We start from the raw sequence: 529,904 nt of genomic DNA on the forward strand, positions 1-529,904 counted from the left end.
GAAAAATGCTACAACCATAAAAAAAGTTTCTGAATTTTCACAGATTTTAGTAAGGTTCTGTCTTGGAACTTCTGATTGTTTCTTCACCAAATTATCTTGGTAGAGTAGTAGAGATGTTCGCACCATGCAGAAAAGACCTTACTGGTTCTTTTCTGCCCCTGGCTCACTGGGATTAAGCATGGTTAGAACTATGGAAAGAGGACACTAAGCCTAATCTTTAACAAAACACAACAGAATCTGGAAGTGAGCTATTCAAGCTACATTTTCTTCCTCCACAGTTCCTTAAATGTTTCATCATGATTCACAATCCTTCATACCCAACCCTACTATAAATATGCACCCTTCCAAAATGTTGCCCAAAAACTAAATGAATATTTTGCCTTGATTTTCAGTAAGAATGATAACATGAAATATGTGCATGGAGGCAGTATGGCTAATGGAAACGAGTGTCTAGAAATGGAAATTACCATGTCTCAGGTGGAAGAAAAATTTAAAGATACTAATGAGCTCAAATTGGAGGAGGACCAGATAATTTCCAGCACAGAATACTGAAAGAATTGGCATTTGAGATTACTAGTCCAGTAGCAAGGATTTTTAATACATTTATATATTCAGGGATAGTACCATATGACTGGAGAATAGCTAATGTTGTACCTATATTTAAGAAAGGGAAAAAAGGTGATCTGGACAGTTAAAAACCTGTTAGTCTGACCTCTGTAGTATGCAAGACTTTAGAAAAATTGTGAAAGAAAGAATAATTAAATTAATGGAGGGTAAGTGGTAGAGGGGATGTAATGCAATATGGATTTTTGAAAGGTGGATCATGCCAGACTAACTGATATTTTAGGTAAGGGAAGTGCAGTAGATCGATATACCTGGACTTCAGTAAAACATTTGCCATGGTATCATATGGGGAATTATTAGCTAAATTAGGGAGATGGAGATCAGTACAAGAATTGTAAGGTGGATAAGAAACTGGCTAAAGAGGAGAAGGCAACAAGTTGTGCTGAAAAGTGAATTATTGGACCAGAGGGAGGTAATTAGTGGAGTTCCTCAAAGATTGGTTTGGGGACTAATCTTATTTAATATTTTTTTAATGACGTTGGCACAAAAAGTAGGAGAGTGTTAATGAAATTTGCTGATAATTAAAAGTTGGGAGGCATTGTCAATACAGAGGACCAGAATATTATGCATGACGATCTGGATGACCTTGAAGACTAGAATGACAGAAATGGAGTGAAATTCAGTAGTACAAAGTTCAAGGTCATGGACCTAGGGTCTATCTTTCTGTATATTACAAGCATCAGTCAGAAGTGACAGAGAAGGAGAGAGACCTGAACGTGGTGGTTGATCACAGGATGACTATGAGCCACAAATGTGATGTAATATGAAAAAGGCAAATGCAGTCTAGGATGTATCAGGAGAGGCATTTCCAGTAGAGATAGAGAAACATTCAGGCCATTGTACAAAGCACTGGTACAACCTCATTTGGAATACTATGGACAATTCTTGTCACCCATATTTCAGGTTCACCGGCGGAAGGAGACCAAAGCCCTGAGATAAGTGCAGAAATGGGATACCAGGAGGAAGCACGAGCAGGAGAGTGCAAGAGGGGAGGACTCCTGTCTCAGACTGAGAAAGCGGGACGATCAGCGAGTTATCTTAAGTGCTGTCATAACTATAAAGGGAAGGGTAAGAGCCCTCCTGTGTACAGTACTATAAAATCCCTCCTGGCCAGAGACTCCAAACTCCTTTTACCTGTAAAGGGTTAAGAAGCTCAGGTAACCTGGTTGACACCTGACCCAAAGGACCAATAAGGGGACAAGATACTTTCAAATCTTGGGGGGAGAGGGGGGAGAAAGTGAAGGCTTTTCTTTCTGCTCTTTGTTTGGGGGTTGTTCGCTCTTGGGACTGAGAGGGACCAGACATCAATCCAGGTTCTCCAAATCTTTCTGAACAAGTCTCTCATATTTCCAACTTGTAAGTAAACAGCCAGGCAAGGCGTGCTAGTTTTTATCTTTGTTTTCTCAACTTGTAAATGTACCTTTTTGCTAGAGTGTTTATCTCTGTTTGCTGTAACTTTGAACCTAAGGCTAGAGGGGATTCCTCTGGACTCTTTAAGTTTGATTACCCTGTAAATCAAGTTTCCATCCTGATTTTACAGAGATGATTTTTACCTTTTTCTTTAATTAAAAGCCTTTTTTTTTTTAAGAACCTGATTGATTTTTCCTTGTTTTTAGATCCAAGGGGGTTGGATCTTGATCCACCAGGGAATTGGTGAAGAGTCTCTCAAGGCTACCTAGGGAAGGGAATTAGCACTTTGGGAGTGGTGGCAGTGGACCAGATCTAAGCTGGTAGTTAAGCTTAGAAGTTTTCATGCAGGCCCCCACATTTGTACCATAAAGCTCAGAGTGGGGAAGCAGCCTTGACAAGTGCCTATACACAAATGCAAGAAGCCTGGGAAACAAGCAGGGAGAACTGGAAGTCCTGGCACAGTCAAGGAACTATGATGTGATTGGAATAACAGAGACTTGGTGGGATAATTCACATAACTGGAGTACTGTCATGGATGGATATAAACTGTTCAGGAAGGACAGGCAGGGCAGAAAAGGTGGGGGAGTTGCATTGTATGTAAGAGAGCTGAATGACTGCTCAGAGCTCCGGTATGAAACCGCATTAAAACCTGAGAGTCTCTGGATTAAGTTTAGAAGTGTGAGCAACAAGGGTGATGTCGTGCTGGGAGTCTGCTATAGACCACCAGACCAGGGGGATGAGGCTTTCTTCCGACAACTAGCACAAGTTACTAGATCGCAGGCCCTGGTTCTCATGGGAGACTTTAATCACCCCGATATATGCTGGGAGAGCAATACAGCGGTGCACAGACAACCCAGGAAGTTTTTGGAAATTTCCTGGTGCAAGTGCTGGAGGAACCAACTAGGGGCAGAGCTCTTCTGGATCTGCTGCTCACAAACCAGGAAGAATTAGTAGGGGAAGCAAAGGTGGATGGGAACCTGGGAGGCAGTGACCATGAGATGGTAGAGTTCAGGATCCTGACCTGGAAGAAAGGAAGAAGGAGAGCAGCAGAATACGGACCCTGGACTTCAGAAAAGCAGACTTTGACTCCCTCAGGGAACTGATGGGCAGGATCCCCTGGGAGAATAACATGAGGGGGAAAGGAGTCCAGGAGAGCTGGCTGTATTTTAAAGAATCCTTATTGAGGTTGCAGGAACAAACCATCCCGATGTGTAGAAAGAATAGTAAATATGGCAGGCGACCAGCTTGGCTTAACAGTGAAATCCTTGCTGATCTTAAATGCAAAAAAGAAGCTTACAAGAAGTGGAAGATTGGACAAATGACCAGGGAGGAGTATAAAAATATTGCTCAGGCATGCAGGAGTGAAATCAGGAAGGCCAAATCACACTTGGAGTTGCAGCTAGCAAGGGATGTTAAGAGTAACAAGAAGGGTTTCTTCAGGTATGTTAGCAACAAGAAGAAAGTCAAGGAAAGTGTAGGCTCCTTACTGAATGAGGGAGGCAACCTAGTGACAGAGGATGTGGAAAAAGCTAATGTACTCAATGCTTTTTTTGCCTCTGTCTTCATGAACAAGGTCAGCTCCCAGACTGCTGCACTGGGCAGCACAGCATGGGGAGGAGGTGACCAGCCCTGTGTGGAGAAAGAAGTGGTTCGGGACTATTTAGAAAAACTGGACGAGCACAAGTCCATGGGGCCGGATGCACTGCATCTGAGGGTGCTAAAGGAGTTGGCGGATGGGATTGCAGAGCCATTGGCCATTATCTTTGAAAACTCATGGCAATCGGGGGAGGTCCCAGATGACTGGAAAAAGGCTAATGTAGTGCCCATCTTTAAAAAAGGAAGAAGGAGGATCCGGGGAACTACAGGCCAGTCAGCCTCACCTCAGTCCCTGGAAAAATCATGGAGCAGGTCCTCAAGGAATCAATTCTGAAGCACTTAGAGGAGAGGAAAGTGATCAGGAACAGTCAGCGTGGATTCACCAAGGGCAAGTCGTGCCTGACTAACCTAATTGCCTTCTATGAGGAGATAACTGGCTCTGTGGATGAGGGGAAGCAGTGGATTCCTTGACTTTAGCAAAGCTTTTGATATGGTCTCCCACAGTATTCTTGCCGGCAAGTTAAAGAAGTATGGGCTGGATGAATGGACTGTAAGGTGGATAGAAAGCTGGCTAGATGGTCGGGGTCAACGGGTAGTGATCAATGGCTCCATGTCTAGTTGGCAGCTGGTTTCAAACAGAGTGCCCCAAGGGTCAGTCCTGGGGCTGGTTTTGTTCAATATCTTCATCAATGATCTGGAGGATGGCGTGGATTGCACTCTCAGCACGTTTGCAGATGACACTAAACTGAGAGGAGTGGTAGCTCCACTGGAGGGTAGGGATAGGATACAGAGGGACCAAGACAAATTAGAGGATTGGGCCAAAAGAAACCTGATGAGGTTCAACAAGGTGAAGTGCAGAGTCCTGCACTTAGGATGGAAGAATCCCATTCACTGTTACAGACTAGGGACCGAATGGCTAGGAAGCAGTTCTGCAGAAAAGGTTACAGTGGACGAGAAGCAGGATATGAGTCATCAGTGTGCCCTTGTTGCCAAGAAGGCTAACGGCATTTTGGGCTGTATAAGTAGGGGCATTGCCAGCAGATCGAGGGACGTGATCATTCCCCTCTGTTCAACATTGGTGAGGCCTCATCTGGAGTTCTGTGTCCAGTTTTGGGCCCTACAGTACAAGAAGGATGTGGAAAAATTGGAACGAGTCCAGCGAAGGGCAACAAAAATGATTAGGGGGCTGGAGCACATGAGTTATGAGGAAAGGCTGAGGGAACTGGGATTGTTTAGTCTGCAGAAGAGAAGAATGAGGGGGGATTTGATGGATGCTTTCAACTACCTGAAAGGGGGTTCCAAAGAGGATGGATCTAGACTGTTCTCAGTGGTACCAGATGACAGAACAAGGAGTAATGGTCTCAAGTTGCAGTGGGGAAGGTTTAGGTTGGATATTAGGAAAATCTTTTTCACTAGGAGGGTGGTGAAGCACTGGAATGGGTTACCTAGGGAGGTGGTGGAATCTCCTTCCTTAGAGGTTTTTAAGGCCTGGCTTGACAAAGTCCTGGCTGGGATGATTTAGTTGGGAATTGGTCCTGCTTTGAGCAGGGGGTTGGACTAAATGACCTCCTGAGGTCCCTTCCAACCCTGAGATTCTATGATTTCAAGAAAGATGAATTTTAACTGTAAAAGATGTAGATTATTATTATTAATTGTTATTATAAGAGAAGAGCTACTATGATGATCAGAGGAATGGAGAATCTTATGAGAGAAAACCGGAGGAGCTTGGCTGAGTCTAGCAATAGAGAGGATATGAGTGCTCTCTACAAATACAACCGGGGAGGATGAAGAACTATTTAAGCTAAAAGATGCTGTTGGCACAAGAATAAATGGATATAAACTAGTCGTGAACATATTCATGCTGGAAATTAGAAGAAGGTTTCTATCCATTAGAAGGGTGAGGTTCTGGATGTCAGGAGTGAACTCCTTCAGCTGAGCCTGAGGACTAGCTAGCCCACCTTCCTGGCAGATTAATGAGCTGAGCTGGGTAGTGGTAGGACTTCCTGATTGGCTGGCCCACCTGATTGCTGAAGGGAGCAGCAGGCCAGCTTGTAAGCTTGGCACCGGCATCACCAGGTTGCTGCCTGCTCAGTGCTTTTGCCAGCAAAGTAGGGTGACCATATTTCCCAAGGGAAAATGGGACACCACACTGGGCTGGCCCAAGCCCTCCCCTTCCCCCCTGCATGGGGCTGGCCTGACCTCTCTGGAGTCCCCTCCAACTCCCCACAGGGCTGGCTGGAGCCACTCGCCTGAGCCCTACCTGCCCCCTGTACAAGGAGGGGTCTTGTACCGCAGCTCAACCAAGCCCTGCCTGCTCCTCCCCCACTCCCTGCACAAGACTGGGGTCACTGCTCACCCAAACCCTGCCCCCTACCCCTGCGCGAGGCTGGGGTCGCTGCCAGGGCCGGCTTTAGGACCTGCGGGGCCCGATTCCAATACCCGGCGGCAGTCCGGGTCTTCGGCAGCACGGGGTCTGCTCCGCGTCTTCTACCGCACTGAAGGACCCCCCACTGCCGAAATGCCGCCGAGGACCCCGGAGCGGATCCCCTCCCCCCCCCCGCCACCGAAATGCCACCGGAGCGGACCGCCGCCGGGTGAGCCTAAGGCACAGGGCCCTCTTACCCACGGGGCCCGATTCCGGGGAATCGGCCTAAAGCCGGGCCTGGTCGCTGCTTGCTGGAGCCCTATCTGCCCCCCAGCAGCGTGAGCCTTGCATGGGGATGGCATCGCTGCTCCCCGCCCCCCACATGTTCCTCCTCACCGCACTCCATTTTTTTTGACAAATGTGGGCATTTGTTCTGTTTGCTCTTGCCAACTGATCAAGTCGGCAAGCGCTAGGGTGACCAGATGTCCTGATTTTATAGGGACAGTCCTGATATTTGGGGCTTTTTCTTACATAGGCTCCTATTATCCCCCACCCTCTGTCCCGATTTTTCACACTTGCTGTCTGGTCACCCTAGCAAGCGCAAACAGGACAAATGCCCACTTTTACCAAAAAAGTCAGGATGGCCATTCCCCTGCCATTGTAGGTGTCACCTTCTAGAATGCAATCCAGATCAGGCGGGGTTGTGCCACTGCCTGCCCTGCAACCTTGGGCGCCTCACACTACTTCGCTATTGTAGCTCCCAACATGGGTTGATCAGAAACAGCCTACCAGTGTGCAGGTCATCCCTGAGTATCTGTGTATAGCTGTAGCCCTGGTCCAGCACTCTGACCCCATCAGCAACACACCAGTCACACTCTGGTTACTAACACTTGGTTAGTGCTTGGGCTCTACGCTGTCCAGCCTGCTCCTGGACAGATCAGATATTAAAGATCCATTGCCCCAGTAAAGGGTCAATATTCAACAGTTTGCTACTTTAAGTGGGGTTACCAAACAATCCAGTTTGAACGCAGCACTGGATTGGTTGAGATTAAAAAATAAAATAAGTTTATTTAACTATAAAGAGAGAGGTTTTAAGTGAATTTAAATATCAGGTATTAAAGTCAGAAATGACTACAAGGAAAATAAAGATAAAATGTTTTCTAGTAGCTAAAACTTAACAAGCTAGACTTGGTCCAAGGTAAAATCATTACCAACACGACTAATCAAATTCTTGGGTCAGGATCTCCCCCTAAAGTTGAAGGGCTCATTCAGTTGTCTTGTTAGGTGAAAGAGAGAGAGTGTGCTGGGGGTTTTCTGTCCCTTTCTTTTATAGTTCAGTTAACCATTGATATGGATTCTTTTAAGGGTTACACCTCAAAGCAAAGATTATTCAAACAGTAAAGAAGGTGATATGGAGTCTGTTGGTGAAGGAGACTCCATGCTCTTTTTTCTCATCTGTGTTTGCTGAAATGCAAATTCGCTTTGTCTCCTGCCATCTCCTCTCCCTACAGTCTCACGGACCTTGTTTACTGTGTATATATAAATTGAGATAAACACACATTTCCTCATTCAGGATAATTCTGCCTGGTTTTGAATATTTGCTAAGAACATCATACAGGCGGATTTCATAACTTTTGTGACAAAGTTCCTCCTCTATCTTGGTGGGTCCTGCACTTATTGGCGGATTTTCTTGCCTCAGAGATTCACCATGTGGGTTGGGGAACAGCCCAGAGACCTTCCTCTCTGGAAGAACCCACAGTCCAGGTCAATTGGGAGGTTTGGGGGGAACCCAGGCCCACCCTCTACTCCGGGTTCCAGCCCAGGGCCCTGTGGACTGCAGCTGTCTATAGTGCCTCCTGTAACAGCTGCATGACAGCTACAACTCCCTGGGCTACTTCCCCATGGCCTCCTCCAAACACCTTCCTTATTCTCACCACAGGACCTTCCTCCTGGTGTCTGATAACACTTGTGCTCCTCAGTCCTCCGGCAGCACGCACACCCCCTCTCCACTCCTTGCACCTCTTGCTCCCAGCTCCTCACACTCACACCACAAACTGAAGTGAGCTCCTTTTAAAACCCAGGTGCCCTGATTAGCCTGCCATAATTGATTCTAGCAGCTTCTTAATTGGCTCCAGGTATCCTAATTAGCCTGCCTGCCTTAACTGGTTCTAGCAGGTTCCTGATTACTCTAGTGCAGCCCCTGCTCTGGTTACTCAGGGAACAGAAAACTACTCATCCAGTGACCAGTATATTTGCCCTCTACCAGACTCCTGTACCTCACTGGTCTGGGTCTGTCACACTTTACACATAATGTTGCTACATACATTTCACCATGATATTCTTGACCAGTGAGGAGTTAGTTTTCAAATGATACCTCACAAGGCATATTTTGTACAAAGATTATTACAGTAGTGTGTAGAGTGTGAATACAGGGGTTCTTTTGGACACACGGGGCCTCAGGCCTCCTATTCTCTGCCTGAGACACATAATGGTCTAGTTTCCTGTGGGCTGTAATACTGTGGGTCTTATTTCAATTGTTGGGTTTAGTGTGCGGGTTCTGGATGGTGGTGGTGGCCTGGAGTAAATAGTCGGGACTGCTTGCTGCCACCCCTGCTCGGCCTGTCCCTATAACTGCAAGGCGAGGCCAAGTGTGAACAAATACAGGATTGTATTGCTGAAGAAAAATTCAAACAAGCAGCTACCAAGACAGGTACAAGAACGGTACATACAAATATAGCCAGGTGTTCATATTAGTGTAAACACTACTCATGAGAGAATTCTGCATCCATTCATATAGCCCGCATTTTTCTGTGCCCCACCCCTCCATACAGAAAAACAAAACAAATCTGCCGGGGACACGCACCTCTTCCCTGGCAGCTCAGGCAGCGCATCTGTTCCCACATGCCTGGAGCAGCCTCAGAGATGAGGGAAGGGAGCTGGGCATGCGTGCCAATAAGCGAGCGAGAGGGACAGACTCCTGCAGCTCGCTGGTGTGGAAGGGTAGGACTTTTTATTATGCACGAGGCAGGCTAGAGGCAGAAATGTAGCAGCCTGCCTGAGTTAATTGAGCTCATTCTCTGAGGTAGAAATGTAGCAGCCTGTCTATGTAGTAACATTGTTAATGTTCCTATTGTTAGTTATCTCTTCCCATTCTCAGCCAATTCCCCAGGAGCATAAAACCTGTGAAAGTTTTAAGGCCCCTACATTGCCAGAGCAGGGCTGCCCAGAGGATTCAGGGGGCCTGGGGCAAAGCAATTTTGGGGGCCCCTTCCATAAAAAAAAGTTGCAATACTATAGAATACTATATTCTCATGGGGGCCCCTCCGGGGCCTGGGGCAAACTGCCCCACTTGCCCCCCCTCCCCGGGCAGCCCTATGCCAGAGTGATGTAAAGGAGCCTTATAGTAAATGGCAGTAAGGGAATCCTCAAGCTAGGAAGATCTATGAGCTTTTTCACTTTTTTCCTGTGCCAAGTGGCACAATGGGGTTCGATTACAGCTCAGGATTTATTTTACTTACCCATTAAAAAAAATACTTTGTGGGGGGAAATAAAACATTTCCCAAGCTGTCAATAAAATGTCAGGCCAATTAGAACCAAGCACTTCCCAAAGTACCCAGCCAGGTCCAGGACAATGTTTAGCAAAATTGTATGTCTTCCATGTGTGAAAGTCTGAGCAATTTAAAATGACATTCCACTTTTTTTTTGGTATTTGATGTTCTGTAATGTATTTTGACAAATAAAATATGTAGAATTTTGAATTTTTTGGCGCTGAATTTTGAATTTTTGGCACAGAATTCCCCCAGGAGTAAAACACCTATATACATTTGTTGCTGGTACCCAGAGACTGCATATCATCAGTGTAGCCACTAGTGTTGTGAAGTATGGACAGCCTTGGTCTAGGCAGAGACCTGCCTCTCATTGATGCAACTGATGCCAAGACCTGCTTCTCTGAATATATCCAGTGGCTATGGCTACAAATCTAGAACAATAACTTCATGTAAAGCAGTACCCCTGGATGGGTTGATGGTGGCAACTGAACCTGGGACCACTCATCTAAAAGCAGAGTCTTTACTACCTTTTAGATCTAGAGTTTCAGGTTCAGTCCCTGCTGCTTACAACTGACCCAGGGATGTCATGTTACAAGTGGTGACTTGTATCAGGATTTCATCTGTGCAGACCTCCAAAGCTTGGGATGTATGCCTCCAGCCAGGAGGCATGTGTAAGCAATACATAAAGTGTGGTTTTCTGTCCCCCTTCAATGGCAGGATCACAGAGGTTTATGACAGGTTTCAGAGTAGCAGCCGTGTTAGTCTGTATCCGCAAAAAGAACAGGAGTACTTGTGGCACCTTAGAGACTAACAAATTTATTAGAGTGTAAGCTTTCGTGGGCTACTGCCCACTTCTTCGGATGCATATAGAGTAGAACATATATTGAGGAGATATATATACACACATACAGAGAGCATGAACAGGTGGGAGTTGTCTTACCAACTCTGAGAGGCCAATTAAGTAAGAGAAAAATTTTTTTTTAAGTGATAATCAAGCTAGCCCAGTACAGACAGTTTGATAAGAAGTGTGAGAATACTTACATGGGGAGATAGATTTAATGTTTGTAATGGCTCAGCCATTCCCAGTCCTTATTCAATCCTGAGTTGATTGTGTCTAGTTTGCATATCAATTCCAGCTCAGCAGTCTCTCCTTGGAGTCTGTTTTTGAAGTTTTTCTGTTGTAAGATAGCCACCCGCAGGTCTGACATTGAATGGCCAGACAGGTTAAAGTGTTCTCCCACTGGTTTTTGAGTATTATGATTCCTGATGTCAGATTTGTGCCCATTAATTCTTTTGCGGAGAGACTGTCCGGTTTGGCCAATGTACATGGCAGAGGGGCATTGCTGGCACATGATGGCATATATCACATTGGTAGATGTGCAGGTGAACGAGCCCCTGATGGTATGGCTGATGTGATTAGATCCTATGATGATGTCACTTGAATAGATATGTGGACAGAGTTGGCATCGGGCTTTGTTACAAGGATAGGTTCCTGGGTCAGTGTTTTTGTTCAGTGATGTGTGGTTGCTGGTGAGTATTTGCTTTAGGTTGGGGGGTTGTCTGTAAGCGAGGACAGGTCTGTCTCCCAAGATCTGTGAGAGTAAAGGATCATCTTTCAGGATAGGTTGTAGATCTTTGATGATGCGCTGGAGAGGTTTTAGTTGGGGGCTGAAGGTGACAGCTAGTGGTGTTCTGTTATTTTCTTTGTTGGGCCTGTCTTGTAGGAGGTGATTTCTGGGTACTCGTCTGGCTTTGTCAATCTGTTTTTTCACTTCAGCAGGTGGGTATTGTAGTTTTAAGAATGCTTGATAGAGATCTTGTAGGTGCTTGTCTCTATCTGAGGGATTGGAGCAAATGCGGTTATATCTTAGAGCTTGGCTGTAGACAATGGATCGTGTGGTGTGTCCTGGATGGAAGCTGGAGGCATGTAGATAAGTGTAGCGGTCAGTAGGTTTCTGGTATAGGGTGGTATTTATGTGACCATCGCTTATTAGCACAGTAGTGTCCAGGAAATGGACCGCTTGTGTGGATTGATCTAGGCTGAGGTTGATGGTGGGATGGAAATTATTGAAATCATGGTGGAATTCCTCAAGGGCTTCTTTTCCATGGGTCCAGATGATGAAGATGTCATCAATGTAGCGCAAGTAGAGTAGGGGCGTTAGGGGACGAGAGCTAAGGAAGCGTTGTTCTAAGTCAGCCATAAAAATGTTGGCATACTGTGGGGCCATGCGGGTACCCATAGCAGTGTCGCTGACTTGAAGGTATATATTGTCCCCAAATGTGAAATAGTTGTGGGTGAGGACAAAGTCACAAAGTTCAGCCACCAGGTTAGCTGTGACATTATTGGGGATACTGTTCCTGATAGCTTGTAGCTACACAAATCTGACATACTCAATACTGATCTGTGCATAACAGTTCACTGAAGGGTGGCATGTGAGGTCTCTACCAAGAACTAGTAGCCCACTGGCCATTGTCATCATTGCGAAATGTATATATGGATAATATTTAAGGAGTTATGTATCTATTCTAAAATTTATGGTCTTGGAGTTAAGGCAGGTCACCAGGCAATGACATACCTTGGAAATGTTCCTTTCAGGCAGGAGGACGCCTTCAGGTCGCAGGCACCCATCTCCCCGTCTGGTCATTTATTGTATGTCTCAGAATGCATGCCTATTTGCATACTGAGTCATAGGATAAATAAGAATGTGAATCTACAGGAGAGGAAGTTTACAGCACAAAACAAACAGCAGGGGAATGTCCAGCTTTTGAATAAAAACAAAGGCATTTTTAGGTCTATCTTGGCTTCCAGTGTTACTTGGCACTTCTTCACCTAGAAGCAAATCTGATACCATGTCTGTCTCTTGAAAGGAGAATCACAGCCAGCTTGGCTGTAAAATGCTGCAAGGATATTGGGTGAGCAATATTTTACAAGACATGAAAGTATCTTGTTAATTAAATCTAGGCCCAATAATGCGTGTTATGATTTTGTTTTATATATAACCATTGATTTCCAATACTTCTACTTCCTATTACTTGAATCTCTATGCTTTTTTAAATCAATGTATACTTGGTTCCACTATAAACATATCTAAGTGCTGTATGTTAAGTAGAGTGGTGATCTGAAGTGGAATTGGTAAGTTGTTTGTTTCTCTGCAAGCAGCGAATCTGTTAATACTGTGAGTGTCCAGTGGACCAGGGGCTGGATACTCAGGGAGGGCACGAGGGGCAGAAGTAGGGTTGCCAACTTTCTAATCACACAAAACCGAACACCCCTGCCCCGCCCCGAGGCCCTGTGCTGCCCCTTCTCTGAGGCCCCGCCTCTGCTTACTCCATCCCCCCTCCCTCCATTGCTCACTCTCCCCCACCCTCACTCACTTTCACCGGGCTAGGGCAGGGGGGTTGGGTGTGGGAAGGGAGTGAGGACTCCGGCTGGGGGTGTAGGTTCTGGGGTGGGGCCAGGGATGAGGGGTTTGCGGTGCAGGAGGGGGCTCCGGGCTGGGGCTGAGGGGTTCAAAGTGCGGGAGAGGGTGCAGGCTCTGGCTCGGGGTGTTGGCTATGGGGTGGGGGCTTGGGGTGTAGGAGGGAGCTCAGGGCTGGGGCAGGGTGTTGGAGGGGTGCGGGCTCTGGGAGGGAGTTTGGGTATGGGAGGGGACTCCAGGCTGGGGCAGGGGGTTGGGGGAGGAGGTGCGAGGTCCCAGCAGCACTTACTGTGGCTCCCAGGTCCCTGCAGCCCCTAGATGCATGGGCATCCAGGGTGGCTCCGCGCACTGCCCTCGCACCTGCAGGTGCCACCCCTGCAGCTCCCATTGGTCGCGGTTCCTGGCCATTGGGAGCTGCGGAGCTGGCACTAGGGGCGGGGACAGTGTGCAGAGCATCCCTCGCCACCCATGCACCTAGGGGCCACAAGGACCTGGCGGCCGCTTCTGGGAGCTGCACAGAGCTAGGGCAGGCATGGAGCCTGCCTTAGCCCCAGGCCCCCGCTGTGCCGCTGATCAGACTTTTAACAGCCTGGTCGGCAGTGCCGACTGGTGCCACCACGATCTCTTTTTGACATGGCATTCTGGTCGAAAACCAGATACCCGGCAAGCCTAGAACAGAGTGTGCCTATTGCTAATCTGTAGAGAGACACCAGAGCCTTCAAGGCCTAGAGGGGAGAGCTTGTGTGGCTGATGGAGTTGGGGAGCTGACCATTGGCAGTCACAGACGAGGTTTCCTTATGCTAAGGGAAGATGGGAGCAATGTGTCTCACAACTCTGTGTACCCCCAGGAAGTATCACAGGTCCATACTTCCTCTTTCCCAAACCCCACTCGATTGTTTTATATAAATCTCTTGGTTCAGATAAATCTGTCTATCTGGTCAGATGCTAATCTGATGTACACTTGAGTAATTCCATTGTTTTCAATGGGGTTGGGCCAGATGTACATCAGTTTTACTAAGATCAGAATTTGGCTCTTAGTTCGTAATATACAGCAATTCCATCTGTTAGTGTTTTCATTCAGAGAAACCAAGTCTTGTAGCTTTAACTATTTTCTCTATCTTCTTTATCTCCCACGACCACTCATTCCAATAGCACTCTCTGGACTGCTGCCTGCAGCCTTAAAGTCTCAACCAGAAAGCTGTCTTTCTCAGTGCCCTGTGCAATGAGGTCTGAGCTGCTCTGGAGAATGAAACAGCTGAACTGAAACCTGAAGCAACTGGTTGAAAACTTCACCATTAAGAAGTTTCACTTCCCAAATAGTGCTGTGCTATAAATAGTCTGTGCAATGGGATATGACATTTACTCCCACACATGAGACAGACAGTATGCTTTGTAACCTGTGTATTATGGCCTTAACCCATGAGTTACCTGACCAGCAAAATAAGGCAAGGAACCCACCGCTTCCCTCAGCTAGACCTGTGAAACTGCACTCAAGTCAGTGGGGGTTGCGCTGGTGAGGTCAGGACAGAATTGGACCCAGATTTACTGCATGTATGCACAGGAAAACTCTTCCAGTGTCATTTCAAACTGTCAGATCATTTCACATAGCTAAAGGCTTCTGCCTCAGGACTTACTATACTTTGCACTTTTATCAGGGGGCAGTGGATCTATGTTGCCACTCGGGTGCATCATTGCTTGTGAATTGCGTGCACATGCAAGAGGGTGGAGGCGAGAGCAGGACTCAGGATCTGGCCAGGGAGCAGGTAAGAATCCCACCCTCACCCCACCAAGTCTCAGTTGCTCCCCTCACTCCCCATGCAGAGCACCTACCCCATGTCCCTTCCTATCCCTGACACCCCAACTCCCACCTGCTCCCCATGCAGGGCGAGCTTCCTTTGCCTCTCACTTCCATAGTACCTTCCATCTGAGGATCTCAAAGCACTTTACTCCAAAGAGAGCAAGGCTGATTAAAGCAATGCAGCCAGTGGAACTCAGGAAAACTTGATTAAATTTCTGGCACTGCTACAGACTGTGTGTGTGACCGTAGGCATCTCACAATCTCTCTGCCTCCAGTCCCCATCTGTGAAATAGGGATAATAATACATCCTTTGCCTTTTTTGTCTTCTACCATTGTAAGCTCTTTGGGAAAGGACTGTCTCTTACTATGTCTTTATACAGTGCCTACTGCATTGGGGGGCCCCATCTCAGGTGAGGTCTTCAGGGACTAGTATGCTAAATAATTTTATAGGCATCACATCACAAAATCCCCATGGAATATATCTGTATTATCCCTATTTTTTAGGAATGGAGAAACTGAGGCACTGAGATTCATAGATTTTAAGGCCAGAAGGGACCATTATAATTATCTAATCTGATCTCTTGTCTAGCACAGGTCAGAGAATTTCACCCAATGATTCCTGTATCAAGCCTATATCTTCCAGTTGAGCTAGAGCACATCTTTTAGAATGATAAGGGAAGTGACTTGCCTATGGTCACACAGCAAATCAGCTGCAAACAACCAATTTTTACAAAAGGTAAAAAAGGAGTTTTTCAATAAGTTGTTTTGGCTTATTCCAGACATGTCACCCAACGAGAAGATAATTATTGGAGCAGATCTAAAGGCACACGTTGGAATGGCAAAGGCTGGATATGAAAGAGTTCAAGGAGGGCATAGCATTGGAACCAGAAACTCTGAGGGGGAATGGTCGTACAGACTTGTCTGGCATTGCACACACTTTCAGAAGAGGGAAAGCCACCTCATAACTTTTGCCAGTGGAGGATACAAGTCTCAAATTGATTTCTTTTTAATAAGAAGAATTAATAGATCATGAATAATAAATTATTGGGTAATACCCAGCAAGTGCATTGTGAAGCAAAACAGACATCTTCTTATGGACTTCAGAATGCAGAGACCTCAGCAACATCTAAACTCCTGGACACAGGAAACACCTAAGTGGTGGAAACTTAAAAGATATGAATGAAAAAATCTTTAAATAAGAAGTAATGTGTCGATTTCCTGACTACAGAGATGTTTGGAGGATAATTGGTACAAACTAAAGTTAATATTGCTGATAAACGGCACACGAAGTCCTAGGAGTGATGACACCAGTGTCAAAAGGGAGACTTGATAGTGGAATCCTCAAGTTAAAGAATCCACTGAGAAGAAAAAAATAACTTTTAAAAAATGGCAGGCCAGTGGATTAAGCAGTGATAACATGGCTTCTATGAAGGCAAAAAAAGAAGTCAAAAGAAGGGCACAAGATATCAAACTATTTTACAAACCTGTTCAATTATATTCTTATGCAAGAGGTTAAAAGCTTTGTGGTGCCTTAAACATGAAGGCGACATTACACTGTGGGCTGATTAGCGCCCAATGAAGCTGATGTCACAGAGTATTAAAATATGGGAGAAGATTATTGAAAAGCGTCCTCTGCATGGAAAAGTTGAAATTTGGAAGGGTCAGTACAGATTTATGCTGGGACGTACAATTGATGCTATATATGGTCTATGAATCCTCATGGAGAAATTCAGAGAAAAGAGATGGGCATGGACTTTGTGGACTTGGCGAAGGTGTACAGTCACGTACAAAGAGAATTTAGTGGAGTTTGCGATGTAGTGGTGTGCCAGAAGGATGCGTCTGTCTTATCCAGGGTATGTATGATGGAGTGACTACTTGAGCCAAAACCAAATGGGGCTACAACAGAGAATTTCCAATAAATGCTGGTCTGCACCAGTGATCAGTGTTGAGCTCTTTTTTGTTGAGCGTTGTCTTGGATGTGATATGTGAGAATATACAAAAGGAACATGCTCTTCACTGATGACTTAGTGATATGTGCAGAAGATTGTGAGACCCTGCAAGTGGCAACACAGTTTTGAGCACAAGGGACTTAATCTGAACATTGGTAAGACTTAGGCTATGAAAACTGAGGGAGGAGGACCTACCATAAAGGATATCACAGGCACAGACTTTACAGTGAAAGAATTGAAATACCCTAGGGTCAATGGTTGCTGACAATGATGCCCTCCAGGTTGCTGCCGGGCACTGTACCACAACTGCTTGGTGAAAATGGCAGGAGCTGACTCCAGTTCTCTGTGATAAGGATGCCAAAGTTAAAAGATAGAGTGTATCAAACTGTAAATCAACCCATCCTAATGTACAGAAGCGAGACTTTGCCAGCAATCAGAAAAGAAATCAATATACTCCCCCACATAAATAAAGATGTTGAGGTGATGAAATGGTTGGAGGGTCCATGAAAGGAAATGAAATAAGGTTGTGAAGGGTCTAATGCATGTTGCTTCAATTGAAAACAAGTTGAGGGAGACTAGGCTACATTAGTATGGACTTGTCTGCTTGAGACCTGAGAGTTATATTGACAGGATGGCTCTTGTAATGATCATGAATGGAAGATGACCAAGAGGGAGGCCAAAGACTGAATATCAGCAGACCTTAGAGAGACCAATTTGCACAACAGCCAGGCATACAATCATATGTTTTGGAAGTAGGCTACAAAAGTTGCTGACCGAGTGACAGAGGATGTGGAAAAAGCTAATATACTCAATGCTTTTTTTGCCTCTGTCTTCACAAACAAGGTCAGCTCCCAGACTGCTGCACTAGGCAGCAAAACATGGGGAGGAGGTGACCAGCCCTATGTGGAGAAAGAAGTGATTCGGGACTGTTTAGAAAAACTGGACAAGCACAAGTCCATGGGGCCGGATGCATTGCATCCGAGGGTGCTAAAGGAGTTGGTGGATGTGATTGCAAAGCCATTGGCCATTATCTTTGAAAACTCATGGCGATCGGGGGAGGTCCCGGATGACTGGAAAAAGGCTAATGTAGTGCCCATCTTTAAAAAAGCGAAGAAGGAGGATCCGGGGAACTACAGGCCAGTCAGCCTCACCTCAGTCCCTGGAAAAATCATGGAGCAGGTCCTCAAGGAATCAATTCTGAAGCACTTAGAGGAGAGGAAAATGATCAGGAACAGTCAGCATGGATTCACCAAGGGCAAGTCATGCCTAACTAACCTAATTGCCTTCTATGACGAGATAACTGTCTCTGTGGATGAGGGGAAAGCAGTGGATGTGTTATTCCTTGACTTTAGCAAAGCTTTTGATATGGTCTCCCACAGTATTCTTGCTGGCAAGTTAAAGAAGTATGGGCTGGATAAATGGACTATAAGGTGGATAGAAAGCTGGCTAGATGGTCGGGCTCAACAGGTAATGATCAATGGCTCCATGTCTAGTTCTTAGCCGGTATCAAGCGGAGTGCCCCAAGGATCAGTCCTGGGGCCGGTTTTGTTCAATATCTTCATTAATGATCGGGAGGATGGCATGGACTGCACCCTCAGCAAGTTTGCAGATGACACTAAACTGGGAGGAATGGTAGATCCGCTGGAGGGTAGGGATAGGATACAGAGGGACCTAGACAAATTAGAGGATTGGGCCAAAAGAAATCTGATGAGGTTCAACAAGGACAAGTGCAAAGTCCTGCATTTAGGACGGAAGAATCCCATGCACTGCTACAGACTAGGGACTGAATGGCTAGGCAGCAGTGCTGGGATTCTCTGCAGAAAAGGACCTAGGGGTTACAGTGGATGAGAAGCTGGATATGAGTCGACAGTGTGCCCTTGTTGCCAAGACGGTTAACGGCATTTTGGGCTGTATAAATATGGGCATTTCCAGCAGATCGAGGGATGTGATCATTCCCCTCTATTTGACATTGGTGCGGCCTCATCTGGAGTACTGTGACCAGTTTTGGGCCCCACACACACAAGAAGGATGTGGAAAAATTGGAAAGAGTCCAGCAGAGGGCAACAAAACTGATTACGGGGCTGGAGCACATGACTTATGAGGAGAGGCAGAGGGAACTGGGATTGTTTAGTCTGCAGAAGAGAAGAATGAGGGGGGATTTGATAGCTGCTTTCAACTACCTGAAAGGGGGTTCCATAGAGGATGGATCTAGACTGTTCTCAGTGGTACCAGATGACAGAACAAGGAGTAATGGTCTCAAGTTGCAGTGGGGAAGGTTTAGGTTGGATATTAGGAAAAACTTTTTCACTAGGAGGGTGGTGAAGCACTGGAATGGGTTACCTAGGGAGGTGGTGGAATCTCCTTCCTTAGAGGTTTTTAAGGTCAGTCTTGTCAGAGCCCTGGCTGGGATGATTTAGTTGGGAATTGGTCCTGCTTTGAGCAGGGGGTTGGACTAGATGACCTCCTGAGGTCCCTTCCAACCCTGATATTCTATGATTCTATGACCCTGAATGGGGAAGTGGCAAGAAAGCAGAAGAGTTGGAAGCAGAACCCAGAAGTCAAGGCTCCCAGTCTTGTGATTTAGACACAAGACCAGGGATTTCCCTAGACCCCCCTTGAATTTCCCCAACCCCCCTCCCCCCCAGATACACACAGTGTTGTCAATTTAGTCGTTAGGTTTTTTTTTTTTTTTGGTTGGAAATTTGAATTTAAACATTAATACACACTTTTAAAGCATATACAGTATATTAGAAAAATATTTGTACTTGAGAAAGCAGAATGGGTTTGAAAAGTGTGAACAAAGACTAGCTTCCTCATACAGCTGTTATTTATGACAATGTCGGCACATTTGTTTCAGCTATATTGGCCTACCTAATAATTTCAAATGATTATTTATAAGCAAGGTCTGAAAGAGCTCTCCCCTTATAGCTAATGATGAGCCAGTGGTGGGTGGAAAGCCTTCAGGACCAGATTGTATTTATGTGAACACACCTACTCTGACGAGGTATCCAGCAGACAGAGCTGTGCTGCCCAAGTGATCGATTCTGGCTGGTGTTGGGTAACATATCACTGAAGTATTAAATATGGGGGTCATGAAATGTTGTTATCCTTATTGTATGAGTAAAGAGCAGCAATTAGTAGGGGAAGCAAAAGTGGCTGGTAACCTGGGAGGCAGTGACCATGAGATGGTTGAGTTCAGGATCCTGACACAAGGAAGAAAGGAGAGCAGCAGAATATGGACCCTGGACTTCAGAAAAGCAGACTTTGACTCCCTCAGGGAACTGATGGGCAGGATCCCCTGGGAGAATAACATGAGGGGGAAAGGAGTCCAGGAGAGCTGGCTGTATTTTAAAAAATCCTTATTGAGGTTGCAGGAACAAACCATCCTGATGTGTAGAAAGAATAGTAAATATGGCAGGTGACCAGCTTGGCTTAATAGTGAAATCCTTGCTGATCTTAAATGCAAAAAAGAAGCTTACAAGAAGTGGAAGATTGGACAAATGACCAGGGAGGAGTATAAAAATATTGCTCAGGCATGCAGGAGTGAAATCAGGAAGGCCAAATCACACTTGGAGTTGCAGCTAGCAAGAGATGTTAAGAGTAACAAGAAGGGTTTCTTCAGGTATGTTAGCAACAAGAAGAAAGTCAAAGAAAGTGTGGGCCCCTTACTGAATGAGGGAGGCAACCTAGTGACAGAGGATGTGAAAAAAGCTAATGTACTCAATGCTTTTTTTGCCTCTGTCTTCACGAACAAGGTCAGCTCCCAGACTGCTGCACTGGGCAGCAAAACATGGGGAGGAGGTGACCAGCCCTGTGTGGAGAAAGAAGTGATTCGGGACTGTTTAGAAAAACTGGACAAGCACAAGTCCATGGGGCCGGATGCACTGCATCCGAGGGTGCTAAAGGAGTTGGTGGATGTGATTGCAGAGCCATTGGCCATTATCTTTGAAAACTCATGGCGATCGGGGGAGGTCCCAGATGACTGGAAAAAGGCTAATGTAGTGCCCATCTTTAAAAAAGCGAACTACAGGCCAGTCAGCCTCACCTCAGTCCCTGGAAAAATCATGGAGCAGGTCCTCAAGGAATCAATTCTGAAGCACTTAGAGGAGAGGAAAATGATCAGGAACAGTCAGCATGGATTCTCCAAGGGCAAGTCATGTCTGACTAACCTAATTGCCTTTTATGAGGAGATAACTGGCTCTGTGGATGAGGGGAAAGCAGTGGATGTGTTATTCCTTGACTTTAGCAAAGCTTTTGATACGGTCTCCCATGGTATTCTTGCTGGCAAGTTAAAGAAGTATGGGCTGGATGAATGGACTATAAGGTGGCTAGAAAGCTGGCTAGATCATCGGGCTCAACGGGTAGTGATCAATGGCTCCATGTCTAGTTGGCAAGTGGTATCAAGCGGAGTGCCCCAAGGGTCGGTCCTGGGGCCAGTTTTGTTCAATATCTTCATTAATGATCTGGGGGATGGCATGGACTGCACCCTCAGCAAGTTTGCAGATGACGCTAAACTGGGAGGAGTGGTAGATCCGCTGGAGGGTAGGGATAGGATACAGAGGGACCTAGACAAATTAGAGGATTGGGCCAAAAGAAACCTGATGAGGTTCAACAAGGACAAGTGCAGAGTCCTGCACTTAGGACGGAAGAATCCCATTCACTGTTACGGACTAGGGACCGAATGGCTAGGAAGCAGTTCTGCAGAAAAGGACCTAGGGGTTACAGTGGATGAGAAACTGGATAGGAGTCAACAGTGTGCCTTTGTTGCCAAGACGGCTAACGGCATTTTGGGCTGTATAAGTAGGGGCATTGCCAGCAGATCGAGGGATGTGATCATTCCCTTCTATTCGACATTGGTGAGGCCTCATCTGGAGTCCCGTGTCCAGTTTTTGGCCCCACACTACAGGAAGGATGTGGAAAAATTGGAAAGAGTCCAGCGGAGGGCAACAAAAATGATTAGGGGGCTGGAACACATGACTTATGAGGTGAGGCTGAGGGAACTGGGATTGTTTAGTCTGCAGAAGAGAAGAATGAGGGGGGATTTGATAGCTGCTTTCAACTACCTGAAAGAGGGTTCCAAAGAGGATGGATCTAGATGTTCTCAGTGGTACCAGATGACAGGACAAGGAGTAATGGTCTCAAGTTGCAGTGGGGGCGGTTTAGGTTGGATATTAGGAAAAACTATTTCACTAGGAGGGTGGTGAAACACTGGAATGCGTTACCTAGGGAGGTGGTGGAATCTCCTTCCTTAGAGGTTTTTAAGGCCCGGCTTGACAAAGCCCTGTCTGGGATGATTTAGTTGGGAATTGGTCCTGCTTTGAGCAGGGGGTTGGCCTAGATGACCTCCTGAGGTCCCTTCCAACCCTGATATTCTGTGATTCTATGATTCTATGGAAACTGTACTTAGCCTGACTGAATGAGGGGGTCTCCCTCAGTGCTTAATTTGTGCTAGGGCTTTCCAGGGCAGAGCCCCAGCACCTTTAGGCTTGGCAGTTCATAGCCCTGGGACTTCTGGGCTTGTCACATCAGTTATGAAAGTAACAAACTTGCTTGAGCCCTGGCACCTCTTTCATTACAAATTAAGCCCTGGTCACCCGCAACTGAACTGCACTCACTAAGCAGGAGGTTTGGATGCCAGATCTTAGTGAAGAGAGAGAGGGTGGGGACAGGTGTTTTGCTTGGTGGTGTGGGCTCTGCTTAAGAGTCCAGGGACTAGTTGACCTGCCCCTCTCTCCTGTTTAGCGAGAGAGTTGATTAGGCTCAATAGAGAGTCTTTTGATTTAAGTGACCACTAGAGCTGGTTTCAGAGTAGCAGCCGTGTTAGTCTGTATCCGCAAAAAGAAGAACAGGAGTACTTGTGGCACCTTAGAGACTAACAAATTTATTAGAGCATAAGCTTTCGTGGACTACAGCCCACTTCCGAACGAAAGCTTATGCTCTAATAAATTTGTTAGTCTCTAAGGTGCCACAAGTACTCCTGTTCTTCTTTTCACTAGAGCTGAAATCACTGATGATCAGGTCTAAGTGCTTAGACCTGCTGCAGGACAGTGTTTCTGTGGAAGAGACGGCCCAGCCTGCACTAGCAGCGAGGTTCCCCCACTGAGAGCTGAAATCGCTGAGAGCCAGTGGAACCTGGAGAAACGGATCGCAGAGGTCACAGTGGCAGGTGGCAGCAGAAGGTGACAGTGCAGGGACATTGGAGATGGTACGGTAGAGTGAACGGTGGTACGACAAACAACAGCAGCCAGAGCATTGGACTATGTTTTAGTGGCTTCGCTACAGGATGCTAGATTTGTGACTGGGAAATGTATATAAAAATATGTTTCCTAGTAGGCCAAGATTTTTAAAATGCATTATTTGCCAAGGTCATTATCTCACATCATCACTATCTCAAGAGGTCATTATCTTGGGGAGTTTCTGTACTAAACTTTTGTATTATTATAATTATTTTTATGTAAGAACGGCCATATAGGGTCAGACCAATGGTCCATCTATCGCAGTATCCTGTCTTCTGACAGTGACTATTCCAAGTGCTTCAGAGGGAATGAACAGAACAGGGAATCATCAAGTGATCCATCCCGTCACCCATTCCCAGCTTCTGGCAAACAGAGGCTAGGGACACTCAAAGTATGGTGTTGCATCCCTGCTCATCCTGGCTAATAGCCATTGATGGACCTAGCCTCCATGAACTTATCTAGTTCTTGTTTTGAACCCTGTTATAGTCTTGGCCTTCACAACATCCCTGGCAAAAAGTTCCATGGTAACTCCGTTGTGTGAAGAAATACTTCCTTTTGTTTGTTTTAAACTTGCTGCCTATTAATTTCATTGGGTGACCCCTGGTTCTTCTGTTAAGTGAAGAGGTAAATAACACTTCCTTATTCATTTTCTCCACACCAATCAAGATTTTATAAGCCTCTATCATATCCCCTCCATCTCTTTTCCAAGCTGAAAAGTCCCAGTCTTTTTAATCTAAGGAATCTGTTCCATAACCCTAATCATTTTTGTTGCCCTTCTCTGTACCATTTCCAATTCCAATATATCTTTTTTTTTGAGATGAGGTGACCAGAACTGCATGCAGTATTCAAGATGTGGGCATATCATGGATTTATAATAGTAAAAGGAGAGGAGCTTGGTTTGCCAGACTGATCAGCTAAGCCAATACTGGCAACCTATCTAAAAAGGCTGCAAAACACCACGCCTCTGGACTGCATCAACATGCAGAAAGCCTTATAAGCCAGTCACTGTCAAAGCCAATTTTAGAAGAACTTAATGAGGCTGTTAAGAATGCTGGAGACACAACTCAGTTTATGTGAACCAACATCAGGGGTGAAAGTAAGGTGGTACGGGCCAGTACAGTGTACCAGTAAAAAGTGGCCACTGGTACTGGTGCTTTAACATTGCTGCCCCTCTTGCGCCCCCCATTGGCAGCCCTGCCGGGTCTCTAGCAGCAGGGCCGCCGACGGGGGAGCGTGAAAGGGGCAGCGACATTAAAGCGCTGTTGCAGCAAAGGACCCTGCTTAAAGTGTTGCCGTGGCAGCGCTTTATCGTTGCTGCCCCTTTTGCCCCCACCCGAGGCTGCCAACGGGGTGGGTGGGAAAGGAGCAGCTGCCCCGGGGCCAGCAATTTAAAAGGGCCCGGGGCTCCAGTCGCTGCTGCAGTAGCGGCAGCGGTGGCCAGAGCCACAGGCCCTTTAAATCACCACTGGAGCCCTGGGCAGTGCGGGCCAGGCAGTGTGGAAGGGCTGGCTGGAGGATGCTGACCCCCAGCCCTGCCCCTTCTGGCCGAGGCCCTGCCCCTTCCGGGGGGGGGGGGGGGAGCTGGAGCCTGCCCCCCTACCGGTAAGTTTTCAATTTTACTTTCATCCCTGACCAACAAGGCTGTTGCATCTTACTTTCTCTTTAAGCAAGAGATACCACACACTGCAAACTGGAGGCCAATGTGAAGTGCATTGTCACTTGTTAATCCTGAAGTTGGACACTGGTTTTGAACAAGACTGGCAAATGCTCGCTATCTTTCTGAAAAAAAACTCAGCCAACTCTCTAGAAGCATGCGGTGCAGGGAAGAATGCTCTCATCATATTCAAAATATGTGTATACATGGCTGATGAATGCACCAATGCAAATAGGTATCAAGTATTAAGTCATTGCATATGTTATCATGATGTTCAGGGTAGGCCAGTGGATGCATTCTAGATGTTCAGGTTATAGAAGACACGTCAGCTGTGTCTGTGACATCTTAAAAGAGTTAAATGCTTGTAAATTGAACCCCAAACAGGTGGCTGCTTGTGCATTTGATGGAGCTACAAACTTCTCTGGAAGACATAGTGGAGTATAAGCTTTGCTCAGAGAAAAGTGTGACCCTAATTTCTCCTATACACAATGCAGAGGCCATCTACTCCAGCTAGTGCTAGTACAAGCTGCAGAATCTTCAAAAGACATTAAAAAGCCATAAATTTAATGGCTTTTTTTATACTCTTGTTTTCAGCAAGAGTTTAAAAGGACTGAATGTCTTGGAAACAAACAGAAGATACACTGGGATTGAAGTTCAAATTAGTCCAACCTGGGAAAACCCTCTGGCTTTCTCATGAGTGATTCTTGGCTGTTGTCTTAAAATTACTGCAACCATTATTACTGGCTTTGGAAAGTATCCACCAAGATAGGACAGATCTAAGTTGTGAGGCTGGTGGACTACTTTTATTACTAAGTTCAGAGAAGACTATCGCCATTCCCTCTCTTGTAAGTCTACTGTTGAAACCACTTGGGTCATTAAACAATGTCATCCTGACATCTGCTACAACAGTAGTAGATCTTTGTCGAGCAATAGAAGCTACCCTTGGATCGATCAGATATATCCATTGAAAATGTACTGGAAGAAGCAAATACTTCAGTCCAGAAGTTGACTAACGAAGGTACTTCTATTGACTCCTTAAGTGAAGAGGACAAGAAGTGTTTGTTAAGGCAGCCGAAAAAGTACACAGACTTGATTCTTACAAATCTACAATAGCAATAGAATAGAAATACAGTGTTCCATCCACCCCTACTTAGCCATAAAAAAAGAGGGAAGGAAAACAATCAAAAAGTATTAGACATAAGCAGAACTGGATCTAAGTAGCATGGGCCTGATTCTGATCTAACTTAGACCATCTTTACACAAGTGTAAATCTTTTGATTTCACTGGAGTTACTCATGATTCACACTAGTATGAAATCAGAGTCAGGCTCATTGTGTTTCAAAGCTTTTCATTGGCTTTTTAAATACCAAAGAGAGTGCAATTAATCAGAGTTTGCCCCTGCAGGGAATATGCTTCTGTAAGGTTTCCTCTTATCTTTGCCAAATTATGATCAAATTAGCTGTCTTTCTGCACAAGTTCTGCTTTTGGCTCTGGTTTATTATCAGGAAACATATGTAATCATTTTAACAGCTGTGTGTCCTGTTCAAAGTGAACTCTCAGTCTGAGTTGGGTGTGGGACAGGGCAAGGAGTGGTACAAGTTTTCATTTCTGGTTAGTAGTCCCGAGTAAACATAAACTACACTTTGCCTTTTTGTTGCTGAGTACATCTGAGCATGTCAGTGTTTTGCAAACCAACCTTAGTAAAGCTGATGCCTCCCCTTTGCCTTTTGAGGGAAGTGTCATTATCCCGGATATACGGAAGGAGACCGAGGCACGGAGTGGTTAAAGCCAGGATTTCTAAAAATGGCCTCTGATTCTGGGTGCCCCGGCTGAGACTGAAAGAGATCTTGGAGTCGTGGATAGTTCTCTGAAAACATCCACTCAATGTGCAGCGACAGTCAAAAAAGCAAACAGAATGTTGGGAATCATTAAGAAAGGGATAAATAATAAGACAGAAAATATTATATTGCCTCTATATAAATCCATGGAACGCCCATATCTTGAATACTGCGTGTAGATGTGGTCGCCCCATCTCAAAAAAAGATAGATTGGAATTGATGGAACAGCTTCCGTATGAGGAGAGATTAATAAGCAAGCAGGCTGGCTAACCTAGTAAGGAGGGCTTTAAACTAGGTTCACCGGGGGAAGGAGACCAAAGCCCTGAGGTAAGTGGGGAAATGGGATACTGGGAGGAAGCATGAGCAGGCGAGCGCAAGAGGGGAGGACTCCTGTCTCATACTGAGAAAGTGGGACGATCAGCGAGTTATCTTAAGTGCCCATACACAAATGCAAGAAACCTGGGAAACAAGGAGTACTGTCACGGATGGATATAAACTGTTCGGGAAGGACAGGCAGAGCAGAAAAGTTTATGGGGAGTTGCATTGTATGTAAGAGAGCAGTATGATTGCTCAGAGCTCAGAGTATGAAACGGCAGAAAAACCTGAGAGTCTCTGGATTAAGGTTAGAAGTGTGAGCAACAAGCGTGATGTCGTGGTTGGAGTCTGCTATAGACCACCAGACCAGGCGGATGAGGTGGACGAGGCTTTCTTCTGGCAACTAACAGAAGTTACTAGATCACAGGCCCTGGTTCTCATGGGAGACAGGATACTGGGCTAGATGGACCTTTGGTCTGACCCAATATGGCCATTCTTATGTTCTTATGTTCATGGCTTGAGCCCATCTCTACTAAAAAGTGGCATACTTCTAGCGGAGATGGTTGTCAGACAGTGGTGCATTAAGGTGCCGAATATTTTAACAGATCAGAAAGACCTGCTCCAACATCTGTGGAAGGCTGAAGCCTTCAGAATCATTTTAGAGAGATTAGCAAGCAACGTGAACAAACATGGACTCTCCCTCATTTCCTGTGCTAACATGAACAAGAAAGAAGCAGCATGTGGTAGGATCGCAGAGAGGAAATCTGCTCAGTGTCTGGCAAATGCAACATATCTCTACAGCAGCAAGAGGCTCAGCTGTTGGTTGTTGTGTGGCCTCTAGCTCTAGGGAATGGCCTGTTTTATCCTAGGCCTCTGTCCTCTGCTTCAGTCTTCAGAAACTGAGCAGTTGATGAGCACTCTCCTTTGACAGACATTCATGTGGTTTGAATTGAAACCCAGGCAGCTGCCTCCTCCGGTGCTGCACCTTCCTCTGGACTTTTGCAAAGGGACATGCTGGGCCTGCTTGGCCTAGAGGGACATGCTCACACCTCCTACCCTTCCCCCACAGGAACTTCAGCAGTTTCAATGACACTGCACAACATTCGTCTCTTCTTCACCAGATCCATGTACTTGTAAGTTGCCTCCCCATCCCTACCCTTCATTTTTGGATTTCTTTAGATTGCAAACCCATCAAGGAAGACATTGTTTACCTTTTTTGTGGCTGTACAGCACCCAGCACAACAGACCCCATCCTGAGTGGGGCCTTTGGTGGTACCATAACATAAATAATAATTCAAAGATCATCCAAAAAGCAGCGTGGGGGCTAGTCATCTTCCTATTGCACATTGCCCATCTCCTCTTATTGCACAAGACAGACTTGGCTAAAACACTTTGAACAATGGGAGGTGTCACCCAGAAACAGAGCCAGCCCACCAGAAACTAGCAACTGCAGCTGGGATTTCCAGACACAGATGTCATCATTAGAGCCACAGTCTATATTCAGTTTTATCCTCAATATTCTCCCCTCTTCTAACTGGCTGTTAGCTCCAGTCCCCCACTCCCATCTCCTCTTTCAAAGTCTCTTCACTTCAGCTTCACTCCTCCCGTTCTCCTCACTACCTTTTCCCGCACTGGTCTCCTTTCTCCCCACCCCCCACCTCTGTCTCTGCTGAGCACGTCATCGCCGAGCAAAACCCCACTCACAAAATAAAGCAAAAGAGAAACAAAATCCACCACAAGAATGGCAGAACTAATATGACAGGTTTCAGAGTAGCAGCCGTGTTAGTCTGTATCCGCAAAAAGAACAGGAGTACTTGTGGCACCTTAGAGACTAACAAATTTATTAGAGCATAAGCTTTCGTGGACTACAGCCCACTTCTTCGGATGCATGCATCTGAAGAAGTGGGCTGTAGTCCACGAAAGCTTATGCTCTAATAAATTTGTTAGAACTAATATGCTGTTTCTGACCATCCTTCTGCCTGTGTGATGTCTCCCTTCACCCCTTAACTCTTCAGGGCCAGGATTGTTTCATTCTGTTCACATAGGGGGGATTCCTAGGCACTACCCATAATACAAATGCCTGCCAAACAGACATCTGAAAGGTCAGCATATGAAACATTCCCAAGGGATATAGCTGTATATGAAGGGAACTTCTAATTACTTAGCCTGGGTTGATATTGGGGTTTGAACCTGGGACCTTCAGCCTTAAGTATGAGCTTAAGTCAAAAGGAGTAACTCTTCTAGTTGGCATGTGTAGTAGGCTCTTAGCTGCTGATAAAGACCCAACCACTAAAGGGAGACAAAGACTCCCACTAATACAGTGTGGTTTACATGCTTCCCTCACGCGGGGATGCTCACCCCAAGCACTTGCCTCCGAGTTCAAGCCCAACATTGGATACCACTTATACAATGGACCTTGCTTGCACTAAAAGTGGGGTTGAATGTACGTTCTTCAACACTAAAAGCTTTTACTACTAGAGCTAAAAATTGTAACTTCATTAAATTGCAGCTATAGTCCACCCTTATGTGGACTTGTCCCTAGAGAGGGACAGACACCCATATGCTGGTACTCCATTGATTCTAATTGTCCTCAGCGATGGTGGGCTTTGCAAGATCAGGCCCTGGATGGGAGAAAGAAATGCAGGTCCCTAAAATCAGACTCCCTGGTTATTTTTAAGCAAGAGAAAAGCTTTAAATGAAGAAGGAAGAGAAAAGTATGTTGGAAAAAGCTTTAAATAGGTGAGTGACTCTGCTCAGGAGCATTTATCATCCAAGCTTCTAAACCCGTCCCAGCATTAGACAGCACAGAAGTGACCCAGCGGAACTCCCCACTGACCCAAACATATTCAACTCCAATCTCTCATTGGCCTGTGGGCAGGAAATGACAACCTAGAGCCTGGGTTTCCCTCTCAGCAGGCTTGTGTGTTCATATGATGCTTTCAGAGAGGTGTAACGGGCATCTTTCCCAGGATTCCCTCCAAACACGGCCCACACATTTTGTAATGTGAAAACTCAGTCCAATAAGATATCAAAGACCAGCTCAAAACTTTTCTGTAGGCTCCTAAGATCTCCCTTAGCACTGCTCAGCCCACATTCTAGCCTTTAATTCCCCAGCGCCACTCTGACCTCGTCCAGATGTGGTAATGAGCCACCTGCATTAATGAGTCAGCAGAACCCACCTGACCCTTCCTAGCAGGCTTAGCACCTGCTGACAGGGTGGGGAGTTTCAGGCAAACCCTGCCACCTGTTATAAGAGACTTGTTCCCTTCACTCAGTGTGATGGCTGAAGCACTGCCTAGAGCTTTTGCTTCAGCACTCAGTGGCTAGCCCTACTTCCACTACCTTCAGCGGTGCAGGATCGAGCCCTTAGTGAAACCAATAAACACTTGCTACCGCATTTCTCTGAATAGGTGGTTCCACCAAACTCTCACTTTTTCAAAGGAAAATATAGGGCAAGTCGTGAGAGAAGTAAAAAAAATCAAGCTCCAAAGAGATAAAAATGACATCTCTGCCCACACAAAACGCTAAACTGAAACCAAAGTAACAGTTGCTGGTTCTCGTAATGCACATGCTCAGATAAAATCGCACATTACTGTCATTCATTTGGTTTTGTGTCGCAGATCTGTCCCCGTTCACACGAGAGAGAAAACAGACAACAGCAGCAAAACACAGCAGTGATCAAGCTGTTTGCTTCACGCGTACACCACTTGTATTCCTCAGGGATCCCATAGAAATGAGGGCTCCAGGATAAACTGAAAAAAATGGTTTCTATTTAGCTTGAATCCACATTTTAAAATCAGGGGTTAGCCCAGCCCTTACCTACACACTTCTTAAAACTTTCCCCGTATGGCCACCCATCACCTCAGGAAGGCTGCTTGACTCTTGCTGTGCACCACTCCAAAGGCTAGAAGCAAATCAAAGGCCACTCAGGGTATGTCTACACTGCAGCTAGGAGCAAGCCTTTCAGCTCGGGCTAGTGGGTCCTGGGCGTTAGCGGAAGCTCAGGCTCTCAAGCCCCCCGTGCGTGAGTGCCAGAGCTCCAGCCTGAACCAGAACGTCACATTGGTATTTTTTGCGTGCCAGCTGGAGCCCTGCCAGCACTAGTCTCATGAGTCACGTGAGTCTGTCTCCCTGGGCTGGGAGTTTCACTCCCGGCTGCAGTGTAGACATACCCTAAGCCATTACTATCACGAGCATGCTACCATCTAGGGGTCTCCTGCAGGACTGCTCAGCCACCCCTTAGAGCTGCGTTTCCCAGAGAGCCACTGCCACCTCCCTTACAGCTAAAGCTAAGTAGACTAACAAGCCATCTGCCTCGGTGAATCAGTCCTTCATCCTTCCCGTTACCCCGTGTTAATCCTGCTGAGAAAGGGGGGAGTGCTTCAGATCAGCACTACCAGTCTGTGCCATGCCCGTTAACTTGGGCTATCTCTACACTGCTAGGGAAGGTGTGTTTGTAGCATACATGCGCTTGCTTTTAGGTAGCTAGCATGGGTGACAATAGCAGTGTAGACATGGTGGCACAGGTTTCAGGGTGGGCTAGCCACTACCCCAGGGACTCCAGCAGGCTAATGTGCTGAAGCTCATGCTGCAATGTCTATGATCCTGTTGTTAGAATCATAGAATCATAGAATCATAGAATATCAGAGTTGAAAGGGACCTCAAGAGGTCATCTAGTCCAACCCCCTGCTCAAAGCAGGACCAATTACCAGCTAAATCATCCCAGCCAGGGCTTTGTCAAACCGGGCCTTAAAAACCTCCAAGGAAGGAGACTCCACCACCTCCCTAGGCAACGCATTCCAGTGTTTCACCACCCTCCTAGTGAAATAGTTTTTCCTGATATCCAACCTGGACCTCCCCCACTGCAACTTGAGACCATTGCTCCTTGTTCTGTCGTCTGCCACCACTGAGAACAGCCGAGCTCCATCCTCTTTGGAACCCCCCTTCAGGTAGTTGAAGGCTGCTATCAAATCCCCCCTCATTCTTCTCTTCTGGAGACTAAACAATCCCAGTTCCCTCAGCCTCTCCTCATAAGTCATGTGCTCCAGACCCCTAATCATTTTTGTTGCCCTCCGCTGGACTCTTTCCAATTTTTCCACATCCTTCTTGTAGTGTGGGGCCCAAAACTGGACACAGTATTCCAGATGAGGCCTCACCAATGTCGAATAAAGGGGAACGATCACGTCCCTCGATCTGCTGGCAATGCCCCTACTTATACAGCCCAAAATGCCGTTAGCCTTCTTGGCAACAAGAGCACACTGTTGACTCATATCCAGCTTCTCGTCCACTGTGACCCCTAGGTCCTTTTCTGCAGAACTGCTACCTAGCCATTCGGTCCCTAGTCTGTAGCAGTGCATGGGATTCTTCCGTCCTAAGTGCAGGACTCTGCACTTGTCCTTGTTGAACCTCATCAGGTTTTTTTCGGCCCAATCTTCTAATTTGTCTAGGTCCCTCTGTATCCGATCCCTACCCTCTAGTGTATCTACCACGCCTCCTAGTTTAGTGTCATCTGCAAACTTGCTGAGAGTGCAGTCCACACCATCCTCCAGATCATTAATAAAGATATTAAACAAAATCGGCCCCAGGACCGACCCTTGGGGCACTCTGCTTGAAACCGGCTGCCAACTAGACATGGAGCCATTGATCACTACCCGTTGAGCCCGACGATCTAGCCAGCTTTCTATCCACCTTACAGTCCATTCATCCAGCCCATACTTCTTTAACTTGGCGGCAAGAATACTGTGGGAGACCGTATCAAAAGCTTTGCTAAAGTCAAGGAATAACACATCCACTGCTTTCCCCTCATCCACAGAGCCAGTTATCTCATCATAGAAGGCAATTAGGTTAGTCAGGCACGACTTCCCCTTCGTGAATCCATGCTGACTGTTCCTGATCACTTTCCTCTCCTCTAAATGTTTCATAATTGATTCCTTGAGGACCTGCTCCATGATTTTTCCAGGGACTGAGGTGAGGCTGACTGGCCTGTAGTTCCCCGGATCCTCCTTCTTCCCTTTTTTAAAGATGGGCACTACATTAGCCTTTTTCCAGTCATCTGGGACCTCCCCCGATCGCCATGAGTTTTCAAAAATAATGGCTAATGGCTCTGCAATCTCACCCGCCAACTCCTTTAGCACCCTCGGATGCAGCGCATCCGGCCCCATGGACTTGTGCACGTCCAGTTTTTCTAAATAGTCCCGAACCACTTCTTTCTCCACAGAGGGTTGGTCACCTTCTCCCCATGCAGGAGGAGTCCATGTGGAGTTCTTCTTCCTGTGTTGTTGGTGGGAGGATATCTGTGTATCAGTGCGCTGTTCAGTGTTATCATGAAAGTATTCTTTGAGTCGGAGGCGGCGAAAGTAGGCTTCCAGATCACCATAGAACTGTATCATGTTCGTGGGGGTGCTGGGGCAAAAGGAGAGTCCCCGAGATAGGACAGACTCTTCTGCTGGGTTGAGTGTGTAGCTGGATAAATTGACGATATTGCTAGGTGAGTTCGGGGTACCCCTGTTGTGGCCCCATGTGGCAGGTAGGATTTTAGACAGCTTACGGTCCTTTTTCCTTTCTAGAGAGGTGAAGTGTGTAATGTAGATCTCCTGTCTTATTTTAGTAAAGTCCATTTGTGTGGAGGGTTGGTTATTTATGAAAGTCTCCAGGTTGGAGAGCTCTTTCTTGATGTTTTTCTGTTTGCTGTATAGGATGCTGATCAGGTGGTTCCTCAGTTTCTTTGATAAAGTATGGCATAATCTCTCACTGTGGTCTGTGCAGTATGTAGATAGCAATGGATTTTTCACCTTCAGTCCATTTGGTATGATGTCCATCCGTTTGCATTTGGAAAGGAAGATGATATCTGTCTGTATTTGTGCAAGTTTCTTCATGAGGTTGATAGATTTCCATTCCATACGGCTAAATGCAGTGCCTTGCATGTTGTCAAGTATCAGAGGGGTAGCCGTGTCCACATGGACTCCTCCTGAGGGTCGAAATGACAGTCTGGACCTATACATAGAATGCTTCCGCCGACGTGCACAGGCAGAAATTGTGGAAAAACAACATCGCTTGCCTCATAACCTAAGTCGTGCAGAACGCAATGCCATCCACAGCCTCAGAAACCACCCTGACATTATCATCAAAGAGGCTGATAAAGGAGGTGCTGTTGTCATCATGAACAGGTCTGACTACCAGAAGGAGGCTGCCAGACAACTCTCCAATACCAAATTCTACAGGCCGCTTTCCTCAGATCCCACTGAGGAATACACCAAGAAACTGCACCATCTACTCAGGACACTCCCTACACTAACACAGGAACAAATCAACATACCCTTAGAGCCCCGACCGGGGTTATTCTACCTACTACCTAAGATCCACAAACCTGGAAATCCTGGACGCCCCATCATCTCGGGCATTGGCACTCTCACTGAAGGACTGTCTGGATATGTGGACTCCCTACTCAGACTCTACGCCACCAGCACTCCCAGCTATCTCCGTGACACCACAGATTTCCTGAGAAAACTACAATGCATTGGTGACCTCCCAGAAAACACCATCCTAGCCACCATGGATGTAGAGGCTCTCTACACAAACATCCCACATACAGATGGAATACAAGCTGTCAGGAACAGTATCCCTGATGATGACACAGCACAACTTATTGCTGAGCTCTGTGACTTTATCCTCACGCACAATTATTTCAAATTTGGTGACAATATATACCTCCAGACCAGTGGCACCGCTATGGGCACCCGCATGGCCCCACAATATGCCAACATTTTTATGGCTGACCTGGAACAACGCTTCCTCAGCTCTCGTCCACTCATGCCCCTTCTCTACCTACGCTATATTGATGACATCTTCATCATCTGGACCCATGGGAAGGAGGCCCTGGAAGAATTCCACCATGCTTTCAACAGCTTCCACTCCACCATCACCCTCAGCCTGGACCAATCTACACGGGAGGTCCACTTCCTGGACACCACCGTACAAATAAGCAATGGCCACATTAACACCACCCTATACCGAAAACCCACCGACCGCTACGCCTACCTTCATGCCTCCAGCTTCCACCCCGGTCACACCACACGATCCATCGTCTACAGCCAAGCACTGAGGTACAATCGCATCTGCTCCAACCCCTCAGACAGAGACCAACACCTACAAGATCTTCACCAAGCATTCTCAAAACTACGATACCCACACAAGGAAATAAAGAAACAAATCAACAGAGCCAGACGCATACCCAGAAGCCTCCTGCTACAAGACAGGCCCAGAAGAGAAACCAACAGAACTCCACTGGCCATCACCTACAGTCCTCAGCTTAAACCTCTCCAATGCATCATCAGTGATCTACAACCCATCCTGGACAATGATCCCTCACTTTCACAGACCTTGGGAGGCAGGCCAGTCCTCGCCCACAGACAACCTGCCAACCTTAAGCATATTCTCACCAGCAACCACGCACCGCACCATAACAACTCTAACTCAGGAACCAACCCATGCAACAAACCTCGATGCCAACTCTGCCCACATATCTACACCAGCAATACCATCACTGGACCTAACCAGATCAGCCACAACATCACCGGCTCATTCACCTGCACGTCCACCAATGTTATATATGCCATCATATGCCAGCAATGCCCCTCTGCTATGTACATTGGCCAAACTGGACAGTCACTACGCAAGAGGATAAATGGACACAAGTCAGATATCAGGAATGGCAATATACAAAAACCTGTAGGAGAACACTTCAACCTCCCTGGCCACACAATAGCAGATGTTAAGGTAGCCATCTTACAGCAAAAAAACTTCAGGACCAGACTCCAAAGAGAAACTGCTGAGCTCCAGTTCATCTGCAAATTTGACACCATCAGATCAGGATTAAACAAAGACTGTGAATGGCTATCCAACTACAGAAACAGTTTCTCCTCCCTTGGTGTTCACACCTCAACTGCTAGCAGAGCACCTCACCCTCCCTGATTGAACTAACCTCGTTATCTCCACACTGATTTATACCTGCCTCTGGAGATTTCCATTACTTGCATCTGAAGAAGTGAGGTTCTTACCCACGAAAGCTTATGCTCCCAGTACTTCTGTTAGTCTCAAAGGTGCCACAGGACCCTCTGTTGCTTTTTGCAGCTAATGTAAAAGCTGAAGAGAGGCTTTCATTATAACAGCATGCCTCGCTCCCTCTCCCTTTAGCTAAAGCTAGTTTTCAGAAGGCAAACCCCTTGTTCAACAACCTCTCTGATGGTATTAAAATGGTAATATGTGTCCTTCAGGGTAAAAGAAGTTAGTTAGTATAAGCTGGAGCTGTTGTTGCTGCTATTGTTAAAGTCCAATCCTGTTTCATCCCAGGTAGTGTCTGGGGTTCAGCTGGCGCCAGGAGAGGTGGTGATCTAGTCTGGGTCCCTCTGTCTGGCCTGGTCGGGTCAGGACAGCCGCCAGGGTCAGGACAGCATAGGTCCAGGGGGCCCAGGAGATGGCGGGGTGGCAGCCAGGATGGTGAAGCTCACTCAGGTAGCCTCCATCTGTTCTTCCTTTTCTTACCCAATCTGTTCTTTTCCCCCTAAAGTCTCTTTTTAAAGGACCCACAAAGGGTCCTTATTTTATCCCCCAATTAGGCCTAATATCTGACACACCAATTTTGGTTCGTTAACGTCCAGTGTCACATCATCTGTTTTTAACAAGCATAATCTTAACGTGTCTTGGATTATATCAATGTGGCCTTATTTGGTTCAGACTAATCCAGTTTCTTTGGCTGGTTCTTTTGCACCTGTTTATATCATTCTTTGCTGAAAATAACTTGACCAGCTTTCCATGGTAAATTCCCAAGCAGGCAGAAGTTATAGACCAATTGTCACAACAGCTCCTAATTTCCATTGGTGTCCATAGAAGTTAGGAGCCTAAATACTTTTATGGATCTGGGCCAAAGAAGGTAGGTCACACTTACAAGCTGGGGCACTGTGTCCCGAAAAGCAGCTAGTCTGAAAGGGCCATACAGATCGTGGTGGATAATCAGCTGAACAGTGCCCTAGAGTGGCAGAGGATTAATGTGATCCGTGGATGCATACGCAGAGGAATGTGGAGTAGGAAAGTGCTATTACATTCTCCATACGAAATTAGCGAAACTGTCGCAGAAATACTGGGCCAGCCCTGGCGTCAACACTTTGAGAAGGATATGGACAAATTGGGGAGGGTTCAGAAAAGAGCTACAAGAATAATTCAAGCTCTGGAAAACCTGCCTTACAGTGAAAGTCTGAAGAAGCTCAGTCTGTTTTGTGTCCTCAAGAGAAAGTTAAGGGGTGTCTTGATCATGGTCTGTAAGTCACAACCTGGGCAGAAGGTTTCTGATGCTAAAAAGCTCTTTAGCCTGGCAGGCAAAGGGAAAACAGATTCAATGGCTGGATCCTGGACAAATTCAGACAAGAAATAAGGAACAAGTTTCTAAGTGAGGCCAATTAACTATTGGAACAACCTCCCTGGGGTTGTGCTGGTTTCTCTGTCACTTGATGTCTTTAACTCAAGATTAAGGGGGGTTCCAAAGAGGATGGAGCTCGGCTGTTCTCAGTGGTGGCAGACGACAGAACAAGGAGCAATGGTCTCAAGTTGCAGTGGGGGAGGTCCAGGTTGGATATCAGGAAAAACTATTTCACTAGGAGAGTGGTGAAGCACTGGAATGGGTTACCTGGGGAGGTGGTGGAGTCTCCTTCCTTGGAGGTTTTTAAGGCCCGGCTTGACAAAGCCCTGGCTGGGATGATTTAGTTGGGAATTGGTCCTGCTTTGAGCAGGGGGTTGGACTAGATGACCTCTTGAGGTCCCTTCCAACTCTGATATTCTATGATTCTATGATTAAACGTTTAAAAGATACACTCTGTCCCCAGGCTGGGGACCGACTGGCTAAGCAGCAGTTCTGCAGAAAAGGACCTGGGGATTTCAGTGGATGAGCAGCTGGATATGAGTCAGCAGTGTGCCCTTGTTGCCAAGAAGGCTAACGGCATATTGGGCTGCATTAGTAGGAGCATTGCCAGGAGATTGAGGGAAGTGATTATTCCCCTCTATTCAGCACTGGTGAGACCACACCTGGAGTACTGCGTCCAGTTTTGGGCCCCCCACTACAGAAAGGATGTGGACAAATTGGAGTGAGTCCAGCAGAGGGCGACGAAAATGATCAGGTGGCTCGGGCACATGACTTACGAGGAGACGCTGAGGGAACTGGGGTTATTTAGTCTGGAGAAGAGAAGAATGAGGGAGGATTTGATAGCAGCCTTCAACTACCTGAAGGGGGGTTCCAAAGAGGATGGAGCTCGGCTGTTCTTAGTGGTGGCAGATGGTCTCAAGTTGCTATGGAGGAGGTCTAGATTGGATATTGGGAAACACTATTTCACTAGGAGGGTGGTGAAGCACTGGAATGGGTTACCTAGGGAGGTGGTGGAATCTCCATCCTTAGAGGTTTTTAAGGTCAGGCTTGACAAAGCCCTGGCTGGGATGATTTAGTTGGGGTTGGTCCTGCTTTGAGCAGGGGGTTGGACTAGATGACCTCCTGAGGTCTCTTCCAACCCTGATCTTCTATGATTCTGTGATTCAACCAGGAATTACTGAGTTGATGCAGGAATCGTTGGTTGAAATGGATCATGGCATGATGAAACTTTGACACAAAACATGACATTGCACTAAAAGGCAAACTCCTTGTTACTTTGTACACCCCTGGTTGTTGCCCCTTGTCTTATACTTTGATTGTAATCTCCTTGGGGCGGGGACCACCTTTGTTCTGAGTCTGTACAGCACCTAGCATAACGGGGCCCGGGTCCAGCACTGCCGCAATACAGATAATAGCGAAAGGAAGTTTGTCCTGTGACCAAACTGAGGTGGCAGCCCTAGTTCTCTTCTCCACACGTGCAGGGTTAGCCAGTGACTGTGGTGTCTGTATCGGTCGAGGATCAGCTGTAGAGAACAGCAACAGTCATATCAGATAGCAAGGAGGCAGTTTCCATTGTAAAGACTAGAAACAAATTCCCCTCCACGACACCGACAGACGGACTCCTGTCAAGCCAGCGTCACTTTATTTTTTAAACAACATACAAGCATTTTTCTTCACAACAAAGAGAGCTTAAGGGAAAATCTAGAACAGAACCTGCAAAGGTGCATAGTCCCAAATGTCTGCCCCATGCACACACCACTAGACTTGCTTAGGGAATAAGAGCTAATCTCTAAGTTAAGACAAAACTGTGTAGTGTAGGTACCAGGCATGTTGCATCTTTTCCGCCCAGATGATACGAACGCACAGGCTGTGTGTGTGTGTGTTAGGATTTGAATAAACAGATCTCCCTAAAACTTGACCTCTATGTGGCTATGGGACATGGAGTCTTTCACCTCTGTGTTAACGATAGGAGTTTGGCACAGGCTGTTAATGACCGACACCATTTATTACCATCAGGTGGCCTGCGCCATGTGAGGTCACCTCTCTTTTCTTAGCAACAGGTGTTCACGTTGCCTGACAATTGACACTAATTGGCCCCCTTGTTGGCAGCCTGGGCCAGAACATCCAAGGACTGACTAGGACTCCGTTCCCCACTTCCCTTCAGCAGCAGTACCCTGACGAAGGGTCTGTCTTCACTGCAGAGTGAGCTCATGGGAGCTGCACTCAGGTTAGCCCAGCTTCGGGGAGAGACGCCGCCCTGCAAGTAAGGCATTGGCACTGCATCCCCACTGGCACGGCACTCACACGTGGGGGCAGGAAGGCTTCTGGGGGCCCATCCCATGGTTCTTTGCACTGCAGTGAGCATCTCTGCCCTATGAATTCTTTCCTAGTGAATTGTGGGAAAACTTGCCTGTCCTTTCTGGGCACACGGTGGGAATTGTGGGAAGGCACTTGGAGGACTTGCTTGCATCTGTGCTACAGAGTGGCCATGTTAGCAGCTGACAAATTGTGCTCACTTGAACATCAGCCAATACCCCAACAGTCCAGCCAACTACAGTTAGAAGCAGCACCACACTCTCGCTAAGGGGTTTTGTGTGTGGACAGGACTCAGGTTAGCAGCACCACCTTAGTTATAACTCCAGCGAACTTACAGCGAAGAGAGGCCCTGAAGCACATTGGCAGCGCAGCCTAGGGGAACAGCTGTACCTGTGCTCTTGATACATAGAAGCCGTCAGTCTCCAGAACAAAGCCAGCATCTTGCACCAGCATTACAATCACTTCGGGACAAATTCAGCTCCCCTTGGATGGGGAAAGTTCTGAACACAGCAATGACGGCCCCCAGTGGGATCGAAGGGTGGGCCATGAGAGGAGTGACCAGGTGGGTGACTGCGGATCCACAGCCGATTTCCCAGGCAGGGGTGGGGAGCTGCTGTGGGGTTTATTGCAGGCAGAAAGTTACAGTAGCAGTTAGAGCTGGGTGGGATGCTCTCTTCCCCTGACTCTATTGCTAGGAGCGCTCCTATGACCAGTCCATGTTCTCAGGCTGTGTACAGCATCCACCACAGGTCCCTTAGAAATTAAAAACAATCTCCACAAGAAATAAAAGCTACTTGGGAAAGTCTCCTTGACTCACACCAGAGAGCAAGTGTGCATGTTTCCATGCTCCATTCCCTGGCATCTCCAACCATCGAGGGCTCACCTGGCACTGCCAGGAAGCAGGTGTGCATGTGGGTGGGGGTGGGGGAAGGGATGCCCACTGGCTACGGTCATCTGTCCATCGCTCTTATGGGCTGTATATCTGGGTGGGGGTTAGTTTAGTTTTAAAGTCGACCTCTCTGTAATTGCCTTTTGGAAGCTGCAATTACATCATCTTTGAGCCGGCAAGCATGTGATTTCCCTGCCCCTGAAAATGAAAGTGGTGTGCGTTCTAGGGCGGGGAGGAGGAGGGCAGTGAGTCTGCCGGCCTGGATTCATGGGAAAAGGCTTTTCATTGCTTCTGCAAAGACTTCTGTTCAAGGAGGGCCCTACGTCTGCACCTTGTCCTGGCAGACACCCTGCTGTGCTGCCAGGGGAGGAGATGGCAGAGAGTTCAGTGATTTCTTCCTGGAAGGGACAGGACTGCAATGTGTTCCCCTCTGTGAACGGGAAAATCTCAGCCCTTTGACAAGGAAAACTCAAGAGTGCACGTGCAACCCCTTCTGCAGACTTGCCATGTGGCTCCCGAGGAATCGGTTCAATTCTGGCTTGTTATTAATCCATGTTTCTAAGGTGCCGGTCACCAGAGCGGGTTTGAGCCTGAGCAGTGCAGAGTGCATGCAGGGAGGGGAGTGCGGGGGGTCCAGTCCTGTGTTACCAAGAGCACTGCTGGGTAGTCCCATCTTACACCGGCCTAATGTCAGGAAAGAGGCCTGTGAGGGGAGGGTGTAGCTAAGTGCCTCCTTAGCCTGAGAGGATCTCACTTGAGTCCATGACATCTCCGCCCCATTCTCCTGCACCTTTGTGAGTAGGGTGACCAGATGTCCCGATTTTATAGGGACTGTCCTGATTTTTGGATCTTTTTCTTATATAGGCTCCTGTTACCCCCCACCCCCTGTCCTGATTTTTCACACTTGCTGTCTGGTCACACTATTTGTGAGTAAGGGAATGGGTGGGCGGGGCAGGGAGCTTGTGGCGTCCTCCTGCTCAGTGTGGCGAAACACCTAGTGATTAACCTTACTCGGCCCCACAGGTGGGGTTCACTCTCACACCTGTCCAGCAGAACCACCACCACATTGTGCTGTTTGCTGGGGTCCAAGGGCAGCATTCAGGGACCTAGGTGTGCATGCGGTTTGCTGGACACAGCAGAGGGACCAAGGGCAGCATCAGCATGCAGGGATCTAGGTGTACACTTTATTTGCTGCATGTAGCAGAGGGTCCAAGGGCAGCATGTAAGGATCAAGGGGTTCATGCTGGTTTATGACCAGAGATCTGCCCCAAGGGTCTAATGATTCTGAATCCTGATATTTAATGCGATCCTCCATCCCCAGTGAAAAGCATTCATCCCATGAGGAGCAGGACCATGCAGTGAGGCCAAGATCAGAGAATTTGTAACTTGCAGACACTTCAGAACAGGATTTCCTGACAACTCCGTTCCAAGGATTAGTGAGTTTGTGTAAGTCAGAGCCCACTGCCAACACTTACTGTAAACACTGGGGCAGGGCGAAGCCGGTCTGCACAGCGGGTCCTCGGCTGTTAAGGAAGCTACAGTTTGCTTCTCCTAATGGCAGTTTTGTTGTTTTCCTACAGATACGTTTAATTTAAAACACAAAGGTAGGCGGAATCCATGTTCAGCAGATGCAATTACTGCAGAAATCCTCTCGCACACACACTTGGGAATCCAGGACCAGAACCCTTGTCTCTCAAAACCCAGGCTTCTACCACCACTCACTCTGAGCTGGCATTGGCAGTAGGTCACTTATCTTTTCTGTTGGCACACTCCTGCACAAAGCTACTTCATTGCTGTGGGTCAGAGAGCAAAATCAGTGCGATGTGCAAAGAGCCCCCCCTCCAAAGCCCCTATCTGCCCCCCCCCGCAACTTTGGAGGAGGGCAGCCCTGCCTATTGCACTAGCAGGGGGCAATGCCTCTGCTCCCCAGTCACACTATGGGAGCCTCCAATGCAGGGGATCAAGGCTCTAGCTGCACAGGGCCAGACAGCAAAAGCAATGAGACCCACACTAGAAACTGATGAAAATATAATCTTGGAGGCAAATGAACTAGCCTTTAAGGGTGAGTCTCTAATCCAGCCCCAGTCGCACTGTATTAGACAGCTGTGTAGTGTAAAATGAGCATCAGTCCAATTGCTGGCAACTAGGGGCCAGATTTGTAGGGGTGCTGTTATGCTGGGGAGCTGGGTGAAACCTGATTGAAGCTGATAGGTGTAGCCCCTGCCCTTCATTTAGGATAAATGTAAGAAACAATCAAGCTCCTTTATGGAACCAGACAGCTAAAACCACAGGAGCCACCACCCAAAACACAGGCCCTCAGTCAGGATTGAGTAGAAGCTGAACCATGTGTCCCAAAGGGTTTTCCAGCAAAGACAGGGGCTGGGGCATTGGTTGGTGGAGCTGTGTCTCAGGCCCTTATCTGCATCTTTAGGCACTGAAATATCTTTAAAAGTCTGGCTCGATATGTCTGCATCAGAAAACTGCATGTTGGTTCCCTTATGATCAGGAAAGAAGCTATGAGAGAACACGCCCTGGGAGTCAGCTTAGGCAGTGTCCTGTTAAACCATGGGTGCAGTACACTTAGCAGGACAGTGTGAGGGAGAAGCTTGCTCTGTCATTGCCCATATTGTCTCTTGCAGGGAAAGGATTTCAGTCTATAGCATCTACAAGGACACATGGCCAAATTCTCCAGTGCCACCAGTGCCACCCCACTGAAACTAACTAAGACGAATTTGGCCCAAAATTTGTGATGGAACAGACCCACCTAGTGGTGGGTCTCAGCTACTGCAGCAACAAGTCATGACAATCCTGAGACACAACGGATCACAAACTATGGGCCAAATACTCAACAAGTTAAGTCTGTGTAGCTCCACTGAAGCCAATGATGCCATGATGATTTACACCAGCTGAGGATCTAGCCCTGTGATTCTTAATCTTGGATTGGAGCTCACTGGCAAAACAATTCAAGTGTTATAGCTTCAAAAGAGCAAGTTAATGTGACATGCTAAATGTAACAGAGAGATCTTTGATCTGACAGCCAACAGCCAGGAAATTGCTGCATTAAACCTCCCAGCTGTTAAAGTGGAGTTAAGGTTACAGGCACTCAACAGCACCCTGTTCTCCTCATATCTCTCCTATAGGGAAGGTGTCATTCGCCACACTCTAATGTTGGGGAACCAGGAAATGCAGAATAACTCTAGGCCCCAGAGTTTTTTCTGGTGAAAAGAGCTTAGAGGCTCATAGACAAGTGAGTGTAATTAATGATGTGAGGGAAAGTGAGGTGGGATGAAGATTGTTCTTTGTAGTAGGTCCCATTATGTGCTGGGTGCTTTCCAAACACTTACGAATGGTTCCGCTCTGGCGAACTCACAATCTGACGTATCTAGGTGCCACCCTCTGACATATTTGGGTGCCACCCATTACCTTGTACCTGTTGGTTCAATCAAAACATTTCTAGCCATGATGTTGTCATCCTGACCTTATCTTTAGGATGGCTCAGCGTGTTCCTGTTATCTTTGGGGAATGTGCTGGTATCGGCGTGTTCTGGTACCACCCTTCCGGAATGTTTTTACATGAGTGCTCTGTGCCTAGCACCTCTTAGGAATGCGTGGTTCTGCAATATCAGCCCTATTCTTGCCAGGTTCTGGGAGCAAGGCCTGCCTAGCTCACAGCCTGACTTTGCTTTGTATCAGCAAAGCTTTGCCCACTACTTTTGCCCAGGCCTCAGGCCTCACACCAGGCCTCTGATCCAAGGACTTATGTTTCAGGCTCTCTTCCTGCTACGAAGTGCATTAGTCCCTGAAGAGTGTACAAGTCTCCATCAGGGTGTGTCTCAGCTGGATTTGCTGTAAGGAGCTCGCAGTGTGATTGGGGATCTGGCCCACTGAAGGGTTCCTCCTAGAGCCTGTTCCAAAGCTGGGGCCATAGCACCGACCCCGTGGATCCATAACACACTGAACTCAAAATAGCTAGCCCAGGGGTTGGCAACCTACGGCACGCGGGCCAAACACGGCACGCGAGCCGATTTTGAGTGGCACGCTGCCTGCCGGTGAGAGGAGGAGGGGCCAGAAAGCGCCACGCTGGGGGAAGAAGCAGGGGAGAGGGGAAACTTGGCTGCCGCAGGACCAAGTTTCTGCCTCCTGCCCCCTGCCCCGGCAGGGGAGAGCAGTGGGGGGGGGGGTCCCAGCCCCCGCCCCACTCAGCCCCCTGCCCACCGCTCTCCCCTCCGGGGGCAGGAGGCAGAAGCTTGGTCCTGCGGCAGCCAAGTTTCCCTCCTCCCCTGCTTCTTCCCGCAGCATGGTGCGTTCCAGCCCCTCTGCCCCTCCTCCTCCCTCTCCCTGCCGGGATGGTCCTTGCAAGGGGAGGGGGAAGAGTGGCAGGTTGCACACAGCTCCGTAGAGCAGGCAGAGAGAGGTGGGGACGGGACTGGGGGAAGGGGGTGGAACAGGGCATGTCCCTCCCAGCCCCCTGCCATGAGCCGCTCAGGGCAGGGGGCTGGGAGCACCCCCACGAGCCGAACACCCCAGCCCTCTGCCCTGCACCTCCCCACCCCCCCCAGCCCTCTGTCCTGAACCCCCCCACACCCCCACCCTGACCTCGAGTCACCCCCAACATCTAGCCTTCTGCCCTGCACCTCCCCCAGCCCTCTGTCCTGAACCCCCACACACCCCCGCCCTGACCTCGAATCACCCCCAACATCTAGCCTTCTGCCCTGCACCCCCCCAACACCCACCCAGCCCTCTGCCCTGACCTCCCCCCAACACCCAGCCTTCTGCCCTGCACCCCCACAACCCCCCAGCCCTCTGCCCTGACTTCGAGTCGCCCCCAACACCCAGGCTTCTGCCCTGTACCCCCACACACTCCCATCCCTCTGCCCTTATCCCTGAACCCCCCACACATCCAGCCTTCTGCCCTGCACCCCCACACCCGCCAGCCTTCTGCCCTGACCCCTGAATCCCCCCACACCCACGGCCTTCTGTCCTGAACCCCCACATCCCCACTGCCCTCTGCCCTGACCTCTGAACCTCCCCCCACACACCCAGCCTTCTGCCCTGCACCCTCTGCCCTGACCCCTGAATCCCCCCCCCCCCCCCACGTCTGGGGTCCCAGCTGCTGGCCCCTTGCCAGCCGGCGTCCCGGCCACAGGCCCTGCTCAGCCCGCTGCAGGCCTAGGTGAACAGAGCCCCAGGCTGGAAGCGGGCTGAGCAGGCTGGCGGCGTAAGATCAGCATTTTAATTTAATTTTAAATGAAGCTTCTTAAACATTTTGAAAACCTTGTTTATTTTACATACAACAATAGTTTAGTTATATAATATAGACTTAGAGAGAGACACCTTCTAAAAAACGTTAACGTGTATTACCGGCACGCGAAACCTTAAATTAAAGTGAATAAATGAAGACTCAGCACACCACTTCTGAAAGGTTGCCTACCCCTGAGCTAGCCTACGTGGGAATTAAAGCCCAGAGCAAACAACAGTCCTTCACAAAGATCAAAAGCAGATACTGTCAAGGGTAGGCCCCTGACAAGGCCAAATGACTTGAGTTATAGTAGGGGCAGGGCCGGATTTATACCTTACGCGCCCCTAGGCACAGCATCTTCAGCACCCCCCTTGCCTACAGCTGACCTTCATATTTTCCGTAAAAAATTAAACTTTTGGGTGCTCCTAGAACGCTGGCGCCCCTAGGCACATGCCTACTGTGCCTAATTGGAAATCCAGCCATGAGCAGCAGAAGTTTCCTTGTCCAGGCATCACCCAGAATGAGCCCTTAGTAGAAGCAGCCAGCTCTTTTTATCCTGCCTGCTAGACCCTGATTGGCCTTTGCCTGCACCTTGCCCTTCTAGGTGTTGAAGGACCAACTCTTGCTGGTTCTGTCTTGAGCAGATCATGGGAAGCCTCTCTAGGCAACCCCTGGAGGTCTGAACTCTCTCCTCTTCCCATCCAGCAGGGCACCTTTAAGGCAGCAGGGTCTCTGGTAGGGGCAGCAAATACCAGGTATACCCTGTCGCACTGTAACTATTCCTTCTGTGGTCAGTAATACTGATGATGATCTACACTAACAGTCTATCAACACAGCTGTAATGTCAAGAACTTTTTAAAGTAACTATTCATACAAAATACATTGCCACTTTTAACAAACATTCTTCCCAACTACTCACAGCAAAGAATCATACATGCTGAACTTCATACCTCAGACTGCTCTTCTAGTCATTTTAAAAAGGGATGGAAAAAGTTAGATGCTGGAAAAATTATAGTCACATGGCACCTTTAAAAACTGTCATAACTCATTTCAGGCTTTTCCCTTTAAACTGCCCTAATCTAAGCAGTTAATTAGATTAAGCCTTTGAAACTGATCCTATACCTCAAAACACAGACATGTTAGACAATGTTTTCAGTCCTGTCCAACTGAAAATCTGGGTGCAGCCTTGACAACAGTGGGCGACTCCTCCACTCTGTTATACCTTGTCACAGTGATGCTGTCAAGTAGGTTAAGCCCCATGTCTGAATTTTACAAACTCTAATATGAAAAGGAACCATTGAATCATTTTTATAGCATCAATGAAAATCATTTTATAATGTAAAGTGTCTTTTGCAATGAAGGAAATTCTGGTTCAGTGCTGTTGGTTGTAAGTGAATTGGACTGGAAACAGCCAAAACTCCAAGAATATTACCAGTTTTCCCATCCTTTATATTTTTGAGGGATAGTGTCACAGCCAGAATAGCTGCAGCTGAGGACTGGGTAAGACTGCTCAGAGCCCATCACTGACACTTCAAAATCAGCTGGAGAGGTTATTGTTGAACATCATGAGACATTTCCCTCTCCTTTGGACAAATCTCACTGTTTCACTAAGACTCCCAGCTCTTGCATAAAAACCCAAAGGTTGGAGGTCACTAGGTGGCATATGAAGTCATGGGTACAAATCCTGTTGAGGCATTTTCTTCTCGGTAAGCTCATGCCTTCCTAAAGGTTGCAGAATGGAATCAAGAAGTTTGGATCTGTTGGGAGACAAGTGGGGTTCTCTACCCCAAGGCATTGGGTTGGAATTTGGGGAAAGCTTGTTGGTGAAATGTGCTGCCCCCACAACAGTGGCAGTCAATTACTTTGTGTCATGATCCACATTTCTTAGTCAAGGTCTAGTCAAAGTCCAGACTCCAGAGAAAATAATAAGTAAATAAAATATTCAGGGTCTGTTCAAAAGCATCTGGTGGTCTGGATTTCGCCTGCAGTCTGCCTTTTAACGACCCCTGTCCCCAGGACAACTCAGCTTGCCCACAGCAATGACAAAGCATCCTGGACAAAGGAGACTCTACTCCAGGAACTCCAGTCCAGACCTGGTCCAAACCTCTGAAATTTAGTAAGAACTTTGCCTGTCCTTAGCAATGATAATGAGATCAATGAGAACCTAAAAGAGAGATAAAGCCCTTAGAAAAATCCCCATGTGTGACATAGCATACTGGTTCTCTTCCCCTGCTCATTCTTCTCCAGAAAGAATCACAAATGATAGTCTCAATATTAGTTCTTTCCAGAAACAGATTCCTATATCGGAAAGTAGCTACTTTTCCTAGAAATGGAAGAATGAAAGATTATACCTTATTTCCATTTATTTAAATGCAACATCGTACTCTATCAGAATCTGTATCCTGAAAATGAATGTTAGCAGACTCTTCCATCTCAATAATGTTTTCTGAGCAGAAACTGTGTGCAATAGGCACTTTATTTAGAGACTTGATAAGTTTCAGACTTTCCTTCACAATATTTTCTGAACTATCTGAAAAAGAAAAATCAGTATCAGTTTTATCCAAAGCTACTTACAATTTGGGAATCCACAATTCAGTTTTGTTTAAGTCTAATGTCCTCCTTATTGACTACAGATCATAACAGGATCATGTGTCTAAGATGGAGGGTAAATTTCAGTGGGATGTGTAATTTTTTTTTCACTACATTTTTTTAAATAGAAAAGAGGTATCTATGTGTGGAGCATAGCTAAGCAACAATTAAGGGAGGACGTGGATAACAATTAAAAAACAGTTAAACAATGCACATACCAGGAAGGATGATGAATTGATTAATATAATAAAAAGGGGGGAGATATTAGTTGGAATTAAGAAAATAACCTTTCAGGCTCTCCAGGAAAACTACCTAACAGTATTCATTGACCAAGAGATATCTTGGAAGACTCGTCAATTCACATATTGAAAACTAGACTGTACAGAATACTCATAAATGTGCAGTAGAACAATCGTGCAAGGCAAGTTAAATGACAGAATTGGTTTGGATTCAATGGTCCGATTTCAGAGGGGAGTCTAGTTTTAGGAGAAGTCTAAGTTGGTGCAGCTCACACCTTACAGCTCCTTCACACTGTATGTTACACCAATTTAGAGGCTCTCTAGATTCCCACCAAGTACCGATATGCAGCTTATCCTGCTTTCTTTCCGTCCCTCACCCCGGTATCCGAGTGCTTACCTTCCACACCACATCCTTTCCGAATCTCTTCTAAAGTTAGTCCACTGAATGCAAAGAAATCTAAAGCCCAAATCCAGCTTATCTTTGCTCATGTGAGTAGTTCCATTGCAGTCAAAAGTCCAAAGACAAAAAATGTGATCTTCAGCTGTACTTGTATGAGTCCCAGAAATAAATAATTTCTGGCAGGGATGGATTAGAATTATAGAAATATAGGGCAGGAAGGAACCTCAAGAGGTCATCAAGTCCAGCCACCTGCACCAAGGCAAGACCAAGTAAACCTAGACCATCCCTAACAGGTGCTTGTCCAACTGGTTCTTAAAGACCTCCAATGATGGGGATTCCAGAACCTCTCTTGAAAGTCTATTCCAGAATGTAACTGTCTTTAGAGTTAGAACATTTTTCCTAATATCTAACCTGAACCTCCTTTACTGCAGATTAAGCTCATTACTCCTTGTCCTACCTTCAGTGGACATGGGGAACAATTGATCACCATCCTCTTTCTAACAGCCCTTAACATATTTTAAGACTTATCAGATCCTCTCTTAGCCTTCTCTTCTCAAATCTAAATATGCCCAGTTTTTTTAACCTTTCCTCATATGTCAGGTTTTTAAACTTTTTATCATCTTTGTTGATTCCTCTGGATTCTCTCCAATTTATCCACATCTTTCCTAAAGTGTGGTGCCCAGAATTGGACACAGTATCCAGCTGAGGCCTCATCAGTGCTAAGAGCCGAACACTTGTCTTACATAAAATACTCCTGTTAATACTCCCCAGAATCATATTAGCCTTTCTTACAACTGCATCATATTGTTGATTCATATTCAATTGTGATCTACTATAACTCCCGGATCCGTTTCAGCAGTACGGCCACCTAGCTAGTTACTCCCCATTTTGTAGTTGTGCATCTGATTTTTCATTCCTACGTGAAGTACTTTGCACTTGTCTTTATTGGATTTAATCGTTTTGATTTCAGACCAATTCTCTAATTTGTCAAGGTTGTTTTGAATTATAAACCTGCACTACAAAGTGCTTGCAACTCCTTCCAGCTTGGGGACATCTGCAAATTTTATAAGCACACTCTCCACTCCATTATCTAAGTCATTAATGACAATTTTGAATAGTACTGGATCCGAGACTAATTCCTGCAGGAATCCACTAGATACTCCCTCTCAGGTTGACAGCAAATATTTGAGTAGCTTTTTCATCCGGTTGTGCACCCATCTTATAGCAATTTCATCTAGACAACATTTCCCTAGTTTGCTTATGAGAATGTTATGAGGGACTGTATCTAAAGCCTTAATACAATCCAGATATATCACATTGACTGCTTTCCCCCTATTCACTAGGCCAGTAACCCTGTCAAAGAAGGAAATTAGGTTGGTTTGGCAAAATTTGTTCTTGACAAATCCATATTGGCTATTCCTTATAACCCTATCATCATCTAGGTGTTTATAAACTGATTGTTTGATAATTTGTTCCTGTATCTTTCCAGATATCGAAGTTAGGCTGAGGGGTCTATAATTCCCCAGGTCCTTTTTGTTCTCCTTTTTAAAGATAGGTACAGTGTTTACCTGGCTCCAATACTCCTTACCTGTCCTCCATGAATTCTCAAAGATAATTGCTAACGGTTCCAAGATTGCTTCAGCTAGTTCCTTAAGTATCCTAGAATGAATGTCATCAGACCCAGCTGACTTGAATACATCTAACTTATCTAAATATTCTTTAAACTGTTTTTCCCTATTTGAACCTGTGTTTCTTCCCCCTTGCTGTTAATATTAATTGTGTTGAGTATCTGGTGACCAGTAACCAGTGAAGACTGAAGTAAAATAAGCATTAAACATCTCAGCCTTCTTGATGTCATCCATTATTATCTCTCCTTCCCCTCTAAGAAGAGGACCTGCACTTTTCTTTGTCTTTCTCTTGTTCCTAATGTATTTAAAGAACCTTCTCTTATTGCCTTTTATGACCCTTGCTAGGTGTAACTAACTTTGCCTTAGCCTTTCTGATTTCCTCCCTATACACTTGTGCTATTCTTTTGTACTCCTTAGAAATTACTCCACATTTTCATTTTCTGTAGGATTCCCTTTGGATTTTCAGGTCATTAAAGAGCTCCTGATGGAGCTGTATTGGCCTCTTACCATTCTTCCGATCTTTCTTTTGCATTAGGATAGTTTGCAGTTGTGTCTTTCATACTGTCTACTTGAGAAACTGCCAGCTCTCCTTTATCTCTTAGATTTTCTTCCCATGGGAATTTATTTCCCGGTTCTCTGAGTTTGTTAAAGTCTGCTTTGTTTAAGTCTATTGTCCGTATCCACTTACTCATTACTTTCTTTCCTCAAAAGCATGAAATGTATAGTTTCATGATAAAACTTTACCCAGATTGCCTTCCACCTTCACATTCACAGCCAATTCCTCCCTGTTAGTCAGAATCAAGTCTATGATGGCTGACTCCCTGGTTACTTCCTCCACTTGCTGAAACAAAAAGTTGTCCCTGATACATTCCAAGTACTTATTGGAATTTTGTGTTTTGCTGCATGACTTTTCCAATAGATGTCTAGGTAGTTAAAGTCCCACATTAATTCCAGGTCTTTAGCAACATCCAGAGATTCACTGCCTCCATTAGTCTGATTTTCAGTGTGGTGCCTCCCAGGACATCGGCGTGTCTCTGTGTGTGTGTGTATGTAGCTGTCACAAATCTGCCTGTGGTAGGGCGCCCGTTAGGCTCCGTGGAGAGTGCACACATGTGAGTCCAATTACTCCACACACCCCGATCAGTAGGGTTGTGGAGCATCTTGATAGTGGGCCGGTGCTCACCTTACAGGGCCTCTCGACTGTCTTATCCCCCTTCTGTGTCCCCAGAACAAGGGGTTAAACAAAAGAAAGTTAAAGCAAAGCCTGTAGGCAGCTCCCTCCAGGCTCTGGGCCTCTCTGACTCCAGGGGATCCTGCAAGCATCAGAGTTCACTGGCTCCAGTGAGAGCCTCAGTTCTTTTCCCCTCTAACTTGGAGCAGTAGGGATGTATTCCTGACCACGTGACCAGGATGGTGAGAGTGACTGAAATGCTCAGGGAGATTAGAGAGGCTATTAAAATAAAAAACTCAGTAATAATGGGGGATTTCAGCTATGCCCATATTGACTGGGTTCATGTAACAGGGTTCAAAAAAGACTAGATAAGTTAATGGAGGATAGGTCCATCAATTGCTATTAGCCAGGATGGACAGGGATGGTGTCCCTAGCCACTGTTTGTCAGAAGCTGGGAATGGGCAACAGGGGATGGATCACTTGATGATTTCCTGTTCTGTTCATTCCCTCTGGGGCACTTGGCATTGGCCGCTGTCAGAAGACAGGACGCTGGGCTAGATGGACCTTTGGTCTGACCCAGTATGGTCGTTCTTATGTTCATGGCTTGAGCCCATCTCTACTAAAAAGTGGCACCCCTCTAGCAGAGATGGTTGTCAGACAATGGTGCATTAAGGTCTCCTGTGGCAGCTGCCCAATGTTTGAACAGATCCGAAAGGTCTGATCCAGTATTGCCGTTCTTATGTCGTGCACTCTCCTTCTACTACAGGAGGGGCTGTGCAGCTGGTCAGTCCTTTCTCCTTTCTCCAGGGCTGGGGGAGCTCACCAGCCTGTCCCCTGTGCAGAGCTGCCCCCATCTGAGCAGAATTCCCTCTTTTAAACTCCTCCAGCCCAAAGTAGCTCCTTAACCCCTTCCATGCTAGGGTGGGGTTTTTATACCCCATCACAGTAGCCCATCAATGTCCCACGCTACCTCTAGGGCCAGAGGAAACTGGAAAATTAGAGGCATCTCTCAGGAGTTTTCAATGCTCCTGCTACAAAGGTATGAGATGTATCAATTTCTAATTTTTAAAAATCTCTTTGCTATCTAACCTTGGATAATCTCTTGGGAAGTTCTCCAATCTGAGCTGTTTGCATTCTGCAAATGAGAGACTTTCATTCTGGATTTGATAAAAAAAAAAAGGCCTGCAAGAGGGGGCTTGGAGGGCCAGGAGGCCTAGTGGTTGGAGTGCTTGACCTCCAGCCCCCTGCTTGGTCGAGGTGCCTAAGGGTGTGTCTACACTATGAAATTAGGTCAATTTTATAGAAGTCAATTTTTATAAATTGATTTTATACAGTTGATTGTGTATGTCCCCACTAAGTGCATTCAGTCGGCGGAGTGCATCCTCACTACTGTGGCTAGCATTGATTCACGGAGCAGTGCACAGTGGGAAGCTATCCCACAGTTCCCGCAGTCTCCGCTGCCCATTGGAATTATGGGTTAAGCTCCCAATGCCTGATGGGGCAAAACCATTGTTGCAGGTGGTTTGGGATATGTCATCACTCTCCCCTCCCTCCCTCCTTGAAAGCAACTGCAGACAATCATTTTGTGCCTTTTTGCCTGGGTTACCTGTGCAGATGCCATAGCACGGCAAGCATGGAGCCCGCTCAGCTCACCAGCGCTGTTGCAAGCATTGTAAACACCTCGCGCATTATACTGCAGTATGTGCAGAACCTGGCTAAGAGATGGCAGCATGAGGACAATTGTGATGAGGACATGTACACAGACGTTCCTGAAAGCATGGACTGTGGCAATTGGGACATTGTGGCAGCAGTGGGGCTGGTTGATACAGTGGAATGCCAATTCTGGACCCAGCAAACAAGCACAGACTGCCGGGACCGCATAGTGTTGTGGGTAGGGGATGATTCCCAGTGGTTGCAAAACTTTTGCATGCATAAGGCCACTTTCCCCCACCCTGAAGCTCAGGAATACCAAGATGAGAGCTGCTCTGACCATTGAGAGGAGAGTGGCGATAGCCCTGTGGAAGCTTTCAATGCCAGACAGCTACTGGTCAGTGGGGAAACAATTTGGAGTGGGCAAATCTACTGTGGGGACTGCTGTGATTCAAGTAGCCTATGCAGTCACTGATGTTTTGTTATCAAGGGTAGTGACTCTGGGAAATGTGCAGGTCATGGTGGATGGCTTTGCTGCAATGTGTTTCCCTAACTGTGGTGGGGCGGTAGACAGAACCCATATCCCTATCTTGGGACCAGAGCACCTTGCCAACCCGTACATAAACCATGAGGGGTACTTCTCAATGGTGCTGCAAGCACTGGTGGATCACAAGGGATGTTTCACCAACATCAACATGGGATGGCCGGGAAAGGTGCATGACGCTCCCATCTTTAGGAACTCTGGGCTGTTTGAGCAGCTGCAAGAAGGGATTTACTTCCCAGAACAGAAAATGACTGTTGGGGATGTTGAAATGCCAATAGTTATCCTTGGAGACCCAGCCTACCCCTTGCTCCCATGGCTCATGAAGCCATACACAGGTAGCCTGGACAGCCGTAAGGAGCAGTTCAATTATAGGCTGAGCAAGTGCAGAATGGTAATAGAATGTGCCTTTGGATGTTTAAAAGGTTGCTGGTGGTGTTTGCTGACTAGGTTAGACCTCAGTGCAGCCAATATTCCCATTGTTATTACTGCTTTCTGTGTGCTCCATAATATCTGTGAGTAAGGGGTAGACATTTATGGCGAGGTGGGAGGTTGAGGCAAATCACGTGGCTGCCAGTTTTGAACAGCCAGCCACCAGGGTGATTAGAAGAGCACAGATAGGTGCTCTGTGCATCAGAGAGGTTTTGAAAACCAGTTTCATGACTGGCCAATCTACAGTATGACAGTGGTGTATGTTTCTCCTTGATGCAAACCCACCTCCTTTGTTGATTTTAACTCCCTGTAAGCCAGCCACCCTCCCCCCTTTGATCACAGCTGGCAAAGGAAATAAAGTCACTATTGTTTTGAAACCATGTATTCTTTATTAATTAAAAAAAAGGGAGATAACTGATAAGGCAGCCTGGGTGGGGTAGGGGAGGAGGGAAGGACAAGGCCACATTGCTTTTTGTAGCCACACTACAAATCAAAACTGTTTGAATGACAGCCTTCTGTTGCTTGGGCCATCCACTGGAGTGCAGTAGCTGGGTGCCCAGAGCCTTCCCCCTCCACCCCCCATTCTTGGGCATCTGGGTGAGGAGGATATGGAACTTGGGGAGGAGGGCAGGCAGTTGTACAGTGGATGCAGCAGCAGTCTTTGCTTGTTAGCTTTCCTGCAGCTCCACCAGATGCTTAAGCATGTCCATTTGCTCCCCCATTAGCCTCAGCATTCCTTCATGCCTCATCTCATCACACTCACTTAATCCTTTCCTGGACTCTGCCACTCAATGCCTTCATGCATTCAGCTGTGCCCTATCAGTGCGGGAGGACTGCATGAGCTCAGAAAACATGTCATCACGAGTGGTGTTTTTCACCTTCTAATCTGCGCTAACCTCAGGGATGGAGATGATAGGGGGAGCGTAGAAACATTTTCACCTGCGGAGGGATAAAAAGGGAGAGTAAAATTTAAGATTATACATTTCTGAGAACAAAAAGGGAGACTCTTTCACAGCAAATCAAGCAATTCACAGCAGACAGCACATGTGCTTTAGGTACAAGGTCACATTTTGCCTTTTATATTGAGTGCCTGCTGGTATGGTGACATCCCACACAGCTGGGCAACAGAATTCGGTTTCCAGGCAGCCATGGTAAGCCAAAGGGTATGCAGGTTTGGCTTCCAATGCCTTTATAACATGTGGGAATGTTTTCAAACTGCAGCACCCTCCTTTCTCATAGCAAGCAATGCTGGTTGGGTTTTCCATTTAAAAGGTGGGGCTGTGGTTTTCGGGTGGATGTTCACATGGAGGGGTGGGGGGGAGGGGTGTGCTGGCTATTTGGGATGATCCCTTCACCCCTCCCCCTGCCGCATGGCTATTATCAGGGATTATCCCTTTTAGCCAAGCACAAACAGCCCAGCATGAACGGGGTCCTTTTACTGTTCCCTTACAAAAATTCCCCTATTTCAACCAGGTGACCATGAATGATATTACTTTCCTGAGGCTAACACAGAAAGCTATAGACCAAATGTTGTTTGAATGTGACCAAAACCCAGGACCATTCGCTGCCATGCTTTGTGCTCCAATGATTCCAGACTACTTGCTACTGGCTTGGTGTGGTAAAGTGTCCTACCGTGGAGGACGAAATAAGGCAGCCTTCCCCAGAAACCTTCTGCAAAGGCTTTCAGAGTACCTCCAGGAGAACTTCACGGAGATGTCCCTGGAGGATTCCTGCTCCATCCCCAGACACGTTAACCGACTTTTCCAGTAGCTGTACTGTCTGCAAACGCATCCCAAGTCTTCAGGGCAAATCAAACATTAAACACTATTGCTTTTAAACCCTGTACTAGAGTTACAAATGTGCACTCACCAGAGGGGCCTTCTCTGCCTTCAGGGTCGGGGATCCTGCCTTGGGAGGGTATTGGCTCCAGGCTGATGAAAAGTTCCTGGCTGCCAGGGAGAACGGCTTCACCGCTTGCCTGCTGCGCATTCTCCTCCTCCTCTTCCTCATCTGCAAAATCTTCCTCCCTGTTACGTGAGACTCCCCCCTTGCAGATGTCCATGGACAGTGGTGGGGTAGTGGTAGGGTCCCCACCTAGAATGCCATGCAGCTGATCATAGAAGCGGCATGTATGGGGCTTGGACCCAGAGCGACCATTTGCCACCTTTGTCTTTTGGGAGGCTTGCCTGAGCTCCTTAACTTTCACACGGCACTGCTGTATGTCCCTGTTGTAGCCTCTGTCCAACATGCCCGGCATGATTTTGGCAAATATATTTGCATTTCTTCTTTTTGGTCGGAGTTCTGCCTGCACAGATTCTTCTCCCCATACAGCAATCCGATCCAGGGTCTCCCATTTGCTCCATACTGGAGCTCGTTTGCAATTCTAGAGTGGGACTGCATGGTCACCTGTGCTGCTGAGTTCGCCATGCTGACCAAAACAGGAAATGAAATTCAAAAAGTTCCCCGGGCTTTTCCTGGGTACCTGGCTAGTGCATTGGAGTTGAAAGTACTGTCCAGAGTGGTGACATTGGAGCTCTCTGGGATAGCTCCTAGAGCCAATAATGTCCATTTGTGTCAGCACTACCCCAAATTCGACCCAGCTACTCCCCTCACTGGGGAGGAGTACCAAATAAAAAAAATTCGATTTTAAGAGCCCTTTAGGTCAAAGGAATGGGGTTGCTTGTGTAGCAGCCCCGATTTTCATTATAAAAATTGACCTAACGGCTACATTCAACCTAACCTTGTAGTGTAGATCAGGGCTCAGTCTTTAAGGCTGAGTGTGGTAGATGGACCCAGGACCTCCCACTCCACCAGGTCCCAGTGCTGGGCCCTGAGTAAGCCAATCCCAGAGAAGGGGACTTGCAAGTCCATCTCCACTGCTACAGTGATCAATGGCTCAATGTCTAGCAGGGCCGCCCAGAGGATTCAGGGGGCCTGGGGCAAAGCAATTTTGGAGGCCCCTTCCATAAAAAAAAGTTGCAATACTATATTCTTGTGGGGGCCCCTGTGGGGCCCAGGGCCTGGGACAAATTGCCCCACTTGCCCCTCCCTCTGGGCAGCCAGTATCAAGTGGAGTGCCCTAGGGGGTCGGTCCTGGGGCTGGTTTTATTCAACACCATCTTTATTAATGATCTGGATGATGGGATGGATTGCACCCTCAGCAAGTTTGCAGAGGACACTAAGCTGGGGGCGGGGGGGGGGGGGAGAGAAGAAGAGGTAGATACGCTGGAGGGTAGGGATAGGGTCCAGAGTGACCTAGACAAATTGGAGGATTGGGCCAAAAGAAATCTGATGAGGTTCAACAAGGACAAGTACAGAATCCTGCATTTAGGACAGAAGAATCCCATGCACTGCTATAGGCTGGGGACCAACTGGCTAAGCAGCAGTTCTGTAGAAAAGGACCTGGGGATTACAGTGGACGAGAAACTGGATATGAGTCAGCAGTGTGCCCTTGTTGCCAAGAAGGCTAATGGCATATTGGGCTGCATTAGTAGGAGCACTGCCAGCAGATCGAGGGAAGTGATTATTCCCCTCTCTTCGACGTTGGTGAGGCCTCAGCTGGAGTATTATGTCCAGTAGTGGGGGGCGGGGGGGAGGGGGGGCCCAAAACAGAAAGGAGATGGACAAATTGGCTGGGATGATTTAGTTGGTGTTGGTCCTGCTTTGAGCAGGAGGTTGGACTAGATGACTTCCTAAGGTGTCTTCCAACCCTAATCTTCTATGAATGATCAACACCTCCCACAACACACCTTTCAGGATCCATCACAACATGTGCTCTAAATGCCCCAACAACATGATGGGTGAAACCAGACAATTACTACACTCTTGAATGAACTCAGACAGAAAAATAAGACAAAAAGTACCCTAACACCTGTAGGCAAACATGTCATAAAACAACCACTCCATAATCTGACCTAACAAAGAAACAAAGTCATAATTTTGCTGGACATGAAAAATCATGGACTGATTAGAGACTGTAGATGTGTGGCTTATTTAGGATTACTGTACTTTAGGTCCCCAAAAATAGGGGGAGGGAAATGGGATGGCAGAGCTGCAGGGGATCCCTACAGCATAGGTACTCACTGGAGGGGGGAGTGCTCCCTGTCATGGTGGCAAGGTGACTGGCTCAAGGCCAGGACTCAGTGACAGTTGTCAATCAGCACCTCCCCGTGGGACTCCCTCACCAGGGCTGGGAGCTGTGGGGCCTAGCCAGGCCGGATCCAGCAGCGGGGAGTGCAGGGGGATGCACCAATCAGGAAGCAGACCAATGGGGCTCTGTCTGAACTGCCATGTCTGCTCTGCAAAAATCCCAGACAGTGCCTGTAACTTGAAAAAAATCCACCCCGACGGAGCCTCAAAAAAGACAACATCTATGGTAACCCTAGCTTCTTACAAACACTTTATACCACACTAACACTACCCCTCATGCCTTTCTCCCGGCCCTTCAAATACTATTGATGTAAACAGTCCACTCCACCTTGTATGTAGCTGTGACACTGGGAGTCCCTTTCCCAGACCTGAAGAAGAGCTCAATGTAAGCTCCAAAGCTTCTCTCTCACTAACAGAAGTTGGTCCAATAAAAGATACTACCTGACCCACCTTCCTTCTCTCTCTCGCACATCCTGGAACCAACATGGCTACAGCACCACTGCATACAAAAGAGAGTTCCATTTTTCAATTCAAAATTTTTTCCCAACATTTTTCAACTGTATTTGATTAAACAAATTTTTTTAAAGCAAAAACTTTTTAGCTCAGATAAAAACAAAAACAGAAAACCCCACCAGTTATTCACCCAACTCTAAGGGTGATTGCTTAGCTATAAGCTAGACTTAAAGTTGCGCTAGAATTTCCATTTTAATAGTAGTAGGAAAAAGCCATAAGAAGTCTGTTTTGAATCAGAGGATCAGTTCCAAATGATTATTGTAATTTTTCTGAATTGCTTGAATTTTCTATAGCAGTTTGTGGTGAAAAATAATGTTAGTTATGACTCTAAGAAGTGAGATTTTTATTTCAGCTCCTTTTTAAAATGTACCAGTGAAGTCTGAGGTATGAAATTCAACACATGTGATTCTTTGTTTAGAGTAGATTGGAAAAATGTTTGTTAAAAGGGCACCATGTTTTGTATAAATAGCTATTTAAGGTTTCAAGGCTTCCTATTTGGAATGTGGACATGAATGCACTGTTACTGCTCAGACTGATGACAGTAAGGGACAATAGCAGCTCCAAATTTATGGCAATAATGTAGCTGAAGACACAGGCTATAATGAGAGCATTTAAGTTGTCTTGACATAGTGACTGAGGGTTTAATTATGTATCAGACTTGCTACCTCGACAGCAGGACTTCAGAAGATACCACTGTACTCCACCCTTTATCCTAGTGGAGCTCTGTCCCTTCAAGGGACAGACCATAGATAATGATGTACAAATCTGTTCCTGCCTTTGAGGTTATTGAGCTCCGGCAGTAGTGACTCCCGCTTTTAGAGCCAGCAGCCTGGGGTTCAGTCCCTGCAGAAGTACATGGACATTTGAACTGCTCTGAATGTCTGCAGTTTAGGGTGAGTGGCCCTGGCTTGAGGCTGGTAGTGTGCTCAGTGTGGCCCCTGCTAGGGGCTAGCTGATTAATAGATTTTAAGACCAGGTGGGACTATTCTAATCTTGAATGAAACAGACCAGGGAGTCTCACTGGAGGAATTTCTACATCAAGCTCATCACTTCTAAATGAGCTTCAGCAGCTTTTGTAGCACATGTAACGATGCCCCTGGTGGGTCATCCCCAGGGGAATGAACCCTGGACCTCTAGCTTTAAAACCATGAACTGTTCCAGTTGAGCTAAAAGAGGAACATTGGGGCAATGGCAGGAGCAGACTCCAGAACCTCAGTATGTGGCATAGCTACTGCTAGAGGCCGAAGAGCCACACTGGGCTAGTGTAGGTTACCCCAGGGGTACAATAGAGGTGATGGTCCAGGGCATGTTGGAATCACCATATTGTACAATGGCGGGGGGGGGGGAGAGAGACAATCACTGTATTAAACAATCAGCATTAACAGTGATCATCATTAATGGGTAGCCCTGATTAGTGGCAGAGGGGAAGGGCACTCCTTCTCCACCCCCATTAATTCTCCTTCAAGCCCAAGTTCTGGTCCCTTTCGCCCCATCACTGCATCCTGCACCAGATTATGTGTTTAATTAAACTTACCAATGAGAGCTGGGTGAATAGAGGTTTCACTTGGCTGGCAGTTCTGGGGAAAATGTTAGTTTGACCTGAATAAAATTCTCTGGCATTTTTGGCAAATCAAGAAACTTCCACGTTTAGGTCAAACAATGTTTCAGTTTGGGTATTTTGATAAAAGCAAAGGAAATTAAGCGTTACATTCACAAAAATAGGAGAAGACAGCAATGACCTCTTATACTTAATAGACCAGTGGTTAGGGTGCTTCCCTGGGATGTGGGAGACCCAGTCTTCCCTAGAGAGTGCCCTAAGCACCAGGCTAGGGCAGATTCTGGGGTGGGTTTCTCCTGTTGAAGCTGTTCCACTTTGTGTAAAATACTCAAATATTCACCGAGCCAGAGAGAGTGAAAAGGACTCTAGCCTGGTGGTTAATGCCCTCAGCTAGGGGAACCTGGCTTCCAGTCTCTGATCTCATTAATTATGCATCAGAAGTGGAATAGTTTCCCTAGGAGGGATTTAAAGACCCCACCCCAGAAAGCAGATGGGGGGATGACCTTAACCACCAAGCTATGAAAGCTGAGACCTATGTTCTAGTCCCTGCTCCACAGCGGTCATTTGAACTCAGGTTTCCCATATCCCAGGTAAGTACCCCAATCACTGAAATATTGGGCATAAGGAGGCAGGGCAGCTCCATCTCCTGTAGTTTTGTGAACAGCACTTAACTCCCACTGTGAATCTAGCCCCCCCCAAAATTATTCCTTTTGATGCCTTCAAGTTTAGCTTTGGTCAACCCCAAACTGCATTTTCAGCAAATAAACTGCTCATCTGAACCAGGTCACCCAGCTCTGCTCCTAGGATAGGGTAGTGATCTATGGTAAGGATGCCAGCCGAATGTGGTGTTGGGAGAAGGGGGTAGAATTAGGACTGTCACAAGGATAAAAAGTCCTTGTAATAGCATTTAAATTGTAATAGCACTTTGAGACCACAAGCATCTAAACAGTGAAGATTATAACATCTCAGGCATTTGTCATCTATAGGCAAGCTTGGAGGGCAGACAGGGTGAGTCTCTGATCCCTGTCAGCATGAAGGGAGGCACAGCTGCTGGTGCAGCCACTCCTGGTGTATCCAATTTCCACCCAAGGCTATGGCTCATTCCAGGACCCAAGCGATGACAGATTCAGTGGTGGAAGCTCCCTCCAGCTGACAGGTTGTCATCACTCCTAAATACAGCAAGCTGCTCTTGGCAGAGAGTTCGTTTCAGTAACTTCTCACCACTGAAAGGGTTGGAAAGGCAGAGAGCCGCCAACATCCTTCAGGAGGGTTGTTAGAACTAGGAACAGCTTCACAGCACAGGTTCTCCCTCTGGAATCTCCCCATCCCAGCCCCGGGGAGTTAGTGTTTTTAATACAGCAATTACAAGCTCAACCACCACCAGATTTGTTTATTGGCAGCTAAGGCTGCTTGTGGACATCCCATGAAATCCTTCAAAGAACAGAAGGAAGTTTGGGGAAGCCTCCGCCATCCTGTGCCTACAACATTGTTGATAAGACTTTTGCTTCCGTTTCCAACCCATACCAGAAAGCAATGGGTATCCCAGCTTCACCACAAAGCTGGGACAGGTGATCTCAACAACATTAAGGCAGAGAAACTTCCCAATGAATGGAAGTGTGTGTTGACATCTGCCTGTCAGAGATTAGGACATTTGGGCAAGGTTCTGCATGGCAAAGCAAGTTATCTTTCATTTCACTGTCCACTGAGGAGTAAGTTATGAGTCTCAGGCTGGTTTAGCCACACCATAAAGCTACCATTAGTACTAGCAGTCCTAGTGAAGTCCAGTACTGAATGGGCTCCAGAAACTCATCTGTCCTCATCCCTCAAGCTGGCCACAGCATCTGGGTTGATAAGGCATCAGATAGGAGGTTGCATAGCTTGCTTTGTAAGCTAGCCCCATTCATCACCACTGATGGCTCTGCCCAGCAAGCAAGACATTTGAAGGTCAAGTTTATTTATTTGTATTACTGTAGCACTTGATTACTCATGCTTAGGACCAGGGTGCTAGGTACTGTACAAACAGAATAAGACATAGACCCTGCTCCAGAGAGCTTCCAATAAGTATGGGTTGACAGACCCCTCTGGGCATTTGCAGCAGCTGCTCTGGCAGGACTGACTCCCTGAGTCTCTGTATGAGGGAGCAGAATCTCACTATAAGATTAATTGGCCATAATAGCGATTGCAGATTAATGCAGTGTGTTGCTACTACCCCCCACCCCCTGAGAATAAAAGTATCCACAGAGGCAGTTATTCCAGTATATCTTGAGCACTTTAAATTCACACACACCTTATTCTGGAAAGGCTTCCTGCTGCAGGCAAGCCTTAGTATAGAATATCAGGGTTAGAAGGGACCTCAGGACGTCATCTAGTCCAACCCCCTGCTCAAAGCAGGACCAATCCCCAACTAAATAGTAATTTTTTAAAATGCATTTTAGTACTTCTCAGCCATATAGCAATGCGTGCTAGTATAATTCTTCCCCTTTATGGAGAATGGCAGCATAAGGGGTTAAATAGCAGTCGAACCTTGTCCAAAGCAACTCAGTGGGAGAGCAGAAGTCCTAACTGCAAATCCCCTACTCTAAGCACTAGATCACATTAGGAACTAGGCAACGCCAGTCTCCTTTCAGTAGTGACTAAGCTATTCAGCTTGATTCCCTCCCCCGAATGCTTGGAAATGCAGCTGCTAGACATCAAGTGGGACTCAAGTTTCCCCTTCCCTCTGCTGACTCACCCCCCCCCCCCCCAGGTCCTACACTCTGTTTAGAGCCACTGTCAAACTGTGGTAGTTGAAGATACTTCCTCACTATTTAGGCTGCTTGAATGGCAAGGGGCTGGCCTACCCCAGCACCCCACTATCAAAGCCACTTCCTCCTGGATAGCAGAGCACAAGTGGCCGCAAGAGCTGCACTGCTTGAGTTAGCATACCAGCAACAGATACCTGCAGAGAGACAGAAGGTGTACATGGCACCTCTGCAGCCTCTTTTGGTTCAGGCGAGAAGGAGCCCTATGACTTGCAGGACTTAGAGCCTCCTGTACTTTACAACCAGAGCACCAATCCAGAGGGGGGGGGGGGTGGTGCTAGGATGCTTCCTGCCTCAACTAAAGAGGCATTTCAGTAACTGATCCTCACAAAGCAGCAATAGTTACAAGTACTTTATTATACATTAAACCTTCACAAGCATTAAAACCATTACATATTAATAAGAGTTCATTTACAGCCAGTGGACTTAGTCACAGCTTTGATGGTCTCACACCTATCTTGCTTGGAGAGCTCATGCAGAAGCACTAACTTCATTGCAGCATGGACCTCCCTGCAGGTAATGAGGCTTCTCTTGTTGTAGAGAGACAACCTGGCAGCTTCTAATGCAACTTTCCCCAACAACTGTGGTTTATCCAGAGAATTTATGACATCAGCAATCCAGCAGGAAACCCCTGAGACTTGATGAGTCTGCCAGAGAAGGAGCATTAATGTCAAGTCACTTGCTTAGAAGTGCACTAATTTAGTGGCAAGTTCAGCAACACACTAGTCCTAAAGCAGCCTATCTAATTGTTAGATCAGGGACTCTGTTAATGCATAGAAGCCAGGAGTTCAAAGAGCTTTCATACAGGTGAATTAAGGCTGCTTACCACTGGCTTATACCCTTCCAGAATACAAAACCAAGACTTAAGCTCATGAAAGCCTACACCACACGCTGCCATTTTCCCACCTCCTGTCACTGCCCTCAAGATCATAGCACAGCACTACAACTCTCCAAGACACACATCAGCACTGTCAGGGAAACAAGTGTCAAGAACCTTCCTAGCTTTTAGTAGCTGGGGGGGGGACCACTGCAGTCACAGTCTGACCTCCCACATGACAGCCCATAAGCAGGGATCTTGGGGCATTGTAGTTGCAAGTCTCACAGCCTGCTACACTGAGCACACAGAAAGTGGAATGTTTTCTAAGCTATGGGTAAGGGTTTGTTGCATTTCCCGTGCCTGTTCCACATGGGCAGAGTTAGGGTTGCATGGGAGGCATTAGACCAGGAAACAGATAGTTAAGGTGTGAGGTTTAAGTTTGATTTCCTTGGTCTGGAAGGGTAAGAGGCAAAGTTAAGCAACCTCTGTTCATCTTTAATGAAGCAGCTCTTGAAGGAGCCAAAAAGCATGTCACAGACTAGTCAAGTAGTTCAGGTAACCCACCAAAACTGGTGTTCTCAACTTAGAGTCAGTCAAACCTCTCAAATTCTCCCCCTTCCCTCCCCAAAGCAGGGGATGCCATTATATTAGTCTGGCTAACTGCTGTGCAGGCAATGAAATGTCTAACCCATGCTTGTTACCCACAGCTGCACTTGTCTATCTCCTACATTGTGGAGAGTCCTCACTGTAGTAACACATCAAAGCTTAAGTTACCGCTCCAGAAGCCTGGTAGTATTTAACCAAATCCCAGCCCAAGTTGCTTAACAAAATGGGGAGGAACAGAGTCTAAATGTGCAAGTACCAGCCTGGTCTTAGAGTGGTCTATCAGGACAGCAGCCTACAACAAGGTTGTACAGGACTCACTATAGATGAGACTGTAGGTACTTTATACTGAACAGGAGTCATTAAAAGGGCTGGTCCCAGGTGTTTTACCATCTAGAGCAGAAGGCATTTTCAGAGCCTCCCTGCCCTCTGAGCAGCCAAGTAAAAAGAGACCAAGCAATAAAAGTGTCCTCTCCACTCCCAGGTGGAGATTGGGTGCCCCCAGAAGTAGATAGGCATTGCTGAGCAACATCAAATCCACAGACAAGCCAGTGACATATGGCCTAGACACAAGGGTGAAGATTCAGGTGTGTCATAGGTAGGATAATTAACACAGTCAGGCAAACATGAAAGTCACACCTACATTTCTCCAGTTGGCTGCTACTTAGCAGTTAAGAGGCTCTCTTCCTAAGCAACCATAGTCAGGGGCATAAATTTATATGCTCAGTACCCCAGACAGGAGTCAGAACAGATTTATTTTTAAGTCAGAAGAAGTTCTAGCACAAAAACCTTGCTTACACCACAGCAATTTAAGACTTTCACCATAAACTGAATGTGGAGTCCTAGTGTAGATAAGGCTCCTGCAACTTGTTAAAGAAAAGATAAAAATGTTAGCTAAACCTGCTCCAAACAAGTCTCATCCACACAGCATTAAGAATGGCTTATGTAGGCCAGCAGTACTTTTCAAGAAGTGTGGGGCAGGCAGAGCTCTCCCTCCCCCTTGAGTTCTCAATCTAGGCTCAAAGATAACATGTTCATATTTAAGCTCTTATTGCAGCACTTGTAGAACTAGGACTTACTTGCTTTAGGACTTTATATATGTAGGTAGAGTAACCCTCCTTTCTCTTGCTACTGTAGAGCCGGAGACACAGAGGATCTCCCCTGGCATAGTCTATCTTCTTCCTTAGAAAGGGAACTGAAGAAAGCTGCATCTCTGCTATTAAGGCAGACAACACAAAAAGGAAGAATGGAATTTACAAGCTTGTTGCATACAGACAGACTAGCTCAAAACATCTCTATCCTTCTCAGAGTGCAGGCTGTACAGCTGGGAGAGAAGAACACTTCTTAGAAGCAAGAAGAGCTTAAACCAAGTAACTTAGCTCTTAATTTAGTATTTTTAGATATTTCAATATCTAGTTAATACCTTAATCTGTGGGATGAATTATTAAAAAAAAAGTAGTATTTAATGAGATAACAAATACTAGTCACATTACTGAATGCACTCTGCGAAGACACTCAGATACCACATATAAAAACCATCAAATAATTGCAAATAGGACATTGTGCACAACTACCACTCCTTACCTGAAAGGCCCATAGCCACTGTAAAGTAAAAGTAGGACTAGTACCACTACCAAACTACCTATGCAATTGTACTATTTATAATAAAACTCCAGAGACTAAATACATCTACAGACACCAATGAGAGAGGGTAGCTTGGTCTAGTGACTCATTGACTTCACCTGCAGATTACATTCCATCTTGAAGACCCTGATTTCAATTAAAGAGACCGTAGTGCCAATATCAGATTTACACACGTTTAATTTTTAACATGAGTAGTCACACTGAAGTCAATGGGACTACTCGTGAATAATCTTAAGTAGGTAAATAAGTCTTTGCAGGCTTGGGAGAGTTTCCAAGCATAGAAAACCATGTCTCCCCAAAATGCTGGGGATGGGGTCCTCCAAGGCTGTGGGATCCAACACCCCACTGTGGGGCCCTGGGGATGGGGTCCCACGGGGATGTGGGATCCAGCCCCCAATGCAGGGTTCTGGGGATGGGGTCTCCTGGGGCTGTGGGATCCAGCACGCCAATGTGTGACCTGAGAGTGGGGTTCCCCCAGGGCTGTGGGATCCAGCTTCCCAATGCAGGACGCTGGGGATGGGGTCACCCAGGGCTGTGGGATCCAGCCTCCCCAATGTGGGCCCTGGGGATGGGGTCATCTGGGGGCTGTGGGATCCAGACCCTCAGTGTGGGGTGCAGGGAATGGGGACCCCCTGGGGCTGCAAGATCCAGCTCCCCCCCCAAAGTGTGGAGTTCTGGGGATGGGATCACCTGGGGGTTGCAGGAACCAGCACCCCAATGTGAGACCTGGCGATGGGGTCACCCGGGGGCTGTGGGATTCAGCCCCCCCAATGTGAACCCTGGGGATGGGGTCACCCAGGGCTGTGGGATCCAGCCCCCCAATGCAGGGTGCTGGGGATGGGGTCCCCGGGATCGAGTCCCCCAGTGTGGGGCCCAGGGGATGGGGTTCCCTCGGGGCTGTGGGATCCAGCCCCGCAATGTGGGTCCCCCGAGGATCCAGTGTGGGGCGCTGGCCAGGTGCCCCGGCCCGTGAGCGCCGGAGCCGGGGCGAAGCCGCGGCCGGCAGGGGGCGCTGCCGGCCCTTGGCGGAGAAGGCGGGGCGGGGTCGCGCGCCCGGCTCCACCCCGGGCAGGCCCCGCCCGCTCCTGGCGGGCTCCGCGCGCCCCAGGTGAGGCGGGGCGGGCGCTCGGCGGGGCTGAGGCGACACTCGGGAGCCGCGCAGGCCGGCGGAGCCCCCGGCGCCATGGCGGAGCTGGAGAGCCTGGAGTTCGGCAAGGCGGACTTCGTGCTGCTGGACTCGGTCTCCATGCCCGAGTTCATGGCCAACCTGCGGCTGCGGTGAGTGGGGCGGGCCGGGCCCCTCGGGGCGCTGTGGGGAGCGGCCGGGCCCCGGCTCCCCAGCCCCCCCGGCCGCGAGCTGGTGGGACGGGCCGGCCCGTGGGTCTCCCGCCTTCAGCAGCCGCCCGCGCTGCGTTGTCCCGCGGAGCGGAGCGGTTCCCGGGCGGGGGGGGGGCAGGCTGCCCCGCGCATCACCGCCCGCCCCGGGACACCGTCCGCAGGGTCCGGGGCTGCTCCGAAAGGCCGCCGGCAGAAGCGCCTCTGGGCCCCCCCCCCGCGGTCCGACTCCGCGTCTTCCTCCTCCCCCGCGCCGCCCCGCGCGGCCCCTGGCTCCCGCTGTAACCGGGGGCTGCAGTTGGTCCCGATGTGACAGCGGCTCCCCGCCTCGCATGTCCCTTCCCGGCAAAGGCGCGGAGTTCTCTTGGTCGGGTAAAGTCCCACCTCGCTCCCCTCTGTTTCATTAGCCTGCTGCTGGCAATGAGCAGCACCCATTGCTGTAGAAATAAAACCGTCTGGGCAAGTGCACGGTCTGGCATGTGTAGACAGTGTGTCATTGCACTTCACTGGCTTGGCAAAGGCATTGAACCTACGTTTATTTTTATCTCTGGGTTTGTGAATTGAACTTTCTCTGGTTTCCTTCGCATTTACAAATGCAACCTACTTTTTAATAATCCTGTATGGTAGGTAGAGATGATCCCATTCTGCAGATGGCAGGGACTGAGGTGGAGAGCTTTTATGACTTGCTCATAGTCACAGCAAGCCAGTGTCAGAGCCATGATTAAAACAAGGAAATTCCTGACTCCCGAGCTAGTAGTCCCAACTGTTACACACCACTGCCTTTCTGTGGGTAAATATTATCAAACTAAAGTCCTCCGCTTGCTGGTATTAAACTCACATTTGTTGCTGCTCACAACTTCCCTCAAGCAGCAGCAGATTGAATCGGCAGGACCTTTGATGTTAATACAGCTGTTAAGAATCCTGCTGGCAGCAGTGAACCCGATCAATATCAGCTTTCCCAAGCAATAACAGAATTAAATTAAGAAACTGCAGAAGCACTGGGTTTATTGGAGTAGAGGAGGACCCAAAATGAGACTATGGGAGGAGCAGAGTAGCAAAGACCCTCTAGGACTGTCAGGAAGAGAATATGTGGAAGTTAGAGAGAGTCCTTTTGGCAGCCAGGGGGCTAGTGGGAGACATTTCAGATTTGTCACACCTAGCAAGAAGGTGATATGAAAGAAAGCCCCTGAATGGAGTCCGGAGACAGCATCATGGTAGGAATGCACCTTACCCCTTATCATCAGTTTGAGGGAGATTTGCTTCTGACCTGGTTGTTGTCTCTGGAGCTTGCAGGTTAGCTCCAGAGACAACAACCATTTTAGCCTTCCCTTCTGGACCCTGGGACACGGTAGTGCTCCATATGCACCTACAACCCACCTGCTTTGTCAGCTAACATAGTAAGCTCTGGAGCACAAGTGGTAGCTGTCTGTGATGTCATGCTGAAGGTTCAGAGTTCCAACCTTGTGAACACTGGTGGTTACAATTATACATAATATTTATTTTTTACTTTAAAAAAGTCCTAGAATTTGCATACAAAAACTGTATTAAAAGAACTTTATTTAATTGCAAAATCCAGCACTCAAAAGTTAGGAAATGTCAGATTTGAGTTTGCCCTTGCAACCATAAATTTGTATGTGTCATAGTCTTTAATACATGATCTCTGAGAAAGAAACATTATAAAACACGTTGAGGTTAAGTAATTTTAATTAAGGTATTATCTCTGCTAAGTTTCTCATAATTCTTGAGATCCAATCTCTGTTCCTTGGCTAAAATACAGACTGGAGAAAAAAATTAATTTATAACTTTTATTAGAAAAGAATAGAATTTAAAGCAAATAAGAGGCTAAAGATGACAAAATAAAGGTGGTTAGATAATAGTGTTTCAAAGCGCTTCACAAAGGAGGTAAAGGAGAGGTGAAGTGGTTTGCTGAAGGTCACCCAGAAAGTCAGTAGCAGAGCTGGGAATAGAAATCCAGATATCCTGAGACCCTGTCCAGTGCTCTGTCTACTAGGCCATTTTCAGCTGGTATGTTAAGTAAATATAATGTGTTACTTTATTTAATATAGAACAAATACCCTAACTTTGTTAATGAGTAAATATATTTCTCACTGATTGAATTTCTATTTAAAATAGACAATGTCCGAGGTATTTGTAGTACTATTTGTGGTCACTTGGCAATGACAATTCCTCAGATTGTAGGAGTCTGTTATACAGTACTATAGATAACTTTTAATTTTCTACATAGTTTCTTAAAAAATAATCAACGCCTCTTATCTCTATTTACCCATTAATAAAATTATATGTTATAATACGGTATCAAATAATACAGTGATGGAATGCTAGATGGGGAGGGATCTGAGTTTCTACAGAGAATTCTTTTCCAGGTATCTGGCTGCTGGGTCTTGCCCACATGCTCATGGTCTAACTGATTGTCATGTTTGGGGTTGGGAAGGAATTTTCCTCTGGGTAAGAGTGGCAGAGACTATGGGCATGTCTTCACTACAAAGTTAGGTCGACTTAATTTGACATCCAGCTGCTGCAGTAGTTAAGTTGGTTGGTCATGTTCACACCGCAGTCATTGTGTCAGTGCAATGCATCTTTACCAGCAGCACTTGCATTATGTATAGAGCGGTGCACCTTGGATAGCTTTCCCACAATGCAACTAGCCGCTGGGGTTTTTGGGAAGGGCTTGCAATGCCTCATGGGTCCAAAACATTGTTGTGTGGAGGGAATGGGAACATGGCTTTGAACTCCCGTGATGCAGTTTCCTTCCTCCCTCCCTCCCTCTGATATCAATGGCAAACAACCCATACTTTTTCACACCTTTTTTCGAAAGCCTGGCTTAGCTGTGTGTATGCCAGTGCCCGAGAACCCTGGACCCCCACTCAGCTATGCACTCTTGTTGTGAGCATTACAAACACCTCACGCCTTATCCTGCCGTATTTCCAGAGCCGAGACAGGAACCGCTATGTGGAACTTCGCAATGTCATTCAAGCAGTCCTGCCGCAGGCCATAGAATGAAACAATTCCTGGTTGCTGCTGGTAGTCGTGCAGCAGCTGAACATGGTGGCGTGCCATTTCTGGTCCCGGGAAACAAGCACTGACTGGTGGGATTGCATTGTAATGCAGCTATGGGATGATGAGCAGTGGCTGCAGAACTTTCAAATGCAGAAGGCCACTTTCCAGGAACTTTGTGCAGAGCTTTCCCCAGATCTGACACGCAGCAACACTAAAATGAGACCTGCTCTGACAGTGGAGATGCGAGGGGCAATTGCTCTGTGTAAGCTTGCAATGCCAGACTGGTACAGGTCAGTGGGGAATCAATTCGGAGGGGGAATCAATTCGGAGTTGGTAAATCCATCATGGGAGCTGTTGTGATCCAAGTGTGCAGGGCCATTAATTGACTACTTCTAAGAAAGGTAGTGACTCTGGGCAAAGTGCAGAACATAGTGGATGGATGGTTTTGCTGCGATGGGGTTCCCTAACTGCGGTGGGGCGATAGATATCTCACACATTCCTATCTTGGCACCAGACCACTTTGCCAAAGAGTACTGTATCGAAAGGAATACTTTCCAATTGTGTTGTAAGCACTGGTGGATCACAGGGAGCATTTCACTGACATCAGTGTGGGATGGTCAGGAAAGGTGCATGATGCACACATCTTTAGGAACACAGGTCTGTTACGAAAGCTACAATCTGGGACTTTCTTTCTAGATCACAAAATAACCATTGATGGTGTTGAAATGCCTATAGCGAGCCTGGGAGACCCAGTCTACCCCTTGCTCCCATGGCTCATGAAGCCATACGCTGGCCACCCGGAAAGCAGTAAGGTGTGGTTCAACAAGAGGCTGAGTAAGTGCAGAATGGTGGTGGAATATGCCTTTAGACATTTACTAGGTCTAACATACTAAGCAGTTTGCTTATTAGGTTAGACCTCAGTGAAAGCTATATCCCCTTTGTTCTCTCTGCCTGCTGTGTGCTCCATAATATCTGTGAGTCAGAGGGAGAGAAGTTTCCGTAAGAGTGGAGGCATGAAGGTGGACAGGTTGGCAGCTAATTTTGAGCAGCCAGATACTAGGGCAATAAAACGAGCCCAGCGAGGAGCTCTGTGTCTCCGGGAGGCTTTGAAAACCCGGTTCAGTAATGAGCCACAGTAATGTGTACCATTTGTTGCATTGTGCCTTCCCATACCATCCCCTCTGTTGCATCGGTTTCCCTGTACCTCCCACTCCCACCAAAAACCTCATGCTTGGAATAAATAGAGTATTTCATTCTTGAAACATTGACTTTTATTGCACAAATATGAAGAAACTGAAAGAACAAGAAAATAATTTAACCTGGGGCAAATGATATGATAAAATTGGGAGGGGAGAAACCAAGTCAGCTTTCCTGAGAAAGCACAGAAGATTTGTCCATCAAAGGTCTTCAAATGGCTTTGTTTTTAGTACCCTCCTCTGATGTTGAGTGGAAGGGATACTGCATTCCCCCCCCCCCCCCCCCCCACTTCCAGGAACGCTTTGGGGAAGGGGATTGGGAATAGGGTGATGTTTGCAGGCCATTCTGCGGGGCCTGCAGAGGGAGTCTAGCAAGCTGTTTTTCTTGAAGTTCAACCAGATACCTCAACATGTCTGTCTGGTCCTTCATAATCTGCAGCATCTCATCCTGCGTGGTACATTTGTGCTCTTAGGATGCTCTCCTGCTCTCTCTGGCCAGTTTTTCAGACAATGAAATCCTCCAGGCTCTGAGCTCTGTATCAGCTGTCCCGGAGGTGTTCATTATCTTGTTGAACATGTCATCATGCAGTCTCTTTTTCAATCTTCTAATCTGTGGCAGCCTGTCCGCCAGTGTGGAGGATGTGCTGAAGGCCAAGCTTTCCACTGTAAGGCATGCAAAGCACAAGGTAACCATTGTCAGTGCATACCCAGAGTCTAGTACAAGGTTGCTATTTAAAAATCCCTCCCCATATTACACTCAAGTACAAGCCAGAACATAATCAGAATCCCTAGCTATTCAATGAACCGGTTTGCTGTTCCAGCTATGGTGAGTATGGCCTAGAGGCATGGGTGACAGGCCTTGTGCTGCAACCAGTATTCCCTCTAATTTTTCCCATCCATGTGTGGAATGAATTTTGTTTTGTGCACCAATGTGGAGGTAATGTGTGACACATCAACTTCATATCAGTGCACATAACAAAATTCATGTGGTGGGGCCAAGGGGTTCGGAGTGTGGGAGGCGGCTCAGGGCTGGGGCAGAGGGCTGGAGTGCAGAGGTGCGAGGGCTGGGGGTGCGGGCTCTGGGGTGGGGCTGGGGATGGGCTCAGGGCTGGGGCAGAGGGTTGGGGGGAGGGCTTCAGTTGGAGGTGTGGGCTCTGGGGTGGGGCCTGGGATGAGGAGTTTGGGGTGCAGGAGGGTGCTCCGGGACTACGGTGGGGAGAGAGGACTCCCCGCCTCTCTCTCCCCAAAGCAGCACCTTGGCTGGGGGGGAGAGGTGCCTCTCCCTGCTGCAGCAGCTCCGGGGCTGGGGCCACAGGATAAGCGTCCCTTCCCCAGCCCCAGCAGATCCGGGCCGGAGCTGGGTCCAGGGAGGGGCGCCGCGTCTGGGGCTGGGGCTGGCTGGGTCTCGGCCTGTGGCTGCCCCCGGGCCAGATCCAGGCCTGCAGCTGCCCCAGTCGCGACTGGATCCAGGCTGCAGCATAGTTAGAGCCGGGGAGCTGCCCTGTCTGTGGCAGGTTGGGGGCCAGGCTAGGTTGGGGCCTGGGGAGGGGCGCCTCTCCCCTGGCTGCAGCAGGTCCCCAGGCTGGTTCCCTGAGCGTCTGCACGCCACTAAATAGGCTGCTGTGCAGCTTACAGGGAACTTAGGATGCAACTTGTGGGAAACCAGTGTCGGGAGCACAGGTGGACAATGTCTCTTCCCCTCAGCAACATGGATGGTGCTTTGAGACCAGGGACCAGTGTTAAGCCTCCCAAATTGCGGTCTTTGTCCGAGGTGGCTCCAGGAGGAGGGGTGTTTGCGGCCATGAGAGAACACAGGAAGCCCACCCCTCCCTTACCACTGCTGGCAGTAGTCGCCCTGGGCTCGCAGATTCTGAGGTCAATGCCGACACCTGTCACCCAAACCACCGGCATGTTAGGGAAGCCATGGTTGAGGCATCCGGAAATCACCATAGGTGGTGAATCACACACGCTATTATTTGCGTTATGAGCACTTGCAATGAAAAGTTCCGCCTGGAAGCATAAGTATTTTGAACTTATAAGCATAAAGCATATAACACAAAAAGATAGGCATTAACTTCATCACACTTAACGAAAGCACAGAGAGGATGGATGCATATGGAGGCAGAATTAATATATATTGCACAGGCAGCCTTAAATCTGGCATTTCCTAATTTTTAAGTGCTTGACTTCACAATCTACATGTTTTATGTAGTTTTTTGTATGTAATACTAACATAGACTCCTGCTAATATAGACTGAAGAGTACCGATTTATCTATTACATTGAAAGTGCTTAATTTTCTCAATGTACAAAACAAGTAAAATATTCATTATAAATATTACAGATGAGTATCTCAGACTGACAAGTATTTTGTGGTCTGTATTTAATATGGCCACAGTAAAAACACTAATTTAGGTAATACTGAACATAGAGAAAATATGTATTAAATATTTAGTTTTAATATTTTATACATTAAACACAATTTTTCCTTTGGTCCTGTAAATATCCTTTATCATAAACTAAGGAGTGATAGCTTCTTCTCTAGCTCTTATCCTTTGTCTCATTCCTCCAGCAGTGAGATCAACAGCCATATAGCTAAGTTAATGGTGTGATCAACTCTAACTGAGCTCTCAAGACGATCCAGTGGCAAGTTATGGAAGTTGCAGGATCCTTCCAGTTGCTGTGTGTAGCTCCTTGTAGTCTTTGTAGAAGGGTATTTAGATGACAGTAGAGTTGTCTTTGTGCTTGTGGCATATACTTATCTCAAACTGGGAATAGTTTTTCCATTCCGGCTGGTTACACTTTCACTAACTTGAAATGGTTTGTTCAGAGCTTATATTTGGACTGGTTCCACTCTGCCGTAATTCTGGCTTCTGCCGGGATTATTTCTGTTCAGGGTCACTGGTTAACGCAGGCAGGTTGTGCTCGATTTAGATCCCAAGAATGCCAGATGTGGGTGGAATGGCAGCCATATCAGCTTCCGTGCATACAAGGACATTTCCCAAAGGATGTCTTCAGTGGGAGAAAGACAAATGCACTGCACTGTTCAGCTTTTTAATATGTGAATTAGCTGTATGTGTAAAACTGGTACTAGTTTAGACTCCATGTCATTTCACTTCTTGGTTATTGGGTTGTGAGCCAATCAGAATTCCAATGTATGATATTTTTGTGATGTGGACATTACGTATTGAAACAGTCATTTCACTTAGCCCATCAAGCAGCTACTGGATGTTCACTTCTAGTTACTTCTAACTTAGGCTGTGTTTGAACCCCTTAATACTGAATTTACTGTTTTTATGTTCTACTTAAAATCCATCCGTCATTCATTTCTCCAACATTTTAGATTAATACTTATTCCAGAGAGTTCACATGTGCAGTTCAGTCTCTTGATCAGGTATATTTGCATGTGTTTTTTTTAAATTTTGGTGGATTTTTGTACTTTAAACAATTGCAAAGAAACCAACATAATCACAGCCACCTTAATTCAAATGAATTTCACTTTAGCAGAGATTCTCATTACTTTGTTAGTAAATTATTTGGTAGACATTTTAGGCTTAAGTAGTGGGTTCGGGTATAGGGATTATGGGTGTCTGGCCCCCCCACCCCCAGCTGGGCTCTGGGAGGGGGCAGAGAAACAGGAAACTGGGTTGTCATGGGGTTTCTTTAACTCTACTCCTGGGGGAATTTTTGTCTCTCTCTATTGTTAGACATACTTGCTGACAGGCATTTTGAAATAAATTACCAAAATAATTGAAACTAGCATGATTATGTAATGTTATTTTGATAAATAAAATCTGCAGAATTTTAAAATGTGCGCAGAATTGTTATTATTTTGGTGCAGAATTCCCCCACGAGTAACATCTTGAAGGAGAAACTCCACTAGGCAACACTGTCAGACTAGATGAAAAAAATGCATCAAGTGGGTAACCTGCTGTATTTTGCAGTGACAGCAGAACATTCATCTGGTCAGTCCACCCAGGAGCAGCCTCAGCAGCCAGTTTCTTCCTCTAATTCTCAGACAGGTGCAACTCCTCTAGCTACCCACCTAGGTCTGCCAGCCCTGTATAAACAGACTGGGAAGTTAACAGACAAAAACTTCATTTAGTGACAGCAAATGTTGCATCCGGAGACAGCCCACCAGTCCAAAACCATGAAAGCATGTAAATAAGAGAAAACTGTACTGTATTCCTTGCTGCTTTCATGTTACATGCAGTGTTCGTAATGCGCTCCATAAGGCATTCATTTTAATCTCCAACAGATACTGAAAGCGATAGACATCTTAGCTTCATCAAACTCACACTTTATGCAAAACCAGACTGGTGACATCAGGAATGTTAAGATAGATTCACTTTCCATGTGAATGGTTTGTGTGACCTTCAAATTAGCTAATATAGTGATACAAGTGTACGAGGTAGCTGTTAAGGTTTTGTGGTGGAGTGCTAGTTTAAAGTTGGGTCTATTGCTTTTTGGTAACTGAAGATGGAAGTGAGTCCAATATTCCATAAGCCAGTGTTATCAACAGCATGGTAGTCAGTGTCAAAATGGCAGAGTATGCAGAAGAGTTTAAACTTCAAAGTTTTTTGGGTGGTGGGGCATGTCCTGATCCAAACTTAATCACCACCTAGTTCTAGCTTCTAACTAGAGTCAAAATGCTGTACACAGGCCATGTCTACACTACCACTTATGTTGGCAAAATTTATGTCGCTCAGGGGTGTGAAAAAACACCTCCCTGAGGGGCATAAATTTCGCTGGCATAAGCGGTAGTGTACACAGTGCTATGTTGGCAGGAACGTTTCTCCTGCCAACATAGCTACTGCTGCTCTTTGAGGTGGCTTTATTATGTCAACAGGAGAGCTCTCTCCCGTCGGCACAGAGCAGCAGGGCTGCCCAGAGGATTCAGGGGGCCTGGGGCAAAGCAATTTTGGGGGCCCCTTCCATAAAAAAAAGTTGCAATACTATAGAATACTATATTCTCATGAGGGCCGCTGTGGGGCCTGAGGCAAATTGCCCCCCCCCCCCCGGTGGCCCTGCAGAGCAGCTACATTGGTACAGCTGTGACACTGTAAGCTTGCTAGTGTAGACGTGGCCTCAGTGATGCAAGGTGGGTGAGGTAATATGTTTTATTGGACCAACTTCTGTTGGCGAGAGAGACAAGCTTTTGAGCTACACAGAGCTCTTCAGGTCTGGGAAAGGTTCTCCCAGTATCACAGCAAAATGTAAGGTGGAACAGCTCGTTTAGCATACAGAGTTCGCACATATTGTATGGGACTATTCAAGGTAGAATGATCTGTTAACCTGCACAACTGTGGAAGTGTTTTCTCTGAGGAATGGAAACCTGCACAACACGTTCAAGAGATGAGCTGGGAGCTTAATTTCATAACTATGCTAAACACCAGAAAGAATGGACTGAAGAGAGACAATGGATTTATGGCTTATTTACAGCAATCTGTAACACACTAAACCCCTCTTGTCCTATGACGACAGATATTACTTCACCCACCTTATTTCTCTCATATCTTTGGACTGACATGTTTACAACTACACTATGTACTATTCAGTGATGAACTACTTGTCCTGTTGTGATGGACTACTTTCCCCCTTGTCAGAAAGAAAGTAATCATAGCACCTCATGTCTCTCATGGTGATAGCATACATTAGCTTCAGAGAGGTGACAGATTCTGAATAAAGTGATGTCCAGGAGGGGGAGGGGGTGGTGGTGCTCTTCATGGAGTGCTACTTTACATTTGTTTTGTTGCTCCTAGCCACTACTTGAGTTCAGACCTTGTTTATAAAGGGTGTTTCCAGTTGCTCAGTGGTGTATCTGTAATACAATTCTACATTTTAAATGTTTCCTTGTAGGGCACATGGGGTGTAAATTCCCACTATGTTGGCTAAAAGGATCAGCTTAAAACCCTTTGGGTTATTTCAATTACAGGCCAACTTTGAGCTAGCATTATCCTTTTTTGGTACAAAAATGGTAAATTCATACTAAACCACCTTAATATTAAATTGGTATTTGAAATCCAGTTTAGTTGCTGTTCAGTTGTACTAGTGTCTGACACTTTTAGTACACTAAAAGGAAGAACAGCAGCAGTTAAGTGCGTCCGAAGAAGTGAGGTTTTTACTCACGAAAGCTTATGCCCAAATAAATCTGTTAGTCTTTAAGGTGCCACCAGACTCCTTGTTGTTTTTGTAGATACAGACTAACACGGCTACCCCCTGATGCTTGACAGCAGTTAAGTGTAAGAACAGGCATATAATATCAGGTATGGGGCTGCTTTCAAGCTCTTCAGTTTAGTTTGCACTTACAAAAATCACAGTAAGTTGTCTGCTGAAATGCCAATGTTTAATTTCTTAAAGCAACACTCGGGGCTCATCTACACTAGAAGCACTACATCAGTGCAGCTGCACCATGTCTGGTGAAGACTCTGTGCTGACGGGAGAGAGCACTTCTGTCAGCATAGCTCCACATCTGAGAGAGGCAGTAGCTATGGGGGGAGGGATAGCTCAGTGGTTTGAGCATTGACCTGCTAAACTGAGGGTTGTGAGTTCAATCTTGAGGGGGCCATCAAGGGAACTGGGGTAAACATCTGTCTGGGGATTGGTCCTGCTTTGAGCAGGGGGTTAGACTAGATGACCTCCAGAGGTACCTTCCAACCCTGATATTCTATGATTCTGTTCTGTGTTGGTGGGAGAAGCTCTCCTGCTGTGACATAGCGCTGTCCACACTGGTTAGGTCAGTATAATTACATCACGCAGGGGTATGGCACCCCTGAACGATGTACTAATTCCAAAGTAATTTTCTAGTGTAGGGCAGGGTCTATTAGCTATAAACACAGTTTTTTTTTTTTTTTTTTAACTGAGTGCTAGCAACTTTTAGTAGTGCAAGCACATCACTCTTACAAAGATGTGCTAAATTAAGGCACTGGTTCTGAACTGATGTTGATTTTGCTTATGTTTTCTGAAAGACTGGTACTATTGGTTAAAATTAATTTGTCTGTGTTGCTGGAGTCTGGAAAAAAATCTGGCTTGTCCTTTGAGAATTCTCTCTATGTATTCTTGCTCTTGACGTGTGTGTGTGTGTGTGTGTGTGTGTGTGTGTGTGTGTACTTGGCAATAGGGATTGGAATGATCTAGAAAGCAGTGGTCTCTTGGCCTATGTCTAGGATTCCTTGCAGACCCAAACACTAGTGTAAAAGTATACAAAGGACTGCTACTCTGCCTGTGTTTGGTTCCTTTCCTCTGCTGAAGGCAATAGGTCAGAGCCAGCTTAGGGCCTTGTTTATTTTTAGTTGATAGTTTTAATAGTGTATTTTAGAAACTTTGTTAAAACTAGAATAAACAATTATTGGTTTGGCTAGCCTGCTTGGACCCATCATACTGATCATCTTATTTATATCCAAGTGTCTGTGGCAGGGGTATCAAAATCATTTTGTGCAGAGGGCCAAATTCTATGTTTATGCCCTGTGGGCCTGGTTTTACATTTAGGACCAGATATTCCCTCAATCCACAGTGATCGCCTACTGATATCACCAGGAAATTCCTACAGAGATCAAGGGGGAGAACCTGCCTGTTATGTATTAAATAAACTTTTAGATATTGTTTATTCAGTACCTTATTGTCACATTCTCTTTCTTCTTCATTCTCCTTTCCTTTTTCTCTCCCTCTTCCCTCCCTATCTCCTTGCAGCAACTCTCTCTCAATTCCTATCTGGTCTGTTTCATTCAATCTGCAGAAATGATCAGCAATGTAATAATAATTAATGTTCATGCTGAGAGTGAAGCATGAGCATGATCTGGGCATGAAGCCACCAGATCTTACGAAACTCCAAGTAGTGCAGAATTTGTAGCAGTACTTCCTTGTCAACATGGACTACCACGAGTACATCGGACTTACCTGCTCTCTGTACTGGCTTCCCTTAGACTATTGAATCAAGTTCAAGGTTTTGTTTTTCATCTTCAGGGTGCTCAATGACCTGGGCCCAGAATATCTAAAAGATCACCTACAGTGCCAGGATAAAGACTGCGATCAACAATTTGCTCCTCGGGCACTGTTGAATGTACTGTCTTAAGGGTAAAGCTTGTCTGTGCAGGGTGACTATATTGCTATTTTGACTGTGTCCGTGTGATGTAGTTGAGGTTGTGGCTGATCAAGACAAAATATTGGGCCTTGAATGCAGAAATAAGATGTTTGAAGGGCCCTGCTCAAGGAGGTGCTCTGTATATATGCTATACTACTTGGGCCTGTCTCCAGTGAGAACAGACTCTTGCTTCTCCTGTGGGATGAAGTGTTGAAGGCTCAGGCCAAGGATGTTTTCTCCTTCTTGGTGCAGAGTACCTCAAACTGACCCACTCTGCATCTAGACTGTATTGGAGCTGAGGAACTCTAAGCGTAAATAGTCTATCTCAGTGGTTTTCAATCTGTGGTCTGTAGACTAATGGGTCCACGAAAGGCTTTTGTTACCATAGAATAGTAGTTTTCAACCTGTGGTCCATGGACCCATGGGAATCTGCAGCCTATGTCTAAGATTTCCAAAGCGATCCACACCTCCATTCAAAATTCTGTAGGGGTCTGCAAATGAAAAAAGGTTTCAAACTACTGGTCTATCAGACCCAAGATCCTTGTTGAAGCACTCCTGGATCCAACGAGCTGTAAGACCGGAGGGTTTAGAAGATACTTGCATTCCCCAGCTGGCTACCCTGAAAGGAAGGAATAAGCATGGTTTCCAGAGGTTGGAGGTGATGTCCTGAAAATACTGTTGGAGCCATGGATCCAAGCAGATATCAGTGCAGAGTGATCAGTTAGATCTGAAGAACTGCACTGTTGTTCCCTTCAATTTGGTGTCCTCTAGGTCTGGAGGGTGATGCCCTTAGCTCCTCTGCCTTTTATGGGCCTGAATGAAACCAAGAATCTGATTTCAATTATCTTGTACCTTCCTGCCTTCAGAGAACTGGATGCTTATTTATTCACAGTATGTTAGAAAAACAGCCTTAGCAGTAGTTTGGGCCCTCATACAGTTTAAAGTTTAAAACATATGTACATGACATTCTTTATTCTTCCAGTATGTCAAGTGTAAACTACTTGTTCTCCTGTTGACTTCTCTAAAATAAACATTCTTTATAGTGAGTGCACATATTGTATTTTACACTGAGTGGTAGGTCTCCTTTTAGTGCCCATCTTCTTTTTAGCCAAAAACACACAGCGCGCAGTCTGCCTTTGGAACTCCTTGCCAGAGGATGTTGTGAAGGTGAAAACTATAACAGTTTTCAAAAAAGAACTAGATAAGTTCATGGAGGACAGGTCCATCAATGGCTATTAGCCAGAATCGGCAGGGATGGTGTCCCTAGCCTCTGTTTGCCAGAAGCTGGGAATGGGTGATGGGTGGATCGCTGTCAGAAGGCAGGATATTGGGCTAGATGGACCTTTGGTCTGACCTAGTATGGCTGTTCTTATGTTCTTAAAAGAATGATGGCTCTGACTTCCATGTTGAAGGGGTAAAGTGGGGAAAAATGAGATCCTCTGGCCTTCAGGAGACATATCTACCCCTATAGAGGACATAATAATACATAAGCTACCACTGCATTTATTTGTGCATTCAGTAACAAATATTCATACTTTATGAGCAAGCTTTCCTTTTCTTACCTATAGACTATTCTAATCTAATTGTAAGTGAGGATTTGAATGCTTGTTTGCTTGCAGTGGGGGCATGGCGTGTTGCTCATATACAATATTGAAGGGCTGAAAGGGTGCTGGTATAAGCATTTCTTCCTCCTGGAGGGGTATGCCTGCTGCCACTCCTCCTTGTCCCTCCTCAGGCTCACAGTGATTAAGTCTTATTAGTTTCTTTTAGCTTCCTTAGAATAATTCAGTTTCTGAAGAGCTGTCTTGTGTCAGCATTTGGAATGAATGGAATGAAAGCTCCTTCTAGTCAGTCAAAATGTGGCTTATGAGCTTGGGCAGGTTCCAACTGGATCTGTGCTAGTGGAAAGGGGCATAAATCTCACTTTAAAAGGAAATGTCTATTGGATAAGTAGCAAATAGGACTATTAAAGTCTGATTTTTTTTTAATCTTCTTGGGAAATTTATTTTAGCTTAGTTTTTGGAAATTGATAGCTGTGACAGGTGGGCTTTGAGCATCTCTCTGCAAAATCAGCATGAACAAACCATTAGATGAGAAGATGGTTAAAGTAAAACTTGCCTGAGTGAGTGCATGCTTAGCTGAAGGGTAACCTCACTGAATCTTCCACACATCTGTCTTGCCTCTCCATTTCATGAATATCTCTTTTTCTTAGCGTAAAATTTTGCAGTAGTTTGTTTATAGTAGCATGAGTGAGGCGGTGATTAATGAAGTGTTCTAATGCTTGTAACATGAGGGAGTTTTATAAGTAAAAGGTTAGATTCTAAATTACACTGTCATTTAAGGATAGCTTGTAATTTTAAATTCTTAACATACTAGTGCTAACTCTACCCCATCTCAAGCCTCCTGGTAGCTGATGCATAGCGCTGCATGTGATGGATACTTTCAAGAGAGGGCAAAGGACAACATTAAATAATAGACAGCAAATTAGGGAGTGACACTTCTGTAAATTGTTTAATGAGACATGAAAGATAAATCCCACACAGAGAAAAATTTCTGTAATCTCAGGGTTATTTTGTGCTAATCCACTATGGTAGCCTCCCCATATGCCTCATTTCTTCTGCTATACCAGTAAGTGGTTTTTTTGTTTTGTTTTTTGTTTTTAATTCAATCGCTGAGATGGAAACGTATAAACTTGGAATCACATTGCTCTAATCCTTGTCTGTCCTTCACAGCCTCATACTTATAAAATGGGAGACTCTATTCTGTGAAGCAGTAACTCTGAAAAAGATTTGGTGTTGTGTTGGATAAATAATTGAACGAGAGCTCCCATGTTTGGCTGTGGCTGAAAGGGCTAATGCATGGACGCATAAATAGGGGAATCTCAAATAGGCGTAGAGAAGTGATTTTACCTCTGTATTTGGCACTGGTGCGACCACTACTGAAATCCTGTGTCCAGTTCTGGTGTCCGCAATTCCAGAAGGATGTTGATAAATTGGAGAGCATTCAGAGAAGAGCCATGATAATGAGTAAGGGATTAAAAAAACATGGCTTAGACTCAAGGAGTTCAATCGTTATATGTTTAACTTAACAAAGAGAAGGTTAATGGGTGACTTGATTACAGTCTGTAATTACCTACGTGGGGAACAAATATTTGATAGTGGGCTCTTTAATCTAGTAGAGAAACGTGTAACACAGTCCATTGGTTATTCAGACTGGAAACAAGGTGTACATTTTTAACAGTGAGTAATTAACGATTGGAACAACTTAACAAGGGTTATGGTTAAAGCTGCAAGTTTGTCACGGAGGTCACTGAATTCACGGATTCCGTGACTTTCCGGGGCCTCAGTGATTTCTGCAGCAGCTGGCCCGGGGGCCGCCTGAGCAGCTCGGGCAGCCTTGGGCCAGCCGCACCGGCTGCTGCTGGGGCAGTCTTGGGCCATCGCCCTCTTTCCCCCCCTCCCCACAGCAGCAGGAGTTTCGGTGTGAGAGGGGGCTCAGGGCTGGGGGTTGGGCGTGGGTGGGGGGTGAGGGCTCCAGGCAGCACTTACTTCGGGGGGGGGGGGGCTCCCCAGAAGCAATGACATGTCCCTCCCTCAGCTCCTAGGCAGAGGCGTGGCCAGGTGGCTCTGTGTGCTGCCTCCGCCTGCAGGCTCCCGCTGGCTCCCATGGTTCCCAAACAATGGGAGCTGTGGAGCCGGTGTTCAGGGCGGAAGCAGCGCGTGAGCCCACTGGCTGTGCCTCTGCCTTGGAACTGAGGGAGGGACATGTCGCCGCTTCCGGGGAGCCATGCGGAGCTGGGTAGTGAGCCCGCCAACCCCCCCGCCACCCTGAGCACCCACAACACCCCCACACTCCCCAAGCCCTGATCACACAAGATTTAGAGTTATATCGTACAAGTCATGGACAGGTCATGAGCTGTGAATTTTTGTTTACTGCCCGTGACCTGTCCATGACTTTTTAGTAAAAATACCCATGACTAAAACGTAGCCTTAGTTATGGTGGATTCTCCATCTGTGACACATTTTAAATCAAGATTGGGTGTTTTTCTAAAAGATGTGCCCTAGGAATTATAAGTGTGTGACCTATGTTATACAGGAGATCAGACTAGATGATCGCAACGGTTGTCCCTTCTTGCCTTGAAATCTATGAATTTAACTTGCAACCCTGGATCGATTTTCCTATTTAGCAAAATGGCTGTTCATATGACCTGGTCTTTACCAAGCACTCATCTCTCTGTTGCTGAGTTCCCCTTTGTGATCATCAGTTCGTCTTTTAGCATTGCCCATCTGCTCCTTCCCCCACGCCCAGTCATCTGGCCCTTCTATGACTCAGTCCATCAATGCTGAAAACTTCTCTTTTGCTCTCAGCCTTCTCCTCCCTGCCATCTCTTCTCTTTTTTTTCCATTGACCTGAGTGTCTGATTCTCTCCTGCTTCAGTGTCCTCCACCCTTGATGTCTCTGCTCCTCTCCCATTACATGGTCTGCCTTGTTAATCCTCAACCCTGGTTCACTCCCACAATCCACTTCCTACTCTCGTGCAGTGGAGTATCTCTGGAAATTCAGACCATGCTTACTTCCATTACAAGTTAATTCTCTTTTCCAGTTCTACCATTTCAAGCTAAGTGGATTTACTTTTCCATCCAGATTGAATCCCGTACCCACCGCAGACACGTGTTGTCAGCTTCCGCTCTCCCACCCCCTCTTCTCAGAAATGTTAAGACTTTCACAAAGAGATAACAGACCAAATCCAGTGTGACCTCCCCCTCCCCCCTTCTTCCTGTCACTGGCTCTCTTCTGCTCTCCCTTTGCCATCCCAGTGACTCAATCCCATCTCCTCCCCTCCGGTACCTTTCCCTCCCAATACCAGAGTACCTTTGTCTCTTCCATACTAAAACATCCATCCTTGACTCCCCTGCCTCTCCCCTGCCTCGCCTCTCCTCTCCTCTCCCTTCTTCCCTTCATCTAAGTTCATTGATGTCAAATACTTCCTCTGTTCTGAAAAATGTCCATCTTGATTGCCCATTTGTAACTTTCTAACAAGCACTTTTGCACTTTCTCCAGTGCTGTCCCTCTCGCATGGAAGAGGCTCCCCATAAACATCAACAAAGCAACTGCACCGTCTTCCTTTAACTCCATCCTTAAACCATTCCTCATCTGAGGATTACAAAAACTTGACAGTGGTTAGGCGGTTGGTGTACGGTGGCTACTCCTTATCGTGCTGATCAGTATTTGCATTGCTTCTCGTGCTCCCCATCTGTCTGTATCCACCTGTTGTCTCTCATTTTACACTTATGCCTGGAAGAACTTATCTTTTGTTCAGTGCCTAGCACAATGGGACCTTAGATTCTAAACACTATTGCAATACAAATAAAGAATAATAGCTTCATATAGTAATACATTTTCTGCCCCCTCCTCTCCTCCCCGTGACGGGTTGGGTCACAAAAACCCCCTTGGGAACTGCCACCTGATGTGCTAGGACTACCTCTGAGCCCGTTTTCCCTGGAAGCTTGGGACTTCAGTACCTTACCTGGTTGTGCCAGACACGCTAGCTTGCTATAAACACAGACCAGGTCTGAACCACGTCCCCCAAAAGCTGCAGGCTTAACTGAAAACAGCGTAAGAAGTGCTCCTGTCTCCAACACCCAAATCCCAATGGGATCCAGACTCCAATCTGTTTTACTCTGTATAAAGCTTATACAGGGTAAACTCATAAATTGTTCGCCCGCTATAACAATGATAGCGAGAGATGCACAGCTGTTTGCTCCCCCAGGAATTAATTACTTGCTCTGGGTGAATTAATAAGTCAAGTGATTTTGTTAAATATAAAAAGTAGGATTTAAGTGGTTTCAAGTAATAACAGACAGAACGAAGTAAGTTACCAAGCAAAATAAAATAAAACACGCAAGTCTAAGCCTAATACAGTAGGAAACTAAGTGCAGGTAAATCTCACCCGCAGAGATGTTCCAATAAGCTTCTTTGACAGACTAGACTCCTTCAGCAATCCCCTTGCACCCCTGTAGTTACTGTCCTTTGTTTCAGTTTCTTTCGGGTATCCTTGGGGGTGGAGAGGCTATCACTTGAGCCAGCTGAAGACAAAATGGAGAGGTTTCCCAGGGCCTTATATAGTCTCTCTTGTGGACGGAAACCCCTTCTCTCCCCCTGTGTAGAATCACAGCTACAAGATGGAGTTTTAGAGTCACACGGGCAAGTCACATGTCCATGCATGACTCAGTTCTCTACAGGCCGACGCCATTGTCCACATGCTAGTTTAAATGTTCCCATGAAAGCTCAGATGTGGATTGGTGTGTGATGGCGCCCCCCCATAAGGCTTTATGGAAATATGCTTATGAATATATATGACATAACTGGAATATGTTCTGTGCTACATATGCCATATAACATATCTATGTAAAGGTTATGATCTACTGAATCTATTAATCCTATTTGTATGCATGTATCATTTTTGTACTCAGTTATGAATATTGGCCATGTACTGGCTTGATTTCTACATAACCTTAGTAGAGCATTTGGTCAGTTCCTGGAGAAAGGAATTTGCGAAGTTAAATGCCCAATCTGGAAGCACTTAAGAAACAATGCATCTTGGAATGCTCCAATCCACATAAGAAGTCTTCCTGGAGACATTCAAGATACCATGTGGGCAATGGCTTCTGCCTGTAAAAACTGTGAGTCGTGCATGAACATGTAACTTGCCCAGGTGACTCCAGAACTCCATCTTGGAGCTGGACTTTGCATAGGCGAGAGGAGGGAGGGGGTTCCACCCATAAGAGAGAGTCTATTTAAGCCCTTGGGAGACCCCTCCATTTTGTCTTCAGCTGGCTAAAAAGAGAGCCTCTCCACCCTCAAAGATACCTGAAAGAAACTGGAACAAAGGACAGTGACTGCAAGGGGTGTGAGTGATTGCTGGACCCAGACTAAAAGGAGATTAATCTGTAAGAGGAAGCATTATGGAACTGGTGAGGATTTTATCTGTATTCAGTTGGATTAGACCAAGGGTAGGCAACCTATGGCACGCGTGCCAAAGGCTGCACGCAAGCTGATTTTCAGTGGCACTTGCGCTGCCTGGGTCCTGGCTACTGGTCCGGGGGGCTCTGCATTTTAATTTAATTTTAAATGAAGCTTCTTAAACATTTTAAAAACCTTATTTACTTTACATATAGCAATAGTTTAGTTATATAGACTTATAGAAAGAGACCGTCTAAAAACGTTAAAATGTATTACTGGCACGCGAAACCTAAAATTAGAGTGAATAAATGAAGACTCGGCACACCACTTCTGAAAGGTTGCCGACCCCTGGATTAGTCATAGACTGGCGTGTTTTATTTTATTTTACTTGGTAACTCACTTTGTTCTGTCTGTTACTACTTAGAACCACTTAAATCGTACTTTCTGTATTTAATAAAATCACTTTTTACTTATTAATTAACCCAGAGTAGGTATTAATATGGGGGGGTGGGGGCAAACAGCTGTGCATACCTCTCTATCAGTGTTATAGCAGGCAAACAAATCATGAGTTTACCCTGTATAAGCTTTATTAAACGGATTTATTTGGACTTAGACCCCATTGGGAGTTGAGCATCTGAGTGTTAAAGACAAGAACACTTCAGTAAGCTGCTTTCAGTTAAGTCTGTAGCTTTGGGGCAAGTAATTCAGACCCTGGGCCTGTGTTGGAGCAGACGGGCGTGTCTGGCTCAGCCAGACAGGGTGCTTGGGTCCCTAGCTGGCAGGGAAAGCAGGGGCAGAAGTAGTCTTGGCACATCAGGTGGCAGCTCCCAAGTGGGGTTCTGTGATTCAACCCGTCACATGGTGTCTCTCAAAGTCCATTGTCAATTTAAGTATTTCTTGATTGGGCACTTACTGAGAATAGTCTTTTCTCAAGAAGCTGACCAAATGCTTCACTGAGGCTACTTAAAATCAAACCAGTACATAGCCAATATTCATAACTTTGAATACACAAATGATACATGCATATAAATAGGATGAATATATTCGGTAGATCATAACCTTTGCAGAGATGTTACATGGCATATCTAGCATAAAACATATTCCAGTTATGTCATAGTTACACTCATAAGCATATTTCTATAAAGCAATATGGGATGCAACGTCACACCCCTATTTGGAATATTTTTGTTACTATGATTACCTATGTGAATGTGTCTGCAGGCTTGATTACGTCTTACTGCAAAGTAAAATGTTTGGGTCAAAGCTTTATAATATGACTCAGTGATAATTTTTAAGACTCTTAGTTTAAGTGCACTCATGCAATATTATAACCTAATCACTATTGTATTATGGTAGCCACGATCTCTTTTGTCGCGACATACATGCGTACGGAATGTTTTAAATTTGCATGTGTAAATTGTGCATAAACAAAGAGATGGGATTAATTTTTGAATGCTTTAAAATTTCAGCACCCTTATTTGATGGACTGATAAAAGAAACTTTTGCTATTTCAAAGTTAATATACTGGAATTTCTGCTGTGCCATTGATCAGCCTTCTGAGATTTCTAATGATGAAAAGATTGTCTTCAGTTATATACCATAGAGATATTGAAGGTGATATTGCTAATCTTCAGTGAACTGAGATGGTTGGTTGGTTTGTTTTGCATAAAGTTTCAGCTGCTTTCCCAAAGATTTATTTGTAATACTTGTTTCGTACTGTAAACATGCCTTATTCTGGCTACTAAGAGAGCGTGGCATTTACCAGTAACTTTTCTGTTTTATCTGTAGCCGTTAGAATGGACTCAAAACCTGGAGGTTTAAAAAGAACTTGAGCAATCCAATTTACTGTAAAAACTACGAGGAGTCCTTATGGCACCTTAGAGACTAACACATTTATTTGGGCATAAGCTTTTGTGGGCTAAAACCCACTTCATCAGATGCATGGAGTGAAAAATACAGTGACCAGTATAAACATTACAGCACATGAAAAGATGGGAGTTGCCTTACCAAGTGGGGGGTCAGTGCTAATGAGGCCAATTCAATTAAGGTGGAAGTGGCCTATTCCCAACAGTTGACAAGAAGGAAATGGGCAACATCCACCTTGATTGCATTGGCCTCGTTAGCACTACAGAAGTAATTTTTCTCCTTTGATATTCACCCCTTCTTGTTTATAAGCATTTATAAGGCCATACTTGTAGTGTCCTTTGCACCACTCTGGCAACGTAAAGGAGCCTTAAAACTTTTACACCTGTCTTATACTCCTGGGGGAATTCACAAAGACAATGGGAACAATTCACTAAGCAGGTAGGCTGCTATATTCTGCTCTGCCTGAGGGGACAGAGCCTGCCCCATGTCTACCTCCTTAGAAACATCCTGAAGCCTTGCCCCTCCATGCTGAGCCTGCTGCAATAGCGAGCGAGAGGGACAGAGTGTCTCTACCACACGTACGACTTGCCAACTCCACCCCCCGCCAGCGGTGATTTACGTCTCTAGTGGCTCCTCCTCCACCTGAACAGATCTGCCTGTGCTGCCGGGGAGGGGTGTGTGACCACTCTTGCGGCTTCCCTTTGCTTCCCTGTCAGAAGTTATTTTTCTGCGGGGGAGCAAAGAAATCTGCGGGGATATGAATTCTACACACAAGCAGCGACACAAAATTCCTCCAGGAATAATGCCTTAAAAACCTGTAAACAAAAGAGGAGCTGGGACTTCTCTCACTCTTCCAGTAGCTAATAAATCACTTTCCCCTCCCACTGTGCAGTCACCATAGCCTCCTTCACTGGAGAACTCCTTTGTACTGTACTGACACAGTGAAATCTGGCATTATCAGCTGATAGTGCTATCCTTATCTCAATAAAAATGGGGCTTTGATCTGGCTTTTTCACTTTTAGATACTATAGTGATTATAAAAAAGTGAAAATACATTTTTTTGTTTGATTAAATAAAAAAGCCCCTTTTATTTTACAAGAAATAAAAACAAAAGTGTGTTTATTTGTTATATCTTTCTAAAGAGACAGATTAGATCTGACAACCTTTGTCCCTCATGCATAGCAAAACACACTTTAACTGGTCTTTCTAGATTATGAATAGTTTATGGATAGGTTATGAGCCTCTGAAGCTAGGAAACAGCATCTTAAAGCTAATGTCTACATTAGCTTGTTTGAGATTTCGTCCTCCTTGACTCTAGATGTAAAGACTAAAGGGACCAACCAGAGACCATTTCTTTTGTTAGGGTCCTAGAACATTGTAGCATGAACACAGGCACAGTTTTGGCCGAGCTTACTTTGAAAAATCTTATTGTAGCCACTGCCCTGTGTGGAAGGCTCACTCGTCTGTTTACTTTAAAAAATATTGAGAAGAAATAAGTACTTTGTTCTATCAAGATCAACTAACACTTATTTTCCTGTTGCCTGCAAAGGCAGAAATAGCACTGGTATTCTTCTAAAGCTGGATGTAAACAGCTCAGTGGGACAGTAGCTATTAACCTTCACTGAAAATTGTTCAGCAATGATGAAAAAATGTTATTTCTAAAAGGGTTTCTTAGCACTGAGGTTTTTCTTTGCAAATGAAAGCCCAAATTCACCACAAAAATGTCCTTGTAACCTCTCGTAATTCAAAACATGTTACTTGCTTTTCCAAAGCACAGGCAAATTAGCAGGGAGACTTTCTAAAATAAGATCCAAGTGTTAGACGTATAATTTGTGGACAATAGGCCTTGATAGTAAAGTGTTTTTCTTTTTTAGTTTGATCTGCATCACATCAAGATAGCAACAGTGTTTAATGCAGCCTGTGTACAGATATTTTACAAGTAGCAGAGTGTGTAAATTATTGAAGTATGTCCATGTATGCATGTATAAGTGTGTAGACGGTATAAGTCTTCTCTTCCACGTTACCCCACTCATAGCATGATGATCTTTAGCCATACATAAATGTTAGGGATCTTTACTCCATTCCTTCTGTGTGAGTTTTTTAGTGTGTTGATATGGAATTTCTTTCAAGGAACATTCTCTTCATAAGTAAGACACATTTCAGGCATCTCTTGACTGTTGGTAGGTAATTCTTTGATGCTTCTTTGAGAGATGTCCCTGTGGGTGCTCCACTCCAGGCGTTAGTGTGCCCCTAAGCCTTCGCTAGGAGAGTTTTACAGCAGTGCCCGTGCGGGTTGTGCACGCGCGGTGCCTGCCTTGCATGCCGTTGTCTGTTGAAGTGTCACGTGTGCAACCCGGACCCCTCAGTTCCTTCTCAATCATCCCTGGCCTGAGACGGAGCTCTGCAGTCCCGTTCATACCTAGTTTTTCAGTCAGATTAGTGAAGTTATTTAGTGTTAGCCAGTTTGTACAGTTCTTTTTAGTAGTAAGTTTCGTTTCATTTCTTAAAAAAAAAAAAAAAAATTCCTCTTCTCCTGATGAGGGTATAATGCCTCCACCACCACCAACAGCGGATGATTTTTTCCCAGTTTCAGGACCTGTTTAAAAGAGCAGCCGATGAACTTAAGATCGCCCTTTTCTTACCATATCTCCCCCCCCCCCACCCTGTCCCTCTTCAGGGACCCCTTTCATGAACTATTGTTGTGCTGAGAAGTAGAACATCTCCAATTGGGGGCAGTGGAGTTGGTCCCCAAACAACACAAGGGAAAAGGGTTTTACTCCCACTACTTCTTAATGCAAAAGGAAAGGTGGGGGGTGGTGGTGACCCATCCTCGACCTCAGGCGACTAAACAAGTTCTCAAGGAAGAAGAGATTTCGGATGGTCACTCTAACAGCTATCATACCAACGCTGGAACAAGGGGACTGGTTTTCAGCCCTCGACCTCCAAGATGCCTATTTTCATGTGATGATACATCCTGCTCACAGGCGGTTTCTCAGGTTGACATTAGGCACAGACCACTGTCAATACAAGGTGCTACCCTTCAGCCTGTCAACAGCACCCCATGTCTTTTCCAAGATCCTCGCAGTGGCAACGGCGCATCTGAAGAAGCAAGGAGTAATTGTATTCCCTTACCTGGACAATTGTCTCCTCAAGGCTCTCACTCGATCCGAAGCCATTAACTCCAGGCAAATGACAATATACTGCTTCCACAGCCTCGGCCTACAAATAAACACAAGGAAATCAACGATAGAACCTATCTGACAGCTGGTATTCATCAGCGCCTATCTCGACTCCACGACAGCGAGGGCATCCTTCTTACGAGTCAGATTCGACTCCATACAAACAATCATAGCCACTGTTCGTGGCAGCCCACGAACCCACGGCCCATGAATGTCTACAACTTTTGGGCCACATGGCAGCGTGCACATTTGTGGTCAGACATGCACATTTGCACATGTGCTGCCTGCAGGGATGGCTATCAGTGTACAAACCAAACTAGCACAACATGAACATCCGCTTAACAATGCCCCACGAGATCAAAGACTCATTAACCTGGTGGACTCACCTGCACAACCTGTGCTCGGGATCCTGTTCACACAGGAAGCCCCGTCACAATTACTTACAACGGATGCCTCCCTTGTGCGGTGGGGAGCACACATCACACAGCTCAGGGGTCCACAACAGAGACCGGGCTACATACAAACCTCCTGGAACTTCATGTTGTGTGCAATGCCTGCCGCCACTTCCTACCGTTCATACAAAACCAACACATACAAATCATGACTGACAACATCGCTTGCATGTTTTATAAAAACAGGCCAGAGGGAGCCAGATCCCATTCACTCTGTACCAAGCTCTCAAGCTCTGGAATCTATGCATCCATCACAACATCCACATTTCAGCTGCATATCTACCTGGCTGCCAGAACACCACGGCAGACGAACTCAGCAGAAGTTTCCTCAGGATCATGAATAGGAACTTAGCAACCCAGAACTTCAACATGTATTTCAACAGTGGGGTCATCCACACATAGACCTGTTTGCCACAGCCCGCAATACCAAATGTCCCCTATTCTGTTCCAGAGCAGCCCTGGGGAAACACTCTCAGGGAGAACAGGAGTACTTGTGGCACCTTAGAGACAAATTTGTTCATCTCTAGTCTCTAAGGTGCCACAAGTACTCCTGTTCTTTTTGCGGATACAGACTAACACGGCTGCTACTCTGAAAACTCTCAGGGAGACGCGTTCCTAATCAACTGGAGTGCAGACCTTCTATATGCGTTTCCACCGATACCACTGCTCCCCAGGGTGATACAGAAAATGACTGACTGAGCCAACGTCATCCTAATAGCCCCTACATGGCCTAGACAACTGTGGTACCTCTTCTTGACACGCATGTCAGCATGACCCCCGATCACTCTTCCCCTTCACCCAGACCTGCTTACACAACTGGAGGGACAACTACAGCACCCCAACCTGCAAATGCTACAGCTCAAGGTGTGGTTGTTTTATGGCTCTCTCATGAGTTGCGCACGTGACATTTCAACAGACAATGGCGCACGAGGTAGGCACCATGTGTGTGCGACCCGTATGGGCACTGCTGTAAAACTCTCCAAGTGAAGGCGCAGGGGCACACCAACACCTGGAGTGGAGCACCCACAGGGACATTTCTCTCAAAGAACCTTAGTTACTACACAAGGTGAGTAACCGTCTCATATTAATCAGCTGTATTAAATGGAAACCCCTCTGAAGAAATGCCAAGGAGTACTGTAGATTTGAGTTACCCTTCTAAAACTTATGTACAGATGAAAATTTGTTGGAAAAATAAGTATTTACCATGAAAATGTTTTGAAAGTATTGAAAAAACTCTTTAAAATTTTACTGAAATTGTCAGTAAAAATTGTCAATTTTTTGAACAAAAAAATTACAAACAGCTCTAGTGTAGACAGAACTGTCCATTATTTTTTTGTTGTAGCATTTCATTCCTGGAGTAGGTGCTGCAAAACCAATACAGTCACCTGGGAAAGGAGAGAAGTTGCTTACTTCATTTATCAGCCACCCTGGGTTCAGATGCTTCAAAGGGAATGTTGCTGTGTGTTTTCCTTGGGCAAGAGAATGGTGCCTACATTATACCATTTCCTAGGTGGGGGTATAAAAACTAGAAAAAGGTGTGGGAATCCTTAAGTCTCCAATACATATGTGTAACATCATAGTCACCAAGGCAGAAGAGAAGGAAACTAACTGTTGCTGAGAAGGAATGAGAAGGAGGACAAGTTTTTAAATACCATAAACAGCATATGATATTTTCCACTCTCCTTCCAGTGTCTTGGACCTGTAGTTTTTTCACCTACTATCTGACTTGGCACCAGCAGCCTGTAGTACGAACCCACTAAGGTGAGACTTACCTTAGTGCTATGTTAAGAGCAGTGGCACTAAGGCACCACTTTTTACAATTCCCTTGACCTATTTACATTTTCCCCTTTCAACAATGATGCCAAACTATGGCCAATTCCTAGTTTTAGTAATGGCAGCTGCTCATATTTTTTTTTTTTTTTGAACTGCTGCTATATGTTGTGAAATGTTCATGGCTCAGATCTTGATAGCTTACATCTTTAGGTGTAAACATTGTGTGAAGCTTTTTCTAGATGGGCCTACATAAAACACTGGTAATCCATCAGCTCTCCTGAAAGCATTTCTGCTAAGACTATCCCAACTGCACCATGGTCTGTCGCTATGTTCACTTATCTTTTTTGCTCTGCAATATAATTTTACAGCTCCTTAGTTACAGCCCTTATAATAAAATAAGAGTTTATGTGGTAGCTGTTGGGCCCTAGAATATTTGTTTGAATTCTTTTATCATTTGAAACATCAGCGAATGTAATATTTGCTCTTAATCTCTTCCCTTCTCCTGCTGCATCCATCTCTAGAAAATTTAACTTGAAGTTTTGCTTCAAGTAACTTATCTCCCTCTTTTCAATTGTAAAGGCAAATTCCAGTGATATGACTCTTACATTAGAACAGAAATTTGCAGGCATGAGCACTTTCAGGAATGCTACATCAGTGCAATCAATAATAGATAAAAATATATTGCAGGATAGAAAACAAAGAGACAGGAATAACAAGAATGGGTACACTACAATGTAGGTTGCTAGAGTTTAGAAGAAGGAAGGGAAAACCCTTTGGAGAACTCAGATAGTCTGCCTTAATATCCAGGAGTGGTAAGTATAGCAGCCCTGTTAGGAAATCAGCACCTATGAATGCCTCTGCTGGTATCGTGGTATATTGGAGTTGGAAAAGGTTCAGAAAAGGGCAACAAAAATGATTAGGGATATGGAACGGCTTCCGTATGAGGAGAGATTAATAAAGACTGGGATTTTTCAGCTTGGAAAAGAAATGGCTAAGGGGGGGGATATGATTGAGGTCTATAAAATCATGACTGGTGTAGAGAAAGTAGATAAAGAAGTGTTTACTACTTCTCATAACACAAGAACTAGGGGTCCCCAAATGAAATTAATAGGCAGCAGGTTTAAAACACAAGGAAGTATTTCTTCACATAACACATAGTCAACCTGTGGAACTCTTTGCCTGAGGATGTTGTGAAGAACAAGACCATAACAGGGTTCAAAAAAGAACTAGATAAATTCATGGAGGATAGGTCCATCAATGGCTATTAGCCAGGGTGGGCAGGGATGGTGTCCCTAGCCCTGGTTTGCCAGAAGCTGGGAATGAGCAACAGGGGATGGATCACTTGATGATTACCTGTTCTGTTCATTCCCTCTGTGGCACCTGGCACTGGCCACTGGGCTAGATGGGCTTTTGGTCTGACCCAGAAGGGCCATTCTTATGTTCTTATCATAGCGGCTAGTTAGCATGTGCTAACATTGATTTAAAAAAAAAAAACTTGGCTGTGCTTTACCTGTGTGAAAGTTATTTCTATAGCATGACTGTCAAAACAGTTTTCCATGGTAACTTTTCTTTCTACACCCCATGTCTCCCCTTTGAGTGGTGTCACAGGGTACATGTACACTGCAATTAAAAACCTGTTGCTGGCTAATGCCAGCTGATTCGGGCTTGGACTAAGGGGCTATTTAATTGTGGTGTGGATGTTTGTGGAGTTCGGGATGTGGCCTGAGCCCAAACATCTACACCGCAATTAAACAGCCCCTTAGCTTGAGCCCCATGAGCCCGAGTCAGCTGGCGTAGGCCAGCACGGGTGTCTAATTGCAATGTAGACATACCCACAAAGTATTTTTCTACATCTAGAGAGTCAACTCCTGCTCAGGAGGCTGAGCGGGGCCGGTGGCCGAGACCTTGGCTGGCAAGGGGCCGGCAGCTGGAACCCCAGATCGTCAGCAGGCTGAGCAGGGCCGGTGGCCAGGACCCCAGACCAGCAGCGGGCTGAGCTGCTCAGCCCACTGCCGGTCTGGGGTTCTGTCCGCTGGCTCTTACCAGCCGGGGTCCCAGCCGCCGGCCCCGCTCAGTCCGCTGCCAGCCAGGGTCCTGGCCGCTGGATCCGCTCAGTTTCCTGGGGGCCTGGGTGAACGGAACCCCAGGCCAGCAGGAGGCTCAGTGTGACTGGCAGCCAGAACCCCAGACCGGCAGTGGGCTGAGTGGAATCAGCGGCTAGGACCTCAGCCTGCTGCCAGCTGGGGTCCCAGCCACCGGCTCCACTCAGCCTCCTGGCGGCCTGGGTGAATGGAACACCAGGCCGGCGGATGGAACCCTGGGTGAACGGAACCCCAGACCGTTCACCCAGGCCGGCAGCAGGCTGAGCGGAGCTGGCTGGGACCCCAGCGGGCTGAGCGGGGCTGGTGGCTAGGACCCGGCTGGCAGGAGCCGGCCCTGCTCAGCCCGCTGCCGGCTGAGTGAACAGAACCCCAGGTCAGCAGCAGGCTCAGAGGTGGCAGAGACCCGCAGCCTGCCATTAAAAAGAAATAGTCTTGTGTGCCACCTTTGGCATGCGTGCCGTAGGTTGAGGACCCCGTTCTAGTGTATACTGTACTTTATGGTAATTTTCACTATACTCTATTTTCCTCTTAAGTGGTGACTTTAGAACCTAACCCCCATGTAAGATGTGACTCCACTGTAGTGTAAAAAAAATTTTGGGCCCCACTTTTTGGCACCCCCAAATCTTGGCGCCCATGGCAGTCGCCTAGTTCGCCTAGTGGTTACACCGGCCCTGACGGTATCCCCAGCCCAGATGACGTGACAGCCAGTGGTGGATTTAGAGTTAGTGGGGCCCCCAGCCCTGTGCTCAGCTTCATTTTTGGGGCTCCTCCTTGGGACATAGCCAAGAAAAAGAACATTCTCTGTTATCTCCCCCCGCCCCCGTTTTTCAGTCTTTTTAAATTCATCCTCCTATAAGTAATAGCAAGTAAATGAAAATAAAGTGAGGTACCTTGATTGTTCCTGTAGTCTAACTTATTTTTCCACAGACCACTTGAAAATCACGGAGGGTCTCAATGGACCACTGAATGATCTTTCCAAATATTGTACAAAAAAGTTCGGGTGCAGGATCTGGCCAGGAGCTAGGGCAAGGGAGGGGGCTCAGGGTTGGGGTGTGGAGCGCTTACCTGGGGCAGCTCCTGTTTGGTTCTCAGGATGGGGGTGGGGATATGGGGGTGTGCAGGAGTCAGGGCAGGGGGCTGGGTGTGTGTGAGGGGATGCAGGTTTCAGGGCAGGGGTTGGGGGGGCATGAAGGAGCAATGCAGGAGTCAGGGCTGGGGAGGTGTGAGGGGTGCAAGGGTCAGGACAGGGGGCTGGATGTGTGTGAGGGGGTGAAGGAGTCAGGGTGGGCAGAGGGCTGTGAGTGTAGGCTGGGGTCGTGGGGGTGCTCACGCAGGGGGCTGGAGGGGGTATGCCCCACTTCCAGCCTCTTCTCCTTGGCCTCCTCCTCGGCTCTTCTCCTCCTCCTCCTCCCCGGAGCGGCGTGCTGCAGCTTGCTCCTCCTCCCCCCTCTTGCCGGCAAGCAGCTGATCCAGCTGATAAGCGGGGGGGGGGGGGGGGGGCAGGGAACGTAGCATGCTGGGGAAAGAGGCAGGGCAGGAGCCAGGCTGCTGGCAGAGGCTGCCACGGAGCCCCGGCAGCATCAAGCTTCTCTGACCCCACAGGAGAGAGCGCAGGGTGGAGAAGAGCGGGCCAGGGCCCCTTTCGACCATGGGCCCGGCACCAGTGGCGCCATTGTAAATCCGGTATTGACTCCACCCTAACCAGAATTTTGGGAAGGAGTGCCAGAGTCTCCACTACATCCACTAGGGATTTTGTTATCGCTGTTTATTTTAGTGGAAGGTGCTCCGATACTGTGTGTGGCAGTATAAAATCCTAAAACAGAAGTTGTAAAGATATGTAAGTACAGTAACTCCTCACTTAGACGTCCCGGTTAACGTTGTTTTGTTGTTACGTTGCAGATCAATTAGAGAACATGCTAGTTTAAAGTTGTGCAATGCTCCCTTATCACGCCGTTTGGCAGCTGCCTGCTTTGCCAATGCTTGCAGGAAGAGCAGCCCGTTGGAGCTAGGTGGTGGGGGCTTGGAGCCAGGGTGGACTGGCAGCCCCCCATCATCTCCCCGTTCCTCTAAGTTCCCTGTGTGGCAGCCGCCCAGCAGCCTATCAATTGCTGGAAGTTCAGCTGCCCCTCCCCCCACTGCCATGTGCTGCTCCTGCCCTCTGCCTTGGAGCTGCTCCCTGGAGCCTCCTGCTTGCTGTGTTGGGGGTGGGAGGGAGGCTAATGTCAGGGTGTCCCCCTCCCCCCTGCTCCTGCACCCCGCTTACTCCATCTCCATAGAGTGGGGGTGGGGGGGCGAGGGGCACGACAGGACTCAGGATGGAGGGAGCTTGCCGGCAGCAGCTGCTGTCTCAACTTGCTGATCTACTTAAGAAAGCAATGTACTTAGAGTGGGGTCAGCGTACTTAAAGGGGCAATGCATGTCTCTCACACATGGTGTGTGTCTCTGTCTCTCTCTGCCATTCTGTCTCCCCTCCCTCCATTCTTGCTGCCTTGTAGAGTGTGAGGCTACATTAACAACAATGGGTTAACCCTTGAGGGGTCAGCTGAGTGCTAATTCATCATTTAGCAGTAAGGCATTCCCTGGGAAATATCCCACCTTCTGACTTTACCACCTCAACCAAGCTTCACAGTATTAAATTGTACCAGTATTAAATTGTTTGTTTAAAACTTATACGCTATGTGCGTGTGTATATATATGTGTGTATATATATGTGTATATGTATATATGTGTATATATGTGTGTATATATATATGTGTATATAGTGTGTGTGTGTGTGTGTGTGTGTGTGTCTTTTGTCTGGTGAAAAAAAATCCCTGGAACCTAACTCCCCCGCACCCCCCATTTACATTAATTGTTATGGGGAAATTGGATTCGCTTAACATCGTTTCACTTAAAGTCCCATTTTTTCAGGAAGAGAACTACAACGTTAAGCGAGGAATTACTGTAGGATTTCTGGTATCAGAGGGGTAGCCGTGTTAGTCTGGATCTGTAAAAAGCAACAGAGAGTCCTGTGGCACCTTTAAGACTAACAGATGTATTGGAGCCACAGGACTCTGTTGCTTTTTGTAGGATTTCTGTTGCTTGCTCTGCCAGTAAATGTGAAGTATTCCTTCCTATCTCCCAACTTTGTTGCAAATGTCTTTTTTTCCCTCTGCAGCTTTTCTTGCTGAACATAGATTGCAGCCATGTCTCATTTGCTCAACATAAAGCACAATATAAAAATGTTAATAAACTCACTGTCTCCCTTGAAGTTGCAGTAGCAACTTCAAGGAAAAGTAGGCTATTTACCTGTGAGGTCACCATATAGACTAAACTGGTGATGATGCTGAGGCATCAGGGACTGAGGAAGTGACTTTGAAAACTGCACTTTTAGGCAGGAGTGCTCAGAACCTAGGTTAGCATCTTAGGGACTCTAATGATTCTATTAAAAGGTTGTTCCCTAAACATACTACCATAAAGACTATAGGCACAATTTAGGCCTTGTTTAATCTGGAATAAGGTAGAGTGTGAATTTAAAGTGGATTAACTGTTCCTGATTAACTTCATGTGTGGCTGCGATTATTTTGAATTAGCTCATTTGGAATAAGACTCTCTTACTCTGGAATAAAAATGTACACACATGAAGTTAATCAGGAATAACTCCCTGTGTAGACCAGCCTATAGTCTCCTAGAAGGGGTTCTCTATTAAAATCTCTTTGTGCTATCCAGAGGCTTCTATGACAGGTTGCCCAGTACTAGACACCACCTTGAGACAGGGAGAATGAGTACATCGTAATTTTCTTTTGTTGGAATGGGAGTAATTTTTGGGTAGGGCAATGTTTTTAGCTTTATGTCACTTGCTAAATGATAGGTCATGTGAATGGTTTCACAATGGTTATGTCATGGGGATGGGTGCTGCTTTTTAGCCCTATTATTACTAGCTATGCTCTGCCCTTAAAAGGTCCAACTTTTTCTACCACTGCTGTTTTACCCTGCATGGTTGTCATATGCTTGTGTAACTGCAGTGTGTCTGAATGGCCTGTGGTTGCATAACTGCATAATGCATTAGGCTAGCCAGATTCAGCAAAGTAGTCATCTTGGGCAGATGTTTCAGTAAAGAGCAATGATTAACTAAGGAAGAATTTTAACAACCTTAAATGGCAGTAAATTCATGTTAGCAGGTGGAGAAACTATGTAAAAGTCATTGCTACCGTTCAATGTATAAACACTCTGAAGAGTCATAAGAATAAAATTTTACTTCCCCAAATATTTTTATATACTGTCTTATCATTTAAGAAACTTTCCCCAAAATATGTGCTGCAGCATTCAAAATTCCTTTTATACAAAACTCTGTCGTGTATGTCTGTGTGTGTGTCTGTGTCTCTGTGTGTGTTGTGCTCTGTCCACTTGGGCATGCAGGAGATAGAAAGTGAGGGTCTGATAAATATCAGAGCACTGGAGAGGGCATTCGGCCTGCTCTCAGGAATGCAGTGCATCGATGTGTGGACAAGGGGTAAGATGTGTGAATGTTCTATCTTTTGAACAGAAATGTTGCTAGTATGCTATACTGGCCTTCAGTGTCCTCCTTAAATGTGAGTGCATATGACACTCAATGAGTTATAGCCTGTTCCTAATAACTCCTGTAGCCCCACTGCATGGGCAGTGGGTATAATAGGCTGGCAAGGCTAAGCCTTCTGGGGCGCAGCCGCTGCTGCCGGACACCTGGGCTGTGGTGGCCCCGCCTCTTCCCCTCCCTGCCCCTTCCCTGAGGCTCCCAACGCCTGCTGCTGGTGCCTGGTGAATCTTCTTTCTCTCTTCCACTCCACCCCCTCACCTCCTCCAGAGGTCCTTGCCATGCCCCTCTTCACTCCCCCTCTCTCACGGGGGCGGGAGGGTGAGGAGGGATGTGGGGAATGGTGCTGGGGCTGGGGGCAAAGAGGCGGGACAGGGAGCTAGCTTCCCCCTGGAGAAACTTCACCTGCCGCCTATGCCACTGATGCTAATGGAGCTACACAGGATGTTAGGGTAACATGAGGTGCACTGTGCCATCCCGTACAAAAAGGGAAAAATATGAATGTAAGAAGTGTCTTTTTGAAGATAAAACTTTGATCAAAAAAATTCTAAAATGTAGTGACACCTGGCAACACCTCATCATGTGACTGTATCTTGACATTCCTCTTGTAAAGTCTGCTTTGAAGTAAATTTTTGTGACCGGTATAGAGCTGATATGTAATAGTTACGTATAATGAAGTGTAACAATTTTATTAACCCTGTATGAGAGCTGCGCAGTGCGGGGAAGTTTGTTGGTTATGAAAATTTCCTGTATGGATGTATTGGCCACCTTACTCATATAAAAAGCAACAGAGGGTCCTGTGGCACCTTTGAGACTAACAGAAGTACTGGGAGCATAAGCTTTCGTGGGTAAGAACCTCACTTCTTCAGATGCAAGTAATGGAAATCTCCAGAGGCAGGTATATATCAATGTGAAGATAACGAGGTTAGTTCAATCAGGGAGGGTGAGGTGCTCTGCTAGCAGTTGAGGTGTGAACACCAAGGGAGGAGAAACTGTTTCTGTAGTTGGATAGCCATTCACAGTCTTTGTTTAATCCTGATCTGATGGTGTCAAATTTGCAAATGAACTGGAGCTCAGCAGTTTCTCTTTGGAGTCTGGTCCTGAAGTTTTTTTGCTGTAAGATGGCAACCTTTACATCTGCTATTGTGTGGCCAGGAAGGTTGAAGTGTTCTCCTACAGGTTTTTGTATATTGCCATTCCTGATATCTGACTTGTGTCCATTTATCCTCTTGCGGAGTGACTGTCCAGTTTGGCCAATGTACATAGCAGAGGGGCATTGCTGGCATATGATGGCATATATAACATATATGATCTACAACCCATCCTGGACAATGATCCCTCACTTTCACAGACCTTGGGAGGCAGGCCAGTCCTCGCCCACAGACAACCTGCCAACCTTAAGCATATTCTCACCAGCAACCACGCACCGCACCATAACAACTCTAACTCAGGAACCAACCCATGCAACAAACCTCGATGCCAACTCTGCCCACATATCTACACCAGCAACACCATCACTGGACCTAACCAGATCAGCTACAACATCACCGGCTCATTCACCTGCACGTCCACCAATGTTATATATGCCATCATATGCCAGCAATGCCCCTCTGCTATGTACATTGGCCAAACTGGACAGTCACTCCGCAAGAGGATAAATGGACACAAGTCAGATATCAGGAATGGCAATATACAAAAACCTGTAGGAGAACACTTCAACCTTCCTGGCCACACAATAGCAGATGTAAAGGTTGCCATCTTACAGCAAAAAAACTTCAGGACCAGACTCCAAAGAGAAACTGCTGAGCTCCAGTTCATTTGCAAATTTGACACCATCAGATCAGGATTAAACAAAGACTGTGAATGGCTATCCAACTACAGAAACAGTTTCTCCTCCCTTGGTGTTCACACCTCAACTGCTAGCAGAGCACCGCACCCTCCCTGATTGAACTAACCTCGTTATCTTCACATTGATATATACCTGCCTCTGGAGATTTCCATTACTTGCATCTGAAGAAGTGAGGTTCTTACCCACGAAAGCTTATGCTCCCAGTACTTCTGTTAGTCTCAAAGGTGCCACAGGACCCTCTGTTGCTTTTTACAGATTCAGACTAACACGGCTACCCCTCTGATACTCTTACTCATATAGGGACTGTGGGAAGAAGAAAAAAGGAAGTAACATAACAGCTTCCCAGATAGAATTTGTGGTATGAACTGAAAGACGATGGGGCAGCTATTAGCATCAGAAATACTGTATTTTGTCTCAAAGTAGTTGTAAAACTTTGTGTTGCCTGATCGATCAAAGGGCAAAGTGTCTTGATTCCTGTGAAAGGGGGGTGGAGCCTGCTTCAGCCCTGCTGCGTCGCCAGACTTTTAGCGGATGGAGATTGCAATTGAGTGTCAGAGGCTCCAGGATCGACCAGTCGATCGTGATCTACCAGTTGGTGACCACTGCTTTAGACAGTGAAGTAATGTGTAAACTGTTTTTTGTCACCTTGTTGCCTTAGCAGAACAGATTCAGTTTCTGAACAGCAGTGGTCTAGTCTTCGTAAGGCAAAAGCCGTGACGTATTAAGCTTTCCGGAAGGAGACAGCTGACTGATATGTGCACTAAGAAAGGACTAGACAGCTTGTGCCCCCCTGTTGGCCGAGATAGAGGGCAAGAGTAGCATGGAGCATTGAAGGAAATGTTCCAATGCCAAGCCTCATCTGAAAAAGTACATTACATACATCAGATTTTTCTTCAGGTGACCCCTGCTTATTCTGACTCTTGGGGGACTCATCAATTGGAAAAAGTCCCTCCAGTATCCTAAACCAAAGGTCCATTCTGCTTCAGTATCTTTCAGCGACTATTCATGTTGGCTCATGGGCAAATTTTTTTTATATTCTCTCTCCATTAAGACTTCATTTATTATAGCTATAACATTGGCTAATGAAGTGAGCTACAAGCCATTATGGCTGACCCTCCCTATATAATCTCTAGCAAAGGTTGTTTTTCTTATACTCTCACCCTAAAATTTTGTCTAAAGTAGGGACTGATTTGCATCTGACCCAAAAAGTTACTCTATCAGTCTTTTTTCCTAGACCTCACTCCCATTCTGGAGAGGTGAGATTACGTATGTTTGGCGCTTAAAAAAAAAAAAAAGAAGCCTCTTACCTAAATAGATCAAAAGAATGTAGGAAAGCTCCCAGTCCATTTGTAGAATATGGAGATAGCCTTACCTTGGTTATCACTAGACAATGTCTATCCAAATGGATCAGACTTTGTATTAAATGTTAAAGGAAAGACCACATCTACTAGAGTTTTGAGGGACATTCAACTGGCGCCCAAGTGACATCTTTGACTTGCCTTAGATCAGTGGTCACCATCCCGTCGATCCTGGGGACTCTCCCAGTCGATCGCGATCTTTGGTGGTGTAGCGGGGCTGCCGCTAAGGCAGGCTTCTCTGCCTGCGATAGCCCCATGCTGCTCCCGGGAGCAGCCAGGATGGCCCCGGTGGGAGGAGGGGCAGGGGTCTCTACATGCTGCTCCTTCCTGCAAGCACCATGCCCGCAGCTCCCATTGGCCAGGAACAGGGAACTGTGGTCTATGGGAGCTTTGGGGATGGTGCCTGCAGAGAGGGGCAGCGCGCAGAGCCACATGCCGCCCCTCCCCCCCAAGAGGCCGCAGAGGCGCGTTAGCCCCTTTCGGGAGTGGCGTGGGGCCGGGGCAGGCAGGGAGCCGGACTTAGCCTCGTTGCGCCGCAGACCAGTAGCCAACTGCGGTAAGTGCCGCCTGGCGGGTGACCACACCCCAAGCCCAGCCCTGAGCCCTCTCCAGCACCCCAAGCTCAACCCTGAGCCTCCTCCCAGAGCCAGCACCCCGTACTTCCTCCTGCCCTCCAACCCGTCCCAGCTCTGAGCCCCCTCCCAGAGCCAGCACCCTGTACCCCTTTGTGAACCCCAACCCTGACCCCCTCTCAGAGCTAGCACCTTGTATCCCCTCCTGCACCCCATACTCTGCCGCAGGCTGGAGCCCCCTCCTGCACTCAAACACCCTCCCAGAGCTTGCACTCCCCAGCCCCCTATCCCAGGCTCAGCCCAGAGCCTCTTCCCACACTGCGAACCCCTTGGCTCCACGCAAGAGCCTGCACGCGCGCCCCCCCCCCCCAAGCCTGGTGAAAGTGAGGGTGTGGGAGAGTGAGCGACGGAGAGAGGGAAGGATGGAGTGAGTGGGATGGGGCAGATCCTGGGTTGCCCTTAAATTCAAAAAGTGATCTTGGGCGTAAAAAGGTTGGAGACCACTGCCTTAGATATACCTCCAGGCTGAGTGTATATTATGATAAAACCACTGTAGATCATCACAATACAATGATCACCTTGAATTGTAAATTATTATACAGGTCTGTCGCATCTTAGGTGCATTTAACATGTGCGATTTCAGCTTTACGCGGTCGGCAAAAACAAAACGAAAAAATAAAAAAAGAGAAAAATAACAATTTAAATACTGTTTCTGTAGTGCGGGTGATTCCGCCCGCCATTACACTCAATGTAATTTTGACTATACGCGATTTTTGCTTTAGGCGCTGACTGCGGAATGTAACCCTAGCGTAAGATGAGGCTGACCTGTAGTGTCCATTCTTGCCATTCATTTGCACATAGCTCTTCATACCAATAGGAATGTTTCATGTGGAATGGTGACAGGATTGGACCTTTGAACAAAAAAGTAATTAGTGTGACCTGTAAAGTAGCGACAGGTATATAAAACCCTGAATTCCAACATCCCTTTCAAGAAAGCAATGAACACCTCTAGTACTAAAAATTCAAATCACATAACTGTAGAAAGGGACTTTCTAGCCACAGGGCATGAATTAATTTGCCAAATGCTTTTCCTGTTTAGGGGCTTTTATGGTCCTAAGCTTGCTTTAATTAAATTTCTTCTCAAACAATCTTCTTTCACAAAAGTCAGATTAGTATTGGACATCAAAATGTTTGAGATATCTGCATTTCTCATTTATCAGCACATAAGAGGAACAGAGGGGACAGCACATTCTTGTGGTATTGGCTGTACAAACTTTGGACCAGTTTGTCAAGATTCTGACTTTCAGAATTATGCAAAAGTTATAGGAGATCTTATTTAAGTTCAGCTCTGTTTTGGTATGCCATTCTGTACAGGCTTTTCTGTTTTTGTGATCATCAGTCATTGGAACCAGTTCACTAGAAAGCTATTAGTTTGTAGCTATTTTTACTGCACTTGGCTTATTTCCTTCAAAGAACTACAAAGAACACTTGTTCTTTTCAATTCCTACTTTTTATTATTATTATACACTTCCCAATGCCAGCTGTGAAGAAGGAAATGCCTACTAATCCACTGCATCTCTGTATACGAGTGCTATCTAGCACACAGATCTCTTTAGACTTCAGACTATCCATTGAAATGTAACAGTGAGTATGGATGCCTTGTTCGATACTTTTACAACAGTTGAAATACCTTGGTACCATACCTTGATACCAAACTGTGATGCCAAAAATCCTGCTTCCTTAGCTGTTTAGTTTCACAGTCACAGCTAATAAACTTCCAGTGTTGCTGCTTCTCACTCTGCCAGTGCGATATGCAGGCCATTTTGCTCCTCTGAATCTCTTCTTTAATGTAAACATGAATTAGTTAGCCAAATACTGTTGGTTTAGCATTTTGTGGACTACATACAAACAATACTAAATCAACATTTGCTTTACTGTTTTGTTCAGTGCACTCAAGATTTTCTCATCTTTCAACGGTGCTTTTATACCTGTTCAGCCCCACTGATGGTAGCAACAGTGGGGAATACTAGCATAGACTACCTCTTACCTCACCACTGCCTTCCACTGCACCAAGCAGATCTAGATCACAAGTACTTAAATATCTAAGCCCTGTCTGCCCTAGCACTGCCATCATTGCTAGCAAGGGTAGAGTACAAGAGTCAGAGGTCCTGAAAATTGCTACTAGACACTGTCAATGGAGTCTTCTGCTGTTGTTTCTAAAGACATGTGGGGAACGAGAATTGCCCCTCCCATAACATGTGAAAAAGTTAAAACAACCAACCGGAGGCTATGTCTACACTAGAGACCTTTAGCGGCACAGTTGTATCTATGGCAGCTGCGCTGCTGTAAGCTCTCTCATGTAGCATCTCTCTATACTGATGGGAGACATAACTACAGTAACTCCTCACTTAACGTTGTAGTTATGTTCCTGAAAAATGTGACTTTATGCGAAATTATGTTAAGTGAATCTAATTTCCCTATAAGAATTAATGTAAGGGGGGAGGGGCTAGGTTCCAGGGACATATTTTTCATCAGACAAAAGACATCATATGCTTATACAGTACAAGTTTTAAACAAACCATTTTATATTGTACACAGCAAGGAATGATTGCGAAGCTTGGTTGAGGTGGTGGAGTCAGAGGGTGGGATATTTCCCAGGGAATGCCTTGCTGCTAAATGATGATCTAGCACTCGGCTGAGCCCTCAAGGGTTAATATGCTGTTGTTAATGTAGCCTCAGATTCTGCAAGGCAGCCTGGACTGAGTCAGGAGGGACAAAACACAATAGATGCAGGGTGGTAGTGCAAACACTTTCCTGCAAAAACTGAACATGATGATGAACCCACGCTATCCAGATGGAGCCCACCACTCCCTTCTCCTAACAGCACATCCAGGCTGCACAGGTGCTGACTTTCCAAAGTGCTGGGGGTTGCGTGCATGAATGAGAGCGAGAGACACGTGCATTGTCCCTTTAAGTATGCTGACCCCACTTCAAGTACGTTGCCCTTTTAAGCAGATCAGACAGGAAGCAACAGCTTCCATCAAGTTTCCTCCTTTCTATCCCTGAGCCCTGTCCCCCTCCTCCGCTTTGTGGGGGGGGGGCAGGAGCAGGGGGACATCCTGATATCAGCACCTCTCTCTCCTCCTCCCCCAGCAAGCAGGGAGCTCCTGGGAGCAGCTGCAAGGCAGAGGGCAGGAGCAGCGGGGCGGGAAGGCCACCTGAACTGCTGCTGGGTAGCTGCAGAGCCACACACCTTACAGGGAATTTAGAAGGGGGGCTTGATGGGGGCGGGGAAAGGGGACTGCCAGCCCCCCCTGGTTCTAATTCCCAGAAGGAGGGGCTGCTCTTCCAGAGAATCCTGCAAGCAGTGGACAAAGCAGGCAGCTGCCAAACGACGACGTTATAAGGGAACATTGTGCAACTTTAAATGAACATGTTCCCTAATAGATCAGCAACGAAACAACGTTAAACGGGACAACGTTAAGTGAGGAATTTCTGTACCGGCATTCAGTGGGGGGGAACGACCTTCCCCTCTGGTGTTATCTGGGCCAGTGATCTGCTAGGTCACTCCAATCCTTGGCTGTGGGAGCCAGCTTTACCCTGCTCTGCTGTGAGAACCCCCACTCCTGGGCTGTTCACACACAGCCTCTGGCATGTAAGCTGCTCCCAGCTACATGCAACCAAATGACACTAGCCCATATCTCTGGTCCCAGACACAACCCTAGGAACCTCCATCTTGCAGTGTCCAGATTTTAAGCGATTATAAGTCAAAGCATAACAAGTCTGATTTGGTCAAATGAAATAAAAGCAAAATGCATTCTAAGCTGATCTTAACACTTTCAGTGCCATTATAAACTTAGATGTTTCTCACCACAGGCTGGCTGGTTGCTGTTCAGCCAGGCTCTCCCCTTTGATCAGCGCTTCAGTCGCTTAGGGTGGTGTCTGTAGATGTAAATGAAAGAGAGGGAGAGAGCATGGCAAATGTCTCTCCCTTTTATCATGTTCTTTCTTCCCTCTTGGCTTTCTTCTCTCCCCCCGCCCCCTTCAGAGTCAGGTGAGCATTAGCTCATCGCAGTTCCAAACTGACCAAAGGAAGGGGGTGACTCCCTCGAGAGTCTAACAGATTCTTTTGTTGCTGCCTAGGCCAGCATCCTTTGTTCCTATACCTGCCCTGATGAGGTGTGAACTGCCTCTCTGCTATTGGAGAGTTTTTGCCTGGGCTTATTTTGAGCCATGAGATTACATTTTCAGCCTCATAACTACATACATGAAATTATAACCTAACATTACTGTAACAAAAATGTTCAATGCATCATGAGCCTTCCGAAGACACCCAACATGACAAACTTTGCATTGGATACCACTCAATCATTTTATAAAGATGAACATGGAGGTGTAGGGTGTTCCCCCGAGGTACAGTGTGTCACAGGGTGGTTTAATTATGTTGGTGGGAGAAGTTCTCCCACCAACATAGCACTGTGCACGCTATCACTTATGCCAGCGAAACTTAAGTTGCTCAGGGATGTGTGTTTCTCATCCCCCTGAGTGACATACGTTTTGCCAACATAAGTGGTAGTGTAAATGTGGCCTAACAAAAACCCCAAACCAAACAAAAACAAAAATTCTAAGAGCAGTGGATTGTTAGTAAAGGAGAAATAAAATAGGTTAAATCACTGATAACCCTTGTTAGGTAATGGAAGTTGAATTGTAGCTTCGGGATGGGGGGGACTTAGAAGTATTTATGAAATCGAGCAATTTTCTTGTTTTTGGGCTATCTTGGTGGCTTGGAAAATTCATGCACAAACAGCAGTATGCTCACTTATGCAGTTGAATGGTAATTCCATGGTAACTATAAACCTGATATGACCATAAAAACAACGAGGAGTTCTTGTGGCACCTTAGAGACTAACACATTTATTTGCACGTAAGCTTTCGTGGGCTAGAACCCACTTCATTGTATGCTGTATGGTTGTAGCTGTGTTAGTTCCAGCATATTACAGAAACAGGATGGGTAAGGTAAGATCTTTTATTACACCAACTTCTATTGGTGAGAGAGACAGGCTTTTGAACCATACAGAATTCTTCTTCAGGTCTTGGGAAGGTACTCCTAGGGTCACAGTTAAATGCAAGGTGTGGAATAGGTTGCTTAGCATAACAAGTTAGCGCATATTGTAATGGACCATTCAAGGTAGAGTGGCCTGTTGACACCTCTGCAGTCATAAGACAAGAAGGGTTAGTGGGTTACAATTGTTGTACTAAGCCCACCAGAAAAGTAGATCCTATCATGGAATGGGCCACCCAAATGCCATGAGAGATCCTGCTTCAGTACAGAAATAAATCCCCCTCTGACCGCACACCCTATTTGTTACCTACCACCCCACACTGGAACCCATATGTAGTATCATCAAATATGGATTATTGGTGTTTGTTGGGAACCCCATCCTGAAAGAAATCTTTTCTGAACCTCCTCTTCTGGCCTTCAAACAAACCTGCAGTCTCTCCAAGCTCATCAGAAGCGAGCTCCCAACAGACCAGGATACACCAACTGAAAGCGACACTAGACCCGCCCAGAACAACATATGCAAAACCTGCGGCCATATCTCCACTGCTACAATGATCAACAACCCCGCCCCCCCCCCCCCCACACACACACACGCACCTTTCAAGATCCATGGATCCTACACATATGTATCAGGGCTTGTCTACACTGGCAATTTACAGCATTGCAACTTTCTCGCTCGGGGTGTGAAAAAACACTCCCCGAGTGCAGCAAGTTTAGCGCTGTAAAGTGCCAGTGTAAACAGTGCACCAGCGCTGGGAGCCACACCTCTCGTGGAGGTGGTTTTTTGTTTTTTTTAGACAGAGCTTTCCCAGCATTCTGCCGTGACTACACAAGCTTAGTTAAAGTGCTGCCGCGGCAGCGCTTTAACATTGCCAGTGTAGATTAGCTCTCACAACATGTGCTTACCTCATCCAGGGCACTAAATGCCCCAATAACAACTATGTGGGTGAAACCAGACAATCACTGTGCTCTCAAAAGAACTGTCACAGGAAAACGATAAAAGACAAAAAAACATTCTATCACCTGTGGGTGAACACCTTTTTCACAAAGCAATGAATCTATATCTGACCCGTCAGTCCTCATCTTCAAAGGAACCCTGCACAACACTTTCAAAAGACAAGCCTGGGAGCTTAAATTCATAACCTTGCTAGTCACAGAAAATCATGGACTGAACAGAGACTGGATTTATGGCTTATTACAACAATCTCACTCACTTTCTAAGATAGTCTAGCTTCATACACTCCTATATGCGCCTACAAAGGAAAGAGAGACTTAGGCCTTGGCTACACTTGCAGATGTACAGCGCTGAGAGTTAAACCTGACTTCGTGCAGCTGAGTAGGGAAAGCGCTGCAGTCTGTCCACACTGACAGCTGCCCAGCACACTGTCGTGGCCGCATTTGCGGCAATTGCAGCGCTATTGGGAGCGGTGCATTATAGGCAGCTATCCCACAGAGCACCTTTTCCCATTCTGGCGCCGTGGGTTGTGGGAAGGGGGCGTGGGTGTGGGGGATTCTGGGTCCTGTCCCAATGTCCAGTGATGCATCGCTTCGCATCCCAGAAATCCCTTTGTTTCCGTCCACCTTTGGCGCCATCTTTCAACGGTTTCTGTGCAGCGCGATCTGTCTGCGGGAAATGGAGCCCGAATTGCTGAGGCGTATGCTGACGAGTCTCGCCAGCATGTCACGTTTGGCTGTCAAACTATTCCTTAAGGTCCAAAGTGACAGTGAGAGTGAGGAGTCCGACGATGCTATCGAGCCACGTAACGCGTACGACACGAAATTGCTTGTGGCATTCATGGACATGCTCAGCACCGTGGAACGCCACTTTTGGGCTCGGGAAACAAGCACCGAGTGGTGGGATCACATCGCCATGGAAGTCTGCGATGACGAGCAGTGGCTGCAGAACTTTCGGATGAGAAAAGCCACTTTCATGGGACTGTGTGAGGAGCTCGCCCCCATCCTGCGGTGCAAGGACACGAGATTGAGAGCTGCCCTGCCAGTGGAGAAGTGGGTGGCTATTGCAGTCTGGCAGCTGGCAACTCCAGACAGCTACCGGTCAGTCGCAAACCAGTTTGGAGTGGGAAAGTCGACCGTTGGAATCATGTTGATGCAAGTTTGCAAGGCCATTAATCACATCCTACTCAGAAGAACTGTGACTCTGGGTAACGTGCAGGAAATAGTGGATGGCTTTGCGCAAATGGGGTTCCCTAACTGTGGAGGGGCGATAGATGGGACGCACATTCCTATTCTGGCACCACCCCACCTAGGATCCGAGTACGTTAATCAGAAGGGGTATTTCTCTATGGTTCTCCAGGCGCTTGTGGATCACCGTGGGCGTTTCATTGACATTAACACAGGCTGGCCCGGAAAGGTGCATGACGCACGCATCTTTCGGAACACTTGGCTGTTCAGGAAGATGCAGGCCGGGACTTTTTTTCCCAGAGCGGAAGATCACGGTAGGGGAAGTTGAAATGCCCATTGTGATCCTTGGAGATCCCACTTACCCGTTAATGGCGTGGCTCATGAAACCCTACACAGGGAGCCTTGACAGCAGCAAGGAACGGTTCAACTACAGGCTGAGCTGGTGCTGAATGACTGTGGAGTGTGCCTTTGGCCATTTAGAGGCCCGCTGGCGATCTCTGTATGGGAAGCTGGACTTGGCCGAAAACAGCACCCCCGAGGTTATATCCGCGTGCTCTGCCCTCCGTAATATTTGTGAAGGGAAGGGTGAAAGCTTCACTCAGGCATGGACCTCTGAGGTTCAACATCTGGAGGCTGAATTTACACAGCCAGAGAGCAGGGCTATTACAGGGGCCCAGCGCGGGGCTGCAAGGATTAGGGATGTCTTGAGGGAGCAATTTGAGGCTGAAAACCAGCAGTGATATCTGGTGCCCTGCACAGGAATGAAGTGCAGTAGTTCTAATCTTTAGGAATCAGTGTCTGCTTAGCAGAAAAGCAGACTTGCAGTGCCTGTTTATTTCCTGGGCTAAGGAGTCTTTTACTTTATGCAATAATAAAGCATGTTTTCAAAGCCAAAAATCCATTTATTGAAAAGAAAAAAAATGTATTTATTGAAAAGAAACAAGGGGGTGGAGTGGGGAACAGTACAATCACAGATTCGCATATGTCCTATCTGGTGTGCTGTGTAGTGAGTGCTGCACTTCAGGACAGCTATACTGCATGGTGATGGAGGTTGAGTGCAGAGGGTAAGTGTCGTGGTTTTCAGGGATGGGTGGTGAAGATACTGGTGCTGGAGGCAGTGGGTGGCGTGAAGAACACAGAAGTTGGGGAAAGTGGGTTGGAGGTGACAGTGGGGCACAACAGAAAGAGTTTTGGGACAAGGGCTGTAGGTGGGGTGGCGTTTGCGTTTGCGGTACTGCTCCTCTTTCTGCACGGCTACCAGCTCCTGGATAGCGTCTGCTTGGTGCTCCAGGATGCTTATGAGCCTATCAGTGCTTTGCTGCCGGTGCGCGGTGCTTTGCCGCCGGTGCGCTGCATTTTCCTGGCGGATGCTGCTTTCTCTCTCCTTCTAGTTCTGTGCTTTCTCGTTCTCTTTAATAGATTGCCGCATCACTTCTTGCAGCATGTCTTCTTTGCTTTTTCACGGGCTCTTCCTGAGTCTTTGCAGTCTCTGAGCAGGCGATAAGAGGGACGGCTGAGGTCTCAAGGTTGATGCAGCTATATAGGCAAAATACAACATTTAACAGAGGCAGCATTGTTTATACCAGACAGAGTAATGATTCCCTCCGCACTTAAGGAGTAGAAAACACACAGGGTCTACACAATAGCATAATTTTCCCGTCCGAAACAGAGCGCACATATCCCATGGGAGCCTCAAAATGGTGAGTAAGGGGGACTGATTGTTTCAGGGCTGCACTGTCGTCTGAGTTTCTGTGCCTTGGGGAGAGCCAACAGCTTCAGGGGGCACCTACACTGAACACTGTCCCAACATTTTCCACAGGAGTTCGTCCTGGACGATATCTCTCTGCTGAGGGTGACCTGGGAAGCAAGGGAGGGTCTTCTACTGCAATGCGGCTTCCGCCCTGGCCCATGTGCAGCTTGCCTGTGTGCAGCAATGGTCCCCCCGCCCCTCGTGGCACAGTGGCGAGGACACATTAGCCTGGTTGGGACACAGACCACGGTGGTTCTCCCGATAAACCTGCGCAAGCGCATTGCACACCTTCTGGATGAGATATTCGAGGAGATTACCGAGGCCGATTACCGCGATGTGATAAACCACATCAATGCACTATTCTGCATCTAGGCATGCATGCCTAACCCTCCTCTCCCAAAGAGCCAGCACCGAAAAATTTCCTTCCTGAAAAAAAAAAACGCTTACCGGGAACCTGCTCTTCTGTTTGTCCTCCACCAAGTACCGGCTGCTGCGACTGGCTACCTTCCTCCTGGCTCGAGAAGAGCTCCTGGCTGCATGGCTCCAGGGATTCCAGGGTGTCTCCATCCGGCCCACCACCATCACTCCCGTTTTCCTCCTCCTCCTCTTCCTCCCCCCCCCCGCACACCGGCTCTGAAGTGTCCATGGTGGTGCTCGGAGTGGAGGTGGGATTAATCCCAAGTATCGCATCCAGGTCTTTGTAGAATCGGCAGATTGCGGGGGGAGCACCCGAGCGTCCGTTTGCGTCGCGGGCTTTGCGGTAGGCACTCCGCAGCCCCTTCACTTTAATCCTGCACTGCAGGGCGTCCCGGTCATGGCCCCTTTCCATCATGTCCTTTGATACCTTCCCGAAGGTATCGTAATTCCTACGGCTGGAGCGCAGCTGGGACTGTACAGCTTCCTCCCCCCCAAACACTGATGAGGTCCAGCAACTCGCCATTGCTCCATGCTGGGGCTCGCTTGGCGCGTGGAGGCATGGTCGCCTGGAAAGATTTGCTGATAGCACTCCACGCCACGCCGGGCTGAGCAAACAGGAAGGGGATTTTTAAAATTCCCGGGGAATATAAAAGGGTGGGACACATGGTTGGTTACCTGAGGCCAGGGCAGTAGAGTTTGAACTGATGACCAGAGTGGCTAGAACAGGCATTGTGGGATACTGCCGAATAATTCTGGAGGCCATTCACAGCGCATTGGGCGGCCACACTGGCGGTACAGCGGCAGCGCAATACTCGCTATTCCTCTTGGAGAGGTGGAGTACATGCAGCGCTTCAACCACGGAGGTACAGCGCTTCAACCACGGAGATACAGCTGCAAATGCCTTGCCAGTGTGGACGGGGAGTGAATTACAGCGCTGGGGGAGCCTTTACAGCGCTGTAACTCACAAGTGTAGCCAAGGCCATAGGTTTTGAGAACATGGAGTGGGGTGAGTTTAGGGATTGAGGCCACCATGAATGTTTCTCTACACTTCCCTTTTTGCCATAATCAGTGGTAGTCTTGGTGTGACAGACGTGTTCAGAGCTGTTGGACTGTAACTCCCTTTTGGCAAACCACAAGAGTTTCACCCAACGGTGAAGTTGCTTTAAAGCACAGAGCTTAATAGCATGAAGGAGAAGCAGCAGCATGGAGAATGATCTTTCTGGCAAACTGTAGGTTGGACTTAGGCCTGGTCTACGTCTAAAACTTAAGTTGTAGTGTAGACAAACCTATATTGATATAAATTATGTTGCTCAGGGGTCTGAATAAGCCATCCCCCTGAGCGACATAAGTTACACCAACCCAAGTACCGGTGTGGACAGCTCTCCCACTGCTCTTTGGGGGTGGATTAATTAAGTTAGCGGGAGAGCTCTCTCCCTTCATCATAGAGTGGCTACACTAGAGAACTTACAGCAGTGTTCCCTCTAATTTTTCCCACCCATGTGTGTAATGAATTTCGTTATGTGCACCAATATGGAGGTGATGTGTGACACATCACCTTCATACCGGTGCACATAACAAAATCTATATGGTGGGGGTGGGACCGAGGGGTTCAGAGTGTGTGGGGGGGTTAAGGACTGGGGCAGAGGGTTGGGGTGCAGGGATGTGAGGACGCTGGCTGGGGGTGCGGGCTCTGAAGTGGGGATGAGGGGCTCAGGGCTGGGGCAGTGGGTTGGGTGAAGGTTCTGGCTGGGGGTGCAGGCTCTGGGGTGGGGCCAGGGATGAGGGGCTTGGGGTGCAGGAGGGTGCTCCGGGGCTATGGCAAGAAGAGAGGACTTCCCTGCAGCAGCACCAGCAGCACCTGGGCTGGGGGAGAGGCAACTCTCCCCGTCGGGGCAGCTCTGAGGCTGGGGCTGGCTCCTGCAGGTCTGGCTGGGGCTGGGTTCAGGGAGGGGCACCCCAGCTGCCACAGGTCTGAGCCAGAGCTGGGTTCAGGGAGGGGCAGGTCTGCCCATGTTCGCGCCGGGCTGGGTCGGGTCGCTGCGGCTGGATTCAGGCCAGGGTAGGGTGCCCTGGCTGCGACAGGTCCAGGCCACGGCATAGTTGGTAGGGCAGGTTGGGGGCTGAGCTAGGTTGGGGCTGGAGAAGGGGTGCCCCTCCTCCAGCTGCGGCAGGTCCCCAGGTGGGTTCCTTGAGCGCTGTGTGGTGCTAAATAGGCTGCTGTGTGGCCGTGCAGCTTATAGGGAATTTAGCTTACAGTGGCACAGCTGCAAGCTCTCTAGTATAGCGATAGCTTTAGGCTGACCTAGCTACATTGCTCAGGGCTGTGAAAAATTTCACACTGTCTCTCTAATTAGGTTGACCTAGCCCCCACAGTAAACACTGCTAGGTTGATGGAAGAATTCTTCAGTTGGCCTAGCTAACACTTTTTGGTGGGGTGGGCACCGTCACCATATGTCCTCTGGGTGCAGACGGAGCATTGACTCTTGCTTTCTGTCTGCAAGCTGACGCCACCTATCATCTTCAGCCCGTCACTTGCTCTGTTCATCCCGCGATTCAGCCCGCCACCTCTCCTCTTGTTCATATTGTGCTTTTCTCGTGTCTGACATTGACTGCCTCCACGCATTCTGCTGTGCTCTATCAGCGTGGGAGGACATCTGGAGCTCCGTGAACATATCGTCCCGCGTCCTCCGTTTTCTCTTTCTAATGTTCACTAGCCTCTGCGAAGGAGAAACATTTGCAGCTGGTGGAGGAGAAGGGAGAGGTGGTTAAAAAAGACACATTTTAGAGAACAATGGGTACACTTTTTTGTTACAAGGTCGCATTTTTCCTCTTATAGTGAGGGCCTGCCGGTTTGGTATGAGAGATCACTCACGCAGTGCCAGGCAACAGATTTCGGCTTGCAGGCAGCCATGGTAACATGTGGGAATGGTTTCAAACAGCAGCGCCCTCATTTCCCATATCAAGGATGAATTGGGTTGGCCATTTAAAATGGGTTTTCAATGTAAAAGGAGGGGCTGCAGTTTCCGGGTTAACATGCAGCACAAACCCAACTAACCCCCCCCGCCCCACACACACCCAATTCTCTGGGATGATCACTTCACCCCTCCCCCCACCGCGTGGCTAACAGCGGGGAACATTTCTGTTCCCCTCTGAATGTCCCCTTAATAAAATCACCCCATTTCAACCAGGTGACCGTGAATGATATCACTCTCCTGAGGATAACAAAGAGAGATAAGGAATGGATGTTGTTTGCATGCCAGCAAACACCGGGTCCATACGCTGCCATGCTTTGTTATGCAATGATTCCAGACTACGTGCTACTGGCCTGGCGTGGTAAAGTGTCCTACTATGGCGGACGGGATAAGGCAGCCCTCCCCAGAAACCTTTTGCAAAGGCTTTGGGAGTACATCAAGGAGAGCTTTCTGGAGATGTCCCTGGAGGATTTCCGCTCCATCCCCATACACGTTAACAGACTTTTCCAGTAGCTGTACTGGCCGCGATTGCCAGGGCAAATTAATCATTAATCATTAAACACGCTTGCTTTTAAACCATGTGTAATATTTACAAAGGTACACTCACCAGAGGTCCCCTGTGTGCCCTCAGGGTCTTGGGTGAGTTTGGGGGTTACTGGTTCCAGGTCCAGGATGACAAACATATCCTGGCTGTTGGGGAAACCGGTTTCTCCGCTTCCTTGCTGCTGTGAGCTACCTACATTACCTCCATCCTCATCTTCCTCGTTCCCCGAACCCTCTTCCCTGTGTGTTTCTCCAGTGAGAGAGTCATAGCACACGGTTGGGGTAGTGGTGGCTGCACCCCCTAGAATGGCATGCAGCTCTGCGTAGAAGCGGCAAGTTTGCGGCTCTGCCCCGGACCTTCCATTTGCTTCTCAGGCTTTGTGGTAGGCTGCTGTAGCTCCTTAATTTTCACGCGGCACTGCTGTGTGTCCCTGTTATGGCCTCGGTCCTTCATGGCCTTGGAGACCTTTTCTAATACTTTGCCATTTCTTTTACTGCTACGGAGTTCAGCTAGCACTGATTCATCTCCCCATATGGTGAGCAGATCCCGTACCTCCCGTTCGGTCCATGCTGGAACTCTTTTGCGGTCCTGGGACTCCATCACGGTTACCTGTGCTGATGAGCTCTGCGTGGTCACCTGTGCTCTCCACGCTGGGCAAACAGGAAATGAAATTCAAACGTTCGCGGGTCTTTTCCTGTCTACCTGGTCAGTGCATCTGAGTTGAGAGTGCTGTCCAGAGCCGTCACAATGAAGCACTGTGGGATAGCTCCCGGAGGCCAATAACGTCGAATTCCGTCCACACTACCCCAATTCCGACCCGCAAAGGCCGATTTTATCGCTAATCCCCTCGTCGAAGGTGGTGTAAAGAAACCGGTTTAAAGGGCCCTTTAAGTCGAAAGAAAGGGCTTTGTCGTGTGAACGTGTCCAGGCTTAATTCGATTTAACGCTGCTAAAGTCGACCTAAACTCGTAGTGTAGACCAGGCCTAAGTGTCTACACTGCAGCACTAGAGCCACACAGCTGCAGTGGAGACATACTCCTAAGGCAAGTTTATACTACGAAATTGTCAAAATAAGTTTCGTCAACATACAGCCACTGCAGTAATTAAATCACTTTTGCATGTCCATACTATGTTCCTTGTGTTGGTGGTGCGCATCCTCAGCAGAAGCACTTGCACCGATTTAAGCAGTGATGAGCTGCTAAAATCTTAACAACCGGTTCCCTATAAAAAGTTCTGATTTAAGGGATGTGCCACAGTATGTATTTTTTTGTACCAATAGGGTTACTATACATCCGTATTTTCCCGCCCAGACGGCAATTTAAGAACCAAAAAGCCTGACATCTCCAGGAAAATACGTGTGTATGTTAACCCTACCTAAAGTTCTTTTTTAAAAAGATGGGCCTGAACTAGAAATGAGCTCCGTTTCACATGTGTGGGTCCCCGCCACTCCCTGGGGGTGTGCTAGGGTGACCAGATGTCCCGATTTTATAGGGACAGTCTAGATTTTTGGGTCTTTTTCTTATATAGGCTCCTATTACCCTCCACCCCCGTCCCGATTTTTCACACTTGCTGTCTGGTCACCCTAGGGTGTGCACATGTGTGGGTCCCACCTGCTCTGTGCCCCCCTCATTGAAGCAGGTATGCAGGGTTACTGCCCTGGGAACTGCAGGGCACCAGTGGATGTGGGGCTGGCTGCAGACAGGGGCGTGGGGCAGGGCTAGTTGGAGGCAGGGGGGTGGGGCAGGGGCTGGCTGCGGGCAGGGGGGTGGGGCAGGGGCTGGCTGCGGGCAGGGGGGTGGGTACTCACATGGGGGACAATAGCTCGGAGCAGCAGGATGCAGCCAAGGCCCAGCAGAGCAGCTGGGGACCCACCAGGCAGCAGCAGTAGCCCCAGGGTCAGAGGTCCGAGGAGCAGCAGCAGCAACAGGGCCAGGAGGCAGCCCACATGGCTCCCGCAGCGCCCCCCAACGGCCGGGAGGAGGAATTAGACGCTTCCCGGACGGAGCCCATCAAAGCTTTCCTCGCAGGGAAGCCAGTTAACAAGCGGTTCTAAAACCGCTTCAAAATTTAACAACCGGTTCGTGCGAACCGGCTCCAGCTCAACACTGGATTTAAGTGTCAGTGTTGGGCATTGTGGGATGGCTTCTGAAAGGCAGCAAGAGTCGATGGACGCAATGCAGTGTTTACACTGATGTTGCATTGACCTAACTACGTCAACTTAAACACTATGCCTCTTGCAGAAGTGGAGATATTAAGCCGGTGTAGTGGCTGAGTTACATTGGTGGGAGCTACATTTTAGTATAGACGCTTACAGAGTTAGGTCAACGTAAGCTGCCTTACATTGAGCTAACTCTGTAATGTAGACTAGGCCTAAATTGAGGTTGAGAATGGGAACTAATGGGTGGAATGGTCGGAGATAGGGTATTAAATGATTTAACTGCTTATTACTTCAGATTTGTTGGTTTGCATTGATGAGCTAAAGATTGTAGCAACATTAGACCAAAATTACTAAAGTGCTTTGTGTGGGAATATTTCAATGAACCACCTATGCTAGCCTCCACTTCGTGTAATAGGACCAAGATGTGGTTGCTCAAGATGACTGTAGCCATTCTTAAGTGTCAACCTTCTTTGAAAAGGAGAACAAAAGAAAACGAAGCAAACAGGAAATAACTAAATTGTATGTCTCTTCCTGTAAGTAGCTATTGAATATTTAGGGGAGAAAAGGAGTCATTTAGTAAACATATTCCATTCTCCTTTTGACAAAGCCAAGATTTCTAATGATTGGGTTGGCATTCTATGAAAGTGCAGTGAATGAAGCACTTAAATCCTCTTCATCTGTAAATCTGTATTCCTTTATATCAAGAGGCAGTAGACACACTTTCTCAGTGGGTTCTATGACTGATCATCCAAGTATTCATCAGATTTTATGAAAGAGAAGCAGTCTAATGCAACGCATGCGATAACTGTTATGAGATGCCTGTATATATGTAAATATTAATAGTTAGATCTTCTATTGCCACTCTAGGCAGGGAAAGCCTTCTTATTTCAGCAGAACAATTAATAGTACATTTGAATATAGTAAATGTCTTGCCTCTCTGAATTGGGGTGATACATGATGACATGGGACAAATGTTTTGTCAGCATGAGTTAGCCAAAACTGAACAATTTCATATGATAAAGCAAAGGCACTTCTCTGGCTTCAGGGCTTCCTCCCTGTCAAATTTGAAATTCCCTGCTGCAAACAATGGAGGTGTAACAGATTATTTAAAAAGTCACAGGAAAGGATTAGGCAACCTAAATATATGGAGTGCTACCAGTTCCCCCGTAACATACAAGAGAAAAAGCTCTAACCGTATGTATATGCGTACAATGTGATTGCAGTTTTGTAACTCTACATAAAATGTATGGGATAGGGTTTTGGGTGAGAGGAGGAGGGATAGTCTGTTCATTACCCTCTCTAAAGTTACCATGTGTAGGAATCTGAGACTAGATGAGCTCTAAGGTAGCCAAGCCTTACCTTTAAGGCTTTCTGGGTTATTTACATGTCATAATCAGAGGGATTGAATAGAATTATCTGTTTTTAGATTAAGCTGGCATCTTCTTTTAATAAATTACCATCCTTTCCCTCCACACCACTTTCAGAAAAATCACGATCTGTCTTGCTGAATCCCAGTGGCAGGTGATCTGTGCTTTGGCTATGTCTTATAGCATTGGCAGGGAATGTAAATTATTGTGATTCTGTGATTATATCCATTTTGAAAACTCAGTACTGTACCAATAACTCTTCTAAATATCCCTCAGCAAAACTTCTGTTTTGACACAGCTTATGCAGAAGCACATTTACACAATTTTTAAACATTTTTCTACTTTGAGCTGAGTTAGCCTAGTGGGGCAAGTTCCTTACCACTTTGGCACGAAAACTTATTATGTATGCTTTCACTGACTTTCTCTTTTGTGTGCTGTGATCATTGAAACTTCATGCTGATAGAGCTTGATGTGACTTTTCTTTTCTGTTTTGCTGCACTGTCAACAAAATCTAAGTTGTTTTACTGAAATAGTGGTTATTTTAAAAAGAAGGGGTTGCTTTCAGGACTTGTAAGAAATTCGATAATGTTTGTTTTTACAAAGACGTATTTTCCCTATTAGCATTGCATCAGTTTTGCTTAGCAGGAAATTTTACATTTTTCCTCTGTCATGCTTTTAGTGAAGCCTGCAGTAAATATTTACTACTGTGGATGAAAGAAGGGTTTTAGTTCTAAACTACAGGCTTGACGAAATCACCTAACCAAAGGCATGTGATGGATGGCAGCTTAATGGTTGGAAACAAACTTTGAAGAAAATGTACAGAATTACTGTGCTGTTGTCATTAGTAAGTGTTTTATATTATGGTAGGTGACCAAAGGCCCCAGTTGGGATTGGGGCCCATCGTGAAATGTAGATAAGAGATCTCTGCTCCCATGTCATACAATCTAAAAGACAAAATGGAGGAAGGTTAGGAGTTGGGTATATAATATAAAAGCAAATAAATAAGATGAAGAATTGGCACAACTTTGTTAGCTGAAGTCATAGTCTTGAAGAGATTATGGTAGTTTATGGGATTCCAGAGAAATGAGGCCCTGTTGAATTAAGTTTTTAGGTTTTAATGATTGCTGGTTATGGTAAATCAGAAGGTAAAGACTGGTCATTTGATTAGTCTGAACCAGTAAGGCTTAAGAAAAAAATCAACAATGCTAGGTTTTAAATAATTGATTTTTAAAAAACAAAAACAAAACAAAAACTTCTTAAAAAGCCCATTAATAAGATTGAGGGTTTGTACAACTAATTTGAAAATTTGTAGTTACAAGTTTAAAACAAATAATGAACTAAATTATAAATATTGTGGTTTTTTAAAATACCACTACTGGTAGGCATCTTATTTGAACTTTATAAAACGGCTATAAGTAAATCTAGTAATGAAAATGAAGGCCCTAATACTGGGAACACTGAAGCAGATATGTAATTTTGCTCACATGAATAACCCCATTGAATTCAAGCATACAAACATTCCTATTGAAGTTAAAGATGTGCATAAGAGTTTGCAGTATCTAGTGCTCAAATTGTAATTTTATTAACTTCTTAGCGGTATGAAACCTTTGTTGCATCAAAACAGTGTTCACTGTTAACAATGAAAAGTTATTTAGACTTTCAATATGTCACACTTCTCAAAAATAGGAGCTCAGTTGAGCTCTTAAGTGTGTTTATACATCTGAGAGAAGGATTTTCAAAAACATCTAAGTGACTGCAAACCCTGATGAAGTATGTAACCTGGTCAAGGCATTTCAGCTTTCTTGGCTTGAGGATGTTTAGTGTAGTAGAAGATGGTATTGGTTGCAAATATTGCACAAACTATTTGCTTATCAATTTTGCATTTGAATTTACGGTGTTCTCACAGTAAGGTTATTAATGAGGCCCTGAACTTGCCTTTTTCAACACAGAAGAGCACTTTTAAATGTGAAAATTCTTAATAGAAAAATCTCTAAAAAATCTGAAATTCTCCTAATAATTAAGAGACAAGTACAAAACACCCATGTTAGCAATTCAAGACTATAAAGTGGGAAGCACAAAACTAGCAACATGTAAATAATCTCTAACATTTTAAAAATCAATTCAATTTTTTAAATATTTTTTTTTAAATTAGATTTTTTTAATCTGCTGCTAGTTGAGGTATTAGCAGATCTTTAACTGGGAAACTAAATCTTGATTTGAGCAGGTTGAGTATTTACTAGGCCTTTTTAGCACTGGTTCCAATGTTGTGTTTTACTCCTATTGTCTTTGTACTTGAAGTTTGCTACCACTTTCTTCAGTCAAAGAGGGTTCTGATTGCTTCTGCTAAATTCCTGTTAATGCTGGAGATGGTAAATGAAATAGGTGGCGAAGTGCATTTTCTTGAGAGAGTCTCATTGCACTACCAGTTTGGTTTGCCTTTAACAAATATCAAGAAGCTCTATTCCTGGGGGAATTCTGTGCCAAAACATTAACAATTCAGTGTACATCATTTTAAAATTCTGCATTTTTTTGTGTGTCAAAATAAAACAATATATTCATCCCAGTTTCAGAGTAGCAGCCGTGTTAGTCTGTATCCGCAAAAAGAAGAACAGGAGGACTTGTGGCACCTCTATGCTCTAATAAATTTGTTAGTCTCTAAGGTGCCACAAGTCCTCCTGTTCTTCTTTATCCCAGTTTCAGTTATTTTGGTAATTTATTTCAAAATACCTGTCAGCAAGTATATCTGTAACAATGCAGACAACAAAAAAGATTCAGGGAAATGTTTTTTGACAAATAGATTCCTTGGTAGGCATATTAATACAGAACTTTGAGTAATAATTCATTTAAACTACAATACAAAAATGTATTTCCCTCACCCCTCAGAAGCAGTGCAAAGGCTTGGGGGAATCAGGGGTAATGGAGGAGCTGAGGTTACAAGGAAGTAATTACTGGGAAGAAGCCTGGGAGTGAACCTGGAACATAAGAACATAAGAGAGGCCGTACTGGGTCAGACCAAAGGTCCATCTAGCCCAGTATCCTGTCTACCGACAGTGGCCAATGCCAGGTGCCCCAGAGGGAGTGAACCTAACAGGCAATGATCAAGTGATCTCTCTCCTGCCATCCATCTCCATCCTCTGACAGACAGAGGCTAGGGACACCATTCCTTACCCGTCCTGGCTAATAGCCATTAATGGACTTAACCACCATGAATTTATCCAGTTCTCTTTTAAACTCTGTTATAGTCCTAGCCTTCACAACCTTCTCAGGTAAGGAGTTCCACAAGTTGACTGTGCGCTGCGTGAAGAAGAACTTCCTTTTATTTGTTTTAAACCTGCTGCCTATTCATTTCATTTGATGACCCCTAGTTCTTGTATTATGGGAATAAGTAAATAACTTTTCCTTATCCACTTTCTCCACATCACTCATGATTTTATATACCTCTATCATATCCCCCCTTAGTCTCCCCTTTTCCAAGCTGAAGAGTCCTAGCCTCTTTAATCTCTCCCCATATGGGACCCGTTCCAAACCCTTAATCATTTTAGTTGCCCTTTTCTGAACCTTTTCTAGTGCCAGTATATCTTTTTTGAGATGAGGAGACCACATCTGTACACAGTATTCGAGAATATGGAAGGTTGTTGGGTGTGGGTGAGAGAAATATGGAACAGTTGTTTTTTGGGGTGGGGGAGGGATTGTTAGGGAGCTGAGATGCCTTCCCCAGGCAGACCCCGGCTGACTTCTAGCCCCTCTCATTGAGTCAGGCACATCTGCCCCTGTCCCCCTGTGTCCCTGCACCCTCACTCAGCCACTCCTCCTTCCCTGTCCCCCCCCATTGTCCCCATGTGGCCCCCAGTAGCCTCATTTGCCCCATGCTATCTGTTCCCCACATACCCCACAGCCCCTCACCTGGCCCCATGGGCAGGGTGCTGTGAGGAATGCAGCTGCTTCTCCTCCCTCTCTGCAGCTGGCTGCTCCTGTTAGAGCATTTGTTGATAACCTGGTGATTTGGATCTCGAATTGGGGTCTTAAATGGCGTCTCTCCATTGGTAGCCTAATGTGCTTGCTAGGTTAATTAACACTGAGATCTGGTGGTTTTGGCTTGTAGGTCCCCACATTTACAAAAACAAATACACACACAAAAAAACCCAACCCCCCACACAACTGCAGTTTTTAAAGCTATAATGTAATGTATAGTATCATGACTAAAAGTGGGGCTGTAAATTATCCTCTCTCTCCTCTTAAAAGGAGGACATTATGCTACAGACATTCATGCCTAGGTGAGCTGCTACAGCTGATCCTCAATGTAGTTGACAGTAATAAGTAATTCAACTGCCTGATTCAAAGGAAACAAAATATACAAAATTAAAATTGTCATGTTGCACTGCTTCTGATTGACCTGCAGCAGTTTATAGGACACCTGCAAATTTCATTTTTGTAATACAAGTTACTAAAAGCCTAAGTAAGCCCTTTGGAGTAGTCACAGGAAATGCATAGAATATTTCACCCCGGAAGATGATTCTTGTGTGTTTTGAACTAAACTAGATCTTGCATCCAAATGCCCTGACTCAAAACAATGCTGTATTCAGGGGTTTCCAGCAATATCCCAGATCAGCACTGGGCCTGAATTTAACACAGGAAGAATATTTCTTTATTCTGAACAATGAAGCATCAGAGAATCAGTACCTAGTGCTCAGCTGAAAGCAAAAAGTCTCTAAATATCTACAAAGAGTGTTTTTTTCTAATACTGTGATTATACCCTGGCCTTTGAGGGTAACATTGGTAAGCAGAGGTTCTTCTTCGAGTGATTGTTCACGTCCATTATACATTAGGTGTGCGCGCGCCGGAAACTTTTTCCCTTAGCGGCTCCCATCGGGTCGGCAGGGCCCCCCCCTCCCGCCAGAGCGGCACCCCGCTCTAGGGTATATATATCCCTGCAGACCATGCCCCTTCAGTTCCTTCTTACCGTCTGGTCTGAGAGTGTCCCTTAGCGTAGTCATTAGTGTTATCTGAACAACAGTTATCAGTTCTTTAGTTGTTAGTGTTAAGCTTAGTAGTTAACAGTTCATTAAGTACTCCAAGTTCTTGCTGTGGTTGTTTGGTCAACCCCGGCACCGGCCCTGGGCGGCAGGGCATGCCGCACGCCCAAGGCTTCAAGACTTGTGCCACGTGCCATAAGCCTATGCCATTGAGCGACCCCCACGACTCGTGTCTCCGCTGCCTGGGGGAAGCTCACCAGAAAGAGCGCTGCAAGATCTGTAAGGCCTTTAAGCCCAGAACTAAGAAAGAAAGAGACTTTCGCCTCAAGCAGCTGCTCATGGAGACGGCGTTACAGCCCTCCACTTCTACGGCACCGTCTGCCTCAGAGCGGAGCGCCCCAGCATCGGTTCGGGAACCAGCGCCGGCGGGTCACCCGAAGCCCACGGCACCGACCCAACGGGGGCAGTTACGGCACCGGTTGTCTTCGCCGACAAAATCGAAGGGCCAATCCAAGGCCTGAGGACGCTCCCCGCATAAGAGGGCAGCGCCAGCGAAGACCTCGAGTGCGCCTAAGGCCGGCACGGCCCCGGTAGTGGCTCCGGCGCCGAAAGGCCCGTCGAGCCCCGGGATAGGCGCGTCGAGTGAGGAGGAAGGGCTGGAGGAACTCTTGGAACAGCCCTCCACTCCGGACACATTTGAGGCAGCAAAAGACCTCGTTGCATTGACTGTTGAGGGCCCTCCACAAACTAAGGACGCTCCGCCGAGACTGCCACCCAGAGGCAAGCCGGCGATGGTCCGCCCATCACAGTCGCCATCCCGGCACCATTCAAGGCACCGGTCCCGGTCGAGTTCCACCTCGGTGGACTCCTGGTTGCCCTCCGTGCAGAAAGCGCCACAGCCGTCGGGCCTCAGTAAGCGGTCGGCACCGACTCAGCAGCCATACGCGAGTCGGCACCGGGATGCGTCGGCGACACGTTCCCCGAGACCGACCACCCATAGTCGTTCCCGGTCCCGCGGTCACCGGTACCGATCCAGGTCCAGGTCGGCGAGACGCTGCTCCAGGTCCTGGTTGCGGAGACACTACTCCCCAAACCCGGACCGGCACCGTTCCACGGCTCCGCCGTGGCCTTCCAGATCACCGTCCATGGTGTCGGAGATTGACTCGGGCCGGTATGGCGGGTATGCTCACAGGGCACAGGCTAGTAGACTATGAAGCCTCTGGTCATCCCCAATGGGGCCAACCAAGCCAATGGCCATTCTGGATACCCTGGGCCTACCACCAACAAGGGCCCCCATTTAGGGCCTCGAGATCTGGGCCATCAGGGTACCGATCCCGCTCTCCGTGGTACCGTCCGCCCTCTCACAAGGAGGCAACGATCTCTAGACCGCAGGAGCGGGAGGGAGTGGACTCGGCACCGAGCACGGTACCGTCCCAGTCCCACACCGGGGGACAGGCCCCAGAGGAACAACCAGTCGATGACGGGTTGCAGGAAGGTGAGGATGGGCAAAAGGCCCCGACCTCTTCCTCCTTGCCGGATGAGGCAGTGGCGGGCACGACAGTGTCTGGTCCTCCCCCGATTGATCATCGGGCGCACCAGGACCTGCTTCACCGGGTAGCCCTCAACCTGGGCTTGCAAGCAGAGGAGACTGTAGAGCAGGAGGACCCCATGGTCGACATCCTGAGCCCGGAGGGCCCCTCCAGAGTCGCTCTCCCGATTATATGGACAGTCCAGTCTAACTATAAGACGGTATGGCAAACACCTGCCTCCAGTGCACCAACTGCAAGAGGCGTGGAGAGAAAATACTTCGCCCCATCTAGAGGGTTTGACTTCCTCTTTCTGCACCCGTCTCCTTGTTCGCTGGTAGTCTCTGCAGTCAACGAACGAGAGCGTCATGGCCAGCAAGCCCCTGCGCCCAAGGGCAAGGAGGCGAAACGATTGGACTTATTCGGGAGGAAAGTCTATTCGTCTGGGGGTCTCCAACTGAGGATTGCTAATCAACAGGCGATTCTAAATAGGCACAATTTTAATTCTTGGGCATCAGTCTCCAAGTTCAAAGAATCCCTACCTCTGGACACACATCCAGAGTTCAAGGCCCTGGTGGACGAGGGGATGGCGGTGGCCAAAACTTCATTGCAGGCCTCCCTTGACTCAGCTGATGCAGCGGCTAGGACAATCGCGTCGGGGCAGTGATGAGGCGTTCGGCATGGTTACAGGCTTCAGGCCTCCCGCCAGAGGTGCAGACCATCCTGCAGGACCTCCCGTTTGAAGGGTCAGGCTTGTTCTCAGACCAAACGGATGCCAGGCTACATAGCCGCAAGGACTCGCGAGCGACCCTAAAGTCGTTAGGTATGCATACCCCGGTGACACAGCGCAAGCCCTTTAAGCCTCAACCACCACAGAGGCAGTACCACCCTCGCCCTCGGCACGAACCGTACCGCTGTCGTGGCAGGGATAACGGGTGAAGACGTAACAATACGCCTAACCAAGGCCAAGGTCACGGCCAGGGCAAGCCGCAGCCAGGGAATAAACCAGGCTTTTGAAGTTACACTCGAGGACAGCGTACCACATCCCAGGCCGGATCCACCTCTTAAGTTTCAAGGACCGCCTCTCCCATTTCTACCAGGCATGGTCGCGCATAACATCGGACCGCTGGGTCCTGCGCACAGTGAAGGCGGGCTATACCCTCCAGTTTTCCTCGCTCCCTCCCTCCCATCCCCCTTCCCCGTCCCTCTTCAGGGAACCCTCTCACGAGCAACTTCTCATGCAGACCCTCCTCACAGTGGGAGCAGTGGAAGAGGTCCCCCCAGACCTAAGGGGAAAAGGATTCTACTCCAGGTACTTCCTGATTCCCAAGGCAAAAGGGGGCCTCCGTCCCATTTTGGACCTGCGCGAACTGAACAAGTTCCTGGTCAGAACGCGTTTCCGTATGGTCTCCCTTGGAACTATTATCCCATCCCTGGATCCGGGGGATTGGTACGCTGCCCTCGATATGAAAGATGCCTATTTTCACATCGCCATCAATCCGGCCCACCGGCGGTTCCTGCGCTTCACCGTCAACCAGCGCCATTTCCAATTTACGGTCCTGCCCTTTGGCCTACCATCGGCACCCGAGTGTTCACGAAATGCATGTCCGTGGTAGCAGCCTTCCTTCAGAAAAGAAGGATGCGCGTGTTCCCTTACTTAGACGACTGGCTCCTCGCGGGCAGGTCGGAGGCCGAGGTCCGCTCTCACGTGACGCTGGCCTTACGGATGTTCGGCAGGCTTGGCCTACTGGTCAACGTGCCCAAGTCCACGTTAACGCCCACACAGAGACTGGACTTCATAGGCGCAGTCCTGGACTCGGCGACCGCGCGGGCAAGTCTCCCAGAGTCGCGGTTCTTGGCAATTCAAGGGGCCGTAAGCTCCGTCCAAAAATTTCCCACGACAATGGCAAGGTGCTGCATGCAGCCCCTGGGACACATGGCAGTCTGTACGCACGTGGTCAGACATGCCCGCCTAAGGCTCCGGCCCTTGCAGTTGTGGTTTACCCAGACGTACTGCCCCAACAGAGACCCCTTGGATCTGGTGGTGACGATCCCGGCTCGGGTGTTGAGCTCACTCTGCTGGTGGCTCGATCAACAGCAGGTCTGCGAGGGGATCCCCTTCGCTGCCCCACAACCCACTCTGACGTTAGTAACAGATGCATCGGACCTGGGTTGGGGGGCACACCTGGGGGAACTGCGGACCCAAGGATTGTGGTCCAGGGAAGACAGGTTGCTTCACATCAATCTGAAGGAGCTGAGGGCGGTTCGCCTTGCCTGTCAGACCTTCCACGCCACCATAGAAGGTCACAGCGTGGCAGTTCTGACGGACAACACTACCGCCATGTTCTATATAAACAAGCAGGGCGGGTCTCGGTCCTCTCCCCTGTCGCGAGGCACTCCAATTATGGGACTTCTGTATAGCCCATGCGGTCCATCTTATTGCAACATATCTCCCAGGGATCCAAAACAGGTTAGCGGACCGCCTCAGCCGATCCTACCACATGCATGAATGGGTTTTGAGGCAGGACATCCTGCATTCAATCTTCCGGAGGTGGGGCTTTCCCCGGGTGGATCTTTTCGCCACCAAGGACAACAGGCAATGCCCTCAGTTTTGCTCGTTTCAGAACTTCAGCCCGGGATCGTTGGCAGATGCCTTCGCGATTTCGTGGGGAGGGAGCCTGAGGTATGCCTTCCCGCCATTCCCGCTCATCCACAAGGTTCTCCTCAAGACCCGCAGGGACAGGGCGACAATTATCCTCACCGCCCCAGCGTGGCCACGCCAGCATTGGTTCACGACCCTGCTGGAATTGTCCATAGCCGACCCGATTACCCTCCCGCTCCATCGCGACCTAGTCACACAGGACAGGGGTTGCCTGCTCCACCCGAACCTATCGTCGCTACATCTCACGGCGTGGCATCTCTCTGGCTGAACGATGAGGAACACAGGTGCTCTCACCAGGTTCAGCAAATTCTCCTTGGTAGTAGGAAGCCCTCCACAAGAGCGACCTACCTGGCCAAATGGAAGAGATTCTCCCACTGATGCGAGCCTCAGCACATACAGCCTCTGCAGGCCTCAGTTCCATTGATCCTGGACTACTTACTGCACCTCAAGCATCAGGGGCTCGCCCCCGCCTCGATTAAAGTGCATTTGGCTGCCATATCGGCGTTCCACCCGGGGAAGTTGGGAGTGTCAGTGTTCTCCAACCCCACAGTAGCCCGATTCCTCAAGGGGCTGGAGAGGGTGTTTCCCTACTCGCGCCCACCAGTCCCTGCGTGGAGTCTGAACCTAGTCCTAACTAAGCTCATGGGGCCTCCCTTTGAACCCCTAGCCACTTGCTCCCTCATGCACCTCTCGTGGAAGGTGGCGTTTCTCGTGGCCATCACATCGGCGAGGAGGGTATCGGAATTGAGGGCCCTCACTTCAGAACCCCCTTATACAGTTTTCCATAAAGATAAGGTGCAACTGAGGCCGCACCCCAAATTCCTCCCAAAAGTGGTCTCGCAGTTTCACATGGGGCAGGACATTTGTCTACCGGTGTTCTTCCCTAAACCCCATACGGACCCTTGCCACCGCAGCCTCCATACCCTCGATGTTCGGAGGGCATTGGCGTTCTATCTGGAGCGGACCAGGTCGTTCTGCAGAACACCTCAGCTGTTTATTGCCGTTGCGGAATGTATGAGAGGCCTGCCTATCTCGACACAGCGCTTATCAGCATGGATTGTGCATTGTATACGCACGTGTTATGAGCTCGCCAACGTCCTGGCCCCAGAGATCCGGGCTCACTCGACTAGGGCCCAAGCGTCCTCGACGGCCTTCTTGGCACAGGTTCCTATCCAGGAAATCTGTAAAGTGGCCACCTGGTTGATCGTGCATACGTTCACAGCCCACTACGCAATCCACCATCAGACCAGAGAGGACGCAGTGGTTGGACGGGCTGTGCTACAGTCAGTTGTACCTTGACTCCTACCCACCTCCAATGGTAAGCTTGGGAGTCACCTAATGTGTAATGGACGTGAACAATCACTCGAAGAAGAAAGAACAATTACTTACCTTCTGTAACTGTTCTTCGAGATGTGTTCACGTCCATTACACTTCCCACCCTCCTTCCCCTCTGTCGGAGTCTCCGGCAAGAAGGAACGGAAGGGGCCGGGTCTGCAGGGAAATATATACCCTAGAGCGGGGCGCCGCTCTGGCGGGGAGGGGGGCCCTGCCGACCCGACGGGAGCCGCTAAGGGAAAAAGTTTCCGACGTCCGTGCACGCGGCGCGCGCACACCTAATGTGTAATGGACGTGAACAACACATCTCGAAGAACAACAGTTACAGAAGGTAAGTAACCGTTCTTTTTATTTTAACAGAAACATACCAGCTTGTAGTCTTAAGGCTCCTGTAGTATAAAAGTTTTTAAATTGGGAGGGTAATATACTACCATATTTTATACAAATTCTAGAAAATGCTATTGTCTTCAATGCCTTTTGTTATACAAAAAGGACAGGAGTACTTGTGGCACCTTAGAGACTAACAAATTTATTAGAGCATAAGCTTTCGTGGACTACAGCCCACTTCTTCGGATGCATATATAAGAAGTGGGCTGTAGTCACGAAAGCTTATGCTCTAATAAATTTGTTAGTCTCTAAGGTGCCACAAGTACTCCTGTTCTTTTTGCGGATACAGACTAACACGGCTGCTACTCTGAAACCTTTTGTTATACAGCAGTCCTTATGCTCCTGTTCTTTTGTACAAGGATACTAGTGAATAGATATCACCAACAATGATGTGAAGAAATTTTTTTCATATTGCTCTCACCATATTTGGGAGTGGGGTGAGAGATGAATAAAGGGCATGACCTCTGTGTCTTATGCATATGAGGATTACTTCTGTTTTTCTGCTCACTTGACAGCCCTGCCTTAGTGATTGCGTGTTGTAGGTACCATCTTTGCTAATGTGCACTGATAATCTGGCAGCCACTCTGGTCAGCCTTGCTTTAGGGATGCTACAGATTTCTTTATGTATATTTCAAGGCCATATGTGTTAAGAATCTGTCTGATGACACTCCGACTGTTGACTACTTTGAAATATTAACATTTCATCCCACTTACCACCACCGCCCATAATCAGAGCTTCCATCATTTGGGGCATACAGAATCAAGGCAGAAGGGTTCTAATATGTGAAATATGTGTATTTAACATTTGCAATATCAGTCAGAAACCATACATATTTGAATAATAGGCGTACATGGGGGGTTGGGTTATAGCATGAACTTCACTTTTCATTTGATACAGCGACTACTCTTTTTAATATGAAAAATATTCTACACCAGGTGGCACGCGAGCTGATTTTCAGTGGCACTCACACTGCCCGGGTCCTGGCCACCCGTCCAAGGGGCTCTGCATTTTAATTGAATTTTAAATGAAGCTTCTTAAACATTTTAAAAACCTTATTTACTTTACATACAACAATAGTTTAGTTATGTATTATAGACTTATAGAAAGAGACCTTCTAAAAATATTAAATTGTATTACTGGCACATGAAATCTTAAATTAGAGTGAATAAATGAAGACTTGGCACACCACTCCTGAAAGGTTGATGACCCCTGTTCTACACGTTAATTTTGTTGAATATATATATATATATTTATATAATAATAACTTTAACCAAATACTTTGTTTGGAATCATTATAAATGATTCCAGTATTCTTTCTCATTCAAACTACAGTTTTGTCCTGGTATTAGTAATAGGTCACTTACTTAACACTAACATCTGCTAATGCCGAAGCTGGTTTTGTCAGGTCATTGTAACACACCACACCTCCTTGGCACTGTTGCCAGGGCAAGAAATCTTTTCTGATATGGCCTTCCTGGGTCTGACCTCGGAGCATTCGGCACCCCTGTTCTCACTGTGCACTTCCCGCAGCGAGTCCTCCTGGACTGGACCCCTGGGGAAGTCAGAGGGGGCCCTTCATCCCAACTCTGCAGTGACTCCCAGCCAGCATTGTAAAATAGAAGGGTTTGTTAGTCGACAGTAACATAGTGTAGAACAGAGCTTGTTAGCACAGAAAGCAGGACCATTCAGTAAAGTCCATCTTGGGGTGGATCCAGGGCCATGTGCCCTGGACTCTCCCCCTTCCGAGTCCCGAACAGGAAACTGACACGCTTCCAGCGGCCCAACCTCTGACATGCCTGTTGCCCTCCTCCGATCTTTGTCTTGCTTCCCGGGCAAAGTGTCACCTGGTTGCATCTCCCTCCTGGTTCTCAGGTTACGAAAGATATTGGCCATTACCTACATCAGGGGTCGGCAACTTTTCAGAAGTGGTGTGCCGAGTCTTCATTTCTTCACTCTATGTTAAGGTTTCACGTGCCAGTCATTCATTTTAACGTTTTTAGAAGGTCTCTTTCTATAAGTCTATAATATATAACTAAATTATTGTTGTATGTAAAGTAAATAAGGTTTTTAAAATGTTTAAGAAACTTCATTTAAAATTAAATTAAAATGCAGAGCCCCCCGGACCGGTGGCCAGAACCCGGGCAGTGTGAGTGCCACTGAAAATCAGCTCATGTGCCGCCTTCGGCACGCGTGCCATAGGTTGCCTACCCCTGACCTACATGCAGGCAGCTGGAACAGCGTCACCTATCCCCGAGGGTTTCAGCAAAAATCACATACCCTTATCCCTACCACCTAGGCATTGGTGTAATAAACAGCGAAACTGAGGTACACACAGTATTCATGCAAAAGAGTAAGACTCATATAGGCTCTCATAGAACATAAGGGGGAAAACCCCACTTCATCACAGCATGCTGTGAGAGTTCAAGAAGAATGTGCTTTGTGTTTCTGTTCAGGAGAAATGGGTGAATGATTCATAGATTCCAAGACCAGAAGGGTCCATTGTGATCTATAGTCTGACCACCTGTGTAACACAGGCCAGAGAACTTCCCCAAAATAATTCCTAGATGGAAAATCCACCATGACCCTTGGTAAGTTGTTCCAATGATTAATTACCCTCACTGTTAAAAACTTATACTATCTTTCCAGTCTGGATTTGTCAAGCTTCATCACCAGCCTTTGGATTGTGTTACACCTTTGTCTGCCAGATTGAAGAGACAGTTATCAAATATTTGTTCCCCATGTAGGTACTTACAGACGGTATTAGTCACCCCATAACCTTTTTGTGTGTGTGTAATAGTCACCTCATAACCTATGCTCACTAGGTTGAGCTCCTTTGAGTCTTTCTCTCTAAGGCAGGGGTAGTCAATAGGTGGACCGTGGTCCAAATCCGGACTGCCAGACACTTTTGAATGGGCCACAAAATCTTTTTATTTACTTATTGTTGTTTTATTTTTACCCTCTCATTCCCTCACAGTGCAATCTTCAATACATTATACTGTGAATTAATGATTGGTTCTCCTTAATTCCTTATTTGCTTAATTTGAGCTATCATCTTCCTTGGTTCGATTTTATTTTTCATTTAATGCACTAAAAATATAAGCAATGGAGTACATTACTAACACACAGCATCGTATCTGTTTGTTAAACAGGGCACCTGCGGTGTTTCTCTGGAGTCTGTACCTTGATTATAACTTAACCAAGCAATTTGGACCTTGACAAAAAAAAAAAAATGGACTACCCTTGCTATAAGGCATGTTTTCTATTTCTTTAATCATTCTCATGGCACTTCTGTGAACCCTCTCCAATTTATCAACATCCTTTTGGAGTTGTGGACACCAGAGCTGGACACAGTATTCCAGCAGCAGTCATACCAGTGCCAAATCCAGAGGTAAAATAATCTCTACTCCTACTGAAGGTTCCCCTGTTTATACATCCCAGGATCGCATTGGCTCTTTTGGCCACAGTGTTACATTGGAAGCTCATGTTCAGCTGATGATCCATCATGACCAGAGCCATAAATAACTATTTTTGCGCCTGAGGCAAGAATATAAAATTGCGCCCTCCCCGCTCCATATAATTTCATAGTAGTTACTTTGTTAAAAAAAAAAAAAAAGTAAAATACATAAATAACAAGAATAATAATGATAATAGAACGTTTATTTATTTTAATCATAAGATCCGCATACAAAATCAACTAATACATATAAGGTGTGCATCATAGTGCATCATGAACTGTGGGGGTTGGGGTCGGGGCTCATCTCGCAGCCGCGCACTAAGGTTGGGGCTGGGGCTTGCAGCCCCGGCGCAGGGGTCTGGATCAGGGCTCACAGCCCGGGGTCAGGGCTTGCAGCCGCTCACTGGGGTCGGGGGCTCGCAGCCCGGCGCAGGGGTCAGGGGTTTGCAGCTGTCCGTCCCTGTTGGGGTCCAAGCTCGCAGCCTGGCACAGGGATCGGGGTTCACAGCCGCGCACCGGGGTCAGGGCTCGCAGCCGCATGTCCCTGTCAGGGTCTGAGCTCACAGCCTGGCGCAGGGGTCAGGGTTCGCAGCCGTGCACTGGGGTCGGGGTTCGCAGCCGCGCGCCCCTGTCAGGGTCGGGGCTTGCAGCCGCGTGTCCCTTCGGGGTCCGAGCTCACAGCCCGGCGCAGTGGTTGGGGCTTGTAGCTCCGCACAGGGGTCGGGGTTGGGGCTTGCAGCTCACAGCCGTATGCCTGGGTGGGGGCTCGTAGCCCTGCAGCTCCACACAGGGGTCAGGGCTTACAGCCATGCATCGCGGTCGGGGCTCACAGCCCGGCGCAGGGGTTGGGGCTCGCTACCCCCCACATAACGAGGTTGCGACCCCCAGTTTGAGAACCAATGCTTTATAATTACTGTCAGGTGTATTCTGTTTATTTTCCATTTACATTGTACATTTGTCATGACGCAATGTGCATATTATGTGATTATGTGACTTGCATCTGAAGAAGTGAGGTTCTTACCCACGAAAGCTTATGCTCCCAGTACTTCTGTTAGTCTCAAAGGTGCCACAGGACCCTCTGTTGCTTTTTACAGATTCAGACTAACACGGCTACCCCTCTGATATGTGATTATAATTTTTCATAAAATAATAAGAATTAAAAAACTTAATTTGTCTTTTTCTGTGCCCCTCAGCTTTGTGCGCCAGAGGCAAGTGCCTCACTTGCCTCGCCCTTGTTACGGCACTGATCATGACCCTTAAATCTTTTTCAGAGTCACTGCTTCCCGGGACAGAGTCCCCCATCTTGTAATTGTGGTCTACATTCTTTATTCCTAGAAGTATACATTTAGGGACTCCTGAAAATGCATTCGCTCTGTGATGATTTCCCATTTACAGTTATGTTTTGAGACCTATCAGTTAGCAAGTTTGAATCCATTTAATGTGTGCCAGGCTAATTTTATATCAGGGGGTAGCCGTGTTAGTCTGTATCTACAAAAACAACAAGGACTCTGGTGGCACCTTAAAGACTAACCGATTTATTTGGGCATAAGCTTTCGTGAGTTAAAACCTCACTTCTTCGGATGCATAGAGTGAAAGTTACAGATGCAGGCATTATATACTGACACATGGAGAGCAGGGAGTTACTTCACAAGTGGAGAACCAGTGTTGACAGGGCCAATGCAATCAGGGTGGATGTAGTCCACTCCCAATAATAGATGAGGAGGTGTCAATTCCAGGAGAGGAAAAGCTGCTTCTGTAGTGAGCCAGCCACTCCCAGTCCCTATTCAAGCCCAGATTAATGGTGTTGAATTTGCAAATGAATTTTAGTTCTGCTGTTTCTCTTTGAAGTCTGTTTCTGAAGTTTTTTTGTTCAATGATAGTGACTTTTAAATCTGTAATAAAATGACCAGGGAGATTGAAGTGTTCACTTACTGGCTTGTGTATGTTACCATTCCTGATGTCTGATTTGTGTCCATTTATTCTTTTGCGGAGGGACTGTCCGGTTTGGCCAATGTACATGGCAGAGGGGCATTGCTGGCACATGATGGCATATATGACATTAGTGGATGTGCAGGTGAATGAGCCCCTGATGGTGTGGCTGATGTGGTTGGGTCCTCTGATGCTGTTGCCAGAGTAGATATGGGGACAGAGTAGGCAACGAGGTTTGCTACAGGGATAGGTTCCTGGGTTGGTGTTTCTGTGGTGTGGTGTGTAGTTGCTGGTGAGTATTTGCTTCAGGTTGGGGGGATGTCTGTAAGCGAGGACTGGCCTGCCTCCCAAGGTCTGTGAGAGTGAGGGATCATTTTCCAGGATAGGTTGTAGATCGTGGATAATGCGCTGGAGAGGTTTTAGCTGGGGGCTGTATGTGATGGCCAGTGGTGTTCTGTTATTGTCCTTGTTGGGCCTGTCCTGTAGTAGGTGATTTCTGGGTACCCGTCTTGCTCTGTCAATCTGTTTCCTCACTTCCCCTGGTGGGTATTGTAGTTTTACGAATGCTTGATAAAGATCTTGTAGGTGTTTGTCTCTGAGGGGTTGGAGCAAATTCGGTTGTATCTTAGGGCTTGGCTGTAGACAATGGATCGTGTGATGTGTCTTGGATGGAAGCTGGAGGCATGTAGGTACGTATAGCGGTCAGTAGGTTTCCGGTATAGGGTGGTGTTTATGTGACCATCACTTATTTGTACTGTAGTGTCCAGGAAGTGGATCTCTTGTGTGGACTGGTCCAGGCTGAGGTTGATGGTGGGGTGGAAATTGTTGAAGTCCAGGTGGAATTCTTCAAGGGTCTCCTTTCCGTGGGTCCATATGATGAAGATGTCATCAATGTAGCGCAAGTAGAGGAGGGGCACTAGGGGACGAGAGCTGAGGAAGCATTGTTCTAAGTCAGCCATAAAAATGTTGGCATACTGTGGGGCCATGCGGGTACCCATAGCAGTGCCACTGACTTGAAGGTATAAGTTGTCCCCAAATCTGAAGTGGTTGTGGGTGAGGACAAAGTCACAAAGCTCAGCCACCAGGCTTGCTGTGGCCTCATCAGGGATACTGTTCCTGACAGCTTGTAGTCCATCCTCATGTGGAATATTGGTATAAAGTGCTTCTACATCCATGGTGGCCAGGATGGTGTTTTCAGGAAGAACATCAATGCATTGTAGTTTCCTCAGGAAGTCGGTGGTGTCTCGAAGATAGCTGGGAGTGCTGGTAGCATAGGGTCTGAGGAGAAAGTCCAAATAGCCAGATAATCCTGCTGTCAGAGTGCCAATGCCTGAGATGATGGGGCGTCCAGGGTTTCCGGGTTTATGGATCTTGGGTAGCAGATAGAATACCCCTGGTCGGGGTTCTGGGGGTGTGTCCATGTAGATTTGTTCCTGTACTGTAGCTGGGAGTTTCTTGAGCAGATGGTGTAGTTTCTTTTGGTATTCCTCAGTGGGATCAGAGGATAGTGGCCTGTAGAATGTGGTCTTGGAGAGTTGCCTGGCAGCCTCCTGTTCATAATCTGACCTGTTCATTATGACTACAGCACCTCCTTTGTCAGCCCCTTTGATGATAATGTCAGAGTTGTTTCTGAGGCTGTGGATGGCATTGCGTTCTGTACGGCTGAGGTTATGGGACAAGTGATGTTGTTTGTCCACAATTTCAGCCTGTGCACGTCTGCGGAAACACTCTATGTAGAGGTCCAGTCTGTCATTTCGACCGTCAGGAGGAGTCCACACAGAGTTCTTCTTCTTGTAGTGTTGGTAGGAGGGTTCCTGTGGGTCAGTGCACTGTTCAGTGGTGCGTTGAAAGTCGAAATTCCTTGAGTCGGAGACGACGAAAGTAGGCTTCCAGATCACCGCAGAACTGTATCATATTCGTGGGGATGGTGGGACAGAAAGAGAGTCCCCGAGATAGGACAGACTCTTCTGCTGGGCTAAGTGTGTGGTTGGAAAGATTGACAATGTTGTTAGATGAGTTGAGGGTACCATTGTTATAGCCCCCAGTGGCAGGTATTAGTTTAGATAACTTACAGTCCTTTTTCCTCTGTAGAGAAGTGAAGTGTGCATTGTAAATGGCTTGTCTCATTTTTGTAAAGTCCAGCCACGTGGAAGTTTGTGTAGAAGGCTGGTATTGTATGAGAGTCTCCAGTTCTGAGAGCTCATTCTTGATCTTCTCCTGTCTGCTGTACAGGATGCTGATCAGGTGGTTCCTCAGTTTCTTTGAGAGTGTGTGGCACAGTCTCTCACCATACTCAGTGTAGTATGTTGATTGCAATGGATTTTTTACCTTCAGTCCTTTTGGTATGATGTCCATCTGTTTGCATTTGGAGAGGAAGATGATGTCTGTCTGTATCTGTGCTAATTTTATATCATTCTAGCAAGGTATACTACTAATACAGACATCACATATGTACCTCCTAGCTAATAACTAAATATTAATATGAAGTTTTCATCAAAAATTGAAATTCTGTAAAAGTGGCTTCACTGTCATCTGGCTTGTGAACCAGGAGGATGGTGGTAATAAGAACTCCTATTCCAAAAAGCTCAACAGTGACCAGGTGACATCACACCATTTCTTTTAATTTAGGGTCTAGAACTTCAGAATCCACCAAAAAAAAAAAAAATTTTTTTTTAGATGGACACTAAAACCAAAGTACTGTGAAAAACTTGCATTTGGCTACTGGACTATGAGAAGAACCTTTCAAAACTGCATCTTAATTGAGAGGACTTGCTACTGAGCAGTGCAAGCCAGTAATTGCCTACCATGGGCTGTGGATAGATCTACTATTGCAGAACTTGCTCTTTGGTCAGCCAGAGACTAGAGATCAAAACCTATCTTCCCTGCCGAATAACTAACCACTGGGCTGGGTTGTCTTTTATGCTGCTGCTTGCCTACCTGTAAGTTTGAGGATTAAATAATTTAAAATATAGTGCATCTTGTGGTGTATTGCCGCTGTTAATGCAGAAATCATAGTCATCCAGGCAAATACCAAAGGGATGTAGCCTCCTTCTAGATTGAGCACCGCCTAAATTGGTCTCTAGCTAGGGTCCTTAAGACTGTCTGGCTAGATGTTCAGTCTGTCATTGGTAGGGATAAGATTTTGTCAATGAGGTCACAGATTCTCTGAATTTGAGACCTCTGACATTTTCTGTTTTAGCTTCAGCCCTGAGGCATAGGGCAGCGATATCCCCGAAGCTGTTGACCGCGTCAGAGAGTCCTCCGTTATTTTTTAATAAAAGTCAGATGGGTCTTGGGCTTCCATGAATTTTTATTTATTGTCCGTGACCTTTCTGTGACTTTCACTAAAAATAACCATGACAAAAATCATAAAAGGAACAGGAGTACTTGTGGCACCTTAGAGACTAACAAATTTATTAGAGCATAAGCTTTCGTGGACTACAGCTCTTCGGATGCATATAGAGTGGAACATATATTGAGGAGATATATATACACACATACAGAGAGCATAAACAGGTGGGAGTTGTCTTACCAACTCTGAGAGGCCAATTAAATAAGAGGAAAAAAAACTTTTGAAGTGATAATCAAGATAGCCCAGTACAGACAGTTTGATAAGAAATGTGAGAATACTTACAAGGGGAGATAGATTCAATGTTTGTAATGGCTCAGCCATTCCCAGTCCTTATTCAATCCTGAGTTGATTGTGTCTAGTTTGCATATCAATTCCAGCTCAGCAGTCTCTCCTTGGAGTCTGTTTTTGAAGTTTTTCTGTTGTAAGATAGCCATAATCTTAATACTCAAAAACCAGTGGGAGAACACTTTAACCTGTCTGGTCATTCAATGTCAGACCTGCGGGTGGCTATCTTACAACAGAAAAACTTCAAAAACAGACTCCTCAATATATGTTCCACTCTATATGCATCCGAAGAAGTGGGCTGTAGTCCACAAAAGCTTATGCTCTAATAAATTTGTTAGTCTGTAAGGTGCCACAAGTACTCCTGTTCTTTTTGCGGATACAGACTAACACGGCTGCTACTCTGAAACAAAAATCATAGCATCATAGAATATTAGGGTTGGAAGGGACCTCAGGAGGTCATCTAGTCCAACCCCCTGCTCAAAGCAGGACCAATTCCCAACTAAATCATCCCAGCCAGGGCTTTGTCAAGCCGGGCCTTAAAAATCTCAAACCTTAGTCATTGGTTATCTTATTGTGCCGCCAAAGCTTTTGATTGCTGGCCATGTAGCAGCATTCCTTGGTAAACATGCTGTGTACTTACTTGGCTTTCCATCCCAATGATGAGTCTATGCCATTCCGATGTACTGTTAGTGCAGTCTGAACAACAAAAATTGAAGGTCCGATAAAAATTGGTGTGGAAGGTGAAGCTGATAATGGACATATACTGACTTATTTGTGTGCGTGCGTGCAGGGTACTGGTAAAATGGATTTGTGGAATCTTGGCCTGTTATCAGATCTATAGGTATCAAAATAAAAGTGCTGTGGCTGCCAAACAGAAGAGCCACTGAATTACATAAGAACGACCATACCGGGTCAGATCAATGGTCCATCTAGCCCAGTATCCTGTCTTCTGACAATGGCAGGTGCTTCAGGGGAAATGAACAGAACAGGTAATCATAAAGTGATCCACCCCCTGTCGCCCATTCCCAGCTTCTGGCAAACAGAGGCTAGGGACAATTCAGAAAATGGTTTTGCATCCCTGCCCATACTGGCTAATAGCCATTTGTGGACCTATCCTCCGTTAATTTATCTCGTTCTTTTCTGAACCCTGTAATAGTTTTGGCCTTCATAACATCCTCTGGCAAAGAGTTCCACAGGTTGTGCATTGTGTGAGGAAATACTTGCTTTTGTTTGTTTTAAACTTGCTACCTATTGTTTTCATTTGGTGACCCCTAGTTCTTGTATTACGCGAAGGAGTAAATAACACTTCTTTCTTTACTTTCTCCACACCAGTCATAATTTTATAGACTTCAAACATATCCCCTCTCAGTCATCATTTTTCCAAGCCGGAAAGTCCCAGTCTTAATAATCTTTCCTAATATGGAAGCTGTTTCATGCCCCTAATAATTTTTGTTGTCCTTTTCTGTACCTTTTCCAATTCCCATATATCTGTTTGAGATGGGGTGACCAGATCTGCATGTGGTGTTCAAGATGTTGTCATGTCATATGGATTTATATAGAGGCAGTATATTTTCTGTCTTATCTATCCCTTTCCTAATGATTCCCGACATAGTTAGCTTTTTTTTAAAAAAACTGTTGCTGCATATGGAATGGATGTTTACAGAGAACTATCCACAGCAGTTACCAACTTTCTAATGTGCTGGGGGGTGCTCGACCCCCCCTGGCTCTGCCCCAGACCCTGCCCCCCACTCCACCCCTTCCCCCAAATCCCCACCCCACCACGCACCCTGTCCCCTCTCCTCCTGCATGCCACAGAACAGCTGATCTGCAGTGGAGCCACTGGGAGGGAGGGAAAGGGGGAGGTGCTGATTGGCAAGACCACCGGGAGGCACGGGCGGGGGGTGCGATGGCTGCTGGTGGGTGATCAGCACCCATCATTTTTTCCTGTGGGTGCTCCAGCTGTGGAGCACCCATGGAGTCAGCACCTATGATTATCTACAATGGCTCCAAGATCTTTCTTGAGTGGTAAAAGCTAATTTAGATCGTATCATTTTATATGTATAGTTGGGATTATATTTTCCAATGTGCATTACTTTGCATTACTACTTCCTGAGGCACTTTCTATGGCCCAGTTACCTTATAGCTAGATAGGATATCTTGTTCTTATGAATGCATTTTGATGCTTTTGGAGGCATTACATGGATGTGAGTCATGGACTGGAGTTCTTATCTAAACCCATACCCTATCCATTCCATGCTCAGTGTCGTCATGGAGAATCTGCCTTTCGGAAGTGCTGACAACAATAGTTGTGGTTCATAGACTTCTTTTTAAGACAAGGAGGTGCCATTGTGATAATCTAATCGGATCTGTATAACACAGCGTAGAGATTTTCACCAAGTGGCTCTTGCATCAAGCCCATAATTTCTGGCTGAGCTAGAGCATATCATTTAGAAAGACATTGTCTTGACTTAATGATGGGGAATCTACCACATCTTTGTTCCAATGTGCTTCAATTCTAGTATGTATTTGTCGGTCTCTAGTTTCCAGCCTTTGCATTTTGTTGCTCAGGATGTCTAAAATTCAGGCCCTTAGTTCTTATTACAGTTTTTCTCTGAGTGTTAGAGAAACCTTTAAAGGTATGGCTACTCATAATCATATCCTGATTAAGGCTAAGATTTTGTCAAGCATATTTTTAGTAAAAGTCATGGACATGTTCCAGGCAATAAAGAAAAATTCATGGAAGCCTGTCCATGACTTTTAGTAAAACTATTGGTGATAAAATGGGGAGCTGCCCCCACACCACCCACGGGCTGACGTGGGGTGCCGTCCGTGGACTGAAGTCATGGAGGTTTCTGGAAGCCACGGATTCCGAGACTTCCACAACCTCCATGACAAAAACTGTAGCCTTAAATCATGATTTATTTATGTAGTGCCCAGAAGTGTACTTAGTTGCTTTAGACATGTAAGAACCCAGTTTCCCTCCCTGTAGAGCAGTGGTCAGAACCAGTCGATCGTGATCAACTGGTCGATCCTAGAGGATCTCCGGGTCGATTGTGATCTCTGGTGGCGTACCTGCCTACCCTGGCCCCACGCCGCTCCCGGAAGTGGTACAGCATGGTCTCCCTCCACACGCTGCTCCTGCCTGCAGCCACCGTCCCCACAGCTCCCATTGTCCGGGAAATCTGTGGGGTTGGTGCTTGCAGAGAGGTGCAGTGTGTGGAGCCATATGGCCCCCCGCCCCTCCCCCCAGAGGGTGCAGGGGTGCGTTGGCACCTTCCGGGAGCAGCGTGGGGCTGGGTAGGCAGGGAGCCCTGCCTTAGCCTCGCTGCACCTGCTGCCGACCGGGAGCCACTGAGGTAAGTGCTGCCCAGTGGGAGGCCCTAATCCTCATCCCTGAGCCCCCTCCCAGAGCCCAGCACCCCATACCTCAGCCCTGAGCCCCCTTCCAGAGCCAGCACTCCATACCCCTGACACATCTCCTATCCCCCAGTGCAGATCGTCCTAGCCAAACTCCCCTGCCTTCCCAGCATTCAAAAACCACATTAAGAACAATCACAGTTTGTCACATCTCTCCCCCCTTCGAGACCGAACTGAGCCGGGTCATTTCAGCCAGGACCTGGGGAAGTTCGAACCTACTCACGTTCCCATGGATGCCCCAACATCCCTCCCATTCCTTTGTGAGAATTATACCAGGACCTTCCGGTTTCACGCTCCCCCTTTAGGTCGGGTGTGCTTGTATGGCACTCGTAGTTCGCATGTGGGAAGGTTTATGCGGCCCATGCCCTTTTCTCCACCCCAATACTTCTGGGATTCAAACTGGGCTGGGGTCTTCTCCCAGCGGTTCCAGTCTGGAGGTCTGTGATTCGGGCTCTCTGTTCAGAGCCCCCCTTTTGACTTTGGCCACCCTCTGGAAAGGCTCCTCGATGATGGGCAAGGGTCCTAAGGCCGTTTTCCCCTTTGTCCAGGCCTTCCTCACCCTCTGACAGGGGTCACAGGATCGGCAGTACTGTCGGACAGTATAAAGCCCCAGGCCAGTAAAAGCTCCGTAGCAGCCTCTGCTGGTACGCCAGGTTCCCTGGTGCCCTGAGAGGGGAATGTCATGGGCCCGGTACAGCAGCTGGCGGCGATACTTCCGGGGTACCACCAGCTGCCTCCTGATCCCCCCCGACTCCATTTTCCCTGGGGGAGCCCATTCTCGGTACAGGAACCCCTTCTCCCACAGGAACCTTTTCCGGCCACCTCGTCCATGGTCTGTACCGCATTGAGGTCAGCCAAGTCCCTTATCTTCCGCAAGGAGGGATCTCTCTGTAACTCGGCCTGGAACTCAGCAGCTGGACAGGGATGGGCACCTGCTCTCTCTCGCCCGCTGGGTCTGAAGCCGCAGCCTCCCTGAGCCGTGCCCTTGGGCGTTCCCTCCCCACTAGGTTAGGGTCCTGCGCCTCGGGCAAGGTACCCTTCCTGCACCTCGGGCAAGGTACCCTAGGGCAAGGTCAGGGCGCAGTGGCCGTCGCCGGCTCTGGCTACGGGTCATGACCAGGGAACCCTGGGGGTTGCTTGGCCAGTCCTCCAGGTCCCCCCCATCAACACCTCAGTAGGCAAATGTGGGGGGCCAAGGAGGGCCCCTCCACCCACTTCAGGTGTACCCTCGCCACAGGCACCTTGAATGGGGTCCTGCCCACCCCCGTCAGGGTCAGGTAGGGGTCGGGCATCACCTGATCTGGGGTCACCACTTCGGGCCGGGCCAGCATCACCTCTGCGCCCATATCCCAGTATCCATTGACCTTCCTCCCATCCACCTCCAGGGGAACAAGGCACTCGCTCTGGAGGGACAGCCCTGCGCCCACCCTGTAAACCAAAAATCCTGAGTCTGGAGCATCAAGCCCCCAGAGGAGCTGGCCTGGGGCCCTCCTCCCTCCTTAGCAGGTGGTACGCTGCCAGCCCTCCTTGCCTGGGAATGCTGCCCCTTGTCTGACTGGGTCTTTACCCAGTCAACCCTCTGTGGGTTGGGTCTGCTTTGGCCACAGTGATAGCAGCCCATGTCCCGTGGGTCCCCTCGAGCGGGTCGGATGGACCTGACGTTGGATGTTTCCCTTTGGTGGGGGTTCTCCATATTTCCCCCGCTGCGAGGTCCCATGGTGACTCTCTCTCGCTGCGTTGTGGTGGGCTGTTCCTTTGGGACTCCTCCCTGTTATCCCCTGCCCGACTGTTCACAAACTCGTCGGCCAGCTGGCCTGCGTGCTGTGGGTTCTCTGGTTTTTGGTCATCAACCATCGCCTCAGGTCGGATGGGCACTGCTCATACAGGTGCTCCAGTACGAATAGGTTAAGCATGTCTTCCTTAGTTTGGCCCCAGCTGTCCACTTGCAGGCATACCCCTGCGTCCAATTGGCCAGTGGTAGGTTTGTGACCTCACGGGTTTTATGCTGACTCTGGAACCTTTTCCAGTACATCTCAGGGGTCAGCCCAAACTCGCGAAGCAGGGCCTTTTTGAACAGTTTGTAGTGCCCTGTCTCCGCCTCTTTCATTCGGCTGTACACCTCCACAGCTGTGGAGTCTAGTAAGGGGGTGAGAAACTGGATCCTGTCTGCAGGGTCAACCCTGTGCAGCTCGCAGGCATTCTCAAAGGCGTCAGGAAGGTATCCATGTCCTCTGCCTCCTTATGCTGGGCCAGGAAGCACTGATCAAAGCTCCTTGCAGTCCTGGGTCCCCCCCCTCACTCACCACAGCCGGGTCCCCACTGCTCCTTAGCCTGGCCAGTTCCAGCTCATGCTGACGTTGCATTTCCCGTTCTTCCCGCTCCTGCTTCAGTTCTTGCCTCCTTAACTCGAGCTCTTCCTGTCTCATCTCCCTGTCATATTCCAGCCGCATCCGTTCGAGGGACGGGGGGCTCTGCCGGGACAATCCCCGGCTGGCCGCCAGGGTCGGAGTGCCCTCGGTAGCAGTCTGATCCTTCCAGCCATGTCAGGCCCCAGGGCCACGCTGCATCCGCTGGGCGGCTTCCCTCAGGGACAGGGCTCAGTTCCTCCAAGCGATCTCTTCCAGCTGGGCAATTAGCTGTTCTTTGGTGGACCACCCAATGCGCAGCCCCTCTGCCTGCACAGCTCCACCAGGTGGCTCTTAAGGCGTTTAGCATACATCTTCCTGCTAGCCACTCGACGGTCTGTGCTCACAGCTTTCCACCGTTCCAGGGAGACCCCTAGTGTGCCAGCCCTTCTTCAGGTCACCACCTCTCCACCAGGGTCGAGCTTCAGACTCCTCTGCCCCTGGTACCGCTCGCTGCGATCCCCCAGAGGACCCTGTTACTGCAAAAGTCCTTTTCTCTGGTGTCACACTCCCAGGAGTTAATTGCCCCCTGAAACCGTCTCTCTCTGACTCTTCAGCCCACCTGGTCACTGTCGATCCCCCTTCGTTTTACTGCTCCCCGGTCACTTACTGCAGGAAGCGCCATCCACAGGGTGCAGTAGATCTGACTGCTGCCACCAGTTGTCATGGGGTGTGGGGGGACACAAGGCCCTGCACCCCCGGCTTCCTGTGATTCACCATGACTCTCAGCCAGCCAGTAAAGCAGAAGGTTTATTTAGACGACAGGAACACAGTCCAAGACAGGTCTTGCAGGCACAGACAACAGGACCCCCCTTCCCCCCGTTAGGACCATCTTGGGGTTCCAGGGGCACCACAGCCCCCATTGTGGGGTCAGAGCCCCGCCTGGGCTCCATTACACCAGCCAGCTCCTGAAACTCTCCCTCTCCCCAGCGTCTCCTCCCCTAGCCCTTGTTCAGTTTCCCAGGCAAAGGTGTCACCTGGCCTCTAACCCCTTCCTGGGTTCTCACGTTACATGCTCAGGTATCCTCCCTCAAGGCCGGTCTCCCATCCCCCAATGCAGATTGTCCTAGCCAAACTCCCTGCCTTCCCAGCATTCAAAGAACAGTCCCAACATTAAGAACAGTCTTCAGTTCGTCACAACCCCCTTCTGCACCCCTGCCCCAGCCCTGACCCCCCCTCAGAGCCTGCACCCTGGACCCCAACACTCTGCCCCAGCCCAGAGCCCCCTCCTGCATCCAAACTTCTTTTTAGAACTTAATATAATATAATGTAATATAATATATAATATAATTAATATATGGAGATATACCTATCTCATGGAACTGAAGGGACCTTGAAAGGTCATAGAGTCCAGTCCCCTGCCTTTACAGCAGGACCAAGTACCGTCCCTGACAGATTGTTTTGCCCCAGATCCCCTAAATGGCCCCCTCAGGGATTGCGCTCAGAACCCTGGGTTTAGCAGGCCAATGCTCAAACCACTGAGCTATCCTCCTCCCCCAAAGCTATCCTCCTCACTCCATCCTGCACTGCAGTCCCCTGCCCCAGGCTCAGCCTGGACCCCCCCTTCCAAACTGCAAACCCCTCGGCCCCAGCCCAGAGCCTGCACCCCCTCCCGAACCCCAACCCCCTGCCCCAGCCTGGTGAAAGTGAGTGAGAGTGGAGGAGAGCGAGCAACGGAGAGAGGGGGGATGGAGTGAGCTGGGTGGGGCTTTGGGGAAGTGGTGGGGCCTTGGGGAAGGGGCGGGGTAGATCCTGGGTTATCCTTAGATTCAAAAAGTGATCTTGGATGTAGAAAGGTTGGAGACCACTGCTGTAGAGCTTTTTCTCTCAGTATTACTTGCATACCCCCTTCTCCTCTGTCACCCCTTCCTGCACTTTGAGAGATGTGATAGTTACATTATGATTTGAGATTTTTAAAAAACAGCCAATCATAGAAGATTAGGGTTGGAAGAGACCTCAGGAGGTCATCTAGTTCAACCTCCTGCTCAAAGCAGGACCAACACCAGCTAAATCATCCCAGCCAGGGCTTTGTCAAGCAGGACCTTAAAAACCTTAAGGATGGAGATTCCACCACCTCCTTAGGTAACCCATTCCAGTGCTTCACCAACTTCCTAGTGAAATAGTGTTTCCTAATATCCAACCTAGACCTCCCCCACTGCAATTTGAGACCAATGCTCCTTGTTCTGTCATCTGCCATCACTGAGAACAGCTGAGCTCCATCCTCTTTGGAACCCCCCTTCAGGTAGTAGAAGGCTGCTATCAAATCCCCCCTCACTCTTCTCTTCTGCAGACTAAACAAGCCCAGTTCCCTCAACCTCTCCTCATAAGTCATGTGTCCCAGCCCCCTGGTCATTTCCGTTGCCCTCCACTGGACTCTCTCCAATTTATCCACATCCTTTCTGTAGTGTGGGGCCCAAAACTGGACGCAATACTCCAGATGTGGCCTCACCAGTGCCGAATAGAGGGGAAAAATCACTTCTCTCAGTCTGCTGGCAATGCTCCTACTAATGCAGCTCAATATGCCATTAGCCTTCTTGGCAACAAGAGCACACTGCTGAATCATATCCACTTCTTGTCCACTGTAATCCCCAGGTCCTTTTCTGCAGAACTGCTGCTTAGGCAGTTGTCCTTGTTGAACCTCATCAGTTTTCTTTTGGCCCAATCCTCCAATTTGTTTAGGTTCCTCTGGACCCTGTCCCTACCCTCCAGCATATCTACCTCTCCCCCCAGCTTAGTGTCATCTGTGAGCTTGCTGAGGGTGCAATCCATCCCATCATCCAGATCATTAATAAAGATTTTGAACATAACTGGCCCCAGGACTGACCCCTGGGGCACTCTGTTTGATACTGGCTGCCAACTAGACATTGAGCCGTTTTACCACAGCAAATTGTAAAGGTGTCTCCCTGCCCCAGGCAACAAAACCTGCAGGAGTTTCTCTGTAGTGGAGTCTGTAGCAGGTCTTCCAGTGGTATGGGCTCTCTCCCTGTCTCAGGAAGCTACACAGCATGTCCTTTCTCATACTTTCTATTGCCCAGTTGTTGTGCCTATGTAGCATCCATAGCTAAATAAGTGTTAAAAACAAAAAACCTAATTTGTATCAAAAAGATTTCTAGTGCTGCCCTAAACGTGGGGGAGTGACAGTTCGTGCTGCCCATTGACGCAAACAGAAATGAAAGTATTCAATGTCTCCTATGTTTAGTGGTTTAGCCTCCCCCCCCCCCCCCCCCGACCCCATTACAAGGTTAGTAGTTTGTAGCTTATTTTTAAGTAAAGGACTTCAGTAAATATTCCAGCTTCCAGTTTGACGGTCTTTGAAAGGAAATCAGTCCATAATCCATGATGATTACTATATAGGTTTCAGAACTTCACTTTCTATTCAATCATTGTGAAAACTGTAATTAGAGATAAGAGGCTCAACAGCTTGATACTTTCTCCTCTGTGTTGCTAACCTTCTTACCATATCTGTATGGCTCGCAACTGAAAGAGCTGGTGGTGTGTAAGAACTGAGTCAGCCTTGTAAAATGAGTCCTTGCTCTAATATGCCTGGATTGATGATGAAAAGGTTGAGATACTGCAGTTTAGTTTATTTCCTATGGGAGTCAGTTTTATTGTTTACTGTGCTCCTTTGTAGCCTTCCCGGTGTGTGCCCTTCAAAGGAGACTTTACCCTGTTTCTTAGCAGGTCATTGTGAAAGTTGCTCATGAATGAATTACTTATTCCTTGCCCTGCCCTTTCTGTTCCATCCCATACAGGAAAGGAGTGGTGCAGAATGCACAGTGAATGGCATTTCCTATTTTATTAAATTGGCAACATTTTAACTTAACTGAAACAGTTCAGAACCATGCAAAGGAAGATTTAGTTTTTCTAGAGCACAGTCCACCAGCAAAACCTAGATTTGAAATTGATTTATGGCATGAATTAAAACATTTGGGGCATATTAAGAATCCTATCAGGACTTGGACTGTTTTTTTCTAGGAGCAAAGGTGGTAATAATGACTTGACTGGATGTTCTTTTTTCTAACTGTAGTAAGGAGAAAGTATTGGCTACACATTTCCCCATCCCTATTTGAATCTCAGTTCTCTTGGTTTAGGGATTATTTGCATTAACATGATTTATGAACAATTTACTGTAAAACTAACTTAATTCCTCTATGCCTGTTTGAGAGACAAGCGTACATTTTTTAGGTAAACTGTGAAATAGTGCTTAATATTGATGAAAGAAGACTGGAGTTGCATATGGAAAATTGCACTTGTACCTTAGAGGTATACAGGAGAAGGCCATTTAACCAGTCCAGTTAAATTTCTTCAAAAGCATGAGAAGACCATCTGTTGCTGATTTGTGTCCAGATAGGAAGCTATACATGTCTAACTTATTAAAAATAGTGTATATATGCTATTTCACTGTCAAAGTGAAGTTTAATAAATCAGGTTTCTCTACTGATAACATCCTAATCTGTCCTCAACTAGCTAATATGTTAACATACAGCTTGCCCAATCTATAGTAGAGTGGTAAACTGTTAATGTTTTAGCTGACATGTTTTAAAAAATACACTAAACTGCTCAGATTCAGTTTGAACTTAACAAGTATTTGACAAATAATTTTATGAACAGAGTCATCGACAGACATCCTTTCTCTAACAATACGGAACACTTAAGAGTGCTTGATGTGTTCAAACTCTATATGAAAACTACTGATAATTTTTCTAGCTTTGTTTGGGTTGTCCCAGCAAAGAGAAAATCCCTTATTTTCAGTGGACTTCTGTCCAACTACATGTGTATGGTGTAAGATGACTGCTGGGTTAGCACATGCTTCTAAAAATGCAAGGTCCTGATGGTTTAAAGATATGTATAGATATAGATATAGATATTTTCCCTTTGCAAGCTAAGTATGACATTTAGTGGGGATTACTCTGATTGTTGTGGTGAAAGTAATGGTCTCTGGAACGTGTGTATATATATATATATATATACAGTTATCTGTCCCCATTTATGGGGTCTGACTCTCTCACAATCTTTTAAATGTATTTATTTTCATAACCCCCTCATGGAGGTATGAAGGTACTGTTATCCCCTTTGTACAGATTGGGACATGAGGCGCAGATCACGCAGAAAGGTCACCTTTTCTGCCAAAAGTCACGCAGGAAGTCTGTGGCAGACCAAGGAATTGAACCTGGATCTCCTGAGTCCCATACTAGCGCCCTAATCTCTGGGGCCATCTTTCCTCCTATGCATATATGGATGATAAGGAAAAAGGGGGAAATAAATTGATCACACTACTATTAAATGTTCCATTTGTTGTTTATAAAGGGTTAATGATTAAGCTTTTAATAAATCAAATGAGAGTACAACAGCTCACAGTCTTTTTAACAACCTGTAAGATCTTATACTGATATGCTTCTGTGACAGGGTTGGAGGGACCCCATCCAGTGCGGGGCGAGTGCACCCTGTCTCCCTTAGGGTGTAAGTAGCCCACAATTATGCCTCTGTAGCCAAAGTCAATGTATTTCTGCCAGGCAGCAAGGCCTAGTGGCCAGAGTCAATGGCTTCATCCCTGTTAGCAGGGCAGTAAAGCCTAGGGGCCAAGTGGCCTCAGTCAGGGAAGGGGGCCGCCACGCACAAAAAGGGGGTGCTGGCAGCCCAGATAGGGGGCCCAGGCCCTTCCTCTCCCCTGGGCCCCAGTCCAGAGCCCTGGTAATGGTAAGAGCACTTGCCACGGAGTCAGTGCGGGTCCGACCAAAACACTCTGACTCAAAGTTCTGGGTCACTAACTGGGACGCTATCTAATTCCCCTGGGCTGCTTCCTACCATGGTTCCCGCTGCTGCGGTCTGGGCATCTCCAAGTTCCCCAGTCTGCGCTGTCCCCAGTGACTATGGACTCTGTGGGGCCTCCTGGCATCTGCCTGGGTTGCGGCGTCTCCGGCTCTCTTGGCTTCGGGCTTCAGCTGCTCCTCAGCTGGAACCTGTGACTTGCGTCCTTCTTCTCCAGCTGTCCACCCCAACTGAGATGAGCTGTTCTCTTTTATACTAGTGCATTTGGAGCATGCCCAGTAGAGATGAGTGGGCATGGCTTCCTCAGCCCACAATGTAAGGTTAACCCTTCCTCGTCCAATGTGGGGCAAGTGCACCCCGTCACAGCTTATAACAATCTCTAGCACACACACTATTCATATCTGTAATGTGCTTATAACATCTGTAATTTATTAGCCCTTTATAAACTATTGATTTGTGGAGCCTTACTATAAAGCATTTAAGCACTGTTAAACTGAAGTTAAATCTTCACTGGTGGTTTAAGAAGAGCTTCATGTAGTGATAGTTGCTCTATTTCTGAAGTGGTCTCTGGTGTGGTGGAGGAAAGGACAAGTTTGAATAGATGCATTGGGTCCTGCACTTTTGGAATAGCAGTTTAACTTTGTGTGGGTGTGTGTAAAACAAAACACTGTATAAGACACTCAGTGCCCAGATGAGTAGTGAATGGATTCCAAACCAGACAGCCTTCTTCCCACAGTCAAAATAGAAACTGATAGTAATGTCTACACTTATTAGTTCTTTTAAGATGTGGTCAGGTGACTTTATTCTGGAATACTTTTCTTAGTCATAAAAATGAAGTCCCCAGCCCAAACTACTGGACAGTTGGCTGGAAGGGGCTAATAAAATGTATGTTTGATAAATGAAAATTTTAATACTTGTGTAATAGCTAGAAAACAATCTAGCTCTGAAAAATCAGTAAATTCATAATGTTATTCTTCATGTTAACTATCTCAGAAAGTAAACTGAATTTTATAAACAGTAATCCTACAGAGTGAGATTATCACTTGATGGTCCCAGCTAAGCACGAATGGTCTACCTCACTTTCAGTGCAGGGGAGCAGTGCTGTAAATGAATAATTGTAAATTCCCTTTATAATTACTGTTTTAACTGGCTCATTTGGAGTGGGTGTTGCATGGTAGGATGCCTTTCTTTAACAGCCTGTATTCTGCAGATGTTTTGAAATATGGGTTCCAACTCTTGCCAACTAACTTTTTTCTTTATTTATACTGAGTGCATTTGAAGTTGCATCATTTCCTCAATAAGAACAGTGTTTTATTTTTGACTGTAGCATTTGTCAGGTGGGAGGAATTCTAGCTTTCAACTCTTGAGAGCTAACATTAGCGCACTCTGGTGGTGGGTCCTCAGCAGTTTTCTGATTTTTCGTAGTGCCTCTTTCGGTGGCAGCTAGTCTCTTGGATGTGTAGTGGGTTTCGGTGTTCTTTGGGAAAGGTAGTTGCTTTGATGTATAAAAAGTTGCCGTGCATTAACCTGTAAAGTTTCCTTCCTTTCAAGTATTGACTAAGGACCTCACAGAATACTGACAGTTAAAATAGCCTTACATACATTCTCTGTGTCTGGTATTTAGGGGACTCTCTTCATTGTATTAAGGACACTATTGCATGTTTTTGTGAACTTGAACCAAAATAGTCAAACTAATGGGGAAGAGGTATGTTTACCCTGAATAGTAATAGAGTCCTGTATACAGGGTTTCTCTCCTCCCTCCCTGTCACTCTTCTCTCCTACACCTTTGTTTCTGTCCATTTAGGTGGTGTTTTTGTGGCTTACCCGTTTGTATTCACTTCCTATCTTTTTGTTACTTTGTATAAATTCTTAATGGTATAAAGATTTAATTTAAAAAACAGACCCAGCATTCCTGATCCTTATGCAAAATATTTACACAAGAGTTAAATATTATGACTTCCCTTAATAGCTACTGGATCTTAAACCTCAAAGTAGCAAACTGAGAACCCAGGAAATATGCAGTGTAATTGTAGTTGTGTTGGTCTCAGGATATTAGAGAGAGACAGAAAATAGTGAAGCAGATACTAGATGCAGTTAATCTTTATGGAAATTGAAAAGATGCTACAATTTTTAGGCGAGAATGGAGCTTATTGTTATTGGAAGTAATGTAAATCTGCAGGAAAAGGCATGCCTGTGGGACTGTCACTTATATGCAGGTATGGACAGTGGTTTGTCTTCACAAAAATGCCATTCTTTTGGCTTTTAATAATGAAAAATCCACTGCTGTGTTACACACATAGCATTGAATTATTTAAGGTAACATACGTGTTGACGTGCATCCAGTTGGCAGGATCTTTCCCATTGCGAGCTTTGTAATAAAGTTTTGAATGGATCTGGAACCTGTATTTTGTGCAAACTTGTAGTACAGTGGATTAGGGAATCTCATTTTGCTTGAACCTTCCAGTTTGGACTGCAGTCATTATGCTATTTTTTTACTCTTTCACAAGTTCTTATTTTTCTTTACCCAAGAAGAATCATAACCAAAGAAATGCAGCTAAAAACAGCCATTGCTTTTTTTGGCCTGCAACAGCGCAGCACTCCACTGTCGTCTGAAAAGAATCTTTATCAACAAGGAGGGGGTGAGGAAGGAAAGCTCATAGTTTAGGAACATCTAAACACAACTACGTACAGTATTTAGTATAATTTTAACTCAAGTATTAAGCACTTAAACTTTGGACAGAAACATCCATGGTCCATGAATTCAGATACCCTTAAAGCAAAATTTGTTACAGTGAGACATGCATTTCCTTGTTAGAGTCCTGAGGGAGGTGGTCCTCCAGTGCCACCTCCATTGGTGTGATCCAACACCCTGGGAGCTTTTCCAGCCTTGGGACCACCTGGGAAATAGCAAATGTGTGAATTTGTTGTATGACGAAGTATTACAATGTTAACAATTTAAAAATTGACAATTGCTTTATCAGCAGGGATGTTTCAGATTTGTTTAAACTTACAGCTGAGAGGGAGGCTTCTGAGGCAGATCAGTAGAATGTTGGCTGTCATCTGCCTATACCAAGCTACTCCCTTATAGCCGTCTGTTTTGATTTTCTGCCCCGTCACTGGAGCACATGGAGAATACCTCTAGGCAGAGGCGGATTAAGATTTATTTGGGCCCCCCACACCCTGGGGGCCCCAGAACTGGTGGGGGGCATGGCCCCCCACTTTTAAAACTAGGATGGCCATGCCTGCCCACTTTTTAACATGGGCATTATCAGAGGTGATATGCAGCTGTGGCTAGTGGGGGACACAAATGAGAGGTTCTGATGGGTCACGTGCCCCCCCAATTTCTTGGGACGCCTCTGGTGCAGACACCTAATAGTGAGGAGACAGCATTCCCCTTGGCCCTGGTGCTCTCAGTGTGTCCGTGAAGCCTGGGGAGGGAGGAAGCAGCAGGGCGGCTGTCTGTATTATCATAGCACCTGGGAGTCTGTCATGGAGCAGGACCCCATTGTGCTAGGCACTGGCTGCCGACTGAGCTTCTCCTCTGCCATATGAGGTTGTTTCGCCTTCCCTGCTGCTGGAGTCCCACGCATTGCCACTGCCTGCACTCCCTGACTCACCCCAGGGATTGTATGCAAAGTAGGCGGCAGCACTGGGACTCCAACAGCAGGGAAGACTAAGCAGCCCCATGTGGTGGGGGAAGGAATTCAGCTGACAGCTAACCACCCAGCTGCTTCCTTCCTCCCCTGGGCTGCAGGGACACAGGGGGAGTGCTGCCTCCTCACTGTTGGGTGTCCGCACCAGAGGCATCCTGAGAAATTGCGGGGGGGGGGGGGGGGGGGGAGGGTGTTTGTGACCCTGCATGTCTTCCTCCAACCCCCCCCGTCTTGGGCAGGTGCAGAGCAGTGGCGGCAGGGAAGCTGATAAGATGATCATCTCCCTTGCTGTGAAGTGTAGCCCCTGCTAGTGGTACCAGCCTCTTCCCAGTGTACGGAGGATAAGGTGGGCCTAAGGCCACACCCACCACAGGGTCCTGCTCCTCCTCTCTTCCCCGAGACCCCTAAGAGCCGCTCAGGGAACCTGGGCCACTGTGGGGAGCCCCAGGCCCTCCACCTGCCCTGGGTGGTGCGCTTTGGGGGGCAGGGACACAGGCTGGGGCCTCGGGGAAGAGGGAAGGAGGACCAGGAGGTGGGGCCCCAGGGGAAAGAGGAGGAGCAGGGGCAGTGCCACAGTTCTGGTGCTGGTGACCCTCCCTCCTCCTACACAGGTTTTGGTGCTTCTGGGACTCCCAAATTAGCTGGGGATCCATGGTGCCATGTGTTAATCCGCCACTGCCTCTGGGTTTCATAGATACAGGGCAAAGTACAAAATCCACAGCTGCTGTGAAGAAGGAAATCAAATTATATTGGGAGAGGGAGGATCAGAGAGGAGCTCCTGCAAAATCCCAGAGTAATGGCTCCAGAAAGACACGAGTCCAATTGGTTTACCTCCTGGAAAAGATCAGGGTAATAGAGAATATATTCTGCTTCCCATGGATCCCCTGCTTCCAAAAAGTCACCACTGTGTAAGTATGGAAGGAACTATTGAATGAAAAAATAAAAATACTGGAAGATTTTTTTAGCTTAGCCTGTGTACACATGCTCTGAGAGGGACAGCCATAAGGTTCAGGGAGGAGCTACCAGGGTCTTTTCAAAAGCAAAAGAGCCATCCCTGTTGACCAACGTCCTGAGCTTTTTATCTCCATAATACCCAATACTTTGACCTCTTCTTCAGGTTATGAATTGTGTAACTTTCAGTAGCCGGACAGAGAGTTTAAGTGCTATTACTTGACATTTTAATGTCCTTGTCTCCCTTCTAAACAAAATCTACTGATCTGCTTCAGAAGCCTGCTTTTCAACTGGAAGTTTTGATAAAACAAATCTGAAACACCCCTGCTGACAAATTATTAGCTTCAAAAGCGTTAAATAGTTTGGGTTTCTGCCCAAGATCATCCCTCCAAACTTCACGTATTTGTACAAAGTAAAGTTAGGAATTGGAACCCACCAGGATTGAGTCCGCTGACAGTTACCTTGGGGGGGGGGGGGAAAGGGGGAGCAAAGCTTCCTTCTTGGTTCTTTGCAGGTAAATTGGCATTTTAAGAGTTGGTGATGGGACCCTATATTTTATACCACACTTGAAACTGTTGTTCAGTATCATAGTTGCCCTCCAAGTTTCTTTTTTGTGTAATCAGTTGTTTCTATCACAACAATTGTGTGGAGGCCAATATATTTCAGTCTTACTGCTAATTAAAAAGTATTCATTTTTTCAAGAAAATCCTTAATTTTGAGTTGCCTTCAAAGTCCCCCCCCACCAAAGAAAAAAAAATTAAATATAGGTATGAGCTGAAAAACATTGTTTTGGATTTTCAGCTCCCTAATGAGGAGGATGCTGATCGGGACCATGTTCAACTCAGTTGTCTTGGCATGACCAAGACCATACATTTAGTGATGCAAGCTGAGCTTTTTAGAAACCGATCTGCTGAATCACATACTGTAACGGGTGTGCAGCAATGCTGAAGAATGTAAACCCACCAAGACTCCAGCTCAAGGACTGATGCCGTGTGTGCACTGCAGTAGCTACTGCACTCCATTCGGTATTCTGCTTCTAAATCAGCAGTGAAAAATCAGTCAGGTTTCTCCTTTGTGATAAAGATATGACAATGCAGTCAACGGACAATCCTGAAATCTCTTGCTTTGCTTTTTATAAAAGTGTTATGATGCCACCTAATGTTATAGAGTCATATCACAAATTACATACTGCTACGTAAAGCAGTGGTTCTCAACCAGGGGTCTGGGGCCCCTTGGGGAGCCGTGAGCAGGTTTCAGGGTGTCCTCCAAGCAACCAGCATTAGACTTTCTGGGGCCCGGGGCAGAAATCCAAAGCCCCATTGCATGGGGCTGAAGCCTGGGGCTCTGACCCCCCCCCCCCCACCTGGGGCTACAGACGAAGCCTGAGCAATGTAGCTTTGCAGGGGCCCCTATGGCATGGGACCCCAGGAAATTGCCCTGCTTTCTACCCCCTAACACCGGCCCTGCCTTTTATATGCAGAAAACCAGTTGTTGGGACACAGGTGGGCCATGGAGTTTTTGTAGCATGTTGGAAAGAAAAAGGTTGAGAACCCCTGACATAATATACCACAAGCTGGGACCATGTAGCTAAGTTTGTAAATAGATCTATTAACTTCCATGATCCCTCCCTTTCCAAAACCAAAATCTATGATTTCCTCAGTTACCAATCTGAAACTACTCATGTGGGCTCTATTTAGCTAGGGAAAACCATGTATACAAAATGTGAGGAATGAGTATGTAACGGGGTAGCTTGCCTCATGGGCTGGAGAGCCTGGTGATTACAGGATGTGAGCCCCATCTGACAGGAAGGACATTCCAGTGTAAAAGGAGCAGAAAGTTGCAGTGAAGGGGGGAAAAGCTCAGGAAGTTGTGGCAGTCTGCAGAGAGAGGAAATCTTTCCTGGCAGGGAGACCTGGAGGAGGAAGAGAAACCTTGTGTTGTGTGTATTATGAATGGCCTTTTAGGGGTTTTGAGTTTTATTTACAGTTTATTTTATATTAATAATCCCAATCCACAAAGAGGGAGCCAAGGAAAAGGCTGAAGTGAAGTTTATTTGATCAGTGCAAGAATGGAAACTGAGGCAGGCTGCATGTAGTGTGACCCTTCACCATGGGGGAGTATACAGGAGGCATCTAGATTGGTTTCAGAGTACTTGAAAAATTTCTTTTGTTTTTGGAAATGTCTCCCACTTTTTAAAAATGCCTGTGTAGAAACTCCAGACTACTTTTATTTATCTCTCCACAAGGAGGACTGGTGGCGCTGAGTGTTTTTTGTTTTTAAGAGGGTTGATTGGTTAATATTAGTCGTAGCTATCCCCTTTCATGTACTCGTCTGGGACTTGATAGTTTTCAAACTTCAGTTAAACATCAGGGCTGTAGTTCCACTCTGGGCTCCTTACTGTGGAGAGCTCCTTTTCATAGATTCATAGATTCATAGACTTTAAGGTCAGAAGGGACCATTATGATCATCTGGTCTGACCCCCTGCATGCTGCAGGCCATAAAACCGTCCCTACCCCTTCCCTGGACTCTGCTGCTGAAGTCCCCAATCCTGTTATTAGTGACTTCAATCGGCAGAGACCCTTCTGCTAGAGATCCCTGCCCCATGCTGCGGAGGAAGGCGAAAAACCTCCAGAGGCTCAGCCAATCTGCCCTGGAGGAAAATTCCTTCCTGACCCCAAATATGGCGATCAGTAAGACCCCGAGCATATAGGCAAGAGTCTCCATCCTGACCCCTTTTAGCCATTATGCTATTTACCTACCATTGCTTGGTTTTCCTTGACTACTATGTTTTACCTTTAAACCATTCCCTCCATAAACTTATCTAACTTAATCTTAAAACCAGACAGGTCCCTCGCCCCCACCGTTTCCCTCGGAAGGCCGTTCCAATATTTCACCCCTCTGACGGTCAGAAACCTTCGTCTAATTTCCAGCCTGAACTTCCCCACGACCAGTTTATATCCATTCGTTCTCGTATCTACGTTAGTACTAAGCTGGAATAATTCTTCTCCCTCCCTTGTATTAATCCCTCTAATATATTTAAAGATAGCAATCATATCCCCTCTCAGCCTTCGCTTTGTCAGACTAAACAACCCAAGCTCCTCTAGTCTCCTTTCATACGACAGGTTTTCCATTCCTCTGATCATCCTAGTGGCCCTTCTCTGCACCCGTTCCAGTTTGAGTTCATCTTTTTTAAACATGGGAGACCAGAACTGCACACAGTACTCCAAATGAGGTCTCACCAGCGCCTTGTACAACGGAAGCAGGACCTCCTTATCCCTACTAGATATACCTCGCCTAATGCATCCCAAGACCGCATTGGCTTTTTTCACCGCCACGTCACATTGTCGACTCATAGTCATCCTGCGGTCTACTAGGACCCCTAGGTCCTTCTCCTCTTCCGTTACTTCTAACCAATGCGTCCCCATCTTGTAACTAAAATTGTTATTAGTCATCCCCAAATGCATCACCTTACACTTTTCACTATTAAATTTCATCCTATTTCTGATACTCCAATTCACAAGTTCATTCAAGTCTCCCTGCAGGATATCCCTATCCTCTTCCGAATTTACAACGCCTCCCACCTTCGTATCATCCGCAAACTTTATCAGCCCACTCTTGCAATCGGTTCCGAGGTCAGTTATAAATAGATTAAATAAAATGGGTCCCAAAACCGAACCTTGAGGCACTCCACTAGTAACCTCCCTCCAACCTGACAGTTCACTCTTTAATACGACCCGCTGCATTCTCCCCATTAACCAATTCCTTATCCACCTCTGGATTTTCATATCGATCCCCATGTTTTTCAGTTTAACCAATAATTCCTCGTGGGGTACAGTATCAAACGCTTTACTGAAATCCAGGTATATTAGGTCCACCGCATTCCCCTTATCTAATAAATCCGTTACTTTCTCAAAGAAGGAGATCAGATTCGTTTGGCACGATCTGCCCTTCGTAAAACCATGTTGTAATTTATCGCAATTGCCACTAACCTCCAAGTCCTCAACTAGTTTCTCTTTCAGAATTTTCTCTAACACCTTGCACACTACAGATGTTAAACTAACAGGCCTGTAGTTACCCGGATCACTTTTTTTCCCTTTCTTGAAAATAGGAACCACATTAGCTATTCTCCAGTCTAACGGGACCACCCCCGAGTTTACAGATTCATTAAATATTATCGCTAACGGGCCTGCTATTTCCCGCGCCAATTCCTTCAATATTCTCGGATGAAGATCGTCCGGTCCTCCCGACTTAGCCCCATTAAGGTGATCAAGTTTTGTTTCTACCTCGGATACGGTAATCCCCCATTCTGAACGCCCCTCTGTAGTGGTGCTAGTATCCCTAATCCCTTCATTGGCCTCATTAAACACCGATGCAAAATATTCATTGAGATATTGCGCCATGCCTAGATTGTCTTTAATCTCCTCTCCGGCAATAGTCTTCAGCGGTCCCACTTCTTCCTATGATATGAGAGAGACAAGGTAGGTGAAGTAATATCTTTTGTTGGACCCACTTCTGTTGGTGGAAGGGATTAGCTTTCGAGCTTCACAGAACTCTTCTTCAGATCACCTATGAAGCTTGAAAGCTTGTCCCTTTCACCAACAGAAGGGGGTCCAATAAAAGATATTACCTAACCTACCTTGTCATAAACACAGTTTTGCAGTAGTACTCAGCAGGCAAATCTGTATCAAACATTTTCAGGTGAAACACTAATGGTGGTAATTTCCGTAAGTAGCATTTGATTCAAAATCAGTTTTGATTCATAGTCTGTTACCTGACTACCTAGAATGACACATTGACATACCACGTGTGCTAAATAAAGAGCTTTTCCTTAGTAGTGTTTTATTATATTGTAAAAAAGTGAAAAATATTTGGATCAAATGACTGGTATAATCAAATGGACAACTTGGATGCAGAATACAAATTCTGATTTATTACATTTGACTAACCTTCTCCTTCGGCTCTCCCTGCGCAGGTTTGATAAAGGACGGATCTATACATTTATTGGTGAAGTGGTGGTTTCTGTGAACCCTTACAAAAACTTGAACATTTATGGTCGTGACATGATTGAGCAGTACAAAGGACGGGAGTTATATGAGAGGCCCCCTCATCTCTTTGCAATTGCTGATGCTGCTTACAAGGCCATGAAGAGACGATCAAAAGATACCTGCATTGTAATATCAGGTAAGGTGGAAAAGCCTCTCCTCACTACCTGAGGACTATTTGACCCTCCTTGTGAAACTCAAGGAAGGAAGGAAGTAGAACAATTTGGCTAATGTTACATTTGCTAAAGGGAGAATTTTACTATGTTCAAGACTTTAATTTGCATATGCGCCTGCATCTATATCATTCAAATACAATTGTCTAATTCAAGAACTTGTAGATTAAACTAATTATTGATACATATTATACTTGTGAGGGAATTCTGCTCCAAAAAATTAAAAGTTCTATGCCAAAAAGAAAAATTCTGCATACAATATTTTAAAATTCTGCAAATTGTATTTGTCAATAAATACATGTAGAGGTTACAGCATGGCAGTGGGGAGCACAGGCCACTGGCTGCCTGGAGGTGGGGTGAGGCTGCACCCAACTCTGATAGAGCACTAGGGCTGGGCCTGCCCCAGAAACACCCTGGGACCCTGTCCCTCTCCACCAAGCGCACCAGTTGTGGGCAGACAGGCTCAACCCAGCGGGATCCAAGTGTGGAGGGGCTTAGTGTGGGGGGATCCATGTGTAGGATGAGAGGGTTCTGTGTGGGGCAATCTGGGTGAGAGCGGCTCAATGGGGGGTCCGAGTGCAGGAGGGATCTGGATGCATAGGGGCTTGTTGGGAGGGTTCCTAGTGCAGGGGCAATGGACTCTGAAGGGGGTTTCAGGTTAAGGTGGTTAGGGCTCCACAGGTGAGATCTGGGTGTGGGGGTCTCAGCGGGGCTGATCTGGGTGCAGGGGTGGGGCTCCAGATTCAGGGGGCGTGGGGCTTGGTGGGAAGGGCTGGGTGCGGGGGAGTGGGGCTTGACGGTGGGGTTTTGGGTGTGCAGTGTTGAGGTTTAGCAGAGGGTTCTGGGGGTGGGCCAGATGCTTGGGGTTTGGGTGGATGGGGCTGGGGAGGGCTGATCTGGCTCCGGCCTTGGTGTCCCCAGCCCCCTGCAATGATATATCTCTCCACTGCGTGCTCCAGACACCTGAAACCACGCACCCGCCCCTGGGGAAGGGCTCTTGTGGCTTCTCTTTGTTTCCCTGTCAGAAAGTTATTTTTCTGCAGGGAAGCAAAGTAATCTGTGAATTCTGCACATGCACAGTGCCGCAGAATTCCCCAGGAGTAATGGTATTGTGTGGTGGTAACTTGAATGAGTCCCTTCCTTGTTACACCCAGTCTGGTTGAAGACTGGTTTTGGAAAAAAGCCTGTAGCATTCAGTCCTATCTTTTCTTTGAGGACTGTCTCGTACACCTTAGACGACTTCAGTTAGTGTTTGTCTTCTGTTTTGATGGCCAAAGCTAATTGCTTGTCATGACTCTAAACAGTGGGGGAGATGCTTATAGTGAACTATTGCCATTCAGATCCTGGCACGCAGTTTCCATGGTATCCCTATGCTCTAGCAGCCTGCGGAGCAAGAGACCCAAGATAGCTGCTGAACAGTAGTCTCTTGTATTACAGTTCACAGCAATGCTGCCAGCAAGCCACTGTATGCCAACCTTGTCCCTCTAACAATCTCTCTTTTGATCCTCTGCCTGCTAGGCCTTACAAACCTGTGAAATCTTTTATTTCATTACTGGTTTTAAGTTAGCATAGTAACGGCAGCCAAGCAAGGTTACATTCGTATCAAAAACACGTCATATCTCAAATAAATAAGAAAAGGTAGAGAAGCCATCGAAGCAGAATGACATGATTGCAATGCTCAATGACTTACAGTATCTTCATTTTTTTTTAATCTCTTCTTGGCTTATGATACTTCTTTGCTGTTTGTGTCCTCAGGTGAGAGTGGAGCTGGGAAAACTGAGGCCAGTAAATACATTATGCAGTACATAGCAGCCATCACCAATCCCAGTCAGAGAGCGGAGATTGAAAGGTAAGAGCTTTACAGAAATTTGAGGGGGAAAATAGCTTCATGTCCCGATACCATGACACTGGGCACTCTTGATATACCTATCTTCTTGTCTTCTACTTTTATAATTACATGAAGTTTTCATATCAATTCATTCTTTCCTGCAGGTAAAGTTTTGACTTAGGGAAATTTTTTGAAACATAGATAAATGGCTAACAGATAATTGGCTAGGAGTGTTGGGAGTGTAACTCAAGCCTTTGCACTTCCAAATTGTAAATGATGCCCTGAAATTAAGTTTCTGCTGAGGTATCAGTCAAACTTTCATGGAACTAAATGTACTTATACATTCAATTCATGACAAATGGGATGTTGAACAGAAGCAATACACTCTCTAAGTTTAGTCCAGCATTTCATGTTCATGAATTTCTAAATATGCCCATCAGGCATACTGAGTAAAAGTATAAATGTCTTTAAATAAATGAACGTGGCGTACTGACAAAGAAAATTAAACTCCCACCTTGGAACTAACTCTCGAACAACTTGCCTACCATGCAAGAAACCAAGAGATTAGATGTGTATTTCAGGGGGGCAAACTCAAATTTAGACAGACTAACCGAGGAAGTAAATTCTACAACCAAAGTATCAGAGGGGTAGCCGTGTTAGTCTGGATCTATAAAAAGCAACAGAGAGTCCTGTGGCAGCTTTAAGACTAACAGATGTATTGGAGCCTAAGCATGTGTCTGACGAAGTGGGTATTCACCCACGAAAGCTTATGCTCCAATACATCTGTTAGTCTTAAAGGTGCCACAGGACACTCTGTTGCTTTCTACAACCAAAGGCTCTCCAATGAAAATGCTCACTCTCCAGCTCCCCATTCATGTCTAGGGCTTGGAAAATCAGCTGGGATCTTTTACTAACAGAGTACCACCTATGCATATTATCTGTCTAAAATAGATGCCTGGTTACAGGGAATAAGTTATGTATTACAATGTGTTTGAATGCAGCTAAATTTAAATTTATACATCTTGGATCAAAGAATTTAGGCCATACTTAGGGGTTGGGGAACTCTAGCCTGGTAAACAATGACTCTGGAAAAGATTTCAGGATCATAGTGGACAATCAACTGAACATGAGATCCCAATGTGATGCTTTGGCCAAAACAGATAACACAATCCGGGCGGTGCATAAATATGGGAATCTCAAGTTGGAGTAGAGAGGTTATTTTACTTGGTGCTCATGTGACCACTGCTGGAATACTGTGTTGAGTTCTGGTGTCCCCTATTCAAGGATGTTGCAAAAATTGGAGAGGGTTCAGAGAAGAGCCACAAGAATGACTGAAGGGTTAGAAAACCTGCCTTATAGAGTTAGATTGAGATCTTTAAATCTATTTAGCTTAACAAAGAGAAGGCTAAGGGGCAACTTGATTACAGTGTATAAGTATCTACCTAGGGAACAAATATTTAATAATGGGCTGTTCAGTCTATCAGAGAGAGGTATAACGCAATCCAATGGCCGGAAGTTGAAGCTAGATAAATTCAGACTGGAAATTAAGATGTAAATTCTTAACGGTGAGAGTAATTAACCATTGAAAAAAATTACCAAGGGTCCTGGTCTATTCTCTATCCTTGACAATTTTTAATCAAGATTGGATGTTTTTTGTAAAAATCTGCTTTAAGAATTATTTTGGAAAAGTTTTCTGGCCTGTGTTATACGGGAGGTCAGATTAGATGATCACAGTGCTCCCTGGGAATCTATGAATCGGGACATATTTGAATCTTCTTGTAGAATACAACCTGGCTGTTACTAAAGCCTTCTGAAAAGCATGATTTGTGTCTGGAAAAAGATTGCACTAGATATCTAGGAACACGCTACCTACACTTGTGCTGTTCTCTTGCCTTTTCTGCTTATCTGTACTAGAGTGAAGAACATGTTGTTGAAATCCAACTGTGTGTTAGAGGCCTTTGGCAATGCCAAAACCAACCGTAATGACAACTCCAGCAGATTTGGAAAATACATGGATATCAACTTTGATTTCAAAGGAGACCCGATAGGTGGACATATCAATAACTACTTACTAGAAAAGGTAAGCTGAGTTTGACTGTAAAGTGCTAGGCTGTCTTCCCATGTATGATGATTATTTATAAAACATAGTATTTGCCATTTTAAATGTGTTCCTCCTGAACTCACGTCAAATAGTACATTGAATATCCATCATAGGATGACTGTCACTTCAGATCCAGACCTTAATTTTTTCCCCCAGAATCAATAAAGGTATGGTAGCTAAAATTAAGAAATTGTCAAAGCACCGCAACTAATTTGTTGCAACACAAACACCATGAAATCATTGTTTTTCAGAGCTCATTCCATCATAGAACTCGGGATAAATAAAAAGGTTTCAGAATGTTTTGTCTGTGCTTTGTACCCAGAATAAAATCTGAGATTAATTTAACATGTATAAAATTGCTTCCCACAGAAATTCTTGCACTGAAATCTCACTGGTCAAGCATGAATTATGAAGATTTCTGTGTGTCTGCAAGAAGTGGTGGTGTGGTTTTAGAAATATTGCATTGAACTGATGCCATAGCTTTACATGATCATCTGTTAACTTCTATTACATATTCCAGGAGAGTGATGGAAACAATGTATTTCATGTCATTTTAGACCGTACAGATTTGACAGAATCTGGCAACATTTTTAAACTTCTGTCTTTATTTCTCTGAAACCTAGTTCCAGAATAAACATTTTGTTGTGTTTAGTGTTTAATATGTACTGCTTTGACCCTAGTGACACACTAAGGGAAAAAATTGTTTGCAATTGCAATGGCTTTAAATCATAAGGCTTTTTATAAAATGTGTTTGACTGCACTATGCTAAGTTCCTGTTTCTGTTAACATTTTTTTTTTATTTTGAGGGTTTAATATTAGCCCAATTGGCTGATGAGGGCAGGCAATGATTTTCCATTGCTGCATACAGAGGTCTGATCTTAAGTCAGCTAACCTTGCGTGATCATACAAATCATCATATTTACAACAGCAACCTCACTAATTCTCATTGACTTTTTGCTAATCCATTATCCTGGTAATTCTCACAGGAAACCTGGTTGTTTCACTCTACTAGTTAAGGATTTAAACAAAACTACATTATGCTATTCAAAGGCCTTGTCTACACTACAGGGGGAGATGGATCTAAGTTATGCAACTTCAGCTATGTGAATAACATAGCTGAAATTGTCGTACTTAGGTCTACTTACTGCTGGATCCATACTACGCGGTGTTGACTGGAGACGCTCTCCCATCGACTCCGCTTGCGCTTCTCATTCAGGTGGAGTACAGGAGTCGACAGGAGAGCGATCTGCGGTCGATTTAGCGGGTCTTCACTAGACCCACTAAATCGATCGCCGATGCATCGATTGCCGTTCGTCAAGCCCCTTGTAAGCGTAGACAAGGCCAAAGTATACGTTTTGTCATGCGGTGTCTGACTCCTGGCTTTACTTCCTCATTAATTTGCAAAATTCTGTAGTTGGCAGTTGAATGTGAAGTTCCACTGTAGTTAACAAGAATTCCCCTAAATTTTACACTTTTCTGGGACTAAGATTCAGTGAAAATCTGAACGCCTCTTGCTCCTGCCAACATTGATCTTAGATTAAAAGTGAAGCATAACTTGCCACTGCTTTTTTGGATAGCTCAGTAGTTTGAGCATTGGCCTGCTAAACCCAGAGTTGTGAGTTCAGTCCTTGAGGGGGACACTTAGGGATCTGGGGCAAAATCAGTACTTGGTCCTGCTAGTAAAGGCAGGGGGCTGGACTCAATGACCTTTCAGGGTTCCTTCCGGTTCTATGAGAGAGGCTCTGGTGTGTTAGCAGAAGAATTTACCACAAGAGTTCCCTAACTGTGGACCCTGGAGCACTTGCTGGTGGTCACATGGTGCTGTTTCCTATTAGATGCTCAAAATAATTTCTTATGTTAGTTTTGCATGTAAGTAATTACCATGGTCACCACAGGGGGAGTCATCTTTAAAAATATCCTATTGTTTGTGTATTTGAATGATCTGTGTATGACTGGGCTGTACATTCCATGGGACGGGGACTGCCTTGTGTCATACACCGCTAGTAATGATCAGTAGTACATTTGTAGGGTAAAAAGTGCTAGAGGGATTTTGGTAAAGATAGTGAATTATTGCATTGGCAGACTAAGGTAAGATATTTAAGAAGCACACTACTAGTGTCTAAAAATACGTGTCTTTGCATCTTTTCCCCCACAGTCCCGAGTGATTGTGCAGCAGCCAGGAGAACGAAGCTTTCACTCTTTTTATCAGGTTAGTGTTTGCCTACTCAAACACATGGAAATTAGCTGACTCATTCCTCTGTTCACAGGACATACAGGCAAAGCAATTAACACATTCCCTCTTGCATGCATTTTGTAAAGGGGTGCTCTGTGTTATCACATTCTGAGCCAGTTTTCTGCTTTTAACAATTCTATGTTGGCTGAAGATGCCCAGTTTTGGAGAAGGGCCATGGAAGGGTGAAATATTCCTCCTCATCCTCCTATGTATTAACACATTTGTAAACTGATTAGTACTTCTGAGTATATAGTACTGTATCTGGACTTTGGATTAGTACTTCATTAGCAGTACAACTAATGTCCTCTTTTCTCATGAGGCTTCTGTAATTTGGATGGAGCTAGTTTCATGGCACTGAATACATTCACATCTTCATATTTTTACTTCAGTACCTTCGGTATTGTTTGTGGTAGGCTGATGCCACTGTGTAGGCTCTGCTGGGGAAGGAGATGCCCCTCATCATACCTCTTTGTAAAGAAAATGACAACATACCTGCCTTACTTTGTTCAGCACAGTTGCTGATATTTGCCACCATGGTGTGTATATATAGCACTTTATTTCCAACATGTGGCAATTTGAAGATGTTTCCATTGGGGAAAGTACATGTGTTTGGTCCTGAATGCTTGCCTGAAAACATCTGTATGAGGTTGCCCCTGTGCAGAGGTTTTGACTTGTTTGCAAGATTGTTGCTTTAACAGCCTTAAAGGCAACCACCTGGAAGGTGTTTTTGGCTCTGTAATGGTGGAGACTGTGTATATCATAGCCACAATGCTTACGCAGCCTTTCCATGTGACTGGAAAATTCATTACGTGATGCTTACTGGCTTCAGGTGCCAAGGCTGTTTGCATGTTAGTAATGTAAATGGAAAGTTGTGGTCATGTCTCACCACGCATGAGGAAAAAGGATCAGAATATATTCAATGTAGCAATCAATGAGTAACTTATGATATTACACCAACTATGAACGTATTGGATGGTGTTTGTTTTTTTGATTTGATATTTGTTTTTTAAAATACTATTTGCACAGCTTCTCCAGGGAGGTTCTGATCAGATACTACGCTCTCTACATCTTCAGAAAAATTTCTCTACATACAACTATATTCGGGCCGGAGGGCAGTTAAAGGTGAGGATGCAGTCAATTAGTTTCAGGTAACTTGTTCTAAAGTTGTAAATGCATCTGGAAGTGGTACATTGACTTTAGCTGTACATCCTTGCTCATAATTGTGGGAAGATATCGTAAGAGAAATGAAGAATTCCAGCCACAATCTAAAAGCTGTCACCCCCAGCTGCCGTGGTGGATTGCTGTGCCTTGTTGCTGCTTCCTCCCTGCAGAAGCTGCCAGTATGAGGATGAGAGGGCAAACAGCCTGGGTGTGGAGTGCAGGCAGGCAGTAAAGGGGCTCTAAGAATCAACCTCAACAGCTCATGGTCTAAGTGGCTTCACATAAATTGGTTTCATTTAGGCATGTGGGACTTTGGTTATTGATAGCAGACCCCCAAACAAATTGGTTCCCAATGCAGGCACCATTTTGACCTATTTTCTATCTCATGCCATTCATGGAATCTCCTTTAGATCAGTGATACAATCCAATCTTCTTCAAGTGGTTGCACGTGTCCATTCCACTTCAGGTTTGTGCATGCCCAGTGCACTGCTGGAGATTTTTCCCTCAGTGGTACCCATTAGGGCCATGCATGCACCATCTGCTGCTGTGTGCTGCTGCACTATGTTGTAAAGGATAGAGCCACACCCAATCCCTTTTATCATAGAATCATAGACTATCAGGGTTGGAAGGGACCTCAGGAGGTCATCTAGTCCAACCCCCTGCTCAAAGCAGGACCAATCCCCAATTTTTGCCCCTGATCCTAAATGGTCCCCTCAAGGATTGAACTCACAACCCTGGGTTTAGCAGGCCAATGCTCAAACCTTTAGTTCCTCCTTACCACCCATGACAGTTATTGGAGCGTGCTATCTTGCTGCTGCAAATTTTCTTCATTTTGCATTTGTATATAGTTGGTACTCATGAATAGTTTTTCTTAGGATAATGCAGCATTAGGTTTCCTTTCTTGGTGTACTTTTTTGGTACTCTTTGATTCCTGCTGTGTGGGTACTGGTACCTGGTGGGGGAGGGGGGCGTGCCTCGCTCCCCAGGCTTCAAGCCCTGTGATGCCTTCAAGAAACAGATGCTGGTTAGTGACCTGCACTTCAAGTGCCTGAGTGCCTAGGAAAAGCTTGTGACAGAGATGGTACCAGATCTGCAGGGACTTTAAACCCAGAACTAAAAAGGAAGGGAGATCACACTAAAACACCTCCTGATGCACCCACACTCAGAGCCTCCCAATTCAGAGTGTGTACCGAGCACATCTGCTTCGATTAAGAGCGCTCCTCCTGTTTTGGCAGACTCTTGATGCCAGTCTCCTTCTCCGGTAGTGAGGAAGAGACACCAGAAGATGGTATCGAAGGACTTGGTATCTGGGAGATCAAAGTCCCTGACACCAAAGTCCAGCAAACATGCTGGTGAGGAGGATAGACTGCAATTGAGGCTGAAGCACTCCCTGGTTTAAATAACTGCTCAGGCAGGGTTGTTGACTCAACACTGGTACTGATTCCTAAGGCGGCACCATCTGTGTCAGTGGTGCGGTCTTTGTTGGGTTAGCAGTAGCAAGAGACCGTACCATTTGAAACATATGTTGTGGAATGCGACCTTTTCAGTCTCTCAATACTGTGGACACTGCAGTACCTCCTTGTACGCCGCTGGCGAGAGGCAAACTGCAGTGATCTCACTAATGCCCTTTTCTCCAGACTACTGACACCAATCCCTGGCACTGACAGGAGTAGCTCCTCTTTGGTTGGATGAATCCAGTTCAGCCTCTGAGTTGGAAGTTGGCTTGTACATGTCACGGCTTTGTCACATTAGCAGAAGCTCTGTCTTGGCTGACGGTGAAGGAATTGAGCTCTGGTACCATACCAGTGGCCATTTTGGAACTCTTGGAGGCTTCTACCTGCCTCCAAGTTGTCTTCACACACTTCCTGTTCTTCTTCTAGAAGACATCCAGGTCCTTCTTGTCAAGAGTAGCAGGAAGCAGGTACCAGACTGAGAACTGAACATGGACGGTCTGCTTTGGTGCCTTCCCCCCCGTCTCCCCAATAATTGGGGGAAGCTACACTTTAGCCAGTCCTGTGGTGGTGGTCCTCATTGCCTGAGCAGGCAGTAGTATCGGAGGGTTCTTTACTTCCATTGGATGATTATATTGTCCACTAAGACCTGCTAAAGAGGGTGACTTTCGCCTTAAATATTCAGGTGGAAATGGTTCTAGAGAGGTCTCACAGATTGGTCAATATGTTGGCATCTGTGGAAACTTCTCAAGTGGCATTTGCAATTAACGAGGCTATTCTGGTGCCCACTAAAGTGCTGTGGCAAACTCTATCTTCCCTCCCTCCCAGAGTGCCAGGGCTAGAAAGCATATACTCCAAAATCAAAAGATGCAAAAAAAAAAAAAAAAAAAACAAAAACAGCTCAGTCTCTTTGGCAGGAAACTTTATTCAACATCCGAGCTACAGCTCAGCATTGTTAATCAGCAAGCATTGCTGATCGTTGATTTTAACCTCAAGGACAATGTTTTAAAATTAATGGATGCGAGACAGGTGTTTCTTGCTATGGTGGATGAGGGAAAGTTGGCGGCCATCACTTTACTTCTGGCTGGTTTGGTTGCTGCAGCTAGAGCCATGACATGCACAAATGTCTGCAGCTCCAGTAATTGGGTCTTCCTCAGGAGATCCAAGAGACTATCCAGATTTTTCCTTACAAGGGGCCATCACTTTTCTCGGAACAGACCAATAACAAGCTGCACAGACTTAAGGGTTGTAGGGGTGTCTCAAATCATTGGGCATTTATATACATGTCCCAAAGAAGAAGCAGTACTGTCCTCAGCAGCCACATTGGTATGCATTGCAATAAAGACCAAGCTAGAAAGAAAGGCAAAAGTTATAGGAGGGGACCACTTCTACCTACTTCTTCAGCAGCAGCCAGACAGCCAAGTAGTTTTTTTGGATATGTGTGTTGAGGACAGGCTGCCCAGTCTTCAGTTTGCCAGCTCTCATACCCTGATGTATTCTAATAGGTTGTCCTACTTGCTAAGTGCTTGGACCTGCATCACTACAGACCAGTAGGGTCTAAGCATGGTGGAATTGGGATACACCCTTCAGTTTATTTCTAACCCCCAGTTTCCACCCTCCTCCCCATTCTCTTTTCAGGGACCATTCTCACAAGGAAGTTCTCCTATGGGAGGTTCATTTTCTCCTCCAGCTGGGAGCCCTGGAGGAGGTTCCTCCATTTCACAGAGGGATGAGGTTTTATTCTTGCTACTTCCTTAAGTGAAAGGAGGTTTCAGACCTGACCCCAAATATGGCGATCAGCTAAACCCTGAGCATATGGGCAAGACTCACCAGCCAGACACCCAGGAAAGAACTCTCTGTAGTAACTCAGATCCCACTCCATCTAACATCCCATCACAGGCCATTGGGCATATTTGCCGCTAATAGTCAAAGATCAATTAATTGCCAAAATTAGGCTATCCCATCATACCACCCCCTCCATAAACTTATCAAGCGTAGTCTTGTAGTCAGATATGTCTTTTGCCCCCACTGCTCTCCGTGGAAGGCTGTTCCAGAACTTCACTCCTCTGATGGTTAGAAATCTTCGTCTAATTTCAAGTCTAAACTTCCTGATGGCCAGTTTATATCCATTTGTTCTTGTGTCCACATTGGTACTGAGCTTAAATAATTCCTCTCCCTCCCTGGTATTTATCCCACTGATATATTTATAGAGAGCAATCATATCTCCTCTCAGCCTTCTTTTGGTTAGGCTAAACAAGCCAAGCTCTTTGGGTCTCCTTTCATAAGACAGGTTTTCCATTCCTCGGCTCATCCTAGTAGCCCTTCGCTGTACCTGTTCCAGGTTGAATTCATCCTTCTTAAACATGGGAGACCAGAACTGCACACAGTATTCCAGATGAGGTCTCACCAGTGCCTTGTATAACGGTACTAACACCTCCTTATCTCTACTGGAAATACCTCACCTGATGCATCCCAAGACCTCATTAGCTTTTTTCATGGCCATATCACATTGGCGTCTCATAGTCACCCTGTGATCAACCAATACTCCAAGGTCCTTCTCCTCTGTTACTTCCAACTGATGAATCCCCAGCTTATAACAAAAATTCTTGTTGTTAATCCCTAAATGCATGATCTTGCACTTTTCACTATTAAATTTCATCCTATTACTATTACTCCAGTTTACAGGGTCATCCAGATCTTCCTGTATGATATCCCAGTCCTTCTCTGTATTGGCAATACCTCCTAGCTGTGTGTCATCCGCAAACTTTATCAGCACACGCCCACGTTTTGTGCCAAGGTCAGTAATAAAAAGATTTAAATAAGATTGGTCCCAAAACCGATCCCTGAGGAACTCCACTAGTAACCTCCCTCCAACCTGACGGTTCACCTTTCAGTGTGACGTGTTGTAGTCTCCCCTTTAACCAGTTCCTTATCCACCTTTCAATTTTCATATTGATCCCCATCTTTTCCAATTTAACTAATAATTCCCCATGTGGAACCGTATCCTGTGCCTTACTGAAATTGAGGTAAATTAGATCCACTGTGTTTCCTTTGTCTAAAAAATCTGTTACCTTCTCAAGGAGATCAGGTTGGTTTGGCATGATCTACCTTTCATAAAACCATGTTGTATTTTGTCCCAATTACCATTGACCTCAATGTCCTTAACTATCTCCTTCAATTTTTTTCCCAAGACCTTGCATACTACAGATGTCAAACTAACAGGCCTGTTGTTACCAGGATCACTTCTCTGTCTTAAAAATAGGAACTATGTTAGCAATTCTCCAGTCATACGGTACAACCCCTGAGTTTACAGATTCATTAAAAATTCTTGCTAATGGGCTTGCAATTTCGTATGCCAGTTCCTTTAATATTCTTGGATGAAGATTATCTGGGCCCCCCCAGATTTAGTCCCATTAAGCTGTTCAACTTTCGCTTCTACTTCGGGTGTGGTAATATCTACCTCCATATCCTCATTCCCATTTGTCATCCTGCCATTATCCCTAAGCTCCTCATTAAAGACTGAGGCAAAGTATTTGTTTACATATTGGGCCATGCCTACACTATCCTTCACCTCCACTCCATCCTCAGTGTTTAGCAGTCCCACTTCTTCTTTCTTTGTTTTCTTCTTATTAATATAGTTAGAACCTTTTACTGTTGGTTTTAATTCCCTTTGCAAGGTCCAACTCTACATGGCTTTTGGCCTTTCTCACTTTATCCCTACATGTTCTGACCTCAATAAGGTAGCTTTCCTTGCTGATCCCTCCCATCTTCCACTCCTTGTAGGCTTTCTGGTTTTTCTTAATACCCTCTCTTAGATGCTTGCTCATCCAGCTTGGTCTACATCTCCTGCCTATGAATTTTTTCGCCTTTCTTGGGATGCAGGCTTGTGATAGTTTCTGCAACTTTGACTTGAAGTTATTCCAGGCCTCCTCTGCCTTTAGATCCACAAGTTCTTCAGTCCAATCCACTTTCAGAACTAATTTCCTTAATTTTTTAAAGTTAGCCCTTTTGAAATCAAAAACCCTAGTTACAGATCTATTTTTGTTTATCCTCCATTTAGTTTGAACTGAATTAGCTCATGATCGCTCGAACCAATGTTGTCCCCTACAACCATTTTTCTATGAGGACTTCACTACTCACCAAAACCAAATCTAAAATGGCATCCCCTCTTGTTGGTTCAGCAACTACTTGGTGAAGGAATCTATCAGCTATCGCATCCAGGAAAATCTGAGCCCTATTATTATTCATAGAATATCAGGGTTGGAAGGGACCTCAGGAGGTCATCTAGTCCAACCTCCTGCTCAAAGCAGAATAAATCCCCAACTAAATCATCCCAGACAGGGCTTTGTCAAGCCTGACCTTAAAAACCTCTAAGGAAGGAGATTCCACCACCTCCAGTGCTCCACCACCCTCCTAATGAAAAAGTTTTTCCTAATATCCAACCTAAACCTCCCCCACTGCAATTTGAAACCATTGCTCCTTGTTCTGTCATCTGGTACCACTGAGAACAGTCTAGATCCATCCTCTTTGGAACCCCCTTTCAGGTAGTTGAAAGCAGCTATCAAATCCCCCCCCCCCATTCTTCTCTTCTGCAGACTAAACAATCCCAGTTCCCTCAGCCTCTCCTCGTAAGTCATGTGTTCCAGCCCCCTAATAATTTTTGTTGCCCTCCGCTGGACTCTTTCCAATTTGTCCACATCCTCCTTGTAGTGTGGGGCCCAGAACTGGACACAGTACTCCAGATGAGGCCTCACCAATGTCGAATAGAGGGGAATGATCACGTCCCTTGATCTGCTGGCAATGCCCCTACTTATACAGCCCAAAATTCCATTCGCCTTCTTGGCAAGAAGGGCACACTGTTGACTCATATCCAGCTTCTCGTCCACTGTAACCCCTAGGTCCTTTTCTACAGAACTGCTGCCTAGCCATTTGGTCCCTAGTCTGTCTCAGTGCATGGGATTCTTGCATCCTAAGTGCAGGACTCTGCATTTGTCCTTGTTGAACCTCATCAGATTTCTTATGGCCCAATCTTCTAATTTGTCTAGGTCCCTCTGTATCCTATCCCTACCCTCCAGTGTATCTACCACTCCTCCCAGTTTAGTGTCATCTGCAAACTTGCTGAGGGTGCAATCCACGCCATCCTCCAGATCATTAATGAAGATATTGAACAAAACCGGCCCCAGGACCGATCCTTGGGGCAGGCTGCTTGATACCAGCTGCCAACTAGACATGGAGCCATTGATCACTACCCATTGAGCCAGGTGATCAAGCCAGCTTTCTGTCCACCTTATAGTCCATTCATCTAGCCCATACTTCTTTAACTTGCCAGCAAGAATACTGTGGGAGACCCTATCAAAAGCTTTGCTAAAGTCAAGGAATAACACGTCCACTGCTTTCCCCTCATCCACAGAGCTAGTTATCTTGTCATAGAAGGCAATTAGTTTAGTCAGGCATGACTTGCCCTTGGTGAATCCATGCTGACTGTTCCTGATCGCTTTCTGCTCCTCTGAGTGCTTCAGAATTGATTCCTTGAGGACCTGCTCCATGATTTTTCCAGGGACTGAGGTGAGGCTGACTGGCCTGTAGTTCCCCGGGTCTTCCTCTTTCCCTTTTTTAAAGATGAGCACTACATTAGCCTTTTCCCAGTCATCCGGGACCTTCCCCGATCGCCATGAGTTTTAAAAGATAATGGCCAATGACTCTGCAATCACATCTGCCAACTCCCTTAGCACCCTCGGATGCAGCGCATCCAGCCCCATGGACTTGTGCTCGTCCAGCTTTTCTAAATAGTCCTCCATTCTATATCTGGGAAGTTAGTCTCCCATGATCACACAATTTCCATTAGTATTTACTTCATTAAAAACATTAAAGAGGTCTCCATCCATATCCAAATCAGATTCCGGTGGTCTATAGCACAACCCAAGCACTGTCCCGGGGGAGGCTCTAGTAGTTTTCTTCCCCAATGTGATTTTTGCCCAGACTCTGTCTTATCCATTCCATCCCTTCTTATTTCTTTACAGTCTACCTCATCATTGATATACAGTGCTACTCTACCACCTTTGCCTTTATTTCTATCTTTCCTAATCAACACATACCCTTCAATACATGTACTCCAGTCATGACTACTATTCCACCATGTTTCTGTTATCCCTATAATATCTGGTTTCACTTCCTGCACCAGTAACTCTAGTTCCTCCATTTTGTTACCTAGGCCCCTTGCATTGGTGTACAAACATCTTAATTTTTGCTGTTTGGCTTCGCTCACATTCTTTACCTAAGTAGGCCCAGACATTCTACCGCCAGTATCACCTACTAGGCTGGTATCTATGCTACCCTTCCTCCTTATGTCCATTCTCCTACCCACGGCTGTATCCTTTCTTACTTTGTTTTCTTCCCTCTCAATGTTAAAATCCCGCATGGCGATTACCTGGACATCTCCCCCAAATTCCTAGTTTAAAGCTCTCTTAATCAGTTGTCCCAGCTTCCATCCTAGAAGTCTATTTCTCTCCCTACTCAGGGAAAGTCTATCCCGAGAGAACAGTCCTCTGTCCATGAATGCTCCCAGTGGCCATACATCCCAAAGTCCTCCTTATAGCATCACTGCCTGAGCCATCTGTTGATGGTCGTAATCTGGTCACGCCTTTGTTTCCCTTCTCTAGGAACAGGCACAATCCCGCTGAAGATCACCTGAGCCTCGATTTCCTTAAGCATCTTCCCCAGCCTGGCATAGTCTCCCTTGATACGTTCCAGCGAGAATCTAGCCATATCATTTGTTCCCACGTGAAGGACGATCAGTGGATTCTTTCCTGCTCCCGCTAGGATCCTCTTCAGCCTAGAGTCCACATCCCGTATCTTAGCACCCGGCAGACAGCACAGCCTTCTGTTCCCTGGATCAGCTCTGGTTACAGGCCTGTCTATTCTTCTCAGTAAGGAGTCCCCAATCATGTTCACCTGCCTTTTCCTGGTGATGGTGTGATTCTCCAGTCTATCCCGTTTCCTCTGGCTGCAAGTCCTCTCGATTCCTATTCTCCCTTGCAATCCTCTGCAACCCATCCTGTATCCTCCTGGGGCTCATATTTGGTTTATCTCCATTGATTCTTCCCCTCTCCCTATAGAACTAGCTGCTCTTCTCTTCTTTCTTGCCCTCCCACCTTCAGTGACCACCTGCTGTGCCTCTTCATTTTCCAACTCCACAAACCTGTTCCTGAGCTCTATTGCTCTTTCACTAGCCCATCTTTTCCTCTGCCTGATTCTCTTAGTCATGTGCTCCCACTGTCCACTTTCCTCACTCAGCAGTCCCCCCTCAGAGTTCTTTGGTCCTGCTTCCATCTGCAAGTCTGAGCTTTTCCCTTCAGCCTCCTCATGTCTTTGCTTGTAGTGGGCAGCTTTTTCAACTCTGATCATTACCATTTAATCTGGAATGTGCTCCAAAGGTCTTTTCCAGGATTATGGTAGTATCAGTATTGGTTTTAAAGAAAATTCACTTCTTGGTCTTTATGGAGAACTGTGTTAGGTGTGATGGGATCCTAGGGGTGCAGTCTGGGACGGTGGGACCGCTGTGCCCCCTTAACTCTCGCTGCTTGTCACTAGCAAAGCATTGTAAAGCCCTCCAGGCGCTGTTATCATTCAACACAACTGCATGTGGAGCCCCCACACCCAGCTAGATTGCATGAATGCTCCCAGAGCTACTCACAAATCACACAGAGAAAGGCACCAACCAAATCCTCCCGGCCATGTACCTCAGAAATGTACTGTCTTGCACTACTCAAGATAAGCAGTGCAAATTTATTAATTGGTTCGTCACTTCATTGATGAGAAGTGGATATACACCAGCCTTTGTAAACCTGATAAGCACCCTTACCAAATACTTCAGGCAAACTCACTGGTAAAGATAAACAGTTAAAGAAGTTTGACTACAAAAGATAAATTTTAAGTGATTATAACTGATGGGCAAAAAGTCAGAGCGGTTACCAAAAGAAAAGAAAATATAAGCATGCACTCTAAACTCTCAACCCTATTAGACTGGGCAACATCTAGATCAGGAGTGGGCAAACTACAGCCCGGGGGCCACATCTGGCCCTTCAGACGTTTTAATCCAGCCCTCGAGCTCCTGCCAGGGAGTGGGGTCCAGGGCTTGCCCCGCTCTGGCACCCCAGCTGGGGGCTTGCCCCGCTCCACGCGTGCTGTGGCTCTGCACGGCTCCTGGAAGTAGCAGCATGTCCCACCTCCGGCTCCTATGCATAGGATCAGCCAAGGGGCTCTGCAGCTCCCATTGGCCAGGAACTTTGGCCAATGGGAGCTGCGAGGCAGCGTCTGCAGATGGGGCAGCGCGCCGAGCCACCTGGCTGCAACGCCACATGGGAGCCGGAGGGGGGACATGCCGCTGCTTCTGGGAGCTGCTTGAGGTAAACGTGGTCTGGAGCCTGCACCCTGACCCCCTCCTGCACTCCCAACCCCTCATCCCCAGCCACACCCCAGAGCCTGTACTCCCAGCAGGAGCCTTCACCCCCCTCCGCACTCCAACACCCTGCCCCAGCCTGGAGCCCCCTCCTGCACCCTGAAATCCTCATTTCTGGTCCCACCCCAGAGCCCGCATCCCCAGCCGGAGCCCTCATCCCCTCCTGCACCCCAACCCCCAATGTCATGAGCATTCATGGCCCGCCATACAATTTCCATACCCAGATGTGGCCCTCGGGCCAAAAAGTTTGCCCACCCCTATCTAGATTAAGTGGTTTTTCTCACCCCATTGGATATTGCAATTCATAGTACACAGGTTTCACCCCTTGAAACCTGGGCCAGTCCCCTCTGTTGGAGTGTCCCTGTTGCTTGCAGCCTAGGAGGGGGAAGGAGAAAGGCCATGCATGGGGCCCTTGTGTTCTGTTTTATACCCTTAGTCCCATGTGCTTGGAGAACACAAGTCCAGGGCATGTCTGGTGGGCATTCTTAAGTCACAAGGTGAAGCAATACCTTGGTGTGTCTCCTATGAGTGAGTCATTGAATTGTAACTCCTCTGCTGGGCAGTGGCTGGTGATGTCTGTTCAGCACCCACCCGGGCGTTGGCTACCTCCCGTGTCATTGTCTCTGGAGAGCTTGTATCTGGGCACCTCCCAAACCCACAGCATATTTTAGTGAAAGCCATAAAACACATTCTCATAATTTCACATGCATTAATGATACACATATTTAGATAGAACCATGGATTTCAGCAGATCATAACTTTTCCCTTGATACCTCACACGGCCTGCTTTACATGCAATATCACAATTATATATACATGAGGAATATGGGGGTTACAGGACACTTCCCCCAAGGTATAGAATGTCACACAGTGGTCTGTAGGGAGAAAGCAAAAGCAAAGTGATTCATGTTTCTGCATGTACTACACACCAAGGCAGACTAGCTTACCAGGCAGAAGTTAAATTAAGCAGTGTCTTCACTCATTGTTATTCACTCAGGGTATGTCTACACTACGAAATTAGTTCGAATTTATAGAAGCCGGTTTTATTGAAATCGGTTGTATACAGCCGATTGTGTGTGTCCACACATAAAATGCTCTAGGTGCTCTAGTCGGCGGACCGCGTCTACAGTACGAGGCTAGCGTCGACTTCCGGAGCATTGAACTATGGGTAGCTATCTGACAGCTATCCCACAGTTCCCGCAGTCTCCGCCGCCCCTTGGAATTCTGGGTTGAGATCCCAATGCCCGGATGATGCAAAACAGTGTCGCGGGCGGTTCTGGGTACATGTCGTCAGGCCCCTCCCTCCCCCGTCACAGCAACGGCAGACAATAGATTCGCGCCTTTTTACCTGGGTTACCTGTGCAGACAACATGGAGCCCGCTCAGCTCAGCTGAGCTCACCATCACCATATGTCCTCTGGGTGCCGGCAGACGTGGGACTGCATTGCTACACAGCAGCAGCTGCTAACTGCCTTTTGGCGGTAGACGGTGTAGCATGAGTGATAGTCGTGGGGCTGGCAGCCGTAGGGCTGCATTGCACCAGCCCCTTGCCAGGCGATGGTATATTATGACTGGTACCCATCGTCGTCGTACTGGTGTGGCTGTCAATCATGGCCACCTGGGCAGACATGCTACTGTTTCGATGATGATGGTTACCAGTCGTAATATACTATTTTCTGCCAATTGCCCAGTATTGTCTGCTAAGCACCCAGAAGAGGCAGAGGGCGATGCTGGCTGCTGGCGGACGTGGGGCTGGCAGACGTGGGGCTGCATTGCTACACAGCAGCAGCCCCTTGCCTTTTGGCAGATGATGGTATTTTATGATTGGTAACCGTCATCATCGTACTGGAGAGGCTATCACTCATGCTGCACCGTCGGCTGCCAGCTTAAGATGTAAAAAATAGATTTGTTCTGTATTCATTTGCTTCCCCTTCCTCCGTGAAATCAATGGCCTGCTAAGCCCAGGGTTTTCAGTTTAATCTTTGGGGGGACCATTCTGTGTGACAGTTGTTTGTGTTTCTCCCTGTTCCTGTACCTGTACGCCATGTCGTCACTCGGCCCTCCCTCCCTCCCGCCCTCCCTCCTTCTCCTGGTCCATCAGATACTACTTTCGCGCCTTTTTTCTGACCAGGCGCCATAGCTAGCACTGGGATCATGGAGCCCGCTCAGATCACCGCGGCAATTATGAGCACTATGAACACCACGTGCATTGTCCTGGAGTATATGCAGAGCCAGGACATGTCAAGGTGAAACCCGGTCCAGGCGAGGAGGCGATTGCAGTGCGGCGACGAGAGTGATGAGGAAATTGACATGGACATAGACCTCTCACAAGGCACAGGCCCCAGCAATGTGGAAATCATGGTGTCACTGGGGCAGGTTCATGCCGTGGAACGCCGATTCTGGGCCCGGGAAACAAGCACAGACTGGTGGGACCGCATCGTGCTGCTGGTATGGGACGATTCCCAGTGGCTGCGAAACTTTTGCATGCGTAAGGGCACTTTCATGGAACTTTGTGACTTGCTTTCCCCTGCCCTGAAACGCCAGGATACCAAGATGAGAGCAGCCCTCACAGTTGAGAAGCGAGTGGCGATAGCCCTGTGGAAGCTTGCAACGTCAGACAGCTACCGGTCAGTCGGGAATCAATTTGGAGTGGGCAAATCTACGGTGGGGGCTGCTGTGATCCAATTTGCCAGGGCAATGAAAGACCTGGTGATAGCAAGGGTAGTGACTCTGGGCAACGTGCAGTCAATAGTGGATGGTTTTGCTGAAATGGGATTCCCAAACTGTGGCGGGGCCATAGACGGAACCCATATCCCTATCTTGTCACCGGAGCACCAAGCCACCGACTACGTAAACCGCAAGGGGTACTTTTCAATGCTGCTGCAAGCCCTGGTGGATCACAAGGGACGTTTCACCAACATCAACGTGGGATGGCCGGGAAAGGTACATGATGCTCGCGTCTTCAGGAACTCTGCTCTGTTTCGAAAGCTGGAGGAAGGGACTTTCTTCCCGGACCAGAAAGTGACCATTGGGGATGTTGAAATGCCTATCGTGATCCTTGGGGACCCAGCCTACCCCTTAATGCCATGGCTCATGAAGCCGTACACAGGCAGCCTGGACAGGAGTCAGGACCTGTTCAACTACAGGCTGAGCAAGTGCCGAATGGTGGTGGAATGTGCATTTGGACGTTTAAAAGCGCGCTGGCGCAGCTTACTGACTCGCTCAGACCTCAGCGAAAAGAATATCCCCATTGTTATTGCTGCTTGCTGTGCGCTCCACAATATCTGTGAGAGTAAGGGGGAGACCTTTATGGCGGGGTGGGAGGTTGAGGCAACTCGCCTGGCCGCTGATTACGCGCAGCCAGACACCAGGGCGGTTAGAGGAGCACAGCAGGGCGCGGTGCGCATCAGAGAAGCTTTGAAAACGAGTTTTGTGACTGGCCAGGCTACTGTGTGAAACTTCTGTTTGTTTCTCCTTGATGAACCCTCCAAACCCCCCCCCCCCCCCGACCCAGTTCACTCTACTTCCCTGTAAACCAACCACCCCACCTCACCCTCCCCTCCCGCTTGCAGAGGCAATAAAGTCATTGTTTTTTCACATTCATGCATTCTTTTATTAGTTCCTCACAGAAGTAGGGGGATAATTGCCAAGGTAGCCTGGGATGGGTGGGGGAGGAGGGATGGAAAAGGACACACTGCATTTTAAAACTTTAACTCTTATTGAAGGCCAGCCTTCTGATGCTTGGGCGATCATCTGGGGTGGAGTGACTGGGTGGACGGAGGCCCCCCCACCGTGTTCTTGGGCGTCTTGGTGAGGAGGCTATGGAACTTGGGGAGGAGGGCTGTTGGTTACACAGGGGCTGTAGCGGCGGTCTCTGCTCCTGCTGCCTTTCCTGCAACTCAACCATACGCTCGAGCATATCAGTTTGATGCTCCAGCAGACGGAGCATTGCCTCTTGCCGTCTGTCTGCAAGCTGACGCCACCTATCGTCTTCAGCCCGCCACTTGCTCTGTTCATCCTGCGATTCAGCCCGCCACCTCTCCTCTCGTTCATATTGGGCTTTTCTCATCTCCGACATTGACTGCCTCCACGCATTCTGCTGTGCTCTATCAGCGTGGGAGGACATCTGCAGCTCCGTGAACATATCGTCCCTCGTCCTACGTTTTCTCTTTCTAATGTTCACGAGCCTCTGCGAAGGAGAAACATTTGCAGCTGGTGGAGGAGAAGGGAGAGGTGGTTAAAAAAGACACATTTTAGAGAACAATGGGTACACTCTTTCATTACAAGGTCGCATATTTCGGCTTGCAGGCAGCCATGGTAGGCCACAGTGTTTTGGCTTTTTTAACCTTCTTAACATGCGGGAAAGGTTGCAAACAGCAGCGCATTTCCCATATCAAGGATGAATTGGGTTGTCCATTTAAAATGGGGTTTCAATGTAAAAGGAGGGGGCTGCGGTTTCCCGGTTAACATGCGGCACAAACACAAGTAAACCACCCCCCCCCCACACACACACACGATTCTCTGGGATGATCACTTCACCCCTCCCCCCACCGCGTGGTTAACAGCGGGGAACATTTCTGGTCAGAAGAGCAGGAACGGGCGCCTCTGAATGTCCCCTTAATAAAATCACCCCATTTCAACCAGGAGAGCTTTCTGGAGATGTCCCTGGAGGATTTCCGCTCCATCCCCATACACGTTAACAGACTTTTCCAGTAGATGTACTGGCCGCGATTGCCAGGGCAAAGTAATCATTAAACACGCTTGCTTTTTTTTTGTAATGTTTACAAATATTTACAAAGTTACACTCACCAGAGGTCTCCTGTGTGCCCTGAGGGTCTTGGGTGAGTTCGGGGGTTACTGGTTCCAGGTCCAGGGTCACAAACATATCCTGGCTGTTGGGGAAACCGGTTTCTCCCCTTCCTTGCTGCTGTGAGCTACCTACAGTACCTCCATCGTCATCTTCCTCGTTCCCCGAACCGTCTTCCCTGTGTGTTTCTCCAGTGAGAGAGTCATAGCACACGGTTGGGGTAGTGGTGGCTGCACCCCCTAGGATCGCATGCAGCTCCGCGTAGTAGCGGCAAGTTTGTGGCTCTGCCCCGGACCTTCCGTTTGCTTCTCTGGCTTTGTGGTAAGCTTGCCGTAGCTCCTTAATTTTCACGCGGCACTGCTGTGTGTCCCTGTTATGGCCTCGGTCCTTCATGGCCTTGGAGATCTTTTCTAATACTTTTCCATTTCTTTTACTGCTACGGAGTTCAGCTATCACTGCTTCATCTCCCCATATGGCGAGCAGATCTCGTACCTCCCGTTCGGTCCATGCTGGAGCTCTTTTGCGATCCTGGGACTCCATCACGGTTACCTGTGCTGATGAGCTCTGCGTGGTCACCTGTGCTCTCCACGCTGGGCAAACAGGAAATGAAATTCAAACCTTCGCGGGTCTTTTCCTGTCTACCTGGTCAGTGCATCTGAGTTGAGAGTGCTGTCCAGAGCGGTCACAATGAAGCACTGTGGGATAGCTCCCGGAGGCCAATAACGTCGAATTCCGTCCACACTACCCCAATTCCGACCCGCAAAGGCCGGTTTTATCGCTAATCCCCTCGTCGGAGGTGGTGTAAAGAAATCGGTTTAAAGGACCCTTTAAGTCGAAAGAAAGGGCTTCGTTGTGTGGACGTGTCCAGGCTTAATTCGGTTTAACGCTGCTAAAGTCGACCTAAACCCGTAGTGTAGACCAGGCCTCAGTTTGGATCAGTGATTGATCATTCTGCATCTGGAAATCAAAAATCAAGTGCCCCATGGCCTCTCCAAATGTCAGGACTTGTAATTCAAGTAGATGAATGATTTCTTATCAAGCAGGCGGAGATCTTTGTTATATGTTTTCCTACCATTCCACTGCTTCTTGGCACCATACACAACCTGCATAGTGTGGCAATGATATTGTTTATGCCTTTCTGGCTGAAGAGGCTGTGGTTTTCAGGCTGATTAACTCAGTATTGAATCTCCTGATCCTTTTGCATTGCATAGGAGGTCTGCTGATGGTTGTAGATTAAGTCCTTGAGCAAATCCCTCAACGACCATTTAGGGATGAGCTCGGAGACCCTCCCAATTTGTATGAAGAACAACAAGGCAGCAGATCTAGATGGGATCCCCGCTGAAATCTTTAAAGACGGTGGACCAGAGCTAATTTGGCAGCTTTACCTGCTTATCCTTAAAATCTGGATTAAGGAGGAGATACCCAGTGAAATGAGGGATGCCCTGATTGTCACCCTCTTCAAGAAAGGGGATAAAGTAGATTGTGGAAATTATTGTGGTATCTCCCTCCTAGCCATTACAGGCAAAGTTCTAGCGCAGATCCTTGCAACTTGCCTTCTGCCCCGTCAGAAGAAATTTTACCGGAGTCACAGAATGGTTTCTGACCGTGTCATGGAACTGTATATATGATCTTCAGAGCACAGCAGCTGCAAGAAAAGTGTCGGGAGCAAAACCGACCACTGTACATGGCTTTTATTGATCTAACTAAAGTCTTTGATTCAGTGAATCGCCGTGACCTCTGGACTGTACTTTCTAAGATTGGATGTCCTGATAAATACATCAATGTCCTAAAATTGCTTCATGATAACATGAAAGCGACTATTCTGGGCAGCACTGGCTCCCAGAGTGAACCTTTCAAAGTACAAACAGGTGTCAAACAGGGCTGTATCATCGCTTCAACCACGTTTGCGGTTTTTATTGCTGTCATTCTTTACCTAATTGCTGGGAAGTTTACAGCTGGCGTTGAAATCATTTACAGAATGGATGGAAAAGCTGTTCAGGCTTAGCAGGCTGAAAGCCAAGAGAGAGATCTCCACAACATCTATTGTGTAACTTCAGTATGTTGATGACAATGCAATCTTGCCCACCCTGAGAAAGATCTTCAAACTATCTTGAATGTGTTTGCCGATGCTTAGGCATGTCTTGGTTTCACTCTTAATATCAAGAAGACTAAAGTGCTCTATCAGCCCTCTCCAAATGAGGTATTACATGCCCCATCTATCAAAATCAATGGAGTGGCACTGGAGAACGTCAATCATTTCCTCTACCTTGGAAGTCCTCTTTCATCCAAGACAGATATTGATGCAGAAATTCAACATCGCCTCAGCTGTGCCAGTGTAGCTTTTTCTCGTTCATGGCACAGGGTTTTTGAAGATCGTGACATTCGAACAGACACCAAGCTTCTTGTTTATCAAGCCATTATTCTCCCAACACTGTTGCATGGGTCCGAAACTTGGACAACGTACAGACACCACTTGAAAGTCCTTGAGAGATACCATCAGTGCTGCCTTCATAAGATTCTGAAGATCAAATGGGAAGACAGGTGCACCAATATTAGTGTTCTGGAGGGGGCAAAGACCACCAGTATCGAGGCAATGGTCATCCGTCAGCAATTCCACTGGACAGGACACATTGTCCGGAGGCCAGACCATCGCCTCCCAAAACAGGTCCTGTTCTCTCAGCTGAAAGAAGGGCACCATAACGTGGGTGGACAACGGAAGCATAATAAGGACTTGCTGAAGGACAACCTAAAAAAGTGTTATATTGACACTTGGGAGACACTTGCCCAGGATTGCTTAAAATGGAGTGAAGTCCTACGTGATGGTCCCCTGCATTTTGGACTTGCTCGCCGACAAGCTGAAAAGGACAAGAGGCGCAGGAGGAAGGAGAGACTGGCTTCCAGTCATGGTCAACAGCCTCCTGCTGAGCCTGAAAATATCTGTCCTCATTGTAATAGAACTTGTAATAGAACAAGGATTGGCCTTATCAACCACCTGAGGACCCATAATTCCCATGGAAGATGATCATACTCTGTAATGAGTGATCACCCAAAGATCAGTCATCCATCTTTAGGACAAGACTGATTCAAAACGGTTACACATATGAGGTGATTAACACCCTCATGGACCCAGAAAGAAGTCAATGACCAGAACTTATTCTATTAGCTGGTGCAGAATTCATGGTTTAAGGATGGAAAAACAGTTTTGAACAGTCTCAGGTTCCTTCAGGAGGGCCTTAATATGGTTGTATAAAAATGTCCAAGCTAAAGGTCAAGTCTCCGCACTATGATGTAACATTATGTTCAGGAACATAAAGTTCAGGGCAAATCCTGACATCAAATACTTCCTGTGTGGCACTACGTCACAAGGTCATTGAACAAAACCATGGGACCTTAGCATCAGCATCCAACAGTTCATATTGCTTTCTGGATAAGTATTTTGCTGCTGCCAGCTAGTTTTGTAGCTCAAGTGGTAGCAGACTATGGTCCAATGCTGAAAGTTGAGATAAAACCCTGTCTCTGATGCATGATGGGAGAATTGTAGAAGAAAAAGAACAGCTTTTTGTAAGTAAGTTCCTGTCTTGAGGGTTTTTAGGTTGCAAAGTCAAGAAGTTGGAATCTAGTAGCCTGCACAGCCATAATTTGGTGCTCTTGTGCGTATGCATTATGATGGTCTTTAATTACATGATGACATACTATTTCCAAAGGTTCCCAGCTTCTTGCAGATTATAGGATTGATGTACAAAGGAGGCAGAATTCAATTGCATGGATAACTGTAAAACTGGCATTTCTTAACTGTTGAGTGGTTGATTTTGCAATCTAAATAAAACTGAAGAGTTTTTTTGGTATGTGATAAATAGAATAGATAGTGGCTGTGACCTACTGTTCTGTGCAATATTAACTTTTTTTAGTAACACGTCTGTGACATCTGTGGTGATTGCATAATGGCTGCCAGGTTATGTCCTTAAAGCTGTGCCATGGTGATGCTTTATATTCTAGAATGTTTGTCTAGAGTATGAAAGGTACTACATCAAATAAATCTCTATTTTCCTTAGTGTTCCATCAATGATGGTGCAGAGTTCAAAGCAGTGGCAGATGCTATGAAAGTGATAGGCTTCAAACCAGAGGAGATTCAAACTGTCTACAAAATTTTGGCTGCCATTCTTCACTTGGTGAGTTCCCTGCATGTGGGTTTGTAGAAGCTGTTTTTCCAGGATTACAATGGCAGGGCAGCCAGCCTGTGTTACTTGTGATACTGTGTGACTTCAATAGTCAGATTGTTCTAGCAGATGCAGTTGGAAGTGCTGTTTGTTTTGAAAAGTCAACACTATTCCTGCCTGCCAGTTGTGGGTCAGATTTCCCTGTGGGACCACTGTGATCATCTGGTCTGACCTTCTGTATAACACAGGACTTAGAATTTCCCCACAATAATTCAGACTAATGGCTCATCAATCTTCATGTCAGTTTTTCTGGTGATGTCATTAAACTGGAAACATATTCTAGGACTTTGTGGTGAGCTGTAATGAAGATGGAAAGGATAAATATAAATAATCTGTGGGTTCTGCTTAGTGTCTTTAAATTCCAACTCCTCTCTAGACCCCCGGCTTGTAACAGTCTTTGCCTGATTAAACTTTATTTGAATTAGTTTGTCATAACTTCGTTCCTTGAATCCTGCTAAATACTAAAGGCCAAATCTTTCTTTTGATCACAGGCAAAGGCGAAGCCTGGGTGGGTGGGGTCAAGAAGGGTCACATGCCCCTCCCCAGACGCCTGGGGGAGGCACATTCAGCAGGGAACTACAGTGGTGAAAGGAGCAGAATGTGGGACCGCTGAGTGGCCACATGCCGGCAGCTCCTCCGGCGTGGCTGTACTGCCTCAGCGCCACCCCAGCCCTTCCACGCAGCTGCGACTCCTGGGGTCTGTACAGCCCCACTGGAGGACAGGGCTGGGGGTGGTACTCGGACAGCCGTGCCAGAGGAGCTGCCTGTGTCAGGCCTCCTTCCTTTCACTGCGGGAAGACAGAGCCCCACCCCAGGTAACATGGGATGGGGAGGGGATGGAGAGAGCGGGGGGCCCAGGCTGGGGGCAGGGCAGGGAGGAGTCACGGGGGGGGGTGTCACGTGGTAGATCACGTGGGGAAGCCACATGCCCCCTTAGCTGGTGGCCCCCTTTGTGTCCCTCCCATGAGTCGCCCATGAGTGGAGCATACAATACTGAGGACAATTTAGCCTGAATTTAGAAATGTGCTAATGGTGTTCCATTTGTTGATGAACTGAACAGCAGATCACCCCCTGGAAATGAAGCGCTTACTTCAGCTTTGCTGACAATATTCTCAGCAGAGGCACATTGAGCAATCTTGTCTTTCGCTACTTGCTACAGGGGAATTTGAAGTTTTCAGTGGATAGTGACACGCCTGTGATTGAAAATGGCAAGGTTGTGTCGGTAATTGCAGACTTGCTGTCAACAAAGTCTGACATGGTGGAGAAGGCCTTGCTTTTTCGAACTGTAGCTACAGGCCGGGATGTCATTGACAAGCAGCACACAGAGCAGGAAGCCACCTATGGCAGAGATGCTTTTGCAAAGGTGAGTCTGAATTCTTTTTCTATAAGTCTGTGCTAGTTTGTCATGCAACAATTTCCAAAACCCTGGCTCAGTTTTTGCTTTTTAATTTCACAAATGATAGGAGCCCCTGGATGAAGGAAAGTATTGCAGAGTCCAACATCTGTGTAGCAAAAGGTTCAGCAAAGAGTGCAGATGCTTAATGAAGTTGTAAGTGAAGATCACAAGGTTTTGGGGGCTGTTAGTCTGAATGTTTCATCTTCAATATGTATTTTTAGAATGTTCACATAATGAAAGACTTATTCCTCTAAATTAATGGGTGCATCAGAGTCAAAATTTTATCTGTGAGTGGGGGCAACCCACAAAATAATTTTGGCTGCAGGGTTTGCCAGGACATTGGAAGTCTCTGCTCTGTTAGATCATATCTTGATACAATGGAAATGCAGTGAATGAGATTGAGAGAACAGCTTGACAGTTCTAGCTGTCTGCTTGCTGTCAAGAAGAGAGCAGTGGACTGGAATGACATCCTTAAACAACATTGAAGATCATGGCAAATGCTACACCTTTGTTTGTTTGGCAATGACAGCAGTCTCCTTTGGAAGGGTGATAGTGATGGAGTATTGGGAGGACACTTAACTACTCAAATTTATTTTAATTGTGAGAAGAAGAAATGGAGGGAGTTAAATGGTGGTATTGGGTAAGAGCTAACATTTGGGCCAGTCACCTTGAATGCCCTTTTAAGGTTGTAATACTTGCCAGAGCTGCTTAGCACAGGTGTCACTAAATTGAATGATTAGATTCTGAAGACAGAAAATGACCTTGTTTGTGACTACTTCTTGAAAAGTGAACGATGATAATATTGTATAGTACTGTATTTTGTGGTGTTAACTGCTCAGTTACAATGGGTGCGAGCACTTTATAAAAATCTTAATTCTGCATTCATCTGCTCACCTGTATTTTTCATATTCATACAATTCTCTGATCATAGAATCATAGAATATCAAGGTTGGAAGGGACCTCAGGAGGTCATCTAGTCCAACCCCCTGCTCAAAGCAGGACCAATTCCCAACGAAATCATACCAGCCAGGGCTTTGTCAAGCCTGACCTTAAAAACCTCTAAGGAAGGAGATTCCACCACCTCCCTACGTAACCTATTCTAGTGTTTCACCACCCTCCTAGTGAAAACTTTTTTCCTAATATCCAACCTAACCCTCCCCCACTGCAACTTGAGATCATTACTCCTTGTTCTGTCATCTGCAACCACTGAGAACAGTCTAGATCCATCCTCATTGGAACCCCCTTTCAGGTAGTTGAAAGCAGCTATCAAATCCCCTCTCATTCTTCTCTTCTGCAGACTAAACAATCCCAGTTCCCTCAGCCTTTCCTCATAAGTCATGTGTTCCAGCCCCCTAATAATTTTTGTTGCCCTCCGTTGGATTCTTTCCAATTTTTTCACATCCTTCTTGTAGTGTGGGGCCTAAAACTGGACACAGTACTCCAGATGAGGCCTCACCAATGTCAAATAGAGTGGAATGATCACGTCCCTCGATCTGCTGGCAATGCCCCTACTTATACAGCCCAAAATTCCATTAGCCTTCTTGGCAAGAAGGGCACACTGTCGACTCATATCCAGCTTCTCGTCCACAGTAACCCCTAGGTCCTTTTCTGCAGAACTGCTACCTAGCCATTCGATCCCTAGTCTGTAGCAGTGCATGGGATTCTTCCATCCTAAGTGCAGGACTCTGCACTTGTCCTTGTTGAACCTCATCAGGTTTCTTTTGGCCTAGTCCTCTAATTTGTTTAGGTCCCTCTGTATCCTATCCCTACCCTCCAGCGTATCTACCACTCCTCCCAGTTTAGTGTCATCTGCAAACTTGCTGAGAGTGCAGTCCACGCCATCCTCCAAATCATTAATGTGGAGATGATTAAGTTGTTGCAAGGTTGACTATGACTTCGAATGGGGGAAGTAGGTAGCAGAATTGGTAGAGCTGTTTAAGATTCTATTCTCATATAAACAAATTTAGAAAGAAAGACAGCGATGTTGTATTGAAAGAATAGAAGGTTTCTCAGATCAAGAAGTCTGTTTAATTTTAGCAGGAGTTTTACCAGTGAATATGGGTTTAATCTGAAAACCAGCTTGAACTAAACTACTAGAGAAACTATTATAGAGACTTGACAGAAATACAGCTGAATCAGTTATGAGAAAGATCAGAAACTAAGCCTAATGTTTATCCTTGTAGGCTATATATGAGCGCCTTTTCTGTTGGATTGTCACACATATCAATGACATCATTGAGGTGAAGAACTATGACACCACAATCCATGGGAAAAACACAGTCATTGGAGTCCTGGATATCTATGGCTTTGAGATCTTCGACAACAACAGGTAAGCTGCATTGCTAGAGAAGGAAACTGATGCTTCATCTTGCCTGAAATGAAAAACTAATCAATTTTTTCTCAACTTTATTTTTGCAGTTTTGAACAGTTCTGCATTAATTACTGCAATGAAAAGCTGCAGCAGCTTTTTATTCAGCTAGTTCTAAAGCAAGAACAGGAGGAGTATCAGCGAGAGGGGATTCCCTGGAATCATGTGAGTGAATTGGCAGTGGGGGTCTGCTTGAATCCAGTGTACCATTATCGGGCCTGGTGCTGAAGTTGCTTCTCATGTAAACTCCCATCAAAGTCAGTGGGAGCTCTGTATCCAAAGCAGATGCAGCACCAGACTTGTTAACCATAAATCACTCTGGACGAAGCAAACTGAAAACATGACACCCTTTCTATACATTTTGTGGCCTCTTTCTGGCTATCATTGTGAACTGGGTGATGTGTATATTTAGGGTACATCTACACTACAGGGGGAAGTCGATTTAAGATACGCAAATTCAGCTACGTGAATAGCGTAGCTGAATTCGACGTATCACAGCCGACTTACCCCGTTGTGAGGACGGTGGCAAAATCGACTTCTGCGGCTTTTTGTCGGCGGCGCTTACTACCACCTCCGCTGGTGGAGTTAGAGCGCCGATTCGGGGATCGATTGTCGCGTCCCGAGAGGTCGATTTCTACCCGCCGATTCAGGCGGGTAGTATAGACCAGACCTTAGTTAAACAGGTGTTCAAGTAGAAAGATTTTTTTGAAATTGATACTTTCTAACTGGTAGGATTTTGATTAGAAGATGCTGGTTCAGATTGTATAGACATTACAATCCTGATCCTCTACTATAGAAAATCAGTGGCAAAACTCGTTGATTTCATTGGTGAAAAATCTGGCCTTATAATTGCATAGACCAGGCTTTATGAGCCAGTTATGAAAATGTAATGGGGAAATCTATTATAGGAATGCATTTCAGGGGAAGGGTAGTTACACTTATTACCCACTTTCTTATATTGTTGGAAAGCATTTGGCCTTTGTGTGCCTTCCAATATGACTGCAGCCTGCTAGTGTCCAGTAAAATTGCACAAAGTCATATATACCACTACCTTGCTGTCACAACTTCCACTGCCATAAGTGTGTTCATGAATGTCTCACTAAGGTGATTCTTGAAAGATACTGTAGTTAATTATGGGATTGGTGCAGTGGTAATCTGAAACATGTGAAAGGAGACCTTTCTCTGCTGTGCCTCTTAGTGCTGCAAATGTTTCTGCTATAGTTACCCACTTCTTGAAAAATAAAACTCTTCAGAGCTATATAGGAATGAAGAGGGCCAACTATAGACATACATATGGGGGGTACCATGTGGATCATGTTAAAGCTGCCTAGCCAAATAGACATCAGGTGAGCCTCTTCCACTAGATTCTTTCGTTTTTAGATTTGAATGTTGGCGATGAAAGTAATGTTTACAGAACTCCTGTGCCCTAAGAGGAAGAGCAGATACTGGGCCAGATTCTCCTGTTATGTTCTTCCTACTGGAATCAATGGGGTTTACACTGGGGTAACTGAACAAAGTTAAACGTACTTTTTAATGCTAATGACTAGAGTTTTTTTGCTTGCTTTAGTAAAATCTAATCCTGATGCAACAACTTTGCTTTTAGTCACTAGACTCCAAGTAAGGGATGAAGTTTGGACATGAGTACTAAGCACGTGTTACAAGTACACTTCTCTTAGGGCTGGTCTACACTGGGGGGGGGGGATCGATCTAAGACACGCAACTTCAGCTACGTGAATAGCGTAGCTGAAGTCGAAGTATCTTGGATCGAATTACACAGCGCGGGATCGACGGCCACAGCTCCCCCGTCGACTGCGCTACCGCCGCTCGCTCTGGTGGAGTTCTGGAGTCGATGGTGAGCGCGTTCAGGGATCGATATATCGCGTCTTAACGAGACGCGATATAGCGATCCCGGATAAATCGATTGCTACCCGCCGATACGGCGGGTAGTGAAGACGTACCCTTAGAATAGGTTTCAGAGTAGCAGCCGTGTTAGTCTGTATCCGCAAAAAGAACAGGAGTACTTGTGGCACCTTAGAGACTAACAAATTTATTAGAGCATAAGCTTTCGTGGACTACAGCCCACTTCTTCGGATGCATATAGGGTGGAATAAATATTGAGGAGATATATATATACACACATACAGAGAGCATAAACAGGTGGGAGTTGTCTTCCACTCTATACATCAGAAGAAGTGGGCTGTAGTCCACGAAACCTTAGAGTAGGAAGTCTGAATATATAATCTGCAGTCCAGCATATTTTCAGATTGTCTGTTTGGGAAGCAGTAATTTTCATTACAATTTCTATGTATATTTTATTTCCACTACCTCAGTGGATCTCAAATTATGGTCTATGGAGTGTCAGTGGACCACAGAATGGCATGTTTTGCAAAGCAAACAGTGAGATATTTTGGGGACATAGAGGCCTAGGAGAAAGAAATGCTCAAAGTGGTCTGTAGAATGAAACTGATGAGCACTGCACCACTGCATAATGAGCCTAGTACTTCTCAGTTTAGTTTCTTTATTACAGTTAATAAAGCTGTATTGCACACAATTCTCCCTGTATGGTTACTGGTGTGTGCATAAGTGTGGGTACTATTTGTTCATCCACTTCCTTCTCACTCAATAGTGAGAGAAGACCTGCAAATACCTGTTGTTTTGTGTTCTGCAGATTGATTATTTCAACAACCAGATCATTGTGGATCTGGTGGAACAGCAGCACAAAGGGATCATTGCCATTCTGGATGATGCCTGCATGAATGTTGGAAAAGTCACCGATGAGATGTTCCTTGAGGCACTGAATAACAAACTGGGGAAACATGCTCATTTCTCCAGCAGAAAGGTAAACTGTTCATCTGTGTAATCAGAACCCACCTCTCTTCACATGCAGCACATGCTGTATCATTCTAAATGGGATAAGGAAAAGGACTCACACAGTGATGAATAGAGGAAGGCCCTTTTCTAGAATAAAACTTAAATGTCTGCTGCACATAGAATTTCTGTATTTATATGGCCAATCAAGTTCTCTAGTTTAGAATGAATGAATGAATGAATGTTATAATGGTTTGTATCCAGAAGAGGGAGCTAAAGTACGATCAATGCAGTAGATTTTATTTCAAGGGGAAAACGGGAAAGCATGAACTTGTCTTGACATATGATGTCATTTATAACCAATAGGTGCACAGTTCCAGTTCATGTGACTGTTCCCTACTCAACCAGCTTTAATATGCTGTGGCAGTGAAAATGGCTCATATTTCTGCTTTATTACAGCCATGTAATCTTCACCCTCAATGGCTACAAAAGGTGCTCATCTTAAATTGTACCCATAATCCTCCAGACCCTTTGATTTGCTTTGTTTTTGATATGACAACCAGTTAAAAGATTTTGTCACTTGGTAGTATTTTAAAAATACAGGCTCTGGCCTGATAAATTTGAGAACCACTCGCATTGAATAATCCAACAATGTCCTTTAATTTACTGATGTTTTTTCATTGAGAAATAGTATTTGAAATCTGTTCATTAGAATACTGTCTTCACCACTGCACAGCTTTGTATATAAGGTAGGAATATCACCGTAGCATACTTGTCTAAGAAATGTGCTAGAGACTGTCTCCAGAGACTCTGAATTCAAACAGTAGAAAGAGCCCTGGATCTGGCTTGTTTTAGTGAAGAATGGAAATGGAAGTAAAATCAAAAGATTTTCATTCAGCTATGGCTTATTCTTAAGCACACTTCACTTGGAGTGTAACCTGTCAGCTAAACTGCCATACACAATTTTTTGGTAAACAGCGAACAATATTCTCATTTTCAGCACTAAGCTGTGGGATTGCTGTGCAGTTAAGGTAGGGGCATATGTTATGAATACTTCAAATCTTATGAGTAAATGGCAGTGAATTTACTCAGTGTATTGAAGTGTTATGTCTGTCATGCATAATTGAGGCTAGTGAATTTGGATGCAAATTCTTTCCTTTGTTGTTAATAATGCTTTTGAATGGTTCCAGTCTCAGGGGCTTAGGGAATGAAGTCTTATATTTTCAGAACAGGTATAGCAAGGGCAGCAATAGTCCAGATTCCCAGTGCTACCCTGCCAATATACTTAAACTCAAGGGAAAAACATTCTCCATGACCTGTTCGTTCCTAGGTCTCTTCTCTGCTGAGACCACCAGCAAATGGCTATGCATGGAGGTGAGAGCTCTTGGTATAATGTGCTGGTGTGAGGGGAAGTGAATTTGACAATGAGTGAGGGGCTATAAATGGGAAAGCCACAACTGACTGAACCACTGGCTTCAAGAGTTTCTTCCTTGTATAGGAAACATTCAACCGTATGATGTAGTGCCAATACCAGTATTCCTCAGCAGGGAGGAAATTCTATATTAGCACAGACTGAAAGAGAAAACAAGGGATACAAAAATAAATGAGCACTTCCGCATGTGTAGCCAGTTATACTAATTACTGATGGGAAAACAATCGTATCAGATAGTGTAAATCAATATTACCTTGAAGGTTTTGACCTGTCAAATCCTCAGCATCTTGTTTCTTCTTCTGACCTCTTGCACCCTTGCAAACAACATTCTTCTCACTAATACCTAAAATATCTTCTTTACTGGCTCTTGCTTCCTCTAGTTACCACCCAATAAAAGTCTGAATTGTTTCCACCTTCATATTTTAAGTTACAAATAAAGACCTGGTTTCATTTTGCTTCCACTTATTTACTTGGCTTTGTGGACTGCAGTTAAAATACTGTGGTGTCTGTCAGCTAAAGTCTTAGCATAATTACTGTGTAAATTAAAGATATTGAGGAAGATGTTCTTAGAGTTAAAATACGTGTGCTGATATGCTCTGGGAATAGCTCCTGTTTTCCAGCCTCAGGGTTAATGCTTCACTGCCCCCCTCTACAGTATGTTGCACTCCACATCAGTGTGGATAAGCTCTAAGGGGCTGCTGTGCCCTAAATAGTCGTGTCCTAGTTTATGTACTGCATATCTAATCTATTGCTTTCTGCTTAGTTGTTCTGGTTATTCTGGTGAAACCTAGACAGACTAGAATAAATACAAGCTTTACACTGTGGCAATAAATAGACAGCAAAAATGTAGTATTGCTGACAACACCTGTGATGTAAGTAGCAAAGTATTCTCAATGAGCAAGGGTTTGTCTTACATTCAGGTTTGTAATTGATTAATCTTGTGACTGTAAGAGGGTCAGGTGCACTGATTGGTAACCATCAGTGAATTCCTAAATCAACTTTAAATGTTGGGAGATTCTCAGAGGGCAGGTGAAGTGACTCATTAAAGGTCACAGAGAGTTGGTGGCAGAGGTGCTATAACAACTTAGTACCATGCTCACCCTTTAACCATGGTGCCTTTTATTCATTTCAGTTGTGGTTTGTGTTTAGAGCTAGCAAGATTTAGTATGCTCAGATGTAAACATTCCCTATTTACATCTATCTATCTATTACTCATTCTGTAAATCCCATATACATCGGTGTTGCTCTCGAACTCATGCTCTTTAGAGTCCACATCGAGAAAACTAAAGCCAAGGTTAGCATATGAAACAATATTCTCAGTGAACTGGTTACATCAGAATGTGGTGGAGAGCTGTCCATTCCATAATCAACAGCACTGGCACTTTGCTATTCCTTTGCTGTATATGCCTATGCAGTGTGGGCACGATTCCCTCATGCAAAGAAACTAGACCCTGTACTTAATGCCACCTGCTGCTATATTACAGGATACCTTAAGCCTACTCATGTGAACAGCCTCTATGCTCTTGCAGGTATTGCTCCTCCTAATGTACATTGGGAAATTGCTAATAGAGTGCAGAAGGCAATGCACATATCCAAGACATCCGCTTTATGATATAACACTGACGCTGAGTTGACTGAAGTTACAACAAAGTTTTCTTGCCACTATTAAACCCCTAACATTGTTGCCCAAACAGACAAGGTTTCAGTTATGGCAAATGAGTAGAGAATGACCCTGTAGCCTCTGTGCTCCGATTCCCATCAGTGGAGCACCTGCCACCCAGTGCAGATCAGCCCTGGGGTATATGGCATTGTGTTAATCAACTCTGCACTGTCTAGAGATGCAGTGATAAAGTGGGGCTATGTTACTGGCCCCAATACCTGTGACTGTGGCAGAAAGACTCAAAATATGATGAAGCATCTCCTGCAGTGCCACTCCTTGACCATGAATGCTCTTCCAGTGAGCTGGCAGAGTGCAATGATCAGGCAATTGCATGTGCGTGGATGTGGCGGAAAACAGTATGAGGACACAAAAAGAAGATCCTATAGTTAACCAGCTGAGCAGTTTATGGTGCTACCACAGCTATGCCAGTTCAAGGCTGTGACCGTCACATGGCTGATGTATTTAGTTTCCTAGGAGGATGGGTGCCATTTGACATCTGTCAAACCATGAAGCACTATTTGTCTGAGGGTATGTCTACATTACAAAATTATGTTGACCTAAGTTACGTTAACATACAGCCACCACAGTAATTAAATCGCTTTTGCACGTCCACACTACGCTCCTTGTGTTGGTGGTGCGCATCCTCACCAGGAGCACTTGCACCGATTGAACAGTCAGTGTGGGGTATTGTGCAACAATCAATGTCAGAAACAAGTGTCTATGCTGAAACTGCATCGACCTAAGTGCTACGCCTCTCATGGAAGTGGAATTAACTCAGCATAGTGGACGAGTTACATTGTCATGAGTGACGTTTTAGTGTAGACACTTAGAGTTAGTTCGACATAAGCTGCCTTGCATCAACCTAACTCTGTAGTGTAGACCAGGTCTGAGAGAGGTAGCAGTTTACTTTTGAACTTGATATGTATTTTGAAGGTCAAATAGCCAGCAAAAAAGGATAAGATGTGAACTGAGAGAAGTTTGAAAAAGAAGGAAACTGCTTTTCTGCAATCACAGAATCATGGAATCTCAGGGTTGGAAGGGACCTCAGGAGGTATCGAGTCCAACCCCCTGCTCAAAGCAGGACCAATCCCCAACTAAATCATCCCAGCCAGGGCTTCGTCAAGCCTGACCTTAAAAACCTCTAAGGAAGGAGATTCCACCACCTCCCTAGGTAACCCGTTCCAGTGCTTCACCACCCTCCTAGTGAAAAAGTTTTTCCTAATATCCAACCTAAACCTCCCCCACTGCAACTTGAGACCATTACTCCTTGTTCTGTCATCTGCCACCACTGAGAACAGTCTAGATACAACAGAGGGTCCTGTGGCACCTTTGAGACTAACAGAAGTACTGGGAGCATAAGCTTTCATGGGTAAGAACCTCACTTCTTCAGATGCAAGTAATGGAAATCTCCAGGGAGGGTGAGGTGCTCTGCTAGCAGTTGAGGTGTGAACACCAAGGGAGGAGAAACTGTTTTCACACCTCAACTGCTAGCAGAGCACCTCACCCTCCCTGATTGAACTAACCTCGTTAACTCCACACTGATATATACCTGCCTCTGGGGATTTCCATTACTTGCATCTGAAGAAGTGAGGTTCTTACCCACGAAAGCTTATGCTCCCAGTACTTCTGTTAGTCTCAAAGGTGCCACAGGACCCTCTGTTGCTTTTTACAGATTCAGACTAACACGGCTACCCCTCTGATACTAGTCTAGATACATCCTCTTTGGAACCCCCTTTCAGGTAGTTGAAAGCAGCTATCAAATCCCCTCTCATTCTTCTCTTCTGCAGACTAAATGATCCCAGTTCCCTCAGCCTCTCCTCGTAAGTCACGTGTTCCAGCCCCCTAATCATTTTGTTGCCCTCTGCTGGACTCTTTCCAATTTTTCCACATCCTCCTTGTTGTGTGGGGCCCAAAACTGGACACAGTACTCCAGATGAGGCCTCACCAATGCTGAATAGAGTGGAATGATCACGTCCCTCGATCTGCTGGCAATGCTCCTACTTATACAGCCCAAAATGCCCTTAGCCTTCTTGGTAAGAAGGGCACACTGTCGACTCATATCCAGCTTCTCGTCCACTGTGACCCCTAGGTCCTTTTCTGCAGAACTCCTGCCTAGACACTCGGCCCCTAGTGTATAACAGTGCATGGGATTCTTCCATCCTAAGTGCAAGACTCTGTACTTGTCCTTTTTGAACTTCATCAGATTTTTTTTGTCCCAATCCTCTAATTTGTCTAGGTCCCTCGGTATCCTATCCCTACCCTCCAGCATATCTACCACTCCTCCCAGTTTAGTGTCATCTACAAACTTGCTGAGGGTGCAATCCGTGCCATTCTCCAGATCATTAATGAAGATACTGAAGGAAACCAGCCCCAGGACTGACCTTTGGGGCACTCCACTTGATACCGGCTGTGAACTAGACATAGAGCCATTGATCACTACCCGTTGAGCCCGATGATCTAGCCAGCTTTCTATCCACCTTATAGTCCATTCATCCAGCCCATATTTCTTTAACTTGCCGGCAAGAATACTGTGGGAGACCATATCAAAAGCTTTGCTAAAGTCAAGGAATCGGGGCCGATGCAACCACTAGGCGAACTAGGCAGTCACCTAGGGCGCCAAGTGATTGGGGCGCCAAAAAGCGGTGCCCTGGCTCGGCAGGGAGGAGCTGCCTTCTGGAGGCACCGGAGAGTCAGAGCGTCGGCTTGCGGGGGCAGCGAGCCCCAGCCATGGAGGAGCCAGCGCGGCGCAGGGGGACAGCAGCCCTGCAAAGGTGTCAGCGCCGCTAGCGGGGAGCAGCCGCGCCCCCCCCGCCCCTCCTACCCAGGCTGCAGCCTGGTGTCCCCCCTGGGGGGGCTCCTGCAAGCTTCAGCAGATGCATGTAGGCACTAACCCTCCTGTGCCCCCTGGCTCCCCCCTCGCCGCGCTTGGGCTTTGCGTCTCCTGGGCTTGTGAGCCGCCGCCCCTCCTGCTGGCTCAGCACTCTGCGGGGGAGGGGCTGTGTGCGCGGCAGCCCAGTAGCGCGTTTTGCCTCCACATGGAGCCAGCGCCTGACCGGCATGGCAGTAAGGGGAGTCCCGGGGGCGCAGTCAGGGAGCAGGGGGAGGGTTGGATGGGGCATGGGAGTCCCGGGGGTCTGTCTGGGGGCGGGAGTGTGGAGAAGGATCGGAGCAGTCAGGGGACAGGCAGCAGGGGGAGGGTTGGATGGGTCAGGAGTTCTGGGGGACGCTGTCACGGGGTAGGGGTGTGGAGAGGGATCGGAGCACTCGGGGGACAAGGAACAGGGAGGCTTAGGTAGGGGGTGGGGTTCTGAGGGGGCAGTTTGGGGCAGGGGTCCCAGGAGGGGGGAGTCAGGGGACAAGGAGCGGGGGGATTTGAGAGTTTTGGGGAGGGGCTGTCGGGGGCGGGGGTGTGGAGAGGGATCGGAGCAGTCGGGACAGGGAGCAGGTTGGGAGTTCTGGGGCTCCTGTCAGGGGGCAGGGAGTGGTTGGATGGGGCATGGGAGTCCCGGGGTCTGTCTGCGGGCGGGGGTGTAGATAAGGGTTGTGGCAGTAGGGGGCCGGTAGGGGGTAGTCATCCTGAGTTACTGATACCATGTTATGTTGTTTTGGAGGTGATTATGATGCCATGAAGGAATAAATAGGAGCAGATGGGGAACACAAGGCAAAGCAGTTCTGTTTCCATGCACATATTCTTATTAATAAAAAAGGAACAGTTTTTGGAGGTGTCAGTGACTATTTAATTGAAAAAAATCTGGATCTTAGAACATGGTTTATTTTTATGTCCTTGTTTTATTTATCCAAAAAAATCTGAATAAAGTACATGATGATTTGTCTGTAGAAAATAGAATAATTTTACAATTCCAGTTTGTTGTAATACAAGGTGAAATCTAAAAGCTGCTGTGCTCTGAACTTTGTGGAATTTCCGTGCTTATATTTAATGCCTTCCTTTTAATAAATGTGTGATTTATTTTAGCTTTGTGCGACAGACAAGATCCTGGAGTTTGATAGAGACTTTCGGATTAAGCACTACGCGGGAGACGTCATGTGAGTGTTTCCTTTCTGTATGAGAAGGTGCACCTTCTACTTGTTCTTGTCCAGCTTTAACCTACATTGTGTTCTCATTTCTATGTGATAAATGCAACAGATTTAAAATAAAATTCAGTGCCACACTTGTTCTTGCTACATGGTATACAGTCTTCTTGGGAGTCCGGGAATATGAAGGGTGGAGGAAGAAAAATGAAGTTTCCCAAGAGAAGTTTAGGTCTTGTCTACACAAGGAAGTTGTACTGACCTAAGAAATCTGTTTAGTGCCATATCAATTTATCTTAAATGGATAAAGAATCAATTTAAGATTAATTGAATTAAAATAGGGCACCCTTAAACTGAAACAAGAGTGTTCACACAAGCAGCGTGCATCAATCTAACTAAATCGCCTTGAGGGTTTTTCTACACTTAACATTTTTTACCAAAGTAGCTATTTTGGAATAATTATTTTTGGATGTGGATTAAATTAAATTGGACAAAGGCACTCTTATTCTGGAATAAAATGGAAAGTTACTCCAGAATAACTATTCTGGCATATTTCTTGGTGTAGACAAACCCTAAAAGAATCATTAAATCAGTCCAACTTTCTTTTATAGCTAATACCTGAAGCATGTTAATGATGGAACAATTTGGGACTTTATAAAGGTGACAAATCCAGGCTTTATGGAGTCCATTAAGTGAAGGTGGATTTCTTGTGGAGTCTCTGTTGAATATAGCGTTATTGATAGACACAGCTGACAGGGGTTGGTCCTGCTTTGAGCAGAGGGTTGGAGTAGATGACCTCCTTAGGTTTTTCCCAACCCAAAGCGTCTATGATTCTGAAACAGCCAAATTTCTCTGGTAGCTTAGGGAAAAAGAACGAGGTGATACCTCTGTGGTTGAAACTTTTGCACTGCTAGCGGCTGAGAACTTGCAAATCTAAGAGGACAGAAGTGAATTGTGAAAGCACCTGCAGACAGTACTAGAGCCCACAGTTTGTTTGTTTGTTTGAAATAATTCTTATTGTTTCTCATCTGTAGATTTAAAAGTGCATTCTCAAATTAGGGAAGCATTATTCCCATTTTAAAGAAGGAGAAATTTAGGCACATAAAGGAAGTGATTTTACCCAAAAGGTTATACAGCAAGTTAGTGGCAGATCTGAGAATGAGCTTGTCCCTTGTCTCCCAGTCCCACCCATTGACCACATTTCTTCCCTTGTTTGTGATTCCACGTTGGTGCACATAAGCTTTTTCTACCGAATACCCAGAAGCTGTGGCCGTGGTGATATTTGACCTCTGTGCAACTGACTGTTTTTCTCTTTCATAGATATTCAGTCACAGGATTTATTGACAAAAATAAGGACACTTTATTCCAAGACTTCAAACGCCTAATGTATAACAGGTAGGAACAAAGCTTTGATCAGCCAACCTGTTTTGTACACTATTTTATATTCTGCCAAAATATTTTGTTATAGTCTAGTTCATATATTTTTAAGACTAGAAGGACATTTATGATCATCTATTATGACATCATGAATACCCAGGCTAGAGAATTTCACCCAGTAACTTCTGCATAAAGCCCATAATTTTTGGATGAGCTAGAACATAACTTTTCTAGGATGACATCCAATCATGATTTAAAGGTTTCAAGTGATTGAAAATCCACCAGATTGCCTGGTAAACTGTTTCAATGGTTAATTACCCTCACTATAAACAAATTGCACCTCATTTCTAGTCTGAATTTGTCTAATTTCAGTATCTAGCCATTGGATCTTCCTATGCCTATGTCTGTTGGATTAAGGAGCCCTTTTACAAATAGGAAATCTTTCCCCCATGTAGACCCTGATCAAATTACCTCTTAACCATCTCTTGGATGAACTGTCTATATTGAGTTTCTTTAGTCTCTTGCTGTAAGGCAGGTTTTCTAGACCTCACATCATTCTTGTAGCTCTTTTCTGAACCCTTTCCAATTTGTCAGCATCCATTTTGAAGTGTGGGCACCAACAGAGAATAAGTATGCCAGTAATGGTCTCACTAATGTTTTCTACAGCAGTAATAGCTCCTCCTTACTGTCAGTATTCCCCCTGCCTATACATCAAAGGATCACATTAGCTACCTCAACTGCCATGCTACAGTAGGAGTTCATGTTCAGTTGATTATCCACCATGATTCTAAGCCCCTTCCAGAGTTGCTGCTTTCCAGGATCCAGACCCTCGGCCCATCTATTTGGCTGTATTAAAATGCATGCTTGAACCCAACTTACTAGGCGATCCAGGTCACTCTGTACAGTGGACACGTTCTCATCCTTTACCATTTCTCCAGTATATGTGTCCTTTGCTAACATGCTAGAAATGATTTAATATTTTCTTTTAAATCACTGATAAATATTGAATAGCATTTAGCTAAAAACAGACCCCGGTGGGACTCTACTGATACATTAGCTTTTTTCCAGTCCTCTGCAACTTCCCCAGTATTCCAAGATTTGTCAAATAACAAAAGTTGCTCAGAGAGCTCGTCTGTCAATTTCTTAAAGATGTGTGGAACAATATTGTCAGACACATAGATGAACATAATCTGTTGAGGAAGAATCAACATGGTTTTAGTAAAGGGAAATCATGCCTCACCAATCTACTAGAATTCTTTGAGGGGGTCAACAAGCACATGGACTAAGGGGATCCAGTGGATATAGTATACTTAGATTTTCAGAAAGCCTTTGACAAGGTCCCTCACCAAAGGCTGTTATGCAAAGTAAGCTGCCATGGGATAAGAGGGAAGGTTCTCTCATGGATTGGTAACTGGTTAAAAGATAGGAAACAAAGGGTAGGTATAATGGTCAGTTTTCAGAATGAAGAGCGGTAAATAGTGGTGTCCCCCAGGGGTCTGTTCTGGGACCAGTCCTATTCAACATATTCATAAATGATCTGGAAAAGGGGGTAAACAGTGAGGTGGCAAAATTTGTAGATGATACAAAATTACTAAAGATAGTTAAGACCCAGGCAGACTGCGAAGAGCTATTAAAGGCTCTCTCAAAACTGGGTGACTGGGCAACAAAATGGCAGATAGAATTTAATGTTGATAATTGGAAAGCATAATCCCAACTATACATATAAAATGATGGGGTCTAAATGAGCTGTTACCACTCAAGAAAGAGATCTTGGAGTCATTGTGGAAAGATCTCTGAAAACATCCACTCAATGCGCAGCAGCAGTCAAAAAAGTGAACAGAATGCTGGGAATAATTAAGAAAGGGATAGATAATAGGACAGAAAATATCATGTTGCATCTGTATAAATCCATGGTATGCCCACATCTTGAATACGGTGTGCAGATGTGGTCGCCCCATCTCAAAAAAGATATATTGGAATTCGAAAAGGTTCAGAAAAGGGCAACAAAAATGATTAAGGGTATGGAACGGCTTCTGTATAAGGAGAGATTAATAAGACTGGGACTTCTCAGTTTGGAAAAGAGACAGGTAAGGGGAAATATGATTTGAGGTCTCTAAAATCATGACTGGTGTAGAGAAAGTAGATAAGGAAGTGTTGTTTCCTACTTCTCATAACACAAGAACTAGGGGTCACCAAATGAAATTAAAAGGCAGTAGGTTTAAAATTTCTTCACACAACGCACAGTCAACCTGTGGAACTCCTTGCCAGAGGATGTTGTGAAGGCCAAGACCATAACAGGGCTCAAAAAAGAACTAGATACATTCATGGAGGATAGGTCCATCAATGGCGATTAACCAAGATGGGCAGGAATGGTGTCCCTAGCCTCTGTTTGCCAGAAGCTGGGAATGAGTGACAGGGGATGGATCACTTGATGATTACCTGTTCTGTTTATTCCCTCTGGGGCACCTGGCACTGGCCACTGTCGGAAGACAGGATACTGGGCTGGATGGACCTTTGATCTAACCCAGTAGGGCCATTCTTATGTTCTAAGTTATCAGGCCTTGCAGATTTAAAATATTTAACTTTGATAGATGCTGTTTAACAATCTGCCTATTTACTGTAGGAATAGAAAGCATTTCATTATCACTGTAAGACGTGACTCGACCATTTAGCTTCTTTCCAAACACAGGACAGAAATATTAATGAGCACTTCTGTTTTTTCTACCTCATTATTAACAACTGTATCATTCTTATCTAATAATGGACCTATACTACTGCTTGGATTTTTTTTGTTCCTGATTTTTTAAATATAATTTCTTACTGTCCTTGGCCCTACTAGTCACAGATTTTTTTCATTGGTACCTTTTTTTCCTTTATTAATTGTCTGCATTTTATAATTAATTATTTATAGCCATTGCTCTCAGCTTCTCCTTTTCTGATTTTATGAATATTTTAATAGGATTTTTTTAACTGAAGAAGCCTTTCATGTCTGGAATTGAGTGTTTTCGGCACCTAAGTCAGCAGTTGTCTAAGAATACTTTATTTTTGCTCACTGTTTTTTCGTTTATTTTTCTACCCACAATTTTTCTTGTTTTCAAGCTTTGAGAGATTGGCCTTTTTATAGTGTCAAATATATATCACTGGTTTGGGCTGTCTTCTGTTGGCACATGAATGTAACCAATCATTCCATATAAGCAACAACTAACTTTTACTTATCAGTCACCTTATCCATCAGAAAGAGGTTATAATATAGAGTTACCTTTTGATGGGTGTAATACTACTTGTGCTAGAAAATTATCTATAATTCTTAGAAACTCCTCATGCTGCCACTAGTAAAGCCCCCTAGATCTGCAGCATGTGTCCCTCTGACTGAAATCCCCCAGGATAATGCTGCTTTTCTTTCTACACATTATAGATGTATATTTTAAGGAATTGTTCATCCTGTTCTCTGTCCTATTCATCGATTATAGACCCCAGACCAATACTCCATGTTGTGACTTATCAGTTAATACTGTACATTGATTCATAAGCATTCTAGGTCTCTCACTTCTGAAGTGTCTTTCTCTGAAGATGGTAAGGGCATCCCTTTTCTGCCCACTCCGTCCTTCACAAATAGGTTGTATATAATGATTTTTAACTTACTGATCATGTAACTCCTCTGAGATTTCAGTAATACCAATTATGTCCATTTTCCCCCATAAACAAGCATTTCTGATTTCTCATAGCATCAATATATAGGCGGTTAAAGAATTTTTTTCTCTTTGCGTTTCTTAACTTCTTGATTCTTTATATGCATGATACCTTGAGTATGACTTGTTTATATTTGTAGCTTCTCCTTTTGTTGCTAGTTTAATGCCCAGGCAGCTAGTAAGCTAATTTGTCACCAGGAGTGTTGCTTCTCCTGCTGCTGAGGTGGAGGCTTTCCAACCTGAACAGCCTCATCTCCCCAAAGAAGGGGGCCCAATGTTCCATGAACCCAAACTCTCCACTTTATTCCACTTATCCAGCAGCAGTTTACATCCATTATCTTCTGTTTATCTTGTCTTGCTTGTGAGGCAGAAAAGATCTCTCCAAGACAACCACCTGTACTTTCCTCTCCCACAGCTCCCTTCTATAGTGCCCCCGATGATCCATAGCTGATCCAATCTTATTAAAGGCACAAATTTAACTATGACTTTGTTTTTACCCTATATTTCTGATTAAGTAATGTAGGTTAAAGTTTAAAATTGGTTTGGATTGTTTTTGGCTTTATTTTTAATAAAAGTATCACTTGTGCAGGATATATTAGTTTGGAATAAAATACTATGCATCTTAAAGGGAGGGGTAGATTATGTGGTGGTTCATATTAATTTCTTAGGCTACTCATCTTAATTTTGGGCCCTCTTTTATGCACATATTTATGCTGGCTAGACTAATGACTATAAAGAGGAAATCTCTCAAAACCACTTTCCGTTCTACCATTATCTAGCTAGGAGAATGTGTGCTTGCCAGTGTATTCAGTAATAACCTTGTACCGTAAATTAATTAACTAATAAACAGTAGAGTTTTGTAGCACCAAACTGATGTACTGGCTTAGCCAATCTGTCAAAAGAACTGGGATCACCATCAGTCTCTGACCCAGAAATTAATTGTCTAATTTAGAGCACAGTAAAATTAGTTACTGCCACTGACACCTTGTTAGAATCTTCATAAGTAAACAAACTGCTTCTTCTAACTCTGGCCTTGTAGCTCCAATCCTGTGTTGAAGATGATGTGGCCTGAAGGTAAATTGAGTATCACAGAAGTGACCAAGCGACCCTTGACTGCTGCTACCCTTTTTAAGAACTCCATGATTGCACTAGTAGACAACCTGGCATCTAAGGTAATGATCTGACTGTCTCAAAATCAGTTCTGACTTTGGATTATAGAGATGTGTGGATCCTCTCTGGATTGTATCTGTTCACTTCCTGGTTTAGAGTTCCAAGTTTATCTGCCATTATTTGTGCCTCCAGTTGAAGTCCCGTTACTGAGGACACCAGTCATAAGTAGTTCTTATTACACTAAGCAAATTCTCCTTACATTTAGCAAAGCTCTTGAAGTTTGTGGCGTGTAATGCTGAGAAGTATCCTCTTTTTAAAATTTATCTTTCAATACAAAGCGTGACTTGTGTGGAAGCAAAGTGGGAAACGGGGAGGTGATTCTTACCTGAAATGTAGTTGGCTTGGAAAATGCAGCCCTAGGTAGAGATGTTTAGGGCTAGTGGTGGAAGTCAGAAAGAGGACACTGCAGTGCAGCACACTTGAGCAGCAGGATAATGTTGAGTTGTGTGGTTAAGAGAGCATTTAGAATTTATAGGTGTCTGGCAATTATTGATACCAGATAGTTTTATAATATATTGATAGGAATAGTGAAGGGTGACTGTTCTCAAATAAGGGGACAAGTGACCTTGGAAGCTGCTAAAATATATTAACACACTTAGAATAATGGAAGATGGCGTCTAACTTTTAGGTTATCCTTTGAAAGTCAAAATTCATTAGCCTTTGAAGGCTGAAGTGTGGTGCCCAGAATTGGACACAGTACTCAACCGAGACCTCACCAGTATTGAATAGAGCAGTTACCTCCTGTGTCTTATGTACGACACTCCTGTTAATACACCCCAGAATACTAGCCTCTTTTTTTTTCAACTGCATCACATGGTTCACTCATATTCAATTTGTGATCCACTATAACCCCCAGATCCTTTTCAGCAGTACTTCGGCATATCTAGTTATTCCCATTTTGTAGTTATGCATTTGACTTTTCCTTCCTAAGTGAAGTACTTTGCACTTTATTGAATTTCATCTTGTTGCATTCAGACCAATTTGCTAATTTGTCAAGGTTGTTTTGAATCCTAATCCTGTCCTCCAAAGTGCTTACAACCCTCCCAGCTTGGTGTTATCTGCAGATTGTATAAGCACACTCTCCACTCCATTATCCAGGTCATTAATAAAAATACTGAATAGTACTGGACCCAGGACTGACCTCAATGGGACCCCACTAGATACCCTTTCCTGGTTTGACAGTGAAACATTGACAACTACTCTTTGAGTGTGGATTTTCAACCAGTTGTAATTTATAGTAATGTCATCTAGACCACATTTCACTTGTTTGTTTGAGACTGTCGTGGGCCTTACTAAAATGAGGTTTGAAAACCTTTCATTTTAATCCTACTAAGATCACATTAGGCTAGTTTTTAGTTCTATGGCTTTATTAGCCTTTGAAACACATGATCGCCCCACTCCCCACCAATAAAAATGATTAGTTACACAACTAGAATGCAGCAATTAAAATACAATTCCTTAACAAGTCAGTTTGAGAACTGTAAAGTACCTATGAGTCTGACCCTCAGGAACCTATTAACAGTCCAAATTGCTGCTGCAAGAGTTTATTCCATCACTCTAGGCCTTCCTCATTATGGAAAAGGCTGGTCATAAAACTTAGCAGGGTCAAGATAGTCTTTGCTCCATGTTGCACAGCAAGCAGCCCTCCTGGGACTGACTAGTATCACCTACTTGGATTTATTTGCTGCACTATATTTCAGTTTAAAAAAAAAATTTTTTGGCTTCTCTATTTACCTTTGTTTGGTGAAGACTTAAACTGAAAAAATTACAGAATACAATACCATATCTAAGTGCTGTTGTACTATATTAAATATTCAAGAGTCTTTGTTCCAGATCTTTCTTTTTAAACAGCTTTGGATTCTATATTATACCTGCCTTGTGCAAGCATTAACCTTGTTTGTTTGTTAGGAGTAGCCTGTGTACCATTTATTAGTCCCAAGCGGATTTGTATGAAGAGCTTTGCATAGCTTTAGCTGAGTCACCTAAGGGCTTGTCCACGCAGTGGGATAATATGCTCTCCAGGGGTGTGATTTCTAAACACAGGACATGTTTAGTCTTGAGAAAATGTTAAGCACTGTTATAGAAGATGGTGATCAATTGTTCTGCATGCTCCCTGGAGGTAGGACAAGAAGTACTGTAATGGACTTAATCTGTAGCAAGGAATACTTAGGCTAGATATTAGGAAACCCTTTCTAACTATTATAAGGGTAGTTAAGCTCTGGAATAGGCTTCTAAGGGAAGTTGTGGAATTGTCGTCACTGGAGGTTTTTAAGAATAGGTTGGACAAACAGCTGTCAGGGATGGTCTAGTTCTTCTTCGAGTGCTTGCTCATGTCTATTCCATTGTAGGTGTGTGCGCACCCATGTGCACGGCCGTCGGAGATTTTTGCCTTAGCGGTACCCATAGGGCCAGCTGTGGCGCCCTCTGGAGTGCTGCACTCATGGTGCGGTGTATCAGGCACTGCTAGCCCTGCACCTTCTCAGTTCCTTCTTACCGCCCGTGGTGGTCAGTCAGAGCACCTGTGTCCCTTGCTTTGCAAGTGGTTAGCGGTTTCTCGTCTAGCTTAGCCTTGTGCTTTACCTGTAAATAGTTTAATCGTTATTAGTTCTTACATACCCGTTAAGTGTTAGTTAGATAAAGTCCCAGTGGGGACTTTGCCCCTGGCGGGGCATGCCCTGGTCTCCGGGTTTCAAGCCCTGCTCTTCGTGTAACAGGCCTATGCCTGTTAGTGACCCGCAAGAGAGTTTTCTACAGTGCCTCGGGGAAACCCATATAAAGGAATGCTATCGCATCTGCCAGAACTTTTGTCCGTGGACACAAAGAGAACGGCCATCCTGATGCAGGCTGTCCTGTGCCCCGCTTCGGAGCTGGCTCTGGTTAGATGTTTGGCTGTGTATGTGTGTTCTTCCCTGTGTGCTGCCCCAGCTCTGCACAGACAGCACAGCAGACCTCGAGCGAACCACACAATGACCACTAGATCCGTTAAGGTACGAAGGCGCCAGGCCAGGTTTATTGTCGACAAAGCACCTGGCAGGCTCTACGAGGATACTAAGACATGTATGCCCGTGACAATGGACACAGCTCAGTGAATGGCAGGACTTGCCATTTCCCTTCTCGGCTGGACAAAGATACTCCCTGTGAGATGCATCTTTATTCCCTGATACAAAAATGTCAGTGCTGCCTCTTAGTTACTTATCCTTGGGGAATGTTTTTGTACCATCCTTGATATCGGGATGTGTGTGCGTCCGTATTCTGTGACTAGCACGTCTTAGGAATGTGTATGTTTGCAATATCAGCCTTGTTCTTGCCAGATTCTGTGACCAGGTCCTGCCTCATGCCAGGCCTCTGATACAAGGGCTTATGTCTCAGGTTCTCTTCCTACTACAGCGGTGCAGCACGAACCAGCACCCAGCGCTTCAACTTCGGTGCGTAGCGCACATCCAGCCCCGGGATCCTCCTGGCACTGATCCCTGTCGCTGGTGCCAAAGAAAAAGACTAAGAAAGCGGTACTGAACAAGCCCGACCAAGGGGCTCTGGGTAAAGGACCCTGCTCGGGCCGTATGCCACTCCAGACCTGCTAAAGGGCTCGGCCTTGTGGAGTTGTCCCCCCTCTCCCCACCCCAAAGGGGCCTGCACTGACTCCGGGGAGCGGTAAAGGGCCTAGGCCAGTGGCACAGTCGGTCCCCTCCAAGGCCCCAGCGCCTGGAGATCTGAGAGCACCTCTGCCGCAGCTGACACCGCTGGCTAAGGCTCCCTGCGAGGGCAAGCCAACCGGCAAGGCCTCGCACAAAACAGGTGAGTGCCTCCGGAGCCAAGACAGAGCCCTAGGTCACTATATTCTTGGTCTCCGCATCAACCCAGGTCTCTGGCTCGCTGCTACAAGTCATCAGCACCGCGCTTCTGATCCCCATCGTGCCGCCGAAGCTCGCCCAGGCGTCGTTGATCTTCCTGGCACCAGTCTTTGTCATGCCTTTGGTCGCCGTTGCCAAGACCTCAAGGATGTTCCCCCACGTGGCACCGCTCCCCCCTACCCCTGGCACTGGACCATTCCTGGCACTGGTCTCCAGCAGTGACGGTGAGCCGTCATTCAAGTCTCCACAGCCTTGCCCTAGTCGCTGGAGTGTGACAACTTCTCAGGCTCGGAGGCACAATTCAGCCCCTCGCCCAGGCAACATGATTGGGCTTTGGAGGGTGCATCCGTGGCATCAGTGCCAACCTGGCAGCAGAGCCAGTGGCCAACCCAATGGCCTTATTGGAATGCATGGGGTGTTCCCGTCATGCTGGTGCCCCACTCCCTCCAGCCCTCGGTCGCAGAGTCAGACAGTCCGAAGGCGGTGCCCCCACTATCCATGGCACCAGGCTCGGTGCAAGACGTCCTGATGGCCGCTGCGGGTGAGGAGCCGGTACCCACCCCAAGGCCTCCCTCCCAGACGGGTGGGGATGCTGCCGGACCTCCCCCTGTTGTCCAGTCATCCTCCTCCTCTCCGGATGAGGAAGTGGCAGAGCCTTCCATAGCTAGCCCACAAGACGATTTCCACAAGCATCAGGCGCTGCTCTGCAGGGTGGCATCCAACTTGGGCCTCCAGGGGGAGGAGATGGAGGAACAGATGGACACATTATTTAATGTGCTCTCTGTGTCCTCCCCAGCCCGGATTGCGCTCTTGGTACATGAGGGGTAAGGCTACATTTTAGTCACTGGTATTTTTAGTAAAAGTCATGGACAGGTCACAGGCTGTAAACAAAAATTCACGGCCCATGACCTGTCCATGACTTTTACTATATACCCTTGACTAAAACTTGGGTGGGCGGCTGCAAGGGTGTGCCGTGGGTCCTGGTGGAGGGCGGCCTGGGGGCAGAGAGGTGCAGCGGCTCACGGTTCGGGACCCCCACTGGTGCTGGGACCGGGAGGACTTGGTGGAGCCAGCAGGCTCCCTACCTGGCTTTGTGCCTCTCTTTCCCCCCACCCCCCCAGCAGCTGGTGTGACTGGGACAGGGCTGCCTAGCTGCCACTGGGCCAGGTGCACCGGCTGCTCCAGAAGTCACGGAGGTCTCGGAAAGTCATGGAATCCGTGACTTCTGATCTCCATGACAAACTCGCAGCCTTGATGGAGGGGGTTCTGAACATTGCCCAAACCATCTGGCAGACCCCGTCCTCCATCCCGCCCACCTCTAAAAGGGCAGAAAAGAAGTACTTCATTTCCACAAAAGGGTTTGAGTACTTGTGCACTCATCCGCCCCTGGGGTCGTTGGTCATTTCGGTAGCCAACGAAAGGGACAAGCAAGGACCAAGCAAGCGCCCCTAAGAATAAATAGGATAAAACTGGATTTGTTTGGTCAAAAAAATTATTCTACTGCCAGCCTCCAGTTTTGGGTGGTGAACCACCTGGCCCTCTTGGGCAGCTACAATTTTAACTTGTGGGACTCTCTCCTCAAGTTCAAGGACTCCATGTCCCAGGAGGTGGCCCAGGAGTTCGCAACCCTGGTGGAAGAGGAAACCACAGCGGCCCGGTGCTCTCTCCAGATGGCCTGGGATGCGGCAGATTCAGCTGCTCGAGTGGTCGCCTCAGCAGTGGTCATGTGGCGCAGTTCCTGGCTCCAGACTGCCGGCCTGTACCAGGAGATGCAGGCCTCTATTCAGGACCTCCCGTTTGACAGTGTCTGTCTGTTTTCTGACCAAACAGATGTGCATCTGCATGTCCTGAAGAGTACGAGGGGTGCACTCCCTTGGGGTGCACTCTTCAGATGTCCAAGCAGCCGTGCCGGCCTCCTCAGCCACCTAAACAGTGGCAGCCTCGGCGGGGGCCTGCGAGTAAAAGGCACACTGTGTTTAACTGCAGCCACCCTTCGTCGTCCCAATCTCTTGCGCAGCCTGGCCTAACTAAGCAACAGAAGTGCTTATTTTGAGGGTGCGCTCAGGAGTGACGCACCAGCCAACTGCCCGGATCCTTCCTGCCCTTTTCTCGACCGCCTTTTCCCCTACTGCTTGGCTTGGTTGCAGGTTACGTCGGACCATTGGGTCCTGGACATAGTGGCTCGGGGCTACACCCTGCAATTTTTGGCTGGCCCTCCTTCCCATCTCCCCTGCCCCCAATTCCCTGTCCCTCCAGGGACCCTATTCATGAGCAACTCCTCATTCAGGAGGTCGAGAACCTCCTACGCATGGAGGCCATGGAGGAGGTTCCTTGGGATATGCATGGAAGAGGATTCAACTCCCACTACTTCCTACTCCCGAAGGCAAAAGGGGGGACTCAGACCCATTCTGGACTTGCGGGGCCTCAATAAGTCGCTCAAAAGTTGAAGTTCCGCATGGTATCCCTGGCCTCCATCATCCCTTCCCTGGATCCGGGGGACTGGTACGCCATTCTAAATTTGAAGGACCCCTTACTTTCATATCTCCATATTCCCAGGACACAGATGTTTCATAGTGGCGGGGCGCCACTTCCAGTTTACGGCGCTACAGCAGTTGTCCTCTGCCCCCAGCGTGTTCATGAAATGCATGGCACCGGTGGTGGCTTACCTGAGGCATCGAAGAGTTCAGATCTTCCCCAGCTCAATGATTGGCTTATCAAGGTCAGGTCTCCAGAGCATGTCCAGGGAAGCCTCGATCTGGTGTGCTCCACCTCCAGTGATCTGGGTGTCTTAATAAACAGAAAAGTCCACGTTAACACCCGTTCAACGCATAGAGTTCTCGATTCCACGGGGCCCAGGGCTTTCCTACCGGAAGCGCGCTTTCAAGCTATGTCATACTTGACCAGCCATATAAAGAGCCAACCGCTCACCACGGCCCACATGTGCCTGTGTCAGATGGGCCACATGGCCATGTGCACCTATGTGGTAAGTCACGCCTGGCTTCATCTAAGGCCCCTGCAAGTGTGGCTGGCCTCAGTCTACATTTCAAGCATGGAACCCACTGGACCGAATGGTCACGGTGCTGAACCATGTCCTCTCCTCTCTGGACTGGTGGCGGGATCCCCAGTCGGTGCTGCAGGGAGTCTCCTTCAAGACCCAGTCGCGCTCGCTCACCTTGGTCTTGGACGTGTCAGACCTGGGCTGGGGGGCCCATCTGGGCGAGCTCAACACCTAGGGTCGTTGGCTGCAACATGACCAAGCCCTTCAAATCAATGTCTGAGAGCTCAGGGCGTTTTGCCTGGTGTGCCAGGCTTTCTTACTTGGAAGGCAAAGTGGTGCAGGTCCTGACAGACAATACTACTGCAATGTACTGTCAACAGGCAGGGTGGTGTCAGGTTTTTGGCCCTCTGTCAGGAAGCGCTCCGCCTCTGGGACTTTTGTGGGCAGCACACCATTTATTTGGTGGCTGCCCACCTGCCCGGAGCTAAGAATGTCCTGGTGAATTGCCTCAGCAGAACTTTATTGTCTTGCCACAAATGGTCGCTCCATCCGGAGGTGGTCAGCCTAGTTTTCCGCAGGTGGGGGACTCCCCGGGTGGACCTGTTTGTGTCCAGACATAACAAGAAGTGCCACGTGTTCTGCTCTCTGCTGGACAGGGACAAGGGCTCCCTGTCGGACGCCTTCCAGATTCTGTGGTCGGGAGTGCTGATGTATGCCTTCCCACCCGTTCCGTTAATCCAGAGTCCTGCTCAAGGTGAAGCAAGACAGAGCGACAGTCATCCTCATGGCCCTGGCATGACCTCGGCAGTCCTCGTTCGCCAGGCTCCTGAGTCTTTCGGCAGCCACTCCGTTGTAGCTGCCTCTTCAGCTGGATCTGCTGTCCCAGAACCACGGGAATCTGCTGCATCCGAACCTGGTGCTGCACTTGACAGCTTGGTTCCTGTGTGGCTGAGCGGGGAAGAATGGCAGTGTTCTGCTCGTGTCCAGCAGGTCCTACTGGGCAGCAGGAAACCCTCCACAAGGGCTACCTACGTGGCTAAGTGGAAGCTGTTCACGTGTTGGGCCTTGGATCGCCGCATCTGGGTGGAAGAGGCCCCCCTGCAGGACATCCTGGCCTATTTGCTGCACTTAAGCTTCAGGGCCTGTCACTGTCCTTCGTCAGGGTGAACCTGGCGGCCATTTCGACTTTCCATCCTCTGTTTCACGGTAAGTCGGTCTTCGCCCATCTCATGAAGTTCCTGAAAGGTCTGGAACACCTTTACCCGCATGTCTGGGACCCGGTCCCTACTTGGGACCTGAAGCTTGTGTTGTCCAGGCTCATGGGGCACCCCTTTGAGCCCCTGGCTTCCTGCTCCCTTCTGCTCCTCTCCTGGAAGGTCTCCTTTTTGGTTGCTATAACTGCAGCACGTAGGGTGTCCGAGATCAGGGTACTCACGTTAGAGCTGCCTTATACGATCTTCTATAAGGACAAAGTCCAGCTGCGTCCACACAGTATATAATGCCTGCATCTGTAACTTTCACTCTATGCATCCGAAGAAGTGAGGTTTTTACTCACGAAAGCTTATGCCCAAATAAATCTGTTAGTCTTTAAGGTGCCACCAGACTCCTTGTTGTTTTTGTAGATACAGACTAACACGGCTACCCCCTGATACTTGACACTAAGGCAAAAGTCTCCAGTCGCGCATGTGGACATGCACATACGTACAATGGAATGGACATGAGCAACACATCTTGAAGAACAACAGTTATGAAAGGTAGGTAACCGTTTTGTTTACTTGGTCCTGCCTCAGCGCAGGAGGCTGGACTTGATGACTTCTCGGGGTGTTAAAAATCAGGTCCTGCATCAGAACCAGTCTCTTGGCATCCTAATGAGTGCAGCTGGCCTGTAATAGGCTGCCTGATTGGCTTCCCCGCCTGATTGGTTGGAAAAGTCAGCAGACTGGCTCTTCAGCCTAGCAGTAGAAGCAGTTCAGCAACTGCTGAAAGCATTCCTGATGGCTTCTGCAGGTTTCCTGCCCTAGCCCCTCACTCCAGGTAACCCAGTCCCAACCCTCTGCTTGGATTCCTTACTTCTGACTCTGGCTCTGTGACCCTTGTTCTGGCAGCTGGTCTCTGATTCTGGCTCTGAGGCATGACTGCCCATGTCTTGGTCACTGATATGAGGCCCTTTTGAGCCCTACATTTCTATGATTCTATGAAACGGTGGCTCCGCAAGTGCAGAAAGGGACATGTCTCTTGATTTGAGCTTTCAAACAAGATGATCATTGAGCACAGTAACACATCGGTTGGTAACATAAATCTTTCCAAATATTCTGCTGCTGCTGTTTCATAGAATCATAGAATACCAGGGTTGGAAGGGACCTCAGGGGGTCATCTAGTCCAACCTCCTGCTCAAAGCAGGACCAATCCCTAGCCAGATTTTTGCCCCAGAGCCCTAAATGGCCCTCTCAAGGATTGAACTCTCAACCCTGGGTTTAGCAGGCCAATGCGCAAACCACTGAGAATAGTCGCGTTATTGTTGGCCCACAAGATATGGTCATATGAGACCATTACTTTGATCTGAATACAGAATGTATTCTGTGCAGTAATACACTGGCTAGAGCTCTCTAACCTTAGAGGTACTTGAACTGTGTGGTTCGTATACTGGTGGTGCATAGGATTCAGCTCCAGCCAGGACACCTGTAGAAGTAAGTGGAACTGCCACTAGAGGCTGGCAGGACCAGTTCTGATTTGGGGAAAGTCTTGATTCCGTGAGCCACTGACTCTCTAGAAGAACTTAAATCTTTAAACCTTGGCTTCAGTTCATAAATTGCCACTTTTCTGACTTAAAGATGCTTCCTTCAGTGCTATGGTTTGAAAGGTCTGCAGGCACTGCTGTGGTTGAAACAGTCCTGGGCTTCATAAGAAAAGCACCTTGTTGCATTCCATCACATGGCTTGCTGCCTAAGTGGCACTCTTCACTCAAACCAGACTGATCGTGATTAGAGGACAAAAAAGGAAGGAAGAAGAAAAACAACAACAACAAACAAAAAAAAGGGAAACTTTTAGAAAGTATTTAACTCTTCACCCAAAGAGTAATTGCTAATTGTGACAAATAATGGACAGTTTTCTTGCAGCAGTGATACTGGTGTCATATAAGAAATTAGCTACTGCCAAGAAAAAAATAAGAGAACATAACTGAATGGGCAAAAGTGTGTTCAAATAAATTACGCTTGTTAGTAATTACTAACCTTGTATGATTTTTTTTTAATATGGTCGTTTTAGAGACAAAACCTGTATCAATTCAAGCAAAACTCTAATACAGTGGTTCTCAAACTTTTGTACTGGTGACCCCTTTCACATAGCAAGTCTGAGTGTGACCCCCCCTTAAAAATTAAAAACACTTTAAAATATATTTAACACCATTATAAATGCAGGAGGCAAAATTGATTTGGGGTGGAGGCTGACAGCTCGCGACTCCCCCACCCACCCCCCGTGATAACCTCGCAACCCCCTGAGGGGTTCCGACCCCCTGTTTGAGAACCCATGCTGTAATAGATATTAGAACTTTCTAATATGCTTAAATGGACACACTTTTTCAAAGATGAGTTTAATTGTTCCACAGATATTCTAGTTGAATCCTGTTTTTCTTTTCTTAATGAAAACTGGAATTCTGAAATTTTTGGAAGGAAAGGGAAGGACTTATGGCTTAAACACAGGGCTTGAAGTCAGGTGTTCAGACAACAGAAGAGTAAGTGTGGGAAGAATAGACAGTTTGAGTTCTATTAGTGGCTTTGCAAGTCAATCAATTTCTCTGTGGCTTAGTTTACCTGTTTGTAAAATGGGGGTGGCAGACTGCTCAGTGGCAATGAGGTTTAATTCATTGTTTATAAAGTGCTTTTTGAGTAGCAGATGGCAGTTGCTATAGGAATAAGTATTTTAGAAGTGTTTATCATGTACTATGGAAGAGCTATCTGTAAACACTGAATTAATTTTAACAGAAAATTCTATCAAATCTACCATGATACATAAAATACACAATCAATTTCATTTTTCCCAATTGTAAAACGTACCTGTAAAACCTCACACCAACCTTTGTGAAAAGTCTACTGGTTGGATAGCTAAGGCTCCTAATTCAAAAAGATGTTCGGTTCTGCATGTTTGCCTATTTTGTTAAGATTCAATTAAACATATTTTTGAAGCACTGAATCTAGAGATGGCTCTTCTTATTATGGCAGATTAAATACTTAATCTACTGTCCCCTTCCAAACTTGTACTAAGAGAATCCAGGGACAGAAGCGTAGGATTGTTAAACATACTTTTATTGCACTGGAAAAAGGGAAATGAAAGATATGGAGAGGTGTCTTCAAATGCATCTTTTTAAAATGTCTATAGGCTGATTTATGTAGCTGCCACGTAAAGGTGTGTGCTTGACAAATGTTATCTTCCCATGCTTTCCTCTTGAGTATTTGGTCTTGTTTGACTGATCACTTGGGTTCTTCCTTTCCTTTTAAAAACACTAGGGCTTGTACTGCTCTGGCTGACATTACGATGAATGATGAGCTATTCTGGGGCTGACTGCTCTTTTGAGACCCCTCCTTTATTCCAGCCTCTCCATATGATTTTTTTTCCCCTCCTCTCCACTCTTTGCTTTCCCTTGAATTCACTTTGACAGGTTTCCTCTCTAGTATGTTTATAATTCCATCACTGTGACTAATCTAGCACAAATGTTTCCCTTATGCACCTTTTTTGGAGTGTCTAAGCATGTCTCGGGTAATTAGCTGCAAACCGTAGAAGAGACACTTCCTTCATTTCTTCACCTCTAGTTTTGAAACTTTCATACAGAGAAAGGCTGATCCACTGGTTAGAGTGCTAGGACTTGAGATTGTTTCAATTCCCTGCTCTGATGCAGACTACCTGTGTAAACTGGGCAAGTCACTTAGTGTCTTTGTGCCTCAGTTTCCCATCTGTAAAACAGAGAGAATAGTTCCTCCCCACTTCACAGAGGATAAATGCACTAAAGACAGTGTGAGGGGCTCAGATACCACAGCAATGGGAACCAGATATGTACCCATATAAAAATCAAGTTGGCAGTAATGTTAATGTTGAAGTATCCACTGCAGTTTACCCTAGTATCTATGGTACCGGGATGTTAATTACAGACCATTATGAAGTACAAAAACTACTTTGAAAAAGCATTAAACTTTGAAACAAAATGAAATCCAAAAAATCCAAAATGAAGGCATTATCCTGATGCTATAAAGAGAGATCCCAAGACAGGTTTAGGAGTGTCTCTCTCTCATGTTGACCTTTTTGGATTTCTCCACTATAGAACATTTAAATAAATGTAAGTTTAAGCGAGATAAACTCCAATGGTGTGTAGGATCTCAAAATGCTGTGAAGGGTATACTTGACAGCACTGGAGACCAGTGTCCTTTGTTCACAGACTTGGTAAAACAGGGCAGTACCTGTCCCAGCAGTACCCTGCCAATGTGCTTCAACTTGAACCTGGAAGAGCCACTATTGGTCTCCATGGCCCATTCCATCCTTGATGCCTCTCATAACAAGGATGTTAGTTACTGCCAGTTTTGACCTTTGTGCTGTGGAAATCTATGATGTTGGAACTGGATTTAAACCAACTCATTCTTCATTGTGCTCAGGTCCCCAGATCCATCACAATGAGTACTTCAGCCTTATGCAGCTTGGGAGCCAACCCAGCCCTGGCAGTGACTGGCAGCAGGAGAATGCCTGCCTCCTGAAAATCCTTCCAGTTTTTTCTGCCTGCTGGTGGCTTGGCCAAGCTTCCCTGTTGCAGAGCTGCCTTGAGGGAAATTCCAAACTTTATTTCCAGTTTTCAGGCTAACAATTCCAATTCCCATTCCCATCTGGGTCCTGTGGCTGTGTTTGAACTTTCGAAGGAAGTTGTCCCTTCATCACTGCTCCCCCTTTAGAGGTGTTTGCTGTGGTTGATATCCCAGCAGTCTTCAGGGAAAGCTAGGTGAGAAAAGCCAGAGGTAAAAGGAGGGGTCTGTGTCCTGCTGGAGAGCTTAGCTGTCTCTGGGGGAAGATGTAGCCCGGTCACTTCAGCCACCCTCTCTTGTGCAGGAAGGGATGCAGGCAGGATTGGAGAGGCAGGCTCTTCTGGGCAGACAGTCTCCTTACCCATTTCCATGGACACCTTGATAGCAAGGATACATCCAATTCTAGAGAGGTTCCAAAAGATTCAGGACCTCCTTGCATTGTTCCGGAACTGCAAGAAGCCCACTATAGCATTGAGCCTGCAAGTACTTGGCCTCCTAGTACTGTGCAATGGGATCACTCCATGGATGCAGTCAGACAACAGGCACCTTCACGGCTTCATCTTTAAGGTCCATTCCTGGGAACATATCAAGTGAAGGTTCTGGAACAGGTAATCAACTCTTTTAAATGGTGGTCAGCCCAAGGCCATGTCCATAAAAGGATACCCATATGCCTTCTAGACCTCCTTATCTTCACAATCAATGCCAGCTTCAAGGGATGGGGAGCACATTTGGGATTTCATGCAGCTCAAGACGTCTGGAACTCAGAGGAAAGAGCCCACAGTGTAACCTTCCTATAACTAAGAGCAGCCAAGCTGATGCTGCAAAGGTTCCAGCCCAGCCTAGAGGGGAATCACATCCTCAATCAGTCAGACAACATGACTGTAGTCGCATAAGTGAACAACCAGTAGTGAACAAGAAGCCCAGTGCTATACGCTGAAGCGATGGAAATCATGCAGTGGGCATAAGAATGGCCATGGTGGGTCAGACTATGGTCCATCTAGCCCAGGATCTTGTCTTCCAACTGTGGCCAGTGCCAGGTGCTTCAGAGGGAATGATCAGAGCAGGGCAATTTACCAGGTGATCCATCCCCTTTTGTCCAGTCGCAGCTTCTGGGCAGCACCATTGCTCATCAGGTGTCTGTCTATAGTAGCATGGTGTTTGCAGAATCTCTGGATTCTCTGACACAGAAACCCAAGGTAGCCCTTGGGTCCGATTAGCCAAGCAGGCAGGCAGGCCTCTGTTTCCCAAATGAGACACCTGTGATGTGAGCCCAGACCAAAAAAACCCCGTGAACTACTGATGTCAGTATTTGTCCATCAAGACTTGTTCCCTGGTAGCCATCCCGTCCTCCAGATGAGTGTTGGAGTTGGCAGAGCTTTCTATGCAGGAGCCCTACTGCATATTTCATGGAGACAAGGTAGTGCTCAGAACTCCGGAATCGTTTCACCCAAAGGTGAACTCTTCCTTCCATGCCTCCAAGAAGTGATTCTCCCTTCATTGTGTCCAAGGCCAGAGCATCCCACTGAGGAGAAGTGGCACACCTTAGATGTTAGAAGGGCTCTGAAAATTTACCTCCAACATAGAGTCCATGAGGAGATCCGGTGCCTTTTTGTATCCTTCTACCTGAAATATCAAGGACTCAGAGATTCCAAGTCCTCCGATGCTAGGTGGAGTAGACAATGTATTATGGAAGTGTACAAGGCATGGGAGAGTCCGGTTCCAGAAAGAGTCAGGGCACACGGGGCTGGTTCTGCCCCCAGGTTTCATGCAGGCTGAAGTACCCATTGTAATGAATCTGTGGACCTTATTTCTTAAGGAAAGGTAACTTTCAGGTAAGCATGGATTAAACTTTCCTATTGTCATAAATTACAGAACAAACATAAAATAGCTTTTTTCAGACATTTATCTAGGCTGAGGTCTCCCAAACCTGCTGTAAACATGAATAAAGATTACACTGATTTGTAATTAAAAATTTTTTAATCCAGATAATAAGTAACTGAATACTTTGTTGATGACATGTGAGCTAAATATTACGAAGACTGGGCATTTGCCATCCATTTGTTTTCAGGCAAAGATTTTTTCCACAGTTTTCAGAGTGGTAGCCGTGTTAGTCTGTATCAGCAAAAACAACGAGGCGTCCCTGTGGCAGGGGTTCTCAAATTGGGGGTCGGGACCCTCAGGGGGTCGCGAGGTTATTACGGGGGAGGGGGGGTTGCAAGCTGTTAGCCTCCACCCCAAACCTCGCTTTGCCTCCAGCATTTATAATGGTGTTAAATATATTTTAAAGTGTTTTTAATTTATAAGGGGGGGAGGGTCACACTCAGAGGCTTGCTATGTGAAAGGGGTCACCAGTACAAAAGTTTGAGAACCACTGCCTTAGAGACTAACAAATTTATTTGGGCATAAGCTTTTGTGGGCTAAAACCCACTTCATCAGATGCATGGAGTGAAAAATACAGTAAGCAGTATATATATATATATATATATATATATATTTTACAGCACATGATATTCACCCCTTCTTGTCAACTGTTGCGAATAGGCCACTTCCACCTTAATTGAATTGGCCTCATTAGTACTGATGCCCCACTTGGTAAGGTAACTCCCATCTTTTCATGTGCTTGGAGGGGGCGTGGCAAAAGCCACCTTCATGCTGCTTCGATTCTTGGCATTCTGGAGACCGATGCGGCTACCAGTGTAACATGGAGCAGCCCCAGAGGCTTCTTTAATTGGCTGCAACCTCATTCAAGAAGCCTATGGGCTATGTTACAGCCCAGTGTAGTTCAGAGTTTCTATGGCACTCAGCCCTACAGAGGTTCCCCTTCCAGTATGCCCTCTACCAGGCGCTGGGTGGGGCAGCATAAGTTGACTCTTTGTATCTTCTCTTCTAGAAGAATTCTTCCCTAGCCATTTGTGGAACCTATATTGTCTCTATATGCTGCTTGAATGGCATATATGGGCTTGAGCTAGAATTGACCAAGGGCGCTTGAGATGTGGTCCAAAGAGGTTATGGGTAAGCCAGACTCAGGGCCTGTTAGAGAAAAGTTATGGCTGGGCAAGGTGACCCCCTGAAAAGTGGGTGGTGAAGCTGCCTCATTTGACGGGGCTCATGGTGGCAACTATTGTTGTGCTCCCCTGGGGGGAGCTTTGAATGTGAGTGGTGAAACGTAACTCTCTCCCCCTTGGGATAAAGTCCTCTGGAGTGCAGGTGGTCCATTTGGACCAATTGAGGGAATCTGACTCCATACTTTTCAAGGACACATGTCTTTGTGCCAGTGACTCATTATTGTACTGGGACCCCTTAATTTGTCTATACTTATTCCTTGCAAACATGTCCCCCCAGGTCACCTTATTACTCCAAATGCTCCTCAATGACGGTAGCTTTGTCTTGTTTCCTTTCTGTAACTGAAGAGAAAATTTCAGTTAATATGTTATATCGTGTTCATATTCAAAGGCAAACTGTTTAGGAGAGTGCATACTTACTTTAATTGTGCATTCGTGTGTTTTATTTAGTAAATTGTATCTTTCACAAAGTTCTTAGCTCTGTGCAAGTCATTGTTTGATTTGTCCCCGTAGGAGCCATATTATGTCCGATGCATTAAGCCCAATGAAAAGAAGTCATCACAGCTGTTTGATGAAGAACGCTGCAGGCATCAGGTGGAATACCTTGGACTTCTGGAGAATGTCAGGGTACGGCGGGCAGGATTTGCCTACCGCCAAACATATGAAAAGTTTCTTCACAGGTGAGAAGGGAATTAGTGCATGTTTTTGTTGTTGTTGAGATGTTTGCCGGCTTTCTAGGCTATTAGTTGAGCTGCACAATCTAATGTTCTGCCTTCACTATGATCTATAAACATAGAATCCTTTAGTCTGGTGATCTTTAGTCATGAATGGTGTACATATACTGTTTCTTTTTTGAGCACACACTAGTGGCTTGGATAAAACACTGTTGGTCACAGAAGGGTTAGGGTTAGATGCACAGACTTGAGGAGTGCATTCTTTATGGGCTACCATTTTCCACCTTTTATAAACAGCAGGGATGAAAACCCCATGACTCCAGTTAGACTGAACCAGTGTTCTGTTACTGTCTTAGTATGGTTAGAGTTAATGGACAATGAATATCCTCCCCACACAAAATTAACCCTAGACACAGAATTAAATAATGTCTTGTGTTTTCTCTTCTAAATATTGTCTTATATTTTTGGAGAAGTATGGAAAGTTTCCTTTCCTGGGGGGGAAAAACACTTTCCAAATATAGAGTGACATTACATGGGTCAGAAAGGAAACCTTTGGACTCAGTGAATTTATAAATAGAAGGTGGGAGGATAGGAATGCGATGATATGACTTGACCCCATGAAAACATGATTTTTAGTAGCTAGAAATGTTGCTTAAGCTAAGGGCTTGTCTTCACTACCGGGGAGATCGACACTGCTGCAATCGATGCAGCGGGTGTCGATTTAGCGGGTCTAATGAAGACCCGCTAAATCAACTGCAGAGCGCTCTCCAGTCGACCCCGATACTCCATCTCGCCGAGAAGAGTAAGGTAAGTCGACAGGAGAGCATCTCCCATCGATGCAGCGCAGTGAAGATACCGCGGTAGGTCGATGTAGGCTATGTCTACTCCAGCTATGTAAATAACGTAGCTGGAGTAGTGTAACTTAGGTCTACTTACCCTGGTAGTGAAGACAAGCCCTAAGGTTTCTTACAGCGTATGTCAAGTACTGTGCATATCTAGAATTTCATCATCTTGCTGGTGGATCATTGAATTGATTTTGGTTTTTGACTTATTTGAGCAAGTGAGAAACTGACCCTGAGTGTGGGGAAAATGAAAAACTGTACATAGGCAAGTGTAGGAAAGAAAGAATTGGAAGAGCTCTGTTGTTCATAATGACTAATATGGCTTTGACCAGTTTTTTCCAGTAACTGAAGGGTAATAAAAGGGTATGGTTCAACAAATACTATTTACTGTACTTCAATTTTGTCATGAACTGTAACTTTTCAACATCATACAAGTTTCGGGCTTGATTCTGCCCTCATTCACACACGTGCACATTATCAGGAATCCATTAAAATCTGCTCTTATGATTGCACAAGAAGCTACTGTTTAGTGGATATGTGATAAGCTCTTGTATGTCTATTTATCCAATCAGCAAAATGAAGCTAATGTCTGGAAAATTAGATTCATGTATAGCAACTGGTACGACCTTTTAACCCCTTGTTGCATTGCTTAGCCTTAAAACACTCCAACACACTTGATATCTCACTTTATTAGCGGAAGCGAGAGAAACAATAATTAACATACCGTATCCTGACCTCCTTACTCTCTTTACTTAGAACTTGTATTCAGGAAAGCTCCCACTTTATCACTTTACAGTAAAGTAAGATCAAGCATATTTAGATCCAGCCCACAGTCAATCTGTTTTCACTTGGCTTTACTGGCATTCTTAGGGGTAAAATGTATCTTGAAATCAATACATTGTCATTAAATGCTTGTGTGTTGCATTATTGGTTTTAACAGCTAAATTGCCAAAAATCTTATGGCTCGGTATCTTTTGGGGAAGGTGGTGGCCGGGAAGCTTGGTTTCTTGAGAATATAATCAAACACTTTTCATTATTGTCATTCCCAGCTCTAATGCCTCTTCTAAAGTAACATTAAGTGTGGCATGAAAATAACACTGGAAACCCCACCAACTGAATTGTGGTGATAAAAATCTCTTGCTTCATGTTCAAACCCAGAATTTATCAGCAAATATTATGTCTGAATTTCAGGAGACTTCCATTGAGGATTGTAGGTTTTAAAAAGCAACCTTTCTTTCAGTTTCCTTCTGTAGGTTAAAAATGAAGGGGAGAGAAAAAACAAAGGAGTGCAGAGGAGGATGTTTAATGTATGGATGACCTTGAAGGCTGTTGAGATCTTTAGGCATGGGGGAGGGGAAGAGCTATTCTGTCAGGCAGCAGATTTATTCTGGGTCCTGCTTCATTATAATTAGCAGTAAGGTTTTGGGATTTTGACTTGCTAGGGGATCGGGGTCATGCTCTTTGCCTCAGGGAAGGAATTAGTGAGCTTGCACTGCACATGCTGCTGGAGAGATGGAAAGCCTGCAGCAGTATTCTGACAATGTTAATACTACCAGTTGTTGTATTGAGAGAGAGCGAGAGAGAGAGCGTAAAACTGCCCTGCGTTAAATTGATACCTGTAATGTCTAAATGTTGGATCTCTTTTGTTGATGCAGCCTTGTCTCTTCTGGAGATTTTAATTTCTCTTTCATAAAATCTTCCTCCTACCTTGTTGTACTGGTTTTAGATCTGACATTTTATTCCTCTTGTCTGACCCCATCAGGTCTGCTTAATAAAAGGCGGATTTGCTCTGTCACCCTGATTGTCTCTTTCGTCTAATGTGAAATGTCTTGAGGTGAAAGATTTTTCCATTTCATATCCCAGTGAATTAATTATAGCAGAAACATTTTTCCACTGGGAATAGAGAGCAGAGATCTGAAACCAAACAAAAGTGTTTTGGTATGTGTGTATGTAAAATATTTATGTACTGCATGTAGATTTATTTGGGAGTGAGAGCTCTGAACCCTTCCAAATATAAATGCAAAAACTCTTCATCGTGAGACTGTAAGGGATTTTTTTTTTTTGAAATGTCAGCTTTTTTATACTTTAGCATACTCTTAACCAAACAATCATGTTGTTGTGCCTTCCATTATCCTCTGTCACTGATATACTGGGGCCTGCTTCGAACCATGTGCTACAGCAGGTTTTTTGCTGTCAAGTTTGTTCAGAGATTAATTTTAAAAGAACAGTGACAGTATTGTATATATTTTGGATACTGTTATTTTAGTCAGTGTAGTACTCTCTTTTTTGTTATAGAATGAACCCCAGCAACTTTAGATTAGACCCTATTTCCTCTAAAAAGGTTTTCTAAGGTTGTGACACCAGATTTGTGGTTGTCCATCTAACATTTATTTCTGAATTAGCTTGCCAACTGAAAAAAATCCATGCCTAGAAAATTGGGATTGAATTCTGACTTCTCAGTTCATGGGGTTTTAAATGGGCAAATAGTTAAAACTGCTGAATGTGTTTCCTTTAGTACATGAATATGGATAATGTTGTTATGGTGAAATTGCCTATTGCATTATTGATTAAGTCTGTAAATCATATGCAGAAAATTCATTGTTGCTACCTTGCAAAAACCTATTTATCCAATCAGCAATTCTCAAATATAGCATACTTTATGGCAGAGCAGAGTCGGATCTTATTATTTTCCTGTTTGATTCATAGTTGTTTAATGCTGAACTGTTTTCTGCTTTTCTTTGTGTGTGGGGATTTTGGAAAAGTGAGTAATGAAATGCCTGATAAAGGAGGATAGTTCTTGCACCCACCTACTTGATGATCAGCTTGTGACTGGTTCCCCAGGGTGCAACCTGGAACTGGGGTACCGCTGAGCCCTCTGGCTTACTAACCTGGGCTCTCCCACACTGTGATGCTGTTGCTAAGCCACAAACCTCTCCAGGTACTGCACCTACACAGACATCCACAGTCAGGGACACGCCCAACTGAGTTACATGAATGCTTTTGCCAGCCGCTCATGAACCAACAATAGAGAAGCTCCAGCCAATTCCCTCAGCTCCCCAGCCTTGGACCCTAGAGCAGCACCATCTTGCCCTAACCACTGTACGTTTTATTACCCAGTCTGCCACTTCTGCAAAAGAAAGAGGAAATGCACCAGCTTTTCTACACTGAGCAGATTGCCCAAAGCGTTTCAACAAATATGCACTGTTTTAGGTAAAATATAAAATAGATTTATTAACTACAGTAAGATAGATTTTAAGTGATTGTAAGTAATAAGTGTACAGATCAAAGTTAGTTACCTAAGAAATAAAAGTAAAACCACAGTCTGAGTTCTATAAACTAGACAAGCTCTGAATCAAGCAGTGTCTCACCCTGGTAGATGATCTAGTTCCTGAATACACAGGCTGGGATTCTCCTTTCCAGCCTGGGACCGCCTCCCCTATTCACTCTTTGTCCTCCAGATGTGTTTCCAGGTGTTGAGTTGTGGGGGGAGAAGAGGCCAAGTGATGATGTCACTTCCCCTCTTTTGTAGTTTCTTTCAGCTTCCTGGAAAGAACCTTTGCTATGACATGAGTCAAGCATAGAATCATAGAAGATTAGGGTTGGAAGAGACCTCAGAAGGTCATCTAGTCCAACGCCCTGCTCACAGCAGGCCCAACACCAACTAAATCATCCCACCCAGGGCTTTGTCAAGCGAGGCCTTAAAAACCTCTAAGGATGGAGATTCCACCACCTCCCTAGGTAACCCATTCCAGTGCTTCACCACCCTCCTAGTGAAATAGTTTTTTCTCATATCCAACCTAAACCTCCCCCACTGCAACTTGAGACCATTGCTTCTTGTTCTGTCATCTGCCACCACTGAGAACAGCTTAGCTCATCCTCTTTGGAACCCCCCTCCCCTTCAAGTAGTTGAAGGCTGCTGTCAAATCCCCCCTCACTCTTCTCTTCTGAAGACTAAACAAGCCCACTTCCCTCAGCCTCTCCTCGTTAGTCATGTGTCCCAGCCTTCGAATAATTTTATTTGCTCTCCACTGGACTCTCTCCAATTTGTCCACATCCCCCAAAACTGGACACAGTACTGCAGATGTGGTCTCAGCAGTGCTGAATAGAGGGGAATAATCACTTCCCTCGATCCGCTGACATGTTCCTACTAGTGCAACCCAATATGCCGTTAGCCTTCTTGGCAACAAGAGCACACTGTTGACTCATAATCATCTTTTCGTCCGCTGTAATCCTCTGGGTCCTTTTCTGCAGAACTGCTGCTTAGCCATTCGGTCCCTAGTCTGTAACAGTGCATGGGATTCTTCCGTCCTAAGTGCAAGACTCTGCACTTGTCTTTGTTGAACCTCTTCACATTTCTTTTGCCCAGTTCTCCAATTTGTCTAGGTCCCTCTGGACCCTATCCCTACACTCCAGCATATCTACCTCTCTCCCCAGCTTAGTGTCATCTGCGAACTTGCTGAAGGTGCAATCCATCCCACCATCCGGACCATTAATAAACATGTTGAACAAAACCGACCACAAGACTAACCCCTGTGGCACTCTGCTTGATACAGGCTGCCAACTAGACATGGAGCCGTTGATCACTACCTGTTGAGCCCGATGATCTCGCCAGCTTTCTATCCACCTTTTAGTCCATTCATCCAGTCCATACTTCTTTATCTTGCTGGCAAGAATACTGTGGGAGACCATATCAAAAGCTTTCTAAAGTCAAGGTATATCACGTGCATTGCTTTCCCCTCATCCACAGAGCCAGTTATCTCATCATAGAAGGCAATCAGATTGGTCAGTCATGACTTGCTCTTGGTGAATCCATGTTGACTGTTCCTGATCACCTTCCTCTCCTCCAAGTGCTTCAAAATGGTTTCCTTGAGGACCTGCTCCATGATTTTTCCAAGGACTGAGGTGAGGCTGAGGTCTGTAGTTCCCTGGATTCTCCTTCTTCCCTTTTTTAAAGAGGGGCACTATATTTGCCTTTTTCGAAACATCCGGGACCTTCCCCAGTCAGCACGAGTTTTCAAAGATAATGGCCAATGGCTCTGCAATCATATCAGCCAACTCCCTCAGCACCCTTGGATGCATTAGATCCGGCCCCATGGACTTGTGCATGTCCAGCTTTTCTAAATAGTCCTTAACCTGTTCTTTCACCATTGAAGGCTGCTCATCTCCTTCCCATACTGTGCTGCCCAGTGCAGCAGTCTGGGAGCTGACCTTGTCTGTGAAGACGAAGGCAAAAAAAGCATTGAGTACTTCAGCTTTTTCCACATCATCTGTTACTAGGTTGCCTCCCCCATTTGGTAAGGGTCCCACACTTTCCCTGACCACCACCTTGTTGCTAACATACTTGTTGAAAGCAGTCTATATTGTCTACGTGCTATCTCTGAGAAGGTCTCCATTGTATACAGTTTCTAGGATAGTTGTTGTGAGTGTGGACTCCCTTTAATAGACCATCATCAGCTACTCCATTGTTGTACTTGAAAGGCTGGTTGTGGGTGTTCCCAACTTTACAACATATTTCAGTAACACACACACATAGCAAAACTTCATAACTTCCCATACAATGAAAGCACATGCAATCCAAGAGGATATTAATGTTCGACAGATCAAGCCTTTTAAAATGATACCTCACAAGGCATACTTTGTACCAAACATATCATAATTATATCACCATGGTAAATATAGGGGTGCCAGGGTACTGCTTTGGAGCGCAGAGTGCCACACAGCTGCCTGCCACTTTCTAGCGTAATGAAACTAGTCTGGGAGTGGTACAGAAATGAGGGGCAGGAGATGAGTGCAGGATTTTAAAAAGGTCCAGTTTTTCTGAATAAACATTAAGTACATAGCTCAATTTCAGTTGACTTCTGCAAAGAAGTAAGTTGAAGTAAAGGTTTTGTTCTTAGCAAATGTTTAAAAACTGTTGAAATAGAAAGTCAAGACATAACTTGAGTTGAGTAGCGGATTTGCTCATCCTGCAAGGATCTATGGGTGGGCTCTGCCATGTTGCATCTGTTCTTATTGGGGTGACTGTAGTAGTTCTTACTGGTATTCCACAAATCATCCATCTTTCAACTCTGCTGCTCTCATTCCTTTTTGTACTTCTCATGGAATCCCGTCACATCCACAGAATATCTAAATTATTACAGCCATCAGTGAACAGAAATCTTAATCTAAAAGATAAACTCTACAATGTGTTTAAGGGTGGGCTTGGGAGCACAGATGGGAAGTTGATGATAGATTTAATTTTTTTGTGTTAATCCAGGTACAAGATGGTCTCAGAATTTACTTGGCCAAACCATGACCTCTCTTCAGACAAAGAAGCTGTGAAGAAATTGATTGAGTGCTGTGGGTTTCAGCATGATGTAGCCTATGGGAAGACCAAGATTTTCATACGGACTCCACGGACACTCTTCACCTTGGAGGAACTGCATGCCAAGATGCTTATTAGAATTGTCCTCTTCCTACAGAAGGTAAAGTTAGCTTTAGTGCACTGATAAACCTCAGCTTAGTGTTCATAAAATACCATCTCTCCTTACCAAGCCTTTTCAAGGTAATCTCACAAAGGTGATGAGTCTGCACAAAGCTTTAACAGAATTGCAGTGTTACTTGATTTTTGAAAAGCTCTATTCAGCTCTTTCTATACTTTTCTACATAAAATGTTGAGCTAGAGTCCAATGAGACCTGATATGTTATAATGTGTGGCTCTGTTGAACCTATAAACATGCTGTATATCCTTGCAAAATGTAAGATCTCCTACAAAAGTAGGTCTTTTTGAGAACTAGATAATATTTATGGGTAAATTAAAGCACTTTGCCCAGAGGTTCAGATAGAACATGTGGTTTGACTCGGCAGCCTGTGTGTTTATCCTTAGGGTAAATAATTTTGACATTCTGTTACTACTAAATCAAAGCAGAATGGCTCTGGATATATCAGGGCACTACACTGGCATGGTCTAACCAAAGAGGAACAGCCAGAGATATATCATACTTTTGCTTATGGAAGATGTTCCTCAGTCTAAGCAATAGAAATTTGTAATCTTTTTACTTAAAAGACTTATCTGTCTACTGAATTCTTTTCAGGCGTTTCTGGGACAGTTTCTGTTGGAGCAATCTGGCTTTGTAACATAGGCAATATGAATTACGAAAAAGAGCTCCAGTGCTTTATGGAAGATCTGGGTTGCATCCCAGATGAGCATGTGCTGGCATGTATACGGCATGCTTCTACGATGGCTAGCAGGGCCATTCCATTTTAGTGGGGAAAAAATTTCTTCCTACTTGAAAGTTCCATGTCTCTATCTCAATGTCCTGTTAATCTGAAAAATCAGGGACTGATAAAATTATTTCAGCTTCCCTGCATTGCGTTGTTTGGTTCCTAGTTGGCCTTTATTACTTTGGGAGAACCTGTCCAGGTACCACCTGTTTATTTTATACCACTGACTTCTATGTAAGTGAAACATCCTCTGTCTTCTGCAACTGTAGAGAAGCTAAAGGAAAAAATTTCTTGAAATTTCTTATGCTAATCTGAAAGGGTTGTTAAGCAATTTGCCTAAAAGGCAAGATTTTGAAAGAAGTAGGTCTTGAAAGTGGCACATTCCCATTGTTGGAGTTCGGGAGATATAAACAGGGCCTTTGATCCTTACTTGTCAAATTGAAGGTAGTAGCTGTTCACATTTGGGTGATAGAAGTTACAATAGAGGTGCGTAAAGCCCCATGGAAAGGTACACATTTATTAGAGAGACTGCAAAAGCTTTGTAAACCATGTAGATGGATCAGACTGCTTTTATTAAATGGCCCATACATTTAAAATTGTATTTCTCTATTGAGATCTTAAATAGGTTTGCAAAACAGTCAGTCTAAATTAAACCTTTTTTAGGTTCATAACACTTCTTCGAATGAATAACCTCTAACATTCTTGTAAATCCAAGGCCACTATGTTCAGTTACTGTTTCTCCTTATTATTGGAGGGTGAGCTATTTGGGTTTCCCTGTAGTTAACAAATTACTGGGAGAACACATTACTGACAAATGTTGATGTATAAATTTCCATTTCTGATTAAATGGCTGAAGGAAGTGGGAGGTGAGCTTGGTCTGGATCAGAGGTCCACAAACTGTGAGGCATGCCCGGGCCAGCCCCCACAGGGGGTAGGAAGGGAGTGCCACTCGGCCCCGCCACTTGGCCCCGCCCCCAGCATCGGCACCATCTCTGTTCCCGGCCCTACCCCTGGCCATGGCTCTATTCCTGGGCCGAAGCTGGGAGTTGGGGCAGAGCTGCACCAGGCCGTGGGCCTGGCTGTTGGCCCTGGTCCTCACTGCAGCCCGGCTGCAGACCCGCCCCTGCCCCTGCTCCTGGTCCCAACCCCAGCCTTGGCTGTGGGTTTGTTCTCGGCCTGGGGCCAAGGTTGGGGGTGGGGCTGGGAACGGAGCTGAACCGGGCCCGGCTGCCGGCGCCCACTGCAGCCTGGCTGTGGCTTTGGCCCCGGCCTTGGCCCCAGACCCACCCGCAGCTGCACCTCCAGCTTCGCCCCCCTAATCCTTGTCTGCATCGCATAAGAACATAAGAATGGCCATACTGGGTCAGACCAAAGGTTCATCTATCCCAGTATCCTGTCTTCCGACAGTGGCCGATACCAAGTGCCCCAGAGGGGATGAACAGAACAGGGAATCATCAAGTGATCCATCCCCTGCTGCCCATTGCCAGCTTCTGGCAAATAGAGGCTAGGGACACCATCCCTGCCCCTCCTGGTTAATAGCGATTGATGGACCTATCCTCCATGAATTTTTCTAGTTCTTTTTTGAACCCTGTTATAGTCTTGGCTTTCACTCCCAGCTCGGGGGTGGGGCACGAATGGGTAAGTGGGGGTGCGACCCTGAAAAGTCTGGGGACTGCTGGTCTGGATTTAAAGATTGCAGGTATTGAAAGGTAATAAAACTCCTTACGCAGGTGTGTCAGTTAAAGCCTGTTAAGCAGCATGGGCCAAAACTTGATAGAAAAATGGATTGACAAACTGCTGCAGTGGCTGTTGGCTTTCCTTATCAATGTACTGTAAAGACCAACATTGCAACCCTTCACTTAACCAGGACTGGCTCCTATGGACCTGGAAGAGAGCAGAAGTAAATAAATTGTTCTTTGCCTACAGAAGGAAAATAGCTGAATTTGGAACTGGGCCCACTTTTTGGCTGTATGAGAACTTGGTGGATTGGCAGAATGTTGTTGTTGGGTGGCAGGTATATGTTGTGCATCAGAACTGGCTAATTCTGATTCTTCATTCTTAATATCTTTTTATTGATTTTCCTTTTGTTTTATGTTGACTGAGGAAAAATGGTAAATGCTAGACCTACCAAGCATACCAGAAATAACATGCATATTACTCCTGGGTGAATTCTGTGGCCAAAAAAAAAAAAAAAAATTAAATTCTGTGCACAATATTTTCAAATTCTGCATTTTTTTATTTGTCAAAATAACACAATATAATCATGCCAGTTTCAGTTATTTGGTAATGTATTTCAAAATACCTGTCAGGAAGAATTTTTGTAACAATACAGACAAAAAAGATTCAGGAAATGTTTTTTGACAGATTCCTTGCTAAGCGTATTAATACAGAACTTTGAGTAATAACTCATTTAAATTACAATACAGAAACTTATTTCCCGCACCCTTCAGAAGCAGGGCAAAGGCTTGGGGGTGGCAGTGGTAATGGAGGGGCTGAGAGAGAGAGGGAAGAAGCCTGGGAGTTAACCTGGAGGATTGTTGGGTGTGGGTGAGAGAAATATAGAACAGTTTTTTCCCCCTGGGGATGGGGTGGGGGGAGGTATCGTTAAGGAGTTGGGGAGCCTTCCCCATGCAGACCCTGGCTGATCCTGGCACATCTGCCCCTATCCCCATAGATTCATAGGACTGGAAGGTACCGTGTGTCCCTGCACCCCCACTCAGCCACCCCCCTTCCTTTGTCCCCAGGTGTCTCTGCACCTCCACTCAGTCACCCCTCTGCCAGTCCCCGTGTGGCCCTGCACCTCCATTCAGCCCCCACCCCAGTCTGTCCCCCCCACTAGCCTTTCTGAAGCCCAGCAGCCCTGTGTGCCCCACTCTGCCTGTTCCCTCCCCTACCCCCTGTGCCTCCTTGATCACTTGATGATTATCTGTTCTGTTCATTCCCTCTGAAGCATCTGGCATTGGCCACTGTTGGAAGACGGGATATTGGGCTAGATGGACCATTGGTCTGACCCAGTATGGACGTTCTTATGTTTCTCACCTGGCCCCATGGGCAGGGCACTGTGAGGAATGCAGCCTCCTCTTCCTTCCTTCCTTCCTCCCTCTGTAGCTCACTGCTACGGCTGGTTAGCCGGCTGCCCTCTGTTCTGGTGTCACAGCAGCCCCTAGTGGATGAAAGCCACAACTGCAGCACCTCTCCAGTTGAATGTATTTTCTGTGGAGAAAAAAAATCTGCGGGGGATATGAATTCTGCACATGCCCAGTGGCACAAAATTTCCCCAGGAGTAGCATATTAACCTCCTGAGAGTAGCCTGGTATGAGGGGGGGGACTCTGTAGTAGGCTGGGTACAGAGAAGCAACATAGCCTTGAGCATGGGATTGGAGTCTGGATGTCCTGATTTCTAATCTTGTTTCTGCTGCTGATTTACTGAGGTGTGATGAGCAAGTCACTTAATATCTGTCTATCTCCTCATCTATAAAATGGGGCTAATACTTATCTGTCTACCTGCATAGGGCGTTTTGTTCTATACAGCGCTTTCAGAATGAAAAGTGCTGTATGAGCAGAAGGTATTGTCATTATAGTCTCTGTAAATCATTAGCATGTACAGTGTATGCACTTCATTACTTCTCCTTTAATAAAATATAATAAATGACTAATCCCCGGAAAACCTCTGTATTCATCTGGGTTTGTGAAACTACCTCTCCATCTGAGTGAGATTTAAGAGATTAGGTAGAGTGGCAGTGCATCTAGTGAGGCCTTTTTAAAATGGATACAAGTAGTACATTCACAGTCTTTCCTTTCCATTTGTTTCCTGGGTGCATGCTATCTGAAACTTCTTCCTCTTTCAGTGTCTCTGCCAGCTCCATGCTAGGCCAATAAGTATGCCAGTATTCCAAATTGCCAGGATGATCTCAGTTTTCTGGGCTAACTTCTTTAATTGCGCTTGTCCAAAGTTGTGCCATAGCCCTCACCTATTTTCCACAACACTCAGGTGGAGGCACTGAGTGTCGTTTCTAGAATACCCATTTATTTTCTTGATTAATGTGAGGACTCAGAGTGATGTCTACAGTGCAGCTAAACGTGTGTGGCTGGCCCATGTGAGCTAACTTGGGCTTGTGGGGCTGAGGCTGTGGGTCTGTAAAACTGCAGTGTAGATGTCCGGGTTCAGGGACCCCATGATGGGGATCTACACTGCAATTTTATAGCCCTGCAGCCCAGTCTCCACAAACCTGAGTCAGCTGACACCAGCCAGCCTCAGGTGTTCAACAGCAGTGTAGACATACCCATAGTGGCAGTTTGTGGCAGACTTTTGCGCCAACTGCCAACCTGACGCCAAATCTCCTCCTTTTTCAGCTGGGCTTGGGACTGGCTGCGTATTAAGATATAAAACGACATCCATAATAAACATCCTAATACAGTAATGTTTTTACCTCTGGAGCATGCTTCTAAAACAGATAGGGCTGGGAGCGGGGTATTTTTTGTTAGTCTGCTCCACAACCCTATTAAAAACTTGTGGTGTGTAATTTTAATTTGCCTGATAAGTTACAAACATTTACCTGAGATCTGGGGAAAATACAAGCTTCTTTTAATTTTACCAGAGTACTCTACAAGCTGTCAAGTCATCCTTAAAAGACGTAAAGGAATCACTGCAGTTGTGTGTGATCCAAGTTCCATGTCTGTAACTCATACCCCTTGCTGATTTACCCCTCTTTTTACTTGTTTGTTCAAATTGCCTCCAGAAGAGATGAGATTTTTTGCTTGCAAAATGCTAAGGAGAAGCTGTTTTAGAATCCTGGTTTTTACAGCCAAAGGCAAGAAAGGCTAATGAATCAATAATGCCTACTGTTAGTGCAATCAGTAAAAAAACAGATGTTGGCTTGATGTTTATTATAAGCAAAATAATACATATATATATGTATTAGTATAACTAAATACTTTGTAAAACGTGAAGTCTGTCGAGAAAGTCCTTGTTTCTTATAACATGTTTCCTTTCTGTTTCCCCTTATTTTGGTATTCAACGTCATTCTCTTATGTTTACAATTCTAACAGCTCTTGTCATCTTCATGTGCCAGTCCTGTGGTCACCAGCAGATGGGGCACTTGCAGGTTGGCAGAGGAGAAGGAGGAATAATCAGCATAACAAATTTCAGAGTAGCAGCCGTGTTAGTCTGTATCCGCAAAAAGAACAGGAGTACTTGTGGCACCTTAGAGACTAACAAATTTATTAGAGCATAAGCTTTCGTGGAAGCTTATATACATCCGAAGAAGTGGGCTGTAGTCCACGAAAGCTTATGCTCTAATAAATTTGTTAGTCTCTAAGGTGCCACAAGTACTCCAGCATAACAAACAGACTTAAAGATGCACTAAAGCCTCATAGACAGCACAGTTGTGCTTCTGTGTCACAATTTCTGTATTTCTCTTCCAGCTTTTCATTGCAATGGATATTTTCATGAAGACTTGATTCTTGCTGCAGATTCCTTACCTGAAATCATAATCTCTATTTTTCACACATTAGGGAAAGGGTAAGCCCCAACAGCCAGTGAACACAAATGTGTTTTCATGGGGGGCAGGGAGGAAACAAAGTTGGAGGGGAGGATATAGGAACTAATTGTTTCTAAATAGAATTTTGTTATTTAAGTAACCTCTTTTATTATACAAGACACTTTCAAAAGTTTGAATTATGTAAGTAAAAATGTTTCACCTTTATTCAACTTATTCAGTTATTCAAACTACACAAGAGCTAAGCTCAAACTGAAGATAGAAACATTAACCTTGCTATTATTAAAGTCAGTTCTGAATAACCGAAAAAGCCAAAGTTGATTTTAAATGAGCCAAACAATTAATCTGGAAATTTTAATGTGCACAATCATGCACTTGTAGTAAAACTTTTCATTCTGGGTTTAAGGCTACCACAAGTTGTGGTCTGTTTGTGATGCTTTTTCTTTTTAAATGGAAAGGGCTTATTTGCAAAAACAAATCCCACATTGCATATAGTATTTTTGCTTCCTGTTTTCTTTAAATGTACATCATAGTCTCTTATCATTTATGCTAAATGTTTTATGGTACAATAAACAGGATGTGCAACAGGATGGTTGTCATTAGTACAGAAACCTCTGAAGTGCATGACTTCCCACTTAAAATAACAATGCTAATTTTTGCATTTAATAAATGGTTAAGAATGTGTTAGTTATGCATTCAGTTAAATTGGATAATGAAGACAATGTGACCAGCAGTATGATGAATGGAATATTTTGCTTTCATTGTCACCATCTAGTATCTTTTACCCTTGAGAAACATTTATTTTTGTCTTCATTGCTTAAAAAAAAGCGTGTTTAACGTGGGGCTAACTAACACAGATTAGCTATCACATTGTAAAATCCTAGTGGAGGCATGACACCTATCGTTTTTACTGAGATGTAGCTAGGTAAGATTACTTATGACTAGGGGATATTGTGTTGACCTCATGGTAAAAACTACAGGTGCCTAATGTCTTCTAGGATCAATGGTGTTGGAACAATGTTTATAGTAGGGGTGCTGAAAGCCACTGAACAAAACTGTACATAAAACAAGTACATAAAAGGTTGTTACAAGGAGGAGGGAGAAGAATTGTTCATCTTAACCTCTGAGGATAGGGAGGGTTAGGTTGTACATTAGGAAAAACTTCCTAACTGTTAGGGTGGTTAAGCACTGGCATAAATTGCCTAGGGAGGTTGTGAAATCTCCATCATTGGGGATTTTTAAGAGCAGGTTAGACAAATACCTGTCAGGGATGGGCTAGAATAGATAATACAAAGGACTGGTCTACACTGGGGGGGGGGGGGGGGATTGATCTAAGATACGCAACTATTCGCGTAGCTGAAGTCGAAGTATCTAAAATCAAATTACCTGGGGTCCACACGGCGCGGGATTGACGGCCGCGGCTCCCCCGTCGACTGTACTACCGCCGCTCGCTCTGGTGGTGTTCTGGAGTCAACGGTGAGCGTGTTCGGGGATCGATATATCGCGTCTTAACAAGACGCGATATATCGATCCCGGATAAATCGATTGCTACCCACCGATACAGCAGGTAGTGAAGACGTACCCTTAGTCCTGCCATGAGTGCAGGGGACTGGACTAGATGACCTCTTGAGGTCCCTTCCAGTCCTATGATTCTATGATTCAAAACTCTGTATCTGATGGAAATCACTTCAATCCAGGGGGTGCTGCTGCACCCCCAGGACCGCTGACTAAGACGTTACAGTGAGATACTTACTGCATGTTAGTCATCTCTGTTTGAAAACAAAAAAAAATGTTTTTGACAGTGAGTCTGTGACATAACTTGAATGGTGATTTTACACTCACTAGTTTGGAAGATCAGTACTTCTCAAGAAGTGCATTTTGAGGTTATTTACTGTAGTTGTGGTCTTTCTGTCACTATAATTAACCTTTTGGGAAACAAATGAGCTGTTCTACTGTAACAAGGACTGTTGTTACAAGGACCCTATCTTTGGGTATTCCCCCCCCCAGCAGCATTTTCCCAGTGGGTTAGCTGGTGGAATTTTTTTCAGTAAATACAGATGCCTGTCTAGGAAGTATGTTTGTTTGGTACAGATTCATAGTTTCCAAGGCCAATCTGATCACCTGTATAACACAAGCCAGAGAACGTCCCCAAAAGAATTCCTATAGTGTATTTTGATTTAAAAACGGTCAGTGAAGGTGAATCCATAACCACCCTTGGTAAGTTATTTCAGTGGTTAGTTACCCTCACTATCAAAAATGTATGCCTTGTTTCTGGGCTGAATTTGTCTAGCTTCAGCTTCCAGCCATTGGTTCGTGTTGTACCTTTCTCTACTAGACTGAAGAGCCCATTGTAAAATATTTGTTCCCCATGTAGGTAATTGCAGACTGTAATCAAGTCACCCCTTAACCTTCTCTTTAAGATAAATAGATTGAGCTCTCTGAGACTGACTATAAGGCATGTTTTCTAATCCTTTCACCAGTCTTGAGGTTCTTCTCTGAACCCTCTCCAATTTATCAACATCCTTCTGGAATTGTGGACACCAGAACCAGACACAGTATTCCTGTCACAGCAGCAGAGCAGCCGAATAAGGACCATGGACTTCAGAAAAGCAGACTTTGACTCCCTCAGCAAACTGATGGGCAGGATCCCCTGGGAGAATAACATGAGGGGGAAAGGAGTCCAGGAGAGCTGGCTGTATTTTAAAGAATCCTTATTGAGGTTGCAGGAACAAACCATCCCAATGTGTAGAAAGAATAGTAAATATGGCAGGCGACCAGCTTGGCTTAACAGTGAAAGCCTTGCTGATCTTAAACACAAAAAAGAAGCTTACAAGAAGTGGAAGATTGCACAAATGACCAGGGAGGAGCATAAAAATATTGCTCAGGCATGCAGGAGTGAAATCAGGAAGGCCAAATCACACTTGGAGTTGCAGCTAACAAGAGATGTTAAGAGTAACAAGAAGGGTTTCTTCAGGTATGTTAGCAACAAGAAGAAAGTCAAGGAAAGTGTGGGCCCCTTACTGAATGAGGGAGGAAAGCTAGTGACAGAGGATGTGGAAAAAGCTTAATGTACTCAATGCTTTTTTTGTCTCTGTCTTCACGAACAAGGTCAGCTCCCGGACTGCTGCACTGGGCAGCACAGCCTGGGGAGGAGGTGACCAGCCCTCTGTGGAGAAAGAAGTGGTTCAGGACTATTTAGAAAAGCTGGATGAGAACAAGTCCATGGGGCTGGATGTGCTGCATCCAAGGGTACTAAAAGAGTTGGCGGATGTGATTGCAGAGCCATTAGCCATTGTCTTTGAAAACTCATGGCAATCGGGGGAGGTCCCAGATGACTGGAAAAAGGCTAATGTAGTGCCCATCTTTTAAAAAAAAGGAAGGAGGATCCGGGGAACTACAGGCCAGTCAGCCTCACCTCAGTCCCTGGAAAAATCATGGAACAGGTCCTCAAGGAATCAATTCTGAAGCACTTGGAGGAGAGGAAAGTGATCAGGAACAGTCAGCATGGATTCACCAAGGACAAGTCATGCCTGACTAATTAATTGCCTTCTATGACGAGATAACTGGCTCTGTGGATGAGGGGAAAGCATTGGACATGTTATTCCTTGACTTTAGCAAAGCTTTTGATATGGTCTCCCACAGTATCCTTGCCAGCAAGTTAAAGTAGTATGGGCTGGATGAATGGACTATAAGGGATAGAAAGCTACCTAGATCATCGGGCTCAACAGGTAGTGATCAATGGCTCCATCTGTCTAGCTGGCAGCCGGTATCCAGCGGAGTTCCTCAAGGGTCAGTCATGGGGCCAGTTTTGTTCAATATCTTCATTAATGATCTGGAGGATGGCGTGAATTGCACCTTCAGCAAGTTTGCAGATGACACTAAACTGGGAGGAGTGGTGGATATTTTGGAGGGTAGGGATAGGATACAGACGGACTTAGACAAATTAGAGGATTGGGCCAAAAAAAATCTGATGAAGTTCAAAAAGGACAAGTGCAGAGTCTTGCACTTAGGACGGAAGAATCCCATGCACTGCTACAGACTAGGGACCGAGTGTCTAGGCAGCAATTCTGCAGAAAAGGACCTAGGGGTTACAGTGAACAAGAAGCTGGATATGAGTCAACAGTGTGCCCTTGTTGCAAAGAAGGCTAAGGGCATTTTGGGCTGTATAAGTAGGGGCATTGCCAGCAGATCGAGGGACGTGATCATTCCCCTCTATTCGGCATTGGTGAGGGCTCATCTGGAGTACTGTGTCCAGTTTTGGGCCCCACACAACAAGAAGGATGTGGAAAAATTGGAAAGATTCCAGCAGAGGGCAACAAAAATGATTAGGGGGCTGGAGCACATGACTTATGAGGACAGCTGAGGGAAGTGGGATTATTTAGTCTGCAGAAGAGAAGAATGCGGGGGGATTTGATAGCTGCTTTCAACTATCTGAAAGGGGGTTCCAAAGAGGACAGATCTAGACTGTTCTCAGTGGTACCAGATTACAGAACGAGGAGTAATGGTCTCAAGTTGCAGGGGGAGGTTTAGGTTGGATATTAGGAAAATCTTTTTCACTAGGATAGTGGTGAAGCACTGGAATGGGTTCCCTAGGGAGGTGGTGGAATCCCCTTCCTTAGAGGTTTTTAAGGTCAAGCTTGACAAAGCCCTGGCTGGGATGATTTAGTTGGGGATTGGTCCTGCTTTGAGCAGGGGGTTGGACTAGATGACCTCCTGAGGTCTCTTCCAACCCTGATAATCTATGATTCTATTCTATGATTCACCAGTGCCAAATACAGAGGTAAAATAATCTCTCTGCTTCTCCTCAAGATCCTCCATTCATGCATTCAGGGATCACATTTGTTTTGGCCACAGCATCGCAGTGGGAGCTCATGTTCAGCTGTTTTTCCACCATGACCCCCAAATCTTTTTCAGAGTCGCTGCTTCCCAGGATAGAGTCCTCCATCATGGAAGTATGGCCTATGTTCCTAGATGTATACATTTACATTTAACCATATTAAAATGCATATTGTTTGCTTGTGCACAGGTTACCAAGTGATCCAAATCATTCTGTATCAGTGACTGGTTCTTCTTCATTATTTGTCCCTAATTTTTGTGTCATCTACAAACTTTATCAGTGATCTTATGTATTCTTCCAGGTCATTGATAAACATTTTTAATAATGTAGGACCAAGACCTCATCCCTGCTGCACCCTACTAAAAACACACCTGTTCAATGATTCCCATTTACAATTACATTTTGAGACCTATCAGTTAGCCAGTTTTTAATCCATTTAATGTGTGCCATGTTAATTTTAGATCATTCTAGTTTTTAATCAAATTGCATAATATTCATATGTCAATACAATTGAGTGCACTATTTCTGTGTAATTCTATCAGAGTATTACACCTGCACAGGTATCACTTCAGTATATCTTGCCAGTTTAATGCAGGGGAAGCAGGAGTTGGTCTTGCATTATAACCCAGCAGCTACTCTTCCCAGTCAGTTCTTTAAAATTCTTATGCATAAGGCAGTCTTGCAAAATTGTCAGGAAAATGTACTAGCCCAGGCACAAAACCTACTTACACTGCCTTTGATGTGATAGGAAAGAACTGTGTTACTTGCCCATTTAAAAAAAAAAAAAAGGGGGGGGGGAGGAGGCAAGTAGAATTGAGCAAGGCTGGGGTAACGCCAAGATAATTTATCATCTTAACCCTCAATCTGCTTTCCTGCTCATCCCACATCCTGTTTCACTGCTGACAACTTGTACACTTGTGCTCTCTATCTGTCTGCTCTCTTCATTTTTATTTTTTCCTCTTAAAAGCAGATCTAACTCTCTCCTTTCTCTCCACTCCCAAGTCAAGCTGGGAGTCTGGCGATTTATGCTCTTGGAAGCAGCTCTTGGTGAGTTGCCCTGGTGATATGTGATTACTGAGGCAGTAAATTTGATACATCAATATGACAGCCATTTTAAAATGAAATGGTCCCAGGTCCAAGACATCTACACTTAACCTTTGCTAAAGGAAGCCCCAGTACCTTGGGGAAGAATTTCCTCTGTTGCATGCCTTGGAAGTAGAGGTGTGTTCCTAATGCACAGAACTGCAGTCTTCAAATTCTCTTTGCCTTTGTATATTCTAACAGCTTGCACTGGCTGCATTTGTTTTCACTTGAGGCATTCTAGTTCCCAGACAGTCCTCTCAGGAGATGTGTCACTCACAACCCTGCAGCTGTTGTCACCATAGCAACATTCCCTGGGCTCAGTGGGGAAGAGTAGGAAAGAGAACCATGGCTGACTTGTCATAATTTAATGTTTCACCTTCCCTTTCTTCAGTCCCCATGAGTCCTGAAAGCAAAGCGTGCTAGGAAACATTAACCACACAGGGAAGCTTTCATTCTGACAAAGGCAGCATTTTCATGTCAGATTACGGATCCGCAGTGGTAATCTGACAAGGGCTTCTGCTCAGTGACCCAAATAAAAGGTGATGTAACTGGTTTACCATCTACAGTCTCAACACAATTACCATTTTATGAGAGAGAATGTGTGCTCATGAAGATTGGGTATAGATTGAATAATTATGTACATATTTCCTAGATTTATAGCATATGTCTAGGCCTTGATACTGTGAGCTCTTAGGCAGTGAGGAGCAGATGATGCAAGGTGGTCTTGCTTCAGTGCAAGTGCCTGCAGATGCTGTGTGTGGGACCAAATAGGGTTAAGCACAGAGTATCCTTGGCACTGGGAAGGGAACTAGTCTCAAGCCCCTCTGTATCTGTTTCCTCTCAATGGTACAGGGTAAAATGTGATGAAATGTTGGCAGAGAATGGGCATATCTGAGGAGACACGGGCTCAAGAACCATCCTCCTCATGCTAATGTGGTCCTCAGCTACCTTACCAGGCCTCCCTTTTGTTGGTAGGCCAGAGTAACTTGAGACTCCACAGCAACATGCTCAATAATGCAGGATTGGGATCTTCTGTACATCGTCTGTCCAGCAGCGCTTATTCACAGTCCTCCACTGAAGGCTCCCTAAAGCACTTCAGTGTACTGTTTCAAACAGAACTACATTAAAGCACACCAGCTGGGTCTGCACTTATCAATTAATGTGCAACATGTTAGTGTACTTTAGAAATCACAACCCTGGAGACAGGGCCGGCTCTAGGATTTTTGCTGCCCCAAGCAAAAACAATTTTGGCCGCGCGCCCCCCCCCATTTTTTTCTTACCCCACCCCCAGCCCCGCCTCAACTCCGCCCCTTCCTCAAATCCCCAGCCTTGCCTCCTCCCACCAGGCTCTCAAGCCTAGGAGGGAGGGAGGGGGAGAAGCAGCGCGCGCACTGCGGCCACTCGGGGTCTCCTCCTCCCAGGCTCTCAAACCTGGGAGGGAGGGTGAGCAGCGGCGCACGAATCAGCTGTTTCATGCGCCACGGCCACTCGGGATCTCCCCCTCCCTTCCAGGCTCTCAAACCTGGGAGGGAGGGGGAGCAGCACATTACCCCAGTGCTGAGGGCTTGTATTAGAGCCTTGTATTAGGGCTTATTAGATTTGCTCATTTTTTAAAATAGCTTTTTTGAAGGCCTAGCTCTCTAATCTTAACCTGGCATCCAACAACTAAACTAGGCTCTTTATGATTCGTGTGGATCAGAAATAGATTCTGAAGGCTAAATTATGCTCTCACTTCCATCCGTGCATCTCCATTGTCTTCACTGAAGACAGCAGTCTTCCTTAGTGCCCAGAGTTTTTCATTTCAAAACTATCACTTATCTCTTACATCTCAAAACCACTTTAAGCCTTGTGTAATGTATTAGAATTACTCATTGTAGACAACTGGTGCAGATGAATTGCTGTAGTTCAATTGAAGTGTGGCCAGGGACAAACTTAACTTGAAAATCAGGCTTAATAAAGATGGTGGTAAAAATACCAGGAGCTGCCAGAGCCTTGTCTATACTAAGGCTCCCACCATTTCAGCTGACTTAGTGAGAGTAGTTTTGTAAAATTCCATAGTGTAAGCAAGACCCAACAAGCTCGTAGAAAGACTCAGGCAACTAATTCAGTGGCCTGGCATCTTCTCTGGATGGTGTATATTAGCCAAAGTGTCTCATAATTATCAGATGAAATCCTGTTTGGGGAAAAGTGGTAACTGAGAACACAGACAAAACAGAGTTCTCACGTCACTGAATTCCAAGAATACTGTAAGTCCACAAGGGCAACCTGAAGAGATGAGAAACATCAAACTGCCCACAAGGAAAACTCACCTCCAAGAGCTGCTGGAAGCAGTTAGAACCTATCCTTCAAGATTAGTGTTCAGGGCTCCACTCCCTATTCTTAAGGATAAGAAAGAGGTCAGGAGGCATCCTCAAGGGGCTGAACAGGCTGATGAAAATGATGAAATTCAGGATGGAGACTCTAGTTTTTACTCTTGCTGCAGTCTCTCCAGGTGGCTCAATGTTGGGGACTAGTCAAAAACTTATTGGCATATACCAGTCATTGACAACTACTTCTGATTTGCTTAAGGAGACTGTCACAAGCAATATAAAATATATCACCCGTAGATCAGTCCTCCGCTCCCAGGGTTTTCATGGTATCAGTAGTGATAACAGCTTGAGTGATGAGTTGGGGTACTTGTCTACGCCCATATTTAGAAAATATAGTCATCAGAGCATCAGCAGAGGGTATCCAGTGAACACACTCCATGCTTCAGGCTATGAGTTTGTGATAAACATATTACTCCCTGGTTCTCGCTCAAATGACAATCCATGTAGGATTTGAGATAACAGGGACACTATTTTCCTAATGCAGAAATGATAGGATAAGATCTAGGCACTGATTTCTAAGTTGTCATGAAACAGAGTTGTCATTTATCTGTTCATCCTGTGTCTTCTAGGTTTTCTAGCTTTACACAGGTTATTTCATGGATAACACTATGCATGTGTGTCAAGGATTCCTTAAAATGACCTGGACCCATTCCTGATGAGATGAAAGGAAAGTAATTAGTCATTCGGTTGTTGGCCATAGGAAGCCTACATTATAAGCTAGTCAATGGGATATCTGAACATGTTCTGACCAGCTCTACTGGCCACTATTTACTGGTCAGCGTAAACAAGGATAACTAGAATTGATCATGGCCAGGGTTGAGTGTTGCTGGGACCAGTGTATAACCACAACCACCTGACAATGCTGATCTTTGTCCTTGGTAAAATTATCAAAAGTGCCTAAGTGACTTAAGCTCTTAAGGCCAGGTCTGCCCTAAACACTTTTCTACGTATAATAGTATTGGTAGGAGTGTGACATTTTCCAACATTTCTACACTGTCAAAAACCCAAGAGCAGCTGCTGTTCTACTGGCATAAGTCCTTTTGTCTTTAGAGTTTATTTTGCTCAGGGAACCAGCATAAGCTATGTCAGCAAAAGCATTTTATTGCCAGTATAAGCTGCATTTTCATTAGGAGGGTTTGCTGGTGTAGCTACACTGATAAACCTTTTCTAGTATAGATCTGGCCTAAGGCTGTCACTTCTGAAAATGGGCGTTAGGTTCCTAAGTCACTAAGGCATTCTTAAAACTTTTACCTCTTGTCTATACTGATCAGTCAAGCCAGCCAGGGACTTCAGCTGGAAGGAGCAGAAGCAGCCAAAACAGGGACTGCTGCACTGTGGGGTTGGGGAGAGGTGGGGGTGTAAAAGAGGCCCAACCATGACCATCTCTCTTCCCCTTCCCCTCCCCACCATGTCCTCTGGACTCAGTATGGAGACATTAGGACCCATATGGTCTCCTCGCCCCTTCCATCTGGCCTCGAGGGAAAACTGTAGATAAGAGGCAGCCAGAGACTCCAGCCGGTAGGAGCAGAAGTAGCCAAAGTATGGACCTTTGGACATTCAAAGAACTTCCTACAGTTTTGACTGGACTTTCTCTGCACTGAGCTGTTTGTTCCAACCCTCTCCCTCCCACTGCTTCACAGTCTCTTCACCGCAGCGTCACTCCACATCTGCCTCCTCACCGTCATCTCCTCTTCCCCCACTCTGTCTCCTATCTGTTGAGATCAGCGGTTCTCAGCCCGCGGGCCACATGTGGCCCAATTAGCACACAACTGCGGTCCAGCTGTGTGCTTAAAAAAAAGTCAAAATTTGCTGCTCTGGTCTGGTAGAGGATGGGGCTGGCTGAGGGGAAGACATTGTCTGGCCGCCTACAGGAGGGCTAATGCCAGCAGGAGGCTTATGAGTGCAGCAGGGGGCAGGAGTGTGTGTCTCGGAAGAGGGGTGCTGGGAACCAGGGGTTCCCAGGGTGCTGTTTTAGGTGGGGCTCCGCGCCTAGGGTCTTGGCTGCCAGCCTGCGCCTGGTGCTCCACTCCTGGCCCAGCGCAGGGGTCCTGGCTGCCTGGCCCCCCGCAGCTGGATCCCGGTCTGACTGCTGGCGGCCTGGCTCCCTGCTCAGTGCAGTGGGGTTCAGCTGCCCGGCCCTGCAACGCGGGGTCCTGGGTTCCAGCTGCCTGCCCCCCGCCCAGGGCTCCCCTCCTGGCCCCCTCTGTGGCAGGGTCTCTGGGTGGGGGGCACTTGCCATAGGGGACTGTAGAGGGTCGGGGTGGGGGGGGAGGCGCTGTGGTTCTCAACCTGTGGCCCACAATGATAGTTTGAGAACCACTGTTTAGACTGTAAGTTCTTTGGGGCAGGAGCAGTCTACTGTGTGTTTGTTCACCTAGCAGCACAGTGGGGTTCCATTGGTTGGGCCTTAGACCTTACTGTAATAAACATGATTATTGATAATCATATTCAACTGCTTATAGTATTGCTTAATTCCACTAAGATTACCTAGTGAAGACAAACTCCATGAGAAACTGTTCAGAGATATTTGTGATGGATTTTATTCAGTCTTGGCATGGAGTCAATACAAGATATCGTATATATTGATTCTTTTGGTGGAGTGGGGAGAGGAGTAGTTACTGGGGCGCAGTCTTGCATATGCGGAGTGATGCCTTTTTACAGCTGCTTGCTGAAAAATATGCATTAGACATCATGACTATTTGAACTACAGGTGGTCAGGAACTTGTCAAAATATTTTTCACTGGAAAATGCAGATTCGTCAAAACAAAACTTTTTGTGGTAAAGGGTCAGTTTTGACAAATTTTTCAACTTGAAAATTGTTGATAACTAACAGTCCAGTTTTCAGTTTGAAATGACTTTTTGTTGACAAATTAAAGGTAATTATAGTAAGTAAATAAATTGGTCAAAATTGAAACCAAACATTTTGACTGACCTGACTCTTTTTTCAAATTTTTGGTTAATAAAATTAAGATTTTGACTTTTGTCTAAATTTGGGATTTTTTTTGCTGTCATGGAAATTTTGGCAGGATGGGAAAACAATTTCCCTCCCAGCTTTTTAAAACAAGTGCTGGGAGGGAAATTGTTAATTGACGTGTTCTGAAGATTGAAAATGCTGCGGTCACTTAATGTAGGAGACCTTGGTATGCTTTCTTCTCCTGAGGCTTGTCTTTCCCGACTAACAGGGACAAAACATTCTGTAGAAACAGTGCAAGAGGCGGTAATAGATAGGATTTTTTTTCACACCAGTGCCCCCATTGACAGGATGATCCTAAGAGCACCAGCATGAATGTAGTAAACTCCTTGGTGTGGAATCGAAAGACCTCTTTTGATTAAATATTACTGTGAAGGAGCAGTTTGAACCTTGAAGATATATGGATGCATGCCCCTATGCCATTCGGTGAAACCTTGGCTTGTTTGCTAGATGTATTAGCTGAGAAGCAGAACATTCATGTTGCCATGGATTTTAATGCTCTCAACTCCATATTTCACACACAGCATGATGGCTATTGTACCTGAAACCAAACCAAATGATTTGCTCTATGTTCAGTATTTGTAAGAGGGAACAGATTTATCATAGGATGCAGTATTCGAATATAATCGAATTACTCTCCATTCCATTCACAGTTCTTTCTCTAGTGAAATTCTTTCTTTTCATTAGAAATAAATATAGAATGTATAATGCCCATTTCTTGATGTCAGTTGAAGATGGCACATGTGTAAAGCAGGTAGTTTTCCACTCATTGCTTATAGGTCCTCACCCTCTAATAGAGATGAGCTATTGGAATTGTAGACATTGAAACACATATATTAAAAAATTAAATACACCTCTACCCCGATATAACGCTGTCCTCGGGAGCCAAAAAATCTTACCGTGTTATAGGTGAAACAATGTTATATCGAACTTGCTTTGATCTGCCTGAGCGCGCAGCCCCCCCCCCCCCCCCCCCGGAGTGCTGCTTTACCGCGTTCTATCCGAATTCATGTTATATCGGGTCGCATTATATCAGAGTAGAGGTGTACCATATTGTACCTGCTTTCTTTATAAACTTGAACTAAAGGAATTTGTCACAAATCGTGCATGCAAGTGGCTCAGTATTGGAGTACTGTCCACTCCCTCATATCCCTTGTCTGCAAGGAGATGATGTGTTTGAAGCACAATTGGAAGTCACATAATTAAAACCTGGATTCAGGTCTGAGCATTTATTCTCTAACACCTGGTGTTCAAAGGAGTTAAATGCAGCCCTGCATGCTATTTATGTGCTGAACTTTTTACTTAAATGTTTAATAACATTTTGAGACCTTTCAGAAGCTGTGTAGCAAGGTTCACATCTATGTGAATTTTCTAGCTAGGGTGTTTTTTTTTTTCTTCTTAGTTTGGATGCCTTGAGGGCAGCATGAAATATTGATCAAGAAACACTTCAGGCAAGTGTGAAGGAGGCCTAGTGGGAGGGGGTATGTTAGGTTATAGCAAGCATGAACTATTTTTCCAAGGTTCATGTACCTTCTGCAGCATGAAACTGGTATTTAATTTACAAAGGCTTGGTTTGTTTCTTTGAATTTAAACTGCACTTTGTGCTTGTTTGTGTTTGGATAGCATCATCTCATGGTCTTAATGAGTCATTTTATATTGAATGAAATTATGTGGTGTCTGTACAAATCCAGATCTTGGTTTTCTATGAAAGATCCACGACTGAGATGCTGTTGCCACCCCATATCCAAAATAGCCAAAATGTATGGCCTTACAGGCACTTTGCAAGGCCTATCTATTTTCTTGGGCTTCGGGGCGGGGAGGGGGTGGGGGAAGGAAATTGAGAGGTATGGGAAGGTTGGAGTCCCTAGAATAGAATATTTAATTTTGTTTTTTGCCTGTTTGTTGGTGACTGTGAATGTGGGGTTAATCTGGATTAGGTTTATTTTAGTGGTGTGAATTTTGGTAGAGTTTGGCTGAATTTCAGTTCGAATTTTGAAGATGTACCTTTTGTTAACCTGCTGGCTAGAACTGAGAAGACCACCATGCATATTGTCATGCATTTTTACACGTGTCCATATCTTGCACAGAAATATGGTGTAGATTGTGCATTAAAGTAAAACGCATGAATTATACTATATTTTATACTTAAAGGTGAACACTTCAGAAGATAGAGTACAAAAGATTCTTGTAGTTTTGTATGAATTGTACATTTTAATTTGTGTACAAGGCTTTTGGACAAGCTCCTTAATTTAAAAAATCTAAGAAAGTATAATTACATTTACCGAAAAAATATTTGCTTTGAGAAAGGAAAACCAGAAGGTGATTACTACTTTAGAATCATCAAAAATTTGACCGGGGAATACCTAGTAATGGCTGCTAGTAAGAACTGTAGCACATATCTTGATTTTTTTCATACATATATGCTCTACATTCTCAAGTTGTGCCAGACTCGGGTGTTGAAATTCCAACTTGGACAGGCAGAAGCTTGGACCCTGTACTAGATAAAAGCTGCTCAATGAATCATAGCAGTTTCAGAAAGAAGTTGCATTACTGAATCCTTTCTAAACCATACACACAGAATGAATTACAGCAGCTGTTGTGGCTTTGGAGTTGTGTTTTTCTCTTGATTATGCTGGTAACATACAGTTGGAATATGAATGTGGAGTACCATGCATATTAGATTATCCCTTTTCTGCACAGCACAACTGTCTGTACAAGATGACCTGGATGTATTCTTAGATTTATTGCTGAATATATACATGGGTAAGAAACAACTGTATGATTCAATACACTTTTGGAGGACTCCTTCCACCATATCTCATAGAAGGAAAATGATTCATTCCGTGTCATAGCCAATGTACCTTAGATTGATAGATTCGAAGGCCAGAAGGGACCATCTAGCCTGACCTTCTGCACAGCACAGGGCAGAGAACCCCAAAAATAATTCCTAGAGCAGATCTTTTAGAAAAACATCAAATTGTGGTCAGTGATGAAGAATCTAGCACAACTGTGGTAGGTAGTTTCAAGGGTTAATTACCTTAACTATTAAAAATGTATGCCTTATTTGTAGTCTGAATCGGTCTACCTGCTGCTTGAACTTTTGGATCCTGTTATACCTTTGTCTGCTAGACTGAAGAGCCCATTATTAAATATTTGTGCCCCCTTGCAGGTACTTAGTGTAATCAGCTCACCAGATAACCTTGTCTTTGTTAAGCTACATAAATTGAGCTCCTAGAATCTATCACTATAAGGCGTGGTTTCTAATCCTTTAATCATTCTTGTGGCTCTTCGCTGTACCCTCTCCAACGTATCAACATCCTTCTTAAATTGTGGACACCAGAACTGGACACAAGATTCCAGCAGCAGTCACACCAGCACCAAATTCAAAGGTAAAATAACCTACTTGAGATTCCCCTGTTTATATATCCAAGGGTCTCATTAGCCCTTTTGGCCACATCATTGCACTGGGAGCTCATGTATTTAGCTGATTATCCACCACGACCCCCCAAATCTTGTTCAGAGTCACTGCTTCCCAGGATAGAGTCCTCCATCCTGTAAGTATGGCCTACATTCTATGTTCCTATATGTATATATTTACATTTAGTCATATTCAGATGCATATTGTTTGCTGGTACCCAGCTTACTAAGAGATCCAGAATGCTCTGAATCAGAGATCTGTTCTTCATTATTTATCATTCTCCCAGTTTGTGTCATTGTCAAACTTTCAGTGATGACCTTCCCCCTCCCATCCCCCCTTCCAGGTAGTTGATAAAAATGTTAAATAATGAACATAGGACCTGTGAGACCCCAGTAGAGAAACACCCAATCAATGATGATTCCCTGTTTACAATTACATTTTGAGACCTATCAGTTAGCCAGCTTTTAATCCATTTTAATGTGTACCATGTTAATTTTGTATTCTAGTTTCTTTAATCAAACAGTCATGCTGTACCAGTCAGATGCCTTACAGAAGTGTAAATATATTATGTCAACACTATTACTTATCAGCCCAACTTGTAATCTAATAAAAGAAAATCAGGTTGCTTTGACAATCTATTTTTCATAAACCCATGTTGTTTGGTATTAATTATAGTACCTTTCTTTAATTCTTTATTAGTGGAGTCTCCTATCAGCCACTCCATTATCTTGCCTGAGATTGATGTCAGACTGACAAGCCTATAATTACTTGAGTCATCTCGTTTACCCTTTTTAAATATTATCACAACATTAGCTTTCTTCCAGTCTTCTGGAGCTTCCCCAGTGTTCCAAGACTTACTGAAAATCAACATTAATGGTCCAGTGAGCTCCTCAACCAGCTATTTGAAAACTCTTGGGCTCCTGGACCAGTTGATTTAAAAATGCCTAGCTACAGTACAGGCCTGCACAACTCGTAAAGCAGCGAGGGCCATATTACTCCAAAGAAAACAACTGAGGGCTGAAACCCCCCAAGCGCCGCCAACCCCCCCCCCCAGCGCCACCCAGCCCCCCTGAAACACAACCCCCCCCCAGCACCGCCCACCCCACGGAAACACAACCCCCCCCCAGCACCGCCCACCCCACGGAAACAACCTCCCCAGCGCCGCCCATCCCCCTCCCCCCCCCCGCGCGCCATCTGCTCCACGGAATTAAACCCTCTTCCCTAGAGCCGCCCCCCCGAAACAGCAGTATTGAACCTCGGTAATATGTTATAGCGGGCCCCTAAGGTAGTATCATTATGGTAATAGAAAAATGTCTTTTTGCTAGAAGTAGAATAAGATCTTCCCCCCCCACTTTGTAATCGATTGCCCTGTTGAATGAATGAGGTGTGAATGAGGAAGGTGTGGAAGGCAGGCACCTCTGGACAGCTGCAACGCTTGGAGAGGGCAGGGCCAGCTCTAGGATTTTTGCCGCCCCGAGCAAAAAAATTTTTGGCCGCCTCCCCTTTCTTTTTCGTGCCCCCGGCCCCACCTCAACTCCACCCTTTCCAAACCCCTTCCCCAAATCCCCAGCACCGCCTCCTCCCCTGGCGTGCCGCATTTCTCGCCCTCATTGCTTCCTACGGGTCCCCCGTGACGTCCCGCCCTAGCTCACCTCCACTCCGCCTGCTCCCCCGGGCATGGTGCCGCTCTGCTTCTCCCCCGTCCCTCTCAGGCGAGGGAGAGCGGAGAAGCGGAGCAGCAGCGCGTTCAGGGGAGCAGGCGGAGCAGAGGTGAGCTAGGGTAGGGGGGGCGCAGGAAGTAATGGGGGGGTTAGAGGAACCGCTCTCCACTCCAGCTCACCTCCGCTCCACCACCACCGCCTCCCCCGAGTGCCCGCCGCTCGGCTTCTCCTCCCTCCCAGCCTTGCTGCGCGAAATAGCGGTTTCGCACGTGGCAAGCCTGGGAGGGAGGGGGGAGAAGGGGAGCAGCGGCGCATTCAGGGGAGTAGGCGGAGCGGAGGTGAGCTAAGGTGGGGGGGTGCAGGAAGTAACGGGGGGGTAGAGGAACCACTCCCCGCTCCAGCTCACTCCGCCGCCTCCCCCGAGCGCCCTGCTGCTTGGCTCCTCCTCCCTCCCAGCCTTGCTGTGCAAAACAGCTGTTTCGCGCGCAGCAAGCCTGGTAGGGAGGGAGAAGAAGCGGAGCGGTGGCGGCGCACTCAGGGGAGCAGGTGGAGGCGGAGCGGAGGCGAGCTGGGGCAGCGAGGGCACTTTTTTCCCATGCCCCGGAGTCGGCACCTATGATGGCCGGCGCCAGAATGCCGCCCCTAGAAATGTGCCGCCCCAAGCACCTGCTTGTTTTGCTGGTGCCTGGAGCTGGCCCTGGGAGAGGGGATGGGAGCAAGACCAGATCAGTAGAACAGGTCAGCAACCGACTCACCACTCGCCTCCTCAGCTCCCTTGCCCCGGCTCGCCTACTCACCCCCCGCCACTGCCCGCCCACTCGCCTCCTCAGCCCTCCACCCTCCCGGATCGCCTACTCATTCCCTGCCACTGCCCGCTCGCTCACCTACTCGGCCCCCCCTCCCTCACCCGCCACTTGTCTACTCACCCCCCCCCCTCCGCCCACGGGCCGCACAGTGAGCCCATCTACTCAACCCCCGCGGGCCGCACAATGAGCCCACGCGGGCCGCATGTTGTGCAGGCCTGCTACAGTAACTGCTGTTTAACATCCTCCTAATTTATTGTTGGAATGGAAAATATTTCTTCATCATCACATGACCATATCATCTGATTTTTCCAGCTACAGAACAGAAATATTTATTGAACACTTCTGCCTTTTGTACATTACTATTAATAATAATAATAATTCTACCAGTGCATCTAGTAATGGGCCATTACCAGTATTCGTATTCTTTTTGTTCCTGATATAGTTAAATTCCTCCTTATTGTCCTTAACTTTGCTGACCATATGTCCCCCTTTGGTAAGGGAAGCAATTTTCTGTAATTCCTAGCTTCTAATTTATATTCATTTCTATCATCATCTCCTTCCTTCCGTTTGTTGTATATTTTTAAATTTTATAGCACTTTCACTTCTCTAAACCAGGTTAGTTTTTTAACTAATACAGCCTTATTCCTTGATTGTGGCTTTTTGGGCATCTAGTAAAGTGTTCTTAAGCAATTCCCAATTATCGTTCACATTTTTCCGATTAAACTCTTCCTCCCAGCTGATTTGGCTCATAAGTGTTTTCAGCTTTGTGAAATTGGCCCTTTTAAAAAACACTCCTCATCTGCTTCCCATTATCCATTTAACCACCACAGATGGTAGGGGAAACAGATTTTCAAAGACTGGAGAGCCTATCCAGGAGGGATAGCTCAGTGGTTTGAGCATTGGCCTGCTAAACCCAGGGTTGTGAGTTTAATCCTTGAGGGGGCCACTTAGGGATCTGGGGCAAAAATCTTTCTGGGGATTGGTCCTGTTTTGAACAGGGGGTTGGACTAGATGGCCTCCTGAGATTCTATGATTCTATAACCTGGGGAAAGATGACTAGAAAGGAAAAAAGAAATTATGAATCCTCCTCCTTTGTTTTTTGGTCTATTGATTTTTCCATATCTCTGCGCAGTTCTTAAGTACAACCCTCCCACAAGTTAAAACTCCTCCAGGAGGCAGGAGAAGCATAACTTGCTTTAGTCACAAATTTGTGATCTGGCCATGGTGGATACAGAAAGCGCTTGCCTGGAGGATTTTAGTCTAAAGTAGACATAACACAGCAATAAATGACTGTCAAAGTGTGGGGTTGGAGGGAGAGGGTGGACAAGGTTTAGAGGAAGGTTCTTTGTATACTCGCTTTCTCACTGTACTGAGCATCATGTGGTAAGTGTTTTACTTTGAAGAAAGCCAAATTGACTTTTAACTCACTAATGCATCTTCTGATCATCCTGTGGGTGTTGCAGGAAATCTGACCCTGATTCTGAATATTGTTTTGCACTGCAGTGCTTAATCTACCTGGATTTCAGCAAAACATTAGATACAGTTCCACATGGGAAATTATTAGTTAAATTGGAGAAGATGGGGATTAATATGAGACTTGAAAGGTGGATAAGGAACTGGTTAAAGGGGAGACTACAGTGGGTCATACTGAAAGGTGAACAGTCAGGCTGGAGGAAGGTTACTAGTGGAGTTCCTCAGGGATCGGTTTTGGGGCCAATCTTATTTAATATTTGTATTAATGACCTTGGCACAAAAAGCAGGAGTGTGCTAATAAAATTTGCAGATGAGACAAAGTTGGGAGGTATTGCCAATATGCAAGAGGACTGGAATATCATACAAGATCTGCACAACCTTGTAAACTGGAGTAATAGAAATGGGATGAAATGTAATAGTGCAAAGTGCAAGATCATGCATTTAGGGACTAACCAGAATTTTTGCTATGAGCTGGGGACGTATCAGTTGGAAGTGACAGAGGAGGAGAAAGATCTGTGTGTATTGGTTGATCACAGGATGACGATGAGCGCCAATGTGATGTGGCTATGAAAAAGACTAATGCAGTCCTAGGATGTATCAGGCAAGATATTTCCCGTAGAGAGAGGGAAGTGTTAGTTCCATTATAAAAGGCACTGGTGAGACCTCATCTGGAACAGTTTGTGCAGTTCTGGTCTCTCATGTTTAAGAAAGATTAATTCAAATTGGAACAGGTACAGCAGCATTTCTCAAACTTCATTGCACTACCACCCCCTTCTCAATAAAAATTACTACACGATCCCAGGAAGGAGGACAGAAGCTCAAGCCCCGCCACCCCAAGTGGGAGGGCCCAAGCCTGACTGCCCAGGGGGATGTGGGTGTGGGGAAATCAAAGCTTGAGGGCTTCTGCCATGGGCAGGGGGGCTATAACTTGAGCCCCGGCGTCCAGGGCTGAAACCAAAGCCTGAGCTCCGTTGCCCAGGGCTGAAGCCCTTGGGCTTTGGCTGAAGCCCTGGCCAGTGGGGCTTGGACTTTGGCTTCAACTTCGGGCCCCAGCAAGTCTAACACCAGCCTTGGCGACCCCATTAAAATGGGGTCGCGACCCACAGTTTGTTAACCGCTGAGGTACAGAGAAGGGCTACTAGGGTGATCCAAAGAATGGAAAACCTACATTATGAGCGGAGATTCAAAGACCTTGGCTTGTTTTTCCTAACCAAAAGAAGGCTGAGTGGAGAGCTGTTTGATCTCTAAATACATCAGAAGGATCAATACCAGGGAGGGAGAGGAGTTATTTAAGTTAAGCGCCAGTATGGACAGAAGAAAAAATGGCTATAAACTGGTCATCAACAAATTGAGGCTTGAAATTAGATGAAGGTTTCTAACCATCAGAGGAGTGAAGTTCTGGAACAGCCTTTTAAGGGGAGAAGTGAGGGCAAAAAACCCGAACTGGCTTCAAGACTGAGCTTGTTAAGTTTATGGAGGGTATGGTGTAATGAGACTGTCTACAATGGCATATAGGCAATCTACAACTGCTAGTAGCAAATATCTCCAACAGCCAGTGATGGGACACTAGATGAGGAGGGCTCTGAGTTACTACAGAGAATTTTTTCCCAGGTGTCTGGCTGGTGGGTCTTGCCAAATGGTCAGGATCTAACTAATCGCCATATTTGGGATCGGGAAGGAATTTTCCTCTGGGTCAGATTGGCAGAAACTCTGGGGAGTTTTCGCCTTCCTTTGGAGCAGGGGACACGGGTCACTTGCAGGTTTAAACTAGTGTAAATGGTGGATTCTCTATAACTTGAAGATTTTAAATCATAATTTGAGGACTTCAGTAACTCAGCCAGAGGCCAGGGGTCTATTACAGAAGTGGGTGGGTGAGGTTCTGTGGCCTGTGATGTGCAGGAGGTTGGACTAGATGATCATGATGGTCCCTTCTGGCCTTAAAGTCTGGGTCTATGCTTTGGAGTTAGGAATTATGGGGGGAAATAGAGATTGTGTGTAGTGCCTTTTAGCAAAGGGGCCTATGAACATCAAGTCTCAAACAGCATGAGGTATGTGTTGGTAGGAAGCACTGAGCATCCTCAAGTGACTTGCAGACATGTAGGTTGTGATGTGTTGTCACACCACCACTAGTGCTGAGTGCGCACAAGCTGGCTGCTAAACAAGAAATTTTTGCCTGCAGCTTTTTATCGTAGTCAAATCTCTGTATGTGTGTGGTGTTAGAAACCCCATTTTTACAGAGTAGACTAAACTTACTGCTGCTCAATCACCATGCAGTTTGCTAGCCTTTGGAGCTCTGACATCGATGTGATAGACTCCCCTCAAGGACAGTAACTCCTCACTTAAAGTCGTCCCGGTTAACATTGTTTCGTCGTTATGTTGCTGATCAGTTAGGGAACATGCTTGTTTAAAGTTGTGCAATGCTCCCTTCTAACGTCATTTGGCAGCCGCCTGCTTTGTCCAATGCTTGCAGGAAGAGCAGCCTGTTGCAGGTAGCTGGTGGGGGCTTGGAACCAGGGTGGACCGACAGTAGGGTGACCAGACAGCAAGTGTGAAAAATCGGGACAGGGGATGGGGGGTAATAGGAGCCTATATAAGAAAAAGACCCCAAAATCGGGACTGTCCCTATAAAATCGGGACATCTGGTCACCCTAACAGACAGCTCCCCGCTCCCCTAAGTTCCCTGTGCTGCAGCTGCCCAGTAGGCTAGCAATTGTAGCTATCCCTCCGCCCTCTGCCTTGGAGCTGCTCCCCGAGCCTCCTGCTTGCTGTGCAGGGAGGGGGGGGAAAGGAGGGCTAATGTCAGGGTGTCCCCCTCCCCCCTGCTCCTACACCCCGCTTACCCCTTCTCCATATAGAGCAGGGAGGGGACACGGAGGGAGAGAGACAGAGCTTGGGGCAGCAGCTGCTGTCTCAACTTCCTGATCCACTTAAAAAGACAATGCAGTTAAGAATGGGTCAGCTTACTTAAAGGGGCAGTGTGCATTTCTCTCTCCCACACACAAGGTATGTGTCTGTCTCTGTATGCATCCGAAGAAGTGGGCTGTAGTCCACGAAAGCTTATGCTCTAATAAATTTGTTAGTCTCTAAGGTGCCACAAGTACTCCTGTTCTTTTTGCGGATACAGACTAACATGGCTGCTACTCTGAAACCTGTCTGTCTGCTATGCTGTCTCCCCTGCCCTCCATTCCTGCTGCCTTGTAGAGTGAGAGGCTACATTAACAACAATGTGTTAACCCTTGAGGGCTCAGCCAAGTGCTAGTTCATCATTTAGCACAGGGGTTCTCAAACTGGGGGTTGGGACTCCTCAGGGGGTCACGAGGTTATTACATAGGGTGACCAGATGTCCCGATTTTATAGGGACAGTCCCGATATTTGGGGCTTTGTCTTATATAGGCACCTATTACCCCCCATCCCCTGTCCCGATTTTTCACACTTCTGGTCACCCTATTATTATATGGGGGGGTCGTGAGCTGTCAGCCTCCACCCCAAACCTTGCTTTGCCTCCAGCATTTATAATGGTGTTAAATATATAAAAAAGTATTTTTAATTTATACTGGGGCGGGGGTCGCACTCAGAGGCTTGCTATGTGAAAGGGGTCACCAGTACAAAAATTTGAGAACCACTGATTTTTAGCAGCAAGGCATTCCCTGGGAAATATCCCACCCTCTAACTTCACCACCTCAACCAAGCTTCACAATCATCATAGCTGTGAACAGTATTAAATTGTTTGTTTAAAACATATACTGTGTGTAGATCTATATAAAAATTTCCCTGGAACCTAACCCCGCCTATTTACATTAATTCTTATGGGGAAATTGGATTCGCTTAACATCGTTTTGCTTAAAGTCACATTTTTCAGGAATAGAACTACGTTAAGTGAGGAGTTACTGTAGAAGTATAAATGGAGTGCCAAAAAAATATTTTTTAACTAAAACTAATCAAAGGTATATTAATGTAAAAATGCTGACCTACTTACTAAGAGCAGCCTTTTCCTACAGCCTTACCTTGGCCCTTGCTGATGTTACTACAGAGAAGCTACAGTTTTGGCAATTAAAAGGTCTTTTGTAGGGGTGAATTCTTGTAGTCGTGACAACTTGACTCAGGGACATGCTCTTCATTGATAGTTGGCCAAGAGTATAGCGCCGGGATGTGCCACAGCTGGGTCATTAGATTAGGAAGGCTGATGTTTGTAGCCACTTTGTGATACTGCTTTGCTGTGAAGCCAACCTCTGCAGTGATGCAGCCTCCATGCAACATCAAGGGCAATCCATTCAATTTTTTCTTGACATCCCATGGATTTGACAGATTTAAAATTATAAATACAGCAAACAAGACTCTTTTTTAACTCATCCATATATCAAGGCTGAGAAGCTAAAATGTAACTAATTTTAAGAATTTAATATAAAAATGAGGAATACTAACAAGAATACAAGTACTTGTGGCACCTTAGAGACTAACAAATTTATTATTTATTTTTAGTCTCTAAGGTGCCACAAGTACTCCTGTTCTTTTTGCGGATACAGACTAACACGGCTGCTACTCTGAAACCTTTTTTAAACTGGACATCCCCTATCTTGGCTGGTGTGCTCTGGAGAGTGGACTTGAGGAGGAGACAGTGCTTGTTTTTACTCTTTCTCACAACCTATAGGTGCCATCATTTGGAGTGACAGATATACCTCTACCCCGATATAACGTGACCCGATATAACACGAATTCGAATATAAGACAGTAAAGCAGTGCTCCGGGGGGGCGGGGCTGTGCATTCCGGTGGATCAAAGCAAGTTCGATATCACGCGGTTTCACCTATAACGCGGTAAGATTTTTTTGGCTTCCGAGGATGGCGTTATATCGGGGTAGAGGTGTATATGTGAAATCCCAAAGAGAGGTGATTCTCATATCTTTACATTTGACTTTTACTAATCTTTCTGTCTACCAGATTTTGTTATCTAGTCAGAAGGGCTTTTTCTATATTATCCACTTTTATTTTCCAGGTTTGGTTCTTGTACACACTATAGATCAATATGCACTCCAGTTCTCTCTCTACTGTGTAAAGGCGTTCATAAGGTCCAAATTGAGGGCATGCTGCCAAAAAGCCTCTATTAGACTAATCTATTTACTCTGCATTCTCTCGGAAAGTCTGAATTGCAATCCCAGGCCCCCTGTTTTAAGTTTGACAAGCCTGGGAGTTTCTCTTTTGTGGTATAACCTGGGAGATCCATTAAAGGTTTCCAGTTGCATCATAAGAGCAAGAGTTGAAGCAGTATATGATACGACATCTGTAAAAGAAGCCTATGACAATTGGTGCTTCACTAGGACTTTTCTCTAATACCACCTTATTTCCAAAGATTTCAGAGAGACAGCATGTACACTCTTGGGCTGTGACCAACTTGCACTTAACTAAAAGTCTAATAAACTGGATTGTGCTGTACCTTAAAACTGTTTGTTTTTGTTCTGCTTCAGTGCGTGTCTGTAGATTATCATCAGTAATTTTATTATGTTCTAGGGGTTAAGAACATTTTAAAAAATTAGATTAATGGTTTTTACTCTGACTATGATAGTGTTTATATAAATTCATTCTCAATGTTGCTGTTGTACTCACTGTTAGGCAGCACATAACAAGTAGTGGAGACAGCCTTGGAAAACTTTAGAATATTTTCAAGGTGGTCCCTTAAGGCTTATTTTCCCTCTGTGTCTAACTGCTTTACCTCATTTTAATGGTTGGTTAGATACTGAAATGTATTTTTCTCCTGTGGGGGGTGTGTGTGTGTGTGTGTGAGAAAGAATGAGGCACTGTATGGATCAAAAGACTGCTAATGATTTAGAGCCTTCCACCTCTAGATCACCAGTTCAGATCCAGTCTGGGTCAGTAATGACTTAATGCTATTGCTCTCTGATGGCTACCAGGTAGTCTATTATTTTAAGTGTTAACTATATGCTCACCATAGTATAAGACAGCCAAATAAAGGCAAAGGGCCCCCAGGTGTTTACATTCTAAAACCAAATAAACGAGAAAACAGAGAAAAAATAATTTGGGGGGTTAATTATAGATGGGGCTGGTAGCTCTGACTATTAATGTTGCCTGACACTTCTCACTACAAGATCCTGTTTTCAATTGTGTATAACATTGCCATACTTTAACAATGCGGGTTGAAATTTTTCATGACAGATGTCTGGTTAAGGCTGAATTGTTTTGGAACGTTTCCACCAAAATGGCCTAGCTGTTTCTGAGACTGAGACTATGTCTGCACTAGCACGTCTGTCAGTCGGGTGTGAAAAAAACACCCCCAGACAGACAGACAAGCTATACCGACGAAAGCACTGGTGTGGACAATGCTATGTTGTCGGTAGACGCAATTGCTGATCATTGGGGGTGGTTTAATTATGCCGACGGGAGAACTCTCTCCCATCAGCATAGAGTGGCTACACGATTAACCATACACCAGTGCAGCTGCAGTGGTACAGCTGTGCTGCGGTCAGATCTGTAGTGTAGACATAGCCTGAGATTAGAGTTCTGCAATGTTAAAATTCTGGTAATCTTTTCTTTTGAGAAGCGCATGCTTTCAAGCAGAGGAGTTAAGATTTTGCTTCTGATTACATAAGTAGAAATAAAACCAGCTCCAGAAATCCAAGAGGCTGTTTTTAGAAGAGCTGGCTGAGGAGCTTGCTGGACATAAGAATGGCCCTACTGGGTCAGACCAATGGTCCCTCTAGGCCACTATCCTGTCTTCCAATAGTGGCCGGTGCCAGATGCTTCAGAAGGAATTAACAGTATCGGACAATAATTGACTGATCCATCCCCTGTTGTCCAGGCCTAGCATCTGGCAGTCTGAGGCTTAGGGGCACCCAGAGCATAGGGTTGCATCCCTGACCATCTTGGCTAACAGCCATTGTTAGACCTGTTCTCCATGAACTTATCAAATTCTTTTTTTTAATCCAGTTATGCTTTTGCCCTTTACAACATCCCCTGGCAACGAGTTCCACAGGTTGACCATGTGTTGTGTGAAGAAATACTTCCTTTTGTTTGTTTTACATCTACTGCCTATTAATTTCATTGGGTGACCCCTGGTTCGTGTGTTATGTGAAGGGGTAAATAACAGTTTCTTATTCATTTTCTCCACACCATTCATGGTTTTATAGACCTCTGCATATCCCTCCATCATCTTTTCCCTGCTGAACAGTTCCAGTCTTTTTAATCTCTCCTCATATTGACAATGTTTTATTCCTCCATGTACCACAATCACCACACAAGTCTCACCAAGCCATAAAAGAGCAGGGCCAGGTAGAGCACACTACAATAACACACACTACTGTGGCTCAGTGTTAAAATGGTCCTTCAAACCCTCCCTGAGCCATATAGCTCCGTGTTGAGCTCTTCTAATAGCTCTTGTTTCTGGCTGTTCAAATTCAGCAGACAGCCACTCCACCCCAGCGGAAACTTCCCCCCTTTTCTTCACACACATTATGCAGGACACAGCAGGGAGATGTAACCACTGGGATATTTTTCTCACTGAGATCCAATCTTGTGAGTAAACATCAGCGACCTTCACTCTACCAAAGGCACATTCAACTGTCATTCTGCACCTGCTGTGCTGGTAGTTGAATCATTCCTTGCTGTCAAGGTGGCTGGTGTACGGCTTCACGAGCAAGGGGTGGGCTGGTTTCCCCGGGATCACTGTTGGCATTTCTATATTCCCAATGGTAGATTGGCCAGCTGGGAAAGAGTCCCTGTTTGTAGCTTTCTGAAGTTTCCTGTGTTCTTAAGACGAGAGCATCATGCACCTTTCCTGATCAGCCCACATTTGACGTCTGTGAAGCATCGCCAAATGCTTGCATAACCATAGAAAAGTAGTTCTTTTTGTTGATGTACTCAGTGGCAAGGTGGTCTGTTGCCAGAATAGGGCAGACAGGCCTGCTGTCTATTGCTCCACCACAGTTCGGGAGCCCCATTGCTGCAAATCCATCCACTATGTCCTGCATGTTGCCGAGAGTGCACAGCAGGAGGTGATTTAATGGCTCTGCACACTTGCATGACAGTGGCCCCCACAGTGGATTTCCTGACTCCAAATTGATTCGACTGACTGGTAGCAATCTGGCGTCGCAGGTTTCCACAGTGCAGTTGCCACTTGCTTCTCCATTGTCAGTGCAGCTCTCATTTTGGTATCCCTGCACTGGAGGGCTTGGGTGAGTTCAGTGCACAGATCCAGGAATGTGGCCTTGCACATCCGAAAGTTCTGCAGCCACTACTCGTCATCCCAAACCCGTGTTACAGTCTGATCCCACCAGAAGCAGTGTCCCACTATCTGCAACTGCTCTACCTTGAATTGGTTCTTACTAGGTCCCACACCAATCTGTCTTCCAAGGAATCGTCATGATTCCCCACTCACTCAGTTCTTCTTGCAGCCTTGCAAATACTCCAGGATTGTGTTCCCTGTGTTTGCACTGCTCATGACAGTAGTGCAGATCTGTTCAGGATCTGTTCATCTTCTGTTAGAGATGGTGGCCAACAAGGGAACTGCATGGGTTTGTGGGGCTTTGAAAAAAAGACGCAAAAATTATGAGCTGTAGATAATGGGATGGAGATAGTTGCAAACTGGGAAGATGACCCCATGCTTCCAATCACCCCACGTGACTCGTTTCAGTCCCATGATGCGTTGCCTAAACTTCACAAAAGCAGCATAGTGGAATACCTACCCATGGTGCTCTGCACTCTGCATTGATACAAGCACTCGTGGTGACTATGCACACTGCCAATAAAATGAGCCAAGTATGCATGTGCACAAGTGATGTATTAACTGTGATGGCTGTATGCCAGTGTAACTTGAGTCGACATAACTTTATAATGTACACACGGCCGATGCATCTGATGATTCTATTCTTTACTGTAGTTTCAATCAATTTGCCTAGTATTGAAGTTAGACTTACCAGTCTGTAATTGCCAGGATCAGCTCTGGGCCTTTTTTAAAAAATTGGCATTACGTTAGCTATATTCCAGTGATCTTGTGCAGAGGCTGATTAAAGTGATAGGTTACATACCACAATTCTGTATTTTCATATTTGAGTTCCTTCAGAACTCTTGGTAAACACCATCTGGTCCTGGTGATTTAGTACTGCTTAATTTCTCAGTTTGTTCCAAAACCTCCTCTATCAACACCTTAATCTTGGACAGTTCCTCAGATTAGTCACCTAAAAATATTCCTTCAGGTGTGGGAATCTTCCCTCACATCCTCTGCAGTGAAGACCAATGCAAAGAATTCATTTAGCTTCTCTGCAATGGCCTTGTCATATTTGAGTGCTCCTTTAGCACCTCAATCATCCAGTGGCCCCAACGATTGTTTGGCAGTCTTCCTGCTTCTGATGTACTTAAAAGATTTGTGCTGTTAGTTATCGTGCCTTTTGCTAGTTGCTCTTCTAATTCTTTTTTGGCCTCCTAATTATCCTTTTACACTAGACTTGCCAGAGTTTATGCTCCTTTCTATTTTCCTCAGTAGGATTTGATTTCCAATTTTTAAAGTATGTCTTGTTGCCTCTGACTCTTTTACTCTGTTTAGCCAAGGTGGCATTTTTGGTTCTCTTATTATTTTAAATTTGGGGTGTATATTTAGTTTGAGCTTGTATTATTGTGTTTTTAAAACATTTCCATGCATCTTGCAGACTAGAAATATGAAGTATTACTCTGTAGTCCTATTGTAATTATGCAAAGTGTGGGCTTTATGCAAAATGGTGGCTTGGAATCTTGATGGCTCCCATTGACTAGGACAATTGGTTGTGAATGGCTCTGTTTACTTGCAAACTTTCCTGGGGATGTGTAGGCCAGCCCTGGAAGAATGAAAGCTGGGTTCTCACAGGACATGTGACTATGTCACATGATACTGGAATCCATCTTAAATTTGGTGCTTTTCCATTTAGAAGGAGGGGCGGGGATCCAGAGAGACAAAGGGTTTCCGCCTTGGGACAAAGCTATAAAAGGGGGTGGATCAGAACAAGGAGGCTGCTAGTCATGATAAATCCCCTAATTACCACCTGAGCTGGAACTAACAAGTACTGTACCAGGGGAAAGGATTGGGCCCAGACCAAGAAGGAGTCTAGTCTGTGAAAGAAGCTTATTGGAACATCTCTGAGGGTGAGATTTACCTGTACTTAGTTTCTTAAATGTATTAGGCTTAGACTTGCATGTTTTGTTTTATATTTCTTACTTTATTCATCTGTTATTACTTGAAACCACTTAAATCCTACTTTTTATACTTAATAAAATCACTTTTGTTTATCAACAAACCCAGAGTAAGTGATTAATACCTGGGGGAGCAAACAGCTGTGCATATCAGTGTTATAGAGGGCGGACAATTTATGAGTTTACCCTGTATAAGCTTTATACAGAATAAAACGGATTTATTTGGGGTTTGGATCCCATTGGGAACTGGGTGTCTGGGTGCTGGAGACAGGTAACCTGCTGAGTGGTGTTCAGTTAAAGCCTGCAGCTTTGGTTCAGACCTGGGTCTATATTGCAGCAGGCTAACGTGTCTGGCTCAACAAGGCAGGGTCCTGGAGTCCCAAGCCATCAGGGAAAACCGGCTCAGAGGTAATTTCAGCACGTCAGGTGCCAATTCCAAGGGGGTCTCTGTGACCGAACCCGTCACAACATGTACCAGTCAATGTGGGGATCATTGAAATCCCCCATTTTTATTGAGTTTTCTATGTTTGTAGCCTCTCTAATCCCCCTGAGCATTTCACAGTCACCCTCTCCATCCTGGTCAGGTGGTCGATAGGATATTCCTATTGCTATACTTTTATTCAAACATGGATTTTCTACCCATAGAGATGCTATGGTACTGTCTGATTCATTTAATTTTTTTATATATTTGCCTCTGCCTTCTTTCACATAGTGCCACTCACCCACCAGCATGACCTACTGTCATTTGGACCCAACACCAAACACCAAAATAAAAATGAGTAGAATGTAATTTTAAATTGCTCAGACTTTCACATATGAAAGTCATACACTTTTTTGCAAATCGTTGTCCTGCATTTTTTTTAATGGGTAAGTAAAATAGATCCTGAGCTTTAATGTAACCCCATTGTGCCACTTGGCACAGGAAAAAAGCTCATAGATCTTCCTAGCTTGAGGATTCCCTTACTGTTATTTACTATAAGGCTCCTTTACTCCAGGGGTTCTCAATCTTTTTCTTTCTGAGTCCCCTCCCTCCTCCCTCCCCACCCCCGCTGTGAAAACTCCAGGGCCCAGCCTGGCCAGGGGGTGGGGAGAGAAGGAGGTGGGTGTGGCATGGTTAAGCTGCCCCAGGGACTGCCCAGCTCTTGCACTGCTGTTTGCAGGGGGCAGTGCCCTCTGTGCTCCCCCCACAACTCCACCCATGGACTCGGGGCTTCCGCCCTGTGGGGAGCACCAGGGCTCGGGATTCAGCCCCATGGCTCCTGGCTTCAGCCCTGCGGGGGTGCTGGGGCTCAGGCTCTGGGTTTTAGCTGCAGGGCCCCGTGGCCCCACTGAAAAGGGCTCGTGGACCTCTAGGGAGCCGCAGACCCCCGGTTGAGAACTGCTGCTTTACACCACTCTGGCGATGTAAATCAACCTTAAAACTTACATGTTTTTAGGCTCCTGGGGGAATTGACTAAGAATGGGAACAATTAACGGACAATGGGAACATTAGCAGCCTGCCTACTTAGTTTTTACATTTCTGCCTCACAGAGTCCTACTCCTCCAAGCCAGGGGCACCACAATAGCAAGTGAGAGGGACAGAGTCTTTTGCTTGCTCATTCGCACACAGGCATGTGCCCAGCCCTGCCCCCTTAACATCTCTCCACTTTTTACGGATACAGACTAACACGGCTGCTACTCTGAAATCTCTCCACTCACACCCAGTCTCCCCACCCCTCTGCGCAGTGATCTACATCTCTGCCAGCTGCTCCGGGCAGACGCGCCTGGGTTGCCAGGGATGGGGCATATGTTCCCCACAGATTTATTTGCTCCCCCATTTTTCTGCGGGGAGCAAAGAAATCTGCGGATGGTATTAATTCTGTGCCTCTGGAGTAACTCAATAAAGAAATTAAAGGAGGGTAATGTATTTAATGCCAGTCAATATGGGTTTATGGAAAATAGATCCTGTTTTACTTGTAAGCTTATTTAAAAAAAAAATCAAGTTTGAGCGATAAAGGAGATAGTGTTGATGGAATATACTTAGATTTCTATAAGGCATTTGACTTGGTACAGCATGATATTTTGATTTAAAAAACCTAGAATGATGCATATGCTAAATAGATTAAAAACTGGCTAACTGTTAGGTCTCAAAATGTGATTGTAAATGGGGACTCATCATTGAGCTGGTGTGTTTCCAGTGAGGTCCTGCTGTGATCTATTCTTAACCCTCTGCTATTTAACATTTTTATCAGTAGCCAGAAAGAAATCATAAAATCATCATTAGTAAAGTTTGCAGATGATACAAAAATTGGAGAAGTGGTAAATAATGAAGAGGACAAGACACTGATTCAGAGTGATCGGGAACGCTTGGTGCCAGCAAACAATGTGTGTCTGAATATGGCTAAATGTAAATGTATACATCTAGGAACAAAGAATGTAGGCCATACTTCCACAATGGAGGACCCTCTCCTGGGAAGCAGTGACTCTTAAAAAGATTTGAGGATTATGGTGGATAATCAGCTGAACATGAGCTCCCAATATGATGGTATGGCCGAAAGGGCTAATGGGATCCTGGGATGCATAAACAGGAGAATCTCAAGTAGGAGTAGAGAGATTATTTTACCTCTGTCTGGCACTGGAATGACCACTGCTGGAGTACTGTGGCCAGTTCTGGTGTCCACAATTCCAGAAGGTTGTTGATAAATTGGAGAGGGTTCAGAGAAGAGCCATGAGAATGATTAAGGGATTAGAAACCATTTCTTATAGTGATTGATTCAAGGAACTCAATCTATTTATTTTAACAAAGAGAAGGTTAAGGGGTGAGTTGATTAGTCTATAAATACCTACATGGGGAACAGATATGTGATCATGGGCTCTTCAAGTCAGAAGAGAAAGGTATAACATGATCCAGTGGCCGGAAGTTGAAGCAGGACAAATTCAGACTGGAAATAAGGCATACGTTTTTGATAGGGTGATTAACCATCCATCACTGACCATTTTTAAATCAAGACTGGATGTTTTTCTAACAGACCTGCTCTACAGATTATTTTGAGGGAAGTTCTATGGCCTGTTATAGATGAGATCAGACTGGATAATCACAATGGTCCCTTCCAGCCTTGGAATCTAGGAATCTTATTTCTGAGGGCTCGGTTCATGAAAGGAAGGCCTTAGCCAATATGTAACAATATGCTTCCAGTTACCTGGAACATAATCCCCTCTGGCCATACTATAAGCCGTAGTGCATATTTTGCAAATGCTTCCTTAAAAGGTTGACGTTTGCAAGTGTTTAAAGCCTGGATTTTCTGCAGAAAGGTGTAGAGAATGGTCTAACATTGTGTACTCTAAGGACTGTCTTCACCCCTGGGACATGTCTGGTGGGGAGATTGACTCACAATCTGTTGTGTTGTGGTTACCAGCTAACAAAAAAAGCAAATACTAGGGAATAAGTAGTGGGAGAATTGTTTTGGCCTAGAAGTCAAGGGCTTAGGCAATGTTACATAGGGGATCAGATTCCTCCTCAGTTCTTGGCATGCTAAAGTGAGAACAATACTACAGAGACAGCATGTTCTAGCACTTAAGGGAGCAGCCTGCTGTCTGTTTCAGGAATAAGCCTAGTCTCTTGAGTGTGAGGTGCCAGCCATTCGTTGGAGATGTTTGATACTACCCAAGGCCTTTGAGTTAAAAGCGAAAATGAGGAGAGGATCATTCTGAGAAAATATTACTGTACCCTTTAGGCCCCATGAGCCTTAGTGTCTCTTTAAATATTCTCGCTCTTTGGTGAAGAGCATCTGTATATCTGTTTTTCCTCTTTCAGTACTCCTGAATCTTCTCACACATATGGGAAGATGTCTAGTAAACCTTGCAAGAGAGAACTTCTGACACCGCTTTATACAACAAATAAATACCACACTGGAAATCACCTTAGGTGATTAATCCTTGTGTAAATAGAAGGCTCGATGTGCATATGTGGGGCTCAGGAGAGAAATAAATTCTCTAGCAGAGCCCTGAGTGAGTTGTGAAGCACTCTTTTCATGGGTAGGAGGTTCATTATCTTTCAAGTGTAACCCTATGAGGAAACAAAAATATAAGCCTTCATCTTGGTAGATGATACTAAAGTGGAAGGGCAGCTGTTTGCTGATTTCTCAGGAATGTGCATGTTAGCTGGAGAGCACTCAAATGAACATATTATCTGGTTACAAGATAGGAACAATGCTACCTGCTCAGCTAGGGCAATGTATTTTCCCCCATGTGAAGGTAATTTTCCTCTTATACATTGTAATGAAATCAAGAATCTAGCACTGATAGAGGCAGAACTGCAGACAGGTCAACACTTGCTGTGGGAAGACTACTTGAAAACAATATTGTTGCAGCCATGTTGGTCCCAGGATATTAGAGCAACAAGGGGAGGAGGTAATATATTTTATTGGACCAACTGCTGTTAGTGAGAGAGACAAGCTTTCAAGCTACACAGAGCTTGTCTCTTTCACCAAAAGAAGTTGATCCACTAAAAAATATTACCTCACCCATCTTCTCTCTTCTTGAAAGCAGGCACTCTGGGGCTTACCTTTTTATTTGCATGGGGTATCTGAAAGGAAGTCTGAGAGCATACAAGATTTTCTGCTTCTTGTCAGAGTTTTGTGGTGCACTCTAGGATATATATGTAGCAGGGAATCCTGGGAGTGCTGATGAATCTGGCTGAGCAGAGGTCACCATACTTATTGTCCTGTCATTCTTCCTTTCCCTTTCCTCCAGTCCTGTAATGCAGGGAGGTGGCACAGTAGTACACGAGGGATGAAGTGTTTGAGGATGTAACTTGAGCCAAAGATTTGCTTAATTCCATAGAAGGGTGATGGTTGAAATCAATTACTCGTTTGCTGAATTTATTTTATTCATTTCTAGCTGCTACTGCGCTAAAATTCTGCTCCCTAAATACATAGGAATGGAAGCAGCTCTGGAATTAGCATCCGTATAACAGGATTTTGGACCCAATTTAAGTTTTACAGAAAAGCGAATCCCCCAAAACTGCATCACTAACTTTCTTTTTTCCTTCTGCACAAAAGGAACAGAACGTGAAAGTAAATTAGAAGGTAAATGATTTCACAGCTTCGTATTGTTAAAAATCTCAACTCTTCTCCTCCTCTAGGTCTGGAGGGGCACACTAGCCCGCCTTCGGTATAAGAGGACAAGGGCTGCCCTCACAATAATTAAGTACTACCGCCGCTACAAGGTGAAGTCCTACATCCGTGAGGTCACCCGGCGCTTCCATAACGTGAGGTCCATGAGGGATTATGGAAAGCATGTGAAGTGGCCCAGCCCTCCAAAAGTGCTGCGCCGTTTCGAAGAAGCACTGCAGGCAATTTATCGCAGGTGCAAGGAAAACCCTTTATTTCATTCTAAATGAGAGACATCATTGGTCATAAACTAAAACATAAGAATTAACAATGGCCATTGATTCTTATGTGAATATATTTTTCATATAGTAGATGTACGTTTATTCTGTAGGTTTCAGAGTAGCAGCCGTGTTAGTCTGTATCCGCAAAAAGAACAGGAGTACTTGTGGCACCTTAGAGACTAACAAATTTATTAGAGCATAAGCTTTCGTGGACTACAGCCCACTTCTATATGCATATATGCATCCGAAGAAGTGGGCTGTAGTTCATGAAAGCTTATGCTCTAATAAATTTGTTAGTCTCTAAGGTGCCACAAGTACTTCTGTTTATTCTGTAGAAGACATATTGTGACAAAGTCAGACTGGACGGCTGTAAAAGGGTCCTCATATTGGGTTCTGGGAGGTGGGCAGGTACAAGCCTGCCCATGCCCAAAGGACCCTCCCCCAGCCTATGGAGAGGATCCACTGAGCCCGGGACTCAAATAATTAAGGGGGGGCAGCTGAAAAACTAACAAGGATGGGTGTGTGGGTCACAGGGTCAAAAATAGGGAGCCTGAAGGGGACAGCGAGCAGAGAACCCTGGACAGCACCCACTGCTCCTTGAAGGTGCCAAGGGAGCCAGTGGACGCTGCCCAGAGGAACTCTGCCCGGATACGTGAGCGGAGAGAGGAACTTCCACCTCAGCAGGTGGCATTAGGTCCCGCCATTTAGTGTCAGTGCGGGACACGAGGGTGAGGAAATGGAGAGTATGGAGCACGAGCGTGTACAGATATGCCTGTGGCACAGATCGAAAGCAAACTGGCCGCAGGTCACCCAAGGTATATATGGGTGGGGCAGCCGGGGAGGCTCACGGGACAGGGGCCTGATGAAAAGATCCGGAGGGTGTGGGGTGGGTGGGGAACATCATTCTGCAGGACCTGTTCGAGGTAAGCCTGAGAGGCAGGCGACAAAGCTGCCCTCATCTCATAAAATACGCACCGGGGAGTATGTATAAACTGAGACAGGGTTACCTCAAGTCAATTAGGGATACCTACATGGGGAATTAGGGATACCTGGATTCAATTAAGGGCTGTCATTTAAGGGAAATGGGATAGCTGAGCCAAGAATTTGGCTTGCAGAACCTTTATTACTGGTGATATGCTAACAGCGCAGCATGATTCTTGGATGCCAGGGCATGTTTACAGGACTAGCAGGTAGGAAAACATTTTATTGTGGAATTGGAGACAATGTTTATTGTTGATGATGCCATCTCTTACAAAGTCACTTTAAGTGTGTTGCTTGAAAAATGACTTCAGTTGAATAATGGCAGCTAGAAAAGTCTGTTTACCGCTGACCCTCCCAATGTAAATCAGGTAAGGCTCCAGATTAGTCTGGTCTTGCTGTGGGGCACAGATAAACTTTGGAGTTGATTTCTATTTTCTTTTTTTAGGTGGAGAGCAAATGTGCTCATCAAGAGCATCCCTCCAGAAGATCTGCCTCAGCTCAGGGCTAAGGTTGCTGCCATGGAATTGTTGAAGGGTCACAGAGCAGATATTGGGCTACAAAGAGCCTGGGAGGGTAACTATATTGCATCGGTGAGTGCTGTGATAGAAATGTTCAGTCTTTAGTCTATTCAGTGCAGCTGAATAGGGAAGAGTTTCCCTGGTGAGGCCTAAGGGAATCTGGAGAGGAGAGTCTGAAAACAGTGTGTGTTCTAAAAATTAAATGCATTCCAACTCCTCCATTAAGAAGTAATCTGTAAGTCATTTCAAAAAGGTTCCAATGTTCACTATGCTAAGAACTATAATTTTGTAAATACCAAACCTAATTCTCATTATTCTTGAGACCACTGTTAATCAAGATACCAATTAATATCATCAGTTGACTCTTCCAGTGGCCAGAGATAGGATGGAAAATGCAACATGAGACTAAAATTGCACTAGTTAGCATAAATGGAAGGACTAGGCGGAAAAAAATGCTAAACTGTCTGCGTCTGAGAGCGTAGTGGAAATCTCCTTATGCGTCTTCCTCAAAGGTAGCTCCAGCTTATTAGAGCCTTCCTTTTCTCCTTACACCCTTTGTTTCTAAAAGGTCCTTTAGAAAAGCATGTAAAACTCAGGATGCTGTGCCTTGCATAATGACAGGTTTCAGAGTAACAGCCGTGTTAGTCTGTATCCGCAAAAAGAAGAACAGGAGTACTTGTGGCACCTTAGAGACTAACAAATTTATTAGAGCATAAGCTTTCGTGGACTACAGCCCACTTCTTCGGATGCATATAGAATGGAACATATATTGAGGAGATATATATACACACATACAGAGAGCATAAACAGGTGGGAGTTGTCTTACCAACTCTGAGAGGCCAATTAATTAAGAGAAAAAAAAACTTTTGAAGTGATAATCAAGCTAGGCCAGTACAGACAGTTTGATAATAGGTGTGAGAGTACTTACAAGGGGAGATAGAGTCAATGTTTGTAATGGCTCAGCCATTCCCAGTCCTTATTCAAACCGGAGTTGATTGTGTAAGTACTCTCACACCTATTATCAAACTGTCTGTACTGGCCTAGCTTGATTATCACTTCAAAAGTTTTTTTTCTCTTAATTAATTGGCCTCTCAGAGTTGGTAAGACAACTCCCACCTGTTTATGCTCTCTGTATGTGTGTATATATATCTCCTCAATATATGTTCCATTCTATATGCATCCGAAGAAGTGGGCTGTAGTCCACGAAAGTTTATGCTCTAATAAATTTGTTAGTCTCTAAGGTGCCACAAGTACTCCCGTTCTTTTTTCAGGATGCTGTGTTTCTGTACTGCAAGGAATAATATATGGAGATATACGTATTTCATAGAACTGGAAGGGACCCTGAGACATCATCGAGTCCAGCCCCCTGCCTTCACTAGCAGGACCAAGTACTGATTTTGCCCCAGATCCCTAAGTGTCCCCCTCAAGGATTGGAGGATTGCTAAACCCTGGGTTTAGCAGGCCAGTGCTCAAACCACTGAGCTATCCCTCCCCCTAAATGACTGATAAAGTCTCCTGATAAGGGAATGTATTACAGACTTCTTGGTGAGCTTGCCATTCCATCAGGCCTAGGTTGACAAAGTATGATTGCTCTATTTGGTAATTAAGAAAAATTATGTGTCTGTCTTTGTCTTTGTTTGCTCTTCCAGAAACCAGATAACCCTCAGACCACAGGCTCTTTCATCCTTATTGCTAATGAGTTGAAGAGGAAGGACAAGTACATGAATGTGCTCTTCTCATGTCATGTTCGCAAGGTAAACAGAATGAGTGGTTGATAGAGGAGGAGAGAAATCTACAGAAAGTCAAAAGCTAGGCTGGGAATAGAAATGCCACAAACTAATTTTCTTGTGGCTGAAGTGAAGTTTTCCGATGCTAAGGATGAGGAGAAAAGATTTGAATTCTGAGCAGCCTTATCTGATCATTTGTTGCTTTAGGGAGATTGAGTTTGGAGTAGATATTTTATCTTCTGTAATATATCAGGTGGAGTTCAAAGCAGCAGCCCAAACAGAAGGCATGTCATTGAAGGTTGCTTTCCGCTAAAGCTCACAGGCACTGGGTAACAAACTATTCTCTAAATTCCTTTGTGATGTATTGTGAAGTGGTATAGTAATTCTTTTGCTTAGTGTTGTAAGAGCCCTGATGGTAAATTGCAGTCTCCATGTTCAAGCCTTCCTTCTGGTGCAAAGGATTTATGTTTAAAACACTATTCAGCAACCACTGAAACCAGGGAGGCTAGATCATAGTGCCAGTATATAGGCTATTTTTAGCAAGGATTTTGACCAAGAAATGAAAACTTTAGGATTTAGTTTGTTTGAAGGAATGGTCACATCCTATCCTTGTTATGTTTCAAGTATCAACATTCGTGTTTTGGGCCACTGCTTTCTTAATACCCAAGCTAACAAGGAACCCTTCACTTTAGGGGACACCTCTGACCACCTAAGACCTGGGAGATGAACCCAGGCTGGATTAAGTGTAGCTGATTTTGGTCTGATTGGAAGTCTCTTTCCAGGGTGGAGACACTTAAATCAAGGCGCTTTCAAATTATTGATTTAAGTCAGGTTGAAGATTTGTAAAACTAACTTGAAAGTTTGTGTTATTGCAAATTGAGATTAACATTTGTAATGAAGTAAATTATGCTGTTTTTAAATGCTACATTTGATAGGGTATCTTATTTGAATGTTATGAAATGGCTGTAGACAAAAACCAGAATATTTAAAACTAGTATCTGAAAGCCTGTGCTGTTGCACAGGTGTAATTTGTAAAGTAATGTGTAAAAATTTAAAACAGCTGAGAATGACTGAGAACTTAAAAATTGGAGAGTAACAGACTGTGAATCCCAGTGATGATTGAACCTGGTGATATTCTAAACAAAGAGCTCTCAACCATGCTTGTAGCTGTTACAATTGCTTCACACTGACTCAACGGACATTTTAGGCTTCAGAGTGATGTTTGGTGGTGTTTGTGCTGGTTATGTTGTTGGGTGGATCATAGAATCATAGGACTGGAAGGGACCTTGAGAGGTCATCTAGTCCAGTCCCCTGCACTCATGGTAGGACTATTATCTAGACCATCCCTGACAGGTGTTTGTCTAACCTGCTCTTAAAAATCTCCAATGCTGGAGATTCCACAACCTCCCTAGGCAATTTATTTCAGTGCTTCCTACAGGAAGTTTTTCTCTAATGTCCAACCTAAACCTCCATCACTGCAATTTAAGCCCATTACTTCTTGTCCTATCCTCAGAAGTTAAGGAGAACAATTTTTCACCCTCCTCCTTGTTGCAACTTTTTAAAGTACTTGAAAACTGTTATCATGTCCCTTCTCAGTCTTCTCTTCTCCAGACTAAACAAACCCATTTTTTTCAATCTTCCCTCAGGTCATGCTTTCTAGACCTTTAATCATTTTTGTTGCTCTTCTCTGGACTTTCTCCAATTTGTCCACATCTTTCTTGAAATGTGGTGCCCAGAACTGGACACGAGACTCCAGTTGAGGCCTAATCAGCACGGAGCAGAGTGGAAGAATTACTTCTCGTGTCTTGCTTACAACACTCCTGCTAATACATCCCAGAATGATGTTCGCTTTTTTTGCAATAGTGTTACACTGTTGATTCATATTTAGCTTGTGATCCACTATGACCCCCAGATCCCTTTCCTCAGTACTCCTTCCTAGGCAGTCATTTCCCATTTTGTATGTGTGCAACTGATTGTTCCTTCCTAAGTGGAGAACTTTGCATTTGTCCTTATTGAATTTCATCCTGTTTACTTCAGACCATTTTTCCAGTTTGTCCAGATCGTTTTGAATTATAATCCTATCCTCCAAAGCGCTTGCAACTCCTCTCAGCTTGGTATCATCCGCATACTTTATAAGTGTGCTCTCTATGCCATTATCTAAATCATTGATGAAGATACTGAACAGAACTGGACCCAGAACTGATCCTTACGGGACCCCACTCGTTATGCCCTTCCAGCATGACTGTGAACCACTGATAACCGTTCTCTGGGAATGGTTTTCCAACCAGTTATGCACCCCCCTTACAGTGGCTCCATCTAGGTTGCATTTCCCTAGTTCGTTTATGAGAAGATCATGCGATACAGTATCTAAAGCTTTACTAAAGTCGAGATATACCACATCTACCGCTTCCCCCCATCCACAATGGTTGTTAACCTGTCAAAGAAATCTATCAGGTTGGTTTGACACGATTTGTTCTTGACAGATCCATGCCGACTGTTACTTATCACCTTTTTATCTTCTAGATGTTTGCAAATTGATTGCTTGATTATTTGCTCCATTATCTTTCCAGGTACTAAAGTTAAGCTGACTGGTTGGTAATTGCCTGGGTTGTCCTTATTTCCCTTTTTATAGATTGTCACTTTATTTGCCCTTTTCCAGTCTTCTGGAATCTTTCCCATCCTCCATGATTTTTCAGAGATAATCGCTAATGGCTCAGATATCTCCTCAGGCAGCTCCTTGAGTATTCTAGGATGCATTTCACAGGCCCTGGTGACATGAAGACATCTAACTTGTCTAAATAATTTTTAACTTGTTCTTTTCCTATTTTAGTCTCTGATCCTACCTCCTTTTCAGTGGCATTCACTATGTTAGACGTCCAATCACCACCAACCTTCTTGGTGAAAACCAAAACAAAGAAATCATTAAGCACCTCTACCATTTCCACACTTTGTTACTGTTTTTCTGCACTCATTGAGTAACAGGCCTACCCTGTCCTTGGTCTTCCTCTTGCTTCTATTGTATTTGTAGAATGTTTTCTTGTTACCCTTTATGTCTCTAGCTAGTTTGATCTTGTTTTGTGCCTTGGCCTTTCTAATTTTGTCCCTTCATACTTGTGTTATTTGTTTATATTAGGGCTGTCAAGGCAATAAAAAAAATTCTCATGATTAATCATGCTGTTAAACAATAATAGAATACCATTTATTTAAATATTTGTGGATGTTTTCTACATTTTCAAATATATTGATTTCAGTTACAACATAGAATACAAAATGTACAGTGCTCACTTTATTTTTTTTATCACACATTTTCACTGTAAAAAACAAAAGAAATAGTATTTTTCAATTCACCTAATACAAATACTGTAGTGCAATCTCTTTATCATGGAAGTTGAACTTACAAATGTAGAATTTTGTACAAAAAATAACTGCATCAAAAATAAAACAATGTACAACATTAGAGCCTACATGTCCACTCAGTCCTACTGCAGCCCATCACTCACACAAACAAGTTTGGTTACTATTTGCAGGAGATAATGCTGCCTGCTTCTTGTTTACAGTGTAACCTGAAAGTGAGAACAGGTATTCGCATGGCATTGTTGTAGGCGGCATTGCAAGATATTTACGTGCCGGATGCGCTAAAGACTCATATGTCCCTTCATGCTTCAACCACCATTCCAGATGATGTGCGTCTATGCTGATGACAGGTTCTGCTCGATAACAATCCAAAGCAGAGCGGACCGACGCATGTTCATTTTCATCGTCTGAGTCAGATGCCACCAACAGAAAGTTGATTTTATTTTTTGGTGGTTCAGGTTCTGTAGTTTCTGCATCTGAGTATTGCTCTTTTAAAACTTCTGAAAGCATGCTCCAAACCTCTCAGATTTTGGACAGCACTTCAGATTCTTAAACCTTGAGTCGAGTGCTGTAGCTATTTTTAGAAATCTCTCATTGGTACCGTCTTTGCGTTATGTCAAATCTGCAGTGAGTGTTCTTAAAATGAACATGTGCTGGGTCATCTTCCGAGACTGCTACAACTTGAAATATATGGCAGAATGAGGGTAAAACAGAGACATACAATTCTCTCCCAAGGAGTTCAGTCACAAATTTAATTAGCACATTTTTTTTTAACGAGCGTCATCCACATGGAAGCATGGTGGCCGAAGGATGAAGGGGCATATGAATGTTTAGCATATCTGGCATGTAAATACCTTGCAACGCCGGCTACAAAAGTGCCATGTGAATGCCTGTTCTCACTTTCAGGTGACATTGTAAATAAGAAGCGGGCAGCAGTGTAATGAAAACAAACTTGTTTGTCTTAGTGATTGGCTGAACAAGTAATAGGACTGAGTGGACATTAGAGCCTACAAGTTTTACATTGTTTTGTTTTTGAGTGCAGTTATGTATCTTTGTACATAATTCCACATTTGTAAATTACGCTTTCACGATAAAGAGATTGCACTACAGTACTTGTATGACGTGAACTGAAAAATACTATTGGTTTGTTTATAATTTTTACAGTGCAAATATATATAATAAAAAATAATATAAAGTGAGCACTGTACACGTATTCTGTGTTGTAATAGAAATCAATATATTTAAAAATGTATTAAATATTTTTGGATGTTTTTCTACATTTCAATTGGTATTCTATTGTTTAACAGTGTGATTAATCACGATTAATTTTTTTTGAGTTAATCGCTTGAGTTAACTGCGATTAATTCACAGCCCTAGTTTATATGCATCCTTTGTAATTTGACCTAGTTTCTACTTTTTGTAAGAATCTCTTTTTTGAGTTTCAAATAGTTGAAGTTCACCTGGTTAAGCCAGGGTGGTCTCTTACCATACTTCCTTTGTTCTTGCGCCCTTAATAACGTCTCTTTGAAAAACTGCCAACTGTCTTCAATTGTTTTTCCCCTTAGACTTGCTTCTCATGAGATCTTACCTACCAACTCCGAGTTTGCTAAAGTCTCCCTTCTTTAAATCTATTGTCCTTATTTTGCTGTACTCCCTCCTACCATTCCTTAAAATCATGAATTCTACCATTTTATGATCACTTTCACCTAAAGGATGGTTGTGTTGATCTGTGTCTAGGGGATTGTGCTGGAAGAGTTGTGTAGATAGCAAATAAGTGTGTGCTGAAATCAGCGGCTGTGTGTGTTTGGGGTTATTGTATATGTTGTTTGTGGTGTTTGTATCGTTTTGTGTGCGCGCCTGTGGGGTTGTGCTGGGAGATTGTTGATTTGTGTAGGTGATGGGCCAATCAATCCACCGTATGTGTAGTCTCCATTATACGATCAATTAAATTGTTGCATGCAAATTAGATGTAAAGTAAGAGTGGTGATTTGTTATTACCTCTGATATAATGGTCTAGGACTCTTCGCGTGGCAGAGGTACATGCTTTACTGTAGCCGTATACTGCACATGGAATTGATAGTCAAAATGGCTGAACTTAAAAATTTGATAGTAAGACAACAAAACCCAGTGATGACTGAACCTAGTGGTATACTGAACACAGAGTCCCCAGCCATGCTAGTAGCTGTTTCCATCACACCACACTGACTCAGCAGTCATTCTAGGCTTCAGAATAACAACCTTGAAATCTTATTAAGTAGATGAAGGTCCCAATCCAGCAAACACTTAGATTCATAGATTCCAAGGCCAGAGGAATCACTATTGTCTTCTAGTCTGACCTTTGGTATCACACCGGGCCCAGAACTTCCCCAATATAATTTCTAGAGCAGAACTTTTAGAAAAACATCAAATCTTAATTTAAAAACTGTCAGTGAGAGAATCTACCATTCATAAGTTGTTCCAATGGTTAATTACTCTCACTATGAAAAATTTGCCCCTTATTTCCAGTCTGAATTTGTCCAGCTTCAACTCCCAGTCATTGGACCATGTTATACCTTTGTCTGCTAGATTGAGGAGCCCCATAACCTTCTCTTTGTTAAGCTAAATAGATTGAGTTCCTTGAGTTGTCACTATAACGCATGTTTTCTAATTCTTAATCGTTCTCATGGCTCTTCTCTGAACCCTCTCCAATTATCAGCATCTTTTTTGAATTGTGGACACCAGAACTGGACGTAGTATTCCAGCAGTGGTCACTCTAGTGCCAAATACAGAGGTAAAATAACCTCACTACTCCTACTGGAGGTTTCCCTGTTTATGTATCTAAGGATCGCATTAACCCCTTGGCCCACAGCACTGCACTGGGAGCTCACATTCAGCTCATTATCCACTATGACTCCCAAATCTTTTTAGAGTCACCACTTCCTAGGATAGAGTCCCCATTGTGGAAGTATGGCCTACGTTCTTTGTTCCTAGATGTATACATGCACATTTACCCATATTAAAATGCATATTGTTTGCGGGAACCCAGGTTACCAGGTGATCCAGATCGCTCTTGTCCTCTTCATTATTTACCACTCCCCCAACTTTTTTCGTCTGCAAATTTTGTCAGTGATTTTGTGTTCTTTCTGATCATTGATAAAAATATGAAATGGCATAGGCCAAGAACTGAACCTGCGGGACCCCCACTAGAAACACACCCACTCAGTAGCGATTCCCTGTTTACAATTACATTTTGAGACCTTTCAGCCAGTTTTTAATCCATTTAATTTAAGCAGTTATGTAAATTTACTCACATGACTAATCAATTGAACTACTTATGTTCTTGAAGTTAAGCTTACACATAAATGTTTGCAGCTTCAAATGCCGAACTTGTATTTTTGTTTAAAACTTTAGTGGTATAAAATGTCACTTCAAAACAACATTTCTTCAATACTAGCAATGAAAGTTATTTAGACTTTCAATTCAGTAATAAAGTTATTGTGATCTTTCTTATACACATAGACCAAATTACAGTTAGGCGCCTAAGGATGGGATTTTCAAAAGTAGCTCAACTCCCATTGAGTTCCAACTACGCACCCTAATGAAGGAGTATAGCCTGGGTGAAGCATTTCAGCTTTCCTGTCTTGTGGCAGTTTGTTCAGTATATTGGCAGATGGTATTGGTTGCAAATACAGCACAGGATATTGATTTATCAATGATGTGTTTGGGTTTGGGTTGATCTCTCAGTAAGGCAGTCAATGAGGCCCTGGACTTGTTTTTTACAGCATAACTAAGACTCTTTATTTTCGTTTTTTACCCAAAACAATTCCCAGGCTTTACAAAAGCTAATGCTAATTTTACTAGGTTTACTAATGTTCACCTGAACTTTGGATCACTCCTGTATATGAAAATTCTCATTATGTTCAGCAAATCCAATCTACTACATTAAATGGATGTGTTGCTGTTAATAATGAAGTAGTCTAAGTGTAAATGCAAGTCTGTCAAAATAATGTAGTGGAAGATACGTATACACACTCGTGTGTGTATTTGTATATGTACTGTTAACGTATAGTTAATTATTTGTACTTCATATCCCCTAATATTAACCCAGAAAACTGTGAAGTTTAATTTTGTTCACTGATTTTCACCCATTTGTAATCTTTATTATAAACACTGATAAATTCCCAGGAAACTTTAAACAAAATAAAAACAGAAATGAGGGGCTGAGCACTTTAAATCTGAAATTTCCTAATAGACAAAAATTTCTGTAAAATCTGAAACTCTACTAACAATTAGGAAACTAAACAAGTCTAAAACATCCACATTAGTAATTTAAGACTATAAATGGGATAAAGTAAAGAGCTAGTCACATCTGATTTAAATTTAAAAATCTATTTAATTTTAAAAAATTTTTGCATCCACCCCACATCTTGAGGTGATGTGTGTGTCTCCCCCACATGAAGTAGTCCAATGGAACTTACTGTTTCTTTTTACATCCCTTTTTGAAGAAGCATCATTGGGATGTTCTACTAGCTAAGTGATCTGATTGGCTGACATTTTTTGTAGTATGTGCCAACTTAGTTGTTTGGGGGTTCTCTGAATCTCTGAACCTCCTTCTAGAATCTTGTAGCAGTGAAGTCCTTCCTACTTTTCCTTACACAAAGGGCACTGTATGACCACTTTGCTCCTGGCTTTTATTTTTCCAATTTTGTTGAAAACAAAAGAATAGAAATATTGTATTGTTGAAAAAGTTCTGTCTTCTGTTGTGTTCAAGTAAATACATGTTTTAGAGTGTAATCTCTGAGCCTATTTTTATTGAAAATTACTATGTTTTAAAGTTTGTGGGGCTTTAAAAAGAATGTGCATGGATTAGTGTAATAGTACTAACTTGTTTGCTAGGATTTTTCAGTTAAAATAGTGGAATTGAACATTTTTTGCTTTCTTACCTTTTTAACCATAAAAGCACAGTGTGAATATTTCAGACCATGGTTTTGAGTAGAAGCAGCATGAATGTTTGAGGGGACAGAAACTTTTGCAGGATGTATGTACACTGTGGGGGTTTTTCAGAATTTTAATTTTCCTCACCGTTATTCAACTTTTAAGCTTTTAAATCCCTATGTTTTACACACATACTCTCTCTCTCTCTCTCTCTCTCTCTCTCTCTCTCTCTCTCTCTCTCTCTCTCTCTCTCTCTCTCTCTCTCAGCTTTTGGCAACAATCTAACATACAAGGACAGAGGAAATCGATTTTCTAAAATAGTAAAGATTGTACTTCATTCAATTACAGGCAGGCAAAGAACCATTTAAAAATTCAAATAGGATAACATCTTTTTGTTGTGGTATGTGGAAAGAATTCTCAGGAGTGAACACAAATAGACCTGTTATCCCTGTAGACCCTACCACTAAGTTCCCAATGCCACAAGTATTAAAAGAGGGCTGTTCTCAGTTTAGTTTAGTTTTATTGCATCAGTCTCTCATCACTTTAATAATAGTTAATGCAGTCCTTGGAATGCAGGGAGACAGGGTAGCCAAAAATAATACTGCTATTGCCTATCATGAATGCAAATGCAGCACCCTTACCCAGAACCTGAAGGTCATTTCAATGCTTTCAATGCTGGAGAAAACTGCAGCTTATCCAACTATGCTTTTGAAAGCAAGCCCAAGCTATAATTGGAAAATATTGAAGGGAGCATGGGATTATAGAAATGTAGTACTCTGGTTCTACTTTATAGTTTTAATAGTCTATCAGTGACTTTTTGATCATTTTTGAAAGGTTAAATTGTTGATGACTTAATTTTAAGGAGTTACGGTCAGACTTTATTCTCCATGCAAACTGTCAGTTGAGGAATAATATGTTAGAATTCTTGAAACTATCAGCAATGAAAGCCAAGGGGGGAAGATTGCAGCAGAATTTATATACAGTCCTAAGAATACATTCTTAGAGCCCAGTGGATATGCGTGGACCATTTTTGCGGATTGCAGATCGGATGCAGATACAAAATTTGTATCTGCACAGGGCTCCATACATTTTCTTATATCCTTGTCCCCATTCTTGAGGATCTGTCAGACACCATCCAAGTTATCTAGTTGACGAGTATGGGTACACCTTTAGGAGTCTATAGCTCCAAAGAGTATGTCTACACTGCACCTGGGAGCATGCCTCCTTGCCTGGGTAAACAGACTCCTGGTAGCTCAGCTTGAGCTCCTGTGCTAAGAATAGCTGCATGGATGTTGAAGCGCCAGCAGAGGCTTGGGCTAGCCACCTGAGCTTGGACCTAAGGGAGCGGATGAATTCTAGCTCGGATGGCTACCACAAGCCTCTGCTGGTGCTGCTATGTTTGCACTAGCTTGAGTCAAGCTAGCATGAGTCTATCTATCCTGGCTGGGAGGCACACTCCCAACTGCAGTGTAGACATAGCCAAAGAAACTGACACCAGCAGCAGGTTGAACCAACACAGAACTTTTACCACAGACGAGACAAACTTTTACCAGTCCAGTTACTGAAAGCGTGATTGAAACTTGGCTTGCAGAGCCTGTCATGTTTCTGTTGAATACAGATGTGTCCTGCCTGCACCATTACTGAAAGCATGACTGATATTCTGCAAACCAGGTTTTAATCATGTTTTTAATAATTATAATGAAAACAGCTTTACCCCATCTACTTTAGGGGTCCTACCAAGTCAGCTGCACCAGCATTGTAATTAGAACTGGTTGGGAATTTTTTTGACAAAACATTTTTCAGCTGTTGTTGAAACTGAACCTGTTCGTTGGGAAAGGATGGTTTTTGACAAATTTATCATTTCAAAAACTTTTTTTGAGGAAAATTTGTTTTGGAAAAAATTAAAGGTCAAAAATTAAATGTTTCAGTTGACCCAAACACCCACCCCATCCCCCTCCATTTTTTAAATTTTCAATACATGAAAATTTTCAGAATCGCCACACTTTTCCCAGGATGGGAAAACTGTTTCCCATTCAGCTCTAGTTGGAATTAGCGGTGATTTGTAAATTTTCGCCATTGTAGACATGGCCAAGCTGTTTCCAGCTCCGGCTGAGCAGTGGTGGTGGGAAACCCTTTGCTGACAACCATTTTCAGGAAATTGACCCATTACGAGCTCGGGTGGAGCAGCAGTTCTGCTTCCTAGTGGCAAAAGTGTTGATTAATATGAGGCATATCTGTCCAGGTAACAAGCCTGGGCTGAGAATTGAACCAAAGTGCAGGAAGTTTTTACTGGACTTTAGACTTTTTTGTCACCGTCAAAGTTACCCATACCTCAATTGTGTTGAGATGTATGATTTGAATAATTGTAAAATGTTCAATGTGAAAGCAGCGCTAGGCGGGATAAATGGTTTTAAATAATGGTGATAAAACATGTCTGCTGACATGTTTTGTGTGAGTTAGTTCATTTAAAGGAACCAACAGCAGTTTTCACTGTTGCCTAACTTGTCTAACTTGTAAATTGAAAGTTAGATTTAAGAAGTCAGTGCAGTGGATTAGCTAAGAAACCCATCAGCTGGAAATGTGAAATAGATTCTTAGTTAATTTGTTTTAACTATCTTGATGGTCACTACTTTTGCCTCATTGAATAATAAAGTGGAATCCATCAGTGGGAGATTGCCTTCCTGTTTGTTGTTTGGATTCCAAATCTCATTCTTCACAGTTTTTGTTACTTACGGATGTTATGGAATACACATGATTATAATTCTGCCTCTGCAGTCCCAGTTAATGCCAATCCTGGAGACTGATGCCATAACAGGAGCTGTTAATATGTGAATTACTCAGCAGTGATACTAATTATCTTTACCACACTGTAGCTGTTTTATTTTTAATTGTAAGCCATCACAGCTACTTCCAAGAAGATTGGAAAATATCCCCTGGACATGCTGTTTGGGAGAAAAACATTTTCATCTAAGTGTAACAATTTGAGAGGGAGCCAGTTCCAGGGAGAATGGTGAAGAAAGGAAGCAGAGGAAGACAAATAATGCTTTTTAAAAGCAGCATTTCCACAGCAGGCTCCATTTGTCACACAGTCCATGGAAAGATGCGATTGGAAGCAGCATTTTGACCAGGTTATCACGTAGACTGAGATAATCCCTGAATTTGCCTTGTTTGTGTTTTCCCACCCCATGTGTTGGTCCTGTACCACTTTGATTCTTGTGTTTCCATCCAGATTAGTATTACCAGGTTTATAATCATTAGGACTCTCTTAAGCCCATAGAAGTGATTATTTTATTAGAGAAGTATGTTTGATATGACTTTTAACTGGAACAGCTGCACGTGATAATTAAACAAATAATGTTCCAGTATTGGGGTTCAGAGTAGCAGCCGTGTTAGTCTGTATCCGCAAAAAGAAGAACAGGAGTACTTGTGGCACCTTAGAGACTAACAAATTTATTAGAGCATAAGCTTTCGTGGACTACAGCCCACATGCATGCATCTGAAGAAGTGGGCTGTAGTCCACGAAAGCTTATGCTCTAATAAATTTGTTAGTCTCTAAGGTGCCACAAGTACTCCTGTTCTTCTTTTTCCAGTATTGGGGGTAGCCGTGTTAGTCTGTATCCACAAAAACAACAAGGAGTCTGGTGGCACCTTTTTTAAAGACTAACAGATTTATTTGGGCATAAGCTTCATGGGTAAAACACCACTTCTTCAGATGCATCCTCCTTGTTACAAATAATGTTCCTGCATCTGTTGGTGTTTTTTCCTTTCTTGCCAGAACTGTAGAAAGGTCATCTTAGATTAATTCCTTAAATCTTTTTAGGACTGAATGGGGCTAGATTTCAGAGTCCAAGATTTCTGTTTGCAACAGTGACATTTCCTGCTTCTCTCACTCCTTGTCCATATTCCCTCAACCCTGTTTTGGAGTGACTACCTTGCAAGATAATAGAATTCAGCCTCCAAAACCGTTAAATCCTTAGGATCACTTCTGAAATGGGGGTCACTTTGGCTGATTTTTTGAAACATGGGACTGCACTAAGAGTGCCACAAATATTTTATATACACCACTGAACATTCTACAGTTGGTAATAATTTTCAGTCCCCATTGACTGGATTAGAACAGACAACCTGTTATAGAGGCAAAGGGCTCCATATCCCATTAGCAATCTCCTGAGCCAGTCAATTCCACCCCTGCCCTAACTACTCGGTTGATAAGCAAGGAGTGATAAGTACAGAACTATTGTATGTCTCCTGTTTCTCACACATCTGGCATAAGAAACCATTTCTCAGGCTGCGGTGATGGATCCCTGTCCAGGCTGACAATTTCAGAACCAAGGAGGCTCCTCTGATCTAGTATGTGAGATACAGGATTCTCTATGTTCCCCAAAAGGAACAGGATCCATCACTGCAGTCAGAGGACTAGTTTCCTGTATTGTTAAAGATAAAAAGATTTTCATTTTCTACTGCTGAACAGTTGTCTATAAAAATGAATGATAAAATTCTTTCTAACTAGTTTTGCCCTTCCTTTAACTCTCCATAAACCCATTATTCCCACATGTATTGCCATTTGGTGTCAGCACACAGAACGCTGTAATTATCTTAGAATCATAGAATATCAGGGTTGGAAGGGACCTCAGGAGGTATCTAGTCCAACCCCCTGCTCAAAGCAGGACCAATCCCCAACTAAATTATCCTAGCCAGGGCTTTGTCAAGCCTGACCTTAAAAACCTCTAAGGATGGAGATTCCACCACCTTCTTAGGTAACCAAGTCCAGTGCTTCATCACCCTCCTAGTGAAAAAGTTTTTCTTAATATCCAACCTAAACCTCCCCCTCTGCAACTTGAGACCATTACTACTTGTTCTGTCATCTGGTACCACTGAGAACAATCTAGATCCATCCTCTTTGGAACCCCCTTTCAGGTAGTTGAAAGCAGCTATCAAATCCCCCCTCATTCTTCTCTTCTGCAGACTAAACAATCCCAGTTCCCTCAGCCTCTCCTCATAAGTCCTGTGCTCCAGCCCCCTGATCATTTTTGTTGCCCTCCTCTGGACTCTTTCCAATTTTTCCACATCCTTCTTGTAGTGTGGGGCCCAAAACTGGACACAGTACTCCAGATGAGGCCTCACCAATGCCGAAAAGAGGTGAATGATTACGTCCCTTGATCTGCTGGTAATGCTCCTACTTATACAGCCCAAAATGCCGTTAGCCTTCTTGGCAACAAGGGCACACTGTCAACTCATATCCAGCTTCTCATCCACTGTAACCCCTAGGTCCTTTTCTGCAGAACTGCTGCCTAGCCACTCAGTCTCTAGTCTGTAGCAGTTCATTCTTCCGTCCTGAGTGCGGGACTCTGCACTTGTCCTTAATGAACCTCATCAGATTTCTTTTGTCCCAATACTCTAATTTGTCTAGGTCCCTCTGTATCCTATCCCTACCCTCCAGTGTATCTACCACTCCTCCCAGTTTAGTGTCATCTGCAAACTTGCTGAGGGTGCAATTTATGCCATCCTCCAGATCATTAATGAAGATATTGAACAAAACCAGCCCCAGCACCCTCCCTTGGACAGCTTGAAACCGGCTGTCAACTAGACATGGAGCCATTGATCACTACCCGTTAAGCCCGATGATCTAACGAGCTTTCTATCCACCTTATAGTCCATTCATCCAGCCCATACTTCTCTGACTTGCTGGCAAGAATACTGTGGGAGACCATATCAAAAGCTTTGCTAAAGTCAAGGAATAACATGTCCACTGCTTTCCCCTCATCCACAGAGCCAGTTATCTCCTCATAGAAGGCAATTAGGTTAGTCAGGCATGACTTGCCCTTCGTGAATCCATGCTGACTGTTCCTCATCACTTTCCTCTCCTCAAAGTGCTTCAAAATTGATTCCTTGAGGATCTGCTCCATGATTTTTCCAGGGACTGAGGTGAGGCTGACTGGCCTGTAGTTCCCCAGATCCTCCTCCTTCCCTTTTTTAAAGAGCATTCTTATGGGACCTGAGGTCTACACCTAAGACTTAGGTCAGCCTAACTGTTTCTCAGTGTTTTGAAATATTCACACCCCCTGAGAATCAGTTAAACTAACCTAAGCCCCAATATAGACTCTGCTAGGCTGATGGAAAAATACTTCTGTCGGCCTAGCTACCACCTCTCGACGGGGTGGAAAAATCCCTTCCATTGCTACAGCAAGTGTCTAAACTGTGACACAACAGTGACATCACTGTAGTTGTACTGATGTAGGATCTAGTGTAGACATTAGTAGAGTACTGTTTGCATTGCAGTAGTTAAGCTTGTGTCAGCCCTCTAATGTTAAACCTGGATTATTGGGGTTTATAAACAGTCTGCAAACTCTCTCCAGCCTGAAATGTGGCACACAATATTTCAGGCCGGGAGCGAAGGTCTGAGTTACAGAAGTGAAAATGTGATAAAGATGAATTGATTTTATTGCTTCTCTTAAAGGCTATTATTTTGCAGGCCATCAGTCCATAAAATGTCTCAAAACACGGGGTCTCAAATTCATCCTTAGTTTACTTCCCTGACTTCAGAAGTTATTCCAGGAATGACTTTGACCAGTCTCTCTGCGGATTTCAGAGCAAAAATGTATATCTGGAGATAGTTTAAGAAATCAAATACTTGGCTACTTTCCTCATTACAGCGGGAAGGATATTCTTGGCTCATCATCAGATTTCCTGTGAGGCTTAGGGCAATTTACTTGACCTCTGTACCTCAGTTTCACCATGTGTAAAAAGAGTCTAATACCTGTGTCAAAGTGCTTTGAGATGGAAATTGCTTTAGGAGTGCAGTTAATTTTATTAATAATGATCTCAAAAGGCTTTTGGGTTACAGTAGTGGGCAGTTCCAGCAAATACTAATAGAGCCTAGGAGATCAAAAACTAAACAGAATTTACACATTGAGCATATTTGTCTCAAAGGTACTACTGTAGGATATCTAATCCTTTTTACAATTCTTTAGGGCAGTTCCTCAGCTGGTGTCAGTTGTCATAACGAAGGAGCTATGGCAGTTTACATCAGCTGATGATCTGCCCCCTGGACTCAGTGAGGTTGTGGTGTAAATGATACATGGTGTGCTCTTTGAATTTTTCCTCTGAGTGTGCACATGTAGTCTTCATTTCATCAACTCAGTATGAATGATCCTGTACTTTGAAGTTTAATAACTGCTGCACTAGTGAGCTTGGTATTTCTGAAGCAATTTATTTCTGCATCTGGAAAAGTGAGTCTTTTCTGTAGATGAAAGACTAGGTTTTGGGGGACCTGCATCTGTTGATTCAGGGAGAGGATGGGAGCTTCATCCTGGAAGACAAGATGCCTGTGAGGTGACAAGCATCAGCAGATTTCCTCATGGCCTGTAGAGAGTAAGATCACTTGGGAAGCAAAGCCCGCTCCCTCCCATACATAGTGCAGCTCTCTTCCCCCACCCACCCACCCCAATTGAGGCAAGAGGCTCTTCTACAGAGGTCACTCTTTCATCATTTTGCATCACCAAAGTGAAATTCCTCCGTGCTCGCAGTACTCTGGCACATCTGGTGGAGAACTAGAGAGCTCTCTTTGGGTTTCTCTGTTGTGAAATTAGAGCTTTGCTTTTCTTCAACAAAAGAAATCAGGAAGCCAAGCCACCTCCTTGAATTGAAACTCGAGATTACAAAATTGTAATTGTGAACAAGAGCAAGTCTTGATTCTCATTTGAATCAGTGAAAATATAAATAATACAAGAAATTACCGGGTGTGGTGCAGAGAACACAAGCTGGAAAAGAGTGCTCACTATGGGGGTATAAACAATTGTAGCTGAGAACATAATAGACCTACCTTTATTCCATTACAGAGCCAACAAAGCAACAATGTTGTCTTTAATGCATTGGCATTTTTATATATTTTCAAGCATTTGAAGAAAACCTTCCAAAATGAAAATGCCCTTTAGGAAGTGTTGATTAAAACAAATCAAGAAAACCCCACCTTACATATGAGGCTGTTTAATCTACATGAACATGCTGAAGCTAAGGAAAGAAATAAGGTATTGGTTGCTTGCATCCAGAAAAGGGCATTAATTTTAAGAGAAGCAAAACTTTGCTCTTCCACTGAGACAAGCCAGTGTACTTTCCTATCTGGACATCTCTGTGTGTTACAGCTGGGCTTATTGTTCAGTGTGAATGTTAAAAACTACATGTACAGCACACACAGGAAGGAATTTGTGGTACTTTTTGGTTTGTTACTGGTCTGTACAGCCTTGCAAGACCTGGGCACACTTCCCAGTCCCAGCTAATAGCTGCTGGAATTGTTACAGAGGGAGCATAGAAATTACCATAGTGGATCAGACCCATGGTCCATCTAGTTCAGGATTCTGACTCAAACAGTGGCCAGGACCAGATGCATCAGAGAAAGGTTCAAGAAACCACCTAATTCCTATTAGTTTGTCTTAAACCCTGAGGTATGAGGTTTTAATATACTCCCAAAGTTAATGTTAGCATTAATTATTATAATTCTGGATATTCTTGTTATCTATATAAGTGCCCAATCCCTGGTATAACCTTGCTAAATTCTTTGCCTCAATAATGTCCCATGGTAAGGAGCTGCACAGTTTATACATTACAGCTGGCTGTATTTTAAAGAATCCTTATTGAGGTTGCAGGAACAAACCATCCCGATGTGTAGAAAGAACAGGTAAATATGGCAGGCGACCAGCTTGGCTAAACAGTGAAATCCTTGAGGATCTTAAACGCAAAAAGAAGCTTACAAGAAGTGGAAGATTGGACAAATGACCAGGGAGGAGCATAAAAATATTGCTCAGGCATGCAGGAGTGAAATCAGGAAGGCAAAATCACACTTGAAGTTGCAGCTAGCAAGAGATGTTAAGAGTAACAAGAAGGGTTTCTTCAGGTATGTTAGCAACAAGAAGAAAGTCAAGGAAAGTGTGGGCCCCTTACTGAATGAGGGAGGCAACCTAGTGACAGAGGATGTGGAAAAAGCTAATGTACTCAATGATTTTTTTTGCCTCTGTCTTCACGAACAAGGGTCAGCTCCCAGACTACTGCACTGGGCAGCACAACCTGGGGAGGAGGTGACCAGCCCTCTGTGGAGAAAGAAGTGGTTCAGGACTATTTAGAAAAGCTGGACGAGCACAAGTCCATGGGACCGGATTCACTGCATCCGAGGGTGCTTAAAAGAGTTGGCGGATGTGATTGCAGAGCCATTGGCCATTATCTTTGAAAACTCATGGCGATCCGGGGAGGTCTGGATGACTGGAGAAGGGCTAATGTAGTGCCTATCTTTAAAAAAAGAGGGACCTCAGGAGGTCCTTCCAACCCTGATATTCTATGATTCCATGAAAAAACATCCTTTGAATTTCCCAGTTCTATTCTGTGAAACTTCAGTGAATGTCCCCTTGAACTTGTGTTGCATGATACATAGTGCAGAAGCACCCAAACTATCTTTTCTAGACCATTCAGCATTGTATATCCTTTTTATGTGCTCTTTTGTTCATCTCCTTTCTGAAGAAAATAATCCCAATTTTTTTCAATCTTTTCATGTCAGAATTTTTCTAGACCTAGTAATTTGTTACTTTCTCTGAATATTCTGCCAACGTCCTTTTTTGAGATGGAATGACCAGTACTGCACATAGTAACCAGATGAGGCCGCACCAGTGATTTATATGGCATATTTTCCAGATTGTCTTCCACCCCATTCCAGATGTATCCAAACATCTTGTTTGCTTTAGAATGCAGCTGTGCATTGAGCCAAAGTCTTCTATGAGTGTCCTAAATTGAGCTCAGGTCAATTTTTTCTGAGTAGAACCCTGTAAACTGTATAAGTATTCTCATTTTTTCCCTCCAGTATGCATTACTTTGCATTTACCAACATTTAACTTTGTTTGCCATTGTGCTGCCCATTCATCTACCTTGGTTATGTCCCTCTGAAGTTCATCAGTCTTCTCTGGACTTCCTTAACCTAAGTAACTTTGTCATCTACAAATCTTGCTATCTCACTGCCCATGCTCTTTTCCAGATTCTTAATAAATGTGTTAAACACCAAACCTAATACGTGATCTTGAGGCATCCATCCTGCTGTTCATCTTTTGCCATGATGGCATCCGTGACCAGGAATGGTGATAGTGACTGTGAAATGCTCAGGGAGATTAGAGAGGCTATAAAAAATAAAAACTCAATAATGGGGGATTTCAACTGAGGGATTTCAACTATCCCCATATTGACTGGGTACATGTCATCTCAGGATGGGATGCAGAGACAAAGTTTCTTGACGCCTTAAATGACTGCTTCTTGGAGCAGCTAGTCCTGGAACCCACAAGGGGAGAGGCAATTCTTGATTTAGTCCTGAAGCACAGAATTTGGTCCAACAGGTGAATATACCTGAACCGCTTGTAATAGTGACTATAATATAATTAGATTTAACATCCCTGTGCAGGGAAAACAGCACAGCAGCCCAACGTGGTAGCATTTAATTTCTGAAAGGGGAACTACACAAAAATGAGGGAGTTAGTTAAACCGAAATTAAAAGGTACAGCACCAAAAGTGAAATCCCTGCAAGCTGCATGGCAACTTTTGAAAGACACCGTAATAGAGGCTCAACAGAAATGTATACCCCAAATTTAAAAACATAGGTAACCCCAACCAGGGATCTGTTTACATCTCAAGCAAACAGGAAATGCACCACATATTGCTCCAGAGGAGCCTTCGGTTGCCCCTCCCAGGTTGACACTCTGCTTCTTCCTTTATTAGACCAGTTCAACTATGCTTTTCCTCCGCTCTCACTCCTGCCATGAGTTCAACACTAAATCCAGCAGGACAGAGCACAGGTCATTCTGATCTCCCACTTCTGGTCTAGATAGTTTTGGTTTCCCAACCTCCTATGTACGTCGTCCCAACCACCAATCATACTCCCAACGTTTCCAGAGCTTCTGACCAGCTCTTGGAATGGCAAGATCAAGCCTCCCCTTATGCGTCTGCTTCAATTCAGGCCTTGGTATTTGGAGGGCATTGTCCTTAGAAAGTTCATGTTCCACAGCTGTGCGAGACATCCTTTCTAATTGTAGACAGGACTCTACTAGATGTTACCTAGCTAAATGGAAGCGCTTTTCTTCTTGGGCACATGAAAGACTAGGGACCGAATGGCTAGGTAGCAGTTCTGCAGAAAAGGACCTAGGGGTCACAGTGGACGAGAAGCTGGATATGAGTCAACAGTGTGCTCTTGTTGCCAAGAAGGCTAATGGCATTTTGGGCTGTATAAGTAGGGGCATTGCCAGCAGATCGAGGAACGTGATCGTTCCCCTTTATGCGACATTGGTGAGGCCTCATCTGGAGTAGTGTGTCCAGTTTTGGGCCCCACACTACAAGAAGGATGTGGAAAAATTGGAAGGAGTTCAGCGGAGGGCAACAAAAATTATTAGGGGTCTGGAGCACATGACTTATGAGAAGAGGCTGAGGGAACTGGGATTGTTTAGTCTGCAGAAGAGAAGAATGAGGGGGGATTTGATAGCTGCTTTCAACTACCTAACGGGGGGTTCCAAAGAGGATGGAGCTCGGCTGTTCTCTGGGTGGCAGATGACAGCACAAGGTGCAATGGTCTCAAGTTGCAGTGGGGGAGGTCTAGGTTGGATATTAGGAAACACTATTTCACTAGGAGGGTGGTGAAGCACTGGAATGCTTTACCTAGGGAGGTGGTGGAATCTCCTTCCTTGGAGGTTTTTAAGGCCCAGCTTGACAAAGCCCTGACTGGGATGATTTAGTTGGGAATTGGTCCTGCTTTGAGCAGGGGGTTGGACTAGATGACCTCCAGAGGTCCCTTCCAACCCTGATATTCTATGAAAGAGGCATTCTCCCAGAAACTGCAGATATTCCTCACATCTTGGACTATATCCTCTCTTTGAAGACATCAGGCTTGTCCATCAGGTCCTAGCAAGTCCAATTGGTGGCAATCAGTGAATACCATCCATCTTCTCAGGGCTACTTTGTTCTTCACACATCCACTGGCCAATAGATTCTGGAAAGGCCTAATCAGAACCTTCCTGCGTATTCAGAAGCCTAGTCCCAAGTGGTACTTAAACCTTGTACCTGCAAAGAACAAAACCAATCAGGAAATCCCCAAGACTATCCATTTCTGTAGCAGAAAGAATCAGGAGGCACATCAACTGTACCTAGAGAATCTCCAAATGGATCTCTGGCTTCATTCTACTCTATCAGCTATTGAACCTTCCCTTCCCTCCCGATGGGGTAAGAGCTCATTCCACCACAGCACAAGCAACAGTTATCACATCACTTCAGGAGGTACCCCTCCTTGACATCTGTAAAGCAGCCACGTGGGGCTCCATTCATGTGAGACATTATGCCCTGCTGCAGGATTCCTCTGCTAATGCCTCCTTTGGGACGATGGTCCTCTGCTCAGTTCAACCCTGTACATCCTCACACCTTCCTCCTACTTAGGTACTGCTTGTCAGTCACCCACAGTGGAGCACAGTAGGGACCATCACTCAAAGAAGGAGAAGTTACTGACCTGTAACTGGAGGTTCTTTGAGATGTGTGGTCCCTCTCTGTATTCCCATACCCACTGCCCACCCTCTTTCCCCTCTTCCACTCTTATCTGATTCATAGTAGAGAAGGAACTGGAAAGGCGGACGATCTGCGCAGCCCTTTATCCCCTTGTACAGAGACATGAGGTGAACCAGGGTGCATGCACAGACCAACAAACACTACTTTCACATTCTCTGGCTCTGGGTGCATGGTGCACATGCATAACCCACAGTTTACACATCTCCAAGAACCCTCAGTTATAGGTCAGTAACCTCCCTGTGACAGGTTGGACCCTCCGTCCGGGTTGCCACCTGATATACTGGGGTCCCACTGAGCCCACCCGTTCCACCAGCCTGGGCTTTCTCAGCCTGCTCTTGCTGTGCCAGGCCCTCAAGCCTTCTCTAGCACACACATAGGTAAGGCCACACCCAGCTGCAGACACAGACTGAAATCAGCTCTGTGGGGGAGGATTCAGCTAAGGGATTTACCCAGCACTCATGTGCACACCTCCTTTGGGGTGTAAACCCAAAATTATATTGTCTTGCACTGTGTAGAGAGATCTGTACAGCACAAGCTCATAAAAATTGCCCCCCCCCCCCAATGTGGAGGGAGATATACACAGCTCCCTCTCTTCCCGCCCCCCCATGCGCACGTGATATAAATTGCACAGACTGGTTTATAGAAAACAAATACAAGTTTATTAACTACCAAGGACAGATTTTTAAGTGATTATAAGGGACAGCAAACAGATCAAAGCGGATTATTGAGCAAATAAAACAAAGCACACAAACTAGGCTTAATACGTTAAAGAAATTGGTTACAAATAGTAATCTCTCACCCTAAATGTTGTTTTATGCAGGTTGCAGAGTTTCTTGAAGGTAAACTGCACTGCTTGCAACTTAAATCTCCAGGTATACCCTTCCCTGGCTGATGTTTTTCAGCCTGGTCCCAGTCCTCCTCCCCGGGTCAGTTTTAGGTGTTTACAGCAGTCATCCTGGGCAGGGATCTAGCGAAGAACCGGCGACCATGATTAACTCACTCTCGAGCCTTAAATAGAATTTATATATGGCATGAATCTTTTGTTTCCCAGTCTGACTCCCAACCCCCTCTTAATGGAAAAACACTGAAAGCCCAAGATGGGGTCTAGTACCAGGTGACATGATCACATGACCTTGCAGTGTCAAAGCAACCATGAGACAAGGTTTATTTGTAATGTCCACAGGAAGGAGCTCCAGGAAGATGGGAGATCAACATCTTCAAAGATCCATTCCATTGTCTTTCCTAATGGCCCATTCAGGCTGATTGCCTACTGTCTGGTGGGTGTTTCCCAGATGCAAACACTTTTGCAATTGATAGAGTTTATATTCCTAACTTCAGGTACAGCAATGATACATGCATGCATACAAATAGGATAATCATATTCAGTAAATCATAACCTTTCCAATGATATTTTGCAAGACCCATCTTGCATCAAATACAATTTAGTTATGCCATATTCATATAAGCATATTTCTATGAAGAATATGGGCTTGCTGTGACACTCCCTTTGTCAACCCGTTCTCTTTTATCCACTATTTTACTGACACATTCAAAGGATTTTAACAAATTAGTGAGATGCTGTTTGTGGTTTGCAGAAACCGTGCTTGTTAGACCCTATCATATCATGATTTTCCAAGTGGTTTTATTCAATTTTTAATGATTGTTTTAGCCTTATATCTGTAACTGGCTAATTGGCTTACTGGTCTTCACTTTCCTAGATCACCCCCAGAACATTTTTATATATAGGTACACTTGCTATCCTCCAGCCCTCCAATACAGTAGCTATTTTTAATGGATAGCAAAACTATGTGAGCACCTCACTAGAGATGATTTGTATTGCAATAGCAAGCCCGCTGGCTGACTTAGGTGTTGTACTGTGCTGGAGGGATACTAATTGGGATCATTTGGTACTTTGCTGGTGATTAAAAGTGAATGCAGAAAAGAGAATCTTGAGAACTAGGGGAAAACATCGTTTATTGATAGTTTTAAGTAGCTTACTGCTAAATTACACCTTTTACTTTTAGTGTATTAGATTAGTTGGCCCTTTTATTAAGTCTATTTTCCTGTTGCCGTGATAGCATAGAAACAATAAGTTCCCCCCTGATTATAGTAAAATGCATGAATTAAGACAAAGTACTAATTGACTTAGAATCATAGAATATCAGGAGGTCATCTAGTCCAACCCCCTGCTCAAAGCAGGACCAATTCCCAACTAAATCATCCCAGCCAGGGCTTTGTCAAGCCTGACCTTAAAAACCTCTAAGGAAGGAGATTCCACCACCTCCCTAGGTAACCCATTCCAGTGCTTCACCACCCTCCTAGTGAAAAAGTTTTTCCTAATATCCAACCTAAACCTCCCCCACTGCAACTTGAGACCATTACTCCTTGTTCTGTCAACAGGTACCACTGAGAACAGTCTAGATCCATCCTCTTTGGAACCCCCTTTCAGGTAGTTGAAAGCAGCTATCAAATCCCCCCTCATTCTTCTCTTCTGCAGGCTAACAATCCCAGTTCCCTCAGCCTCTCCTCATAAGTCATGTGCTCCAGCCCCCTAATAATTTTTGTTGCCTACCGCTGGACTCTTTCCAATTTTTCCACATCCTCCTTGTTGTGTGGGGTCCAAAACTGGACACAGTACTCCAGATGAGGCCTCACCAATGTCAAATAGAGGGGAATGATCACGTCCCTTGATCTGCTGGCAATGCCCCTACTTATACAGCCCAAAATGCCTTAGCCTTCTTGGCAACAAGAGCACACTGTTGACTCGTATCCAGCTTCTCGTCCACTGTGACCCCTAGGTCCTTTTCTGCAGAACTGCTTCTTAGCCATTCGGTCCCTAGTCTGTAGCAGTGCATGGGATTCTTCCGTCCTAAGTGCAGGACTCTGCACTTGTCCTTGTTGAACCTCATCAGGTTTCTTTGGGCCCAATCCTCTAATTTGTCTAGGTCCCTCTGTATCCTATCCCTACCCTCCAGTGTATCTACCACTCCTCCCAGTTTAGTTTCATCTGCAAACTTGCTGAGCGTGCAGTCCACGCCATCCTCCAGATCATTAATGAAGATATTGAACAAAACCAGCCCCAGGACCGATCCTTGGGGCACTCCGCTTGAAACCGGCTGCCAACTAGACATGGAGCCGTTGATCACTACCCATTGAGCCGGAGGATCTAGCCAGCTTTCTATCCACTTTATAGTCCATTCATCCAGCCCATACTTCTTTAACTTGCTGGCAAGAATACTGTGGGAGACTGTATCAAAAGCTTTACTAAAGTCAAGGAATAACACATCCACTGCTTTCCCCTCATCCACAGACCCAGTTATCTCCTCATAGAAGGCAATTATGTTAGTCAGGCATGACTTGTCCTTGGTGAATCCATGCTGACTGTTCCTGATCACTTTCCTCTCCTCCAAGTGCTTCAGAATTAATTCCTTGAGGACCTGCTCCATGATTTTTCCAGGGACTGAGGTGAGGCTGACTGGCCTGTAGTTCCCCGGATCCTCCTCCTTCCCTTTTTTAAAGATGGGCACTACATTAGCCTTTTTCCAGTCATCCGGGACCTCCCCCGATCGCCATGAGTTTTCAAAGATAATGTCCAATGGCTCTGCAATCACAACCGCCAACTCCTTTAGCACCCTCGGATGCAGCGCATCCAGCCCCATGGACTTGTGCTCATCCAGTTTTTCTGAACCACTTCTTTCTCCACAGAGGGCTGGTCTCCTTCTCCCCATACTGTGCTGCCCAGTGCAGCAGTCTGGGGGCTGACCTTGTTTGTGAAGATAGAGGCAAAAAAATCATTGAGTACATTAGCTTTTTCCACATCCTCTGTCACTAGGTTGCCTCCCTCATTCAGTAAGGGGCCCGCACTTTCCTTGACTTTCTTCTTGTTGCTAACATACCTGAAGAAACCCTTCTTGTTACTCTTAACATCTCTTGCTAGCTGCAACTCCAAGTGTGATTTGGCCTTCCTGATTTCACTCCTGCATGCCTGAGCAATATTTTTATATTCCTCCCTGGTCATTTGTCCAATCTTCCACTTCTTGTAAGCTTCTTTTTTGCGTTTAAGATCCGCAAGGATTTCACTGTTTAGCCAAGCTGGTCGCCTGCCATATTTACTGTTCTTTCTACACATCGGGATGGTTTGTTCCTGCAACCTCAATAAGGATTCTTTAAAATACAGCCAGCTCTCCAGACTCCTTTCCCCCTCATGTTATTCTCCCAGGGGATCCTGCCCATCAGTTCCCTGAGGGAGTCAAAGTCTGCTTTTCTGAAGTCCAGGGTCCGTATTCTGCTGCTCTCCTTTCTTCCTTGTGTCAGGATCCTGAACTCGACCATCTCATGGTCACTTAAACTGCTGTTCTGTTCTGGACAATAATCCAAGGTGCAGACACTACTAGATTGGGAAGACTGTTTCAGTCAGAGGATTGGTCCCTCTTAATTCCATCAGATTTGATGTGGTGAGAAATTCAGTATAGTAAGCAACTGGGAGGTGAAGTAAGGTTCAGCAATGATCAGCACAAGGGAAACTTAATGTAGCCACTTCAGAAAAATGCTTTTTATCATTGTTCTCAAGCCATCCTTCAATATACCATGCATTAAGATCAGCTTCCAGCGGGATCCCCTCATTCTGAGTGTTCAGTCATACAGACAATATCCTACTAGGATAGAATTGTGATGAGTTTAGCTGAAAATGAATGAATGAATGTGCATTTCTAAGGATTGTCCCTCTAGTGCAGAGGTGGGCAAACTACGGCCCGTGGGCCACATCCGGCCCGCGGGACTGTCCTGCCCGGCCCTTGAGCTCCTGGCTGGGGAGGCTAGCCCCCGGCCCCTCCCCCCCCCCGGAGTGATGCTGCTGCATAGGTAGCGCGGCTGGCTCTGTCAGGGCGGCGGGGCTACAAGCTCCTGCTGCTCTGAGCGGCGTGGTAAGGGGGTGGGGGGGAGGGGTTGGCTAAGGGGCAGGAAGTCCCAGGGGGCAGTCAGGGGACAGGGAGCAGGGGGTGGTTGGATGGGGTGGAGGTTCTGTGGGGGGCAGTCAGGGGACTGGGAGCGGGGGGGTTGGATCAGATGTGGGAGTTCCGGGGGGCCTGTCAGGGGGTAGGGGTGTGGATAGGGGTTGGGGGGGCAGTCAGGGGACGAGGAGCAGGGGGGATTGGACAGGGGGTAGGGTCCCTGGGGATGGGGGGTGTCAGGGGACAAGGAGCAGGGGGTGTTGGATGGGTTGGAAGTTCTGAGGGGGGCAGTCAAGGGGCGGGAAGTGGGAGGGGGCAGATAGGGGGCGTGGGCCAGGGTGTTTGGGGAGGCACAGCCTACCCTACCTGGCCTCTATACAGTTTCGCACCCCGATGTGGCCCTCGGGCCAAAAAGTTTGCTCATCCCTGCTCTAGTGCCTTGACATGTATCCAGTTAATTTCAGGTCCTGTTGGACTCTTGTTGGCAGCCAGTGTGGTTGAAAAGTGATATGATAGTGATGAGTCTCAGCAGGAGAATTAATAGTTCTTTACTGAATTCCAAGAATCTCTATAATTGGCTTTATATTTACTGAGTACAATCACTGCATTAAAACATTACTTTTTTCACTGAATTATATTACATTATTTAATTTGTAAATTATCACAATAGCGTATGGAATGCGTTTCAAATTGTCCCCAGACACTACCCAGCTTATTGTTCCTAAGAAACCTGAGGATATGGAGCTACCGGATACCCTTGGAGACTAAAACAGCGTTGTTGCTTTAAAGTTGATGAAGATATTTACATGTTATAGCTCCACATCCCAGGTTTGACATAGAAATGTTGAAGCAAATTTTAAACCTCTTCAGATCACGCAGTAATGTTCCTGTTAGGTGCACTTACATATGTAGGAACTTGATACCATGAATTTTGATCCTTTCATGCAACATGAAGTAATTTGTGTGACTTAACATCTGTGGGGATTTGCCTTTTTCCAGGTAAATCGCTTTAATAAAGTGGAGGACCGAGCAATTTTTATCACTGATCGACACCTTTATAAAATGGACCCTATGAAGCAGTACAGGGTGATGAATACCATCCCACTTTACAATGTAAGTATGAGGACTGGAATCCAATGACTTCAGAGTTCTAATCTCAGGCTCTGACACACACATTCCCTGTGATCTTGAACAAGGCACTTAATTGACTCAGTTTTCCCTCCTGTAAAATTGAGACAATACCTACATTTGCATCACTTATATGTTTAATATTTGTAAAGCACTTTGAAGATGTAAAGCACTTTTTAAATGCTGCTAAATAATGTTGTTCCTTTTAATTCCAATACATAATATGAAGGCCAGAAACCAAACTACTCATTATGTTTTCCTCTTCAAATTGTTTTATTTTTTGTGTACAGTGCACTGCAGGATTGTGGTCCCATAAAATGAGGTTAGAAAGTCACAGCAGCTCTAACTCAGAATGTCCATGCCTTTGTGGGTTTCTCTGACCCTTAACGTTTGAACGCTCATTGATAACATGTATATTAAATAGTAAACCAAGTCAGATATTGAATTGGATTGGACTATCTGGTCCTCAGGCTAGCAGAGATTTAGCTCACATTTCAAAGCAGGAGATTATCATTGGTGGAGAAGGGGTGGAAAGAGCTGGCCTTTTAGCTCTTCAGTGTCCCTTTTAGCTGATTTGCTACTACTCAATTTTCGCAACCTGAGTTAAACCTGCTGTAGTTACTACAAAACTACACAGCCTGGTTTGGCTAGTTTGGGAATGTCACAGCTTTACAGAGTCCCACTGAATGTACGGCTGGGATTTCATCAATAAATCTGGTATTCCTTTATTGTAAATGACAGTGAAAATGGGGAGTGGGGAATGAATAATATTTGCTGCATATGTAGCCATAGTTAGTAGTTCCCTCCCGCATCCTTAGCATTGGTCCTTTTCTCCCCATCCAGCCCTGCTGCGTGCTTTGCTCTTCAACCAGCCAAGAAGTGCACCAGTGTCTCATGAACACACACCCTAGCTCACTGCCTAATGGGCCAACATCTGCCTGTGTTAGCCACTTGTTCTAATAAGAATAGCAATTGCAATAGAGCATTGTCATGGCATCAGTGCCTCCTTCTTTGAAAACAGGCCTTGCCTCTAAGTTTATGTAGCAGCTGTGGGGCGTTTTCCTGGGCTGCTGATCTATTCTGTTCACATTACTTCCTAATTGTACAAAATGAAATTGTCAGCAGGTTTGATTGCTGGATGGCTGACTCCTGCCAACCCAAACCAAGTTATTAAAATATACAGGGTATCTAAAAAGCAAACTGTACTTTTGAAGCAAGCTGCTGGCTTTTATTTTTGTTTGAAGGAATAAAAATTCATCTGATCCCTGAATTAATGAAAATCTGGTTTCTGATTTATGTTCTAGTTAGCAGCTGTGAGCTTGCTATCCCATTGTCTCAAACCAAATGGTTAGATCAAAACAAGTAACTTGCTACATTGGTAATTGAAATAAGTCCACATTTATCAATGACCACTGTCATCTTGCTTTTGAAAGAAGTGTTTGACATTAAACCTTTATGGAAGATAAATATTAAAGGCTGAGCTTTGTCTCTGTGTTCATCTAGCAGAGGGAGACCATATTATTCTTTAACAATGTTCTGTGCCTTGATGCTGACAGCTAGCAGCCAGAGCACAGCATGGCTTGCTTGGAAAACTTCTTAATGTTTTAAAAATTGAAGGTTACAGGTATGTCAGATGTACAGTCTTGTGCAAGTTGCCTGGAAAACACATTTTTGGTGAGAATAGCTGCTTGTTGCAGTCCTTCACATAAAATGCATGTTTAAAATAGAACATCCATTCACATGAATGGAGTGAGGACTTCCTGGAAGTGCTCGTTAAGGGCACAGGCTACGCTTAGTTTGCATTTTATCCAGCATTGAAGCAGTTAATGTTTCGGTGCATCTGGGTATTGCACTTTTTTGAATACTTAGATATTCAATAGATAGAAACCAGCTTTTCTAGTAAACCTGCAGTGACCTGCCACTGGGGAGGACACCTGTATAGAACAATCTCCTCAATCTAAATAATTATGATGGGACATTGGGGTATTTTGTAAGAGGGGTAATGGGGCAAAATGAAAATGTTCTGTGAAGCATAGAGACCTCAGAATGTTACTGTGCTGTATTGGAAATGCTTTATATGAGCATGTCTTCTTCAAACACAGTAATAGTAAATCACTGCTTTGCAATCCTGGGCCCCTCGTCATATCTGTTTTAATTCCAGGGAATGACCCTTTGGTCCTTTTCTAATATTCCCAAGAAATTGCATCATAGTGCTGAGGCATGCTGCCTGAATCCTTGTCCTATGATTTACTGTTGAGCTAGTGGCATCCTGCAGGAATGGGCAGTGAGGAGAAGAGAATGCAGAGTTGAGATGATTTAGACACAATATGTGAAATGTTTTATTTTTCTGGTTTACAGGGCTCCCTGAATTAAACCCAGGCCTGTGATTTTTTGCTCAAGCTCATCCATCATTTCTTTCTATTTATAGATTGCTTTCATACCTTTTCTAGTGGTTTGAATGTTTGCAGTTTGTCCCTTACCATTTGAGCTGCCTAGTGTAGTTCTCATTTTTCAGCACATATGGTCTCTTCAATAATAGGACTGGTTTTTATATTAGTGTATATTTTGATGAGGGAGGTGGCATAAGTAGCCACTTAATGATACAGGTGTTTTTCTTTGTTGAAAAAACACAGTTCTTTGGATTGATGTGGATGTTTTAAAGAAGTAAATGGATGATAATTACCACCAGCCTCTGTGCTTGCTCTATTAGATGTTACTTGCTAGAAAGATATATGTTCATCTGGAAGATGGATTGCCCTTCTAATGTGTACAAGGGTGAACCCAGCTGAAATTCATCTGCCTGCCAGCAATACTCACTATCAACATTTCTAAAGCACCCTATCAACATGGCAACATCCTTAGGGATGGTGTTTCCATGGAAATCTCATTGGAGACAGTCAGCTGATGTCTGGTGCTACCCGTGAACCTGTTTTTAGCTCAAGAAGCCATCCTGTAGTTCCCCATTTTCTTTAACTGCTTATTGCTCATATGTAATGGCAAAGACTGTCCCTTAATGAATGACTGATTAATGCAATTCAGATCCTGGATTTTGTATTGCCTCCTTGTCTCTTCAAAAAGGAGTCTTTGATTTTGTGTATGGAATTACAAACCATATTTGTTTGAATATGCTAGACATTGAGGAATCTGTCATTAATTACTCCGGAAACTTACTTATATATTATTACAAACACACGTCTTGAATTTTTTTATAAAATCTAGGCAGAAAAAAACCCTTAAAGATCTCTGGAAAAAGGGAAGATTCAAAGGATTTTGGTATTTTTGTTTCAGACGTGTCTTCCTTACTCCCAATCTATTACAGCCTTGTATAGATTAAAGTGTTTCTGTTTTGAGATTCTGCTATAAAGTGAGCATGCTGGTAATAGTTTAATGCAGCATTCATTTTAGTCTCCCCTACAAAGGGGGGAAACTGATTTTTCAAGATGGCAGAGGGCAGTTTAAAGGTGATTGACAAAGCAGTGGAAGGAATCTCTATTTTGGCTACCTTTCACAGTATATACATATATTTATGATTTTTAAAAAGGACAGATGTTCAGAGTTTTGAGTTTTTTCTGACCTTCACAACTAACATCCAGGAAAACTGAATGATTACCATTCTTTGTACTTAGTGAGACAATTTTCTTTCCTTTTTATGTGCTATGTTCAAGATTTGGTGTTAATTTTTTAAGCCTGAAATAGAAAAACAAGATAATTCTTTGTTCAAGGGCTGTTGGCCTCCTAAAGCAGCTCAGTTAATTATTAATTTTTAAACAGGCTTTTGAAATTCATTGATTTCAATTCATTCTCTCTCCCCCCATTAGCTGCACACTTAAGCCCAGATAGCACTAACCCATGGGGCTCTATTGTGATCACTGGCATGATATTTAAACATGCAAATTAATTTTAAGGGACACTGTACACTCAGGCAGCTGACAATTTCCATGCATAAAGTGTAACGTTTAAAAATTGTTTAATAATCTTTTTAAGTATTGTGGGTAGTGGAGAGTAAAATCCTATTGCGTGCAGGAGATCACTGCTGGGTATTTGGCATATTAAAATGAGTCTGTATAGTTTGTCTGAAAGCTTAGTCCAGAAACAATGAACTGCTCTCAGATCAGTACAGCATAGGCACCTCTGAAGAGGGTGAATAGTCAAGGGCTCTTTTGTGCCAGAGATCTGTCCAAAATTTGGTAGCGGCTACTGTGGTGTTCATTGCATATATTTTCAGGGGATGCCACATTAGTGTTAAGCCTTTGACTGGCCTTGTAGGCTGATTCTTAGAAATACCAGTTTGTGAAAAAGTACTGGGATTGTTAAACTTAAATCATGATGCATCCTGACCAGCTCTGAAAATCAGGCAGGCTTCTCAGGGTACAGAATAGTCTCTGACTGGATGAGCATGAATATTTGATCACAGGAGATGGGAGTTTGTAGAAGGAAATTCTTTTAGGAAAGAATGCCTCAAGACTTTCAGGTTCCATCAGTATTATGCTTATCAGGCTCTTCCACCTCATTTTTAGAGGATGGTGTCTCCAGACATTCCTGGAGAGGAGCCCTGCAGTCTCTGATGAGGCTTGCAGAAGCTAAATTTCCAGAGAAGAATGTCTGCTGTATCTGATCTTTGTGGAGTTTACTGTTTGCTTTTTTTCCCGGGGGTCTCTTGATTTTCCAATTTCTTTATATCTTGTATATTATCTGCACATTGTTAAATACAAAGGGCTACATTAGATTGTTAGCTTGAGAGAAAAAAATGTGCTCTCAGCTGTGCTACCATTCTGCTGCTGGCTTCCTTTGGAAAGGAAAAGCAGGGTTGTGGGCCTACTGCCACCTGACATAATGGTATCCCTCCAAAGATACTAGGTGGTAGGCACGCCAAACAATTGGAAACAGGCTCCTCCATTCTCCGAGGGGGGCACAGCACCTAGCAGAATGGAGTCCTGGTCAGTGACCTGGGCTCCTAGGTGCTATGATCATACAAATAATAAATACTACTAGTAATCCCACAGAGAGTTGGGCCAGACTGAGCAAGGTCTCGGGAATCTATTCCTGTCCTTTGTTTCGCCTGCTGGCTTCCAGGATATTGTGTAGTTTCAATCTTCCCTTCCTTCCCTTGAGTTTTTCTGGTCTTTCAGGGGGAGCATTGAAAAAGCCATGCATACTAAAGTTTCTAATGGAAAAATTTAGTTCTGTGATCCTTTCAGAGCTAAAAACTGAAAAGATGGGATAGCGTACTGAAGTAGATGATCAAAATTAAAGATGGAAAAGATATATTAGATTTAGTCCATTCCTCTGGTAGTGGAGGATTGTTACTAAGATATATGCCATAAGACTATTCTGTGCTTTCTCTCTGCAGTTGACAGGATTGAGTGTCTCCAATGGAAAGGACCAGCTTGTGGTCTTCCACACAAAGGATAACAAAGACCTCATTGTCTGCCTCTTCAACAGACAGCCAACTAATGAAAGCAGAATTGGAGAGCTGGTTGGAGTCCTGGCAAACCACTTCAAGAGGTCAGTATTTCTGTGAAAATTCAGAGTCCAGCTCATCAGATCTGTGACGTCCCTTAAAGTTGTTTGATGAACTTGCTTTCTATCAGTGCTGACTCATTATACTGCTTTCATTCAAATATCATATTGCCTCTGTATAAATTCATGGTACACCCACATCTTGAATACTGTGTGTAGATGTGGTCGCCCCATCTCAAAAAAGATATATTGGAATTGGAAAAGGTTCAGAAAAGGGCAACAAAAATGATTAGGGGGTATGGAACGACTTCTGTCTGAGGAGAGATTAAGAAGACTGGGACTTTTCAGCTTGGAAAAGAGATGACAAAGGGGAAATATGATTGAGGTCTATAAAATCATGACTGGTGTAGAGAAAGTAAATAAGGAAGTGTTATTTACTCCTTCTCATAACACAAGAATGAGGGATCACCCAATGAAATTAATAGCAAATTTAAAACATAAGGAAGTATTTCTTCACACAACGGACTGTCAACCTGTGGAACTCTTTGCCAGAGGATGTTGTGAAGGCCAGAACTATAACAGGATTCAAAAAAGAACTAGATAAATTCATGGAGGATAGGTCCATCAATGGCTATTAGCCAGGATGGGCAGGGATGGTGTCCCTAGCCTCCGTTTGCCAGAAGCTAGGAATGAGTGACGGGGAATGGATCACTTGATGATTACTTGTTCTGTTTATTCCCTCTGAGGCACCTGGCATTGTCCACTGTCGGAAGACAGGATACTGGGCTAGATGGACCTTTGGTCTGACCAGTTTAGCCGTTCTTTAGGGTCCTATGTTATAGATGAGCAGCAATTCAAGTAGATGATGATGTGTATTCCACTTAGGTGTGTGCGTGCCCATTTCCAGAGCCAGAGATTTTTGCCTAGCAGTACCCATAGAGGGGCAGCGCTTGTGGCTGTGACCCCTCCTCTGACTATATGAGGCAGTGCCGCCCCGACCCGCCTCAGTTCCTTCTTACAGCTGGTGGTTGTAGCCTCACCACCTCGCAGATAGTCTTAGTCTAGTTTTATTGTATATAGCTAGTAGCTAGTGTTAGCTAGTAATCTGTTTTCCCCAGTGATGCCCTCACCAGGGTTTAAACATTGCCCTTCGTATGGAGGAGCAATCCCCAATAGAGAGCAATACCACATGTGGGGATCAGTCTCTGCGAGGCCCACCTCAAGGAGCATTGCATGATCTGTAGGTCGTTCAAGAAAAGAATTCACGTGGCTCGGGACCTTTGCTTCAAGCTGCACCTGCTTCAACAGGCCATACTGCCTGATCCGGTACTGAAGCTGTCATCAGGTTGATGATCACCCTTGTGCTCCAGGAGCGCTGCCACTTCACGTTCTGGAGCAGGTGCCTCTCAAAAGAAACTGAGGAGCCATTCCTTGTGGCCTGCAGAGAGGATAAGGTTGTATAAGACCAATTGAAACAGCTGCAGGTCTTGGGGTGACTCTTCCACCTCCCTCAGGAAAAGTGTGGACTGGCACAGAGCTGGTGCTGGCATGTGGGACAGTACGGGTACTTCTGACCCTGCTCCAGTACTGAGTAGGGAGGTTAGAAATCCTGTACTTGTTGACTCCAGTCCCAGCCTCCAGGCATTTAAGCCTGGTCCCAACAAGGGAGATGCTGGTACTGACTGTATCCATGTTGTCGGTGTACCAGGCAGCCGCAGACCTCCTGTGCCTTTTGGTCCCAACCTCACCATTGGTCCAGGACTTTCCTAGGGCTGCGCCATCTGGAGCCCCTCCGATTGAGCGAGCCGCCAAACCCTTGTCTAGTGGCACCGCAGCACAATGCTTCTCTTCCAGTAGTGGGGGTAGAGCCAGTACCGGAATCGGTACGGAAGACCTTGTACTGGGAACCTATTCGGCACCACTTCTGGGAGATGCTTCCTTAGCAGCTTTCATCACCCTCGATGTCAGTACAGTTGATACCTCTGTTTACATCGGGACTGACACCACTTCCAGCACTGGCATGCTCTATATCGACTCCATCTGCAATGCTGCTGCTTGCCTCATTCGGGGCGACAGATGAGTCAGACCACTTACTCGCTGCTCTGCCCTTGTCACCGGGATCCCGAGGCTTCTCTGCATTCGAGTCAGGGTTGTCATTCTCCCGCTCTCCATTGCACAGTAAGCACCAAGGACTGCTAATGGACCATTACAGTTCCCAAGATTGGCATCCGTCGTGTGGTTGGGATAGAGTTCCCTTACCTGGTGCCTACTGGGCACCAATGCCCTGTCCATATCAATGGCCTCCTTGTCTTGTTCAAAGGCAAGATCACTCGCCGGGTCTGCAGTAGTGACCATAGATCTGCTGCAGGCCCAGGCACCAGTGGTCCTTATCTCTGTGGAGCCTCCAAAGTTCTCCATCTAGGTGTGCCATTTCTGGAACAAGATCCATCTTTGACTAAGGGTATGTCTACACTACGAAATTAGGTCAAATTTATAGAAGCCAGTTTTATAGATATCTGTTTTATACAGTCAATTGTGTGTGTCCCCACATAAAATGCTCTAAGTGCATGATGCCGGCGGACCGCGTCCACAGTACCGAGTACTTCCAGAGCGTTGCACTGTGGGTAGCTATCCCACAGTTCCCGCAGTCTCCACCGTCCATTGGAATTCTGGGTTGAGATCCCAATGCCTGATGATGCAAAACAATGTTGCGGGGGGTTCTGGGTACATGCTGTCAGGCCCCTTCCCCTCCATCAGAGCAACGGCAGACAATCGATTCGTGCCTTTTTACCTGGGTTACCTGTGCAGACAACATACCACGGCAAGCATGGAGCCCGCTCAGCTCAGCTCAGCTCACCGTCACCATATGCCATCTGGGTCCTGGCAGACGTGGTACTGCATTGCTACACAGCAGCAGCCCCTTGCCTTTTGGCAGTAGATGGTGTATTACGACTGGTATCCATCGTCCTCCAGTTCAATCATAGGCACCTGGACAGACATGCTTTGTCTCCTGGAGACTCAGTCCTGCTGGCAGTCCTATTGAACCGTCTTGACGATGATGGTTAGCAGTCGTAGTACAGTATCTTCTGCCAAGCACCCAGAAGATGCCGAGGGCTATCAGTCATGCTGCACCGTCTGCTGCCAGCTTAAGATGTAAAAAATAGATGGACCAGATTTGTTCTGTATTCATTTGCTTCCCCCTCCCTCCGTGAAATCAATGGCCTGCTAAACCCAGGGTTTGGAGTTCAATCTTGGGGGGGGCCATTCTGTGTGACAGTTGTTTGTGTTTCTCTCTGCTGCACAGCCACCTTTGTTGATTTTAATTCCCTGTACTTGTATGCCCTGTCGTCACTCGCCCCTCCCTCCCTCCGTCAGTTTCGCGCCTTTTTTCAGCCCAGACACCATAGCATTGGGATCACGGAGCCCGCTCAGATCACCGCGGCAATTATGAGCACTATGAACACCACGCGCATTGTCCTGGAGTATATGCAGAGCCAGGACATGCCAAAGCAAAACCAGGACCAGCCGAGGAGGCAATTGCAGCGTGGCGACTAGAGTGATGAGGAAATTGACATGGACATAGACCTCACACAAGGTATGGGCCCCAGCAATGTGCAAATCATGGTGTTACTGGGGCAGGTTCATGCCGTGGAACGCCAATTCTGGGCCCGGGAAACAAGCACAGACTGGTGGGACCGCATCGTGTTGCAGATCTGGGACGATTCCCAGTGGCTGCGAAACTTTTGCATGCGTAAGGGCACTTTCATGGAACTTTGTGACTTGCTTTCCCCTGCCCTGAAGCGCCAGAATACCAGGATGAGAGCAGCCCTCACAGTTGAGAAGCAAGTGGCGATAGCCCTGTGGAAGCTTGCAACGCCAGACAGCTACCAGTCAGTCGGGAATCAATTTGGAGTGGGCAAATCTACTGTGGGGGCTGCTGTGATCCAAGTTGCCAGGGCAATCAAAGACCTGCTGATATCAAGGGTAGTGACTCTGGGAAATGTACAGGCCATAGTGGATGGCTTTGCTGCAATGGGATTCCCAAACTGTGGTGGAGCGATAGACAGAACCCATATCCCTGTCTTGTCACCGGAGCACCAAGCCACCGAGTACATAAACCGCAAGGGGTACTTTTCAATGCTGCTGCAAGCCCTGGTGGATCACAAGGGACATTTCACCAACATCAACATGGGATGGCCGGGAAAGGTGCATGATGCTCGCGTCTTCAGGCACTCTGGTCTGTTTCGAAAGCTGGAGGAAGGGACTTTCTTCCCGGACCAGAAAATAACCGTTGGGGATGTTGAAATGCCTATCGTGATCCTTGGGGACCCAGCCTACCTGTTAATGCCATGGCTCACGAAGCCGTACACAGGCAACCTGGACAGTAGTCAGGACCTGTTCAACTACAGGCTGAGCAAGTGCCGAATGGTGGTGGAATGTGCATTTGGACGTTTAAAAGCGCACTGGCGCAGCTTACTGACTCGGATAGACCTCAGCGAAACCAATATCCCCATTGTTATTGCTGCTTGCTGTGCGCTCCACAATATCTGTGAGAGTAAGGGGGAGACATTTATGGCGGGGTGGGAGGTTGAGGCAAATCACTTGGCCGCTGATTATGCGCAGCCAGACACCAGGGCGGTTAGAAGAGTACAGCAGGGCGCGGTGCGCATCAGAGAAGCTTTGAAAACGAGTTTTGTGACTGGCTAGGCTACGGTGTGAAACTTCTGTTTGTTTCTCCTTGATGAACCCTCCGCCCCCCCCACCCGGTTCACTCTACTTCCCTGTAAACCAACCACCCCACCCTCCCCTCCCCTCCCCCCTTCGAGCACCGCTTGCAGAAGCAATAAAGTCATCGTTACTTCACATTCATGCATTCTTTATTAATTCATCACACAACTAGGGGGATAATTGCCAAGGTAGCCCGGGAGGGGTGGGGGAGGAGGGAAGGAAAAGGACACACTGCAGTTTCAAACTTTAAAACTTTAACACTTATTGAAGGCCAGCCTTCCGATGCTCGGGCAATTATCTGGGGTGGAGTGACTGGGTGGCCAGAGGCCCCCCACCGTGTTCTTGGGTGTCTGGGTGAGGAGGCTATGGAACTTGGGGAGGAGGGCTGTTGGTTACACAGGGGCTGTAGCGGCGGTCTCTGCTCCTGCTGCCTTTCCTGCAGCTCAACCATACGCTGGAGCATATCAGTTTGATGCTCCAGCAGCCAGAGCATCGACTCTTGCCTTCTGTCTGCAAGCTGACGCCACCTATCCTCTTCAGCCCGTCACTTGCTCTGTTCATCCCGCGATTCAGCCCCGCCACCTCTCCTCTCGTTCATACTGTGCTTTTCTGTAGTCTGACATTGACTGCCTCCACGCATTCTGCTGTGCTCTTTCAGCGTGGGAGGACATCTGGAGCTCCGTGAACATATCATCCGGAGTCCGCCGTTTTCTCCTTCTAATCTTTCCTAGCCTCTGCGAAGGAGATGCATTTGCAGCTGGTGGAGGACAAGGGAGAGGTGGTTTAAAAAGACACATTTTAGAGAACAATGGGTACACTCTTTCACGTTAAATTTTACTGTTCACATTACACAGCACATGTGCTTTCGTTACAAGGTCGCATTTTTCCTCTTCTATTGAGGGCCTGCTGGTTTGATGTGAGAGATCACTCACGCGGTGCCAGGCAACAGATTTCGGCTTGCAGGGAGCCATGGTAAGCCACAGTCTTTTGGCTTTTTTAACCCTCATAACATGTGGGAATGGTTTCAAACAGTAGCGCCCTCATTTCCCATACCAAGGACCCGTTGGGTTGGCCATTTAAAATGAGTTTGCAATGTAAAAGGAGGGGCTGGGGTTTCTGGGTTAACATGCAGCACAAACCCAACTACCCTCCCGCCCACACACACACACACCCAATTCTCTGGGATGATCCCTTCACCCCTCTGCCCCCCCCCCCCCTCCACCGCGTGGCTAACAGCGGGGAACATTTCTGTTCAGCCGAGCAGGAACGGGCACCTCTGAATGCCCCCTTAATAAAATCACCCCATTTCAACCAAGTGACCGTGAATGATATCACTCTCCTGAGGATAACAAAGAGCGATAAGGAATGGATGTTGTCTGCATGCCAGCAAACACCGGGACCATACGCTGCCATGCTTTGTTATGCAATGATTCCAGACTACGTGCTACTGGCCTGGCATGGTAAAGTGTCCTACCATGGGGGACGGGATAAGGCAGCCCTCCCCAGAAACCTTTTGCAAAGGCTTTGGGAGTACATGAAGGAGAGCTTTCTGGAGATGTCCCTGGAGGATTTCCGCTCCATCCCCATACACGTTAACAGACTTTTCCAGTAGCTGTACTGGCCGCGATTGCCAGGGCAAATTAATCATTAAACATGCTTGCTTTTAAACCATGTGTGATATTTACAAAGGTATACTCACCAGAGGTCCCTTGTGTGCCCTCAGGGTCTGGGAGAACGCCTTGGGTGAGTTTGGGGGTTACTGGTTCCAGGTCCAGGGTGATAAACATATCCTGGCTGTTGGGGAAACCAGTTTCTCCGCTTCCTTGCTGTGACCTATCTTCATTGTCTTCATCATCATCTTCTGCGTACCCCGAACCCGCTTCCCTGTTGCGTGTTTCTCCATTGACGGAGTCAAAGCACACGGTTGGGGTAGTGGTGGTTGCACCCCATAGAATGGCATACAGCTCCGCGTAGAAGCGGCATGTTTGCGGTTCTGCCCCAGTCCTTCCGTTTGCCTCTCTGGCTTTGTGGTAGGCTTGCCTTAGCCCCTTAATTTTCACGCAGCACTGCTGTGCGTCCCTGTTATGGCCTCTGTCCTTCATGGCCTTTGAGACCTTTTCTAATATTTTGCCATTTCGTTTACTGCTACGGAGTTCAGCTAGCACTGATTCATCTCCCCATATGGCAAGCAGATCCTGTACCTCCCGTTCTGTCCATGCTGGAGCTCTTTTGCGATCCTGGGACTCCATCATGGTTACCTGTACTGTTGAGCTCTGCGTGGTCACCTGTGCTCTCCACGCTGGGCAAACAGGAAATGAAATTAAAAAGTTCACAGGGCTTTTCCTGTCTACCTGGTCAGTGCATCTGAGTTGAGTGCTGTCCAGAGCCGTCACAATGAAGCACTGTGGGATAGCTCCCGGAGTCCAATAACATCGAATTCCGTCCACACTACCCCAAATTCAACCTGCAAAGGCCGATTTTAGTGCTAATCCCCTCATCGGAGGTGGAGTAAAGAAACCGGTTTAAAGGGCCCTTTAAGTCGAAAGAAAGGGCTTCGTCGTGTGGACGTGTCCAGGCTTAATTCGATTTAACCCTGCTAAAGTCGACCTAAACTCGTAGTGTAGACCAGGCCTCAGTTAAGGGCCTCGTCCCCATCTCCAGATGATGCAGTGCCGCCTAGCTTATTCTCCTCTTTGGTATTGGAAGATTTTAAGATTTTAACCTTTTGCACTGTGCAGCCATGTCCCTGGGCATTCAAGCAGAGTTCTTGCAAGAGAACACCCACAAATTGGTGGACATTTTGCGGCCTTCTGTCCCTGGGAAAGTCGCCTTCCCAATTAACGACGTGCTCCTCAAACCAGCTAACGCCCTCTGAAGCACTCTGGCCTTCATACCGCCAGCAGCTAAATGCATGAAGAAGCACAATTTCATTCCCATGCAGGGATTTGAGGGGTTTTATTCCCATCCAGCTCCAAATTCCCTAGTCGTGACTGTGGTGAATAATTAGGCCTAGCAGGGCAAATGCAAGTCCACCCCCAAGGACAGAGGTTCCAAATTATTGGACTTTATGGGCAGGAAGATTTACATGTCTTTGTTCTTACAAATTTGAATTGCTAGCCAGCAGGCTCGGCTGTCCAAATATGATTTTCTTAACTGGACGGCTATGTCCAAGTTCATGGACTAGCTGCCCGAGACCTCACAGGAGGTATGTTGGGAGTTTGTCATGGAAGACTGCGTGGTGGCTAAGACGTCCTTGCAGTCTGCACTCAACATCATGGACACCTTGACCAGGGCGATTGCTTCTGTGGTCACCAGGAGAAGGACTTCCTGGCTGCAGAACTCAGGTATTGCACCCAATTTCCACCAAGCCATTGAGGACTTGCCTTTTAGTGGCCAACTCCTGTGTTTGGAGAAGGCTGATGACAGTCTGCACTCCTTCAAGGACTCCATGGCTACCCTGAGTTCCTTGGGGTTGTACATGCTGGTGGCGCAGAGGGGCTCAACCTTTCCTTCTTCTGAAGCAACAGGACTACTCCAGAAAGAGGGATAGATCCCACAGTCAGGCTTAGCATTCGGCCAGTCCACATGCCATCCCCCCGTGCCGTCTAAGTGCCCATTTTGACTCCTTGATCCAGAACTGTTCCAGTCATTGCTCCTCCCTGCTCATCTCCCCGCCCCTTTTGGGACAGGCTGGTCTGCTTTCACAATGCTTGGGACCCAATCATGTCGGACAACTGGTTCCTAGACACTGTCAGATTGGGTTATGCCATCCAGTTCTTCTCCCTGCTTCCTCCCCACCCACCCTCTCTGTCCCTCTTTAGGGACCCCATGAATGAGATACTGTTCCTTGAGCAGGTCATCTCGCTTTTGGAAGCAGTGGAGAAGTGCCTGCCAGAACACTGGGGTCACAGCTTCTACTCCCGTTACTTCCTGATGTCCAAATCCAAGGGAGGGGCGAGACCCATCCTGTACCTTTATAGCTTCTACAAATATATCAGGTATATGAGGTGGCTCTTTGAGTGCTTGTTTATGTCAATTCCAAGTAGATGTGGGCGCATTGCATGCACAGTCGCTGGAAGGTTTTTCCCCTAGCAGTACCTGTCAGGTCAGCTCAGGCGCCTCCTGGAGTCGTGCCTTCATGGCGCCGTATATAGGGTCCTGCTGACCCACTGCCTCTTCAGTTCGTTCTTACCACCAGTGACAGTCATTGGAGCTGAGTGTCTCTCTTGCTTCGGCAAGCTTTTCCCCTAGTGATCTCTGGTTTTGTCAACCTGTAAATAGTTAAATAGTGTTAGTTGTAGTAGTTAGTAGTTAGCTAGGGTTGGGGGTGTCCCCCCCCAGTTCCTTCCCCTCTTGGGGTCCAGGGCATGCCTTGATCGCAAGACTTTAAACCGTGTGGAACCTGCCACAAGCCCATGCCAAAGGGTGACCCCCACGATTCCTGCCTGAAGTGCCTGGGGGAGACGCATCAAACAGATCGTTGTAAGATCTGCAAAGGGTTCCACCTGAGAACAAAGAAGGAAAGGGACTTTGGGCTCAAACAACTCCTTATTATGAAGGCAGCCCTCTGTACCCAACTGGTCCTGGGCCAGCAGGACATGGCACCTAGCACCTCAGCGCGGAGCGTGCCAGCCTCCAGCAGAGAAGCTACGGCACCGAGGAACTTCTCTACATATAGAGACTCTTGACACTGTCAATTCCTGGTGCTGAAACCTGCTGCGGCCACACTGCACCGCTCACACTAACCAGTGCCCCACAAGAGGCACTCGCCCACGATGGGAGCTGCAGGGACTGACAGCGCTAGTGGTATGCATCCCGTGCAGGAGCACCCAGCGCCTTGCAGTGTCGACTTCAGGCCTGCAGGGGATCCATTGAGTCTGGCGCCGCTGGACTCTCCTGCTAGAGAGTGGCAGATGGAGGAGTTGGAGCTCCTTTTCACCCGGACACATTCGAAGTGGCCAGGGACTTGATTGCCATAACAGCACCACAGTCCCCTGTCAGGTGAGATATGCCTCTGGCATCGCAAGGCATGACGTAGGCCAGAGGCAAGCCGCAATATTGCGGCACCGCTCGCCATCTCTGCAGCACCATCCCCCCAGCACCATACCACTCAGCACCAATGTGGTCTCCGTGCTCGGAGTCCCAGTCATCGGACTCAGAGGCAGAATCCTACTACTCCAGGCGCAGCCAGCACCCATTGGAGCGACACCACTATAGATAGGAGGCAGGTCAAGGCCCCTTGATGGTGCAGTGGCAAGGGCCCAAGCAATGGCCATTCTGGACCCCATGGGCATACCGTCAGGCCCAGGGCACTTATTCCAGGGGCTCCCAGTTAGTAATTTCAGAAAGGCATGCACCTCCACCGCCCCAGGTCCATCTTCCACCACAAGGCACCGAGACAGCTTCGCACCGCAGCCCAGAGTCCCGTCCGGGTCCTGGCACCATGGTTGGCATCAAGGCCACTACCAGCAAGGCACTGGACAGGACGATTCCAGGAGCCGGAGGGACAGGAGGGCCTGGTACCGCCTCAGGCGTCTTCGTCATTGTCGCCTGATGAGGCGGTGGTGGGGTCTTCTTCCTCTGGGCCGCCCCCCATTGATGATAAAGCGCATCAGGAGCTGTTGCGCAGGTTGGCTCATAACAGGGGGCTACAGGCCGAGAAGGTGGTCAAATCAAAGGTGATCAAATAACCTCAGACCGCTGGGTTCTCTGCACGATAGACGTGGGGCATTCTCTCCAGTTCTGCTCCTCCTCTTCCTCCAACCCTCCTTCCTTGTCCTTCAGGGACCCTTCTCACGAGCAACTCCTCATGCAGGCGGTTCAAACGCTCCTGGTCATGGGAGTGGTGGAGGGAGGTTCCTCGGGAGCGGTGGGGGAAGGGTTTTTACTCCAGATATTTCCTAATCCCCAAAGCCAAAGGGGGTCTCAGACCCATTCTCAACCTGCAAGGCCTCAACAGATTCATGAAGAAGCTGAAGTTCCACACGGTCTCGTTGGCTGCCATCATCCCCACCCCCAGGATCTGGGGGACTGGTACGCTGCCCTGGACCTGAAGGACGCATACTTCCACATATCGATGGTCCCATCCCACAGATGCTTTCTCAGATTCGTAGTGAACTGCAGCTATTACCAGTCCTCCCCTTCGGCCTGTCAGCAGCCCCTTGAGTTTTCACCAAGTGCATGGCAATCGTAGCCACCTTCCTGAGAAAAAGGCATGTGCAGGTATTCCCGTACCTCGACAACTAGTTGGTCAAGGGGCGCTCCAAGGCACAAATGGAACAGCACGTCAGCATGATAAGGTCTCCCTTTGACAGGCTGGGTCTCCTGCTGAATGTACAAAAGTCAACTCTATCCCCCACCTAGAGAATAGCTTTTATAGGGGCAGTGTTAGATTCGGGTCAAGTCAGAGCTTTCCTGCCAGAGTCTCGTTTTCAGACAATTCATGACATCATAGAAGGCTTCAGGCAATAACCCAGCACTACAGAAAGGAATTTCTTGAAGTTCCTTGGACATATGGTATCTTGTACATATGTAGTATAACACGCAAGTCTGAGGCTCAGACTTGGCCAGGCCTGCCTGACATTGGCATATCGACCAGGCTGCGACAGTCTGACCAAGGTAGTCACATTCCCACTGCAAGTTCTTGAATCTCTCCAATGGTGGCTCGATCCACAAGTGGTATGCACGGGGGTCCCTTTTGCCAAACCGCATCCCTTGCTGTCCCTGGTCACTGACGCTATGTCAGGAAACCCTCAAGCTCTGGGACTTCAAGCCCCCGCAATACACCTAGAGGCATCCTACCTCCCGGGTTCTCAAAACGATATGGCGGACCATCTCAGCAGGTCCTTCCACAACCACGAGTGGTCCATTCGCCCAGACGTGGTGAACACCATTTTCCAACGCTGGGAAGTTCCCCAGATCAACTTGTTTGCCACAAAAAGCAACAGGAAGTGCCTACAGTTCTGTTCCTTCCTGAATCACAGTCTGGGCTCGCTTGCAGACGTGTTCCTCCTCCCCTGGAAGGACCACCTGTTTTAGGCATTTCCACCTATCCTGATTGCCCACAAGGTTCTACTCAAGAGCCATAGGGAGGGGGCCGCAGTCATACTGAAAGCGCCAGCCTGGCCTTGCCAGCACTGTTATACCATGCTCCTGGAGCTATTGGTGGAGAACCCAGTCACATTGTCCTTGCTTCCGGACCTGATCACTCAAGATCGTGGCCGACTCCAGCCTCCCAACCTCGAGTCTCTCCACCTCACAGCTTGGAAGCTTCATGGTTAAACCTGGTAGAGCTAACTTGTTCTGAACCTGTTAGGGAGGTTCTCCTTGACTGTAGGAAACCTTCCACCAGGGCCACCTACCTGGCCAAGTTGAAGAGATTCTCGATCTGGTGTTCGCAGAGCTGTACCTCTCCGATGCTGTCATCAATACCACTCATCTTAGACTATCTGCTACACTTAAAGCAGCAGGGCCTGTTGGTCTCATCGATAAGGGTTCACCTGGTCGCCATTTCAGCCTTCCACCCGGGAGTGGCTGGCTGATCGGTCTTTGCTAACCTGATGGTTGGTCAGTTTCTTGAAGGACTTGAGAAATTATACCCACAAGTTAGGCAGCCGATCCCAGCTTGGGACCTTAATCTGGTTCTTTCAAAACTAATGGGGCCCCCTTTCAAGCCCCTAGTGACTTTCTCATTACTCTATCTGCCATGGAAGGTGGCATTCTTGGTCGCAATAACATGAGCTAGGAGGGTGTCCAATCTTAAGGCTCTAACTTCTGACCCTCCTTACACCGTTTTTTATAAGAACAAGGTGCAGTTTAAGCCCCACCCAGCCTTTCTCCCAAAGGTTGTCTCTGTTTAATGACAATCAGGACATTTTCTTCCCAGTCTTTTACCCTAAGCCTCATACCAACAGCTGGGAACAAAGATTCCACTCTTTGGACGTTCGGCAAGCCTTGGCTTTTTATATTGAATGCAAAAAGCCGTTTCATATATCGAACTAGCTATTTATCGTGGTAGCAGACAGGCTGAGGGGCCTCCTGGTGTTGTCTCAAAGAATTTCATCGTGGATCACGTCTTGTATCTGGGCTTATGATGATTTGGCAAAGATACCTGCCCCTGCATTGACAGCACATTCTACAAGAACGCAGCCCTCCTCGGCGGCACTCCTGGGCCAGGTCCTGATCCAGGAGATCTGCAGGGCGGGGACATGCTCATCAGTCCACACTTTCACTTCTCAATATGCCATTACCCAGCATGCCCGAGATGATGCAGCATTCGACAGTGCGGTGCTAAAGTCAGCAATTCCAACTGGTTTTCTGCTCTGGACATTCAGGATGTCTACTTTCATGTGGTGATTTTACCAAGCCATAGAAAATTCCTTCACTTCATCATGGGAAAATGCCATTTTCAATACACGGTCCTCCCATTTGGCCTCTCTTCCGCCCACTGAGTTTTCACCAATGTATTGTGGTGGTTACGGCATACCTCAGAAAAAGGGAATCCATATCTTCCCTTACCTCGATAACTGGTTACTGAGGGGAGATCCAGAGATGAAGTGCTCACTCACATCAGCACCACATTGCCCTTGCTTGTGCTTCTGGGTCTCATTCTAAACACTAGAAAGTCAGCCTTGAATCCTACTAAAAAAATCGAGTTCATTGAGGCCCCATTAGATTCCACAAAGTCAAGAGCATTCTTTCTGACTGACCATTTTCAGACAATTCGACGTCTTTTCCTGAGTCTGCAATCTCAGCCTTCCATAACAGTTCGAATATGTCTGAGACTGTTAGGCTACATGTCCACTTGCAAGCAGGTGACCAGGTTTGCAAGGCTGCACCTTCACCCCCTTCAGATGTGGTTCAGGACAATCTCCTGTCCTAACCTCCTCTGGACAGACTGGTTTGTCTCCTTCCACTGGTCCTAGACTCCTTGCAGTGGTGGACGTGTCCACAGAATGTTTGGCAGGGCATTCCTTTCGCCTGGCTCTCACCAACCAAGTCAGTTGATACTAATGCCTTCCTGTTGGGTTGGGAGGCACACCTCAGGTCGCTGAAGATATAGGAGGCCTCATTCCATATAAACGCTCTGAAGCTTCGGGCCATCCATAATGCATGATGCGCCTTCTAGGGACCATATCAGACACTCGGTGATTCAGATACTTGCCAAAATATGACCATGAGGTACTATGTGGTCAAATAAGGGAGCGCACGCTCCAGGGTGCTCTGCCTAAAGGTGATCAATGTGTGGCAGTTTTGCATCAAGGAGAGCATTACTATGATAGCCGTCCACTTGTCCAGGGTACAGAATCATCTCGTGGACCATCTCAGCAGGTATTTTTCCTTGAGTCACGAGTAGTCCCTGAAGACGAGTATTCTCTCAGTAGTTTTCACTGTCTGGGGCATTCTCATCTGCTACAGGGAGAACAGGAAATGTCACCTGTTCTGTTCTCAGAGGGGATGGGGGGGCTTTGGTCCAGGCTTGCTCTCCAAAGTGGTCTCAGTTTCATTTGAACCAGGCGGTATATTTACCTGTGTTTTTTTCCTAAGCCGCATTCATCTCCGGAGGAGCCCTGTCTACATACCTTGGGTGTCTGGAGAATGTCTAGCTTTCTGTCTGGATAATACTGAACTATTTTGTGCTTCACCGTATCTGTTCCTGTCATGCAGACTGCATGATGGGTCAAGTGGTATCTTCACAGACCATCACTCGATGGATAACATCTTGTATCAAGACTGCATGGGAAATATCTTCGGCTATGTCGCCTCAGTGGATACGAGCTCATTCGACAAGGATGCAAACAACGTCAAGAGTGTTCCTCAGTAACCTTTCCATATTGGATATTTGCCAGGCTGCCACGGGGTCATCCATACTTACATTTACAGACTATTATGCCATTATTACATCTTCCAGAGCCAATAAACATTTTGGAAGGGTGGTCCTCAAATACTAATGTAGGTAGACTTCAAGCCCCGCCTCCTGAGAGGGGTATTGCTTGTGAGTTACCTAAGCGGAATACACATCTGCATCTACTCAAAGAAGAAATGGTTACTTACTGTAACTGTGTGGTTCTTTAAGATGTGATTCAGATGTGTATTCCATGACCTGCCCTTCGTCCCTTCTGCATCGGAGTCATCTATCATGGGTGTTCGGAGCGAAGGAACGGAGGGGGGTTGGGGTGGCACTGCCTTATATAGCTATGGGAGGGGCAACAGACATGAATGCTGCTCCCTAAGGTTACTGCTAGGCAAACTCTCCGGCTCTGACACGCTGGGTGCACACTCACCTAAGTGGAATACACATCTGCAATGGAATGTAACCATTTTTTTCTTGTATAACAAAGTATCTAAAAGGGTGAAATAGCATCCAAGATACTACTAGCAAGAAAAATGATTAGGGGGCTGGAGCACATGACTTATGAGGCGAGGCTGAGGGAACTGGGGTTATTTAGTCTGCAGAAGAGAAGAGTGAGGGGGGATTTGATAGCTGCTTTCAACTACCTGAAAGGGGGTTCCAAAGAGGATGGATCTAGACTGTTCTCAGTGGTACCAGATGACAGAACAAGGAGTAGTGGTCTCAAGTTGCAGTGGGGGAGGTTTAGGTTGGATATTAGGAAAAACTTTTTCACTAGGAGGGTGGTGAAACACTGGAATGGGTTCCCTAAGGAGGTGGTGGAATCTCCTTCCTTAGAGGTTTTTAAGGCCCGGCTTGACAAAGCCCTGTCTGGGATGATTTAGTTGGGGATTGGTCCTGCTTTGAGCAGGGGGTTGGACTAGATGACCTCCTGAGGTCCCTTCCAAGCCTGATATTCTATGATTAGGCAGCTCTAAGGTCACTGGGCTTCTGCTTGCCAAAGGATGTATATTCAGGGCTGGAACATGAATTGAACTGAATGGGAGTTGCAAATGGTTTGCACTTCTCAGGACTAGGCCTTCAATTTGTATTTCAATGTTATTTCTCTTTCATCATGTCTATAGATCACTTTGTGCTTGATGTGTAAAGTGTTATCTCGCTGCTTTCTTGGAAAGTGTTTTCTCTTTCAGAGAAGAATCTAGTCAGGTGAACTGACTGGGTTAACCACATCCAAACAGCCATGGTTAGCCCATCAGTCAGTCTCCAGACTAGAGGATTCCTTTGTTAGGTAAAGCCATATCTGCAGTAAATTCATATGTCTGTTTTATAATGTTAGTAAATTTCATTGTGTTGGTCTAGTCCTCTGTGTGGTAATGACTTAGTACATGTGCAGCTTGTACTGGTCTGTGTTCTAAAGTCTTATGTTACATGACTTCAGGTAATTTAGATATGCTCTGAAGGTAAACCTTGGTGGTAAGTGTGAGGCCTTTGAATCTGGAATGTTCTTGTTTGGTTCACCAGGCATGTAATGTTTTGTTTAAGGCTAAATTAAGACATTATTTTTCCCTCTTATATCCAGTTCAATTTGTATTTTGCTTTCTGGGTTGTGTAGTAGACTGAAGATTGCCCTGGGACCATGCGTTCCATCTTTGCTATTTGCCCTGTATCTTGAAATGTAATGTTGTAACATTTTGGAGTGCACCCTAGACCAAGGAGGGGCTGTCACTGCCGGCCTTGTAGCTCTGGGTGCCTTAAATGCTCTGCTGCTGTGGCTCACAGCCTGGACACCAACAGCCTGTAGAGTGTGTGTGTGTGTGTGTGTGTGTGTGTGTGTGTGTCCTACCATGCAACAGCCCCACCCTGGTCTCCACCAGCCTAGGCTACTACTTGCAGGGTGTCCCCAACATACACCCCAGTCCCTAATTTTGCCAAAACCATCTGTCCTGAGGGGTCCAGCCCCTTTCCTGGAGCACTCAGAGAATTAATACAGTTTATTGCTCCTTTAAAGAGACCAAAGCATAGCTTATTACTTCTGTTCAAACACAGCATTGAATTGGTTTAGATTAAAAGAAAGGCCAGTATATTTAATCCAAAATGATCAAAAAGAGGTTTTAAGTGAGTTCAAGCACAAGGGAAAAAGACAAAATGGCTACAAGTGAATAAAAATAACATACGCTTTCTAGAGGCTAAGACTTAACTCCACACGCTACAACCTTGGGTCAAGGTTGATTTCTTATCAATCTTTTTCTTTCCAGATATGGCTCACTTTCTCTCAGCCAGGACCTTCCACAGTTGTATAAGTGGCTGGTTTTCTTTGTCTCCCTGGATGAAAGATCTTTGCCTATGCAGGTTTCTCAACTATATTCAGCTCCGAGACTTCAGCCCCTTCCTTGAAGGACCCATCTTTCTCAGCTTGCCCGAGCTTTGGCCCCTTGTGTCTATCCAGTGATGGATGCCAAGATGGCTTCTTCTCTCTCTTCCCATCTTCCTAAGCACATTGTCTTGTCCCCAGACGCAGGATGGCCTTATGCTGTTCTTTCCTTCCTCCAGATTTCCCACCCCCCTGCTGATTCATATGTAAATGAGACTTCCATTGTTTTGCTTCCAATATATATAAATTACATAGGAGATAGGTAGATATCTGCCTTCCCTTCTGTCTGGGAGAAAACCTGTTCCTCTCCCTTTGTCTGGTCAGACATTAAAGCACAATATTAGTGACTATCCATAATTTCTTATATAGTATTAATAGAATCATAGAATATTAGGGTTGGAAGAGACCTTGGGAGGTCATCTAGTCCAACCCCCTGCTCAAAGCAGGACCAACACCAACTAAATCATCCCAGCCAGGGCTTTGTCAAGACGGGCCTTAAAAACCTCTTAAGGATGGAGATTCCACCACCTCCCTAGGTAACCCATTCCAGCGCTTCACCATCCTCCTAGTGAAATAGTGTTTCCTAATATCCAACCTAGACCTCCCCCACTGCAACTTGAGACCATTGCTTCTTGTTCGGTCATCTGCCACCACTGAGAATGGCCTAGCTGCATCCTCTTTGGATCCCCCCTTCAGGTAGTTGAAAGCTGCTATCAAATCCCCCCTCACTCTTCTCTTCTGCAGACTAAATAACTCCAGTTCCCTAAGCCTCTCCTCATAAGTCATGTGCCCCAACCCCCTAATCATTTTCGTTGCTCTCCGCTGGACTCTCTCCAATTTGTCCACATCCCTTCTGTAGTGGGGGGACCAAAACTGGACGCAGTACTCCAGGTGTTGCCTCACCAGTGCCGAATAAAGGGGAATAATCACTTCCCTCGATCTGCTGGCAATGTTCCTACTAATACAGCCCAATAGGCCGTTGGCCTTCTTGGCAACGAGGGCACACTGCTGACTCAAATCCAGCTTCTTGTCCACTGTAATCCCCAGGTCCTTTTCTGAACAACTGCTGCTTAGCCAGTCAGACCCCAGCCTGTAGCAGTGCATGGGATTCTTCTGTCCTAAGTGCAGAACTCTGCACTTGTCCTTGGTGAACCTCATCAGACTTCTTTTGGCCCAATCCTCCAATTTGTCTAGGTCACTCTGGACCCTATCCCAACCCTCCAGCATATCTACCTCTTCCCCAAGCTTAGTGTCATCTTGTGAACTTGCTGAGGGTGCAATTCATCCCATCATCCAGATCATTAAAAAAGATGCTGAACAAAACCGACCCCTGGGGCACTCCGTTTGATACCAGCTGCCAACTACCCGTTGAGCCCGACAATCTAGTCAACTTTCTGTCCACCTTATAGTCCATTCATCCAGTCCATACTTCTTTAACTTGCTGGCAAGAATACTGTGGGAGACCGTATCAAAAGCTTTGCTAAAGTCAAGATATATCACATCCACCGCTTTCCCCACATCCACAGAGCCGGTTATCTCATCATAGAAGGCAATCAGGGTTGGTCAGGCACGACTTTCCCTTGGTGAATCCATGTTGACTGTTCCTGATCACCTTCCTCTCCTCCAAGTGCTTCAGAATGGTTTCCTTGAGGACCTGCTCCATGATTTTGCCAAGGACTGAAGTGAGGCTGGCCAGTCTGTAGTTCCCCGGGTTCTCTTTCTTCCCTTTTTAAAAGATGGGCACTATATTTGCCTTTTTCCGATCATCCAGGACCTCCCCCAGTCGCCACAAATTTTCAAAGATAATAGTCAGTGGCTCTGCAATCACATCAGCTAAATCCCTCAGCACCCTTGGATGCATTAGATTTGGACCCATGGACTTGTGCATGTCCAGCTTTTCTAAATAATCCTTAACCTCTTCTTTCAGCACTGAGGGCTGCTCACCTCCTCCCCTCTGTTGCCCAGTGTAACAGTCTGGGAGCTGGCCTTGTCTGTGAAGACCGAGGCAAAAAAAGCATTGAGTACTTCAGTTTTTTCCACATCATGTGTCACTAGGTTGCCTCCCCCATTCAGTAAGGGTCCCACACTTTCCCTGACCACCTTCTTCTTGGTAGCATACCTGTAGAAACCCTTCTTGTTACCCTTCAAAGTCCTTGCTAGCTGTAATTCCAGTTGTGCTTTGGTCTTCCTGATTACACCCCTGCATGCTTGAGCAATATTTTTATACTCCTCCGTAGTCATCTGTCCAAGTTTCCACTTCTTGTAAGCTTCCTTTTTGAGTTTAAAGTCGCCGAAGATTTCGCTGTTAAGCCAAGCTGGTTGCCTGCCATATTTGTTACTCTTTCTGTACATCGGGATGGTTTGTTCCTGTGCCCTCAATAAGGCTTCTTTAAAATACAGCTAGCTCTCCTGGACTCTTTCCCCCCTCATATTAGCCTCCTAGGGGATCCTGCCCATCAGTTCCCTAAGGAAGTCTAAGTCTGCTTTTCTGAAGTCCAGGGTTCGTATTTTTCTACTCTCCTTTGTTCCTTTTGTGAGGATCCTGAACTCAACCATCTCAGGGTCACTGCTGCCTAGGTTGCCACCCACTTCTGCTTCCCCTACCAATTCTTCCCTGTTTGTAAGCAGCAGGTCAAGAGGAGCATGGCCTTAGTTGGTTCCTCCAGCATTTGTACCAGGAAGTTGTCCCCAACACTCTCCGAAAACTTCCTGGATTGTCTATGCACTGCTGTATTGCTCTCCCAGCAGATGTTAGGGTGATTGAAGTCCCCCTTTAGAACCAGGGCCTGTGATCTGGAAACTTCAGTTAGTTGTCCAAAGAAAGCCTCATACTTCTGATCCGGTGGTCTATAGCACACGCCCACCACGACATCACCCCTGTTGCTCTCACCTCTATACTTAACCCATTTCACAATGAAACTAATCACCAATGCATCACAGGCTTTCATAAAAGACCTTACTTGATACACTTTTATAATACAGTAAGATTGTATGCAATCAGTTGATTCAATTACTTATTGCAGGGGTGGCCAAACTTACTGACCCTCTGAGCTGCATACGACAGTCTTCAGAAGTTCGAGAGCCAGGCCATGCCTGCTGGGGATCAGGACTTCTGCCCCCACAGGAGGCACCTGCCGGGGATCAGCGCTTCAGCCTCACTCCTGCTGAATCCCTGAGCCCCAGCAGGCATGTCCCTGAAGCCCAAGATCCCCTCCCTGTTGGGCAGAAGCCCCTACCCCATCACCTGTTGGAAGGCAGAGGCCCTGAGCTCCCCACCATGTCTTGTAAATAGGGAACATGGGGGGCTCCACAAGCCACACTTTAACTGTAAAAGAGCCACAATTTGGCCACCCTTGGCTTATTGTTTAGGGTACAGTCCAGTAAACCTCTGAAATGTATTTTCAGATAAACTTCTTTTTCTCCTTCTGGGAAGAGACGCTATGCAGTCTGGTGAAGACTTTATGCTGGTTCCTCCTCTGCTGTTGATAGTAGAGTCATTACTTCCTCCCCTTGTTAGCTTGATACTTCGTTTAATTTTTATGTAAATACACCTTCATTGTCTCTGCCAAATGACTAGGCTGGTCAGCCAAGCAAATGCACATTCCATTGTCTAGAACAAACTGAACTAATGCATTGCTTGCCAATCACATTTAAGAACATAATTCTAGCATATAGTGTATGCATATATTCATAACTCCTTGCATACATTGTACATATATTATGCAATAATATTAATGATCAATGCGTTAATTTTCCAATAGTATCTTCTTATATGACCCATTTTAAATTCAGATTGACAGCTGTGTGTTAGGTGAATATGTCAGCCCAGACAAAGAGCTGCTGATACACAGCAGTGAGCCACCTATGGGCCTCTGTTTCACAGCTGATTTGCAGTATATCACCACCTTCTCATGGCAAACCATTTTCCTTGTCTAACGCTAGTTTGGCATTTTAAACCTCCTGCAAACTAATCCTATATGACTATACAGAGAGATTCAGAACAGGTAGTAACCTTATTTGGGATGCATTTTATAAAAATGCTGGATAATATAACAGATAATATACTATATGAAAATAAAATATGGGCAATATTTTGACTGCCTTTGCCCTCTGAGCCAGTCATTTCTTGTTCTAATAAATGCCTTGACTTGTTTGGCACTGACTTATCTATTACAAAAGGCCTTTAGAAAGGTCTCTCTTTCCCTGGCAGGAGTAGTGTACAAGAAAAGGGACAGACCTTCCAAAATTGTTCTGTCTAATCCACAGTCTTGCGCCTCAGCTGCTCTATTTCTTCAGGTACACGGGTGTTGAGGGATTTGGAGGCAGAGCAAGAAGTGTCGTCTTGGCTGGCACTGGCACAGTCTTCTCTTCTCCAGACTAAACAAACCCAGTTTTTTCAATCTTCTCTCATAGGTCATGTTTTCTAGACCTTTAATCATTTTTGTTGCTCTTCTCTGGACATTCTCCAATTTGTCCACATCCTTCCTGAAATGTGGCGCCTAGAACTGGACACAGTACTCCAGTTGAGGCCTAATCAGCGCAGAGTAGAGTGGAAGAATGACTTCTCGTGTCTTGCTTACAACACTCCTACTAATACATCCCAGACTGATGTTCGCTTTTTTTGTAACAGCGTTACACTGTTGACTCATATTTAGCTTGTGATTCCCTATAACCCCCAGATCCCTTTCCGCAGTACTCCTTCCTAGGCAGTTATTTCCCATTTTGTATGTGTGCAACTGATTGTTCCTTCCTAAATGGAATACTTCGCATTTGTCCTTATTGAATTTCATCCTATTGACTTCAGAGCATTTCTCCAGTTTTTTCAGATCATTTTGAATTTTAATCCTATCCTCCAAAGCACTTGCAACCCCTCTCAGCTTGGTATCGTCCACAAACTTTATAATGTACTCTCTATGCCATTATCTAAATCGTTAATGAAGATATTGAACAGAACCAGACTCAGAGCTGTTCCCTGTGGGACCCACTTGTTATGCCCTTCCAGCTTGACTGTGAACCACTGATAATTGCTCCCTGGGAATGGGTTTTCCAACCAGTTATTTACCCGCCTTAGTAGCGTCATCTAGGTTGTATTTCCCTAGTTTGTTTATGAGATGGTCATATGAGACCGTATCAAAAGCCTTACTGAAGTCAAGATATACCACATATATAGCTTCCCCTTCCCCCCATCCACAAGGCTTGTTATAGACCGATCTGTCCCCAACCACAGGCATCAACTTTTTTCGGCACCGGTGGGTGTTCGCACCCGACCCAAAGTCCCCGCCCCAACTCTGCTCCTCCCTGCCCCTATTGGATCCCTCCCCAAATCCCCACCCCGGCCCTGCCTCCTCCCCCAAGCGCGCTGTGTTTCTCCCCCCTCCCCCCGGGTTGCCACATGAAACAGCTGTTTCGTGGCGCAAGCACTGGGAGGGAGGGAGGAGAAGCAGGACGCAGTGGCGTGCTCAGGGGAGGAGACGGAGGTGAACTGGGGCTGGGGAGCTGAGTGGGGAGCTGCCGGTGGGTGCAGAGCACCTACCAGTTTTTCCTCATGGGTGCTGCAGCCCTGGAGCACCCACAGAATCAGCGCCTATGTCCCCGACTATGCCTAACCCTTGTGTTAAACATCCACATTATTCAAAATTCCCTAATCTTGGGAACAGCTGAGAAGTTGGTGAATTTTCCATCTATTGACTACATTCCAGATCCTGTGACCTTATGGACTAAAGCATTCAAATAATCCTCGTTGGTGTTCTCTTTGTGCTGGGTATGCCGTATGGCAGATGCTCAGGTGCCCCAAGTTGTGGTGGTTGCCATATATCCAGCATTGTTATATGTGTGGTAGATGTTTCCTTATAGCAAGAGAATACTATACATAGATGACAGTATACAAATATTACGTACCTCAGATAATGGTATAGCTTTTTTTGCTTGTTCACATTTTTTCATTGATGTAACAGTGGAAAGCTTCTAAATCTAAAAATAACCCCAGTCTTGGGTTGCTGTTACCCAGATAATTCTCCAAATGTTTCAGAATGGTAGGCAAATACTTGCCTTTTGGTCTTCCCTTGGATACACAACGTATCCATCTCACTTGATGTTTCAAAAGGCACCTGTCAGCACTGCCAGTTAAATGGGAAAGCTGGGTCACCAGCCATCCCTTTTTTGACAGGCCAATAAAAATAACTAGTTAATAGTGATCACGTCTCATAGGGGAACAGTGCAAGTTTCTGTCCCTAAATATTCATCACAAAGCCAGGACTTCCCCATCAAAGCAAAGCCTACAACTCAAAATAAATAAAAGGAAATATCTTCTTTCTCAGCTGGCTTCAGTTTTCTAGAAGTAAAATCCTCTCTGTGAAAGGGATTAGCTGACCCATTGCTTCAGAGAGACTTTGAGAGTTCCTTGTTAAACTATTATTAGCTGAAAATCACTGTATGCAGATGGCAAGTGTTAGGTTTCTCTGTGGTGCCTGTCAAGAGGTGGCCATGAAAAGAAAGTAGATCCAGCAGTAAAATCTCCAGTTTGATAGTGACCCTGTAATGTGACTTCAGAGCAGTGCTTCACACTTGATACACTCGACACCTGTGGCAGCTGAGGATATGTTTTCACTAGTTGTAAAAGGAAGTTGTGGAAGGGGTCTCTGTTTAAGTCACCCTGTATGGGGTGCACAGAGTATTTCATGGCCACCGTGGTATGAATGCTGAAATCTTTTTTTAATCAGTTTGTTGTTTTTTTTAAGGATCACTGTACAAAGTAACTTCAGATTAAATACCATTTTTGGGATAGAAGCAAGGCTAATTTAATGATAGTTCCTTTGAACTAGGTTTCTAACACTTAGTTTATATGTTGGAGTTCTTAATTACTGTGCTCATTCTGCTTGCTCAAGTCCATGGACATAAATGAACAATGGGTATTTAACTTGCAGAGTATGTTCATGTATCACTATACTACATTATATTAATATGGTAGATGTATTCATATATGTATTATAGGTATAGCTGGCAGCAACCCCTATAGTTAAAGTTGCCTGATGCTTTTATTGTAAGACTTTTTCATTTTCTTACATCTTTGCCAACCTCTTAACTATTTGGCTGAAATTTTACAGGCTGGTGTTTCTCAGGCTGAATTTTTTGGAAAATGTCTGCAAAAACAATTCAGCTGTTTCAGAGAATGAGGTTTGGGGGGAATGTTTTGCAGTGTTAAATTCTTGCAGCTGTTCTGTTGAGAAGTTCTAATTCCTCAATGCTTTAAAGGAGCAGGGACTTGAAATTGGCAAGGGGAGGCGGCCTCTGTCAGGGAGTGTGCCTTTTGCTTTCCCTGTAAAAAATCCACATACATTGGGCTGAATTACAAGCCTCTGAAAATCATGCTGCACCTGTTCAGTGGAAATTTGTTAAAGGCTGCCAAGAAAATTCAAGATGGGCTGGGCACCATAACTCAGAGCAGGGAGCCTGTGGCACCCAGGCATTGTGGAAGAGGAAGCAGCATCTTGTTCTTGTCTCCTATTGCAGAGAAGACAAGAACCTGATGAGGGGGCAGGAAATGGAGTAGTCTGGGACAAGCAGCCTGGTGAGAAGGGAACTTTGAGAAATGGAGGCTGGAACTAACTGGGCAAAAAAGTCTCCTTGTCTCCTAGCAGCTGAGGGTGGTGGTGATGGTAACGATCAGGCTGGGCCTTAGGAACCTGAGAAAGGGAGGTTATGATTAGTTGGGCAAAGAGATTGTGACTGGGAGCTGGTGAAGGAAATGGGAGGAGGGAAGGAGTCAAAGACTTTAAGGCCAGAAGGGAGCGGTGTAATCATCTAGTTGACCTCCTGCACATTGCAGGTCACAGAACCTCATCCACCCACTCCTGCATTAGACCTGTAACCTCTGGCTGAGTTACTGAAGTCCTCAAATCATGACTTAGACTTCAAGTTACAGAGAATCCACCATATACTCTAGTTTAAACCCCATGCTGAAGAGGAAGGCGAAAACTCCCCTTGTTCTCTGCCAATCTGGCCCATGGGGAAATTCCTTCCCAACCCCATGGTGATCAGTTCAACCCAGAGCATGTGGGCAAGACCCACCAGCCAGACACCTGGGAAAGAAAGCCCTCCCCATCTAGTATCCCATATCCAGCCCTTGGGTATATTTGCTGCTAGCAATCGCAGGTGGGCCACATGCCATTGTAGGCAGAGCTAGCTGGGGAATGTGAGAACACTGAGATTGAACAAGGAGCTGGGAGGGAAGACTGGGATTTGCTGGACAAGGAGACAGACTGGGATCCAGAGATGGTAAGGGAAGACAGACCTGGTGAGGAGAGGGGATCTGTGACTGCCTGGGTAAAGAGACTAGAACAAACAACCCAGGATGGGAGATATTGGGAAGTGATCTGGGGAGGAGGCAGAGACTGAGTTTGGATGAGGAACTCAGGGGGGAAGACTGGGAGCCAGTGGTAAGGAATTAGGACTGGATGGACAAGGAGACTGAGATTGTTTGTAAGGGGAAGAGACTGGGATGGGGAACCCAGAGGGGGAGACTAGGACTGCCTGAGCAGTGATTTTGGGATTAGGATGAGACACCTGAGAAGTGGAGACTGGGCCTTAGGTAGCCAGGAGAATGGGACTGGGATGAGGCACCAGGGACGGGACTGGGATGGGGCAGAAGGCATCAAGCTTAGAGGAAACAGGCAGAAGATTCTGTGACAACTAGACTCCAGAGTCCCAAAGGGAACTCAGGATTCCTGAGTCTCACCATTCCTTTGCTATCAGCAAATATCTCTGAAATCCACAGGCAAAGCATGTCCCATCCCCCTCTAGTGCTGGTGCCCCCAGAGGATGACAACCTACTACTTCTATCAGTTATTTCCTTACCTCCAATGGCAGTGATGTGCAGTGGATCTAAAGGTTCCAACCCTGCTGATGACCCTATGTAGGTATTCATATGGTGCCACATGACGGAATTTGTTTTTTCAGTTTGCTTTTTCGTTGCTGTTTTAATGTCTGATTTCTTCTGTGCATGTGACATTATCTAGCAGAGAGAACTTAGCTTTCATAAAGTTTTTTTCAAACCTTCAGATTTCTTGTTTGAAGTTCACACTCAGCAAATTGTTTGACATTAATGTGGCATAAAACTAACATGGTGCATATCTGGGTCAAATAATAATAAAGTTTTGAAATGGAACCTTGTTAGTTGTTTACTCAAGGTAAGGGACCTGAATTGTTAATGCAGGTGGTTTTACCCTCTAGAGGTTTTCCTTTATTTAAATAATAAAACCATTACGTGAATGTTCTCCGTTTCTCAGTAGAAGAGGGGGGAGCTGCCTGAGGTTCTCGAGGGCTGTGGTTCTTAACTCTGTTTCTACCCACAACCCATCAAACGGCTGAAAAATCCTCAAGCATCCTACCATATTTGCAGGGGCAAAGGAATGTGAGGTATGAGTCACAGAACAATTTTTCTGCCATGCTGTTGATTGTGGATCTGAAAAGGTACTGTGGAGACCATTTGGGGCAGAGGTCGGCGGGGTGTGTGTGTGTGTGTGATTCTCTCTCCTCTCCTTGTCCTGTGCCTGCTCAGTGCTCTGCCCCACAGCAGGGGAAGTGCTGCTTTGAGAGGCTGCAAAATTGGCGGTTCTGCCCCTTCAGGCACTGTATCTGAGCCCTTTCTGTGCTGGGAAGGGACTAAGCTGCTGTGGGAGTGGGTGATGTGCATGAGGGGTGGGAGATCAGAGCAGGGGGAAGAAGTCATTCCTTCCTCCCACTGCAGACTGCTGCTGGATCCTACTGATCTTAGCTGCTTTTTCAGCTTATGGGTGCAACCCACTGAGGAACCCCTCATGACCCCCTCTTGAATCACACCCCACCAAGGAAGAACTGCTACGCTAGGGACAGCGTCCAGTGATTCCAGCCAATCTCCAAGAATAATTTCTCCCCCCCCCCCCATTTTACTCCTTCCTTTTCATGTATCTTCCCCCATCCAACAAACTGAACTGTGGGGCATGTGCCTTCTTCATTTGGCTGCATGCAGGAGCAAGGATCACCCCTTCCTGGAATTCCCTAGCATTCTCTGCCCATAGTCCATGCCAGTGTCAGACCAAGGTGATCTGTTTGTGATGGGGCTTTGTGATTCTTTTTAAGTCTCCCCCTCCAACTCCTCCCCCCCCCCAAAAAAAAACCCCAAGAAGCCACAACTTGGCAGTTTTCCAGATGTGGAAATAAGCCAAAAAAGCAGACATGCCTGGGGTGCTTCACATGAAGAGAGCCTTTTGCAAACCCTGTGCAATGGGCTGAATTTCGCCCTTAGTGAGTACAGAAATATTCTCTTTTCCTAAATGGCTGTAGTTGTTTGAATTATGATAGCACCTAGAGGCCCTAACTGAGCTGAGGGCTCCCTTGTATGAGGCACTGTATGTACACACAGATAATCCCTGACCCAAAATGCTTATGATCTAAATAGACAAGACAAAGGATGAGAAAGGTCTGTCACTGTACAGACAAGGGATCTGAGGCACAGGACAGTGGCTTGCCCAAAATCACAGGAAGTTTGACAAAGCCAGATATTGATCTCCAGTCTCCTGGATCTCAGTCCAATTTCTGAGCCACATCATGCTGATTGCTGTGATCTCTGCTTCAAAGGATTCAGAAAACCATCTAGCTCTGATTCTGGCTAAGAAGACCTCATGTACATATCGAGTTGACCATTTCAACTGTCATGCTTCTGCTGTCAGTGTAGAAAAGAGCATAAGCTAGTTAAAAGGTTTCTGAAAATAATTCTTCGGGATTCATTTGAATGTTTTTTAACAACATTAACAGTGATGACACGGTTAGCTGAAAGTGTTTTAAAAGTACTGCATATGTAGTGTAGAAATCATCATGATATAAAATGTAGAATGAAAGTGTCTGCAATGCTGACTGTTCTAAAGGCTTTCTCTGTTAATTTATAATTGTAAAACAATGGTGGGTGGGGCATTAACCATATCAACCTACATTAATTGCTACTTGAAAGCAAAGAAAAACCAGAATTGCCGGCAGTTTCAGGAGATAAAACATGTTTGGTGTAAACAAAGGAATTGACAAATGTTCTTTCTATTCTTTGCTGTCCATAACAATATAGGTGAGAATTAAAGTTATTGCAAACAAAGCTTTTGCAAATGCATTTTAAGTGAGAGATTTTAAAACCAGTCCTTGGAACAGAGTGAAGATTGCTATCTGAATAGTAAAGTACTCTAGGAGTACTGGATGATTCTTAATTAAAAGTTCCAATTGTTTAGGCATTTGCCAGATTGAAAGAGGAGGCAACGTTTTTATAACTAGATACACATTTTCAGCCCGCCCTCCAAATGTTGTATGGGAATTTCACACAGTAACATTAGCAATAACAGAAGACAGCAGTACTGGCTTTTAACTTGAGTAGGGCAACAAATATCTGTCAATTAGGGTTTTTGCTGAAAAATGCATTTTTCAGGGCTCTGAAACTATTTGCAAATTTGGGTCAAATTCAATGAATAATTTTGGCTGACATTTTTTTAAAAATTCAAAATATTTTGTTTTGTAATAGCATTTCATTTTCAAATTTGGCCTATTGAAAAAAACCTCAAAGGTGAAAAACATCTCAGAACACCTGATTGGAAATAAAAAATAAAATTATTGTAGAATCAACCAAAATATTTTAGTTGACTTGAAACAAATTGAAAGAAACAAAACAAAAATCATTTAGAGTTGACCCAAAACAGTTTGGTCAACTCAAAAAGATTCAAATTTATTTATTTATTTATTTATTTATTTATTTATTTATTTTTGAAAAATAGTTTTGAATTGAATTAAAACAGTTTTTTTGGTTTAGCCTCAGAATTGAAAAATCCATTATTTACTCGGTTCTAATCTTAACCATTTTTATATTTCAAGTAACCTTCAGTTAAAAAATCATACCCACAGTTTAGCACTGACAAGGAGGTTCCAAATTTATTTTTTAATTCTGTTTGATATCTGTTCTTAAATGTCTTTTTTATTACTGTCGCCTCCCAGAATTTCTAGACGTTGCCCAGGTAATGTGTTGAGACAAGCCTCAAAGATGATATTTTGGAATCATCTACATGAGAAAGTTGTGCAGATTTTTTTGATCTGTTTGAAATTGCCCCTTTTGTTAAATAGTGCAACTTTCTAGTGTAGACAAGGCTGATGGATTAACATATGCAAATCCTTAAGGGGTAAAACAGCAATACTTCCTTTGTACTTGAACCATTGAAGATGGTATTTAAGGAGAATTGTAAGTGGGGCTGGTAGCGTAGGGTACCAGATGTGCTGATTTTGGGGTCTTTTTCTTAGGCCTTGGCTACACTGGCGCTTTACAGCGCTGCATCTTTCTCGCTCAGGAGTGTGAAAAAACACCCCCCCGAGCGCAGCAAGTTACAGCGCTGTAAAGCGCCAGTGTAAACAGTGCCACGGCACTGGGAGCTAATCCCGTCGTGGAGGTGGAGTACCTGCAGCGCTGGCGCGCGACCACACTCGCACTTCAAAGCACTGCCGCGGGCGCGCTCCTGTGGCAGCTCTTTGAAGTTTTGAATGTAGCCACAGCCTTATATAGGTTCCTATTACCCCCCACCCCTTGTCCCAATTTTTCACATTTGCTCTCTGGTCCCTCTATGGTAGCATTGCCTGGTAAGGTGACCTTACACTTCCCATAAGATTGTGTTTTCAATTTCTTATAATTTTGCCAGACTTTAACTGTTTGGGCTGAAAATTTCTACCCTGGGAGTCTGCCTCAGTCTGATTCTGTCCCTACCCCACCCCACCCCACCCTAGAAAATTTCAGTCAAATTGGTTCAGCAGTTTCCAAGAACAAGGCTAGGCAACCAGAAAATGAGGAACAAACAATTAGTTGACCACCTCTGAAAAGTTTGGCTTAAGTGATTTGACTAATATCACATGGGAACTCCGTGGCTCAGGGTACGTCTTCACTACCCGCCATATCGGCGGGTAGCAATCGATTTATCCGGGATCAATATATTGCGTCTCGTTATGATGCGATATATCGATCCCCAAACACGCTCACCGTCGACTCCGGAACTCCACCGGAGCGAGCGGCGGTAGCGCAGTCGACGGAGGAGCCGCGGCCGTCGATCCCGCGCCATGTGGACCCCAGGTAATTCCATTTTAGATACTTCCACAGCGTAGCTGAAGTTGCGTATCTTAGATCGATTTCTCCCCTCCCCCTGTCCCCCCCTCCCCCCCCCCCCAGTGTAGACCAGCCCATAGACAGGGATAGAGTCCAATTCTCTAGGTTGTCATTCAACTGCCTTAACCGTGAGACCATCTGTTCTCTTCCTGCCATCCCATGCCTTGTTCAAACACATCTTCCTTCCAACTTCAACAAATGAGGCAGGGATCCTACAGACCAATCTCCTTCAGTACACAACCCTGACTATCCCCATAGCAACTTCATTGCATACACTGAATACCACAGGGTCCTGTGGGAAAGATAGCACGTGAACATGTAAATAAAGACTATATCATGCTGCATGTGCACAAGGGAGCCGAATTAAGGTTACACAGACAGGAAGTGCCAGATTTAAGGCCAACTTTTAAGCACTTGATTTTGCAGCCTTAATATTCTTCTAACATAGATTTTTGTATGTAATATTGATTCATGTTTGCCTCTTTGGGACAGGAAGAAACATTAGCCCACACTGTCTAAAAATGAAGGTGGTGTTGTCTTGTTAATGAGAAGATGTCACTCCAAGGAAATAACCATCTTGTGTAATGGCAGAAAATCTCCATACAAAAGGAAGGGCCTAGAACTTGCAGTGTCAAATTAATCTGTCACTTAAGCTTTGTGTGCACTAGAAAAATTACCCACTACTGACAGTGAGTGTCAGATGCATGCAGGCAAACCAGGGCTGATTACTGTTTAACTGGAAGGCCCTATCTGAACTAGGGAATTTTAGTGGCATAGACAAGAACATATGGAATTCAGCCGTGCTTCAGCAAACCATAGTTAAAACAAATTACTACTAAATCAATTAACACTGTAAATTATTAAAACTCGTAATCTTTTCCCCTCAGTATTGATAGTGGAAGAAGACTATTCAGTTTCACTTTTGATGATGATCAGTTTCACTTTCAGGTTCTCAGATGCCCTGCATAATGCAGCTGTTTTAGGGTTTCTAATACTGCACGTGAATGATATTGTAAACCCGCCCTGGCTTTTGGGGGGGGGGGTGGAGGAGAAACAATATTTTTATTTATAAAACATTTCTATTAGTATTAGGTTTGTACAGCTCTTTCCCTTCCCTTTTTAACAAAAGAAAATTGGGAGCCTGAACTCTACGTAGAGTGGTAGCCGTGTTAGTCTGTATCAGCAAAAACAACGAGGAGTCCTTGTGGCACCTTAGAGACTAACAAATTTATTTGGGCATAAGCTTTCGTGGGCTAGAACCCACTTCATCAGATGCATGAAGTGGAAAATACAGTTGCACGTGTGTGTGTATATATATACACACAATACATGAAAAGATGGGAGTTGCCTTACCAAGTGTGAGGTCAGTCTAACGAGACAATTCAATTGACAGCAGTATACCAAGGGAGGAAAAATAACTTTTGAAGTGGTAATGAGAGTGGCCCATTTCAGACAGTTGACAAGAAGGTGTGAGTAACAGTAGAGGGAAATTAGTATTGGGGAAATTAGGTTTAGGTTTTGTAATGATCCAACCACTCAGTCTTTATTTAGGCCTAATCTGATGGTGTCCAGTTTACAAATTAATTCCAGTTCTGCAGTTTCACGGAGTCTGTTTTTGAAGTTTTTGTTGAAGAATTGCCACTTTTAGGTTTGTTATTGAGTGACCAGGGAGATTGAAGTGTTCTCCTACTGGTTTTTGAATGTTATGATTCCTGATGTCAGATTTGTGTCCATTTATTCTTTTGTGTAAAGACTGTCCGGTTTGGCCAATGTACATGGCAGAGGGGCATTGCTGGCACATGATGACATATATAACATTGGTAGATGTGCAGGTGAACGAGCCCGGGATGGTATGGCTGGTGTGGTTAGGTCCTATGATGGTGTCCCTGGAATAGCTATGTGGACAGAGTTGGAACCGGGGTTTGTTGTAGGGTTTGGTCCTGGGTTGGTATTTTTGTTGTGTGGTGTGTAGTTGCTGGTGAGTATTTGCTTCAGGTTGCGGGGCTGTCTGTAAGCGAGGACTGTTCTGTCCCCTAAGGTCTGTGAGAGTGAGGGATCGTCCTTCCGGATAGGTTGTAGATCCTTGATGATGCTCTGGTGGACCAACCGCGTCTTTAGTTCCTTCTCGCTATCGCATGGTCCGAGTCAGAGCTTCAACTGTCCTCCCATCCTTGGTGATGCATTTTCCAAACTTTTATCGAAAAACTGTTATTCAGGATTTTGTTGTTTTATGTACTAGTTATCTTGTTTCAGCAAGTTTTGTAGGATTAAGGACTGGGGACGCTGCTCCGACAGTTTCCTGCCAAACAATCCACAACACACACATACGCCAACACCCATATCTGGATATTGGCCATAGTCAGGATTTCCATGGTTTTCTGTAGTAATTTTCTTGTTTCTGAAAGTCCTGCAAGCCTTGAGACTCAGGATACCACTTTGGCAGTTCCCCACCTAACAATCTCCCCTCTCTCCCCCCACAGCACCCGCATCTGGGTACTGGAGTATGATAAACAATCCGGGATTAAAAGTGCACTTCCTGCCCTTGTTTGTTCTCCCTCAATGACAAACACCAACGTTGTCTGTACGGCTTAGGGGAAGCCCACACTGCGTCCATCAAAAATCCCCAGGTGCATCAAAAATCCCCAGCACCTGGAGACGGGACACTAGATGGGAAGGGCTCTGAGTTACTATAGAAAATTCTCTGAGCTGTGGCGCAAACGTAGTATCTGTTCTTATCAGTTTCCTAGGTATCTGTCTGATGGGCCTTGCCCACATGCTCAGGGTCTAACTGATTGCCATATTTGGGGTTGGGAAGGAATTTTCCCCCAGGTCAGCTTGGCAGAGACCCTGGGGAGGTTTCTCCTTCCTCTGAAGCATGTTGCACAAGTCACTGACAGGTTTAAAATAGTGTAAATGGTGGATTCTCTACAACTTGAAGTCTTTAAGCCATGATTTGAGGACTTCAGTAACTCTGCCAGAGATTAGGTGTCTATTACAGGAGGGGGTGGGTGGGGTTCTGTGGCTTGCAATGTGCAGGAGGTTAGACTAGATGATCACGATGGTCCCTTCTGACCTTAAAGTCTGAGTCTATGAACATCAGTCACTCCTTCCCTGCCCGTAAACAGGAAGGCAGAGCCCTCCACTTTAAGAGGCACCCTATGGACGTTTCCGTGGGGCTACAGTTGGACCCTGGCCAGGGAAAACACCCCCCGCCCACTCCCACACACACACCCCATGTATCGGCCTGAACAATCCAAAAATGCACCTTCTGCCGCGGAACCCCAGCCGGGTGCCACCAGTACCAGTGCTACACACCTTGTGCCAGGGCCTAGCCAAGAGTCATGGAAGCATGCACATAAGCATGGCGGTAAGTCTTCCTCCATGTCTAAGAAAGACACCGTGCCATCCATGAGCTCCAGTCAAGAATGGGCACCATGCTCTAAGAACCACAAGAGTGACCACGTTGATCGGGTGCCATTGACACCGGGGAGAGGCTTAACCGCCCCTGGGCCTCATGAACCGCTCGCACTGGAAAAGATGTAATTTCCGTATGCCTCGGTACTCTCACCTACGAAGAGGGGCCCATACCCAGTTTGCCACCTTCTGGCTGTGTTCATACGACACTCCCCTCTCCGTAGGGTCCATTGGCACCACCATTGATGCAGGACTCCAGTTCCTCCTCAGAGTCTGAGAGGCCCGGACCTTACACTGCTTCCATTCCAAGGACATGACTATCAGATGGTTCCGATGGCACCATGGCAATATCCTCCCTGACTCAGCCCAGGAGCCACTGGTACCCGGCTCCCTGTGCTCCACAGCTGCAACAGCAGGGTCAACCAGATTGGCCATATTGGAGCTCGTGGCCCCAGTACTCACCTTCAGAACTGTCCCGTTCAATGTGGGAGGGACTATCCTGTATCACCAACCCATTCTATGCCGAGTAGATGCTTAGACGATGCCCTGATTGGCTCGGTACTGGCAGATCTGGAGGGATGTATTTTAAAGAATCCTTATTGCGGTTGCAGGAACAAACCATCCCGATGTGTAGAAAGAATAGTAAATATGGCAGGTGACCAGCTTGGCTAAACAGTGAAATCCTTGCTGATCTTAAACACAAAAAAGAAGCTTACAAGAAGTGGAAGATTGGACAAATGACCAGGGAGGAGTATAAAAATATTGCTCAGGCATGCAGGAGTGAAATCAGGAAGGCCAAATCACACTTGGAGTTGCAGCTAGCAAGAGATGTTAAGAGTAACAAGAAGGGTTTCTTCAGGTATGTTAGCAACAAGAAGAAAGTTAAGGAAAGTGTGGGCCCCTTACTGAATGAGGGAGGCAACCTAGTGACAGAGGATGTGGAAAAAGCTAATGTACTCAATGCTTTTTTTGCCTCTGTCTTCACAAACAAGGTCAGCTCCCAGACTGCTGCACTGGACAGCACAGCATGGGGAGGAGGTGACCAGCCCTCTGTGGAGAAAGAAGTGGTTCAGGACTATTTAGAAAAGCTGGATGAGCACAAGTCCATGGGACTGGATGCACTGCATCCGAGGATGCTAAAGGAGTTGGCAAATGAGATTGCAGAGCCATTGAACATTATCTTTGAAAACTCATGGTGATCGGGGGAGGTCCCAGATGACTAGAAAAAGGCCATCTGGTACTGCCCGTCTTTAAAAAGGGAAGGAGGAGGATCTGGGGAACTACAGGCTAGTCAGCCTCACCTCAGTACCTGGAAAAATCATGGAGCAGGTCCTCAAGGAATCAATTCTGAAGCACTTAGAGGAGAGGAAAGTGATCAGGAACAGTCAGCATGGATTCACCAAGGGCAAGTCATGCCTGACTAACCTAATTGCCTTCTATGAGGAGATAACTGGGTCTATGGATGAGGGGAAAGCAGTGGACATGTTATTCCTTGACTTTAGCAAAGCTTTTGATACGATCTCCCACAGTATTCTTGCCAGCAAGTTAAAGAGGTATGGGCTGGATGAATGGACTATAAGGTGGATAGAAAGCTGGCTAGATTGTCAGGCTGAACTGGTAGTGATCAATGGCTCCATGTCTAGCTGGCAGCCGGTATCAAGCGGAGTGCCCCAAGAGTCGGTCCTGGGGCTGGTTTTGTTCAATATCTTCATTAATGATCTGGAGGATGGCATGGACTGCACTCTCAGCAAGTTTGCAGATTACACTAAACTGGGAGGAGTGGTAGATACGCTGGAGGGTAGGGATAAGATACAGAGGGACCTAGACAAATTAGAGGATTGGGCCAAAAGAAATCTGATGAGGTTCAGCAAGGACAAGTGCAGAATCCTGCACTTAGGACGGAAGAATCCCATGCACTGTTACAGACTAGGGACCGAATGGCTAGGAAGCAGTTCTGCAGAAAAGGACCTAGGGGTTACAGGGGAAGAGAAACTGGGTATGAGTCAAAAGTGTGCCCTTGTTGCCAAGAAGGCTAACAGCATTTTGGGCTGTGTAAGTAGGGGCATTGCCAGCAGATCGAGGGAAGTGATCATTCCCCTCTATTCGACATTGGTGAGGCCTCATCTGGAGTACTGTGTACAGTTTTGGGCCCCACACTACAAGAAGGATGTGGACAAATTGGAAAGAGTCCAGTGGAGGGCAACAGAAATGATTAGGGGGCTGGAACACATGACTTATGAGGAGAGGCTGAAGGAACTGGGATTGTTTAGTCTGCAGAAAAGAAGAATGGGGGGGATTTGATAGCTGCTTTCAACTACCTGAAAGGGGGTTCCAACAAGGATGGCTCTAGACTGTTCTCAGTGGTACCAGATGACAGAACAAGGAGCAATGGTCTCAAGTTGCAGTAGGGGAGGTTTCGGTTGGATATTAGGAAAAACTTTTTCACTAAGAGGGTGTTGGAGCACTGGAATAGTTTACCTAGGGAGGTGGTGGAATCTCTTTCCTTCAAGGTTTTTAAGGTCAGTCAAACGGTCTGGGAGACTTCCAGAATGGCTTTGTCCCTTGTAGGTAAAAGGCCAGGGCCCTGCACACATCAAGGAAGTGAAGCCACCGGTCCTCATCTGAGGAGTGTGGTTTGGGAAAGAAAGCAGGCAGGCGAATGGGTTGGTTGAGGTGGAAGCAGGAAATCACATTTGGTAGAAACTTGGGATGCAAGCACAGTGATACCTTGTCCTTATGGAATGTGGTGAAAGGGGGATCTGCCATCATAGCCCCCAGTTCACCAAACCACCTTGCAGAGGTAATTGTGACCAGAAAAGCTACTTTCTTAGAAGAGAAAGAGAGCAGGAGGCCTAAGGGTTGAAGGGGGGGCTTCATTAATAATGTGAGGACCAGGGTGAGGTTCCAGTGAGGAGCGACAGTCCAGATGGGCCGATATTTGCGTACAAGGTCCTTCCAGAATCACCAAGAGGTGGGTGAAGACAAAAAGCCCTTCCACAGGAGGGTAGGAGGCACCAATGGCTGCTACATGCATTTTGATGGAGCTGAGAGTGAGCCTGGGAGCCTTTAGGGAGAGAAGAGAGTCTAATAGCACAGGGATGCCCATGGCTTCAGCGCCAAAACCTATATGTTTGGCCCAGGCATCGAAACAAGCCCACTTGGCCTGGTAGGATCACCTTGTGGAGCCCCTTCTGCCACTGGAGAGGCTATTGCAGACCAACAGCGAGTATTCCTGCGCAAGTGGGGGTGGCCATCCAAAAACCAAGCTGTCAGGTGGAGTGCCCTTGGATCGGGGTGTCTGAGTTTGCCTGTGTGTTGCATCCGTAGCTTCGGAAACATTGATAGTGGGAATGGGGGATGTGTCAACATGCGGAGAAGAAGGCCAATATGGGGCGATCAGGATGACCACCACCCTCTCCTGCTTGAGTTTGTGGAAGTGTGGTAGGAACGGCAGTAGAGGAAAGGCATAGCTGGTCCACTCCGACTAGTTGATGATCAGGGCGTCCTCCTGCAAATGGGCACTGAGTCCTCTCCTGGCGCAGTACTGGATGCTCTTAGTGTTGGTGTGAGATGCAAATCGGTCTCTGATTGGAGTTCCCCAGTGGCCAAAAATGTCTGCAACTAGCGTGTTGTGCAACTCCCATTCATGGTCAATTGCAAAGTGTCGGTGAGGGCATTGGCAATCACATTCTGGGTTCCTGGAAGGTAGGCTGTGGACAAGAGGATATGATGTGGCATGCACCATTTCCACAGGCATACCACTTCTACACACACTGCTGGGGACCGTGTGCCCCCTTGTTTGTTTATGTAATAAACCGTAGTGGTGTTGTCCAACATGGCAAGGACATGACAAGAACAGATCGCTGTTAAGAATGCATGGCATGCCTTGTGTAGCACTCGTAGTTTGAGGATGTTGATATTGTTGTTCTCCCAGTTTGCTGAGGGAGTCAGTCTGCTTTTCTGAAGTCCAGGGTCCGTATTCTGCTACTCTCTTTTCTTCCTTGTGTCAGGATCCTGAACTCAACTATCTCATGGTCACTGCCTCCCGAGTTCCCATCCACTTTTGCTTCCCTTACTAATTCTTCCCAGTTTGTGAGCAGCAGGTCAAGAAGAGCTCTGCCCCTTGTTGATTCTTCCAGCACTTGCACCAGGAGATTAAATCACTTCTGTATACTGAGACATCCTTTGTAATGCCATAAGGCCTGAGACTGAATCTGAAAAAATGACTGCTGCTGGGCATGCATCCCAGATCCAATTTATGCTAGCATTATTGCTACTAGTTTATTTATTTATTTATTTTATTTAGTTCGGCTGTCTTGACAGCTATGTAATCGGATATTCTTTTAGATGTACTAATTCCCAATTTTGGTGTACAATATGCCATCCCGTTTTTTCTTTTTTGGACCCATCTGTATATATTTGACAAAAACGACTCCACTTTTCATCTATGTATTGGTACTCCTCTTTTTAATACCTACTGTCTCTCTTTACCCTTATGTTTTTATCAAATCTAAAGCCATGTTTGAACATGCAACTTACCATCCATAATTAATTTTCCCATGACTAAAAGTTATTTCATTCAGCTTTTCCTTGTCTTTCAACTCCTGCATCCCCACACACTAATTCAAATGGCAAATTGAGTTCTAACATCGTGTGCTATAGTTCACCTATCGAATTCCCAACAATCTTTGGGTATTTGGTCTTTCATCACTGCAGTTCCCATTAAGGGTGGTCTAGAAAGTTAGGTTCAATAGTTTCCTTCATAGTGTAACTGGCATTTCATTAACAGCTATCTGTAGCATGCATATAGGAGTTGTAGTAAGTGCACTGTGTGCAATTCGTAGTGCCTGGCTTGTATTAAATCTAATTTTTTAAGTCTTGATTTTGATGCTGACCCGAAAGCTTGGGAGCCATAGTCAGTAACTGGTCTGACAAAGGCTCTTTATACCAACTGCAGTGTTTTCTTCTACATCCCCAAATTAGTCCCAGAAAGACTTTTATGCAGGTTTAACCCTTCCTGTATGTTTGTTTTTAACATAATTGATATGATCTTTCCAAAGTAATTTAGTATCAAATATTACCCCTAAGAATTTAAACCTTTTAACTATGTCGCTTTGTTCTCCATACAGATACCAGCCCCCTTCTGTTTTCACCTTCATCCCTTTATACAGGCCCAACCTGCTATTCCCAGCAGAACTTCATCTTCCGTTAGGCTTTATTGAGCCCTGGCTCTCCTCCAGGGGCAGCAATAAGGTTAATTGACCTAATTTAACCTACTCTACTTTGTGTGAGGTGAACAACCCATCAGACACTGACATTGTGCTCTGCTTGTACAGGGACCCAGACATTCACTGTCCTGAGGAATTTACATTTCAGAAGCATCCTTAAAAATTCAAACAAAAGCGTGAGTAGAGTTAATGCAATTTAGCAGTGACATGGAGTTACTTATTTCGACAATTAATGCATACAGCTTTCTGCTCAGGATGCCCTTCAGTGCCACAGAATAGCACATACTACACAGAGCTCCCTCCAGAGGAGGTAGTGCTGAAAACTTAGTGCATTGTTAATGTTCCTTTTTCTAAACACAGCTATTGGCATCCATTCAGTGCTTTTTGATATTTAGGGTATGAAACTAAACAGCAATTTCCCTCTGCGAAGTCATCTTGCTATATGTGCATAGACAGGGAAAAAGTCCTTTAAACACACCGTATAGTTTATACCACTGATGTACAAATCCCAGATTACATTTGAAATAGAGTGCAATGCTGTTGTATGTCTTGCCATCTGTATTTGTGTAGATCTACAAGCAAAGGTTATAAATTCTGCTGATCTTACTGTTGGTTTATTTCTCAACCAGAGCAGTGGCTACCTGCTGTTCCAGGAACCTTTCCTCTCTAGCAAACAGATGGTCCTAAGTTGGCTGCCCTTACCATGGTTTAGATTCACCAGCAAGTCAGCATTATCAAGCTGTCAAAGGACCCATCTGCCCTGAGCAGCTGTTCTGGCATTTGCCTGTCTGTGTGCTGGGAACCTCAGCATTTCACCAATCTCAGACCTATAAAATGTCTATTTCTGTTTTATTTGGGGGGTTGCAATTGATGCCATCTGGCTCTTGTTTTTAATCAATCGGATATTAAAAATCTTACACATTAAAGATTTGCTGCGAAAGTTATTGGACAGAAGAATTGACTTTTAGATACTTTGACCTAGTTTGTCGATCTTACCTTAGGCTTTCAAAACATTAATTTTTGTTGCAGCATTTAAAAAAAAAAGATTTAGGCAACGGCGGAGGGTAGAGACACGAGTTATGGAATGAGCACAGAACCTGGGAGCAAGGAACTTGTTTTTTTTTTTTAATTACTGTTCTTCTGCTGTCTATTGTAAGTCCTTAAGCCAGTCATGTGGGGCTTGTCTACACTGGCACTTTACAGCACTGCAACTTTCTTGCTCAGGGGTGTGAAAAAACACTCACAGCCCCAAGCACAGCAAGTTTCAGCACCGTAGAGCACCAGTGTCGACAGTGCACGAGCACTGGGAGCTACGCCCCTCATGGAGGTGGGTCTTTTAGAGCGCTGGGAGAGCTCTCTCCCAGCCCTCTGCCGCAACTACACAAGCCATGTAAAAGCGCTGCCACAGCAGCGCTTTAATGTTGCCAGTGTAGATTAGCCCTGAATCTCTGTGCTGCAATTGACCTGTCTTTAAAATGGAAATGATACTAACTGGTCTGAATGGTTGAGGATTAATGAGTTAATATTTGCAAGGCTTTTGAAGATGAAAAGTACTTTATAAGTAGTGCTCAGTATTAGTATAACAAGGTGATGTGTTCACCTCTTTGTTTATAATGACACACATTGTATAGGATTCCTATCCTAAGTCTCCTTATAATTTCCAATAAAAAGACCTTAATTGGACCCTGTTCCTGAAGCATATGGACCAGCAGTCCATTTGCAAACACAAGTTTCAACTCTTCAGTGTCTCCTGACCCTACATTTCCTATTTTAAGAGCAATTTGTTAAATATGAAACAAGATGCACTTTTTAAAAAGGCAACAACAAAAACTTCTCAACAAGATTTTCACTTTTTAATGGGGTGAGGCTCTACAATAAAATCATAGGAGCACCCAGCCTACTAAGCCTGGATACTTTTCCACTGTTTCAAGCTTCCTGTTGAAATTTCCTGGTATTGGAAAAACTCTGGGAGGTATTTTCTTGGGATTCCTATTACTCTTTACATGATTCTAATGGGAGAACAGTGGATACTATGAAAAAGTACAAATACTATAAAACTCTGGGTTTCCAGCTTATTCAGCTTTAATAAAACTAATAAACATCTTGTACATTTGCTTTCCTCTAGTTCATATCTGTGCAGGTTTTGCTGCCAGCTTATTTCATTTTTTCAAAAATAGTTACCCAAAGTTATGCTTCTGAGGCTTTCATTTTCAGCATTGATGAGTGATTTTTGGGTGCCTAGCTTTGAGACACCCTAAAGGGCCTGTTCAGAACGTTCCCAGTGCCCACCTTACAAAAATTGAATCCTATTAAAGCTTCTCAGATTGGGTCCCCAGAATCACTAGTCACCCTCTGAAAAATTAAGGCCACAAGTTCTTTGTTAGTGTCACAGTTCAGGCCAACTTCACTAGGCTCCCAGCTCCTCAGCTGTCACTTCTCTTGTGCAGACAACCACATCCCTCTCCCATCACACCCTGCACAGTTCCGGGCCCACACAGTGTTATTCCCAGCAAGCCAGAGTGTCTAACCAGACCAGCATTAGTGCTTGGCTTACTCTTCAAGGGCCATGAACAATCTAATTGCCAGCAGTTATGAGTTGCTATACAGCCCTTTATAAGCAAGCACATTTATTCTTAAGATGAAAGCATTACAGAGAAAACATTAAAAACAAGAGAATCTGTATGCATGCTAATAAGCTTACCAGAGATCACCCCACCCATATACACAACTCCAGCAGGGGCTCTGGCAGAAGTCAGTCCTTCAGACCCCACCAAAGGGTTTTTCTGGATTTACAAGTTAATAGCCCAGCTCAAAACAGGCACCCATCACTCTGTAGGCCAAAGTCCTTCCAGCCTTTCCCAGAAAGAATTCCTCCCCCCACCCCCCTTGGACAGAAGGTCCTATCCGTTTGCTGCACCAGAAAGAAGGCCCAGAGTCCGTTTAAACTCAGGCTACTTATTCAAAAGTCCTTTCTTTGACTGTTGGTCTCTGGAGAATCCAGTAGATGTGAGCCTCTCACCAGGCGGCGGTACCTCTTTAGTGGTGTTACAACCTGAGTGAATTTGCCTAATTACCCCCCAGTGGTCATAATTCCTGGAGGGCTGTGGTCCCCCTCCCCCATGGAATTACATACAATCTCTGGCCCACAATGATACATAAACTTAATACAGTAAGATCTCCGAAAAATCACTAGTCACCTTTGAAAAATTAAAGCCACAAGACCTTTGTTAGGCACCTAAATACCTAAACCGTGAGCACCCAGCAGTTCCCACTGAAGTCAGGATCCTGTCACTCACTCAGATGCCTAAATATGGATTTAGGAACTGTAGCCTTTTATTTAAAGTGAATTTCGTAATATGGTATTACACCACCATGGGGTAGGCTCTGGTGGCTACAGTTTCAAGTTTAACACAGTAAAGTCACCTCTGCTACTTGCTTCAGAGTTAGTCTTTAGGAACACATAAAGACCAAGGGTAGTGACCACACATACATGTACCAGTACAAAGTCTAGTCTATTTTATAAGTGTTATTAAAGTTACAATTAAAGTTATGATTACCCAAGCATATAGAAGTTCTATACAGACCTATGCACAAGTTACAAATATAGTTATACTCACATCCTCAACAGTAGTGTTAGGGTCTGATGGGTCTCTCCTGGCTTGATCATCAGTAGAGGGATGGTTCCTGCTGGAGTCTCCCATAGGGAGCTCAATTTTCCCCATTCTGGCCATCCCTTTTTTATAATGTGATTCTGTCTATACCTACATTCTGCGCATCTTCATAAAAGTGTCAGCCTTCTTTTCTCTTATTGGTCTGTCCTCCAGAAACTTAGGGGGACCCCAATTTTCTATGGGCTGTGTAAGCTCCCTTTGATCTCATTAGCATTGGTGCACCTGTACCCTGTGGTTAAGATGCATGTCTGAGATAGATGTGCCTTTAGAGTATTTTTATGATCTAATATTAATCTTCTGGGTAATTTTGCACAGTATTACCATTTGGAATCTCTTTTCCCATAATCTCAGGGCATTGGGTTATTTCTCGGTCATTGGCTTAAGTCATCATTTCTTGTCTCCAAGGCCTAAAATAGCTAAGCTAAAGTCTTGCAGGCCTCAGCCTATGGGTTCTTGCATTTCAGCTTGTCTTACTCATGTCTAATACTTGGTTCCTCTAAATACTGATCAATCTTATACTTTTATAATCCTACAAATTAACTGTAATTAACATACAATAAATATATGTAATATAACATTGATTAATCATAACATCACTCAATAAATGGATAAGGAACTAAAATCGTTGGCTACAGAAGCTATTGTTAGGAGCTTTTTTTTAATATTGATACTTTTGTTTTTTATTTCTTAAGCAAGATAAACTTTAAATTCTGTGTAAAACCTATACTGAAGTTTTTAATCTTGTGTTTAAAAAAAGCATGTTTGCTAGAAAAAAAAGCCTGTACAGTTTTATATTTGAGGAGTGAACCTAATATATTGGCTTCCTAATACTCTCCTTTTTCAGTTAAGTGCTTGTAAAATAGAAGCGAGTGGGAATTCAGAGGTGATGGCACAAACTAGATCACAAGTAGTTGTATCCTGCTTGAACCCGAGTGATAGCTTTGTAAAAGACTTCTGACAGCCCCCCAAGAAAGACACTTACAGTGATGTCCTAGCCAAACAGAGGAATTTGCTTCTCCTTCATTCCTTCTGCTTGATCTGTCAGCTGTTTCCTTCTTTAGTTTATAGTAGGGCTGTCAAGCGATTAAAAAAATTAATTGTGCGATTAATTGCACTGTTAAACAATAATAGAGTACTATTTATTTAAATATTTTTGGATGTTTTCTATATTTTCAAATATATTTATTTCAATGACAACACGGAATACAAAGTGTACAGTGCTCACTTTATATTTATTTTTGATTACAAGTACTTGCACTGTAAAAAAACAAAAGAAATAGTATTTTTCAGTTCACCTAATACAAATACTGTAGTGCAATCTCTTTATCATGAAAGTTGAACTTACAAATGTAGAATTATGTACAAAAAATAACTGTGTTAAAAAATGTAACAATGTAAATCTTTAGAGCCTACAAGTCTACTCAGTCCTACTTCTTGTTCAGCCATCGCTCAGACAAACAAGTTTGTTTACATTTGCAGGAGATAATGCTGCCCACTTCTTATTTACAATGTCACCTGAAAATGAGAACAGGTGTCCTCATGGCACTGTTGTAGCCAGCATCGCAAGATATTTATATGCCAGATGCGCTAAAGATTCATATATCCCTTCATGCTTCAACCACTGTTCCAGGGGACATGTCTCCATGCTGATGGATGACGAGTTCTGCTTAATAACAGTTCAAAGCAATGTGGACCGACGCATGTTCATTTTCATCATCTGAGTCAGATGCCACCAGCAGAAGGTTGATTTTCTTTTTTGATGGTTCAGGTTCTGTAGTTTTCTCATCGGAGTGTTGCTCTTTTAAGACTTTTGAAAGCATGCTCCACACTTCATGCTCCACCACACTCTCAGATTTTGGAAGGCACTTCAGATTCTGAAACCTTTGGTTGAGCCTACAAGTCTACTCAGTCCTACTTCTTGTTCAGCCATCGCTCAGACAAACAAGTTTGTTTACATTTGCAGGAGATAATGCTGCCCGCTTCTTGTTTACAATGTCACCTGAAAATGAGAACAGGTGTCCTCATGGCACTGTTGTAGCCAGCATCGCAAGATATTTATATGCCAGATGCGCTAAAGATTCATATATCCCTTCATGCTTCAACCACCGTTCCAGGGGACATGTGTCCATGCTGATGGATGACGAGTTCTGCTTAATAACAGTTCAAAGCAATGTGGATCGACGCATGTTCATTTTCATCATCTGAGTCAGATGCCACCAGCAGAAGGTTGATTTTCTTTTTTGATGGTTCAGGTTCTGTAGTTTTCTCATCGGAGTGTTGCTCTTTTAAGACTTTTTTGAAAGCATGCTCCACACTTCATGCTCCACCACGCTCTCAGATTTTGGAAGGCACTTCAGATTCTGAAACCTTTGGTTGAGTGCTATAGCTGTCTTTCGAAATCTCACATTAGTACCTTCTTTGTGTTTTGTCAGATCTGCAGTGAAAGTGTTCTTCAAATGAACAGCATGTGTTGGGTCATCAACCGAGACTGCTATAACATGAAATATATGCCAGAATACGGGTAAACCAGAGCAGGAGACGTACAGTTCTCCCCCAAGGAGTTCAGTCACTAATTTAATTAACGCATTTTTTTTTAATGAGTGTATTCAGCATGGAAACATGTCCTCTGGAATGGTGACCAAAGCATGAAGGGATATATGAATCTTCAGCACATCTGGCATGTAAATATCTTGTGATGCCGGCTACAACAGTGTCATGCAAATGCCTGTTCTCGCTTTCTGGTGACATTGTAAATAAGAAGAGGCCAGCATTATCTCCTTGTTTGTCTTAGCGATTGGCTGAACAAGAAGTAGGACTGAGTGGGCTTGTAGGCTCTGAAGTTTTACATTGTTCTGTTTTTGAGGGCAGTTATGTAACAAATAAATAAAAATCTTCATTTTTAAGTTGCACTTTCACCACACAGATTGCACTACAGTACTTGCATGAGGTGAATTGAAAAATACTATTTCTTTTGTTTCTTTTACAGTGCAAATATTTAATCAAAAATAATATACACTTTGATTTCAGTTACAACACAGAATACAATATATATTAAAATGTAGCAAAACATCCAAAATATTTAATCAATTTCAATTGATATTCTATTGTTTAACAGTGCAGTTAAAACTGCAATTAATTTTTTTGAGTTAATCGCGCTAGTTAACTGCGATTTATCGACAGCCCTAGTTTATAGTAGTTCCTGCTGATGTGCTGTGCAACATTTAGTTTCTCCTTGAGCATGAAAGCCTATGCTTTCTGAAAGTGACCAGTGATTTTGGATGCCTTGATTTGGGGGGGAGGGGAGAGCACAATTTGAGATGCCCTGAAGAGTCCTGATTTTTCAGCAGCTGGGTTCTCAGCTTCTGGATATCAGATCCCTTCAAAATGTCTCAAGTTGGGAAACCAAACTCACTAGGCATTTGAGAAAATTTAGGGCAAAGTGTATAATTACAACCTTTATATAATGCTCAGAGGGACTGTTACTTCTCTAAGAAGTAGAGCACGTCTCTAAGACAACTTACTGCAATGGAAGAGCTACTGGAATGTGTTGTCTAGAACTGGGTTTGGGAAGATTGGGGAGGGCTTGCCAACATCAAAAGATTAAATCCGTGTTGCAGAAAAGTGCATTTTGTTTTTTATATTTTTTCACAAGCATGAAATAGAACCATCATCTCAAATGAGAAGCTGTTTTACTTATGCAGGGAGGAATTTTCAAAAGAATCTAAGGGAGCTGCTGTATCATTTGCTTTTGAAAATCCCTCCTGTGAGTGCTTGCAGACTGAACCACTGTTGGCTCTGCTATGTTACCTCTTAAGTTCTTCTGCTGGGCTCCTCAGCAGAGTGTCTGAGCCTGGGGGCGATGTTGTCTCTACTGTTCTAGTATTTCTCCGGTGGAGTGCCTCATCCTACCATAACTTTTTACAATAATGTAACATTGTTTTAGGTAAGTGTTTTTGGTATTAAATAAAAGTGTAATCCCAATGTCCTCTCATAGTTTGGGTCAATGTGTGTTGGCTTCATTTTAGTCCCTCTATTCTCCAAGCAAGTCACTAATCCCAGAGAAAACTACGCTAGCCCTTGATCATTACTACTCAAAGTATTAGAGAGCAATTGCTGAGTATATGGACAGGAGCTCACTCATTTCTTTCCCCTTTTGGTTCTCTCATCTGAGCAGGTCTTTTTAAAACATTACTGTAGATATTCTTCTGTAATTTGGAAAACCCCTTCATTTTACTTAGGGAGAGTATGATTTGAGCTATTTACCACTGTCTGAAGCACAGCTACTACCTATGAGTAATGAACTACTGTATAGGAAGTTTCACTGCGCTGTATATCTTAGAAGGTTAACGCAAACCAAGAGAAGGGAAGCAACATTGTGTTCTTGTTGTGGAAATCCCCATTTTACAATTTGTAGCCAGCAATCTGACTAAAACTGTCTACAGCGTATTATCTTGGTACTGAAGGCTGGTTCCTCAATACTGCTACTGCATTTAGTGTGAGTAAACGCTCACATTTTATATAGTAGATCTCAGGACAAGGTCTTGTTTAGGCGGGTCTCTCCTACCTTCTCTTCAATTAAGAACTGGAAATACCTGCTTTATAAACTCCCCACTGACTGCCAACCATGTGACTGTTCCTGGACAAGCCAATACCAGGTGAGAGTGATGTGGAGATTTTTGGATGTTCCTCCTGAGTGATGTGCAGTATTTAAGACACTCTTCCATCACTCACATTCAATTCCCTGTACAGTTCTATTTCTAGCCCTTCTGCTGGCATCTTGGGAGTTCTTAGGTCCTGGTACTTAGCACTTACATACAGCCTTACATACATTAATCTTCATAAGCCCTTTGATGTAGGCAAGTGTTATCCGTATTTTTAAAATTGGAGTGCTGCGGCATTAAGTCAGGGGTGGCCAACTTGAGCCTGAGAAGGAGCCAGAATTTACCAATATACGTTGCCAAAGAGCCACAGTAATACGTCAGCAGCCCCCCATCAGCTCCTCCACCCCACTCCCAGTACCTCCCACCCACCGCCAGCTCCCCTGATCAGCGCCTCCCCCTCCGTCCCCACACCTCCTGATCAGCTGTTTTGTGGCATGCAGGAGGCTCTGGGGGGAGGGGAAGGAGCAAGGGCACAGCAGGCTCCGGGGAGGGGTCAGTAACGGGTAGAGTGGGGGCAGGGCCTGGGGCAGAGCCAGGGGTTGAGCCGTGAACAACCCCTGGTACATTGGAAAATTGGTGCCTGTATCTCCAGCCCTGGAGTCAGTGCCTATACAGGGAGCCGTATATTAACTTCTGAACTTACCGCCCATGGGCTGCTTCTCTTGGGAGGAAATAAATGATTACAACCCAAAAATGCACTACTGTGAATTCTTTTTCAAGAAGTGTCTAACATAACATGACATAACTGCCTCTTTATGTAATGCTCCAGTCAGTGGCTTAGACACTTGGCTTGCCAGCTAGCCAAAGATGAATGGCATTGCAACTTGTTTTTTCCAGCTGTTCTGACATGGCCTATCAATATTCTTCAGGCAGCTATGCCAATCTGCCCTTTCATGGCACCTCAATCAAGGCGTCTGCAAACTCTTATGTAGTTGGCATTCCTGCACTTTTGAGAGACCAGTCTTAACAACAAACCATTGTCTTAAAATGACGTTGGTTGTCTTTGATAAGTAGTTTGTATAACAACCATACACTCTGAAGTCATTGCACCCATATAACCTACAACCAATATGACATGCTTCACCTCCATAGCTTTTCAACCTCCTCTACATCTCAAACTTGAACCAACATGTGGTGAGCTAATGATGGTGCTCTTTCATTATAGCCAGTTAATATGAATTGAACCATATATTTCAGGAGTTCACTGTGTGATTCCAGCATTGGCAGAGGAATCTGATTTATATGACAAAATTGAATGCAGAAAAATACGTTGCCCAAGTAACAGCCATTATACAGCGCTTTCCATCTTCAAATTACATCAACACCTACTACACCTGTAAAGTCCATAAGGGGTAATTCTGTTTTCACTGATGGGAAAATTGAGGTATACAGAGCCTAGGGGCCAGTCAGTGCTCAGCACCCATAGTGGGAACTGGTTTTTCAAAAGAGCCCATCAAATGGGAGCTACAGAGAGCTGAGCACTCTTGGAAATCTGACCTTTTATTTAGGTCCCTAAATGAGAGCAGAGCGCACTCAAATATCTGACCCCACTGTCTTGTCCAAAGTCCCCGTGAAAGCTGGTAATAGCACTCCGGGGTTCCTGGCTCACATTCCTGTCCTCACACCACTAGACCTTGCCTCCTCCTCTGCTTTCCGTAAAGGAGGACTTGAATATGTGTTGTAAAGCACCAGTGAAAATTGTAGAACTCAAAGCAGTCCACTCCGTCTGTCTGACCACAATCCTATCCTGTGTTGAACATCTGTGACTACGAACAGCTAAGTACGTGAAGCTGGCTTAAGCCAAAGTGAAGTGCTGCTTGTATTTTCCCCTGACCTTGCTCTCTGAAAGTTTTTTCTTTCAAGAGATGAGGAGAGCAAGAGATTTCCTTAGTCAAATGTTGATGCCAATCCAAATGATAACTCTCAAGGTTAAGCACCACTAGTGCTGGGCACATTTATACACAGCAGGTAGCGTGAGGCAGAAAAAAGTGGGGTCTGCAGCTGCACTTGTTCCACAGCATAATGTACTCTCAGGGCTTTCCATCTGTGCCTGTGGCAGCATGTACAGACTGTCTGTGGTCCCAGCTTTATTGTAGTAACCTTGAAAATGTAAAGTACTGACACTATTTTTGGTGGGAAGGGGACTATATATAATAAATGTATGATACATGAATGCCTTTCCTGTGTGTACACAGTGTATCGTTAAACCCTCCTACAGACCACTTGAATATAGCAAGACTCCACACTGGAGAGACCTTCTGAATGTATTCTGTAGGGGCAGGTGGGAAAAAATGTTGGTAGATGAGGACTTCATTGTAAAATTGTGTGTATAAACATATTTTGTATAAAGTGTGAACAACAGTCCCATCCAGAAATGAGTGAGTTTTTACTACACCTGTCAGATGCAGCCTTGCCTAGCTGTCTTCCTCATTCTGCTAGAGTTGTCTTTTTTTGCTGTGAGTTGGCCCTTTGGCCACACTGAAGCTATTCTTCCTGCTTTGAATCTTTGTCCTTCCCTGACATTGCCTGTCCTATTCCTGTTCACTGTTCTCCCTGCTGCTGGCAGTGGCTCTGTTTCTTACCGCGGCAAGAACAGAGAGCAGCTAGGAGATGGTGACAATAGGGAGGAGGCAACCAGGGGCAACCCTAACTGCTCCCCAGCCATTCCACATCCTCAGGAATCTACCCCCTTGTTTACACACAGCTGACAGGGCGAACATCAGAGCCTGGGGGTGCAGATAGATGGTTTTTCAAAGGGAATGAGTGGGAAGAGGTGAGACTACGAGAGAGGACCCCAGTGGACAGAGACATAGGCAGGAGGCGTATGGGAAGAATGTCCTCATGATTGTTGATTTCCCTTGAATTGAAGGGGGGCCTGGGGGCAAGAACGTGAAGGGGTGGGATGGAGGGAAGGACTGCAAATGGAAGAGGCCTTTGCTCCAGACTTGTTAAATTCAAACGCTACACCAGCTATTCAGGGGATTGGTCTCTCTCACTAAACTACCCTGGGGTAACCCCACGTCCCCTCTGTTTTCCCCCACATCAGCCCTCAGTGCTAACTATGTAATGTAGTTGCTCTACATCTACATTAGGCATATGAAGAAGACGATCCCAAAATAGCTGGTCCAGCAGCATATATTCAAAGCCAAATTAGGTGTTCTGTGTGGGCTTCTAAAACCCTAATACCACTTCTGGGATAACACTTATTAGCAAGCTGATGTTGGCTGTGATGGCTGTCAAGGGTAAAAGGTTTGGCTATAGAAGGTAGTGGTTTACAGAGCAGGTCTCACTTCGAATTTGCTGCCTACCTTGCTTTATATACACTCTGCGTTTTTTTCCAGCACTAGCATTCCTTTCAGATAAGAAATTCAGTGGCTGCCAGCAAACAAAAACAGCAAAAAAGAGCTGCTGTGATTATATATACTGGTGACCTACTTAAAATCCTCTTTCCTCATCCTCTTTTAATGTGTGCGTGATAATACCGGCTGGTGGTCTGAGGGATTGTTAGCAGAATAATGAACACAAACCATGGACCTCGTTTGTTTAGCAATAGTTTATGAACATCAGAAATGTTTTATTTTTGATTAAATCGTTTAGGCTTTTTTAGCTGTGATAGCTCATTCTGTGCTTTTTGTCTCACTGCTCAGACGCCTTTGTATTGTGAATACAGACAGTGTTGGTGCTTCAGAAGATGCAGTTAAATCTCACAATGTCTTAATCTTTTGAGCTGCAGAATACAAGACTTCCAGCGTCTAACCAGTTAGCAGAGCAATAATGACTGAGACCCAGGATGTTTCTGGTCATTATAATTTTTCTGAACACGCTTCAGGAGGAGCTGGTTGTAAAGATACTGTGGTGTCTTCTGTTCGTAAGAAAACAGGGCTGTATAAAAGGATCCGGTCAAGGGTGGTAGGTCAAAAATTCAGCTCCCCTGTGGCAATCAACGCATGTGAAATGCAGGTTGCTCATGTTTCTTCTCTCCATTTCTGCCTCCTATAAGAAAACTAATTTCTCATTGGGCAGATTCACTCAGAAGAGAGCAGAATTCTCCTGTCATTTGATTGCCTACATTCAGGAGCAAAGTGGACAGGCGCAGTGAAGGAAATAATTCTATACATGCTTCCACCATCTGGGCATGTGTACACTTATCAAAGTGGATAAACAGTGCATTCGTTTGGATTGTCATCACCAATACTGGAATGTCTTATTTTTGAATAAATGGGCGAGGTCTTCAAAATAAATAAATAAATTAAATAAAAGGTATCAACAGGGTACTATAAACATCTGCATAAAATTCCTCAACGTAGTTCAGTTACTTGGCCTACCACAAAAACAGCAATTTCTCATCAAGAAATTATACATAAAACATTCCTATTTCTTCAGTGACTGTAGAATTTTACTTTCCATAAATTGAGTTCTATAAAGAATAAATTGTTTATTATTATGCCCGTCACAATTCCCAAAGCAGTAATCAAAACATAGAGTTTCTAAACAGATGTTTAAAAAATAAAATAAGTAGAAGAATCACCATTTGGGTTCTCCATCTCTTGGTAACGAAAAATTCTACAGTTATTGAGGCTTAAACACGCATGCAATAAAAATAACACCAACGACTACCCCAGATAGTTTCTAGTTTTTTAGCAAGCCCTTCGTGGTAGAAATTTCAGTTCTCCCCCCACCTTCAAATGTGTCTGGCAATAGGCATAGGCAGTGAGTTATATGGGCCTGTGGTGCCCGTGTTCCACCAACATTCAGGAACGTGGGCCCGGCTCCACCAATGTTTGGGCTTATATTTTCAGAGTTATCCCATCCATAAGACAGACCAGGGCAACCGCCCTGGGCCCTGTGCTTTGGGGGGGGGGCCCACACCTCAGGGGGATGCAGGGTTCAAGGTGGCCTGGGGGGCTAGCAGGGGGCCTGGCACTGGCAGCAGTGAGCGACCTGGCCCTAGCCCCCTCCGCTCCACCCCACACTCCACCCCTTCCCCCAATTCCTGCTTCTTCCCGCCCATGCTCCACCCCACCCCCCTTCCACCCATTCCCCAAGCCCCAGCCCCTGCTCGGCCTCCACCCTTCCCCCCAAACCCCCGCTTCTCCAGCTTCCACCCTCGAGCGACGGCAGGAGCTGGGGGAGCGGCTGGGCGGGCTGGGGCCGAGTCGCTCGCTGCTGCCGGCGCCAGGCCCCCCGCTAACCCTCCAGGCCACCCTGGACCCTGCATCCCACTGAAGCGCAGGGCCCCCCAAAGGGACCCTGCTTGGACCTGTTCTGGGCACCACCAAAAATTATACAAACCTGGCACCCATGGCAATAGGGCAGGGGTGGGCAAACTTTTTGGCCCAAGTGCCACATCTGTGTATGGAAATTGTATGGCGGGCCATGAATGCTCACAAAATTGGGGTTGGGTTGCGGGAGGGGGTGAAGACTCCGGATGGGGGTGCGAGTTCTGGGGTGGGGTTGGGGATGAGGGGTTTGGAGTGTAGGAGGGTGCTCTGGGCTGGGATCGAGGGGTTTGGAGGGCGGGGGGGATTAGGGCAGAGGGGGGTCAGGAGGAGGTCAGGGATGCAGGCTCCAGACGGCGCTTATCTCAAACAGCTCCCGGAAGCAGTGGCATGTTCCCCCTCCGGCTCCTACGCGGAGGCGCGGCCAGGCAGCTCTACATGTGCTGCCGCCCCTGCAGCTCCCATTGGCCGCGGTTCCCTGCCAATGGGAGCTGCAGGGGCAGCGCTTAGGGTGGGGGCAACATGCGGAGCCCCCTGGGCTGTCCCTATGCATAGGAGCCGGAGTGGGGACATGCCGCTGCTTCGAGGAGCCCTGCAGAGCGGGGCAAGCCCCAGACCTGGCTCCCTGGCAGTAGCTCGAGGGCCGGATTAAAACGTCTGACGGGTCGGATGCGGCCTGCAGGCCATAGTTTACCCACCCCTGCAATAGGGCAACTTTTCCCATCCCTCCCACAAGTAGCTCTGCATTGCTGCAGTTTACTGCACCCTGGATGACAAGATGTTCCTTTTATTGACTAGCTGGAAGCTTCGGGAACAATGGAGGAAAATGGGGCCAAAACAAAGGGGGCAAACTGTATATTCTGTAACTCAACTAATTAGTTTTAATATATTAGTGAAACCACTGGATAGCATCTAGGGAAGCATATTCACTTTCTGACTTGGGCACCAGCTTAAAATGGAGCCTACTGTAGGTAATTTGTTTCCCACAAAGCCCTGAGGAGAAGTTGGCAGGGAAAGCATAAATGTGAAAACAATTTAATACCATTGGTGTTGCACGCTGCTGATTCAATGGGGAGGTGACGTGGCTCCTTGGAAAAGCTTCCCATTCTGCCACTGCCTGTGGATGTTGCGTGCTATAGGAAATCAATGGGTGGGAAGAGATTATACATGATTAGTTGTCTCTATAATGCAGATATTGCATTAGCTGTCATAGGAGTCAGAGTGCCACCGCCAGGTTAGTAGAGTCCAGGAGCGAATGCAAGTTTCCAAGTCCCATGGGAGCTTGGCATATACTATGTTATTGTATTTCCCTGGAGCAGTATTGATGTGGCATCTACAAAGTGTGACAGGAGGTGAAATTATCTCTCCACAGTGTTTCACAGCAACAAATTATCCTTCCTTATAAAGGAAGGGAAGTCTCTACATAAATGCATGTTCGGCACCATTTTGTCAGATTATGGTGCAGGATATTGGCATTTAGACTGCACAGACCTATGTCCTTGTGAGTGAATTTGCGCTGGACTAGATTAAGCATCCTTTACAAACATACAGTACAGACAAGAATCAATGCTACGTAAAGGAAGCCACTTCAGTTTTATTTACCACATTAATCTCTTTGTAGAACTGAATGGCACTACTTATGCTGGTGGTCATTAGCAAGATGGATTTTGGTTATAACATAGATGACATTACAGCTGTGTATTGTCTGCTATGGATCTCTCTTAAAGAGTTCCCTAGGGAGGTGGTGGAATCTACATCCTTAGAGGTTTTTAAGGCCCAGCTTGACAAAGCCCTGGCTGGGATGATTTAGTTGGGGTTGGTCCTGCTATGAGGAGGGGATTGGACCAGATGACCTCCTAAGGTCTCTTCCAACCCTGATATTCTATGATTCTAAAGCATGTAAGGGGAGTTTTTGGAAATGGCTCCAGTGCCTTGTACCTCCTTCTGGGTGTGGGGCCATCAGGATAAACTTGCTTCCTATGTGCCTCAAAAATGAAAACATGTTAACGTGTGTATGTATAGATCACTTTGAGTGAATGTAGTGTTCATAAAAGGTGTTAGATTGACGGCCCTGGTGATTAGAACAGTATATCTGGTACAGACTAGCCAGAAGCAATGAAAGTTTCCCCCACACAACTCATTGTCCATGTGCATCAGTCCTGACCTAAGGCGACTTCTCCCTGGAACAAGAGTTTAGTTCGGTCACTGTGGTCACCTCAATCCTGGAAATTTTCCTGAGGTGGCCAATTAGATGCTAGTTATGAAGACTCGAGCTGTGAATACCTGTCCACTAGGAACCAGACTGACACCACCTCTTCATTTCGCAATAGCCCCAAAGCCATCACCAATGATGACAACAGTCACCATCAAGTTGGACCAGGTTTGACCCCTCTAGCTGCAGGCAGCTAACCTAGATCAGTCCCCTGAGCCATCCAGCCCCTCCTTGTGCTTTGTTTTTGTTCTAGAGAGAAGCTTTGGGGATATGTTATTTCAAGTGTTTTCCCAGAATGTCTTTGCATAGACCATATTGGAAGAGTTGACCTGACTCCTCCCATACCGGAAGGAAAAGACCTTTAATATCCATTTAGGAGCAGTAGATGAACTCAGCCACCCTGAATTGGTGCAAACTTTCCAGTTACATGTGAGTTTGATGCTGCAGTAATCAGCCCTGATAATAGGAACTGAGCTTCACTGACACTGAGCCTCAGCAATGTCACTTCCTCTCACTAACAACTGGAAAAGGAAAAAGTCACAGTCAGCAAAAGATTGAGTCACCAAGCTGTCACATGTTCCCTTTTGCCTTGCTAGTCCTGTGCCAATTTTAGGGTGAGAGTGTGCATGATAGTCGTCAGTTGTGAAACACCAAGACGCCCTGGAACCACAGATTCATGTCCCAGTAAGATTAATTCAACCCTACATCCTTTGGAACGCCATGCAGTGTACTGCACGTGTAGGTCATTCAGATGAGATCTTCTAAAATCAGAGGGCTTCTAGGATCTGCAGAGATTAAAGATCACCTGGCATATTTTGAAAGAACAGAGATGTGCACTGCTGGCTTTGGATGGTGTTAGGTCACATTAGCTAGCTTGATCTAACACCCTCTAAAAGTCAAGACAAGTCTTCCCCTTATGCTTTAATTCAACCAACTTAGCACATGCTGACGTGCTGCTTGCCTTGTCGCGACCAGAGCTTTTGAAGGTGTTAGATTGTGCTAGCTCAAGGTGAGTGAGGGAATATCTTTTATTGGACTAACTTCGTACAAAAAAAGGGTTTTAAAACGAACCCTTGTCCCAAAGCTGTGGTATTGTGGCTAGCACTCTCCTGCTTAGTGTCACAACATTGGCTGGGAATCCTGGCTGTCTCTTAAAGGTCTTGTGAGAGGACAGGAAATGTGCAGCAATTAAGAGCACAACTCTGCCATGTAGCAGCAGGGCAGCTGTGCCAGTGAGCATATGTAAAGCAACCAGTGCTACCATTCACTGGCTTTCCCTCTCCCTGCCACCATTTCCCAGTCTGTGAAATGGGAATAATACTTTACAGGGTGCTCAGATGCCATGGTGACAGGTGTGGTATAAGAACCTAAACACCCCTTCCATTGGCGTAGGTAGTGTCTACACCAGGGGTCAGCAACCTTTCAGAAGTGGTGTGCCGAGTCTTCATTTATTCACTCTAATTTAAGGTTTCACGTACCAGTGATATATTTTAATGTTTTTAGAAGGTCTCTCTCTATAAGTCTATATTATATGAACTACACTATTGTTGTATGTAAAGTAAATAAGGTTTTTAAAATGTTTAAGAAGCTTCATTTAAAATTAAATTAAAATGCAGAGCGCCCTGGACCGGTGGCCAGGACCCGGGCAGTGTGAGTGCCACTGAAAATCAGCTCGTGTGCCGCCTTCGGCACGCGTGCCATAGGTTGCCTACCCCTGGTCTACACTGAAGCGCTATAATGGTGCAGCTGCAACAGCATTTCAAGTATAGACAAGCCATGAGCCTCACAACATTGTGAGGTGTAGGAAGGTCTGTGGCTGAATCAGGAATTGAACCCAGGTCTTATGAGCCCCAGTTTAGTGTTTTATCCACTAAATCATCTGTTGCAAGCTAGGGTAGATTTTTTGTTCATAGTTATATTAACAGGAAAATAGCAAGACTGCCAAACATTCCTTTAATATTATGGGTCTTAATTGGCCCCACAGACGTGAGGAAATTTACATTCTAATGCACACACCTAAGTCCCTCAAGGTCCAGCAGATGCAGCACATAGGACAGTTTCGGATCACTGACTATTTGTAAAATCTAACTCCCTGGGACACTGGCAGACTTAAATACACCTATGTATCATATAGGACTGTTTGATTCTGTGCTAATATAGCGTCATGTGTCAGTTTAGAATCTCACTTGTATGTTGTAGCTAATAGCAGTATACTCACTTTGTAGCATATTAGTAATCATAGCTAAGTACAGGGTGTGAAACTAGGGCAGCGGTGTGGCCAAACGCTGACCTAGATTTTTTTTGGATGGCTTCCTAAACGGGAGATCTATATAAAAACTGTCTGCCTCTGAAACAGGTTTCTAACTGATGTTTCTGTTCAGGGGAAGTCTTCCCCTGACATATTGCCTTCCTTCTTGGGTCCCCCATCCTGGCCATGTAATTAAAATGATAGCAGTAAATTAACTGGTTTAGTCTGGGTTTAGGAACTTAGCCAAATTTTAGCTTAGAGAGAATTTTTACTGCAAAGTTCAAATAAATTCTTGAGAATAAATGTCTAATAGGGAATCTGTCTGAACTAGAATGTTTAGAGGAAAAGGGAATTTATTGCCTTTAGGTTTCTCTATATGTAAGTCATTGAGCTTAAACTGTCTGTGTTATGGAGGAGCTCTAGTGGCTCCTGAGTTAAGGTTACATTGTAAAAGCAGCCAAGAGTCCAGTGGCACCTCCTAGACTAACAGACCTACAGAAGAATGAGCTTTTGTGGGTGACTACCCACTTCTTCGGCTGCATCCAGACTAACACGGCCACCCCTTTGAAGGTTACATTGATATTTCCATTTAAAGCAGAGTTAATACTTCAAACATGAAATTCTTCTTTGAGATGAATGTCCGTGTGGGTGCTCCACTCCAGGTGGTGGTGCACCCCTGCATCTTCACTCGGAGAGTTTTGCAGCAGTGCCCGTACAGGTCGTGCACGCGTGGTGCCTTCCTCACGCTCCATTGGCGGTTGAAGTATCGCGTGCATGACCCGGACCCCTCAGTTCCTTCTCAACTGTCTCTGGTCTGAGATGTAGCTTTCCAGTCCTGTAAAAATCTGTAGTTTTACTCAGATAAGTTACATAGTTAGCTTTAGTAGTCTTTCTAGTAGTTAGATTTCATTTTTTAGCTTAGTTCCTGTTAAAAAAAAAAAAATCTGATTTACTCCGTAGTTGAGTGCAGTGATAATGCCAGGTCCCCACCAGGCTTTAAGTGATGCACTATGTGCAGAGAGGCAATGCCAGTGTCTGACGGACACACTCAATGTGTCCACAGTCTCAGTGAATCCCATGTTCCCCAGAAATGTGACCATTGCAGCAAATTGAAAGCTAGGACACAAAGGGACAGGGACCTGAGGCTTAAGCTCATTTTAATGGAGAAGTCTTGAGACCAGCCTCTGATCCAGGACAAGAACCTGCTTCCCGGCACAGGTCACCAGTTCCTTCACCACTGAGGTCCCCAAAATCCAACGGACCTGCCACGAAACAGTCATCCTCCTCATCCCAAAGAGAGCAGACCAGCAAAAAACAGTCACCGACGAAATTGCTCTCATCAGTGCCAGTGGCAGCGCAACTCAGGTGCAATGGTCTCAAGTTGCAGTGGGGAGGTCTAGGTTGGATATTAGGAGAAACTATTTCACTAAGAGGGTGGTGAAGCACTGGAATTGGTTCCCTAGGGAAGTAGTGGAATCTCCATCCTTAGAGGTTTTTAAGGGGGGATTGGGGTGCGGGCTCCCTCCCGACAGCCAGGGAGCGGCGATCAGGGGATTGGAACATTTACAGTAATGTACTGTATGTCCGTTTGCAGCACTGTACTGTAAGTTGCAAAGGACGGATATGCGAATTGGGACCAACGTGAATCAGAACACGTTCCCCTATTGATGAGCGATGGATATGCGAAATAATGGATAAGTAGGAGACGTATACCAGGGACCCCCTGTACTTGTAGCACCTATCTGTATAAGTGGAGGAGATTTACAACATGGTGCATCGCCAAACAAACTGATGCAACGCCTACACCTCTCCCACTGGTCCTAGACTACCGCTTAGAACTAAAACAATCGGGCCTTTCCATCAGCTTACTGAAAGTACACCTGTCAGCCATCACTCCTTTTCATCGAAAGATTAACAACACTACAGTCTTTGCCCACCCAATCACCAAATGATTCCTCAAGGACATACAATCTCTCTACCCGGACCTCATACCACCCCTGTACCTTGGGACTTGAATCTGGTGCTAACGACCCTTGCTCGGAAACCTTTCAAACCTCTAGCAACCTGCTCCTTATTGCACCTGTCCATGAAGGTGTCATTTCTAGTAGCTATCATGTCAACCAGACATGTGGGAGAAATAGGGGCGCTTATGGCAGACCCACCATATATGATCTTTTTTAAGGATAAAGTTATGCTACGTACCCATCCAAAATTTCTACCCAATGTGCATTCATCATTTCACATTAATGAACTGATACAGCTTCTGACTTTGTTCCCTAACTGCATGCGAACTTGCTCGAAGCTATGATGCACACCCTGGATGATAGAAGAGCACAGGCTTTTTACCTGAACAGAACCAAGCCATGTCAAACTTCTCCAAAACTCTTTGTATCCATAGCAGAACGATCCAGGGGTACATCCATATGCACTCAGAGACTCTCTAAATGGATATCTGGATATCCATTTAGATTCACCTATGCTACCAATTCGCCTATGCTACCAATAAAAAGGCACCCAGCCCCCATCAACAACCGGGACACACTCAACCAGATCTATATCAACATCCACAGCATTCCTAAACAACGTTCCCTTGATAGACATAGGCAAGGCCGCCACCTGGGCCTCCGAACACACCTTTGCCAGACATTATGCTATTACGCAAGGCCCTAAAGCAGATACCCGGCTTGGCCGAGTGGTACTATCCACAGTTATCTTACCAACTCCGAATCCCCTACCATCCTAAGAGGGCACTGCTTTACAGTCACCCACAGGGACATCTCTCGAAGAAGAAGAGAAGGTTACTCACCTTGTGCAGTAACTGAGGTTCTTCAAGATGAGTGTCTCTCCCCTCTACTTCAGAGCTTGATTCAGACTCTGCAATAGAGAAGGAACTAAGGAGTCCGGGTCACAGAGGCGATACTTCAACCGCCAGTGGCGCGTGAAGCAGGCACCGTGCATGCACGACCCATACAGGCACTGCTGTAAAATTCTCTGAGCGAAGGCGCAGGGACACACCAACATCTGGAGTGCAGCACCCACAGGGACACTCATCTCAAAGAACCTCAGTTACTGCACAAAATGAGTAACCTTCTCATCTACACACCCTTCTCAAAAATGAGCTGTTTCAGAGGGCACACTGATTTTCTAGGTAACTGTCAATCACCTTAGTCATAGGTGCAGAATTCTAAATGATTTTCAATTGTTCCTTTTTACATTTTCTCAAAGCTTCTGATATTTTTCAGGTCCCTATGGTATCTCAATATCAAAAGTGACAAACTCCAGATTTCGCTCTGTGGCTCAGCCTTTATCAAATGCCAGCAGAGTGTAACTGAGCAGGTTAAAAAATCAAGTACACTTAAGTTATTGGGTTTCTTAGCCAAAACTTTTATTTTTAGCCACTGAGGCTAACAGAACACAGATTTTTGCTCTTCCTTTCCCTTATACAATGCCTGCTCCGGCCCTTCCCCAGACAGTCCCTGGTACAAACCTCAGCTACTCAGCCCTACTGCCCGGCTTTGCTGCCAACCTCCAGCCCCTTGCCAACCTCCCTGCCCATGTACTCTAACGCACTGTTTTTCCTCACCCATTCACCCAGCCTTCTGTTGACCTGCTGAAGTTCACCATATGCACACATCCAATTAGTCAAAATCACACAATGCACTAACTTAACTCTGACCTCCGAATATTTTTTTTATAGAAATACTTCCATTTTAGAAGTGTGTTTGATAAAGTATCTAAACCTTACTGAGGTTTGAGCTAAGGTTTTGCTTTTGACCAGTTTTGGGGAACTGGGCATATGCTTTGTAGATGGTAGTGGAAATGAAGAGAAGTTTGTGGAGCTGAGGAGTCACATATTGTGGTGATGATGCCATATCAAGTACCTAGATAGTGTAAATGTTTTTCTATGTGGAGAGTTGCACTAGCTTAACTACAGGTGTGATTTTAAAACTATTTAGTTGTAACCTGTTTAAACATCTGTCGTGCACTCACTTATTTCAGTGTAAGAGTGGCTTATTTCAGTTTAGTTAAATTGATCAGTAACAGGGTAAAACTCATCTGAAATAAATCTCACTCAGGACAGGTCTATGCTCAGATACACTGGTATATTATACTAGCAAAACACTCCTACTGTAGCTGCCACTATATTAGGGTCTTTTGCCAGCACAACTTAATCAGTCACAAATCATAACTCATCTCACCCCTGACTAAAATACCTATGTTAGCAAAAGTTTATCTACACAAAAGTGTAGATCTGGCCACTTGGGTATTTGCACTGGTTTAGCTAAAAGGGTTTAATTAAATTGGTATAAATTTGTGTGTAGGCAATTTGGGATTTTTTTTGTTTTTGCCAATCGTGTAAAGCTGAAATCGCGCATGTTAAATGCGGCTAAGATGCGACAGACCAGTAGTTACTCAGCTGGAATATCTCACAATATGCATAAGGCAGAAAGTCCCAAATTATGTTCTTTTATTACCCTAAGCAACGTGCAGGGAGTGTATTTAAGAGGGGAACAGATACATCTTTAAACAAAAAGGATAGTGAGGGAGGAGCTAGTGGGAGCATAAAAATGAAGAGGGCGAAAGCAGCATCCCAGTGTGGCACCCATTGTGCAGCTGCCTTCTTTCCCCAGCTTCCTGGGCATTCTCGCTATGAATGGAACTGAGGTTGATTGCTAACCCTGTCTCGGCTGAAGCAAGCATCTTTCTTCTCTTTCACGTCAGCAGGGGGCGTCACTCTCAGCCGTACAGCTGACTGTGAAGAGGTTTGTTGGCTATTTTCAAACCACAGGTGGGGGTATGTGATGACAATACAATAGCAAGTGCTGACTTAATGTTTATCCTGCGGTGGAGAAGCGCTCACATAATGATTTCAGAAGGAGGAAATAAAAGAGCTTTCCTTTGCAAACCAAGTGGAAAGGCCAAAAGGCTTGTCATTCTGCATGCATTCTCCCTATATTCTTCTTGCTCCCAGAGCCTCATTGACATGTTAGCCGTTTGACATCAGAGGTTGGTAACCTGCAATGCACTAATGCAAAATGTATGAATGTTAAACTTCCACTTCACCTGGTCCCAGAGAACTAGTATAGTTACTGACTGTGCTCAATTTAAAGATCACTTTCCACTTCCTATTCTCTGGCTAAGTTACAGTATAGTATTAGCTTTAATATCTGATCCTGCCTCTAGTGGAGCGACCTTGTTTTGCCCAGACAAGGGGATGAATTCTACTAATAGGGCGCTTCTATTTCTTTCTATAAGAAGAAATCTAAAGTAGAGTCCTAAGAGGTGGTAAAGGGTTCCTGGATTCCTGGGTTCAGATAGGATTTAGGTCATACATTAAAATGAGTTTTGTTGTCAGCTTTGTTTCCTATCGGTGCTTTTTCACACTGCACAGCTACAACTAGAGGAGCTTCCCCCCTGCCCCCCCATTTCTTTCCAGAATTGATACACAGGCTTGGTGCAGTATAGGACTGACTGCTTTGCTGACGGCGTGCCTTGCTTTAGACAGTAATATCTGGTTTTAATTTTTATGAGCAGTCAGATTCACTTACGTTTGTTGGAAATAATTGGGAATTATCTGTAATTGTATTTTAATCTGGTATTGCAAGTAATCAGATGGGAAAGATTATAACTTTGTTTTCTATGAGTTAAATCTGTAGGGTTGTTATCTGCAAGGAGAGTGAATGAATATGAAGGACAGGGAATGAAACCATGAAAGAAAGTGTTTGATATGAATTTTGCTTTGATTAGCCACTGTAGGTTGGGGAGACTGTGACACAAATGACCAACTCGCTTGTGGCTGACCTTTCCATCAGAGGTGAACTTCTCCAGAACTTCATCTCTTGTGGCATCCGTTTAGAGGCTGTGGGTGAGGCTTGTCAGTGATCTAATGATTGATGTAGCATCTCACAGTGTTCAAAAGAAATAGGTTAATGTCTTAAACCAGTGAGCATAATATCGCCCTTTAAATTATTTTTTGGATTTGTCATTTCCTACCAATTTCCCAGTCCTTCCTTTTCTCTCTGTCCCACCCTTGTGACCAAGGCAGTTGGATACAGTAAAGATACACACACTAGATATGACCAATTTACCAACTGTATTCAGTAATTTACTTGTAATAATGTGGTGTTTAGCTTGACAACACTGTATGACAAAACAGAGTGGAAGTTGGAGGAAAAGAATCTTTCCTTCCAAATGAGTGGAAAATCATTGTCTGGAGAAAACAGAATCAGTGGTTCGTAAGCGAGCTTCATGTCTAGATCCTGAGAGATTGTAACATCCTGAAACCTTTGGGTACTTTCAGCAGTATAGAAGAGAGTTTAGTGACGTGAAATCTGTCAAAGAGAAGCCGTGGCTCGGGAGAACTCATGTGAAGGACAAATAAATCAGAAGTAATTGTAATTGACAGCTGTAGGTTTCATTCCAGTGAGCAGGGTTCTGAATTGGAGCACCCAGGAGATGCCTTTTTCATCTTGAATAGCTGATTCAGTCAAGTGGTGTGAGAGTCTCTGTGGTACACAATTTACAGAAACTGAGAATAGAAGCACTAACTTCTCTCCACTCTTGCCATTCAGCTGCTGTTGCACCTTGAAGTATGGAAGATGTCATGGGCATTTTGAATAGTAAACAGTGAGCTATTGCTGGAATACCATCAGATATAGGGTGTGGGGTTGAATTTAGAATGAACCCGCCGATTTTAACACCACCTGAAACCTTCATTTTCTTAAGAGTATCTTCTGCGAACTGGGAGGGAGTATGAGAGGCAAGTGTATCAGGGTAAACTAGATGAGTCCCAGGAGAATAGCCAGTGACAGCAAAAGAGACTTGACTGGTGCTTTGCAGTACTGTTGCATGCACTGTGAGCAGTTCTTCACTAGTTTGGCCTTATATGTGCTTGGGGAAGGAGTGCCCTAAACAATGCCAATACTGGTTCTGCAGAGACAGTGTCAGTCAATGAGAGTCGTTCTGCAGTGTGTCAGAGGCTTTCCTTTCAGTCCAGGCACTCGGTATAGGAAAGGCTGTTATCAGCAAGCATTTTTAAATTGTTATCATACGATTTTACAATGTACCACTAAAGAGAAATCTCTGACAAATTGCCTGTATGTCTTTCAGGCTACCGACAACTTCTACATCCCCAGCCTTTAGTTTTGCTACACACCTTGTCAATTGAATCTTGGAGGCTTGGCAGAGGCAGGAGTTACTGGCTGACAGTAGTGCAGGAAATAAGTTAAAATTCTGACTCCCTGGCGTCTTTGTCTTAACCTCCTGATTCTTTTCGTGGCACTAAACGTATTGAGAGAACTGTGTCATCGTGTACATTCTGTAATGGCATGTGTCAGAAATGACACTTGTGAAGAAAAGACACCTCTCTCATGACTGAGCCAAGATGGCTTTGGACATGAATAGAAACGATACAGCAGAGTGTGTTTCATTGGTACAGAAGAAGTAGGAGTGGGGGAGGGGGGTGGCTCGGTGCAGTTTCATCCCCTCACTAGTTAAACCCTAAAATGTTCAGCTCATGCAAATGTTTCACTTCCTTCTCATGACAGTTTTAATTTACCTGCTGTGCCTGGGACCAGTTTATACTATCCCTGTATTATAACCATACCGGACATCTCCAGTTACAATTCTGACATTCACTTGAATGTTATTAGTATTCATAACTAGATATGATCTGTATCTCAGCATGACAGCGTTACACTGGTTACCTCTTTATATGCATTCCAATGCAGCCAGTTAAAACTAATTGTCAGAACTGGTATGCAGGACTTACTCTTCTTCAGTAGGAAATGAATGTGTCAATATTTTGGACTGTAGGGTTTTATTTCTAGCATTAGATTAGCACTATCACTATGTGGCAGATAGAAGTTAGATTATGAAGCTACCCAGTATCAAGTTAACTCAGTGCAATTTTTAATCTAAACATTGTAGAATTTATCCTCTATATGTAAACATTGCATCTCTACCAGCAGCTGTATTGATACATTCTACCTCATTCATCAGTGAATTAAATGGACTCTATTTCAATTACCATACACTAAGTGAGTTTAAGCCTTCAGAGTGTGAACTCATATTTTAGTTTAAATTTTAATAATCTTAATATGTAATGGTGTAAATCCCCACTTTTACCCATTTTGGGCTGGAGGTCTATGCATATGACACAAGTTAATTAATGCTAGTGAAACCTCAGGAAGGGAACACATCTTCCAAATGTCACATTCAGCACTCTAGTAGGTCAGATTAGAGTTATTGCCTCAGACAGCAAATGGTTTGCCTTTCAAGATAGACGGCAGGATAAGAATTAGGTTTTGGTCAAAGCCACTAGAAGCTGAGCGTCCTTTGGGAGCACCTGGACAGTGCCTTTTAAAAACAGAGGGCAGAAGGAATGTTAAACCTTTGAGAGCATCCTTGTTATAAATCCAAGAAGCATCTTTTGTTTCAGACTTTCTAGGAAACCTGGAAAACAGCCAGTATAAAAGGATTAGGAAGGGGATGGGTTGGAGTTGAAAGTATTAGTTAAAAATACTGACACAACAAGGGATTGTCCCTTTGAAAGCAAAAATGGAGTTCCTTTGTATGCCAGCCTCTGGATGGTGCATGCATGGAGCTGCAGCTTCTCTACATGTGATTTGGGATGACAGTAATTATGGAGCCATTGCACTCCTGAGGCAGAAAGGATCTCCTGAGCAGAGGAATGGTTTCCATGGCAACAGCATCAGCATCTGAATGACTTCCTGTCACACCAAGTTGGTGATATAATGAGTTCATTACTGAGTTCCAAAGGAAAACATGAAAGTGGATGAGCTGCTGCTGCTGCAGCCCCACCAAGGTAGCAGTCAGAGCAGAAGGAGCCATTTATAAATAATATCGTGTTTGGATGAAGGCTTCAGCAGAAGTGAAGGGATGGAGTAACCACCACCCTGTCTCCAGGCTCCGAATGTTGATATAGATTTACTGCAGCTCAGTAGGAAGGGGGAGGGAGGATTGTATATGTTTCTAGTCTGTTTTTCTCTTGGGTTGGTAGCAGCACAGTTATTTTCTTATTTTTAGAATATGAGCTTCAGTACATTGCACGAAAGAGAAACCTTAACATGGAAATTACTCAGTGCTCCAAAAACTCCCCCTCAGCACATGCAGCTGCAGTGAGAGATGACAGGATCTTCAGATTGCATAGAAATTAGGAAGTAACACTCAAAAAAAAAAAAGGCTATCTCTGAGGACTGCTATAAAGTCGCTTCAGTTGTTGCTTTCCTAACATAAACATGATTTAAAATCCAGAGGTTTTTTTCCTTTAAAATTTTATGGGCTAGTCTCAGGGACGGCCATAAATATATAAGCAGTTGTGATTTCTGCACTGAACCTTCCCTTACTATCATCATAATAAAAAAATGAGAAACAATATCCTTACTGACTGTGGTTCTTCCGAGGAACTGCAGTAGGGTACACAAATGCGTTTATCTTGGTGTATTAAGATCATATAGGTTATTTGTAGTGCATCTTCTAACAAGGTTATTGAGACATAAGCAAAAGATAATACCTTTTTGAAAATAAGTAAATAAACTAACTCACCTTAGGTGTGCAGTAATTACAGACAAACTGGGAGTGACTAATTGTAATTTTTACTTTAGTGCTACGTATTTTACTCTGTGTAATTTCAAACTCCTACATTATCCACTTGCATTACTGTCTAGTTCTTCGTAGTATCTTCATGCTGAGATAGAAGATGACTTCACTGGCCTGCTCACATTAGCTCAGTGAATAAATTTCTCCGTGTTCCTAAGTCCAGTTTTATTGTCCTAATGGCAGGGCAGGGGAATGTGGGTTCAGTATTGTGAATGAGGATGTGCATATTTGTACTATCCATATACTGTTATTGTATTACTCTTAGTTATCCTCTTTTGGCTCTTTGCATGGCCTTTACTTTCATCCTTATTCTAACCTCAAGTGAATCATTTGTGTGCACTCACTCCACGTTGGAAATACATTTGGGTTTTAACTACAAAACTTTTTTGCCTTCAGATTAGCTTAGCATGTCTGATTTGACTAGTGAGTAAAGCTAGCAACATGCTGTAACTGAGAGTAGGTAGGGTGCTTGTCACAAAGGAAGTGCTGCACCTTATTTCATCATAACTCCTCTTTGAAACTCTTTGAGTTACAAGTTAGAACATCTTCCAATGTGATATGTGCCATCATGTGCCAGCAGTGCCCCTCTGCCATGTACATTGGCCAAACCGGACAGTCTCTACGTAAAAGAATTAATGGACACAAATCAGACGTCAAGAATTATAACATTCAAAAACCAGTGGGAGAACACTTCAATCTCCCTGGCCACTCGATTACAGACCTAAAAGTCGCAGTATTACAACAACAAAAATTCAAAAACAGACTCTAACAAGAGACTGCTGAATTGGAATTAAATTGCAAATTGGACACCATTAAATTAGGCTTGAATAAAGACTGGGAGTGGATGGGCCAATACACAAAGTAAAACTATTTCCCCATGCTTATTTCCCTCCCCCTCCCCCCTACAGTTCCTCACATCTCCTTGTCAATTGCTGGAAATGGGCCATTTTCATTACCACTACAAACAGTTCTTTTTCTCTCCTGCTGATAATAGCTCACCTTAACTGATCACTCTCCTTATAGTGTGTATGGTAACACCCATTGGTTCATGTTCTCTGTGTATATCTCTCTCTTCCTACTGTATTTTCCTCTACATGCATCCGATGAAGTGGGCTGTAGCCCATGAAAGCTTATGCTCAAATAAATTTGTTAGTCTCTAAGGTGCCACAAGTACTCCTGTTCTTTAAGTTAGAACATGTTGCATGCAGTTAAGATAAAGCATGATACAGGTAGTGCTGGACTAACTAGGCCTAATAAATGAACATGCCTTTTGAAGATGCCTGGGTCAAGAAGCTGTTCTTGCTCTTCACTCAGGGGCGGCTCTATGTTTTTTTGCCGACACAAGCACGGCAGTCAGGCGGCCTTCGGCAGCTCATCTGCGGGCGGTCCGCTGGTCACACGGATTTGGCGGGTTTTCTGCGGCATGATCTGCTGGTCCCGTGCCGAATTGGCACCGAAAGCCGCGGGACCAGCAGACCTCCCGCAGGCATGCCGCCAAAGGCTGCCTGACTGCTGCCCTCACGGTGACCGGTATGCCACCCCCCGCGGCTTACCGCCCCAGGCACGTGCTTGCTGCGCTGGTGTCTGGAGTCGCCCCTGTCTTCACTGAGTGTGTTTTCCCCAGCAGAGAACATTCCCCATTGCCTGAGCCTAGACTACTTGGCTATTTTACTTCCCCTGCTCCCTTAGCACTCTGTTTGCGTAGCTGAGATCCCCGTCCTTAGATTTTCAGCTAAGCATTTCAGCAAGAACTGCACCTGTGCTCTACAGATAGTTTGAAAGAAAAAGCTTCCTAATATGGCTGTCTGAAACATTGTATTGATCTTTCTTCCACTAATTCTGCTCTGTCAACAAATTTTTACATCAGTATTTCTTCTGGCTTTCATGAAACATTCAACTTTAGACTGAATTTTCTATGCTTCATTTCTGCCTGAAGACCTCTTTTAGGGTAGAGGGAAAATATATAGATATATTTTTACATCAGGCTAGAGCAGTATGAGCTCCAGTTTTAAAACTTTGCATGTCAGTAGTTCATGACTGATACTTGCTTGGTTACAAACTAGTTTTTGTTTAATTGCAAATTGCACATAGTGGGTGCACAGTAGATTATTTTTCATTAGGTATGTAGGTGCACATTTAACAATACCCTGCATGAATATGTGCAGTTGGCTGAGTGTCCATTTGTGGACTCAATAAACTTACAGTGTCTACTGGTAAAGTCAGAGGATCTTATAAGTTACCCAAGGTGAGTATCTCCATTTTTTTTTCTTTAAAAGAGGGAAAGACTTAAATGTGAAAAACTAGGATTAATGCAATAAGATAAAATGTAAACAGTCAGGTCAGGCCACAAAAGTTCAACAGTTAAGATTGCTCTGATGATATCCGTTCCACATTGCTCATCTTTTCTATTTTGTGGTATACATCCATAATTAAAAGAAAAATACATAAAGAAAATGCGACATGCAGGTGTGTGTGAGATGTGTAATGTAAGGTTGCTCTGGCAGCATTAACTCAGCCACATAGCATGCGCCAGTATCTTGGGTTTTTTTCTTCCTCCCTTGTTAAATATAACACTTACAGATCATTCTCTGTTTATAATGCTATTAAATACCCAGGTTTTTCAGTGTGGTACATTTAGCGTTGCCACAATAACCTTGACTCTTTCCATTTCCTGATCTGAGAGTTGTAACTGTCAAGCACAACATTGGACCTCCTCTAGCTTTGTGCATTTAATATAATGAACACTAAGGCTGAAGGTCAAAATATGGAAATGATTTGGGAATCTGTGTAACCCAAAGAAGAACTGAGGTGCCTAATGAATGTCAGTGGATTAAAATGCTGGAAGAAAGATGCCATGGAAACCAGTCTCTTTGCACTGTTGCTCTAAATGCAAAGTATTCAAGTAATTAAATGGCACCTTCTAGTAATGTGAACTGAAATTTGGAGAGACTTCCTAAGGAGAAGTTCTAGCTTTGGAAAACAGAGCAGGCAGTCTCCAGCCATAGAATGAAGGAGGCGTCAATAATACAAGAAACTTTCTAGCAAAAGATGAGTGAATGCAAGAAACAGCTGATGGTAGATGGGCTACATGATTTCTTGCTGTTGCTGTTTTTCAGCAAATGTCAAAAATTAATATTAATTTCTAGTTTTCCCATTTCCTTCTGCCCTTCCTTCCCTCCACCACTCTCAGAAGAAATAGAAGTATGTGTTAGTATGATTGAACGCCTTGACACGTGGTTTGTAGGGGTGAGGGAATGTGCACAAACGGAAATGAAATAGTGTAAGCAAAGGATAGTTGTTCATTGAACCCCACCGCCCAGCTGTTGTTCTACAGTCAGAAAGGGAACAGCAGGTGTTGTGGCAGATCTGTGCATGTTTAAAAATAAAGCAACTGGAAATAAAAAGTACCACTTTGTCAGAAGCTGCAAATCTCCCTGTGCTGGGAAGTGTCCAACCATTGCAGCTGATCAAAGTGGCCTGTTATATTTAGGACATAGTTTTATGGCAGTAGCATCTGTGGAATGAAACCCAATCGAAATGGATTTTGTTACTTCTAGTGAGGAGGGGGTTTACACTGACAAAAGATGCACTTTCTCCAAGTCATTCTTTCCAGTGCTTGTTCCTTGTCTCCAAAGCAACAGGGACAGACCAGATCTTTGCTGTGAGCCTGGTTTTAGGCCCACCTGTGGAAGAGCTCTTCAGAATTGTCTGTCTCAATGACTGCCCAGGCAGCAGTCTCCTGTTCTCCCTTTGGATCAAAACTTTCACAGGATTTGTAAAGATTTATCTAAATTCCTTTCTATTTCTTTATTGGCTTTGCCATTTTTCTCCTCAGAATTGCGAAACTCACACTGTTTTTTGGCTTCCTGAGGAAGGTTTGAAAGCAGCCCCTTGCTCTCAGAAATGGCCAGCAGACAGCCAGGGGAAGCAAGAAGAAATATTCTCCATATCTCCTCCTCTCTCCCCTTCCCCCCCCCCCCCCCCCCACACACACACACACAGACCAGGCAAACTCCCAGGGCTCAGGTGAGGCTCTCAGCCAGTGCACTGGCAGGGTATGGGATAAGGCAGTTGAGCAGGCCGCAGGGAACTCTGCTCCCAGCTGGTTTATTGGCTGAGACGGTTAAAGGTGGCAGATTCTCCCCCACCCCCAAACTGTTTACCTTCAATGCCTCAGCTGTTATAAAAGGTGCCAGCTGCTCCTGCAGTCAGTTGGTTCAAGTTATTTGTCTCTAGCATCTCTGGCTCCCTCCTCATGATGGGTAGTCAGCCTCCACTCGACTAGGACCAAGCAGCAAGGAACTTGGAGTGAAGTGATTCAGACAATTCCACCGACAATGGAATAAAGTCCTTCCTTCCAGTCAGAATCATCAGGCTGGCACTAATAATTAACCATCGGAACAACTTTTCTAGGGATGTGATGGATTCTCTGTCACTTGAGGTCATTAAATCAGCATTTGATACCTTTCTAAAAGATACTCTAGCTCAACCAGAAGTTACATGTTTGAACACGTGGTGAAATTCTGTGACTTGTGTTATGCAGACTTTCAGCCTGGATGATCATAATGGTCCCTTCTGTCCTTAACATCTATGAATCACGTAGGTATTCACAAAGTTCATAGTCCTTTCTCCCTTCATGTAAAAGGGATATGTGTCTGTATAGGTCTATCCTTATCTGGATTACCTTCTCATTAGGTCCTCTTCACAGGTCAGTTCTGCTAAGAAGGTAGAAAACCTTCATCACTGCTCAGGGCAGCAGCCTTGATCATACCCCTGGGTTAGAAGCTCTCATTCTATTCTTCAGGATTCCACATGTTAAAGGAGAAGAAAGTCAAGATTACCCGGCTCATTAAGATGCATTTAGACCCAAGGAAACGCAGCCTAGACTTGCCCATCCTTTAGAACATCGCAGATCAGGTTGATTTGATGAACATATTTGCATCCAGGTCTGAAGGGAAAATAGAAAGATGAGGAAGAGACTCTCAAGTGGAGGCTGTGGACAGCTTACCTCAATAGCACTCTCCAAACCTTCTATATGTATCCTAACCCCATTCCCACCCTTTTAACCACTGAGAGTCAAAGAATATTGCAAAGGAATAGACTGTGGTCATTCTGGTCACCTTTTCATTGACCCCTAGGTTTTAGTTCTCAGACCTGATTGAAATGTAACTGGAGAACATCTTCCAGTGCCAAAATACAACCACCTTATAGTGCAACGGGGACCTACTCTGAATCAAAAATCCAGTGCTGCCAAAGTGCCAGCTGAGAAGGAAGAGAGGACTTGACCGTTCAGCTCAAAGTCACAGTTGGGAAAGACAAGTCTGTGCTTGAAAGTGTATTGCACTGTAAGAAATCCATGAGTCTCATCACTGTCACATAAAAGATTCCTGAGGACCACCATTCTCACCAGTCCTGCAGTAATATGCAGATTCTTGTCACGATTGTGACCTGTGTGCTGCAAGCCCTTACAAAACTGCCTTGCTAGCATAACCAGTCAGTATTTCTCTACAGCAGGGGTGGGCAAACTACGGCCTGTGGGCCACATCCGGCCCATCAGACATTTTAATCCAGCCCGCGAGCTACTGCTGGGGAGCGAGGTCTGAAGCAGTGGCATGTCCCCCCTCCAGCTCCTATGCATAGGGACAGCCAGGGGGCTTGGCATGCTGACCCCACCCAAGTGCTGCCCCTGCAGCTCCTATTGGCTGGGAACCATGGCCAATGGGAGCTTGCGGGCACGGCAGTGAGCGCAGAGCCACCTGGCCACGCCTCTGCGGAAGAGCCGGAGGGGGGACGTACCGCTGCTTCCAGGAGCTGCTTGAGGTAAGCGCCGCCCGGAACCTGCATCCCTGACCTCCTCTCATACCCCAACCCCCTGCACTGATCTCCCTCCCGCCCTCCAAACCCCTCAATCTCAGTCCAGAGCACCCTCCTACACCCCAAACCCCTCATCCCCCCCCACGCACCCCAACCCCCTGCCTTAGCCCGGAGCCCCCTCCTATACCCTGAACTCCTTTTTTCTGGTCCCACCGCAGAGCCCGCACCCCCAGCTGGAGTCTTCACCCCCTCCCACAACCCAACCCCAATTTCGTGAGCATTCATGGCCCGACATACAATTTCCATACATAGATGTGGCCGTTGAGCCAAAAAGTTTTCCCACCCCTGCTCTATACCCTTCTTACTAAAAGTATCTTGCCTACTTGTCACCTCTACGATCAGGGATTTTGGAGTTTGGCCTGCTCACAATGGAACCTCAGTTGCACATATTTCATCAAACATAGTAATTCTTTGACAGGCCTTCGTTCCTAAAGTCACTATAATCTTCCTGTTCTACACAAAAGTGGTACTGCATCATCCTGTCTGAATTCAAGCATTTTAGGGAAATAGAAGGGCATAAGTTGGATGCAGACAATGGGGTAAAGGTGTATACAGTAGAGGCACTGAGTCTCAGGTACAATTCCTCCCATTACTGCTCACTCCATGAAAGGGGGAATAATTTCCTGGTGCAGAGAGTGCACACATCAGATGATGACTGCAAGGCTACTACTTGCTCTTCCAGCCACACTTTCTCAAAACACTGCAGAGAGTCAACATCCCTGTGACACTGGCAGACCAGGCACCAGCTCAAGCCAGTACCTCAGGCCAATGCACTTGTATATTAGTATAGATCAAAGTGATTGTTAAATGGATAAGCGTGTTTTTGGTGTTTAAACTTCATGAAAACTAGTCGGTTGCTACTTGTGTTGTTTTTAGGGCTGTCAGTCGCAGTTAACTCATGCGATGAACTCAAAAAGATTAATTGCGATTGAAAAAAATCACAATTAATCGCAGTTTTAATCACACTGTTAAACAATAGAATACCAACTAAAATGTATTAAATATTTTTGAATGTTTTTCTACATTTTCAAATATATTGATTTCAATTACAACTCAAAAATAATGAGGAGTCCTTATGGCACCTTAGAGACTAACAAATTTATTTGGGCATAAGCTTTCATGGGCTAAAACCCACTTCATCAGATGCATGGAGTGGAAAATACAGTAGCAGGTATATATACATAGTACATGAAAAGATGGGAGTTGCCTTACCAAGTGGGGGGTCAGTCTAACGAGACAATTCAATTAACAGTAGAATACACTTACTACAAGACAGGCCCAACAAAGAAAGTAACAGAACGCTACTAGCCGTCACCTACAGCCCCCAACTAAAACCTCTCCAGCACATCATCAAGGATCTACAACCTATCCTGAAGGACGATCCCTTACTCTCACAGACCTTGGGAGACAGGCCAGTCCTCACTTACAGATAACCTGAAGCAAATACTCACCAGCAACTACACACCACACAACAAAAACACTAACCCAGGAACCAACCAACTCTGTCCACATATCTATTCAAGGGACACCATCATAGGACCTAACCACATCAGCCACACCATCAGCGGCTCGTTCACCTGCACATCTACCAATGTGATATGTGCCATCATGTGCCAGCAATGTCCCTCTGCCATGTACATTGGTCAAACCAGACAGTCTCTCCGCAAAACAATAAATGGACACAAATCTGACATCAGGAATCATAACATTCAAAAACCAGTAGGAGAACACTTCAGTCTCCCTGGTCACTCAATAACAGACTTAAGAGTGGCAATTCTTCAACACAGACTCCAACGTGAAACTGCAGAACTGGAATTAATTTGCAAACTGGACACCATCAAATTAGGCCTGAATAAAGACTGAGAGTGGATGGGTCATTACAAAAACTAATTTTACCATACTAATTTCCCCCTACTGTTACTCATACCTTCTTGTCAACTGTTTGAAATGGGCCACCCTCATTACCACTACAAAAGTGATTTTTCCTCCCTTGGTATTCTACTATTAATTGAATTGTCTCGTTAGACTGACCCCCCACTTGGTAAAGCAACAATTCATGTATTTATACCTGCTCCTGTATTTTTCACTTCATGCATCTGATGAAGTGGGTTTTAGCCCACGAAAGTTTATGCCCAAATAAATTTTTTAGTCTCTAAGGTGCCACAAGGACTCCTCGTTGTTTTTGCTGATACAGACTAACATGGCTACCACTTTGAAACCAATTACAACACAGAATACAAAGCATACAGTGCTCATTTTATATTATTTTTATTACAAATATTTGCACTCTAAAACAGATAAAAGAAATAGTATTTTTCAATTCTCTTCATACAAGTACTGTAGTGCGATCTCTTTATTGTGAAAGTGCAACTTACAAATATAGATTTTTATTTGTTACATAACTGTACTCAAAAAACAAAACAATGTAAAAACTTGAGAGCCTACAAGAGTGGGGAGAGGGATAGTTCAGTGGTTTGAGCATTGGCCTGCTAAACCCACAGTTGTGAGTTCAGTCCTTGAGGGGACCACTTAGGGATCTGGGGCAAAAATCAGTACTTGGTCCTGCTAGTGAAGGCAGAGGGCTGGACTCAATGTCCCTTCCAGTTCTATGAGATAGGTATATCTCCATATATTAAGTCCACTCAGTCCTATTTCTTGTTCAGCCAAACGCCAAGACAAACAAGTTTGTTTATATTTATGGGACATAATGCTGCCCGCTTCTTATTTACAATGTCCCCTGAAAGTAAGAACAGGCCTTTGCATGGCACTTTTGTAGCTGGCATTGCAAGGTATGTACGTGCCAGATACTTCACTTGCACCACAGCTCAGAGAGCCGAGAAGCGTATGCCCCATCATGTTTTGGCCACCATTCCAGAGGACATGCTTCCATGCTGATGACGCTCATTAAAAAAAATGCATTAATTAAATTTGTGACTGAACTCCTTGGGGAAGAATTGTACGTCTCCTGCTGTTTTACCCGCATTCTGCCATATATTTCCTGTTATAGCTGTCTGGCAAGATGACCCAGTACATGTTGTTCGTTTTAAGAACACTTTCACTGTAGATTGGATAAAACGCAAATATCTATGTAAATATCTTGCGACACCAGCTACAACAGTGCCATGAGAATGGCTGTTCTCATTTTCAGGTGACATAAACAAGAAGCAGACAGCATTATCTCCTTGAAATGTAAACAAACTTGTCTGAGCGACTGGCTGAACAAGAAGTAGGACTGAGTGGACTTGTTGGCTCTAAAGTTTTACATTGTTTTACTTTTGAGTGCAGGTTTCTTTTGTACATAATTCTACATTTGTAAGTTCAACTTTCATGCTAAAGAGATTGCACTACAGTACTTGTAAGTGAATTGAAGAACACTATTTCTTTTGTTTTTTATAGTGCAAATATTTGTAATCAAAAATAATAATATAAAGTGAGCACTGTACACTTTGTATTCTGTGTGGTAATTGAAATCAATATATTTGAAAATGTAGAAAACATCCACAAATATTTAAATAAATGGCATTCTATTATTCTTTAGCAGTGCGATTAATCATGATTAATTTTTTTAATCGCTTGACAACTGTAGTTGTTTTCACTTACCTGCATCCTGTTATAATGTAGGAGCAAACAATTACTTTATGTATATCCCTGTAACTAAATAATGAGCATTAAAGGGGAAAGAAGCCTTTTGGCATGCAAATGAAAAACTTTAACAGAAAAGTGCTAAAAATTTCAAAGCAAGTGATCATTGTGTGTGGTGATCGGAGCCCAAAAACCCCAAATGCATTCCTCACTCTCCGTCATCAAAGGAAAAGCCCATATGGATAGTGACACTGTCCGCTTGTTTTCTGGCAGAAGAAGCTATACGTGTGGATTCAAGGAAAAATCCAGCATCTTTGAACTGTTTGGACCCTTACAGGGAAGTGTACCAGATGCAAAGCAGAGATTCCCTAAGACAATCTGGGAATCATGAAAAGACTTTTGAGAACCTGGCAGTTTATTACATCACTGCCACCATTTGGGATTACAAACTGTGACTTACCTGTACGTATATTTTACCTGCTTCAACCTCTCAATAGCTCTCATTTCCTTTTCTTTAGTTAGTTTACTATAGAATTGGATACCAGCACTGTCTTTTGTATGATTATGATAGTGAGATATGATTATGAGATAATTATGATAACTTCTATGATGAGATAACTAGCTCTGTGGATATGGGGAAAGCGGTGGATGTGTTATTCCTTGACTTTAGCAAAACTTTTGATACAGTCTCCCACAGTATTCTTGCCAGCAAGTTAAAAAAGTATGGGCTGGATGAATGGACTATAAGGTGGATAGAAAACTGGCTAGATTGTCGGGCTCAATGGGTAGTGCTCAAGGGCTCGATGTCTAGTTGGCAGCTGGTATCAAGGAGAGTGCCCCGGGGTCCGTCCTGGAGCTGGTTTTGTTCAACATCTTTATTAATGATCTGGATGATGGGATGGATTGCACCCTCAGCAAGTTCGCAGATGACACTAAGCTGCGGGGAGAGATAGATACGCTAAAGGGCAGGGATAGAGTCCAGAGTGACCTAGACAAATTGGAGGATTGGGCCAAAAGAAATCTGATGAGGTTCAACTAGGACAAGTGCAGAGTCCCGCACTTAGGACGGAAGAATCCCATGCACTGCTACAGGCTGGGGATCGACTGGCTAAGCAGCAGTTCTGTAGAAAAGGACCTGGGGATTACAGTGGACGAGAAGCTGGATGTGAGTCAGCAGTGTGCCCTTGTTGCCAAGTAGGCTAACAGCATATTGGGCTGCATTAGTAGGATAGGGTTACCATATTTGAACTTTCAAAAAAGAGGACACTCCGGGGGGGGGTAGCCCCACCCCCTAGCCACTCCCTCCCACTTCCCGCCCCCTACAGAACCCCCAACCCATCCAACCTCCCCTGCTCCTAGTCCCCTGATCGCTCCCTCCCGGGACCCCTGCCCCTAACCACCCCCAGGACCCCACCCCCTATCTAAGCCTCCCTTGTCCTTGTCCCCGACTGCCCCCTCCTGAGACCCCCCCACCTTAACTGTCCCCCTAGGACCCTACTCCCTACCTGTCCCCTGACTGTTCTGACTCCTACCACACCCCCGCCCCTGCCAGATCCCCGGGACTCCCACGCCTATCCAACCGCTGCCTGTCCCCTGACTGCCCCCGCGAACTCCCAACCCATCTAACCCTCCCTGTCCCCTGACTGCCCCAATCCCTCTCCACGCCCCTGCCCCCTGACAGCCCACCACAGAACCCCTGACCCATCCAACCCCCCCTGCTTCCTGTCCCCTGACTGCTCCGATCCCTCTCCACACCCCCGCCCCCTGACAGCCCCCCCCATAACTCCCGACTCATCAAATCCTCTCCCTGCTCCCTGACTACCCCCCGGGACTCCCCTTACCACCATGCAGCTTGAGCTACTGGCTCCACGTGTGCATAGCCCCTCCCCCACAGAGTGCTGAGGCAGGGGGAGGGGAGAGCGGGGGAGGGGCTCTGGCTGCTGGAGGCCAATGGGAGCGGCTCAATCGGGCCCAGCCACCCTATCAGCTGCGCCGCACTCTGCATGGAGGGGAGGGGGGAGGAAATCCCGGACCTTTCTATCTTATTACCAATTCCTCCCAGACGGCTATTTAAAGACGAAAAAGCCGGACATGTCCAGGGAAATACGGACGGATAGTAACCCTATAGTAGGAGCATTGCCAGCAGATCGAGGGAAGTGATTATTCCCCTCTATTCGGCACTTGTGAGGCCACATCTGGAGTACTGCATCCAGTTTTGGGGCCCCCACTACAGAAAGGATGTGGGCAAATTGGAGAGAGTCCAGTGGAGGGCAACGAAAATGCTTAGGGGGCTGGAGCACATGACTTATGAGGAGAGGCTGAGGGAACTGGGCTTGCTTAGACTGTAGAAGAGAAGAGTGAGGGGGGATTTGATAGCTGCTTTCAACTACCTGAACGGGGGTTCCAAAGAGGATGGATCTAGACTGTTCTCAGTGGTGGCAGATGACAGAACAAGGAGCAATGGTCTCACATTGCAGTGGGGGAGGTCTAGGTTGGATATTAGGAAACAGTATTTCAGTAGGAGGGTGGTGAAGCACTGGAATGGGTTACCTAGGGAGGTGTCAAGTATCAGAGGGGTAGCCGTGTTAGTCTGGATCTGTAAAAAGCAACAAGAGTCCTGTGGCACCTTGAAGACTAACAGATGTATTGGAGCATAAGCTTTTGTGAGTGAATGCCCACTTCGTCAGACAGTGGTGGAATCTCCATCCTTAGAGGTTTTTAAGGCCCGGCTTGACGGAGCCCTGGCTGGGATGATTTAGTTGGTTTTGGCCTTTCTTTGAGCAGGGGGTTGGACTAGATGACCTCCTGAGGTTTCTTCCAACCCTAATATTCTATGAGTCTACGATCTAGAGTACCAGTTAATCTGAGGTAAGTGACTGATCTCTTAGGATTGGGAGCAACCTGATGTGCTGTGATTTTTGGTGTAAGTGACCTTTTATTACAAAGTCCAGTTTGTCTGGGTGGCAAGATAGACTGGAGAGTCTAAGGAGACTGTTTGTGACTTCGTGGTAAGACTGGTATAGGTGACCTAGGAGTTCAAATTTGTTATCGGCTTGGTGTAATCTAATGATAAAACACACCACCAGCTTGGGGTGTCTGCCCTGGTTTCTGACAATCTGCCCCGAGGCAAACATTCACAGTTTGGAGACACTCCAAATAGCGTCACAATACTCTCCTCCGCTGATGCAGCAAGTGGTAGAAAGGGGTGCCTGAAAGTCCCTTTTGAATTTCTACATAGTAAAGTTGAATCCTCCGATAGTAATTTCAAAGGGAAGAACATTCCTCTAAGAAATCCTTAAATTTCATGTCAAGACCCTGCTGTTTGAGTTTAATAGCACTCTCTAAAAAAACTTTTATATAGTTAAAATTTCCCAGCTTTGGAAGCTGTTGTTCTGGAATTCTTCCTGAGGGCTTGTCATAAGTCCAGACTTAAATATATTTAAAAAAAATAAAAAATATGGTCTGCCTCCAATTACTCTGGAGACAGGGAAGCATCCACTGTGAAAGCTGTCTGACATGGTGGGTCCTAGAAAAATCAAAGGTAAGACTGGAGCCTGATTTTTAATTTTCTTCAAACATTTAGGAACACAAGAATTGCCAGACTGGATCAGACCAATGATTTAGTTCAGAATCCTATTTCCAACAGTGGCCAGCAACAGATACTTCAAAGACAGATGCAGAAAGCCTCATTATAGATAATTGTACGTTTTCTTGTTTTTTTTTAATCCTACTATCTTGGTTGTTCGGCAGACAACTAAGGTACTATAGCAGTGGCTCTCAAACTTTTTTACTGGTGACCCCTTTCACATATCAAGCCTCTGAGTGTGACCCCCCTTATAAATTAAAAACACTTTTTAATATATTTAACTCCATTATAAATGCTGGAGGCAAAGCGGGGTTTGGGGTGGAGGCTGACAGCTCACGACCCCCCCCCCCCATGTAATAACCTTGCAACCCCCTGAGGGATTCCGACCCCCAGTTTGAGAACCCCTGTACTATAGAAACATAAAGCCAACGTTCCCTGTCCTGAAGAGCTTGCAATCTAACTAGGCAAAACAAAAGGTAGTGAAAGGGACAGAACACGCAAACAGAGTGAGCAAAAAGTCGTAATATTATGTATTTGTTCTACTGTCGTGCCGAGGAGCCCTAGTCATGTACAAGGACCCGGGGGGGGGGAGGGGTTCGCCTTCCTTTGTAGCATGGGTCATGGGTCACTTGCAGGTTGTAAATGGGGGATTCTCTGTAACTTTAAAGCATGATCTGAGGATGTCAGTAACTCAGCCAGAGGTTAGGGGTCTATTACAGGAGGTTCTAGGGCCTGTGATGTGCACCAGGTCAGATTAGATGATCATGATGGTCTCTTCTGGCCTTAAAGTTTATGAGTCTCTGAGGAACCCATGGTGCTAGGTGCTGTACAAACAGAACAAGAAAGGTCCTTGCTCCAAAGAATTTACAATCGAAGTAGCTAGTCCCATTTTCCAGGGAATAGAAAAATTTCTGTAAAAAGACAATTTACTAACTATGAATAGACCTAAAAATGACCAATTATTTGAGAATCCGAGTCTGTTTTCCCTTTCCCCCTTGATGCTGATTCTGCATTAATTGATTTGTTTTTTAAACTATAGTTGTCATTTTAAAATGACAAGTTCTGTTACTGATCAGCATTCACAAAAGGCCATTCAAGGGTCTTGGCAGGCCTAGCAATAAAATGGGATGCAGAACGATGCAAAACAGATATCATGACAAGTACCTGACAACCGAGTGCATCATCAGTATTGCCCACCTCTGTGCTGTGGTCTGGAGACAGAACTGTGCTCGCAGACTTTTCTGTAATGAGCTGACTTTCTACCTGAGATATAAAGTACAGTAAACACAATGAGTTAGGCATGGGGGTAGGGGGGACTTCTACTTTGCCTTTAAAAACTCCAGGGAGGGAGCTTGTGGAGGAATAGGAGCAATGCCAAGCATACTGCACAGAGATGGTGTAAGAAGAACCAGAAGGAATGTTTTAGAAGCAAATGCTTGCTGTAATCTCAGGTTGTCTTTGAAGGACTGTCTGACAGGTGCCCTTTGTTTTCTCTGTATATTGATGGTGAGTAGTTTCTAATTAGCTCAAATGCAATTTAAATTGAACTGGCTAGTTAAAGAGGGGTTTGTGCTGGGTGAGTTTCCCAGTGTGAGTTGGACAACACTGAGTAGTAGAAGCTGATTTTAATACAACCCACTTCATTCTCCTTGAACCCCGCTCCAGCTCATCCAGGCAGAGTCCTGCTCCATCACTCATCTCAGTCTTCCGGTCACACCTTCTTTAATGAAAATCACACTCCAAAGCAACCCCTGCATCACTCTCCTTTATATTCTGTTCCCTTCCCCTTCTCCCCAGCAGCTCTGAGTACTTTTATAGCCGGAGTTAGAACTTGTCTATACAGAAATTTACAGTAGTTACCTAAAATTAGTTTAAAAACAATTTCGTTAAACCAGTGCAAAGCCTTGTTATTTTGGTTCAAGTGACTTATTTCATTTTAACTTGTCAGTAAAGAATTCAAAATAACTTACTCTTAAACCAAACTAGCTGTCTACACAGCGTGTGGCGCTGGCTTAACTAAGGGTATGTCTCTGCTTAAACTCCTACAGTGGCACAGCTGCAGCTGTGCTGGTGCAGCGCTTCAGTGTAGACATTACCTACGCCAACGGGAGGGGAGTCTGTTTGTTGTCCAGTGTATTTAGCCATACTCCACGAGTATGGGGTCCCCAGAGTGGAGTGCCAGTGCCATCAGGAGCTCAGGAAAAGCAGTTTGGTTCCAGACATGATTATTTTATCCATTACCAATAGTGATGGCTTTGTTCCTAATGGAACAGGGGAGGAGAGCTAGGGGATGCTTTTCCTCCACTCCTTATCCTCTTGAGTCTCTAGAAAGTCAGGCAGGACCAAGCAGAAACTATCTTTTTAGATCCTCTTTTGCCTCCGTCATCCTTGGGTTGAAGAATTTTCAGTCTGGCTTTGGGCTGCCATTTTTTTATGAGTAGGAGGGATTATTCTGCCACTGGGACTGATCCCACATTCAGTCTTTTGTCTTGACAAATGAAAGGTGGAAATACCTAGCAGGATTCTTCTCTTGGGAAATAACGATAAGTTCTGCCAAGAGAAAATTCTATGTGCTGTAATGTGGATAATGTTCAAGGAATGGTGCTTGACCCAAGGACAATGTGAGAAGCAGCGTGGTTTTGATGGAGGGTTTCAGTGAAGGAGACTTTAGCAGTCAGAATTACTATAAGTAATTTCCCCAATTCATTTCCAGCTTGGCTTTAGAAGATACTATTTCTAGAATCACTACAACATAGTAGCCCAAGCTCTAGACCATCTGAAAACTTGAAGTTGCTACCAGTCTACAGCACTAAGTTCTAACTATAGTGATTTGCGATCAGCTACTAATCAGTACCTTAGGAAAGACTGTTCGTGCAGAAGGGATGGCAGGTAGGCCCTAGCACAAATTCTTTCAGGACTAGTTAACAGTTTCCAAACACTGGTTATGAGCCACTAAGAGGAAAGTATAAAGAATGAGGCGTACTTGTGGCACCTTGAGACTAACAAATTTATTTGGGCATAAGCTTTCCTGGGCTAAAAGTATAACTCCATAAGTTATCAGTGGCATTTGCTATATAAATAAAACTATTCTTGGCCCAGTGCTGGGGAGAACAGACTAGTGACTTAATAAGGTTCCATTCTGCCAGCCGGAGTCCAAGGTTCAATACTGCTCTCGCTTTCTAGGTCAGAAAGGGGGTTGGGAGTACTGTGAGGGGCAGCGTGTATAATCATCCTCAGGGCAGTGACTCAGGCTGGTCGATAGGAGCGCTTCTGAGCAGTTGAGCAGTATTGGTGGGCTGCAGAGAGTTCTAGTCAGTCCTCTAGAGCTTTAAAAACAACCTGAAGTCTTGAGTGAAAAGGAGGGAGAGAACAGGAGAATATAGAGAAAAATCTAGAACCTGCTTGCCCCTCCTTTCTCAAACAGATAAAGGTGATTTGGGAAAAATAAAAACAAAACTCTACTATTGCCAGTCTTGATCTTACAATAATAAGGCAATGAAGATCTCTCCAGGATAAATTACATCATGCTCTTTCCTACTGGACTGCTCTGGTCTTTGCATATATCCAGTGAAGTGACATTTTGAAGAATCCTTTTCTCTGAAAGCTGCTACTACACTTGTGATCACATGGCAACAGATGGTTAGGGTTAGGGTCATACTCTTGACCTCCCTGTAAAATACAGATGGGCAGAGGTTTAACCACATTAACAACCTAGCATATTGAAAAGTCTAATAGCATCAGATACTTAGTCCTGCATTGCGCCTCATTTGAAGAAATGTATGAAACGATGTTCTTGGAAAAGATGTTGATTTTTTAGTCTTTGTGCGTGTTGATGTGCATTCTGTGCGGAGGCAGGCTTGGTTTGTGGCTTCCTTTCTGAATGTAGCTGTGCACTTGAAGCAGGATGTAGGACAAGCAAGTGCAGGTGGAGGCAAAACCGTGTCTCTTGGAATGGAGACTCTCCTGTTTAGTTCCCTCAAATGGCAACACAAACAAACCCCTGCAGATGGAGAGACTCCATTTATGCTACTCTGGGAACTCAAATAGGACTGTCTCAGGGCAGTGGGAGGGGTTGTGACAGATCAAACAAGAGCGTAAGCAGATGTGGCTTTTAGGGTATGTCTTCACTACCAACTTTAACGTGGCTGTGCTGAGAGAGCGCTCTCCCAGCGCTGTAAAAAAAAACAAACTACCCCCACGAGGGGAGCAGCTACAGTGCACTGTCTACACTGTCACTTTACAGCACTGAAACTTGCATCGTTCATGGGGGTGTTTTTTCACACCCCTGAGCGAGAAAGTTTCAGCACTGTAAAGTGGCAGTGTAGACAAGGCCTTATAGGAAGAGAATGCTTTTGCATAAACCAGCACAAACTAATTGCAGCTCAATTACAGTTTAGAGATTTCTCTAAGTGATTGTGAGGCCGAAACTGAAACTTGTGGTCCATAACATACAGAGCTGCGTGACAGCTTCAGATGTACTGCAGTGTCCTGCTGTGAATCAGATAAAGATAATTTTTAATTATTCCACAGTAACATTTTTCACAGTTCTTACTGACACAGAACTTTTTCAGGCCGTTCTGAAGAACAGCTGACCTCTTTCAACTTCAGGTTGATGTAAATGAAGTTTTCACTTCTCTTTGAGCAAATTGTTATCTAGTCCTGCATGGTATTTCTGTATGTGTATCTTAGTGGGTGGTTGACGGAGTGGGGGAAGACACGCTGGGTGAACCACTGTAAAAGTTGAAGTTACTTTAGGATAAATTCTACAAATTAACCTGACTGAATTTGAAAATATTATAAGCAGGCTAACCAAATGTCATGCATTTTGTGTGACACTATGCATTTGGCCAGCCTGTATCTCAGATAAAATATCATCCAGAGTTCACTGTGAAATACATGTTGGCCCAGGATACATTGCAATGGGCTGGGACCCAGGAGATATCCTGGGTTCCGGCCTTACCTATTCTATAGAATGCTATTAATTTCTCTGTACCATTCACAACTTTTATCACTGACGGCCTTATATCTCTACAAGGGGAGGCAAGCAACTATCATTCTTCCCAACTATTGTATTGTGTTGTAAAGGGGATTGCAAAACATGCTTTCTGGCAGAGCTGAGAATAGAAGCCATGTCTCTAATATTACAGAGACAAGTCTCAGCCACTTAGCCACATTGCCTTTCCCTGTCAATGTGCCAAATCTATGTGTTGGTTTAAACTGTCTGTAATAACTTTTCTAACCACTACTAGACCACTCTGCTCCCAAGGCCACGGATAAAACCTAGGAAACCCAAAGGTCCAGTGCAATCTCAAAAATTGTTATGTAACTCATTGGCAGAGTACACCAACAGAAGGAGTTTTTCTGCCAGTGTAGGAACTCCAGGACCCTTAGATATACCAACAAAAGCAGGTCAGCAATGAGTGACCTTTCTGCCGCGAGGTCTGTCTTAGGAGCGAGGGAAACTGCTTCCACAGATGCCCCAGCAGTGTCTTATCATCAGGAAGGCTGGGAGCATTTTCACAAACACAAGAGCGAATCCTCTTGTAAAGTACCTTTCTAAACATCAGATACGACTGCTGAAATCAACCAAGACTTCCCACTCAGCCCATGAGGACTTAGAATGGCCTAAGTCTCAGGGTTGTGGCAGGAAAGCCCACAAATCCAGGCCTCCACTGGTACCAGACCGCACTCCAGCAGCATCAGTTCCTCCAGTTCCAGTTAAGCCTAAATACCTGGAACCAGTGGCACCAACAAAGGGCAACCATTGGGAACTTCAGACACCAACAGTACCAGTTCTGCCTTGCTTGACTGTGGCTCAAACTGGATCTGTTCCGGCTCAGTTGGTTTGGGTAGACAGGACACCCTCACACTCCAGGGACAGCAGAGTGTTATGCTCCACCTGATGACATTTTTCCTCTCCTTGACCCCAATCTCCATCATGATCAGGTCCTTTCCTAATGATGGAGGTCCTGATTCCACCAGGAAATGCAGCTATTGGGAGGAGTCTGTCCCTCATCCCATTGTCCAGCCATGATTTCCTTCCAGTGGAACCATTGGTTAAGCCGATGGCTCCAGAATCAGCATTTTCTCTCTCAGGAGACATAGAATCCCCTGAGGAACTGATGTCCCTTCCTCCGAGATGGTACCTTTGGGGGTCATCTAACACTCTTTTTCCACACCTGGAGTGCAATAACAATGGAACACATGGGTGTAAAACATCATGCATTCTGGCTATGCAATCAAATTTACCTCCCTGCCTCCTCCAAAACCTCCATTTCTGCTCCTCTTCAGGGGCCATTCTCATAATATTTTCAAAGAAGAAGCTGAATCCCTCCTTCAGCAAGGAGCAAGAGAGTTGGTTTCTCTTCAGCACCAAAGAAAGGGTTTTTAACTCAGCATACTTTCTAGTACCTAAAAAGTCATGTGTGTGGAGACCTGTCCTTGATCTCCGCCATCTCAACCACTTTGTTCACAAACTGAAATTTTGCATGGCCACACTGGCATTTATAATCCCATATTTGGAAAGGGGCATGTGATTTACAGCTCTCAATATGAAGGACATGTACTTTCACATGGACGTTCACCCTGCATTCCGACGTTTTCTTAGATTCATAGTGGGCGCTGACCATTTTCAATACAGAGTGCTTCTATTCGGCCTAGGCATTTCCCCCTATCTCAACAACTGTGTTGCTGTTGCCAAGACAAGTCACAAAGCCTATCAGTCAACTTGTCAATAGCTTCAGCTCCTGTCTTCTCTTGGTGTCAGCATAAACTTGGAAAAGTCAGTGTCACTCCAACACAGACTTTGAATTTAGGGATGCTCCAATGAAATTTAGTCACGGCACAGGTTTATCAGCCGACGGATAGGTTCCAAGTGATGAACAACCTCATAGATAAAGTCTTGAACAACCCTCAAACATCAGTCAACATTTGTCTTTCTCTCTTGGGACGTATGGCTTCATGCACTTGCATCACACCATTCGCCAGACTCCATCTTTGATGCCTACTTTTGTCACCTTTGTCCAGCTTGTCCTCTCTGTCCCTCCACAAACGCAAGTTGACGCCACACCATTCTGTTTTGCTGCGAGCACGTTCTTTCCATTTCTGGCCAAAGAGTTTTGTCATGGGATCGTCCCAGCGCATTTTCGGTCTGCCCAGCAGTCGCTTGTGGTCTCTGGGGATCCGGTCACTGATGTGGATTGTCCACCTATTGTCTTGTCTGCGGACTACATGACCCATCCATCTTCACTTTGTGTCGTACACTGCCTGCACTATATCAGTCACCTCTGTATGCATTCTGATCTCATCGTTTGGTATATGTCCACGGAGCAATATCTTACACATTCGCCTTTCCCTTGCTGTCTAGGTGACAGCGAATTTTTCTTCCTCCGCTTTCGTCGTTGACCAGCTTTCTGCTCCATATATCATTGCTGGCAGAACAGTGGAGTTAAACAGTTCTTTCCTTTTCCTCATGGGCATTTCATCCATTAGAGATGTCGTTATTTTGTTGAAACTTGTCCACCCTGCCTTTCGCCTCCTACTGCATTCCCCTTCAGATGAGTTGTCTCTGCTCAGCTGCTGACCCAGGTAAATATATTTGTCAACCTCCTCGATTTCTTTCCTGTTTACAGTGATGATTCCTTCTGCACAATGCTCATTCCACATCCATTTCATCTTCTATGTGTTCACTTCCAACCTGATATCATGCAAAAGTGTTTGCAGTTGCTGCAGTTTGTTCTCCAGTTCTCCTGTGTCCTTTGCCAGTATTACACAGTCATCAGCGAAGAGAAGATGCGTTAACTGTTCTCTGTCAATTCTGATTCCTTCTTCCCAGTTCAATTTCTTGACAGCGACTCCAGTACTGTTGCAAACAGCTTCAGTGAGATTGTGTTGCTTTGTCTGACTCCTCTACGTATAGTAATAATGCAGGGGACATTGAATAATGTTATCTCTGTCAAGCAATTGCGATTAATTTCTTCCAGGCGGTCAATGTACCTCAGGTCAATTCCAATTTCATTTAGCACGTTGAGTACAGCGTTAATCTCCACCGATTCGAATGCCTTTTTGTAGTTGACAAATGCAATATACATTGGTACTTTGTATTCCTTGCATTTTTCAATGAGCTGCCCAACTGAGTGGATGTGATCAATTGTCGAATACCTTGAGCAGAAACCAGCTTGTTCTCTGCTTTCGTGCATTTTGAGATCCTTCTTAATCCGATTGAGTATGATGTGGGTGAAGACTTTATACACTTGTGAGAGGAGTGTGATCAGACAGTAGTTGCTCAGTTTTTCTAGGTCACCTTTCTTCATCAGTAGTATTGTTTTTGATTTCTTCCATGCATCTGGAACACACTTGCTATTGGTGTAGATGGTGAACCATTGCGCCAATGCTTTGAAGAGAGTATCTTCCCCTGCTTTGAGATATTCTGGCCGAATATTGTCCACTCCCAGACTCTTCCCTCTCTTTATGTTACAAACTGTGTATTCATTTTTTCCCCTCACATAACGTTGGGAACTACTTCTTTAACTTGCTGCCTTGACAGTATATGCTGGATATTGACATGCGAGGAGAGTGGAATAGCCTACCAGTGTGGTTTCACACAATGTACTCACCAAGCAAACAGTCCATGAACATTATAGGAACAGTTCTCACTAAAGTAACATTATATCTACCACACTGGAAGAATCACCAATAGGTATGTGAGCCTTTCCTTTCTTTCCCTCTCACCAGATAGGACAGTCATTACAGATGCCTTCCTCTTAAACTAGGGAGCCCATGTGGACAGCCACACAGCAAAGAGTACGTGGACCTCCCGAGAGGCCAGGATGGACATGAACATTCTGGAATTGTGGGCAGTCTGAGAGATGTATAAAGCCTTTCTCCCACTCATCATTGTCACCATGTCCTCATAATGTCAGACATATGATTACTGTCTTTTGCATCAACAGGCAGGGAAGAGTGAGATATAGTCCCAAAGGCAGAAGCAGTCAGTCTATGGAATTGGTGTATCAGCAGTTGAATCACCCTTTTGGCAATTTACTTTCCAGGGAATCAAAATGTGTTGGCAGACTCCTCCCTCAGCAGGCACTTTGCTATCAACCACAAGTGGAAGCTACTTGACTCTGTGCTAAGCAGTATTTTTGCTCTATGTGGACCCCTCACGAGGGAACTGTTCACCTCCCAAAAGAACAGGAAGTACAATATATACTGCTTCAAAGGAGCCCTAGTGCTTCATTCTTAGGGTGACAAAAAGTCCTGTGGCACCTTATAGACTAACAGACGTATTGGAGCATAAGCTTTCGTGGGTGAATACCCACTTCGTCAGAGGCAAGCATTCTTAGGGTGATATTCTCCTCCTTCAGTGTTCAGCTCATGTTAACTATGCCTTCCCTTCCTTGTGCTCCTACCTTGAGCATGGTTTTTGGATGAGCATCAACTCTAGATCCTTCACGCTTTGAAGCGATGTAAAACATACTTACTAATAGTCAAAAAGATTCCACAAGGACATGCTACTTATCCTAGTGAAAGCATTTATCTGGGCACACAAAAAAATGTATATCCCCAGAAGCTGCGGGTATTCCCCTTATTCTGGATAATCTTCTTTTCCCTCAAAACAGCTGGTCTTCCCATCAACTCTTTGCAGGCCCACGTGGCAGCAATCACTGTGTGCATCCCACCCACCCATCCTCACATAGTTACTCAATTCTCGCTCACCCATTGACTATCAGGTTCTGGAAGGGCCTAGTTAGGACCTTTCCACCAGTAAAGAAAACTTCACCCCCAAAATTGTTTTGGAGTTTCATCAGAATCAGTCATTCCACTTATTGTTTGTTTGTTTTTCCTGAAACCACGCACCTTTGAATAGGAGAGGAGACTTCATTCCCTCAACATGTGACGAGACTTAATCTCTTACCTGCAAAGGACAAAGCTAGTCAGAAAATCTCCTACGCTGTTTCTCCATAGAAGAAAGTGTCCATGGTCAGGCTATATCCTCTGAGGAGCACTAAATGAATCTTGGACTGTATCAGCTGGCTCATCTCCCTCCTCCTCACGGGGTGAGGGCTCATTCTACAAAAGCACAAGCAGCATCAATGATTCACTTCAGGAATACCTTGACTTGACGTTTACAAAGCAACTGTGTGGCATTCCATTCACATGCTGACAAGACATTATGTTTTAGTCCAGGACTCACCTGCTGATGCATCTTTTGGGACAACAGTCCTTCAACATCTCTGCTGCCTGCATCCTTGCACCCTCCTACTACTTGAGTATTGCTTGTCAGTCAGTCACCCACAGTGGAATATACATAGGGACTGGCACTTGAAGAAGAAGAGAGAGTTACTTATCTGATAGTAGAGGTTCTTCGAGATGTATGGTCCCTATCTGTATTCCTCTACCCATCCTCCTTCCCCTTTTCTTCGGATCATTCATGGATTCATAGTAGAGAAGGAACTGGAAGGTGGTCAATCTCTTCTGCCCTTTATCTCCTCGGTTGGAGGCATGAGGCGAGGAAGGGCATGTACACAGACCAACAGACACTTCTTTCTGAATTCTTCATCTTCAGATGCATGGAATGCAGATAGTATGTAGGAAGTTTGCCCTGCTACTGTCCTTTAGATAAATGGAGGACTTAATTTGCCAGGACTATCAAGCCAACACCTTTCAAGAGCAATAAATCCACTCTTTTATAAGCTGAAAGTTTCTGGTTGTATGTAGATTTGCAAATTAGTTCACTAAATAACTTGAATCAAATGTCCATGCACAGAGCTGCACAAAACTTGGCAGCTCATGTATGAGCTGTAAACTCTTTTTTTGGCTAATGGTGTGAATGGGCCTGTTGTCTATCAGTATAGATGGCAGGATTTTAATCAGAGAGAGACTGTAAGGCATATCCTTTCTTTTAAAAAAATCTTCTACAGAGTTCTTCATAAATGTAAAGGCCAGAAGGGACCATGATGATTATCTAGTGACAGCTGACCACCATCATAGAACAAGCCATAGAATTTCATCTGCTGACTCCTACATCAAGCCCATAACTGCTGGTTGAACCTGAGCATCTTTTAGTGCATAGATACCATGGTGATGAGTGCAGTATATGTACCGAGAGAGAACTAACCAGGGAAGAGAAGTCCAAGGGTTTGTGACAGTAAAATCCCTCAAGGGACATTTCTGTAGACTCAACCTCTCAATCCTTCAATTTTGTGTGTGTGTGTGTTAGTCTTGTGCAAGAGTTGAAGTTCCCCACTGTGGTCCAGGGAGCACTTACTTGTAGGAAAGAGAGCTGTCTGGTCACATGGTTCTGCCACCACCTTCTTGCTTCCAGCTGCTAAACTGCATTAAAAGAAACTACAAATATATTACTTTTCCATATACGTAATTGCTGTAGTTAGAAAAATTCAGACTGCAAAAGGGAAGGGCGGCGATGCACCCAATTGTGGATGGTAAGGGAGGTTGTCAGAGACTGTTTAACTTTATGAAAAGGTTGAGATTCCCATGCCAGTCTGCAGCAAGCCCCCAAGTGTTACCTCCGTAGCGGCAAAGAAAAGCTTTCTGACTTTGGAGTCATAGAATTTTATAATTTAAGGCCAAAAGGGACCACCAGGTCATCTGGTCTGACCTCCTGTATAGCACAGGTCACCAACACTGCCCAGCACTAGCACACTAAACCCTACAACCGAAATGAAACCAAAGTATTACAGCCCACAGCAGACTAGACTGTCACGCGCCACAGGCAGAAAATAAGAGGGAACGAGGTGCACCAGTGGTAGGGAAATGATTAAGTGAGATACACCCAGATAATCCTGGCAAGTGACCTGCACCCCACGCTGCAGAGGAAGGTGAAAAAACTGCATGGTCACTGCCAATCTGACCTGGGGGGGTCAGCCCTGAGCTACTGAGCAGGAACCAGCCAGCCACGAACCTGAGAGAGTGAATGCTCAATGCCACCTCCAATCCTTGGCCCTCTCCAGCCAATGTCCCATTTCCATTGTTAAGAGCAAGTTTTCTGCTACATAGAAATACATACCGTTGGGTTTTTTTTTAAGAAAGATTGCTTAAATATTTAAAAAATACACTGAACAACTGTCTGGATACCATAATGTAGTTATTTTCCAAGCAATGTATTGAGATCAGATTCACTGCCCTTTTGGTACATCTACAGTCGAGCTCATCAGTTGGTGTGCATGCAGACCTTGCCTCAAAAGGTGGAGGGGGATGTTTCTTTTCTCAGCAATTATTTCACAAATTGGTGGCATCTTATCTTGTCACGGCAATGGCTCTTCACAAAATACATAGCATTTTTCAGGAAGCCTCTTGACGTGCTGTGATAGCCTTGGAACAAAGAGTTAATCTATTATTGGTGGCGGCATTTGGTTTGCAATTCATTTTTCCAATTCGCAGCTCGATTTTTCAATTTATCACAGCAAGCAATGTGGAAGATTTAACTCTGGTAAGCCCAAAGGAGAGTGGAAGCTGATTAGAATCAGAGGAGGGGAATGTTTTCCTCAACTGGAATGGTTGCAGTAAAAAGAATTAATACCGAATGCTTGAGACTTACAGATATTGGGTTTGTAAATGGCTTTACTTTTGCAGCCATTTAGTTGATGTGGCAAACTCTTGTGTACAACACCCATTGTGTAAATCCACTGCCTCCTCCCTGCATGGACCCCTGCAACACTGATATTTTGGACTTCTGTAGCACCTTCCATCCAAACATGGATATTAATGGTGAACATGCCACTGCTTGGCAGCTCTGAATAGATGGAACTTCAATGCTGTGCCCCTGTCTGGCGCTCTTCCATTTGAGGAGTTCAAATATTAATGAAGTAAGTCTTGCCCTATTCCTGTGAGGTAGGTAGCTAAGCCCTTTACAACTGAGACACACTTGCGGTGGAGGTTATTTCCCCAGCTCACATTGGAAGTCTGTAGCAAACCTAGGAATAAAACCCAAATATCCCAGACCTTTGCAGTACAGGTTTAGAAAGGCTGATTACTTCAGATCCCAAATATTATATTTTCATTCTGTCGGTTTCTGAAGGGGAACAAATTGACATGTCTAGTTTTTTAGATCAGCATGGTGCCACCAAAGGGTGTTCATGTTTGGAGAGGTTTATATCTAGGAAATAGGGAGTGGGTAGAATCCAAAAGAATGGGGGGCCCAAATGAACCTTGCAGTGGCAGGCAGGTGTAGCAGCAGCACTGTGACTGACTGCAGAGAAACCAGCCGTGGTGCTGTCTGTCACTGCCAGCAATGACCGCTTTTGGCATTGGTTCCAATCAACATGAAACAGAAGGTTGGGGGTGGCTAGGAGGGAGGCTCATCAGCAGAAATAGCATTTAACTAGAAACTCTTCCCTGTAGTGCAGGTGGAGATAGGAGGAAGGATCAGTTCTTTCAGCTGAGCATAAAAACTGTGCCAGATGGTAGTTAAAGGCATTTTACTGTGCCTAGTAACATGTCTGGCCTCCAAAGCTTGCATCCTGAAGCCTGTTTTTCTGTTGCAATGGGGTACACAGGCAACAACAACACAATTTAGTTCAAGAGCTGGATACCTAAATTGTTACCTTTTCCTCTATACAACTTTTCTCTTAATTTAATTTTGACCTGTCTTCTCTCCCTTTCAGTAAAGCAGTGTGATGTGCACTAGAGATCATTTGAAAGGTTGACCAGTAGCACAGATAATGTAAATATATACTTCTTGTTTGGTATGAACCCTCCAGCCAAACAGGAAATAGAGTTACAGATAGCAGGAAATAGTCACATGATGTTTCCAGGTCACTTAACCAACTATAGCAACTGTTCACACATGCATAAATTGTAACATCCTTAAGTATATTCACATGAACACTGAAATAAAAAATGCATACATTTCAATGCTATTGCACAAAAATATTGAATATACCTCATTTTAATCCTGCAAAACCAACAAAATTTAGAGCTACCTCATTTGATTGAAGGGGGCTTCTGTTTTACAAGCTACATTAATTCTCAGAAGACTTCTATTTATATCTTTAAATCTCAGGGAAATTGCCAATTTGCCTGTACCTTGCTTTTATTTTAGTAGTCTGGTTGTTCACATGGGTCCAAACCAAACCTGTATACTGTGGGGAACTCTGGGGAGGGTAAATGGAATCTGGGAGTTAATCCCTCAGTCAGCACCAGGTGCCAAGCCCGCAAAAAAAAACTAGCTTGATTTTTAGTAAAATGACACTTTCCCCACCAGTGAAAGTTCTTTCATGTTCAGAAAAGTTATTTTGCTGTCTTGTGCATCCTGTTTTGTGTTGGCTTTGCCACTGGTGAGAGTGTTTACATGTGAGTCAATGCAGCATGTTTCTTTCAGCCATTTCTGAAAATCCAAACTTCTTGTTGAGTAAATTAGGCAAAGTAAGAGCAGAAATAGGTCAGTTATTTAAATGAGACATAGTTGTTTCTTCACAGCAAGCTGCCTTTCTCCTGCCTTTGTGAATTGTGCTAATAGATCAGTGAAGAAGGCAGAGAGAACAATAACTGGAGCAGAAATGCCAGGATTTTTATTCTATAGCTTCCCAGCTTCTTTTTATTCAGTGTAAGTGATGTTGGGATCACCATGGAGCATCTCAGCAAACACGGCTGAAAATGAAACTGGCTCATTCATCCACCATTCTGGATTCGTGCACAGATCTCAGAGACTCCCTTCATTTGCCATTACTCCCATCTATGCAGCATTTAGGATATTTAGCAGTGCAGTTAGAAGACTAACCATCAATAACAGAAGTAATTGGATCTTTGTGATTGATTGACCCCCAAATTAAAACAATCCCTTTATACCTCTGCCCAATTCTTTTCCCCGCTACACTTCATGTTGAGGGGTTTTTCCCCATAGGAACCATTTAAATTCTTGGCCATAATTTTGCTGACACATAAAGATCAGTTTACCAATCTACGTAGTATCAGGATCTAATGTATCTCCTTCAAGGTAGGTGGGTAGAATCCCCCAAAGCATACTTTGGGATCATTCTCTGAAAGGTGGCTATTGTAGGTTGGGGTAAGGGGTAGGTATGGTATCTCTAACTATTAGTATCCTGTATGGAGCTAAGTATCAGGGGGTTAGCCGTGTTAGTCTGAATCTGTAAAAAGCAACAGAGGGTCCTGTGGCACCTTTGAGACTAACAGAAGTATTGGAGCATAAGCTTTCGTGGGTAAGAACCTCACTTCTTGCATCTGAAGAAGTGAGGTTCTTACCCACGAAAGCTTATGCTCCCAATACTTCTGTTAGTCTCAAAGGTGCCACAGGACCCTCTGTATGGAGCTGTAAGTTCATGAGATTTGTTTTAGGAAATATGTGGAAGCAGGTTCAGTATTCCTAGATGTCCTTTGGCTTGAAGTAGGTTGACTTTAATGATTCAGTTATGAGACTCTGTTTTTTTTTTTTTAATGTTTGGTTTGTTGTTTTTTAGAGAGCCCAGAGCTGATACCAAACACCTAGAGTGCCAGCTGTCACTTTCTTTTAATATTGTCTTGCTGTGATAATTCCTTGGAGGGCATAGGAGTTCAAAATTTTATTTCTGTTTTACATATATTATTTTTCACTTGTGTTACTTTGGCACTGTTGGCACTGGTTGGCACTGTGGAAGACTTTGTTTCATAACTACTCTCTATCTGCTCCTGGATTTTCCTTCAATGGGGGTTTCTGCAGAGGAACCCTTCTTCACAGCCTCCATCCTACCCATTTGTTCTTCTACAAAAAAGTTAATCCGTTTACTTCTATGTTTCTTAGAATCTGGTCCACATTAACACTTTCTATTTTAGTGCTAATGGATTACAGAATGTTTCCTTCATTAGGCTCCGACACCACAGCACTCCAATACAATTGTGATGGGGACCATATGAAACTCTAGTTAGGTGAATGCATCCCAGGCCGACAATTTCCTGTGATTGTTCAAGGGAGTAGACATTGGCGGTTGGGCCAAATAGTCCACAATCTGTGCAGTCCACCTCACAGAAACAATTAAAGGGTTGCATGCAAATTAGCTGTAGAGTAAGGATGGTGTTTGTTTGTTACCTCTCTCACAGTGGTCTAGAACTCTTGGCATGGCATAGGTACATGCCTTACACTGCACGAATGTAATTCATAAAGTCAAAATGGCTGAGAACTTAAAAATTGGACAGTAACAGAACGTGAATCCCAGTGATGATATTCGAAATATAAAGAGCTCTCAACCGTGCCTGTAGCTGATTTCCATAGCTTCATGCTGACTCAGCAGACGTTTTAGGCTTAAGAATGACACCCAGACAGTGACAGTCCTGGAATCTTCATATAGGTGTGCATGATACTTTACAGTCAAAGTAGGTCAAGTCTTGTTCTTAACATTTCTGAACCTGTACCCCCCCACCACTTCTCAGTAGGAAGTTGTTGCTAAAATTTCTCTCTGGTACTTCTGGTTTGCTTTCCAATCATTGCTACTGCTGGTGGAACTTAGTGTAGACAAGGTGCTAGCAGCAAATGGCACTTTAAAAAGTCATGTAACCTGTTCTGAGCCTGGTTAAACTTGGTGCTGAAAACACTGGCAGCCAGTTGGATTCCTGTCTGCTCTAGCACTCTGACCAATGGCAGCAATGGAGGGACATGCAGCAAAATAATGCAACAGAAGACACACCTACAGAATCACTTCACTGGCTTCCCTGTTGCTCTATATTGTCCTTCCTTCCAAGGCCCTGGTCTCTCTGTGTTTCTCTCCCACCCTTTCTTCTCAGTCAGTGACACCAGCCTTTCTCCTTGCAACCATGCCACTGTCTGTGCTTCCTCTTCAGCTTAGAAACGCCCCCTGAATCCTTCTGCCAGAGCACTTCCGGCACCTCGTTAGGCTTCTCCGAAGGTCAACCCCAAAGAGTACGAGGGGAGGGAAAGTGGCAATTGTTTAAAAAGCAAAAACCTAAATGTAATGGAACACTCACAAAGTCCATGCCGTGAGTAACTGTGTGATGTTTATTGTCACTTGTCCTCCCCCTCCCTCTGTCCTCATCCCTTTGTCCATTGGACCCTCCCCTGCCTTGTTATGTTAGTGTTGTGAGCTGTCTTTGAGAGGCACCGAGCACATTGTGGGCATTCAGGGCTATCTACACTTACAGCGCTGCAGCAGTGCAGCTGCACCTCTGTCGTGCTTAGTGAAGATGCTCTCTACACCTCCCGTGAGCCTAGATGCGCCCCCGCTCACAGCACTGCCTACACCGGGGTGTGGGTCCATGTGGATTTTCCACACAGAGCTATACCAGCATATGTTGCCAGGGTAGACCAAGCCTTAGAGAATTATATGATACAATAGTAGACAGGTCCCTGATGGGGTCACAATCAAAGTAACTTCATGCTGGGCAGTACTGACTTCCTGGCAAACCTGAAAGTCGTAAGCTGAAAAGTCATTGTCTTCAAGAAATGGTTACTTTGGTCAAACAGGGGGAAACATTTTTTTACATTAGTGAGACTTGATCCCGACTCCTCAGCATTAGGGTAAATCCAGTAAGGGTGATTCAGAGTTGCAAGCTGAATGATGTGTAGTAATAAGACTCCTAGAAAAGGAGGGGCTGTCTTTCTCACGCACCCTTCACGCTATGTAATGCACTCGAAAAACCTGTAAAGGCTCAAGCACACCACACCCACTGGCACTTGCCTTTGATAACATTCACATTTAGGCTTCAGAAATGAGTCTCCTAACTGGCTGGGATACTGGCTTTCCTGCATCATCAGGGGCAACCTTCATGTACACATACATTGCTCAGTCCCTATTAAACTGTGACTGGTTCACTTCCTATTGATGATGAAATGCTGCATCATGGGGGAAGGTGAGTTTGTGTGGGGGCTAGTGCTATGTGAAGAGAGCAGAGAGATACATTCGGATTTTCTATATTTCTGTTTAACATTAAGAGAACAAGTTCCTCTCCTCCCAAAAAATGTCTTGCTGGGAAAGTCCAATGCTGGTGTCAAATCAAAAATCATCACATTGTGGGTAAAAGACAGTCCAAGGGGGGTGTCTACCTGAGGTTTCTTTGCCAAGGATTTTTCCATCAGTGCTAGGGTGACCAGACAGCAAATGTGAAAAATTGGGACGGGGGATGGGGGGTAATAGGAGCCTATATAAGAAAAAGACCCAAAAATCGGGACTGTCCCTATAAAATCGGGATCTCTGGTCACCGTAATCAGTGCTATCACCAGTTCAGCTTCACCACTGGGCAAACTAGTGCAGACGGGGCACCAGGAGACAACTGTTGTTTTATGCATGCTCAAAGCAGGTCAGTGTGACCGTGATTAAAACTCCTGAGGCTGCATGCGTATCCTAGATCGATTCTCCCCCCCCCCCAGTGTAGACCAGCCCCTAGTGCTCCTGCTATTGCTACTGGGGGTGGAGCTTGGTGGAGTTATTGCCAGCAGTAACTAGAAGCTTTGGGTAGAAAAGCCTAATGTAAGCAGGGACTCCAGGAGGAGGGGGAGAATAATTTGAGAATTAGCGTGTGCAGTGGGGTTGTAAAATCATGCACTAAACAACAGTCAGAGGCAGTAGATGTGGCCATCTCTATAGTGGTTTCCCAGCGTGTCAGCCCTAGCCTGTGGTTGGCTGGCAGAAATGAAGCAGCAGATGTAATAATTAATATCCAGGTTGCTATAGTGACCTAGCGAGCTGTAGTGCTAAAAGCAGTAGTGTCTCCAGTTTGACTCCCTCCCCTGTGCGCGCACTTGCACGTTATTTAAAGGGAGCTACGTGAATCATTTTCTAGCTGAAAGATGTTGTGTTGCTGAGTAAGCTCAATTGGCAACAAACGTTCTCCAGGATGTCAGAACTCTCCCATTAAACTCTACTTCAGCTCTAATGATCTCAACCAAGATGTGTACAGAATATAATGGAGGCAACACTGTCAGCTTACACAGTAGCTCAAGATTTCACTGGCTGCAGGTTGGGAGCGTAGCCAGAACGTCCGGAAGCTGCTGTTGTAGACAATGGAAGAAGGGCCTACAGCATTACAGCTACGGACACTGAGAGTCCACATCATTTACCATTAGCCTTTAAGCTTTCGTAGCTTTGTGTGGGGACGTAGTGCTGCTGCTCTCCTTTCCACCCCCACCTCTTCTGTGCGTGTGTGGGAGAGAAAGGGCTCCTGATACTGTATTTTTTCACACACACAAAAGTACTCTGGTGCTGCAGTTCTGTTGGCTTTAGTCCCCACACCTACCCTGTGTTTTTCATAACTCCCTGGCCATCGCTACACTAAACTCTCCAAAAAGACAGTATAGGCAGAAACCCAGCTTGCCGCTTCTGCCGCAGCCGTTTGCCAGCTGCCCGTCTATCGTATGTCAGCCATGGATTTTATACAGAGAAGTGGATCAGAAGTTGTGCTACAAAACAGTGAAGGGGGGAAATCATTTCAAAAGCACGGTCCAGTTTATATTAGCATGCGGTTAAAACTGTCATACAGAGCCCTTCCAAGGGAGGCTGCCTGGCTACTATCATCATTTTTATTTTGGACGTCAGACTGGGCCAGGTTTAGGGAAGGGTTGCATTCATTTCAGCGAGTACTCTGCACCTGCTGATGGGGAAAGCTGGGATGACGGTTATCATTCAGAAGGGCCATAAATTATTCCCACTTCAGAGGGAAATCATCTGGGTAAGTGCAGTGATATAAGCACTTCAATGTGGGATGGCTTCCACATGTTGTGTGCCTTATAGAATTCAGTAACTTCTGGTGATGGATGTTTAATAGTGGAAAATCATTGGCCCATGCGCGATCTTTGGTGACAAATGGCTGAGTAGCCCTGTATTCCTGTGATCTTGGAAGGCAAAGCCTAGCATCTCCAATACATCTGGGGTTGGATGACACATCCCAGATACAGTCAAAATGTTCTTGTTTCCCCATGGGTGGTAGGAAAGCACATTGGCACCGGTATTTGCAGTTGTTTTTCAGAATTTCTACATGGGGTTTCTCATGCTATAGATTCCTTGGACCTGTTGTAAATCCATGCTGCAGTCTATTTCACAGTCATCCTCTGAGCAGGCTGTTAGCCTTGTGTCTGAAAGGTCATTCCAGATCTGGCCTATATATTAATCAGGGCTTATGACTTAGCCTGGGAACACGCCTTCATTCATCTTCCTGGATGGCTTTATTTTATTTATCTGTATATGCATTTATAGTGCAGGGTTCCTGGCATACTAGTTGAACGAGTTGATGTTCTGATCTTAATCCTTCTAGACAGAAAGGCCTTGATTCATATATCCCTGGTATAGCTGGTTCATTGAATGAGCAGGCTTGTATCAAGCCTCTTATTGCAACATTTGATTCTAATAGAGAGCAGAAAGTAGGGATGAGAAGTGACTCTCAATGCTTCCCGAGGAGTCAAACATGCTAACTTGCAAATTCAGCGGAGGTAGTAGTTTAGGAATTATGCTGTATCCAATGGCAGTTGTTAGAAGGTTTCAGGAATTAGGACAATTTAGCTAGAAAATGAAGATGTGGTGGGAGCCATTGCAATATGTAACCTAAATTTGTGTTCAACTTTAGAGTAAAATCCTCTCTTTATCCACAGAACAAGTATAGTACAAGCAGACGCAATGCAAACTGTGCCCCTGCTGCCATTGTCTGCCTAATCCCTGATCTAATGGTAACAAGATCCCTGGATATAACACGGTTATGCAGCCATTTAAATTGTCTCATAACTGTGGATAATTTTTTAATTGTTTCATAATCGTGATCCAGAATTTGTCTGTAGTCCACATGGAATCAAGTGTAACCAATGCGATACTGTCTTAGTGAGTCTGCAGACATCCCAAAACAAGCTATGTGGTGTTGATTCTGGAACCTAATGATTATGATTTAAATGTCAAAATTAACTTTTTCATTGCTGAACATTTTAGCACAGCATCAAGATGTCTGAGTTGGAAATGTAGTGGCATATGATAAGTAGCAGTTGTCCAAAACATGAAGGGAAAGACAGAGGAGACACTCTTCGTGGTATCAACGCTCAAACTACTTCTCACACCTTTGGTGCCAGAAGCTTCAATTGTGCAGTGGCCCAGCTTTCTCAACCTCCAGCTTCCCCACACCAAGGCCACAATTTGTTTGCTCATTTTCAATACATAAACCTGCAGCAGGTCGGCAACTTTTAACTTTAGGGGGAGCATAAAATAAATTGAATTCAATATCAAACAAAATACACAAGGGACCAGAATGGGGGGAGGGCAGGGAGAGGACGCAGTTCTGCATATTGATGGATTCCCTAGCATGGTATGCTGTGCTGGAGCGCGGCATAGGACATGGGGCCATGCTTGCAGGTTTCGCTTCTGGTGGCACCAGCAGTGCAACCGGCGCACCCACTCAATTGCTGTTGGTCTTGCTGTTACTGCCCACTGGGGCAGGGGTTCTCAGGACAAATTATTTGTTGTCCTCACACTTTTCTCTAAAATACTTAATTAGCTTTAGGAAAAACAAATACATATGCACATATACACGTCGAAATCATTGTCATTTATTTATTGCTAGCTAGTAAGTCTGTTGTGAAAAGTGATATTAACAAATATACAGCTATCACTTTTCACGGCAGACTTACTTAGCCCCGGCAAGGCTGGGGACAAATTAAGCCTTGGATGTGGGGTCAGGGGACGCAGCAGGGGCCGGGGCAATGGAAATGGAAGGGTGGCTGGGGGAGGCAGCAGGGGGCTGCAGCCTGAATTGCCGCAGCTGGTGGACAGAGCCCGAAGCTGCATGGCTGGGGCCTGCCGCCATGCAGCCAGAGCCCGGGGCTAGTGCCCGAAGCCCCACAGCCAGAGCCTGCTGCCCTGCCACCGCAGGCCTGAAGCCCAAAGCCTGAGTCCCGCTGCCCCAGGAAGATGGGGATCTCACTGGCTACCTGCTCCTCCAGCGTTGTGCCCCAGGTGTCTGGGGAAGGGGAGGGAGCAGGGCCCAGCCCCTGCTGTTGGCCCCAGCAACCAACACCAAGGCACTGCATCCAGGAGCACCAGGGAGGGGGAGGGGCTGCTGCTTTGCCCCCACCCCAATAACAGCCCAGGAGGCTGTGGCCACAAGAAAAGCCCTGGTGGCCGCATTTGAGAAATACTGCACTAGGGTGTGAATTGACTTGGCAGGTTCTGGGTGTGAGCACTAGAGCTGGCGGGGGAAATTCTGACTTTTCACTTTTTTTTTTTTTTTTTTTTTTTCCCATGACAAATTGGAACTAAAAGCTGAAACTTTCTGCAAAACAGAATTTTTCCAAAAAATGTGTGTCCGGTCCATTGAAACACTTTGTTTCAATTTTGACTTTTTGAATTTTATTTTATTTTTAATTTTATTTATATTATAAATTTTATTTCAAAACAAAAATAATTTCAAAATGAAAGATCAATACCTGCCATTCTGATAAGGTCTAAATAGAACATTTAAACCTTCTTGAAGTGTTTCGTTTGGATTTATTTATTTTTTTAACAAAACCTCAAAATCAAGGTGTTGCTGAGGAACCTGTCAACTTCGACGAAATGACATTTTCCAACAGAAAAATGTTCTGTCGGAAAATGTTTGACCAGCTCCAGTGAACGCTTCTCTGTTAGGAACGAAATTATGTCACGTGCTGATGTGCTGAAGATATTCCAGGAAACAGGAAATCTATACAGGATGCATCATCTTAAGTGTATAGCTGAATCTTTAGTTCGACAGGAGTAGCGAGCAGTAAGTGTCTGAAAAGGCCTGTACTATTTTAAACATGTCTCAGCATAACACTGCCTTTATGTTCTGCAGATGTGGAACAGACTGACTGAAATTCCTTCTTTACTTCGATTGTACCCGGCATGTGTGCAGTTGGGGGGTGGCAGGGAAGCAGTTTCTATTAATAACCAAAATGTGGTAATGAGATGAGAGTATATTTTATAGCTGATCTTAGGTTCCCAAAGTAAATCTCTCCCATCTGATTGTGCCTCTCTCTGCTGCCAGTCAGATTAGAGACAGTGGTGAGGATAGGTCCTTACTTCAACTTAAATTTTGGCAGTTTAGCATATGAAGCATTTGACTCTCTTTATCTAGGCTCTTTGTGACCCCCTCCTGAATTTTACACAATACAGTTTGATCATATTCCGTTTTGATTTCTATATCAAAGTTTACAAGTAGGGAAGGGGAAGAGAAATGATGTGATTCCTCATTCCCTATGCTTGCAGTCCAGTATTCCATCCATGGACTGCCTTGAAATGAAATGCCTTGTCCATGCTTCCTCTAGGTATAGTAAGAGATTTTTTCCTGATGTTGTGCTCTCCTGTAGCTTGACCTCACCTGCTTTGATAGACTGCCCCTGTGTTACTGACACATCTATACCCCTGTTCTCAAGGAGGCTCTCCAAAGCAGTTTGTAGAACTACCTGGGGATCGCAGCGCATGCTATCTATCCATCACAGCTGGACTAGGAACTGAATCCTTATTGTTTCGGAGGTCTTTTTCCCTCCTCCCAACCGATTCAAATATAAATAGTAGATTAGACCATTGGTCTGCCTTATTCCGTCACTTTCCTCACCAGATTAGACCATTGGTATGGCTAGTCCAGTAGCATGCCTGGCTGTGACCAATGCCTGGGGCTTAAGACAAAGGTGAACTGCCCAGTGCTGTAATTGGAAGGGGGAGGAGAGGGCATCCACCTTCCTGATCCCAGTGGTGGTCGTCTTATGCCCAGAAGCAAGTGAATCATAGCTTTCCTTGGAATAGCTGCAAATATTTAACAGTGCTGTGACTTTCAAGCACCAGGTAAGCATTGTTTGGCTTGTTCTCTCTAGGATCATGACACTTAACGTCTCACTTTATAAAACAGTTGTCTTGTCTGTTCCGTTTGGTTTTGGTGCCATCTGACATTAAGTTCAAGCAGATAAAACTGATGGATCTACCACAGATACGACATAACAAAAGCATTGCAACATTGTGGCAGCTGCTGTCTTCAACATCTTCAAACACAGACATCCTGTGATGCCTCTAAGATGAACGCATGGTGGAGTTCTATATTTCTTGTAGCCACCATGATAGACTGAGTACCACTGACTGAAACAGAAATAGTTTAACAGTTCTTTAGACAGCAGGAAGAGCAAGCTACATATTGAACAAGTGACTTTTGTAGCTTAGACATGAATAAAAGGAAAGAGCCTGGTGTTAAAGGCATTGGACTGGGAGCCAGCAGATTGGTGTTCTAATTACTTGCTTTGCTATTGAATTGCTGTATGACTTTGGGCAAGCCACTTAAACGCTCTGTTCCTACTCTATCTGTAATGAGAAATGGAATTAATTAATATTTGCAGCATGCTTTGAAATTCTCTGATGGAAGGTACTATATTTGTCCAAAGCATACAATCATGATATATCGTACCACGTATCCATATGGTGGAAGTCAATGTGCAATTACAGCTTTTAGCATGATTGTTCAACTCTAGATCACTCCAAATCCACTTCCTATGGTACTGAGATTACCTGCCTTATCAGGGGACATTTGGGAGCAAAGATCAGATTGGAAACAGTTTCTTTGCTGCGTTCAAAGACAGAAAGGAACTTCACACCTTCAAGTGTTGCTTGGCTCCAGGTAGAAAATCTCACATCGTGCCAAAGGGCCAATTAGGGTCACTTTGAACCCAGCTGACCTGACTTGGCATTAAAATGCCTGAAAGGACCCACTCTGCTCTTCCACAATGGAAATTTAGCCTCTGTGTATGAGTTTTCCTTTATTCAGATACAGTTTCCTTTTATTATTCTCACATCCATTTCTCAGCTTTCACTCACATTAACACCAAGTGTCAGCTAATATTGTTTTATAGAGCAAGGCACTAAAATGCAAGTACTTATTTCTAAAATTTAGTAACTTTTTGTTAAAATATGCTGTTTCTCTCTCTCTCTTTCTCTGTGAAAGCTCAAAGCAGCATTGCACAAGACAGATTTTGAAAGCTCTCTGTGGTTTCGGATGTCAGCATAACCCTGTGCATGAACATGTATTCAGCCTCATGTGTGCTTTCAGGATAGGCAAAACGTTACATATACAATATTAGTCAAAAACAAATGTGGCCACCTAGTTGCATTTAAAGTGTGAGTGGAGAGGAGTGGTTTGGACCAGAAAAATGAATTCTAATTATTCCACTCTTATCTATGGCTTCTTACTACTTATATTTATAACTAAACAGAGAAAGGGAGACATTTAGAATGATACAAAACCCAATGTCAGACAGGATGTTGATGGCTTGGTTTGGATGATGTTGAAACACGGAACTACAGCTCTTTCACAAGTTGAGATCTTTACCTTATTCTGACTGGCAAGTTTGCATAAAAGGAGTCAGGAAGTTATCTATCAAGGTAGTTGGTTGCCAGTCGGTCACATCCTTTAGCCTCCTGTGGGCTGGTAAGCCTTATTGTACTACCCGGTGTATTTTAATGAGAGCTGGGTGAAGAAAAGTATTCCATCTCATCGAGGATTTCACTCTTCTGAAGTTTGGTTTCATTTTGATTTGGAACAAAAACCACAAAAATGGAAATGTCTGTGAGGGGATGGAGCCCCAGCTTTGGGGCAGTCCACCTGGTAGGCTGCTGCAGACCCTGGAAGTCCTGGCATCCTCAAGAGCCAAGATGGCAAGAAATTACCTGTAAGTGAGAAATTAATGGGACATACAACCTTCCACGTCGCACTGACTGTCAGAGCCACGTCGCTTTTGAAAATGTTACTCTTAACTGCTTGCCCCTAGAAAGAACAGAGGGGAAAAGTTTGCACCCTTGTTGACTGTGCTGTGTACTACTTTGGGGAATACACAAGAGCCCTTCAGACTACAGGGCTGTCAATCCCACACCTTTCACCAGAATTTAATATTCATAAAGGGTATGTGTATGTGAGACTATTCATGCCCCTCAGTGCCCACACAAAGAACTATATTTTACATAATCATTTAAAGCAGATGAGGGGGCTGGAGATGCCATGTACTGTAGATACATGGAAGAAGACAGCTAAGTATTTGGGCCATTTTTGGTACATTTGAGGTGAGCTCAGAGAGTGCCTTTCTCATCTCACTTAAGTATCGGGTTACATTAGAGATCAGCCGTCATGTATTTTGATCTCAGTAACACAACACTGTACTTCATAACATATGAACTGCACATCAAGAAATCACAATCAGTGTCAGAAGACCACTAGTTCCCATGAATGTCTTGTATCTGTTCAGACTGTGGTGCCACTGTTAAATTGTCACAGTCAGTGTCTTTGTGAATTTGTTTTTGTCACGGGAATTCCTTTTAGCCAGACTAGCCAATATTCTGTCTCTGAAGGTGCAAGAAATCCCACAGTAGTCATATGGGGGACAGTTCCCTCCCCACCACTTAAAAAAAATCACATCTTAACCATTATAGCTAGATATTGGCTTAGCTCTGAGGAAGGATGTTTTATATCTCTTCCAAATTTTTTGTTAGCATTAACTCTGTTAACTCTGGATATTCTTGTTATCCATAAAACTGCCCAGTCCATCTTTGAATTTTGAAAAGTTTTTGACCTTAATGACATCCTATAGCAGAGAGTTCCACCGTCTATTCACATGTTGTTTGAAAAAAGTATTTTTGTTTCGATTGTGAATATTCCACCTTTCAATGTCACTATATTAATATTTGTTCCTTTGTTTTTGTGTTATGAGCCAGGGAGAACAGAAGCTCCCAATCTACCTTCTCTAGACCATTTATTATTTATATCCGTTAGCATGTCCTCTCTTATACATACTACTTTCTAAGGTATGCAATCCCAGTCTTTTCACTCTGTCTTCATACGAGAGCTTTTCCATGCCCCTAATCATTCTCACCACCATTCTCTGAACCCCCTCCGTACTGCACACCATATTGCAGATAAGGCTGCACTATTGACTTATACAATGGCATAATATTTTCCATATTATTCTCAATCCTGTTCCTATTGTTTCCTAACATCTTGTTTGCTTTTTAATTGCAGCTGCACATTGCGCAGAGAGGTCTTAATTGAGCTGTCTACCTCCTTGACCAGGTCTCTTTCCTAAGTTGGTGCAGTTATCTTAGACCCCTGTAAGGGGACACCCACTGTTAACCTTTTGCTATGATTAAAATTGACCATTTATTCCCAGTCTTTGTTTCCCATCTCCTAGCCAGATGCACGGCAATACTTTGCCCCTCTTCCCATGATGACTACAAGCATCTTTTGTGGAAATTTGTCCAAGGACTCTTGAAAGTCTAAAATGTCAACCCCTTGTCCTTTTCCTCTACTTTGCTAATACATTCAGAGAATTCGGATAACTTAGTGAGGCAGTATTTTCCTTTGCAGAAATTGCACTGATTAGACCCTATCGTAGCATGACCTTCTAGGAGTCTGAATATGTCACTTTTTAACTATGATTTCAACCAGTTTACCAGGTGTGTATATAAGGCTTCATGGTCTCTAATTTCTTGGACCACCGCTGGAGCCTATTTTAAATACAGGTATAATATCGTACTTTCAAGTCCTCTGGTACAGTAGCTGTTTCTATTTATAATTTTGCTAGCAGCTCAGTGACTTCATACTTAATCTTCTTTAGAACTCTTGGATGGACCATCTGGGCCTGGTGACTTTTATTGCTTTTTAAATAGAACCTCCTCTTCTGACCCTCAAACTCTGATAGCAGCTTATCCTTATTACCAGAAAAGAGCAGGTCCAGTGTAGGGATTTCCCAACATTCTCGGTGGAGAAGACTTTTCTAAAGATGTCCTTTAGCTTCTCAGCAATGTCCTTATCTTCCTTTAATTGCTCCCTGCTGTTGATTCAGCAGGCCCTGGGCTTCTTTTGCAGGCTTCCTGTTTCTGATATACTTTAGCCATCTGCTCTTTGAAATCCATCTTGGCTCTCCCAATTTCCCTCTTGCATGTCACCTGCTGTCATTTCTGCTCTGGTTTATATCCTTCCCTCAAGTTACATTTTTGAATTTTGAAGGACCTCTGACTTGAATAACCTCCCAACCTTGCTATTTAGTAAGCCAGACTGGCTCATTCCTTGCCTTCCAAGTTCCGTTTTTGTCCAGAGGTTTGCCAGCCTTCTGAGACCTTGGTTCCTTAGGCAGCGTTCATGCCACATCTAAGGATTTTACTTCCTTTACTTTTGCCTTTGAGGCCTTTTTGACTAGCTCCCTCACTATATTGGACTCTCCTTCTCTAAAGTTCAGTGTCACTGTCATGTTCTGACACTTTACCTCTCCTCTAGAGATCAATGAACCTAATTATAGGTGTCAAGGAATTGCTTCTCTAAACTTCATCCCATTGTGCTTTTTGATTAGCTTAAAGGCAGGTAGTTGAAGTTTCCCCGTTATTATTACTTTGTTAGACTTTGCTGCCTCTTGTAGCTCTCTGAACATTGTGCACTCAATTTCTTTCTCTGTCTGGAAGCCAATAGTATGGCCCTACTAACATATTTACATTCTTTCATCCTGGAATTTGTATCCATATGGATTCAGCTGTGTGATCTTCTCCACTTAGAATTTTTATCTTGCTATATTCTATAGAATCTTTTAGACACCACACTGTTCCCTCATCTCTGTGGCCTAGTCTGTGCTTCCTGTATAGTTTATAGCCAGGAATTACAATATCTCATTTATTTTTTGTTATTCCACCATGTTTCCATAATGCCTATTATATCAAGATCCTCATTCATTGCCAGGCATTCTAGTTCACCTATTTTTTGCTTTTAAGCTTCTCACATTCATTTTACAATGTTCCTGTTTTTATTGAACTTGGTCTGACACCCTGCTGTTCTCACAGAAATTTCATGCGATCTTTCCCCATCCCTGCTCTTGCTCAGTTTTGTTTCCTACCATTTATTGGATATCTTTGTATTATTAACATTGTTGACAGATATCTCTGTCCGATTTATGTGCTCTTTGGCTTATGTCTGTTTTCCCCCCCAGCTCTCAGTTTAAATCCTCAGTCAAAACCTTAATTTCACATGCCAGCAATCTGGTTTCACGTTCATTAAGATGGAGCCCCATCCCTTCCATGTAGGCTCCCTCTTCCCCAAAATCTTCCAAGGTGCCTAGTAAGTTTAAACCTCTTTTCTGTATACTATAGTCTCAACCACACATTGAGTTTAGAATCTGATCTTTAAATGCACATACAGCTACTACTCGTATGGCACATGCATGTGCTTTCACCCAGAGAGCATTGACTCTGTTTGCCATTAGTTTCTCTAATGAGCACAAGGCAATAGAGGCTAGTGCGAAGATGAAGGGAAGTAATCTGATAAAGGCACTTTGCATGCCATGATGGTTTGGAACAGATGCAGGAAAAATGACTGAATCCTACAGAGTTCACTGAGCCATTAAATCCAAATAGAAATAAGAAAGCCCCCACACAACCAGCCGAGATCACTAGCTGTCACTTGTACTGCCAAGATGTGATGAGAAAGAGCGTCTCTATCCAAAAATACTGTCTGCCATTATACAGAAGGACCTCAGTGTTTTCGCAAAACACCAAGACCTTCATCTGACTCCAAAGATAAAATTTATCTTGTGGCCTTCTTGCCAAGGCTGGAATGTTGCTGGTTTTGTTCCCTGTTGCCCATGAGAGCTCACTTTCTTCCTTCACACTCCTGCAGGATTACTTCATGCCCAGATTGCAGGGAATTGCATTCCCCTCACGTTCTCCAATAACCACATTGTTTTTATTCCCCAAAAGGTGAAAGATGCACAGCAGCAACATCCTACACTTCTTCCTCCTCAGCAGAGGTATTACTTCCATCCACACTTGAATTAAACCTCATGGTACACGGCCAAACCTGCCTTAAATAGCCATTCAAGGAGCTGGCTGAAAGCCAGAACTAATTCCATAAAGGTGGAGCAGAATTCTACTAGCGGTGTTTGGAGGTATTTTAGGGCAGATTTTTGTCACAGTGTGTGGGCTAGTAAGGGAGTCATGGTATATAGGAAGTGTAGGATCTGATGGAGAAACAGTCCAAGAGGCCTGTGGAAGAGAGAGTGACCCAGAGGAAGGTGCTTTGGAGCAATCTTTTCCTTGCAGATCAGTACACAGTGACGGTCAGCCCACTCATGGCTGTGAAATCCGCCAGTCATCCTGCTCTCTGACCTCTGGTGTACATGCTTTCTGCAGGCACAAGCTGATCACCGTTGGGGAGAGGCAGAAATGGAAAACAGGATGGATGTAAGGCAGAAAGTGGGATGTGATGAAAGGCGTAGCTTTAAATCAGCCATAGATTGCACCAGCTGTATAGTTCCTCTTGAGAACACGAAGTACAGGTTCATTCAGTTCCCTAGAGCAGAGGATATTCGCTTTGAAGTCATTCTCGCTAAGAAACCAGGTTTCACTAATTATATGTGATATATTTGAGTCCAGTGGCCTGATTTGAACCAAATGAAACAGAGACTATGGCATTAGCACCCATATAGCACTTTACAATTGTAAACTAATGTTTGCGCCCCAGAGGAGCTCTGTGCTCTCTCACTGGCCAAAGATACAGGAGATCCTGTGATTAAGGCACACAACTGGAGTCAAGAGGCCCGGGTTCGGTTTTTGACACTGCCACTGACTTGTGTGAGCTTGGGCAGGGTGCTTGACTTCTCTGTGTTGCCCTGTTTTCCCCCTGTGGAGTGGGATAGGTAGAAAGCACTTCCAAGTCTTTGGATGGCTCTAGAGAACAAGAGAATTTTATTAAGCACAGTTGTTTCTAAAACTTGTCCATGGTCTAGGTGAATTATTTTTTTTAAATAATTAACAAATTCAGGAGCATTCCTCAGTCACTGAAAACGCTGCCAGCATGTACGAACTGAAATGAGGATGGGTGGATGGGACTTTGAGACAGGATTATGACCTCACCTCTGTATCGCCAGACTGTAAATTTGAGCTTCACTAATGTGCGTGCCCTTACATCTTACTGGAACTTTTCTTGGGTGAGTTATTGTATTACTGTGGAAGGCTGGGAGAAAGGTAGCATGGGGTTTAGAGTTAGGCTTTCCTATTGGAAGGACTGACTAATCCATTAGCCAGAGAATGACTGTGGAAGTGAGACCTTTCACTAGCCTGGATAACATCTGTGTCCTAGCTCAACCGGACCTGCCAAACACCAGCCACCCCAAAGGGTGTTTTCATTAGGTGTTGCATTAGCCTGTGAAATCACTTTGTCCACCCATAGGCACTAAAGTCTTGCAGCGGATCTTCATTTCAGTCTCTCCTCTTTTTGAGAGCCTGCAGGAGACTGGAATAGTGGATTTACCTTCCCCTGTGCCCTGGTATGCAGTATTTAGATCAGTCAATAACATGCATGTTGATAAAATTGAGTTGTACCAATGGGCTCTGGAAGATGCTTTGGTTTATTGGCTAAAGCAGAAAGCTGTTTTCTGCCTTTCAGTCTGTGAATAAACCATCTTACCTCCGGGCTCCTAGCATCTGTCATCTCCCCTTTCTGCCACTGCCATAACAGGTGTGATGCTGCTCTGATTGATGGAATGAAAACCAAGTTGACATTTCTTTCACCCTCTTACTCGTCAGCATATTGACAGACCACTGGAGTATTATCTGAGAGCCTTGGTGCATTGGCACACTGACCTGTTCGTACTGCGTTAGGGGATTCTCAGGGCTGCTTTGCCCAGCAGGGAGGCTGAGGATGGGGTTGGACAGTCCTTCTTTGGACTCCCAAAAGTGGACGCTTTGGCTGACTGGTATTTAAGAGCCCTCCCCTCCTCCCGACACACGCGTCTCCTGGAAAAGCCTGCAGTCTCTTCTGACCATAGAATGCCAACAGAAGTACAGAAGATTCGTAATCATCACCAGGAGGTTATATTGATCTGAAAGCATTTGTATGAAGCCAGTTGGAAAGGCTGGAAACACTGTTTCATTGGGACTGTGCTATTGCAGGGAGTGGAGCAGGTTGGATCCCCTGGGAGGGAAAAATTTACTGGGCTGCAAAAACACTCCCCCCCCCCCCCCCCCGCCCCCAACCAGCTACTTCGAGCGCTCCACAGGAATCTGTCTCGAGTATGCTTCTCTGGTTTCTCTCAAAGCAAATGTTGTATGAACAACTGTTAGTTTGCCTCACGGTACCCCTCTGAGATAGGTGTCATTATCCCCATTTTCCCTGGGGGAAACTGAGGCACGGGAAGGTTAAGTCTCTTTCCAAAATGACAGGTTTCAGAGTAGCAGCCGTGTTAGTCTGTATCCGCAAAAAGAACAGGAGTACTTGTGGCACCTTTCGTAGCCCTCTAAAGCTTATGCTCAAATAAATGTGTTAGTCTCTAAGGTGCCACAAGGACTCCTGTTCTCTTTCCAAAGAGAATTCTGATGGAGAATTCTCTTTCATGCAGGAATTCTGATGGAGCGTGGAACAGAACCCAGGTTTTCTGACTCCCAGGCCTGGGGCCCTGTTCACAAAATCATCCTTCCTTTCCCATGGACAGGAGGGCTAATGAGATTCCTTTTGCCCCATTTGGGGTGGGTTGCCCCTCTATGAGGGTCAGCAGAGTTAGAAGCCAAGGTGTCTGATAGCTGTTAGTAGCCTGTCTTATCTACTGGTTTGAGGAGAATGAACGTCAGTAGTCTCCTTTGCTACAACTGCTTCCTGTTAAACCTACCTTCCCAGCGCACGTTGACGAGAGTCTGTTGGAACCTCTGATTGGCTTTTCCTTGCGTACGGCTAGTTCTGCTAAGCCATGGTAAAAATAGCAAATTAAGTAGGGACTTTAGCTGCTTCTCACTGAGTCACGACTAAATAAGTATTAAATATCTGGAACAACATGAGGGCTTTGTGTGCTGCTTCCAGTTGTATGCTAGTACCCCTCCCTGAAATAGAATGACTATATTTTTTTAAAAAGTCATTCACATGTTAATCACATGGGTGCATTCTGACACACGCGGTTCATGGGACAAGGTGCTCCTTCAGGGGCATTGGGGAAATCCTCTTTGAACAGAAGTTGTGGCAGCAAAGTGGTTAATAGCCTATGTTAGGACTTTTTAGTCTAGCAGACAAAGTCTAACAATTGCCAATGGCTAGAAACAAGGCAGAAGGTTTTAAGTGAGGGTTAGTAACCATTGGGACCACTTCTCAAGGGTTTGGTGGATTCTCTATCACTAGAAGTCTTTAAATGAAGGTTGGATGTCATTCTGAAAGAGACGCTCTAAGTCAAACAGAATCACGAGGTGAAATTCTCTGGGCTGCGTTATACTGGAGGTCAGACCAATCAGTTTCTTAGATTCATAGGTTTTAAGGCCAAAAGTGACATGTGCAGTGATGTCATATAGAATGAATCCAGATCTCTCATCCTTTAGGATCTCAGGCAGTGCCCCGTTTGATGTATCATGTGTGGGTGCTCAGTGCAAAAAGGCAGGATTCAGTGACGATCGGTTCTAGTCATTTGACATGTTAATGTCTCTGATTTTTTTTAGAAACTTTTACTTGTTTTTTCTATTTTCTCCCAAATTGTACTTAAATAAAAAAGTGACTAGCTCAGGGGAACTAATGGACAATCCTTGCATGCAAGCTCCCCTCAATCCACCCAGTATTGGCTCCCCAAGGCCCTGTCGCAAGCAGAGCCCCTTGGTCTGCTCCTGGCCCAGACTGTGGAGGCTGATAACTAGATGCTGGGTGTGGGCAGGGGCTGGAACCACCCTTCCCGGAATTCTGTCCCTCTGCAGTCTTTGCCAGGAGCAGAGCAAGGGGCTCTGCTTGTGACAGGGCTTTGGGGAGTCTTTTTAAACCCTACAAATCAATTGGAAAACTTGCCCGATTGGGAATAGGAGGAACTTTTTTTAAGGCTGATATTCCTGGGGCTTTTGAGGGCCAGTTCCTTCCGACACCTTCATCCACTTCCCCCACTTGGGCGGTGGCTGAGGGGACAGGAAGAATTGCTGCAGGTGCCCGTCTTGCTCCTGCACGTTCCAGCCAGAGCCATGTGGTGCAGAGTGCTCCATGGCACAGAGTGCCCCACATGCTGGAGCTCCTTGGGCACAGCGCAGGGTAGCCTTGAGGCACAGGCATGCTAGGTTCCCCTGCAGCCCTGCAAAGGAGGAGGGCAGCATTCTTGGCCAGTGAGAGGGCTTGGTCCACGCCGAACTGCTGGATCAGGCACACAACTCTCCCCTCCGTACCCGGGACAGCAATGGAGAAAGTGAAGATATCCCTTCCTTCAGATCAGAACAGGAAGAATTACAAAAGCCCTCCTTTGGTTTTAACTCTTCTTTTCGAGGCTCTCTGTCCTACAGAGAGCAGCAAAGAGATTGCAAACCTGGAAGAGGTAGGTGGTCTGATTTCAACAAGCCCTGGAACTATGGATAGAACTCTTCTGGAAGGCTTTCCAGACAGAGGTCCCCACTTGACATCAGGTGTCCCACATCCAAAACAATCTCCCAACATAGGCTTCCAAGATTCTCTTTTGTGTGGGCGAGCACACCACTTCACACAGTGGGGTACTGGAGACGGTGAAAGAGGGCATGCCACTGCGGGGAAATTCCCTTGAATAGTCACGAACATCCTAGTAGCTCTTGTGTCGTACCTTGGAGAGAGAGGGTTCTAGATTTATCATTTTTGGACAACCCTCTCATCTGATCCCAGACTCAGAACATAGTCCTTCACGGCCTATCTGACAGACTCTCTCCTGCAGAAGCACAGGGTCCTGATCAGCATAGAGAAGAATCATCCTTAGCTTTCTCAGCACCTTCCGTACCTGGGAGTGACCCTAGACATCGGTCAGGTCAAGGATTCATTTCAGAGGACAGAAAACAAAAGGTCTTTTTGGGTGATTCATCGGGAATTCTCCCTCCAGACCTTAACTCACTCCTGGGCAAGCAGGACACTCTGCAATGGGCCACTTCCATGAGGTCCCTCCCAACGCTTCTCCTTTCCTACCAGAAGGAAATTTCATCCAACCAGGATATATGAGTTAGTGTTCAAAACTGGTTCATGCCTCTCTCAAGTGGCGGGCTTGCCCCCCAAAGTTCCAATGGGGTTTTCTAGTGTCAGAACCAGAGAGGCTGATCAATACGGACACCAGTCTCCAGGGCTGGGGGCTGACTCCAGAGTCTGGGTGAGGGAGGAGAAAGTAAAGAGTGTATAAATTTAGCTGGGGCTGTGTGCCATCAGGCTGCTTGTCACTCTCAACAAGCCGCCTGTAACTACCAGGTCCCAGCCATGCCACCATCAGTGCCACAGCAGGACATGACAACCACCAGTGCACCCACACTCCGCAAAGAAGTGGCTCCTGACATAGGCAGAGCCTATGCTCTAAGCTCCAGCAGAGTCCCCACCTCAAGGGAAGCAGGTCAGCAGACCGGCACTTTGAAAAATGTCATGGGATCCAGACTCTGTCCCCCCAAGTCCCTCCAAACATGCAGCTTTCTCATTCTGGGCCTTTTGCACCACAAGCCGTCTGAAAGGTTCTTTGCAGAGATGAGATCACAGAGCACAAGCCGTCAGTGCTTTCCCGGAATGACGGTCGGGCTGTCTTTATTCTCCCCCTCCCTTTCCACTATGGATTAAAACACTGAAGAAGATCCTGGGGAACAAATCCTGGTGAATCTGATTGCTCCTTACTGGCCCTGCAAGGACGCAGTTTCAGACCTGATTAATGTGCAGCTGAAGCTTCCTCTGACTTGAATAGTATGGAGGGGATTGTGAGATATGGCCCAGTCCTTTACCCAAACCCAAACCTGATAAAGCAAACAGTGGGGAAGCTGAAAGCAGGGAACTGAGATCCCTAGGCTACTCGCAGTGTGTGCCAGGAGAGGTGAATCCACGCCAGAGCAGCCAAAGTGAAAGAGGAATTGGAGTTCTTGCAGGATGGCCTAACTCCTAACACCTAACAAAGGTGGGCCTTGAGTCCAAAATGCTGACAAGACAGGTGTTAGCCATCGTTCGTGTTCTGAGCTCCATGACAACTTCCATTCATCACTGATACAATTCGATTCCTGAGAGCAGTGACTCTGCTTAAGCCACTTGTAGTCCAGACTCCCAACATGGAGTTCAAAGGTGGTTCTCCAGGGATGGTTTGGGCCAGAGAGGCAGAACATGCTGCCAGCGTGGACATAAGCAGAAGCCTGGCTTTTCCATTCTAACTGAAGAACCCTAAAATAGTGTAGTCTAGTTGACTATTGAATAATGGCTTGTTTTGAAAAAACAGCCCTGAGTTGCAGCAAACTTCTGCTGGTTGTATGGCTCCCACGGTCTCCAACAAGCCTCTACACTCATTTAGCCCCACTAGGGCTAGCGCTTAGGGGTATCCTCCCAAGGGCCTGTGTAAAGGTTGGAGGCACAGCATAGCCTGTGGATCTGTGAATGGAGCAAGGGGGAAAAAACATTGCAGGGGCCTGTGAGACCTCAGGCACATCCACACTGTCCAAGGGGATCGGGCACCTCCTGAGTTCCTGTAAGGCAGCGATGGGGCCTTGAGCCACACATTGACAAAGCACGGTAGGAGCAATACCAGGGCATTGCAGAATGTGCTGCGTCAGCAGCAGGCAGGGGCTCTTCCTCTGGGATCGTCCTCCCACAGGTACAAACTGCTTTGTACATCCCACAGCTCTGACCGCCCGGCACAGAGGGGATGGGAGAAAGGAGAACTTGGTCTGTCCTGCCCTAGGGAGCATTTTTTGTGTTGGAGTCTGAATACTTGCATTCTGTATTGAATGGTCTTTTCCGTCAAAGTTGAGTTTAGAATTAAAAAGCTGGGTGATTTCTTGTATCTCCAAAGTTCTGTGACAACAAGTATCTCTACTCGGTGGTTGCATGCTCACCTTTCTGGGTAAAACATTGTCAGCTTTGGAAGCTATTGATCTGGTGATATCCAGGAGGGGCTGGTCTGGGCTCCTGCATGGTTTATGGGGACAGAGACTGCTGGCGAATTCCAGGAAGGGCTGGTTCGGTTACCTAAATGCAGCCAAAATCTATTGATCTGCCTCCATGGCCCAGGAAGAAGGGGCCGCCTCACAGGTCAGACTGTCGGACATGCAGGGTACCAGGAAGAAGATTCACAGGTGGTAATAATCCCTTGATCTTATAGTGCCTTTATCCATAGATCTCAAAGCACTTTACAAATGAGGTTCATATAATTATTCCTGTTTTACAGATAGGGAAACTGAGGCACTGAAAGGTGAAGCGACTTGCCCAAGGTCATCTGGCAGGCCAGTGACAGAGCCAAGAATAGACCCCAAGTCTCCTGAGTCCCTGCCCTGTGCTCTAACCAGTATGCCATAATTTTCCTATCTCTGGTTCATTCTTGGCCTCTCTGTTAAATCCCTCAAGAAAGGGGATACTGATAGTGCTGGTGATTTTTGTGCTGCAGACTCCAGTCTGGACTGACTGAGACCAGTTCAGCGTAGTCCCCTGAACAGGCATGACATGGTGGGAGAACCCTGTGATTTTCCTGGGAACTCTTCCTTTTTTTTAGATACAAATGTCTGGAGATTTGCAAACAGGTGAGATTTGAGTGAGAGTTAAATTCGAAGTAAAATGGGACAGGTAGAGGGGGACTTGCTGCACCCCCAAGGGAGCCATTGTCAGAGCTGGGATTAGAACAGTGTAGATCAGCATCTAGCGAAAAGGAAGTAACTGTAGCTGTTGTTTTCCATGGCTGTTCTGATTAGGGGCCTCAAAGCTGCTGAGAGGTGACCTGTACAGGTCTGCATTGGACATGGTGACAGAGGAGATAACTGAGGTCAAGGAAGCTTGTTGCTAATCATGTAACTACACGACAGTCCCGGCAAAGGCTCTTCAGCAGGTAATCGAGTCTGTTTCTGGCTCCATCTCTTAATGCTCTTGTTTTCTTTTTGCCCTACAGTGAGAAACGCAATCTGCAAGTCAGTGTTACCAATCCAGTCCAGTGCAGCATGCATGGTAGGAAATGCACGGTCTCTGTGGAAACCAGGATCAACCAGACCCAGCCAGACTTCACCAAGAATCGTTCAGGTTTCATCCTGTGTGTGCCAGGGAATTAGCATCACCTCCACTAGAGCAGAGAGCCTTGAAAGGAGACAGACCCGGGCTTAGGTTGCCCTCCCTGTGCCTTGAACTTTTCAAGGGAATTCATTTAGAAATGCTCAGCTGTGACTTGCAGTCATGCACCTAACCAGATCTCTAAAGCTAGAGGTTTATCCAGCCCAAATTCAAGAGAGAGTTTCTCTGCCACATCCACCAGAGCTTAAAATAGCCAATCAGATGTGCCCAGCTTGGCAGGCCTGGACTCAGGAAACTGCTTCTGAGCTATTCAGCCGAGAGCATTTACTTATGGGCACTGCTACACCTGCCTTCCTCCCTTCCCCCCCACTCTTCTAACCCTCTCCCACATTCCCCTCTGAGTTTATCTCCATGTCTCAATCGCACAATATTGTGCAGCCTCTGTTGGGACCAAAGACTGGGGCTCGGGGAAGGAGTCCAGCAGTAACGTGACTTGAATTGGAAAGGCCAAATCTCCCTTGAAAAGGGAACCATGTTTGCAAAGGGCTGGATTCCCTTGCGGAAGGCACAGAACCCACACTCCCCCCAGCCCCTCTCCGTCAGAGCTCCTGTGTCTGTTGCGGGTACCTATAAACGCATCTCTAAAATAAGCCTGCTGCTTTTCCTGTAAGAAGTCTATTGGCCTGTGAGGCGGGAGGGGGTGGAGGAGCTACACTGACATCAAGGGGGTGGAATTACAGATGCAGAGGGCTTTAAGCTGCCTTTGCTGTATAGAGCATAGCTGTTGTCTTTCCTAAGTGGTAACTGCTTCCTAAACCCTCTGGATTCCCAGCCTGCATTCTCCTTGCATGACCCATGTGCAGTGAGGGCTGAGGTGAATGCTGGCTGAGCTCTCTGCACGGTTGGGTTAAGGTTTCCTTTCCAGGGGCTGTGCAGAGGCTCTGGAAACATTGAAATGATGGGTCCGAGAGACCCAGCCCACAGATCTCGAGTCTGTATACGCTAACTCTGGGGAATTCCGTCCAAGCACAGAGAGAAATCCACAAACCCTGTTCTTAAATGGAGAGATTCCTCTTCTGCAGCTGACTAGAGACCCTCCTTAGCCATGCATTGGACACCTTCAGCACAAGCCCATGGAGCCCCTCTGTGCCTCTCTCTGGCCTTCTGTTAGCAGCTGGTGCGTAGCCTGCGTGTCTGTTCCCCGTACCCTTGTGTTCTGTGCCCCAGGTTGGTACAGGGCACTGGTTTCAATAAAGTGCAGGCTTTACCATCTCTCCAGTCTCCTCTGCCAGAATTACTAACCAGCTTTTTATTTCATGTCAGTGGATTGTATGTCAGGCTTCTACTGTGGTACTTTAATGGGGGAGACAGTGACATTATTGAGACTATAGCTGGTCAATTCGGGCACTGCCGGTCAGGTCAGGATTCCAGTCTTCTGTGCTGTACAAGGCCTGCCTGGGGGATCTGTCCCAATGAGCCCATCTTAGGGACCTCCAGTCCCTGGCTTCATTGGAGCAGTTGTTTAGCTCTCAGATCTGTATGTTTTAGCACCCCCCACCCCCCCCAAAAAAGGGTGTGGGGGGGCCTGAAGAGGCACTTCCCCTATTCAAGGGCATGGTAGCCATCCTGCTCCATAGTGAATACAAAATCACCCTATGAACAGAGGGGAGGGTACGTGGGTCACAACAGTGTCTCTGCCCAGCCACTGCTTAGGAGACTCTGAGATTCATTGGTATCTGGAATAGAGGAGAGAAGCTACAGAGCTGTGTTTAATTAGGACAAGCTTAATTTCCCATTTTGTGTTTGCCAGAGTCCCTGTGGCATAGCCCCTTCCTGTGGCTGCTCCGTCCCTTCCCCTGCTGTACATCGCACGATTGCAGTGTGTGGCCTCGAGCCAAGACCCACCAGAGCAGCCCATTGTCATTAAGGAGCAGGAGTCCCCAGAGCTACCCTGGCACCTGCTCACTCTCATTGTTCGCTGCACTGGATGGCAAGGAGAGATCCTGCGGCCTGGGACGCTCATGGCCTTTTCAGATCCCCTCGATGCTTTGGGAAGAAGCAATTATGGCTGTTGGCCAATGCAGGTTAACTGTTAGCGGCTGCTTTACCAGGGCCTAACACCCCTAGAGCAACAAGGAGCGTGGAAGTGACTACCCAGCCAAGCAATTGCTCCTACCCATGCCAAATGTGTGTGTGTGCGCGCGTGCAGCTAGGTTAGCAGTAAGGGGCCTTTACCTCTCATTCTACTTATTCCCTGGCTTTTGCTGCTCCACAGCAAAAGAATGCCAGTTCTCAAGCTGTTGTGCTAGGAAGGAAGATTTAATTTGGTTCTAACCCCTATAAAGCTGTAGAAGAAAAGGGGAGCCCTCCCCAGCCGCTGTGCCTTTCCATTTGCACTTTTTGCTTTTTTATGTAATTGCCCAAGTGCCTCCCCAGTATCACTAGTGTAGTAGCCACATCAGTGGGAAGAGTTTTAATTAGCACTTTGGTACAGTAGCCCTCCGCCGAAATGGTTGTATAGAATCGTGATGGGTGTGTTTAGGAAATCTCAGAACACTGCGAGGGGGGGATATTGTATGTGTCTTTATGAAATGAAATACATGATTTGTGCCTGTTCTGGTTTATATATATATAATCATGTTTTTCGCATAAATTAATTATTTCTAAATTGTATTCTGATTTTAAGCCTGGGGCAATAATGCAATGAACCTTTTTTAAGTAGTTGATACTGTAAAATATTAAAGGAAAAAGCCCTGCTATTATGAAACTGGTTTTTTTGTTTTGTTTACATAATTCAATATAATAAATAAAAGCACGATTAGTTGCACCCTGATATTTCTGGTCTCCCTTTCTTATCGTGGAGATAAAAGTCACCCTGGAGAGAAGCATTTGTTTAGCAGGGTTTTCCCTGAAAAGTTTATTGAAGAAGAATGATGTTTCACGTACTGCTGTCAGCGCATCCTGTGGTTCCTGCTTTGATTAAGTTAAAATGCTGACCTCTAACAATGCTCCGGGGGGCAGCCTGGAGTCCTTAGTATAGGGCTTGATGATACAGAAGCTGTTTTGTTAAACAGGCCTCAGTGGAGCTAGGGACTGAAACGAGGTTTTCATTTCCTGTCTTGCTCATTTCTTTACCACTTTCTCAACATCTGCTGCTCATTGGGGCTTATCTGAATCTAGGTGACAAATGAGGGGAATAACCCAGCCAGAGCACCCCTCGACAAACTGCCATGGTCTGAGACCATCACACAGAACAGGAAATGGGAGGATTTCTGTCAGTGACTTGCCCTAATTAAACTGAATCTGAGAGGCCAAACAAATTCAGCCTTTTGCTTTCTCATACTGTGCGACTGCCGAGACCAGCGACCCAAAGTGCAATTGCAGGACAGCCAGATGAGTGCGACAGACTTGCTGTGTGAGTCAGGACATTCCTCACCCTATGACACGTACAGTCCTTATCCTTGTTTACTCCCCATATGCACATGTACCAGGGAGGCAGGCATCCTTGCCCAGCTTCTGATGGGCTGAGTCAGGAAGGCCATGTCTCTCCTCTGCCTGTCTGGCTAATTTCCTTCAAAAGAGAGCGCTCTCCACTCTCCTCACTTCACAGCAGATTGTGCGACAACCAACAGCAAAGCCATGAACCCAGGGACTTTAACATGATTAAGACTCTAGCACCACGAATGTGTTAAGCCTTCTATCGTTAAGGCAAATCCAATTATTTTCCATCGGCATGAATCATTTGTGAAAGGGGTCTTACACACATGGGCTGCTGCACAAAAGACTCTGCTACAAGCCGCTTCCATGTAATGGATGGTCAGTGCATTTTATTTCATCAGCACAGTACAAAAATAAATAAAAATAAGGGGAGGGGGCTAAATTACAGGCACACGGAGCTTCATGACAGTCGGTCAGATTATAAACCACACATACTTACAAACACACTGTACACACATACAAAATGAGACAAATATAAATTAATAAGTAACTATACCCACCAGTTTGGTCAACAAAGATCTACAGAAGAGATTGCACTAAAAAAACCAACGTACAGATACATGTATCATTAGCAGTTTCAAATGTACATCGATGAAGAATTTCAAGTGAAAAAATGGCACGTTGTTTTCTTGTTTTCATTTGCAATTTTAACAACTGTTGGAACAGAACTAAACTAAGAACTGTGCACGGTAAGAAGAACCTATCAATCCCCAGCGCTGATGAGAAAATGCCAGCTCAGATACTGAACTATTTTGTGTTGTGGGTTTTTTTGTTTGTTTTTGTGCATGGGTGTAACTTTTACAGCCATCAGTTGTAAGATTGTTTTTGTTTGCTGAAGACACACAATGCTTCTGTTTGCATGCACAATATCACTGTCAAAGCCATGATGAAAGAATAAAGAAGGGTTTTTTGTAAGTTAGTATTTTTTTGTTCTAAAAGTTTTCTTTATAGCAGCATGTAAATTTCTTTCATTGCTTGCACACTCAAGTATATCAGTTGATCTGTAACACAATACTTATGATCAGTGCACAATGGGAACAATACATTTCACATTGATACAGTAGCATTTATTTCCCTTAATCCAGAACCACTCACGAAACGTGAATCTCATTTCAAAATAAATAAAGGGGGGGAGGGGGAAGAGAGAAGAAAACACCTCTCCCAGACACAAAGCTGGAATCCAGTCCGTTATTCCAATGCCTCAAGGGACGTATAGGATCTGACCTGTTCAGTCCACCTTAGGAACAAGGTGACATCACACTGCCACATTTTACACCATCCATTTAGAACAGCAACTCTGCAATGGAGGGAGCTGAGACAAATATGTACAAAGACCAAGAGGAGAATTTATTTTTCCCCTGCTTTTGCTAATAGGTCTTCCTTTCCCCTCCCACCCATCAAGTGGCTGCGGATTTCCTTTCTTTCCAGCTCTGGCTGAAGAAGTGTTAGCTTGTGGTCGGGTGTTTGTTAATGGCTCAGCTTTAGAGCAATGCAGGCTCTCCCTTCATTTGCAAGTCCAGCTCCTCTCACGTCCAGACCTTTAATTTCACAGCTTTGTTCCTCTACATTTCAAAATGTGCTTGCTGCTAATTTGAGAAGCAAGTACAATCTGTTCTAACCCTGTTAAATACAAAGCCCACCCTCCCCTCCCCCGCTACCAGAATGCCAGCATCCTTAAACCTAGTGTTGGATTTGAAGACGCCTATAGAGATTTCAAACCAGTCTGTGTCTGCAGCCATATTACATGCAATGAAACACTAGTCTTGGTTTTCCTCAACATCTGGCACTGTAAGAAGCTATAAAGCCAGAGGATAAGATGACCTGTGAGCTTCAACCCAAAAGTGAATTCACTTTTCAGTAGCATTAAAGTGTGTGTTAGCATCTAGAACCAGGAACCCTGGTCTTCTAAATGACATCGTTAACTCAATCAGTAGGATTCCAAGGAAAGAAAAGCTGCATTCCTATTTCTAGTGTAGGCTGTAAGGCCCAGTCCCCTCTGCCCACTTGGTGATGAGCTTTTTCTTTCTGAAATTATTTTAACAACCTCTTTCTCCCTACGTTTCCATAAACATGCTGTACCCGCACGCTGACATCAGAGGTAAACAGCAGACATAAATAGGCCCAATTCCACACAGAGTGATCAGGTAGACTAGGGAAAGCAACTGATAGTGCCATTAAACCCTACACTAGGACACATCACTACAGACCACTACTGCTGCAGTTCAGAAAACATGAATAGAATAATGTCCACCACTTGTGACAGGACCAGAGTGGGCTGCAGATAGTCACGTTACTGACTAGCACAGAATTATTTGCCATCGCAAACCAAAACAAAATAGCCACAGGTGTGGTCTCACACCAATCCCAACCTGGCCACCTCACCTCTCGGTGCCTTGGCTGGTGACACAGCATTCCAAACTCGCCTTAGACATAGGCTGCAGCACTGATCATGAATGATAATTCTATGCCTGTGAGGAACTGTTTTGCCTGCTCAAAGTTGGGCTTTCCCGAATCTGGGAATTTTGAGAATTAACTGTGTGAGCCACCAATGCAGAGTCAAAGGTGTGTGCAATTCCACCTCTCCCCCACTCGCCTTCCCAGCTAACTACACGTTACATGCAATAAGTCCCTTTTGGAGTTTGATACTGATTGTTTTTAAGGTTAATTTTCTTCGTTTTGTGCAGCTCTGAACCCCCGCCAGCTTTAAAGCATTGGATCCCTTTGTGAAATGCCAGATGCTCAAGACTCCATTGGATTACCCCATCCCCACACCACCAGGCCCTTCAAGAAAGGAAAGGCCAGCATTTCCTTCACACCATGTTTTGAAGCCGCCTGTTCACAAGGGTGAAGCCTTCTGCGTGGATAATGCCTCTGGCAGATACTGTCTGGGCAAAGGGGCAGCCAAGCCCCCACTGAGCACTGGGTGCTATGGCCCAGGAAGTGGAGGGAGCAATGGATCTCCAGGCAGTTACAGAAACCAAACAGATACTGGCTACAACAACAGCTTCACACCCACCCCTGTGGCTGCAGCGCCGCTGGAGGCCAAGCCGGGCTGCAAGTGTTCAAAGGTCAGTGCTGCCAGCTGGGGGCTGGGCGGCTATTTCCAAGATCCACCCAACCGCCACCTGTGTCTGACAAATCAAAGCACCACAAAGGTGCCCCGGTCCCAGCGGCGGGGGGCGCTCACCGGTCCAGCCCGATGAGGAGCCGGCTCTTCTCCTCCTGGCTGCACTCGTTCTTCAGGTCAGCAAACACCTGGGTGAAGTAGTGCGGGTCCGCGTTGATCTGCAGCATCTTGGGGCTCATGAGGGTGATGATGGAGAGGCAGCGGTCCCAAAAGGCCTCCTTGCAGCTCTCCACCAGGAAGGGTTTGAGCGGGTAGGAGATCTCGTTGCCCATGTAGGAGTAGGAGAGGTACAGGCAGGTCAGCAGGCCGGCCTGCAGGTCGTGGTCGGTGGCCACCTCGGCGGAGATGACATCCCGGCACAGCATGTAGAGGAAGACCACGTTGGCCGGGGTGATGAAGCCCTGGTCCTGCCAGCCCTGCAGGAGCAGCGACCTGTCCACGCTGCGCAGCCACAAGACGGGGTCCGTGGGCGAGAGGTGCTTGAGGCGGTAGCAGCGGCGGCACAGGAACTCGCCCAGGCAGCGCAGCAGCTCGCTGGTGGAGGCCTGGACGATGACCCGCTTCGGGGTGCCGGCCGCGCTGGGGTTGGGCGGCGCTTTGCGGCCGGAGGACGCTGCGCTCTTGGCCGCGGAGAGCGGCGGCGGCGGGGCCGCGGGCTGCGCGGGGGGCTGCGCGAAGGTGGAGAGGTTGGCGCAGGACAGCGACTTCTTCAGGTTCTCGCTGTTGAGGTGGGCGACGTTGCTCTGGTAGCCGCCGCTGGGCTGCACCTTCTTGGAGTGTTTCTTCTTGGCCGAGACGGCGGCGATGCGCTTCCAGGGCAGCGCCGCCAGGATGGGGTTGCGCCGCAGGCTGCGCTCCTTGGCGTTCTTGCTGTTCTGCACCGCGGTGTATTGCCCCGCGCCGGCCGCGCCATCCTCGCACAGCGGCGCCTTGCGGTAGCTGGGGGACAGCGACAGCACCGTGCCCATGGCGCCGCGGGGCGCCCGCCGCCTCCGGCCCTGCAGCGGGGGGACAACAGCCGGGATGGGTCCCCTGCGCGCAGCCGCCTCCCCGCCCTGGCCAGCGCCGGCTGCACCCGAGCATCCGCAGCCTGGCTCGGCTCCCCGCCGCCCCCGCCGCGCCGCAACCTCCCCCGCCGTCCCCCCGGCCCGCTCCCCCAGCCCCCCCCCCCCCCCGCCGCAGCTCTCCCAACGCCCCCACTCCCCCCTCCCCCAGAGCCCCCCCGGCCTGCTCTCCCCCCGACCCCCTCACCCACAGCCCCCCCAGCCTGCTCTCCCCCCGACTCCCTCCCCCACAGCCCCCCCGGCCTGCTCTCCCACCGACCCCCTCACCCCCACCGACCCCCTCCCCAGAGCCCCCCCGGCCTGCTCTCCCCCCCGACCCCCTCCCCCAGAGCCCCCCCGGCCCGCTCCCCCAGCGCCCCCCCCCGCCGCAGCTCTCCCAACGCCCCCCACCCCCACCGTCCCCCTCCCCCACAGCCCCCCCGGCCTGCTCTCCCCCCCGACCCCCTCCCCCAGAGCCCCCCCGGCCTGCTCTCCCACCGACCCCTTCCCCCCCCACCGTCCCCCTCCCCCAGAGCCCCCCCGGCCTGCTCTCCCCCCGGCCCCCTCCCCCACACCGTCCCCCTCCCCCAGAGCCCCCCCGGCCTGCTCTCCCACCGACCCCCTCCCCCCCCACCGTCCCCCTCCCCCAGAGCCCCCCCGGCCTGCTCTCCCCCCGGCCCCCTCCCCCACACCGTCCCCCTCCCCCAGAGCCCCCCCGGCCTGCTCTCCCCCCTCCCCCTCACCGTCCCCCTCCCCCAGAGCCCCCCCGGCCTGCTCTCCCACCGACCCCCTCACCCCCACCGACCGCTCTCCCAGCGCCCCCCCCGGGCCCTCCCCCCGCCGCCCCCCCCGCCGCCGCCTACCGGGGGCCGGTGCCCGGGGCGCTGCGCTCAGCTCCGCACGGCGCGACCCTGCAGCTGCAGCGGCTCCTCCGGCCGCATCCGACGCGCCAGGTGACAGCGGCGGCGGCTCCGCTTCTGTCCAAGGTTCTGCAGGGCGAGGCCCGCCCCGGGGCCGGCTCCTGCCCCCGCCGCCTCCCCCGGCACCGCGCCCCGCTCCCCGGCCGGGGCGCAGCGGCGGCGCAGGGCACCGGAGGGCGGCGGCAGCCTGGCCGGGGCTGCGGGGCGCGAGCAGAGGGGCCCCGCCGCACCCGCCGCCCTGCGGCAGCTCAAGCCCCCCCGCCGGCCCGGCCCCACCGGCAGCAGCGGGCGCTGGGCTCCGTGTCCGCGGGAGGCTCCGGCGGCTGCTGCGCTCGGTGTCGCGGCGGCGGAGGCTGGAAGCCGGAGCCAGCCACACGCGGCGCCTGGCCCCGCCCCGGCCCCGCCCGCTGCCCGCCCCCCGCCGGCCCAGGAGCCGAGCCGGGCACCGGCCTCTGCGGAGCCCCGGGGCGGGGAGAGACGCGGGCAGGTCCCGGGCGCTGAGCCCGGCCGTGGGGCGGGGGTCGGTCCCGGGCCCGAGGAGTCGCACAGCAGCGCCCGTGGGCAGGGAGCAGGCCCGGCCCGGCGAGGGGGCAGGGAGCAGACCCGGCCCGGCGAGGGGGAAGGGGCCCGGCAGGAGGTGCTGGTTTCCGTGCACTGGGGGGCAGGTGTCTGGAGCCAGGCAGGACGCTGCCTCCGCCCCCCCCCTCCCGCTGTAGGTTAGTGGTACCCAGGGTCTCAGGGCACCCGCCAGGCACTGGGCAGCCACCGGCCCTTGGGCAAAAGCCCCGGCACAGCTCGTCACCTTTAGCCCCCATGGGGGAGACCCTGGAAACGGCCCCAGAACAGGCTGTGAGCCCGCACGGCGGGGGCGGGGGCTTATGGCTGTGGTGGCTCAACGTAGTCTGCACCCAAAGGACAGTGGGCGCCTGCAAGCCCTGGCCCAGAGGGTGCTCAGCAAAGGGACAGTCTCAGCCTGATGCTCACATGTACCTGTTTTCATCCGGGTGTAAGCTCAGCGGCTGCTTTGCACCCTCATCAGCAAGATCCCCTGCAGGCTTCACTACACTTGCGAATTAATTCAGATTAAGGTAAAGGCTGTAGCAGGAATAACTCCAGGTGGGGCCAAACCCTGCGTCTGTGCAGCGGGTGCCCTCCTCAGTCAACCCCAATAGCTCAGCCGCTCACCTGCTACCCACCCACCACCGTCATCCCCTGCCACGGAGATGGTCTTCCAAGAGGGGCAGGTACCAACGGGTTTGTCTGCAAGTGGAGCAATTCCGCTAACTCCACCTGTGGGCCCTCGATTCTGGACTGGCCAGTGGGCCTTAAATTCACCCGCCCCCCTTCATGGAAAGAATTTACATGGGGAGACAGGCCACAGACCCCACTGACCCAGCATGTGATCAGAGGCGGGCAGGGGTTTTATAACACTGATCGCCAGTGACTGTTACTGGATCTGCTGGGCCTCGCCCTGAAGCACCAGAGCTGCATGGTTTTTAAAGGAACATGGAATCTCTTTCCATAACTATTCACAGCCCTCTCCATCCTGCCCCCCACACTCCTCCTGTCCCAACCCCTCACCCTTCCTCTCTCTCCACCTTGTTACCCAGTTAATGTGCTTTGATGGAATGACCGCATCAGTTTTAATTAACTCTGTGCATGGTCACAGCCCCCTGCCCTGTTGGGACTGGGGGAGAGGGTACTAGCTCGTGATCTGTTTTCTTCCTTTCAGTAAGGACACACTGACTAGACTTTGTGCAAGAGAACTGCAAACTGAACCAAACTGCAGCAGGACTGGAGCCTCGCTAACAGCAGGAGTCCCCGTTCGCTAATGTTATCGTGCCCAGCCCCAATACCTCACCCACCTCGTCTCTCTCACCTCATCGGACTGACACGGCCAGAGCTACATTGCCAACACCCATAAGACTGTCAGACAAGGAAACTTGTTTATTATGAAAACAGCCCCAATCTGAACTGGATTAAATGCTTGTGTGACTTGCAAAATCCCAAGGCCTGTCAGTGACGATGCCTCAGGCAGGCAGGCAGCTGAATCATGCAATGTTGTCACAGCTTGAATTGGTTCTGGGAAGCAGCAATAGGGACAGCCCAGCAGTGGGGGAAGTAAGGTGCTTTCTAGACACCATCCTAGATGGAAAACACCAGCGGGCAGTTTTAAAACAACAAACCCCCTCCCATTTCTAAGGCATCACTCGCCCCGTAGGTGTGCAATACCAAAATTAAACTACAGCCCAAGGAGCGACTCAGAGCTAACGGGCTGCACCGAGTTCATTCCCAGTTAGTCCAGATCAAAACAGCCTCCAGTGACAACACCAAAACTGGTGTTTTCTAACTGCACCTTCCAACAGAAAAGCCAGAATGTTACAATCACATCTTGGCCCTGCAGCTGTTCCAGAATCTTTATTACTTGGGTTGATCCAATCAAACTTTAGCTAAAGCTCATGGACGAGTCCAAGAGGAGTTGAGCTCCTTCCACAGCTGCTTTGGCTCTGTAGGGGAACCAGGAGAGATGAAGACCATCGCTACACCTGCCAACATGCGAGGGGGAGCTGCAGAGGATACTGGCTTTTGGCAGATAGCTTATATGTTAAATAATCTAGCCCAGCATAACCACAGCTAACCAGGGCGGTGCCAGTAGAGCCGTGTCATTTAAACAAAACAAAAACCCAACCCCCCAATCTGACATAACGACACTGGCAGAAGTTTCTAGCGCGGCCCTGACCTAAACGACGCATGGGCTGATTAATCAGCCGTAAGAAACGAGCCCAGCCTCACTGGCAGCAAGAGGAGCTGCTCAGCAGGTCTTTCTGATTTTCCAGTTGGGGCCTTCGTTACATGAGGAGAATTAGGCGCTCGCGCTCGGCCCTAGTGGTAACTATAGTGTAGCCAGGCCACGGGAGTTTTCCCAACTGTGTCATGTAAACGACCTGTGCTGAGTTGAGGAAAGTCTAGTGGTTAAAATGCCTGCACCTTGTCTAACTCTCAGCCTCCACCATTGCTCCACGAGCAGAGCCCGACAGGCCGCATTTCCCTAGGGCCGTAAGCAACTGCCGGAACTGCTGCTCTATTTTACAGCCCCTCTTTCCTGACACGCACAGCACACCAGGAACAGGAACGCACTGTGTGAACTAGAGCGGATACATGCTGGGCCTTGCTCTAGCAAGCGGGGTTGTTTCCTAAAGCCCCGTGAGCGCAGGGAGCATATTACCCATCTGACAAGGCTGGCTCACGTGCCCAGCAGAAAACAGGAAGCCGACCAAGGGTCAAGGCCAGCGCAAACGCAAGGCATTGAATGGGATGAGGGAAGTTACTGCAAATGTCATCGAACCAGAGGCCCAGAGTGTTACACAAGAGTTGCACAAACAACGCTTGAGCCACAAGGTTTCCTGCCTGCACTATCTGGTGGTAGGGGCGCTCCTGGACAGAGGCAGACACAGGAACACTCTGCTTTGGTTTGAGCCCTGACTTGCGGGGGAAGGGGTTAGTTTGGGATGAGACAACAGCCAATCCCTAGCCCCACCCCAGCTAAAGCAAAACACAGGACACTTGAACAGCAGCTTCCTCCAGCCGCTGCTGAGGCCAAACAGGGGCTAGAGCCACCGTTTCCTCCTCCTGCCCAGCACGCCCCAGCCAGCTCCCCCCAGGGCAGGGTCGATTCCTGGCAGACATGACTGGCTCTGGGTTCATTGCAGCTGAGCAGGGCTACCCCTCACTGCCCTAAGGCACTGCCAGGGCTACACTAGCCCCTTTCGGCAGTAACGTAGCCTGGGGTGGGATTTCTGGGTGACAGTTCTATGGGGGCACAAGCATTGGCTAAATGTCATTATACCAACAGAAATGGCCTTGTGCTGGTATTGCTTATTTCACCCAGGGAACTGCTAGCACGTGGGTTGGCATTGCCTGTACCAGTTGGCCAAGAGAAGGAAGCGATACCGGCAAAAGGACTTTTCTGCCAGTAGAACTAGAGGCAGACTAGCAGGGTTTGCCAGTGTAGCTGTACATCGATCTGCCTGTGTGTTCCTTATTCCAAACAGGCATTTCTAACCGCCAGGGCCCATGCAGGTAACGCACTAGGGAGGTAGTAAGCCCTGCAGCCTATGGCACTTGGGTTAGGCAATAGCCACCGAACAGACGTGCTGCTTCTGTAATATTTTAGACCCCGTAAGACAACCTACTAGTGCAGTGTTTTTACTAGAGCACGTGTCATTCACAGGCTGCAGCAAAGGTTTGAACCCGGTCACCAGCAACAACCTTCCTAGGCTCTTGGCACTAATGCTCTGAAAGCCGGCACACCTGACGGGAACAGGGGCTTAGAACATGGCCCAGACTGGCCCAGGTGCTGGTGCCTCTGGCAGAGGCGGGTTGAGATTTAAATCATTCAGGTTAGGCACTGCCCCCCTTACATCACACCAACACTTCTGGAAGGCTCAGGTTGTGACAGTCTTTGGCTGTTTCAGACTCTGAAGTAGGTCAGTTTATGTCCTGCGTTTCAGGGATTGGGACGACACACACATGGCCTGAGACCTAGCAGGCTTTACAACAGGTCTGTTAGGCTTAAAGCACTTGAGAGCCCCCCTTGAAAAAGGGACAGAAGTTTTAAACACTCAAGGGGAGGCTCAAACCCTTTACACATAACAGGGCAGGTCAGTGCCTGGCTCCCTGCCTAGAACATCTTTCTGTTTGTCAGCCGGTGACTGGAAGGAGCGCCTGGCGGAGCAGCGTGGTTCTTATCCCCTCACTACACTCAATGGCCAGGCTCAGGACCTCCCAGCAGCAGGGAAGGCCAAGTTCAAGCAACAGCACTGACCGGCTCTGATTCTGTCCAGCCTGTGCCATGTTCTGGAGACATTTTGTTCCACGCGTAGTGTGCGTTGACTTGTAGCGACATCGAGAGGCCGGTTACAGCACTGCAGCTTATGTAATCATTTCAATTTAGACTAAAGCGTTGAGCGTGGTCCTGTCCGGTTACTCTGTGTTCTGCAGCAACGGCTTGATGGTGCATTACTAGCCAGACAGACCGCGTTTCTTTTTAACGTTTTCTTTGCACCCTTCAAACTCTTTGCATCTCTTTCAGCTTGGGCAGCAACACACAGTTTTATGCACTAGGAAATGCTGCTAGCATCAGGCTGGAGATGCTGCAGGGGAAGGTTTAAATCCTTCCTCCCATCTTAATTAGGAATTGCAATACCAGCTGGGTCCCAGGGCTCCATTTAGCCCCGTTTCCTTGTCTTCAATGATAGCCAGCAGCAGCTGCTTCAGAGGAGGGTGCAAGAAATGCTATAATGAATTAACATGTCCATAGGCGAAAGTCCCTTCCTGACCCTGTAAGATAGCGATTGGCTGAGGACCTGAAGCAGGGGGGTTTAGAACCCTCATCTATGCATGCAGGGTTGCCTCTTGCTGCCGTATGCCCTTCCAGGAGCATGGAGGGTGGCTAAACTTAAAAGCCTCTGAAACCAGGAAATAGAGTTTGCTGCACCTTAACTCTGCCCCCTTTGAGCCATGCACCAACCCCTTCCTGTCAGAGACGTGGCCTGTCTCCTTCACACACACACACACAAGAAGGGTCACAAGAATAGCGTGGGGGGGGGGGGGGACGCACTGACCTGGTCTTGCCTAGGAGAGAAGTGTAGCTTGGATTCAGCAAATGTTAGGGAGATTATGTCACCTCTGCAGCCACCCTCAAAGACTTATCAGATGGGGGGCACATTTGTGTGCGGGTGGCACTAGAGGACTTCCTAGGCACAGCTTGGCCCCAGCTCTGCCCTCCTCCTAGCCCTTCAGGCTCCTGGACAGGCTGGCAGGTCGTGGGGAAGAGGGAAGGTGGTAGCAGATGGGCTGCAAGGCAGAGGGGGAGGACTGTAGTCTCTCTCTCACCTGGGGACCTAGTATAGGAAGGGGGCTCTGCCCACCCCACTGCGGCCCAGGAGGTTTGCAGGGCTGTGACCTGCCCCATCCATCTCAATGGGTGCTGGGTACCTGGGGGATGCACCCCACTGCATGGCCTGGACCTCTCCTGGTGTGCCTAGTGCTGCCTGGCAGGGCATCGAACCTCTCCCAGCACAGAACCACTTCATGCTGGCTAGGACTCCCACATCAGCCTACCTGTTGCAAAGTAGCAGCAAGTCCCTCCTGGAGCAGCCCAGCTCTTCCCGGCCTCTAACACAGGCTCCATCTCCCGGACACTGGTCTGCCTACTAAAGTGGGCACAGGTAGGCTGCTTAGGGGACCCACCTGAAGGAACTGCATACATCACTCCCTTCCAAAAGGAAAGGCAGCATGGTCCGACACACAGTTACAATAGTAAGGCTAAACTCTCGGCCTTACGATTGTACGGCGTTCGACATTGTGAAACAGGGTTTCCTTTGCCAGTTTAACCAGGCTGCTTTTCAACTGACAAACTTCCTGTTCTCACAGGAGGAGGAAGAAAAAACAGTTCCTCACTTCTCATAACTGTTGTTCACGTCCATTCAATCAGGTGTGCGCGCGCACGGCCCAGTGGCCGGAAGATTTTTCCCCCAGCAGCATCCGTCGGGCCGGCCTAGGCGCCCCCTGGAGTCGCACCGTCATGGCACCCACTACAGAGCCCTGCCAACCTGCCACCCCCTCAGTTCCTTCGTGCCGGTTCCTCCGACAGAGGGGAAGGAGGGTGGGTATTGGAATGGACCTGAACACCACATCTCGCAGGACAGTTACCAGACGTGAGTAACCGTTGTTTCTTCTTCTTTGAGTGCCTGTTCATATCCATTCAATCATGACTCCCAAGCCAAGTTCAGGAGGTGGGGTCCAGCTGTCCACTGATTGGAGCACTGCTCGTCCGAAGGCCGCATAGTCTGTGGCCTGCTGGGTAATCGCATAATGTGCGGCGAAAGTGTGTATGGAGGACCATGTCGCCACTCTGCAGATTTCCGGGGTGGGAACCTTGCCAGGAATGCTGTAGATAAAGCCTGTGCACCGGTAAAGTGTGCAGCGACGGGAGGTGCAGGAACACCTGCCAAGTCGTAGCACTCATGGATACAGGACATAATCCATGACGAGATGCATTGGGATGAAACTCGCTAACCTTTCATCCTGTCCGCCACTGCTACAAACAACTGGACCAACTTTCTGAACGGTTTCATTCTCTCGATGTAAAAGGCCAGTACCCTGCGGACATCTAGAGAATGGAGTCTCTGCTCCCGGAATGAGGTTTAGGGTAGAAGACCAGGAGAAAGATGTCCTGGTTGATGTGAAACTGCGAGACAAAAGCAGGGTGAGGCCTGAGCTGAACCTTGTCCTTATAGAAGATTGTGTAGGACAGGTCTGAGGTCAAGGCCCTGAGCTCAGACACCCTCCTGGCCGAGGTTATTGCTACCTTGTAAGAGAGGTAGAGCAGGGAGCATGTTGCTAGAGGCTCAAAGGGGACCCCTCCATCAGCTGAGAACGGACCAAGTTGAGGTCCCAGGCTGACGGACGTGAGGGTATAGCCTGTCAAGCCCCTTTAGGAATCAGCCGACCATGGGGTTAGCAAATACCAAGTGGTGTTGCATGCCCGCGTGGAAGGCCGAAATGGTGGCTAAATGCACCCTTATAGAAGATGAGAGACCCTCCTGCTTCAGATGGAGGAGGTAGTCCAGAATGTGCAGCACTGAAGCCAGTGTCCGGGGCAAATGGCGCTGCACCGACCAGACTGAAAATCTCTTCCACTTGGCAAGGTACGCGGCTCTCATAGAGGGTTTCCTACTGCCCAGGAGGACCTGGCTAACCTGGTCTGAACAGGAAAGCTCCAACGGATTTACCCATGGAGCTTCCATGCCATAAGATGGAGCGACTGGTGATTCGGGTGTTGGAGACGTACATGATCTTGTGTGAAAAGGTCTGGGGAGAGCGGCAAGGTAATCAGGGCTCCCACAGACATGTCTAGGAGGAATGTGTACCAGTGCTTGACGGGGCCAGGCCGGTCCTATCAGTATGACCCGAGCCCGATCTTTACAGATCTTGAGCAGCACCTTGTGAACGAGAGGTATGGGTGGAAAGGCGTATAGGAGAGAACCTCCCCAGTGGAGGAGGAGCGCATCCACGCTGGAGCCCGGGCTGTGATTCTGGAAGGAGCAGAACTGCTGGCACTTCCTGTTGTGTTGCATGGCAAAGAGGTCTATCAGGGGAAACCCCCACCTCTGGAAGATTGAAATTGCAACGTCCGGGCGAAGGGACCACTCATGGCTGCGGAGGTCCAGCTCGTTCTGAACCCTGGGGAGGTACGAACCTGCAGGTGGATTGAATGTTCTACACAGACGTCCCACAGCACGAGGGCTTCTTGGCATGGGGAGAGGCGCACGCACCCCCGTTGGTTGATACAGAACATTGCAGTCGTATTGTCGGTCATGACTGATACACATTGCCCGGTTAGGCAAGGACAGAATGTCTGGCATGCCAGGCACACCGCTCTCAGCTCTAACATTGATGCAGAGAGGCAGATCTGCTTGCGACCAGAAGCCTTGAGTTCTGCAGTCTCCCAGATGAGCTCCCCAGCCCAAGTCTGATGCGTCCATCACCAACGACGGAGACGGCTTTGGGGCAGCAAAGGGAACCCCTGAGCACATCTGCTGAGCGTCGATCCACCACCACAGGGAGTCGAGGACTGGGTGAGGCAGGGTCACAATCCTGTTCAAGCTGTCCCGGGCTGGGCGATACTCTGACGCGAGCCACGACTGGAGCTGTCAAAGCCGGAGTCTGGCATGCTGCACCACGTAGGTACAGGTGGCCTGTGCCCGAGAAGTTTCAGGCAGTTTCTTGCTGTAGGGGTGGGGAACTGCATGACACCCTGGATTATGTCGTTGAGAGCCTAAAACCTTGCCTGTGGCAGGTATGCCCTGGCTTGGGTCGAGTCCAGTACTGCCCCTATGAACTCTATCCTCTGGACAGGAGACAGAGTCGATTTCACTTAGTTTAGGAGTAGACCCAGGCTCACAAGGTTGCTCTGATAAATGTGACCCAAGATTCCATTTGGGTCCTGGAGTGGCCTTTGATCAGCCAGTCGTCGTGGTATGGAACACCTGTACCTGATGTCTCTGCAAGAACGCGGTGACGACTGCCATGCACTTGGTGCATACTCAAGGTGCTGCTGACAGGCCAAATGGGAGGACAGTAAATTGGTAGTGGGTACCATTGACCACAAGCCAGAGGTACTTCCTGTGGGGCTGAGTGATTGCGATGTGAAAGTACGCGTCCTTCAAGTTGAGGGCGGCATACCCATCTGCTGGATCTAGCGAGGGGATGATGGAGGCGAAGGAGACCACGCAGAAATTGAGTTTCTTTACGAGCTTGTTGAGTTCTCGCAAGTCCATGATAGGCCTGAGGCTGCCTTTGGCTTTTGGTATTAGGAAATACTGGGAATAGAAGCCCTCACCCTTGTGCTCCAGAGGAACCTCCTCCACTGCCCCTAGCGATAGGAGAAACTGCACCTCCTGGATGAGTAGATGCTCATGAGAGGGGTCCCTGAAGGAGGACAGGGAAGGGGGAGGTTGATGGGTGGGAGGGCACAGAATTGGATGGAGTATCCCTTCTCTACTGTGCGGAGCACCCAGCAGTCCGAAGTGATATGGGACCATGTACGGTAGAAAGGGGACAGTTGGGAGGGAAAGGTAAGGCAGGGTAGATCCAGGCTCTGATTTTGGCCTTCAAAAGGCCGGTTTAGGGCCAGAGGGCGGTTTGGGCTGGCCAGAGCCCTGGCCTGAGAATGGGTGTTGCCTCCTCCTGCCACTCCTGTTCCTCCTCTGTGAACCATTCTGTTGGTTCTGATGATGTAATCTTGGAGGAGGTTGCGGGCAGAAGCGTGTCTGCTGCGTGGCAGGAGTTTGCAGGCCCAATGACTTGAGGGTTGCTCGTGAGTCTTTAAGGCAATACAGCCTCTTGTCTGTCTTTTCAGAGAAGACTCTCCCCTCAAATGGGAGGTCGTGAATGGTCTGCTGGACCTCGTAAGGGAGTCCTGATACCTAGAGCCAGGAACCAACTCCTCATAGTTACCCCTGTCGCCATAACCCTAGGGGCAGCATCTGCAGCGTCCCTGGAGGGAAACACAGGAGACTGACTTGCCCTCCTCCACCAAGGCCGAGAACTCGGTCCGGGAGACCAACGAGAGGAGCTCCGTAAATTTGGCCATCGCTGCACAGGTGTTGTACGAGTACCTGCTGATGATGGCCTGTTTGAGATAGGGAGCTGCAGACCGCCTGTGGAATAGACCTTTCTCCCAACCATGTCTAGACGCTTAGCCGCCCCGTTTTTTGGGGAGGGCTCTTGGAAGCCCTGTTTTTCATGCTGGTTAGCCGCGTCCATCACCAGAGACTCAGGGGGTGGATGGAAGTATAAATATTTTGTGCCCTCCAGAGGGTTCGAACAATGCCTCTCATTGCGCTTGGCAGTGGCCGGCAAGGAAGCTGGGGTCTGCCACAGGGTCTTGGTGGTGTCCACAATGGTTTTAGTAAATGGAAGGGCAATACGGGAAGTTCCTGAGGGTGCGAGGATGTCCACCATGGGATCAGCCTCCTCAACTACCTCCTCGGCCTTAATGTCTAGACCCTGAGCAGCCCTGCACAGCAACTGCTGTACCCCCCTGTTGTGCTCAAGCGCCAAGGCTACGGCTGTACCCGCCAATGCTTCGTGCGGTGACAAAGAGGAGGAAGCATTTATAATGAGCGGATGCTCCCTGCCATCCGCCCCCAGGGGGTCCCAAGTGTTGGTGCTAGTGGTGCGCCAGGTGGAGCTGGAGCTGCAGAGGCCAGACCAAGTGTTGGCATCGCCATCATTATGACGGGAGGAACTATCGATGGAGCCGGTGCCAATCTGATCGCAGGCACTGACTAAGGCAGAGGGCCCGTTGCCAACATCGGCGCCAGGGCCATCGGTGCCTGTGTTGTAGTCGACATCGGCGCCAGCGTGGAAGATGGGCACGAGGATGCTACCAATGGCGGTGCTGAGGTTGTGCCAAGCACAGTGCTGGAGTCAACGATGGTGCCGCTGTCAGAGGCGGTGTGTGGGTAGGTACCAAGGACAGATGGCAGGACAAAAGTTGCTGAGGCCACAGAAGATGTTGCAGACCGGTGACCTTGTGTTCCTCCCTGTCCTTGGTGAAAGGCCTAGGGAGTCCAGAAGGGCCACTGAGGTGGGTTCTGCCACTGCGGAGGCCACGCCTGGTGCTCCCTCCTGTCTCTCTGGGACCTCGATCTGCAGCTCCTGCTTCTCCTGGAGTGATAAGAGTCAGACTCTGACTCCGAGGTCTCCAACACTGAAGACCATGGAGGAGCTGAGCCTCAGTGCTTGAGTGTCGAGAGCTCGGGGAGCAGGTAGGCTTTCTGTCCGAGTGAGCCGGTGCCGAGGGACATGGAGGGGGGGGCACCTCGACATCATAGCCAGCTTCCCTCTTGACTGCACCAGGGGGCAGGGTGGGTCCACCAGCATTGAAGGTTCTTCCCTCCTGGGGAAGAGAACGGCACCGTAAGGTGCAGGAAGTCCCAAGCAGCTTGGTAAGCGTCTGGCATTGAAAAGAGCCGTAGCGGCTGTGTAGGGACCGGCGACTGAGCAGGGGCCGGACTCAACTGCCTCACTTGGGCAGAAGTTGACCTAGCCCCAGCAGGGGATCTGGAGCTGTGGCCCACCTGGGGTCTCACGTCTCTGGATTTAGCCAGAGGAGAGCAGCTGTCCAGCGAGTGGGATCGGTGCCTGCTTTCAGCTGGGCCTCATGAGGTGCCATGTCGGCCCAGCTGAAAGTAGCGTCTTGGGACGAGTCCGTTCTCGGCGCCGAGGACGAAGTGTTAAGAGCTGGGTCCCCTGAGCCCAGGTCGGAGTGGGGGCGTGCATGAGGATCACCTTAAGCCGCTGTTCCCTTTCTTTACGTGTTCTAGGGCATAACTCGTGGCAGTTCTTACAGCGACCCTTTTGGTGGCCCTCCCCTAGGCACCGTAAACACGATGTGTGTGGATCGCTCTTCGGCATGTGCTTTGTGCAGGTCACACAGTTTTTAAACTGCAGGGACCACTGCATACCACGGCTCCGGGGAGGCAGGATGGGGGGGAACCCCCAACAACTCTACTAAGAACTCCAATACTAAGACGACACTAAGGTAACTATATACAATGACTCCAGAACGCGCTTGCTAAGCAAGGGCCAAGGGAAGTTCCAGCCACCATCACTGGCGGTAAGAAGGAACTGAAGGGGCAGGTCAGCAGGGTTCTATATTGAGGCTCATATTGCCATGAAGGCACAACTCCAGGGGGCGCCCAGGCTGGCCGGATGCTGCTAGGGGAAAAATCTTCCGGCCATTCTGCACGTGCGCGCGCGCACACCTGATTGAAATGGACGTGAACAAGCACTTGAAGACGACTAGGAGTGCCTGCTTTATTCTCTATTAACTAACACAAAAACACTGCACTGTGCGTCAGTAAAAGGCCCCTTCCCTAAATTCCGCCTCTCGCCTCCAACACCCTGGGCTCAGGAATGGCCCACTGGAAGGGGGGCAGCCCTGCTGGGGGAGCCCAGGTTGCGGCGTAAGGCACTGGTGCTAAGGTTGAAGTGCATGGCTAGGGATAGACGTAAAGGGAACATAGTGTTGGCAGTATTAACTTTTAATTTCCTTGCTTTTTAGGAGTTGCGTAAGGTACATGACACAGCGCCGTGTGTGTGTCCGTTTGCCAGGGAACCGTAGTTGTTGCATTTTTAAATTGACTAAAATGATAAATAACGATTTACACCCAGACGGCTTAGAGAAGATGAACGAAGCTGGTGTCAAAAATTATTTTCTAAACATGGAACTTATTTCTGAACAAGTTCTCATCAGGATTTTTTAGGAGAGAGTTTTTCCACAAATGAAAAATGTTTTTTCAAACACCTGCCTTTCAGCTGATTCCAGAGTGGAACTCTTAAGCCATTCAATGGTTTGATGAGAGCACGGAAATTTAGATACATGAAAAAAGCATTCTTCGGTGTAACAAAAATACATAATCAAGGCAGCACTGAACTTGCACTGGCCAGTCCCTTTACTTTCTATATTGTGTAATTTAGCCAAAGAAGCTTGAAAAAAAATGAGAACTAAGCTGTGAGGTTAATTTTTATTTATTGGAACTGAGACGTCAACAGGTTTCTTGAAACTCTTCAGAAAATTCAAAAGTTCACCAAATTTTGCCCCAATTATTGGGGCACAGGGAGAGAGTTTTTCTACTAAAAAACAACACCCTCACAGCGGATCAACTCCCTGTGTGTGCAAAACAGTATGGAGCTTTAACGACACCATCCCACTGGCTCTACCAGAATTTCCGTCACTTAAAGAGACTCTTGACTTTTTCAACCTCTTCACACAGACGTGTTTCTTTCTGTTCCTCTAATCACTTGTCAACTCTGGACCCCTTTTATTTTTTATCCTTTAGATAATGGCGTAGAGAGCACACTTATAAATTTTGCAGATGATACCAAGCTGGGAGGGGTTGAGTGCTTTGGAGGATAGGATTAAAATTCAAAATGATCTGGACAAACTGGAGAAATGGTCTGAAGTCAATAGGAAGAAATTCAATAAGAACAAATGCAAAGTACTGTACCTAGGAAGGAACAATCAGTTGCACACATACAAAATGGGAAATAACTGCCTAGGAAGGAGAACTGTGGAAAGGGGTCTGGGGGTCATAGTGTACCACAAGCTAAATATGAGTCAACAGTAACGCTGGTGCAAAAAAGCAAACATCATTCTGGGATGTATTAGCAGGAGTGCTGTAAGCAAGACACGAGAAGTAATTCTTGTGCTCTACTCCATGCTAATTAGGTCTCAACTGGAGTATTGTGTCCAGTTCTGGGCACCACATTTCAGGAAAGATGTGGACAAATTGGAGAATGTCCAGAGAAGAGCAACAAAAATGATTAAAGGTCTAGAAAACATGACCTATGAGAGAACATTGAAAAAGTTGGGTTTGTTTAGTCTGGAGAAGAGAAGACAGAGGGGACATAACAGTTTTCAAGTACATAAAAGGTTATTATATGGAGGGGGGAGAAAAATTGTTTTTCTTAACCTCTGAGGACAGGACAAGAAGCAATAGGCTTAAATTGCAGCAAGGGCAGTTTAGATTGGACATTGGGAAAAACTTCCTGTCAGGTTGGTTAAAGCACTGGAATAAATTGCCTAGGGAGGTGGTGGAATCTCCATCATTGGAGGTTTTTAAGAGCAGGTTAGACAAACACCTGTCAGGGATGGTCTAGCTCAGGGGTTCTCAAACTGGGGGTTGGGACCCCTCAGGGGGTCATGAGGTTATTACATGGGGGGGTCATGAGCCATCAACCTCCGCTCCAAACCCTGCTTAGCCTCCAGCAGTTGTTATGGTATTAAATATACAAAAAAGTGTTGTTAATTTATAAGGGGGTGGAAGAGTGGTCACACTCAGAGGGTAGCTATGTGAAAGGGGTCACCAGTACAAAAGTTTGAGAACCACTGGTCTAGCTAATACCTAGTCTTGCCATGCATGCAGGGGATGGGACTAGATGTCCTCTCGAGGTCCCTTCCAGTCCTATGAGTCGATGGGATGACTGGAATTGAATGCTGTAACCCAGGTGAGGGCAGACCATGGATTTTATAACACCTCAGTATTTCCCTTACACATCTGAATGTCGTCTTTGATTGCTGCTGCACCCGGAGCAGAGGTGCCGCATCCTCTTGTGTGAATGAATTTCTATTAGTAGGTTTAGTTTTCCAAAGACACCCCAGTTTGTGGGTTATCTGCTTAAGAGTGCCCTGCAGCTAATCAAAACTACAATAATCCCGGGGGAAAAGCTTCATGCAACTGGCAGTGCAGTAGATGGCAGGTCACTGGGCTTTTTGGGAAGTGCTTTAAGAGAACATTGCAATCCACAAACTCCTTTGGAAAGCCTGGAAATACAGATTCAAAGTTTCACTCAAAAAACTCACTGAAACCTTGCAGATAAGGTGCAGTTATGCTAATGTTGTAGAACAGACCTGTGTGTGTAAAATAAGAGTTGAGGCTGGTGGGATGACCTTCCACACGGAGAACTGTATTCCGGAAAGCAGGGACTCTAAAAGCCTCACGGTAGGAAACCAACCAGGGCTGCCAATTTTGATTGGATGTATTCCTGGAGGTCTCACCACATGTCAATCTTTAATTAAAGATTAATCTTTAATGCCTGGAGACTCCAGAAAAACCTTGGAGGGTTGGCAACCCTAAAACTAACCAACCAAAGCTCTTAGTCTGATGTGATGGCTAAGTGAGCTAATGTGATCCCTAGATGTAGAAGCAAGGAAATATTAAGTAGGAATAGGGAGGTAGTATTAACTCTGCAGCACTGATGAGACCATCACTAGAATGCTGCATCTAGTTCTGGGGGCACCAATATCCTTTTTAAAGTGTGAAAATCGGAAAGGGTTCAGAAAAGTGCCATGAGAACGATTTGAAGTCCAGAAAGCTCGCCTCAGTGAGAGACTTGGGAACCTCAAGCTATTTAGCTTATTCCAGAAGAGATTAAGAGATGATTAGATCACAGTCTAGAAATACATACATGAGAAGATTTGGCAGTAGAATACTCTTTAATCGAGCAGAGAAAGGCATAACAGGAGACAACGATGGGAAGCTGAAATTCAGACAAGACGTAAGAAGCAAATTTTTAACAATCAGGGTAATTATTAAACAACTTACCTATGGATATGGTGGATCCATCATCAGTAGAAGTCTTTAAATCAAGACTGGATGTCTCCTCCTAAAAGAGATGCTCTAGCTCAACCAGATGTGAGGGGCCTGATGCAAGTATTTCACCCGTAAATCCAGGCTGTGTTATGCAGATCACATGAGATAATAAAGATCTCTTCTGGGCTTTAGAAAAGCCTGTGAACTGCATTACTATGCTTTCCAAAGTTTGGCTCCATTTCTCTACAGCTGCAAGGGGTTGGAACGTTTTCCAGGAAGGTTAAAAGGTCATGGCCAAACAATTACAGGTAAACAAAGTTATTTTGCTTTGCAGATCCATGTGACGCTTCTTAAAACATGCTCCCTCAAGCTTCGATGTTCAGAAAGAAAGAATATCCCATCACCTAATGTAGTGCACTTTGGATGGATATGCAGCTTGCTTTGTAAGCTTTGCTCCCCTTGGCCAAAAGAAACAACACCAAATATGCACGTTCTCTGCTTCAACAGCTGAAGACAGGAGACAGGTTTTGAAAAAAAAATTACTTTATTGGAACTCATCTGAACATCAGATATACCTGGTGTTGGTTAGCAAGAACCGTTTGTACATTTGATATTGATGGTGCCAAAAACCCAAACAGTGACCAACTGGATGAGATGGAGAGTTTAAAAAAATACCAGAGAAAGTTAAAATATGTGGATAGAAAGCAGGGGGGGGGGGAAGAGGGGGGAGAAAAAAAAAAAATCAGCCAGTCTAAGATTTAGTGTGAAGGCAAAATCTCTCTTGATAAAACAGAATCCTTTTATAAAATATAAATGTAGTAAGAAAACATGGAGAGGGAGACAGAAGGGAAGGAAAATAAAGATCAGCACGACAGAGATGCAGAAGCTTACACTGCCCAAATTGCATTCAAACCTTGCTCGTAATCGCACCATAAAATGAAACCTGCTGGAATACACCATGCTCCACCGCCCATGAAACAGTAACTAGCGAGTGCTACACAAGCTCATTCCAGAGGGGCCCATTTGTCTTACCTCAGATGTTTAAGGAAATAGACTATACAGCAGAGGTGCATAATGACAATCTGATCAGTGCCTATGCTAGCAGACTGCCTTCCCACGTGGACATTTGGCTCTCACAGGGAGGTGAACATCCTGCTCACTTGTTCTTCCCAACAATGCAGGGGGGAGGAAGGGGAGTTAAAACATTTAGAGTCTAGTCTATTTTAAAATCAATAGCATGCAATACAGGCCTCCAGGGGACACCTGTGCTGTTCCCTTTGTTAGAAGCTGGCCTAGAGCTAGACAGTTGCAGCCGTTACTTCTACCCGTTGAGCTCCTCTAACTCAGTGGCTATTCTGAAGTGGGTTCCCTATGTGTGGGCTTCTGGGAGTCAATATGGAGTTGCTTTGGGGGATATTAAAGGTGTTAGTTAAGATTTAAAAATAAACCAGCAGTCTGTACATAAGGGTTTTTTGGTTCAGTACAAATGGAGTAAAACGTGGCTTCTTATACACTGTCAGTAAGTCTCCGATTCCAGAGTAGAGGGAAGAAATGGAACTGTTTCCTCGGCAGCTGGGTAGCTATTGAGGATAAAACCTTGCCCCTGCTTTACTCTCTCTGCCATCCCTCAGGAAGTGGAAAGCACATGTTTAGGTAGTGTAAGCCTTTTTCCTTTTATTTAGAATCCCTCTTTTTTTAAACAATATTTCCCCCCCGATACAAAGTTTGGCCAGTAAACGTTACATGGAAACTGGAACACGCATCGTATGGAATACAAGATGCACCGGATGAGGACGTTTAAAAACTTTCCGAGCGAAAAGTAGAACAAAGAAAAAAAGTCTCCTAGCATTTTCCCAAAGGTTTCACTCTCCTGTCACACACACTCTCCAAATGACAGCTACCAAAGTCAACTCTGCAAGAGAAAAGAGCCACTGTCAATCAAGGGGAAGGAAGCGAGAAGCATAGGCACACGCTGTACCTAGGCTTAGGAGCCAAAAGAAACGAACCTGAGCAGTTGTGTGCTTTGGCACCCACTCACCTATGTTAGCTTCTTGGCTTTGTTGTAGAGTGAATCCACTACTTTACTCATATTCTGAATCGTCTCAAGAGCAGCTTCGTACGTTTTGTCTACTGGCGGCTCGTCGAAGATAATCAGGACTCCCTCCCCTTGGTCGAGGATCCCTACAAACACAAAGCTCTGGTTACACAGCAGTGCACGTGTGAGCGAGACAGACTTTCAAGGACTTCTTCTGTCAGATCCAGCCATCAAGTCTCAGGTCAGACCTTGTGCCTTAGCTGTGGTGGCCTCCAGGGTGTGGAATTCATTTCCACTGGCATTTATCCAGCCATCTCCCCATATTAAACATCTGGCCTTGCCCCTCCAGCCACGGTTTGTGACCACTGCTCCCCTAGCATCTCTCTCACCCTAGAGCTACATATTAGAGAAGGGTAGTTTTAGGGACTGGGGCGCGGTTCTACAACACAAAACAAGTGCTTCGGTGGAAACGTTTATAAAAATGGTTTCCCTACCTTCCGAGTTTTAGCTAGGCACATGCTAGAGAGAACAGTAAGTCTATCACAGTGTGTATGGAGGAAAGATGTCAGGATTTCCTCTGATGTACTAACCCCGGCACCTGGCTAACATGCTCTTTGCAACACTTTCCCAACATTGCAGGGGATGTGGAATAAGGGAGCCAGAAGGCAGCACTTTGGAAACCCACTTTGTGCGAGAGCAGCCTTCAAAGGGGAGGGGGGGGGGAAGATCTCCAACCCATCTCCAATTATCAGTATAGCGAGCTTGATTCTCCGATGATGACTCCAGCTGGGAGCCTTTCATTTTCTTGATCCCTTTACCAATAAAAGGTATTTTCTATCCCTTTTGTATTCTGTTTCCACAATGCTTTAATCATTCTCTAATCAACATGGTTGTCCCACTGAGCTATCCCACGTTCATTCTGCCCAGCTAAGCTAGGAGGACTGGTTTTCTGTGCTGGGCACTCAGGAAAGGAGAACCTCTTTCCTGCTACCTCCCCCGAAGCTCCCATTGGCCACAGTTTCCCATTCCCAGCCAATGGGAGCTGCGGGAGGCAGTGCCTGCAGGCGAGGGCAGCGTGCAGAACCCTCTGCCCCCCACCCCACCCCCAGGGGCCACAGGGACGTGGTGCTGACCACTTCCGGGAGCGGCGCGGGGCCAGAGCAGGCAGGAAGCCTGCCTTAGCCCCGCTGCGCATCGCTGCCACCCCGGAGCCACTCCAGGTAAGTGGCGCCAAGCCAGAGCCTGCACCCCAACCCCCTCCTGCACCCCAACCCCCTGCCCTGAGCCCTCTCCTGCACTCCGCACCCCCTCCCTGCACCCCAACCCCCTGCCCTGTGCCCCCTGCCGCATCCCACCTGCGCCGCAACCCCCTACACTGAGCCCTCTGCCGCACCTCTCCTGCAGCCCAACCCCCTGCCCTGAGCCCCCTCCTGCACTCCGCACCCCCTCCCACATCCCAACCCCCTGCCCTGAGCCCCCAACCCCCTGCTGAGCCCCCTGCCGCAACCCCCTTCACTGAGCCCCCTGCCGCACCCCTCCTGCAGCCCAACCCCCTGCCCTGAGCCCCCTCCTGCACACTGCACCCCCTCCTGCAGCCCAACCCCCTGCCCTGAGCCCCCTCCTGCACCCCCTCCCACATCCCAACCCCCGCCCTGAGCCCCCAACCCCCTTCACTGAGCCCCCTGCCGCAACCCCTCCTGCAGCCCAACCCCCTGCCCTGAGCCCCCTCCTGCACTCCGCACCCCCTCCCTGCACTCCAACCCCCTGCCCTGTGCCCCCTGCCGCATCCCACCTGCGCCGCAACCCCCTACACTGAGCCCTCTGCCGCACCTCTCCTGCAGCCCAACCCCCTGCCCTGAGCCCCCTCCTGCACACTGCACCCCCTCCTGCAGCCCAACCCCCTGCCCTGAGCCCCCTCCTGCACCCCCTCCCACATCCCAACCCTCTGCCCTGAGCCCCCAACCCCCTGCTGAGCCCCCTGCCGCAACCCCCTTCACTGAGCCCCCTGCCGCACCCCTCCTGCAGCCCAACCCCCTGCCCTAAGCCCCCTCCTGCACACTGCACCCCCTCCTGCAGCCCAACCCCCTGCCCTGAGCCCCCTCCTGCACCCCCTCCCACATCCCAACCCCCTGTCCTGAGCCCCCAACCCCCTGCTGAGCCCCCTGCCGCAACCCCCTTCACTGAGCCCCCTGCCGCACCCCTCCTGCAGCCCAACCCCTGCCCTGAGCCCCCTCCTGCACACTGCACCCCCTCCTGCACCCCAACCTCCTGTCCCAGCCCTACATTCATGGCCCTGCATGCAATTTCCCCACCCAGGTGTGGCCCTGGGGCCAAAAAGTTTGCCTACCCCTGTGGGTACTAGCCCTCCAGCATGAGGTGGATGGAAGAGTGACCTTCAGCTCTTTGCCAGGAGTTTGCAAAAAATTTCTGGTTTCGAGTGGAAGCCGTTACTGAGCATTCAGGGCACCAATGGAGCTCCCACTAGTCAGTTGGTGTCCCAAGGTAAGTCAGAGGAAGGTGGGTCAGAGAGGCTGAACAGCCATAGCTCCCAAAATAGCAAATGTTCAGGACCTCCAGGATACAGCCCATAATCCTTTCAGTATTTTCCCCTGTGTACCTCTATTTGCTTTCTAGGCCTGTCAGCATCATCTGGAGTTGAGTGTTATCACTCTAGGGCATATGCTTAAGTTTTGGAGAGAGACAGCAGTTAAGGGAACATGCACAAGCTTCTTTCACTTGTTCATCTAAAAATGGAGTGGAAGGTGTGGAAAGATCCAACAGGGTGCAGAGACTCACCATGAAATTTCTTGTCCAGGATCATCTGTGACAGTTTCCTTTCCACATCAGCCTGAAATCATAATAGAAATAATCTCTTGAAGCTAACTGCAGAGCATGGATTTTACTACCCTCAACCCACAGACGTGGCAGGATAAAGATAAATGCCTCCAAGCAACATTTCAGCATTTGTTATTGAATATCTTTGCAAGTCAGATCTCACATACAGACTAGCTTGCAATTACAGTCAGTCAATTTTAGGCAAAGCAGGATATCAGAGCAACCATGACCAGGAACCACCTTTTAATGATCAGAGTTCTCAAGTGACCTATTGCCTTTTCGTGAAATACAGTACAATCTTCATTTCATACCTACTGGAATCAGCAGGGGATTTGGAGCATTCCTGCTTGACTCAGCAAGCATCTAGTTAGCTAAGCTTCACCATGCATCAGTCTTTGATGACCTGCTACAGCCAGCAAGTGGCCCATTGGGAGTCAGGCCTTTGTTCTCCACTCTCTGCTATGTTAGTAGAACTCACAATTAAGGAATGTTTGTGCTCCCAGTGTGCGCTAGTGCCCAAGGGCTGAGTTACAGAGCGCACCATTTGGAAACGAGGCTGTATGGTGGAAGCAAGCACGTGGCCATGAGTAAGATACTCTCCATCACCTGACATGGCAGCTCTGAGTTTAGAGCCTCTCGGACAGTTTGGGGCAAGGGCATTTCTGGGTGCTCTTGAGAGCAAGACTTAAGACTTACACCAACTGAGATGTTGCTGAGTCTCCTTTTATGCACCACGGGAAGTTAACAGAGTGGGGATCTGTACAGTCATTGTGCCAAGTTCATCCCTGGTGAAACTCCAGTCAAGGGAACAACTTGTTTGACCCACTACCTTTTAAGAGCTTTTCAAGTCAAATCAAGGACCTTTCTAGAAGGCTTTGGCCCAGCTGCTCCATGACAGTTATCCCCTGGACTGCCATTTGGATTAAAAAGGGCTACGCTGGATTCAGTGAGGGGTTAGAACATGGAAAATTCTACAGCACTTATAGGGAAGCTCCTTCAGACTCTTCAAACGTAGAAGAGTCAGCAAGTGGTGGGAGTGGCAGGGGCAGGCCCTGGGGCCAGAAGGAGGGTTTTGTAGGGAAGCCCATCTCTCCCTAAGCAAAAGATACACTGCAAGCATCTTATATGAACCCCTGCCCTCAAGGGGGTGTGTGACGGGGTGTACCAGGCCCTTTGAGGCCCCTTGCAGCCAATCAGAGCCCAGAAAGCGCAGATAAAAGCAGCTTCAGGGCCTGAGCAGGACAGTTCCCGACTGGGGCCAAAGGTGCAAGGAAGGGTGTCCACGCTGGCCAAAGGGAGCTTGATGGGCTGCATTAGTTGAACCTGGAAACAGGAGGACCTGAGGACTCTTGCCCTAAGGTAACGGACAGAGGTGAAGACGCCAAGTGGGAAGGGAACCAGGGAATGTAGCAGCAACCAAGTTAAGGAAGCAGTACATGGCTGCTACCTAAAGGGTCCCTGGGTTGGGACCCGGAGCAGTGGGTGGGTCCAGATTCCCCTCACTGGCCACTGGGGAAGTGGCCTAAGCCCCGAGGAGGGGATATGCCTCATTCAGAAGCTCAAGCAGAGGGCTGGAATTGAAAGGGCTCTGGTAAGGGCAGGCAGACTGACTGACTGGTGATCTCTTTGTTATATTTCCCCGCCCCGGGGATTGAACTTGAGAGATGACCTGGCTGGACAGCTGGGGCAGTGAGAATCAGTGAAGACAAAGTCTCCAGGAAGAAAGTCCTGGGGCAGCGCTCTATAACAGGGCAGGGAAGAACTTAAAGTTAGGCCAGAAGAGCCTGAGAACCAAGCCCAGAGAGAGGGCTGAAGACACTACCAAGGGCGCAACGACAGTCATGGCTGGACCTCTGTTACCCCGGAAAGGGCTCATTCATGCCTACTGCCTGTGAGAGACCTGGCCGGTGGGCTGAGTTCTAGCGAGGTCGGCAGCCTACAGAGGGCCCAGGAGCAAACGAATAGAGGTGAGTGCACCCAACACAGGAGGGATTTCCCAACAGTGGCATTTGCTCTAGTTGTGGTGCAGCTGCCCACGCCTGGAGGTTTAATGCACTGAGTTATTTCATGGTGGTCATTTGACCCCTCGGTCTCTTTGCCCTCCTTACTAAACCATCCCACAGATTTCTAGCCATGTTCTTACCTTTGAGAGCTTGATGAGGCTGGATATGTGTTCCATCTATAAAGGGAGAGAAAGACCAATACAGATACAGGAAGTCAAGCTTTAGTTTTGCTTTTACGGCAGAACAACAAGGTACGGGTTCTTTCTACATGCCAACTCAATACTCCAGCCATCTACCGCAGATGGGTTCCTTTGCTTCATCTCATTTAGACTTCAGACCACAATACAATTCGAATTGAAGGTGGACAGACCACAAACTGAACAGCTGAGTCATCATTTCACTGCTTCAGTCCAGATTTAAGATTGGTATGATTCCAGCCTCACCCATGCCTTGGCCGACCCCTTAGCGCCGAACACTGTCAATCAAGGCGTTACAAACATGCCCATCTAGAGCTTAATGAAAAAATGAAAGAGCATGCTTTTGACAGTTTTGGAGGTTCCCTCTTCAGCCCTTTAACAGCCAGTTATTTTGAGCGGAAGGTGACAACTTATGTTCTCAAGTGCCAGTCCACCAAGTGGTCAGCAGAACTCATCTGAGTGAATCAAAAGACTCCCTACCACTGTAGATTACTTCACCTAGCAGCCCCCTGCTTGTGTCTAAGAAGCTCACACACCAAGGATGGGGGGGGGGAAGTGGGGGGAAAGAGAGAGAGGAAGAAGCTGCCAGAAGTAAAAAAACACTTACCTGTACTCTAGAAAAGGGTTCAATGACTCGGATCAGATTTTGTTCCAATAAGTTATCATAGAGTTTAGCCAAATGAGTGTTGATGATGGGGTCGTCCCTGAGCTCCACTTTATAATCGGTCAGAGCCTACAGAAGACATGTGGGGAACAAATAATTAGGCTGGGAGATGATAGTGAAGACGGGAGACCTGTTGGGCCAAATCCAACCACCTGTCAGGGCAGACTATAGCCTCCCTCAGATGTTAAACTGCTACTATGCATTACTTTAGCCAGACCCTCAGTATCTGGCACCTCAGCCTTGCTGATTAGTATCTTTCTTCACATTCTTTAGAATGATGTGACCCAGAGGCTTAGGTAAGCAAATGCATTTGTTCTCCTCTTTGAGAGGTTTGGCATAACAGGGTAGCTTCCCGTCCCTGCCTCTTCTCCCCTCAACTTGTTTCTTCCTGAAGAATCTTTAAAAAGGCTTCAGTCCAGGAAGATCAATTTTTTTTTAAAAAAGCAATGGAAGTATCCAAATGGGAAATCATTTCAAATGAATGAAAATCTGAGCAGGCAGTGGATTTCTTCAGGCTTACAAGAAAGGAATATTTTATGCAGGAATGAGGAGAATGAAGAAAGGAAGGGGATACTAGCCACAGAATTTACTCCTGGGGGATTTCTTCCCCACTGTGCAAGTGCAAAATTAATACCCCCTGCAGATTTTACTTTCTCCATGCAGAAAAATTGATTCATGCACCCTTCCCAGGCAGTGGGGGTGGGGGAAAGGGGGTAAGAGAATATCTGGTTAGGGCATCAGGAGCAGCCGGGGGCGATGTAAATCACCACCTCAGGGGGCAGGGCTGGTGTGACACTCTCCCTCTCATGGTGCTTCTGGAGCTGGGGACACCCTGACAGGTAGCTCCTACTGTGCACCGGGCTCCAGCTACAAGTCCCGGCCAGCTGGACAGGCGGGGGCAAGAAGACAACTTCCTCTTAACCTGCACAGGCCGCTCCCAGGGCTGGGTCAGACCCACCCCGGGGAACCTCCCCCAGTTTCAGGAAACTCAGTACCCCCACCCTGCTTCCTGCCCCCATCACTCCCCAGCTGCAGCAGGAGGAGTCACTGTGGGGGAGCTGGCCCCATCTGCCCAACCCCCCACGTACCCAGACCTGCCCCGCTGAGCCATACACTCTGCATCTGGACCCCCCCCCCTGCACCCAGACTCCCCTGCCAACCCCCACTCTTGCAGCCAGACCACCCCCTGCTGAGCCCCCCGCACTCAAACCCTCACCCCGTCAAGCTCCACCCCACCGAACCCCGCACCTGGACCCACACCCCACTGAGCCGCAACCAGCTACACCCAGACCCCTCCACCCCATGGACCTCCTTGCTGAGTCCCCTGCACCCAGACCCCATGCTGAGCCCCATCCCCCACCCCCCCAACTCAAAGCCCTCTGCTGAGCCCCAACCACTTTCACCTGGATCGCCTGCCCACCCCCAGAGTCCCATCCTCCCAATGAACCCTCCGATAAGGCCAGTGGTGAGCTGGAGCTGGTTCGCAAGAACCGGTTGTTAAATTTAGAAGCCAGCATAGAACTGGTTATAAAGGGGCCGGCAGGTGGGCAAACTCCGGCCTGCAGGACCGGCCTCTCCGGCCCGCCTGAGCTCCCAACTGGGGAGGCTTCCCCGCTCCCATCCCTGCAGAGCCCTAGCGCGCCGCACTGCCAGCGCTCTGGGCAGCTCTGCAGCTCCTGCCGCTTTGAGCGGCATAGTAAGGGGGCCGGGGCTGGGATGAGGGGATGGATAAGGGGCAGGGAGCGGTTGGAGGGGGCGGAGGTTCTGGGGGTAGGGGCGGTCAGTGGAGGGAGGGGGTTGTCTAGGCGTGGGAGTTCCAGGGGTCTGTCGGGGTGGTGGTGGATGGGGTCGGGGCAGTCAGGGGACAGGGAGCGGGGCAAATTGGATGGGGGTGGAGTCCTGGGGGGGGGGGGGGGGCAGTTAGGGTGGGGTGTCTCAGGAGGGGGTGGTCAGGGGACAAGGAGCCGGGGGGGGGTTGATGGGTTGCGGATTCTGAGGGGGGCAGTCGGGGGCAGGAAGTGGGTTGGGGGGGGAAGAGAGATAGGCACGTGGGGCTTGTACTCACCGTGCGGTTCCCTACCAGGTCTTCGGCGGCAGAGTGAGAGTGAGAGTGAGAGTGTCTTCACTTGCTCCGGGTGAAGGACCCGCCGCTGAAATCCCGGAGCAAGTGGAGGTCCCTCCCCCTCCCCGCCATGCCGCCGAGGACCCGGTTATTAGGATTTTGGGAGCTCATCACTGGATAAGGCCCTGTGCATCCAAATCTGCCCTCCCCCGCCACCACATCCGGACTCCCCACAGAACCACCCAGACTGCCCCACACAGAACCCTCTCACCCCACACCTTGATCCCACACACACTAAGCCCCTCCACACCTGGATCCTGCTGGGCTGAGCCTGCTTGCCCCACCCCTGGATTGGGGGGCAGGGTTGGGCATGCAAGATTCTGTCCCTCTCGCTTGCTGTGGACCCATATAGATATGTCTACTAAGGAATCTATTTGTCAAAAAAAAAATCCTGAATCTTTTGTCGTCTGTGTTGTTATTCACATACTTGCTGACAGGTATTTTAAAATAAATTACCAAAATAATTGAAAATTGTGTGATTATATTGTGTTATTTTGACACAAAATATGCAAAATTTTGCAGCATTTTAAAACATTGTGCACAGAATTTTTAATTTTTAGCAAAGAATTCCCTGAGGAGTTAAAAGTAGCCTTTTTAGAGTACTTGTGACTTGAGTCTGTAGGCTTCAGCCTAATCCCTGGTGAACACAAGTTCCCATCTTCCATAATTTAGTAGCTCCCTGGTCAGAAAAGACCAACTACATGAATAGCAGCAGGGTCCTGAAGGTCACAGTTAAGCTGGACTTCTCTTGGCTGGAGAAGGGGACAAGTTTACAGAGCACCAGGACCACTGCTCTGTCCCTCAGCATAGGAATTTGCTCTGTTCTGCTCTAATGTGGTCATTTGTCAAGTTTCACCTCTGCTGGTAATTCTTGAGAATTTTGCATTATTCAGCGTTTCCAACTTTCCTCCCTTTTCATATTAATAGCAAATGGTTTGTTAAGAGTATTCAGGCTTCAAACTTCATGTTGTTATGCAAATCATGTGGTACTGAGCCAGAACAGCACAAATGCTACAATCAACTAAGCAATTTAAAATGGTCTTTCAGTAAATATTCCAGCTTCAATTTCTTCTCACAAATTAGTGCTAGAAGAACTAGACCACTTAATTGTTCACGGAAAGCAAATATGGTCAAAATGAAGTTAGTTTTCAAACTCAAGCAAATACCACAAGAACATTCTTTCTGCTATAGCTTGGCTCCATCGTGAGCACGAAAACTTCCGTGTTTTCACAGTCCTTTGCAACCTCTTCCCATCTGGAGTCTTCCTGCTCACTTACCTTTTCAAAGTCTGCCAGCGATCGATTCTTACTGGCCTGTGCCACACGCTTTAGAGCTTCTGTCTGCAAAGAGAAAATGGAGCTAGTGTTAGTATTTGGGGGTGTCCAGAAAAACGTTCTGCCAGCTGAATGGAGCACAGAGAAAGTTCTTAACTACAAAAAGGGGGAATGTTCCCTTTGCAACAAAGTCTCATGTCTGTTTAATTCCATATACACAGAACAAGATCAGCTGACCACAGAGGAAGGAAAAAAAACCAACAGTTGCAGGTCACCTAGTATCACAACAGCTTCATGCTAACAAAGAATTGGAGTTCTGTAATGTTTGAGAGCTGCAGCAGAAGGATGCAGTTCCTGCCAAGGTTGAACACAGGGAGCAACTTCAGTTGCAGTTCTGCAACTTGCACATTTCAGTACTGCCTTCAAAAGTGCAAATTTAGGTATTTTAAGCCAGTTAAATCACATTTCACACCTCAGTTACGTGGTCTCAGGTTGGGGGGGGGGGGGAGAGGAGTCAGTAGACATACTAGTGACATGGGCTGTATGACAGGAAGCACTTCCTGCATGAGAGAGAAATTTTTATGTCTCATCTTCCTAGTAACTGTAGGAAAGAAGAACTGTAGACAGAAACATTACCCTGCATGTTAGAGTTGAGGATCAGTACTAATAAAGAACTAAAATGGCTCTAGTAAAGATATGCTAGGCCTGGCATATTGCAAGGATTCAGACTTTCAAATCACCCCATCATGATTAACAATGTGCTTTGCTCCCTCCCAATCCCACTTAATTGAGAACATTTCAGCAGACTCTCCCAAACAAACGGATACTATATACTGTGGGGAAGCTGGAAACATTACTTTTCAAGTTAATCAGCATTACTCAGACAGCATAGCTGCATTAGAAAGGAAGTGTAGTCTAGTAGTTAGGGCACTGGTTGGAAGTCAGGGGACATGGGGTTGTGTTCTCACATCTTCTGCTAACTTAGTGTGCAGCCTTGCGCAATTAATTTTCCCATCTATTAAATGGGGATAACACCCCCGGGGGTCAGGAAGTAATATTTGAAGTGCTCAGATACCATGATTGCGTTTGGGGTTTTTTTTTTGCAGGGGGGTGGAGAGACAACCAATAGGAGTATCCAGCAGTATCTTATGCAATGGAACACTGAAGTCCTTAAATCATGGTTTAAAGACTTCAAGGTGGAGAGAATCCTCCAGCAAGCAACCCATGCCCCACGCTGCAGAGGAAAGCGAAAAACCCCCAGGGCCTCTGCCAATCTGCCCTGGAGGAAAATTCCTTCCCGACCCCAAATATGGCGATCAGCTAAACCCTGAGCATGTGGGTAAGACTCACCAGCCAGACACCCAGGAAAGAAATCTCTGTAGTAACTCAGATCCCACCCCCTCTAACATCCCATCACAGGCCATTGGGCATATTTACCGCTAATAGTCAAAGATCAATGAATGAAGGAAGACTGAAAGGCTGAGAGAGTTTTCTATACCTGTCTTCCTGCATACCGCAGAGCAAGCTTCCCACTCACTAATGCCTGCACATCCTCTGGGCTGGAGAGAGAAGGGAAGGAAAAGAGCATTTACTCAACAAGCTTCACTGTGGTTCTAAATACAGGTATTAACCGTTACTTTTTCCAGCTGAGCCACAAACTTCCTGACTTTCTCATGCCTCCACATAAGTGCTCATGAAAATCATCTCGCTCAGGTTTTCCATTATAAAACTAAAATGTCTTGAACTTAATTTCTAATAAGAACCTGGGCATTCCCAGGAGACACGAGATTACAAGGCTCGAAGATTAAAGAAACAGAAGCTCTGAATTAGTTAAAAAATAAAAAAAGAAGAAGAAGAAGGCAGCACTGGCTGAGTGTGGTTGCTTCAGTTGTGTGGTTAGCTATGAGACTGGAATAGGCAATTCCTTTCCTGCTCCAATGTAAGTGTCCTTCCCACAACCTATGTGCCACCTACGTGTTGAGCATGATTTTGCACAGCAACATGTATTTCAATGCAGTGATGGCTTTTGGGCTGTCAATTGAATCATATCCCTCAAATGCCTCATAAAAATAGGAGTAGGCTGTTTTCCAGTCCTTTTCTTCTGCTGCATGGATAATACCTGTTGAGAGAGGGAAAAACAGGCAGAAGTCAAACTCAGTTCTGCATTCAGCTGGAGGCAGATGAAAATGTGGCTGCTTAACACTGCATGTTGCACTTTACTGCAAGGGATACTTTTCCTTTAAACTTACTTATTCCTGAAGTCTCTAAACCCTAGTTCTCTCTTCCAAGTAGAGCAAACTCAGAAAAACCCGCACAAAAGTTGTGGCTCTAGCAAGATAAAACAAGCAATAAAGTGCTGAAACATGTTGCACCTCCTCGGTCTGTTTAGATAATGTCTACAGTACTAGCTTCTCCAAAGGATATACATTAGAAGAGTTATGGGACCACTGGAACGGCAGGTTGAAGGCATCTTCGCAAGCTCATTAGTACAAATGACTTAATCAGTTTTGCCTGGTCAGACAGAGGTTGTGAGCAACTGAACTGCTGCATGAATTTACACCAGACTAAATAGGGAAATCTGCAGCTGCAACAAATGGCTGTTTGCTTTTCCCTGAATAGCAGCAGAGCTAGGGCTTTCACTGTTGCCAACTTGTGAGATTTTATTCTGAATCTCACGATATTCTGTGTTTTACTTAAAGTTCCAGCTCCCGAAGTCAAGTGAGTACATGACATTCTAACCTTTCATTTAAAGAGTTTATAGGCCTTATGGCTGCAGAGGAAAGCTTGAAAATATGACCCAAGTGCACCCAGGAGGCTTAAGAGCCAGAAGGCAAAGAAAAAACCCCACAATTTATTTTTAAACCACTCATTTTGGGGGTTGATGTGCATGCAGTGTTGCCGCTCTCAAAAACATCACAGCAATGAAAGTGGTTTAAGAAAGCATGAGTCTCCACGTACAAACCGAGGCGATCAGAGGGTTGAGGAATTGTTATCTAGATCAAGTTTGTAAAAATTTGAGGTGCTCACAACTGATCACATTGACAGCATTTCAATTGTGGTAACATGAAGTACCACAGCTGTCACTTCAGACAGAGAAGCCAGATCACAGTCCGCTGATGCTGAACCCCCCTTCTCTCGAAGGGCTTTACCTGACTGCATGTCCAGTGCTGCCTGCAGTTTGGGTGGGCAGTAGATTGCATTGGCTGTAGTTCGTGCAGAGGTTAAAGCTGCTCTTGCTTTTGGCAGATTGCTCAGGGCATGGTATGTCTTGCTTTCTAATAGCTGCACTTCAACCAAGAGAGCCTTGTCATCCATCTTTTTCAACTCCCGCAGGAGCTGAGATCCTGGCAAGAGACATGAACAACAGCATTTGTAACTTGCTCCAAACAGCTCTTTGATCAGTGGGAGCAAATCAAGATCACTGTGAACAACAGCTCCTTCCCCAAAGTAATGCTGCTTTTCAGACATGCATTCAGTGCCTGGAAGAGTCCACGGTGCTCATGCCCATGTTCTGTGGTTCTAAGAAAAAAAAAAAAAATGAAGGACGGGAAGCATAACAGTTCAGTCTGGATCCAGAGTACAGTAGTCTTGGATCAAAGTGGGATATGACAGAACTAGGGACAGGAGACCAGTTATTAAGATGGAAGATTTGATACAGCACTGAGAATGTAACGTCTTTGGGTCCCTACTAGACTGTTCAAAGTGTCCTGTACATAACAGAACTCATCATTCCCCATATCAGCCTCATTTTTAATTTGGAAGCAGTGAACTATTGCCACCTGGTGGCAACTTACCTAGCTGCAATGCCTCTTGGTATCTCTTTGTATCGAAGTACAAAGACACCAGCCTTGCCTGGAGAAGAGAAAAAGAATCGCTGTGAGGAAAGTCAGAGAAAGGTAACAGATTTTGCAAAATGAAACTTGGTATTCTCATTAATTTGCACTTATTGGCTATGTTAGTGTTCTGCTTTGTACTGTAATTCCAAATACTGTCTGGAAGCTCTGCTGGATCTAAACAACTGGGGAAAATACTCTCCCACCAAGAAAAATCTCTGTCCAAGTCTCCCCATAAAGGGCAAGAAATCTTAGAATAATCATGTTGTCCTGTCATTTGCACAGTTCTTGGGAACATAAAAAAAATCTCTGCATTTACAAACACTGTCAAGTGGAAAATACAACCATATACTTTGTATCCATACACACACATCATACCTCTAGAGCCTGGCGTAGGAAAGTCCTCTTCTCTGATTTGGCCCATTCAATACACTCTAAGCACAGGTCGACCTTAGGGGGAACAAAAAAGAAATTTTTAAAACCCTCTTCTTCCATTCTCTTTGTTACAGGAAGATCATCCAACCTAAACAACTCAATCACTGTTCTATACACTGCAGTGACAAGCAAAATAAAATGGAAAAAAGTTGGTGTTGATTTCAACAGCAGTTAGCCTATAAGGCGAATCTTACCATATAGGTCCAAAGGCCTGTGCTAAATACCAAGTTATCTGTTACAGACTAATACTAACCTTACTGAAATGAGGCGCGGGTTTAAGTCAATGACCTCAGAAGCCGAGATTTCACAGTACAGTCAATTATGACATACTTATCCTGTACGTTTCAATCAACCTTGACCTTGGGATCATATACAGCCAAAACATAGCCTCACATTAGGTACAATTTAATGCACACATCTCCACCTCAAAGGTATTAAACTTGTGTGACTTCTGTAAAATGAAACTGTAGCAGGAACCAAGCAGAAGGCATGCATTTATCATAGAATATCAGGGTTAGAAGGGACCTCAGGAGGTCATCTAGTCCAACCCCCTGCTCAAAGCAGGACCAATCCCCAACTAAATCATCCCAGCCAGGGCTTTGTCAAGCCGGGCCTTAAAAACCTCTAAGGAAGGAGATTCCATCACCTCCCTAGGTAACGCATTCCAGTGTTTCACCACACTACAGTGAAAAAGTTCTTCCTAATATCCAACCTAAACCTCCCCGAATGCAACTTGAGACCATTACTCCTTGTTCTGTCATCTGGTACCACTGAAAACAGTCTAGATCCATCCTCTTTGGAACCCCCTTTCAGGTAGTTGAAAGCAGCTATCAAATCCCCCCTCATTCTTCTCCTCTGAAGACTAAATAATGCCAGTTCCCTCAGCCTCTCCTCATAAATCATGTGCTCCAGCCCCCTAATCATTTTTGTTGCCCTCCGCTGGACTCTTTCCAATTTTTCCACATCCTTCTTGTAGTGTGGGGCCCAAAACTGGACACAATACTCCAGATGAGGCCTCACCAATGCCGAATAGAGGGGAATGATCACATCCCTTGATCTGCTGGCAATGCCCCTACTTATACAGCCCAAAATGCCATTAGCCTTCTCGGCAACAAGGGCACACCGTTGACTCATTCAGCTTCTCGTCCACTGTGACCCCTAGGTCCTTTTCTGCAGAACTGCTGCCTAGCCCTTCGATCCCTAGTCTGTAGCAGTGCATGGGATTCTTCCATCCTAAGTGCAGGACTCTGCATTTGTCCTTGTTGAACCTCAGATTTCTTTTGGCCCAATCCTCTAATTTGTTTAGGTCTAATTTGTCTAGATGTTATAACCTCATGGGAATGTTACAAGAATTGAGATAAAAGGGCTACATTTAGAATATAAACTACTTATTATCACTAATTTACCTCGTGTCATGATTGCTAATCACTGTCTGCTACTGTATATTACATGTATTTAAAAAAACCCAGAGGATAAGAGTTTCTCTAGCATAAGCCTTTTGTAGCCTCAACAGGACCACACCTAGGGTGACCAGATGTCCCGATTTTATAGGGACAGTACTGATTTTGGGGTCTTTTTTATATAGGCTCCTATTTCCCCCCATCCCCGGCCCGATTTTTCACATTTGCTGTCTGGTCACCCTAACTACACCAGAAGTGAAACGTGACATCTCTGCTGCAATAGTGGAGGTTTCTCCTAGTGAGAGCAAAATGCACTTGTTCCCACAGGTAAGCCCACTGCTGCAAAAGGCACAGTTGAGGTGTTTTTCCTTTAAAATCATTATTTTAGACTCTAATTATATTGATTCAAACAAAATTTGAAGACACAAAATAACAGCCAGACGACTGCTGAAGAGGAACTCCCCATGGTCTGTGTTGCCACAGACGGAGCAGAAAATTAAGCATCTAGATCTTATGGTTATGAAGAAAATCCCAAGTGTTAACATCTCTTCCTGGCTCCAATGCTATTACTCTTGCTCCTAGTTCTCTCGGAAAGCTGTAGCATGAAATCAAGACTACTCTGGGCAGTTTCAGCTCTGCTATTCAGGAGCAGCTGTGAAACTGACAAGAATAGTGTCCTATCTGCTGCTTGAGAAAGCTATGATCAGCAGCAGAGACAGGTCTGGGAGATATTCAGGAGCAAGGATCAGTTACAAATGGAAACTAAAGGAGGGCAGAAGCCACCTCAGCAGGCAATAGGCTCTGGCACATGAGAAAGCAAGCTCTGTTTTCCAACAGCCCAGTTTAATCCTACACAGCGAGAGCCAGCGGCTGAGACAAAGGATGGTGCCCTGAGCAGTATCCAAGACCAGCAATCCCTGCCCTTCGTATCAATTGGGAACTGGGTCACTGGGTTTCTCACTGAGGTGTTGCCACAGGCCATTGCTAATAGTGCCCCAAATTATATGGGCCTCTGGCTTGTAGAAGTCTGAAGTTTTTCAATCCCTTAATTATATGAGTTACCCAAGACCAGAGGAGGATGAAGTACCAGAGCCAGAACTTTAACTCAAAAATCACTTTCCCCCCAAGAATCCCTGCCAAATTAGCTCTGGAGCAGCAATGCAGCTACCATATCCCATCCAAGGGGTGGTAGAGTTTCTGTAGTTCTGAAATGATCTCTACAGTACACTAATACTTCAGAATTCTCTACATTTCCTTCCATCCAAGAGTACTTCATAAACATTAAACCTTTCAACATCCCTATTTCAGAGAGAAAGGAAGCAGAGGCAGAGAAGTGACATTTTGTCAGTCACACAAGTATGTAGAGGTGCTGGGAACAGAATCTAGATTTCTTGACTCCCTGTCCTGATCTCTAAGATGACTATGCAACTGGCATCATAGGGTTTCATTTCTCCATGCTTCCCTATCAAGCATATTTGGCTTATAAATACTTTTCTAACTGCTAATCATACAGACTCTATCATCCTGGGGTCAAACAGTGTGGTTCTTCTGGCTTGCAAAGAATCACCAATAAAATACTTTTACTGTTGGAGTCCCGGTGGTATTCTTCCCTATACCAAGCTATTTTGTGGCTTGCCTCCCGACAATGCCTAACCTCTAGGCTTGGCAGTTCATCGCCCCGGCACCTCTGGGCTTGGCAGTTCAGCGCCCCGGCACCTCTGGGCTTGCTGCTTTAGTTATGAAAGTAAAAAAAATTGCTTGAGCCCCGGCACCTAATTGCCTCTGCCCTGGCACCTCTTTCATTACAAATTAAGCACTGGCTCCCGAGTATGTCTGGAGCGGACTATTTTGACTGAACTAGGTGACATCTCCCAGGCATTACTCGGAGATGCGGCTACAGTACTGTGCTAGCTTCATCAGCAGAGTCATGTCTGCCTCTCACTGTGTCGTCCTTTCCGGACTGATTTCTCCAACTACTTGAACATGTACTAGTCTTTCCATAAAAGTTGCTCAGATTTTTCCCAGTCCCCCTCATTCTCACTTCCTACCCCACACCAGCAGAAAGCATCAGCTATACCAAAATCTACAGTCACCCAGTTTGAGGATACTCAGAAGCTGGTTGCACACACCTCCTAAAACAGCCTGAATTAACCACTTGGCCCAAGAAACCCAGCCTGGGGAGCTAAGGCAAATGGGATGAAACTTAACCAAAGGCTTAATTTAGACTGAATGTTGTGAAACCTTTCCTAGTGGTGAGATCTATTTGGCTGAGATAGTCTCCTCAGGGAAAAGATGAAAGCTACATTAAACAGAGATTGACTATGCTTGATGGAGTCATCCATGGATTAGAGAAGGAAACAAAGGCAGGACTCCTGGGCTCCATTCCTTGCTCTGCCACTATGGGCAAATCACTGTGCCTCAATTGAGCAATCTGTAGTATGGAGTAATACTTGCCTGAAAGAGGTGTTGCGATATGGGGTGCTTTGAGATCATACGCTGAAAGATGGTAAGTAATATACACCAAGCTCCATCCACCTTCTTCAAACTTTTATAAAACCCAATTATTCTATAAACCATTCCAGGCACTCACCACTCTGGTCATGTCTTGTGACATATTGCGCCTACAGACTGAGCTCTTTGGAGCAGGTATACTGCACCTCATGAAGCATTCTGCACCCTGATCACACTATATAAAATTACTAAAACTGTACATTTAATAGCAGGCAACATGAGTCTCAGAAGTTTAGATAGTCCAGGCTAAGAATTACTTCATTCCTAGCATATTGAGGCATCTAGAAAATCAAGTAATTTCTTTCAGTTTACATAATTACGCCTGAATTAGATTTAGAGTAGCCAATATTTTATTACATAGTGAGCATGTCCTGTGACAATACAAATAATTCTTCGCTGGACAGCAGAACAAGTCAGCTGACAGTGCTGTAAAAGCCTTTGAGGAATGAGCTCCTGTCTGAATTCAAGGGGTCTCACCTCCTGTCCTGTAGCTGCCTCCATATCGAGGAACAGATCAAGGAGAGATCGGACTAAACGGGCTGCCTTTGCTTTGCTGATGGAATTCAAGAAGGGTCGAACATACTTCAGAAGTCCTCCAAGTTCTGTATTCAGGACAAACGAGCCATGAAAGAACAACATTTGGGCATTCAAACTACAAGACACACAATAGTTTAACGTTATATTGCAATCTGGGTCTACACACAGCCATATTTATTATACCAATGCTTGAAAAAAGTATATCCTTCCTGTAAGTCAGTGGTAAATGATTCCCAAGGAAGAGTGTATAGTAGTTACATCAGAGACTTCTGGGTTCTATTAATGGCTCTGATGCGGACTGATTATGGGACCTCTGGTAAACCACTCAATTTGCCTATTTATAAAAGCATATAACAATACTTACCTCAAGTGTGTTTTAAGACTCTTAATATTTGAGAAGTGCTTTGAGATTTTTGGATAAGAGGGGCAATGGAGTTTGTAATGCAAGTGTATTCTTTGCCTGCTCTTGTTTAATAATTTAATGTACCTCCCTCACCCATCTTCACAAGAGACAGGTCAGATTCACAGCATAATATACATTCAACAGAAAGAATAGTTATGAACGTGAAATTTTACATACATTTTCCATCATGTGCATTATTTTAGATCTTAACTTATTTTCCAGTAAACTCATTTTCTGCTCTGCTTATTAGTTTCTCTCTTAATTTACACGTATGTAGTGCATCTCAACTTAGTGTCGTGAAGCCCCAACAGATATGGGCTATACAATCCAGATCACCTAATCCTACACTGGGATGGAATGTGACAGCCAGAGCATTCAATGCTGCACAAAACACCACATCAGTTTAGGAAAGGAAGAGAAGATGTATCCAACTGAACTACCTGGAGGATTTAGGAAGGCAGAGCCATTAGAATTTTGCCAGGACTCAGAATTAATAGCTCTGCTCTTGTGATAATCACAATGGGATCTATAGTGACAAGTTGTCCTGGTGTCTGATTACATTCCATCTGAAAGATGACATTTCCAGCAGCACAGCCCCCCCTAGCAGAATGCTACGGCATTGGCTCAACTCTCAAGGAAGTGTGTCCTTATTTCCTGCACAATCTTAAATCTCCCATCAGGTACTGACCACACCCAACACTGCTTAGTTTACACAATCTGACAGGGCGACAGTACAAAATGGCACAGCTATGGACTATCAATAGTACACTACGATTGCACAATTTGTTTAAGATACCAGATAATCACTTTACAATTCTTAATTCTTACTTTAAACCAAAAAAGGAGAAAACTGAAATCCAAGAATTGGATAAAGGTTTGTTTTTTTAATCTTTTTATTGAAATTACTAGACAAAGTGCATTAAGTTCTTGTTGCTTCCCATACATTTCAGTTTTTCTGGGAGTCCAATAAAGATAGTCAAGAAACAATATTCTTTAATACTGTATGTATTACTATATTGTGTTATTGCATAAAAATTCTCCCAGCTCTACAAGAATGTGTAGATTGTTTCCTCATACTTTTGGAGGAGTTCACATTTGTTTATTTTTAAACCCTTAAATCAATAATTACATCACAAACCAGATTAACATATTGAATTCTATCCCATGCTTAATTTAAAAGTATTCTATCCCACTTGGTAAAGGTGGTGTGTTACCATTTCCATGCATGGGAAGCAGATCATTTTAGCACAAATGAAGCCTATTAATCTTAAGTGTCTCTTCAAGTTCAATGCGAGCTGGTTTGTTTCTTGTAATGATACTTGGGCACCACAAGTCATGAGTATGTTCACAACGCACTGCTAGGATTGACATGGGGAGCATGACAAAGCAGCAGTTAATCTCATAATCTGCCTGAGATCACTTTCCGCAAGATCCTTCCAATTTAGGAGTTATTACTGACTGAATTTCTCCTATGTTTGAATCTACAGTGACCAGGAATTTTCATTAGTGTCCTGGCCTTTTCATAAAACAAATAATGTTATTGCTACTTCACAGGCCAGCAGTGGAAGTAACAAGAGATAACAGCTTTAACGGACCATGATTTTGGTGGCATTCATTCTTAAAAGACTCATTCCACTGAAAGCTCCTAAACTTAATAAGCCACCTAAGAGAGGTAAAAGTACTTGTCATTATAGGGAGAAGGCAAAGATCTCTCTTCAATGGCTTGTCTCATAAGGAATGCAACCCATCACAATAGCAATAAACTGACAATGGCCTTTTCTCCCAGTGCCACAACAAATAAGAAGTTTGCCAGATATAGAATAAAACCTCTAACATAATCTTCCCTCCTGCAGTTAAAAGGGCTGCCTCTGGATCTGCCCGTTGGATTTAGGAGGAAGGGAGCACATAGGCTGAAGTGACACAGCAGATGCAATGATGGCATGAAGACACTAGTGTTTTCCCACTGAACATATCAGGCAAGGCTCATTTCCCTCCAGACATGATCCTGCCTGCTTAGCTTTGGGTCATATGACTAAGTTAGCTAGTAATTTCTTGTCTTCTTAAGCCCCCCCTTCAAAATCCATCAGTTTCTCAAATAACACAAGGCACTACCTCATCTCCTGGGCACAATGCCTCTGCAGCATCCCCTGCTGGTCAGGACCAACTCAAACCTAGGTCAGCTGCATAAAGATGCAGAATGCTAATAGGCCAAAATTCCTAAAAAAACAGGATTTTCAGGTTAAACATTCAATGAACATAAATATTGCACCTGATTTAAACAGCCTTGCTCAACCCCGCCTGGTAATTCATCCAGTTTTATTTCACTAGAGATCTGATTCAAAAGGAGGCCTAAAATGTTGAGTCACTGGGAGCAAGACAATAAAATCCATACATTTTACTAACTTGTGGCGGAGGGATTATAAATTCATGCCAAGAAGCTGCAAATTCCAACAAATTTCTTTCCCCTTGGAATTACTGCTAACAGGTTTTAGTACTTTCTAAGTAAGTGTAGTGTTGGTAAGGAGGGAGTGACTGACAGCCCTAGACAACTGGTGAACAGCAGCCATGAAGTATTAAGTCTGCTGCTCCGTGACAGGAAAAAGGCAATCACACACTACAGTGCCATTCACCAAATCCCTGACCTGAGGGAACAATGACAATCCTATGGTGATGAGCAACAGTACAAGATTGGATTGATGAAGGGGTAAGTTAGTCCCTATACCAGTTTATTTCTTAGCCTCTCCCAAGACAGATGACAATGGGTCAACTGCAGCAATGCTTTTTGTAACAAGACTATCAATTTATTTCATGTTAACAGCAGTTTAGTGGCATGAGCGCCCGTTCTAACTTTCAAGCCCTACCAAATCAGGCTTTATCTTCCTTTCCTAAACTATTTTTGAGTCTGTGATCTTAATTTCCTAGAGAAGAAAGGTTCTGTAGATCACCTCACTCCACCCCTAGGATTTTTAATTATTGTCCAGAATTTGCAGGAGACTTCCCACTCGCTAGAACCTATGCTGCAAACTTTGCATAGCATTCCCTGCTGTAGTACTGGAGACATTTTAGGTTCTCAGTCAGGAAACTAGGAAGCTTTGATCCTTAGGGGATTTGGGGGAGTCAATCAGTGTGGCTGAAATGCTATAAATCTTTGACTGCAATTTGTTTTGCAGTAGTTATAATTAATTCCCTGTCTGCTTTTAAAATCCTCTTTTCACCAAGGCTTTTGGGAGGACTGAAGAGCAATACCAATGACAAGAGGAAAATTTCTTCTGGAAAATACCAGTAGTAGAGCAAAATTTATACATTTAAGCAGTTTCATTCCTGCTGTTTATAACACAATGAAACTGATGAGATTTTTGAAAATTTCACTGTTTTTAGGCAGCAGAACAGAAATGTGGGGGGGGGGGGTGTCAAATTCAGAGGTATAAGTGTTGACCCTTAGACTGCAGGGAGTATTTTGCCCCAGCCTGATGTGAAAGTTAGCGTAACTTATGTACAAAGGACCTGGAAGAAGGCACAAGAGATGACAATTTAGGATCTAGCCTAAGAGTAATTTACACACACCCTTTCAATTTTGCTATCTTCACACAGCGGATGACAGAAAAATAGCAGCGTCACTTCCACCAGGTTGGGGATTAGAAAGAGGCATCATCTCTTTCTTCTGACCTCCACCTCCCAGCACAGCCCTGGGAAGCCCAAAAACTTCAGCTTGTCCTGATCCAGGTGCATGCACTAAATGAGCTTCTCTGAGTGCTAGTAAATCCGCTCTTCCTTCCCAATCTTTCAGAGCACCCTTGCTGTAGTACAGGGGTTCTTGTCATGAGGTTATTATGTGGGGGGTCGCGAGCTGTCAGCCTCCCCCCCCACCCCGCTTTACATCCAGCATTTATAATGGTGTTCAATATATAAAAGAGTGTTTTTAATTTATAGGGGGGGGGGTCGCACTCAGAGGCTCGCTCTGTGGAAGGGGTCACCAGTACAAAAGTTTGAGAATCACTGCTGTAGTAGGTTTACTGTTCTCACTAGCGGGCACCTGGTACATAAAATCCTGACTTTCAATCAAGCACCAATTTATAAAATTAGTACTAGTCTCAATTGAGAATGTTTTGGTTTGGTGGTAATCCCGTTAACCAGCCATCCTAGGAGGTCACCCAAAGTGCATTACCTTGTTTGTAAAGTCTCCCGTCTCCAACTTTTATGACTCAGCAATACCTAGAACAGTTTATTCAATCCTCTCTACAACTAACTCTGCTTTATTTTTAAAAGAGGGAACTAATTTTGTATTGGTGTCATTTTAAGTTACCAGTTCAGAAAGGAACAGTTTCTCTGCATTTAGGGCAACACTGGAAACAACCCACTCTGTCACAAGCTATGTTCAATTGCAAATCAGGATGTGGCAAATGTCTAGAATACCCAGACATAACTAATTTAGTACCAACATATAAACGAAAAAGCCAAAATATGTACTTATTTATGTAAGTGGGGAATAAAACATCTGACTTTTAGAACAGACCTAAAACTGATCAATTATTATTTAAGACCCCTCAGCACTTTTTAAAGAGACTGCAGTACTGACCAGGACCGCAGAGCTAAACTCTAACTTGGTTAATTACATTCTGTTCACTTACACTTTCCAAACAACTTCAGTTTGTTAAAAAAAAAAATATGTCCTGAATTGTGGTTGTATATGGCTAAACTGCTGCCTGGCTACACTACAGCTGCACATCTGCAGCGGACGGAGTGCGCTTTGTCTGAAGTTGGTGTATCAATTTGTGAAGTCCTTTTGGATGAAAAGTGCTCAATAAATGCAAGATCATTATATTCTCCACCAAAACCTGCTGAACTTTCACTGTAAGAAGCATGCTATCTTAGAACTTTTCAGGGAAACTAAAGATTGGAATATAACTGAACCAAACAATTACTGATTAGAGACGTTTCACCCATTCCTCTCCTTCCATACATCCCCAAAAGAAAGCCTGTCACATCTTCTCTTATGTAGAGTTGGTTGGGAATTTTCCAACACAGTTTTCCATCAGTAAATGTTCATTTGTCAAAACAATCGCCCAATTCAAAGGCATTTGAAAAATAATTTAAATTCTTGAGGTGTCCCTTTTCAACATTTTCCTCAATGAAAAGTTTTTTTATTCAAATCAGCTTTTAATATTGAACTGGTTAATTTATGCTAAGTGTAAGTTTCTTTTTTAAAAAGGCTGAAGTCCTCAGTGTAAAGGGGGAACCGGGGGTGGGGTGAGGAGGGGGCTAGGTGTTTTTTTTTGTTTGTTTGTTTTTTTACACAAGATTTATTGGTTTGCAAAAATTTCAGATTAACTTCAGAACAGGGAAAAAAAGTTTCCAAATCTCAAAGACTCACGGGATAGAAAGTAGCTCCCTCCACTCCAGCTCTACTCTTATGTTTGCATCTCCCTACAGACCCATCAACTTGTGTGTACATGCATGTTACAAGAACTCCAATGAGTCAGAACTCGGGCTTACCTTCCGCCTGTCCAGTCTTAGCAAGAAGCGCCCCCAGTTCCAGGATGCTCTGCTCTTTAACTTGCACTGCCTCCTCATCATTTTCCTGAACATCGCGCTTCACTAGAAGGAAGTGGAACAACACCATTTCAATCAAAACACAGAATCTACATAATTACGTTTTTCACTTCTTTCCAGAAACTAACTAGTGTGTCAGGTAACAGTGGAGTCAATCTGGCTGGAATATTTATTACACAGAAATGTTAAGCACTTAGCTTTAGAAAGCTTAAAACCAGTTATTTATCTAGACTTTAGAAATAGTTGCATCTAGCTGACAAAATTTCTCATGTCCTGACAACAGGTCACATTTCAGATTCATAAAGTGTCAGTAAGACCTCTCTAGCTGTTCAAGAAGGACTGTTCTAAAACAAGCATCTATGGTTGCACCATATGGAGTGTTCTAATAAATGACATCTAAATGATGACATCTCAAGCGTAGAACCTGCAAGCTGGGTAAAAAAATAATCCCTTATTGCTTGGTGTTAGGATCCTTGTTTTTACTGGTGTGGTGTGTAATGTTGCAATCACTTGGCCAAAGCTCCACAACAAAAATAACGCTAAGGCTGTATGAAGCTGTGAAATTAATCTGTTTGCACTTGCATGTCAGATACTGCAGGCATTACTGGCTCTCAGTTGCAAAAGTTGGAGCTCTCTCTCCTCATAAAGGTTTCATACTTTTTGCTACTACTTAGTGTTTTACAAATATTAAATCTCCAACAACTGTGAGACAAGCAAGTATCCCCATCTTACAGACGAGGCAACAGAAGAACAGAAACGTGAAGAGATTTACTTGACTGAGACTACAGAGCTGGGATTCCTTGCTTCCTTGTCCAGCACTACAGCTGGAATTAGAATTCAGAAGTTCTTAGTTCTCACTGTACGGGACAAGACCTTATGGCCCCCGTAACTTAATATGCTCAGTATCATAAGCAAAGTAATTTTGCTTTCCCCAGCACAGAAGGTCTAATTATAGTAAAAGAAATACCCACTGCCTTAAAAAAAAAAAAGTCTACTATAGCTTGTCACATCTCTCAGTTGATAACAAATGTGATAAAGCACTGGAATGGGTTCCCTAGGGAGGTGGTGGAATCTCCTTCCTTAGAGGTTTTTAAGGTCAGGCTTGACAAAGCCCTGGCTGGGAAAATTTAGTTGGTGTTGGTCCTGCTTTGAGCAGGGGATTGGACTAGATACCTCCTGAGGTCTCTTCCAATCCTAATTTTCTATGAAATAGTTTGTGGTACCATTAGTTTTGACTAGGACTGACTTGACAAGAAGTCATAGGTATGTTTGACAGACCTGGAAGGTGCCAAGCAGTAATTAACTAGTGTCACATCTCTAGTTAACATCACAGGATAAGTAAGCTTCTCAGGAACCCTAACCCTGAAATCACACCACACAAACGTGTATATTATTTAGTTTACAGTGTGGACCTCATTGTTCACCCAAGGCTGCCAATGCAATAGCAAGACATATTATATATCTTTATTGTGTTTCCTTCTACACAATCTCTTTTTTAATATGTAATTCACCACCTGCAGAATAGCCATCTGAGAGGTCTATTGAGATTATACAGTAGCCAAGGAGACATTTAACTGCCAAACACATAGCACCAGTATTTGTTCAAAGCCCTATCCTCAGAAATAAGTCACCTATTACAAAGAATTCAGAATTAATAATTTGTTTGGCCGTTCATTTCTAGGGCTTCTTCTCTCCCCATCCTATCCCATGATCTACATTACAAATACATTCTGGGGACCTGAATTAAACATGGTTGTCCCCTGACATAACTAGGCCACTGCTCCATTTTGTAGTTTTGGCATGTCCCTGACTCTGCTAAATCCTTGAGACAGTCCCCCACGACAGTTGTAGTTGCAGTGTAGGAAGGTAGCACAAATAAAATGAAGTGGATTCCTGAAACAAAACAAGTTACACTGAAGATTTCTGTAGTACTTCTTCAGCTAGAACCTAGGATTCCAGCTCAACTGTTTTTGTGTATGCACTCAGCATACCAACACTTTCACCTGAGGTTATTTTTGCACTGGGAAACATTCATGTACCCTAAAAGGCAATTTGACTAGCATTACTACTATACAAGAAAAACATACCTCCAGCAGAGCTCCTTAGGCCTTAAGGGTGGCAAACACTAGACAACTAGTGCAGACCTCCCTCTGCTGACCTAACTTACTATAGCACTTACATGCTACAGTGATGGAAACTACTGAAACCCCTAAACAGACTGTATACGTGGATTCTCACTGGATGCTATTGGGATACACTGTTCATGATACTCCGTGTGAAGCAGTGTTCATGGATTTTTCCAATCTGAGAACTGTATAGCTTTCCCAGTTCTACAGTATGCCACCATAGCATGAGCTGCATAGTAACACTGAAGGGGTAAGCTGCTTAAAAAAAAAAAAAACACTTTCAAGCATGGAGAGATGCAGCGAAACAGTATCTGCTCCCCACCTAAATTCATAAATTAAATTTGCACACTAAGAAAAAAATGCTCTCTAAACCATTAGTGCTTAATCCACAAATTGTATTCTCTCCCCCTACACAGAACCAACTGCAAGTCTGGCCAGCACTTAAAGGCAAGGGCAGTTCTCACCCTGGGTTCAAGTGCCACACACACACACCACTTATATTTCGATTACTCATCAGCTGATGTTGTCATCCTCCTGCCTGCACAATAACCCAATATCTGGCCATACCACCCTCCGTAGATAGTCCCTAACAGGACTGTAGCACAAGAATAACTACACACAATCAATTGTAGCCTCAGAAGCCTGTTGCACTTCAGAGCACCTTCCTCCAGCAAGCAGTGGGTGGAAGTGACACAGAAACAGACCCCGGGTCACTCTCAACCCCAGATCCCACAACTGAGATAGCTGCAGAAACCAGACCCACAGACCCCACGCTAGGGAGACAATGTTCTTATGCAAAAGTGATAACAGCAAAACTATGCTCGGTCCCTTCATTCCTCAGCTGAAGGGAACCGGAGAGGGATGGCGCCGTGCCCCGGGGAGAGCGGGCTGACATCAGGGTCACCCTCCAAGTCTCATCCAGACCCGGACAAACAGTGCGAGGGCTCTCCACCACGGGGAGTTGGGGGTCACCCCCTCCCTTCCCAGAGCCTCGTTGGCATGGCCGGGGGGGGGGGGGAGAAACGCCAGCCCCGGCGGAGCGGGGCTGCCCCTTCCTGCCATGGGGCGCCCCCCAGCAGCGGCAGAGATCGGGGCCTCTTTAACCCCCCGCCGCGCCGGGACCCCAGGGCCCGAGCCTGACGCGCTGCCCGGCGGGGCCTCGCGGGACCGGCGCCGGGCGCCCTGGCCCTGCCTCCCGGGCCCAGCGTGAATCAGCAGCTGCAGGGGCCTGGGGCGGCCTCCCCCCGCCCCGCCGCTTCCCCTCCCGCGGGCTGCGGCCTTGCGCCCCCCGGCTCCCACGGTGAGTCAGCAGCCGGCACGGCCGGCTCCCCCGCGCCGCCGCCGGGCCGAGGAGCGCGGGCTGCGGGCCGGCCCCGCCAGCGGCCCCGCGCCGCTCACCTATGGAGTGCAGGATCCCTATGGAGGCCTCGCGGTCGGTGGAGAGCAGGGACTGGGCTCGCTGGAACTCCAACACCGCCGCAGCCGCCATCTTAGCCGCTCGCTCACTCCCTCCTCACGCCGAGGCCGGAAAGAGCCGGCCGGGAGCACCGCCCCTTCCCGCCGCGGGGCATGCCGGGACCTGTAGGCCGTGCACGTGGGGATGGCTGGGCGGGTGGGGCGTGCGGGCCGGCCCGGGCGTCTGATGGGAGAGAGGGGCTCTGTGGGGCGCTGCTATGGGGTCAGGGGAGGGGCTCTGTGGGGCGGTAGTATGGGGAGAGGGAAGGGGCCGCGTGAGAGAGGTCTGTGGGGCGCAGGTATGGGGCTGAGTAACAGGGGCTCTGTGGGGAGCTGATATGGGGCCAGGGCTGGGGCTGGTGAGAGGGGTTCTGTGGGGTGGTAGTATGGGGCTGGGGCCGGGTGAGAGGGGCTCTGTGGGGCTGTGGTATAGGGTCAGGGGAGGGGCTCTGTGGGGCGATAGTATGGGGCCAGGGGAGGGGCCGGGTGAGAGGGGCTCTGTGGGGCGATAGTATGGGGAGAGGGAAGGGGCCGCGTGAGAGAGGTCTGTGGGGCGCAGGTATGGGACTGAGTAACAGGGGCTCTGTGGGGCGCTGATATGGGGCCAGGGATGGGGCTGGTGAGAGGGGTTCTGTGCGGTGGTAGTATGGGGCCGGGTGAGAGGGGCTCTGTGGGGCTGTGGTATAGGGTTAGGGGAGGGGCTCTGTGGGGCGATAGTATGGGGCCAGAGGAGGGGCCGGGTGAGAGGGGCTCTGTGGGGCTGTGGTATAGGGTCAGGGGAGGGGCTCTGTGGGGCGATAGTATGGGGCCAGGGGAGGGGCCGGGTGAGAGGGGCTCTGTGGGGCGATAGTATGGGGCCAGGGGAGGGACTTGGAGAGACTGAGCTTGATACATTTATGAAAGGGTGGTATGATGAGACTGCCTGCAATGGCATGTGGCCTGTGTATGACTGCTAGTAGCACATCTCTCTGGCAGCTGGAGATGGGGCACTAGATGGGGAGGGTTCTGAGTTCAGGATGATCATGTTGTTCAATCAGTCCTTCAGCCCTCATATAGATTGTGCCAATCACAATACATCTTCCAGTCTTCTCTTATCCTGGCTTTCCTTCTCCATATGTGGCCAGTCCTTTTCATGATAAAATCTTCCCACGAATCCCATCTCTTTGGAAGTCGACTGAGTGGTCGTTTCAATTCCCATGGGTTCCCTCGGAGTTACTATGGGGAATTCTTTCCCAGGTGTCTTACTGCTGCGTCTTGCCCACATGCTCAGGGTCCTAGTGATCACCATATTTGGGATCAGGAAGGAATTTCCCCCCAGGTCAGATTGGCGGAGACCCTGGGAGGGGTGGGGGGGTGTTTTGCCTTCCTCTATCTACAGCATGGGGAATGGGTCACTTGCAGGTTTAAACCAGAATAAATGGTGGATTCTCTGTAACTTGAAGTCTTTAAACCAGGATTTGAGGAGTTCAGTAACTCAGCCAGAGATTACGGGCCTGTTACAGGAGGGGATGGGTGAGGGTCTGTGGCCTGTGTTGTGCAGGAAATCAGACTAGATGATCATGATGGTCTCTTCTGGCCTTAAAGTCTATCAGTCTATAAGGGACAAGGGAAGGGGTTGGGTGGCTTTGAAGGAAGGGGGGAGGGATAGCTCAGTGGTTTGAGCATTGGCCTGCTAAACTCAGGGTTGTAAATTCAATCCTTGAGGGGGCCATTTAGGGATCTGGGGCAAAAATCTGTCTGGGGATTGGTCCTGCTTTGAGTAGGGGGTTGGACTAGATGACCTCCTGAGGTCCCTTCCAACCCTGAGATTCTATGATATGAGACACAGACCCCTATGCCCACCGCCTCCTGCCCAGAGACCCCCTCCACAAAGTGGGGCCAGGAGTGGAGCCATGGGTGGGGTCCCGGTGGCAGGGACCCTGGACCCCGCTGTGTGGAGCTGGGCATCAGCCCTGACACTGGACCCGACCACGTGGGGCGGGCTGGCAGGGTAGCCAGGTGGCAGCCTGATCCCTGACCCCAGGGCCAGCTGTCAACCCCGACGCTCACCTGGACCCTCTGTGGGGCGGGCCAGGCCAGACTCTGCCATATAGGGCTGGCCAGGCGGCAGCCCTGAGCCCCACTGGACCCCACCATGCTGCCAGCCACCTGACCAGGATGGTGATAGTGATTGTGAACTACTCAGGGAGATCAGAGAGGCTGCAAAGGGAGAAAATGCAATAATAATGGGGGATTTCAACTATCCTCATATTGACAGGGTTTACATCACTTCAGGAAGGGATGAAGAGAGAAAATTTCTAGACACTATAATTGAGTGCTTTTTGGAGCACCCTGTCCTGGAACCCGCAAGGGGAGAGGCAATTCTTAATTGAGTCCTAAATGGAGCACAAGATCTAGTCTAGGAGATGGGCATAGCAGATCTGCTTGGTGACAGCAACCATAATGTAATTAAATGTAACATTCTTGAAAAGTGGCAAAGAAACCCACCACACTAGCATTTAACTTTCAAAACGAGGAAGTTAGTTAAATAGAAATTAAAAGGAAGAGTGACAAGGGTGAAATGTCTGCAAACTGCCTGGAGACTATTATAAATGTATACCCTAAATAAAAAAAAAAACAGTAAGGGGACCAAAAAAAGGTGCCACCATAGCTAAACAGTGGAGTAAAAGGCATTTAGAGGCAAAAAGGCATCCTTTAAAAATTGGCAGTCAAATTCTCGTGAGGAAAATAGGAGCAGAAAGTCTGGCATGTGTGAAAGTATAATAAGGAAGGAATAAGGAAGGCCAAGAAAGAATTTGAAGAGAACATAAGAGCAGCTAGCTAAGGCAGCAAAAACTAACAGCAAACAAAAAATAAAATAAAAATAAGTACATCAGAAGCAGGAAGCCTGTCAAACAGTCAGTGGGGCCCCTGGATGATCAAGGGGCTAAAGGAGCACTCAAGAAGTCAAGGCCATTGTGGAGAAGCAAAAATGAATTCTTTGCATTGGTCTTCACTGCAGAGGAAATGGATGAGAACCCACTACAGCTGAGCCATTCTTTTTAGGTAACAAATCTGAGGAACTGTCCCAGAGCGAGGTGTCAATAGAGGAGGGTTCAGAACAAATTGATAAATGAATAAGTCACAAGGACCAGATGGGATTCACCCAAGAGTTCTGAAAGAACTAAAATATGAAATTGAAGAATTTCTAACTGTGGTATGTAACCTAGTGCTTAAATCAGCCTTTGTTCCAGATGACTGACAGATAGCTAATGTGATGCCTATTTTTAAAAAAGACTCCAGAGGCAATCCTGGCAATTACAGGCTGTAAGCCTAACTTCAGTACCAGGCAAACTGATTAAATCTATAGTAAAGAACAGAATTGTCAGACACATAGATAAATACAATAAGTTGTGGAAGAGTCAACATACCTTTTGTAAAGAGAAATGTAGTAGAATTCTTTGAGGGAGTCAACAAGCATGTGGATATAGGGTGTACTTGGACTTTCGAAAGCTTTTGATGAGGTCTCTCACCAAAAACAACAAGGAGTCTGGTGGCACTTTAAAGACTAACAGATTTATTTGGGCATAAGCTTTCGTGGGTAAAAAGGTTTTTACCTACGAAAGCTTATGCCCAAATAAATCTGTTAGTCTTTAAGGTGCCACCAGACTCCTTGTTGTTTTTGTAGATACAGACTAACACGGCTACCCCCTGATATCTCTCACCAAAGGCTCTTAAGCAAAGTAGGTAGTCATGAGATAAGAGGGAAAGGCCTCTCAAGGATCAATAGTTGGTTAAAAGATAGGAAACAAAGGGTAGGAATAAATGGTCAATTTTCACAGAGGAGAGAGGTAAATAGCAGGGCCGCCCAGAGGATTCAGGGGGCCTGGGGCAAAGCAATTTTGGGCGTCCCTTCCATTAAAAAAAGTTGCAATACTATATTCTCATGGGGGCCCCTGCAGGTCCTGGGGCAAATTGCCCCACTTGCCCCCCCCCCCGGCGGCCCTGAATAGGGGGGTCTGTAAAGTCTGAGATCTTTTTCTGTAGCCATATTAGGAGAGCAGCAGCCATGAGCCAAGAAGCAGAAACTCACATCCTCACATTCCATCTAAATTACATTCAAACAATGTCATATTGGGCTGGTAAGAAGGTGATACTGTCCTAATAGTACCCACCACCAGTGTTCCCTCTACTTTTTGCACACGTGTATGGAATTAATTTTGTTATGTGTCCCTGTCACCCCCCAATGGCCCCCTCCCTCAGGGAGTCCCTGGGGAAGGCAGATCAGCATTATATGTGGCTAACGCTGTTGCAAGCAGCGCAAAGCATTTTGGGAAGGGTCAAGAGTGTGTGAGTGGGGAGTGGAAGTTTCCTTTGCAGGTACGCGAGGCTGAGGTGGGGGGTGAGGAGGAGAAAAAGAAGAAAGCAGAGAACGGGTTAATTCAATATTGCAGCTGGCAAGCTCAGCCCAAAGATAAAAAGCTATGTTCCCTGACAAGACAGAAGGGGGGAAGTCCAACTCCCCCAACCAGCCGTAAAAAAAATTAAGTTAAGCAAAGCCATAAAAATAACAGCAAAAACAATGGGAGCGAATGGAACGGCAACAGCGAAGGCCAGCACAAAAAAACCCAACAAAGCCAATTTGTTTTAAAAAAAATTAAAAACCCCACAAAAAGAAGGTTTAAACTGGCACAAAAAGCACCAGGAATAGAGGTCGCGGAATGGAACACCCTCAAAGGAACCCAGGGCAAGAACTCCCGTCCACCCCCCGCCTTCTTACGTTACACCCAGGCCTGGCCAGTTTTGGGTCATGTGTGTGTAGGGTTACCATACGTCCTCTTTTTCCCGGACATGTCCGGCTTTTCGGCACTCAAACCCCCGTCCGGGGGGAATTGCCAAAAAGCCGAACATGTCCGGGAAAATGGCGGCTCTGCTCCTCCCCTGACTCTTCGGCTCTGTTTAAGAGCTGAGCTGCCCGAGCGCTACCGGCTTCGGGCAGCCCCCTTGCCTCTGGACCCCAGCCGCCGGCGGGCACTTCCCTTCCCAGGCTGCGGCGGCGCAGGGTCCGGAGGCATGGGGGCTGCCTGAAGCCGGTAGTGCTGGGGCAGCTCGGCTCTTAAACAGAGCCGAAGAGTCAGGGGAGGAGCAGAGCCTCCGGCTGCGGCGGCTCTGCTCCTCCCTGACTCTGTTTAAGAGCCGGGCTGCCCGAGCGCTACCGGCTTCGGGCAGCCCCCATGCCTCCGGACCCTGCGCCGCCGGAGCCCGGGAGGGGAAGTGCCCGGCTGGGGGCGCAGGGTCCGGAGGCAAGGGGGCTGCCCGAAGCCCGAGCGCTACCGGCTTCACGGTTTGCCGGGCAGCCTCCAGACCCTGCGCCCCCGGCTGGGCGCTTCCCCTCCAGCTGCGCTGGGGAAGCACCGGCCGGGGGCGCAGGGTCTGGGGGCTGCCCGGCAAACCGTGAAGCCGGTAGCGCTGGGGCAGCCCTTTCCTTGTGGCTGGGAGTGGGAGGGAGGAGGGGGCGGAGTTAGGGCGGGGAGGGTGGAGTTGGGGCGGGGCTCGGGGTGGGGAAATGGGCGGGGCCAGGGCCCGTGGAGGGTCCTCTTTTTTTATTTGCTGGATATGGTAACCCTATATGTGTGTGAGTATGAAAGTGGGTTAGGGCTTGGGGCTCTAATGCTTTCTTTCTTCCTTCCCCTAAGTAATGTGGGAGCGTTCCCAGCACTCTCTGCTGTTTTATTATTTTATTAATAAAGGTTTAAAATTGAAACACTTGGTGTGTTATGTCATCTCCTCCCCAAACAATCCTGCAGCGTCAGCCTAGTCACCTGACACTGACAAAAATCTGTCCCACACCAATATGGGGAGATGTGTGACACATCACCTTCATATTGGGGAACATAGCAAAATTCATGTGCTGGGGTTGGGGCCAAGGGGTTCGGAGTGTGGGAGAGGGCTCAGGGCTGGGGCAGAGGGTTGAGGTGTGGGCTCTGGGGTGGGGTGTGGGGTGGGTGAGGGCTCCAACCGGGGGTGCGGGCTCTGGGGTGGGGCCGGGGATGAGGGGCTCAGGGATGGGGCAGAGGGGATGCAGGGGGTGAGTGCTCTGGCTGGGGGTGCTGGCTCTGGGGTGGGGCCAGGGATGAAGGATTTGGGGTGCAGGAGGGTGCTCTGGGGCTACGGCAGGGAGAGAAGACTCCCCCCAGCTCTCTCTTCCTGCAGCAGCACCTAGGCCAGGGGGGAGAGGCAGCTCTCCCTGTCATGGCATCTCCGGGGCTGGGGCCGCATGTTAGCTGCCCCTCCCCTGGCTGCAGCAGGGCCAAGCTCGGGCCCACCCACTGGCATCTCTAGCTTAGCAACGACCTTTCATCGCCCAACAAGAACCAATCACAAAGCTGCCTCTCTGGGGCCAGAGCATGTGGGCCAGCGCAGACTACAAGTCCCAGCACACATTACATCCTGGAATGGGCGGGCTGGACCGTCACAAGGTGCCTGATAGTCTGCGCTCCTTGACGGCTCTAGCCAGTCAAAGCCCTCTCCACCATGAGGCGTGAGAATACGAACCAAACAGTGCCCAAGTTGGTGTGAGGATTTGGGTCAATTAGTGCCTGCCCCGGCCATGGCAGGACCTGTACCTGTATGCCCTTTGTGTATTGTTTTGCTAGGGGTCCTATAAGTCATTGTTTCCTGTTTGAGTCACTGTTTAATAAACCAGTTTGCTTTATAGTTAATCCAGTCCTTAGTTTTCTCTCTGTTGATAACTGTGGTTTGGGGGAACGAGTCTGCTGGGTGGTGACTCTGACCTAGAGCACACCCAGTTAACCATAGGGAAGATCTGAGTTCCTGGTTAACAAAGGGAGGGGTGCCCCCTCCCGGTCGTGGAAGGTCCCAGCTGGGTGGGTTTCCTGAGCGCCTGTGCAGCGCTAAATAGGCTGCTGCACAGCCATGCAACTTACTGGGATCTTAGCCCACCACCACCAGATAAAGAAACAGATCTTAAGACGTTTAAAGAAAACTTTGTTTGATTGCATTCTGTCTGATGGCAAGCAGTTTCCTTGATCAGAAATCCAGGCCCCAAAGAACTCTGTCTGTTGTCTTCCTCCGATAGCCTTACTCACCACTGCTGCTCTTCCTTTCTGCTGCTTTCTCTTCACTTCTGCAGCTTTTCCTGCACCTGACACACATAGCTACAGCCAATCAATGTACCAGGTCCTGCATTTACAATCAGCCCCAAGAAAATTCCATTTACTCTCTCTGAGTTAGATCTTGCTCAAGCCTTCATGTGCACCCAGTGCCTTGGGTGGTGGCTTCTGTTGTTTCAGCTATCACCACGCCAAGGGGAACTTAGTTGCTCCTTCATTCAGCCTGAATAAAAGGTGCTCAGTACACCCATAAGCTATAACCTAGTTTGTGAGTGATGGCAGCCAGTAAGAAAAATGGCCAATTTTCATCATTGTGGAAGGTTTACAGTGTGATTCCACAATTTTCTGTACTTGGACAGGTGTTGTTTAATATATTTATAAATCATCTAGAAAAGGGGGTGAACAGTGAGATGGCAAAATTTGAAAATGACACTGTTATTTAGTATCAGAGGGGTAGCCGTGTTAGTCTGGATCTGTAAAAAGCAACAGAGAGTCCTGTGGCACCTTTAAGACTAACAGATGTATTGGAGCATAAGCTTTTGTGGGTGAATGCCCACTTCGTCACCCACGAAAGCTTATGCTCCAATACATCTGTTAGTCTTAAAGGTGCCACAGGACTCTCTGTTGCTTTTTACTGTTATTTAGGTTAGTTAAGGCTAGAGAAAACATTGAGGAACTTCAGAGGAACATGATAAAGCTGGGTGTATGGGCAGCACAATCACAGATTAAATTTAGTGTTCACGAATGCAAGGTGTTATGCACACTGGGAGGCATGATTTGAACTCATACACATTACTGGAATTGAAATTAAATGTAATCACTCCTGAAAAAGACTCGGATGTCATTGTGGAATACTCACTGTGCAATGGCAGTTAAAAAAGAAAGAGGAAAAAAGGCAAACAAAATATTGAGATACATAAGGAATGTGATACAAAATAGGAATTAAAATATTGTAATGCCAGTAATATTAAGAGTATGCCCTTATGGGAATACTATGTTATGTTTTGGTCACTATCTCAAAAAGTATCTAGAAAAAACAGAGAGGCTTTAAAGATAAGTGAAAGATATGATTAAGGGTATTGAAGAACTTTCATATGAAGAGAAATTGAAAAGTTTAAGAGTGTTTAGATGAATAAGAAGGAACTTAATTGGGTATGTAAAATAGTGAATGATATTGAGAAGATAAATCAGAAACAGGATATTTCTCTTTTCAGATAATATAAAACAAAGGGAACTTTTAATGAAATTAAAAATCAGCAAATTTATAACTGATAAAAGGAAACACTTCTCACTAAGCACAAAATTAAGCTGTGGGACCCTTTCCCACAAGATACCACAGAGGCCAAGAGCTTAGAACTATTTGAAAAAGGATTGGACATTTACATGGGTGGCAAGAACATACACAATTCTATTTCATAAGATTATATATTTAGAATATTGTTGCTCCAAGCAGCTTGTCAAAAGTTCAGGGCCCTGGGGATGTTCTAGCTGGAAGTAAAAATTGATGGAGTTTGGTATTTTCTTCGACGGAGTCTTGTTTATTTACAAGGAATGTAGAAAGTGCTACTTCTCTGAAAGCAGCAGTGCCCCAGAACAAAAAGATCAGTTTCTTAGCTTACAACCCCCAGCCTCCTTTGCCATCCCCACACCCAAAGAGCTCCCTCTAGCTATTTCCAGGGCCATACGGTGCTCACTGGCTGCTGCTCGGCCTTCTTGCTTTTTGCCTCTTCCTCTCTGTTCTGTATTCTTGTCTGTTCTACTCGCTCTCTCTTTCTCTCTCTCTCTCTCTCTCTCTCTCTCTCTCACACACACACACACACACTGCAGTGTAATGGCATGGAGGTCACCCTGCTGAGCCCCCTGTGGTCCGCAGGTGAGCCTCTCCCTCAGTTTCCCCTTATGGGCTATCAAGTTCAGTGAAGTTTTGAATGTAGTGAACAGTGCTCCTTCAGGGGTCTAGTTTGTTTACTCAAAGGCCAAACATGGTATGCAAACAAGCCTCCACCAGTAAGGCCCTCTCCAACAGGGGCCCTCATCTGGAGCCAGGCCTCCTGCCACCACCTGGGGAAGAGACCCAAGGCCCTGCAGAGGCCAGACTGCTGCAGCATGTCATTCTCCGATGCCCAGACCTTTTGCCACTGCCTGGTAAGGCCCTTTTGCTGTTACTGAGCCTCCCTCGTAGCCCTTTTAGGACCAGCTCCCGCCAGGAGCACCTTGCCTAGGTCCCTTTTCTGGTGACCTCTCTAACCTAACGAGCTCCCCTGAGAAGTTCCTCTTTTCCTTCCCCACTGTGTCTCGGGCCTTCTGACTGAGCCCTCATCAATCCTTAGCAGGCCCAAGTGCTCTTTAGCTAATTAGCTGCCACCCAAGGACTTTGGCAATTAACTACCCGCAGGAAGATCTGACTTGGCTCCTTCTCCTTAGCAGAGCCTATCAGAAGTAGGCTGGGAGCCTGCTGCCCTTGGTGGGCCAGCTGTAAATGTGCTTTTCTTTGTCTTTGGTCTTGCTTAATTTACATTGGAGACACATTCAAGTGGGCAGAACCACATTCCTCTGTCTGGAACAGGCATGGCTTGGGCACTGCTTGCCAAATACATTTGAAGAACATATTTCCAGCACTTATCTAGAAAGTGCTTTGTGGATTGACCATACATTCATCACTCAAGAATATTAATGATCAGTGCGCTGTTAGTTTTCCAATGAGATATTACATGCCACCCTTTGGGTTTATATTTTGACAACAGAGTGCCAGCTGGCATTGGGACACTCTTAAGGTCACCCACTCCGAAATGGATTGTGGAAAGGCTACATCTAGCTGGGAAAGAGTGTGGTCCATATGGTCAGTGGGTGAAAGTGAAACTGATGGCATAGGTGTGTTACTTCACACCTTCAAGATCCCTCAGCCGCTTTGGGAGATAGTGCCTGGGAGAGCAATTGCTTCCTTTTTTTTTTACCTCTTGGATTGTTATTTCTGGAGGTGACTTTAACTCTTGTGGTCAGGTACAGGAGCTTGTGAACAGTGAGGGGGTGGGAAGGGGCATTAATGGACCAGGGAAGCAGATGTTTAGATGCTGTTTACGTTAGTGTGAAAAGCTGACTTGAAAGCTGGTTTTTGGAAGAGGATTTGGAGGGCATGACTCAGAAGCAAGGCCGGCTCTAGGATTTTTGCCTCCTCAAGCAAAAAAATTTTTGGCCGCCCCCCCCTTTTTTTTCGTGACCCCCTGCCCCGCCTAACTCCACCCCTTCCAAACCCTTTCCCCAAATCCCCAACCCCGCTTCCTCCCCCGGGCGTGCCGCATTTCCCCCCCATTGCTTCCTGCGGGCCCCCCGCGACTTCCCGCCCTAGCTCACCTCCGCTCTGCCTGCTCCCCCGGGTGCACCGCCACTCCGCTTCTTCCCCCTCCCTCTCAGGCGAGGGAGGGGGGAGAAGCGGAGCAGCGGCGCGTTCAGGGGAGCAGGCGGAGCGGAGGTGAGCTAGGGTGGGTGGCGCAGGAAGTAACAGGGGGTAGAGGAACCGCTCCCCGCTCCAGCCCACCTCCACTCCACCACCGCTGCCTCCCCCAACCGCCCGCCGCTCGGCTTCTCCTCCCTCCCTCCCTCCTTCCCAGCCTTGCTGCGCGTAACAGCTGTTTCCCGCGCGGCAAGCCTGGGAGGGAGAAGCGGAGCGGCAGCGGCACGCTCAGGGAAGCAGGCGGAGGCAAGCTGGGGCGGTGAGCTGGGGTGGCGGGGGCACTTTTTCCCCATGCCCCAGAGTTGGCGCCTATGATGGCCGGCGCCGGAATGCCGCCCCTAGAAATGTGCCGCCCCAAGCACCTGCTTGTTTTGTTGGTGCCTGGAGCTGGCCCTGCTCAGAAGCAGGGGCATGGGAAGAGTGGTGGACATACATTTTTAGAGGGGCAAGGAAGACTAGAATTCACAAGCTGAACATGCAGAAGAGAGTGAAGTATGTAGGGTTCCAGGCCATCCTGCTCAAGGTATTGGGTCACTTATTGGGGCAGGTCGCTTTGCATTTGGATATGGCCATTCGGTGTGAAAAGGGGGCGGAGGGGTGGGGGGGTTGGAAGTAGAATCTGAGGATCTTGGAAGTCATGAGTGCTAGCAGTCAGGTGGGCAGTGGGAAGAGGCCTGGGTTTTTTCACTTCCTTGCTCAGTTTGAGGATTCAGTCAGTAATGGGGGTTTATCCCTCCTTGGCAAGCGGGAAGGCAGATAGGAAGTGAAGCAGTTGTTCAAGAGTCTTGCCAAGGACAGGCAGACTCTGAAAATGGAGAGGCAGCAGCTGAACTATTTGGCACAGAAGCGGCAGGAAGGCCGGGGAGAAGGAAATGGGGGGAGCAGGAAATGATGGAATTAAAAAGAAGTGTTGAGTTTGTGTCATCAAGAGTGGCTGCAGAGTCTCCGAGTAGTTGTGCTCCCGGAGAGGGAACCCCTCAGAGCCCCAGCCTTGACCAGGGACACAGGATGGGGTGGGAGATGGTAGGGAAGGAGCAGGTGCCTCCTGATGCAGCTCTCAGGGGTGCGAGCGATAATCTCAGGAAGAGGGAGGAGAGTATCAGCAGTTCTCATATTGGGGACTAGGAGCGGCATCAGGGGTTTTGGTGCCCTAGGCGGGGATCCTTCCGTGCTCCCGGTTGTCGTCAGCAATTCTGCGGCGGAGGAGTCCTTCTGCGCTCCTGGTCTTCGGGGCACTTCGGCAGCGGGTCCCGGAGCGAGTGAAGGACTCGCCGCAGAATTGCCACCAAAGACCCAGAGCGCGGAAGGACCCCCCGCCACCGAATTGCTGCTGGGGGCAAAATGCCGCCCCCCCCCAAATCCTGGTGCCCTAGGCGACCGTGTGTATATATCTCCTCAATATATGTTCCATTCTATATGCATCCGAAGAAGTGGGCTGTAGTCCACGAAAGCTTATGCTCTAATAAATTTGTTAGTCTCTAAGGTGCCACAAGTACTCCTGTTCTTCTTTTTAAATGGAAGCGCCGGCCCTGTTGGGGACAAGACTAAAAGTCAAGGGAAAGCAGCCGCTGATAGAGTCAGAGTAAAGACCAACTGGCACCAGACTTCTGCCTATACCAATGAGAGGGAGGAGGCCAGGGACAGGGTGGTTTGAGAAATGCAGAAGCGAGGTATATCAGAAGCCTTGAGGAGATGCTGGATGTGATCCAGGTTTATTATGCCCAGTTGCTTGGGGAGAAGAGCAACAACAGCAGACTTCAGTGTAGAGGGACAGGAAAGCGTGGGAGGCGTTTCTGGGTTCTGGGGTAGCCCCCGAAGTCATGGTAGACCAGGCGGAAGGTCTGTGTGCCCCTATGCCATGTCCGGATGTTTTGGAAGCAATTCACGCTCAGGAGCGCCGCCAGCTTTTCTGCCGCCCTAGGCGGCGGAAGGTCCCGCCCCGAAATGCCACCCCCCACAGAGGCGGCGGAAGGTCCCGCCACCAAAATACCGCCGCGGTCACCGCCCCCCAAATTGTAGCGCCCTAGGCGACTACCTAGGTCACCTAATGGGTTGCGCCGGCCCTGTTCACGCTCTAAAGAAGGGATGTTCCCAGGCAGAGACTGGCTGACGAGTGAATTGTATCAGACTTTCCCACTGATTTTTGCTTAGGCATTGGAAAGGAGGGAGTTGGAGAGATTATTTAATGAGGGTTTGCTGATCCTACTGAGTAAAGGGCAGGACAGGTGGTTGTGAGAAAACTGGAGACCCCTGCCCCTACGGAATACACACTAAGATCTTGGCAAAGCAGCTTGGTGGGGTGGCTCCAATGCTGATCCAGTGCAGGCAAGGGTTGGCTGCTAGTGGACTTGCTGTGCTATCTTTGGGAGACGTTTCAGGCAGGGCAGCAGGGGCCTGGCCAGGGTACGTATATTCCTTGGATCAAAACAAGGCCATTGACTGCACAAGTATCTGTGGGATGTGCTACAGCTCAATGGGATCCCTGAGCATCTTCTTCACCTGGCTGCGGATCTTGTGCAAGGGGGCTGTCGTCTACTCTTTGATTAATGATTGGCTATCGCCCTGAGGTCAGGGCGGAGGCAGGCATTATAGTCAGGGCCGACGAGAGGGGGGGAGGCCGGTACAAATTACCGGGGCCCGGCGGTTCGGAAGGGGGCCCGGGGCATAGCTTCCCCGGCTTCCCCCCCCTTGTCGGCCCTGTTTAGCTGATTCGCCCTTGCTGGGGGGCCCGAAAAATTTTTTCACCGGGGCCCAAACCCGCTCTCGGCGGCCCTGATTATAGTTGGGTGGTGCGGGTGACAAGGGTGGTGACGGTCCAGCATTCCTCACCTTGGGAAGGGGTTCAGAGTAAGCAGCAGGAAGGTGTATTAAGGAACTTGGGAGCAAGGGCACCTGAAACTTTGTAGAAATGGGTGGGCCATGGCTGGCTACACCACACTGAGCCAGCTGCCCTGTCTTCTGGTGCTACAGCAGTTCCTGTTGGGCAAAGGGTGTAATTGCAGCACCTCCTCAGCAGAATAATTATTCTGCGGGGGGCAAAAATCTGTGGGGGACATGAATTCTGTGCTTGAGCAGTGGTGCAGAATTCCTCCAGAGTACATAGAGCATCTTGGCCTTTAGCAGTATGATCATATTTTTTCCACAGTGCATATGTTTCTTTTGTTAAAAGGTATGGGGGCATACACCCCCTCTTCATGCTGTCTCTGTCTCTCTCCTCCCGTTCATGCTGTCTCTGTTGTTCACGATCCTCCAGCTCTGGGGCTTGGGAGCAGAGTTCTGCCTGAAGCAGTGACCAGGAGACGGAATTGGGAATGCTCCCTAGAACAGAGGGAGCAAGTACTGTAGTGATGGAGGAGCTGACATGCACCCTCCCATATTCTACAGAGTGTGAATGATACATCGGTACTTGCTTCCACTCTTCCTTCACTTGGCCAGAGTATACATGCTGCCCTCAGCATGTTGGTGGGGAGAGGGTTTGATTTTTTTCTTTTCTTATGGAAATGGAGGATGTACTTGTGCATTAAGAGGTCTTTGGTCTGTCAAGCGGTAGAGTGGGCGGCTTGGGGGTGAGAGTCCCAGAGATGCCTTTTAGGACCTTGAATGTGCATTTTTATCTGTAAAGGATGTAGCAGGCCTTGAATAACCAGTCGGGTCACACTCAGAATACGGTTCCAGGCTGGGTTCAGTGCTATCAGCAGAGGGGTTGGCGGGTGATGGGAAGGGAACCTTGTGAAGCCCTGGCAAGAATGGAGAAGCAAGACAAATAGGCAGAATCAGCTCCCTGAATCACTATTTGGGGTGTTCCAGCAATTATGGAAATGGGAAGATTTGTTGGGCGGAAGGGAGGGGACATACCACAGTTCACTGGACTGTCAATGAACACAAATGCCCTACTCAAGCTGCCCCTTAGATGCCAGAGATTGCTCATGTATTTGATGTTTAATCCTTTTGCAGAATATCCACCCAGGACTCCCTCTGAGACATGGCCTTCACTTACTCCTCCTTTGGGCTGGATCTGTGTCGAGAGTTATCATGCATATGATGGTAGCACTTAGTGCCCCAGCAAAGATCAGAATCCACAACTGGGTGCTGCACAGACACACAGTAAGAAACAATCCCTTTCCCACCGAGCTTATCCTCCAAATGGACCTGATGTGGGATGGGAAATGGGCAGCAATTTGCCTGTCACCCAGCAATTCAGTGGCAGAGGTGGGTATCCTGGAATCCCAGCTCTTCGGGCTGACGACTCCCTGTCCAGGTCCCTAGCCCCTGGATCATACCACTCCCCTATATTTGTTTTCTTTCTCCAATTGCTCCCTAACACTATGGGGCCTGACTCTGAGCCTATGTACACAGGGTTGTAGTGCTCCATAAACACTGCAAACCTCAGAGGACTGGTTCACGCGGGGCCTGAGGAGTTAACTGACCATCATTGCCTAATGCAAGCCTCTGCACCACAAAACAGCTGGTGTCAATTAGCTGTTGCCGGAGCCTCTTAGAAGTACCGGTTCCCTCAGAAGCCCAGTGAGTGACATCAGTGGAGTTACATCTGTGTAAGGGAGATCAGAATTGGACTCAAATCTGGGATAACCAAAGGGTTGGATCTGCATGGTCAGGAGGAATGGGAGCAGTAACATATTGCAGTGTGTCACCCCACCCCAGCTTTGTTTGCTGAAGCTCACCTCCTCTCTGAGGAGTGGATGTGGACCAGAGAGCACTGTAGTGTTATTTCAGAGATGGAGCAGAATTTTGCAGGATAGGATAGAAATCCTATTACAACTAGATCATTAGTAGAGCCCTGCAAATCTGCAGATATCCGCTTTATATCCGTGGATGCGGACATCCGCAGACCACGTTTGCGGATTGGATGTGTGGATACAAATTTTGTATTCGTGCAGGGCTCTAATTATTAGTGCGTGACATATTTCATGCCTGCCTGCACTAGGATAGAACCATTTTGCTAAAAATGATCCTGTCTTTAGCACTAATTTATAACGTGGGTCTCAGACCAGAGAGTCTCCCTAAACTTGTGCAGAGCAGCCATATTAAGACTCAGCGGTTGTGGTTCTGACCCTCGTGTGCAGCCTGTTGTAGAAATATCCAGTGTTTTTATTGTTTGACAGAGACTCCCGCTCAAGACACTGTCTGTAGGACTGCAAGCAGCCCCTTGTCATGCCAAAGCACGTGCACTCCCATCAAACCAGCAGGGTCGGCACATCTAGGGTCGGATTTTCCCATGAAATTGGGAGTAACTCCAGTGAAGTCACTGGTGTCAAAACTGTGAAAGGCAAATCAGGCCCCTAGATGCCTGGGAATTATGGGATGGCGTGCTGGCAGGGCAGAGGCGGGAGCCCAGTCACTTGAGACTGTCAAAGACATTAACTAGACACTAACTGGACAATGTGGTGTGCGCATGGGTGGGGAGTGAAGCTTCCCCTGGAGGAGGCTAGCTCCCTGACCTGCCTCTTCCTCCACCTGCGGCCCCGCCTCTTCTGCCCATGACCCCGCCCACACTCCACCCCTGCTCTGCCCCAGGCCCCGCCTCTCCTCTGCCCTCCCACCGCCGCTCACCACATCCCTTCTCTCCTTCCCCACCACTCGCCGCGTCCCTCCTCCCCTCTACATCCTCTCTTCCCCCACAAGGCCCCACCTCTTCTGCCCATAACCCCGCCCACATTCCACCCCAGCTCTGCCCCAGGCCCCGCCTCTCGTCTGCCCTCCCACCGCTGCTCACCACATCCCTTCTCTCCTTCCCCTCCCCCGCAAGGCCCCACCACTCGCCGCATCCCTTGTCCCCTCTACATCCTTCCTTCCCCCACAAGGCCCCACCTCCCGCAGGGATGTGATGAGCGATGGGCGGGGGGCCTCAGAGAACGGAGACAGAGCTCAGGCAGGGCCACCACAGCCCAGGTGTCTGGTGGAAGGGCAGTGGCGACTGCTCCAGGAGAGGCTTAGCCTCCCCTGGCCTCTTATACCCGCCGCCATGGGTGTGTGCCGCGATCTGGCAATGGTGGGGAGCTGAGCTCACTTCGTGTTTCTCAGGCCAGCCATGGGGTCTCACGCCATAAGAAGAGACACCAAAAAAAGGATTGGTTTTAAATGCAGCAAAATGTCCCAGGTGCTAGGACTCACATGGGTGAGTGAAGGAGGAAGGAGATGCTCTGCCCCCGCCCTGCTGCTGCCCTTTTTCCCTTTCTCATCTCCAGTCCAGCCATGCTGTAGGGCCTGGCCCTTCCCTGTCCTCCTCTGACCTTTCCCCACACAGAGCTCAGCGCTGAGGAACATGGTGCTCAAGATGTGATTTTATAAGTGAGGTAAATGGGCCTATCTGAGTTAGGCCAAGTGCAAAAACTTAATTTTTCCTTTTTTGCAAACTCTTAGCTTTTCACTAACTCAAATACATTGGTTGCGGTTTATTCCGTATTCATCAGATAGGACTTTTGCTTAGAGAGAAATTTGCAAGTTAAGCAACATTCCTAGCCCCCCAATTCTTCTCCAGTAAAAGCCCCTTACATCTCAAGAAATGCTGAGAGACTGAAATGGCTGTATGACTGGAAGTATGAGTCCACACTAGATCATTAGATTATTGAACACGTCCAGAATGTGTAGTAGACTAGCGGAATATTATCATCTGTACCCCCACAAAGGAGGGGACCTCAAAACTGCATCTCCTCTTGATCCCATGTTTGTTGTATTTTTTGGAACACAACTGTGTTTGTGATTCGGTGACATATGTTGCTAGCAAGTGTTGATACTTTCTAGACTGGTAAAAGATCAGGTTCAACCACCCTGAAGCTGGGTTGGATTACATTACTGGGGTAAGAGACTTGTAATACCCGCCGCCAGGGAGGTGCCACTGGGTAGAGTGAACTGGAATTGCAACTTTAAAGATCCAGGAATATACAGAACAGGGGTTCTCAAACTGGGGGTCACGAGTACATGCACGAAACAGAGAGCATCCGCTATAAAATATATCCTTTGACTCTGGCATTTTAGAAAATTACACACATCTTTCCATCACAATGTAGTGTATTTATTTCAGAAAGTATTGTAAACGTCTAATGCAGCTAAACAAACTAGATATTTGTATTAGCACCACTTTAGGAAATTGGACTCTGGGGATTGTAGTAGCGTGTGTGCAGGTTTGTTCTCTTGAGACTAAAATGGTGAGATTGACACAACAGTCAAAGAGCTACATTAAACTGCAGACCAATCAGAACACGTAGATCAGCACCAAAAAAAAAGTAACTTGTCATTTAACAGTCAGACAGGGTGGCGCTGAGGAGGGAGGCTTGCAGGGGCTATAACGATGCCAAAATTTGCCTTAGCACACCCCGCCCACACACACCGGTAGGCATCTCTCCCAGCGTGAAGGTCAAACGTTACACTGAAGTACGGTTGCATGGTATGGCATTGGCACCCTTACTTCTGCAGTTCTGCGCTGCTGCTGGCAGCGGTGCTGCCTTCGAAGCTGGGTGCCCAGCCAGTAGCTGCTGCTCTCTGGCCGCCCAGATCTGAAGGCAGTGCCTGCCGCCTGCAGCAGCACAGAAGTAAGGCTGGCAATGGGGCACTGGTAAGTCTGCTGCAAAAAGTGATTGTGACATTATTGACATGAACTGTGACCGTATAGATCATTGTTGCAACCAAGGTCCTATAGTTGCACCAAATCTTGTACAAGGGAGGTCAAGTAAGGTGTCTATAGAAAGGTTGTAATTTGCTGGTTATGATTATGCTGTCTATATGTGTGTATCATTTTGTATTGAAGTTATGAATATTGGCTATGTACTTGTATCTCAGGGGTTCTCAAACTGGGGGTCATGAGGTTATTACATGGGGGGGTCGCAAGCTGTCAGCCTCCACCCCAAACCCTGCTTTGCCCCCAGCATTTATAATGGCATTAACTATATTAAAAAGTGTTTTTAATGTATAAGGAGGGTCACACTCAGAGGATTGCTATGTGAAAGGAGTCACCAGTACAAAAGTTTGAGAACCACTGTTGTATCTCAATGTGTTTGATTCTAAGTAGCCTCTGTCACGGAGTATTGGGGGACTCAGGGCCCTGCACCCCCAGCTTCCTGCGATTCACCATGACTCTCAGCCAGCCAGTAAAGCAGAAGGTTTATTTGGATGACAGGAATACAGTCCAAGACAGGTCTTGCAGGCACAGACAACAGGGCCCCCCTCAGTTAGGTCCATCTGGGGGTCCCAGGGCATCCCAGCCCCCCTTGGGAGGTCAGAGCAATCTCTGCCTCCCAGCCATCTCACCACCCAGCTTCCAAGACTCTGCCTTCAGCGACCCCTCCCACAGCCTTTGTTCAGTTTCCCGGGCCAAGGTGTCACCTGGCCTCCAACCCCTTCCTGGGTTCTCATGTTACACGCTCAGGTATTCGCCTTCGGGCAGTCTCCCATCCCCCAATGCAGACTATCCTAGCCACACTCCCCTGTCAGCATTCACAGACCACAGTAAGAACAGTCCCAGTTCGTCACAGCCTCAGGCCTTGGCTACACTTGCAGATGTACAGCGCTGAGAGTTAAACCTGACTTCGTGCAGCTGAGTAGGGAGAGCGCTGCAGTCTGTCCACACTGACAGCTGCCCAGCGCACTGTCGTGGCCACATTTGCGGCAATTGCAGCGCTATTGGGAGCGGTGCATTATGGGCAGCTATCCCACAGAGCACCTTTTCCCATTCTGGCGCTGTGGGTTGTGGGAAGGGGGCGTGGGTGCAGGGCATTCTGGGTCCTGTCCCAATGTCCAGTGATGCATCGCTTCGCATCCCAGAAATCCCTTTGTTTCCGTTCACCTTTGGCGCCATTTTTCAACGGTTTCTGTGCAGCGCGATCTGTCTGCGGGAAATAGAGTCCGAACTGCTGAGGCGTATGCTGACAAGTCTCGCCAGCACGTCACGTTTGGCTATCGAACTATTCCTTAAGGTCCAAAGTGACAGTGAGAGTGAGGAGTCCGACGATGCTATCGAGCCGCGTAACGCGTACAACACGAAATTGCTTGTGGCATTCACGGACATGCTCAGGACCATGGAACGCCACTTTTGGGCTCAGGAAACAAGCACGGAGTGGTGGGATCACATCGCCATGGAAGTCTGGGATGACGAGCAGTGGCTGCAGAACTTTCGGATGAGAAAAGCCACTTTCATGGGACTGTGTGAGGAGCTTGCCCCCACCCTGCGGCGCAAGGACACGAGATTGAGAGCTGCCCTGCCAGTGGAGAAGCGGGTGGCTATTGCAGCCTGGAAGCTGGCAACTCCAGACAGCTACCGGTCGGTCGCAAACCAGTTTGGAGTGGGAAAGTCGACCGTTGGAATCGTGTTGATGCAAGTTTGCAAGGCCATTAATTGCATCCTACTCAGAAGAACTGTGACTCTGGGTAATGTGCAGGAAATAGTGGATGGCTTTGCACAAATGGGGTTCCCTAACTGTGGAGGGGCGATAGATGGGACGCACATTCCTATTCTGGCACCACCCCACCTAGGATCCAAGTACTTTAATCGGAAGGGGTATTTCTCTATGGTTCTCCAGGCGCTTGTGGATCACCATGGGCGTTTCATTGACATTAACACAGGCTGGCCTGGAAAGGTGCATGACGCACGCATCTTTCGGAACACTTGGCTGTTCAGGAAGATGCAGGCCGGGACTTTTTTCCCAGAGCGGAAGATCACGGTAGGGGAAGTTGAAATGCCCATTGTGATCCTTGGAGATCCCGCTTACCCGTTAATGCCGTGGCTCATGAAATCCTACACAGGGAGCCTTGACAGCAGCAAGGAACAGTTCAACTACAGGCTGAGCCGGTGCTGAATGACTGTGGCGTGTGCCTTTGGCCGTTTAAAGGCCCGCTGGCGATTTCTGTATGGGAAGCTGGACTTGGCCGAAAACAGCACCCCCGAGGTTATATCCGCGTGCTGTGCCCTCCATAATATTTGTGAAGGGAGGGGTGAAAGCTTCACTCAGGCATGGACCTCCGAGGTTCAACACCTGGAGGCTGAATTTGCACAGCCAGAGAGCAGGGCTATTACAGGAGCCCAGTGCAGGGCTGCAAGGATTAGGGATGTCTTGAGGGAGCAATTTGAGGCTGAAAACCAGCAGTGATATCTGGTGCCCTGCACGGGAGTGAAGCGCAGTAGTTCCAATCTTTAGGAATCAGTGTCTGCTTAGCAGACAAGCAGACTTGCAGTGCCTGTTTATTTCCTGGGCTAAGGAGTCTTTTAATTTATGCAATAATAAAGAATGTTTTCAAAGCCAAAAAATCCATTTATTGAAAAGAAACAAGGCGGTGGAGTGGGGAACAGAGCAATCACAGATTCGCGTATGTCCTGTCTGGTGTGCTGTGCAGTGAGTGCTACACTTCAGGGCAGCTATACTGCATGGTGATGGGGGTTGAGTGCAGAGGGTAAGTGTCGTGGTCTTCAGGGTTGGGTGGTGAAGATACTGGTGTTGGAGGCAGCGGGTGGCATGAAGAACACGGAAGTTGGGGAAAGTGGGTTGGAGGTGACAGTGGGGCACAACGGAAAGAGTTTTGGGACTAGGGCAGTGGGGGGGGGTGGCGTTTGCGGTACTGCTCCTCTTTCTGCACGGCTACCAGCTCCTGGATAGCGTCTGCTTGGTGCTCCAGGATGCTTATGAGCCAATCCATGCTTTGCTGCCAGTGCGCGGTGCTTTGCCGCCGGTGCGCTGCGTTTTCCTGGCAGATCCTGCTTTCTCTCTCCTTCTAGTTCTGTGCCTTCTCGTTCTCTTTAATAGATTGCCGCATCACTTCTTGCAGCATGTCTTCTTTGCTTTTTCACGGGCTCTTCCTGAGTCTTTGCAGTCTCTGAGCAGGCGATAAGAGGGACGGCTGAGGTCTCAAGGCTGATGCAGCTGTATAGGCAAAATATAACATTTAACAGAGGCAGCATTGTTTATACCAGACAGAGTAATGATTCCCTCCGCACTTAAGGAGTAGAAAACACACAGCATCTACACAATAGCATAATTTTCCCGTCCGAAACAGAGCACACATATCCCACGGGAGCCTCAAAATGGTGAGTAATGGGGACTGATTGTTTCAGGGCTGCACTGTCCTCTGGGTTTCTGTGCCTTGGGGAGAGCCAACAGCTTCAGGGGGCACCTACACTGAACACTGTCCCAACATTTTCCACAGGAGTTCGTCCTGGACGATATCTCGCTGCTGAGGGTGACCTGGGAAGCAAGGGAGGGTCTTCTACTGCAATGCGGCTTCCGCCCTGGCCCATATGCAGCTTGCCTGTGTGCAGCAATGGTCCCCCTGCCCCTCGCGGCACAGTGGTGCGGACACGTTAGCCTGGCTGGGACAAGGACCACGGTGGCTCTCCCGATAAACCTGCCCAAGCGCATTGCACACGTTCTTGATGAGACATTCGAGGAGATTACCGAGGCCGATTACCGCGATGGGATAAACCACATCAATGCACTATACCGCATCTAGGCATGCATGCCTAACCCTCCTCTACCAAAGAGCCCGCACCGAAAAAATTCCTTCACGAAAAAAAAAAAACCCGCTTACCGGCAACCTGCTCTTCTGTTTGTCCTCCACCAAGTACCGGCTGCTGCGACTGGCTACCTTCCTCCTGGCTCGAGAAGAGCTCCTGGCTGCATGGCTCCAGGGATTCCGGGGTGTCTCCATCTGGCCCACCACCATCACTCTAGTTTTCCTCCTCCTCCTTTTCCTCTCCCCCCCCCCCCCACTGGCTCTGAAGTGTCCATGGTGGTGCTCAGAGTGGAGGTGGGGTTAACCCCTAGTATCGCATCCAGCTCTTTGTAGAATCGGCAGATCGTGGGGGGAGCACCCGAGCGGCCGTTTGCATTGCGGACTTTGCGGTAGGCACTCCGCAGCTCCTTCACTTTAATCCTGCACTGCAGGGCGTCCTGGTCATGGCCCCTTTCCATCATGTCCTTTGATACCTTTCCGAAGGTATCGTAATTCCTACGGCTGGAGCGCAGCTGGGACTGTACAGCTTCCTCCCCCCAAACACTGATGAGGTCTAGCAACTCGCCATTGCTCCATGCTGGGGCTCGCTTGGCGCGTGGAGGCATGGTCACCTGGAAAGATTCGCTGATAGCACTCCACGCCACGCCGGGCTGAGCAAACAGGAAGGGGATTTTTAAAATTCCCGGGGAATGTAAAGGGTGGGTCACATGGTTGGTTACCTGAGGCCAGGGCAATAGAGTTTGAACTGATGACCAGAGTGGCTAGAACAGGCATTATGGGATACTGTCAAATAATTCTGGAGGCCATTCACAGCGCATTGGGCGGCCACGCTGGCGCCGCAGCACAGCAGCGGCAGCGCAATACTCGCTATTCCTCTCGGGGAGGTGGAGTACATGCAGCGCTGCAACCACGGAGATACAGCGCTGCAAATGCCTTGCCAGTGTGGATGGGGAGTGAGTTACAGCGCTGGGGGCGGCTTTAGAGCGCTGTAACTCGCAAGTGTAGCCAAGGCCTCAATGAAGCATTTGGTGAGCTTCTTGAGAAAGGACTATTCTCAGTAAGTGCCCAATCAAGAAACACTTAACTGACAATGGACTTTGGGAGACGCCAATCCACATCTGAGCTTTCCTGGGAACGTTCAAACTAACATGTAAACAATGGCGTTGGCCTGCAAAAAGCTGAATCATTCATGGACATGTGACTTGCCCAGGTGGCTACAAACGCCATCTTGATGCTGTGACTGTGCACAGAAGAACAAAGGGGTTTCCACCCACAAGTGAGAGAATATAAAAGGCCCTGGAAGCCTCCCCATGTTTTCTTCAGCTGGCTCAAGAAATGGCCTCTCCACCCCAAAGAGGTGCCTGAAAGAAAGTGGGACAAAGGACTGTAACTACGGGTGTGAGTGATTGCTGGACCCAGACCATAAACCACAACGTTGGTCTGAAATGGATTGGGCCCAGACTTGCAAGAACTCTAGTCTGTGAAAGAAGCTTATTGGAACATCTCTGAGGGTGAGATTTACCTGTACTCAGTTTCCTGCTGTATTAGGCTTAGGCTACGTCCTCACTATGGGGGGGGGTGTCATTTTTAAGATACGCAAATTCAGCTGAATTCGACGTATCCGAGCCGACTTACCCCGCTGTGAGGACGGCAGCAAATCGACCTCTGCAGCTCCCCCGTCGATGGCGCTTACTCCTACCTGTGCTGGTGGAGTACAAGCGTCGATTCGGGGATCGATTGTTGCATCCCGACGAGACGTGATAATTCGATCCCCGAGAGATCGATTTCTACCTGCCGATTCAGGCGGGTAGTGAAGACGTAGCCTTAGACTTGCGTGTTGTTTTATTTTGCTTGGTAACTTACTTTGTTCTGTCTGTTATCACTTGGAACCACTTAAATCCTACTTTTTATACTTAATAACATCATTTTTTGCTTATTAATTAACCCAGAGTAAGTAAGTAATACCTGGGGGAGCAAGCAGCGGTGCATATCTCTCTATCAGTGTTATAGAGGGTGGACAATTTATGATTTTACCCTGTATAAGCTTTATACAGAGTAAAATGGATTTATTTGGGGTTTGGATCCCATTGGGAGCTGGGTGTCTGGGTGCTGGAGACAGGAGTACCTCCTGTGTGGTGTTCAGTTAAAGCCTGGAGCTTTGGGGATGTGGTTCAGACCCAGGGTCTGTGTTGCAGCAGGCTAGCGTGTCTGGCTCAACAAGACAGGGTTCTGGGGTCCAAAGCGGACAGGGAAAACAGGCTCTGAGTTAGTTTCAGCACATCAGGTGACAGTCCCAAGGGGGTCTCTGTGACCGAACCCGTCACAATGATATTTGTATATTTGTCAATATCACTTTTCACAGCAGACTTAACGCCCCATTGCCACCCTTCTGTGCGGCTGCTGGCAGCGCACTGCTTTCAGAGCCTAGCTAGTCTCCTCGGTGCAGGGCCGGCTCCAGGCACCAGCTTAACAAGCAGGTGCTTGGGGCGGCCAAGGGAGAGGGGCGGCACCTGCGTCAATTCGGGAGCAGCAGGTCCCTCACTCCCTCTAGGAGCGAAGGACCTGCCGCTGAACTGCCGCCGTCAATTGCGGCTTTTTTTTTTCCAATTGCCACCGCCGATCGCGATCACGGCTTTTTTTTTTTTTTGCTTGGGGCAGCCCTGCCTCGGTGGCTTGATACACAGAGCATTGGACTTCCATCCTTTGCACACTGGTGCTTGTATGTTTACAACACATGTTGATCTGCTGAAGGACTGAAGAAACTCAAAATGTTTCTCTTGGGATGAGCCAAAAAATCCCACTGGGTAATTTCATTTCCAAAGTGCTCTAAAGACCACCAAGCTACAGAGTTCGCCTTTTTTTCTTTTACACAACATTGTCATTTTTGTTCCTCTTTTTGCAATCTACCTATCAGGGTTGCTTCCACTTGAATTATTGATTTTTCTATAACACTTTTAAGGTGTGAAAGAGAGAGAAGAGAGAGAATGGGTGCATGCATGTGTGTGTTTAAAAAAAAAAAGCACGTGCGTATCCTAATTCTAACGTAAATTCTACCTTAAATCACTTTGTCACCTTGGGATATAAAAAGTGCTTGTATAAAGCAATCTGCCCCCAAAGGGAAGTTAGCGGTTGTTAATCACTTTGTCAAATATAGAAGTCATTCAGGAAACAGCGACTTTGAAGAAGTCTGGGTACTGCTTCCGAGGGCTGAGAAGCAGTCTGCATCTCCTTAGGCTTCCAGAGGCAAGTATGTATAAAGAATTGATTGTGTTATGTTAACTTCATGGTTTAAGTTTTGATGGTGTCTATCCAATGATTTGGTCAGTTGTTGCTGGCAATGAGTTCCACAGATTGACTGTGTTGTGTGAAGAAATACTTCCTTTTCTTTGCTTTAAATCTGCGGCCTGTTATTTCATCGGATGACCCCTAGATCTTGTGTTATATGAAGGGGTAAATAATACTTCCCTATTCACTTGCTCTATACAATTCATGATTTTATAGATCTCTTTCATATCCCCTCTTAGTCGTCTCTTTTCTAAACCAAACAGTCCAGTCATTTTAATCTTTCCTCACTTGGAAGCTGTTCCATAACCTTAATCATTATTTATTGTCCATTTATGCACCTTTTCAATTTTAATATATCTTTTTTGACATGGGGAAACCAGAACTGCACATTGTATTCAGAGTGTGGGCATAACGTGGTATTTTCTGGTATATTCTCTCATACAATCATTATGGTATTTTCTGTCATAGAATCATAGAATATTAGGGTTGGAAGTGACCTCAGGAGGTCATCTAGTCCAATCTCCTTCTCAAAGCAAGACCAACCCCAACTAAATCATCACAGCCAGGGCTTTGTGAAGCCTGACCTTAAAAACCTCTAAGGATGGAGATTCCACCACCTCCCGAGGTAACCCCTTCCAGTGCTTCACCACCCTCCTACTGAAATAGTGTTTCCTAATATCCAACCTAGACCTCTCCCACTGCAACTTGAGACCAATGCTCCTTGTTCTGTCATTGCCATCACTGAGAACAGCCAAGCTCCATCCTCTTTGGAACCCCCCTTCAGATAGTTGAAGGCTGCTATCAATTCCCCTCTCAGTCTTCTCTTCTGCAGACTAAATAATCCCAGTTCCCTCAGCCTCTCCTCATAAGTCATGTGTCCCAGCCCCCTAATCATTTTCATTGCCCTACGCTGGACTCTCTCCAATTTGTCCACATCCCTTCTGTAGTGGGGGAACCAAAACAGGACACAATACTCCAGGTGTGGCCTCACCAGTGCCAAATAGAGGGGAATAATCACTATCCTTGATCTGCTGGCAGTGCTCCTAATAAGACAGCCCAATATGCCATTGGCCTTCTTGGCAACAAGGCAGGGGCGGCTCCAGGCACCAGTGCCCCAAGTGCATGCCTGGGGCGGCAAGCCACGGAGGGCAGCGTGCCGGTCGCCATGAGGGCGGCAGAGTCAGGCAGCCTTTGGTGGCATGCCTGCGGGAGGTCCGCCGGTCCCGCGGCTTCGGCGGTAATTCGGCGGCGGGTACACCGAAGCCGCGGGACTGGTGGACCTCCCACAGGCATGCCGCCGAAGGCTGCCTGACCACCATGCTTGGGGCGGCAAAATACATAGAGCTGCCCCTGCAACAAGGGCACACTGCGAACTCATATCCAGCTTCTCGCCTCACGCCCCAGCTCCTCCTCCAGCCTTTGTCCAGTTTCCCGGGCAGAAAGTGTCACTTGGCCCCAACCCCCTCCTGGGCTCAGGTTACATTCTCACGCATCATCCCTCAAGTGAAGTCACACCCTGATACCCCATCACCATCCAGCACCAATGCAGACAGTGCCAGTAAAACTCCCACACAACATTCCCAGGTCAAAACTCCCCACTCCCTACTCCGTCACATCTCTCCCCCCTTCTAGACTGAGCTGAGCGGGATCACTCTAACCCAGGGGTCTCAAACTCAGATGACCCCGAGGGCCGCATCACTGAACCCCCCCCCCCACTGCACCCCTTTCAATTAGGCCCTGCCCCTGCCCCACCTCTTCCCACCCCTTCCCTGCCCCATTCCAATCCCTTCCCTGAAGTCCCCACCCCAACGCTGCCCCCAGGGGGTGCAGAAAGGGTGCAGGGTGCAGTGGGGTCTGAGGGCAGGGAGTTGAGGTGCAGGAGGTGTGCAGGATGCTCAGGGCAGGGAGTTGGTGTGTGGGGTACAAGAGGGGTGCGGCAGGGGGTCGGGGTGCAGGGTGCAGCAGGTGCCTCACGGCAGGGAATGCAGGAGGGGTGCGGGATGCGGCAGGGGGCTCAGGGCAGGGAGTTGGGGGTACAGGAGGGGTGTGGGATGTGGCAGGGGGCTCAGGGAGTTGGGGTGTGGGATGTGGCAGGGGGCTCAGGGCAGGGAGTTGGGGGTGCAGGAGGGGTGCAGGATGCGGCAGGGGGCTCAGGGCAGGAGTTGGGGGTGCAGGAGGGGTGTGGGATGTGGCAGGGGGCTCAGGGCAGGGAGTTGGGGGCGGAGGATGTGGCAGGGGGCTCAGGGCAGGGAGTTGGGGTGTGGGATGTGGTGGGGGCTCAGGGCAGGGAGTTGGGGTGTGGGATGTGGTGGGGGCTCAGGGCAGGGAGTTGGGGGTGCAGGCGGGGTGTGGGATGTGGCAGGGGGCTCACGGCAGGGAGTTGAGGTGTGGGATGTGGCGGGGGGCTCAGGGGAGGGAGTTGGGGTGCAGGAGGGGTACGGGATGTGGCAGGGGGCTCAGGGCAGTGTGTTGGGGTGTGGGATGTGGCAGGGGGCTCAGGGCAGGGAGTTGGGGTGTGGGATGTGGTGGGGGCTCAGGGCAGGGAGTTGGGGGTGCAGGATGTGGCAGGGGGCTCAGGGCAGGGAGTTGGGGGTGCAGGATGTGGCAGGGGGCTCAGGGCAGGGAGTTGGGGGTGCAGGAGGGGTGTGGGATGTGCCAGGTGGTTCAGGGCAGGGAGTTAGTGTGTGGGGTACAAGAGGGGTGCGGCAGGGGGTTGGGGTGCAGGGTGCAGCAGGTGGCTCAGGGCAGGAAGTGCAGGAGGAGTGCGGGATGCGGCAGGGGGCTCAGGGCAGGGAGTTGGGGGTGCAGGAAGGGTGTGGGATGTGGCAGGGGGCTCAGGGCAGGGAGTTGAGGTGTGGGATGTGGCGGGGGGCTCAGCGCAGGAGTTGGGGGTGCAGGAGGGGTGTGGAATGTGGCAGGGGGCTCAGGGCAGGGAGTTGGGTGCAGGAAGGGTGTGGGATGTGGCAGGGGGCTCAGGGCAGGGAGTTGGGGTGTGGGATGTGGTGGGGGCTCAGGGCAGTGAGTTGGGGTGTGGGATATGGCGGGGGCTCAGGGCAGTGAGTTGGGGGTGCAGGAAGGGTGTGGGATGTGGCAGGGGGCTCAGGGCAGTGAGTTGGGGGTGCAGGATGTGGCAGGGGGCTCAGGGCAGGGAGTTGGGGTGTGGGATGTGGCGGGGGCTCAGGGCAGGGAGTTGGGGGTGCAGGAGGGGTTCAGGGTGTGAGCTCCAGCCTGGTGCTGCTTACCTAGAGTGGCTCCGGGGTGACAGCGGCGCTCCCTGGGGCCAGGGCAGGCTCCCTGCCTGCCTTGGCCCCGGCTCCGCGCTGCTCTGTTCCAGGAAGCAGCTGGAACCGTGTCCCTGCAGACCCTGGGGTAGGGGCTCAGGCTTCCCTGCTTGTGCGGCTCTTGCAGCTCTTCTAGGTACGTCCCACGTAGCTCCCATTGGCCGCGGTTCCCTGTTTCCAGCCAATGGGAGCTGTGGGGGGCGGTGCCTGGAAGGAGGCAATGCCGGAGCCCTCTGCCTCCTTCCCCCTCCCCGCCCCCGGTCCGAAGGGGCATGCTGCCGGCTGCTTCAGAGAGCAGCGCGGCGCTTGCAGCATCAGGAGGCAATCCCACGGGTAGGCAGAGGGGCGGGGAGCGGCGGGGGGGGGCTGCGGGGAGCTTGGCGGGCCACACACAAGAGCCCCGTGGACCGCATTTGGCCCCGGGTCGCGTGTTTGAGACCCCTGCTCTAACCAGTGACCTGGGGAAGTTCAGGTCCCCCTCTCCATGACAACACATCAGCTATCACGTTGGCACTCTCCTTCACATGGACCACGTCCATATCGTAATCCTGCAGGAGCGGACTCCACCTCAGGAGCTTGGCATTCGCTCCTTTCATCTCACGTAGCCAGGTCGGGGAGAATGGTCGGTGTGCACGGTGAAGTGTCATCCAAATAGATATGGCTCTAGTTTCTTAAGGGCCTGCACCATAGCCAGGCATTTCTTCTCGATGGCCGTGTAGTTCTGCTCCCGGAGTAACAGTTTCTTGCTGAAGTACACGATGGGATGTCTCTCCCGCTTTTCATCAACCTGCATTAACACCGCACCCAGCCCCGTGTCTGAGGCACCAGTGAACACCATAAAGAGCTTGTCAAAGTCTGGATTTACCAGAACTGGGCCACTGACCAGAGCCTCCTTCACCGCACAGAGAGCCCTCTGGCACAGCTTGGTCCAGACCACCTTGTCTGGCTTCTTGCATAGCTCAGTGATGGGGCGGCTATGGAGCTAAAGAGCGGCACAAATCTTCGATAGCACACCGCCATCCCAATAAAGGCTTGGACCTGCTTTTTGGTCTGGGGAGCGGGCCAGTCTCTGATCACCTCCACCTTGGCTGGTTCTGGCTTTAGGCAGCCACTCCCCACCCGGTGACCTAGGTAAGATACTTCAGCCATCCCCACCTTGCACTTCTCAGCTTTTATGGTCAGCCCAGCCTCCTGGAGTCGGTCCAGCACTTTAACTTGGGACACATAGTCCTCCCGGGTCTGGCTAAAGACACATGTCGTCAATATACGCCACAGCAAAACTCTCCATCCCCCTCAGTAGCTGATCCACCAGGCTCTGGAAGGTAGCAGGTGCCCCCTTGAGGCCAAAAGGCAGGGTCAGGAACTCATAGCTGTGATAAAAGCAGATTTCAGCCTGGCATCTGCATCCAGTGGCACTTGCCAGTAGCCCTTTGTAAGATCCATGGTGGTAAAGTAGCGAGTCCCCCCCAGCTTGTCTAGAAGCTCATCAGGCCTGGGCTAGGAATCAGATACAGTGATGGCATTAAGCCTCTGATAGTCCACACAGAACTGGATTGACCCGTCCTTTTTGGGGTCCAGCACCACAAGCGAGGCCCAAGGGCTGGAAGATGGCTGGATCACCCCCAAAGCCAGCATGTCACTGACCTCTCTTTCCAGGTCCTGAGCAGTTTTCCCTGTGACTCAGAAGGGGGAGCATCTTATAGATGGGTGCAATCCTGTCTCCACCTGGTGGACAATTAGATTAGTGAGTCCAGGCTGGTTGGAAAACAGCTGTCGGTACAGATGCAACACCCCTCTGATCTCAGCTTGCTGGGCAGGGTTTAGACTCATAGAATGTCAGGGTTGGAAGGGACCTGGAGCATTGGCCTCTCCCCAATCTTTTAGTGCTGGGAGCTAGCCAACCAAAACACCCCCACTGAAAGGGGGCAACAGTCCCCTTACACTGACAATGTTAGGAATCATTAGGAAAGGATTAGATAATAAGACAACATGGATTCACCAAGGGCAAGTCATGCCTGACCAACCTGATTGCCTTCTATGAGGAGATAACTGGCTCTGTGGCTATGGGGAAAGCAGTGGACATGATATATCTTGACTTTAGCAAAGCTTTTGATACAGTCTCCCACAGTATTCTTGTGTGACGGAGTGGGGAGTGGGGAGTTTTGACCTGGGAATGTTGCGTGGGAGTTTTACTGGCACTGTCTGCATTGGTGCTGGATGGTGATGGGGTATCAGGGTGTGACTTCACTTGAGGGATGATGCGTGAGAATGTAACCTGAGCCCAGGAGGGGGTTGGGGCCCGGTGACACTTTCTGCCCGGGAAACTGGACAAAGGCTGGAGGAGGAGCCGGGGAATGGGGCTGGGTGAGACCACTGAAGGGGGTTTCAGTTTGGAGCTGGCTGGGGAAAGAGAGGGAAGCCCAGAACCAGGATCTGGCCTCCCTGTCCCCCAAGATGAACCTGACTGAGGGGTCCTGTTCTCTGTACCTACAAGCTCTGTTTTGGACTGTGTTCCTGTCATCTAATAAACCTTCTGTGTTACTGGCTGGCTGAGAGTCATGGTGAATTGCAGGAAGTGGGGGGTGCACGGCCCTGTCTCCCCCACACTTCGTGACAACTGGTGGCAGCGGTGAGATGTACTGCACCCCATGGATGGCGCTTCCTGCAGTAAGTGACTGGGGAGCAGTAAAACAAAGGTGGATTAATGAGGACCAGGCGTGCTGAAGGCTCAGAGAGGAGCAGTTTCAGGGGGCGGAGAAGCTACACTTAACCCCTGGGAGGGTGTGACCAGTGAGAAGGACTGTTGCAGTAACAGGGTCCCCCAGGGACCGTGGTGAGCATTTCCAGGGGCGGAGGAGTCTGCGGCTTGACCCTGGGAGAGAGGTGGTGACTTGGAGAAGGGCTGGCACACTAGGGGTTCTTCCTGGAAACCGTGGAGAACTGACAGCACTCAGGCCTGTGAGTCCACAGCAACTTGGGACCCGCAGAAAGATGTATAACCACCACCTTAAGAGGGACCTGGTCGAGCTGTGCAAGCAGAGGGGCCTGCGCTTTGGAAAGCTCACCAAAGCACAGCTGATTGCCCAGCTGGAGGAGGAAGAGTCGATCCCTGTCTCTGAGGGAAGCAGCCTGGCAAATACAGCGCGGGCATCGATGTCTGTCCCGGCTGGGGGGGGCCAGACTGCTGCCAAGGGCATTCCAAGGCTCCTCTTACCTATGGCTAGGGGAGGGGCTGGAAGGAGCCCAGCGAACACCGAGAGCACCCTGACCCCTGCAGCCAGCAGGGGATCCTCAAGGCAGAGCTCCCCATCGCTGGAGCTGAGGTGGCTGGAATGGGAGAGGGAGTTAAAACTGAAAGAGCTGGAAGATCGGGAGAAGGTGCGAGAGCATGAACTGGAGTTAGCAAGGCTGAGGAGCAGAGAGCCCCCAGCTGCGGTGAGTGAGGGGGGACCCAAGACTGCATGGAGCTTTGATAAGTGCATCCTGGCCCGGCGTAAGGAATGGAGGACATAGATGAATTCCTGATGGCCTTTGAGAAGGCCTGCAAGCTGCACAGGGTTGACCCTGCAGACAGGCTCCGGTATCTTACCCCCTTACTGGACCCCAAAGCCATGGGGATATACAGCCGAATGGAAGGGGTGGAGGCAGGGGACTATGAACTGTTCAAAAAGGACCTGCTACACGAGTTTGGGATGACTCCCGAGGCGTACCGGAAAAAGTTCCGGAGTCAGCATAAAACCCCTGAGGTCACATATCTGGAAGTGATCCTCTGAATGGAGGGATATGTCCACAAGTGGGCAGATGAGGCCCAGACAAAGGAGGACCTGGTTAAACTGATTGTACTTGAGCAACTGTATGAACACTGCCCATCCGATCTGAGGATATGATTGGGGGACAAAAAGCCAGAGGACCTGCAGAGCGCAGAGCAGCTGGCCGACGAGTTTGTGAACTGCCGGTCAGGGGATGGAAATGAGGAGTCCCAAAAGAATAAGCCCACCACGGTGCAGAGAGAGAGAGTCACCCTGGGACCCCCCCAAAGGAGGAATGTGAAGAACCCTCTCCCAAGGGGAACAACCGGCATCAGGACCAACCGCCTGGCTCGAGGGGACCAATGGGACATGGGCTGCTATTTCTGTGGCCAGAGAGGCCACATACGGACCCAGTGCCCCAAGCTCAAGGACAGACTGAGCAGACCGAAGCCACACAGGGTTAACTGGGTAGAGACACAGCCAGAGGAGGGGCAGGCTTCCCAGGCAGGAGGGCTGGCAGCGTACCAACTGCTCAGGAGGGAGGAGTTTCCCAGACCAGCTCCTCTGGGAGGCTGGATGCTCCGGACTCAAGGTTCTCAGTTTACAGGGTGGGCGCGGGGCTGTCCCTGCGGAGCGAGTGCCTTGTTCCCTTAGAGGTGGATGGGAGGAAGGTCAATGGATACTGGGACACGGGCGCTGAGGTAACGCTGGCCCGGCCCGAGGTGGTAGCTCCAGATCAGGTGATGCCCAACATCTATCTAACCCTGACGGGGGTGGGTGGGACCCCATTCAAGGTGCCGGTGGCTAGGATACATCTGAAATGGGAGGCCAAGGAGGGCCCCAAGGACATGGGGGTGCACCATCATTTGCCCACCGAGGTGTTGATGGGGGGTGACTTAGAGGACTGGCCAAGCAACTCCCAGAATACCCTAGTCATGACCCGTAGCCAGAGCCGGTGAGGGGCACTACGTCCTAACCTCAGGGAGGGTACCTTACCGGAAGCGCAGGACCCTACCCTGGTGAGGAGGGAGTGCCCAGGGACAAGGCTCAGAGGGGCAGCAGCTTCGGACCCAGCCATCAAGAGGTAGCAGGTCCCCATCCCTTCCCGAGCTGCTGAGTTCCAGGCCGAGTTGCAGGAAGATCCCTCCCTGCGGAAGCTAAGGGACCTGGCTGACCTCAGTGTGGCACAGACCATGGGGAGAGGTTGCCAGGAGAGGTTCCTGTACCGAGAATGGGCGTCCCCAGGGGAAGTGGAGTCGTGGGGGATCCGGAGGCAGCTGGTGGTCCCCCAGAAGTATCGCCGCAAGCTACTGTACCTGGCCCATGACATCCCTCTTGCAGGGCACCAGGGAATCCGGCGTACCCGGCAGAGGCTGCTACAGAACTTTTACTGGCCTGGAGTCTTTATTACTGTCCAACAGTATTGCCGATCCTGTGACTCCTATCAGAGGGTGGTGAAGGCCGAGGACAAGGGGAAAGCGGCTTTGAGGCCTCTTCCCATTATAGAGGAGCCTTTCCAGAAGGTGGCTGTGGACATAGTGGGGCCTCTCAGCAAGATGACCCAGTCGGGGAAGAAATATATCCTGTGGAAGATTTCACTTTACGTTACCTGGAGGCAGTGGCCTTGTCTTCTATCGAAGCAGACACCATTGCCAATGCACTGCTGACCATTTTCAGCTGAGTGGGGTTCCCCAAGGAAGTCTTGACAGACCAAGGATCCAACTTCATTTCAGCCCTGTTCCAGTACTTGTGGGAGAAATGTGGGGTCTGGCACATCTGGGCCTCAGCATATCACCCCCAGTTAGGATGACCAGATAGCAAGGGTGAAAAATCGGGGCAGGGGGTGGGGGGTAATAGGCACTTATATCAGAAAAAGCCCCCAATATTGGGATTGTCCCTCTAAAATTGGGATATCTGGTCACCTTACCCCAGTCCAATGGACTGGTGGAGAGGTTCAATGGAACTCTAAAGATGATGCTGAATACCTTTATGAACCATCACCCACAGGACTGGGACAAGTACTTACCTCACCTGCTGTTCACGTACAGGGAAGTGCCCCAGGAGTCTACCGGGTTTTCACCTTTTGAACGGTTATATGGAAGAAGGATAAGGGGGCCCCTGGACCTGATGAGAGACAAATGGGAAGGGAAGGCCGCTCCCAATGGAGAATCAGTGGTGGAATATGTCTTAACCTTCTGAGAAAGACTTGCTGAATTCATGGGCTTGGCCAAGGAGAATCTGGCCAGAGCCCAGAGGAAGCAGACGGTCTGGTATGACCGCATGGCGCAGGCCTGCACCTACGCCACCGGAGACCAGGTGATGGTTCTCATCCCCATGAGAAAAAAAAAACTACAGGCCGCCTGGGAAGGCCCTTTCAAGGTTGTCAAGCAACTAAATGAGGTAAATCATGTGGTAGAACTGTCTAACTGGGCACAACACCACTGTGTACCATGTTAATATGATGAAGCCATATTATGAAAGGGGGAATGTGGTGTTAGCTGTGTGTGGACATTGGGAGGAGCAGGGAGATGACCCTTTAGTAGATCTAGTCCTGAGACAGAAGCTGGCTCCTCCCTGGAAACAATTCCCCTCTCTGATCAGTTCAGGGATAGCTCAGTGGTTTGAGCATTGGCCTGCTAAACCCGGGGTTGTGAGTTCAATCCTTGAGGGGGCCATTTAGAGGTCTGGGGCAAAAATCTGTCTGGGAATTGGTCCTGCTTTGGAAGGACCTTGGAAGCATTGGTCCTGCTTTCAGGGTTGGAAGGGAGCCTCCACCTCTGAGCCTGATTGACAGGGCGGACAGGCTAATCAGGGAGTCAGGAGGCCAGGGAGGTCTCATCCTCCCTGTGAGCAGGGCCGGCTCTAGGATTTTTGCCGCCCAAAGCAAAAACAATTTTGGCCGCCCCCCCACTTATTTAATTACCCCACCCCCGGCCCCGCCTAAACTCCGCCCCTTCCCCAAATCCCCAGCCCTGCCTCCTCCCCCCAGGCTCTCAAGCCTGGGGGGGGGGGGGGAGAAGCGGCGCCCGCGCCGCGGCCACTCGGAATCTCCCCCTCCCTCCTAGGTCTGAGAGCCTGGGAGGGAGGGGGAGACTCTGAGTGGCCGTGGCGCAGGCGCCGCTTCTCCCCCTCCCTCCCAGGCGCCCAAACCTGGGACGGAGGGGGAGCAGCGGCGCGCGAAACGGCCGCTCGGGATATCCCCCTCCCTCCCAGGTTTGAGAGCCTGGGAGGGAGGGGGGGCGAGTAGCGGCTTGCGAATCAGCTGTTTCGCGCGCCGTGGCAGCAGCAGCGGAGGTGAGCTAGGGCGGCCGGGGCACATTTTTAGGGGCGGAATTCTGGCGCCGGCCATGCCGCCCCTAAAAATGTGCCGCCCCAAGCACCAGCTTGTTTTGCTGGTGCCTAGAGCCGGCCCTGCCTGTGAGCTGGAATTGCCTGGGTCAGACAGAGTGGGGCCAAGCTAAGGAGAAAGCAGGGGCCCACGCTACGCTGGGGAGCAGAGCCGGGCCAGCCAGAGGGGCCAGAAAAGCAGCTCAGGAAGCAAAGGGCCCAGTGCAAAAAGACACCCCCAGCCAAGGGTCCTTGCAGGCCAGGCTGGGAGGGGGATCTTAACCCGACGGGGGGCTGACGCTGGGAAGAAGGGTCCCACCACCCAAAACCTGGAGGTGTGTGGCCACCAAAATTGCAAGTGTCCAACCTGCAGCATTCCTGCCGCACAGCCAGGGCCTGAGAAGGAGGCCTGGGACCTACGAGGAACAGACTGTGAAGTACCCTGATGTCCAGAGACACTGTTTGTGATGTTCCCTGCCACAGAGCGGGGTGATGTGTTTTCCTTTAACCTTTCCCATTTTCCTTGTTCTTTTTTTAAATTAATTGTTAATTAAACAACTTGTATTTGCTTTAAATTGTATGAAATGATCAGTGGGTCAGGGAGGTACCCAGTGCAGAGAGAGCCCCCTGGAGTGGGGACACCCTAGCCCCTGTCCTAGGTGACCACAGCAGGGTTGGGGGTTGAGCCCCCCAGGAATCCTGGGCCCAGCCTTGTTGGGGTTACGAGGACTCTGCCAGACAGGAGAGTGGAAGGGGTGTCCTCAAGGGCAGGGAGGCCTCTGGGTAAAGGAAGTGGGAGCGAGGACTCAGATCCTTTCGCTAGCGCACTTCACCCGGTGTAGTGCAGAAGCCAGGAAAGTTCCCCACAATAGCGGGACCATTCCCCCGCTTACAGTAGCTTTGTTGACTGCTGCTGCACATTGCAGATGTTTTCAGAGAACTATCAAGGATGACTCCAAGATCTTTCTTGAGTGGTCCAGCTAATTTAGACCCCATCATTTTATAGGTACAGTTGGGATAATGTTTTCCAATGTGCATTACTTTGCATTTATAAACGTTGAATTTTGTCTGCCATTTTGTTGCCCAGTCACCCAGTTTAGTGAGCTTCCTTTGCAATTCTTCACAGTTTGGTTTGGACTGAACTATCTTGAGTAATTTTGTATCATCTGCAAATTTTACCACCTCACTATTTACCCCTTTTTCCAGATCATTTATGAATATGTTAAACAGGTCCCAGTCGAGATCCTTGGAGGACCCCACTATCTACCTCTGTCTATTGTGAAAATGTACCATTTATTCCTACCTTTTGTTTACTATCTTTTAACCGATTATTGATCCATGAGAGGACCTTCCCTCTTATCCCATGCTTCTTTTCTTAAGAGCCTTTGGTGTGGGACCCAGTCAAAGGCTTTCTGAAAGTATTCTATATCAACAGGATCCCCCTTATCCATATGCTTGTTGACTCCCACAAAGAATTCTAGTAGATTGGTGAGGCATGATTTCCCTTTACAAAAGCCATGTTGACTCTTCCCCAACATATCATGTTCATCTATGTGTCAGATGATTCTGTTCTTTACTATAGTTTCATCCAGTTTGTCCAGTACTGAGGTCAGGCTTCAGCCTGTAATTGCCAGGATCACCTCTGGAGCCTTTTTTTAAAAATTGGTTTTACATGAGCTATCCTCCAGTTATCTGGTACAGAGGCTGATTTAAGCGATAAGTTATATACCACAAGCATCAGAGGGGTAGCCGTGTTAGTCTGGATCTGTAAAAAGCAACAGAGAGTCCTGTGGCACCTTATAGACGTATTGGAACATAAGCTTTCGTGGGTGAATACACATCTGACAAAGTGAGTATTCACCCACGAAAGCTTATGCTCCAATACGTCTGTTAGTCTATAAGGTGCCACAGGACTCTTTTTTACATACCACAGTTACTAGTTCTGCAGTTTCACATTTGAGTTCCTTCAGAACTCTTGGGTGATACCATCTGGGCCTGGTGTTTACTGTTTAGTTTATCAATTTGTTCCCTCTTCAATTGACACCTGAATCTGGGACAGTTCCTCAGATTTGTCACCTAATAAGAATGGCTTGTGTGGGGGGCTCTCTTCCACATCCTCTGCAGTGAAGACCATGCAAAGAATTCATGTAGCTTCTCCGTAATGGCCTTGTCTTCCTAGAATTCCCCGTTAGCACCTCGATCATCCAGTGGCACCCTGGATTGTTTGGCAGGCTTCCTGCTTCTGATGGACTTTAAAACATATTTGTGGTTAGTTTATTAGTTAGTAAAAGTTTTAGTTAAAAGTGTGTTTGATTTTAAGTTTGCTTTTTATTAATTTGTAACAAAACCCATAAAAATAATAGAGCTGGGTTTTCTTTCAAAACTGCAACAAGGGTCATGAGAATGCCTCCCCGGGTCATAGGGTATTCAGTAAAGTATCTTGGAGCCACTTCCCTCTGTGCATAGGTTCATCCCCATGTCCCTTGCATAGAGCATCCTGAAGCAGCTCTTGCCCTGGAGCTGAGTGCTGTGTGGTCAGGGGGAAAGAGCAAGACACACCCAACAACTATTCCATCCAGCACACTTCACCAGCCTCTCCCAGCATCACCACCCAGTACATTACCCAGCATCTCCCTTCCCAGCTGCCCCAAACCCGCCAGAGTTTCTTGCCATGACTTCAATCCCACAATCCTTTGCAGACGCCAAGGATTGTGGGATTTGGGGTCATGGCAAGACATCACAGCTAGTTTTTAGGCCCCAGGTGGAAAAAGGCTGAGAGTCACTAGCCTAGATGACTCTCCTAGTAGATATATGTAACCCTTCTGCCCCTCTGAGTTGGCAGCAACAAGGGCCAGGTTCAGTATCTAGGGGTTCCGTTTCAATAATGCAATGCAAAACTGGCTCGAGCCCCCACCCAGTGACCTGGGACAATTACCTACCACCCCCCGGGCGCCTCTAGGAGCAATACTTCCCCTCTCGCAAGCACAGAGTCTGAGTGTAGCAAAAGCCTTTTAATAAAGGAGGGAAACAATGCGGCATTATGTTGGGGAAACACCACAAACAGGATTCATAACACAAACCATGAGCAAAAGACCCACCTCCAAGTAAGTTTGGCAGTGTCCTTTTCCCCTCAGGGTCTTAAGTTCAATCACCCCAAAGTCCAACATCCCCAAAGGCTCTGTCCCTGGTCAGAGCCGCCCCAGAGTTCAAAAGTTTATCTGCAGAGTTAAGGGGCACCTTACGTGGTCCGAGGCCGACTACCCCACCTCTCCGTGGAGTTCTGCTGCAGCCTTTATCACGAATAGCTCCGCTCTATCAGCCACGCTGCTCCGCTCCTCCAGCATCCCCCCAAACTGCTCCACTCCCTGTTTTGTGGGCCACTCCAACTGTCCTACAAACTGCTCAGCTCCCCCACTAGTTAACACAGCACTCAGGGATCTCAGCTCAGCAATTTTAGCTCTTTTAGTGATTTCAGCTCTTACTGATTTCAGCTTATAGTAGGGGAGCCCCAGTGCTGGTGCACCATTGGCCCAAAGTGAATTCAGCTCAGCAACTTCTAGCTAGACTCCTAATGGAAGCAAACTTAGCTCTGTTATTCAACAGTGAAGAGAGGGGGATAGTGCAATTGGTGTTCCAAGCCCTCAAAAGAGGGCCCATGCCATCAGGTACACATACCTGTGCCCAACCTCTCTCCATTCACTGGGAGTTGTAACCCATGCCCCTTGTCTAGCGAGTGCTATTTAGTTACTGGTGAGTCCCTCTGTCATACAACAGTTCCACTAGCCTTGATTCACAGAATCCGGGTAACAACACTTTATTCTTCCTGCCCCAATAACAGAGAAACTGGGGATCCCACACCAGCCAAAGTAACCACTTTCAGTTGTTCTTGTCCCAGGCTAGGCGGGTGGGTGTGCCTATGCAAACAAGATCAGCCCCTGAAGTTCTTTTCCACCCTTGCCATAATTCACCACCAGATGTCAGGGTAGAGCTCATCCTGACTCTGCTTACATATAAATACAACTCCAATTGAATATTTCACTCAGGGTATGCCTACACTATGGGATTAATCCGAATTTATATAATTCGAATTTGGGAAACAGATTGTATAAAGTCGAATGTATGCGGCCACACTAAGCACATTAATTTGGCGGTGTGCATCCAAGTACCGGGGCTAGCGTCGATTTCTGGAGCATTGCACTGTGGGTAGCTATCCCATAGCTATCCCATAGTTCCCGCAGTCTCCCGCGCCCATTGGAATTCTGGTTGAGATCCCAGTGCCTGATGGGACAAAAAACATTGTCGCAGGTGGTTCTGGGTACAGCCTCACCCCTCCCTCCCTGCATGAAAGCAACGGACGGCAGACAACCATTTCGCGCCTTTTTTCCTGGGTGAACACTGCAGACTCCATACCATGGCAAGCATGGAGCCCGTTCAGCTCAAGACAGCAGTCATGAACATTGTAAACACCTCGCGCGTTCTCGTGGAGTTTATGCTGAGCCAGGACCAGAAAAACGAGGCGAGGAGGCAGCGGCGGCGGCAGCGCAGCAACAAGCGTGATGAGGACATTGACATGGACACGGACACAGAATTCTGTCAAACCGCGGGCCCCGGTGCTTTGGAGATCATGTTGTTAATGGGGCAGGTTCTATCCATGGAACGCCGATTCTGGGCAAGGGAAACAAGCACAGACTGGTGGGACCGCATAGTGTTGCAGGTGTGGGATGATTCCCAGTGGCTGCGGAACTTTCGCATGCGTAAGGGCACTTTCATGGAACTTTGTGACTTGCTGTCCCCTGCCCTGAAACGCCAGAATACCAAGATGAGAGCAGCCCTCACAGTTGAGAAGCACGTGGCGATAGCCCTGTGGAAGCTTGCAACGCCAGACAGCTACCGGTCAGTTGGGAATCAATTTGGAGTGGGCAAATCTACTGTGGGGGCTGCTGTGATGCAAGTAGCCAAAGCAATCACTCAGGTGCTGCTACAAAAGGTAGTGACTCTGGGAAATGTGCAGGTCATAGTGGATGGCTTTGCTGCAATGGGATTCCTTAACTGTGGTGGGGCGCCCCTCCCTCCCGCCCCCCCGCCCCCCCTCCCGCCATGAATTCTCTGGGATGATCGCTGTACCCCTCCCCCCACCGCGAGGCTGGTATCAGGGAAGATCCCTGCTAGCCAAATGCGAAAAGCTCAGGGCCAATTTCCCCCCCTGCGCTTGGCTAACTGCAGGGAAGGATTTATTTTCAGCCACAGGCAAACAGCCCAGTAGGAACGGCCACCTCTGTCCCCTTAATTAAGTTCCCGTATTTCAACCAGGTTACCATGAGCGATATCACTCTCCTGAGGATTACACAGCAAGATAAAGAACGGATGTTGCTTGAATGCCAGCAAACACCGGGACCATACGCTGCCAGGCTTTGTCAGGGAATGATACCAGATTACTTGCTGCAAGCATGGCGTGGTCAAGTGTCCTACCATGGAGGACGGAATAAGGCTGCACTGCCCAGAAACCTTGTGGCAAGGCTTTTGGGGTACCTCCAGGAGAGCTTCATGGAGATGTCCCTGGAAGATTTCCGCTCCATCCCCAGACACATTAACAGACTTTTCCAGTAGCTGAACTGGCCGCGAATGCATCCCAAGTCCTCAGGGCAAAGTAATCATTAAAAAACGCTTGCTTTTAAAACAAGTTTTATATTTTAAAAGGTAAACTCACCTGAGGTCCCTTCCATGGGGTCATGGTCTTGGATACTGGGTTGGGAGGATACTTCAGTCAGGCTGAGAAAAAGATCCTGGCTGTTGGGGAGAATGGAGTGCTGGGTGCTCTCTGCAAGCTCGTCCTCCTCCTCCTCCTCTCCCCCATCGGCAGAATCCTCAGGTCTAGCTGATGAGACTATCCCCGACCCGGAATCCACGGTCACAGGTGGGGTAGTGGTGGCGGCCCCCCCTAGAATTGCATGCAGCTCGGCGTAGAAGCGGCATGTCCGCGGCTCTGACCCGGAGCGACCATTTGCCTCCTTTGTTTTTTGATAGGCTTGTCTGAGCTCCTTGACTTTCATGCGGCACTGATCTGAGTCCCTATTGTGACCTCTCTCCATCATGCCCTTGGAGATTTTTTCAAAAGTTTTGGCATTTCGTCTTTTAGAACGAAGTTCTGCTAGCACTGAATCCTCTCCCCATACAGCGATCAGATCCAGTACCTCCCTCACGGTCCATGCTGGTGCTCTTTTTCGATTATCGGCCTGCATGGTTACCTGTGCTGATGAGCTATCTGTGGTCACCTGTGCTCTCCATGCTGGGCAAACAGGAAATGAAATTCAAATATTCCTGGGGCTTTTCCTGTCTACCTGGCCAGTGCATCCGAGTTTCGATTGCTGTCCAGAGCGGTCACAATGGTGCACTGTGGGATAGCTCCCGGAGGCCAATACCATCGAATTGCGGCCACACTAACCCTAATTCGAAATGCTAAAATCGATTTTGGCGCTACTCCGCTCGTCAGGGTGGAGTACAGAAATCGATTTAAAGAGCCCTTTATTTCGAAATAAATGGCGTCGTTGTGTGGACGGGTGCAGAGTTAATTCGAATTAAGGCTGCTAAATCCGAATTAAAGTTGTAGTGTAGACTAGGCCTCAGAGGAGGCTTCTTTTAAAGAAATGACTGTTCTCCCTTGGGGCTCACCATGTGAGTCCAGATTTTTATTATCCAACTAGGAATCTTGCTAATAACAATAACATGAAGCTGTACATGATTCCAAGTCTTTTACGTGGCTTGATTCACAAAGCATTGGACTTCCATCCTCAGTGCGCTGGTGCTTGTATAAAACACATGTGGATCTGCTGAAGGCCTCAAGAAACTCAAAATGTTTCTCTTGGGATGTTCCAAAAAATCCCACTGAGTAGCTCCATTTCCAAAGTCCAATTTCAATAAGCAAGTGTGACTGGTTTATAGTTATTTTTCTCCATGAAAATATGAGCTGGAAAAGGTCATTTGAGGCTGTAAGTCTGATGAGATCAGAGGAAACCAGTCTGGTATTTCAGAGAATCCATAAGGCATATGGCTGACACAGGATTATATTTCATTTCTGAATAAAGCGCCTGTGTGCTTTCATTTTATGTATTTATACAAGGGATACAATTTTGAGAAGGATTTTATTTCACCCCCCACTCACTCTTCCTTTTGACACTTTCACTGCAGGATCTATTGGTGTTAGTGCAGAAAAGACCAACATTGTCCAAAGTGTGTTCGCATCTGCTGGCATTAGTGAACTGAGTTTGGGGAGTCTCAGCTCAATTCCCAGTGGAAAAGTGTCCAATCAGAAAAGGAGCCAATACCCCAGTTGGTACTAACTTGGACCCGACCCTGCAAGTGGTTGGCATAGTGGAGCTCTGTGCCCATGCAGGACTGGGGTCTGACTGGCCTCATTAAGAGCTTAATCCTGTGCCCACTGCAGTCAATAGTAAAGCGTCCATTGGCTTCATTGCCACAGGATTGGATACTAATGGCCAGGATTTCTGACAAACTCAGCACCTTGGATGCACATCAGGTTCTGAGCCCTTGAGAACCTGGCCCCGCACTGGCCAAAGAGACTGAACCCTTGAGAGTTAGCCAGGCCTGGCTGAACCGGGGACTCAGGCCCAGTGATAGGTAGCACTTCTTTGTCACTGGGTGCTTGTTCCTCATTGGCTGGAAGAAGACTCAGTCTTCTCTTCTGCAGACTAAAAACAAGGCCTCTAACGTACTATTTGGGAAGGGATAGCCATAGTCATTCACTGAGGAGGATTCCTGTAGGTATAAAGCAATCTAGGCCAAATTCCCGCCATGTGTACCTCCATTGATGGCGCAGGAGATGGCCTAGAGAGGGGGCGGGCCCTATGCGGAGAACATGGGTTAGGTAGAGCTATTAAGAAGTTAGTTGGCTTTGCTTTTAATGCAGCTAATGTTTAGTATTCTTTTAAAAAACTTTACAAGGATCTTTTCTTCTCCCCTCTTGCTTTTCCAAAGAAAGCCAAGGGGCACCAAACAATCCGGAGGGTCCATAATATCACCACATTTTCTTAAACTAATAGTGACCAAATCTCAAGTCAATATGAGCTCCAATTCAACAAGAAAATGGAAAAGCTGCACTTTATGAACATGCAGGTTATTAATCATAGAAGATTAGGGTTGGAAGAGACCTCAGGAGGTCATCTAGTCCAATCCCCTGCTCAAAGCAGGACCAACCCTAACTAAATCATCCCAGCCAGGGCTTTGTCAAGCCTGACCTTAAAAACCTCTAAGGATGAAGATTCCACCATCTACCTAGGTAACCCCTTTCAGTGCTTCATCACCCTCCTAGTGAAATAGTTTTTCCTAATATCCAGCCTACACCTCCCCCACTGCAACTTGAGACCATTACTCCTTGTTCTGTCATCTGCCACTACTGAGAACAGCCGAGCTCCATCCTCTTTGGAAGCCCCCTTCAGGTAGTTGAAGGCTGCTATCAAATCCCCCCTCAGTCTTCTCTTCTGCAGACTAAACAAGCCCAGTTCCCTCAGCCTCTCCTCGTAAGTCATGTGTCCCAACCCCCTAATAATTTTCATTGCCCTCTGCTGGACTCTCTCTAATTTGTCCACAACGTTTCTGTAGTGGGGGACCCAAAACTGGACGCAGTACTCCAGATGTGGCCTCACTAGTGCTGAAGAGAGGGGAATAATCACTTCCCTTGATCTGCTGGCAATGCTCATACTAATGCAGCCCAATATGCCGTTAGCCTTCTTGGCAACAAGGGCACACTGTTGATTCATATCCAGCGTCTCGTCCACTGTAATCCCCAGGTCCTTTTCTGCAGAACTGCTGCTTAGCCAGTCGGACCCCAGCCTGTAGCAGTGCATGGGATTCTTACGTCCTAAGTGCAGCACTCTGCACTTGTCCTTGTTGAACCTCATCAGATTTATTTTGGCCCAATCCTCCAATTTGTCTAAGTCACTCTGGACCCTATCTCTACCCTCCAGCTTATCTACCTCTACCCCCAGTGTCATCCGCAAACTTGCTGAGGGTGCAATCCATCCCATCGTCCAGATCATTAATGAAGATGTGAACAAAACTAGCCCCAGGACCGACCCTTGGGGCACTCCGCTTGATACCAGCTGCCAACTAGACATGGAGCCATTGATCACTACCCGTTGAGCCCGACGATCTAGCCAGCTTTCTATCCACTGTGACAAAGTTCCTCCTTTGCCTTGATGGGTCCTGCGCTTACTGGCAGATTTGCTCACCTCAGAGATTCACATCAGCCCTCAGTTTGGCCACTTTTGCTAGTGGTTCAAACCTGCCGTTCACTTGGCTAACCTCATCACTGGCCAGCATGGGGAAAAGGGAGGAGAACAATCCCCACAGTCTCTGCTGATCCACCTAGTGGATTGAGGGACAAGCCAGGGACCCACCCCTCTGGTGAGACCCACAGTCCAGGTCAACTCCTCTTGTATCAAATAGGAAGTTGGGGGGGATCCCGGGCCCACCCTCTATTCCGGGTTCCAGCCCAGGGCCCTGTGGATCAGAGCTGTCTACAGTGTTTCCTGTAACAGCTGTGTGACAGCTACAACTCCCTGGGCTACTTCCCCATGACCTCCTCCCAACACCTTCTTTATCCTCACTGCAGGACCTTCCTCCTGATGCCTGATGACACTTGTACTCCTCAGTCCTCCAGCAGTATGCCGACTCACTCTCAGCTTCTTGCACGCCTCTTGCTCCCAGCTCCTCGCACGCCCTAACTATCTGAAGTGAGGTCCATTTTAAACCAAGTGTCCTGATTAGCCTGTCTGTCCTAATTGATTCCAGTAGCTTCTTAATTGGCTCCAGGTGTCCTAATTAGCCTGCCTACCATAATTGGTTCCAGCAACTTCCTGATGTTCTGGAACAGCCCATTATCTTACTCAGGGAATAGGGACCTGCTTAATCTGGGGCTAATCTATCTACCTTCAATCACTGTCCTGTAGCCCTCTGGCCTGACCCTGTCACACCACCTTACAGTCCATTCATCCAGCCCATACTTCTTTAACTTACTGGCAAGAATACTGTGGGAGACCATGTCAAAAGCTTTGCTAAAGTCAAGATATATCACGTCCACCGCTTTCCCCATATCCACAGAGCCAGTTATCTCATCATAGAAGGCAATCAGGTTGGTCAGGCATGACTTGCCCTTGGTGAATCCATGTTGAATGTTCCTGATCATCTTCCAGTCCTCCAAGTGCTTCAAAATGGTTTCCTTGAGGACCTGCTCCGTGATTTTTCCAGGGACTGAGGTGAGGCTGACTGGTCTGTAGTTCCCCGGATCCTCCTTCTTACCTTTTTTAAAGATGGGCACTACATTAGCCTTTTTCCAATTGTCCGGGACTTCCCCTGATCGCCATGAGTTTTCAAAGATAATGGCCAATGACTCTGCAATCACATCAGCCAACTCCCTCAGCACCCTCAGATGCATTAGATTTGGACCCATGAACTTATGCATATCCAGCTTTTCTAAATAGTCCTTAACCTGTTCTTTCACCACTGAGGGCTGCTCACCTCCTCCCCATACTGTGCTGCCCAGTGCAGCCGTCTGGGAGCTGACCTTGTCTGTGAAGAACAAGGCAAAAAAAGCTTTGAGTACTTCAGCTTTTTCCACATCCTCTGTCACTAGGTTGCCTCCCCCATTCAGTAAGGGGCCCACACTTTCCCTGACCTTCTTCTTGTTGCTAACATATCTGTAGAAACCCTTCTTGTTACCCTTCACATCCCTTGTTAGCTGCAACTCCATTGTGCTTTTGCCTTCTTGATTACACCCCAGCATGCTCGAGCAATATTTTTATACTCCTCCCTAGTCATCTGTCCAAGTTTCCACTTCTTGTAAGCTTCCTTTTTGTGGATGCTTTCCTTTAATGCTGTAGCAGCTAGCTACTCTGAACCAGTGAGGGATCCTGCCTCTATAAAAGCCAAGCAAATATCTCTGCAAGGGTGTATGATAAAAACATTTCCCTCGCTACCCACCAGAAGAAACTTGTACACATCAGTTACATGAACAACACATTCTAGGGTCAAAAATAAGGCCTTGAAATCATGACTCTGAAGATGGTTTAGGGACATTCTTAATGCTGGTGGGTTTCAATAACTTGCTGCTTTAATTCTGCCATGGGATTGAGGTACAAAGTAGGAGAGCTGGGGTAATTTGTTTCCCCTTGTGACGTTATTGATATAATCTGGGACCATATAGATCATTGTTGCAACCAAGGTCCTGTAGTGGCATGCAAATCTTGTATAAAGGGGGTCAAATGGGGTGTCTAAGACAAGGTTATGGTTTGCTGGTTATGATTATGCTGTCTATATGTGTGTATCAATTTTGTAGTTGAAGTTATGAATATTGGCTCTATACTGTCTGTATTTCAAACTTATGCTATGCTGCTGGGTGACATCCCAGACAATCTGGTGTTAGCTCTGCCTAGCCTGCTTGATGGCCCATTAAGGACCATCAGCTATACAATGGACCCATTGAGAGAAGGCAAATATGCCTTGAGACTCAGCAAACTTTGCAGAACTTGCCCATGTGACTCCAGACTCCATTTTGCTGTAATTTTCCACAGTAAGAACAAAGAGGTGTTCTTACACCTGGAGAAGACTATATAAGGCTGATGCCTCATCTCCATCTTGTCTTCAATCCTGCTTCATACCTCTGGAGGAACTTTGCTAGAAGCTGAAGCTTTGAACAAAGGACTGAGGACCCATCCCAGCGGGGGATGTATTCCAGAGACTTGATTTGAACCTGCAGTTTATTCTATCGCTGCTGCAAGCCTGAACCAAGAACTTTGCCATTATTGTATGTAATTGATTCCATTTAACCAATTCTAACTCTCATCTCTATCTTTTTCCTTTTATGAATAAACCTTTAGATTTTAGATTCTAAAGGATTGGCAACAGCGTGATTTGTGGGTAAGATCTGATTTGTATATTGACCTGGGTCTGGGGCTTGGTCCTTTGGGATCAGGAGAACCTTTTTCTTTTACTGGGGTATTGGTTTTCATAACCATTTATCCCCATAACGAGTGGCACTGGTGGTAATACTGGGAAACTGGAGTGTCTAAGGAGATTGCTTGTGAGACTTGTGGTTAACCAGTGGGGTGAGACCGAAGTCCTCCTAGTCTGACTGGCTGGTTTGGTTTGCCTTAGAGGTGGAAAAAACCCCAGCCTTGGGCTGTAACTGCCCTGTTTGAGCAATTTGTCCTGAGTTGGCGCTCTCAGTTGGGTTCCGCCAGAACCGCATTGTCACACCCCTGCTAACTAAAAAGCCCTAATATGGCTGGCTGGCACGGAGGTGGTCACGGCCGATGTTCACAAGAAGGTATCACACCCTCAACAGTCTCTGCATTGCTTGGTGATGGCTCCACGGGTGTCTTTCAGCCACTGCTGGAGGAGATCTCCAGCTTCCTTCATAACCAGCATGGTGGGGGCTGCTCCGCTGGCAGGTAGAGAGTTCAGTTCCAAACTGGGGGTGGAGACCCCTCCTCCAGCCTTGGGGGAGGGGAGCAGGAGGAAGTCCCTGATACACTGTTATCAGGCACAATCAGCGTTAGCAGCAGCAACCCTGATCAGCAACACCCAGCCCCAGCTCCCTTCTTCCCTGTGGGCTCTGGCTGATCCTCACATGCAACGCGGGGCCACTCCCAGGGGCCACACGTCCAGGCAGCACCGGGGCCTGTGCGCCAGCACTGTGCTCAGTCTCTCCGTCTGCTGCTGCTGCACATCCTCTCCTGCTGCTCCCGCTGTCTCTTATTGCCAGGACAGCTTGGCCGGGGAGCCGGGGTGAGGTTTCCTGCCATCTCTCTATCAGCCAGGGCGCTGCGAGGCCAGGGAGACCAGCAGAGCCATCCTTAGGCCTACGCAGAATATGCAGCTGCATAGGGCACCACGAAATTTGGGGCACCAAATTGCCCCAAATGTCATGGTGCCCTACGGAGCTGCGTGCTTCGTATGCGGCAGCGCCAGTGGCCAGCCCCAGCCGACCCCCTTGTGTGGGGCCCTATGGAGGTGCGGAGCCTGGGACAACTCCCTCTGCCCTGCCCCGCCTCTTCCCGCCCCCACTTTCCACCCCTTCTCCCAAGCCCCCTCCCCCAGCAACGGACATGGCCCATGGGATTAGCGGGGGGGGGCCTGGCGTTGGCAGCAGGGGTCAGGCATACCCCTGCACTCAGTGGCAGGTGGCGGGAGGCAGAACAACCCAGCCCCAGCCCGCTCCACTCCACTGGCTCCCCGCTGTGTTGCTCCGCTTCCTGCCACCGGTGAGTGTGTGTGTGTGGGGGGGTGCGCGGGGGCCTCCCCCCAAACCCTCTCCCACGAGCGACACGGCTGGGGCGGGGGGGAGCGGAGTGGGCTGGGGCCTACCCAAAGCGGCCACCCACAGGTCCTGCTTCCATGCCCCGCAGGCCTTGAGCGCAGCCCAGAACCTCTGCGAGGGGTGGGGGGAGCAGGTGCTCGGGCTGCGTAGGGCACCATAATTGGTAGGGTTGGGGCTGGAGACCAGTCTCTCCTAGGTGCTCACTCCAGGCCAGTCAGGGCTCCAGCATTCCCAGCACTGCCGCTGAGGCCGTGGGGCAGGGCTGCACACACCTCCCTTCTGGGACATGCCTGGCCCCAGGGCCCCAGGAACCATCCCCTGAACACACAACATTATCACATCTAAAAGTATCACAAGGAAATGGTCTGGGGAAGTCCCCTCAGTGGCTAAGCCGCCCTCAGCTCTGCTGTGTCAGCCAGCAAAGGGGAAACCCCGTATTCTGCCTCTGAGAGCCCTGGCATGGCTTTGAGATTCACCCTGCAGCCCTCAGGGCCGGGGGCCATCATCGAGGGTCTACTCTCCAATACGGGCCCCATTACTTTCAGGTTCAGGGATCACTCTCTGCCCTCCACGCAGGCTACTGAGACCAAGGCTTGCTTCCTCCACCCTGTCCCTGGCCTCAGAGCCCTCCAGCAGCTTCATCTCACAGAGCCCCCATGGCCAGGGCTGGCTGGCTTTGCCCCACAGCAGAATAACTTTGTGGTAGCCATCCAGAGGGGGGCTGGGAGGGAGCTGCCCCACAGGCATAGCAGGCTAATCCTATGAGTACATATACGGGGGGATGTATAATGTGCATGCTGTGAATTCACACCCAGCCCTCTGTGCAGATGTCATGCTGTATCCTCGAGTGTCGAATACAGCCAGACCCCGCTGGAAACCAGAGGTGTGACTCAATGGGAGGACCTTTGTGGGGTGGCAGGACACCAGAACAACCAGACCCTGTGGTGGACCCCAAACAAGAGCTGGGAGGAAACAGATGTGAGTAAAAGTTTCTGCCTGAGCCCCATCAGTCTGCCTGTAACCTGAGCCGGAATCGACACCAAAGGTGCTGACGGCAGGGTCTTGGAGGGTGTTCTGTTTGAGGTGTTCTTGGGGAACTAACTCCAGAGAGCTCAGATGCAAACATGCCAAGACCAGACCCAGTGGCCAAAGGGTGAGCTGTCTGGGGCTACTAAGTCAGTGCTGGCTGTGTCTGTGGTCAAAATTCCTGCCGGGAGTGGGGAAACTGAGGCACAGCTGCAGAGTGTGGTGGGTCAGAACTCTGGGCGTGGGGAAAGGCAGGATGGTAAAGAGTAGAGTCTATATCCAGGGTGGCCAAACTGTGGCTTGTGAGCCGCAGGTAGCTCTTTTACATTTAAAGTGCAGCTTCTGGAGCTCCCCATGTCCTCCCGATTCTCCACCTACCAGACTGGAAGCGACAAGCTCAGGGCTTCCCTGTGGTGGGGTTGTGAGGCTAGGAGTTTCTGCTAGAGAAGAGTGGTGCCTGCTGGGGGCAGGGCCGGCTTTAGGAAGGGCGGGGCCCAATTCGAACATTTTTGGCGGGGCCCCGGCAGGGATGACTAACAAAAAAAATAATGGAAAAAAAAGCCTTTCATTTCTTCCATGTATTATTTACTTTCCATAACTATATAAATAATAAAATTATATATTATGTACATTGCATCATATATGCTGTTGATCGGTTATTAATGAGCTCCGTTTCACGTGTGTGGGTCCCCGCCACTCCCTGGGGGTGTGCTAGGGTGACCAAATGTCCT

At 46.4% G+C, this 529,904-nt stretch overlaps 4 protein-coding genes across 11 annotated transcripts; 1 reads left to right on the plus strand and 3 right to left on the minus strand.

The window, feature by feature from the left end:
• The first annotated feature begins 67,413 nt into the window (after window positions 1–67,413).
• MYO1D (myosin ID) lies at window positions 67,414–428,349 on the plus strand. Of its 8 annotated transcripts, none has more exons than XM_005282854.5 (22): window positions 67,414–67,619; window positions 162,119–162,327; window positions 164,117–164,210; window positions 166,104–166,269; window positions 168,446–168,499; window positions 169,550–169,645; window positions 188,452–188,568; window positions 189,776–189,979; window positions 192,196–192,341; window positions 192,431–192,545; window positions 195,049–195,219; window positions 202,254–202,324; window positions 203,630–203,704; window positions 208,415–208,547; window positions 224,750–224,916; window positions 232,009–232,216; window positions 272,362–272,585; window positions 274,037–274,181; window positions 275,759–275,863; window positions 302,626–302,739; window positions 308,105–308,259; window positions 425,401–428,349. In XM_005282854.5, exons 1-22 carry the CDS (start codon window positions 67,525–67,527, stop codon window positions 425,555–425,557), a joined length of 3,021 nt encoding a protein of 1,006 aa, XP_005282911.2. In that variant the 5' UTR covers window positions 67,414–67,524; the 3' UTR covers window positions 425,558–428,349. The 8 variants fall into 8 exon arrangements, with proteins under 8 accessions (XP_005282911.2, XP_065434005.1, XP_065434004.1 ...); XM_065577933.1 differs by lacking the exon at window positions 425,401–428,349 and adding an exon at window positions 347,593–347,884; XM_065577932.1 differs by lacking the exon at window positions 425,401–428,349 and adding an exon at window positions 346,860–347,134.
• LOC135977366 (uncharacterized) lies at window positions 183,182–185,073 on the minus strand. The gene is made up of 2 exons (XM_065577937.1): window positions 184,402–185,073; window positions 183,182–183,804 (listed from the first exon to the last, which is right to left on the minus strand). The coding sequence occupies exons 1-2, from the start codon at window positions 184,937–184,939 to the stop codon at window positions 183,302–183,304; spliced, it is 1,041 nt and encodes a 346-aa protein (XP_065434009.1). The 5' UTR covers window positions 184,940–185,073; the 3' UTR covers window positions 183,182–183,301.
• Window positions 428,350–429,316: 967 nt separating the features above from the next.
• Window positions 429,317–434,187, minus strand: CDK5R1 (cyclin dependent kinase 5 regulatory subunit 1). The gene is made up of 2 exons (XM_065577938.1): window positions 434,048–434,187; window positions 429,317–433,139 (listed from the first exon to the last, which is right to left on the minus strand). Exon 2 carries the CDS (start codon window positions 433,107–433,109, stop codon window positions 432,198–432,200), a length of 912 nt encoding a protein of 303 aa, XP_065434010.1. The 5' UTR covers window positions 433,110–433,139; window positions 434,048–434,187; the 3' UTR covers window positions 429,317–432,197.
• A 16,110-nt stretch (window positions 434,188–450,297) lies between these two features.
• On the minus strand, window positions 450,298–479,256 carry PSMD11 (proteasome 26S subunit, non-ATPase 11). Its single transcript, XM_008167574.4, has 14 exons — window positions 479,096–479,256; window positions 475,515–475,616; window positions 469,559–469,683; window positions 465,114–465,185; window positions 464,697–464,754; window positions 464,052–464,246; window positions 462,877–463,021; window positions 462,401–462,461; window positions 460,906–460,968; window positions 457,450–457,575; window positions 456,786–456,821; window positions 454,604–454,655; window positions 451,811–451,953; window positions 450,298–451,684 (listed from the first exon to the last, which is right to left on the minus strand). The coding sequence occupies exons 1-13, from the start codon at window positions 479,184–479,186 to the stop codon at window positions 451,811–451,813; spliced, it is 1,269 nt and encodes a 422-aa protein (XP_008165796.1). The 5' UTR covers window positions 479,187–479,256; the 3' UTR covers window positions 450,298–451,684.
• Window positions 479,257–529,904: the final 50,648 nt, after the last annotated feature.

Source organism: Chrysemys picta, chromosome 24 (assembly GCF_011386835.1).
Source record: "Chrysemys picta bellii isolate R12L10 chromosome 24, ASM1138683v2, whole genome shotgun sequence".
In the NCBI taxonomy this organism is placed as follows: Eukaryota; Metazoa; Chordata; order Testudines; family Emydidae; genus Chrysemys; species Chrysemys picta.

Excerpts from the sequence above, each read along its gene's own strand:
- MYO1D (XM_005282854.5), top strand. The coding sequence starts at position 67,525 with ATGGCGGAGCTGGAGAGCCTGGAGTTCGGCAAGGCGGACTTCGTGCTG. Across the intron at positions 224,917-232,008 it reads TATGAAAAGTTTCTTCACAG|GTACAAGATGGTCTCAGAAT; the intron begins GTGAGAAGGGAA and ends GTGTTAATCCAG. Across the intron at positions 308,260-425,400 it reads CTGGCAAACCACTTCAAGAG|TGAGAAACGCAATCTGCAAG; the intron begins GTCAGTATTTCT and ends TTTGCCCTACAG.
- LOC135977366 (XM_065577937.1), bottom strand. The coding sequence starts at position 184,939 with ATGGAGTCCCAGGATCGCAAAAGAGCTCCAGCATGGACCGAACGGGAG. Across the intron at positions 183,805-184,401 it reads GGGCACACAGGAGACCTCTG|CTGCAAATGTTTCTCCTTCG; the intron begins GTGAGTGTAACT and ends CTCCTCCACCAG.
- CDK5R1 (XM_065577938.1), bottom strand. The coding sequence starts at position 433,109 with ATGGGCACGGTGCTGTCGCTGTCCCCCAGCTACCGCAAGGCGCCGCTG.
- PSMD11 (XM_008167574.4), bottom strand. The coding sequence starts at position 479,186 with ATGGCGGCTGCGGCGGTGTTGGAGTTCCAGCGAGCCCAGTCCCTGCTC. Across the intron at positions 457,576-460,905 it reads CGCTGGCAGACTTTGAAAAG|GCTCTGACCGATTATAAAGT; the intron begins GTAAGTGAGCAG and ends TGTCTTCTGTAG. Across the intron at positions 456,822-457,449 it reads AACCCTTTTCTAGAGTACAG|ATGGAACACATATCCAGCCT; the intron begins GTAAGTGTTTTT and ends CTCCCTTTATAG.